This window comes from Trachurus japonicus, chromosome 18, assembly GCF_045865225.1.
Source record: "Trachurus japonicus isolate A0001 chromosome 18, Traja_1.0".
NCBI lineage: Eukaryota > Metazoa > Chordata > Actinopteri > Carangiformes > Carangidae > Trachurus > Trachurus japonicus.
This window is the reverse complement of record NC_140924.1, coordinates 29,115,665-29,609,957: the sequence shown is the minus strand read 5'-3', so window position 1 is coordinate 29,609,957 and position 494,293 is coordinate 29,115,665. Positions and strand designations below refer to the sequence as shown.

Here is a 494,293-nt window from a genome sequence, read left to right as displayed (position 1 = left end):
ACATAAAAAGGTGCATGGAGATTAATGTATGGTTATTAGTTGAAGTGCCAATGTCCTTTCATTTTATTTTCACACAAAATAGATGCAGATTTTAGGGATATTTTACCCTTTCACCAGAAAACATCCATTTTAGAAGCACATATTTTGCCTCAGTATCTCCATGATTATTGAATTCCTGTGCCATAGAAATAGTAAGGATATGATAAAAATGTGTTCAGAATGTATGGCATTTGAGTCAGGAATTGTGTCTATTCCCTGAATGATAACACATGAACACACTGCAGTGGCCGTCAAGCACTTCTTAGCCTCTAATTAGTGAATAATAAGGGATTCCACTTTACAAGAAAATGTCAACCATGTATGCTGTTCAGTCCTGTTGTTCGAGTAATATGGTTAAAGGAAAGACTTTTCATCACCTATTTCAAGATTTCAGATTTAAACTCAATATCAAAATGGAACCTGATGACACACTCACCAGCAGATATCGAGCTGACAAGTCTGTCCTTTACCCTTTGGGAACATTTTATAACACAGTGCCATCCCTATTACATTAATGGCCTATAGTAACAGTATAGTTTTAATTTTTCAGAGGCTGGAAGCTAATACTGTAGCTAATAAGCGAGGACCCTGCTTCTTTATTGTGGATGTCTTTTTTTTTTTTTTTTTAGAGGTAAAGCAATGCTTTCATTATTTATCAGTACAGGCCAGGGGACAGGGAAGGACACTGGCATTGTGTAAATTAAATGACTGTACATGTTCAGATACTGCTTGTACCATTTTAGTCCAACGCTAATGACTAGCTGACTGCTGTATTCTTGAAATCTCCATGTCCAGAAGTGGTGGAGAATATGGGTGAAAACCACTGGTTTCTAATACCCTCTATCCCTCTTTGTTAGGGGTGGTACAGTTTCTGAAAAAAATCTGTCCTGTTCGGTTGACTTGGCTCAGTACAAGGCATGTGTGTATTGTTTGTTCAGGGCATACGCAAAAAAATCTTTTGCCAGTAAGTCAGAGAAGTTTTGTTTCATTTGGCCTGTAGGTGGAGGAGGGTTCAGTGTTGAGTGCAGCAGCAGGTCAGTTGTAGAGATGGTGGAAATGAGACAAAGGATGCCCAGATTTAGAGAACTGTCTCAATTTGCTGGATGATGATGAGGATGATGATGATAAAAAAGGTGGTGTATAAAACGGCACACACTGTGATACTGAACATGCTAAGGGTCCTACTGGTGCAGGGATGCTGTGTGTGTGCACGGGCGAGCATGTGTGCCTGCGTTTGCGTGTGTGTCAGTTTTGCACACAACCTGAAGATTAAGTGAGATACGTTTTTTACAAGTAAAAAGCTCAAACTTAATCAACAACCTGTTGAACCTAAAAATATAGAAGGAGATGTTTAAATGTGACAACAGACCACAGAGCTGCTGCCTCATTCCTCTCACTGCAGAATTTATACATGACAAATGAAATGAAAAAAAGGTAAGATATAAATACAGAAAGACTACAGCCCTATATGTGATAGACACATACAGTATATCTATCTGTATGTCGTATAATGCATAGTGTTTCTCTGGTGTAAGAAATAGAAGAAATTGATTAGAACTGATAAGATGTTGGGGGCCAAAGTCATGGTGACCTGGCCTTGAATGATTTTTTTCAAATTTTGGAAAAACATTCACTTGGAGTTAAGGGTAAACTGAATTTTTCTTTAAAAATTAAAAATCAAAAAATATCAAGGGCCAAAAAGGAATTAATGAAAAATAGTGTCTATGCCTTTGTTTTAGGATCCAAACATTAAACAGACAAATGTTAAAGGTCAGAGACTGCCCAGTCAACACTTCTCTGTCTGATTTGATGCAGAATGACCTGCTGCAAGGTCATCAGAAAATCATCTATTTGTCTCTTTTCGCTCATAAAAGCATAAATGTGCAGCCAGGAAGCACCGGTCATATCTCTCTTCATCGACCCAGCCTGACCTTTCTTCACCCAAATTATTTCACCATCTACCTCTGTATTAATCTTGCTGTCTGTCCTATCTCTCCTTATCGTCTCACTCTATCCATCTGTCACCTCTCTGCAATCCTCTCTCTTGATCTATCTGTCTGTCGACCCTTCCTCTTTGCATCTCTGTCTGTTCATCTATCTGAATCTCGCTCTCTCTCTTCGGGGGACATGGGCCCAGTCAAATCGATCACATCACCCTGTCCATGTCCCCCTCACAACACACATCTTACTTTCCCCTCCCCCTTGTACACCTCTGGCTGTATAGACAGGACCATCCATCAGTCTCTCTCTTTCCGTCTCTCTCTCACACACAGACCTCTATTTTGACGTACAAAGGTGTTTTGCACTGCCTGCATCCACTTGTCTCTTGTATCTGTCTTTTGCATCATGTTCTTCTTTTTTTTTCCTAACTGTCTTTCCGTCAATCTGTCCATCCATCTGTCTCTGTCTGCATCAATCCAAACATCACATTCCTGTCTACTGTTTGTGTTTCCAAGACGATGCGGCAATACAGTACTGTTCCATCTCCGTCGTCGTGCCTGGCAACGCTCCACTGCTTCATTACCACGGCAACAGGAAACTGTCCCCTTTCATTACAGCGCTTATTAAAGCTGCATGCACATATGGTTGTGCGCACACCCGTACACACTGAACTAAAATAGAAGGAGCAATATTCATGTTAAGGCATGCACACAGATGCACAGCCGTGATTTCTTGTGGAGGAACAGAGTAGGTCATGTGATGGACACCGACACACACACACACACACGGACACAAACACACAAAAGAGTGATGTTTAAACTCAAGCGTATTAACTTGCTGTATAATTGCCTGGCCATATTATACTTGGAGCTTCGCCTCCAGTATGTGACATTCAACATACTGCAGGACACGCACTGCTGGGCTCAACTTAACCGCATTAAGTGCACTCCAGTGGCTGGCCAGGGCCTTGACAAACGATACACACTGCATGCACTGCTGAGTCTAAACTAAAGGCTCAGTTCGCTGCTGAGCCACAAGTGAAGCAGCTCTTCACAGCAGGCAACGCACATGAGCAGTTTGTGGATCTGTTTCTGTCTCATATTAATTCCTTAAGTGTCATGTTTTGTGTGTAAACAGACCGATATAAATGAACAAAATTGAAAGATAAACTGAATCGCTCACATCCCATTCAAGTCGTTAAGTCAAGTTACCTTGAACTGACAGACGTGTGTTTTTCTCAAGACTCCTGCAGGGTATGTATTAAGTTGATGATACCACTTTTACACAACTCAGTGGTCAAGTCAGTTGTCACTTTTTGCCTTCCTGCTTGGCTGGCCAGTATGAACCCTGCTGAGGGAAATTGGCTGAAAAGCAAAGCAACCAAAATTACAGGTGTCAGACTACCTCAGGTAGCTGACAACTGTAACAAGCAGGCTGTCAGGAGGGCTGAGGCCCCCTTAACCCCCTCCCCAACTAATTTATGAAGAGTTAGAGTGATGCCCCAGGTGACTTAGTTTGGAAAATGGCAGGTCCAACAGAAGGACAAACACGAAGGGGGGAGGCTGTAGTGCGATATACAGGTGTGGAACAGATTAAATAAATGAAGATATAAAAGATGCACATGTGTCCACACAGCTGTGATGGTTCTCTAGATAGTTTCACTTTGAAAGTAACCTGATCTCAGCCTGGCTGAACAGAGGCAACATGATGACACTCTACCTCCATGATTAACACAGTTTGGGTGATATATGTTTGTGAGAATATTGTTGATGTGTAATAGGTGTCTTCTGTTGATGGCCCAACACTATATACAGACTCTTTGCCATTTATCTGTATTAAGAGTGTGCCCCCACCTCCCACCCCAATGTGGTTTCATGATTATAAAATAATCCCATCCATTATAATCCCATTCATTATAAATGAATGGGATTTATATTGTTTTGTTAAATCCTGCAATGTAGTCGTCGACTAAACAACGACCTTCTCTTCAGATCCACTCCACCACTGAGGTGACTTTGTGTTCATTTGTCACTGTGCTGTACTGTACCTGAAACCCATTCATCCAGTACCTGTATTTAAAGCGTCTGTTCTCAAGTGTTTTAATAGTCACATTCACTTTGTATCCGTTTCTTCTCTGGAGAAAGATCCAGACTCCCTTAGTTAAACTCCAAGGACTCTTTTTTTTTTATCAAACTTTATATGATTTTATTAACAAAGCACAATACAGTAGGGCTGGGACGATATGCTTTTCTCCCGATTCGATTCTTCTACAATTTTTTGGATGGCGATTCGATTTAAATTGCGATTCTACGATATTGCCGATTCTCTCGATTTTTAGTCTGCATTTTTAACATTTATCTGCACACAAATACTGTAGAAGCCTATAAATTAACATACTCCATTATAAAGTGAACTTAAACCCTTTTCAAAACCTGTACTCTCTGTATGTAAAAAAGGCTAACAAATGCACATTGTACAATATTAAAAAAATAAATAAATAAATAAAATAAATTATTTAGGCAGATGGCTTTTCATCTGGAGCTGGCATGCAACATCACTTTCATTGGTTAAATGTCAAATATCACAGTTTCATAAACTAACTAGCACTGATTCCTTAACGGATGAAATACTACTCAGAGAAAATGATGAATATTAATCTACAGCTGGAAGAGACTGTGTCTTTGTGTGACTGGACAACCACAAACTAGATTGATCCATTACCATCCATTTTGTGTGTGTGTGTGAATGCCAATAAGAAACAGCGCTATGCGGAGATGAATGAACGAAAGACATGCGGCGGTGGTGTATTTGCGACAATTAAAAAAAAAGAAAAAAAATTTGAAGGAGCGGCGGCTAGGATTTAGGAATGATGGCCCGCCACTCCTAAATGAATGTAGAGGAAACAGTGTTCTGTCAGAGATCAGTTATTTTAAACTTATTTGCAAATGTTGAAAGCTAAAAAGATTTGGAAATATTCTGATGCAATAAGTGTATTTGTAATAAAATTTAGACTCATCAGTCTGAAAACAATTTAAAATATTCTCTTAACTTACTGCTCACTTTACCAACATTTCTGTCACATTTAGGAAAAATGGATGGTCGGAGAATATTTCACTGTAGTTGGTAATGTCATGAAAATTATGTTTTATACAATTAGCATATGGCTTAATTTCCAATTCTACTGTGTGTTTTGGTTTATGCATTCACCTGGCTGCCAACAGACATGCACATCAGGGACAAGCTGTCCAAACAGGCCCTGATACAAAGGATAAACAGCATGCAGTAAACAGTGCTCTCATTCCTTTTCAAAAAAAAAAAAAAGTCGTAACAGGCAGAAATAAATGTTTCTATGGTGTAATCAGTTACCTGATCCATAGTACAACCTTGAGCCAAAGCATGGCATTTGAGACTGCAGAGATAAGACATTATCCTTCCTGAAATAAATTGTAATCAATACTGACACAGACTGATGGAACCTGTCTGCAGAAAATGAATCTATTTGAACCACGTCTCCTGCTTTTTCAACAGTGATTAGTGACCGTTTAGAGAAAGGTAACTGGCCAGCAGCAGCAGTATGGTGTCCCACTGCAGGGCAGGAGACCTTCCAGATCACCACTTTAAGAATCTGGGTCATGGGCTTAAAACACTTAAATAACCATGTCAAGAAAATTCCCAGACTGAGGCTTTAGTAGTAGCTGTGGTATCGCTTCCAGCCCAGTGGCTGACTGGGGCTTCATGCCCACATCCATTCTAACTGGATATATTCTGCATCAGTGGATTTCCGTCATTGAGACACATCTAATATGGCTGTTGCATGGTTCCAGTCTGGATTTGGGAGCTTTATCTCAGATCCTCTCCATCCTCCTCCTCCTCGCTTTGTGTTTGACGAGGGACTTGTGTTCCGTTTGTTTTCCAGCTGGGTGTCATTCAACATCGATAGCACTTATCTGTCCTGTGTTGATCTTTCCAGGCAAGAGGAAGCCAACAGGATAACCCCTCTCGCGTGGCACGTCTGGCAAGGCAAACCTCGACAGTTGCTGGAGCTGATCTCACAGAGTTTTTTTTTTTTCAAAGTTTGGGTTGAGAACCAAAAAAAGATGGCAGGGAAAGATTAGTCCCAGTCTCCAAGTAAATCTCAGGAAAATGAAGAAAAGTTTTTAAGCTGTGGTGTTGTTGTTTAAGTATTCCCAGGGCAATGAATCACAAAGAAGACTGCAAGTTTGTGGCCTAGTGGGCTCTAAGGATGAGATTTTTGTTAGATAAGCTTAAACTGCCTGACGAATCACTTCTGCCAGGCAGGAAAATTATGTGAGTCCCTGTGCTAAATATTGGAAAACAACAAATTCTAAAGTGCAGTGCACTCTTACTTGTCGTTTCAGTCAAATGAAAGTTTTCTGCTGAGAAGTTGACATTTACAGCCCGGCTGCTTTATGCCTGCCGTTGTTAATGACAGGCCTAATATATAATTATATAGCAGGTGTGAAAAAAACCATGTGAGCCACAAGTTAAAATGAAAATAAAGTAAAACATAGCCACTGCAGAATTATGTCGCCGGCATAAAGCACAAAGCTACTGACTTTATAGTATTCATGAATAATGTTTATTACCCCGTAACAACCCATTTCCTTAAATTATTTTTTTGGAATGCTTTCTTACACACGCAAACACAAATACACATACATATACACGCACAATTTTGATGGTTGTGTTATATGTGAACTTCTTGCTTTAAGAAGACATTTCAAAACAATAGAGAGAGAGAGAGTGAGTGAGGCAGGATAGGGCTGGAAGGTGGAGGCGCGAGTGCAATGTGTTAGTAGTGGCCTTGCTAGTCACCAAGGGAGCTGGCTGTGAAAAGGAATTTTCAGGAAAAAATATTGGTGTGCCTTTGTGTGTGTTTGTTTCAGTAAACAGTGAGGGAGAATATTTTTGATTATGCATTATTGAGCAAGGCTGTGTGTGTTTGTCCGTGTTTGTGTGTTAGAGGTAGAGAGGTGAGACATGGAAACAGACTCGGCACAAAGCCTCAGTGCCGGGGGAGCTCTCTGTCTTTGTCTCTCTCTGTCTCTCTTTCTCACACACACACACACACACACACACACACACACACACACACACACACACATAATAGCCTGGTCGCCTCTCCTCTTCCTGCTGCTCATCAATCACATACGTCCTCCCTCACTCTCCACTCTTCACATCGGAGTCTCTCCTCTGTTTCTCCCTCTCATGCTCCCTGCATCCAGCCTCAGTTGTGTGCTTTCATGAAGCTGCTGCCTCTCACGCCTCTCTGTCTTCTGTTGTCTGGCAAAAGGAGTGGCGAGCTTTGTATCCAACACACACACAAACTGCAGATATGAAAAAGAAGAAGAGCAAAACAGTATTGAGAGATGAAAAGAAACTAAATAGATCCAGCTTCCACTAGTGAGACATCGATGATTGCAACCAAAAAAGAAGTACAAGTTTGTAAGAAACTTGTTTTTCTTTGAAGAAATATTTTGTCTAAGATTTGTACAGAATGCCAGATTATGAACTTTATATCTACTGATAATGAAGTGTTTGTGGCAGCCTCTAGTCAACTCCTGAGACAATGAAAAAAAATACTTATTGCCTGTGAGACAGAAATAGCACTTTAATAATTCGTTAGACATTAGTCCTGTTTTGTTTTGCGTAAGTGTCTGACTCCCTGAGGTACACTAGCAATCAAATATGAACATGGAAACACAACTCTGCCTCAATATTGATGCTGTTTGCTACAGGCCTTCTTGATTTAATGGCATCTATCAAATGGATTTACTGCAGAATGTAAATGTATAATCCTTCAAAAATGTAAAACGTCTGTAAATATTGAAGAAAATCGAGATGGTTCAGCATTTTCAGTGAAATCTGGAAAAGCGATGACAAAGGACTCACTGTTATCATCATTGTCTCATGTCCATGGGGTTGATGCTGAGAACACTTTCTGCTCTGTTCACTTTCAGAGCAGGTATTTCCCCAAAGTGTTCGACTGCACTAGAAGCCTTGAGTGCCACTGTGTAAATACCTTTGGAACCAGCCTTCACTTTTCTTGACATATGTCTGCAGTAGTAATACTGTACATGTTGGCTTTGAGAGCTTAAAGGCTTCCTCTTCAGTTGACTTGTTTTGACGGTAGCTGCATTTACAGTAGTTAATGGGTCCTGAATTTGAGATTAAAGTGAGTGGCTGGTTTGAGAGTGTTTCATAAACCAAGACAGGAGTATTGAATAACAGCGCAATTGTTTCTTTTGTGCGTTGTGCATGGCACTGAATACATCTTATATATTGACTAGCTGAAAACGGTGATGAAGAATTGTGTTATTGTGTTATTATTTTCCAGGAATTATATGGAAAATGACAAATGTATACAAGTAGCGCTGATATCACTCTATCACTGAGCTAAGCATCCAGCTGAGTCTTCTGTGTGTGTCTCTAAAATCATGCTGTAGATATAGTATGTGTCAAGTCTGCTCCCTTTTCAAGGGCTTGCACAACTACATTAAGATGGTTTTTGGTGTTTTGAACGACAAATGTATCGTCTAATCAAAACTTAAAACTAAACCCAAAGGTGTGTTTCCTTTCTCCTCCTTGGCTTTTTTTTAAAAACAAATTTATCAGAACATTCATGGCAATATATCCAGGACTTTTTAGCTATTAAACTAAAGAAACAAATCTGTATATCTTGACCTCTGTTTTTCTACTTTTGATCACTCTGTTTTAAAGTCTGTCTTTTGTAAATTCTCCAACTTGAGGATATGGTACTAAATTGCTGAATTATCTCTTTTTATAGCTTTTGTGAATCCCACAGTTTTGTGTCATAATGATTTTATCCAAAAAGGGTTACAAAAGTAGCGAATCTTCTTACTCAGAAAAGGAGTTATGAAATCAGGATAATCCACTGTGAGGTGTGCAATGAAGTTAAAGTTGAAGTGTCATGGATTATTCCTTATATAATGAGCATTCAAGTTAGAGATGACAGAAATTGTGAAGAAACTTAACTTTGCACACAGCTTTAAAGGAATCAACTCCGATCGAGCACTGAAGAAGAAACCTTTTAAAAATAAATTCTTGGAGTAAATCACTGACGAGGAGATTGGTGTAAGTAGGCCTACATATGTCAGTAATTAACTACAAAGACTGTTTGAGGCATTTTACATTAGCAGAACCGTCTTGAAGAAGAGGAACTATGTGAGTCTGGTAGTTTTTCCTCTGTTTTGCTAACCCTCCAAAGATGACAAAAAGCGTATTTGTGTGGTGGTGAGCAGAGACAAGAGCTAGGACACCGGGGCGGCCGCCAAGTCCTACACTGATGTTGCAAGGTTGGTTTTCAGCCATGAGATGCCAGGTGGAAGACAGAGAGCCTCCATTCCCACTTGTAACAAGTCACAAGTCATGTAGTTAACGATCACAATAACTCCAGAGCTGTTTAATTAGGGTAAAAATGTAGCATAACCATGACAAAATCCTGCTTAGTTCCTCTTTAAGAGGTTACACCTTTCAGTGATTCTTAAAAGCTGAAAACACTTCAAGGTTTAATCAGCAACGTTGAGACCTTGAGTGTTTTCTCTTCATAAAATGTCCCTAAGTGTGAGTATCACCACGAAGGAAGAGTTGTTAGAGTCAATATTTTTATCCTTTTTTTTTAAAGGTTTCACATACAACATAATACATCAAACCGGGGGGGAGAAACAAAAAACTTTGCTCTCGAGACATGTGCTTAAAAAGTGTAATGATTGTGAATGAATAGCTGCACTTTAATGACATGGAATGAATAACTGTATTGTAATGACAGTGAATGAATAACTCAGTGTGTTGTCATTGTGTGCTGAGGTTTTTTCTGCGTAGGGGAGCAAAAAGAGAAGGTCAGATGTATTGGGAAAAAGACACAAAAAACGGCACAAGCACAATGTAGAGCATGCACAATAAAAGGAGCTAGCTCATTCAAAAAAGGTAAAACAGCCTGATAGAGAAGATAGAAATTGAAATTGAATTTATAATCCACATTTATTCCAAATAAAAACTTTGGTTCTCTGTTTTCCTGTATGATCAGAAAATGATGGTGGAGTTAGTTGAGGCCAATGGTCAAACTATTTTGCAATTACCTTTTAAAAATAAAATATAAATTAAATGGATTATTCTCTTGCACTTGTCCTTGAAATTAACTTTCAGAAAAACTTTTTTTTTTGTTTGCAGTTACATGATTTGAAGCAGTTAGATGATTTGTATGTGCAGCAGCAGTTCAGCACTCTTGTTAAGACGAACTGTCTCTGTGTCAATTATTCAAAACTAAGAAATGAGACATTATCATTTTGTTTGCCAGGGTGGAAGGGAGGGAGGGATTGGAGATATCAGTGTGATGTTGTTTGTCGGTTCTTCCACTGGTGATTGTATACTGATGATTGTGAATAAAAAGAAATGGGGGGAAAAAAGTTGAGTAGAAGAATTATGATGTGGTTTTGTGTGTAATATGGGGGTAAAACCGTGACATCAGGCATTCAGATTCTAGTTTGCAGCGCTCGCTCACTCGCTCACACTCACCCCTCCCGACGGCAAAGTGACGGTGGCCTCCGAGGACAAAAATCTTTTTACTGTTTACCAATGCTCAGCAGCTGGGAGTATTTGACATTTCAGGAGCATGGAGTGATGATGTGAAGATCCAAACAATTTTACGATATGTCTTCTTTCCTTCCGCCTTCTTCTTTGCTGGTTTATTTATGAATGCAAAACTCTGAAAACGTGCTCTCTAGCTGGCTGGAATGTCCAAATGGCAGCACAAGATGACGACACTCTCTAAAGCAAGACCCTTATATTAATATATAAAAGAATAATTATAAGGCTACGAAAACATTTTATTTTATAGTGATTTTACACTTAGTCAAATATATTCATGGGTAGTATATTCAGATTTTGCCAATTATTACACACTGGACCTATAAGAAAAAAGTGTATCTTTTGTGGGGAACATGAGAATCAATATTTTTTGGTTTATTTTGGTGGATTACTTCCCTTAAACTGCTGTCCTTTACCTAAAGCAAAAGTTATGGTGTCATGACGTGACAGAAAAAGTGCCAATATCAGCCTGTTAACGTCTCAGTTTTATAGTAGCATTAGCAATTCCTGACTGCAAGGGCAGAAAAAAGAAACAATGTCATTTTTATATTGCTAAAGTTTTCAAAGTGATCTTACTTGCCCATTCAGTGAATGTATTTATGCACCTGACAAATGTGTATGCACAAAAATCTAAAACTCAGATGAAGGCTTTGCCTCAGCAAGAGTGAAACCACTCCATCTCTGGTCAAGCAGTGTGTGAGTGTGTGTGCATGTGTATGTTAGGAATTTTGTACTTGAAGTACCTGCTGATGATTTTATCTATGGCTGAGTGCTTAGAGTTTAACTACTGTATGTGATTTATATGCCAGCAAAGAGAGACAAAGGAATGGGCTGCATGCAGCTAAATGGGACACATAAGTGGAATGTTAATTATTAGTGGGTTTGATACAAGTTTTTACATTAAAAAACACATTTTTTATTGTTAATATCAAAAATATTCAATAATAGGATTTTATTACAGCCAGCTGCTGAATAGAGTTTTTGTTGGTGTGTTGGTGTTTGTCTCAGAGTGGGAGTAAAGTGTGATATATTCCAGCTTGGCACACCACACTGTTAGAGGGACCGCCTTGTGGGTTTACTTAGTCGTTAAGCATGATCACGCAAACATGTGCAACCACTACACACACACACACACACACACACTCAAACACACAGATCCTAATGACCTGCACCCTACAGCTTTATTTGTTGGGTCATGAGGTTATCTTAACGAGGGTGTTTAATTTACCACAGTCAATATTAGCCTACAACCATCCATGTGTGTGTGTGCTGTTGCCAGAGAGTGAACACGTGAGCCTCTAACATGTTTGTAGGCATGTGTGTGTATGTGTGTGTAGCCAGCCACTGGGAGAAAGTAGCCATAGTCATGTCACCATAGGGAAACACTTTGGCTGCAAAAACCCGCTACTCCTCCATCATAGACACAGATTCTAATCATTGCATATTTTTATAATTTTGCCTCCTTAATTGTAAACATGTTGTGAATTATTGTAGGGAACTCAGGCTTCGTATATGTTCTTCTGGTAATACTGTATATCAGCATATATTAGTGTCTGTGAACCTATAGGTTTCTGAAAAGTGGATTGGAAGCTCAGATTGGGCTGCTCCATTAATATCATCTTCGGTGCCTGACTAACTATTTCCAAAATTGGGCAAAGAGTTGGGTCATGTGGAGCTAAGACTTAAATGTTGAGACTTGTTGAATGTTGGTTTGTTGCAAGCAGCAGTTCTCCAGCCTTTCACTCAAAGTGACCACACCCTCAATTAAGCAGAAATTTAAACAAGTGAGCTATACTGTAAGAAGATTTTTTTTTGTTGCAGTGTTCTGTGTTGGCTTCATCTCTAGCTGTGGAGGTTATTGCTTGGCCCATAGTCTGTAAAATGCTGTTGAACACCACACCTATTCCTGACTGACAAAATCATTTTAATTAGGTATCATCACCATCAGCAGTCAAAACTTTTTCAAATCTTCTATGTAATGTGTTCATTCAAATGTTCTTGGTGAACTGGCTCACAGTGTTAAGAGGTCAGGATGACAGCTTTTCTCTCCTGTTTCTTCTCTGTTGATACAACAAGTTTCCCAGTGTTCCCGACCTGCTTTGGCCGAGAGACCATCACATTCCGCGGCGAGAGGCTGTGACATGGCGCGGTGCGTCTGTGTTATTGTTGTTCAGTGGTGCCCCCCCCCTTACAAAAATGGTCTAAATTGCCGGTACACTTGACTAAAACTTTGGAAAGGAGCGCGACACTAAATGAGTTTAAAAAAAGAGAAAAAAATCCAAAATGCTATCGAGAACATTTTAAGCTGTAATTCCTAATGTAACCTTTACAATGTTGCCTTTTCACCTGTTTGAAATCCATCCTCATGCCTCTACTGTAAAAAGTACAAAAAGAAGAGTTCATTCATTAAGCTTGTAAACGTCTGTGGCATACTGTATATAAAAAAATGCAGCTCTTTAGTGAAATTTTCATTTCTCACTGTGCAGTTGTCAAGTCGCTGGTGTTTTCTGAAGTTGTCTATTCTAATGAGGACCTCACCTGTCTGTGCTATCAGTGCAAGTATAGATGAGTAGTTGGCTATGCGGCTGAGTACAGGCAGCAGGGATTGGCATTTGTTAGCATCCAGGCCCCCGACTTATCTTGAGTTAATGCAGGGAGGCAGGGGTAGAAAATCTGATTTTTAATGGTGACCCCGATCTGATGCTTTTTCCACATTCAGCTGGCAAATGATCAGAATCTGTGCTGCATATTTCAACAGAGACAATACTCAAAGCTGCAGGAGCCAATGAAAGATGGCTCTGCCTGCATTATGCCAAGATCTCGGAGAAAGATTTCTGCTTTTCAGGTTCACAAAAAATCCTTGACTAATGGGGACATTTTTAACATCTTACATCTGTGGCCATTAGGCAATTTAGCAGTGGGAAAAAGATGAAGTTCTAACAGAACCAGTGTTGGAGAGACAAATGGAGCACAAGGGTCAGAGTGTCCTGAAAATCCAACCGTTACATTCAAATGTGAGAAACGCCAAGAAAAGAGCTAAATTAAGAACTACATCCTGGAATCTAAAAAAAGAAAGAGAGATGTACTGTATAAGTTTGGCAGAAGGGATGGCAGTAGATTTAGATGACAAACAGTTTGCAGGTTGATGTGATTGTAAACAGCATGTGGAAGGATGTGGAGAAACAGGGTTATAGAGCTTGGATCATTCCCTCTGATTATTGTCATTACTCAGCTGAGTTGTTTAGCTTTAGGGGCTCTGCTGCTGCACAAGAAAACTATGGATCCATGTGGACTAGAATTTTCCTTGCTCCACCATAGAAAAACTAAGGTTGATTTTGACTGAATGTTTGTTTAAATTGTTGTTGTTTTTTTTCATAAACTAGTGGTTAGAATTAAACCACAGATTTAGTCTGCTGAGTTGACTTGATGTTGTGCTAAAAGTTTTCAGAGAGATGCATTTAATATACTGATACTGCCTGGTAAAGATGCTACTTTATTCTTTGCAATTTAATCTGCTTTAGCCAAACTGTCTGGAAGTATTTCACAGGGTGGTCTGGAGCTTTTTGTCTGGATGTTTTGAATTTCACATTTAAAGAGTTGTGCAACTGTGCTGTCTAAACCTGAACCATCTGTGGCCCTGACTTAGTCAAAAGCAATGTCCTCCTTCAGGATGCTGCTGCACAGTTTGTGTCTGGTGTTATACAACATCCTGCATGGGGAGGCTAATAATGTTGTAACTGGCTTTACAGATTACTCTGAAGGTACTATGTACTATGTAGCCCCCAGCTATATTTCTAACCTTCGAACTCCCTTCAAGCCTCTGAGGTCTTAGGCAGAGCACTTCTGTGTGATCCACAGTCTGGACTGAAGACCAAAGGAGACCTTGTGTGTTGAACAACCTGTACAAGCAACTGAGGTATGAAACAGTAGTCCATTTTATACTAGCACTCTTTAAAGCCTGTCCTTATGACAAAGATTTATTATTCAGCCTTCTTGAGAGTTGTTCTCTCTACCTCACTAGTGGGCTGCATCTTTGTCAGTGAATACAGATATCCTCAAAACCCCACATCCTATAACATCAGTGGTGAAACTGTCAGCTCTGAGTGAAAAACATAATCCTGGTATTCTACTGAGATGTGGGCTTCATTTAGAAATTCAATCGATTCCAGTAAGAGCTATAGACCTCCAATCTAGCCTCATCTGAAAGCTCTCAGTCAGAGTGCAGCTCTGTGAGCAGCACGCGCGTGTGGTTTTATTTCATTTCATTCAGATGAGGAATTTGGATATGATGCTGTGTCTGGCTAAAATTACACAAAGCAGTATTAATGAGAAGGTGAGGTGTCTCCAAGTGTTCCATGGTGTGAGGTTTAACAGGTATTTTATCATAACTAAAGCTCTATGATGGTAGATAATTAGAGGGTTTGACACTTAAACTATAGGAGAACTGGTGCATGCGTGCGTGTTCTGACTCAGTTCTGTTAATGCCATGTTATTTATTTTTAGCATCTGTGTCGGTGCCTGCACTGTAGGCGTTAGCATGTTGTTACTGCTAATAGGAGCCTGTGTCAGGGAAAATGAGACTCTTATTTCCCACTCCAGTTTTAGCAGCAACTTCTTTCCCTTCAAACCACAACCATTATCTTTACAAAGAAACCCTTTAACCTGGTGATTTAATGAGCTTCACTATTATCTTGGAGAACATTCTCATTGCACCACTGTGCACTGTACAATTCATCCTTATGTATAGCATGGGCACACAACACTTACAGAAAACTGGGAGAGCTCAAGAGCTTGAACCCAGTAGGAATTAACATACTGTTTTGAGACTTGTCAGTCTGAATCAAGCACACAGAATCTCAGTGGATAACAATATTATGCAGAACCAGAAATCTGGAAAAATTAGATTCCTGGAAAGTGGTGGAAGCATCAGAATCAACACAGTCACAATTTGATGATGCATCTAAAAGTAAATTGCACAGGAGGATGAGTAAATGTTTAATCTATTGCTGTTAGATAGATTTCACAGTTGGCAACATGCTTCATGTGTGGTAGTTGCAAAATAGTTGCAGATGAAATACACCACAAACAGCCATCTGCCTTTATGAATCATTACAAAGTGAAGACTCATTTGTCCTTCAAATGTGTTCTGTGTTCAAGTTGAGGGAAATTCAATAAAATACTGATAATTCAGTAATGTCAAAAATAATATGAAAGGACTGTGTTATGTTCAGTCATAAGGCAGAATACAACCAAGGAACACAAACACAGTTCTGTCAGTGTTCCTTACTGACAACGTAGGTTGCTGCATAGAAGCTTTTGTCTGTAATAGACCATTTCTATGATCACATGACCTTCAGAGCGGTTGATAAGAACCAGCCTGTGTTCAAGGATCAAAAGGTTGTGAAACTATTAGGGGCTGGATCTTAAATCCAAGTTCAATCCAGTGACTGATGTTGCAAAGCTCTTCCTGACCTTAATTCCCAACATTTAATTAAATAAACAGTCTAATCTAAATAAAGTTTTACATCAATTGAGGGGCCTACAATAACCAAATACATCTCACTGAACTGGCTGGTTGCACCACTCATCACCAACCACCAGCCCAACCTCTGATGCAGAGTCTTTGACTGATTCACACTAATTAATCTAAACATAAAAAGGCACTGATGCCAACCACAGACACCATATTGCATTTTCAACACTTTAGATGCAGTATGGTTCTTTGTTTATGACAGTCTTCTGCTATGACCCCAAGTCAGCTCTAACACTTAAAGTAGGTCATTCTGTGCCCAATTAAAATACCCCTCTGTATTTCAATTAAGCAGATGAAATCCTGTCATAATACAATTATTTGTAGAGGGGCAAATGAACTGTGGGCAGGTAAAGTGTATTTTACAGTTCTTTAAAGGAAACATGTCCTTTTCAGACAACAATGTGTCAGCCAGTCTGCCCTGGATAAAATTCTACTTAAAATTATGATTGGCTTAGTAATAATGGCTGTTTTCAGCCTTTTCACAAGAGATAAGGCTGAAGCCAAAAATTGTATTTTAAAAGCAATAATAAACAACCAATTTTGGATAAATATAACTTTCCTGAAAATACATGACCTTTTCCTCATGTGTCTGTCTTCATGGAGAGCTCTTCCATGTAAGTGTTTTTTTCACAGCACAACAAAATGTGAGAAAGAAGTGAAGGGGTCTGAATGTTTCCTGAATGCAGTGTATATCCTCCATCAGTGAGCGTGATGATGCCTTCTCAGAGGTGTTTTGTGATGAAGTGTTGTAATTTGCGGTACAGCCTCACCTGCTTCCACTTAAGTTGTTGATTTCCCGGGTTGACTTCTGACAGCTCTCAGGGAACAGTGGTGAACTTGTTCTATCCAGCTGTGGATGAATGGTACAGTGATAGCTGAGGAGGTTCTTGGTTTTTTTTTCCCAGTCCAAGAAAAAAGCGGCAGCACTCATAACACACCCTGTGTTGTGGCTGCTTTACATTTTGGTGTCCTGGAGCTGTTGAATATCAGAACAAAAAGATGGGTGCAGGAAAGAAGGCCCTGTGCTGTGATTGTGGGGCTGGGACCAATGGCAGGCTTTTACTGTAGATGTTTTCACTGCTGACAAATGTTCTGATGTGAAGTATAATTTCAGATGAATACTTGGACAAGTCATGGTGTCTGCAGGAGGACAGATATGCAAAAGAATAAGACATCTATACAGAGATGGTTTGGAGGCAGCTGTAGGGGATCCAGCAGATGTTATTTTAACATAGCCACAGTGTTTCATTCCCTGTAAATGTAAAATGCTTCAGACATTTTCTCCCAAAATCGAACAGAAAACTTTTTCAGTTGTCATCAGCAATCAACAAAATAGTGCATTATAGCCGTCGTTTCGTCATTTAGAGAGGCACAGAACAATCTGCTGCGGCTCCTCTGCTGAGCCACAGCAGGTGAGACCTCGGTTCTGTCAGCTTCCCTCTGTCATCATGTTTCTGTGTAAACAAACTCACACTTTAGTGCTTCTCATTGTTGTATTTCAACACAACCTGTGTCTGTTACCACTAGCCAAATACTGAGTGAACTGTCTGAAAAGATTTATGAATAGAAAGAACAAAGAAGTCATAGCATGTGGACCCTTTTGGAGATGCAAAGTCAGTTTGCCCCTTACTGTGTGTTCTACGTAGGCAGCAGTGATTGAGTGATTCTGGACAGTCATAGTAAAAATCAGATTGGATTGCAGCTGAGCTATGCCACCTCTTTACAAAGGAAACAGTTGTTATGTGCTAAGGAGGTGACTCCTGTAATGTGTGCAGTGCTGTGCTGTGTTAATGCACAAAGTGAGAGTTACGATTAGAATTGCAGGTGCATTTTTTGGGGGGTGGATGATAACTTGTTAATTAACTTTCAGTGGAATATCAGTACTACTACTGATATTCCACTGATGTCACTGATGTCATCGGTGACAATAAAAAAAATGACAGGTGCATGTGGTGTGTGAGGACAGCCAGGGAGTGGAGATTAGGTTGAAGTGTGTAGTATCACCACTCTACACGGACGACCATAAGCAATAGTGATAATACTAAGTAGTATAATAGTAATGTAGCTAAGAATAATCATTAAAAATAGAAAACCAATTGTAACTTCTTACATTGCCTGGCCATACTTTGAAGGCCTAATATATTTTCACTATTTTGGTCGAGATACTCACTGTTTGAACCTGGTCTTGCATTGGTTCTGGTGTTGTTTGTGGCAGTGTGCTCTTTACTGTTTGTTTTTGTTGTCATATTTGTCCCAGATCATCCCATGAGCATTGAGCAGCTCTATGCTGGCATGGGAGGAGGCTGAGTAAGTGTAGGGAAATAATATGTGACAGTGGAGCAGAATTGAGTGTATGTCCAACACACTCATTACCTGGACTGCTTTTTGAATGGTGCCAAATGTTCTGTAGCAGAGTTTGTGACTGTTCATGAAGAGAGTGGAGTTGTGTTTTCAGAGGTACCGTCCTGATCTGATCCCGTGGAGCTGTGACTGTGGGAGCTGATATTTGCCACAGGCTGCTCGTACAAGTGTGACTTCTCCCTTGCTGAGCCCAGATTACCAGGTGTGACTCAAAACTAATGTGCATCATTTGTTTTCACATATAAAAAGACACACGTCTATGCACAGACAACTTTAGCAACCACATACGCAAGTGACTGTCTGCCTGCCCTCGACATGTTCCTGCTGTCTTCTGGCACTTGTCGAACAGACGGTGTAGAGATGTGTTTGTGCGTAAGAGAGGAGAGTGATAAAGACTCTGCTCGGACCGTTTGTTCTTTTGATACTCTCTCACTGCCCTGAACACGCCTGTTGCCATGGTGCAGCATTCTGACACTGAGGTGGAGGATGAAGGTGTACGTAAAGGCATGATGATTGGCACCGTGCCTGTGTGTCTGACGCACGTGAATAAAAAATAACGAGTGATTTGGCTGCTCTTCTTTGATCTTCTCTCTCTTTACTTCCTGATTCTTTAATTCCTGTCTCGGCTCCGTGTCGCAGTCTGAGCCGCTCTGTTAGCTCACTCTGCTTCTGTCGCATTGAGTCCTCCCTGTCTGTCTGCCTGCCTGTATATGTGTGTGTGTGTGTGTATGTGTGTGTGTGTCGCTGTTTCTGCTCTTCAGCTTCCCTCTTATATTTGCTGCAGTGCTTTGATTCGAGCTGGAGCGCTTTAAGCCCACAGTGGCAAAGAGAGGTCACACTTTCAGACACACACATGCACACACTCACAGTTTAACACACGCCTTAAAGCCGTGGTGCGTTAAAACAGTGAACCGTGTGTGTGTGGATTTGTGTGTGCTTGTGCCCTCTCTGACACCCGGGGCTAAACCAGTTCTGTGGAGCAGTTTTAGTACTTAATGAGATGTCTCATCACATACACACATGCAGTATTAACACTCTTTATTTGTCTCTTCCTTCCCAGTCTTTCTCTGAAACACACCAACACACACACACTCTTACACAAACACGGGGTGTCACTAGCTGTAGCTTCAAAAGAGCTTGACAGAGTTTGACTCTGGAGGGGTGATACACAACATGTAGGAAATGATCCATGCCGTGGCTAGCTACTGGCCATTATTTGATGGATTCATTAGAAACTGAATTTGTCAGTGTGATCAGCGCGCAGCATTGATCTGTCTGGTTAATTGATGCGTGAAACTGTGTGTTAACTCATCACTTGTTCAGTTGCCCATGGCTTAGTGATGCTGCTGTGCTGCTAATAGTGTTTAATGATGGAGTTGGGTCTAGAACAGCGTACAAGCAGAGAGTTTCCTGTCCTGTCATTTATCCACATTCAAATGTGGGACAGACGCTGCATCCCAAACGTTTGGAGGTTTGCACCTTGCGAGTTATGAGATCATCACATCAAGAAATTGAGCAGAGCAATATGTCTGGGTTACATGAGGCGCTGCCGTCAGGGACGTTTCCGTGTGGACATGCAGGGTGGGAGGTTTTACTGCCCTGCAAGCCCCTGGCTGCTGCTTCTCAGACAGGTGGAAAATTGTCCCCACGAGCAGTCTTTGAACAGGGAGTAATGGAAGAGGAATGGAGATGGCGGTGGATCACACCTGCCAGGCGAGTGTTCAAAATCCCTCATCTGAACGTGGTGTGTTTGAGGCTGTGCTGCAGTCTCATTGGGTGTTTTTGACATTGGGTTTCATTTCATTTCTGTTTTACTCTGCGATTATCAGTTTTCATCTCTGCTTTTTAAAAATCTGACTGTTACGTCCGCTCAGTGCTTTTTAGTTTTTATTTTATGTTTTTGGCTCATTTTCACTGAAATTTAAAGCTTTTTTTTCCAGAAAGTCCTGAAAAAAGCAGGGATGTGACAGTTTTAATGTCTGGATGGATCAGAACCTGGTGGTGCTGAGTGACAGGAAGCTTAGAGGTTGACAGAGCCGTCCATCCCGTCTGTCTGAGACACTATGTTGCCCGTCCTCCTCGTCTATTCTCTCTTTATTCAGGCAGGAGGATTACAGCAAAGAAAGCAGCAAAGCAAGCAGTGAAGGGATTATCGAACAGCAGCAAAGGGATTAGAGGGGAAAGTTGCACCTCAACAGAGCAGCGGACCCCTGTGGCCTGTGTAAGAGACTCGTGCACGGCTTAGAAAGTTGGCTCCTGTGCCAGCCGCTGCCTCACGCCTCTGCCAGAATTTCACAGAGCTTCTTCAGTAGGTGTTTGACATGCAGAGTTGCCAAGACTTTACGGCTCTCCTCGCTAGGTATTTGCTATTCATTTGGACAGTGGCAAAGCGGACAAAGGGATGAGCAACGCAAAGCCACAAAAGGGATTTGAACTCTGGCAGTCATTTATAGATTAGAGCCAGGAGTTATTAAACAGTTTCAGTCTGAGATCCAAATGAGAAACTTAGTCTGTGACCTCAGGACCCAGGGAAATGGAAACGTTTGCTTCTCTTGTGAAGTTGAGACCCCATCAAAGCAGGTCCTTGACCTGTTTTGAGGCACGGTGTCAGCTGAGGGAGGAAGAGGCTCCAGAGAAGTCATGGTTTTATCACCATGGCCAAAGTGTTGACACGAAGCAGCACAGTTTTTCTCAGAGTAGCTGCTTCCATGTTGACTTTGCCTGGAGCTCATTAAGCTCAACTGTAGCTTTAGCTGTGATGTGCCGTGAGTAATTAATGCAGAGGTGTTATTATTGTCTGATACAGTGTGTTACTTTAAGCTACCTGTGGAGTCTCTCTCTTTTAGTGGTTTGAGCAGTTCTTAGATGATGGCTCTGTCTCTGTCCACTGCTGACAGCAATGTGAGATCGGTTGGTAAATTAAAGAGGCCAAAGAGAGACAAATAGGCTCATTTGCTCATAACAACACAGGCTGGAAATGTTTACACAAAGGCTCTGCAAACATTCATGCTTAGTAACAATAACTGAGATAAGTAATTAATTGTCTGTCCTTTATGGCAAAAAATGTGCTGGCTCCAGCTTCACAGATGGATTATTTGTTGCATTTCTCTACTATGTATTACTTTTAATTGAATTAGAACTGAAACAATAAGTTAAGTGACAGACAGAAGCTTTATCAAACATTTTGAATGTCAGTCATTTTAGTCATTTCTAAAACCAGATATTCTCTGGCGACTGCTGCTGTTCTTTGTCTTATGTGATGCGTCAATAGAGATTAGATTTATATTCAACCTGTTGAAGGATTCACAATGTGTTTAAAATGTTGATTTTAACAAAACAGTTTGTTTACAATGAAAACTCCACAGGGTGCCTTTAACAAGAGTAGACTCTATCATTAAACTGCTAAGCTCCCAATTATCTCCAACACGGTGTGATTACTAATGCCCACAGAGTGGACCAAACAGGGAATACAGCTTTACACAGTTAAGCCTCATTTAGTGAAAGTCTCTGTTACTTAAAGAATTTGAGATGTGTCACTTACTTTGTAGTTTTGTTCTCCACATTAAAAGATGGAATTAAACATTCATATAATGATCCAATTTTCTCTCAGTGACTTTACATCTCCATTGCCATGGGAACAGACTAATCTGTTGTTGAAGATTAGCAGGCCTCCCATTAATGTGATCATTATCACTATATAAATATTCAATTGAAACAAATTATTGCTTTGACCACAAGGATGTCACTGGAGGCCTCATTAACCGTGCATTTAATACTCTTGTTGTTGTAAGTGTGTGTAATGCACACCAATCATCGATAGTCTGCATGTCGCTCAGTGTGACAGCGTGTTAAAGCCACAGGAAACCGTTTGTACATGTGTGTGGATTTTAAAAAAACAAGATTTCACTCAAAATCTCTGCAAGAGTCCAAAATACATTTGCCAAATAGAATTTCCATAAATCTGTTTGTTAGTAGATTGTCAGAGAAGGGGTCTGTGTGATGTTTACTGGAAACATTTTTTCTCTCTGCTTGAACAAATCGGTTCAACTCAAAATGATGAATTTAGCCACAGATGTTGTTTTGTCATAGTATCAGCAAACCAATCAGGGTCATCACAGGCCTACTGTTGTCTTCCACTCCTCTATTTATATACCACATGCTAATTAGATTTTGTTATTAATCAAAACTGTCACTCAAGTCAACTGACAAGTGGCTCATAACATCCATCGTGTTACAAGATTGCCCCTGTGATTTAATCTCAATACAATTAAGGATCAGGCTAGTCTTTTATCCTGGCACCATAGCAACACTGGACACTTCCAGTTAACCCACTTCACAAAGTGGTGACAAGCCAGTCATGCATGGCGTTGTAGTGCATAATATCAGTGATACTCGCGCTTGCCCCTGTCCATATGTGAGCTTAATCAGTCTCAGTGTTCACATACCCAACGGAAGAAGTGGCAGCTGATCAATAATGCTAGTTGGGCAACAGACTTGATTGATTTACTGTGGTTAATCAGTCCTTAATCAGATCTATAGAACCAGTTTAAAAGACAGCAGGGCGTCAGTGTAGATTCCCATCCAGCCATTAAGTTGTTTGGAAAGCAGCAAACACAGAAGTGAATTCTGATGAGCAGGGAGGGTGGGCTGAGAGCTGAATGAGCTGCTGGTGTAAAATAACCCAAAGACAGTCTGGCTCCAACAATCCACTATATCCCTGTCACATTATGGTAATAAATGTGAGAAAATTGCACAGGCTAAATTACTCGCATTGATCAGCAGGCGTTTGGCTTGTGAGAGAAGTCTTTTCAACTTGAAAATTTATTCTTGAAATCTAATTACTAGTTGGACACATTATTCTGAAAGAGCTATGATTTGACAGCTTGATATGTAATGTGGGACTTAAGCTTTCACATTAAATATACATTTTCCTCTGGCCAGCAGCTGAGCTGATCACTCTGCTTTGTGTTGACAGGTTGACGCACAAGATCAACACTGGCCTTCACTTCAGTCTGTTACTGCTGTGTATATGCAACACACACCAACACAACAGGAGTCAGTTACAATTAACTTTATTTGTAAGTACAGACAGAACAAGAATAATTATCGCTTTTATTTGATACCATTTGTTTCCCTTTTTTGTGCTCCAGCTCATAATTGCTCTGAGGACTTAGACCCTAAACAAGTACACATTACTAAATTAAAATGATTAAAGTAACATTTCAAAACTAGAATGATGTTGAAATGACAAAATTAAAGAAACATTGACAACTTGTGAACTTTGATAGAAATTCCATGGAGACATTTTTAATCTGCTAAACTGAAAGAGTAAATAAAGAGTTTGGTTGGTTTCATAAAAACACACAAATGAAGCAATAGAAAGAAAATAGAAATGTCACAGACCCTATTTTCATGCTCGGCGACAGTTCACCTCCAGATCTCATGAGCTCAAGAATAGGTCAACTTTATATCCCCTGTCTGAAACAAATAACATTTTCCAGCTGTGTGTACTTTTTCTGATTTATTCTTTTTCCCCAGACACAGAACAGTAGTACATTGTTGTAAGCACAGTTGTTGCAATTGCTGCTGGCTGAGACAGAGAAACAATGCGATACAGTTTACATTATTGCATGAATTGATGCCAACATTTTACATGTGCAAATTTACACTGTGAAGGGAGAGAGAGAGGAAAAGCAGATAAGTGAGAAGAGCTAAAGGGAGAAGAGGAGGAGGAGGAGGAACCGTTATATTATTGTGCAACCGCTTGTCATAAACAATCATTCATACATTCCCACCACTTTATCTCCATCTCTTTCCAAAGACTCATACAGACTGATACAGCCAGGAGGTACAGTGAGGCATGGCAGTGGGCTGGGAGAGTGAGGAAACCTATCAGTGCTCTAATTAAGTATGGCAGCGCTGCTCAGTATTGATGCATAGTTCAAAAGGGGACTCATTCTCAGAGGTAATGGTGCAAAAATTCTGGAAACAATCCAGTCGAGTACAAAGTGATTCAAGTTCAATTTTGAGTCTCGATCGATGTGTTTTGTCCAAGGTGCACAGAGGCTTTGGAAAGTAAGCTGTTGTCTTTTCTGGCTCGCTGTCCCAAACACACCCTGCTTCACTGTGTTACAAGGAGATTGTGCCACTTCCTTTCACACTGTATTTGATACATGATCATGTTTAACTTTCACTGGTCAGGGTACGTGCACATTCAGTTTGGCATTGATCACTTTCAGATGTAAGACCCTCAGAAAGCTGACAGAGGAGTTAGAAAGAAGTCTAGTCTTCTGAGAGTCTAATTTCAGTATTAAACACCATGGTCTGACAGCTGAGTCGATTTGCTGCTGCATTGCTATGAAATATTTTGGATAGTGTTACTATGGAGATGTAGTCACACCAGCATTCAGTGGATTTGGTTTTGTTTTCTTTTGATCCAGGCAGCACTCAAGGGCGAGGAGTGTTAGCGTGAATATTTAGCATTAGCGCGTGTGTATGAATATTTCATTTCTTTAACAATGTTTCAGCTCTGGAGGTGCAACATTATGGAGACTGGTTGTCTTTGTCTTAAAATTGGTTTGAACGAATACACACACAGACATTTAGACTCATTTATGCAAACACACTCGCACGCATTAGAAATATAAAGCTGAGCACTGCTACTGGGAGTCTCCAGAGTCTCATATTAGTCCGGCTAATTTCACATCATTTGACAGAATTAATTCATAAATTAATCAGCAGAGCTTCAGAAAATAACACCACACGCCTCCATTACGCTACCATGTAATCCCATTTACACCTAGCATTAAAATCCCCATGCAGACAGAGGACCATTCACCATAATCTCTGCCTGCTCCTGAAAAGACAGGATGAAACTGCTCCGCTGACAACTCTTCCACCATCACACTATTAAACGAGACACTTAAAAGGCCTTAGAAGCCACCTTAAGACTCTGTGACTTAGGGCCTCCCAATTGATACAGCAGATAGAGCTCAGCTGGTTTAGTTGGGCCGCCCTATTGCTGTCCAAGGTACTTTGTCAAAATCACATCTCTAATCCTGTTTGGGTGTTTCCAATGCAGCCTACAGCTTCATTTTAACAATGTTGCAACTGTTTCTGCCTGGGGATTTTAAAGACAGGTACAAGTGGAGAAACATTTTTAACGGCAGCGTGGATCTTTGAAAAATAAAACCACCACCTACCATTACTGATACAGTAACAGAATACCATTTTCACTTTGGTGCAACATTTGTCATTACTGGCATGTTTGTCTGTGTCCTTGTCAACCTAAAATTGATTTGTTGTGCTCTTATTGTGAATATATTTTCAAAATATTGTGTTTTTTCCCCCCATCAGCCCATGTGTGCCTGTCTTTTCCAAAGATCAGTTTTATATTTTTCACATACAAAAATAAGTGAGTCTAATTGCAGCAAGTGATCACACATTCCCAGAATGCAGAATACCAATAATGTTTTGCAAAGGCGAACATGCTAAAAAATTAAAAGAATGTTCCCATATGAAAAGATGATTTGGTAATACATCCTCCAGTCTGTCCTCCTCCGTCTGAACTCTGCTCGTTACAAACACAAACATTTAGTAGTCATTAAAATAGCTTCACCCACTCATCTTTAATATATGAGGCAACATCAACAGCTTAGAAATGGAAACTGGAAAGTAGATGTTACGACCCTGTTAGTGTTACACATCATTAGCTATATATAGTATATCACATTTAAGACTAGCATTTAAGTGGAATGTATCACTATTCAAATATACTTGATGTTATTCTAAAATGTTTTTTTTTCTCCACAAGTTGACATTAGTAGATATACTATTTTTTTATCTAATCACCACATCTAGGGAATTTACATGAAGAAAGTGGTACAATTCAGTTAGGAATTCCCATTAGGATTGTCATATCATCTGCGCTTTGCACCCATCAGGCCTGTATATGTGTTTTGCTTCATTTTGTGTCCCCAGTGTAACTGAACAGAATATTATGTACAAATCAGGGGCCAAAATGTCCTGCAGTCCTACCACAGAGATCTATGTCTTTAGAGGATTCCTGTTTTTCCTTATCCTCTTTTTTTTCTAAATCCTGTTCCTCCATCTCTCAGAATTTCTGAAATCAGATTGTCTAACCCCCTACCCCTCCCTCCCACCCCCCACCTGCCCTCTCACTCTACTCCTCGATTTCCAGTATCAGGTCATCTCCCTCCAGGGAGGAGTCGGCCGTGACATGGACAGCCTTAATGGTCCCGGCCAACGGGGAGTTGACCACGGTCTCCATCTTCATGGCCGAGAGGACGCAGAGCGGCTGACCCTTCTCCACCTTGAATGATGAGAAAGAGAGTTCACAGAACATTTAAAACATGAGTCAAATGTAGAAACCATTGAACAAGTCTGTAGTTGAAGGTTAACAAGAAAGGTACAGTTAAAGTGTTGACCAGAAAAGATATTTATATTCCTCAAAGCAACGACTCTGAAAAGAAGCATTTTGTATCACTACTGAAATGTTTTGACACAATATCCAGCAGCACACTTCTGCTGCGCAAATCTCAAGTGGACAGGGCTGGAGGGCATTTGAACATTTGTTTTTGTGCTGACACCATACAAGACTTTTGGTACTACTGACAAATGACACTTTTCTTGAGACTACTATACTATATACTAAACATTTGCATGAATGAAAAACTAATTTATTTTTTACTAATCCCTAGTTATTTTGAACTGACACATTAACCCAAAGTGAACAAATGCGATGTTAAATAAAGTGAAGAGAGAAAAGAGGGAGTTGATAATAGACTGACCTTGGATCCGACTTCCACCTTGACCTCCAGGACTTTTCCAGGCATGGGCGCTCCCACCTGACCCTTGATAGACTTCTGGGCCTTGGGATGGAACTTCATTTCCTGGGTAAAGGGAAAAGAGATTTCATACATCCATCTGTCCAGCTGATCATCCATCCACGTCATCTACACATGCCTGCCTCCCATGTGCTCATTCATCCAGACGATGAGCCGTCGATATAGTTCACCCAATGCAGACATCAGACATTACGCCCTGATGAGCCTCTGTCCACTCTCACAGGAATAAAAATCACTCTGACTGTCAAGTGACCCATAATAACATCAGTTTTCTTCAACTAAAGTTGAACATAGGAAATGAAATCCTTCCCTTCCTCTCTCCACCTGTTTACCTGCACTGACACTCATCCCCCTCTCAAACCATCTCATCCATCATTTCCCCATCTACCAACTCATACCTCTTTTTTCCATCAACATATCACCCTGCCTCTATTTATCAGTACCCCCTCCCTCAACCTATTGACTCCCCCTCCGTCCCTCTGCATACCTTCATGGCCAAGGTGTCTTTAACCAGCACAGATCTCAGCTGCCCGTTCAGCTCGAAGAAGACCTCTCTCTGACCGGCCTTGTTCAGGTCGCCCAGTGCCAGAGCCTTGATGTGGAGGATCTTCCCTCTCTCCAGCTCCACCTGAGGTAAAACACAACCAGAGACAGGGGGGGAGGAATGGGACAGTGAGCGGAAGGGAGAAGAAGACACACATTCGAGAGGAAATGGTAGATGAGGGAGAGTGTGAGGGAGGACAGGACAGAAACAAGATTATATTAGAAAATTTTAATTAATACACGGGTGCACAGTTCACAAGTCCAGCCAAAGCAATAAAACCAGACTGCAGAGCCCAATGAAATTAAAAAGTGAAGTTAGTGGGGTGAGACAAGCAGAATGTTGCTTTCCACTCGTATTTCTTTTCACCCTCCCATTGTGTTGCAATGTCTCCCAGCATGCACTTGTTTGAGAGTAGTAAAACAAAGAGACCTTGCCAATCCACAAGTAGGCACTCACTGAGCCTCACTTCACTAAATGGCTTGAAATATTAATCAAATCATGTGCCATTGTATGCTGTGAGAGTTTTGTATTTTACACTGATGAGTAATTTTCTTTTGTTCAAATTTCACTACAAGTCAGTGACTGTCAGCTTTTATTAGCTGCCCGTTTTAGTGTTTAACTCAGTTGTAGAGAACAGTCATGTTGTGAATAGGAGAGGATGAAGCTCCTCCACAGTTTTTTTCTACAGGAGACATTTTGACTTGTCGGAGCATGAAAGTCACAGGTCTGACTAATAACATTATAGACGGCTCTGTTCTGTTCAAGTGGCGGTGAAACGCGACAGTGTGACAGGAAGTCTGCGTGCACTGCACCAGGACCTGGAAACTTGGTCATTTCTTTTATTTACACCTGGTTTGACACGTCGAAATGCATTCTTGGAAAAGGCTTATATTATATGAACCTTCTTTCTTTTCTTTTTTTAAGTTATCTTTTTTGGCTTTTTATGCCTTTAGTACAGTTGAGAGAGAGGGCCGTCTGGTCTGCTCAACCTACTGCACCACTCAGCGCCCCATGAACCTTATTTCTAAAACAGAAATTAATTTAATTGACATGAATCAACTATAATCTTGATAAGTGGTTTAAGTAGCTCAATTCATTTGGTCTGGAGCAACTGTAGCTTTAACTTTCTCTTTTCTTTTGAAGGGGACCTGCCAGAATACATGGATGTAGACACCAGCTCAACGTTTCACATTCTGATGCATCTGAGAATTGAGCCTGCAGCGATCTATATCCCTACTTATAGTGGTACAGCTGCTCATAACGTCACTTTTTCAGTCTATCTGAACTGCGCTAAGCAGGTTGGGAGTTAAACCTGCCCCCAAGCACAACAGTTAGTCATTCATACAGTAAATATACAAACATGAGCTTAAGATGTATAACGATATCACTAGGGGTTCAGCAGTCCAGATAAATAGACTCTGAGAATGGATTGTGGAAACGTGGTGGTTGGTGCTCTGGTAAAATAAACCTTATTTATAATATCTGTGGAGAAGAGATGCACTCACAGGAGTTATATAAAGTATGTAAAAACACTGGACTGTTTGTGTAGACATTTTCCTGCTTAACTTGATACCTCAGGGCAGCAAAAAATAAACAAGGCATGAATGGGTGTATGCTCTATCTCTGTGTTTACTCCAGACACACCAATACAGACATCAAAGAGAGGGAGGAGTGGTGCAGACAGAATGACAAACGGAGAGACAGACAGGAGGGAGGGAGAGAGACAACAGCAGATTTGGGGATATAAAAACATTTTCCCAGCCTTTAAACTCTGTGGCTTTTACCTGCCACCTGTAACTGTTTGTTCCCAAACAAAGACATTACTCTACCTCTGTGGAGCAACAGCAGACAGCTCTTTCCTGCTCTATCACCATGGTCACTGCTGTGTTGTGTTTCTAGTCTTTCCCTTGACGCTGTCCACTGTACTTCTTCATTTATCTCACGCCTCTGCTCAGATCTCTCATCTCACCAGGGGGAGACTCATTTTTTTCCGTCTTTCCATTTGTCCAACTTCCTCTCTGTGGCTTTCAATCTCTCTCAGTATCAGTTCTCCCGTGTGTCACAGCTTTCCATTTTATATTGTTATTTTGCTACCTATTACTGTGGCCACTCTGACTCTCTTGCTGTTATTAATTCCCCTCATCTGGCTCTTTCAGCCTCTGTTGTTTTGACTTCTCTGTGTCTATTCACTCCTCTTTCAACACTTCCCTCTCATCCTTTTTGTTTTTCACATTGGCATCTCAGCTGAGTCTCCATTGATATTCCAAACTAAATCTTTGTGCAAAGACAAAAATACACACTGCTGCAGGTACGTATTGATCTCAGTTTCATTCTGCCTCTCTCTTTCTCTGGGTGCTCTGACTCTTCATCTATTTCCCTCTCTGCGTATCTGATAACAAAATCTTTCTTTGCATGGCTTTGCTTTCTCTCCGGCACTAATCTTCATCTCTACCTGCTTCTCTCTGCACCTTCCTTCCCTCTCAGCTTACTCTCCAGTCTGCACTGTTTTAATGGGAATCTTGGCAGGTCTGCCTTCCCCTTTCTACTCTACATCTCCTCAAGTGCTTCCATGAAATATACACTGCATGTCCCTTTGAAGACTTGCATAAAATGTTTGATTCTTTTGAAGATGATTTTGTCGAAGATGTAGCTGTGTGAATATAAGCCTGTTTTATACAGAGCTACAAAGAAGCCTTCATTGCACTGTTGATATCTCACACATGCATTCAGACTTTCACTTCAGCTCACTCACTGGCTGCTGTTGGAAACAGATGTTAGTGGTCACACCAATTCTGTCTTCTCTACACCTCATACTGTATGTGGTGTAACTTTTTTTCTAGCATATATAGAAACCCAGGAAACATCCAAGCTATCATTTAGCTCATTGGCAAATATGTATCAAGAGAAAAGGAAGTAAAGATACAAATTAATTCTTTCCTTTGTAGAGCTGGCCCCTGAAACTATACAAGTTCAACCAGGGTTTTGCTTCCATCATAAGTCGTTTTATTTATCTCATAACCTATCTGTTGTCAATCATTATCAGATCTGTGTACTCCATCAGTTAAGATGGAAACAGAACTGGCCTGCCCTCCCTTCCCATGAACCAGTCTGCCACATTCAGTCCTCCCATTAAGCTGGCCTGCCCCCCCCCCACCAGAAGCTCCCTTCATCAACTCTTGTTAACATTTCCATGTTTCCCACATTCTGTGTCATAAACTATAAACTGTTTTCTTGTCTGTAACAACATCTATTGCACGTCTGTCCATCCTGGGTGAGGGATCCCTCCTCTGTTGCGCCCCCTGAGGTTTCTCCAATTTTTCTGTTAACGATTTGGCTCTTCAAATACAGGATGGTGCTCTACCGTTCAAAATCTCTAAAAATGCCTTTAAATATTTAGGCATTAATATCACAAGGCACATGCAAAGCCTTCACCAAGAAAACTTCAGTCTGCTATTTGAGAAAGTCAAACTAGACCTAAAGAAATGGAAACCACTTCATCTGTCCTTAGCAGGGAAAGTGAATTGTATAAAAATGAATGTGCTCCCCAAGTTTCTTTATTATATTATATAAATAGGAGCATTGTGATCCTTCTGTATGTTTATCTATGTACAATATTGTTGATGCTCAATAAAAAGTAAATAAAAAATAAAAAAATTTAAAAAGGGTTTCCTATGGAGTTTTTCCTCAGTGGATGTGAGGGTCTAAGGACAGAGGATGTTGTTACGATGCCATGTAAAGCCCTTTGAGACAAACTGTTTGTAAAAGCGGGCTATACAAATAAAATTGCCTTGCCTTGCATCGTAGCACAACAACATCAAGACACTTAGACACTGACTTGTTTTGGTTTAATGGTTCTACCTTTTCACTGTGAGCCCACCACATACCACAAAGTGTTCATCAAAGTCACATGAACAGACAAATGCAGTGCTGTTGAGCTAACAGCCAACACAACTGTAATTTAATGAACACCCTGGTTTGACACTCACATGCTGGTGGATCACACAACTGAACCCTTGGATTTAATAATTAATAATGACCTATTAACCACAATGCTCAACTGGTATTATAATATGAACCATTTCTTAGGATAAATTCACCAAAGGGTAAACATCCCTCAAACCATCCCTCCTGGATTAAGGTGGACTTTCTTTGTTTGAAGCCATTCTGTAGTTTTACTTGGATGTTTGGGTTCATTGTCTTACTGCGTCCTCCTGCTTCGACTACCCTGACATTATCCTCTTACACTAGATATTTCCCCTTGGTGAAGTTGAACTGTTGAGCCAAGAGGACACACAAGCCTCAAATGATGATGATGATGATGCTCCTCTTTCTCCTCCTCACTTCACTAGTGGGACAATGAGGCTGTGTTTTTATGCTGTCCCTTTTTACATGATACATGGTGCTACATGGTCTTCTAAAACATTTCAACTATTGTTTCATCAGTCCATAAAACTTTTCCCAGTAGAGCTATTGAGTGTTGGGCTGCTCTTCAACAAACTTCGGTGGAGTTTTTTTTGAGCAGGAGAGAAGTGGCTTTTTCCATCTAGCTCTTCATTCATTTGAACCTTTAGTTTTTTCTTCTAGGGAGAGTAGCTACAGAACTAAATGGCCTCTATTTATAGACAGTCTGACTGTGGACTGATGAATATTGAAAATGTGTCATATGACTTTCCAGTTTTATGCAAATGAGCAACTCTGGATCTAAGTTTTCTGAGATCTTCTTTTCCCAGCCATGATTCACATCAGAGAACTTAATTAGCAAACCTAAAATTGTGGGTATTTTTTTCAGCAGCCTGAGAAGGTTCAACACACAAACCTCCAAACTGGTTTTATTGGCTGAACTCCAGGTTTGATAGCTCCTGATAACAGTTGGTTTTTGCTGACGTCATTAGGATCAAAGTTCACAATAATTTCTAACCTACAGTGAAGGTTTGTGGGGGAGGACAGCACAGTGACTGTTATAAGACTGTTGTTTCATGTATTTCATCAGAACTTAGATGTCCTGATTGAATTTGAAGACAAAGGTTTCACTTCTTTTTTCTTGCCATTGTACTTAGTAACAGCTGAGAATGAGTGTGTATGCTGGCATGTGGACACCAGGCTCCAGTTGTTTCAGACTCACTGAACATGACAGCGTGTCTGAAATATTCCAAAGCTTGTGTCACAGAAAAGTTGCAGAAACTACAAGTCTTCTGTTTAAAAATGGATGCACGAATCATCAAGTCAGAGTAAAGAGAGAATTTTGAACTTAAGTGCTCTACATCTACTTGTCAGTGCAAACAGTTCATCACTGGGTAAAGCATTAAAAATACATATTGTCTAACAGGGAGTTTATCCCTAAACACACTCAAACAAATGATAGAAATTAATTCTGAATCAATACAATTCTATCATGCCCAACCCCTACCACCCATCATCTTCTTGGTTTAATTTCTCATCATCATACTTGTGATGGCATCTCTAATTCATTATTTACTCTCCTTATCTCACTGATATATCTGCTGTGCTACTGTCTACATAGCCTTCACATCCTTCTTATGTTTATTAAGGCAGTACCATAAGACACAGATTTAAATTAATCTGCCTATCTAAACACGTTTCACATTATGCTTCACATCAACTCTTTGACATGAGTGTATTAATGTCTTGTGTGGCCTGTGACTAGAGGGACAGAGTGTCTGTGCACTTTAGCACTGATATGGCGTGTATGACTGGGTCCATGTTTGTGAATATTTGTTTATATTCCCCTCAAACATGATTAATACCATACTGAATCATCAGCACATGACTGATAGGTCAGTGTGTTTCTCCTGCTGTTTGTGTTGTATGTACGCGTGGGTGGACGACAGTAATGGACAGAGTTGTCATCCGTCTGTAGGTGTATATGAACGCACTCTGAATTGATGCAATTTCACTAAGTGGTCATTTGGTCTTTAAAAAGCTATTTCAGGGTCATGTGCATAAGTGGGTTCGAACAAGACCAAGTTAGTCAGAAACTGGCTGAATCATACGGAAGCCGAGAACGGCCACGTCCATAATATTTTTTTTATAATCGTTTTCTCGTGATAACGACTTATTATTTCGTTATCTCGAGATAACAAAGTCCGTTTTCTCGTGATAACGAATTAATTTATTTCGTTATCTCGAGATAACAAAGACCGTTTTCTCGTGATAACGAAATAATCATAGAATGTGTCGTTGACATGGTTGCCTAGCAACATGTTTCCCCGGTGCAATCGCTTCTGTTTACGGGGTTAATATAATCAAAGACGGTTTATATAATACATCCATGGTAGCAGCTGGTTAGCCGCTTTATGTTCGTAGCAGGAGGCTACTAAAGCGAGTCTGTTGGAAACACTACACATCTACAGATCTAACGTAACAGAAGAGATGTTTTTCGTGGGATAATTGCCCAAAACCATGTGTAGAACTCAAATCAGTGAGCTGATTAATGTGATCACATCATGCTGATTTCAGCCTTCAAGAGCTGCCACTAACGTTAGTCTGCTCTGAGGAGCTGTCAACAATGAAGTACCGGTAAGTTACACTTAACGTTAGTTTGTTTACTGAGCTGGGTTTATTTAAGGGGCTACAGCTTAGCATAAACACATGAGAGTAGACTACGTTATGGCAGCTCCAGCTAAGGTAATGTTAGCTAGTTGCTGCTCAGATAAAGCTCATGAACACTGCTGTCTTGCCAAATTAACATTAGCCTACATGTCAGTGGTCGCAGGCAACAGGTGTCTGATGGTTCGAGATAAGAGGTTGTGATTTCTGACAGCAGCAGCAGCCAGTAGCTAACGTTAGCTTAGCTGAAACAGGATAGATGGGACCACCGGCCGGTAGCCCCTTAAATAAACCCAACGTTAAGTGTAACTTACCGGTAAGTTATTGTTGACAGCTGGTGTGGACAATAATCACACCAGTGAGTAGGCTAGAGTAGAAAAGTTAACTGCCCCATGCTCGAGCTGAACAGTAGCCTCCTGTTGCTAGGCAACCATGGCAACGACACATTCTATGATTATTTCGTTATCACGAGAAAACGGTCTTTGTTATCTCGAGATAACGAAATAAATTAATTCGTTATCACGAGAAAACGGACTTTGTTATCTCGAGATAACGAAATAATAAGTCGTTATCACGAGAAAACGATAATAAAAAAAATGTATACGGACGTGGCCGTTTTCGGCTTCCGTAGAATCAACTTACTATAACTGAATCTTTGCAGAGCAAGAAATCACACTACATTATACAGTATTACAGTAAAGTACATACAACACAACAGTGCTTGTGTCCTCCTACCACAATCAGAATACAAAGGATTCTTCGAGGCTTGCTGGTAGGCTTGGCTGATAAAGCTCTTGTATTGGATTTGCAACAGGCTTGAAATGAAGAGCAAAACAATACCAAATGATTACTGTGAAAGCCTTTATATCTACTTCCCACAACATCAACAACTCAGGGCTTTAGGTCTAGCTCAGCGCTCAAAAAGATTTGGTGCTCAAATCTGTTTTGATCAAGATTTCCGCTGTTTGCTTCACAGACTAGCTGCCAAGAGCTCATAAACAGCTTTTGTTCCAAACATACAGTTAATAGTGTGGTTGCGTAAGTACTGCAAGAGTCATCTCATCTGTAACGGACAGTTGCTGTCTTTTGCTGCTGTCACTGTGGATTTAGCACAAACACCAGCTAAGGCTCGCCATGACAAGCTCAAAGGCTTCTCCTCCGCTTCATCTTCTGAATCTATTTGAAATGGCACATCATTTAAAAAGAAAATCTAATTCAACTCCAACGTTCTATGTTCTCTGACCACTTTCACTTTGTGTTTTCATTGTAGTCATTTGTCATGAACAAAACCCTGGTGATGTAAGTCATCGTTTCTGTTTGTCTATCACTTTTCACATATGCGGGGGGGGGGGGGGGGGGGGGGGCTCAGGCTTTGTTGACCAGTGTAGGAGAACTTCTGACTATGGCTGGGGACCAGGCAGTAATGGGGAACTGTCCAGGTAACCTGGGTTTGTGGTGGTTCTCATATTTAAAACAGGCTCCAACTATCTGGACTACCTTTGCTTAACCCAGTTATGTGACAGAAAATGGGTGGACACATTGATACAAGTGTATGATTGATTGTACAGTTTCAGATTACACCTGCATTCCATGTGGGGGGGTGTTTTCTAGGTGAAGGACTAGTGTGCATGCTGCAGTGAGTCATGCTACCTGTACCTCAAGTATTAAAGCATTCCTGATTCAAAATCTCACCAAACTGTTTTGACTGCTCAGTGCTATTTCCTCTCCTCACTGGCCTGACTGCTGCAATCAGCAGTGAAAAAGTTGCCATGCATGAGCAGAAAGAGAAATGTGCTTGTCACAAGCATCAAACAATTATCATTTCTGATATGAATCTCAAAGGTTGCATCAGCTACTCACAACAGTCAACAGTCAGCCTGCCTCTAACACTCACATCAAACCACTATGGGTTATATGCAAACGCCTCATGTCTCAAAAAGTCAGCTGAGGCAACTTGAGTGCATGTGTAGAGTCTAATGCTGAGGCCATACATCCTTCCTGCTGTATACAGTAGTGATATTCACTTTACTAGGAACATTTGTAGAATGTTATGCAGCACCAACACCCACCTTCATGAAGCAGATGATGTGTTCAGGTTTTGCTGACAGTGTCAGTAATGTGTAAATTTGATAGTTTATAGTTGTTGGTTGTAATTGTTGTAATGTTGATACAGTCACCAACACTAACATTACTCTCAGTGCTACAACATTACCAATTAACACCTCTATGATGAAGCTGCCACCTGCTGCAGCCAAATACATAAACACCTTCCTATAAACTACTCTTGAAATACACAAAGCAAAGTAATATAAATATATCTGTATCAAAATGGAGCGGCACACAGCCTGAGCCGATGTGCATGAAGAGCATTAGTAAAAGTGAATTGGATTAGAAATGACAACAGTGAGATCAGTTGTTTCTACTCCAGGAGCTTCTTTCAGCCCTTGAGGATTTTTTGCAGAGTGAAAGAAAGAAAACAGCTAACAGACGCTTGATCCTGCGTTTGACAGGTCACTTTTTTGACATGTTTTCTTTCCTTCTCTCGTCTGGTACTGCTTAATCGGACCTGATCGAGGGGGAGTACCATCGTCATGACAACAGGGGGAAGTTTGTTTCTGTGGTGCTGAGTGACTGATGCTGAGCACAAATCTTAGTGCCTGAAAGTCCTAAATATGACAAGAGTGGAGAAGAAAAAACATCCCTCTGCAGATTAAGAGCTTTGTTGAATATTTACTCTTTTTTGTTGATGAATATTGTTCTGACTCACAAGAATGTTTCTAACTCAAGTCAAGTATTATGTTGTAGTTAGTTACAACAATAATTCTCACTAAATGGTGGCTTCAAAGTAAATAGAAGCGTCTAAAAGTGCAGTAGCTGCAGAGAGTCTTTATTTATTCTAATCAGTGGTTAATGATCTGACTGTGGGGCTCCAACTTGAGGAATCAAATGTTTCACACCCTGGGGTGACTGACATGAAAGAAGGGTGCAGGGCCTGTCTGTGTTCAGGTCACTATTAGATCATTAGTATAATCAATGCAGCTCCAGATTCTCAGATAATAATAGAGCAGCAGAGTAGTGGCACTCCCCTTGTCCCTCGTAATATCAAAATCAATTAACACGAGCCTGGAACCATTTTGCTGCAGTGAAATGAAGCAGTAATTAAGCATGGTTGCCTTTGGTTGCTCTGAATCACTGTCAGTTAAATCTGTGTGCGTGTGCATTACTCGTAATGAGAGAATCAGGACAAAATAATGAAGGAAATAAAAGTATGTAGAAGGATCAGATGGCTACTAATGAAGGATGGGTGTTGCGGTTTTACTGGGATTATAGCTAATGCTGATTGGCAGATGAGCAGGAGTCTAGACAAGGAGCTTTGTGAAAATTGTGGAAGGTAACAGGTGAATTAATGGTAAACAAATGTGCACTTGAAAATACACATTTCGTCTGAGCTGTGAAAACAAATTATTGAAGGAGGAGGGTATAAAACTGGGACTCAACTGTCTCTGAAGCAGCTTAACTCCATCTCAGTGCAAAACTCAGCAAAATGTGGCTTACTTTAAAATGGTGGATTTCCAGACACCTAATAAAACGTTGTGTTGGGTGTGTGAACACTGAAGGGCTTCTGAAAACAGGTCCAGGTAGGAGAGAAGAGGGTTGGTTGTCACACTCATCATAACTCGCCAACCAACGGGTGCTGTCACAATATTGGTATTGAAATGATCACAACTGGGACCAGAGTTCACTCCTTGCTGGAGTCTGACACTTCAACCTTTAGTTGAGAGGATTTTTTTTTCATGTCAACACAACACAAATTCTATGTGTCCTGTTTATGCTCTTTTTAGTCATGCCATTTGAATAAAAATACATGTTTCAATTTTATTGTAAAAATTACGACCCCCCCCCCCCCAACCAACCCCACAGTGCGTCTCAGATTGTCTTTGATGATTAATAAATTATTGTTAAATTAATTAAAAGAATGAACAGGATAACCATTGAAACCCAATACTTTAAGCTTCCTAGTAATGTTGGAATGACGACTAGGATGTTTTGATGAGGAGATATTCATGCAAGACTAAACAGTGTGACAACCAACCCCGTTCTTCCTACTTGATGCATCACATTTTCAATGAGCACAAGATTTTGAAAGGGGAAGATCAATTTCAATATAATGTATGGAGAATAAACATGTTTGCTGAAGAGAAGAAGAGTTTAGGAAATTATTAACCCTGTGAAACTGAACAGAGGTTTTAATCCTTATTGAAATAAAATTTGAAATGCTTCAAATGCAATTAACTCAAATTACAGAAACATTCTGCTATTTCCTGCAGATGAACGATGAACACAGTTGCTTACTGAACATTAGCAACTGTGTTTACTTTCATTTGAGCTTAGGGGACTGTGTGGGACAAGTATGTGTGAAATACACATTTATCTGGAAAGTTTCAGAGGATTTGTGCCACTAGCCATTCATTGCTCATTCATTGATATTCATCCTTTCACTACAGTGACATTTCTGCAAAATTAGCATAACTCATTTCCTTATATATTATATTCCTTATATGGGACAGTAGTAGAGGACGAGGGGGTCTGGATAAGGTGGGTCCAGGCCTAATGGACAGAACCATAGACCATGAAGCTGCTGACCCTGGTGATGAATGTTGATCTACTCAGTCTTCAAACGTTTCAGCTGGGGCACGATCAACCCCCCCCATCCTGTGTAAAGCCTCTACACCAACAGCTGTTCACCTGGTGCCACAATCTGAGATCTGCTGCACAAGATGCTTACTGTACTGTACTGTACTGTACTGTACTGTACTGTACTGTACTGTACGTGAAAATAATACACAGGCAGCTGCACAACACCGACAGGTATCTGTATCCCAGGATGCACTGTGACAACCACCTAGAGGTTTAACTTCCTCCTGGTCTCCGAGGCCACCAGCATCATCCTAGTGGAAGTGACATTGCTGAGAGGATCTCATGGCAGAAGTGCATTAGAGCAAGAGGCCACATGCTGTATTAAGATGAGGTCACTGGCTGCTAGAAGCAGTGCTGGAAGCCATCCTGGCTGGATTCACATAATGTGGGCCAGTCCAGCTTTGGCATCACTAAAGTGACAAGGAGCAGAGACATGATGGACATCAACAAGACAGCAGGGAGATCCTGGAGGTGGCTCTGGACTGTTCACACAAGCTGGGTCACCAGGAAGAAGGTGTCTGATTTAAAGATTTGAGATCCCACTGATCCCAGGATACATCACTAATGATGTGTTCAGTAGATATGGTATTTTACAAACTATATTCAATTGATCAAGATATTAAAAAAAAAATCCAATTCAGTTACAAACATTCAGGCATTGCAGTGCATTCAGTTTTTACATTTCTATCTTAATATCATCTCAAACACACTTGTACAACATCATTTCCCTTCATGGCCATGTATTTGCAGCATCAGACCTCTCATTTTTATTGTGTGCTCCCATCCTGCAGCACAGACAGCAGGGCTCCCCCATCAACACCACTAACACAAATACTACACAGAGCTGCCACAGAGCTGCAGTCAAAAATATCACAACCAGCGTCTCTGACCTGCTTCACATACCGCTGCCATCTGGTCACAGGTACAGTCCTACTGGGTAAATGTGCCACTTTAAAAAGGGCCTTCCTGCACAGTGCCACCACCTCCTACACTGGTTTCCACACACCAACCTGTGTGGCTGTGTTCCTCAGTCAGTGGTCTGACACAGTATGATGCAGTGACTCAGTTTAAATAAGGATTAAACCCACTGGTATTCTATCTATATTATTTATGATGGTGTCATTTCCTTTCTACCGAACTAGTGTTAAACTTCAGTCTTTAAGTTGTCTTCGTGTTTGTTATAGTAAAAACAGTCTTCCTTATGACCTACAGGAACAGACAGAAAAGCCTAGAAAAAAACAAACTTTTAAATATTGTGCCAAAAGACATGTCTTTATGTGATGACACGTTGAGTGACAGACTCCTCCAACATCTCCTTCAGAAAGTAAATTTCTCTCTGATCTGATGTCTGATTCTGACATGTGCCGCAAAGGTTACTGCCAGGAGTTTCAGAAATCTCTTTGGAATTCACTCTTCAATCTGGACTTTAACAATCACTTTAGTTTGAGTTCTGCTCATCACAGTGTTTCCTCCTGTCATTCTCCTGAAACTTTCTGTTTACGCTACACTTCCTGGATGAAAACACCATCTTTCACATCGTCTGTCTCCTGTTCTGACAGAAACTTTCAATCAGCACCGGGGACATCTTGACATATTTCTGCTTACTGTACCATCCAAAGGTCTCAGACCACTGTATATTCATGTATGTTAAAACCAGTTTCCAGCTGGTTCTGCACTTTGACTGGAAATGGTTTGCTATTCGAATGCCAATCTCCTCCAGGAATGTGTCATTTTGTGGCTTTGCTGTTCCAAGCGACAGCCAATTATCCCATCTTCACACAAGAGATTGTTGCATTCCTGTACCCTGCTAATTTGTTTGCATGCGAAGCTAATTCAACTCATTTGTTTTATTGCTTCACTGGACTGCACGTTAAAACGGCCTCCCTGCTGGTAAATAAACATACCAAATAAATAATCAATCAAAGGGAACATGCTTCAGGAAATCAGTACAGTTATATTTGACACACTGGGACTCAGTGTCTTCACTGGCCTTCTCTCAAACATCATATGACACAACAGATCTGTTATTTCTCTGCAGGAAGACCAATGTGATGGCTGGGAGGGGGATCAGAAATGTTGTTTGTTCCCTTGTTAAAGTGTTAACATCTCAATCCACCCCACTGTGTTATCAACACTTCACTGTGCCTCTGCACCAAACTGCATCAAACCTCAGCCATCTGCACTGATGGAAAATCACTTCTGATAATGTCTGAGCTTTGTGGCGCTGCTATTACAGAAGAACTTATTCAAATGATAAATTGATGAGTGAATTAAGAACTATTAATATTAAACGTATGACCACAATATTAATGAAAATTATTTAACAATCACAAACCTTTCAACTGGCCATAAATATAACTTCCGTTATGTTTCATTTTGCATTTCCTCTATTTTTCTTTTATCTTAATGTTGATCTTGCATGGTTACAAATGCACTGCAGGAGTGCACATGCTTCCTCAGCTTTAGACATGATTTATGTTCAATTTTAATCAAAACTATTAAAGAATTAAATAAAATAGACAAAATAAGCAGTCAGTCTAAAACTGCAAAAAAAGAGGTCTTTCATGTTGTGTACTGTACCTCAAACTCCTCGGCGATCTTGGGTCCATCCAGGAACAGCCTGGTGCTCAGACAGTCCACAGGGCCAAAGTTAGCTGAAGAAACACAGACAAGTGGCCTCAATATCAATATCAAAAAGCTTTTACCCAGATAATGTGATGTTATATTACTCCTGGGTAAGGTCAATGTACAAAATAAAAATGTGTCTAGGACATGTGTTGATGATTCCCAATGTCTGATATAAGAAATGTAATTTAAGAGTAGTGGATCAGGATCAGGTGTTAGTCTTCAGCTGAAGTGGTGAGAAAAACAAGTTGTACACTAATTAAAACTTCCAGTGCTAACAGTTTTTCACAACAGTTAAGCTGCATCAGTCCTGGCAGCTGAGTGAGGCTATATCTGCTCTGAAGTCTGACTCCTCTGAAACCTGAAGCATCAGACTCCTCCTGCTCCTGCACATGCTGCTGCTGACTGAGTGCACTTCACTCTCACACCTGCTTACAAAGGCAGTTAGTGGTTATGCTGATTTCTCCCTCCAGCACCCATCCTTGCTGTTCTGGTGTTTTATTTGTGCACTATGGTAATTCACCACCTGAATGAAGGCTGATTGTTGGGTTCTGCATGGTGTCCTCTTTGGGGTTCAACAGAACCCAGACTCCCACAATCTGAGGCATGATGTTGGTTTGGCCACAAACTTCCAAATGCAGCAATTAAAAACATTTCTAACAAATGGCTGAACTTTGAAATGAGTGTTCCTCACTTTAGGCTGGCTCATGCTAATTTCAAGCCCCAGTAACAACACAAATGGGAATGAGTGTGTTTGTTAGAAACCAAATGTCATGAACCTAGACTTGTTCAATAGAACAGATCCATTGTGATAAAATACACATTTGACTCATTAAAACTTAAAAAACAAAAACAAACAATAACTTGTTTCTTAGCCTTAAACCATGATATGAATCTAAACACAAATATTAATAACCATGTCTGCCCACTCACAGGTAAATTCCTTAAACTCCTGGAACACCTTTGGGTACATGGCTGCTGACATCACATCCTCAGGGGTGATTTCTTCACCGTGTGAAGCTCGAAGCCCCTCCTCCAAGGCCTTGAAGTCCATAGGTGGCAGAGAGGCACCAGGACGGCCCTCGATACGGGGGAGAGACTTCAGCACCTGGGAGAGGATGTTAGAACAGGAGGGAAGGGGGGAGGAGGAGGAGGAGAGAGAGGGGGAAACATTAGCGTTACCAAGTTGTTATTTAAAGTCATATCATCTTTCTGAATGTTTTCTCATTCGTAACAGTCCCATGGGAGGCTGAAGCATGTGGGATGTACAAAGTGCTGGTAAAACCTTCAAACTGAACTTCACGACTATACGCCTGATAAAAGCTGCAACCTGTCAAAGCATTAAAGAGACACAGAGACTATAGGTGGGAGGAGGAAGACGCGGATACATGCAGAGCTGTTTTGAGGAATAGAGAACAAGGGAGAGAAAACACTTGAATCAGACAGAATATAAAACTTATTAATGCAAGTTATTTTTAAATTTGCATAAAAGTGGGACCACTGTTGTGTCAAGATCTGCAGTGATTTCCACTTTTGTTCCCTCCATTTGTTCCCTCCATCTCTCCCACTCACACTCAATTCATCTTTTTCTCTCCAGTAAAGTACCATCAGCCCATCAAATGACTGCAGCAGCAGTGCCGCATGTGACACATCATCCTCATTCTTTCTTGTAAGTAGTAGAGGAGAAAAAGAGAAAGAGAGAAAAAGGGTAATTGTGGAAAGTGGAGACTAATGATATGACATTTTATCTGCCCACACGGTTGTTGGTATCTAACAAAACTTGCAGAGACAAATCGATCTGAGGCTGCTAATAATGTCTGGTGAACAGATTATGGCAAGACGAAGGCATCCTGCCTAAAGGCTGCCGTTTTGTTTTATCTTCAGAGTTCATCTGCCCATGACAACACAGTCTACTCAGGCTCAGAGGAAGGGAGGCCAAGATACACGAATTTACATGCAATTAGCAAATTAGATGTTTGTCAATACATCCAAAAAAGTGTCTTGGAAACAAACAGAATAAGCTAATCACTAAGCTTTGTGTGCTGCCTCTTTGTATGTGGGTCTTTGTTCATCTTAACTTCAATCAGGTTAAAATAATCATTGCCCCAGCAGCATGTCTCAACATGCTAACTACTAGATTAGTCATCTTTCTGCACTTTCACTCATTTACACTTGAAGCATCACGCTGTGAGCATCACATTAAACATTCAAAACATTCAATTGATCAGTTCTCCTGTGTGTGTGTGTGTGTACTGTGTATACTCCTGCTATACATATTCAGGTTATGTTTTTTTAATGTGTGCGTGCTGCTGTATTGTATCCAGTGTGCTTAATATCTGCACTAGCTGTTTGTGTATGTGCATCTTGTGGATGTGTGTGCATGCCTTGCGGAAATCTCCAGACAAAGGGCCCAGTGCAATGCTGTTAGTCACAGAGCTAACAGTTCAAAGATAGCTGACTCATTTGTGTGAGAGAGAAAGACACCTCAAAGATGGCATGCTCATTGGAGCCCATGCTCATTAACATTGTGTCCTCGGAGAACGTCTTATACCTTAACTGTGTGCTGATTGTTTTAGGTGTGAAACAGACGGATAGTGGTTGTGTGTGTGTGTGTGTGTGTGTGTGCTTGTGTGTGTGCATTAATGAATGAGAAAAAAGAGTCTTTCTTCAAGGTTATTTGCTCTTTCTTCTCATTTCTCTCCAAACCACACAACAGCCCACTCCCACTCTCTATTTTTATTGTCACTGGTTTTTCCTTTCTTTATTTTTGTGAGCGGGCCTCAGAGAGATGGTTCTGTATTTTTAACAGTAATTTTATTTCTTTATTTCATTTCCTCTCTGATGGCCTTCTTCTCTTTCTACCCCACTTCCCCACTCATCCCTCCTGTCTCCCTCTTCATGTCTATTTTACCCTCTCGTCTTCGTTCCCTTGTCCATTCACTCTGTCCTCCCACACATCAAACAAACCGAGTATGACAGAACAAATATGAGGAGATGCTTCAATTACCACTTTGCATCTTCACCATGCATGCAAACTCCTTATGTGTTTGACAGCCTGCATGTGAGAGCATGTAATATAATACTAGTGTGACTGCTTGCTGACTAATTAATGCCACCAAAGCTGCATTAAAGAATCAACACTTGTTCCCTGCATGCAAATCTAACCTTAATCTACAGCACAGAGGGAGGCAGATATCCTACTGTCTTGCATGCAATAATGTAACGGTGAATAATGTATATGCTTGTTCTTACAGTACATGCCAGCACAAAATGTACAGCTGCCAAAATACTAATCACACTAGAACCTCTTCTAACAGCCAATGCACACAAGTTGAGCAGCTGCAGTCAAGTTTTGCCTCCAGTTGCCGACTGTCATTAAGCAAACCACCACTACTAACATACAGGTCAAACTGTTTAAGGAGAAAATTGTATAAATGTCCTTCTGATTAAACAAATGTCGACTATACTTTAATAACTTTGTTTCTAATGTTGACTGGAATGGTAGCCCAAGGTATGGTGTGAGTGACAGTAACATTTATCAGATTTATCTCAAACTTGCAGCTCTCTGGTGAACATGGGCACACAAATGTGAAGGCAAACCAAAAAAAAAAGCTGAACTCAGAATTTAACTGAATCAGTGGGAAGGAGAGTCAGTTCTTCAGAGCTGCGTGTGAGGAAGCCTCCTGGTGTTTGTGCATTAAACATTGAGGGTGGATTGTTGTTATGGCATGAATATCTGTAGGGGAGATTTAGAGGAATACTCTGACTTTTGTGGCTGAGATAAGAAATTGGCAGCATTTACAACATAAAGTAAGCATTGAGGATTTACTCTGAACACTGTAAAGCAGCTACAGCTTTGACACAATGTTTAAATGCTTAATGAATGGTGCAGGTTGGCTGAGCCTCATGGAAAATGTATTGTGCAAACGTAAAGTGTTGGATTGCAAATATTCCCCTCAACAATTCATGGAAGAAAAAGTTCAACGGACAAAAATATGAACTTTTACATTCATATATGCTGGATAACGGCCAGTTGATCTTAGCAGAAGAAAGTATTCCAGTGCTGACTGAAAAGAGAAAATAAAAATGGAAATTTTTGAATGAATACTAAAGATGTCCGTCATCTTGTTTGTTTACCAGCAATGACTCCCTTGCCACATGTTTGGAGAAATATAAGACAGATTGAGAGACACTAATAGAGAGGTAGAGGGTGATGGGTTGAAGAGTGTGTGTCAAAACTGAAAAAACCCCTCAGACTGTCAGAGTGGAGCTGCATGGGAAGCTACATAAAAAGCATTAGATCATACAATCTTCCAACTGTACGTCAGTGTATTGAGACAGGAGGAGAAAGGACAACTTGATGATAATGGTGACAGGAGTTCACTCACAGAGGTAAACAAACCTGGGACAAATTAATTCACAAATAAATTGACAGATCAGTTCATAGAGCTACAACTGAGCAATGATTTCTGCAAAAAGCAAACAAATAAAAATTATACTGGCATTAGCCATTTGTTAAACATAACAGCCGTTCTTCAAAAACATACCCAACTGTGTTTAATTTATCTCTAATAAAGTGTTACAGGCTTTGCAAAAATATTTACAGATGTGCTGGAGATGCACGAGCACATACAAACTCACAGACTCTCAGCCACACATGACCTACTGAGTCCGCTGTTAGAAAGTTCAGATACAGCCTCACACCACATATTTCACATTTTAGGTGCCAGCCAGCTCCTGGAACACATCACCAAACACTTGGCATCTGCAGAGTTTAGCAGAAAAAACACTTCCACCAATTCATTTTCCTCTAAAAAATAATAAAAAAAATACATTCTGACTTATTTTGGGGAAGTTTCAAATGTGGCCATATGTCAGCAGGTTTTCAGGAGAGTGTGACAAATTTGCCTTTATTCATGCGTGTGTGAGTGTTCATGCAACTCTCCCAAGGAGACTTGGAGCTGTTTGGCCCTGATGCGCATGAGAGAGTGTCCCTTGTTGTTTGCAGACATGAAAGAGGACACAAGAGCCTGAGACAGAGGTAGAGAAACACAGGAGATGAGAGGACAGAGTAATATCACGCTTTCCTTCACCGTCCTCACAGGGACTCGTAACTGTCAGATGTAACCAAGCATATGACAGAATTTGTGAGTGTGTGTATATGCATACTTTTAAATTGGCTCCCCTGCATGTGTTTGTGATGTGTTGGTTCATAAAAAGGACAAGTGCTGTAGTCTGAGCAGCTGTGGATTTACCCAAGTGACGCTTTTAAGACCAGGGAAGACAAATGTCAGCCAGTCTCATCACACTGAGGCTCCATTTCGCTGCTATTATCCAATCAGTTCACTGTCTTCTGCGTGCAGGTTTTGTTGTCATCCAATAATCAACTTAGCTGAGGAGCATTTAAACCGCCTCACCTCTGTTGTCTCAGCTTCTGCCATGAGTGTCAGGGCCTGGCCTAAGGCTCCTGCTCCTACACACACCATCTCTACAACTCTGTTTCATTAACGGGGTCAACACCACAGTTTTGGTGTAAATGTATTCACCCATGATACCTGTGTCTTTGTTGACTGAAACTGTTTTAAAATGTTACATTCGTCTTAACTGCCTCCAAAATATGGCTTGATGTTCTTAAACTCTTCACTGAGAATAACTGGAAGTCTGTGAGGGAAATTTAAATACAGGAGGAAGATAGAACATCTACTGCAGGAGGACGGAGTACAGTACCTTAGATCTGAGGGGCTCAGGGAATCCTCCATGTGGGATCCCGATGTATCCCTGCAGGAACTCCACCACCGACAGGGGGAAGGACAACTCGTCAGCCCTCTCCTCCACCTCGGCTCTGGTCAGGCTGTTCTGCACCATGAACTGGGCCAAGTCACCCACGATCTTTGAGGATGGAGTCACCTGAGAGAGGAAATAAAATGAACATCATGTCTAAAGGTATGTTCCACTGCCGATATAAAAACCCTTATTTTTGTTTAGTAAAGGAGGGAAGTGAAGGATGAAGAAAGGAGCTAATCTCAGCTCTGTGTGCTGCTCAGTGAGGTATTTCTATTTCACCACAGACAGAGCACAAGGTATTAGTACAGCTTTTGCACACAGACAATATCTTGGTTTGTCTAAGACAAGGAGAGTAATTATTTCTCTCTGGTATGTGACCGCTGCTCTTCTAATCTGTCAAACATCACTAAATCTAACACGGAATCTATCAGAATAATTATACAGTTTCCTGTGGGGTAATCGAGCTGTCAGTTTGTCTGTGGTACTCGTGTGTTGGGCTGCAGCAAGCCCTGCTGTGGAGTTTCCTGTCAGAGGTATGCAGGTAGGAATGAACATCCACAATGATTCCAAAAAAAAGAGAAAAGTGGTGACACGGTCTTTGTTTAACTGAAGATGCTGTTGACAAAGATTAAGTAGAGAGTGACCCGCAGAAAAGCGAGGGCCGGGAGAGCAGGATGAGAAATGAAAAGATGTTTACACCTATACAGCCTCTTTAGTCATTTGATTTGGCATCCATGAACAAAACTACAGAGGAAACAGAATAAACCTGAAATTGAGGAGGGAAGAAGAAAGAATGAGGAAAACATTCATTAAAGTCACATGTATTCATTCTTTCATTATTTATAATGGCATATCATTATGGTAATAGCTATCCCTATTAGCATAATGGTGATAAGTGGAGTCTTTTTTGACTGTGAACAGGACACTGATGCAAATATCAACTGCACACATTACTCTTCTATTGTAATGAACAGAGACAGATTTAACGATTCCTTTTCACTTCCATTTAGTGCTCAGACTCAAAGAGAGAGGGGTCAATTATTGGGACCCTGGCAACAATAAAAAACTTTGGGTGACTTTGCTCAGTTCATTGGGTTTTATTGTGAGAAGAAAAAGGGAGGTGAGAAAAATGTGATAACTTTGTGCTACTCTCCTGAAGACTGAACCTTTTTCAAATTCAAATCCCCTCTCTCATTTTTGGAGCAACCAGCAGAGGGCCAGAGTCCTGTTTTAGAGCTTTACACTTTACCACTGACATCTTTAGGACTGTAGAGAACAAAGGGTGTGATCTACTGATCTCAGTATGGTGCCTATATCTGTGGCAATTAGTGCACCGTGGTGATGTGAACAATTGACAAGGTGAACAAATATCGAGCAACTAATGTTCCCAAAATAATTTCTCAATGAAAAAACGTGACACTATTTTAGAGAGATGTAATATAAATTATCCAGAGTGAGACATAAAATATACGGATGGGCTCATGCACAAATGCAGTAGTGGGATTACCACAGCCCTCCAGGGGATTGGGCTCTTGTGAGGCTAGCTGAGCTCCTGGGATCACTTTAGTCTTCCAACAGGCACAGTCAAACTTGAGTGTGTGTGTAAGTGTACGTGTGTAAGAGCCTTTATCCTCTGGAGATGACAGGACGACCAATCATATCGCTCTAACCTGTTGTAGATAGTAAATGCCAACAGTGCAAACACAGCAGTATTAATGATAGAATGTTACAGTTAAGATAAACTGCATACTAAGCAAATCCTACATATAGTTTATCATGGTACTTCCACGAGGCCCAGTTATCCTGACTTGTATAGGTCAACCTTCAAATACACTACAGTATATCCTACACCTCCCATAATGCAAATGTGTTCTGTTATCCCCTCCCTACACGGTAAATGCCAACATCTTTTAGAGTCTATTCTCCATTTCGCAGGGCAGGCTCTCTGTTAGAAATCTGCACTCAATTGACTTTCTTTCAAAATAGTTCACCACATGTGTTTTATCAGAATTTAAAAAGGAAATGGTTTAAAATGATCCATTTACCAAACTTAAAATATTGAGAACATATCAAACAAAATTTAGACTTAAATCATGTGTTACATCTCACTTGGTGGCTGCACAGTTATAAGCCAATACTCCTTCACTGGCTATTGATGTTAGCTGCTTCAATATTATAACAGAGGAAAAGAGACTGTGAGCAGAGTGGAGAGCAAGTCCCAATTTCCTTTTCTACTGTACAATGAAGATTCAATGAATGAAGAGTCTCAATTTTCCATGAAATTGTTCAACAGAACTCTGGAATATTCTAGTGAGCAGATGATTAAAAATTTAATGGCTGTTTAATTTTGATGTGTTTACATTTTCCGCCAATATGGAATATTTAATTAGGATTTACTCTGGATTACATAACAGTAAATATTTTTGCCAGTGGTTGATCTGTTTTGGGTTTTTTGTGAAGACTGTGTAATCTGTGTCTGTAGTGCCTTGCATCAGCTGGACATTAAGATTTTTTTTCACCTTGACATGGCAGACAGGTCTAAATACCACAATGCTAGTGAGGCCGTGGCTACCGTTGCTATGGAGGAGAAGCCAGACGAGCAGGAGCTATAATGAAACACAATGCTGTGGTGACTGGATTTGTTCAGAGTTGACCCACAGTTCAAAAGTTAAGAGAAATAAAGAACAGACTGTGTTTCAGTTTTCTCCACACTGTAATCTTCAGCTTCCACCTGTATTTAAGTTTTAAGCTCAATAATTGGATGCTTCTTACTGAAATACATCATGGGAGTGTTGACTTCTAACCTGGCTTTTATTTCAGCTATTATTTCACAGGGAGAACCGTCCCAGCCATGGAAGCATCTCCTAACCTAAACTGGAAGGACATTTACCACCGGAAGTAGCTCCTCCCACTGCGCAGCTGTATTTTGTGCTTCATGAAACAAAGCAGGGCTGTGTATTCTGCTTGTTCTGGCACTAGTTATTAGAAAATGGTGTCACAGCAATTAATCCTCCAGTGATGAGCTACAATCTCTTCAAAAAAACAACCCAGGAGGCCTGTTACAGTCTGCAACCAACTGGCAAATTTTTAAATCATCTTCAAGTAAATCAGCCCTCTCCCAGCAAGATACAAGAAAGAAACACCTCCTGATACTGAAAGAAACAAGTGGGCACTTGCCTTAGTGCTTCCTTTCTGTATTACCTAAAGCTCCATTTGATTGGGTTCATGAATAGAAAAGATAATAATACATTGCTTTAACAGAATGACTGTTTACAGAGAAGCTTAAGAGATTTGAATGGGCTGTTGAAATCCCTGGAGAGGCCATTAACTTGCTATAGCTTTGGAACAAAAGCTCACTGCTGAGTTCTGAAATATATCTAAAGCACATAAAAAGGCAGCCTGAGTGTGCATCCCTCTTCTACCTTCACCCTATCCTCTCTTTCTCTATTGTTTCCCCTCTCTTCCTGTCTCCAGAGTCCAGTCCTCTCATCTTCTCTCACTGCAGAGTTAGGAATGTTTCCCCCTCTCTTTATTACGTGTTCATGGACCATCCTTCTTGCTCCATCCCTCTGTAACCTATTTAACTGCCATCTTCTTTCTTCAAAGAAAAAGCAAAGATGTTGACTTTCTACTCTTTCTTGGTGGATCACCTTTGCCTCACTCCCCATCCCTCTTTTCCTCTGTCTATCTGCCAGATATTTCTTGTTTTTCCTCCTTTTTGATCCACAGCAACATCAAGAGTGTTACTCTCATTATCAATCTCTGTTGATGAATCACCCCCCTCCAACTCTCAGTGGGTGCCTCACACACGAGGAGGAAATCTTATTCCAACTGTGTGTGAGCCACATATGATGTGTGAGCTTTTCTATATTTTAAGACGAGGTGAAGTAAATCACATCCTGGCCATGCAGGGTTGGAAAAATATGATTTCCTCTGTTGCTCTGTGAAGCTGAGCTTAGACTTTAACTCTTCACTGTGAGACCTCTACAGATATGATAGTGTCATTATGTCAGTAGTTCATACAGTATCTGTCTGTGATATAAAGCACACACTGTTACACTGTGTAAGGGGAAGTTTAGCCTTTTACTGGACTGATGTACAGTAAGTTATCAGTTTCAGGAACCTCTGAAGACCAGTTGTTACTAAATCATGTCAGAAAATACTGACAGTTTAAAGACATCCAAGACAAAGTTACAGTCGCTTCCCCCTGACTTTTAGAAGTTATGGTCCAAGATATGTGTGAAAATTAAAATTAAAATAAATCACAAAAAATGAGAACAAAACAGTACTATACTAATGAGTATTCATGTGTTATAAATGAAGAATTCAGTATTTATTAATGCTTAACTAATGCTTAATAATGTGTATTTATTATAAAGAGTTACCAACAAAACAATTTATCTTGAGAACACAAAACTGGACGCCTGCAAGTCTTCTATATACAGAACAATACAATTTATATTTAAACTTCTGAATTATCAAGACACTTACGTAGTGTTGGCTGAGTAAAGATGTTGAGGACAAGCAGTGTGAGAAATACAGTCTATTTTTACTGTAAGGACAAGTGGGACTGAAGTATTTGTAAACTATCTACATACACTACATTTCTGTGTTTTTAAATGTTATCAGTGGTTTGTTAGTGCAAAGTACTGTAGATTTGAGGCAAAGGTGAATGTCTTTTATTTTAAAGGTACAAAGACATTTCAACCTGGTAAAGGAGTCATGAATTTCAATCTGCTGGTGGCACGGGAGAAAGAGAGGAAGAGTCAGAGGAACAGCAAAGTCATCTGGATTCATCCTCTGGGGACCACGACCGTCTGCAGTAAATCTCCTGTCACTTGCTGTGCTGCTGTGCTGTGGGAAACGTTGCCCTCATCATGCAGCAGCATTCAGCACCCTGATAAGTGCCTGGCTCTCACCTTCATCTGTAACCTTGTGCAGTTCTTCTTCAGGATCATTACTGTATGGCATTTGATACATCAGACCCTTCTATTCTTACAACCTCTGTGCTCCTTTGCTCTCTCACCCTGCTCCTCCTACACCTTCTGTCCATATTCTCACTTTCGTAGAAGTATAACTCTCACTAAGTGGTCCTGCATGACTCCACACTACTGCCAGCAGCAGGCAGCTACTGTGGTGTGTGTGGCAGTTATATTGCGTCGGCTTGTATGCCTGTGTGTCATGTGTTGGTGTACTTTGCTCAAATTTGTTTTGAAATGTAACTCTATCCAAACTTGAACTCCCCTAATGGGCAAAAGGATTATATCACCCAGAATAGTGTGTGTGCATCTGTATGAGAGTGTTAGGGAGAGAGGGCAACACATACACACACACACACACACACACACACACACACACACACACAACATAAGGCAAGCCAGCCAGGCAAGCCAGGAGCAGAGTGAAGAATGGTACCTGTCAGGAGAGGAGGAGACAGGAGAGGTGCGATAACAAGAGGAGAGACTCAAAGAGGGAGAGAGGGAGTGGAGGAACGATAGGAAGATTAGGGATACATGAAGGAAGTCTAATCGAAAAGAGGAAAGGTGGGAGGGAGCAATGAAGGAGATGAAACGAAATGAAAGCGGAGAGCGAGAGCAGGAGAGGCCAGCAGACAGCATGATGAAGAGAGCGACAGGAAGAGTAAGAGAAGGGGAGAAAGAAAAGGATAGACAGATAAACTGAGGGGAGGAGAGAGAGAGGAAAACAGACAAAAGCAATAGACATCTGCAGCCCCACAGGCAAATACAAGGAGCTGCTCCACCTTCAGCTGAGAGTGTGTTTGTGTTTTAACTGTGTGGAGGTGAGTGAATACGTGCCTGTAATTGCAAAAGGAAAGTGACAGAATAAGTGAGGTAAGAGGGAGACCACACACACACACACACACACACACACACACACACACACACACATATACAACTGGTACTTCTTATATTGACAAGCTGACAGATGTAGCTGAGCAAGAAAGAAAAGGGGAGAAAGACAGGAATAGGAGTCTTTATGTTAAAAGCAAAAGAAGAGAGGGAGGAGGCAGTGGAGAGTCGGGAAACTTTGGTTCCGGCTGTGTCTGTGTCTGTCAGACAGTTTTGGGAATTTGTGTAACTAAACTACTCTGGGCTGGAAGATTAGACTGTTACATTGTGATTAAACAGAGCTGAGACCAATAACAATTTCTTCTTAATTTTCTAATTACTTTTTTAAAGCATGAGAAAAAAGTTCCTATGTGAATATTTACGGGTTCTACTTCAACTTTTGTGAAGTTTAACTGAACATGTTTTGAGACATTTCTGTGAAGAGTGTTAAAGTGGGAAATACACCAAATCATTTTCTCAAAAAGACTTGGATGAGTGAACTGATACCATAATGTCTGTACACAAAAGATAAAGCTACAGCCAAAAGCCAGTTAGCTTAGCTTAGCCTGGCTTTGTCCAGGGGGTAACTACATCATCCTCCTACAAGGGCATTTTTCAGTATATTTTTGAGTATCTGTTTTTGACTTAATTATCTTTTACTCCACCACAGTCAAGTTTAGCTTTTAGTCAGTGGAATAAAATATTGTTTTATTTTCAAAAATCTGTTTGACCGTTCACTGTGTTCATCAACAATTATAACTTTACACTGTCAGTCATGCTGTGTATTTACTCTGCATTTTTGGACGGTGCATCAATGACGGACACGTTAGCTTAGATTACGGTAGGTTGTTTTGTTGTGTTTACCCTATGGAAGCTTCCTCTGCAACATTTGTTTCATGGACATGTGCACATACACACAGTCATGTAGGGTATCTATCTATATTAATGGTGCTGTGGACTTCTTTCATCTTTGCTAATGATCATTAAATTCTGTGGAAAATAATCTGTCGAATAACTGAAAATTCAGCAGCCTAATCAAACACTCTTTACTGTAAAATATAGGCTGTTGTAAAATATCTTGTGTATTTAAAAATGTAAAACACACACACACAATGCTTACAATTTGTCAGGGATTACATTATTAAAATAGTGCCTGTAGGATCTGTTCATGTATGTTTTACCTGATTTTCTCTGTTGCTTCTGCACACACTCCCTCAGGCAAAATAATAAGTAGCTTTAGAAATAGTACTGATGACTTATTACTTATACCTTCTGACAAAGGGGCTTTTTATCAGCTTTGACGTCATACTGTTCAAGTGATGTTACAACACTGGGCTGAGCAAGGGCACGGCTACGTGACCAGGAGGATGATGAGCCAAGGAGTGTGTAATACATGATGACATGTTACAGAACATCTCTGTCAAGAGGCAAACACATCCTCTCCCTGCCTGTTCTCCACTCACTCATCACTCAGCTGGATACGTTGGTTTGTCTCCATTTTCAAGGCTTCTCCAGCAGAAACACTTTTTGGTGTTTTCTTTTTCCCTCTCAATTTAGCGTTGTCCTCTGCCACTCACGGGGGGGGGGGGGCTTTCACCACACTCATTCATTTTAACCCCAGATCACTGACGGGGGGAAATGCAGACTAACACTAATAACACCAGAAAATATTCAAGATAAGAATAAGTTAGACCATATTCAATTACTGTATATAAAAGACTGAAAAACATTACAGGCTGGTCAGTAAAGCATAAACTTGAATTTTAAAATACCTAACAAAGCTGTGTATCTCTCCGATCATCTCAGCCTTTAAAGGCCTCTGTGAAATGAAGTCAGTGCTCCCTCTATTTTAGAGACACTGAGTCGATACAGTGCACTTCAATCAAAGACAGCATCCTGACAATACCTCCACCCCTCCTAGTCCGTTCTGCTCCTCAGTCCTTTGTGAATCACATAAAATGAACAGACCTCCACACACGTACAGTACATCCTAACCTGTGCTTGACTTGCTGCTCAAAGTGCTGTCTCTCAGATCAATAACTGCTCTCTGTAAGTAGTACTCTTTCAATACCGTTTTACATTTTTGGCTAAGAACACATAACCTTTCACATCAGTTAAATACATGCCATTTACCCCTCCATCCCATATTCTGCTGGCTGCACACAGTCCGTCTGACTGAATATCTCCACTGTAGCAACATCCAGTGCCACTGATCACGCTTTACAGCTGCTGTTTCTCAACAGACTAATCTGACTGGCATTAACACTGAGGGAATCAGAGGATGTGTTTAGACTGTTTATCTTGCTGAGCAGATAGAGGTCCTTTACAACTGTAAATCAAGGCAGATTTTGTGAATTTGCACTGTGTGCCGAGAGTAATGTAATGATTTTACAAGGCTGCACATCTGGAATTAATAGTACACCACAAACAGTTAGGTTCATGAGCATTTGATCAAATAATAATAATTCAGAACACTGACTGCGAAAAACAAACAAGAATTAATATGCTTGGGAAAGTGAGCAATCACTTAATGCAAATCATTTTCATGCAAATGCTTAGATGATTAAAGGTTAGAACTTTTTTTAAATCTGACACAAATAGGGCTCTTTGTCTTATTCACGGTGAGGAGGCACTTTACACAAACAGTGCTGTAAATATTGAATGTTTTTTATGTATTTTGTGTAAAGTGGTCTGAAATTAAGTCGACTGAAAAGCACAATCCTTCACCCACAGCTCAGAATATCAGAGATAAAGGCTTCACAGTGCTGAGGGTGTGTGTGTGTGTGTTTGTGTGTTATACTGTACAGTCAATGTACAGCATATACCTTGGTTGCTCTCCTTCCTGAGTGCAGTGTGTGGTGGTGTGTCTACTTTATATCTATATCTGACAACCCACACTCCTCCTCCCTTATCGACAACCCAACAGTGTGAGAGACGCAGCCATTGTCAAGCTAACAGGATACAACAGAGAGCATAGCAGGACCCATAGGCACATTAAGCCAACATTGGCTTGTGCAGTGAAGCCTGCCGAGTCTTAATTGAATTGATAGAGAGCATGGGGAGAGGGTAGAGGAGGTCGGGGGGAATTGATGAGGAAAACAGAAAGAGGGAAAGAAAATTAGGGAGAGGGGGCCCAAGAAAAAAAATTGGGAGAGAGACAGAAAGAGAATAAATAAAAAGGAAGAGTGAGGGGGGATGTAGAGTAATGGGGAACCCAGGGTAGAATGCTTTTGACAAGAAAGAGAGAAATAAGAAAAGGCTGGATATTAAATGTGCGTAAAGCAGAAACAGAGTGATAAAGAGGAAGGTGAGGAAGAAAAGTGAGGAGGCGGTTTGATAAAGAAAGAGAATAAAAAATAAATAATCACAGTGTGCACACAATGAAAGAGGGATGAATCTATTACTAAGATGTGATGGTAAATAATGAGGGGAGAGAAACAAAACAATTAACGAAAGATGACAAATAGAAAAAGCAGGCAAAAGGAGAATTTAAGCTGAGAATGAAATTGCAGAACTGACAATAGAAGCCCCGTCTCCATGGCTGTGATTAATGTGCCCTTCAAGAAGTCGACCTAAAACCAGTTCATTGAAGTTTCTACTCAAATTAACATCAAGTCAGTGACAGAAACAACAGAACGGACTGTCAGTGCTGAATGAGACTGATTCTGCTGAAATAAAACATGAAGTTAAACTACCTGGTATACAGTATGGACAAAAATAAGATGCCATATACTGTAACCAATGTCAGGTTAGGGTAAAAATATCTAGTTAAGGAAATGACAAAAAAAACACACTTTTCCCTATCCAGTTACTTAAGGAAGCCAGGGAAGGTCAAACAGACTGAGGCTTAAAATGAATCCAGACAGCACAGAGCGCTGGATGTACCACACTTAATCTGGGATTGTTTGGCTCAGCCATGCAAAGAAAGAAGGGCAGCTTGGCAGAGGCAGCCAGTGTGACAGGTGCCAAAGGAGAAATATCAAATACATGCCACAGTTATACTTATTTTTTCTGCAATTTTTTCACAACTCGTCTGAGACACAATGTATATTTGAGAAAGTTTGAAATACTCTGTGCTTTACTTTCTTGCATGCAATTGTACAGCGTGCATACTGTAGTTGTATATTTTACCATCCCTGATTCAATCTGTTCTGGATAACAGGTTAATATTGCCAGGTTTTCAATATATTATTTTCTGACAAGTCAAATCAAATATTTTAGCATCAATAATTGTAGATGAATGAAATGTAGAAATGTATCCAACTCCTATATGCTACATGTGATGGTTTATCTTGATGTCTCACCTTAATGAGGTCCCCTAACAGTTTGTTGGCTTCAGTGTAGGACTTCTTCACCTCCTTGAATTTATTTCCCAGTCCCATGCTGTGGGCCTAAAATCAGTGAAACAAGTAACAGAATAAATTAGTAGTGTGTGTCACATGACATTTTCTTCCTTCCTGTTCAATGAAAAGGTCTAAGCAATTTGTTGTCTGTCTGTGACTTAAAGCTATAATTTGTTCATTTCATGTTAAAGTTGATGCCAGATGGGCGCATATGACATCACTAAAAGCTGTTATTTAGTCCATTTGCATTAATTAATACTTCTTGTTATAAACAGGTCATCACAAGGCTCTGGGTTATGCACCCACATATCCTACGGTTGGTGAAGAGCCACTGTAGATTCAGTGTCCTTCAAATGGTCTGTGACAGTTTTCAGAGTGACTATGTGCAGCTTTATAGTTAGTATGCCATAGAGAATAATAATGATAATGATAATAATAATATGCAAAATGATTTTTATTTACAAAAGAACATTGTCTTCAGAGGCAAAAAAAACCCCAACAACATTTTAAAACTGCACACCTCTGAAATGTGTCAACACTACAGATACTATAATGAAGGTGCATTCAGTTGTACTGTAACAACGGTGAATTTGAATATAATGTTACACTGAGTTAATCTGCTGTTAATATCCTCTCAGATACACCACCCACCTCAAGCATTTTAACCTAATTACATCTAAAATCAAATCACTGAGCAAACACACAATAAAAAAGGACCAGAACAGTGCAGTGTACCTGGAAGTGGAGGTTGGTGTACTGTCCTCCTGGTATCTCATTCTCATAGACATCAGCATTGCCAGATTTCATTGTGGCGGTGCAGTCAAATGGAGCGTACAGGCCTCTGGCTACTTCCCAATATTCGCTGTAGTCAAACACCTTCTCCAGAGCAATGCCTGCAACAGAGCACAGCAAAACCACATCAGATCAATGCTCACATGCACTTTCTTCTTTTAATGAGACTTGACAGCACTGATAAAATTCATCTTTTGTTGAAGAAGCATCAACATCTGCAGAAACACTGGTAACATGTTTACAGTGTTAACTGTTGAGAGAAATAAAAGCTTTATAATTAGGTTGACTTGTTGATGGGTTGAATTGGGTTTTCACGGTTATATGCTGCGCTGACCAAGATGAGTGTGAGTGTATGGCAGTAATAAAATGCCAAATCATATTTCAAGCCAAAATCTGTCACTTTGTGATAATTTTGCCCTCCACCCAAGAGAGAGAATTGATGTGTTATTTAATATAAATATAGAGGAATAGTTGTGAAAGCTTGTGTGGCAACCTGCCATTTATCTGAATTAGTCATCTCAAAACTTGTGCCAGCTAGTAAATTGTGACAGGACTGGGCTTATGCTGTCGAGTTTGATGTTTGATTTTTTTTTTTTAGTGCATGGTACTTTTTCTGCCAACCCATCAGGTAGGTGGATGTGTCTCCCACCACAGCAAAGAGTGCTGGTTTTTGTATGATTTACTATACCAGGCATCTCACCCTCCAGAGTGTCAGCCAACCAAAATGTCAGCGGAGGAATTTCTGAGTATCATCTGCCAGAAGCCCACTTTAGGACAGCTCCTGAAAACTGCATTAAGTCAAGAAAATGCTGGGGCTTAAAATAGTTTAAAGGGCAAAACAACAGTGTAGTGTCAGCCTGTAAGTGAGCTTGAATACATCTCCACTTTGCTTTTTAAGAGCCGCTCATTAAATCCCTGAGATATTTTGTGATCCTTTTAAAAAATATCTGTTGCTCATATTCATGACATCCTGCTGCAGACAGTTAAGGTGTGCTAAAGCTGATTACCTTGAAAGGAAAAATCTGCTTTAATGCCATGACAGACATGACAGTACATTGAGCTTTTGGCTAATGATGACAAAAATCAGCCATGTTAATGAGACAAACTTAGCTTGATACATCCACAACAACTAAGTGACAAGCTTGATTCTTTTTTTTATTTTTTTTATTCAAAGCGACTGCGTACTCCAAAAAGTGTGTGCTTCCACTGTGATCTTGGCAGGAAAATGGAGCTACTGTGAAATTAATGTGAAATTAATGTGCATGTTGTTGCTCCTCAAATTCAGCTGCCTGCCAAGCGAGCCAGTAATTAGGTCCGTTTCCTTCTCTGTTTGAGAATACCATTTTTGTAGCTTCTATTCATGTTTCTATTGTGAAATTACAGCCTCCATTTCCAAGGGGAAGTGACGGCATGATACTGTGACAGCATCCTCTGTTGAAGCAAATGTTAGCTCGAGTCAAACTTCCCACCCACCTCAAGTCTAAACATCTCAAACACACACATTGTGCACTCATGGCTTTTCAGTTAGTGAACAAAACACACAGAAGTAACTGAGTTCTCCCAGCAGGAAACACAAAGAGCTATGCCCTTATACAAAAATCTGGATACACTGCAGTCTGCTCTGCTGTACCAAGGTCACGCAAGCTTGGTGATGGATTATTAAATATTGGTTTAAAATGAAAATGGTGTGAAAGAGAGTATATTGTAGGGCTCTGACTGATAGTGAATGTCATTAAAACCATTCACCTCTGTTGTAGCTGCACTGGAGATATATCAGCATTTCCACATGCCTCCACCCTCCAGAGGAGAGGTCTAATTATCCAGACAGCACACCTAGAGAGCTGGAAAGTCTTGTGAAAGCTGAATCATCTCATTTAAATGATCACAAGAGCCCTGGCATGAAGTGATGCCAGGAGCGTCATTCCTAACCAACAGCAAAGTTGCCTACACCGGTGCTGTGATGATTACTGTGTGATCACCCATCATGCCTATTTTTACTCCCATGGGAAAATCAGGATAATGATCAATATAGCATTGTTGATCCTGAGCTGCAGGTTTTATCATGTGTATCTTCACAAAGACATACAGACCCTTAGATTACTCATTTAGGAGGCCGTTTGGCTGTGACAAAGAGCCATTGATACACAACTTACAGTATTAGCAGGGCAAACTCACTGTAGCAGGGAACTAACAGTACTATTTATTAACTGGTATACCATAAACCACAAGCCACAAACACACAGTTTGTTCTTGATGAGCTGATGCTGAGACAGATGAAGACAGATGAGACATGTGGAGAAAAGGTGGGACACTGTCGTCAGATGAAGACAGAGAGGTGAAGGAGCTAAATGTGTTGTTCAGTCCTTTTTTTCTGGTGCAGTGGCTACAAGAGTCTGAGTGCCTACACATAGTATAATACGTTCTTTGTGCGGTGTGTGTGTATGTATATTTAACATGGTGTGCTCAGTGTCTGCTACTTCCTGAATGACTTCACTGTTTAACAATTAAATCCATGCATGATACATGGGAAGAGGCTTTAAATGCTGTGTCAAACAAACACAAAGGTCACCTTAATGTGTCTCATCATTCTGCTGCAAAAGTGTTTGTGAATATGTATGACCTGTTTCAATGACAAAATGCATGGGTGTCTGTGTTCTCATTGTGGCTGACTGAATAAATACACTGACAGCTTTAAGACAGATGAATTAACAGTGACCTCTGCTTCAGCCAAGTCTTCAACACAGGAGATACTGTGGGTGATAGTGAGGGAGTGGAAGGGAAAGAGCAAAGTGGTGGGGGCGAAACGGTCATGTAAAGTGCTATTAATTACTTTATCACTGAGTAAGAGGGAGGGAAGGAGGAGGAGGATGTAGAGACAGTGTGAACAAAGTGGGGGTGATAGGAAAAGGCATGAGAGCAGAGCGAGGGCGGGAGATAGAGGAGGCAAAGCTCACAGCACAGCACTGACTACTGCTTTGAAACAGAGAGAGGAGAAAGAGGGGAGGGAATGAAGGAGAGCAGTAAACAGACTAAGGTCATGAAGTATCTGAGACAGAGCCCTGCTTGATTACAAACGTAGTGAGATGGGAACGCGGAGATGGAAGGAGGGAAAGCATAAAGACAGGAAGAGATAAGAAGAGACGAGCACAAGGTGACAGGTGTAAAAGAAAGTGGAAGTGAGGAGGAGTTTGTCTGTTTGTGTATGCATAATGCATGTGCCAGGGTCACATCAGGATAGGAGTATGCATGTGTGTGTGTGTTAAGTGTGTGTGAGAGGCATTTTGCATCCAACTTCCACTCTCTAGTGAAGCAAATTGAAATTCCATGAATAAACTGACAGACTTGAAAACCTCTTGCTCTTGAGTAACGACCTTGTCTTTCTCTCCCTCTCTCCTTCTTTACTGGGTACTGTATGCTCACAAATTGATATTCTGTCACTTAACTGGATGGGAGAGTTTCTCTCTCTCTGATACTCTGATGCAGTAATATGTCATATTTTCTGCCTCGCCCAGAACAATATTTACCAGCTCCACTGAATGGATGTGAACCTGTTGCATTCAGCCGTTGGTTAAATGTGCAGGAGAGAGCAACAATGACGCAAAATGTTTCCCTTTCAAAGTACAAGTCACACATCACAACAACAGCAGCATGTCATAATGGCTCTGTTGTTGTGTTGCTTTATGGACTATTACCTTCCATGACAGAGTTCTCCCTGTATGGCTGTTAAATATTGATACAGCCGCAATGAGTCCAGCAAAGGAGACTGATCAGAGTGAAGGACCCAACAGCTGATGTTTCCCATCATCCCCTGCTCTACAGCACCACTGTACTCAGCTGGACTTTTTAGTTCGACATCATGTTGGCTGTTTAACCATTCATGTATGGAAATTAGGTGCAGCAAAACACAGCAGTGCTGACACAGAAATACAAGGAGCATTGCTATCATCATTGCTTTAATTATTAGTATTATTATGAGTTGCTATTATTATTTGAAACAGTACTGTAACTCAACACCAGCTGAAATCTTTGTTTTTGCTGATAAGTGGTTTAATTTCTCACCCTGCTGATGAAAATAAATGTCCACCATTCAGTGCATGAGAGGACAGTGAAACAAAGCTTCTCAGCCTGGTATTAAACCTCTGTTTACATTTTTATTCTAAGATACACATCAACGGGTTAGGGTTAGGCATGACTGTGTGATGTTGTATCTAAAACAGAACAATTAGAAGAGGTAGGTCTTCATGATTTACAGTCTTTATAACCATGTATTCATCTGTGCATTCGTAGCATCGGGGCTAATTACAGTACTGCAACATATCAAACTGTTACTGACATGCATTAATGAGGGTAAGATGAAATTGTCTCTCTCAGGCACGGACGCAGGAAACTTTCTATAGCTTCATCATCAGAACAGAAGACAAGTAGAATCAAGTTGTCCATTAAAAGCTACCACACAGTAACAAGCTCCTTATGTTGATAGTACTGTGCACTACAACAGCAGACAGTACATGACCTGTGCAGTGTGAATAGTGTAAACATAATTAACAGAGCTCTTCGAGGTTCTAAGTAATGGAAATGAGCTATCAGATCTAGTTAGTAGAGCTGAGTCAGTTTTCCCAGTAGCATTATGCTGCATAACTAAGCAGCAAACTCAACATCGGTTTTAATTCTTTTAGTCTGTTTAGCATTCTTTCAATTTTAACAGTAGTTTTACATCTGGCTGATTTTAAACATGGCACACTGCACCCATCACTGTGGGAGGCAGAGGTCACTGAGCGTGGTCAGTTATCAGAGGAGGGAGGGGCTGCAGGCTTGTTCACAGCCCATGAAAATTACATTGAGCAGAACAAAGTGGACAACAAAAACCCAAAGGGGAATGCATGCATTATAAATCCATCCCTCCGCTTATTGTGCGACCTCCCGAGAAGGCAGAATAAAGCAGTGGTGGTTCAGAGAGGACAGAGGGAGGTTTGTGACTGAAAATACCTATAATGCAACCAATCTGAACGTGGGTTGAGAAGCAAATGTGAAACCAATAACCATTTCTAGGCTGCTTTGAGAGAAGCCTTTAACCCCGAATGCACCATGAAGAACTGTCCATTGATCAGAGTACCGGGGGTACTTGTTGGCATGTTGTGATGAAAACAACAACTCAATGTACTAGCAGATGGCTATATAAGCCACAAATCTGCTGATACCATTCATCTGCCACTCATAACTATTTGAACTGGTCTCTTTGTTTCCCATCTAACTCTCATAATTGGCTGTGTACGTTCTCATTGAGCTGAATGCATCAGTCTTTCTGACTTAGGGCCATAATTAGAGATGTGCTCTGTCATTTATTGATTGGTTGATTGATTTTTTCCCTCGTGTAAAGTAGCAGCCTCTCAGAATTAGTAATGTTCACATGCCCACTCACCGGTGTCTAGCTTGGTTCCCTTGGCGCAGGCCACCATGGCTCCCATGCTGGGCTGAGAAGTCATGCCAGCCATGGAGTCGACCTAGAGAGACACAATCAATATGAACGCTGTCTGACTAAAAGCATTGTAAAAGAGCATTATGTGTGGGCTTAGTGGATTGATTTTATATACATTGAGAAAAAGGTGTGGTGTATTAGTAGGCAAATCATGTGGGTATATCTCTGAAAAATATGTCCATATGTGTATTATTAGCAAAAAAAGAAAAAGAAATCCCATCAAAAAGTGGAAAATAACCTTGGCTGTTTTTCTACCCTGTCAAGTGTATTTTAGTGTGCTTCATCTTGTTCATTATTGTGCATGAATGTTTTATTCCTTGGCAGAGTGAAAAGACAAGGCTTAACTACAAAAACCAGAAGGATCGATACAAGCAAATGTTCTTATTGTGTGTCTGATCCACGGTGGACAGTTGGGTGTTTATTGCATACAGTGTTACAAGAGCTCAACAGCAGAAAGGCCCGACACTGCAAACAGCAGCCAATTGTTTTAACGAAACTGCTTGTGCTGGCAGCATGCGTCAGTGAACACAATGGGAAATGTAACCAGCTTCGACAATTGTTTCAGTGACATTTCACAACGTAAACTGCAGTAGCTGGTAGAAAATTAATGTTTGTGCATGTCGTTAGGGTAAAGTGTGTGGATGTACGCCTCCAAATGACTACTTTAGTTCGGTGTGTACAAAGATTGGCACTCATTACATGGCAGGCCTCTGACTGTATCGTAACCTATGTGCATTTTCGATTAAATCACTGACTTTCCATGACCTTCAAGACTCTGTCACAATGAGATTGTTAAAGCAGAAGTAAGCGGAATGTTTGTGTTAATATAAGTCTTAAATAGTTATATCTTCAGACAGCAATCACTTATATAGAGTGTTTGGTCTGAAACACGGGTCTGTCAGTCACTCTGCTCTGCTGTAAGCCGAGGAGAAAACTTTCCTTGTATCCTACAACCTTTATCCAATGAGGAGAGAGAACGGCATGAAGGGCTGTGTGTGCAGCCAAGGGATGCGCGTGAATGTGGTGACGTAGGGACGAGGACCAATAGATCCATGACGAGGGCGGGGACTGCTAACTCCATTGCCTGACAAGAAGTTAGCCAAAACGACCAAATCACTTACTTCTGCTTTAAGAGATGAATTTGTTTTATGATGAATAAGATTTCAAGAGGAAATGTGAGGAAAGATAAATACTCACAGCCACGTCAACTACGTCAGCTCCAGCCTCGGCACAGGCCAACATGGCGGCCACACCAGCTCCTGCTGTGTCGTGAGTATGCACATGGATGGGGACATCGGGGAAACGGTCTCTCAGTGCACCGATCAGCTGCTTGCTGGCTTCTGGCTTCAGTAGGCCAGCCATGTCCTGATGAGACAGGGAGAGAGAGGACACATGAGGAGGGAGCAGCTAACTCCAGCTAGCCCAGCCCCAGCAGCTAACAAGCTTAACATCCCACTGCCCACCTACATTACCATGTATGTTCTCTTTTGAACTGTTTTAGATCCATACACCATATAGTGGGATTCCTGGGCTCACATTCATTGAAACACAAACAGACTTTTATCTGCATGTGATTTAAGTGGCTTTATCTAAATTTTGCATATGGAGTCCTGGACTAAGTTAAACAAGATTAATTTCAACCACCTGTCTCAGCCCTCATTAGTGAGAAAATGTGCACACAGCACTGGCCTGAGGCTGCTCATGAAAGCTGGAACAAAGTGCTGATAATTTGGTGGATTCAAACAAGTAGAAACAGACAAAACAAGGGAAGCAGGAGGAACACGTTCACAAACACTGAAATCCTTGAAGGGATTGAACCGGAGGAGACAGAGTATTGATGACTCAAATTATCTAAATAATCAATGTGTCTTGATTTGCTAAATCAATTCAGTGTTAAAACTTCCACCTAGGAGGTTGTATTTAAGTGTTTATCTTTATCTTTAGTTCTGTTAGTTCAAGACATGATTACATCAGTGTGAGAAAGCTAGTTCGAATTAATCAAGACTTAAAAAGCCACAAATAAAACTATTCTTTTCTGTTGAAAAACCACACTTTTGTAGAAGAAAATCAACTTGGAAATTATTAATTAGAACAACAAAAGCCAGACTAAAGTTGAGGGTTTCACAGCCTTGCATAGATGATTAATGTATAAATCATGTATAAAATTAAAGTATAAATACTAAGTGATATTAACAGAAAATCCCTGACAGAGCTTAGATGTTTAGTTGTGCTTCCTTTGATGATCATTGCACTCCTTGAAGTTATAATGCATGCTAATTTCCTCTTTTAAAAGTTAACCTCATTAGCTGTGCAAGCCTTTTATGAGATTGCCACTGCTGCGCGTTCTGGTTCACACTGCCGTAGAGCGGGAGTTTATCATTTTCATGTTTGAAAATATTCTGTCATGCTTGAATAAAGAAATTAATTTAATGTGAGTATTATCAGTCCATTCATTTAGATAAACAGCTCAAGTATACAAGTTATTTCAATAGGAGCAAATAGAAAAAAACTCATCTGTGTTCAACAGTTAACATTGTAATTAATCAACATGCCAATCACAAGTCAGGTTGTGTTTTGTGTGCAAAGGCGTTTTGCTTCACCATGACACACTTGTGACGTTGGTTCTTGGAAAACCCTGATTTTATCTCTGTTGGTTTTTAACTGAATGTTAGTTGTAGTGACGCTCAACTGGACAGTGGCAACACAATGAGAATGAGTAGTAGTGATAGTCGCTGCAGTACAGGTGGTCAGACTGCAGCAGATTTAATCCATGATAATAAGGTCAGTAAAGTTGCACACTGCAGCTTGGCTACATTATTATATAATGGTTAAGTCAATTTATGTAAATAACCTTACATACCAAATGAGTTCCATTATAGCTTCAACCTAGTGAAGAGTAAAATGTTTGCACTCAAACACTATGAAATGTGTTCACAGTGGTTTGGCTGAAAGTTAGTGCAGGCCCTAAATTGAATGAAATGCATGACATAAGCCTTAAGAAATATATGGAAACACTCCTTTCAGATGTTTGATGTCATCTTATTGGCAGATGAGCAAAGTTTTCACTGTATCACAGGGACGTAAAAACTTGGTTTCTATTTTTATTCTCGTACCTTGATACATAGGATGTGTGTCCCAGCTTTGACGAGCTCGTCTGCCAGTTTCACATAGTACTCCAGGGAGTACTTCTGCCTCATTGGGTCAGACACGTCGCCTGTGTAAGAGATGGCAGCCTCCACTACGCCACCCGCTGCTCCAGCTGCCTCCATCCCCAGCAGCATATTTGGCAGGTAGTTCAGGGAATCGAACACACGGAAGATGTCCATACCGTTCTCCTTGGCCACCTCGCAGAACCTGGAGGACAGGGTGTGGGGGGCGTGATGTTAGCTGACAGCTCAGACGGCAATAACATCCACGGGAGACAGAAATAGCTTGGTGAGGTGGTCAAGACTCAATGTACACTGGAAGATTACCTACAATCTTTCTCACTTATGAGTCTGTCTTCATGCACAGTGTATTCCAGATAACAGCGCACATCTGCGTTGAGATAAGCTGTTTATATCCATATCCATATCACCACGCACTCACAAATATTGCTGTACCTGCGTTAATACAATTTCTCACCATTTTCATGAAAAGTGAGCTTACACAGCCTGCAGGAGCCTTCAATAACTCCAGAGAAACGCATACCGCCTCATTATCCGAGCTGCTAGTGGTAAATCCCTCCTATTATAGCCTTGTATCTTCATCAGGTTTTTCATAACCGGGGTGAGCGCTTACAGTAGTTGTGTTGCTGTGAATGCAATATTTATATACACTGAGAGCCTTCGTTTGGCAAATAAACAGACACTTAATGCTTTGCCATCAGAGGATTACCAGTCCAACGTCTGTTTGTCCGGTGTTTATTTGTTTATTTGCATACAAATGCTGCCTAGGGGAAGTTGTTTGGCACCAAGTCAAACACACTCTACTGCCCCACATATCTGAGTCAAAGCTGACGTGATCAGTATGAGTGTGATTATCATGTGAATCAGAAGTTTTTCTGTCAAAAAATGTGTAGCCTTGAATTGAAAGGAAGAAGCTTGTTAGCAAATCGTGCAACCCTTTTTATCCCCCAGGCATTCTAGATGTTTTTCAAGTCTTGCACCCCTCTTGATGCAGAGTGTACTGTACTGTGACCCTGTGAAATGCTCTTTAAATCAGTGGAATGAAATGAAATGAAATTACACTTTGATTTGATTTAGTTAATGAAGATGCTAGGCCACTTGGCTGCAGGCGACCATGCTAAAAATGTTGAGGGCAACAGAGTGACAGAGTGAAGGAAGGATGGAGAGAGGGAGAGCCATGCAAAAACATCAAAGCCATTAATCACAATTGTGCAAATTTTTGATGTCTCCCCCCTCCCCATAGGGCACAGAACGACGAGGGGAGAGGAAGAACAATCGGGTTAGAAAGAGGGAGTAAAAAAGAGGAAAAGGAGTGTGTAATGCAAAGAGATGAATGGAGGCGTAAAGCCGAGTTATAAGAATGGGATAAATAATGACTATATAATGGGAAAGAGGGGAGGAGAGGGGGAGCCAAAAAAAACTGAACAAAAAATAAATAAAATGGGGAGGATAGGGGAGTTCTGTGTGTGTGATTCAATGGGAAGGACAGAGAAGGGGACAGCTGCATTACTCATAAAGCCACGACTCATTTCATTCAGGTGAGGGGAATTACACAGTGTATGTGGATGTTGGTGTGTGTATGTGTGTGTGTGAAACTAACTGCAGGTGTGTGCGCTTGAGTATACATGAGTCATCCACATCATAGCGGTGGCTTGTGAAACCATTTGGAAAAGTGTTAGAGGCGTGTGTATGCATGTGTGTAGGCACAGGAGTATTTATGGCCCTAAATGCATTATTGGTGGATATGTGATTCAACGACATGTCTGTGAAATGTATGTAACTCACTGGGCATGGTAGGAGGCAACAGGAACACATCAACTAAATTGACCTGATTAAATGTGTGTGCCAGTTGTGTGGTTTGAGGATAGCACATAGCACATCCATTTGGATATATTTAGAGCGAGAGCAGCTGTGTCTGCGGCTTCATGTTACATATAGAGTACGACTTATACAATGTATGAGCGTGGGAGGACACAAAATATATATAGATACTTTAAAAGTGATTAAACTTTAAAAGTGATTAAAAGGGGAGCTTAAAGCAACTCTTGTTTTCAAGTGAGAAACTCTGCTGAGGATTCTCACAACAAGACGTGGTTAAAGTCAATAATATCAACCCTCTGTTTGTTAAGCTATCCAGATATGGAACACACAGAATGCAACAACAAAACAATAGCATGAGCTTATCTAATACGTGCTGGAGTCATGTTTGACTCGACAGTGTCAACGTGTGGCTTTCTTTAGATTCTGTGTATTGGTAACTTAATAATAAACAATCAATGTTTTGTTAAGTATAAATTCTCTGTCTTGTCTTGAGAGGAAAGTGTATGTTTAATATGAATGGATTAATTGATTTACTGTATGTGTGTCCAATCCATATGGTCTTAACACAACAACAACAGCCGTTGTGATCATGTAACAAATATGAGGTACACACATAAACACTCAAATTCAACAGACCCAGTTTACATAATCCTACATGAAGGATAACGGATACTTTATCTAAGCGACCAGGCTTCTTCCAGAAATTCTGCCAACACTAAAATCTCCTCATTAAAAAGCCAACTCAACCTTCAGGCAACAGCTGTCGAGAGGAGCCCAAAATATGTTCACCATTCAAATGAAATTCAAATTTCAAACTTTGCTGATCAACAAATATGAGAATATGATGAAGACAGAATTAAGGTAAAGATCTGTTTGACTTTATTTTACATGTCTACTGGGTTATATGTTGTAGGAAGAGTAGGTGTGAGAAGTTCTTGCTTGAGCTCACATATTTCTTTCTACAGAAAGTCTTGCATCCTGTCTTGCACTGCTTCTACTGCAGTGTTTTGTTCAGAGTAATTACCTTTCTATTGTTTTTGCCTAGTGGTGGTGTAATTATTCAAGGATTGACAGAAATCTCAATCATGTAAAATGCCTGGCGATGCTTACAGACAAATACACAATTATGTATGGAGTTGCTGGTCACCCATGTTGTTCCCATGGAAACAAACCAGTCATAAATAATAAGAGAGAGTCAGACAATCAAGCAGTAGGAGCTGGTTTCAAGAAAATCTTAACCAATAAAAGAGGCAAAGTTTTATGGCAGTGTTTGTATTTTGGACAGAAATATAAAAGTAGCAAAACTCTGGGTAATGCCTTTTAGCTCTTAATGTGGAAGAGAGAGAGAGAGTGTGTGTGTGTGTGTGTGTGTGTGTGTCTCACTTGAAAACAGCGTTGTCAGGGTAGTTGGTGTAGCCCACAGCGTTGGCCCCTCTCAGCAGCATCTGGAAAGGGACGTTTGGGATCAAAGCTCTCAGCTCCTGGAGCCTCTTCCATGGGCACTCTGACAGGAAGCGCATAGCCACGTCAAAGGTAGCACCTAATTACACACCAAACACACACACACACACACACACACACACACACACACACACAGAGAGAGAGAGAGGGACAGAGAGGTGGCAGTTTATTTTGGCTGTCATCTTAGATCTCATCTGTCATCCCAGCTTTGATCTCAATTTCAGACTCAAAAACTAATATGTCAGACTTATCACATTAGCCACATACACACACACAGATGGCACACACTTTAAATACACACTAGTGGATGCTGAGATAAAGTATATGATGATGCTTTCTCATTCTAACACTTTCATCATTTCATTTTACAGTTACTTTAAAAATCTAAAATGTTTCAAAAGAAGAGGCGGAAAAAAAAGATAGATAGCGTCTCTCATTTCCCTTTCTGGGGGAGTAGATTAGCAAATCTCATACCCGTTTATCATATCAGCTAGAAATATTGAAGCCTCCACTGTTTTTTTTTTGCTGATCCAACACTGTCATCATTAAATTTCATTTTCTGAGCACTCAATACATTTAGACACTGAGAGAATACTAAGCACAAGTGCTTGTTCCTCTCTTTGGTGAGAAGCAAGGATACCATGGAAAAACCCTCTTTATCAATTTTTTAATCAATTTAGGATTTCAGCTATGTCAGCATCTTTTACACTACTGGTTTAAAGCGGAAATTACTCCAAGCAATCCTATCTGATATTAAACATTAGTATTAATGTTTCACTGCACATGAGATATCAACCCACGATGCTGAGTGGGGAATTCATCTGGGACAGCAGAATTTACTCTAATCATTTGATAACACCAGTGAAGACAGACAGCTGGTCCCACATGCAGGACATTAGGCACGGGCACTGCTGTCGCTGCCTTTTTGTAAGAACATGCAGCATCCAATCTGCCATGAAGATGAGCTGAAATAAATCAGATGGAGTGAAGGAAACGAGCCTTTTACACAACACCCACAATTGCCAGCAATGAATTCAACGCCCTGTTTAATGCTTTATTTTGGAACACACTGTCTCCTGGAATAGGTGCTGTGGGAAAAGATGGGCTTGTACCATCTCCTGTTAGTATGTTGGGTAAGAATAAATTTTACACTAAACTCAATAATAAAACAGTTTGTACGCTCTATATTGGCAAACTCTTTACTCCATCCAAATCTCCCCTGGTGGAGAAATAAAAGTTCTGTGAAGTTAACGTCTATCCAGGCTCTTGAGGCCATAAAGGAGAGTCCATGGTGAATAGGAATGATTAATATCTATAATTTGAATCGTTGAGTTACATAAGCACATGCGCAGCACTTATCAGCATTTGTGCTTAAATGTGCAATTATTACCCTGGTACATCTGGCGGTTTATCCTGCCAGATCAATTTTTATGTCATCTGTGATTCCACTGCATTACTCTGGATTGGCTGATTTGCTTTTGTGTAGTCCAGACTTTCAGGCTTTTGCTTGTGTCCACAGTCTGTTACAAGACTCAGCTTTCATTCCTTAAAACACGCAAGCATGCAAGATGCACACACCAGCATGATCATATACAGTAATTAAACATTGTGCAGCATTACCATCTGATAAATTTGCCAACTCTGAAAGAGATGGGGAAAACCCTATAGATACATTATGTGACCCAGTTCATATTACTGTATCTTGTATGGTGTAGGGAGAAACGCTATATCAGGAAGGGACTTAATCCTCAAAGGGCTTTCACAGGCTTAATCTCTTCAATGATTCATTCTGCCTTTAAGCAGCTGAAACATGTGAAAGCAATATTCCCTATCTAAGACCACTGTAAAAAAAAAAAAAAGATTCTTGCATAGGGACAATGTGTCTGGGCAACAGCGTTCAATACTCATCTGGTCATCTCCCTTTACTGATTTATTTTGGTTCTAAGTGATTTGAGCTCAGCTGGGCATAATATTCTTTATCTCTGATCACTTTGTAATAAAAGTACATTGTATAGGGACCTATAAAGAGACATGGTCGTTATTTCTCCCAATGGTCATTTAGTGATTTATGAGGAACTGATTAAAGGTACAGTTACAAGCTGTTACTGTGGGACAGTGTGTGCTGGGGCTGAACTTTTTACTACAGTGTGGTGCTCTAATTTGTGCTACAATCAATACGAGGCGAGAGCGGGGATGGCAGCTGGTGAATCTGTGAACTTTGGCCATGGGAATCTGTGTGAATGAAAATACATTGTGGAAAAGGTTATAACATTTTTTTTTTATTAATGAGACACTCCAATGATTTTATAGATGGAGTTTACTCATCAAAACGAGTACTGTTAGGACTTCATGCTATGACCCAGTTCCTTTGGGGAGTGGGAAGCAATAAAAAAGCAGGTGCTTTGGGTCAAATAAAGTCATTCATTTTCAAGATGCTCAGATACTCAACACAGACAACAATCAGGTCAAGTACAAGTGAAACAGGGATGGAGGATGCTGTTCAAAACCAAAACCCATTCCTAAAATAAGAGCAACTAATATTTACCAACAAGGGAAATCTCTTTATCGACTCAATCTTAACAAAAATCAAAAACTGAGTTGCATTTTGGGAAGAGTTGATTTTTTAAAGGTTGACCCTAACATAGACCCTAATAGAGAAACTAAAGTATGGATATAAAGTACTGAAGTCCTTTTTCCAAGTGGACCTGAAACTGAGTGTAACCTCTGAAACTAATGGTGCGTTCCAGGAACCCGTAACTGGTGTTTTTCCGACCGGTGAACTGGTACCGGCCTGCCTGGAACGCAGCATAAGTGATAATGAAGAAGTAATTGTTGTGTGTAAGACAAATACAACACAATGACGATAACGATAACCAATATAGCATGTCCACAGACTCATCACTGTTTTCTCAATGTTTTGTTGTGTATAATGACCAAAATATATTTTTATGCGCAGGCAGACACTAATGAAGAAATAATATACTGAAACTAGTGAAGCTGCAGGAAGGTGTCTTGTACTGAAATTGATTCTGTGTTTAAATAATTATGAGGAAGTCCCTTTTTGTTTTCTCTGACTCATAATTATGTCATGCAGGAGCTACTGACACCTCAAGAGGGTACAAAGGCATATTGCATTTTTCTTCAGTAATTCACAGGCTCTCAACAACTTCTATTAACTGAAAAGACAAGTGAAGCTGATACTGCTCAGCTCATACTGTAATATCAGCCTGTTACTGAATCATGTCAGGAGGAGTTAAAACTTCTGCAACTCTGGTTTTACATCTGATTTTAATGACTTTCTCTCACTGTCGTTGCATAAATGGGAGAGAGACAAGCATATCTGCTTTCTGTAACTTCTTCATGAAGACAGAAGACTGTTCAGACTTTAAGAGCTTTTGTTGACAGAAGATTTTACAACTCCACTCCCACTGCAATTCAAACATTAGTGCATTACAAGAGAGTTTCAAAGACGTATTCACTTTTCTTTTGCCATTTTATCATATCTGGATTCAGTTCAGAGACTAGATTATTCCGCAGCATTTACTTCAAGCCTTTTACTGCATCAAATGCCCAAATTAAGAATATTAACCACGCTGTGTGCTCAGTTGTGAATAATTACACGTTACACTGAAAAATATTCAGTTGAAGCCCAAAGAGGGAAAGTGAGGACAATGTATTTTCTCTGACTATCAATTGTTGAAAAGGAAATATTCACTGTTTCATCTCGAACCCTATTAAATGTATATTCATCTCCGTGGGGCTAACGCGGGCTGAGTTGTGATTATCTAGTGAGTTTAGACCAGTGAGGAAACACACTGAAAAAAACAAAAACACAATTGATTTGTGGATGGTCCACCAGGCCACTGAGATTTGTCGCAGTATACCTGATTGCCAATCTGTGCGAGCAGTAGCCCGGCTGTTCACAGCACAGAAGTGTATTTCTCTGTGCCATTCAGGGTGACTCTGCCAGTCTGTTCTTTTCTCATCATGTGGAGAAGCTGAGCTTTAAAAAATATCATGAATTTACATATATGATGTAAGTGGGACATCACTTCTTCTGTGACAGTTTAAAGGGCTATGTCCTTTTGGAATGATCTTTAGAGAGGGACCTCACACAAACATCTGTTTTTGTGCATGTTTGTCTCTCTTGTTCCCTATTTAAACACAAGTGACAAATATGTGAAATGAGTAGTTTGTATGACACAGCCAGTCAGATTATTTACTTATTAATCGAAGGTGCTGGAACTTTATTCTTAACATTTCCGGCCCACGTTCACCCTGTAAATAACCATTCCTATTGGAGCATAATACAAACCCATCATTTAGCTTTGAAAATCTTACCCACTGCCTCTCTGAGGCTTTTTAACACTTCAATGAGCCAATGCTCTGGGCTTTCAGAGAGCATGATAAGTCTCAGTTTGGAAAACAGGAAGCTCCTGGTAAATTAACATCTTTTATGTTCAACCATAAAATGGTCTCAAACATGCTCTCTTTAGGGTTTATAGACTGTTTTGAACAGTTTCAGTTTCCCACAAAGATGAAGCGAAGAGAACTGGTTAGAAATGGCTGATAGAGAGCTCAGTTTGTGCTCTTTCAACAGTCTAACATGGACATGTCTGACTGTGCTGTGAGCTTCCCATTTCCTAAAAGCAGATTTATCACAGTTTTTGAAATACTGAACGATGGCCCCATTGGACTGTGTAAACCCAGGCAGGCAGGAGCAGAGTGGTAGCATCCTCAGAAGTGAATCCATCAGTGAGGCTGAGTTATGCATGATTATATATAATGGCAAACAACATTAGGTAAACACCTTTTAATATGGTCTAAGTTTAAAAAATTGTGAATCTACATTTTTGAGGCTTCAAATATTAGATAATGAAATTTTAAAAAGGCATTTATGTGCCTTAATCAAAGAACTTTCCTCTCTCAGAGCTGGATCACATCGTATAATGAGACATACAGGGACATGGGGCTCCTCTGGTATCTATTCAGCAATTTCCTCCAGAGTGAAGGACTGAGTTCACTCTGAGTTTCCGCAGTCTCTCTGCAAAGATTTACTTTTAATGTTACTGCTCAAAGACAGCTAAGCTGACTACATATCATCTTTCTTTGGTCAGTCTCATAATAACATCACTATATGCTAGGAGATGGAGGTTGGGAATCATTTAAGCTCTTTTTATCGCAATATCGGCTCAATGATTTATTTTTGCCATAACCTTTTTATCTGTTGAAACACGAGATAAGTAGACAGTTCCTTAATATGAGGTCTCAAAGTGCCAGAGTAATGAAATATATTTCTTTTCCCCCTAACTGGTGCCCCACCATCAGCCACCAGGAGAAAGTGAATCTCAGTGAGCGTTTACAGCAATGAGATGGAGACGTTCTCTCCTGCAGTTTTTTTTCTCACGTTGTTCAACCATTTAACAATTGGCACAGCCACTGAAACAGAACCTCTTTCTTCTTTAGGCTTTTGTTGTTTTTTTCTGTTTGCTCTTGTGATGTACTCAAAGCTCTCCAAGTAATACAAGCACAATCACTCCGAGTAGTTTACTATAATTGAGCATTAAATTAAATGTTTCAACCTCAAGAGGTGCAGTGGGCCTATCTCTACCAAATGTGCATGTCTTAAGCGTTCAAGTGTTCAAATGGGAAGAATTTACTCTTTGAAACCAGTTCATAACAATTGCACTTCACATAGGAACATTATCAGGAAGTGTTGATAATTGGTCTTGTTGCCATCTGTTCAAACACGAGGCACGTATTTGCTCTCTCTGGCCAATTTCAGAGTAATTGCATATTATACAGGGACAGTATTGGACTGTTCATGCCTCAAGAAGTTTCAATAATGCGTCATTTTCTCTTTTCATTCAAGAGGAGGGAAAAAGGTACAATCATTGTCTATTGAGGGAGCTTGCTGAAGACAGACTTGTGGGAGGAGGAGGAATGAGATGATTTTCACAGTGACACATTTTCTTTTGCAGCTCATACAAGAAAAACAAAGATGTACAATCACTGAAACATGCATAAACAAAAAAATAATCCATAGGCCATCTTTGTGAACAGGTTATTATGACGGATACATTTTACTGCCAGGTGGCCATATCAATGAGAGAGAAAAAAAAAGTAGACCGCAATAGAAGGTGGCTCAATTCCTGTTTTAAACTGATAATCGATGTTGGTCTTTCATCCATGAGATTAACTCCATTTTTAGAGATGGTCTGGTCCGTCTCTACTGGGCCACTCAGATTGGTCATAAAGTGCAGGGACAAACACATATGGTTTCTTTCTTATCTAGAACTAAAGACAACGATCGACATTTTAAAATTACACTGGAGTCAGGAGACGGTTACTGTAGCTAAGTCTGATATAAATATGAGAAGCAGGTATAAGCTTCTGTCTGCCTCCATCAACCGCAACTCTTGCAGCTCACTGATAAACATTTTATAAAGAAATTTCTACACACAAACTTACCTCCCCAGTTCTCCAGGCTGAAAAGTTTGTTGAAGTTGTGGCTGACGAACGGAGAGATCTTCTTCAGGTCGTGAGTGCGAACCCTGGTTGCCAGGAGCGACTGGTGAGCATCCCTGAATGTGGTATCCATTAGCAACAGTCCTTGGTGGGCACGGACAGCCTTGGCGAAACCCTCTGGACCGTCCCGCAGCAACACGTCACGGAAACCTATCGGTGGGTCGCCTGTAAAGAAAGGAGGAGGAAATGGGGACAGAGATGAAAAGACTTCAGTGAATGTGGAGCATCAGGGGTAATGAGAGGGAAAAAGGACTGAGGTTATACATGTGAAAAATCAATATCAGATGTGTGTCTGTGTGTGTGTGTGTGTGTGTGTGGGGGGGGGTACGTTATGGTGTTCCTTCACACTCATGAGATCATGTAGACATGAATTATCAGTCCACGCAGTGAGAGAAATTGATTGATAAATAGAATACAAAGAAAGAACATAAACCTTTTTATATTACAATAGATTACCACTCTGTACATAAATTGTTGTTTTTTTTTAAAAGCAGGCAGAATATGAGAGCAGCCCTTTGTTTATTCAATCTTAAGTAGTGCATTGACTCTAGACACTGCTAAAGTGTGCCAAGATAAATGATGTCCACATTATAACAAGACAACAGGCGAGCAGGTAGTGAGGTTATTTACACTGAATTCTCTCTTAAGTTGTGCTGTTAACAAGTCTGGCGGTTGTCATAACTTCTGCTAATGAGGTGGACACTGTTTCCTCTCAGCGCTGTTCCAGTCTGCTCCCCTAACCCTCACCTCAACTAAATTGACGATAAAAGAATACGGAAACTTGAGCCCAGCAGCGGGCTTATTAAACACACAGCCCACTGATTATTGAAAACGGATAGCTCCTGCTGACAGTGACTCATATGGCCGCGGCTTTCTATAATAAGTACTGTTTAGTCAAACAAGACATCCAAGTGACTCGACTTCCAGAAGAAGACAACTAGGCTCCAGGATGGCTCTTCATACACTTTCCACCCATCTTTTAGTACATAAATATTTCTATTCTATTTTCAAAAGTGTGGAGGTAGCTCCAGATGGAGCTGGTATATATGTACATATTTTTGACCATTTTAATCTCTTTCTTTGAGATATATATGTTTCTATATAAAATATTAGTCTGAGAACTCTCTAGCCACTGTGTTTGAAGATCCAGCAGAGATATACAGTAACTCACAGCCCAGGCTGTATATGAATGTCTGTACCAGAGTAAGTGCCAATCCGATATGTTTTTTTTTTCATGGGAATTATTTTTATTTTTTACAAAGACAGTGGAGAAAACATAAAAGGAAGTGGACACTGGGGGGATGACATGCAGCAAGGGGCCATGCAAGGTCCCAACCAACCTTGATATATAGTATAAACTCTACCAGGATTTTCTGGGGCCCCGAGTCCATCAAATAATTGTTGACATTTCATTCAAAACCACAGATGTAGCCTCATCATGTTGCTGGAGCAGAAGTCAGGAGATCACCAAACTCACATACATTCTCTGGGAATGTACAGTATATATAAAATTTCCATCCACAACCTCTGGAGGTAATTGTGGACTGGTAGTGGACTGACATTACTATCCATGAAGATGTGCTTCTAGCATGGCTAAAAATAAGATTAATGCAAGCTAACAGATGAACTTTAAACTAGAAGGTAAATCACAAGGTGCAGCAGCCATTATCAGACAGCTTCAGGAACCTTGATGTTCCCGTCCCCGAGGACCTCTGGGCTGAAGGTTGTTGGACGTGTTGGCGTTAGATGAGCGGTTCTGGTCAACTTAGCAGACTGTGAAGTCACATACAGTAGCAGACTGTATCCTCACTACTAACAGCCTCCACCAAGAGGAACAAAGACAATGGTTATGAAATCCCCCAGACATATACTGGCATTTCCAGTTTATTAGCTGAGTGGTCCTCAAAACAAACACATTGAACATTGCAAAGACCTTGCTGTGTGTGCTGCCATAACCAGCCTTCTTTCCTAATCCTTCTCCCTCCCCTCTCTCTGCCTCGCAATTAAACACAAGCACAACCACAGGCATTAAAATATTGGAAGCGGAATAGAAATCTATTTTTGCTGCGGTGTGTACAATCAATCAATTAGAGTAGTTAACAAGGTGCTATCCGCCCGCTTAGCTGTCCTCCAGCCCTGCGTCCCTCTTTTTCATCCTCTCCATCTCCCTCTCTCTTTCTGCGTTGCTGAATATTTGCTCTTGACCTTTTATTGTTGTACGTCATCCCTGAAAACAAATGATCTCTGCTATAATTGTCTCCAAGGCAAGCGTGAGCAGAACTCCTGAATTACACACACACACACACACACACACACACACACACACACACAGATCCAGATACATTTGTCCACACATGCAAACACAGCCAAACAAAATGAGCTCACTGATGCAGACTAGATTTACATTCAAAGTCATCCTTCCATTTCTCACACCCGTGCAGCCTGACAAACTTGCTTTCTATGTTTTCATCAGTCGACAGGAAACACATGGCTCAACACAGTAGAGGAGAAATGAGGGCATCTGCACTGGGACTGCAGTGACCTATAGATACTATACATGGAACAGTTTCCTCCAGTAAAGTCATCAGTGGTTTTGTGTGTGTGGTGTATCACAGAGAGCAGAAAGAAAAAGTAGTGAGGAGATACGTTATGTCCCACATGGTTGCTGGTGTGGCGACTGATCCATTTACACACAAACACACACACACAGATCACTCCAACCCCCCAGCTTCTCTGCCCCAACTTCTCTCCTCCCAGGCTGATGTCGGTTCAAACCCATGTCATTGACATTCCTCAGCTGTCTGGCAGCTCTTCTCCCTCTGCTCCACAACACCAGCTGATGTGAGTAGATAGAGTGAGCGCTGTGCTCAGAGGTATTTCTTTATTTGCAATTTGTGTAGGAGACAATCTCAGAGTAATAACAGCTTGCCTTGTCGCTGTCCTGAGCTGATATTTGCCTCCCAAGAAGACAGTTAAATGTCTTGTATGTGTGCTTAGGAACTTTTAATTGGCAGATCCTGATGGGACGTGCTGCTGAGTGCTTTATTTAAAGTGAGAGGTGTTGGAACAGTCAATTAGAGAAGTCTGCACAGGGTAGATGGGTTAAATGTGTTTGTGACTTCTAAGATCCACCTAACTCTAAAACAAAACAAAAAAATCCCTTTTTATACTGCAACAAGGAATTTAAAATAAATTTGCATATATTTATGGTCTGCCTTTAAGCATGACTGCTAAAATATGCCTTGTTGAAAAACCTTAGAGTGGTAGTCCTGTTCAAGAAGTTTTTTTTTTCACCATATAGCTGTCTGGGAGGTGTGAAACAAACAACACCAAGAAATGTGTTCTGAGAAAAAATAAGTTAGTTTGCTGTATATAGTCCTAAAAAAAGTCTTGAGGTTCCAGAAAGCCAAATATAAGACTCTTTATGACTGCTTTTAAAGCCACCTGAAAATGAGTTTTTGAAAAAGAAAAACAAACAAAACCCAACAATGCTGGCAAAAGCAGCCTTTTCTGTTTGAAGATGGCTAATGGAAGCATCAAACACAGGCAGAGAAAGACACAACCCATGTGTGTTTATTTTCTGAATTCAATTATTTACCTACACACAATAAAGAGTGTGCACAGATGTTACTGTACATTACTCTTCTAGCCAGTCTACCTTTCAATCCCAAGTATGAAAATAAAGCACACAACTGGGAGGGGGGGTAGTCTGTCATTTTTATTAGTCATTCTTCCTAAAGCTAGCTCTGAGGCATCTGGTGATTAACCTCTAGATGTCCTCCATTAAATAAATTCAGACAATAATTGGAACAAGGTGTACTTATACACCATCAATGAACCACCAGGCATCAGCCCTCAGAGGGAACATTTCACACTACAAATCCTAATTAGAAAATAATGGCCTTTGAGTGCTTAACTGGTTCTATCAGGACATCCTCGCCCTGTCTTTGAGGAATCATTTTCCTCCCCTCTCTCCTTGGTGTGGAGGGAACTCCTCATGAATAGCTGTTTCCTGTGATTCTTCCTCTCTCTCCTCATCTTTAGAGGTGATGTTTTCAGATATGACAATGTCACTGTGATCTTTGCTCCTCTCTTTTCTCTGGGAGGTACATGGTAATAGCCCTCTCTGCTCTGGTCGCCTTCCTCTACATTCCCCTCTCTCTATCTCAGTCATTTATCTCTCCATATCCCCATTGCCCACCACCATCACTACCTGACCATTTTCTCTACATATAGGGATTATATGCTGCCCAAGTCCTCGGTGTGCTTTCATAACCTCTCTCTCCCTCCATGCTCCTATCCCTCCCTCCATCCGTCCCTCCACAGAGTGTGATAATACAGGCCTAATCCCTCTCTTCTCTCAATCCCTCCGTTGAATGAAAGAAAGGATATAAGCACATTACAAATCTCATTACTAGGCTTTAGGTATGCCTCTGTGCGTGCCTGTGCTGCATACAACTACCTCATCAGCTGCTTGCTATAGGTAAGTGGGGGCATGTACACAACCAATGTCTGCCTATAGACTACCTACACACTTTTGTATGTGATATTCAAGTGTACACATGTGTGCTTGCATTCCCGTGACAACAGGGGTGGGCAACGATACCTTTCAACATAAGATTTGCATAAATAGACAAGTGGTGAGTAAGCACAGACAAACACACTCACATGAAGATGTTGCACAAACACTGTAAATTATTCTGTCCCATTCGCCTCCATTCTGTTCCACTGTGCATGGTTTTTAGATGTCAGATTTGATTAGCTATGCCTGATTATGATTCATATTATCCACATTATTTTGTTATAAATTCATGTTTACTGGGCATGCTGTGGTATGTGCTGAGGCATAACGGGACGCTGATAAACATGTCAGATTGATACAGATTACTATTTTGTTGCTGTCAAAAGGAGCAGCTGCATAAATTCATGCCAGTTTGAACCCTTAACAAATATAAAGCTGCGAGAGCAGGGAGAAACGACAAAAAAATGCATCTTTGCAAAACGACCAGAGACAGACTGTGGCATCAAGTCAAATGAGAATTTTTTTTCCTTTTTATTTATTCATTCTTTTAAGACTTTTTTTACGCTTTTCTAAACATATTTAAGAGTTAAACTAAGCACATCTCATCATTATTTTAAAATGAGTATTTCATCAATATTCCAGCCAAAGTTTTACCTTTAAATATTCACTAAGACACTATAGTTAGTGAGGGGGGAGAAACTCCAGAGACCCTAAGTGGTGCAACGAGCTTATCAGACAGCTCAACTTGGCTGTTGGCCTTTCCTGGGAGACTTCAGGGGTGCTAGTGCAGAGAGGGGTGAGAAGTAAAGAACCTCTGCCTTCACAAACAATGAGCTGCACCCTCTTACCGCTGTACTCACAGCTCAGCAGAGCACTCTGGGCCAAAACCCTTTTTCCTCCCCGAGTGCTAAACTGAGCCATTTAGGAAGCCCTTTCCGCCTACAGCTATCAGACTGTTCGACAGCCCATTTGTCATTCAGTGGGCGCTTTTATCCAAAGTGCCCTACGGATCCACAAGTGTTTACGTTTTTAGCATCGGTGGCCCTGGGGACACGAAACCCCCTCACCCTCACAGTGGCAGTGCTTGCTAAATTAGTCCAGATGTAATAAATGCAATAAGGATGATGCATGGTGATATTATGATAGTGAAAGAGCTCAATAACACTTTATAGTTATTGAACCCCTCTCCCCTTTGTTGATTTTGATGAGGAACTGGTCTTATTGACCAGAGTCTGGGTCAGCTATGCACTGTGTCTGGCTCATTTGCTTTTGGTTGACATACCCATGGTGACAGGAGGGATGACGGGGTCTGTGGAGGAGGGCTTGGCCTTGACAGGGATGGGTGTGGTTGGTCCGTTTACCATCACATGACCTATACACAAGTACAAACATGGAACACAAGTTAGACACAGCCCTGTAATACCCAACATACTGTAAAGATGATGGAGAAAAGAAAAAAAATGAATGTCCATTATAAAACAGCATCTCTGTGAAAGGTGCTCAGTGCATCAGGTTCCTCTTTTCTTTTTTCTGTTTTTTTTTTTAGTAATGTATAGCATTTCACTACTTTCACCTACAGCTTGAGATGACCCAAGCTTTTTCCTGGTACAGTACATCCATTATTATTTTATTTATACCATCCATATCAGTGTTAAAGTACATGTACTGTCATCACTATTCAATGCTTGTGTGTGTTGTTCATACACTCACCCAGGTAGTGCAGGAGCTTCTGCGCTCGGTTCTGAGTGGGTTTGAGGTTGAAGAGTTCCTGGTTCTCATCGATGAACTGGGTGTCCACGGTGGAGTGGAGGAACTGGTGGTTGGAGAACACATTCTGGAGGAATGGGATGTTGGTCTACAAATGGACACAGACAGACAGAGGAGGGGAACTTTAATTGTGATCTCTGAAAAGGGTTTTGGTTTGTGAGACACCTCTTAGTCAAAGTATTGTATATACAGACACTGAGAAGAAAACACTTTGCATAGAGAAGCAACGAGAGTCGAGTCAGCAATTACTCTGCTTAAGCCCTGCTCTGCAAATTAATCACTTGAAAGAAAAGACTGCAGTTGTTTTCAAGAAAGCATCTCGCTTAAAAGTTCCATGTTAAAAACAATGTCACACGCTAGTAAACACACAAACTGTGGCATCACGCAAACCACATTCACAGTACGCTAAACACTGCACAATCTTGGCTCCAATAGACAAACACACACAAGGAGCAGAGGGAGAAAGTCAACTGTTGAAAGTAATTACATTCCATTTCTATTTTGTTGTTGTTTGTTTGCCTCAAAAGTATTATCACACCAATTAAGCGTTCTAAATTAACAAAGAGAGGGAGAATGAATGAGAGAGAAGAAAGAAAAGAGATGTAATTGTTGAGTTAATTTCATTACTTGATTTGTTGGTAATTTTTTTTCTCTTGTAAGCCAGTCCTAACAACACAGGGAGACGGCTTTGAATAGGGGGAAGAGGCTGAGGAAGTGAGAAAGGGAGGGGGCAGAGGAGCAGGGAGATTGACAGGGATAGTAGAAAGAGAGAGAGGGAGTGGAAGTTGGAGGGATCGAGTGAAATATGTTAATATATTCTTGGAGCGGCTTCAGATGTGTTCAGCAGCGTTTAATGCTGTAGAGAAAGCGTAAAGGAATATAAACTGTTGAGAGGATTATTTGCTAAAAATGTCTTTGTATATGACCGAAAATGTCAGATTTGTTTTTAAGTGGCATTTTAAATGAAAACCCCTGTCACTCATGAACCGGCCTCCAAGTAACCCATTTACAAATGCACAAAGACAAGCGCTCCAACAACCAGCAGGGACACTGAGTCCCTGAGGACGGCAGATTGCCCCTCCCTTAAATATAAAACATCACTATGTATAGACAGTGTATAGATAGATCTGTCTGTCACACCAACATTGGCATAAAGGTACAGAATGCCTGTTATTGTCTGCGAACATAACCACAGATGGACAGATTTTACAGACATAATTTGAGCATTTAGTTGACAGTCAAACCCAGAGTGACTTGAAATAATTGCTGGAGCACAATGACTCAGGAATCCCATAATTGGGAGAGGGGAGTCAAGCAATAAACAAACCACACAGACACACACCTCATTACCAGTGAGAGGGAGAGAGGGGAGAGAGAGGGAGGGGCAGTATGGGGTTCAATGTGGTCAGGAAAATAAAGCACATGTTGGTCATGCCAACAAACCAAAATGAGATGGAGACAGAACTGAAACAGAGGGCAAGAGCAAGAGTCATTTACATTCAAGTTTCTTCTTAGAAGCTGAGAGAAGAAAGAAATGCAGCGAGAACAAAGAGATGACAGGAGTATATATTATTTATATATATTTCAGAAGACAGAGAAGAATCTTACTCCAGAAAAGGGATGTTACAGCAGTAGAAAGACGTCTAACTAATGCCTTACTTGGTGTATTAAACCAATAAAGCACAATTAAAATGGAGAAAATGAAACCGCAAGGCAAAACTGAGTGCTTCTCTCCAGACATCCACATGTCCAGAGAGGGAAGAGAGGATTTCGCTTTCTGAGGTACACATGTACACACACACAATGACACTGTATTCTCAGATCTCTGCTACACGATGGAGAGCTGGAGAGGAGAAAGAGGAAGGAGCCGAGGGATTCACATGGACGTGCTGCACTGCCAAGCCCTGGGCTATGAGCTGCCGTCCAAAACAAAACAGGATTTCTGCCGAATGCTGCGACTGCAATAAGACTTCAAACCTGTGGACATCATCTTCTCTTCCATTTACAGCACCTGCTGACATGACTGTGTTAAAACATACACTGCTGCTTCACACACCCGTCTCCTCCAGAACAATACGCAGCCATATGAAATCTGATTATTGTTTCATTGTATATTTATTGTATATGATCAAAATCAAAGCTTTGACTTGAGGGCAGCCAAATGCAGTGGAAGCTATAAGCTTTACCACAAACACATGTTGGCTAAAAGACCTGACTTCTACTGTATTTACAGCTATACTTCCTTTGAGAGGATCAATAGCATCCTCAAATCTGTACGGTAAAAGTAAAGGCACCGATTCGCTCTATGGGATCAATGCAAACAAGCACATCTCCTACTCTAAGTGTCAAACAGCTTCTTGAGGCTGGTACCAGGAGGCAGATAGGTGTGTGTTGAAGTTGAGTATTTCATTTGTTTCACAGCCTCTATTCCATTTCTTCCATAGGGACTACAGAAGAAAGCACCACAAAGGGGCAACATCATCACAAATACATGTAAATGAAAGAAAAAAAATTGAACTTGTACTTGTTATTTGCTTCTTTGGAGTTGTTCTTATTTAACTGGGCCTGTGGGCATTTTTCACCTGCACAGCTTCAGTGTTTTCCCTTCCTTTTCTATGTTTGATGTCATGCTCGTCTATAATTTATTATTGTAAACAAAGTTAATAAGTGACTGTAAGAAAAGCAAAATGCAACTAAAAGGAGTAAATAAATAAAAATATGGAGAGACATGGAATGAGAAACAAACAGAAGCAGCTGCTATTAATGAAGGACTCAGGAATAATAGAGATGGAGACACGATTAATACTTGAAGCTTGAAGTCCTTTTCCTCTGCTGTTCCAGATCAATGTGGTTATTATGAGACTGCTCTGCACGCCTGTGGCTACCACACACACACACACACCACACACTCTTCCTCCACATTTCCCCTAATGACATGAAACACACACTTTTAAAAGGACCACACACATCCTTCCCACCAGACGCGCACACCCACACCCACACACACACACACACACCCCCACACACACTAACACTTGACAGAGGCCCTTCCCTGATTTAGATGGCCCGTAACAAGGCTACAGCTCTCACAGCTATGTGCACAACATGCAAAGCACACACACATTCTTCTCCGTGATGATTGAAGCTACCTCTTCTGTCTCTCTCACACACCTTTGAGTACTGTGATAGCTTTAGTGGAAAAGAAAACATGTCTAAATATGAATTAACGCTCACTCTGGCAGTTTACATACACCCACACTCTCTCTAATAAGCAGCAATTGAACACACACACGCGCACACACACAGGCTCAGTGAAGTCAGATGCTCTTCTCTTTTTGATTCTAACCCAGCGACAGCACCAAAGGACATTTGCTTGTGCCTCTCCTCACTTTCACTCTCTCAGTGCTCAGTTTATCAGCAGAAAAGTCTGTTTTATTGCTACTCTGCTCACTGCTGCTCATCATCGTTCTTGTTGCAATCAGCTTTTCTGGTGATTGCCAAAGCAACATCATGAAGTAAGTATTGATGTCCCAGGCTGTTGAGTTGACTGCAGACACAAATCAGCTCAACACACCACCACATTTCCCTGTTACTGTTGCAGAGCATCTGCTGCTTTCTGGGAAGTAGGGCTGTTTTGTTTTTGTTCTTTAGTTAAGTTAGTGCTAAAGAAAAAAACTCACTAACAAGTTCTCATTGGCAATGTGCTAAATTGCTAACATTATTCCTTGTAACTGTTGGCATCAGTGAAAGTTGTCATCCAAGATTCAAATGTTGTTAATACAGGCAAAATTTAGAGCTGATGTCAACATGCAGCCTGGATATCTTAGAGAAAAACATCACCTGCTATTTCATGTGTTCTACAATCTGTCTGCACTGGATTGGATGTTGTTTTTCACTACACAAAGCAGGCGAGTCAGTGGCATGATGGCAGAGGAAAGAAAAACACAACAAGCTGGTGTTGCTGTCAGGACAGCTCCTAATTTTTCTGTGTCATATTTTACAACTGTAAAGCCACAAAGAAACGAAAGACCAAGTGGTGTTGGTGGTGAACTGCATGAACATCTCTATCTGCAGTCACATTTGTTCTCCACACAAAGAGGCTTTCACACTGAAGTCACAGCAAAACAGAATCAACTGTCTGGAGTACGTGAGATTCACAGGTCAAATCAGATTTTAAACCTGCCTCTAATAACTAATAATTCCCTCTACCTGCACCACATTTACTGATGTAAACCAAAGCTTCATTTCATAGTCATTATTCCACTTTATTTTACACTAATCTGGACTGTTCCATGTGCAATAGTCCTCTCTCCTGCAACAATCAGTGTGAGGAGTAGGACAATGACGGGTGGCTGAGGAGAGCAACACTGTTTTCTTAGGTCTGTTTCATTTTCTGTCTGTGTCCAGCAGAGGGATGACCCAGGAAACCTCCGGGCAGACATGTCTGTCCTGGGAGATACTGGTCATGATCAAGATTAGAGTGTGGGTCAAATGCCAGCCTACAGTACAGTACATCATGTTCACAGACCTAACACATGTACTCTACTCATGGCAACAGAAGGCTGAAAACGATTATTCTCATATGAGAAACTAGTTTCAAAAGGGCAGAGCAATGTTCAAGTGTTAATTACATGTTAACACAACATGTTGGTCAGTGATGTTATGACCCATAACAAGGGGAGATCAATATACGTCACTAAACATCATTCAAAACATGCTGGAAACTCACAGCTGTTTTGTAAAATGTGAAAACGTAGCTTCAGGATGAGGAGGAGCAAAACACAGCTGTCTAATGATGCACAGGAAATCATGCTCAAGGTAGATTTTTACAGATTTGTGATTGCAATACACAACATGATTTCAGTTGGAGTTGGCATTGTTGTATTTGATTATCTAATGAGAAAATATTACAATTATGACACAGGTCTATTATGTTTTATCATTGTTGTGTATTGTGATTTATTTAACCTTTGTCAAGACAGCAGCAGCTCCTACAACCTGGATGTTGCACCTGCCTTTGTTGCCATTTCAGTGACACTTTGATTACACATGCTATCTGTAACCACCAACCACTACAGCTTAAAAACTACAGACAAAAACAAGAGGGTGGAAAATTGAAACCTCCAAACTCAGTCTGACAATAGAGACAACTGGAACAACAGCAGCTCAGACTGTCACTCTGCTCCTGCTCCTCCACTGGCTCCCTGTATTGGCTCACATTAGGTTTCAAATCCTGATACTGGCTTTGAAAGCCAAGGAACATGCTCAGTGCAACCCTGTGTAGAGGCAGAGTGTCTCTGATCCACAGCTCCACTGTATCCACCTGCACCCAAAGGTCCCTTGTAAACAAGGATGTTGTGTTGTTGCTGATGGTAGAGATCAGGCCCCACATCTTCAAACGCACAATACAGACCTGCCTCTTCAAAAGCATCTGGACCGATGCACCTTCAGTCTAAATATATCACGCTGGTTGGCATTTTCTTGTAATCACCCTTTGCCAGTATTTTCTCAAATATACACACACGAATACACACCCAAATGTAGTGTGACTTTTCTCTGACAGTTTAATTTTTTCATCTCTAGAGGCAAATGTAGAGTTGCATTATGCAAAACAGGAAACAAAAACACAAACAAACACAGTACAGGTGCAGATTTTGAAAAATGTCTAACTCTGCTCAGCATTGCACACAAATTGATGACACACACACACACACACCTGATCTCCGTCTTCCGCCAACACAAACACTGCCTCCCTCTGTCACACACAGCCTCCACGCTCCCTCTATGATTAGGAGTTGAATAGAGGAGCTGTCAGGTCATTTGTCTTTTCTCTCCTCTCCTCCTCTGTCTCCCCTATCCCCATCCGTCACGCCCTAACCACTGGCCTGGACACAAACAAGATCAACACACACACACACAGCCCGAGGAGTGAATATACGCACACGCACACAGACATTTAGGGGACCTCTCCCACTCGCATCATCTACAGATTTACTCAAGCAGGCGAGACATACTCAAAATAACACACACACACACACACACACACACACCAACACACAAACCTGTCTTACAACAACCCGAAGGCAGGAAGGCGCAAACTCCAGCACATATCTGTAATGGAAGATTATCAGGAATTTAAGGCTTTAAAGGCAACATACGCTGATACATGTATGTATGAGGAGTGAAAACACACACACAGATGGACCCAAACAGATTTAGTGTCAGATTTAGTCAAAGAGTTAGGTTCAGTTTAGCAAACTTTAAATATATAAGAAACACAATGACTTTTAATGCCGCCAAATTATATGTAAATGCCGTGATCATGTTGCATCCGCCATACTGCCTCACAAGCTGGGGACAAACCAATGGCTCAACATTGAACCCATTGGAAACCCTGTACAAGCAATCCCTTGAAGTCTTGGACCAGAAACCGAGCAGCTCACATCATTGTACCGTCCTACACAAACACAAGCTTCTGAGTTGGGAAGATGTCAGAAAATGTAGGAACATCTGTCTGGTCTTTAAAACCCTACATGGTTTAGCCCCCCCCTCCACTGAACTCACTCATAAACCAACGCAGCACCGTTCAGATCACTAGAAGCAGCACACGTGGTGACTTATCAGTCCCACTCAAGAAAAGTACTTGGCCAGTTATCATTCTCTGTTAAAGCAATACATAACTGGAACTCACTTCCCACCCATATCAAAGATACACATGCATACTCCACTTCTACAGCCAAGTTAAAAACATGGCTTGCCGTCGACAATTACACCTGCACACACTAACATATGGCTGTGTGTTATTTGCGTCATGATCATGGATGCTGCCTGTCTATACAGTACGTGATGTCTGTCTGCACTCCTGAATGTGATTGTATGTGCTGATGTGTGATTATATTTTATGTGCTGCTTTTGTATGTTTTGATTATATGTGTTGTCTCTGCATGAACTGATGTTTCACTGTTCTCTCTTATCTTCACTGATCTATCTTGTCTCCTAGCTGTCCTAATGCTCTCTTTTTAATCAATGTACTGTAATATATTGTTTTTGTTTTTAGGGTGCCTATTGTCATCTGGCCGGGGACTACAGCAGGATATTAGCCATGTTGGCTAAAGCTGTCCTTTTTACTGTTATTGGTACAGTTGATTGTCCTCGACATAATAAACTAATAAACTAAACTAAACTAAACTGTTGAGATGCCTCAGTCTCAGTTAATGACTTTGCTGCAGTCTACTGATTGGTTTGTTAGAAGGACAACCAGCCTGTCACTTTACACTGCGTCCTGATTCGTGTGCAACTCATCAGTTTGTGTCCAGAGAAAGAATGAATGGGTCAAGCTGACAACGCTGATGATGACTTTCTGTGCTCATGTGACAAACGGCTCCTGTCCTTCATTTCTTCTTGAGTTCTCTGCCCAGTTTCTTTGCTCTCTAATTTCCTCTTCACTTCCTACCTCTTGCTCTCTTGCATTAAGTAACCACTGACCATCCAACCATCGTCTCCCAATTTACACTGAACTTCACAACCATGAAATACACTCTGAACATGTTTCTGCTGCCAAAGGACAAGCCACTGCCATCTGAATACTTCATCTTACGCTCTCACTCACTCACTCACTCACTCACACACACACACACACACACACACACACACACACACACACACACACACACACACACACACACACACACACACACACACACACACACACACACACACACACACACACACACACACACACACACACACACACACACACACACACACACACACACACACACACACTCCCCACCCTGTATTACAACAGATGTGTGTGATGGCTGTGTGTGGCTATACTTATAAATTAAATCTGGAATCAGTGTTTGACATTTGCCGTGGGGGGGTTTTAACTCAGTGAAATAAAATATCAGATTGGTGATCTTTCCAGCAGTGACTGCGATCACCAGTTCAGGCAGAACGATTTTTAACCTGCTTTTAATTTCTGTGGCCAGAAGGGCTTCCATTTGAAATAAGATTATAGTGTCTATCTGACAAAATGGGAACAAATGAAGTGACAAAGGAACTCTTTCTGGGATGGTGTCTTTGCGTTACATTTGTGTACCTGAGGTTTCATGAAACACAGGCTTTTTAAATAAAGCTTCGATCCCTGACTACGCTTGGAAACTGTTGATAACACTGTAGAAAGGAACTCGAGGAGGGAAGAGAAATGATCTTTATGCTTTGAGTTATGTCAGACACAGGATATGCTGGACTATTTCCAATTCTGTAATGGAAGAACATTCTCATTACAGAATGTTTCAGCTGCCTGTGTGTGTGAGCAGGCGCTGGCCATGGTGCTGAACTTGCCAGACATCCTGGACAAAGTAAGCCGCTGGGGAAATGCACCAGCTACTGCTCTCTTGTTAAGACATCTCTGGCATTGGTACAGTGTTCAACAGAAGAACTAAATGTTAAGATTGAAAGCATAAAGCATGTGTAGTTACATGTGTATAACTTTCATTTGCTCTTGAAGAGGAGAGAGTCCAGGTCCCACCCTCTCGGCCCAGTGTTCAACAGCTCAGAGAATAGTTTCACTGTGAAAGCATCCGCTGATTTGTCATTTTCTCTGTCTGCAGCAATTTAAGAAGCAAATGCTTTGCAGCTACAAAATATGTTGTTTTGAGTTAAAGGAGCTGACAGTCTTTCTCTGCTGCTTTGAACTCTAACTATAGCTCCAACCACTTAGATGTCAATCTCAGCCGATTTACAGGGGTTGCTGAAGTTCACACTCGTCTCCAGGGAGAATGCAGGAAATTACAAGATGAAGCTCAAAGATGAGATGATGAGACGGAGTAAGAGAGAGGATGTAACAAAAGATACATTTCTTGACATGATGCATAATAAACCATTGATTGTGCTACTTGTCAAGAAATGGATTTGACTGCTTTTTAAATATTCTCAGTATAATTAGAATTTCATTACTACCAGGGGAGACACATTCACCAGGACTCATTACTGGTGTGTGACGTGTGTTCTTCAAATACTGTGACACAGATTTGTCTAGTATCAATACACAGGTGCTGAACTAGGTGAAGGACCTTCTCAGAGTCCTCTGGGGACCAGAGACAGAAGCTTGTTGAAACAGATCCCTCCTCAGCTGTATTTTGAGAATCCTTAAGCAGTACTGTAGGCTTGTGACGCATTAAACAACTGGTGATGTATTCCAAACCCACAGAGCGTGTCGTCTCAGGCTCTTAGCAGGTGTTCGCTCTTCTTTGTTTGTTATTTCTAAACCTGTAAGTGATCATCTCAAAGTTTTAAAAACTGGAGGAATTCACACAGAAAACATGTTTCAGTGCTGAGACTGTAACTCATTACAAACAAGCAACATATCGTTGATAGCTGGGCTGACATTTGTGAAAATCAACAACTCTCTCCTCAAATTAACAGCAACAAAAAACACTGAACAAGGGCCTCTTCTGAGAGAATAGAAATAACCTAAGGCATCACCTACCAAAAGTAACATGGGTGCCAATTTGGTCTGATATGGTATCAAGTGATAATCCACTAAATAAAATGAAAATCTGCTACACATCGCTTTATGTCATGGACACACTCCAATCATTATCAGCCTCCAACAGGAGACAACAACAGGACAAATTAATGTAAACAGATTGTTTTGTAGGATTATTATTATTATTAAGAAAAAGCAGATCATGTACAGCAGGCAGAGTAAACAGGGATGTTTTGTGAACAAGTAATAGTGTGGGATGTTGTGTTCAAAGGCCTTGTTTTAATCCCTTCATTCACTGCATTACACTGTTGGCTCACCAGCCACATTAAAGAGCTCTGTGGAAATTCTAAGTCATCAAGGTCATAGTTATCCAGGGAGAGCTGAATGGAAGGTAACTGACAGAAGAAATACAAGGTGAGTGTGTCTACAACAAAGTCCAGTTGCTCTCCACTCAGCTCCTCTTGGACAGTTGTTCTCAGTCTTTCACTGTGGTGCTTTCACTATCTGCAGATATCAAAACCAAAAGTGGGATCCAACCAACAGATTACCTGTAAAAATGAGAGGAAGACTTTGAAGGCACTATCATGAATTTGATTTGGACATATATGTTGCATCATTTGAGTCCAGTCTCCCTGATTAAAGTCAGAAGACAAGCTCCAGGCAGGGGGTTTTGATTTGTTCTCATGGCAGTTCTTTTGGCTGTTCTCACATCAGTAGATACTTGTTGACCTGTCAAAAATGAGATTGATTTTTTTGTTGTAGGCTTGGTGTGTAATTTAATATTTCCTCTATTGCCAGCTAAGCAGCAGATTTCATTGATGTGTTGTGAATGTTAACTCAGCAACACAAGCCATCGGAGTATTCATGATGAACAAACTCCCAGCATGCCACGATGGAGTTTTCAAAAGGTTTCTAGTTGTGGAGTGAAATGGTGTTCCTGTGAGACCACACAGTGTTGTGGTCTCAACACTGATGTTTGAGGAAGATGATTAACTGAATTATCATTATGACATGTGACAAAATGATTGTAACTGCTTCAACCGCTACTTTATTATCTTCAATTTGAAACAGTTGTCCATTTAACTTTCACACTAAAAGCAATGGGAACTCTTATTAACAGCTATAATTAACCATCGACTAAAACCATGACCCACAGCATTTCAGCCTAAAGTCTTTTATAGGTTTTATAGACCCTTACTGTAAGTAATAATTATTAATAATAACAAAAAAGTAATAACAGATACCATTTAATGTCATACTGCTTTCCTTAAACTTTATGTTACTTTGTTTTTTGACATTCTTCTTCTACCTGTTATCCTCCCTTCAATGGCTGTGACTCATTTTGGATCCTGAGTCCTAGTTTAAAGAGATCCTGAGGCAAGGGTATTTCTGTAAAGAGTAACATGCAGTCGCAGCCCTGTTTTATGTATGAGGCTACTGTTTATGTGGTTCAAATAGTCTCAGGAGCAGTGAAATAAAAAGAGAAATCAATTGAGCTGCAAAAATAAATAAATAAATACGAGAACACAGCGGACAAGAGTATATAAACCCTGAACGTGCAGTACACAAAAAGGTGCAGCATTATGGGATAGATACTGGGAAAATCTCTTGTGCTTGAGGTGAATTCTCAAATTGTGCCCTTCAATTTCCAGTCCTATAAAAACTCTTTACACAGTGAACCTTCCTTTTGCTGGTAGAACCAGTGAGTCATGAATTCACCTTTGAACAGGATTCATGTTCATAACTTCAACATAAATTCAAACACATGGTTCAATATCAGAACTCCAGAAAACTAAATCAACACAACATGTAGAATTTGTTTGAGTTTGCTAGAAACTAGAGATTAGCTAGAAACAGAGACACTGCATCTTTAGCTAGACAATAAATAACTGAATTCCTCAAAGACTAGACTAGATTTCTTTATCAAGTTAACGCACCCAGGCATCAGGCTCAACAACACTGAATATTTTATTATGCACGTTGTAGAAATTATGCCCAAAATCTGTACTTAGGAAACTGTGCTACTTTCAATACAACCGTCAGGCCACTTTAAAAAATAGTATTCAGAAAAATATCTTTATTCCTGAGTTAACTTTCCTATTGTATTCAAACAAACATTCACCATACAGTATGCTCAGATTACCTTGGAGTTACTTCAAGTGGCAGACCAGCATACCAAACAGGATTCAATGAGTCACATGTTGCTGATGAGAGATCACAGTAATGCACAGGAGCACCTCTCCTTCATCACATTCTGTATGTTGGCAGAGAAAATTATTCAAACACTTTCCATTCACCATCATGATAATGGCCCAAGTCTCAATATACTGTTCTGTCAAACTAATGCATCTCATCTAATGGGCTCTCTGTATTGATGACCACAGTCAGGAGTGAAAAGGTGATTCATCCATGCATCCGCACTAATAAATATTGAGGCGAGGTAGCTGGACTCCTACTTAGAGAGCTAACCAAAATAGAAATGTTGACTCAATCAAACACAATATTAATGTTTCCTCTTAATGCTAGAACACCTTTAGTCTCTATTTTTAGGGACTAGTGAGCCCAGAACACGACATGACCACAACTGCGTCTTATTTACAAAATGCATTATGTCTGTCTAACTGTCTGGATTTTCTCAGCACATAACACCATGAATTATTTATCGGAATATTTTAAAAGCGTTATCATGGTTGTCTGTGATATGTGATTTTCTAGTCTAGTCTAGTATTTATAGGTTTTCACATTTGATTTCTTTAAGGCCCTTTCATCACTGCTCCTGCTACTCAGTGTGTGTATGCATGCCTGTGTGTGATTTCTTTTATTTTTTTAAAGTATATTTTTTGGGGCTTTTTCGCCTTTAATGGACAAGAGAGTAGAGAGAGACAGGAAATGGGAGACAGAGAGAGGGGAATGACACGCAGGATAGGGCCACCTGCAGTGAGGACTATAGCCTCAACACATGGGGCTACCAACTGAGCTACACACCGCCCCAGTGTGTGTGAGTTCTTACCATGAGAGTATATACAGGCTCATGTGTGCTGACCATAGCTGAAACATCCCTGTCTGGCAGCAGAGGCTTGTAAAGTTACAGACCTTTATAAGCTTTAACAGCAGGTGAAACATGGCTCAGGTCCATTTAGCTGTGCCAGTAAGCTGTGCCAGTGAGCCAGCATGAGCAAGGCTGTGGCACTGGCAAAACCTGAAGTGAATGCAGCTCTTTATTAATGTTATTAGTTACACCTGCATTCAACAAGTCAGCGTCTTACTGTGAGAGAGGTCTATTAGCTGTTTGCGCGTGCACAGAATAATCTAATTATGATCCGGCTGCAGCTGTTATGTCACCATGTGAACAATATACTCTGATTCTGTTAATGCAATCATTCTCATAGTGAGAATAAGCCCAATCACTGTAAGGTGTGTTCAGTTTTACCGACATTATTTCAGGGTATTTCAGTGATGTGAACACGCTAATGCAACTATTCCTTTAGACGTTTCACAACACTTGCCACCACATGGCATTCCAAACTGACTGATGACACATGCCAAAGATGTCTGCTAGTGAGGCACTCGAGTCTGCTCTTTCAACGCATTGTGTTGACGAGCGCTCTCAAAGCTACATTCAAAATTTCTGTTCAAGTGAATTTTTTTTTCTTTCATTCATAGTAGAAGCTGGTACATCAGTGGTACACTTCAGCCTGGAAGACAGAGGATAGGATAGTCATTAACCTACTGTAGTTCTTTGATGATTAGCTATGACCTGATAAATATGACTTTACTGTAAATTTGTCAATTTGTACTCTTTTTCTCATTCCCTCTATACTGTAATACACGCACAGAAAAATCTCTGCTTCTCTAACACAGATCTAATGAGCTTATTTAAGAGGAAACAGTCAAACAGACTTTGTGTTTTGACATGCACAAAGAAAAGTGTATTAGCTCTTATCCATTCTTGTAATTTTACTGTAAATTCCAGCAGCACAAAATGCATCAACGCTCTTCACTCATGGAAACATTTGGCATGTTGGACTTTTTTTTCCTCATCGATCTCCCTGAAGTCATTTCTGCACTGTGTGTATTTGTCAAGGTTTTACACTTGAAGCGATATAGACAAATGAGGCCAGTAGGTTCTTGTATTTCATTGACTGCTGCCCATGGCTGCTCAAACACTCTGCCAGCTCAAGTCATTTGGAGAAACTATAACTTATACAGAGGAAATAAATGAAAAAACACAATGACATGCAAACGCCTCTAAGAGCAAAATTAGAGGGCAGAGTTGTGTGCGTGTGTTTGTGCGTGTGTGTGTGTGCGTGCGTGTGTGTCTGTCCTTGTCTTTCATTATCCCTAGATTGAGACAAATAGAGGGGAATCTGCCCTTCGATCTAAACCTCCACACCATTTACCCCTGACATCCAGTGTGTGAGTGTGCTTGTTTCATTTAGCCTTGCACGGGGTGTGTGTAATTCATGCCCTGATTTGTGTGATACTTGTGTGTTTGTGTGTGCAATCATGCACTCATGCCAATCTTTAAGCGAGTGTGTGTATGCTCAGCCTTGCTCTGTGTGTGTGTGTGTGTGTGTGTGTGTGTGAAGCGTGTTGGTTCCAAATAGATTGGGCAAAATGTATGTTGTGTGTGTGTCCATGTGTAAAGTTTTGTGTGTGTGGGTGTGTGTGAATGGAAGCATTTGACACACTGGTGATTATGTGTGACATGTTTGTGTGCATAGGCGTTCACTGAGTGCATTTTGTTTTTGTGTGTTTCAGTGTTGCCTATATTTAGCCTCCATGTCTCACAAACTCACTGTGACTCATTCACACACACACCAAAAAATTGTCCTCACTTGATGACGAACCAGCCAAAAGACGGATAAACATTAAGTGGAGAGGAGAACACTTGGTTCTCTCCCTCTCACTCCAGTATATATTCTTGCTGCTGGCAAGGACGTGTTGTCGAGGTTCCACCCTTTGATTTAGACTGCACACTTCTCTACCATACCTGTCGGTTTGCTGCCTGTTAGTGGCAAACACCCGGCAGGCAGCATTCAGGAAAGAAACTGCCTCAGCTGTTTCCTTCAATCTTTTAAATGTGGCCAAACATGTACACAATGGCTCTGTATGGCAGCACGTTGAATGTGTGCACATGTGAACTCGTGCATGAGACTAAATGGATTCCCACTCATGTAAAAACTACTAGAGTTCAAGAGCTCCACAGGACCTTTAAATGACTGAATCTCTGTTTTAAGGGTGTTGGAGTGTTCACATCAAGAATATTGTGTCACCACTTTAATATAGTGAACTTTGTTTCATTTCATTACCAGTTTGCTCCTTTAAAGTGTGAAAGTCCAAGGGCTGATACTACAGTCTTTGCATGTGAAACAAACCCTCAATGTAAAGTGTTGGTGAGCACCCAGGCCAGCCACATTCAGACTGGATATGAGATGTTTGTTTCCAGGTTGTTGAAACCACCAGTGAGTTGACCAGTGAACTAATTTGCAATAAAAAAAAAGAAGTCAGTAGATTTGCTCCTGCTTGGGTCAGTAGGCCAACTCCCCTGCAGCTGGTTTCACTTTGAGGGCTAATTTGGCCTGACCGAACCAGAGCAGGTCTGGCCTCTTTCTGATTAAGTGCAGCGTTCCTCAGAATGAACTAAAAAAGATCCTGCCAATCTCTCCGCTGAGGTCAGTTCTAGGGTGAATAAACTTTTCACTCTGCATTTTACTTGCACTTGAATGATCTGTTGTTACAGAATACTCTATAAGCACAAAATCTGTCACTTTTGTCCTACAGTTCTTGGTTGTTTGTAATTTCTCTGATGAGAAATTTAATGAACTGATTGTGAGCTGCCCTGGATTTAAGTGGGGGATAAATTCCTCCTATGTAAACCAACAACTCAGTCCGTAATGAGATTTTCTCCTGACTGGTGAACTGACTTCATCCATCACCCAGCAGTAGGTCATGTTAGTTTATTCCAGTCGGCAAGGTCACTCTCAGTGACAAGAGGACTGGGTGCCAAACCACTAGAGGTTTGATTAATTGTGATTCAACCGGCCGTAAAAGCAGAGCGCTGTAAACGGGATACGATTGGGTGAAATGATATATCAAACTTCTCCTTGCTGGACCTTGCTTTGAGGGAGGTCTGGCTTACTAGGTTAAAAATACACTGGCCCACAGCAGGAGAATAATGGAGTGACACTAAAGAGGGAAAATGCAAGGGATAAAAATAAATTCAAGATAGAGAAATTGAGATGCAGGGAAGTGGGATGAGCGGTAAACACTTGCAAGGTGGAAATAAATAGGATGGGTGGCCACAACTGAGAAATATTTACAAGACGGAGGAGAGAGTGAAGGACAAAAATTGACTCCTGGGTGGAAATTGAGATACATAAAATACCAGTTCACCATAACACAACCAAATCTCCGTACTTACTCTGTTTTTTTTAACCATCTTTCTGTCCAATCTTTCATTTATTCCATCTGCAGTTTGTGATTGTGTCGACAAAATGGATCTGCAGATATGCGAATATCAAAAATGACTTAATTCCAACTTCCAATAGCTCTCGTGTTATAGGTTCGGCTTTAGTAATGGAACACACAAACTCGCATCCAGACGGTTTCCATTAAACGTCTATTTCCAGCAGCTATCTGCACAGCAGGGAAATCAAGCACCCGACCACCGTTTGAAGTCATATCAGCTACACTTGTTCCTATCGCCATGCTATCACTCCATCCACTCCTCACTTCTATCCCTCGCTAACCCCTCTCTTACTCACTTATCTTCCTTACGCCCCCAGAGATCTTTGGCTTCCTCCCTCCTCTCTACCTCTCTTTTTTCACATTGCCACTTGTGCTCACTCTCTCTTAATCATCCTCCTTTGCTACCCCTCTCATCTCAGTTTCACCCAGAGTTGCTTGAGGCACTTAGAGCTTCACTTCCCCTTGTCATACCATGCCAACTTTTATCCCCCAGCCCCTACACCCCCAACCCCCACCATCACCCATCCTCCATCAGTGGATCAAGTAAATCAAAGTACCTTGACTAAAGTTAAACTTTTGTAAAAATTGTTCACTGAAATGCATCCCGATGACAAGAATGTACTTTTAATTATCAAAAGTAAAAAGTATGCACAAAGGCCCCCGCTAATGTCTTATTACTGCACAAAGCTGATGTTGAGGCCAACGGAGGAGTGTGAAGGTGAAAATGTGCACATCTTTTTTTAATTCGCACATCTGTTGCTTGTAAAGTCTTTCCACTCCATGCATTTCTTTGCAGAAGGACTGTCGTACTGCACAGTGTGTATTATCTCATTCTCTCATCTCAGTTGTTAACACCTTGTCTTCAGAGTAATGACAGCAATGACACTAGGTAGAAAACAGCTGTCTGAACATGTGCTATATATATATATATATATATATATATATATATACACACACACACACATACACACACACACACACACACTATATCCCTATCCCCCCATTTGTCAACAAAAGTCTACAAAACCAGCAAAGCACTTGTTCACATTCCACTAACATGTCTATGGCTCTCTGCCCTTCAGCCCATTTGCTCCTTGTGAAGCCTGAAGTCTTATAAAAACAGGTCCAAAGTGTTTGGTTTAAAGCTGAGTGAACACTGCAGTTTGTTGTAAATGTCAGTTGTATTTGTTTGGGATCATTTTCAGCAGCAGATGAATCCACTTGGTGCAGTGGTGGGTATTTACAGCAACAGGTCAGTGTAAGCAGAACTGACTAAAGTTATCGTCATGTTACTGTAATGAAAGTATATCAGTACAACTTTGGACAACATGGAGGCGTATGGGATGGAGTGTACCAGGCTACATAAGCTCCTACTTGGTAGTAGATAGAAATCATTGCAGGTTTTGGTTTTTTACTGTGATTTGTTGTTTATAAGAAACATATATTATCCCCAGCCTTATCCTTGAGAATACAATATTAGCTGCATTTTAACTTTGCGTTAAGTCATGATGCACCTGGAGCTACTTTACCCACTTGATATACTGTTGCTGTGTGTCGATATCTTATAAATGTATTATCTGTTTTGTAGGTAAAATCAGGTGTCAGATAAATGTGGTGGGGTAAAAATACCCTGCTAATATTCCTCTCCTCCTCTTTCCCTTTCTCCTCCCTTCTCCCCTCCAGTTCCTCATTTCTTCTAATCATCTCCACTTCTCCTCCTACATCGTCCCCTCTTTCATCTCCTCCTTCCTTTCTCCTCCACCCCCACCTCCCCCCTTCTCTCTTCTCATCTTCATGCCCTGCTCTCTCTCTTTCTCTCTCTCTCTCTCTCATGCACACTCTCTCGCCCTCTCTCTCTCCCTCGCTCTCTTTCTCTCTCAGTTCGATGCTTGACGCTGCCGGAGACGGATCGCAGTTCTCTCTCCTGCTGCTCGCTGGGAATCACACACTCTTCTGCACCAGATAACGACAAAAAGAGCCAATAAAAATTAAGAAAAAAGCCAGAGGATTAAGATGCAGATAAATGGACAGATGAAGAGGAGAAGTGACTGGGGGCAGGACAAGTAAAAAGGAAAAAGAAAACAATGGAGAGAAGAGATTTCTAAAAATACAAGCCAGCTTACTCCCTGCATTCTGTCATTTTCTCTCTCTCCCCTTTCTTTTTTGCTGTGTCCCTCCTTCATTCAGTACCTGTTCTGTGGGATTAACATGACTTAAAATTCAATCAGCCTACAGCCTGACGGAAGAGCGACAGAGGAGGCAGACAGAGCGCTGCAGCTGTCGAGACCGAGTGAGGGGACGACCAACGGGAGGAGGGGAGGGGGGGGTAGACAGAGAGTGATAGAGATAGAGAGGAGAGAGGGAGAAAGAGAGAGATGGGTGTTTTTCCACGGAGCTGAGATAGAGAGCGAGTCGCGGAGACAGAGAGATGTGACGGCTCCAAGAGTCGCGGTGGAATGATCCGGAAAACAAGGTTAGTAATTCCACCTTTTCATCTGGCGAAGGGCAAAAAAGGGGAAAAGACGTGTTAGATAAAGATGAAAGAACCTGAAGAAAACTTGGGGAATGGATAAAAAGAGAGCGAATAGCTTTAATGTGCTTTTGAAGTAGCAAAGTGAAGAGGAGGCAGATAAGAACAGGAGAGAAAAGGAAAAAAAATGAATCAGGGATATTCAACTGAATTCAAGAGGGGGAGAAAAAACCTGGCAGAGATGCTGCTGCACGAATGGGCAGATACACATTCTAAGGACCGCTCTCACAAAGAAACACACACACACAAACACAGAGTGAGTGCACAGCTTTAGAGCAAGATAATGAGATTGTCTTCTTAAAGGTGTCAGCTTTAGGAGTCTGATCGACAAGCCAGAGTGTGGTGGGGAATGGGGGGTGGGGGGACTTTTGAACTGTCTGACATTCATGGCACTGATCAATAGCCCAACTGTTTCATTAGGCTGTGTGTGTGTTTGTGTGTGCGCGCCTGTGTGTGCGTGACTCAAAGAGAGATGCAGAGGCTGTGTGTGCTTGCAGCAGAGTATCACTGCATGACTATTTAGTGTATGTGTGTGGTGGTGATGACTGTGGTGGTGGTGTGTGTGCAAGCATGCGTGAACGTGCTGCGTGGCTGTGTGTGTGTGTGTGTTTGCATGTGCTCATGTCCTCCTGTGAGTGTTTTGCGCGTGCAAGTTCAAGCCGGTGCAGCCTGCTGAGAGGCCTTAAGAGGGTCTCACAGCTATTGATTCTCTTTGACAGACAGGTGAGAGAGGGAGGGAGGGGGGAGACAGAGGAGGAAAAATGGGGGTGGGGCAAAGTGGGGAGCGGGGAGAACTGAGTGACTGACATACGAAGTTGTAGAAGGATGGGTGGGGTAGATATCTGAGGGAGGGAGGAGGTCAGACGGGTGGAAGAGAAAAAGGAGGATGGCATGAAACCAGAAAGTGATAATGGACTCTGTTGGATGTTTGTGTGATTTATGTGAGTGAACACACAGAGTAAAGATGACATTAATGGAACACATTTACAGTGCACACACTTCGTTCTCTTCACACTCTCACTCTGTCTCTCCTCTTTTGCAGGTTTCTAGCCATCCTTCTATCTCTGCAGCTTACTCCCAAACCTCCTTCTCTGAACCCCCCTCCAAGGTCATCAATGAAAGACTGACTCGATGTGGGAGAACACCTACAGGTCACACTCTGGAGAGTGGAGAGAGGCCCGGTAGCACACCCTGGACATCCTCAAATCTGGGAAGTGGGGGATGAGAGGCAGGAGGGAGGAGAAGTGAATGTGTGAAAGAGAACAGAGCAAAAGGATAGAAAGCCAGATGAATAAATAAGAGGAGAGTCAGGGCTGTATGAGTGAGGGGGGAGGAACAAAGAGGGAGAGGAGTGAGAAAAGGTGGGAAGGAGGAGGTGTGGAGATCACTGCCAACCCCAGGATTCTTCCTGCCCCTCCATTCAACTGCAGGACATATGGACAAGCTGAATACAGCCACAAGGAATACATATCAAAATGCCATAAATAGGATTTCAAGCAAAGTGGATTCTTGATTTCTTTTTTTTTTTTGAACTGAGGTCTCTATTTCGGAATACCGTGCCGGGATTGAGAGAGTAATTCCGGATTTTCCAGGTTTTCTTCATCTATAGAGGCCTAAGAGGATATTGTGGGATTGGAATTTCTGCAACTCTGGTTTTTTGACACTGACCTACATCCGCCTCCTTTTGATGTGTGTGGAGGGGAGTAGGACAGGTTTCAGCACAAACACACAACCCCCCCCTCCCCCCTCCCCCCTGCTGGCCCAACACAAGGAGAAACACCTGGGGCGAGATCTGTGCTAAACACTCACACACACACACAGATACACACACAACCTGGATAACATGTGGAGCTGATTCGGATTATAGAGCCGCACAGACGGAAAAGGTAACGTTCATGCAGTTTCAAACCACACACACACTAACACACACACACACACAAACACACACACTATTGGCATATTGGCCGAGTAAAGGTGAATCTATGTTTGCATGGGTAACTCTCTTGTGCTGAATCATTGAGCACATCAATGCGGTGAACACCAGCACTCAGTGGACTGGGAACTTTGTGTTCTCCCACACACACACACTTAGGTCTATAAATAATGAACAGATGTGCATTCATAACAACAATAACATAAGAGCCAAATGTCAGAGCACACACAGACAGGAACACACACGGGCTGAGATCTCCCACAAGGCACAAATGATTGTAGCTTTATCTCGTCTTATCCTCTATTCTACAGCTCTAACTCTACACTTTATTGCTCTATATACTCCACCATTACTGTGAATCCTGCTCGCTCTCTGTCTGTGTGTCTTTCTGTGCATGTGAATGCCAGCCAGCTGTCCCGTATCAGATTACTCTCAAGGTGCATCTCATGCTTGGCTTTCATCATTTCACCTCTATGTAATCTCACCTGGCGTGTTGTGTGTGTGTGTGTGTGTGTGTGTGTGTGTGTGTGCACCACGGCATGAGTATGTGGAAGCAGGCCTGGGAGTGTTTGTGTGGCAGTGGCAGCATCAGCAGCCCAGAACAGACCTAACCTCCCTTCGTTTGAGGCTTTTTACGTAAGCTGTGTCTGCGCGCACACGCAAACACACCCGGATTTGGCACACTGACACAGGAGATCAGTCTGACTGAGTGGATGTATGGGAGGATAAGAGGGTGATGAGAAAGAAATGGAGACAAGAGAGGGAGAGTAGAAGAGGGGAGGGGGTGAAGGGAGGAGAAGGGGAAAGAAGGGGTGACACGCAACATTGTGACGGTTCTGAGGGCTAAGACAGGTCAGATGAGAGGATTGCACTAAGACAAGGGGGTGAGAAGCACTGATTGACTTCTTGTGGTGACAATGAGAAAGACAGAGAGACGAATAGAAGAATCAGTAACATAAGAAGTATAGATTAGAGGAGTGAGCATGGCAACAGAGACAGAGGGAGGAGGGGATAACGAGGAGACAGATATAGAGAAATGGAGGGATAAATATAATGTTATAGAGAAGGCCTGAGACCTAGAAAGGTTTCAGCAACCAGAACTGCATCAAGTGAAAGACTGAGCGATTGATTGATTCGATGATAAATGATAACTGTGATAAACAAGGAGACTTAGGGCACCTAGAATGATGAGTGACAAGATGATAAAAAAGGTTAGAAAGAGGCCCAGTCAGGATAGAGAGATAAATGAATGGTGATTACCACAGGGAGATAAAAATAGAAAGATAGATGAGGAAGAAATAATTAGAAATGACAGATGGCCATCATTATGTAGCTTTCTACTGTTACACCATTGGCTACAATTAGTCTTACATGACCCCAAGTGATGACACCAGTAATGAGCTATTTAGAGATATGGTGAATATGTTGTACCATGGGGCTTTTCCGTGTATTAAACTTGCAAATTACAAGGTACAACTTGGGGGAAAAGTGGAATTTCACTTTAGAGGAACATTACCCTGGAAACAAAAGAGATTTGGCAAAAAAAAAGAAGCACTTCACGTGAAACTATTTTTATGAACAATAAGCTTTTTGAATAACCAAGACAGTGCTGATTATTAGCTCTTGTGATCATTTAAAGCAGTTTTGACTCTTGCTGTGAACAGGGTCAGTGCTAATTCTGAGGAGATGATGTCTGAATCTTTCTTAACTGTGACAAAGAGGTCCTTTTGATATCCATTAACTAAATCATAATTCTATAATTGGCTTTGCTCTCCTTCTAGTGATGGCTGTAAGAATACTGAGCAGGTAAGTGTAATCTGATTCAAATAGTGAAATAAAGGCAGAATAAAAGAGCATTTCCTCAATTATCTTGTTAATGCTCCATGTGGCTCGTTGTTACCAAGGGTGTCTGTCATTTGGAGGCTACAGTAAGGGAGGATGAACAGATGGGATGCTCAGTGTTCAAAGCAGGAGCCCTGCCAACATGAGCAGACTGGCAAGTGAATGGGGAAATAGCAAAAATGACAGGCACGTGAATGGACCGCTTATTAAAAAATGAAATAAATAATTAAATCCTGCAGATCAATTAACTGACCATTTGCTAAGACCCTCCCACCACAGATACTGTTGCTATGCCTGTCAAGCATTCAATTCCTGGGTGTGATGTTGGCACAAACTGAACTTGTTGTCATCTCTAACTGGTGGGTTTGTGACTTCAAAGAGAAGCAGACCTCAGCAAGTTTCTCCTCTGCAGCCACAACACAACACAACACAACACAACACAACACAACACAACACAACACAACACAACACAACACAACACAACACAACACAACACAACACAACACAACACAACACAACACAACACAACACAACACAACACAACACAACACAACCACTGAAATGACAACTCACCGCTAGATTTGATCAGCTGGAACTAATGAGCTAATTAAGGCGGTGAGTCGGTTTAAAACTGTTTCCAGTCGACTCTTCAATATGAATCCACTTAATGGGAATCCTATCTCATGCACATGATGACTACATGCAGCATATCATACTTAAAGACTGTGGCTTAATCAGCATCCCTAACAGCTGATGATCCATGGAGAAGATTCCACATCGTTTGCATGGATCATCAACTGGTGAGGACAGATGTAATGAAAATAATACAGAAAGAAACCAAACAGACCTTGCAATGTAGTGCAAAGCTAATAAGTGATTTAATTTTAAGTGTGCTGATAAGACGTAGTGATGTGGTGGCACCCAGGGGTCATTCCTTTTCATTTGGCCGAATATTTCTGGTTTTGAGAAATCTGAAAACTGTTAGAGACCCATGCACATGTGTAGAAAACCACAGACAGGTTATCATCACTAAACCATGACTGGACAATAGCTGTTCAGGGAAGAGGTTTAGTGACCGACAAATTCCCAATGCTTACATTGTAGAGTTTAAGCATAATTAGAAGAATGACATGACAGACCAGTTAACGCATGAAGATGGACAGGACCAGATGAGATGATTAGGACTGACAGATCTAACATGTCACACACCTTTCTGATTTAAACAGCTTTCAATCAAAGAGAGAAGTTGAAGATTTGAAACCCTGAAACAAGGGAGACATGGCTGGTGTCAGAAAGGTGGCACCTGATGGATGAATGGATGGACAAAGTAATGACAAACGGCGGAGGGAGAAGCGTGAAGGGCTGGGCTGTGAAAGGAGGGGGAGGGGTGAAAGGATGAGACACCAGCTTGCTGTCAACAGCTGAGGAACAGAGTGGTAGATGATGGACATAGAGGTATAGAACGATAGTGTGATGAAGAGGAGTAATTACAAGACTGACTGTTTAAGATAGGGAGGAACACTCCGAGTATGGGGAGAGACTGAGTAATGAAGAATGAAAGGGCAAGTGATGACACTTGAGAGGTGGATGATAAGGGGGAGCGGGGATAAGGGAATAGAGGAATAACAATGTCTGAAAAGAAAAACTACACTAATAAAGCACTGGCACATTGACGGGTGGGGTGGGGGGGTGGGGTGGGGTGGGGGGTGGATGGTAAGATGGAGGCATGGTTGAATGAACAGAATAAAACTGATGTGACTGAATACTAAAAGGATGAGTAATTAGACTGGTAGTAGTCAAACACAAGGCGGAGATGATCGGATGGCGTGGCAACGGGAGAGGAGAGGAGCTCAAATGACAGAAAGAAAAGGAAATTGATGAAAGGAGAGAAAGAGAGTTTGTTATGGGGGGAGGAGGAGTGACTAGAAGGTTTCCCGGTCAAATGCGGAAGCAACAAGCAAAAGCATAGTAGAGAAGTAAGGAAAGATGGAGGGATGAGAGGATGAGTAATTAAACTGTTGACAGTCTGTTTAGGCACAGCAGGCGCCTGATGAGCAGAACAAACTGTAACCACAGCAACCGCTGGAGACAGACGGAGGGATGGTTCTGGGGAGGGAGATATAGGGGCGGGAAATGGGGAAAAGCCAAATGAAAGAGAGAGAGTGTCAGCTAGGGGGGATTAGAGGAAGGGAGAGCAATATAAGTGGGAAGTGAGGGATGAAAGAGAACGGAGAGAAGGAATGAGAAGAGGAGGGAGGAAAAAGGTGAAGGTACTGACTATTAGGGGCCATCACCCCTTTGTAAGGATTTTCACAAGTTAAGATTAGTAAGTCGCCCACATATCTGTATCTGTGGAAGATTATTCCATTCTCTGGTACCACTGATTTGAATCTATTAAGCTACATTTGAATATTAAGTTTGGGGAATATGATTCAGCTTTTCAGACTGAGAATTGCGAACAAAAATTCACAAAGTACTTTTTAAACTTATCTGGCTAACTTGCTAATCCTGCTTTGTGAAAAACCCCTCTAGAGAGGGAGAGGAAAAGGAGGGCATGGATTTACACACACGTGCACACACACACACCAAACTTTGATGTGTTCAGTCTCATCAGAAATGTGCTCACCAACAGCTACAAGTCCAATCGAGGCAGGAACTACAACCTGTTCAGCTTTTAAAGGCTAAAATGTGGATGTAATCGTTTGATTTCAACCCTCTTGGAGAATGATGGGTGGTTTATCACACTGCAGTAACTGATTTGTTTCCTTAGTAACTGATCTGTTCATTAGATTTCTGATCCCCTGTTTCAATCTATAATAAATAAAATGCCAGAAAATCCTGAAAAAAGACCATGGTGATAATACTGGCGCCATTAATTCTCCATGAGTGACTGGCTTAATGTTGGGGGAGGTCAAAACCATAAAGAGAGAAAACAAACAAACTGTTTGATGGGAGTTTGAACTTCCACCTTCCAAAGATATCCAACACCTCTCCTACACATGTTGGTAACCCTTCTCAGACAACCACTAGCATCCAAACCAACGCTACTCCACATGTTTGCATTAAAAGTCTCCTCAGCAAATGCAGTGAGGTGAGATGCTCATGTGAATCATTGTGCAGAATACAGCGTGGGTGATGACTGTCAAAAGAAAACTGGCTTTTACTTTGTCTGCAACACATATAGTCTAAGTCTGACAGCGAAGCACAGCGTGTTCCTGCCTGTATCAGCACTGTTTAGCATTAGAGTATGAGACACTAATCAAGAAACTCAAGGGAAACCAGTTTCCCCTGCAGACTCGTTGCAGCGCAGTGTTGTTGGCGTTTATTAGTGTCTTACATTAGGGAAAAAAGAAATCTCTTTGTGCTGAGTTACAATGCAGTTTGGGATTCATTAATGCTGAGAGTAGCCTGAGTGATCAAACATGCCTGATAACAGGCCTCAACCAAGTAATTATTGAGAATTCTTTCCATCCCCATGCCAAATGTATCTCTTTCCTCCAGGATACTTCTACTCCTCCAGCCTCTTATCCCCCGCCTGCCATCGTTTCCCACTCCTGTTCCTCTTCTGTTTCAGAAAGGAGACAGAAGGTTGAAAGAAAGAGCAACACAGAAAACAAAATAAAGCAAAAGAGGAATGCAGAGGAGGAATGAAATCCTATACAAGAGAGTTTGTGCGTTTGTGCATGTGTGCGCGTGTGTTTAATCAATACATCCATCACTGGGATACAAAGGCCTAGTTGGCATGTCATTGACCTACTGTGCTGGATGCATAGTGCTGATTGGGTAATTGTTCTCTTACTCAGGATTTCCCCATAGAAAGCTGGGAACCCTGCTGAATCATCAAACTGCCACTTGCACATGCATACATACATACATGCTTGAGTGCACAAACTCACCCTCACCCACACACACACACACACTCACACCTTTACACACACACACTTTTTGTTGAGCTTCATCCTGTCGTGTCAGGGTCCATATAATTGGCACCGCAGGGTGTCTGACTGGGTGGGCGATGTTGACAGCTCAGAAGTGGTGCTTGTATGTGGCTCATAAAGTGGTGTTTTTGCAGGCTTTGTGGATAAGTCTCAGCTATGTAAACATATATGGGTGCACAAAAGCCCCTGTGCACATAAATGTCAGGGTGGCAGCACAAGATATGGAAGAACGTAGGAGGAACTGAGAACATGGGAGAGGACAGAGAGACGTACTGTAGTAAAGACTAAAGTAAAGAAATAAGTTTCATGTGACAACGAAAACGCTGCTGAGCTGGACAGATACAGAAAAAGAAAGATGATGGAAGGACATGAGGAACAGATGGGATGAAAGGAGGAGAAGAGGGGCAGAGAAAAACTGCAAACGCAGTCTGTTCAGGGTGAGTGGCAGGTCAGTTATTCTGCAACACTTGTGATAGTCTGTGTCATGCAAAGGCAAATTTATGGGTGTAAGCATAACTGCATTTAGTATTTGTATGGCTGCACGCTAGTAAGGTTTAGAGTGAGAATGTATTTGTGTGAATGTGTGGAGAAGTTAAGAATTAGAGGCTGAAGTTGAGTTTTTGCTAGGTGACCTTTCCATGACTGCAGGAGCCAACACACAACACCACCTCACATACAATACTTACAAATCCTCAAGCATCAGACTCAATAGGAACTTCTGCAGAGGCAGGACTCAGAGATATTAGTATAAAATGACCCAAACCGCAGGCTACGGCACTATCACATTTAATGAGACAAGAATATAATAACAAAATTTAAGTAGCATTTATTTTCCTATTTTCAACAATTTTCAACAGACTAGTACAGGTAGTGGGACAGACTCCAAACTCTTACAGGTGGAACTGTCATGAATGGGACCAAGTCCATGGCCACTTGCCTTTGAAATCTGACTGCAGCTGTCAACATGCATCTGGTATAACCTGCAGATTGTGGTACGACACAAGCTCACCAAGAGCTGGCAAAAATAGCAGGAAGGCTCCACGACACATCAGACAGATCTGTGAAGTTGCACCAACTTCATGTAGATGTAGTGCCTTAACCCACAGAACCTTCAACAACTTGCCCGTGTCATCTAACAAAAGGGAAACGTTCCTCAATGCACTCAGCATAATATGGAATCTGAATCAAAAGATGAGCATGTGGCTAAAACAAAGACTGCCAGCTATTAATTACAGGCTTTTATTGCTCCTCATATTAAACCATGTAACTGTGCAATTGAATCAGATACAACTGTGCAATCGCCATCTGAAGTAAAAGAGCATCAAAACAGAAGAGTATTGAGCCACCTCTCTGGCAGCGGTACGACAGCTATCCACCAGTGAAACATGGTTTCTCTCCAAGAAAAAAGGCGTCCTGGTGTAGCAGAGCAGAGACGCCAGCGTTGTTTTCAGCACTTTATGTCCCTCATTTGCTCAGCTGTCCCCATCATTTCAGCTGCTCAATTGTATCCAACTGTAAGACTGTTATAGATGTATAGAATGAAACTGCTGCTACTGTTTACAAAAGGAAAACAGATAATGCTGAGATCCTACTTTGCAGTCAGAGTGACATTGAAGCATTTCGAGCACAAAAAAAGCTTCACCGACAAGTGAAAGAAAATGCACGCACAACACAAACCAGGGGCCGTATAAATGTGGCCACATATACTGATCCTCAAGCTGACTGAGGGTAGATAATGGATAAAGCTTAAACATTCAAATAAGAGCTTCATAACCGATCATGTAAAGACTGCTCCCTGGCACAATATGTGCCAATGAAGTGCCAAAGAAAATCACTGTCACCTCTGTTGTTTGCCAATTCAATTTACCTCCCAGAAAATTTAATCCCCAAGCTGTGCAGTCGTGCGGGTTTTCCAACAGGAGGAAACATTTTTTTTTTTTTACAGAAACTCAACAAGGAGTGGGAGATTGGCTGCCACAGATATAACACAACACTCTTACAGAACTGCTGTGAAGGCTCTCAGAGCTGTTTGGCCACAGAACTGGTGGAAAGGTCTTTAAACACAAAAACCAACATGGAGTTTATTTTCTTAGCAGTTTGTTGGGTTTGAAACTTTTCTACAGCTGGTGACAAGTTTCATAAAGTTTTGATCTTATTATAGCTTCACGATGAAAACTGCCCACATAGCTCTCATTTTAAAACCAGAAATCAACTTATGACTATTCTCGTGACTGCCAGGGAAACCAAACTGAAACCAAACTGCCTTTATTTGACTACAGTTCCTCTTGGTCACCACAGCTACAGATGCTATTTACATGAAAGTGGCACCAGTGACCCCAAGTCCCCAAATGATTAGAGAGAAACGAGGGCGGGGTACCAGGGGCCAACTAAGGAGCAGTGATGTGAGCTACGACATCAAGTACAAAATTCTCCTGTGCTCATAAAGCAGACGGGAGCATGGGGATACTTAATGCTATGGTTCGCTGCTTGAGATTTTCTTGTCCACCATTTCACAAGTCTTCACGGTTCACCAGTTCACAGCCTGTGGTAAATCAGAACAGTGGGTTAACTCTGCCGCCTGTTTTTCCTCTGAATACCAGGCACGTCTTGCAGTCTAGCTTTTCTACACACAGAGTAGAGTCGACCTCTTAAACAGGCATACTTCAAAAGAATCCCAGGTTTAAACTCCAATTTATAAGAACGCTTTTATAGTTCATTACAGAGTGGGTTGCTTATCTATGTGAAGTAGATGCAAAGTGTGGCAGCCTTTAAAAAGCCAAACTTCAAAGCCCCTACCAATGTTATTATGTTTTCACTGCAAGCAGCAGAGTGGCTTGCTTTCTCTTAAGCGTTGCCATGTTCAAAGATTATAGATACTTTTTTGAAAACTTCTTAAGATAAGGTGATGTAGCCAAAAGTCTTCTATTAAAGTTTCACTCCTCTATTAAAACAGTCATGTCTCCAAAAGTCAGTTTTCCCAACGTAAGGAAAACTAATGATTTGCAGCCTGCTGAGGAGACCAGAACTGGAGTTTTTATTTAAGGCCTTCACGCAAGAGCTGTGAAATGTGCGTGAGTGAGACAAAAACAAAGTCTTTACACAAGCCTTTTAATTCCTAAACCGATTCATAGGTGGACGTTTTCCAAAGAAGTAAAACAAACACACTCACACGCACCAAAAAAAACAAAAAATCCACCCAAACAAAAACATTTTTAAAAATCTGACAGTGCGATGTTCCAGGAATAGAAACAATTATCAAAATCTTCCAAATAGGACGGATTCCAACAGGATTTAGTCAGAGAGGGTCGTGCATACAGATGCGTATACGCAGACACTTGCTCTCTACACACACACACAGATAGTGCTACTGCTATTTTCCGTCTGAAACAACACAGAGGGTTGAGAGGAATTAGTGAGAAGAGCATTACAGAGGAGCTGCATTATTTTGGAGCCCTGCTGTGAGGAGACTGCAGTCCTTTTATTTTAAAGAGAATGTACTTCACTTCTTTCATCTGATTTCCCATTCCTCTTCTTTCACTCCCACTATTTACCTGAGGGGGTTTGTAAGCTTTTTTCCATCACTACCCCCTACCTGTGCAAGTGGAAAAACAGATGACTGTACAAACTGAAAAAGAACTACAGTATGCATCCAGCACTTAATGACTGACATTTGCAGATTTTTTTTCCTGTTTGAGTGTCACACTTTGACAAAACGACTAGGATTAAGGCTACCTGTCTGACAGCTATTGATGTTCACTCTGCTTGTTAAAATGCCAAACTGGTTTTGAGTGGTTTTGAGAAAAAAAACAACTCTCCACACAATAATTTGTCCAGTAGAGAACTGTGAAATGTCTGAGACATCTACTGTAGGTCTCTTGGTTCTAACAAAAGAATCACTGAGCAGCTGCTCATGTTCTGAATTCCTTTATTAAAATCTCACCAATATTTATTGATGAAGCAATTTTTTGTGTTTAGCAAATAATCAACATACAAAATGTACCTTTTCTACCAGTACTAAAATTCCTTTATCAATAACAGTAGGCTACAACAGCCTACCTACTGGTCAGATCCAATTATGGAACAGCTCTTCAATATGTCTGACTCTTTTTAATACTTTTTATTCCTGACCTCTGATCAGATCAAACATTTTTAACCACTGCAATGACCAGATCAGGGCTATAAAATGTAAACTTGGTGTTATAACCAATCCTTAGCAATGTAACTGTCATTCTATTGATCATCAGCCTCTGTCCTTCTCTCACTCCTTACCTCGTCACCTTAACTTCCTTCTGTCATCCATGCCTCCCTCTCTCTGTCTTCTGACTTCTCACCATCATGAAGCCAATGCCTTACAAACTCATTTTTAACACAGCTCTCCCTTTCCCTAATCAAATCCACTCTTCTCTCTCTCATCCCTCTCTCTGACAGTGATGGATGGCGGCCTTCACCCATTTATCGCCTTTACATATTTCTCTGCCCATCCGCTTAACGACACACATTCATACTCGCTGACTCTTCATCCTTCTTTCTTTCCATCTTCCTCCAACTCCTCCTCAGCTTCCATCTTTTACACTTGTCCTCAGCTCTTCACACTAACAGATTTCATTTTTCTCCAATTTTACACCCATCCCTCCTCCATCTTGTGTACTCTTCTCCCATTCTCTTCCTCTCTCCTCCTCCCTGTATCCCATGCAGTTTGCCACTCTTTGCATTCCTTATTCACTGTTTGTTTCCATATCCAATACTGTTACCCCTATTCCTGTGCTTTCTATACATCCCGGATGACTAAAGAGGACAGAATATGACAGAGGAGTGATAGTATCAAAAGGATGAGTGGGCTTACAGTACACACGACAGCTGCACGAAGAGGCTACGTGGGCGTTCTTTTGTTCCTTGCCTAGAGAGAAAGAGTGTGTGTATGTGTTGGTCTCCCTATAATTATGATTGTGTGGGAAGACTGTTTTGGTATGCTCACAGTTGTTTCTCTATGCAAGTACTCACCTAATATCAAGGGCCTGGATTATGAGTAAGAGTGCATGCTAGAAAGCCTTAGTGTGTGTATGGAAGGCTGCCTCCATATTTGATCCCTGCATTTGTGCCAACAGAGCTTGTGTGTATTTTCAGATCAAACAATGCAACACAGTTCTAGTGCACTTCAGCAATATGTATTGATACTCGAAGGACATCACTTTCAAGATGTTCATTCATTTCAAACTTCCATAGTCAGACATTAACCTACTGTGGTTCCTGGCTGTCAGTGGTTTTGACTGAAGCCTCGTGGTGCACCTACTGTATTCACACTCCAATCAGATCTGTGGATTACTGTGTTTGTGATAAGTAGCTTTTGAGAGCTAATACAAATCCCCTTGTTTATAAACACTGCAACATTTCCTAAGTCGATTTAAGTCGATTATGGGCTAATGGCATTTGCGTACGTGCCGGAGTAGATGCAAAATAACATAGGCCAGTATGCTTATTATGCAGATTTTAAATCATACATGCAAACACACACACACACACACACACACGCACGCACGCACGCACGCACGCACGCACGCACGCACGCACGCACGCACGCACACACGCACACGCACACACACACACACACACACACACACACACAGAGCATTTTTGAACATTAATTGTGCTTGGCATTTGAAAGCATCTGAGATTTATAAAAGCCCACAGAGCATTAAAGACTAAGACCAAAAGGAACTTAAGCCTTACAGTGCAATAGGTCTCTCCATGTAAAATAACAAAGATACTTGTGCTATGCTTTTAAGTCACGCCTGAAGCTTCTGTTAATTGCACAGGTTCAGGTCAGGTTCAAAAGAATCACCGACAAACACATTTAATGGAAATTCATCGTTCCAAAGCTATTAACAACTTCATATTTAGCTGGGCTTGGTCTCTACAAAAAAAAAGCTGCACCCTCCCGAGGCCGTGGTGGGTGTTTAAACTGAAAGTTTTGGAAGTTAGAGTGAGGTGAGATTCAGCCTCACAGCTCAGAGCTGCACTCCAATACCGAGGGTACTGAGTAGTTCATTCCATAGACGCTTTTAGTTCATGTTCTTGCTCTCAATTCATGCAGCCTCTCTGCTCTCTCCACCCGTCTGTTTCTTAGTCTCAGGAGGTTCCAGGGTTCAGGCAGGGTGGGTAGAGAAACACTCCTCAAAATAGAGGGAACAAAACAACAAAAAGCACATTACAAAAGAAAACAAAACAAAGTGGAGATGGACGCTCGGCACACTTGTCCAGGAGGACACAAACATTTAGTCAAAAGCACATGTTTTTTCATGTGATGCAGTTTTCCAGACACACATGGGATATTGAGTTTTACCTCCCTGTTTTTCTGATCTCTTTTGTTCTCCTTCTGTTCTGTCTGATTTATCTCTCCATCATCCATCTTTCGTCAACTCACTCCCTTTACTCATTTCTTTCCTAAAAGTGTCAAGCGTCTTGGTTCCAAAGGGGTTTGGGCCTCATTGCTGTATAGTCACTTCTGCTGCTTGCTGGTGTGTGTGTATGCACAAGAGAGAGGTTGTATGTGTGTGTGCTTGTGTTGTTCCTTATTGCAAATTCAGCAGCAAATTCTAAGAGCAGGGTGAAGGCTTCCTAAGTGCAGAAAAATGTCACATTAATTCACACAGGAGAAAACACACACACACACACACACACACACACACTTGACAGGCATTGGAGTCTAGCATCTACCACCATATACAAGCACAAGCATAGAAACTAGCTGATGTTTGAGACTGCACACATGCAGATGCTGAATCAGTTCAATGTGTGAGATAAGACTTTAATGATCCCAAGAGAAGGAATTCAACTGTTGCAGCAGCACAAGAAGCAGCTCAAAGAGGCAGGTAAAGACAAGGACACAAACTGCACTCAATACAATCTGAAATACAAAAGCATAGGGATGTGTATAATAGAACTATTAGTCGCTAGTAGAATGTGAAACTTTTGCTGGTTGCCGCTTCTCAGGTGAGAGGAGTTGTTGCTTTGGTCTGTGGTTTGTCACTGTAAACCTGATTCTGACTGCTGGCCACACAAAACAAGCAATCTAAAGATGTGACCTTTGTCTCTGATGGCCAACATTAAACTCAACTATTCATGATAATGACACTCAATCTGTAGCAGTAGCTCTGAATCCACATCATACTCCAACATAAGATATAAGACATAATCTATTGCCTCAAACTGTATTGTTTTTGTCTATATTTAGAAAAAGCACATTTAAGCACATTTAATTCAAAAACTGAAATGTCTGAAATTCAAAAATGGAGACAAGAAGGGTTTGAGAAAAGAATAGACTTTCTCTTGGAGCTGCAGACAAAGCTTGCATGACTGTTCTAAGCTTCGTATCTACCAATGAGCCTAATAAAATAAAGATTAAAAGAGTTGAGGTACACCAGACTGCAGGGTGCAAAACAATCAGGGGAGACACATCAATTCAATAAATTAGTAGAACTGCCATGTTTGGTTGGGAGGAGTAATGAAAACTCATTCTGTCTCATCTTTGTACACCACACTGTTGTGATACATAGACCCAACAGGGTTCAAATATGGGAGACTGGCTCTGCAGATACCAGTAAAATATAGTCAGTTGGTTACGGCTTTCAGGACGGGTAAGGAACAACACAGGAGTAGAAGTAAGGTTAAGAGCAAGAGAGCAGAGTGTAAATGAATGGGACAGGGTGTTATCCAGCTCTATGGGTCAGATCGATCAGCAAGTGGACGGATCGGTTACACACAACTTGTGTGTGTGTGTGTGTCAGAAAGCTTCAATACTGCACTGCTCTAGTTGCAAATTAGATCTACTTCCTAAAGGAGGACAAGCCAGAGATTAAGGGGAGAGGGAAATGCAGAAGTGAAAGTGGAAGTAGAAAGATTTCTGGGAGGTAGGAAATGATGACAGGACAACACTAGTTGAGGAAGAGGTCGGGGAGAAAAATGAAGGCATGGGAAAATCAAGAGATGAAGCAGATAGGAAGGAAGGATGGGTGAGAACGTTAGATAAATGAGGGAAGGAAAGGAAAGGGGAGTATAGAAGCATGTGAGGTGATCTGAGGATGTGTGTGTGGGTAGTGGGTGTGTGGGTACCCATATGTGTGCATACTTTGCGACTCAAAGTAAGAGCAGAGAAGGCAAGGAGATATGGAGGGCAGCAGAGTCAGCAAGCGATAGAGAGACAAGACAAAAAGACGGAGGAAGAGGAGGCGGAGGAGGAAGAACAGAGGGGAGAAGGGGGCGAGGTAGAGTTGTGACTGATAACATTGTCGTACTCGGGTTGCCTCAAGGGCAGACAAGACTGAGAGAAAGAAAGAGACGGAATGAGACATAAAGAAAGAAAATGTGGAAATTTACAGAGCAGCCAGAGGCGGAGAGGTTTTTAAGATGGAAGGTGAGCAAGGATGGAGGGATGGAGTAAAAAAGATATAAGGCAGAAGGTGGGGCGCTGCAGTGAAAGAGAGATGGTAAAGGATGGATGGCGAGGACACAAAGAACAATCTGTGGTAGTAGAGGCTGAGGTAGCGGCGGAGAGCCAGGTGAGAGCAGCGCTGTGGGGGAGGGGAGAGCGGGAGGGTGTGGTGGGTATGACACAAGGACATGAAGGCATTCACGGGGTGAGACACGGGGAGACAGGGTGAGAGAAAAGCAGAGACGGAACAGGAGGGTCACTGTAAGAGTGAGAAAACAGTGAGAGAGGAAGACGGAGTATAAACCAGGGGAGATGAGCAGATAAAGGTCAAATGAAGGAGTAGAGCGCAAAAGGAGAGTGCAGGAGTATTGACATTCAGCGTGCTGTGGGTAAAGTAAGCTGTCTGAGCAGAATTTGCTAAGCACTAGGCTAAGCTGGAGGAGCCCGGTCCACTCTACAACACCACCTGATGTTAGGACTTTGCAGGCAGTGAAGGAGACACATTTTAAAGCAGCATCTTGCTTTTGCTGGAACGTTTTCACATTTTAGTATGCACGCCTCCACAGGAGCTCAGGAGCAGTCAACTTCTAATATCGGCTGCCCCGGGGGACTGGCTGTCACCGCAGGCCTTCCTGACTTTGCTGCCCTGCCAACCAAGCTAGCATGGTTTTTCTTTTTAAAAAAAAAAAAAAAGCTGATGCTACTAGACATACAGAATAACTATTAGTTTGAAAAAGGTACTAAGCTACAGCTCTTGCTCCCTAAACAAGCCAAGAGGTAGCTCACAGTTTTGACTTAAAACACAATATTTTCTACGACTTCAGTCTATAAGAGCTCATCCAATAAGCACACTCTGCATTCCTCTCCTTCACTGGCTTAATGTTACACCCAAACATCACAGCAGTGAAATTAACTTATCAACTCAAGCACACAAGTTTGTTTTTGTTTTTTTAATCTTTTCAGTGTAGACTTTAGGGTTCAGAAATGGGACACTGTAGCCTGGTCTAACATAGAACTCACAGTTTGGAAGAAGACCAAAGTAAACCAAGAAGTAAGGAGGAGAATGCTAAATGGTCCTGAAACGGCTGCACTTTGATAGATACTGCTTCAATATCTTAACTAATCCTCTTCCAGTTTCTCTCAGAAAGAGTACATCTGGACTCTAACACTAATGGAAAATATTGAGCCGACAATTTGCGTCAACCTGTAAAGTCAGCATGATGTACGGTTGTGCCTGGTTGTTACTCAGAGTATTAGATTGCATACATTATACATCACTTTACAATCACCATACTCCACAAGTCTCCAGATTGCTCCACATAAAAACCCACTATGTGAGTGCCTCAGTGTCTGTTTCTGACTCACTGTCTCATCCTGTGTCCCCTCTCTATGGCCACCGCCGCTGTGACTGTTATCAACACTCCTTGTCACTCTCCCTGTATCTAGGCTACAGTTGCTATGACAACTATTATGCATGCCAATCAGTAGCAGTGACTCATCCCTATACCTTATCATCACCATAGCTGTATTTAGGGATGTGTGTGTGTCAAAAAGTGTGTGCGTACTGGGAGATCTTCTGCATGTGAGATGACAGTGTGTGTGTGTGTGTGTGTTGTAGTGCAGAGTCCAGCTGTGGGATCACGGCTGATAGGTTGGTGACCTAATTTGATTCGCTGACCCACAGTCTTAAGAAAGGGTCCTATGATATAACACTTGTCTAATCCGCGCTTACAGGTTTCTAGGTAACTGTTACTATGGGGACTGGCGGTGTTCAGTCTTTTGGGATGTTGTTGCTAGGCAATGAGCTGTTGTGGGGCAGAGGTATACAAGGCAGGTGTGTGTATGAATGTGTGTGCTTGTAAATGTATATGAGGGAGAGCAGGAAAGTATGTGTTGTAGTGGCATCAGCGTTTTCTCATTATGGGCTGTTTTATGCCGTGAAGCACCAAGTGGGTATTGGTGCTGAGTGGTACTCATTTAGGAGAAGGCCTTGGTCCTTGTGTGCATGTGCGCAGAACAGACTCTGGTCCTGTCTTCCACCTACTCTGACCAGACAGAGCTGGAACCAGACACAAAAACACACTTCAGACATCTCTTATAAAACAATGTCTGACTGGAGAATGAGACTAAAAACCCATTTTGCTCTTATCCCCCCCCCCCACCTCTCTCTCTCTCTAGGTCTGTGGATAGCCAGGCGTTCTACCATGCCTGTCCCCCCACCCCTCAATCCCTGCAGACAAAAACACCTGCCCCACACACAACTCCACCCCAAACAAAGGGCAGAACATTCTACCTTCCCCTCCCTTTTCCCTCCATCCATCCACTCTCTTTCTTCTCTCCCCCCTCTCCTTGTCTCATATTTGCCCTCCTCATCCCATCTCGTCCACTGCGCCTGTCCCAGGACTACAAAAAGAACCCTTCCTGATTCTGTTCCTTTCCCGGCGTTTCACTGGCTGACACTGGTCACATGCTGCCTGCTGCCATCTCTGATTGGAGCAGGGGAGACGTGGGGCGTGGTCTCGGCCTGTCCCTTCCACTGCGTGTGTCGAAACCTTTCAGAGTCTCTCAGCACACTCTGTGCCGACAAGGGCCTCCTGTTCGTCCCCCCGCACGTTGACCGGCGCACCGTTGAGCTGCGATTGGCTGACAACTTCATCACGGAGGTGGGCGGGATTGACTTTGTCAACATGACTGGCTTGGTTGATTTGACTCTGTCAAGGAACACCATCCACCTGATTCGACCAATGGCCTTTGCTGACCTGGAGAGTCTGCGCTCGCTGCATTTGGATGGTGAGTTGGAACAGTAATTACATTCTAGGATAACTACAGCCCTGACTTTAACTAGTCCAACACCATGATTACTTTCCACAGAATTTAAAATACTTGTTTTATACACATTTGTGCGTGTAGGTAATCGGCTGACTACATTGGGACCCAGAGACCTGGCAGGTTTGGTAAATCTGCAGCATCTGATCATCAACAACAACCAGCTGATTAAAGTCTCTGTCCAGGCCTTCGATGACTTCTTGCTTACACTGGAGGATCTGGACATGTCTTACAATAACCTCCGGAGGTAAGCTGCTGCTCTGCTGTGATCAGCCACACCTGCCTGCTTTGTGCATTCCCCCACTCTAATCTGTCCTGCTTTGTTAAACAGAAACACAATACGATACTCCAGCGTTTCCTGTGCTCAGGCCTCAGTCTTGATGCATACTGCAGTAGCACAGCTCAGCTCTGAAAACTTCAAGGCACAGTAGAAAACACCTTGTATGATCTCACCAGAGTCAGCAAACACGATGAGGAGAAAGTCGCTGAAACTGCTGAGGCTGAGAGAAGTCGACTAAAAGCTCAGGAAATTGAAAGTGAATCAATTTTGATGAGGTCCTAATTTTCTTTGACTTTGATTTTGTTAAGATTTGATGAGGACACGGCTGAGCTTACTCCACTGCAAGTGTATATTGCTGCAGCTATTCTATATTGTTCATATTTTAGTACCAAGTAATATTCCACTCATCTCCATCTAGGACAATGGAGACACTTACAGCCTCACTATCTATTCCTCTGGACCAAATAATAAGTCAGAACAATGATGATATTCCCTCTTCTCCTGTTCATAGTGTCCCACTGCGTTGATGAATTCAGCAGCTTTTGGCTGTCAGTTCTGATTAAGATGCTTCATTTGTCTCCTCTACAGGAGCTCTCTGGCCTCTCTCCAACCTCCACCAAGCCATAAGAAAAGTATAAAGAGTTTTAATGGTGCACGCATTAACAACTGCACTTTGCCCTTTGTGTCTGAGGAAGTCAGACGACAGTTTCATCAAGGTTAAAATACTTAAACCCATCAAAAATCCTGTAATGAGAACTCTTGTCAGTCTTGATCATCCAGGTGGAGAAAACACCTTGTAGTTTAGTTGTGGAGACAACTGAGGGATACAGAAGCTGTTCAAATGCTGCTTTTGATAGAGTTTTACACAGCATCTCTCAACCCTTAACACATCTCCTGTGGTTAACGTTTTGGGACAATGGTTTTCAGCTGCTGGGTGAGAATGGGAACTGTTGACTACAGTCTCTTATTGAAAAAATGAATCAAAAAGAAGCTGTTACGAGGTGATTTGTTGCAGAATTTCCTCTTATGCTCTGCCCAAATCTGACTTATTGCTTTACTGTAAAATAGATGTAATAATGGAATGGAAATTAGAGGTTGTGCTAGAATAGCCTGCTTCATTTCCCTCTCTTTTTAATCTAAACTACAATTTGATAAATAATTATACTTTATGTACTTTGTCACGGCACATGCTCAATTATCTGGGGAGACTCTATTGTAGAGACAAAGATAGAGGCCATCTGCTGTTTGCTGTTGCTGTCAATAACTTTTTCTGTCCCATTTAAGTGATTAGAATAATTTAATGTTCATTACACTACACTGAATGGACTTTGAAATGAACTTACTAATGTGTGATATTGAGTAGAGGCAGGTTCTTTGTGCTCAGTACTCAGAGTGCTACAGTGCCCTTCAGGTGACACAGAGCAATTTCATATGCACTGTAGTGACCTGGAGAAAAAGAGAGCAAAGGACTAAATCAGCTCTGTAGCCTTGACAAATGCATTCCTTCACATTTATCCTGTTTTTTAAAATCGTTGTTCGTCTAAAACGTTGTTCGTCTAAATCCTCTGTGAGGCACTTTGTGTTACACTGTATGAAAAGTGCCATATAAATAAAGTTGATTTGATTTGATTTGATTAAAACAGTTCTTGAGTGAATGCCTTCACAAAGGCAAGAGCAATACTACGTATATCCATTACAGTACAAACTCAGAACATACAGTGAACCTTGGATGATATAATAGTGGTTCATTTTAACTTTAATCAGGTTCACTTCTTATAAAGTGGAAATGTACCCACAGAGGACACTAACCATCAGAGCAATAAATCTGTCTTCACAGCTGCCTCTACCTTCAAGAGATATTCTCTAATTTCTCTTCCCTTAAACAAGAATAAAAGAACAATCTTGGCAGAAAGTATATTAATTCCATGAATCATACACACTAACGTAAATATTCCTCTGTTCTATCGCTACAGGGTACCGTGGGAGTCCATTCAGAACATGGCCAGTCTGCACACTTTGAACTTGGATCATAACCTGATAGACCACATAGCAGAAGGAGTCTTTGGAGAGCTGTATAAGCTTGCAAGACTGGATATGACCTCCAACAGGCTGCGGACCCTGCCGCCTGATCCCCTCTTTGCAAGGTAGCTCTTAAGCTTCATCTTTTATGTTTCTCTCCGAAGTGGCTTAGTGGAAATATTCTGTAGTAAATGACATTGCCACAGAGCCACCAAAGTGGTTTTTAACAGGGGTGCTCGGGTACATTAACACAGAGAGACATTATGTAGCATTTTTAGTTACTCGATTCACTATTTATTTGCTTTTAATTACCCATATGAACAGCGTGCATGCAACACTATAAACCACTTCTTTCAGCAGTTATGGTGGAGGATATCAAGTCCTGTATTCTCATTTATTTGTGCCCCTATGCTGACTGCTCACCAGACCTTTGTTGTCATGGCTACAATGATTAACATAAGGTCAAGGTTTGCTTATGATTAGGCAGATGTGCTGTATGATTACTGATGTGTTATATGCTCCATGTTAAAAGCTATAGGCCAGCAGTGTATGGAAAACCATTAACAGTGTTGTAATGAGCAACAGACATGATTTTCTACTGCCCTGCTGTTAAATCATTCTTTCAGCTACACTGTTATTCACGGATCTTTGCAAACACCTTGATGTATTCAAATTTAAAGTCTATTTTAAAGTTTACGGCACCTGTGTTTTACTTGAAATGACTGCTATTTCTGTATTGTTTTCCTGCTGTTGAGTGTACTAGAGAGAGCTTTACAACATGCTGCTATTTAAATTTACCCACCTGTGCTTTTTATCTCTGTATGTAGCCTTGCAGGAGCATATACAGCAGCCTTCCACTGCCTCTTCCTTTATAGGCCCATTTGTTTATTCTTACAGTTCCACCTGCTCCCATTCTCTCCCCATCACTCACTTCTCTCTCTTTCTCTCTTTCAATATGACTTAGCAAAGTAAATGATATAGGTTATGGGTTATGATGCCACATCTGGTACTACAAGCTTAAAGATGCTATAACAGCACTAGTGCTAAGTGTTGCTCCTAGGTAGGTTAGTAACCGCCTGTTGTGGATCATTTTCAAACCACTTGTCTTTCATTTTCCGCTGCAAGCTCTCGTTAACTTGCTGTTGCCAAGACCTCACTTTACGGCTAAATTATTTTTGTTGCTCGAGACTCCTTTGGATGCATAACAATTAAATGGCAATAAAAAACCTTTCCTTTGAAACATGGGTGCTAAAAGGAGGAAATTGTTGCAATTTTACAAAATAGGGGTATAAATGGCCAAAAATGTCTGTGTTGACAAGAAGAAAAAAAATGTTGATGGAAATAAAACAATATAGTGCTGTTTCAGTTCTGCTATTTGGGCTTTCATACTCAAACTGATAACTAGTACACATGTAAACATGTTAGGTTTATGAGTGAGGTCTGGATTGGTCACTAAACTGATCAAGAACGTGTTATTCAAACAAACTCCAGTAAGTCAACCCTAAATTTGTGACAGTAGGCTAATTCCTTTTCCTCTGTCATCCTCAGGTCTCAGACTGGTGCAATTAGTCCCACCCCCTACAATAATGTAATAAGTCTCAATTTTGGGGGAAACCCGCTGCACTGCAACTGCGAGCTGCTATGGTTACGTCGGCTTATTCGCGGAGACGACATGGAGACGTGTGCCACACCTGCTCACCTGGCTGGAAGGTAAATGTCACCAATTGGTCATGGATTATTGGTCTTACCTACAAAGCATTGGAATCAACTATTTATCCTACACCTTTTAGTGGAGCCTTCCTACCATCAGCAGCAGAGGAGCGGAGGAGTATAAATGATTGATTCATGTGTTACGTCCAACTGAAAATCATTAACATTTCCCAGCTTTGGCTTTAGCCCAAGCTCAAGCCCAAGTTTTTGCTACAGTCCTGTTTTAGCTCATATTTCATGACGCCTTAATTAGATCATCATGTGTGTGAGAATAGAACTGGAGCAAAACCTCACAGGGCAGGTAGGCTGCAAAGTCTGAGCGCTCAACAGTGGTGTAATATATTCTGCTACCTCAGACAGACTCAGTTTCTCCTTCCTGCATCTCTCTTTGAATTTTTCCGGTCTTACCCTGCAGTCAAATTTATGTAGTGAAAACAAAGAAAATGAACATCTGCTGCTGTCATCAGTCATTGCTGTCACCATTAATTACCCTTTATTTAGTCTTGTTTTCTGCAGTGTAGCAAGGGAAATTGCTCAGACTGTTGTGTGTTACTGAACTTAACCCTTAAATTGATAGATGAGAGCACATAGATCTTTAGGTTAATGTGCTATATTAATCTGCCAAACCCATCTCAGAGCCCCTGAGCTCTCTCTTTCTCTCTCTCTCTCTTCATCAGCTTCAACTCTCCTTCTTTTGTCTCTCAGGTATTTCTGGTCAATTCCTGAGGAGGAGTTTACTTGTGAACCACCGCTCATCACCCGTCACACCCACAAGCTGTGGGTCTTGGAGGGTCAGCGCGCCACGCTTAAGTGCCGTTCAATTGGTGACCCTGAGCCAGTAGTCCACTGGGTTTCACCAGATGACCGCATCATTGCAAACTCATCCCGGACCAGTTCCTTCAGCAACGGGACCTTGGATATCTTAGTAACTGTAGCTCGGGATGACGGGGCATACACATGTATTGCAATAAATGCGGCAGGTGAAGCGACTGCTACTGTGGACCTGAAAATAATCCCCCTACCTCATCGGGGAGGAGCTGGTGGAAACACAGGGAATAACAACGTGAACACCAAGAACAACAGGAACGTGACCAATGGAATTTTACGGACTGATCCGGGCTCCTCGGATATCAGCACAGGGAAAAATGGAGGGATTAATAACGGTGTCGGCCGTGGAGGAGAGGTGGAGGAGGAAAGACGAGGTGGAGGGGAGAATGAAGAGGGCGACGGCGGCAGGGCCTCTGAAGGAGAGAGGCCTGGTGGAGGGAGCATGGAGGACGAGGAGGGGGCCGAGGAAGAAGGGAGGATGGTTGGAGTACAAGGGGTGACGTCAACCTCGGCTCAAGTCCGATGGGATCTGGGGCGTTTGTCTGCAGCTTACGTTGTCTGGATGTATCAGATACAGTACAACTGCACCGCGGACGAGACCTTGATCTACAGGTTGGTGAAACCTCTGTTATTTACAATACGCTGTGTAATACTGTGTAAGCAATGGTCGCCACTCTGGATTTGAAATGTCTCAAATAACATCAATACTTGTCTTGCAGCTTCTACTTTGTTGGTAACCACCTTTCATTTTTGTCAGTCCCTTCCTCTCTGTTTTCATGCAAAAAGCCTTAAATATTTATCCATTACAGCATGACACTTAGTCTGCAACTCTTCACCTTGTACATGGACGAGCGGATTGCTCAAGGGAAGGATGAATAGGGAGACAGATGAAGGAAGAGGGGCGAGGGTAGTTAATAATTTATCTCCATCACTGTATGACAAAAACCCAACAGGTGAAGAGTGAGTGCATATGGATGAGAGGGGGGCGGCAGAACAAGTAGAGAAAACGTTTAAGGAATAAAGGGAATTTTGAAGAAAGGGAGATTTTGAAGATTTTTGACAGTGTCCTCTGGAACATCTAGAGGCAAGCAGAAAGTGTGTGACTGAATGCAAAATATATCTACAACAACAAGCGACATACAGGGGCCTGTGCCAGCATTAATGGGCAAGTAAAAGAGGATATTGAAGGGACATTTCATTTTTAATTTGAAGTAACATTTAAATCTTTGGGGAGCGATGCCACTTTGCATTTAAAATAAGATCCCCTCACACTGTTTACTCAACATGCTCTCAGAGGCAGAAAAATAATCAAACATTTATAAAGACCACATTTAAGGTTAAGGGCTGCAACGTTCTTCTTGTTACCACAAATTATTTAAAGGTCACTGCCACACCCTGTCTCACAAGGCTTCATATTTGGTAAATACATGATGTGAAAACATATTCTGCATACCATAAAAAATCCTCTGCAAAGCTGCCAATCTGTGCTCGCTCTTTCTTTGCATCTCTGTGAGCCAATCTAATGAGAGCCTTGAGCCTCCGAGATGAAAAGTTGTACAACAAAGAAGATATGAAAAACAAACCTTTTCCCTTTTTACATAAAAACTTTCATACTTTCTGTGCTTACGTGGAGTTATCTGATGCCCTTTAAGAACCAATTCCTTGAATATCAACAGTGTCATGGGAAGGTGTGAAGTCTGATTGAAAAGGATGATAAGGATGATGCAAACATGAAGAAATAGGACAGACACAAGACAGGATTCATGTCTTTGGTGGTATGGAATGTCTTGGACTTCAGCCACCTAGTCTGCTAACATGTACTACTACTGCACTGCATATAAATTGTGTCTGTATTCAGTGTTTACTGCTTCAGTATTTACGAGCATAGACTGATGAAACATTTATGTGTGAGGTGGTTGCTACAGCAGAACCCTGGTTGAAATGGTGAGAGTGAGATGGAATAAGACGAGGTGAGACAAGGTGGGGCAGGGACTTCCTTCAATGGCATTATCTGTATTTATGTTTTTGATTTCATTCTGTAGAGATGTGGGATTGAATGTGGTTTCCCCAAGGTATTATAAAGATGGCACTAAGCTGTAAGAGGTATAGAGAAGGCATGGAGGGAGCCAACCATATGACAGGGCAGGAACAGGGAAGACAGAGCGATGGAAAGATGATTGGACGTGTGAAAAACTGTGTAGGTATAATCAGAAGGATTGAGGGAAAGTATGGCAGCCAAGGGTGAATGGAAAAAAGATGGATGGGGAGGAGAAACTAATTGTTTGAGTGATGGATAGAGCCACGAGTGTAGAATGGGTGAATTTTAAGGTGGGAATGAGCCCTCTGAGATCTGAGGATGTGGAGGAGAGGGGCTGAGGGAGAGGGCAGAGATAGGGGATGGTTTCTACCCAAATCACCAGGGGAGAGATTGAGATGAAAGAAGAATGGGTGAGAGGAGAAAGACTGACAGACAGTGAGGGGGAGCGGGGGAGTGGGGGGGGGGGCTCAAACGGTCCTCAAGGAAAAAGCCAGGGAATGAGGGTGGAGTGATTGAGGGGAGGTATTTAAATCCATCACTGGAATAGAATAAGAGAGAAAATCTGTGTACACAACAGAAATACATCTGGGTATGGAAGTAGGAGAGGAAGTGTGGTAGTTGGGAGGACCAACATAATGAAAGAGTGAAGGAGCAGAGGATGGAGCCCATAGAAATATGGAATAACAGAGAGGTGGGAAGTCTTTAATAAGGAAAACAAACAAAGTGAATAATGTCACAAGGGAGCAGGAGGAAGAGGAGAAAGAGATGAGACGGTGTGGTGAAAGCTGTGCAGCAAAGCAATCCGCTGCTAGAGAGACGGATGGGTGGATGAAAAGATGTAGGCGCAGAGGTGTCCCATTGAAATGCCACATCAAAACAGATGAGTGCACATCCTGTATTATCCCATGACACATTTGTGGCAATTACACATGGAGAACTAATTAAATGATTGAATTGAATGAAGTGAATGAGATCTAAGCTCCCATGTCGATCAGCTGCATTACTTCCTCAACAGGAAGTATCCTAACAACAGTTGAGTTGACACCTTACTGAAGGTTAATAAAGTAAAAGGTGTTTTATTTCAAGAAACCACTGCTTGTAACATATAATGCATCTATAAATCAGGGTAAAGTTTATAGAGATGCCTCTTCTACAGCTGCAGGGTCAATTTAAACCTTTGATATATCCACAACAAAAACTGGACACTGAGACTTGGCAGTATTTGTTGTTGTAGTGAAATGCATCAAAATGTCCTGGATGAATTCAGCTTTAAAATACAGAAAGGAACTTTAAGGAGATAATAAAATGAGAGGAAGAGGTGAGAGTTTAGCAGCTGTGCAGCTTCAGACAAGAAAATGCTGCTAGACAGGTAGAAATGCAGAGACCCAGCAAAGAGAAAACAGCAAAGAGATAAGTGAGAATGACTGACCGAAGGCAACCTGGTGTCACTGGAGAGCTGCTGATATCCAGCCAGGAGGGAGAAAGAGATCTGAAGTTTGACTAAACTCTAAACAAACCACTTCCATCAAAACAGAAGGTGGTGACAACTGTCACAAAGGAGAGACAGATGTAGTGCCTATCTTAAAGGTGAGATTTAGATATAAACTTCCAACCGAATTGGAAAACCGAGGAGAAATGTTCAAAGAGCAGACAAGATGTCTAAGGGCTTTGAGGAGGGAAGTAGGGAAATCTGTCTCTGAGGACAGCTAAAGGCAAAATGGAACAGGGCAGCATTTGAAAGCAATCCTACAACGTTGCAGTCAGGTGTGTCCAGTATGGATTTCCATCATGTTATCATTGAGTAAGGGCGAATACCACATCAGCTAGCAAGCTAGAGAAAAGAGAGTGTTAGCCAAAGGGAGTCTGGCTCATGAATTCAAAAGGAGGGAATGGAGGAGTGAGATTTTATTCTTTCTATCAGGGATTTGTGTTTTGTTGTTGGCACTGCTGCTGCATGTGTGTTAGCGTAGACTGGAGTGAGCTGAGTGAAAGAGACAGAAAGAGATGAAAACATAGGTTTTAAGAGAGGAAGGCGAGTAAAGACGAAGGGAAAAAAGCATCTAGTCTGCAACAATTGACAAAAAGTGAGCTACATATGCGAGTGTGGTATGTAGTGTTAAACAGATTACAGAGCAGCAGAGCACATTGTGTGGCTGCCAGATTTAATCATCTTTAAAAAGGTCGGCCCTGTGCTAGACAACACCAGCTTCCATTTTAGCATGGCATATCTAATTCTGATGGCGTATGCGACAAAGCCAGGTGGGATGTTGTCCATCCGCTGGGCAGTGCTCACCTTGTCACCCTGAGCTCCCCTGACAAACTGAGCTTCCTTCCTGGAGCTTTGATACGTCACAGTGTCACACTTGATTTTATTGCAAAATGCCCACAGTTATCCAATGTGAGGTAGCATATAGATAGACACAGTATAACTACTCATTTCCTGAGGTTGCTTGGCAGATGTGGGAAATGATCTGTTACAGTATGTCTCTCTCGCCATACATGGGCGCAGCCCACCTGAAGGACAGAACAGGAGAAAGAACGTCCCTCTATGTTAATGAGGCAGCATTTGCAAAGCGCCCTGTGTGATTTCATCTGTTAGAAAATTCATCCAATCTTCTCAATAATGTCTTCCTTTACATGGCCATTCATATTATTATTATTATAATTTTTTTTTTTTTTTACCATACCCCACAGAACAAGCTGGTGATGTTCTTAATTCAGTTTGAGTATGAAATGTATTGATTCTTTGATGGCAATAGCACTATATACACATATAGACTTGGATTACCAGTCTCACAGGCCTCTGACATGAACAAAATAGCAGATATAAATAACACAATAGCACCACTCAGAGCTTCACAGCAATGTCATATATTTCACAATGCTTTTTGTCAGTTTTCTTTTAAATCTGAGTTGTATAGGTGGAGGTGTATAGGTGTCATAGGAGTCCAAAACCTCTGTGGATTCTGAAACTGAGATACCTAGTAAATCGTAAATTATACCAGACCAGATGTAGTTTATTGATTTTTATCATACTGTACTCTGGATTCTTTTTTTCTTTCTTGAGTGTAATGAAGCTGTACCTTTTTCAGAACAATGGTAATCTGTTGGGATAGAACTTGTTGATACTTTATAAATCAATACTATATAAGGAACAGCAGCAGGGGCCTGTGTGTGATACTTGTACACGTCAGAGCCAGAAAGTCTTTCATGAGGTTTAGAAGTCCTCAAAGTGTGCAGGCAGGAGTGGAAGGGGGCTTTGACAATTTTCACAATTTCGTTCCAGTTACAACAGGATCAACCTTCCTGCTGGGCACTCAGAGTGTCAAGTTTGGCACAGAATTTAATGGGGCCAGAAGCGATCACAGGGACAGAGAGAAGAGGAAGTTGGAGAGAGAATCATGCAGAGTTTAAGAAATAATGAGAATAATGAAAGCAACTCCTCAGAAGAGGGACGCACCGTTAAAAATGACAGGGTGAGGGTTTGACAGCCACAGGAAAGTCGCATGCTGAGAAATAGACAGATGAGGGCATGGGTAATGAGTCACAAACGTAAAGGGAAATGAAAGGATAAAAAAGTAGAACCTGAAAATTAGGTGTATGGCAATGCCACTCATTTGCTGACACTAATTACACAAAGCACCTGACTAATATTTGACACAGAGTCCTGAACCAATCTATAAATATGTTGAAAAATATGTGGTACATGGTATGAACTAACTTCATCCAAAGGGGAAATCAAACACCCAGAGATGCTTTTAGTTTCTGTCATGTATTGCACAATGTGATATTGCAGGAGAAATGATAGCAGCTTCTTATTTTAGCCTGGTATGAGCCCTGGTAACTAATACAAGAAATTATACAAGAAACAAGATAAGTACATCTGCTGAGGCAGGGCTAGATAAGGATGCAAGGAGAGATAACGCCAAGGAAGGGAGGAGGCATGCAGAGACAATGATGGAAAAGGGAAGAAAAGAGCAAAGATGCAGAAGGCCAAAGGGATGGAGGAAAGAAAGGGAGGGGAGGGAAGGAGAGGAGGGACAAAACTGGGTTGAGAGTTGTACCCCAGGGGAAGATGTAATTAAGTGTTAAACTACTGTGTCAATACAAGTGTCAACTCACATCAGAGGCAGATGAAGGAAGGAAGAAAGAAAGGGTCAGCACTCAATATATGTCAGCTTATATCATACTGTAAGATCAGAACAAGGGAGGGAGTGGGTAAGGGAGGAAGAGAGGAACAGTGAGATTCAAACTCCCTTTTACCCTGTGGTTTAAGTAAAATGAAGAGAAAATAGGGAGAAATGGTGGAGAAAGACAAATACTGGGGGATTGGGGAGGAGAAAGAGGTCATAAAAAAAGGAATGGGAATGAGAGAGAAAACAACTGAATCAGGCAGAGCAAGAAAATCAGGCCAAATGAGAGAGCCGAGTGAGAAGGATAGATTAAGGAAAGCGAAAAGACAGAAGGAGGGATGAAACAAAATCCAGAAGGGAGGGGTGGGGTGGGGGAGACAGACAGAAAGACAGATCAAGGAAAACAGAAGAAGAGATCAGGCTAAATTGAGGGAGACAGCCAACGAGATAGTAAACAGTCCGACAAATCAAGACCAAAAATGGAGGAAAGGGTAAACGAACAAAAGACATGACATGGGAAAAAGGAAACGAGGGCAGTATAGATGTCAGCCAGAAGAGGAGATAATTGCTTTGTTGTTGTTCCTCGTCTCTCTCTCCCTCTCTCTCTCCTCTGTATCTTGCTCTCTGTGCCCAATCTTGTCTGGTGTCAGACCACCAGACTTGGTAACGCAGATAGAGAGGAGAAAAAAGAGGAAGAAATGAGGCCGCAAGAGAACGCAAGAAGAAGAGGAAGAGAGGGGGGAGAAGGATGAGGAAAGGGGGACAGGAATCTACCACTCCTTTATCCCCTCTGCTATCACTCTTTTCTTTTCCTCTATCCCCCTCTCTCTCCTGGGTACTAATAATTACTCGTTTCTGTGTCACCAGCTTGAACAAAGCACTCCCTTGTCTCTTTCGCTTTCCCTCCGCATCGTGTGCGCGCCATTGCAGGGTTTAACCATAATTAGAAGCACAGAGACAGATACACACACTCTTGGTATGTTAGGTGACGGAGCACAGTGCGTGCATCTGCACATATGGGGATGCAGTGAAAACAGTAACCCCTGCTTCTGTCAGTACCTACTCAATAAACCAATTCTTTTTATTTCAGAGCAGTGGCTCAAATCATATGGGGATCACTTTATATTCATGAACATACAGTATATTGTCTGAAGAACAGTGAGGATTTAGGTGAAAATCATTGCATGTGTCCAGGATGCTTACAACCACCACAGAGCTGCATATTTGCATGTACATGTGACAATGGGCATGTAAATATGCTTAAAAATGCATAATGCAGCGAGTAGTAGAGAATCAGCATATCAAAGATGCATGTGTCCGGGTCTTCCATGTATATTTCAGTGAATTTGCTTGCCTATTTCTGTCGCAGCCAGAGTGGCAAAAACAACCAGAGAGGTGATTCACGATCTCATAAGGGAGAGAGCAGTGGTGGGGCGGAGAAGAAGAGTGGTGATGAGAAATATAAGATGAGGGCAAATGGAGAGGTGGCAGGGAAAAATAAGAGGAGAGGATTAAGAGGAGGGAAGAGCAGAAGCAGATAAAGAGGAAATGACGAGGAGAGGGGAGCAGCAGAGAAGGAAGAGGACAGCTGGAGTGACCTTGGATGCTGAATAATGGTGCACGGTTATAGCTGTGTCTAATAGAGACATAGTACAGTGACTGCAAAATGGAGAAAGGCTGGGAGGTCAGGTAGAGCCTGGTGAGATTCAGCTGAGGATTTGCAGTGAGCTGAGCTGATTGGCTGCAGAAACACAGAGGAGGTAAAAGAGATGGAGAGAGACAAAAGAGGAGACGAGCAGGGGGAATTAACACAAGTCAAAATTAAAGTCGATTGGTAAAAAGTAGAGCACTGAACAAAAAGGGTGCACACTACTGCAGATTTAAGTGAAGGGGGAGAAAAGATGGAGATATTGACAAATAAGAGGGAGTGACTGACCAGAAAAAGATGGAAATCTGTTCATATGTAAAAGATGGATAGAGAAAGAATAAGGAGAATAGACTGAGGATCGAAAAAGGGCTGAAAGGAAGGATAGAGGGAAGAATGGAGGATAGGTAAGCATACTGAATGCTAGGATTAGAGAAATGACTCAAGGACTCATTCGAGGTGCGTGTATGTGTGTATCATGGTCACACAATGGGAGACCAATTGAACAGTTTGATACAGTGTCCCAATGTATCATATGTAGTAGAGACTGCATGAATCATACCGCCTTTATTAATCCACACATATACTGTATCTACAAATTAGTGCAGGCTAATTCATAATGCAAGCATATTTCAGAAGGAGGAGAGGGAATCAGCATCAAATACTGCTTCTACTGTATAACAATATAGCTTCTGCTCCAGCACTGAATCCAATAAAGCATGTAACTGTATATCTGCTAGATTAATCAAACTGAGCTGAGCAACATGGGAAAAGAAAGGACATGTATTAACTGGACAGTGAATCAAAGTACTGTAAGAGAAAAGTCATTTAAATATAACCTTTGTTAAAGAGAAGCAGCCCCTCAGCCGAGCATGACTCCCCACACTGATGGTCAAGCCTGTGCCTCGCGGGATCTATCAATTATACGCAGACATATAAAGGCTCTGGATGAACTGACACCACTGTAATATTTCTGAGGGCCTTTTATAAGCCTATAACATGACCAAGGCTTTTTATTCAGACACAGAGGCAGCAGGAGCATTGTGAGTGCTGCTTCTTGCATATTTCATGTGGGAAATCTGATTAAGTATCCCACTGCCTTTACTACTGGACTTTTACAGGAGTAATTCGCAATCCTCCACTGTGACTGATTGCTCCAGACAGGCTTTCATTTTAGGCTTTCATTGCTGATTTATTTGGGAATAATGCTTTGGTTTGATTTCATTTCTTAAGGTGCCTCACTCTCTTATAAAAAGTACACACTCAAAACCTTTATTTTGCTACTTTCCCTCCCAATTTTAGTTTTTACTCTGGAGTTTGGGGCCTTAACAAAAATACTTAGTGTCCATCATTTTACATAGATCCTCAACATGTCAAAGTTCATCAAGTGAAGGCAACAGTCAGTGGAGCTAATTCATCTGTTTAAAGTTAGAATGGATACAAATATTTCTGGGATATTATAGCAGATTGGCTTTTTCTCTTCTCTTGGACTATGTTACTGTTCAAGTGTCTGCAGTTTAATTTTTCATATCATTTGCTTGTTATGCTTGCTTGGGATTTGCTGTGATCCTCTTTGAAGGAAAGAGATGACTAATATGCTGGGATATGAAGCCAAGAAAGCTGACTGGTCATGAAAACAGTAATATGTGGATATTGCATGAAGAGCGGCTTTCACCAGAATAATGGGCCTTTGCCATGGTAACACACACCTGGACCCAAAGTTGCTCTGGCACAGAGAATGAGTTAATTGGCGAATTTGTGACAGTGTTAGAGAGCAATCTATAACGACCTAATGGCCACAGGATAAGGCAGATTTTAATGAGACTGCCCCATGTGTCCATTGAGATTATATTGGGACGGGGAGTGTCAGACAGTACAATGTAATTCCTTATCAAATCATACTGAGCTTCTGCAGGAAATTAGTTTGGAGGCATTTCTGTGCCAGTCCTTGCTATTCAAATCACTCCAGGAGATTCGCTAAGGCACTGTAACCGAATTTGCCACACGCTGTTCTTTGCAAAAAGCACTTTTAATCCTAAATTATATTGGTGCAATTGTTGATATTCTGGGTATTAGTTCAGAAAATTATGATTTGGTTCACTTTTAAACCTCAGGAAGACCGTGGAAAATCAGTGATCAATACTCTACAGTACCATAACCCAAGTCTATGGTTCTGCCTCTCTGTTCAAAATAATAATCCCCTTATTTATGTAACAAAAAGATAAATATATTTGTTAGAATTCAAACCAAAGGCAGGCTAAATAGATGATGTCCTTGGTCTCTTGATTTTGAATACATTGTAAGCAGAGCTGGAATGTTTGCAACTGACGATACAAAGAAGGTACGGTATTTGATGTAAATGTAAAGAGAGAAAAATTACAGGAGAGGAAATAAAAAGAAGTTCTGGCAAAATATTCACCTCAGCAGCACAGAAATACACAAACACACACTTGCCCACACAAGAGGGGTGGACAGCAGAGGGTAAAGTCATACCCATCAGCGACAGACACTTGAGCTGTGCTACAGTCTCCCACACACACACACACTTTTACCCCGAGCAGGTCAGATACAAACTCATCAGCATGAAAACACACACACACACCATTCTAGTATGTCCTAAATACAAACATGCATGCACACACCGAGACAAGCACATACAACTTAGGTAAAGCATGTGCCCCTAGATTCTTATCACAACCTCTCTCCATTGTTTCCCTCTCTGTCTCTCTACTGTTCACCTCTTCTCTGCTTCAGTTCTAACGGCTGCTCAAACACTTAAAATGAGGACACATTCAGAGCGCCTCTCTCTTTATTATCCCACGCAAGCACTCACTCATTAGACACACGTAGGAACACATTTGCAGTCGAAAGACAACAAAGCACATGCTCACTGGCGATGACAATACGCATTCATTTCCTATATTCAGTTAATCAAAAACACAAAATGTCTCAGCTTTACAGTAATCCTCGCCCTAACAGCTAAAACTAAAATGGCCTCTTTTTTCCAATGCGAGGTCCCACAAAATGGCTCAACTTTTGCTTCATGCAGGGATTCAAGTACGAGCACGCACGCACACACACACACACACACACACACACACACACACACACCCCTGCACTCCAAATGAGCAGACAGAGTTCTCTTTTCATGTTCCCTGGGCGCGCTCTCCATCAATAGCCTCATTTTCCCTCTCTCCCCCCACTGCAGTATCCACTCCTGCGCAGTTTCTAGCCATCCTTTCACCCCCTCCTCTCCTCCGCTTCAGCCTAGCATTCAAACCCTTCTCCTCCACTCCACAATAGTCAAAATATTCAGGCTGCACTTCAAGTTACTGCAGATAATTTACATTCCACTACACATCCTGTGCACAGCATGCCTGTATATCTAAGTGACCTCCGCTTTTCTTTCCTCTCCTCCCTCTTTAGGATTCTTCCATCCACCAGCGACCGTTTCCTGTTGAAAAACCTGGTTTCCGGTGTGGACTATAACCTGTGTGTGCTGGCCATTTTTGATGACACAATCACATCACTGGCAGCGACTAAAGTCCTGGGCTGTGCCACGTTCTCCACCAAGGATGTTTACCCAGCATGCCGTTCTCTCCAAGCCCACTTTCTGGGCGGGACCCTGACCATCTTGGTTGGCGGTGTTGTTGTGGTCACCCTGCTCGTGTTCACCGTAGCTCTCATGGTTCGTCACCGTGTTTGCAACCATGGCGACCACATATGTCACAGCAGCAACACTGAGGCAGGAGGCGGGGCCTGCTGTCAAAGTGGAGGTGTAGGGAACAGGGACAAAGGGGGAAACGGTGGTGGATGCTACCAATCTAATGGTTCCGGGGACATGATGATGGTGGTCCTTCCCAACGGTCTGCCCTCCAAAAGGGGAGGGGAGAAGGACAAGGAGAAGGACAAGCAGAAGGACAAGGAGAAGGAGAAAGAAGCAGTTGATTCTGCCTCCTCTTTGCCTCCTAAACTCCCTCCAAAGCCCCGGCCCAAACCTAAAGTCAACCTGGAGCAGTTTCTGTCAGCTGGAGGGGTAGTTTCCACGACGACGGGTGCAGGCCGTGAGATGGCGTTGGTGGTGAGACAGAGGAAGCTGGAGAAGGCTCCACCATACACCCCTGAAAGTGACAGAACTCCCCTCTACTACTCCCCCTCCCCTCCATCCACCCTGCCCCGTCAGTCCCGCTCCAGGGACCACCCAAAGCCCCGCCTGGAGAGAGAACTGACCAATCGTGCCAGTTTCTCTCTGGCCGCCCCCCTGAGAGACTCAGAGCTGCTGGACTGGAGAATGTCTCCCCGAGGCAGGGACAAATGGAACTCCTCACAGGCTTATCAGAGTCCCATATCGCCTCTAAGTCCTGCCTGTGGGACTGTTAGCAAACGGCGGCACTCGCTGGATATGGGTTCCTCTGTCGCCCTAGCAACTGATGCTGCAGCGACTGTTGCCAAGCGTTACGGTGCCGTTAGCTACGCCAAGCGACTGAGCGTGATCTGGACCAGGCGGAGCCAGTCGCTTCATGGAATGCTGGTGCAGTGCGCCTCGACGACAAGCACAGCATCCTCAACAACCAGCGACGAGGGCGAGGGCGGCGGGGGCTTCGGGCCTCGCTGTGAGTTCCAGAGGGGCTACATCCACGCCTATAACACCACCAACTCCAACTCTAACACTGCGACCACTGGTGGGAAAGCAGGCAGTATAAAAGATAGGGGGAGAGAGAAAGGGAAGGATGGAAGAAATGCTGAAGAACTGGAGGAAAGTGTTGTGTAGGGGGCAGCGGAACAGAATAAAAAAAAGTTAAGAGGGATAAAAGGTTCTGTGAGAGGACAGCTTGAATGGTCTTGATTTGATGAGGGTAAAGTAGGAGAATAGGGAAGATGAAGTGATTGCTGATGAGGAAGGGAAGGTTGCAAGTTCAGAGGAAGAGAGACAAGTAAAATTGACTAAAGTCCTACTTGTGCAGTCCTTGATTTGCCGGGGAGAAGTCAAGAAAAGTGAAGAGAAGAGGCAAAAGTATAGCTGGAAGTGAGCTGGAGATTTTTAAGGGGCTCTTTATAACTTGACCTGAAGAGTGATGGTTGGAAAAATAAGTGGTGAAAAAAAGATGTGACAGGAAAAGGGGGTGAGTGGGGAAAAAACATTACCCGTGGCAGTTTTAAAATGGTCTTTAAATACTCAAGGCTGAGTCCAAAAAATGGCCAAGACACGACAGAACAACAAAGTAGAAAAACAAAAACCTAGGCAAAGAGAGTGACAACTCTGAGGCGAGATAATGTGAGTGGTATATATAGTCACAAAGAGGGAAAGACATAATCAAAGAGGGGGAAAACATCCACAGAGCAACAGCACTAAGGATATAGAGCAGAGACGGAGATGGCGTGAGCTCAGCATGGATTCTCAGTTAAGCCAATACACTAATAGAACCAGACTCTTGCTAACACTTCAACTCTCCAGGTCCCAGCCCCCACACACCACCAGGGTTTACACTGGATCAAAAACATCAACACAACCCGGAAAAGTGGAGAATTCCTTTTCTCTCTGACAAAAATATAACAGTTAAAAAAGAAGAAAAAAAAAGGATGATATAGTCCTGCTTTGTTATCTTTTATTTTGACTCCAACACTGACGGCCATTTTGAAACTCTTTTCCAAAACACGATGAATGTGACTTTTATCTGTCCTCTGTGGCTGGACAATGATTTTGGCTTGCCATGCCTACGGATTATGGGAGCATAAATACAGAGCCGGGTGCATTGGACATGATCAATCGATATGGGCTGGAAAGAGCGAGTGGAGCACAGACATTATTAAAAGAAAGACATTGGGATTACAATGGAGTCGATATGGATTACAGAATGGAAGAGACGGGTGTGTATGATGAAACGTGTGTATGCGTGTTCATTTCTGAAAGACAAGTTCAAACTGGATGTCAGATAACGGACCAAACAATGAATAATACAAATGGATGCATAAGTGTGCATGCACTGGTGGATCAGGGAGAGGATGTGTGTACGTGTACGTGTGCCTGTGTGTGTATTTGTGTGCGCACATGTATATGAATGTTTGTGGAGGGCAATCCCGTCAACCGGACTCCATCCATGTTTAAAAAGGTTCATTGCTTTCTGAACATGCTGGAAGATGAATTAATGTGAAACTTTAAAATCAGAGATGGGTGATCAAAACACCCAAAGTAGAGTGAAACGACATGATACATTTAAAGACATGTTCACCTGAACCAGAATAACTCACTATTCCCAGCAAAGACGCATGGTCAGAAAGCAGCAACCTTCAAGCGGGAATCTAATTTTTTTTTTTTTTTTGTGACTTCAGGTTGCTTTGTGCCACATGGATTCACGTTCAATCCAAGTAGTGAATGTTTTCAGAGAGGAACCAGTTAAAAAAAAAAAAAATACAAAGATATAAACTCTTCATTGGAAGACTTTGTAAAACTCAACTAATGGGACACTGATCCATTGGCACATACCACAGAGACTCTTAAAAAATCTACCAATGTGGAAAAAAAACGAAAAGAGAAAACTTGAAAGTACATATATATATAGTATATATATATAAATATATATATAAAAATGATGTTATTGTCGCACCATGTGTTTCTGTTTTCTGGGGAATGATGTTAGAATCAAAACAAAATATAAAATGTGTGATTTTTTGTTTTAAACAAAAAATCGTCATGATTAGAACAGAAAATGTTGATTACATGATCAAAACAGACACTGAAGAAGCACACAAAGCACAAACACAAACTGGCAAGCACACACACCCCAAAACAAAGACACACACAAACAGATGCCTATAAGACAGAGCCAATTACATTAATGATAATGACTTTTAACCATTACTGTTGTTTCCTTTCTGTTTTTATTTCATTTTGCCAAAGTCAATATTGTTCTCTGGACTTGATATAAATAATAAAAATGACACGTATGAAACAGAGACGGACTCATTGACATGAGGGAGTGTCATGTTTGTGTGCATGTGTGTTTTCCAAATGTAATTTAAATGTGTGTGAAGAGAAAGTACAGTATGACATTATCTGCCTCTATCAGTGTACAGTACTTTCATACATTCCCAAATCCCATTGGGATTTTGAGATAATTTAGTGCTATTCAATAAACTATATAGCTCCAAGGTAGCCATGCATACTGTAACTGGTGGTTCAGTCTTGATGGAAAAGTTTGGCGCTAAAGGCAAACATGAGTCAAAGACAGTATAGTGCATGTATGCACTACAGTAAATAAAAGATGTTTGCTTGTCAGTGAGTGACGTTGATTATTGTAGATGGTAAGTAACTCAACTTGAGGTAATTAAGAACAGCGTATGACAGAGGAGATGGAATGTAAGAAATGAAAGAAAAGCAATCTGGGGAAAGAGGGAAATCAAGAGTCCCAGGAACAGATGGAAATGCATTTAGAAAGACAAAAAGATACAAGTAAACAAAAGACTTTACTGCAACAGATCTGATATGACACACAGAATAGGAAAGAGAGCTCAAGTGACAACAAACAGATTTTGTGAGATAGAACAAGAACTAAAAGATGTCAAGACTAATGGATCATGATTCTGATGCTTTGTTATTATCAACCATACAGTAGCTGCCTGTGTCAGACAGTCTAATATAAGACATTACACTCCTACCTGCAGCTCAGTTAAATGTCAATTTAGTAGCAAAGTGAAGACATAGACTGGCAGTGATCTCCATGTGAACACAGCTAATTAAACTTATAAAAATACAAATTAGAAGACAGAAAAAAAGACAACAGTGAATTAAAAACATGAAGTAGCAAATCAAAACACTCAGTCATTTATCCATTTTCTTTATACGGGTCATGGTGGCAGCAGGCAAAGCCCAGACCTGCTTCTCTACAGCCACAGCTACAGCTACAGCTGGCTCTGGCTCTGGCTCTGGCCCCCATGGGTATAGCCAGAACCCCCCACCCCCCATCCACCCCACCCCCCCTTCCCCCGGGAGCTGCACCACTGAAACAAAAAGCTGAAAAGGGATGAATACTGCAACAAGCTGCAGACTGGGTATTACTGCTCAGTTGGATCAGCAGTAGGGAGAGAGGTCGTTGTGGTAAGAGATCCGTGTGTGTGTCTGTGTGTATGCCTGTGTGTGTCTGTGTGTGTGTCTGTGTGTGTCTGTGTGAATGCCCGTGTGTGTCTCTGCACATATCCATGGCTGAAGGTGCTCATTTCCAAATATGTGTGTGAGAGATAGAAAAAACAAACACTGTGGGCAGAGTGTGTGAACAGGTGCTATTTTGACCACAACTACTGTTTTCACAGTTTATTATTATTGTGTGTGTGTGTGTGTGTGTGTGTGTTAAGCAGTAATGTGCTCGCTTACCTTTTGAACTTTGAAAACCAGAAATTGCCCAAATGGTCGACAGTGTGTCCTAATTTGAGACCATTAACAGTGACAGAGGAGAAAATAAAGAGGGAGAGAAAGGCTGCGTGTGTGTGTGTGTGTGTGTGTGTGTGTGTGTGTGTGTGTGTGTGTGTGCGTGCGCGTGTGCGTGCGTGTGTGTGTGTGTCTATCTCAGACATCAGGTTAGAGGGGAGTTTGATGTCAAACTCTTAAGTGGACCCATTAAAAGCTACAGTCACCTTTGAGAGGGACAGTGTGTTGTGTGTGTCTGTGTGTGTGTACGTATGTGTGATGGACAACAACAACACGGTGCAGAACACCTCCCACCCCCCCCCGCTTTCTTTGCCAAAGGCAAAACCCTGGCCCAATTTGACTAATTAAAAAAAAACGCTGAGTAATGTGCACACACATCACACACACACACACACACACACACACACACACATCTACACACCGGCTTTTAACACAGATTCACAAATGTGCGTGTATAGGCACTACAGGATAACCTTGGAGCAGTGGGGTTTGCATGTCTTTGTATGCATGTGTTACTGTGTTGTGTGTATGTATGTGCCTTGGAAGGCTGTGTCTGCCTTCAGCCACACTTCCCCTGACATTTGCAGTTATGATCAAGGTATGATGCATTTCCCTGCAGTGTGCTGAGTAACTGCTGACTAAGGATGCCTCAGGATTCAACCAGCTGGACCAGCTCCAGCTGAACGCTGCCATGACACAAACAGTGTAGGGACCGTTGTAACCAGCTCTGTACCACAGGTAAAGCTACCAGCATTATGAATGGCAACGATGAGCATATGTCAATGCGTCAGTGTAGAGTCTGACAGTATTAGCTGAACTTATAGAGCACGCTAAGCAAGGAGCTGAATCGGCATCATTTCTAAAACATAATCCCAAGGTTCCTTTAAAACATGACTCAAACTTGTATAACTTAGCCAAGTCTGAAACTGATCTAATATGTGCAGACATTGTACCTTAACTTGCAGAGGCATAACTCTTTTGAGAATAGTAGTAATATTGTAGGAGGAAGTGTTCATGGGGACTTCTCTTTCTCTTTCATTTGTTATTAGACAGAGTCACACACAAAGATGGGGTAGGACAATATTGAAATGTATTGGTGCTTCACATCTATTAGATCACTTTGAAAGCATGAATAAGTGAGTGTGACAGAGTGATACGGTTAATGATTAACCTACAAATATATGAAACCTAGGGGTTGTTTCCAAGGGTAAAAATAGGCACTTTAGTTTTGAGTATGATGCAATTTTACATGTGACCTTCTGCTTGATGACAGACTCCTGATAGTACATGACAGTTCTTGTTCCATATTCCATATGTGTATGTCATCTGGTTACATGTTCACCACAGCTGGGCCATTTTAGCATCACTTTGAAATTCAGGAACACAAAACACTGACACTAAATTTAGAAATTCAACATTCAAATTTTTGTATTTCCTTATTTAGCTTTGTTGGCTTTTTGTGTCTGTTCCTCTTCGGGCTAATGAGCTATTGTATTAGAACTATAACTTGTCATGGACATTTAATTCTGACAATGAATCTGACGGTGTGATTTTGACAGGAAGCTTCAAAACCAAATCAAATCCTGAACAAACATATAGAATCTATAACCACCCTGACACTAATCTCTGTTTCTATCAAGTTTTTAATTAATTTTTCTGTTTGTATTATGATTAACACGGCTCAAGGGAAATGAGGCTTGAATAATGACTACAAATTGTCAGGAGAGCTAATGACAAAGGCTGATGGCTACACAATGACATCATCGAGCATGTATAATAATGTCAATCTAAGTGAATAATTATAAGTTACACCTGGAGGGATTCTCTGTGCACATTCACACATTCATGTTAATCAAAGCAAACAGAGGTGTTTGCCTGTATCAAAAACAGTGGCAGGAAAGGGTGTGTTTCTAACCTTCACTTAATCTTGAATTGAGTGCATCACCATTTCATAGTGTAAGAAGAGGCTGACGGAGAGGAAGCAGAGGAGATGAGGAGGCAGATGTAGAGAGATAGCAGTGGAGAGGTAGATAAAAACTAATGATTGGAGATAGAAGAGCCAAAAGAAGGGGAGATCGATGAAGGAAGCAAGGAACAGGACTAGAGTACTACAGAGGTCAGGGGGCAGGAAATTAAAAAAAAGAAGAATAAAAAGATTTGCTTATCTAAATACTAGATACAGATCATTTTTAAATTTCTTTTTCTTTTTTGAACTACAGTACAGATAATACCAAATACAGATATCAAACAGGAAACATGCTTCCAAATGGTGCTAAAAAGAGATCTTCAAGTTTGGTTTTATTGGACATGTGCTGAATTTTGATAAACACCTGCTTCACTTACACCACATGACTCAGACAGTCACAACAGTCTCAGCTTCAGTGTGTTTAATTAGGCTAAGAGTTAATTTGATAATGACATGCTACACAGAGCACCTTTAAAAGGAACAGATGGGAGAAGAGATAGGAGCGAAAGAGAAATGACAGAAGAGAAAGAGGAGAGACAAAGGGGGAAAGACAATGCTCAAACTAGAGGGGTGCTGAGATGATAGAAGACAGAGCCTCTTGCAAGGCTTTACCTTCATGCATCATTTCCTCTCTTTTATCCCCTCGCTCTGCCTACCTCTCACCATCTCTCCACAATCTTTAATCTAGCCTATCTAATTTGCTCTCTCCTTCACCTCCACTGACTTCTCATTCAATCCTTTGTTCACTGCATTCACTCCTAATCTCCACTTCTCTCTGACCTCCCTTCTCTCTCGCGCTCCTTTGCTTGTACCATATATTGTTTCGCCCGTTCACTCAAGTTGTCTCTCACTCATTTTTACTCTGCTCTCCTGGCTGTGAGAAAATGTTCTTTGCCTTTGAATCAGTCTCGCTTGAAGACTATTAACCTTCCTCTCTTTCTCCTCAAGTTTTCCTCTTCAGCTTCTTTTCCTATGTAATCGTCATATAGTATCCTTCCACTTTCATAGCAGCTGCATTTCAAAAACTGACCTCACATTTTCATGAGTACAATAATACGATGTAAATGTGACATGATACTTACATGTGTTATTAAAACTATAAATCTACATAAAGGCTAAGTTAAAAACTTTAACTGAAGAAAAAATCTGATTTTACCGCAACACATTTTCACTACATCTGGTCCATTCAACAGCTCTGTCCTTCACCTCTTCCTCGCTCTTACAGTACGCCATCATTCATACCATCATTCGTTCTCTCTCCTCCCCCAGAATGTTTTAATTGTGAGACCTTGATTACCTCTCTGCCCTTCTGTTGCCTCAAATATGAACCTTTGCTCCTCTGACCTTTTCTCTCTTTATGTCCATAACTAATATTTGATGATTTTTCTATGGCCTGTTTAAAGTCAGGAGTAAAGCTTTAACTCCTATTCATGCTTTCTTTCTTTTTTTTTTGACCGTCAGGTGGACACCTTTATCCAGTGTGCCCTGCACCATTATGACAGCACATGTTTTGTGTGTGAGTGTTTTACTTTATGTTTTCTCCTGGCTGCAACAGAAGCCCTCCAGCAGTACTGGTGTCACCTTACCCTTCCACCCCAGCTACTGAGCTACACAAAGACTGGGACCCCTGTCCACGCTAGTGTCAGTGAACGTGGTGACATGTCTCTCAGAGCTGAATGAGCACTTCTACTCTTGGAAGCTTAAGAATGGTCTGCTGTTAAATAAATGATAGTGTGGCATATAATGGCTGCACAACTCGAGCTCACAGCTTGAATCTTTACCTGCAGCCTCTCTAACTACGACACACATTACATTTACAAACTGCATCAACACACTGTCAACTCACAAACCTGTTGCTTAGCACCTAGATGCTCTGCTGTTCACTAGACAGTCAATTGTTTTAGCTTGCAGTGAGGTTGGTCAGAGCTAAATAAGGTTAAAAAGCTAAGAGCTGAGTTTAATTCTGTGTTTGACAGCAGAAGCAACATTTTTTTTTATTTTAAGGCAATTTCATCAGTTAAAAAGGTAATTACAGTCAATTAAAACTCCAACAGCTAATACAATGCTTTGTGTAAAATGGTGTCAGCTTAAAAAGAAATCTTGGCATATGAAATTGATGCCGGCATTGCTGCAGTTAAAAGATGTAATCCACTGTTGGTGGGTCAATGTTCATGGGCCATCTTTCCAATTATGAATTTAGCTCTGCAATTTCACTGGTTGCCTCACCACCTTCATGTCCCGGCTGACAACAGACGCTTTGGTTTCTAGTGTTAAATGAAGCCAGTTCCTTTGATCTTCCTCATTAGTCCATTGTATTATGCAGCGTTTTAGGTATGTTTCTCTAGGCTTCGTCTACTGTACAAGCTTTTTTTGTTTTTTAAAAATCCCACATTTAACTTCTGCCCATCTTTTGCAACTGAGGAGCACATCTCCTCACTGACAGCTTCTTGTAAAAGCTTGAGGAAGTTTTGCTCTTTGCTTTCCCACAGTGTCTTTTCCATTCAACCCTCAACCTCTATATCGCTCATGTTCCTTCACTATGCCCCATTTTGTTTCCCCTCACCTATTTTATTTCTGAAATCTCTTCTTTTCTCAGATTTTTTCCCGCAGGTGGTTTTGCCTTTTCCCTCCTTTATCTTACCTCACCGCAGGGCCTCTCCTGCTCATCATTACCTCTCTCAACATCCCGCCCACTGCCCATCACTTCTTCACTTTTCCCCTGGAACTAGGAATGAAATGGGAGCTTCCTGCCCTCTTTTCATCATTTTTCACTCCTCATTTTCTTTTTTTGTCCTCTGCGTGGCAATGCTACCACCTACTCCTCCAACTCATCTTCCCTGCGGGACCAGACTTCTGATCAGAAGGAGTGAGTGAAATTCTGTGACTCTTCTCATCTTGAGACATTCCACAGTATCTTTTCTGAGAGAGAGGCGAGAGACGGCAGCAGAGAAAGAGGAGCGGATACAGTTGGGTGTCGTCTTTTAGGCTTTTTGGCTGTTTTCTGGAGAGCAATGTGGACAAGGATGGAGAGAAATAAAAAAGAAGGCATAAAGACGTGATACTGATAGCAAGATAAATGAATGTGAAAACTAGATGTTAATAAAACATCAAAGTAGAAGAGAAGGAAGATGTAATGGCATGAAGAAATGAACAAAAAACTAAATAAATGATGCAACTTTTATACCATTTACATTTGTAGTGTTTATCTCTACTTCCATAAAAGGCTTACACATTTAGCAACGCTTGTTAGATGACTGCTACAAACTTACACACTCACACTCAGTTACTTACATTTGCCTTGTGTGACTGCTCAATAAGAGAGTCTAAAAGCCCATAAATCCACTCCCTCCTCTGGACCAACACTATTTACAACCACTGAAAACCTGAGAGAGTTGTATGTAAATCTCAAAAATACCTTTACCCAATTAGTGCACAGTTGCAAATTCTTCCTCAAATCTCAGCGCTGCGACAGTACCCTTCTTTCCTTGTGGGGAGAACAAATGACTGTCACACTCCTCAGGATTTAGCTGCAAAAAATTATGCAACAGAAAATATGATCCAACTATTGGACTTACAACTTTGCCCTGGGCCCTAATGCTTATGATTAGAGTACAACCGGGACCTGCAGTGAGACAAAAACCCCACCCTAGTCACCAAGGTTCCTGAAGTCATGCACTAAAGACATTAGAAGGAGCACTCACAGCTTTACAGCCACTGGGAATCTGAGCTGAGCTGTAATTGGGACCAACTACTGAGAGAGAGGGTTCTTCAGCTTTGCAGTTGACAGCCAGTAAGCAATTCAGCCTCGCTCCTTATCTAGTCTAAAATGCCTAAGAGCCAAATACTGCAGGAGATTATTACTACGAAATTTTCAGACTGTTTTGTTGCTGGTGAATATTTCAGACCTTCGTCGGTTGGTTGGTGCTGCTTAATGCACCAGCCACCACTTAGTGGAATCTATTGAAATGTTTTTATCATGTCTTAAGTTTTATTGATGTTTTTGTTTGGACCCAACAGAGGTCTTCCTCGGGCAATTAATCCAAATTTAGTCAAATTATTGCCTTTCATTGCTTGAGGAAGTGAAACCTGCAGGATGGTGTGCTTAATCTTCTTTTTTTTTTCTTTTTTAAGTATCCAGCACTTGTCAAAATAATTTTTTAGATGAGTGCACAAATATCAGTACACAATTCTTAGGTGAACAATGCATACCAAAACTTTGAAAATATTTGTGCAGTCACTTGGCAACAATTTTATTTAAATTGAAGTCAAATTATGCTAGTAAGAAGTAGTTAAAGCAGAAGTAAGTGATCCGGTGGTTTTGGCTAACTTCTTGTCAGCCGATGGAGTTAGCAGTCCCCGCCCTCGTCATGGATCTATTGGTCCTCGTCCCTACGTCACCACATTCACGCGCATCCCTTGGCTGCACACACAGCTGTCGGAAGATACTGTATAACTATTTAAGACTTATATCAACACAAACATTCCGCTTACTTCTGCTTTAAGACCTCAATATTGTTCACTTTGAACCATAATTGACCAGCAGACAGTGTGAGGCAACTTTGCAAATGTTTGGGGAAATTTGTCATCAGAAATAAACATTTTGTTACAGCACTCTCTTCAAAAAAAAAAAAAAAATATATATATATATTTTTTTTTACGGTCTTATCATCTGACACAATAGGATGTCATCCACATCTATTGAGGTTGTGGGGTTGTGTACACAATATCTGCAGCTATGTGGGTTGCATATTGTCATCTGTTGCATCTTAAGCCACAGCTTAGCTTGTGGTTATTTAAGATGAAAGTGCTGTCAGATATCCGCAGCATTCAGACTACAAGGGGAATACTGAAGCTTTGACATGTCCCATTGCTTTCCAGCACAGCAGCGATACTGAAGAAAATGTATTATTTTCATGAAAAATTCAGTTTAAAAGGGATACAGAGATGTCAGACCTGCTGCCAGCACTGCTCATAGCACTCTTCTCATCACTTGTTACAGCAGAACAGTTTGCTATATGAGGAACAACACAGCTCAACTCAGAACTTGTACAATTCGTCTTTCAGACAGCAAGAAATTATGAGGTCTCTTGCCATCACTGCACAGAAGAGTATTCAAAACAACTACAGACTTTAAAAACCTGAAAAAAGAAGAAAAATAAATATTGCCATAAAAACACTGAGCCCTGAAGTGTTTGATGCTGCACTTCTCTTTGAAATCATGCAGCACTGTTTCTATCTCCAAACATATCCGTTGTCTAAAGGACAAGGCTACTTCTTTCTTGAAACAGGTTATCTTTTTAGAAGTCATTTTCATATTCAATTCAACAATTTTCAGATCACTAGTTTTATATTACAAAATGACACGGGCCTCAGGCTATTTGTCAGTGGTGACTGAGTCTGAGTCACTGGGGAAAGAAATAATGAACCTGAGTCATTTTGCTCTAACATATGCATCCTTAGTTATTATCTCCAGACTGGTTTGCATGTGATATACAGCAATTCAAGCCCCAAGGTTGAGGCCATTCACATACATGAACAATGACTAATTAGTCTATAAAATCTATGCATGGTACAGGTGAGGGTTTATTAGTGTCCTATTGTGTGCTGTTAGTGGTACATGATGTGAATAAAACATTTATTCTTTAACTGAAAAACAGATGTCACGGTTCGCTCCAATCTGTGTGCCTGGCTATCAGTGCTCTATTTGACTACACAATGCATCAGCTCTGACACATGGAAAGATGCTCACTCCTGGAGGAGAGCAAAGACTTCTCCTTTTAGTGAGTTTATTTATAACTTTAGCAGACGACAGTTGGTGGACATTTATCTAGAGCATCATAAAGAATCATGGGCTCATAGATTTTCAGATGGGCGGCATAGCAACGTCTGTGCCAGAGCTCAAAGCCTCGCACATGGGTGAAGGGTGTACGGTCGAAGAAGACTGAGGAAAAACTACTTTCAGTGGAAAGTAGCTGCAGCTCGTTTATAGAGTCACTAAATGTCTCCAGACAATGTGATACATCGATTAGCATACAGTATTTATAATGTAATACTTGTACTCAGCCTAACATCCCCTGGTTTTAGCTCCTTATCTGATTCGTTTCTTACTTATTATTCTAATAAAGCTGAATTTTCATGCAAATTTTTGTCATTTACATATTTTTCCTGTTCTGACGATGAAACAATTCTCATTTAATAAGCACAACACTGTCTGTTCACATACATGAACAATAACTGTTCTCACTTGTGAACATTTGGTGATGTAGCACTGGACTGTGTAAAAACATTTCCATCCAAACATAAGTAGGAAGATTTAACTATGTTACTCACCTGCTGGTCATCTCATAATTAATGGTGCAATGTACAAACTGCGGTGACCTGTAGCTCATTAAGCTCCTGCAGTTCATTCTACAAAGGACAGTAACAAGGTCTACACAATTACTTCACCTTCATGACTGAGCAACTGCTGTTTTCCGCCCACAAAAGCGTTGACCCTGTCCCTGCTGTGTACTTGAGGTTGCGCCTGCTGGATTTCAACACTGACATTATTGAGTCTTTTTAAATATAATTGAATCTTCCAACCGCACAGATGGCCTCTCCAGTGCTTTAGAGGCGGAGGTGCTGCAAAAGTCTACGGCTTTTCAGACAAGTGTGTAACAGCATATTTATATCAAAACTGCAAATATGTCGACACAAGCCAAGAGGTGGAACATCAAAGCATGATGTTTGCTCATATCAGCCAGACACATGAGGCAGTAACAAGTCAGTCGAGCTCAAATACACACTCGGAGAACTTGGGGATGTGTGGACAATAAATCACAAGGAAACCTTAGTGTCTAGATATTCTCCTTTGTAGATTTAATAGCATCATTCCGAACATTTAAAGAAATAGAATAATGGTATGATTGATGAGCACTACTGTAGAGACTAGGTAAATAAAAGGAACAAAAACGAAAATATGATTGTTGAAGGAGGATGCTGGGGAAAGAAAGCCAGTGAATGACAGGACAATAAAAGGAGAACAGGAGAAACAAAGGAAAAACAGACACTGCAATGTTTCTTTGCACAATCCTTTATCTGCATGCACACAGTCACAATGTGGTAGCTGTATATTGTATTTTAAATAGAATAATCCCCAACAGTGTCACCAACACAGGGTTGCTCACCACCCAAATATCACTGCTTGACCAATTTCATTACACAGTCCACCACTATGCTGGGATGCCCATTGTAGTCTTGAAAGTCCTGACTGAACATAATTTCCCCTTAAAGAGCCTCAAAGGGAAGAACAAAAAGAGAGAATTTGTACTGAGGACCTTTAACTGTGTCTATAATATCCTGTCTTCTAGGACTTTACAGACCTCACAGGATCTCTATGTGGTCTGTATTTTCTAACTTTAAGACCTATTACAACAATTAAAGCAGAGCAATTAACTGAAGAACTATGAAAACCAACATTTAGATCCTGTCAGAGACTTGATCATGCTCATGTCTGTTGATTCATTTAATTCTTTCCCCAGTGTCTATGTAAAGATACCATCTCATGATCAGTCATCATGAGGTTGAGTCAATATCTGTAAATGGCAGACTGGATGAGTTCATCACAGTCACATATACTATGACAGCCCTGATCACTATCCTCACATGAACATTAGGATGCAGTACAAAAATGTGGACAAGACACCCTTTGGTCATACTATTGTATGAATCTTTTCATGTGAGTTTCTGTACTCTAAAGCTAGAGGATTACAGAGGAGACCCTTGACCCACAAAGAAGGCCTGAATGGTTTTTCACTCTTTGTTCTATTTGTGCTACACAGATATAGCTGATGAACGGGTTCAAAGCATCATCTGCTCCCCAGTTAGCAGCAGACTGGTATAATTGAATGTCTTAAGGTCATTAGTATGATGTCAGTCAGTTGTTAGTACAAATATCATGTCTGCAGACAGCTGTGATGGTGACATTAATGAACCAATAATCAACAATAATTCCATGATTATACATGATTATACTGTTGCATTGACTGATTAAATTGTTAATTACTGATCAATTCCACATCTTTTCAGTCAACTCATGGTTCCTGGTGCATGTTCATTATTCTACAGAGCAGTTTCTCCACAGGAGACATGTGGTGGAAAGAAAGGTAGATGAGGAAGTGAAGAGGTAGATGGAACGACAGAACACATGGTTAACACTCATCGCCTCTCTTCATCCTTATTGTTGCCACCCCCACCATCTCCCTTATTGCTCTCCTGAGCTGAAAGTATTTGTTTTCTCAGCAGCAGCACTGAGCATTAAGCTCAAATTCATCGTCTACTTAGAATGAGACAAATCCCCTTAGTCTCTCACAAGAACACACACTCTGCACACCAAAGGCACAAAGACATGGAGACACACACTTCATTGCTCAAATCTTTGAGAATAAAAAGTCTGGATTTTCTAAACAATCTTCCTCCGCTTTTCTATCGATCTGAGCGCTATGCATCTTCTTTCACTTCACTCCTGCTGTGCACCTCGGCCCCTCCCTCACTCCACTTTGTTCAATAACAGGAGCTACATTACAGAGTGAAATGCAAACTGTCAATCCTTCCTTATCACAGGAAAACGCAGATAAGAAAATGCCATTTTGCCTTTAAAAAGGCTTTACAAAAATCTATGGTTATTTCCTATCACAAATCACTACCACCCTGGATTCATTTCTCTTTTTTCCCCCAACTGCCATAAAACAGCTCAACACAAACAGTTAGTTTACATTAATGTTTGCAGTGAGAAGTGGCTGAGATTGGGAGCCTGCACCTGATTCTGTTTTAATTGACAATTAATGAATCCAGACATTAGCTGATCCAAACACCTGGCTAAGGGCAAGTCATAATTAAACTCATTAGAATTAGAAAAGAGACTTTTGTTCTCAGTCATTAAGGCAGCCAAAACATGAGGCACTCTCCCAAAGTAATTTCTCTCTCTCTCTCCATCCACTCCTCTCCTGTCACACTTCTACATCTTTTGCCAGCTCTCACAGCAGCACTCTTTCCTTTGTTTTCTTTTGTCTTTTAGACTTTTTCTTTTTTTTTACGAGATGGAGTCCAGATTTTTCTTCACCTTTCTCATTCATCTTTTTTCCTATTTTCCTTTACCTCCACTATTATTGACTGGGAGATCTGTTTTTATTTTTTTCATGCTGTAGCTCTAACCATTCACCTGTTTTTAAGAAGTAAACAAGTTCAAGCTAAAAATAATTCATCCAGTAAGTGTTTGAACACTGTTTGACTCTCATGCTGGATTTTCCGTGTCCAAAATAAATTTCTGTCAAGATGCCTAGACCATCAACACACACTGCAGTGGTTCACACTTCTTGTTGTGTGTGGTTTCTGGTTGTCTTGCAGGACAGAGAAGCATTGATTCTGTGTTTCTAATCTGTTCATCTGGATCAAACGGCCTTGTTTGATTTTCTGAAATATTTAACAAACCCCGGCAAACCCAATCAACAAATGAATATTTTTCTCAAGTGGTTAGCAAAGAAATCTTTGGTTATTCTGGCAGAAGAGTTGATGAATATATTAGGCACAGCGCCACACATCTGGTGAAGCTAACGGTTCTTTGGCCAAATAACACAGACGATTCAGGCCAGTCAGATTTGCTTTCAGACTCCTTGTGATTTCATTTGATCACATCAATCAATTTAAATAAATTCCCAGTGTCCTGACAGGAGGGAAAATTACTTATCCAATTATCTCTGCGAGGGTGATTTCAGTTCTTTGACGGACAGTTAAAGTGACAGAGTGATACCCCAGACCGTTTTTCAGGGACATTTTGCATTTCATATTTTAGGCATTTACCTGATGTTCTTATCCAGAGCCACTTAGAGTGAAGGCAGTGGTAGAATAAGCTTCACTTCCTTGATCACCAACATTACCAGGGAAAAAAAAAACATTAGAGATGGAGGTGGAGGACGGACTTTTTCTAAAAGTTCCGCGCAAATTAGAGTGAGCTGAGGCAGAAGACGAGGAGAGGGAATATGATTCAGCGTAGAGAAGGTGATTTGAGGTACTTCTTGAAGGAATGGGGTTTCAGCTTATAACTGTGGATGGGGAATGACTCTGCCTCTCTGACCAGCGGCGAAGTCATTCCACTTTTTGCCTTTTTGTGCTGATTCATTGTGGCCCACAGGCTTCCAGAGTGCAAAAACCCCTGAAATTCATAATTGTAAATAATCCCATACCAAACGCTGTGCTACATTGTCACATTTCCTTTACCATAGCTCCTTCCTCCAGCCTCGGAGGAATGCGCTAACTTTTCAGCAAATAACTTCTTTGATGAAGAGGCTGCTGTGTGAAATACAGACTGCTACTTATTTCCTCAACTCAACAGCCCATTCATACAACAGGCAACATAAAGCCACAGCAAATAAACTGTATAGCTACCACAGAATATTTGACTATTCTTTTTTTTTTTCCAGAAGATGAGATTTGATGCTTTTAGTGACCCTGTTACCATCTGCTTCACACCAATATCAAACTCAAATTCTCCTCCTGTGTCCATGAAATGTTAACATTAAACTTTCTACTTTGCAATGGTGGAGCTGCTTTCAAGTTTGTTGAAAATCTGTCATGATATATGATTCATTCTTTCATGAAGAAGAAATCTTAGTGATTCATGACCTGCTCTCTTGTGCCTTTCTGATTTACAACTTTACATATTCAGCATGGACTGGCTCTAAAAGCAGCAAATTTATCAGCACTTTGGTTGTTTTGCCCAGCACTTTGAGATTGTAAGCTCAGTGAATAATGCAGCCTCAAGGGGCCGCTAGCAGGGTTTCAGACTTTTTAGTCTTGTTATTTTCTCTCTTTTTCTCCGAGTCTATATCGATCTACTAGCAGTCTAGACTTTGTGATAAAATGCCACTCTGAAAGCCTTTGTCCAAGACTGCTGTAAACATGTCACCTCTGCTGGCCTTCTGGTTCTGTTGGGCCTCGACAAGGTCTTTGTAAATGTCTCAACTGGAGGGCTGTTGAGGGCAGGGCTAGTTTTACAGCCAACAAGAACATTACATGCTACTTAGACTCAAAAATGACACCAGGTAAAATTCACTCCTTTTCAGGTCTAATATGTTTATGAGAAATTGCAGGGTAAGGCTTGACTTCTGTATAATTTTGGCCAATTGTGTGCACACATGCACAGAGAGGTAATATTAGAGTACTGTGGCACTGAGCTTGGCATTTAGCAATGTCAGAAGTGAAGAACAACAAAAAGAACAAACAGAGGAGAGAGGCATGTGGGAGATGCTACAGAATGTATCGATGAACAGTGGTGAACAGTTAGCAAAGCATACATCTTTAGCCTTAGGAGCAAAACAGACACTTTCAGACTAACACTAAATGCAGTGCAGGCTTGTAATAGAATTTTATATTAGCGTGAGCACAGTGAGAGCAGGTATACCTCAGGCTCAGTCTGAGAAAAAAAACTCCAACATTAAAACTGTCAGTGCCACTGGGTTGCCAGATGTTGCAGTGAAACAAGCAAACCCAGCTGTCAAATAACCAGCACAACTCATAAAGGGGTGTGATGACATTCTTAGTAGAAAAAAGACCTCCAGCTCCAGTATTTTTGGAGCATTAGAAAAGAAGACTATTCTCCTTTTAATAAGCAAATCTGGCAGCTCTAACAGATCCAATTTATTTCAACACTTTTGTAAGAAAACATTTGAAAAAAGATGCATTTACAGGCAAACATACTGTGTTTTACCGCACATACCGATGAACTACTGCTGTGATAAACAAACTGTTTGGAAAGCATTTCAGGCTCTTTGTGAGTGTGAGTGGAATAATCATGTGACCAGACGGTCCAGAGAAATCGAGTTCTATGTTCCATTAATGTCCGTTCAATTACACTTGATAATATCTGATAAAAGAACAGAGACCCCAGAAAGGTACTGTGAGACAAATCTATGACCACCGTACTGTAGTTCCAACCGCACAACAGCTAATCAGCTTGTATGAATGTATCTTTGTGAAAAAATACCAATAACAAACAGGTGGAAGTGACGGAACAGACTCAGCTCATGGCAATAACCGACAAAGTTTGGTTGATTTCCACATTTGTTTCCATGAGAAGCATAGAGCCGTTGAAAGTGCCCTGTGCTCTAAAAACTCTTAATTAAATGACTAAGACAATTAACATCTAATACCCAAGGCTTAGAGAATGATCTATTAGGTCTGATAAGCTTCATTTGTTTATTTTCAATTAACACAATCTATGAGTGTGACCTAAGACACCAGTAGGGGGACGCCAATGTCTCACTCTGACAGAACATGAATAATGCTGTTTACTCCACCGCTGTGCATATATGTTGAAGTTTGTTGTTCCTCCTTACATATGAGTGTGAGTGTCTTTGTGTGACTGTTTGTTTGTAATGGATTATTAAGCCCTAAAACCTTCCTTAGAGTGTGTGTGTGAAAGAGAGGGAGAGAGAGAGAGGGAGTATTAGAGCACATAAATTAATCAGGATGTGTACCGACCCTTAATTAAAAACTCCCACTTCCCCCTGAACCCTACTTCTATGTGCATGTGTGTGTATGCAGATGTATCTGCATTTGTATGCATGTCACCGCTGCTGAATCTCATTATCATGACTGCACATGGAAACATGCACAACACCATTTCTCATATTTGAAGCTGCATTTAACTGTGGTGTATTCTTGAAACAAACATGTCCCACTGCGATTTCAGAAACAGGTAAACAGAATCAGGCTGTGTTGGCCAGAAAGTGACAGCGTGAGTCTAAAACTTCATTAATGCAGCATTAACATGCATTCTGTCCTTTGTGTCAGACTGTCTTATTTATTCTTCTGACTACACCTGGGGTCAACACCCCTCACAAAGTTGACTGGTCATTAGTTCTTCTCAGTTTGTAGACCTATTCATTTTCAATCAAACTACGCTTGAGGCAACATGTCAGAGCAGATTACCAACACCACTAACATGTTCTGTCCACATGCCCAATGGATTTATCTTTTATTTCTACATGGGCTGTGTATTGTATGCTCTGCTGCCTACTCTCAATGCAAGCCGTTAATTGCTCTCTTTGGTTTTCATTTATACTCACACTTGTGGAATATTATGGCAGTTTCTCATTTTTTGTACTGCTGCAATTGCTTTTCCAGACATTCAAGGTGTGGCATTGAAAAGTAATTCACCAGCCGGACTAATCTTTCATAGTCCGCCTACATCATCCTCAGCCACATACACTTCATGATTAGTTCAGTTCATGATTTTTTTTTTGTTATTCCACTTAAATAAACTGAGCACATGGCAGTGGCACACAATCACATGTTGCTGTGACCTGCAATTGACCCAAACGGTAGACGGTGTGACAGATAGCCCGTCTCTTGGGAAAAGTACATTACTCACACAACTAATCAGATTTCACACCTTCAGCAAGGTCATTGCCTTCTCTCCACCGCCTCCTTACCCCTCTGTGTTTCCAACTACCACTCTGATCACAAATTAATATTCACACAGACGTCCAGACCACCACAGGGGAGCTAGAGTGTGTATGTGTTTTTGCTGTTTTATGTGCATGCGGCGAAACTCAAGCTGTGATGTTACAGCAGAGCAGGGAGTGACAGAGTGAGAAGAAATAATGGCAGGAAATGAGGATGAGGAGCAGAGGCAAAAGAAGAAGAAAAAGAAGGGAAAGAAGAACAGGCATTAGAAGAATGGAGTGTAACAAACTGGCAGAAGAGGAAGCTGCAATGGAAACACCATGTCCTCTACTTTGAAGTTGGCTATATGTATGTTTTAGTCATGTATGTGCTTCTATACATACACTAACCCAGATTTCTTCTTTCACCAATTGAGATAACACTGTGAAAAGAAATCTATTTTCCATCTTCGTTTTACATCTACATTTCTAAGAAAAGGAAAACATGATAGATTATGTGTAGCCTGAACAGGAAACAGATAAATCTCCTATATACACATCAGACTCAAAGCCAATTCGGACAGGAAGCATTTTTTACTGATTGAAAAGGATTGGAATAAGAGGAGATGAAAAGTCACTGATTCACTTTTTCTTTTGCAAACAGATTATTTACAAATTTCACCACCAAGTTTCAATTCCAACTTTGTCATCTTCTTTGTGGATTTGTTTTCATTTGGGTTCAATTTCCTTCTCTCACATCATCCAACTTCTTTTCTCTAGTCTCCCCCCTTCCTCCCTCTCCTTCTCCCTTTCCGCCTCCCATATCATCCTCTCCCCCTCTCCTTTCGTCACAGTTGATTTTCAGCCGTTTAATCCTGATTATGGCTTCAAAGTCCCAGTTGACACCATCCAGCTCCAACTTGCTGTGTGTGCACATGTGTGCATACAGCAATGAGATGCTGATTCGGGCAATAAATGCATCTGTCTTTTGATAGGCATCGTGTTTGTGTTGACGCGTCGTTTTAGAGTGTATGCTTGTTTACATGATAGCATGTAAGCTGGAGTGGCAGGTTTAGTCACTGAGTCATGTTAGCATGAAAAGACTTGTATACTTCCCCATAAAACAGTTGTTTGTGACTGTGCAGTGTGTTTGTGTTGAAGTGAACAGCTTAGTGGTTGTTTACTGCTAGGACCGATGCTATATGTCATTTTAACAAGTGTGCCCTTCTTTCTGTCTTATCTCTGTTAAACATTGTTGTCCTCTCTCCATGTGCCAAAACACTGTTACTTACATTTGGAAGACTCACTTTGTCGTGCTAGACTTGAGATTCTTTGTTATAACATGATATAAGAACGTTTTTAAATTAAATTAAATCATATTTCCGAAGAACCATAAATAGATTTACATTTACTTATTAACACTTTCAGTGACAGGGTAAGAAATGGTGAGAAAACGTACACCAACAAGTGTAAAGGTTCTGTATGTTAGTTCTGCTACAGCACTTACATACACCCCAGTGCTGCAGTCAGGGTGAATTTTTGGTCCAGACAGACACTTCTGTAATTTGATTAGTTTGTGTGGGTAGACACTAGAAGGAGAAATAGGGACAGCTACAGGACTCATCGGGAGCCTGATTAGAGTTCAGACACTTTCACCATAGATTTGTTCTTCTTTTTCCTGATTAATGGAAATAATGCACAAAGGCTAAACTATCATTATACTGCACAATACTACACAAACTACCTGTACAGGCTAAGGACTTCAAGAGAAATGTCAATCTGGTAGCGCTTCCCAGCTCAATGGAAATATTTGAAGCTGCAGTTTGTCATATTTATGTACTGGAGTGCCTCATACATTATATATTGTAAAATGTTCCTTTTACAGAGTGGGTAGGCAAACAAGGACAACTTTGAAAAACACAGCAAAGACAAAAGATGCCCATTTCAAAGTGTTTACAGTTGTTTAAAGTGGTGAGGCAGCAAATAGGCAGCAAAAGAAAAACAGGTCATCTATAGTTAAGGAGCAGGAAACTGCTCATTGAAACTGATAATGAAAAATTCTTTTTTGCATCTGTACTACAGGCGTCTGTTGGGTGTTAATCTAAGAGTAGCCATGCAGTACAGGCACCTGTCACTGTGTTAGAGTGGGTGGATTTGAAACTTTAATGCCTTTAAGGCTTTAAATTTAGGCAATTTATCTCCCTGCCCATGCTGCTAAACACGTGGTGACTGGTGTGACTGTCATCTCACTGTTTCTCTCTCTCTCCTACCTATTCTCCACCAGTGTCAACTTTTTTCCACCCGATGCTTTTTCATCCTTTTCAGTTTTAGTTTCACACTATATACCCAACACACACTACATACTTTCACTATATAGTTATTTTTTATCCTTGTGTCAACATGACTCACTCTCCCCATCCCTCAATTCATCACTCATCCCTCCACCAGTCACCTCAACGTACTCTCATTTATGCACTCTCACTATCGGTAATTGGATTTGCATGTTCTTGATCTTTTATTCAATTTCTTGGAATAAGACTTTTCCAAGACTGCACTTAAGTATAGCCTACACACAGAAAATGGGCACATAGGGATACACACATGCAGGCTACGCTTGCACGCACACGCACACACAGATAATTACAAGACTGTTCATGTGATTAAGTACCGTGCAAGTGGTTGTTTAGAGGTGTGAAATGAAGGAGAGATGGACAGATAACCCAGCCCCAGAGACACATATTAGAGAGAGAGAGAGAGAGAGAGTGTGTGTGTGTGTGTGTGTGTGTGTGTGTGTGTGTGTGTGTGTGTGTGTGTGTGTGTGTGTGTGTGTGTGTGTGTGTGTGTGTTAAAAATAGTGTCAGTGTGCGCAAGTGTGTGATGTCGCGAGTGTGCGTCTCCATTCCCTCAGAGATGAGATGGATTTCCTGTTTCTTATCACCTCTTTGTAAATGCTAAGTGAATGATCCTGGATCAGTGCTTCTGCCTATTTCTGCTTAGCAACATGATGCAAAGGTCAAAGGAAGGGACCTTCAGATCAGTGTTACTAAGTTAACACTGGTCGCACTGCGCCTACAGTGATGGAACCAGCTGCAAGGCAAGAAATCAAGGCAAATAAAACAGGAGAAGAAAGGATAATCAGACAGGTGAATGAAGAAACTCTAACTCCTACATTTTGTGATTATTTGAAGATGGGTTATTTAGTCCGGTTTGAGATGATTCAGTGTCTGCGATAACACAGACACAGTGGTGGATGTTGTTTTGTAGGAACCATGAAAAGCTATCTGCTGTACAGTGGGCTTTTTCTATGACATAAATGACTTTGGCCTCTCTGAACAACAAGGCCCCATTCACACACTGTTTTATCAAGTTAGTTGGAAGAAAATACAAGAAAAAAATCTTCCAAGAGTCTTTTCCTGACCACTGATTTATTCATACTCACATAAAAAATTTAGATTCGTATTTCAGCTTAATTAGGATGCAATCCTCAGTGTTTGGTTTAAGAAGTAAACTTGTTGATTTGACTAATTACAGTAATTCAGCAATATAAACAATAGCTATGAAGGGGCTAACACAAGGGACTCTGAGACCAGGTGAAAAAAACAAAAACAAAGATGAGGATAGAGGAAAAGAAGACCATGGGAAAACACATGTAACCAACTCAGTGAAGCGTTTCCAGAAGGCTCAGGCATCAGAGAACAAGATGTACACATGAGAGAACCAGAAGACAACTTTGCTTATGAAGGGAGACTGAGGTCAAACGGGTGAGGAGGTGGGGGAGCATGACAGAACATGGAAAAGAAAGTAGGGAGTTGTTTACCTGACAGAGGTGTGTGATAAAGGAGTTGGATATGACAGTAAAGGCACTGGGAAATGTTGTGCTTGGTCAGACTGATATATACATGTACACACACACTTGAGACCATGTAAACTGAGGAGGTGTGTAGAAACATACACTGGACTGGGCTGGATTATTGGTTTACCGATATCCCAAATGTTACTGTGATACTACACTGACGTATAATGGTAAGATTCTATCTTTGCTTTGACAGGATGAGGGAAAGTCTGCTAAATGCCACTGCATTGAACAGATATGAGACTTTGACAGATTTGATTTATTCTTATCATTATTTCCTCTGTAATGAATGACCAGCTCTACTGATAATCGCAGCACATTTGCGAAATATGAAGGCGGTGAAAAGTAAACAATAAGGGGGAGGAGGATGGGGTGTGGGGGGTGCAGGTGGTGATGAAGGAGGATTCGATATTTTAAAAAGTGGATTTTATGTATTTATGTATACATGAAACAGCATTACTGTGTAATGTAATGAGTCCAGTTTAACCCATGAAATATGATTGTCTCTCATCAAAGACTCATAACCTGGTGGGGAAGACGACAAAACACTCATGTCATACTTGAATAATCATGTATGACAGAACTGCTTAGTGAAAAAGTAAAGATCCTGCTCACTCAGTGGAATCAAGCGGGGTAACAGAGGGACAAGACTGTGGTGATCTTCAGATGGAAACCAGCCTGTGATCTCTCAGCCTATAATGAAGTGAAATATTACAAAGATTCTTCAAAGAGCTTTTTAGATGGGATCATCACCAGCCCCTCACACACACACAAGGATGGACGGACAGAAGTGCACACGCACACACACAGACGCTGTGAGTGCAACTACCTCATGTCACCTCAAACACTCTCACGCTTACAGATGAGGTGTAAAGATGAGCAGTAATGAAACCATGCTGCCTAAAGCAAAGCCAGTAGTGTCGCAAATATAGGTCTCACACACACACACACACACATTGGGTCTTGTTTGTGGAAGTCTCCACCAAACTTGACAGAATATATTGGGAGTCTGATGCCATGAGGACAGAAGTTGAGGTTTAACCTTACAGCCATTTCTGAAACTTTCTCTTCTCTTTCTGCTGGAAAACTTCCACCTGTCTGTCTTCATCGTCACATACCTCGCCTGCATCTAGCAAATGCTTTTTCATGTATAACCACAGTTGCACCTGATCAGGGTAGAGGTTAGTTCTATGTAGACCTGAGCGTGTTCCTGAAAAGTTGAATATTTGTTTTGTGAGAAATGTGTTTTCTTATTTGTTGCATTGTCTACAGCGGCCTAAGGAGACCTCGATTGAAAAACAAGACACTTAATGAATCCTGATTTGTTTGTGTTGTCACTGTAAAGAATAACCATGCAAATTCAAGGACATTATTCAATCTTAACACTTTGAACCAGCGACGTGCACTGCAGACAGAAACGTGACAGACACAGGTGAACTGGCTTCTATGTGCAGCTCCACCTTTCTTGTCATTTTCTGTTAAGCTCTCTCCAGCTCCACTGCCCTTTTGCCATTTCCCCTCAGCTCCTCTATCCGTCTATCTTTACCCTCCTGTCTCAGTCCTGTCACTTTCCTGTTTATAACCCCCCCCCCCTCTCTCTCTTTTTGCTGCTAGATGCGTGATATTTTCTTGGTCAAAACACATGTCTCATCCTTTACCTTTACACGCGCACACACACACAGTCCATGCTGAAATGCACACACATGCATATAAACACAGGAGATAAACAGAGCTTTCTCAAATGCCAAATATAATTCCACACAACAGAGGTGAGCAGCATGTAGTTGCGTGTACAGTAAACCAAAAAACTCTTACTGTGGCAAGTGCGTTGTGCTTTTTGCTTGAAAGGTTTTGCTATATGTAACGTGGAAAAAACAACCATAAGAGCCACCAAACTAATAAAACAGTCGTAAAAGTCTGGTGCAGTCAAAGTCTGATTTACTGGAGCCACATTTGTCTTCATTGGGAAGGAAAAAAAAAAACCAACAGCTTGGAGTTATGAGAATGTCAGCCCTCAGCGTCATATCTCTGTGAGCAGACCAAAGCATTAATAGGCCTTGGATTTGTTGCCAACACTCGGCCTCTCACTGGTGACATTCCAGCACAGCAACACCACTCTCTCCAAGGCCACTGCTCGAAAAAACACAAACAACAAGACAATGTGCCACAATTCTTCTCTGCCCGACATTTTCACTGGCCACCTTTTCTCAAATGAACGTACATTATGTAACTCTATAACACAGAGATAAAAACTAGATAAACCAGGTTCTCATGAGGTCATGAACATTTCAGGAATGAATGTGTTGATTTGTCATCATTGTATGGGTTTCAGTGTGAGGATGTCACATGAGACAAGCTGGTGTTTACACCAAAGGCTCATTGTACTGAAACAGGTATTGAAACACCTGACTGAGCCAACCTTGTTACACGTTGTTCTTTTGTTAATCTGGCAGCAAACAAAGCAGGACACTCTAGAAGTCTTTGGAGAGCAGCCATGTTGGGGTCCTTTCTGCATGCTGCATCAATTAAAGACATTTCATTCATCACAGCACATGTGTAACTCTTCAAAGAGCTAGCAACTCTACAAAAAGAGACATTTATTTTTGTAAATGTATGTTTTCTATGATATCACATATCGCAGTGAAACAGGAAGAAGGGTGGACTAAAAAGTATTCACCAGTTGAAGATAAATCTCAAGACGATGGTGAGACCATGTGTGAGCCAAGAGGCTCAAACATTAAAACAATACACGGGGATATCTACACCTACACATGGGGACGATAGCAACTGTGTCTTAACTAGGGACACAAACTCAGTCTACATCAAAGTGCAAAACAATGTGTGCTTACTTTGAAGATAAGGTCACTGTCTGGACCACTAGTGACAGGAATGTGAGTGCTTGAATGATGTCAACTCTGGGACTGTAAAGTCTCGAGGACACATGAAACACTTTTCCAACTTACTGTCCACTTACATTGACAAATGATGTTGGCCTGGCTGCGCTGGCTTGTTATGGTGTTGTTAAGAGTGTGAGGTAACAGCGTGTGTGTTCACAAAGACAACACACAAAGGAGATGAAACATGGTGGATGTTCAGCAGCTACAGTAGAAACAGGATGGAGTAGCTCAAAAGAGGTGGTGGAAGAGGCGTCAAATTCAACCTTCAAAAGAAGGGAAGAGAATGAATGTTGCAAGGTAATTTCAAAGGCAAATTATTTCAGCTTTTGAAAAAAATGTTTTCTTCTCCGTGTCCTTTCAAAGGCTTTCTGGCACCACACACCTGCACTTATCAAGTTGGCAGGGTCTGATTACCTTATTATGGCTCTTCCGGGACCATTAATATTGGTGCCTATGAATTGGCAGACTTTAAATTCAATGGTGTGTGGAGTAAAGAAAAGCAGCCATTTTTGCTTGAATCTCAAGTCTTTGTGAAGAGCTGCTCTGATTTCTGTTTTCTACCAGCAACCTTACGAAAGGTAAAGTTTAATTTAAGTCCTTGCTACAGTGTGTTCTTTCCACCAAACTACAGATAGATAGAAGGTATTCTATTTCAAATTTGATCAGCACAGGCTCGGAGGTGTCTCACTGCTGCCTTTTTCACAGCACACCAATCTCTACTCGGAGAAACAACTGAATCTGTTCAACAGAGGGACTTAGGAGAAGTACATTAATTTGACTTCTCAGAGCCTGTTTACATAAACCAGAGCAATGAGGACAAAGGACAGTGTCCACAGGCGCATCAAGGCTCTGCAAACATCAAACGCTTTCTCACTTCATCAGAAGGGAAAATTAATCTATTAAATCTGTGCTGACAGTTTGTAAAGTGCACTCCAAGTTAAATGAGAAATTAGAGTTGAGAAGACCAATTTGACTTGCAATTTCACCTCATCATGACTAATTCAAAGGAGATTGAGGAATTACTATGACTGAGCTGATAGAATTTTTGGTTCCACCAGCTACAGCAATCCCTTTACGTTTATCATGGCCTTTATTTTCATCTCTCTAGGTACTGTAGGAAGAAACCCTCTGTGCAATTCAGAATGTAAATATATGCAAATGTTAAAAACACTTAAAGACACAATCTGTTTATCATAATTACTCAAAGCAAAAAGTGAACAACTGCTACTGGTCTACAGAAGTGAGGTCACACCTCCAAATTTATATTAGCCACTGCTGACTTTAATTCACAGTTCATTTACACTTCAGCTGTTGCACCACAGCGGTAGGATAAGTTTTAATTGTGGTTTTGAAAGAAAAAAAAAAGAAAGTTGAAGAAATCAAATTAGATATATAAAAAATCACCACTGTTCATTTTCTGACACCCTACTACTCGACCTACTGTATAAAGAAAACCTTTTAAAATGCCTTCAGTGGCATTTAATGACTGCAATATGTCCTTTCACTTACAGTAGCTACTTCAAAAATGTTGTATTTATTTATTGGAATGTGAAATTATTTATTTACTGGCTTTTTCAGCTTCATGGAAAAAAGGTAACAACTGAACCACTTACAGGACTAATTCACCTTGCTTTCCTCTCCTTGAAATGAAATGCTTCATTTTCCACAGTAATGAGTCTTTGTGGACACCAGTGTCCACAACAAAAACATCCAAGACCTTGGCTGACCAACGCAGTGTTTCCAGTTGCAGCTTGATTAATAGCACAACACACCTTTGACCACAATGTTCTGGAGAAAAGGAAACGCTATGAGCTCCCTGCATGTGTTATCAGGTTTGTCCTTTTTAACTGCAGGGTAAAAATTAAAAAGATGAAAATGTGTAAATTACATGTGTGGAAAGCAGAAGTAAAATGATGATCAGGAGAAATCTTCCAACTGTCCATCCTGCGTTCTGTTTGCATCCAACTCAACAATTAACTAGCTCTATGAAATATATGCCATCTGCTGAAGCATAACTCAGAATATCAAAGACTAATTCCTTCCTCCTTTAACACTGCAACATTTGTTAGGCTGACATAAATAAAGAAAGTATATTATTTCCCAGTTGCCCTGCCCCAGCTTATTTAATATTGCCTTTTCATTGTCATGTTTATACCCCCCTCTATACCTTTATACCTAAAGTCACAATACAAAATAAACTGAGTCTGATCTATGTGCTGTGCTACTCTGGCTTATTCAGGATACAAATATTAATGATATCAACATAAAAAATTATTTCCTGAGCCAATATAGACACACAGCACTGAAAATAAGCCAAATCAAAGGGCAAAGGAGGTGTGATGTGGTTCATGACATTATTTACTTATATGGTGGGTACATGAACTCTTGCAGCTCCTTATTTTTAATTAGCCCCACATTCCCTTTCTGTTAACTCCGACTTTAGCTCAAACCACTGCTGTCTGTAAAAGCATTTAGACCAGCAGACATCACATGGCACAACCTGCTTCTCACTAGAAGCGTCTGTCTTTTTCCAGGATGCATCTGAGGCAAACAAGTAAACAGGACTAGAGAGCATGTGTTCAACTACGTGGGTCACACAGAGTAAAGCTAAGTGTCCAAGAAGTCTGGAGCACCACTTTAGTAAGTTGCACTTGTACTACAGCTGATTACTGTTAAATACACAGAGACGTTACAAAAAGCTATCTGGCTAACACTCTCAGTTTGAAAGGCATCACACCATGAACCATGCTGGACTGGCTCAAACTGTTTGTGATGCGCTCTTATGAAGCCATTCACAGCAGGCCTATAGCATCAAACCTACAACTCTGCTGCCTTGAATGAATCTTTCCTCATACCAGACATTTAGGGCCACATCCATCGGAGAAAAAAAGAGAACTTTAAATGCAAATGAAAATGGAGCAAAGTGCCTCCCAGAGCACCAGCTCCTTCAAGCACATGTGGTTGAGGTCCTACCTTGACTCCTCGCACTCTGAACTCAGCCAGGGCACGGCTCATCTTGGAAGCTGCTGTCTGCAGGTCCTTCCCACTGGCGATGACTTTTACCAGCAGGGAGTCGTAGTGGGGTGAAATGACAGCACCTTGGAAGGCAGAGGCGCTGTCCAGACGGATACCCATTCCTTCACCGCTTCGGAACACCTGGAAAGAACAGGAATACAATAAAGTGAAGAGTGGCGTCCTTCATACAACTGAAAACGTCATGTTGCAGATAAACAAATAAATGTTCAAAATACTTGAAAGTCTCCATATTGTATTAAACAATAATTAATAACATAAAATAACACCAAGTGAATACAATTTGGAGGCAAAGCAGTGTAGAAATAAATTGGGATAGTATGAATTACATTGGATACTGCTGCAGTTGCAGGAAAATACATTTGTTCAATTTGAGATTTACTTTTTTCATTGAGCCTATTACAGTACTGTCTCACTCTACAAGCTCCAGTAATCTTGGTGGGTGTGTGATTTTTAAACATTTCCCAGATACTTTTTGTGTGTCAATTATATTCAACTGTTCTACTAAAGCAATCAATTCCATTTTCAGTGTTTAGGAAATAATAATGATACAAGCTTTTGCAATCTGCTGTGAGCTAACCTGACTCTCTGAGATTGAGTAACCCTCAATCTCAGAGAGTCAGGTTAGCTCATACAGTAGCAGCAGCATAGTAATCAGAGGTGGAGAGAGGCAGGGAAGAACAAACATACAGGGGGGGAATAGACAGTCATAAAAGTGCTTGGTTCAAATCCAACCCTGGACCTTTGTCATATCTCTCTCAGCCTTTCCCATCACTCTGTGTTTTAAGATGTGAAAATGTCTGAAACAGCAAAATGCATTTAGCAGATGTTGCAAACTTCTCAGAAGTGTAAGATGCAGCATCGATCATTTTCCTTTGTTATCGTCAGTTGAATATTTCAGTGCATTAGTGCAAGATTTCCTCACTCATTTCACTATCCCCAGCACTCTCTACAACATTTGTTAATGGCCTGTTTCGTGGATGAAGCAGGGATGCAGAGCATCACATCAGATAGGCGCCTGAAACGTAAGCAGAAATTAACCTTGGAAGGAAATGGCCGATAGACATGAAGAGCATAATGAGGAGATGAGAAAAGAGAAAACAAGCATGAGAAGAGTGAAAAACGAAAAGGCTGGATGGTTCCAAACCACTTGGCAAGAGAGAAGAGAGGGAGGAGAGTAGATGTGAAGAGGAAAGTGAGGACTGTCCAACACTACAACATATGGAGCCCCTCGAGGGCTGGAAGCGAAAGATGAGTAGAAATTATAATTATAACAATGTTGTGCGACACTGATGATATGTTAGTAATATTTTCAGACAATGTCGATGTGCAGAACTGCCAACATTTATGTCCAACAATAATTTTTCATTATCTCTTTGCTCTTTACAACTCACCATTTTACCTAATGTGATTCTGCCCTGGTTGTTCAAGCAGGCAACTGGAAATGATCAAAATGCGATATAATTCCCTGAATTACTCCAGTTGACAAAGATGTGCCACAATATTGCTGTATGGTGACAGAATGAATGGACTGCTCATTATCAGGTTGACGCTGTGTTACACGTAACTCACTTATTAATAGAAACATGGCAGAATGAGCACAGCACACACACACACACACTTCCACATTTACTGCAATAGCAGCAAATTAACTACTGTTGCAATTTGCACACTTATCTTAACATGAGCCTCACTGCTACATTGCTGCTACGTGTGGAAAATATATGTTTACCTCCACCAAGGCTTTTGGTCAAATAGATTACACAAAAACTGATTTGCAACAAACTTGGTGGAGGGGTGGGTCATGGACCACAAGGAAGAACCAATGAATTTTGATTCTGATTTGGTTAAAGGAGTGGATGCAGGAAATATCTATAAATGTTGTGAGATCTGGCATTTACAGATACATTCATCAGCTTCTCAGAAAATATCGGATGGATCTTGATGTGACATATTTCTGGTGTTGAGATCTATGACTTAGAGTTTGGTGCAGATCCAGATTATTTCCTGGATTTGACAAACATGTGTAGGATTGTTTGGCCTTGGTTGAGCTATGTGCTTCATACTAGTTCAAAGTATGGCTTATTCACAGAAATCCCCCTCACCAAGGAGTTCCCGTCTTTTTCAACATAAAATGGAGGCCAAGTTGAAAGAGACTGCCTACATAAAGCTGTGAATTCATGAGATGCTGGAGCAGAGGAAATTGTCACAAGTATAGCTGCTCACACACACAGTCTCTACTGTACGCCTGTGCAATATGCCGTTTCAAGGCTCAAAGCTCCAATTTCCAGGTTGTGATTTTCATAAAGCCCAACACTCCCCTTTGATTTTAAAAGCTTGAGGCTGGTCATCAGCATTTCAAGTGTCACTGAAGTAGATCCCAAAAGTTCCACTCTCACACTTTCTGATGAATGAATAAGGCTGCAACTTGCTCTGTAGAGAATATATTTGCCTTAAATTCAAAAAGTAGGTTTTATATTTGATGCGTGATTACAATAAAAACATTTCTTTATAAAGGCTGTTGTTGTGTCATTACAGTTCATTATTTAGCTGAGCTTCTACCGCTGTGCTTGCACTGAATCTCTTGATGACAGAATCATTTCCTCAAAAATATCAGCAGACATTTCAGATGAGGACAGTTGTTCAAAACAGACCTTGAATGAAACCTTCATCTCTAAATGAGGGCCTCTCCCTTCTACTTTCCTAATAATAAAATACTGTGGTATGAATGACATCCCCCAAAACTCCCCCTGAATTGAGATTGAAAGTCTGGCTTTGAGTCCAAAAAAACACTTCCATATGATAGTAACTTCAAAAACTATAACTTTTATCTGTAGACACTTAATTTCTTCTCTCTGGATATGGTTTCTTTTTCAAGCTGATAACAACAACGATGATCTGTAAACAGAGCTTTTCAATAGCAGTGGTTTGCCAAGTGCAGCTCTAGGGCACTTTGGTTTCCACATAGTCTGGAGGCAGTTGCCAACTCTCCTTTGCAAATGCTCCTGGGAAAAACCTACACTGTTTACTTTTCCTCTCTATTCATTAAATCTTTCCTTACTGTGCACTGGATACATTTTTAAAATTGTTCAGCCACCCCTTTACACTGCAGGCCAGGGATGTAGACAATGCAGCTGTGAATGTTGACTGCTGGGTTTAAGTGAGTGACTGGATGTCCGACAGCTTCCCGGGGTTTCATTGCACATTGTTATTTAATATCACACTGCTGCATCCCCAGGGAGGAATATACTGTAAAATACTAAGCATTGTTCACAGTGAAACAAATGCTACTCTTAGCTTTGACTTATTCAGTCAATACATCCACACAAGCAGACTGAGCATCAGAGCAATTTTCAGCAAAACCCTGCATAATCACACAGTTTAGGCATTAGGCTAACGCGTTTATCCAGAACAACTTAAAGTGATAAAGAGGAAGTGACTAGCTCAAAGGCTCTTGTGTTCCCTGACATCCTGTCCTGGCTGCTGTTGTCATCTTGAAGTTGAAGAAAAGTTTTTGAAACCAATAACAGTACTCAACAGTACTCTGCTGGCTGGGTGTTGATCCATATTATCCAAGACTAATGAAAACTGATCAAAGTGGTGTATTGGGAATACTAGTGAAGCCTAAGATGTTGTGTAGATGTTGTAGATGTATGCCACCACAAGAGAGATTTAAATAGTAGATTGTTTGCATGGCCTCTCATCCATATTTGTGACTCGGGGAAAACACACTACAGAGGGTTTGTAATTCAGCATGTGTGCGGCTGCATTTCTGTTGCAAGGCCAGATGGTAAGTGACAATGACAATTGCTGTGTTGTTTCCTGGTTGGCATTTGTGCCAGGTGTAAAAGTGAGATGTGTTTTGTTAATCTGATCGTTCCAGCTGCTCTATGATAAGCATCAGGAATTTTAAAAGTTAAATGCCTGATAAAAAAAAAATGCATGCTGTGCATGCAGTCAAACTTAATGATCATTAGGTGGAATTTATCAATATTCGAAGATTATGATATAAATGGAAAGTAACACTGAGACTTGAGGTAAGTTGTGACATTTGCATGGTTTCTAATATGCTTTATCATACTGTAATGCTTCACAGAAACTATATTTATATTGCATTAGATCCTAACAGCAGTACCTGGATGTCAGATACAGAAGAACAGTGATGAAATGAAATCCAGAACAGTGGATGCTAATTAGTTCTGTCATTTTTTTTTTGGTCTTTTTTTTGTGGGTGTGTGTTTGTAGAACTGAGTTCACTTGGGATGCAAGACACACTGCAGAAGGATCGTGCTGTTAATTCAAGTATCAGCCACGACAAGCCTGATAGAAACACCTATATATGCCTGAGGTGAGGTTACAGTGTCTCAGACAAAGACACAACAAGAGCAACATAAGGAATACAGTATATAGTGAATGTATTTCCATAAATTTACTGCACATGATTTTGTATGCAGGCACGTAAACACATGTGCACACAAACATCCACACAGAAAACATTTGCAGACTGTAACCATGGGCCAATATTGAGCCAAATTGAATTCCTAAGTGGAAACAATCTTGCCTTGCTCATGTCAGGAGACCAATCAAACATGCAGCAAGACAGATGTTTGTTGTTACACTTTAGTGCACAAACATATATATGGGATGTGAAGTTAACTGGAACCAGCAAAACTATCATGGTGGAGCCCTGGTTATTGGAACCACTTAAACAGAGGCTGTTTTGCAGAGAAAAACAAATAAAAAACCTCTGAAAATGTAATTCCAAAGGACATTAAAACCATTCATGGAAAATTTGTGTCATAGTTTTTAGTTAAAATCTCACTTGATAAACTGGATGAGAGAATTTCTAACAATTAACTCCAATAAACGAACTGTTTCTGTTTGCTTACCTCTGTGAAAGTATTTTCATATTAACTTTCGTCTGTTATGTGGGATGCTGCACTTTGTGCTTCTGCTTTTGTGAATGTTGAGTGAATTAATTTTGGTTTGAGGGCATATACTGTAGATACAAGATGAATGGTGTCACAACAACAGCCCGCAGCAACAGGATGGAGCCTTTATCTCACACGCAACAAGGACTCAAGCCCAAGCACAGCCACTAAAGATCTTGTTGCCGCAAAGAGGCAGAGTGAGAAGGAAAAGATACTGTGCAGGATGATTTGATGAAAAGCCAAGTGCCACGTTAATAATTGAAGTCAAGGTGTTAGCTTCTTTCAGCCCAGGGCGCTTTCTAACAAGAAAACCCCACTTTCCTCTCTAACACTCTTTCCATGTCATTGTCTCCCTGTCTACTGTCTCTCACACTCTGTGGAGAGACACAGACAATAATAATTTAAGTAAAAGCCATTGAAATGATCTCCCTGGCATATCAATGCACTATCTGGTCACCTGTTGCCCTGTATTCATACGTGTCTGTTGTCTCGCTCTTTGTCTGTAGTATTATCCCCATTTTCCTGTGGATTCACCTGAAATCAGTTTTGTCATTACGCACCAACAGGTGTGTACACAAGCTCACATCAATACTTCTAATTCATTACAATGCATTAAGGCGCCAGTGGAGTCTTATCTGTCGTCTTACTGTGACTCACACTTTTCTCGTACACTGCATTGTAAGTCTGTGTTTGTGCTTCTTATTTTTTTGTCAATAGCTTGCTGTCTACAACACCTTTCCATTTCATGCACGAAGTATATCACTCAAAAACTCTCCTGCTCTGTACAGCATAGGTCAGTGGTGTATTTCTCTGACACTGTATGAAAGAGTGCTGCTCTGCCATGGGAACATTACAAATCTTTGCTGCCCTGCCTGCTATTTAAAGAAAAAACTCCTTTCAGGTAAACAAGTGGATTTCCCCGATGAAGCCCATGCATTTTCAAGAATATCAAAACGGCTCGTGGATGGATTTCAGAGGCCCAAGTCATAAACCTTGCGGAGCGTGTGGTGGAGAGAGAGAAATCAAAATCAAAAACAAAAAAGCCAAAGGCATGAAAACTTGATATACACTGTTTCACTTGAGTGTACTGTGCTGCTGAACAAGTGTAATAAGGTGAGAAAACATTAAGAAAAGCCTCACAGTATATTTGAACATTTGTTTCAGGGGAAGTGTGTTATTCCCACACATTTTGGCCACTGCGCTATCAGTGGTTTGACTAAATACGTTTTATCCTACAATTGGGAGATAACTGGACCTATGAAAAGCAGTAAAAGAAATGTTTGTGCATTTGTCACAGTGGATTTGTCACAGCGCCTTGCAATTTATCATGGAGATAACTATCACACTCATGGCTGTGAATTATATATGAAGGGGAGGGATGGCTCTCTTGAGCAAGAAGGGAGAGATTTAACTTCATTTACTGTGTTTATCGAAAGGCTAAAGTAGACTTTAATATCATTAAATACTTCCTTGATATACTATTCAGTTTAAAATTTCACCTTTCTGGCATTTGACTTTAAAGCTGATGTGACTTTGAAGAAGTAAAAAAGGCAGCAGCTTTTTAATTACTAATGTATTAATAAACAATTGTGTATATTGAGCAGAGACTACAGTACTACTGTAAGCTAGTTTCGTAACATTGTGCTGTCTGCAAATACCAAACTGTGTGTGTCAGATTTATCTCAACTCTTTGTGCAACACATTTAACATTGGTTTGGAGAGATCTCCTTGGTTGACCAACAGTCTGTTCGTTCATTCTCCATGTTCGTATTTATTCATTGTTGGTCTCAAATTGCCAGGGCGAATTTCTCAAGCTCGGTTTTCACCATGAGATTTAAGTTAGGAAACATCCAATTGAAAATCGATCCAGCCCCGTCAGATTTCTACTGGACCAATCACTGAATGTTTAGATGACAGACGACTTGAGACCAAGCCAAACCCAACAGTATTTTGTCAATATATGAAAACGTGCTTTTAAAAACCTTCCAGTACAGTGTTGCCTGCCTACAGTTCTTACGTATTAAGGCAGCGAAAAAATTACTCAGAGAAATGGAGAAGTAAAGAAAGCTTGATTATGGGTCTTAAGTGGTTTCCACCAATGACTGAACAAGATCCTTGTTACTTTCTAAACCCATTTAGAAGCAGCAACACGGTAATGGCCCAAATCCTCAGGCTCCTTAAGTGGACCCAAGACCAGATTTCACAGTTTGCTTGCTTTCGTAATAACACTGAAACTCTCCAAGACACTCTCTGAACCATTTACCATTAAGTTTATTTCTTGCCACTTCACTCTGTATCCCCACTTCAGAGTCCTCCACATTTATCACCTTCTTCCCCTCCCTCACCTTTCCTTTCACCTTCTCACTGACTATCACCCAATTATGCTATCATTTCATTTTTTCTCTTTTTTTCAGCTTTTGTTTATGCGTGGAGTTGAAGAAGACGGCAAACGTACACTTGAAGCTAATGTATGGAGAGGAAACAGCGAGACAGCACACACTGTGTTCCAGCTCTGTGTCTGAGGCAGAGAGAAAGAAAAGTGACAGCGATATCTGAGCCCCAACTGATAGCATACCAATTAGAGAGGGAGCAGACGGCGAGGCAGAGGCAGAGGCACCGAGAGGTAAAGAGAGTAATAAAGGAAAGAGACAGAATAGCACAGAGATGAGGAGAGGGGAGAATATAAGTACCATGTTAATGTTTGAATCCGAGAACTGTGGATGAATCGTGGCAGGAAGAGCGGCTGAAGGTGAGAGGGAAGAGAAATGAGACGAAGAGAAAGAGCTTCAGAGGGAATGAATAAAGTTTGTTTGATGCCAATTGTTTTTCGCTACCAAAAGCTGATGTTTCAAAAGCAACATGTCAGAATTGCTCTATCTGCTGCTGTGCTTTCCGTTCTCATGTGACAAGGTGAGTTAACCATCTAATCTGCATGAAGCCAACAATCACAACCTCCCTCTCACAGCCTGTAACAGTGTCAGTGATGTTTCCTTCCTCTGAAAGGTTTTTGGGTTGTAACCCCACACTGCAAGAGGCTCTCAGAGACAAACAGAAATAAAATCATACTTTAAGTAACTTTTTTGGATAATTTGACACAGAAACGGTTGCAAACTTCACAACATGGTCACTACTTTCGTTGGCTCAGTGTCTCAGACGCATCTTCCTACATTTTCTTTTTCATGGCTAAATGCGTAAGTGGGTTGACTCCCAGGGAAGTCTGTTGACAGTTTATATGACAGTTCTGGAAAAATCTGGCCATCTCCTGAATTTAATTACTTATGTCTTTCAAAACTGGGGTGTCTTGTTGTCTCAGTTGACTTGGCATGCATGTCTGTATCATGTAACTGCAACGCACCAAATTAAAATCCAGTCTAGACTCACAAGCCCCCTGAGCCAGTATGTTTCGCACTATTTTCAATTAGGAAAATGATCTTCTCTCTCCTTTTAACTGTGATTAAAAGGTCTTATAAAAATCCATTTTTTGCAAAATGTGCAGACACTCTAAGCTTAATGGGACTGACGTTCATATTATTCATATTACCATTTGATATTATCTGGCTCCTGCAGTGGGATCTGCTTTTTAAGTCTGAAAAATCCCTTCTTGTCTGACGGAACACAATCCTATACTGTAGTTTCCAGTGGGATAAGACAGGAAATGTATTATAGTGTGTGGGAAACAAGGGGATATGTTTGTATGCAGCGCAGGGAACAGATAAAACCAAAGATGAGCAACGGGTTGTAGTCTTAGAAGATCTCTGCATTTTACACTAACACATTTATAAGAGACATCATCATAAATAATGGAGACACTTTGAAAACCTGTGTAATATCAACTACAGTTTCACAACGGCCGGCTTCAGTAATAAAAGATCAGTAAAAAGCAAAGGTAGGAGCTATGTGTTTTCTACAAATCTGTTAATTCTGTGTACAGTACAGTATCTCACAAAAGTGAGGACACCCCTCACCTTTCAGAAACCATTTTATTATATCTTCTCAAGGGACAATATACTATAGAAATGAAACTTGGATATACTTTAGAGTAGTCTGTGTTCAGCTAGTATAGCAGTATAGATTTGCTATCCACCGAAAATTACTCAACACACAGTCATTATTGTCAAAATAGCTGGCAACACATGTGTACACCCTTAATGAGAGTCGTTCAAACATGCAAAGCCACCTGTCCTATTCATCATCCCCATGAATTTGCCTGCTTGGCCGGGTCATAAATAAATTGTGCATCATGGATTAGAGCTGTTAAATTTAGTACTTTGGGTACAATTCTCTCATATGGCCACAAGACTGGATGTTGAAGAAGCAGGAGGTCAGACGCACGCCGCACTCTGCACCAAGTCAGTCTGTTCACTGAGAGGTGTACTCACTTGTGTTGTCAGCCATTTAGACAATAATGGACTGTGTGTTGTGTTACTTTTGTGTTATTTTTGGTGGAAATAAATCTATACTGTTATGTCCACGTTTTATTTCTACAGTACTGTCCCTTGAGAAGATATAATAAAATAGTTGCTGAAAAATGAGGGGTGTACTCACTTTTGTGGGATACTGTATGCAGTATAGTAGTTTATGTATATTATTTATACAAGTAATGCACACATTTGAACCATACACCCTCTACATCTGTTTTCCAAGCAGCCATAGTGCTTCTGTTGATCTGTCCTTTGCTACTGGATTATTCAAGAAACCAAAAGGTCACCCAAATGACACTGTTGGTTATTGGTGAGGGAATCTTACATCGATCTGCTTTAATATTGAACACCAATTATAGTGATTGGAGAACCAATGCCTGTTGTGAATCGTTATTGAGACCCCCTCACAATTCAATATAAAACACCAAATCACCTATTACCGTGCAGCTCCTCCCCTGGGAATTCATGCTTGTGCGAGCTCAGTGGCCAATGTCTGCAGCCGCTCTGACTGGTGACCAATATGGTGAGAGCGAGGCATATTGGTCTGGCTTTAATTAAAAGTCATTGTCTGTCTTCTTCAACCCTCCACAAGTCATTCCCAAAGCGAGAAACAAAGAAGCCATGACCAATCCGATTTCCTTAACAGAGCCTCGCTAATACATAACAGGACACCACTGTGAACGCCATTTAGTTACATTTTTTAAGCCTTTTTAGCCAAATGAGTTTCTGTCTTAGGCTTTCTTGTGGAAAAGAAATCTGAGTTGATGTCGACGGCCCCGACCAGATAGAGACTTGGTCAGGTAAACATCCAGACTGCAACACATGAGCAACATGGCCCCTGCCTTCACCACCTCAGGCTTTACTGGCTTTTTATTATCTGTACCTGTACTTGACATATGCTTGTCTAAAGCTCGCCTGGCAGCCCACAACCTGTCGTTCAAGTACCTGAATCCAAAATACAACCACTCCTCCCTTCTCCTTCCATTTCAATTTGCCTCCTATCCTTTCAATTTCACCTTCATTTCCTGTCTCTATACAGGCTCTATTTTTTCTATTTTTTTTCCATCTCACAAAACCATTATCTACCTCACTCTACCTCTTCCTCCCGTTCTGTGTCTGAGTCCCTCGGGGCATCCCAGGCTTTATTTATCCTTTCATTCCTACTTCATTTGAACTTTATTCCCTCCTTCATTTCTTCCCTCTTTCCCTCCTTACTGACTTTCAGTGTTTACTTTTCCTTCTGGCCTCTGTGTCGCTCTAATCATCATCTTGTGTGACTTGTATGTTTGCATGTGTCCTTCATAAACCCATATTATCGAGCAAGTGTTAACTACTCTCACAGTCTAAGGGGACAGACACACACACACACACACAGACACACACACGCACACACAGCAGCACACACACCAAGCCCTCCCTTCAGTCCCTCGTTGCCTTTCATCAAAAGGCTCATTTTTTGATACCCGACTAAATTGGCTTCTCCTTTCAATCCTCTCAGTGTGTGTGTAAGTGTGTGTGTGTGCTCCAGACGGAGGTATAATGACCCTAATGAGCAATAGAGGATCTCTGCTGCTCTCCGGGTTTTTCCTCCTTTTCATTTTCTCCCTTTTCTCGCTCTCTGAATTTTCTAATCAATTATCGCTCATTCTGCCTTGCCTCCACTCCTCCTCAGAACACTCTCTAATTTTCCACTCCGTTCATATTCTCCTTGGCTCTCCTCTCATTTCTGCTTTTTCGCTCCGTCTCCTTTCATTTCCCCTGCACTCCTGTCTTTTTCTGTCTCCTCTTCATTCCTCCCCTCTCCTCGCCTAGTTCTTCACCTGCCATCTCTTGCGCTTGAATCTTCCCTTTTCCTTCTCAAATCTCTCCCTTTCCTGTCCTCCTCCCATCACATATTCTCTCATTAGATTTTCCATTTCCCCCTATCTTATCTGCTCCCCAATTCTCCCCTCCCTCTTCTTAAAAAAAAACCCTCAAAGCTGTAAGTGCCCAGCTGCTAAAAAAGGTTAGCCTAAAATGTTTGTGTTCTCCAGCACACCAACCAAGGACACCAACACAACACCGAACAACAACACAAAAGGAATACATGACACAGATGACTGCTGCCTGAACGCCCACACACACACTTGCTCTTATCTCTCATGCAGTATTAAACATCAGTGCTACCATTAGAGTCACTGGCAACCAGATGTCTGTGACGGCACTACAAGCTGTTTGGGGCTTTGGAGGTGGGATAGGTGGAGACACACACATACACACGCAAAACCACACCTCTGATATACAACTTGTCCAGATTTGGATGGACCTCCAGCTGTTACACACACACACACACAATTCATGATGACATACATACTTGTGCTATGAATGCACAAGTGTAGATATGAATGAGCAGACAGACCAATCCCACTCACAGCTTTCTGGACAATATGAGCATATACACATGTCTGATGTCTGAGCCTGCAGGGTTCACAGGACAACTACGTCTCCACAGTCTAAACAGAGTCTGAACAGTGTCAACATCCTGCTAAAAAATGTTATCATTATCACCTTGGGGGAACTTTGTCTTAAAGAGGAACTAAGCAGGATTTCTCCCGTGGCTATGCTACATTTTTACATTTTACAGCTTTAATTAAAAAGCTCTGGAGTAATTGTGATCATTAACTACAGTACATGACTTGTGACTTGTTATGAGTGATAACAGAGGCTCTCTGTCTTCCACCTGGTGTCTCACGGCTGAAAACCAACCTTGCAACATCAGTGTAGCAACTGGCCACCACCCCGGTGTCCCAGCTCTCATCTCTGCACACTGCGGCACAAACGTGCTCCGTAACCCGTAATTCAAACAAAACTTCAATACAAGTGAGTATTTAAAAAATGATGCTGAGTCATGCTGTCTGCATCAATGTTGGTGTGACGAGTGTACAATCTCATTTTTATTAACCGCGCTGGCAGCACAGCCTTATGGATGTCAGTCACTCTGATCCAGGCTGAAACCTCTCAGCCGGGGATGGATGGATGGATGGATGGATGGATGGATGGATGGATGGATGGATGGATGGATGGATGGATGGATGGATGGATGGATGGATGGATGGATGGATGGATGGATGGATGGATGGATGGATGGATGGATGGATGGATGGATGTGAGATTTTGTTCAGATATTCAAGGTCAAAATTTCCATTTTCTCAATCTCAATATTTCACTTTATGCAAGCCAACCATTCCAATTAGCCTCAATTGTACGCTGAATTATTACCAAGCAGGAAAGTGAGCATGCTAATGTTGCATGGCCATTGTGAGCATGCTGGTTAAAGCACTGCAATACTGAGTGAGTTTCACAGAAGCCCCAACATGGCTGCAGACTTCATCTCACCAGGACCTCTGCACTAAATCTCCATTACATGAAACAAATATCTGTGACAAACATTCACTTCTGACCTGTCCCCACATTTCTACTGTGTGTCAATCAAACATTTATCCCCAAGTCACACATCAGAGGCAAAGTAGTTTGCATTTCCTACCAGTGTGCCTCGCTTTTTCCACTGCTAGTGCAATATTAAAAGGAATGCTTTTTTTTTTTTTTTTTTACAAAATAATTTCTTTCTGCACCTGGCACCTTTTCCCCTGCGGCAGATGCCTTGGCCAATGCTCTGGCTCATCTAGACTCCTCACTCTCCCTTCTGGCTCACCCAAAAGTTCAAACCATCTTTCAACTTTCATCAGTGCTGCCAAGTCACTCCCCATCTTCCTCCCTGTGATAACGCCAAACATTTCTCGAGGCTACACCTATTCCTCATTTCACACGAGAGGTGCATCCTCTCCAATTCCAGCTTCTTTTTTGAATTACAATTCCTCCTCAATTCTTTGAACTACGGTATTTCATATGTTACACCACGTGTATCAAGTTTCTCAGAATAATAACAGTGTCAGCTAATAGCCTTACTTAACCACATAAGATACAATGTAATGTAAAATACTAACATGAGATGCAAGGAAGTCTTTTGATGCTCTCTTTTGAACAGAGCTGCAATGATCTTGGGTTAATTAACAGCCCACTTGTACAACTTCCAAGCCTCTATGATCAATATTCATGTGTGCAACATTGAGGGTATTTATATAATGACTGTGCTGCAAAAGGAAGGATTACAACACAAAATGTCTCATCAGAACTTCATAGAATCTATAAATAACTTATTCATAAATATGAAGTGAATATTTTTACAATAACCCTGAAAGTAAAAAGACCTGCTAAAACAACTGAAAATGTGGAAATGTATAATTCAGTGTTCGTCAATTAGAATATGAGAGATCCAGCATATCACCTGAAAATCATAAAAAGTTTAATAGAATGACATTAATGAGCTGTTGTTGTTGGTTTCAGGTACAGCAAAACATGCTACAGGGCAGGGCTAAAGGTCAACAGACAGAATAAATGTGTTTTTAAGCCAGATCTCCTTAATTGTAACTCACAAATCTTAATGATTTGACCCCAAGAGACAACTTACTTTCATAACATCATTAAAAAGTTATTGTACTTTAGCATTTAATTATAATAAATATACACATTTTGCAACTGCAAACTGTAAAACTTTTAAATCAATAAATCTGTTCGTCAAAAAATGGAGTTTGCAATAAGCAATACATCCACTTTAATCTCAGGCTTAACTGCTTTAGAATTAAAATTACAAATTGCCAACAGTGGCCAGCTGAAAGATGAATTTTAAAACTTTTCTCAGGAACTACAGAAAAAGAATAAAACATCCTCTTATTCATGTATATTTTATAATCAGAAATTCAATAGTCCTGCAGTAAAGGCATCAGGAGGTTGTGATACATTTTCACATATGGGGACAACGTACATTAAGGATGCAATTAACCTGATGCAGAACCACTGGAGGCTGCTGCAGGATACTGATGCCTTCCTTACTAACTTCACCTAAGCTCACCCTCCAACTCCATGTGTCCCCATCGTATTCTCTCTTACACACCCACACACACACACAGTCAAGACAGGAAAATTAACACTCACAGAGTTAAAGTGACATGTGGTCAGTGAAACGTACACCTGCCAGTTTTGGCCTGCGGGACTACACTCATGTTGTCATCCGCCCAAGCAGGCAGAAGTAATACCAATGTGATACAATTAGAGAGGCAGGGAGGAGGTGACGGGGGGACTGGAGCATTAGAGATGCAGGCAGCATGACAATGTGGAATTTAGATGAAGACTAACAGTCACAGATGGGAAGGAGAAAATTAAATACGAGAAAGAAACATGCTTTCATTTTTTTCTAATATGATTTATTTATGGAGAAACAGGACTGGCCCAGGAGGTGCAAATGCTGCTACTGTGCTGAGGTGCCTCAGTATAACATTCCCTGCTAATAAAATAGAAACATGCTAACAGAGAGTGCTGCGTGAGGATTAGGTGTCCATGCACCATTTCTGCTCATGTGTGCACACACGGAAGCACAACACCACAGAATTGTCTCACCAGCACCCAGACGATCCAACATGGCTGACCGCCAATCATTTTTCTGTCTCCGGCTCTTGGCGTCCCCCTCCCCTCCCTGTCATGACTCTCTATGCATCTCCTCCTCCTCCTCTCCCTGTACACTACATTCCAAACACAGCATCCGTTTCTTGCTAAGTAGGTCACTACACCTCCACTGCTCCTTCCCTTCTTGTCTTCTTCCGTTCCTTCGTTACACAATATTAAGTCTCACTCTGTGTCTCTGCCAGCTTCCTTCCTACTTCATTTTTAACCTATTTGCCAGTTTGCTTTTTATGGATCCCACTATCATGATGCTATATTTAAAGTCAAGTTGAGAACATGTCAGTGGATGCATTCAAAACTGAAAACACACAAACAAAAATAGACACTTAATTATCTCACTGATTCTCATTCACTTTGGTCAGCATTTGCCCCTGTGCCTCTTTTCACCCGAATATCTGAAAATCCATAACTGGTTTCTAATGCCAGTGCAGCTATGACTACCAGTATGCATTTGAAACATTATTGTACAACATCTTTAAGATTTGACATTTCCATTAATATCACTACAAATGTGTTTTAGCAGGTACCTGTACATTTTTAATGCTCCAATTTATATATTTAAAATCAACCGTTATACAGTACATTCTCCAAGACTATTGAGCATAAATGGCAACAGACTCACTACCAGTAGTATCTGTCTTCCCCTTAAGGTGGACGCTTAAGGTTGGCCCTCGTGTACATGTAGTTAAAACTGATACAAGAAGAATTGCCAACAATACAATCAAATTAAATGATAATGCATCTCTGGTTGTGCTAAATGTTACAGTTATAATATGGGAGGAAATGAGGTGATACATTGCTCCCTAAACTAAACCATAGGACAGAATTGAGACATTCAATTGGGAATATGTATGAGATGAATGTGTGGCAGCTGGTTTGATGATGTTCAAAAATGACTCACCACTCTAATTAAAAATCTTCTCCAATTCCTGCATCACAATCAAATACGATTCATCACATTGAAAAAAGCAATAAACAGTCACAAAATAATTACATGTCTCATTTATTTTATTGCATGAGTAATGTATTCCGCATGCCTCTCTTTGCTCTGTGATGTGTTGTGAGTATCAACCCAGGACCAAACAAACTAGAGCTGTGAGTGTTTTTCCTAAAAGCTTATCTTAATGATCAGTGGTAAAAGGTGTTAAGTACAGGTAGCGACGCTGGGGTTCTTTGCTATTGTTCTTTGATGAGTCACTGCATGAATTAGTCCAGCCATTATAAATCAGGCCGATGCATATGATTTGCATTTTTCCCCTATTTAAGTCCAGGCACTTATGAAGATGGATTGCAGTTATATTTAGCAGAAAACAGCAGTGACCGCATGCAGTTGTTGATGTGTTATGAATGAAGCCAAAGCTGCACAATGTGGAAAATAAAGTCTTGGCATATTGCCCGTGAGAGCACGCTGATTTTATTTTGGAAAGTCTGTACTGGTAGTTGTTTAGTTTCCCTTTTGCCATATGTTGATTCATTTTTAATCTTTTGTTTTATTTCCACCATTCAAATGCCCCTAACATTCCCAAATGGGGTATTTTCTACCCCTAAAGCATGAACATGTATCCATCACATATTCTCTTTTCTGACCTTTTCTCCTCCTCTCCCCTCCCTCTGTATACATACAACTCAAATGTTTTATTATAGAGCCAATCTGAACAGACTTGCAGGTCTCGAAGGCATTAAAAAATACATGACAGACAGACTGAGAAACAGAGCAAAGTTGAGGGAGGGAAAGGGAGGTGTAAGGGGAATTGACAAAGAAGACAGAGGCGGAGTGCAATGTAGCCTAGTCAAGCACAAATAGTGGCAGGTGAGGTAGCAATAGTTGTGTGAGGTGGGGAGTCAAAGGAGTGAGCATCATGGGAGGTGAGGAGATGCTAGAAGAATAAAGTGAGGGAGGAATGCAAATTCTATATTCCATAAAAAGGAAAGCATGAACTGAGATACACTGAGCAACAGTCCAGTACAACTAGAAGTGATAGAAAAAGAAAGCAGCTGCATTTCAGAGGAGGTAAGGCGTGAGAACAATTGATACAGTTTTGTGCATAAGACATGATTTTTAGGGAAAAAGTTAATCAAAGGTGTTAAACTACTTCCCATCCCCTTCATTAAATCAGTGAACCCAGCAGGAGGGAGCAACTGGGAGCAGCAGAGAGAGAGAGCAAAGTTCAGAGGCAGGAAACTGCTTCTCTTTTGCCTCCACAGAGAAATTAACTGGGTCTATGAGTCAAAATACAAGTCCCAAGATATGCGTCTCTATTTTCACAAGATTACTTTTAAAACAACCTGTGTGTCTCAGTACATACTACGCTGTGGAATCGATAAAGGGATGTTGAGCAGAGGCAGAGAGAAGGATGGTGACAGCTGACAGAAAAATGACAAGACCGAGTTGTGTTCAGTCTACAAGTGTTTACCAGACAGCAGCAAACTTGCACAGCTCCTTCCAGACATTGTGTGTGTATTGACCCCATTAAAATCCATTCAATGCTCCGTATAAAATAAAAACAGACATCTACTGACAAAGCACAGGAGTATAATAATACAAATAGTTTCACAAATCACATGAAATACCTGCATAAAAATGGGAATTTCAAGATTCCCCATTGAACCTAGCAGCTATAAACCAGCAGTGACAAAAGCAGGTAGATAATCTTGTTATAACACATTTATGATGTGAAGTATTCACAGTCATTTTTAGCCTTCTCTACTTTTATACTTGTCTTTATCTGTCATTTCCTCTACATTGGGCTTGTCTCCTGAGGTGCAGCCTTTTCCCTCTTTATCTTCTGTCACCCAACTCCCTCTCTCACTGTGTCTCAAATCCACCACCTTTCGGTGAGTTCTAGCCTTCTTGCCCTTTGCCTCCATTTCACCTTCACTTTGCCCTTTCCATGTCAACATTCTTTTCAGCCTGAACTCTGCCTCTTCCCCTCACGTTTCAGTCATCTAGGCTGGCAGTTTGCTCTTACTGTAAATATTCTTTTTTCTTTCAGACACAAACAGCCTCCACAGCTCCTCCTGCTCCCGGGGACATATACTGTAAATAATATTTCCATACTCTTATTGGAGGAAAAAAAAACGTTTCATGCATCTTTTCTAACTTTTCTGAATTTGCTTTCCCTCTCCTCACCAGTCTCAAATGTATTTTTTTTTTCATTGCTGTTTTTAAAAAAGGATCCCAATCCACTTTAAATTGGATGACTTTTGCCCACACACAAATGTGCATAAAATTGTATGCATGCATACACACACACACACACTCCAAAATGAATTTTCAATCTGCCTAATTTTTCTTATGACCTCCTCTGTCTGTCTCTCCTGCTGTTGCAAGCAAGCAAACACACACACACACACACACACACACACACACACACACACACATACACACATACACACTACAAAGAGCGGTGAATTAATGAGCTACATTTTTATCAGTGAAACTAATGAATTAGCCTGTGATGGATAATAGTAAACTGGATATGGATGGTGTGATGGATAAGTGTGTGTTTGTGTGTGTAAAGGCCAGGATGTGTGTGTGTCTGCAGCAATGTGCTTGTCGTGTAGGCATGTCCTTGTGCATGAGTGTGCGCATGTCTTTTTATTTTCTAACAAGGACAAAAGCACTTTGATCATTATGCAGAGGCCTTGATCTACCACTGCAGTAATGTATCATGCATCACACGCATTCTTCTCTCCATCTTTGTCTTCTTCTTTCACCGGCTCCCCAGCCTCATTTCTTCCTCTAATCAAAACTGCAGCTAGATCCATCAAGACATGCACGTTTACACATCTGCAAGAACACAGCACCGTTTTCATCCTTGATCCTCCGTTTTCATAGTCAGGGTTTTTTCTTTGTCTAATTCTCCTGCTCAGACCCAGATAATCATATGGTATTATGTGTGATCTGTCGCACGTTGTTCGGTTACCTGCGTTTTTCACTTTATCTTCTGTCTTTGTATTTGGCAAAACACTTTTTTTGGTATTGTTTTTTGAGCTGAGATAATATTTTGATCACACTCAAAGGAATCAATGCTGAAGTAACAGCTCAAGTTGTTTAACTGTGGTAAAGTGTTAAGAAAATATTTATAATGGAAAAGATAATGAATGGCAGGAATTATGTGCAGAAACGCATGATTAATGTTGCAAACTCCAGGAGAACTATTCCAGTCTCAGCTGGAGGAATGAAGCACTGATAACATGTCAAGGTAGTCAACTGTTAAAGTAGAAAACTAACCAAATAAATAAATAAAAGCCCTGTCTCTGTGCCACTGCCTCCAGGTACACTTGGACAGGCACATGTGTCTCAGCTGAGCACCTCCACATCAAAGACCAACTTTACTCTGAGATCAAAAAGGGATTTGACTGTGGATGGACAGAAGTCTCCTCTCTGTTCTCTTCTGTCTGAACCACAGAAGGACCAGGCAAGTTTCATTCAACTATAAAAAAGGTTATTGTCATACATACCACTAATGGCACAGAAGAAAGAATGTTCTGAATGATTTAGATTTTTTCAAAGAAGGAAATCATTCTTGATTCAAGTTTAGTGGGATTCATGAAGGTTTACATCATTAGAGCCCAGTCCTGCAGGATACCAGTAGCTACAGTCCTGGTCAGAGAGGGGGTGTTTGTTAGTCACATTTTTAAAATGTACATAACAATTTGGCTGAAATCCCACTATACAAATGAACTCATTATCTGTCCCTTTCTAACATCTTCTCATGGTGCCTCTGTTTTAGCGGCAGATGTTGTTGTGCCTCATGCAGACCCCGACACCATTACCTCCTCATACTTTTAGTTCATCTGTGTCCCTGTCCTCCGCATATTCTGCCTTTTATTTCTCTCTATTTCTGTATGTTAACCAATGTGATTGTCACTGCCAGGAGTATCACCACTAAACTCTAAAATCATTTGTGTATTTAAATCCCTTACAACACAGTTGTCCTCATTATCCACCACCTCCGTGTATGCTTATCCATTATTCATCCACCCCCCACCCCCCCTCTGTGTCTCTCTCTCCATCTTGTGCAGCAAAATAGCATTGTTGTTGCCATGAGTGTTGCTTTGAAACTCTGAATCTGTTGTTTTTAGCTTGCAGTCCCTGCCAGTACTTTCATTTTCAAAGCATGTTTTATATCAGCTGACTGGCCAACAGAGTAAATAGAGTCTCTTTCACCCTGGAGCTCAGACTCATTAAAACATAATACTCATGTTATGTGGGGACCTAAACTAAACACAGCAAGCCTCTGACACCCTGTGCCCGCCTCTAAAATCATGCTACATCTCGTACATGGACACCCAGTCTGAATGACTGCTGACTCGCACCCAGGGGGCCAGGCTCATAAAAACACAATGCTGTATGTCATGTGGGGATCTAAAAGTAAGCACACAGACAGTGTCCTCCTATAAAAACACAAGCTCATAGGTTGTCTGTGCCAGCAGCTTATTATGACCCATAGTAATATTTTATTGATAGGCAACCTCTAGCTGTAGCTGTGGTAACTAACAGGAGCAAAAGAGGAAGTCACGTGACAAAGAGATGGATGGATGAATGGATGGATGGATGGGTCTGACATTGTTTCACAACACCAACCATATCTTTAACATCGCCAACACATGATGAAGGTCCTCTAACATTAAGGAGGTTCTTCTTCTTAGCCAAACCCGGTACACACAACCAAACCATGGCACAGGCAGATGGTTTCTGTCGCCTAGCGCTTTGCTCATGGTGGGAACTCTTGTTTAAGTGTAATAAAGGTCTAAAGCTTCTCTATTTGAAAAGCTTAACCTAATGAGTTTACTTTTCTCATCATGGCTACTAAGGCTCAGTACACTGGGCAATGGTGCACTGGTAGTGGGGAGCCATTTCAAGAGAAAGCTTATATTGGAGGGTGGCGACAAACGACCCATTTGGTCAATGTTGCTGAACGTCAGGGTGCAGGGTATTTATATAATAATATACTGGTACTTTTCTTACCAAGACTCAAATTTAATTAATTCAGTATCTGACAGTTCACTCGGGTCAAAAACAGGATAACTGTAGATAGTTCAGACTTGTGGGCCATGGTACTAAGGTGTAAGATTCTAATGACTCCAAATACAGACAGTGAATGGACCAAGGCAGTGTGCAAACACTGTCAATAGTTTGACACCAAATGCGCTGACTGTACAGTATTTGTGCAATGTGCCATGACTGTGCTCCTGACAGGCAGTGGAGGTTATGGCAGAACGAATGGTTTGGTATTTCTGTGTGTATCCCCTCTAAATTACAGGAGCAGTGTAAGTCAACTGTCCAATCCAGGACATGGGTAAAAAATACATCCCAAGCCACCAGAAAACATCAGAGCGGATGTACACATTAGCTTACAAAATTAGGGAATTTGTCTCCTCGCAATGTGCTCCACAGCATCCCAAATAGTTGTTTTGAAGCATTTTGTGCCTCCTGCAAAATATTTCTCTAGAGATTTTGGAGTGGAACTGGAGATAGAGTGTGCTTGTGGTACACAGTCTAAATATTATCCGCAATAAAAGTAATATTCAAGACACACTGCTTTACTAGTATGAAAAATTCAAAGCATTTATCGAGGGCACATGATTAAAAAACAAGACTAACACACATTTCTCAGGGTCAAACTCTGGACATTTAAACTCCACTGACAAAGAATCCAGTTAAACACAAATGAACTGCAGTGGAAATAACACTGATGTTGTGATGCTTCTGGTCAAGACCATCATGACAACATTTTTTTGTGTGTGTGCATCTCCCATACTGATTAATAATACATTCATTTGTTAAAATGTCTGGCATCTCCTTTAAAATATATGGGTATTAAGTAAGGACCTAAAATCCAATCTGGTCTCGACACCCTGAGGCTCAGGATATTTAAAATATATTAGAATTCCTCTTATAGTGGGAACTGAGTGAATGTATTCTCGGACACCGCAGGGCTCAGACTGATTAAAACATATTAGTACTATTATGTGGGGCACCGGCATAAACAGGCCCTAGATCCTTTAAAAATGTCTGCCTATAGTTCCCCTCTCCCCACCCCCAGCCCCACCTGCATTCATCAGTGGCAGCAGAGGAAAATAACTGCCTGGTGACACGGGCATTAGCCTGACATTATGACAAACATTCACTTTGGCTTAGAGTCCCACCCAAAAGCTCCAGATCATCCTCATTACCATCCTCTCCCCCTCTTTCTTGTCTCTCCCCAGCGCCGGGTGAGCATGGTGGCAGCTCTGCCACATCTATCCTGACATTGTCAGCACTCTCATCTCTCATCGCTCCATCTCCCTCACTCTCTACACTACACTCTTCTACCTGTCAAGCATTTTCCTCCTCCAGCCCTCCCCACCCTTCCTTTTCAAACATCTCAATCAGGATGCCTTAATCTGTGCTGCTTGTTCATCTATTTAAGCCACAAAGACAAACTGCGACATCAACACTGACATTTTGTTGCCTCTATTAAGGGTTATCCCTGTACTCCAGTTAACTTGTGATGACTATAATTTTTTGGCAAGCCTTGTAATCAACCTTCTCAAAGCGGAGCTCAAGTACTTTAGTTTTCACCAGAGAGAACCCACCATTGTCCTGATTTTCAGGTCTCTTCTATCTCTCCATATTACTCTGGGTACCTCTCCCACTGTCCTCTCCCTGACCAATCAGTTGTCCTCGTTTTCTGTCTCTTTTCCCTCCTTCGTCTCCCCCCATGTTTTGTTTGAAACCCCAGTTCATCACCAAGACTTTGCACGTGCGATGGAGGTTGTTTCATCCTTATTAGGGCTCTTCTTCTATTTCCTCTGCAAATGCTACGGCAGACACCTGATCTGTTATGGTGCTGGAAAGCATTTTACGACCTTTGTGAGTTCCCTTTGTGTCTGACCTTACTGCCACTTGTGTCCCTTGTTTCACCGTTCCATCCTCTTGTCCTTTACCCTTCACCCAACGATGTCTTTGTGACATTTGGACAAACTTTTCTCTGTCCTTGTCTTAGTGTTTCTATTCTCGATTCACCTTCTACAGTACATATCTTCTTAAAAGGGCTTTGCCATTACAAACCCTGTTCATTACTTGACCGACCCCCCCCCTCCCTTTTTTTTCTTCCATTATCTTCATTTTTATTCATCTTCCTGCAACTCAGTAATCCCTCTCCCCTTTCCACCTCTTCCCTTTAATTCCCATCACAGTACATTTCTTTCTTGGTTTGGCTTTTTCTCCTTCCTTCTAAATTATCCCTCAATTTTCTGTGTCAGTTAATGAGGGTACACAAAGGTTTCAGTGGCATGGTGAAACCTTTATGAAAATTTAGCCATTTGGAAACTGCTTTTTTGGTCATTTTAACTTCATAGAGACAATAGAGAGTGTTATTTATATTTAGTTGTAGCAGTTTTCAAAACAATTTCATCATGTGTCTCATGTTCCATCTAGATATACTGTTGAACCTCATATGACTTCAAACTGTCTCCTGAGAAAGAGTATGTTAAGTCTCAAGACCTCAATAATGAAGTCTTTATAATAGCACTTAATATAATAACTGTTGTAGCATCTGCAGTGATTAGGAGTTACTTGTGCATGGATTTACCATCTAGACCTGAAAGTGAGCACTTGATGTTCACTTGACCTTTCACAGCATTTTCTCTTCCAATCAGTCATCCTGCTCCTGCCCTCTTAGCAGTGTAAGAGAAAACAGAAAGTGAGAGACAAAGTAAACTCTGGCGGGATCAAGGGATCAAATTAGAAAAAGGCCAACATTATTCTGTGATTTTTCGTCTTTGATGATATTCTACTTTTATATATCTTTTAAATTGTAATATCACTGGGGTTGGCCAAACAAAGAAGCAATTTGAAGTAGTAAGCAATATTTTATGCTAATTAAGTCTCTTGTATTTCCCATATTTGAAGTCAGCTCTGGCCTTGAAAACTGTTGGTCTCAGGGAAATCAGTGTAAGATGCACACAAAAGACCAACACCTGTCTGTGTCTTGTCACCTTGTGGTTGGTGCAGTGCCAGTCTTCATAATAGAAATGAGAAATTGGGTATTTCAAGAACACTAAAGAAAAGAGTGGAATCTTATGTTTATTAAAGGTTGTTGGGGAATTGTGAACATAATGGATATAATTATCTTTTATTTTCATTAGGAGTTGATCTGTTGTTAAATTTGACAAATCATTGATTAATAATCAGAGAAATTATAATTGAGTTGTTGTTTTTGTACCATTTTCTGAAGTCATTTCTGTCTGGATTCCTTTTTTTCTCCTTCGACTTCCAGGAAGGACTAGCCGTAACCACCGCCGGCACAACAATAAACAAATAGAATACGCTATAAATGCCAACATGCGTGCACACATGTTGTCTGTGACTTTCTCCCACACACAAACATGGGAGAAACAGACACACACATGCAGGCCAACACATGCTTGTACTGTAGAAATAGCACAGACATGCACACCCAGGCACATACTTGGCTGGAGAACTAAAGCGCACACCCAAACAAAGGCACACAAACACATACACAAGTGTAAAATTCACTCATGTACACACAGGCTTTGAGTGTCACAGCATCGGCTTGCCATGTCTGGGGATACGGGATGATTAATCGCACTCTGTACAGATGGCCACACTGGGGGGAGAAAGGGAGAAGCGTAAAGCTGTCCTCTCTGTCTCTCAGCATCCGTCCAGCATTTTCTCTCTCTCACTCTGTTTCTATGCCCTCTCTCCCTCCTGGTCTCTGCTGACCCTCGCTCCTCCCTCTCTGTCGTACGCTAGATTTATTAGTGGCTTTCAGAAACCTACTGTCTCTGCAAGGTGTCTGCATGACTGGCATTAAGGAAATTGAGTCCATCTATTCTAAATGTCTTTTATGTGATCTTTAAACAAACTCGTGCACACAGACAATCATGCACGCTCCAGTCCACTCGAAATGTCTTAGCCCACGTAACACTTCCACAAATCATTAAAACACGCGTCTATAAATATGCAGCTATTTGCCAGAATGTGAACACAAGCGCACGACATATCATTTCACTTTCATCTCCTTTACACACACACACACACACACACACACACACACACACACACACACCCCTTTGTGTCTGAAGCCAGGGTCCAATCTGAGCAGGATAATGATGGTGATGGTACTAAAGGGAGCAATGAATTGTATTAACGCTGAGTCACCTTCGTCTGCACTCTGTTATTTAGACATAAAATAAGACAAAACGTACACTGCAGCTCTTGACACATAAAAGCATCACTTAAAGTGGAGTACAGGCTCCTCTGGTTTAAACCCAGACTGGAGGATTCAACATCTACATACATCCACTGGGCTGAAATACAAAGTTTGCTTGGAAAACCTCAATTTCTATGGAACTGGACACTGGTGGGAGATTTGTCTGAGCTTTGTGAAAGAAAAAAAATGATATTCTCCACAGTCCAACATATCAGCACCATCTCACATGGCTTACACCAGACATTGTCTCTCACAGTGTACCACAGAGACATCCAGAGGACTTCACTTTGGGTTACATTGCACTGACTGAACTCAGGTGTGTTGAGATTTTTGCTTTATTGTAAAAAATGAAAGGTCAAAGAAAACTTTATTGAAGTATAATGCTACCGCCGAGGTCCTCTCCCCTGCTGAGCTAGTTTCAAAGATCCTGGAGACTGGGGAGAGGAGCAGGGAGAGGGGAACATGACTGGTTATGATACAGAGACATACCTTGTTAGTGCAGCTCTGGCTGGATGTCAGACTGTGCCCTTAAGATAAAAATTTATATGGAGGTGATGTGAAACATTCCTGTAATTCATAGCATGTATTGAGAACTGACCCATCATGTGCAGTCAGTGATGTGCTGCTAGAATAATTTTACACTTTCTCTATTTAGTTACAATAAATCAATACACTGATGAATTTAAAATGATAGAAAACTGTTCCGTGGGTTGGGATCATTTGTTTTCATGATGGCATACCACAAACATATTTATAGGTTTAAGAAAAGCCAGCTAAAATAAAGCAGTCAAGAAATGGAAACTGTAAAAAGCAAACGGAGGAACACATTTTGTTAGATGAAACATTACAGATGGACACATTAATTCAAAAATGAACACTTGGAGGCTCTTGGCCATTGGTTGTGGCGCTGACTATAGGCCTAAGGGAGTGCAGCTTCATAAAATGTTTTGTTCTCCATTTCACTCTCCTTTCATTTCCTGTCATCTCTCTTCTGTCAGTTGTCAGTAAAGGCATGAAATGCCCCCCAAGTGGGTAAAGCTGGTGGCACAGTCGATACATCAGTCTATAGCTATACTACAACATCTGCTGAGAAATCCTGACCTTACAAGAATCAATGTATTTTGTGCTGTAAACATGGTAACAACCATCATATAGCCGTAAACAACATTTTCCCTGTTGAAGTGCATTTGTGTCTTTTTCTTGTGTTAAAAAAAAATGTTATTAAATTGCAACAATAGGCTTAGAGTGATATTCCCCTGACTCAATAGTTGATAATTCATCTGTTGAATGTTGGGCTACTGTCTGCTCAGTGACTTCCCACATCCCTCATTACACCCACACGTCACTATTCAGCTAAGCTATTATTGTACACTGCCCGTGACGCTCCACTGCACAGGCAATGGCTAGTTTCAGCATGACCTAACATCAGGTCACTGGACACTACAGCCTGGCTTCTGACCTTCTGCCACCCTGCCTAAATATTAGATCATGGCTGTGTAAGAAAAGAGGAGAAAAACACTACACAAACTATTTTTGACATAAAAAAGCTTCAGAATCGTTTTGGGGGAAGAAGAATCCATTAAATCTATTCAGCTCATACATGACCTCAGGAGTTGTCACATGTCAGCAGAAAAACATCAACACTGGGGTACGGATGTGTCGGTGGTTCGCCAGTAACTCACTGAAGTGGAAAACCTCTGTGTGATGAGGAATGGACACTTAGCAACCTGTGAGCCTGAAGCAAGCACATTATACAGCCAGAGCTGGCAGGGAAAGGTAAAGACAGGAATGTGAATGGGATCTAATGGGGATAATATGGAAATGGAAAACAAATGGTACGACTGTGGGGCTGGAGCCAAAACCTCCAGCTATCTGTTCAAGATAAATATGCTGTTTATTTTGTTGTTGGATCTGTCTACATCACAGATTGTTGGGTGAACTTTGACTACTTAAAAGATCATTTGGTTCACAGCTCTAAAAAGTTAAACATGTTTAACTGAATAATGAAAAACAGCGATTAAAAGTAGAACAAGTCAACCACTGGACATTACAGCCAAGTGCTTTCTGGCTGACATTCTGCTGTCGTCAACACTTTAAGTACCTTAATGTTCTGACATTTAAAATGATCAATGTTTTTTCTGGAATCTGGTGGAACAGGATATTAATTCACCTGTGTAGGAGGCACTCAAACACAAATACAGCATGTAAACAAAAACAGAAGGAGGCACTCGGAGCAGGAACGTCACAGAATCACTGAGCACAGTGAATAAAATGAGGTATTCTGGCAACAGTAGAATCTGCTGTACATCTTATATAATTATGTCACATTAAAATGGTTGGTTTCACATGCGGCATATGGACTAGATAAGAGCTTTATTCAAATCCAATTCTTGCTCAATTACTAATGTTCTTCTAATTTCATTTTAATTGCCCTCATCCCACTGATGTCCACTGAAAAATCTGTTTAACCAGTAGGACCAGCTCTAATCCACAGCCATGAAAGAAGTGGCTGTGTTTCCCCAGTACTGCACATGGCGGTCATTACGCCTGACTGATTTAGCCGGTCACTGGTGATGTCTATGGATCAGCTAAATGGGATTCAAAAATGAATTAGATTGGCTGGCTTTCCCTAGCTTATTCTTTTTTCCCTTCTCCTCCCCCCTCTCCTTCTCTATCTGTCATTTTACTCATTCCTCGTTTCCATGTCTCCTCCCTTTGCCCTTCTCACCAATGTTCCTGTCATATATAAGGGCAGTGTGGTTTTATTACCCTCCTCATGTACTGCTAATAACTGAGCTGGATTGCCAGAGCCCCCAAGCTTTTCATCACTTGCACCCCAATCCAAAAATATCCTTTGGCATTGCAGAAATCCTTTTTTGTTTGTTAAGCATATTAAAATGTGACACAATTTTAATTCCTTCACTTTCATTTTGTTCAGACTGAGTATACTGAAGAGTACTGTGTTTTCTCTATAAAGCCCTTCAAAAATACAGCTACCTCAGTCTGAGCCAATTTTCAAAAAAGGATCAATATGCTCCATATTAGCTCAGTCTCTTCTGAACTCTGATGACCTGTTCATTTCAGAGCTGATTTTAAAATCTTGTGGATTAAATGGTTCAGCTATATCTTCAACTGACCTTTGAACTCTGTCTATTACCTGACTCCCCAGTCTTTGGCTTCTGCATTTATTCTCGTTTTAAGATTCCAAACAAGGAGCAAGTGGTGATCGACTCTTTTCCACTAAGGCCACAAAACGACTAACCTGTCTCTCTGCAGGAGGTGAACTAACTACAGTGACATGCTCAGAGAAGCAGCTTTTACTGCCGTTACTGTCTGCACCACATGGAAACAGCTCCCAGGGAGGTTGAGGTATGCCTCCACTCTCAGGTCTGCTATCATGGTTTAAACCTTCATCCTCAAATACATTTGGGTTTTTATTCATATCACTGAAAGCACACTGGCGTCTTATTCCTTTTCAATGTTCTCTTTCAAATTTTCAAATGTGTCTTTTCATGTTGCATTGTTTCTTTATATCTTAAGTTTTATGTTTCTTGTTTTGGTACTTTTAATTGTCTTGTTGAGAGGTGCTAAACAAACCTGCCTTCACTGGCATGGCTCAGACTTTGGAAAGACAAACCATTAGTGATCGAGTCAGGTTTGCCAAATGAGACTCTTGTCAACTCTTTGATGAAGCTAAGCTTTTGTAATTCAAATTTTTTATAATTGTCTGCTTTTTGCAACTGCTTTTGTCTTTGGCTTTTGTCCTAAGCCTTTGTTTTATCCTATGTTGTCGCAATTTTATTCATTTTTAAAGTTATCTCTCAAAGCTTTGATGTCAGTTTATTCCAAATTTTAGTAAACTTCATATTTTATTCAAGAAAGCCCTCTTTGCAAATCTGTTTAAGTGAAAAACTGAACAAATAAACTTTATTATTCATTGGAGATAGCTATATATCATTTATTAGAAATATCAATTCAATCAAGATATCTTTGGTCACTCCATTTACATTCTTTAATTTTCTAGTGTGTGCATGCACGCTAATTCAACTGACTGATGAAATTTTAAAACATAAGCTAATTCATTAAATGGTGAGTATGATAATACATCTGATGTTTTATCAGTCTTTCATTCTTACTTCTTTGTCTTTCATCTCTGTATGCCACTGCTCTCTTCTCCAGCAATAAAATAGACGGCCTGCGGTAAGTGACATTACACAGCACAACATGGAGCAATAATCAAAAAGGACAAAACACTAACACACATCTCCTTTGTTTTCCCTTTTTGTGTTTTGTTACTTCCTTAAGCGGGTACCAAAACCTCTCTGATCCCTAGATCACTCCTTTTTCCCTCTATTTCCTTTCTACTTCACCCCCTCCGCTTGTTGCTGCTTATTTTTCCCCTCACCACTCAGAGTCTGTTTGCTTTCCTTTCTGGCTGTTTAGAGTCAGTTTGCAGAGTTCCAGTTTGTCCCTCGTTCACCTTTTCTACCCGCTCGCTGCCTGCTTCGACACGGCACAAACTCGCCTGCTCCACCTCGTCTCTCCACACGTTCTTTTTTCCCCCGTTTATCCCTCGCTCTCCGTCGCCTTTCTGTTTGTTCTCTCTCCTGCGGGTGCTGCATTGTAAACACTCCGTATCCCACGGCGATTTGAAGAGCCTCTTTTTAATGCAAGCCAACTGTCACACACAAATGCGCACGCACACATGTGACCAAACGTTTTTAGCGTGTGGCACATACAGTAGAAAAATTCACTCACAAAGAGCAACTTGAACAGAATCACACACCCCCCCTGTTCTGAGTCACTTCTGTGGGCATCGTCTATACATTGCATTCATTTCCTAAAGACTCCATGCAGCTTTAAACACTACTTGCCAATTCCTAACTAACCTTAAAATCAGGTTTCTCCCACAAGGACGAACTGATCTTCAGTCTCTCTCTCTCTCTCTCTCTCTCTCACACACACACACACACACACAGTGTCACTCAAGTTGGCAATTCTGATTTATTGGTGCAATTGAAAATCTTTTTTTTTTTTTGCCGGTCACCTCTGAAGCCCTCATGGTACAGGACCCACACACTGACACACACTTAGACGAGCACTTCACACACCCCACGGTGTTTCGTGTAAACAGACCCCTCTGGTGGTCTCCCTCTCCCCAACACTCCTCAATCTCTCCATCTTTTCATCGCCCTCTTCTCTTTTCCACTTCTCTTCATTTCTCCCCATGCCTCTGCCTCTCTCGCTCTGTGTGTCATCGCCCCCTCACTCCCTCTCTCTTTGTCCCTCTCTCCCTCTCTCCATGTCTGTCTGTCCATTCCTTTCTTCTCTGCCTTCACTCTTCAGAGGGCTCTTCATTTCACTGGAACGACGGATGAGAGGCTGGGGCCATCTGCAAGAGCTGATAAAACCACCCTCACACACACGCGCGTGCAGATACTGACATACATACAGATGCAGAAACAGGGAGACAAAACGAACACAGAGATGCAGATGCATCACTAAACCTGTAGATGCACACACAGCTCAAGAACGCAGCAAAGACACACTCCAGTGAACACACACTGAAAGTGCAAACATGACATTATACACAAAAAGACACACACATCCCTGCTACAGCCTGAAAGTCCCTATGTAGGACACATGCGCTGAAACCTCTTAGACATATTCTGCACGTCAAGAGGGAGAGAATGAAAAGGAAAAAAATGGAACAGATGAGAAATGGATATGCAAAAAAGTATAATTAACTAGATGACAAGTGGAATAAAGATGAGCAGGGATAGAGTTGAGAAAACATGGAGGTCAGGGGGGAGAAGATGTGTGAGAGATGGAAGGAGACGCAGAGGAGTAGGTGATGAAGATACAGAGAGGACGAAAACATGATGGACAGTGAGGGCCTGGAGGACGGATTATGCAAAGACAAGTGAAAGGAAAGCTGAGGAGCTGGTCAGCTTGTTGGAAGGTGACATTGTGGAGCTTTAGTGAAAATACTGAATTATTTGAAAACCAGGAAACTTTAAACTGAGTCGAGTTTAATAAGAGCAATCCTGAGAGAACAGTGGCTTCCACTTGAAGAAAACACGCTGGTAGATTTGCATACACAGAGGAGCCAACTGCTTTGGTGTCTGAGGGACCAAACAATCCTCATTAGCCGTATATACTGTTTCTATACTCTATGCACCCATCTAACAATGACTTAAATATTCTAAACTAAATAATGAATGGAAAACATGGTGCTCTCTGGGGAATTGGTGGTCTATCTGAGCCACGTTTCTGTCAAACTGGCCTAACTTGAAGATTCTCGGTTAAACTAGTCAAACATGCTCAATTAATTCTAATTCATTGTAATTGTGCTTTTCAGTCACAAACACTGCCAACTGATTCACAATCTTGTATACTGCGGGCCACCGGCTCCACGATAATGTGCCAGTTCATTTCAGTGTTTGAGAAACAAAGGCATGTGGAAGCTGCTGTCATATTAATGCAGGGCCGCCACTGGACACCAGAGGCTTTTGCAACAGCTACCACTGAAAACAATCCAGGAGGCCTTCTTTGCCGCTGTGTTTTTCTATTAACATGCAGGGAATCACTTGTCTGCCTGTCCAACTGAGTGGCCCGCTCTCAGAGGAAACGCGTGGCTGCTGTCACTAATACCAATTAAAAGTTGTGACTTTGCCTAAGAAAATGAGGTCAGATTCATGTTGTGATAAGGCTGGCTTTTCTCTATGCTGTCTTAGCGACTGAGGGTCACAGAATCTAAGATTTGCCCCAAGAGAAATTACTTAGAATGAGTCAGTGTAGTTTTACTGGTACAAAGTACCACTGTGGCAGTGGTAGTGTTTGTAATCTTTAATTTGTGGAAAATCCGTAATGAATGTAAGCCTCTGTTTACCAGATTGCTTGCTCTTCATTTATTCAAATTATTCAAAAAAGATATATTGCATACGTATTTAGGAAAAAGTAGCGTTTGTCACCAGACATGGGTAATAACTACAGAGCATTTGCATATGCTGTTTGTTCCTTCAAAGTTTTTCTCAGTCTAATCTCATTTCTTCATCACTTCATATTCATCTACCTGAATTTCAAAATGGAACTGATCTGACCATAAACAAAATAACTTAATTCAATTGCTCTGCAGTGATTTCCTTCAACTTAATTCTACTCTTATTGGATCAGAGCCCAGTGTGCAGAAATCTATTAACAGTATTAATGGGTTAAAAGTAGAAAACTGAGAAAAACAAATGACCAGCTCGCCCGAAGGAAGCTTTTATTTTCATCTTAACAGCTACAGTAGCCTCTGCACTAAATCATGATCTGGGTCTTTGTAAATTAGGCAGTCAGAGAGGATTTAAACCGTCCTACAAAGAGCTTTTTAAAGTGCAGCTCGAATGCAAAGAGGTCAGCAATTACAGGGTCCTGAAAATGTATAAAACACATAAAATGAACATTCAATCTTTTCCTGAGAATAACAGCTTTATTCTAACATGCAGCAGACCTGATGTTTGCTTAGAAGATTCTGGTTACTCAGTCATTCATTGCTCTCTCACACTGGATAAAACACACAACTCATGGGGCACACGAATACACACATCAGAGGATTGTTCCTAAATTAAGCACAGCCGCTTTGCACACTGTGCGCAAAAAAACGCTGAGTCGCAAAGAGGCTTCACTAATGTACCAGGGACCTGATTAAAACCGACGGTGCAGACACGGGAACTTACTAATTCAACCATTCCATGCTGTTCAGCAACACGAACACACAGAACAGACATGTATCCCTCCATTTTGACACAGACAAGATCCGTCAATGAGGGATTGAAGGACTGGAGAAAAGAAAATAACAACAGAATAAAGAGCGAGTTTGACTGCGAGACACCTTGAAAATACAGACATGAATCATGAGAAGGACAGTGCAGACAGAGAGAAACACTTCAGAAAAGTGGGGGAGGGATGAAATAGCACGGAGGTATGAGAAGGTAAGAAAGAGAGAATGACAAATAGGCAACGTAAGCAGAAGAAAAGAAAGATATATTGTGAAAAGGGGAAACAGGGGACCAGGTGTATATAAAGACAGAGGAAAAAAGGAAGGAATCCAATTTAGAAATAGTCAGGGAGGGGCGAGTAAGATGGAGGAATGGGGGACTAAGAAGCGACAAATACAGAGAAGATTTCCATAGAGAGCTATGGAAGGAGGGAGGAATGAAAGAGAGGAGAAGGCTGTGAGAAGGGAAGACAATAGAAGATATACAAACAAACAGAAAGGGGAGGGGGTTGAATAAGAAAATGACAGAACAAGAGCATAAAAATTAGATGAAAAGGAAAAGCGCAGAAAGTGAAAGGAGACCTGCAAACACGAGTCAGCAACATGAGAGAGAAGCGAGGAGCAAATCAAGAAATCAGGGAGGACAAAAAGGGAGGCAAAATATAGATGGGAGACAACAATGTGAAAATAGGGTGAAGGAAAACATGGGAAGAAATGTGAAGCTGCAAAAACAAATCAACTAACAGCACAGAGAGAGGTGAAACGAGACAACAGTACACGAGGGAAAGACGAGAAATGACGGAGAGAGAAACAGTGAATAATAACTACAAAGAAAACTAGAGCAGAGGAAAATCGGAAATGGAAGAGGGGAGATGGGAGAGATAGCAACAGAATAGATAGAAAGTGAAAACAGAAGAGGAATGATAAATGAGAGGAGTTAGGAGGAAGGGAGGACACAGCGGATCGGCTAGAAAAACAACGTAAATGACAGAAATATGAGACTGGGATGAGACTTGTCCAGAATGGGGACATTCAATTACAGACACACACACACCTGTACGCATGCAGACAGACACAGACACACACACACACACACACACACACACACACACACACACACACACACATGCCTGTATGATCCTCCACAGACCTGCATATAAGTCCAGCCCACATACATAAACATGGATACAGAAGAACAGGAGGAAATTGCTAGTGATAGCAGGAAGTGAGGAGGGCAGATAGAAATGGCTCTGGAGAAAAGGGAGAGGGGGATACAGTAATGGGGAAAAAGGGCAGAAAGAGATACAGTGTAAAAGAACAGGTCACCTATTACTGTGCATTGAGTTATACTGAGAGATAACATATGCGCTGAGATGTGGTTGGTGTTCTTGTGGTGGAGTAAATGAAAACAACACCAGCCGCTGAAGTCATTTCTTTACAGGTGCAAACACCTGCAGGCTTTTTGTGGACCTCTGAAGTTATTAGCACACAGATACAGATACTGTACACATGGAAAGAACAGGATTCATCTCAATGTTGTTGAGTGTAACCCAAAAAAAAGATGGGCCAAAAAACATAGTAATGTAACAGCAGTGGAGTGGGTGTTTTCTTTAATTCAGACAGCTAGGATACATATTAGGTTTTGGATGCTGTATTTTCTTTCTAAAGGATTGTTTTTCGTTCATGGTGTGAAAATGAAAATATACTGTATATGGAAATGTGAAGACATTGCTGCAGAACTGACCAAAGAATACCGTTTGTAAGCAGTGAAGAAATGCATACAATCATAACTATGCATCTGTGTCTCTCTTTCTGCAGTCCTGCTAAATGTTTAGTTGTTATGTTGGAGTGGGAAGTGAATAACCACCACCACATACTATATATATACACTGAAGATACTTTACACTAACTTCATCACTTCATTCTGCAAAGAGTGAATTAAATAAAACCACTCAGTGATCTCTCACCTCAAGCATCATTTGAGAAATATGGAAATTTATCAGTCATGTTAATACCCAGGGAAATTAAGACACCTACGATACTAACACAAGATTAGCATTAGCAATCCATTTAAAAAAAGAAAAAGAAAAAGGCAACTAACAAAGCGTTTCCTTGAGTGCTGCAGAAGGTCACACAGGTCCTTACCAGCCATCACACTGTGCTGCACAATATGGAGCTGCAAGTCAGTGTCATCATGAATATAAAAATGTAAACTATCCCAATATTACTATCCAGGAAGTGTCCTTTGCATCTTGCTTAATACTGGCTCCTAACATTTCTTAAAACGTGCAGTAGCGCAGTGCATTTGTACAGCATTCAAACAAAACAGGTTGGAATTTGTTGGAGCTAATGTTACAGAAAATGAAACTTGTAATCATTACTACCCTCACTGAAGCTCTGTGTCACTGTGCTCATATAGGAAATCTTGCCTTGTTTTCATACAGTACCTACAAATCCTTTTACTGATGTCTAAATGGTGTAATCTCTAGTTGAAAAGTGTTCATGAAACTCATTTGCTCCTTTTTGCTCTGTTATTTCCTGTGTGAGATGCCTCCCCTGGCTGTTCTCAGCTGCAACAGCAGTGTCCCTACAGGAATTGGATAACTTCTTTCTAATTTTCCCCAAAAAATTGAAACAGGTAATCATTATTACTCTCATCAGTGGAAGGAGTTCTGTATCACTGCAAGTGAATGAAGACTCAGTAATAGCAATGATCCCAAAAATCTATTACATTGATTGCCTGTAATAGTCAGGGTTTCCTTTACGACACGTGGAACCAGGAGCAGTTAAACTGAAAATTGAGAGTGTGACAGAGCATTTCAGAGTGTGCACTCATGCATGTTTCCCAATTTTCAATAAGCTTTGGTCTTTGAATGACAATAGATTTTAGTGTTAAGCATATTAGAGTTCCTTGGATGAGCTGCAGCAACAGGGGGAAAACATGTCTCACTGTATTGACCCATATGTGTAAAGCAATTAAGAACACAAAAAACCCTCAAACACCAATCATTATCCAGCATGTTGAACTGTCGAGTATTGGTAATTAAACTGTGTCTGACTCAGTGTTATTAGTAATGATTTGTGTCCAGGTTGTATAATATTAGCAGTGATTTTTTCTGGCTATTTTTATACATGACATTACAAGTGATTTGACGACATACAGTATATACTGTACTGTATGGGCACGGAGAGGAGACAGGTATCAGAGAGCCAGAGGAGAAAAGAGGGAAAAGGGAGCAGAAGTAAGACAGTAATTGGACAAAACCACAAAATGCACAAGCAGCAAATTGAGTAGAGGGTGCACTAATGGAGGAAAGGGAGAAATGTCACTCCATAAAATACTGGGCTAATTTGAGCTCATAATCACCATGGCAATGAGTGGCAGAGATGGAACAAGAGGGGAGGGGGAGAACAATGCATCACACTCAAAAATAGATGAGATCTGACCAGAGATTATGTGAAAAAAACACCAGATCACCAGACCCCACACACACACACACACAAATGCATAAGAAAAAGAAAAATACGCACAATGGCTCTTTCCACCATTACAAACCAGCACTCACATGGAGGAATACACACTCTCTTCTCACTCACTCACACAGCAGGACTAAGTGTGCTCACACTGAAGGCTCTCCACGCATGACCTTCTCAAGGTCAAAGGGCGTTTCTTTGGAAATTACACCCTGTACAAGTGTGTGTGTGTGTGTGTGTGTGTGTGTGTGTGTGTGTGTGTGTGTGTGTGTGTGTGTGTGTGTGTGTGTGTGTGTGTGTGTGTGTGTGTGTGTGTGTGTGTGTTCCTGTGGTGCTGGTGGTTCTCCCACCTGCCTGGTGTTCTAACACCTGCTCAGGGTCCTGGATGATACCAGAGTTAACAAGGTGCCATGTGAACACTGTGTGTCCCTCAAGTTGTCTACATTACTGCTTTCTGTGTATTTGCTATTCCTCAGAAGTTTTGAACTTCTGTACTTTCACAGCTGTAGTTCATTTGATTTGTTTCAGACCAAGAGAAAAACTCATATACTGCTATGTTTTTTGTTTGTTTGTTTTTTCCACACAGAGAACGCAATCTAAACATGAATTTGTGCCATTCAGACAATTCATTGCCAGATCAAATTCAATTCAGATCAATTCAAATGTTGTTGCTGTATTTAATAGAAACATATCTGCATCTTTCCTGATGTCACAAAGAGCTCATGAAGAAATAATGAGCATCATTAGTTAACAGTGCAGCTGGGCCTCATGTATCATAGCTGCTGACCCACAGGTAGAAACAGAGGAAGAGAAGAAGCCTTGTTTTCTGTAACATTATCAGAGCAGTGTGAGGTTTTTACTCCTTTTCATCTTTTCTTATATCTGGGGGAAATTCCCCACACGTGATGTAGATAAACACTACCAAATCAATGCTCTTGAAATCATGAAAACAGATCAGGAAATAGTTTCTTTTACAGTTTGTGATCAGCAGATTCATGACAAAAACTGAAATCCAACTGAAAATGCTGAGGTTGATCTACTTTGTTTTCACACCAGAGTGCAGACCTGTCGTTTGAGGCAGACTCAGTTTGGTTGTTAGTTTGATTGACAGTATTCCCATCAGCCCAAATGAACAACAATAAACTGGCACATGCACCAGAGTTTGTTTGACCCATTGAAAACACATTATTTATGAAAAGCCTGATGTAGACATGTAGGACTTTTCACAGAAATCTAAACCTAATGAGCACAAACAATCCAGGGTCATTCATCACCAATTATACCAGTGACTGATGGCTTTATATGATAGAAATGAAGAAAATTAAATATAATGGCGACGAATCATGGCGCTGTGAATATAAACCAACATGCGGTGTGTGTTTATGGTGTGCAAATGAAAGTGTTTATGATGATGTGCAAAGCAAGACAAACACACTGATGCTAATTAGGACTCAACCTATTTCTAAACTCGAAATTGTTCTTTGGAGGATGGGGCATGCACACAAACACACACACACATGCATGCACAAAAAGAAATACACAAGCTTGCACACACACACACAGCAGCATTGTAAAATGTATTATTAACAGACTGAGTGACGCATGCAAATGTGTTCCAATAAAAGAAACAAACAAGAGAAAGATGCATGGTGGGGTGGGATGGAGGAAATAGAAAGACAGATTTGAGTTACGCTGGTAGACAGATTCAGGAGTAAAAGAGACAACTGATTTATGGGATGAATTGTGGAATGACAGTTTCTTTTCTGATATTTAAATCTGGATAGATGAGGAAATGAAAGAGGGAGGAGAAGATGAAGGAGTGAGGTCTTGTAGCTCCCTGCAGGCTCCCAGCGCTGCCACAGTTACAGTTTTCATAGCTCTGTCACTACTTTGGATGATAGTGTACACTGAAAAGCAAATAACAGTGGGAAGATGAAAAAAGAGAAGGGAATGGAAAAAAGTCAAATAGTGTTGAGGAGGTGGATCAGATAAATAAATGGATAATTGTCCTTTTTTGTGGAGACAGTGAGGCACAGAAAAGAGAAAGAGGGTGAAGATGAGGAACTAGGGAGGGAAGAAGAAGGTATGGTCAGATGATGGAAGGTTAAGAATGAGATCTGGAGACAAAGTTAAACAGAAATCAGTAGAAAAACACGAGAGGTACAGGTCAGAAAGACGTTTGTTAGGATGGAAAGAAGGAAAAAGGAGGAGGGAGGGAGGGAGGGAGGGAGAAATAGTCAGCCATGATGGAGTGATTCAGTACAGATGAATGGAGACATGTGTGAAAAAAGATTGATGGACAGATCAGCAGATATATTGAGAAACAGAGGGTGATCGCTGCTCCCTTGTTGATGTTATCAGATATTGACAAAGACAAATATCTCACACACCCTCTACATCCACTCCTTTGTTTCTCACATTCACCCTCTTCTGTTGTTCCCCCGCGTACAACGGAGCCCTCTTTTCCCAGTCTTTGCCTCACAGGAGTAACATGGTTTTGGGCTTCAGTACAGTAGATTGTCTTCATCATCCACTTATCAGTATATAACAATAAGGCTTTTCCACCCATGCTTCAGAATCAGCTTCACATCGCACAAAGCTAAACTGATAACAGAGCTTAGCCACCCAAAGTGTGGTGGATACATTGAATTTGACAAGTGCCTGCTGTAGAAAAATAGATTAAAATACAAAATGTCAAGGTGCTGCATTAATACTGTCCTCCTCTCCTTCCATCCATACGTGCTTGATTCCAGAGCACAAAGTCCATCCCTCCCTGTCATCCTGTCAACAGGGCTGCAGCGCCGCTCGTGCTATGACATCCATCACTCCTCATCCTGGTCTCCTCATCTCTCCCTCCTCCCCCACATTCCTTGCTTCACACCTTCATCTTCTAATTTTCTCTATATGCACTGCTTCTCTTGGCCTTCCTTATTTTGTTTGCACCTCTGTGTATTACTTTACATGTCAAAGCATAAATGAATTTAAGTGTCAGGAATCCATGTTAAATCATTACCTGAAGTAAGTGGTTTTCCACCGTAAGGGTGTCATGAAAATAGTAGCAGCCTAACATGTTAAGCAAGATATTCTCTTATGATTTACACCAGGTGCAAATCTTTAACCAAACAGCGTTTCACTGGCAGAGCAGCAGCGAAGCTCCTTCACCTACACTGTTGTTAATTAAAACCTACTCTTCTTTCCCTCTGCTCAGTATTCTCCTCAGTAAGCTTATTAAAATGTATATACATTTTTAATCAAAATGTAATTTCCCAACGAGTTAAAATCATAGAAATATATAGAATCTATAGAATTCTAATTACCAACCATAATTCTGAATCAATATTTAACTTCTTGCTATAAAAGTACACTTATAGCTGCTCTGTGTTTAACACAAGATTTTATACAATCCAGCTAATACATCATTCATTGGCAAACACATGAGGGAACACGGGCTAACTGGCAATCCTATTAGAGACTGACATACATGGGTCTGTGTTGTTGGGGCTGTGTTCAGGTGCTGCTGATGAGAGGAAATACCTGTTCAGGAAGACTAGGAAATGGAGTTACTACTTGATTATTATAATCCATTACCTGCTAATTATTCAAGTGCCTGTGAGAACTACAAAAAAACAACTTTTTTCAGTTTGTGTCATTTATCCCGTAGTTCCCTTTCCAGGATTTAACAGCTCTTAATGTATCACAGTGGTTGCAGCTTGTTTCACACAGTGCCAGTCTTGAGTATAATGAGTGAGCTCTGGTCACTGCAGCTCTGTGACAGCTGGAGCTGTAAATGTTGCTTTATCCTAAACTAATTTCAGTTTCAATTTCATAACTTTAAAGACTCCAGAACAAAGCCAGCCATGAGGCGAGATTGTTTTTGTCAGCTGATGATAAAATCTAAGCTTGGCCACCTTAATAGTGGGTTAACACCACAAACACTGTGGGAATTGATTGAAAAGTGTTTTGTTTTCATTGGACAGAAAACTGTATTTTGGCTGTCTAGTGCCATTTATTGCAGTGGAGACAGACACCAGGCAACAGCAGAGAGTGACATTGCAATTGTGGGTCAGGCCTTTAAATAAAATCTCAGTAATGGTTGCTTTTAATATTGCTGTACTTCTTTAAGTGCACATAATACTACTGTGTTTGCCTCTGCTGCTCTCCTGTATCTCATGGCTTTCTTTCTCTCTCTGCAGCTTTTTCCTTCACCTGCTCTGAAAGCTCCATTAAAAGGAGATAAGAGCAAGATGGATAGGTCTCATACGGCTGTTTTATTTTTCTTTTCTCCCTAACATAAAATGAAGTCAAAGAGATGTGAAACAAAAGTATATTACTGAGTTGACCTGTTGGATCTTTGTTTCTGTTTCACACACAAATGCCCATCAGTCTACTGTCTCTACATTTAGTGAGGACAAATGTTCCTCCTCTCTGTCTCAGTTTCTTCAGATATTTAATTTTATCCAGCCTTTTTCACTCTTCATTTTCTGTTTCAACACCACATTTCCCACATCTTCCCCCCCTCTGCTGTCATCCTCATTTCTTCAAGCTTTTCTAAGATGGAAAGCACCAATACTCATCATTGTGAAAGTGTTTTTGTTCTTTGAATTAACTGGCCTTTCCAAAACTGACCAATGAGTTTCACTTCAGAGATTGATTCAACCCTCTGAGACTGGTGCCTCCTGTTGGGGGGGCTGCTATCTCCAAACTAATCATCAAAGTTGCCTTCAATGACCAAAAGCCCATAGCGTGACAACTTCCCCAGTCTCCTGTCCTCTACCTTTCTCTGTGTCACTCAGTTACTGACCTTGTTGCAGCCCTTTGGTAATAATTTATTCATCTGGCCCTCAGACATTCCAACATCCACGCTTCTCTATCTTGATTTTGTTTAGTTCATTCATATTGCATGTTGATGGGGGGCGGGTTGTTGCTGCGTTAACATGTTTCATAGTTCAACTACATGGCTAAATAGTGCAGGAGGGGAAAGGAAGGCAGGGTGGTCGGGAAGAGCAACGGAGGGGTGGGGGCAGACTTTGGTTAAACAAGAGAGAAAAGAGGGATGAGGAAGACAAGGAGGTGGAAAAATGTGCATTATTTTAAGACAAGTGGTATGTGGGAGGGAGAATCAAGTGATGCTGAGAGATCTGAAGAGAAAAATATGGGGTGGACACAAGGCAGAAAGTCCTTGAAGTGGAAAGGTCACAAGCTATTCCATGGCCACTCTCACAATTTGTTCATGGAAGCAGTGTACAGCAGCCAGTGATTTTCACAGTGAGAAGTAACACACACTGCAAGTGAGAAGACCACATCATGGGAATATCTGTTTAAATAGCCTACTGTATACTCAGATCTGGTGTAAATGTTAAGTGTATGCGGCTGAAATGAATGTAGCTCACATACTATATAAATATGAATGTGATAAGAAAATATTTGGTCTTGATCATTAATATACAAAAACTGTTAATAAACTAAAAACAACTGCTCCTGGGAGATAAATGAACAGAGTCAAATTCAATTGAAATGAATGTGTGTGCACAACACAACAATTCATTTCTCCAGCTCACTCAGAAGCAGCAGCCAGATGATTTGTTTGATTGGAAAGCCACTGGTGCAAATCGAATTCAATCACATCCAACGAGTCAAAAATCACTTTGTTAAGCCACCAGGCAGCAGCATTGGCACTATTTTATTCTCAGCATTCATGAAAAGCTGGAAAGATGAAACCCAGACAGTCGCCAGGAATTTAGAGTTTCAAAAATTATAGTATGATTTGACATGCAGACAATAATATCATAACACTGATCAGTTTCCCCTGTCTAGTCCAGCACTGCCGAGCTGTAGATTTCTGACACCTTACTGAAGAAAACTCTGCATGTCACACTAAATTATTTTTATTTGTCTTGCTCTGCAGTTGAAGGAATTAATTCCATTTTTATTCCCTCAAGCAGATTCCTCCCATATTTTGTAGAATCTAGGCAACAAACCAAACATAACCCTGCAGTAGTCACTGCGCCCGCAAGGCTTTTTAAGCAATGTGCTCTGATGAGGTTAAAAATCACCATTATCTCTTAACATTGTCTTTAATAAATGCCGTGATTTGTTTTTATTCTAGTAAATAGTGGTTTCATTCTTATTAAACACCTTGTTTTAATTCTAGTCTGCCATGTTTTTGATTCAAGTTGGCTTTCACTACCATTTAATTGTTTGTAAAACGCTTTGTGGCACTGTTATAGCCCATAAAAGCTAACAGAGAACCGGCAAAAAGGAACACATTAAAGAAAGGCAGAGAATAGAGGACAGGAGAGATAAAATAGAGTAGAATGGTGGGTGGGTGTACAGTATCGGCTGAAGGGCAAAAGGACCTGACAGCAAAAAGCATCAAGGGATCAGACCTCATCAGCTAGAGAGAGATTTGCAGAGACACGAAGAGCAACGGCATACATGGTGTGTAGATTTGCAGGCTACATGCCCGTGGTTGGATACACCAAGTACTCTTATGGTGACCTCTGTGTCTTCTCATGTGTGAACACTGTCAAAGTGTCAAAAATCACTTGTCCACTCAAAAAGTCACGTGGACACAAACGATACTCAGTGCCACACCTAGTTTTAACAAAAAATCCTGGAAATCCACACAAAAGCATTGACAAAGTAAACTCATTAAATATATACACATACACTCCACTGACAGAGAGATAAAGATGAACACACAATCATTCAGTCATGCAGAAGTACACAGGGAAATCATGTCATCCCACTCACAGCCCCCATATGGCAGCGTACGTTTTAGCAGCAAATTGCTATACTGGAAGCTACTGTATGAATCAGTGTGACAGACTATAATTCAAGTGATGGGCGATCTCTGCAGCTGTGACTGTTCACTTACAGTACAGTATGTGCACGAACGTAGACACAGAGACACACCTGTATGAGGACACAATCTTATCTCACACAACGATAAAGTCCCATTTAAGTAATGTTTATGTTATCACTGAATTAAAGGACTGTTTATAATATGAAACTGATGCTTGTACTATAGACACCTCATGTATGCCAGGACTGTCAAACAACCAAATACAACCTGAACTCTTAAAAGCTAATGGTATGTTGCATTCACAAGCCTGAATTTCAAATGTAAGATGTTTGACAGTTGGTGAAATAGCGTCAGGTTGCAGGTAGACAGGTTGACAGGTAGCGAGGAGGAAGACTTTAATGTTGTGCCATGTTGCTTTTGTAAGCCACTTATATGGACTCAAGTGAAACTGCCTGCATTTCAATTATGTTGTCTGATAAATATTAGAGGCAAACAGCTTAATGTGCATAATGCGCTATTAGGGATTTAGCATTTTACCACTCAGAGTTGTATTTCAGGCTATAGGGGAAGAATGGCAATAAATGTGTTCAAAGTGCCATCTAAACACGACAGAAAATTAGTTAAATTCTGTCTCATGTGGTTCTTTCAACTAGGAACCATATGATGTGTTGTTTAAGGAAACTAAAAAAACATGGATGATGCACAACACCTAAGTTATCCATTAGCTAGCTCACACAGCGAGACCTACTGTATCCTCACAGCGCTGTCTGGCCCCAATATCATTCTACTATAGTACTATAGTAATAGATACACATACATACACATTTTCATACACATACATCTGGACAGTCAGTCTATCTGTCATCTATACACTATAGCTACTGTATAGCACAGTCAGTCACTTAAAGAAAAACGTATTAAATACATAATTTGAAACATGTTATTTCAAATTATGTTGATGATTCTTCTTGTCAGTGTTATATGTGTTAATTTAAGGGCATTTTCCCTTACTATACCATCCATATTCTAGTATTTTTTTGTGTTTGAAGTTTGCGCCATGTTGATCAATTACCACTTGAGAAGTCTATTTGAAACATTCCTATTTGAAGACGGAGCCTACCTCAATCCTGCCAGTGTCTGGCTGGAAGCCTCTGGCTGGGTCTTCAGTTGTCACTCTGCACTGGATGGCACACCCATTCACCCTGATCTTGTCCTGTTTGAGGCCCAGCTCTGGCAGGCTGCGGCCCTCACACACATGCAGCTGGGCATGCACCAGGTCCACACTGGTCAAGAGAGAGAGAGAAAGAGAAGTGGTGAGGAATCAACTGATTGACACTGTCATTGTGTAAATAGATCTGACTCCCTTGATGAATATTTGTTTCTGTTTGAACCAAGGTTTAAAGACTGTGGGGTAATTAATTCAATATAAACATCCTTAGTTGTTCTTTGCCTCAAATCAGGATGGGAAGGATGTGGAGTTTCAGAGGATATGAGGATTTTTCCAACACCATCTATTCAAGCAAATGAGTCTGTGATGCATGACAAGAAAACAACTCCTCATGGATGCCTCTTAATAGCAAAAACAAATTAGATTAAAACAACAGAAATCAGAGTTAGAATTTGATATTGCTGAAACAATGGCTCCTGTGGAAGATAGAAACAATCAATTTTATGTAACCCCACTGACAAAACCTGAATATAATGACTGTTTCATTAGAGTGGGAGGATTTCTAAGGTATATGAAGGATTCCAAACAGCTAGGTCAGATATAGAAGCCCCACTGTACGAGTGTGAAGAGTAACTTTAAAAAAAAAAACTTGATCACCACCACTACAACACACACATTTGTCTATGTAAAGTACATTCACTCATTTTATTTACATATGTCTACGTGCATTTTAACCCATGAACAAATCTGCATCTACAAATACACACAGAACTATATTATGTTAAGTTTTATGAAATTATTTTAATCTGACAGGAACACAAAGAAGTTATTTTTCTTCCATTTCCATGAGTTATAACCCTTAACACGTTTCGGCTTCATCTGAATGCAGTTATTTAAATGTTAAGCTCAAATAAGACTTTCGGGGTTCAGCTTCAGGACGATGCACAGTCTAATACAAAGCCAAATATATTAAAGATTTTCTGTCTTTGTCGTTTCTGGACACATTTTAAATGCAACAGTAAACAGACACAGTAGGTGGGATGATGGCTGTGTCCCTGCACCCCACCCAGTGCCAAACATAAACACTCACATAACTGGGAAGTCTCTCTGGCTTGTCGGGTGAATGAGACACAGAAGGCACACATATTAGCAAGCGAGCCTAGATTTTGGACACCGTCTTGGCCTCAATTTCTTTAATGTCTCAATTAACTGGTATCCACATTCTGGCCAAACAGAAGGACAATTATGCATCAGCCTGGTGTGAAATGTGTTGGTGGAAAAAAGCAGATCCAGTCTTGATAACTTGGACCAGTGCTAATGGAATGTTTTTAAAATACCATTTCATGAATATTTCGGTATTTTTTAAATTAGACCGTTACACTCATGTCCTTAAATTATAACAGGATGAAATGAAATGAGTCACTTTATGAGTGATGATGAGTCTCCTTTTATTTTTATTTTAAAGGTGTACAGAAAAGAAAATAGAATTTAAACCCACTCTGGGTCATAAAATGAGTGTAATAACTCATCTATCAGACGATGTAGGCCAAACTTTGTGCAAAATTCTATTTTTGAGTAAATCTGGGATGAAAGTGTGTATTTTTTTTTTCGCATTGGATAATGCAGGCGCACGGATTATACGTCAGCCTGTACACGATTCACCAGCCACTGATATTGGATCCGTAATCCGTCATTCAAACGTCTGAGACACACACACACACACGGAGCTCGGGCTCGCCCCAAGCTTTGAATATCCCGCCCGCTCGATAACGACCAATCAAATTCGTTTTCCTTACTCGGGTAAACTCGTGTTGCAGCTCGTGACAACTCGGCGCGACAAACAGGACAAACGGCCATTTCTGTACACCTTTAATGTTTATTTTGCAGGGACGATACATACAACATTGCCACAAAGAATGAAAAATGCGATGCATACAAGACGTCTAGCTTCAGCTAATTTGCAGTCTTTGTCCCTGGTCAGGCTAAAGAAGGATAAAAGATACTGAATACCGTTACAATAAGTGCAATAATACAAATACAGTGAATAATACAGTGAATAGTTATCATGAATAAATAAACACAGCTACAAAATTTACATTAAGAAATTGCACAAATTAAATACATTAAACATTAGTAGAATGCTGTATTGACAGTGACTTGAGAGAAGTTAATGTTCACATTTCTGCTGCTGCTTAAGCCAATGTTTAGCTTTAGCACTAAACATCTTTAATTCTGTTTGGGATTTGATATCTGGTGGTAAAGAATTCCATAGGTGTGTACCCAGCACTGAAAGGGATGACTGACCGAATGTTGTCCTGCATCTTCGAATTTTACAGTTTTGCTTGCTCATGCTCCTTGTCGTTGTCCCACAGTTGTCTGACTTAAAGTAAAGTAAAGTAAAGTAAAAATCTGTGACATCGCTTGTGGGGCTAGTCCACTGACACACTTAAAAACAACTTTCAGAAAAGAGAATTTTATAAAATTTGAAAAAGATAACAAATTATACTTCTCAATGATTTTACAATGGTGCCACTTTTGTGGCTTCTGATCTAAAAAATTTTTGTGGAGTGAGAATAAAGGTCTAGTTGCTGTGTCAGTGGCCTGGCCCCAAGCAGTGATGCAGTAGGACAAATGTGAAAGGACCATAGCATGCCGGTATAAATGAGCTGCCCTGAAAGAGAGACAGGACCTGATGAGTCTGAAACAATTCAGACTAGTTTTTACAGTTTTAGACAGCTTCTTTATATGTGCTTCAAACTTAAGTTGAGGATCTAGAGTTACACCTAAATATTTAAACTCATTTACCACTTCAATTTCTTTATTATCAATAGTGATGTGAAATTTCTCTAAGGCTTTCTTTCTTATTGAGAAGCACAATACACTACTAGCACTACTTTGTTTAAATAGGACATCAATTTGTTACTCAGAATAGTAACTAGTCTTCATGGGTCCAGCTCCTCAGGACTACAGCCATTTAAAAAAGGCACAAGAAATGTTTTCCTGCCCCACCTGCTTGCAGATTTCACCTCAAACAATCCATCACTTTTTATGCCCTCATTTACTCCTGCAAATTCAGGCTATAACAAACACTTGAGAAGAGTTGGAATATGGTACAAGAATGTGCTTACATATTAATTTGTTTTGTCATTAACCCAATCACCTCTATTTGAATATTCATGAAAAGGGATGCAAGAGGAAAAACAGATTAAAGCAAGTATCTAAATTAAAACTAGTAATATATACGATAACATATTCATGTGTTCTTGTAGCTGCCGACTCAGAGATGGAAGTAGTTTCATATTATGCACATAAACATTTCAGCAACAAATGAGACAACTGAACTTCTGAGTCAAGATTGAAGTATCTGCTGCTTATGCACAAGCTGTTCTTACAGTATGTTACATGGAAATAAAGTTTGGCCTTTTTTGTGAGTGTGTTGTCCTCACACAAATATTCCACTTTAAAAACATAAGGAAAGACTGATTGAATGAGGACCCTCAAGGGTTTATAAAATGTATTGTATACTAATTTCACTCAGACAAATTAAAGAGCCTGCAGTAACGTTTGTCCCCAAGTGCAGCCAGTTACAGAATAAAAGCCTCTTGTATCATTAGCAAGTTCTACAGACAGGCCCAACTACACAGAACCATGATAAAGGCAATATGCCTATGACGATAAACAATGCTGATTATAAACTCTGAAAAACACGCTGGCTGCGTGGAGAGAGAGATTCACCAGTACAGTGAGGAAGATTGACCTGAAACATCTGTACAGAGGAAGAGTTGGGTAAATATCAACATCAGTAGGGGTGAGAACCTGATACCAAGACAAAATGGTTTGGAATAATGTAGTTAGCTGCTGAATTAAAGTTCAGAGTGTAATATGGGGTCAAGTGAATTAGTTTATACTTCCATACTTCAACGTATATTACCATGTCTAGGAGTAATATTTTTTCTATGGAGACTGAGGTGCAGACTCAAATGAATTCATCTGTATTTGCTGCCTTCAAAACACTAACATTTTAACCTTAACTCTGTTTCTCCCAGAGTAGTAAACCATTAGAAGCTTTAGAGGCTTTACCCACCACTTCCCTTGCCTTGGAAACACAGATGCAAATTTTCATGTCATGCCAATAAAGTAAGCTGGAACTGATAACTGCTCAACCTTGTATGAAATAAGCACATTGACTACAGAAATCTCCAAAGGTTTAAAAAGGCTTTTTACAAACAACATGCTGAAACAGGACATGGTGGTTAGGACAACACTCAAATAAGTCAGTGAAATGGAGTGGAGACACCATATTTACACAATCAATTTAGAAGAGATTAGAGATGTAGAGAAAACATTTTTTTCAGTAGCCTTTGTTATTAAGTCTCAAGTCACATACTATAGCACGTGAAATAGATCCAATAAGGTTTTTTCATTTTGCTTGCAATTCAAAAATCTATGAATGTTCCCTGTGTGTAAAAACTGTGACAAATATAATTCCACACCATCAAATGGATTACGAGACTGGGTCACAGAAACAGAATAGTACTTTTTATTGAAGCATACATTTCTGATGCACTGCAGTTTTCTACTGTAAATGGAGTCTTAATTCAGTCAACTTCTGTATTTACCCATGACTAAAATCTAATTTTAACTCAAGTTGTTCCACTTGCTTATTCACGAACCCAATCTGAAAGTTGTTGACCCTCACTTCTTCCAACTCGCTGCACTTTGTGTATGTGCCCTGTCATGTAAGTACCCATCAAGCACCAAGCACCAACACACTATACATGGCAGTTTAATTATATTTTGCCTAGAGCCCCACGACAGAGGAGTACTCCTGAGCTACAACACAACCTGACCTAAGCTTTTCTCTGTGTCAGTTTGTTGGTGGAAATTTGATTAGGTAGAAATTTATTTAGGCATAAGCAGCATGTAAGCACAATATCAACTTTAATAATAAGGTTTTAAAACTAGATTCAGACTCAGAGGCCCTCTACAGTACTGAGTCTCAACATTATATTAGGTAACAGTGCAGGACCTGCCTTCAGGCCTATGTCATTACAGCTGATGTTTGAGTTTAGTTGTGCACACTTAGCAAATTAGTAAATAATCACATTACAGCAAACCAAATGGAAAATCATGCCGCCTCATTCTACCATCGTGGGAGCCCAAGGAAGTCACGGATATTCACTCTGTGGTAAGGCTTAGCTTTGCTTCTGAATGTTTTACAAGTGCCTTTCCCTCTCTTCTAAATGATGACATTATATTTAGGCATTTGCATCATCATCTCTATCTGTGTATCTATCCCAACCTTCACTCTGCATCTTCACAAAAAAAACAAAAAACAAATGTCAAACTCTTTTGACTTCACCATTTTGCGCCCTAATAAAGCATTGCTTCAAGGTTCTTAAGTGTCAAAGGTGTTAACTTATTCTTTATTTTTTGACAATTCTGAGGAATATATAAATCTTTAAAGATGCTGGGACCCATATTGCATGTCTGTCTCCCTGCCTGGCATATGACTGCTTGCCATTTGTGCCTATGCCTTGCTTACAGCTTCTGAATAGCTGTCAAGTTTATATTTGATCTCTGGCAATCTAAAGGAGACCCCCACAAGTGTCAAAGAGGATATGTCTCCTCGCTGAAACTGCTCTTCCTCACAGCCAAGTACATTATTTTGCATTTGGTCGTCCTCCTGTCTGAGCAACACCTCACTTGAGACTCGGTATGCTTGTAAATATGCTCTCTGATGAAATCTCCAATCTTCAACCTGCTACTGTATACCTGCAGAACCAAGTGCTGGCCCAAATTATTTATAGTCCCACACTGGTCACATTCCTGTAGGCGTTATTTTTTTGCACCTGAGAGGTCTTTTTTGGGATAACCAGTGAAAATTCTTCCCTGCCTGACTGACATATTCTGTTACTACATTGTATCACCATGGAGACTTTAGAAAGTGAAACTACACAGTCTAGATAATAAAGTAGGATGCATGCCCCTCAGCACCCTAACGTACAGTTTATATCTTATAAGGCTAAACACACATTTTCTTGTGGCACCTGAAAAGATGAATGTTTCAGTACCATCCTAAAGTTGGCCTTGTGTTTTGATGGAAACCCCCACTGAGCACAAAGCTCTGCTCTAAAGCCCAACTACACAGGACACCAGACCAGCTCCCATGGTGTTAGCAGAAGTAGGGATGCCACTGATACAGTTTATCATCTATGAGTGCAATCAGCCAACCCACTGCCAATACCCATTATTATTTAGTCATGTATTGGTGTATTGAAGAGGGTGGGAGGTGGGTTTACAGCACACTCTTCTTCTGCATCAACCACAGGTGACTGACTTTAAGATGATCAGTGAATAAAAGCATTAATGCCGATAAATGTAGAAAATGATCAGCAGTCAATCTATTAGGGCATTCCTGGGCAGAAACTGAAGTTGTCCTACCAAGTAGATTCAAAAGGCCAGAAATCCCTTTAATTTGAAGTTCAACGTTCAAGTTCAAACAGTCTTTAAGTCCAGGTTAATATCATGTCAATGTTGTCAAATATTACCATCAACAACAATGAAGCCAGTTCTATCACTGGAGACACAGCACTATAGATGAGGGTATAAATTATATCACCTGCACAGCTATAAATTGAATGGTATGGAAATTTCTGTTGATTTAGTCTCAGCCACAGGCTGTTAAAATGAAAATGTGCCAGTAGTGTTAGATTTAAAGGTGCTGCACCTCTCAAGTAGTCCACAGTTTTAAGATAAGTGTTTTGCTTTGCGTACACAATGTCACTGACTCATGTTGATCTTTTGCATACGTAACAAAGAGAAAAGAACACATCTGCATGAAGGCTTTGTGCCTCTGCATTTAAAAGTCACAGCGCAGAATACTTTTTAACTCACACCATTTGGGTATATTTACAGTTATGTTATATGTTTATGTTATAGCAACCATAAACTGTTATCAGCTTCCATTAGCTTACAGTAACAACATTGTTCTTTGATTTTGTCTTTAGTTTTAACTCACTGATTAATGTATTTTATCCTCATATTTGACAATGTATAAAATGTAATTCATGTAAATGTTAAAGCAGAAGTAAGTGATATATTTGTGTTAATATAAGTCTTAAATAGTTCTATCTTCCGACAGCAATCACTTACATAGAGTGTTTGGACCGAAACACGGGTCTGTCAGTCACTCTGCTCTGCTCTGAGTCGAGGAGAAAACATTTATCGTATCCTACAGTTTTTATCCAATGAGGAGAGAGAACGGCATGCAGGGCTGTGTGTGCAGCCAAGGGATGCCGTGAATGTGGCGACGTAGGGACGAGGACTGTTATGGTGCGTTCAAGGAAACTCGTAACTCCTGTTTTTCCGACCTGTGAAGTTGTATCAGTTTGATCTGGTGCGAGTTCACGGGTCTGAAGTTACGAGTGGCCGTTATAGTGACTTTCACCGGTAAAACAGGTCGGAAAAACACGAGTGGGTTGCCTGAAACGCTACAAAGTCGTAAGTTGTGACTTGAAGCTGTAATTTACGATTTCAAAAGCCGGCCTGGAACGCAGCATTAGCGAAAACGACCGGATCGCTTACTTCTGCTTTAACATGTGTCTTTTTTAACGCAATAACAGGTTTATCAAGCAACAAAAAAATAAATAAAGGAAGTTATTAAATTCTGAGACACCTCTGATGCATCCTAAAAACTCTACTGCATTGTCAATGTTGGTATTAAAAGCTGCTTTACTTGAAAAATAAATAATACTCTTTGTATGTACCTATTTATTTATTTGTTTATTTCGGGCATGTCAATTAACATGGCCGAAAGGGAAAGCGGGAGAAGCAAAGCTTATCTAGTCCCGCCCCCACCTATGCATTTTATGACTGTCTGACAATTGATAAATAAAAGTTATATAAAAAGAAATAATAATTTAAAAAAAGCTGCTTTACTTTCCAGTGAAAAAGACACATTGCAAGTTCAATGTCAATCTTTATTTCTCTCTAGCTGCCACTAGTTGGGTTTCCATCCACCTTTTCTTATGCGCATTTTGTGAAAATGCGCATAAATACTTGAATGGAAACGCCAGAAATTCGAATAAAGGCAGTAAATGCGCATAAAAGTTTATACGCTTGGAGGGGGTGGATTTGTCAGCGTATCGAATAAAGGAAATGCGAGTTTTTGTGATGGAAACAGATTATGCGAATTGAGGCAGAGTTTGTGAGTGAAGTGCTGCTGGACTTCACCCAGCGACGTTCAAACAAATGGAGAACGACGCCCCGGTCTCCCAGCTCTCATCTCTGCACCCCGCGACACAAACGCGCTCCGTAACCCATAATCTTTTGTTTATGACGGTTACACTACACACGCCGTAACATCGTTATGTAACTTATTGATTTTTCACCGGCTTCGTATGTAAACAGATGCACATGGAGGAGAGGAGCATAACCAAAACAGCGGAAAAGCGAGCAGACTGTCACAGTTCCCTACTGTCTTTCTGTGTAAATATCTCATGTTACAACATGAAAACCTGCAGTTTATATTCAAGTGCGGCCTATATATTTTCTTTTAAAATGTAGCTGGTGCGGATTAGGAGGTGCGTCTATTCATGGGTTGCAGTGACGTCACGTCGAAGGGACCGCCGCCATATTTGTGTCCGATTTGACAGGTCTCCCATATAATACATCCATGAGGTCTCCTCATATGACAGCATGCAAACCGCAGGATGGAATGACAGTTTCTTGACAAAATGACAGGGTTTCATACATCCTGTCTGGGTTTATATCTCTATGACAACAGACTAACTCTATATTATCCCACTTATTACACAGTTTATGAATTAATTAATTAATTTGAGACGTAATGTTGATCAAAGTCCTTAGTCCGGTCACTTCGCGCTGTTTGCTCCTCACCCTCCTCTCGGTCGACTCGTGTGTAGTTGTTTTCAACGAGCTTTTGATAATCAATCAGTAGATTGATGAATTATCATGTAAATGTTACGATGTGCGCATTTATGTAGACCTGTCTGTCATAAGAGATTACGATACGGGACACGTTTGTGTCGCGGACTCGCGGTGGCACAGACACAGCTGGTCACAGCTGTGTCACTGCGCTGGCCCGTCCGCTCTGATCGCAGGTTTGGTTTCCAGCAGCGGAGGGAGGCAGAGAGCCTCCACTCCCCCTCTAACAAGCTACAAGTCATTTTTCTAACATCACAATTAGTCTGAAGCTGGTAAAAATGAAACATAAGGTAAAAACCCTTGATAGTTCTTCTGCCCTGCTCCGCTGATCAGAGCGGCGTCCCTAGCAACGGCCCGTTTTACTTAGCAACGGTCTGTTATACAGAAATAAAAGACCCTAAATGCAGAATCAGTGAGTAATTAATAAGAAAGTAATCAAAATGCAGAATTCAATATATCCATGTTATTAAAAAAAAAGTGAATCCCCTCTTTTTGTCACAGCCCATGCTGCCACTGATACAGTAGACTGCCTGCAGTCAATTCCGCCTATAACTTTACGTCTTTTGGGATGGAATAAAACTGCAGTCCGGGGTTTTTTTTGGCGACTGCTATCACAGTCAACAGCACAATATAATCCTGGCATCTTTCAAGTAACGTCAATTTTCGGTCTCTTGCTGATTTCCTCCTACTACTCCACTTGTTCTGGTAACGTGACATGCTGTGATCTGTGCCCAGATCGCCCTGATTCAGACACAAATATGGCGGCGCAGAAACACAGTGACGTCATGTGAATCTAATGAATAGTCCGGAAAGTACGTAAATTGTCCATGATGTTGAGTGTCAGCTGAGTGTCAACTGTTGGATACATTCACGCTCTCTTATGACGTAATCTCACGGTGCACTCCTCCTAATCGCAAAACACTAATGAATGGAAACGGGCATAAATTCGCTTTGCTTTTTGCGCATTTTCACAAAATCCGCTTTTAAATTCGATACGACTTGGATGGAAACCCAGCTACTGTAAGACTCACTGCACCCAGTGTTATCAGTGTTAATCACCATTTGTCACTGAATAAGGTAACACAATGGTGACTGAGCTTATAGTATGGCCCACTACTGCCAGTACTGCAATATTCATATATCTGCAGTATTATGACCTGAGTATCTGTAATTGACGTTTGTGGAAAAAGAAATGCCATCTTGTGTTGCTGTTAATGCAAAGCAGAACACTCCACAGTGCTCCAACTTCACATTAAATGCAAATACAAGTTGACTTTTATTAAGAAGTAGTCACAGGAAATGCAGTGCATTTGTCTGTAAGCTTAGCACATACCACTATTGCAACAGACAGCCCAAGTCTGGCATCAGCAACCAAGCACCAAGGAGCTCATGGTCAGGACAGGCTGAGTTATGGACCCAAAAGTGACAGTTTCTTACTTTTCCCCACGTCAATCTATCAAACTGATCGGACACAGAAAACAGATGTGCTCTTCGTACACCACAAAGATGTACCACCGCACCAGGGGTAAAATGGTCCACTCCAGATCAACAAATGGGATAAGTGGAGAAAATTAACTTCTGTTTTTGTGACAATATGACTTTATTGATTATAGTATGACTGTTACCTTTATATCTGTCACACAACAGACATTATAGACATCCAATGTTGTAATATTTTTTATATACAAAGTATTATGCAATCAACATTTCAGGCAATTCATTTAAGATTTATGTTTAAAGCCTTAAAGGATGTACAAAGAGATTTATATTTGCATTGTCCCTTTCTATAATTAGTAGCTCCATTTGGGTTTATAATGTTTCATTTACTTGTATATTGGTAAACTTTAGTTTAAAAAGTTTAGTCTGCATTAGTCTGCAGCTTAATGCTTGTGCCAGAATACAGTTCACCTCATGCCTTGCTTACTCATTCATTTTCAACTCGTCTCTCAATGCTGAGCTCTCAGCCCTATGCTGAGCAACGATGCTTCACCACAGCTCTATAGCCAAAGCACTGAGCCACACTCTTGGCTGACGTTTTTGCCATCTTGCTATTTTGACCACGTTTATCTTCCAGTTATTCTTATTTTCAAAAGCCAGATCTAAACCAAATAAATCTGATCATTTTCAATAATAATAATAACTACAACTAATGTCATCGCATTTCCCTCTTTGTAGATTTTTGACAACTTTACAGTCATCACTGACAGTAGCCCTGTGATAGCGGATTCCATAAGAATCAACCTGGATACGGCATCTGTTACCAGGGCAATCTCCACTATCTCTCCAGGTGTCCAGCTGCAGCAGCTTCCAGCAGGGCTGGTCTTGACATAATGGTCTACTCATAATGGGGTTGATGTTGAAAAATAAGGCTGTTCACTCAGCTATAGAAATACTGACTATACAGCTATGGAGGAGATTTGCTGATTGTAAATATCCGTAACATGTTCTTTCCCACCATCACAAACTCATCAGGGATTTCCTTCTTCCTTTATTTCTTTCATTGTGATTATTATTAGACCTTGCATTTACTCTGCAGCTGTTGTTTAGATGACATATTTCTTTATTTACACTCAGTTGTTGTCTCGTTGTGTTCTTTTGAAGTAGAGACTGGAGATCCATTGAGTCGAGAAGTCACAGCTTCTGATATCAGATTGATAGCAGTAATCAATAAAAAAAAATTTAATAAGGTTGTTATTGCATCTACAAAACAAGACAACAGTTATTTTGACAGTGGCTCAGCTGGGAGTCTTGGAGCAAGATGGAACAAGAAGGAGCAGTTTCAATGAGCTGTTAGATGAATGAGCTGCAGGACACATGCTGCACACCTCCAACATCATGCTGTGTGCAGCATCGGATCATGGTCGATCACAGGATGATGGAAAATGCCAATTAGTGCACTTCAAAAGAATTCTGTGATCTGTGCTTTTAAACCACATTTCCTGTTCCTATCCTATCAGTATCAACTACTGCCAAAATAACCAGTCACTGAAATCCTTGATATTCCCATTTTAACTCTTTCTAGTCACTTGTTCTCTTCTGCTGAAGTTAGCAATGCTGATTCTCTCAGCCCTGGCCTGGTCACGCCATCTCACTGCTTTCCATTGCCAAGTCACTGCAGCATCCAGTCTGCCCCAAAGAAATGGCCTACTCATCCTCAGATGTTTGGTAAATGCAATGATGGCTGAAAATCTTGAAAAGATGGCAAGTACTTAACAAAATAACTGCTATAACGACAAATACCACATCTAACTTTTGTTTACTTCATGTAACCAACTTCTGAGAATCTGAGGAACTGATATTTCATAAGAGATACATTATATATTTTTTCCTCAATGCTCTGATCAGAAGAGGCAGTATCCCTCCATATGAGTTAAGGACAGATATGCATTTCAAAGAAAAAATTTACATTTCCCGTTAAAGGAGGATCTTCATAGAATTACTGCAGGTCATCTCCAGAGTCAAGAGTGCAATGAAGGTTTCATTAAAATGTAATTCTATTAAAATGAATTATCTTGTCTGCCCTGACTTATGCAGCAGGTTAGATTGCCAGGGTCGAGGAGATCAGAGCAGAGGATGTATAATGTGCTGACCCGTGACAGAGGGGTGAGCACCTGCAGATGCACATGCACACACACACACATGCTTTTTTTCCATTAACTCTTGAATATGTTCATAAAATGTAAATGCATACACAAATACCCAAGAAAGCACTCATGCACACACACACACGCTCCCACAGATATGCAGACGTCCCCTCCCTGGACACTTATTATCACAGTACATGGAAAGTACATTAGCCTTGCACTTACTAGAACCTGAGGACATAAACACACATTATCTGAAGGTCCAATTCGCACATACTTTCACATTCAGCAGCATGCGCACAAATGCTGTCTCAATCTGTCAAATGTGCGTACACACACACCAAACCATGAAGGCTGAGTAGTAATTGCATATCATTTTCACTCGTTTCACTCAGAGCTCGTTAGCGAGGGAGAAGGGGTGGCCGTGCGCCCAGAACTGAAAAGGGGAGAGAAGGAGAGAAAGGAAAAAGAAGCACTGAAGGAGAGGAAGACAGCTTGTTGTGATGAAGACGTAGACAAGGAAATATGACAAACAGGAATGGAGGTAAGGATAATGTTCTATTCCAGTCTCAAGATCTGCAAGCATGAAGGAGATTGAAAGATAAATAAAAATAAGAGACAAAATGACAGCTATACATCTCAAATTCGAGGCAAGAGAGCGAGAAATGAAGCGAAGGGGAAGCAGAGGAAGTGTGGTGTGTGGAAGATGATAAAATGGTGGATGACAAACCTGAAAAGAGTGAGTGGGAAAAGTGGGACTGTGAATGAGATTGGATTTGGCCTCCCTCAAAAGGACAGAAAGAACGAAGTCAAAGAGGCGAAAGGAGGAAGCGAAGGTGGAAGGCAGAGGGAGAGGGGGGAGCAGGGGGAGGGAGGAGGGAGAGGAGCTGGGATGTGAGTGGGAAGGAGGAATGGAGGGATAAGACAGATAAATGTGAGTGTGGGATGAGAGGGATAGGAGGGGGATGACCATGTCCAATTGAAGAGGGAGCGAGGGAAAAGGAATGAGTCAGGCTAAGGGTGGAAGATGGTAAATTAGGGAAGGAGATAATACCAACAGAAAGAAAGGAGATTAGGTGGGATTACAGAAAGCAGGTTACTCTTTAAGGAAGGATTTCTTCTTGTATGGGGAAAAGGAACATAAAGGACTAGTTCAATAATTGGGAAATGGAAACATTTTAGATTTTTGGTAGGGAGAGAGTTGGTCTGTTTTTGTTTTGGCAGAGTTACATTAGACATAGACCCATACTGCTCACGAGTCAAACAAAATCAGGAAGCTTTAGAGGTCCTGGTATGTGGACAGGGCCACTTCAGCCAAAGAAAGCCTGAGGTGTGTTTTATTTCTCCAACTCCATGGGCAGATGAATGAAGCTGAAGAAAGGAAAAGGCGACAGAACAAACAGAACAGACAGAACAGGAAAAATGGGGAAGGAAGCAAGAGAGGAAGGTGGGGGGATTAAGGGAGGAAGTGGAAGATGGACAGAGATGGCACTGAAGGGAAAGATGGAAAGTGTGAACAGTGTGGAACTTAAACAGACACTATACATTCTGGTTTCCTACATAGATGATTCTACCTGTCCTTCCATTGCTTCTCTTTCCTCTTCCTTTCTGTTAGCCCCTCCCTCCCTCTCTCTTCTCTTTCTCTCTGCCTACTTTCGTCTTTATCTCACATTGTCTCCAGCTCTCCCTCCCCACCCAAATGTGGCCTCGAAATGCAAAAAACTCCTTTTGAAGTGAGCACTCGATTTCATAACTTCATTAGTGAACTGAGTCCTGTATCACAGTGTTTGTGCGTGCGTGTGTGTGTTTTTCATCAACGTTTGAGCCATTCATGTTCACACACACCGTGTCTCCGGTAAATACATTTTTCACAATGGCTGCGGGGCAAGTGGTAAAAAGCAAAGCAGAAACGTATTTCTCATTTCAGTAAAACTAATGCAGACTCTTGTCTCCCAAATGCGTGCGTGCGCACACACACACACACACCCTTGTCTAAATAAATACCAGGAAATACAGCCAACATGCTTCCAAGTTGGGCCTGCAGGAATGGAAATGTAGAAAAACATAGGATTACAGAAAATGGTATGGCTGGCAAGGGAATAGGAGGAACCGATAATAACAAACAAAGACAAGAGTAACGAAGAGGGGAAAATGAAAGAATATGACCTGATAGAAATGTGGTTTAAGAGAAGGAAGAAGAAAAAGAGAAAGTGTGAGGGGCAGATGGAAAATAAAGACTGGGCAAACGTTAGAGAGACTATGAAAGAAAAACAAACAAAGATGAAACAAAAGACAAGAAGAGAGAAGCCAAGAGGACGGTGAGGGGGACGGCATTAAGCCTCCCATCTTGTTTTGTATGAATTTCATTAGACAGTTTTAGACAGCAAACAGAGGGAAGAGAGGGAGGAGGCCAGGGAGGGGAGGTGAGAAATGGAGAGACAGACAGGAGGAATGAACCGTCTGCATGGGAGAGAGGAGAAAATAAGAAATTTGAATCTTTGTGGCATGAGGATGGCATTTTGACATCAATTTAGCCGGCAGCTAAAAAACTATGCTGCCTGTTCGATACGCAAATGCACACCATGGAGGAAGAAGGGGCGAGAGGGATGGAGAGGGGGGAAATAATCAGTTTATCAGTTTAAGGACAGGAAAAAAAGAATGGATAGAAAGCAAACAGGAAAGATGAGAGAATAGGGGGATTCAAAAAGCAGTAGGCTTAACTGTTTTCCCAAATAAATAGGCAGAATTAAAATAAAATATGTAAAGAATAGCTTCAGGTAAACAGAGATAAAAACGAGAAACAGTTGGAGGACATAAGTGGAGGAGGGCAGGCAAGGATATAGTGGGAGGGAGGAGTGTGGGGGGAAATATGGAGACACATACACAAAAACCCCAGATGACACCCACACAAAAAACTCTGATCCTATCTGATTAGATTTCCTCTCCTTTTCAACTCACTTTCTCCCCTATTTTCTCCGGCCTCACTATCAGCCTATTAATTAATTCCTGCTTTCCTTGTTATAAAGCAGATGGAAGAGTGGGGAGAGGAATACAAAATAACTCCTGCGTCCAGAAGGCAGCAAGGAACAAGATGAGAAAGGCCAAAAGGAGACAGTGCATGCAGATAAGAGGGGGAGGAGAGAGACAGAAGGGGAGAGAGAAAAGGGAGAAATTAAATACAGAGATGAGCAGAGACAGGGAAATAACAAACAGCACAAACACATGCAGTCTTTCCTCTGACATCAATGCATGTGCACAATGAAAACACAATATGTGATGTGGAGCTATATGTAGCTACACTAATTATGCCAGTTTAAAGCAAATAATCATCTATTTGGACTCCTCTATTTGCAGTCATTACAGCATCACAAGTGTTTCTTTGGCAGAAAGGTGCTGTAAGTATTATTGAAAACATAAATAAGCCATTGTCAGATCAGCTGCGATACAGATAATTATCATCAAGTGCTAACAGCTTTGGCAACCTCCATTGTCTCTCACACTGAATTTCTATGACATCCAGTCATCTATTGTCCTGCTGCACCACAGTTATAAACCGAGAAGAGCATGATGTTGATGGTTAGTGTTGTTTATGAGATCATATAATACCAACATGAAGCTGAGAGTGTCAAATCAACAACCAACTGATTTTCATTTCAGCCCAAGACCTCCTGCAGTCATCAGTAGAGGGTATAGGACCTGGACCTGCTGAGGAGATCAGCTGCAACAAACTGGGTGTTGACTATGGCACTCTCTTGGCTTCCCCTTAATTAATCAGTTAGTGAATTGTTGAGTTTTTGTGTTGAACTATGAACTGATTGATTTACACTATTGTTTCAGTGCTACACACTTGACTTGGCAACCATGTGTTAATATTATAGTCAGTATTACATATACATTTAAGAGTAAAATAGTCTGGAGAGGGTGAATAAATATTGAAAAACATCGTCAGGAAACATGCTATTTCTGTATTCAACAAGCTGACACTTCTTAAACATGTTGAGCCTCACACCTCAGTCAGTGGCCTTATTTACACCTGTCATTTCATTTGCCTCGAGACAAGTCCTAATGAGACTCAGATATCATTTACACTGTACACATCTTAATTGGCCCCATCACAAGTCAAGTCTACCAGGAAAAATGATGAGTCAAGCTGTCTGATCTTCCAAAACCACCAGCAGTGTGATGATGGTTTGGCTGACTTCAATCCATAAACTAAGATATACAATAGATTTCTAACATTTATTGAGATTGAGTCACACAAACGTTGTTGTGACGTCTTAACCTAGGTGATCTTGAAAAGGTTGAATCATCTTGAGAGCCTATAAGAGCAGTGAACCTTTGCCTCATGTGATTCACTCTTTATTTATATTTGACTCATCTTAACTTTGCAGTACACTATATTTAAAGACCTGCTTGGGAACCTGTGGGAGTGAGAGTGCTCTCATATAATGTCTAGACTGATGTGTAAAATTGATGTGCTGGCTGTGTTTGAAGACACCATGCTGGTTAATTAAACTTAGATGTTGACATGATGTCTGTCTCTGCAGCTCAATATCGACTCGGCTATCTGTTGAAGTTCCTGATTGAGAACGTGGTTTGAAATATAACCTGGCCACACACCCCTGAACTCTTCATGATGATCCCACAAAATTAGAAACCTGCATCCACCCATACTCTGGGAGCCATACCTGGGAAGGTGGTGCACAGTAAAATGAAAACCTGACCTCGGTCTGCAGTGAGAACAAATATGGCAGAGTTTGTCAAACTCACTTCTCCTATTGCATCTATTGCTACTTGCTTTGAATTGGGCCCAGAACACAGCCAGAAAGCTAAACAGCAACCTAAGAGGTCCCAGAAGCAGCCAAGAACCCTGAATAACTACTCTAACACCTACACAACACTAGAATGTGTATTTATACTGTGTGCTTCACTCTTATCTGTGTATTCCAGGTACTTTGCCAAGAGCAAAAGCCCACCATACAACAGCATTCATATGTTATTCTTGTGACCTTGCAGAGCATTATCTGCAGCTGATGAGCATACTTGGTTAAAAAAAAAAAAGCCTCTTGTAGCACATATTTTTTCTTTCAACTGGTTTATTTGACAAATACCTTAGCCCTGCTCATGCTGCAAACTATAATTAGTAATTTAATCAAGCCCAGTGCCTAACTTAGAAATATAACCTGATATTTGTAAGAGAGATCTCTCTGCCTCCAAAAACCAATAGAGGCCCCTTCACTACTAGAGTTGAGGGATTTATTTGAATTCAGCGAATGGTGATGATTAATTGCTGCTTTCAAACGGGGAAAATATCATTAAAGCAACATTAAAATTAGCTACTGTAAAATGTTTGAGTTGCTGCTAGTTCATGTATCTTGTAAACAATTTGTTAAAACTGCTGCAATCATGCACAATTCAATTTAAAGATGATTATTCACTGGCCCTTAAAAAGTCACACAATTTTCTATTGGATGACATTTATGTTGAGGCGAGGTCTGCAAGAAACTCCATAGCAACTCAACAAAACATGCAAATGCATAGGAGACACACACAAACCAAAAAATGCAAAAGGCCTGGTAAAATCCAATCCAAGTTTTCTCAGATGGAAAATTACACAGAGAAAGTCACAAATGGAGAGAGAGAAAGGGAGAGAGATAAATTACCCCACACACACGCACAATCATCGGTATGTGAATCAACAATACATTAAGTACACATGTAGTTAAAAATGCATCTGCTACCACACAGTGCACATTTGACACGATATGACAGAAAGATATCCAAAAAGCAGCACACGTAACACATGAAAACACACAACATTACACAACAGACACACATAATGACACAAGCCTATGAGTCACAGAATAGCCCAGATAACATGATAAGTGTAAAATATGAGCTTTGGCGGAATAAAATGGAGGCAACAATGAGGAGAGAGTGCAGCTGGGAGAAAAAGAAATTGTATGCAATAAATACGACATGAAAGAGAAGAATGAGGAGAGCAGCAAAGAGCGAGGAAGGAATACTGAAGGAGGGGAGGAGGGACAGAAAACAGAAATAGCAAATAGGCAAAGAGATAACTCAATTCAGCCATGGCAGAGAAGATAGTTTGCTTAGTTTATGCACATAGTATTTGTATGACAAGAGGGAGGGAAGACAAGGTGAGCAGGCAGAAGAACAAGTGGGACTGTAGAGAAGAAGGTCAGGGAAGAGGGAAAACAAAATAAAGGGGAAAGATGGCACTCTGTGCAAAGAGAGTAAAAATGGGGTGCAATGCTGGATTGACATAGAAACTCCATTTGATCCTATTTAGTTAGAATTAGGACTAATAGGACAGACCTCGTTTACATGGCTGGTCCTTGTCAGCTGCAACATTTTAATATTTTAATTAAAAATATGGACACAGTTTTTTTTTTAAATAAATGTTATCTACATGGGAGAGTTAATTTACTGGTGACACTTTTCAGCCACAAATTACAACACATTTCAAAATCAAACCCTGTGGTGCCCAACTGGATCATGGTCAGTCAGTTATTGTCTTTTTATAAGTCTTTTTATAAGATTTGTTGAGGACACTTTTTTATATAATATCATCAGTGTTTTATCCGTTTAATGCAACAATTGCACCATTACCTCTCATTGCTTATTTCTCATAATCCTGCATTAGCATTAAAATATGACAGATGCTCCATAGAAACATCCTTTCACTCAGATGCATTCACCTGTGTGAATAATTACATATACAGGAAAGTAAGCAGTAATTCATTTCCATACATACTGGCATACACTATGGGGGCTCATCAAATTGTGTATGCATAATTATACTCAACATCTATGGCTGTCCTCACTGCTGGAACTTTCATCACTGGTTTTAGACCAATGATCCATGCAACATGAGTGTGTGAGTGTGCAGAAGAGATGGAGTCACTGGGTCTTTCTTTCTATAAACCAAAGCCCAGCAAGAAACCATCCTAATGATACCCAAAGCTCTGAGCAGACTCTAGATGTGCCTTTGATGTATGGATGTATGTGTGTTAGCGTGTGAAGGCAGTCTCTCTTGACACAGGCCGGGAGATGGAGAGACACACAAGACAATTTATGTGCAAGCCTTATTAAATAAAATGATCTTCTCAACAGGGTTCTCGGCGTCATACACCAATAGGTAGGCCTGCTGTGTGAAAGACAGTCCAGCAAAGCAGAAAAGCTTCCTTTACGTCTAGCTGGGAGGGATTTCATCTGTCATTTCCCCCCATTATATTCCACTCACAGTTCTCTGACTAACAGGCTGGTGAATCATTTGAATGCAGGCAGCGACGCCTGGCATCCACTCTGCTAGTTGGCGTGTGGGGAGTGACAACCTAACAATATTGACAAACATGACCTGCGATTGGTCGGTTCAAATAGACAACGCTCCAGCACCTTTTCAGCAGGCTTCAGTGGGTCGAATGTACAATATGTCAAGCAAAGTGAATTGGTGCTTGAAAAATCCCTTTGGGCTCATGACTGTATAATCAAATCAGAAATGAAGTCTTCAACTAGTGCCAAGCTTTTGCTACTCCTCTTTGGTGGCACATGAAACCAAGGAAAAACGCAAAAGTCACTTCTTCATTTTATCTTGGGAGAAGACTGATGTACCCCCCCACCCCCTCCTTTCTGCTGCTATCCCCAAATGCATATGTCCCAGGGCCTTACCCGTGATCCACCTCCGTTTGATGCTGAATTCTCTGGTATTCGTCAAGTCTTTGATACAACTTGGCTCAGGAGCCCCAAGCATGCTGAAAAGGCTTAGGAGGAATCCAAAGGGGATTACTGGACGGAACGTATGGAAATTACAGTTTAATTTATCATTTAGGTCATGGTAATTCATGCAAATTAGGATTTCATTAATTCCAGCCTTGGGTTTAGATGGCGTTGTTCTTGTACGGTAGTGCAGTCTTGTCAGGATCTCACGTGAAGAGAATAGTGCACGGCACAGGAACCTTACAGTAATTCATGTAAAATCTTAACAGTAAAGGTCATTGCCATAGAAACACCTATGTCATTAATAAAACCGTTTACAGAGGAGGACAGAAAACATAGATGTGAGCTGACAATACATGTTGTTTTGCTACACAATGTCAGACACTGACACAATATCTCTCAAAAACACACCCCTTCTCTTCAGTTATTACTCGGTGACCTCTGAACACAAACTTATTAAAAAAAGAGTTTTGAAGCAGACTCCTGAAAATCAGCATCTCTCTTGTTGACCACACAGAACCTCCACAACTCCACTAACAAACAAAACAAAACAAACCCACTCATAACCTGAAGACTCCCAACATAACCACCATATTCAGACTTCTTGTATCAAGTAACCATTAAATTCATGCTGCAGAAATATACATAAAAAATATAAAAGGTTTAAGGTGTAGCTCCCAGTTACCATTACTGAATGAATATTCTGTATTGTAGACTGAAGAATCTGTTTTAAAATAAAATAAGAAAAAGTCCACACAGTCCGTGAATATGATCTTGTATGTTGTGCATTATGAATACATTTTTTTCTCTTAGAAGCCAGCACATGTGTAATATCACTCACATGCAAACAGATTCCTTCTCTTAATACCTTTACTTATTCAGAAAATGCATTCATCTATATAACAGTGACTCAGCAAGAGCATGAAAGGTTGAAACTGAGCAAGCATTCAATGAGTTTTTACTTTCCTGCAACACCTCATTGTGTTAGGGCTAATGGTTCCTAACAATAACCTCCATTTATAAACTGAGTCATTGTCTTTATCTGCTGATGTGTACTCTCCAGTACAGTATGTGTCCAGTAAATGTCTCTGATGTCATATTAACAGGCCTTAATGTTGAATCAAAAAGTCAAGCTTGCTCATGTGCACAAAATACATTTCATACAACCAAAAACAATGACAACCCTGATTATAATCATGATAAGCATCCGTCCTATTATCATAAATAGCCTCAACTCATTCTGTCCCCTCACACATACACAAATTAGATTCTCCCCTGGTGTCAGGACACAGACACACACTCAGACTCACACAGTCAGACACACTCATTCTTATTCATCTGCTTACTTCTCAATCACTCACTGTATGCCTCACTGCACAATTATAATCACCTTAAAATTATTTTATGACGTGCTCACAAAACCAAACAAAACTCCTCCGAGTGCATGTGCACTCACACAAAGAACAACTGCTTGGGTGTGCACTGTAAAGCACACAAACTACACAAAATAGCTGAATATCAAAAGCTAGATTCAACGGCACACTGCATCACTTACAGACACTCATTCATCTGAATTTTAACACCAACATCAAAGCATACTGTAAAGACTGATTCAGGTAATCACTGTTCTACACAATATTTACTCAAACACATATACACACGCTATTATAACTATTATCTAGCTCATTACAGAGCATCCAGGCATGTTGTTTATGCATCTCAGTAATATTTCAGTGGTTATTTCATACACACAGTCAACATGTGCTTCCTTGTATGGATGAAGACAGGAATGAACAGGAGCATGCATGGTGGAGGAGGGAAGGAAGGGAAGAAAGCAGAGGACGAGTCAAAGGAGGGAGAGGAGGGAAATAGATAACAGGTTCAATAAGGCATGAGCAAAATGTGTGTGCGCAGAGAGCAGGAGGTTAAGAGAGAATAAGTTGAAGGAGAGAGCAGCGAGAGGGAAGAGTGTAGGAACAAGGAGGAGAGGATGTACTGTATGGAAGGGAGGAGTGGATGGAGAGCACAGTGGCCAAGCATGTAACTAGATTTTAGTATGTTAATTATTAAATGTACAATGATCCAGAGTTGACCTTTTCTGGAATATCTTTTTATACTTGAGTGTGCCAAGAAATATGAAAGGGTTGGGAAAACTGGAGAGGGAGAGGGAGGATAATTGCTGATGTGGCAGCAGCTCCTCCAACTCCCACGTTCAGAGAGTAAATCAAAGCCAAGAGCAGCGAGCTGCAGAGACTGGCTGCTATATCCAGCATTCAACATGCAGGGAACCAAGGAGGAAGGAAAAATATGAAAAAGTAAGAGAGAAAGAGTGAAAAATTATGGGGTTATAGGAGAATGAGAACAAGCATTAAAAAAAATCTAAAAAGGGTCAATGACAAAATGAAGGATAGAAAAAATGGCATTACAGTACATCGGGTTCACAGTGAAAAGTATTAATGTAAGTCATCTGCAGAGTCAAACATATCTAACAAACACAGGCCTCAAACTTTGGTCCAGCAGGATGCTGTGCTTTATTTCTACAGCAGCTCTGGGCTGCACAACTCTTTTTAATTCACAGCATGTCCCTTCCCTCTCTCCATTTTCACCCCTCGTTTGTCAGACCCTCTTTCAATTAATGCGAGGCATTGTTTCTTTCTGTCTTCCTAACTCCCGCTCTCTCTCTGTCAGTCTTTCTCCGCCTGATGAAGATGGAGAGTGGTCATTTAAGACTAATTAGCTAGCCTAAACAGACAAATAACCAGGTGCAAGCACACACATTTTCTCAAGCACTGATATATTAATGCATGTACACGCACACATATGCACATAGAAGGAGACAAGAAAATGGGTGGTGTCCTGTTTCTCCAAGCCCATATGAATGCACACATACGAGAAGAAATAAAGCCAAAAACAATTATTACTCACTTTCTCTGACACGCATCAAAATGTATTCTCTCTCTCTCTCTCTCTCTCTCTCTCTCACACCCACACAGTCATTCTCTCAGACTGCAGAATTGTCAAAATGAAAGTATTAAAAGCCAGGCACTGCCCTTGTTTTCAGCTTTAAAGACACACACAATATCTTTATGCAGTGCTTTTTAAAACACGCTCCATGGCAGCTGCTTCACGTCAGTTGCTTCTGTGTTTACAGCTAAATGTAATTACAGCATCTTTCTAAAGCACTCTCTCAGCAATACACACACTTTCAAACACCAATTTTATATGACTGCCTATTCACTTGCCTCATAAAAAGATGTAATGATAGTTTGTTTTTTTTCTTAACCAGCAAAAATCACAGTATTAAACATAAAGTATTAGATAATATCACACTGAACAATGGGCAGAAGATTCAGGCCAGTGTTTGATGCTACTGAAATCAAACTGGTTGTTTTATTATTTATTATTTAGACTGAGGCATTTGTCATTCAACTTTGTATGATGCATCTACTATGATGGATATCATGCATTCATTTAATAACGTTACCATGAAGGCAATAAACAGTAGAATGTTGGTGATCAATACTGGCTGCCCTTAACACTAACACTAACTCTGCATGCATGAATAATAAACCTATTATTATATGTACTTCAGATGGATCTCTGGTGTAAATGCAGATTACAGTTAGGTCTGTCATCAGTCGGTCAATACTGTAAATCTGCACTCTATTGGATTTTTGTTTGAAAATGAGCATCGACCATTCACTGTCAACCACTGCCCCCATGATGGATTTGATGCAGTTTGTTTAATGACCTTTGGGATCTTGTCTTCAATAATGTGCCGATTGTCTACAGGAACATATTATTTATTACTGTCTGGCAGCAGATGAGATTTCAGATGCATTTCTTCTCCTGCCATGAAATGAACTGGCCAGAAAATTGTGAAATAAAAAGGTGCAGCACAAAACATCATGACTGCCCTCTAAACCTCTACTGTATGTCCTTAAAAAACCCTAGTGGATTTCTACTGCGATATCCAGTAGGCTACAGTGCATCTTAGTAGATCATGTCATGCCACTCTGACTTGAAGTAAAAAACAAGTGCTCACAAGTTATTATAGTTCAGAATGTGGCTGAACTCCTATACAGTAGCTGACTGCTAAACTGCAATGCATTATGAGTGGGCAACAAAATCAGTCTTGTGTTTTTCAAGTTTTTTTTTGTTCAGATTATTGCAGCCAAAACTTACCAACTTTGCTGCTACACAAATTCTGAACTGTTTTAAATACCATAAGATTTGAAAAGGCTATCAAGTGAAACTCAACTTGACATGTGTCACTCATCTTGTTATCTCAAGAGAGCAGAAAACAGGCCAACTGAACTGTTTCCATTTCACATGAGTTTTCCCAGTTTGTCATAGAAGTACAGAAATTCCATTTTTATTCTAGTGAAGGAATTGTCTTACTTTTCTGTCTCTCTTCTTCTGAGAGTTCAGGTCATCACAGTCTCACACTGTTCACCGTTTAGCTTCTATTATGACTGTTGACTATAAGAGCCATCTTAATCCTCTTTAGCCAGGACAGCCAAGGCCTTATACTGTAGATAGATTTATACAGGGAAAAGCACACACTGGATTTGGGGCAGTTCTCTCAAAGTATGAGTGAAGTTGGCAAAGGGCAAGTCACACAATATCAGTTAGGCAAGAACATGTGACAGTGATCAGGCTTAAGCAACAGTAAATAAAGTGTTACTTGGGAAAGGTAAGGCAACCAGGTGATACAATGGAATACAGATCCTTAAGGAGCAGATATCTTCAGAATGTGTCAGTCCATGCTGGCTGCGTACTTCTCCTTTGTCTTTGGTGTGCATCAAGAAATCAATAAACAACTTTTGCATGAAACATCTGGCCCCCTGGTCATCATCCTTTTCTCCAGCACAACCCCATTCTCATCACTACCAGGGTTTCTCATCCATGTTGTTCAAATCTCATTCTTGGCCTTGGAAATGTTGATGCTCAACCAGTCCATTCAACAATGTGAATTCCTCAATACTGAGTGTTCCTGCAGCTATACTACCACCAATGGGAATTTCTGGAAAGCATCCTGCAAGCTTCATAAATCAAATGGTTATTCCTTGGTGTTAAAGGTTAGGCAGCTTCAGGATAGGTGTAAGTCTAGAAATAATTGCTGAGTTTTGAATTGATGGAGCTTGATGCAGCGATGCACAGCCTCAGTGTAAACAGTGCCTTAGTGGAGACTCTGGAAAATAACCACATAACCCATGAACGTTTTTATTTCTAATTCTGTGAATTTCTGGTGGACCACATCTGAAGGCAGGACACACACTTACAAGTAGCAGTTCAGTGCCTCCTGACTTCTGTCCATCATATGTGCACACTCAGACTTTTACACAGAGGAGAAACACTTTCTTCCTGTGCCCTTTCATCCAGTCACACAACCCTTACTCTCTGCAGCCACACACACACACACACACACACACACACCCTTGGGGAATAATTACATCACTTTAAGATCTAAAGGACTCCTGTCCACCAATCTAACAAAATGTGCAATGTCCCTTGACAGCAACAACCAAACTCACATACACACACTAGCTGAATGCACATTGTCACCGAGGAGCACACACTTAATTCACAAAGGAAAGATCCTTTACGGCTAAATTATGGACAAATTGAACCTTGAGAGAGAAGACGTTCAAAGGCAGAGCTGCAGTTGATGCAGTGGTGGCCGACCTGTCTCACAGACAAAAATCTGCCCCCATCACACACAAAGGGCACGTCTCCCAGACAAAATATATCTTACACACAGCTCACTTTTTGTCCGTCAAATACACACTTAGCACACACACCCGACAGAACTGCTCCTATTGTGCAGGAATTCAGTAAAGTAGAAAGACAGATGAAAAGGTATTCATATTATGTTCCTGCGCAATCTTTTTTCCTTGTGCAAGTGTGTGTATGTGCATCTTTGTTGATGCCTTTGGACATTAAATTCTTTGAATGTGTGGGGGTGTTTTTATGTCTCCGTGAATGAGCTTGTGTGTATGTGTGTGTGGTGGTAGTGTTGCATTCATTCTGATCACAGATCATGGTATTCTGCCTCCACACTGACACTTGCGTACACATCCATTATCACCACAGAGAGAGAGGGGGGGGGGGGGTGCCTTCTCAGTCAAAAAGATAGCACCTTGTCAGGCTACCAACATTGTACAAAAGCAGGAGATAGATATGACACAACAATCAAAGCAGTACAGAGAGAGGGTGGAGAAAGACCAGCAGCAGCTGAGAAGAATATCATTGTTGAAGGGGAGGGCCAAGGAACAGTGGCAGGGGAGAGGAAGAGAAGGAAATGTGGGGAGACATGGGAAAAAAATGTTTGAATAGTTTTGTGTAAAATGCATTAAGTTCATATGCTGAGCAAAACATAAAAGATTGCAGAGATGGATCAGCAGTACTGCAGGTCTGTCAATTTATACAACCAGAGCTAATCTGAAATTCCACACAAAGACGCAGCAAAAATTATCTTCCAAAAAAGATCCCATTTGATTCCAAGTCCAAAAGGTTTTTTTTGCATCTATACTCACAGTTTTTAATGTATTGTCAGATCCAGTGTAAACACCCTACAAGCTCAAAGTCTGGTTAGAGATGTGAAGTACAGATTTGGGGCACAGATTTTGAGGCAGACTACATAACTTCTTGACCTCTACTGCACATACAGTAAGCTGGTAGAGAATCATGCGCTGGTCTTGGCCTAAAATAATTGACTAGTAAAAGACCTTTAATTTAGAGCTTCAATTTAGCATTTATTCTTCATATGTAAAATGTCCTGTTTTACACCATTGGCCTAAAACATTTACTATTAGTTCAGGTCCTTAATGAAATATGTCATCATAACGGAAAGCCAGTACACCAAGGATTCAGCCCAATGGCTTGTGTTACTACCTTTATACATTTGATTTAATTGCTTCAAAATACCTCTCTCAGGTTGTTCAAATTTTGGCTGTGTTTGGACTAACACATGAGTATGAAGCACACTAGACTAACAGGGGTAAAGTGTTACTGTATACGACACAACAGCATAGTAGTGGGCAGGAGGATGGAATGAGGAAGGAGAGAGACAAGTTCCTAAAGCGACAAAGAGGGCGTGTCAAGTCAAAGTGGATGAGGCAAAGGAGAGGTGAAGGAGAGCCGGAGACAGAGAGGGGGAGAGAGATGAATGAATAGACAGACGTCAAAGATAAGGGAGAAGACATGGTGAAAGGTGGGGAGGGGGCTGCAGACAGGAGTGACAGAGTGAGTGGTAGACATAGAGGGAGAAACTGACAGGGCTGAAAGGATGGTGGAGGGAAAGAGGGAGACAGAACAGGGGGCAATGGCGCGAGGAAGACAGACAGAAAGGTCGGATGGAGGAATGGACACAGGTGGAGAAATGAATGCACCAAGTCACTTTAGGATGGACGGATGAAGGGGAGGGCCTGAGGGAGGGATGACAGGACCAGACAGATAGCTGGGAGGGAAGAGGGGTTGGATTACACTCAAAAAAGCAGAGAGGGGACTGTGATACCTGTGTGTATGTTCTATTGACCCTCACTAGAGTCAGCATTGTATAGGTAACAGGTATTTCAATCTGTTCCAGAGAGCATCTAATTGAGGGGAAAACCAGGCTAAGAGCCAATTACAGCTGGTAATAACATGCGATCTGGATATCTCACCTGGATAATGCCATCTGATCACAGCACACTGCATTTACGGTATCAAGTGCTCTGGATATTTCAATTCTGCCTGGACTGTGATTGGTTCTTAATCAGATAATTACGTAGCTAGAGCTGGTGGACTTGAACGATGCAAAGGTAAAGATTGCGGCACGGGTACGATTTGTTTTTCCTTGCAGGTAAATGGGCTGTCTGTAGCTTTTTGTCTGTGATAGCAGGAGGTGGAGGAGTTAGGTGCTCTTTAAGCTTGTTAGGCAGATTGTTTGGACCCAAGCTGCACACAGGCTGAATTCATATGACCAAGTCAAATGAGCTCCTTGAGATGAGGTCTGGCCAGTGTGATAACATAGAAATTATCATGCTCATGTGGAGCAGGAATAATCCTTACTATGTTCACCATTTGAAGGTCCACATTAAGTCCATGATGTGTGACCATGTACATCCAATGGCGCTACATGTAAAATGCCTTTACAGAGCTACGGTGGCTGAATGATTACTGCACCTGACACATAAACACCCATGATTCAGTTTAGGCCATGGACTGTAGTTGCTTGTCATACCACTTTCTCTCCCACTTCCCATGTTTCCTGTTAACTCTTCACTATCAAATAAAGGCAAAAAAAAGTATACATCTTAAAGAAAAACTTGAAAATTTGGGTATATGTGCCACATAAGAAGGAGCAGAACAAGAACCCCGGATCAGATGCAGGCGGACTGGAAAAACAAAAAGTGAGCAAATGTAACAGGGATCGAGGAGAATGATTGATGAAAAAGACATTAGGCAGGAGAGATGAAAGTGATGAAACACGGTGTGGGGAGGAGAGCTGAGGAATGAACAGAAAGTTCAGAGGGGAGTTTCACGACTTGCTATGAAAAATACGTTGCTAAAAAGTCTATTAGCAACACAGTTTCAAAAACATGAAAGCAAGAACCAATGTGCTCACACACCTCAGAGGGGGAGAGTGCAGCCAAGTGAAACCGAATAGCTGAATAACTAATGGAGGTAATGTTCAAATAAAACCACAGTACAGTACAGCTTTCACTCTTGTCATTTTCACTACACTGTAATACTTGTACCCTTGTAAAGAGTGCATTTCCCCTACAGTTTAGATGGGTGCAGATGGGCTTTCTGTTGGAGAGCCTTGTTCTCTTCTCCACTGTCAGCTGGGGCTGCTTAGTGTGAAACCTCAGCCTGACATGAAAGCTGTGCAAAGGAAAAGTGTTGCTTGTGACAGCTGAAACTTTTAACATGTGCTGTTTGATGCAGGACGCTGTCCACATTCAAGTAATTACTGCACTCCTGCCAATTCAAATGACCCCAATTCCCCAAGACGTCACATCAGACGTCACATCTGTGATATGAGGTTTTCTCTCCACGACAAAGAGGATATGACAAACGGCTGCATAGTGGGAGGGGACGGACTCTGTAATACAAGAAAATGGTTTCTATCAACTTGTCTGTCTCTCTACAAGCACAATACTACAGGGTAAGTGTGTACTGTACCTGAGTGTATCGCAATGCATGTGTGCAAGCAGGTTTAAAAGCTGCTTCACTAAGAGAGAGAAGTGCATCATGGGAAGGAGGAGAGATATCAGAGAACAAATGAAGGGAGTGTAGAGGTGGCGAGAGTTTTCCCATCTCATTTTGTCCTCACGAATAATGCCTCATGACATCCTTGGTGAATTGCAACTAGATGAAAATATTAGTATGATATTGTCCAAGTTCTTTCATGTCCCTTATCTGCCGTTTCAGCTCTTTTGTATTTTCAAACATATTAGATATGTTACCAATATGCAGTGAGAGGAAGGACAGAAAAGTTTACAATGCAGTAATATCTGCTGTGTATACTTGAAAAAAAGATTTACGATAATATCCTATCTATCTTCTTCCAATAATAAAAAACACCACAGCACTGCTCTGAAAGAGAAGTAACAAACGAGAGGAAACTTTAAATTAAATAGACTATTGTGTTATATGAATTAAAGCAAGTATGAACATTTATCCAATAATGTATATCTGTCATATTAGTCTATCTCGTCCATTCCCAAGGACACAAGCCGTACATTATGTAAGGCTTGTGTCCCTGTAGAGGTTTCAACTGTAACAAGTGCTGTTGGACAATGTTTCTTTTAGCTGTTAATATAGGCACATTATTACGATAATTAATTGATTTTTTTTCTATAGTATGCAAGGTAATGATGATGTAGGTACAGTATGGAGCTGTGATCATACTGTCTTTATAAGCCTGTCTGTCACGTTGTCATTGATGACACGTGTCTTGGTGACTTTCACTCACTTGGATAACATTTTACTCAGAAACTTTGTCAGTTTTACGCACTCTGGTGTAATGCAAATATAGCAATTTGATCAAAGAGCTTCGTGTGTGTGTGTGTGTGTGTGTGTGTGTGTGTGTGTGTGTGTGTGTGTGTGTGTGTGTGTACACAAAACCAAACAAGGGTATAGACACTGATGAATGCATCAAGAAAACATAGCATACAGGGTTGTCAGTCATGTCTAGTTGCCATGGCAACAGATGGAGTCATTTTGTTGCCCATAACATCCTGCCTTAGTTGTACCGATTGTTCATCTGTCAGATACATTAATTGAGCTGATTATGCAGGAACACAAATATGAATTAGAGTAATTGTAGTTTTCTGTGTACACACATCAGTTGTGGAGTGTGGGTGTGACTGAAGAGCCTACACACTTGTACTTGTGTGGTGGTATGTGTTTGTGTCTTGTGTGTGTATTAGCGTGAGACCCATCTGTGTTGTTTCAGCTGAGCAAATCTCACAGGTCACCGGTGGAGCGGAATGCTATTTATATCTTTCATCATCCTCTCATTCTCACCTCTCTTCTTCATTCTCATTGTCTCTCACCCTCGCTTTGACCTCATCTTTTAGCTTTTCTCTTCACTGATTCCACCTGTTCTACCTCTCCCTACCACATACCTCTCTGCGTAGCCGTCAGCTTTCTGACAATCCCTTCTTTTCCCCTCCCTTCCATTTTCTTCTTCTTTTGTCCATTTCTGCTTCTCCATCACATTCTCAACATCACTTCCACTCTTTCCTCTTGCCTACAACCTTTTCTTTAACTCCAACTTTTGCTCTCTCTACTTCAGCGACTTTACAGAGTGGGAACCATCTAACCTTGAAGCTGCACACCTGTCTGTGGACAGATGATACCCAGAAACACACGCACGCTGCGCTCCATCCAGCTGCCAACCGGTTTAAACCCATTCACATATAGAAACATCTGCCACTTACTCAGTGATTTCTTCGGTGACCGTGTGTTCCACCTGGAGGCGGGAGTTGACTTCAATAAAGTAGTGTTTGCCATGTTTGTCCACCAGGAACTCCACAGTCCCTGCGTTCTCATATCCCACCTGCAGCACAAAAAAAGCATAGAGAAACCAGTTTTACTGCACTGTATTTTCCAAGCAATAATCTTAGTTGTGTAAACACTCAAGACGCAGCACTTACTCATCTTAATGAGCCATGAAACCAAAGAAACAAAACTCCCATCCCCTCTCCATGCATGTATGACTGCATAAAATGAGTTAAGAACAAGCATCATGTTTTATTTGTGTGGAAAGAGGAGGATCTTTTCCATCATTTATCTGTAATGCCATAATTAGGTCATTAATCAAGGGGGATCTATTGAAAGCCCATCCTCATAAACGACCATTTTCCCTTCCACAACACTGTAATCAGACTCAATCAGTGTCATGTACATAAAAATGAAGGAATTTCTCAGTTTTATGGTTGCATGGATATTAATCTCCCTTATGAGCTCAGTTATACAGTGTAAACATGGTATAAAGGAGAATGCATCTTCTACATTTACATATAACCAGCAGATAATGACACAGGGCTACACTGTCACTCTGTAATACACTGTACAGTAGATGCATTGATAAAAGGTTTATGTTTTTTGTATTCTTTTTATTAACTTATGAAATCAATTTTCTTCATAAAAGGTCACACATTTTCAAGACAAATATGCAATAAACATTTATAATTTGAACAGAAAAAGCAATTGTAAAATTGCAATATGAATAAACAAAGAAACATGTTGGGTATTAACATAATGAAAAATATGGATCAGAGCCAACAAAGCCCCCCTCCCATTTTTCATGAGCTGAACTCGAAGATCTAAAACGTTTTCTATGTACACAAAAGGGCCATTTCTCTCAAATATTGTTCCCAAATCTGTCTAAATCTGTGTTAGTGAGCACTTCTCCTTTGCCGAGATAATCCATCCACCTCACAGGTGTGGCATATCAAGATGCTGATTAGACAACATGATTATTGCACAGGTGTGCCTTAGGCTGGCCACAATAAAAGGCCACTTTAAAATGTGCAGTTTTACTGTATGGGGGGGGGGTCCTGGGGGGTCAGAAAACCAGTCAGTATCTGGTGTGACCACCATTTGCCTCACACAGTGCAACACATTTCCTTCACATAGAGTTGATCAGGTTGTTATTGTGGCCTGTGGAGTGTTGGTCCACTCCTCTGCAATGGCTGTGTGAAGTTGCTGGATATTGGCAGGAACTGGAATTCGTTGTCGTAAACGCCGATCCAGAGTATCCCAAACATGCTCAATGGGTGACATGTCTGGTGAGTGTGCTGGTCATGCAAAACTGGGATGTTTTCAGCTTCAGTTTATATAGAAATTCTTTGGTTATGCAAACCGATTGTTGCAGCAGCTGTCCGGGTGGCTGGTCTCAGACCATCTTGGAGGTGACCTTATTGGATGTGGAGGTCCTGGGCTGGTGTAGTTACACGTGGTCTGTGGTAGGGCTGTTCGATTTTGCCCAAAAATAAAATCTCGATTTTCTTCTCTGAAAAATTGATTTCCGATTACGATTACGATTTTTTTTGTTAAATGACAAACTATTTTGTGTGCTGTATGTATTTTAAATGGACCTAATGGACTGTGAGAGCTGTAACTGTGTAGTGGAAAAGGGCCGTTGGTCTTTTTGGCAACGAAATCCTCACTGGTTTTAGCAAAATGCCGACATGCTTGTTTACAGTGTGTGGGGAGAGGAGAGCAGTGGGAGAGCGTGATGGGAGGAAGGAGGCAGAAGTCATTACGATAATTCAGCACAGCCCAGATTCATGAATGGGGGCTTACCTTAATTACCCTAGTTAGAGTAAAAAATCGATTTTTAAGATTTCAAAAAATCGATTTTTACAATTCCAAATAATCGCGATTACGATTTTAAATCGATTAATCGAACAGCCCTAGTCTGTGGTTGTGAGGCCGGTTGGATGTACTGCCAAAGTCTCTGAAACGCCTTTGAAGACGGCTTATGGTAGAGAAATAAACATTCAATTCACGGGTAACAGCTCTGGTGGACATTCCTGCAGTCAGCATGCCAAGTGCACGCATCTGTGGCATTCTGCTGTGTGATGAAACTGCACATTTTACAGTGGCTTTTTATTGTCACACCTGTGCAGTAATCATGTTGTCTAATCAGCATCTTGATATGCCACATCTGTGAGGTGGATGGATTATCTCAGCAAAGGAGAAGTGCTCACTAACACATATTTAGACAGATTTGTGAACAATATTTGAGAGAAATGGCCCTTTTGTGTACATAGAAAATGTTTTAATCTGGGTGCAAAAACAAAAGTATGGCGTTTATATTTTTGTTGAGTGTCTGTATCTATGTTCACACAACTTGGTTAAGAATAGAGAAAATATCTGGAGTCTTGGATTAATAATGAAGAAATGGAGACGCACTAGCAAACGTCACATTGCTGAGAGTATGCACTATGGTGCTCAATGGAACAAAAGGAAGCCATACAAAGTGGAATGAGATGGGAAAAGGCTAATGGTAGAAAGCACACTGCCTGAAACCTCTTACTGCACGTCTTTGAGGTACAGGGATCATTACTGTTATTCATTCAAGGATAACTCGGTTTTTAACAACACTCAAAAGCTTCTAAAAAGGTACAAACCATATCTTTGATGTAGAACTTCCATTTAGTCTGCCAAAAGAACCATCTCTCTTCTTGGAACAGAAATGTTCTCATTTTAATCAGCGCTGTGCTGTGCAAAGTCACACTTTAGAATGCATTGTGCTGCTCTTTATACCATTCAATAGCTGGTTTTATTGCTTGTTCTTCATCTACCAGACAATAACAACTCATAAAGAAGCCTCTGATGACATCCTCAGACGTGGGTGCTTTTGCACAGCTTTGCTAATGACTTATTAGTGTTGAAACTTGTTGAAACTTAATGAAACTGTGTATTTTCCCAACTTCAGAGTCACCACTTCGTCAAAATAATATGTCACATTCCCACATGCTGATTTTCACTGGTTTATAAAAGCAGGATGCTGCACTGTTGAACCCGAGCTGCAGCTCCTTCTCATTTATAATCTTTACCCGGAGTCAGAGCCGTTATGTTTCTGCAAAGGTGTAGTGGATTTTGACTCAAATGTAATGCAACACCTGTATATAAATGTTATTTTGAAGTATAAGTTTAAAAAAAAAACTCAACATACAATCATAGTGTAATCAGCATGCTTTGCTAAGATCATCCGCAATGGATTGTTCTTTGTTTTCAGTCACACGTGGCTCCACTCCGAGTAAAACATGATCATTCAGAGGGAAATGAGCATGTTGGTGTATCAACACCAGTGCTTTCCATACTCATCCTTCAAAACTCCACTTTGGGATGTCTCAGCTCCAGTTTAATTTTACCCAGAGGGAGCTGCAAGCAGAGTGTAATTGCTATATAAATGCTATATAAATAAAGTTTATCATTATAATTTTCAGACTAGGCAGGTTTACACAAATTACACTGTGATTTCAGCTAAGCAATCTGATTGGTGTTCCAACCATTTTCACCAATTTAACCAATCCAGGCAGCTCCAAGCTCCTCAGATCAGATCCAGCCAAATTACTGATTATCCTTATAATCAGAGCCTTACCATGTTATGAACCACACACACAGTTTGAGCAAAGTCAATATTGGAAGAAAACAACATCCAAACATCAGAATGAAATTAGAGGGGTGTGAACAAATATCCAAAACACAAGCGGCAAAACAGCAAATCCATGTTTTCCAGGAGGCACAGATGTGAATGCCGAGGTAAAACACCACCCATCTGTAAAAAATCTGTTGAACAGACACTTGTGTTTTTAGTTTCTAAACTCCCTCCATGGAGTGCTGAACATGTTGGTGGAAAACAGACTGAGTAAATATGTCAGGAAAAAAAGGAATGATCCAATTTATTCACTCGTGTCTTCAAACAGAAAAAGGCATGTTGACTAAAAAATGGTTAACCTAGTGTACTGCTTTCAGGATTTCATTGATTTCCAATATTTGGTGAGCATAAATGTCAGGATAATCAAATGGGCAGAAGAAAAGAGGAGCAGACTGCAGAGACAAAGATGGCCCTAAGTTTGAACAGTAGCAATTAGAAAATTGCAACTGAATGAGCACATCCAGAAATGTTGGAGATTCAGTTACAATGACAAGTCCATCATGCATAATAAAGGTGTGTAAACAAATGTTTTGCATGAGTATAACATATGCTCAGAACGCATCAACCTTTCAGTAAGCCCATAACTAATAGATTTAGTTAATAATAGTTTGTTGTGAAGAGATCTCATCTCGAGAGAAAATTACACACAAATCAGGAGCATAGTGCACACCCACATGCAACATGTGTTAAATTCAGTGCAACCTTGTAAGACATCCTCTGTGTAAAAATATTCAGACACTCTCAGTCAAAAGAATTTCTTTTGCAGAGAGAAATGACTCCCTGTTTAGCATCTGTAAATCCCCAATGCTTTTAGCAGAGACTCATTAAAGGAATCAGACAGACCTCACACAAGTTAACATGTATGCATCAGTGCATCAGCTGAAATGTATGCATTAACATGTACACAACACAAAACACCTACACATGTGAGTGTCCTTCACAGAGCTGTTATCATCCCTCAGTGACAGCACAGTAGACGTGCACCAGCCTCACACAGCTCCACCGACTCTAAACACAAATTCACACAGACCAATTTGTGTCACTCGTTGTTGCACTCACTCTCCCTCGCTCACACGCAGCGACTCAATGAGTGGTAGTAGCAGCTCGTGTAACAGATTGAGTGGTCACTGTTTTATAAGGTCTGACAGCCAAGTCAATGGGCTGCACTGGCACAAGGTGAGGTCACAGGGGTTCTGTAGACAGGCGGGAAAAAAACAAACATAATACACACTCATATTTAGCTCCCTGCTGCGGACCACTTTATGCGTTTGTGTGCTGAAGTGATCACAGTGCTGATGAATTAATGGCTACAGCTTTGAATGGAAAGTGACAGAGACAGATAGCTGGTAATGTAAAGCATAGAGCGCACTAAATGCATTAAGAACAATTCATTAGTAACAGAGGAAAAGGGGTTATTGTAAATCGTTGAAGAGAGGGAGGGAGCTAAAGAAAGATTGGTGGATGGATCAAACAAGGACAGAGACAAGGAATCAAAGCATTCAGTGGGAGTGGGGAGACGGGACAAAGAGATGTACAGAGTGAAAGAGTGGATTAGAGTCATCAGGGAGAGGAAGAATAGCAGAGAGCCTCAGTGAGGGAGGCACTGTCAGTCTCCTCCTTTCCCTCTCTGTCCAAGCGCTTGAGTGTGAAACCATTTGCATCATTGTTACAGGATGTCAAAATTCCTATCAACAAGGACTCCTGGCAGTAGCTACACCCCCCACCCCCCATCATCTCCTGTCTGTGCAAGGTGATGCAGCAGCAGAAACACAATCACTATGAGTGGGAGCCTGAAGGAATACCAAAATAATCTCCTGCTGCTTACAGGCAGTACTCTAGTTTCTGATATTGTTGACTGCTGAGCAAGATAATATTTGTGCAAGATTTGCTGCTGCTGACCACTGCATCCATCATGGCCACTGACTCAAATCATTATTTCTGAAAGGTTGATCATTAGCCAGGGAGGCGCTTCAGTTTTAGCTTCAGTTTACCTCAGCTACCAACGTACCCTGAGCAATCTCGTATTACCAGACCTCCATATCTCCAGAGTGCCAGAGCTGTCTGACTACGGGGGAAAAAATGTTCTGGCTTATTTGAATTTCTTTTAAACAATTACAATCATCTTGGGCGGTGCAAAGCCCAGGATGTGGCAGTGGTGCCCCTGCAAAAATGTCTGTATGGGGACTTATTTAGCTGGAACATTTGTACTGGGAGGGGGAGGCTCTGTCATGAAAATGGCTCTGTCACGAAAATGCCTCAAAAGCCTGTGAAAGCTCCATGACCAGTGTGTGATACGACGTCTAGTGATGAAAAAACAACTGTTTGATAGTCTGTGTGTGTGCTGGAGATGAAACATGAACAGGTAGCCGCTTGTCATCTTTAGTCAGTGCTGAGTCTGCTGGTTAAAATCAGAGACGTCACTGCTGGGTCCTTCAGCCACACAAACATTTCAGTGTGTGTGTGTGTTATTCACATGCTGGCAGCCACTGGGTTATACAGTTTTTATAGTTAAAGTGTTTTGTGTGAGGGATAGCAGCAGAGTGCATTTCAGTTTCCAAGTGCTTATGCAGTAAGTTCATTGCTGAGGGCTAGTTAACAATTGTCTTGTGTAACCCTGAAAAGATTTAAGCTGGCAGTTTTGAGCAGCGCTCTTACTATCCTTTTGTTTGCAAGAGCAGTCTGTGTGTGTGTGTGTGGTCGGATTTTCTGCTGGCACTGCACATCATCTAATCTTTATCTTTCTTTGCCGAAGCAGACTGATGTTTGGGATTTAGGTTTTGTAAGTGTAGACACATTACCAATGTGATCCGTTTTGCCTTTTGGAGCCACAGTATCTACGATTCAGCAGTTTGTGATTAGCCTTTGTGTCCTTCTGGTGCATGAGAGCTGTTTAAAGCCATTGCTGATGATGACTGTGCAGAATAAAAGACATCAGGTAAAAGCATAGCTCAGACGACGGCCTTCTTTTTTCATTATATAAATAAAGGATACTACTTTACTGTCTGATAAAACACAAATTGTAAGCACAAAAACATCCCATCTGTATGAGGTGACATTTCTAACACAAGGTGTGCACAGGTGTACGGCGCAAAGCCAACCATTAAAACAGGGTTGCTGCTCTTTTCTGCCAAATTCTGGGACAGATTTTCTCTGATGAAGTGTGCATGACTCTACGACTGCAGGGGCGTCTTTATTCTGTGTGGAGCTTTAGCTTGATTTGAGGTGCTTAATGCTGTTTTATTTCTGCAAGGACACAAAGAAAAAAGAATCCTAGTAGATAAGGGCTGGTGGTGTGCATAATCCCTCTGGTCTTTGAAGTCAAAGTACAGAAACGAGGGACTACACAGAAACCTGGAAAGAAATAGAGCATTGCCATTTTTTCTCCACAGGTATTCAATTAAACTGAGCCGACAACACTGTCTGCAAAACAGTACAAATGCCACCACTCACACAGTCAGTGGTCATCGGACCTGTGCTAACCTGTCTTTTTTAGACCCGTCTAAAATTGAGACTTTTTCCCACGTTGCTGCTGCTAGATTACTGTCACTACGTGCAAGTCCTGTGAGGAACAACAACATTTGTGATTCACAGCACAATACACATTAAGCCCTCTGCCATCACCATGCCCCACATCTACCAGCCAGAGAGCAGTGTATGCTGGGTCATGAAATGTCCAGGGGCCGCCACAGTAATGTGGTGTATGCTCCTCAGCTTTGTTTGTGATGTGCATCATGCAGCAGAGGAAACAAAACAAATCAATCTCACAATCGATGGCACTGACCTGTTAAATGCCTGGTAACATTTGTGTGTGTGAGTGTGTGTTGTGTATACATCTTTGGGACCTGTTCTGGTAAAGTATCGACCGTGTCTGGACCAGGAGTCCATGGGGATCAAAGCCCAGTCCTAATGAAGCAAAATGTCATTTCTGACGTTGTGGTTCAGGTTGGAGATACAGTGTAAATTGAAGTTTGGTTTAGGTTGGTGTTTGGCATGAATTGATTATGGCAAAGATGAGAGTCGGGCTGCGTACAATGAATAGAAGTTAACGTAAAGTCTTACCAATGACAACTGTGCAACTTTGTGTGTATGGTGCAATACAGTACAGTTTGTAATTTTACTGCTGGATGGCTAAAGAGCGAGTGGACTCACCTCGGTGGGTTATTCTCTTCTAATGGTTTTTAACTCATAATCAATGGCTATGTGAATTACAGTAATCAATTATACCATTAACCCTTCTTCACATGTACGCATACAGTGCATGCAGGTTTTAAATTACTTCTGGGAACACTGAGGAGATGTTTGTGCCTCACGTCTCAGAGTAAAACAAATGATACATTTTTCTGGGGTGTAGTATCCTTCTTCTCCCTTGAGGTTGCATGCTACTTTTCATCTTTTAAAAATGACATTTGGATTTTCAGAAGCTTTGCATCAATAACGTCAAACAATAAATCTGCTGTTAAGGTGTTAAGGGATGAGGATGCTATATTCTATATTCTTCCTCTTGTCAACAAATCCCATTCAAAAGACCGAGCCCCCAGTGACTTGATCTTACTAACAAATATTTCTGTGCATGTCTATGTAAAAGCCTGATGTAACATACTGTAACATATTACATTGCCATAGGAAGATTAGCAACAGTTTATTTTTGCCTGAACAGAGGGTTGTGGGTTTTGTCCACCATTTCTTTATACTAGAGTCACAACGGGAGGAAAGGAAGAATGATTATATTAACCAATACATTTCAATACACACGCGTTCTTATTTACATTGAAAAAGACAGACATGAAAAAAATCTGAAACCATCCTTTAGGGAACTTCCTGGGTTCATTTACAGCACAAAAGTACAATATGCTACGGCAGAGCTTCTGGCGTTGCCAGGGGGAGGACTACAGCAAGAGTAAAACAGAGATGGTGAAAAAAAAAACTTTCACGACATCTCCATTTTCAGAATGGCTCAGGGGAAACTGCAAATAGTGACAAGAGGGAGGAGACAGACGGAAGGAGTGCTGCCATCTTGATGACAGCGACACAGCTTGGTCTTCATTTGCCTTTTGAAAACAGGAGCACTAGCAGTTTCTGCCCTGAAACTGGAATTTTAGATTTTTATTTATGTATATTACACAAGTGTATCATAGTCTGAAAATGAAAAGCTGTTTAAATGTGCTACACACAGCAACTTTAGAGGCACACAGTCACATTACCCAGCAGCTATTACATAACGAAAATCCTACAGTATGTTTCATTCTCCCCTCTTCTCTCATAAACATCACTAGTGCCTCTTTCCTTTCACTGCCACACTCTTCTTTCCTTTCTTTCATTTATCTCCTCTGTTGTGGGGATTGCAGTTAATCTGTTGCCAAGATTTTTTGTAATCTGATCCAATTCCCTTTCAGACTCACACACACACAACTCTCATCCGATTCATAGCTGATATAACCACAGAATAACACAAACACACACGCACACTCACAAATAGATCAGCTCCATTTCAGTGGTGCCACCTCTCTAATCCTTTTGCTGCAGGGAGACGCCAAAGCAGCGGTGCTCACCCACCCCAACACACAGTGTACACAACCCCAAAACACACAGACATAAACATATACAGTAATGCACACGTATCACATGCATGCCTAAAAGGCACACAAACTCATCATCATAATGAGCACAAGTATGTGTACACCCACACACACAAACAGACCCATATGCACCCACACGGTTATATTCATCCCAGCTGTAATGGAAAGGAGCTTGAGCGGAATCCCTCCATCCATGTGCCAATTCAAGTATTCATCCCTCCATCCCAGGCCTTCTCCAGGATTTAAGTGTCTTTCAGTCACCCTGTCCATACTCTCACTTCTCCCCTCTGCTCTGTCATTAGGATTCAGGTCACCCCCCCTCCTTCTGCATTTCTGCTTTCCACACTTGCAGTTTCATTTTTATGACAAACCCATTTGCTGGACAACATGTTTGGTCATCAAGTTTGTAACAGAAAAACAAACATGCTAAGTATGAGTGATACAAAGTCTTTCATGGTTCTAAATGAGAGGGATAAAACAACAACAAATTGATCCTTATTGTTATTCTCATGGGAGAGGTTTGAGTCAAGAGGATCTGGTAATTGGAAAATTTTACTTATTATGTTGTTAATTCTGGTGGAGTATTGAGACGGGATGAGACTCCCTCCAGAATTGATGCCCAAATTACCCTATGTATAAGTGTTTGCTGAGCATGGTCATTAGTATTACATAAACACACACTTCACAGGTTCTCAGTTTAAGAACAGAACATACATGCTCTGCTAAAATGTGTTTGCCAGGGCGCCAAGTGGTGCAGGAGGTTAAGCAGGCGCGCCATGTGTTGAGGCTAAAAGTCCTCGCTGCAGGCCGCCCCGGTTCAAATCCTGCATGTACCATCTAATAAAGGCATGAAAAAGCCAAAAAAAAAAGTGTTTGCCAATGTGGCCTTATGATGTTTAAATTCTGGGAGGAGGGCTACGCTTTTCTTCATGCTGGTTAAGCTGTCAAAAAGTCTAAATCTAAACTCTAAACTCTGCAGCATACATACAAATGAGGGAAAGGAGAGTATGCCAAACATAAAAGAGGACTCCTAAAACAGTATCACTGACACATGGCAAGTAAGAAGATTTCTTCTTTAAAGACTTTAAAAATAATAAGACCAAGTACACTGGCGTGCCAGCAGCTCTGTTTGGATGAACTAAAGAAAAAGTTGAGGAACAGGACAATGGATCCATGGATATCTGTACAGGACAGTAAGAAACTAAATGATTAACCGAACCATTCATGGAGCTATGCTGGAAGTAAAAAATATGATGCTATGAGTAATTAATAAAAAGAATAATACTATATGTCGAAATCAACTCCACAAGGATGATTTCATTGCGTCTCCTCTTTGACTGAAAGGTCAGAGGTCAGGCTCAACATCTAATACTAGTGGACTAATATTATTTTCAAGGACACCTTAGCCACCACATGAAGGCCAACACAAAGGGTCAGATGCAGGTCCTTCACTTGGAGGTATGCATCCTTACTAATTCAACTGCCAAACACTAGTGTTTATTCTCAGATAGATGAGGATGCCTTGTAAAAATGGCAACTCCTTTCAGAAAACCCAATAAGATTTAAAAAAAAACCTGTTTTCTACAAATAAACCAATTCTTTCTGAAGTGTGAGCTATTAATTTCTGCTGCTCCCTCCCTCTGTTCCCTGCTCTCTGATCCCTCCCTTTACTTTTCTCCCTTCATCTTTTTCCTCTACATGGCTACAAGTCCAAAAAAAAAAAAAGTTATTTTTCCAAACTGCCATCTCTCTGTATGTGGCACTTGTCCTTTGCTCCACTTTCATCACTCTCCTCTCCCTTTGTGGTTGTTGAGCCTTCAGAAAATATGTCTTTTCAACTCAAACATTTAAAAATATTTTATAAGAAGCATCCCAAGTGACCGAGGGCTGGAAGGTCACAGATGGACAGATGGCAAGAGAGTGATGTATGGATGGGGCAGAGGGACAAAAAGGGAGGGAAAAAAGCACTGACCAGATGAGGGAGGTAGACGGCGAATGAGCAGATGGCTGGACAATGAACAGAGGAAGAGTAAGGGTAGAAGAGATGCAGCAACAGCAAGAGAAAGAAACAGAATTATCTAGCAGCTCTATAAGCAAATATCAAAGGCAGCAGATTTACAGCAGGAGAAGCTGACAGGGTGTTAGAGGACTAAGATGAATAATGACTGAAATGTGTGATGCAAGAGTGATGAAAGGAAGGGCCACTAAAAGCAGTAGAGCTGTGAACATACTGTACATGATGTGATTCATGTCACTAACCTACAACGAAAATGACAGATTTGAGAAAAAAAAGGCTTTTTTCAGACATGGAACATGTAACATCGTGGTTTCATCTATCTGTTGATTTGTGTCAGTGTGATGTAGAGCACAGCAATGTGGGTGGGCCTAACGGGCCTGGGTCCACCTACCTGTACCACTGGCCAATCTAGATGATGATCTGAGATTTCCCAGAAAACATCAAGTACAATGAAATGTGCAAAGCAAACTTTGCAAAGGCTACTCTTGTAGGGAGGAACTATCAGTGTCTTTCTTTGTTTTTGTTTTCTTCTTTTTGAAAGTTATTAATGTTAGCCTCAATAATTAGAGTGCATGTAATTCATATTTCAATTATTATTACTATGCTTTACATGTAATTCTGGATATGGAGGCTTTAGTTTCAATATTGCTACTACTATTAAAATGAGTGTTAGATGCACTGGTGGGCAAGTGCAGTAAACAATGTAAACTCCATCTGCAATGTTTCTGTCTATTTTGTTATTGTTATTGTACAACAACCATTCAGCAAAGCTGTAGCTGCAGACAAACTATTTCAATGTGATGTTGCAGTCATGAAAAATCATAGAGATTCTGTGAGCCGAATGGAGACAGCAAGGCCATCAGCCAGCAGTGGAATGGGTGTGGAAGCAATGCAGCCGTAAAGTGCACACACACAAATGCAGAGGAAGAGAAAGAGGAAAGACAATACAGACAGATTTGAAATCAATACAACCACAGAGACCTAACAGGAATTTACAGTCAACCTGTGGAGACACAGCATTGTGGACTCATAAACGCTGATCTTTATTATCAATTAATCTAAAAAAAAAAAAGAAAAAAAAAAAGTCATCAAGTGCAAAGTGCAGCCATAACTTTAGATGTACTGAAGGGGCATAGGCATAAAGGAAGAACCATCCCAAAATAACAACACAATTCAGAGAAAGTGTTTGTGGGTTGATTTGCTGTCAGCAAGGCAACCTAGACTGTCACACTTTATGACACCATAAAACAAACACCTAAGCAGTGAGGGGATGTGTGTGCACACGTCTTATGCCACACATTGTTTGTTTCTACTTTTCCTTTACCTCTTTGGCCTCATAACCTTTACCTGTCCACATGTTTTCCCCTCTCTGTCTCATGCCTTCAAGTGTCTTCTCTCCGTTTTCCTGCAGAAATCTCATGGTTTTAACTTTGGCCTTTTATGAAATATCACTGACGGCTGACTTCTACATGTGAAAATGTTTCATAGCAGCAGCCAAGACAGGTAAAATAAATTGGAAAAAATAAATTTTTCTTATTGCCTGGAAACACTAATTCAACAGTGTATCATTAGTGTAAAATTATAATAATCTACAGCTTGGAATCAAAAATTAGGTGTCGGTACATTTTGTTTTATGGAGTCATGGAGAATCTACTTTATAATAACTTAAAGGTTATGATATGTAGGTCAAAACTGTTATTATAAGGAAACAATCAAAGCAGGAGACAACTAAAAAGGGAGCACTTAAGATGTCAAGTAAAACAGCTTGAACATTTCTAACAACCATGTCAGCTTTAGTTTCCACTTCCTTCCTCATCTCTCTGACCATTGTGTTTTCTAAGTATCTTTCTGATTCTCTGCTCCACAGCGGCACAACCCTTCTCTCCACTCGCCTTGGCCTATCTCAATCTACCTTTACAAAAGCTCAATCTTCTCCCTCTCCATTTCTCAATGAGTGGGGCATTCTATGACTGTACAGTATGACCAGTTTTCATATAAGTGGTAAAGTGCCACTATGGCTGCTTCACAGTGTAAGGTTACAGCTGGGTTTACTGTAGCAAACAGATTTTAAATTGTTGACAAGCTGGACAACAAATAAATGATAGAAGGATTACAAACTGTTTAGATATTGACTCTGGGTATTAAAGTAAACATGTGCACATGGTGCAATAGATGTGATAGTCCACTGTTTAACAAGAACTCTTTAGAGACAGCTCCTTTAACACTAGAAGGCCTCAACATAACACTTGAAGAAAGTTTTGCCACTCATTTCAAATAAACCAATTTTCATTTAAAGGAGCTATTCATAAGTTCTTTCTGCTATTGAACATGATTTCTCTCTGGTGATGGTGGTTGTGGATTGAATCCTTTAGCTGGTTAGAGTGACAAGCAAAACACTGGCATTGCTGTACACCTCTGGAGACAAAGTAGAGCAATGATGCTGAACGTACAAATAGCTCCTTTACCATTCTTTTATAACATTAACGTTATAGCACAGCTAACCAATTCCATTAACTGTGTTATTCAAGGCAGTAAGCATGGATAATGCAGGGGACGTAGGACCTGCAAAACTAACTAACTAACTAGCCAGTATTTGTTACTAGTGACATGTGAAAAAGCATTGTTTGAATGTTTAGAGTCACTATCACACTGTTGTGTTCTACTTCAACAACCTGTTTAGATTTCTCTGAAAAACATACTGTAGGTGTCATTGCAATACATTTTTGGATGCAGTAAATTTCACATTTTGCAATCCAAAGGCTGTTCAAATAAATTTAATGACTGCCCTCATCAAGTAATCAAGAAAATCTTTGCTAAATCACATTTTGAAAGTAATTTTCCCTAATCATGCACAGTAAATGTTGATTTTGTTGAGGACAACTCCAACAAAAGCTACAACACTTGCTGAAAAGTTAAAACTTTATATTCCTGTATATTACCAAGTGTGTGGTGAATTCAGCTACACACTGCAGGTTAAAATGTCAACACAGTCTCATTCTCCCATCACCTTCTATCTGGCAGCACCCACTTTTCTCAAATCCCTCCTTTCACATCTCTCTTACACTTTCAGGCTTCCCCTTTTCCTCCACTGGTGCTCCCTGATCTCTCGTCTGCCTTTTTACCCTGTCCAACCTCTCCTCTTCTCCACTTATCCCTCTTTATTGATATCAGGCATTACGCCTCATTTTTGGGGGAGTCGGGTGGTGCTGCCTTCGCCCTCTTCTCCACTTTGCTTTATTTCTCTCGCTCAGTCCCGTCTGTCTCTGGCGCTGCCCTCATTCACCCTTCGCTCTGTCAGCAGTTAATGGAAGTATAATGAGCCTGTTGTCTGTGACATGATGAGGAGGAGGAGGAGGGCTGAATACAGCTGCCTAATGATCAAAGAGCACCGCACAACACACACAGCTGGACAAAGGCGGGCACACACTCATACCCATGCACATTGCACAAATTTAAGCAACAACAACACACACAGCAAACAAAGATTAATGTCTGCCCATGCACAGAGGTGTGCCCACTGAATCACAGACACACAAACACATTTACATCTATTCTCAGTGGATATACACAATTAGTAACTTAGACATACAGTACAATCTGACCAAAAGCTATTTTTCTTCCTCCTATACTCTTGCCTCAGCTTCCTCACTCCAGGCATAACCTCCCTCCCTCTCTCGCTCTCCATGATGCCTAACCTTCCCTCCATCTCACTCCTTACTTGCTCACTCCCCCGCCTTCCTTTTCCCTCCTTCCTCACTCCCTCGTTCTCACTTCTTCCAAGAGGTAGTCAGGGCAAAAATGGGTTTTCTACTTCATAAGGCTGCAGCTGCAAGCATGTGTCGGGATACTGCTCAGTGTGTGTGTTAAACTAAGATTTGGCTGCAGCCTGTACGACGACACCCACACTGCAGCGTTTGACACAGCCGGAGGGTGAGAGGAGCTGAAGAGAGAGAAAAGAGGAGGCACAATGGAAGGGAAGATGACAAGAGTAGCAAAACATATAAGGGGAGGTGAATCTGTGCTTGTGTGTGTGTGTGTGTGTGTGTGTGTGTGTGTGTGTGTGTGTGTGTGTGTGTGTGTGTGTGTGTGTGTGTGATTATTCCCAATTATGTGAGTGTGATATATACGTGTGTGTGTCATCTATGATATGTCGGTCCAAATTTGTGTCATGTATCCTGCACATATACAGTACACACATGTTAAGTGGCGTTTGTTTAATCCATGCTGTTGTGCAGCTACAGATACACACACAGTTTGTTACCATAGTGTGAATCAGTGTTAATATTTGCATCAGGGTTTGTGTCCCATGTGTGGACCCATTCATCAGTTTACCCCATGAACAGCCAGTCAAGTGCAAAAATGTACACCCACACATCTCAAGACCACTTGGGCAGAGAATTTAACCTCTTCTTCAAACAGAATTTTAAAACATTTACCATTTGTGAAACACACATTATACAATCATCATATATTCCCCTGAAGGTCAATAGTTTGAGCTGCCATGGGCATGAAAAGTGCTATACAAATAAAGCCTGATTGATTGATTGATTGATTGATTGATAGTTCAGACTTTGCATAATTGTGCATTCAATGCTTTTCAGATTCACACCCTATTGTATGTACAGTATCATACTACGCTGAACATATTTGCTGGTGTAATCAGACAGTGATGGTGCTCATCCACACTCAATTTTATTTACTATTTAAATATGGTTTATATCTAAAATCAAAAAATATGCTGCGCTAGAAAATGATGTGAACATACAAGGAAAGAGCAAAACAGAGAATGTTTGTGTGGCAAAGATGGAGCATTGATAATAGCTTGTGTGTGAATTGTGCAGACACCCAGCAAACCCTTCACAGTGCAACAGTCACAAACAGAAAATGAAGGAAATAATAGGCTGCTGCAAATATGGGGATAGTTAGAAAAGACAGTAAAGCAGACTGGATTAAAAAAAAGGTGGAGTAAGGGCTGAGGAGAGAAGATAAAGCAGTTGACTGAAGCCTTGTACACATTATCCCATGTGCATAAGCAAGGAGTTACACTAAACAGGGAAAAGTGCTGATGCCCGTGAGTCTGTTGGCTACTTGTTTGTGTATGCTGCCACTTCTGTTTCATTAACAGCTCCTGCTTTCTTACACAAGTGAAAGGAGGGGATGAGGGAGGAGAGATTGAGTGGAGGGGGGGTTCTCTCATTCTTCTCCTCTCTCTCTCTCTCTCTCTCTCTCTCTCTCTACAGTGTATGAATGTAAGTGTAGCAATTACCAGTTTCATTCTGCATCCATGGCTGCGACTGAAATGGCCAATATAGTTGACAGGACATTCAGAGTAGGAGAGAACAGGGAGACAGAGCTACTGCTTGTTTAGAAAAGATTCTTAAACTTTTCCTTTCCTTCCAGTTTAATTTCTCCATGGGCAAATTCTCTTTCTTGTATTGCTCATCTGTATGACTCCTCTTTTTACAGCATGTAATAGCACATTATGGCTTTAGTTTTTCTGCCGGCATGAAATGCTTGTTTGGAAAATTTGTTTCTCGTCTTCTTTCAGTCCTCAGAGAGCAGAGCAGCAAAAAACAGGACAGTTTCACACTACACCATTTAGATATACTGTACATCATTATCATGCTGAATAAGGAGTAATCTATGCAAACCCATCACTGTTTGCAAAATGAGGCCTGACAGGGAATCACCACCCCAATGTGATGCTGATGATTTCATTACAAGCTTAAGTGTAATTTACAAGCTTCTGCCAAAAGGTAGCCCAGCACGCCCGTCAGTGGTCGGGACTAATGTCTTTTTTGGCAGAAGCTGTCACTCATTAATTCTATTAGAAACCAACAAAACAAACTGGACTTCCTGACTGCAGAGTTTAATGTCTAACTGTGGGTCACTGTGCATGGCTCTCAATGTACTCATGCTAGACAAAATACTGAAACAATGGGCAAATGTCTCTGGCTTCATCTTAGAAAATACGTACGTTGATCATTGTTAACGGTTATGGCTTAAATGCAGCTACAGAACAGCAGAAACAGCCCCCCTCCCCCAATACAATGTTTGTCCCCCTGTAAAAAGGAGCAAGGGTTTATGTGCATCTGAAATAAGTGTGGCTATGGAGTTTCCCTCGACCATTTTTATAATAAACAAACAATCAGCAGCTTCAACAGCTTCCCCTCTTTTTTCCCACCCCACTCTGACATTTTCACCACTTATTCTTCTGATTGTTGTCCTTTGTCTATCCCGTGTCTCTTACAGGATCGAGTCACAGTGACTGGCTAATTAGCATCAAACAACCAATTCCATTAAGGTTGGAGAAGCTGTGCAGTTTAAAATAGAAAGGCTCTGGCAAAATTTGATAAGTGTCACTTTAAAGGTTTTAGGACCAGACTGAAATAGGAGAGGGTCTGGCCCGGACCCAGTGATGAAAAAGTCTGTGAGCAGATGAGTATTCAGTTACTTGCAATCTGCACCCTCACCACTAGATGCCACTTTATCCAGCAGTGTTCCTTTAATATCTTTAAAGGGATAGTTCACCCTAGAATGATATTTCGCTCATTATCTACTCACCCTCATGTTGACTAAGGGCTGGAAGAAGTTTCAGAGTCCTCCGTGGCTTCTCTGAGTTACAGGGGGTCTCGGCATAGCAGTGCATGTCCATATAACGGTTGCAAAGGGACACCGGAGCTCTTCGTAAAAAAACACACACAAAAAAACATCCAAATACCTCCATGATGCTCGTATGTAATGTCCGTCTTGTGCTGAAGCCCCAAATTGCGTAATTGTCCCGAAAAAAATTAAATAAGTCTATATTTTAAGCTTGTTTGTAGCGGAAGCTTCTCGAAGCTCCTCTTCCTGGTCCGTCCAAATCTCACGTGATTTGCGCCGGCGTCAGCATGCGTCAGTGCGGTTACTGCGAATCACGCGAGATTTGGACGGACCAGGAAGAGGAGCTTCGAGAAGCTTCCGCTACAAACAAGCTTAAAATATAGACTTATTTAATTTTTTTCGGGACAATTACGCAATTTGGGGCTTCAGCACAAGACGGACATTACATACGAGCATCATGGAGGTATTTGGATGTTTTTTTGTGTGTGTTTTTTTACGAAGAGCTCCGGTGTCCCTTTACAACCGTTATATGGACATGCACTGCTATGCCGAGACCCCCTGTAACTCAGAGAAGCCACGGAGGAATCTGAAACTTCTTCCAGCCCTTAGTCAACATGAGGGTGAGTAGATAATGAGCAAAATATCATTCTAGGGTGAACTATCCCTTTAATTTGTGTTTGTCTGCAGTGACCACGGGCCAACATGTTCCAAGCACCAGGATTCACTAGTTCAGTAACATACTAAGGATGAACAGAGTGACGTGAAAAGTTTTTACATGATTACTCATTTTGCATTTTGAACAAAACCCAATATATAGATCAGAATATCATTCTATTAATCAAAATGACAATAAAGTAAGTGCTGTCATGACCACTCTGCTTGGTTTGTGTCATTTCTCTGGGCTTCGTCTGGCAATTATGGCTTTGTTTTAGTTTGTGTTGTTGTGAGTTTACAGCACTGGCCCTCACTCCCCCCAACTTGTTTCCACTATGATCTGATCCATTATTACTTGATGACTATTTTAGATTTCCATTTTATTTTCATTCTCAGTGTAATTTGTTGAGAAAATGTTATACAATTTATTTTTGTCTTTGTTTGGCACCTGGTTTGTTTTGGTTGTTGGCTCAATGGTCTCAATGGTTTTGATTGCTGGGTTTTTATCTAACCTGCATTCATTGACTGCATCGTTCTTTCTTTTAAATCACTTTGTTCAAATATGTTGACACTAAATAATGTGGATTCAAAAATAAGGGAGATTTTAATAAAAAAAAAAAAGTTGTGTAAAGAGCACCTTCACTTTGAAACTTGACCAGTTATCCTTCTTTACCAAACACTGCTACAGCTATTTATTATTTATACAAATGCACTTCTTGTTGTACTTTAGTGTTATTACTGCACATTGTTGTACATGCTTCCTTACTGCTCTCTCCACCATTTTCCTCTCCATCCTCCATCCCTCCACCTTTCCCTTGGCTCTAATTTCAGAAACACAGTTGGCTTGAGTTTCCCCCCAGCTGGCGGAAAGAATCAATACCTCCTCCCTTTTGTCTTTCCCTTACTTCCTCTCGTCTCAGTCTCTACATCCTCCGACCACCTGACATTGACTCTGTTTATTCATTACATTAACAGCAGGTTTGTAATTTTCCTTTTCCATATCCTCTCCTTCCATCTATTTCCCCCTTTTTACTTGGTGCTGACTGTCTGGCACTTTCTCACCCTCTAATCTCCCTCCATCTATATCTCTCTCCCTCTTGCCATCCCTCCATCTTTGTCTCCCTTCTAGACAGTCTCAGATCGCTGACTTTCCTGTCTGGGGGATTCTATTCCCAAAAAGCCTTATGTCATCTTAAATCCACACACAGAGACACAATGACACGCACATACACCCTTCACTCCTGCTAATAAATCAGCAATAAAAAGTACAGCCCATTTCAATATCACTTACTCTGCTTGAAAATACACACAGCACACACAGCCATGAGGATTCTCCAGGCATAGAGTACACACCACAGATGCTCAAAATAGCACCACCATCCAATCACAAGTGCCAATGTCACCCTGACAGGCAAAGACTCCTGCACTACTTTATGCATCCTACATTACACATGCCACAGCAGAATCTGTCTTTGCACCTGCAGACAATTTAGCACAACAGAAAGGAAGGGAAAGGGCATTGTTGTTGGTTTGTTTCATCAATGCTGTTGTGTCTCTGCAGTGTGCTTGCTTTAGACCACTCGTCATTCAAACAGCAGAGGCGTGACTGTGACACTGTTATTTTCTGAGCTTTCTGTGAAACTTTGTATCAGTGTTTTCCAAAAAAATACCTTCCAGACACAGAGAGTTTACAACATCAATAACCAGAGTAGGGGGAATGAAATACATCTATTTTATCACAGTCTATTCTTATTTTGATTCAAGGATAAATATTTGATGGTTTCCAAATGATTAACCAGTCAGAAAGTAAAATCACTGATTAATGATGGCAGTTGTACTGCAGCTCAGGAGGCAGACTGAGTCATTCACTAATTGAAGGTCAGCGGATTGATTCCCAGCTCCTCCATTTTACATGTTGAAGTAGCTTTAGGCAAAACACTGAACCCCAAATTACCACTGTAGTATAATGTGTGCATGAGTAGATTAATGTGGCTTCTAGTGTACAGTAGTTTGAATAGCTAACAGTTCTATATACTGTAAATGCAGATTAACTGATACTAGACCATTGTGACTGGCCGTGTCCTTTTAGTGGAAAAAAGGAAAGAAGACAATTTTCAGATTCATAGAGCAGTGAGTACGTAGGAAAGGGAAGGCCACAGCACAAAGAACCACTCAAGAGAAAGGGAAAACAGGTGAAGACAAGAAGAAGTCAAGGAAAGAGGAAGAAAAACAGACAAAATTGAGAGCCAGGACGTAAATAATTAAACCAAAGAAAAGAAACAAGATGAAAACTGACTGATGCATGAGCTCAGTGGGAGGAAGATTGGAACATTTTTCATCTACCCCATTTCCAAACGCTGGTTTTCCTGATGGAATATTAAAATATGCTTTCAGGGCGAAAAGTGCTGGTGGTTTTGAAGTCAAAAATGGGACAAAACACATAGACACACACACACACACACACGCAGGGTGTTTATGGGTCTGTAAGTAGTAATGTTTATCGTGCTGACCACCTCCAGGGACGAAGTGTCAATCTGAATTTGTGAAGCCCTCCTCCTCACCCATATGAATTAGTGTGTGTGCTTGTGTGTGTCTACTGGGGACATGCCTTGTCTGAGCGAGAGTATGTCATCTCTTCACTCACCATCACCGTGATTGACAGCAGAACTAATTCCACGTTTAACACCCTCAGTGGATTGAAGGACGTGTGTGTACACACAAACAGAGCTTTACTGAAAGACATGAAGCAAGAGACCTCAAACACCAAGGGAAACATGTGATGTCAAACACACAAGTCTGTCTTGAACACCCAAAAACCTAAAGTGGGTGATATATTATCTAATTATGGGTTACGTCAACCTGCATCTCCCTCTCAGTTCCTTCACATCAGTCAGTGATTCCTCCAAGTTATCACGTTGTAATGATTGGAAAGTTAACTTGATTTGAATTAGAGGTACACAGACAATTGCACATGTAAAAAGGAAAAACAAACAAAAATAAATGTCAGACCTGACACCTGATGCCCTAGATTTAAATTCAAATACTGGAAAAATACAAAAATAAATGCATATAACCAAAAGAAATAGTTGAAGTCATTATTTTAAAAATCTCAGAGCGACTGCACCTTTTCTAAACCCGCCTGTCAGGACAAGGACAATAACACCCAATACCTTAATCACTTGTCAAACAAAGCAAAAAGCCTTGAGACATAAACAAGTGAATCTCCTCTTTCAAACTGTGGAATTTTAACTATCACCAAGATGTATTCTCTCCATGAGGTTATTAGTGGATTGGTCTGATTTTAGCAACACAGTGACTATGCTGCCAAACTACTGGCCAAGTTAAACCTGTTTAAAAATACATAATTCATTCAAACATTCATTGCATGAACACATGTAGCAAAATAAAGAACTGACTGCTAATTCATGTCAGAAAATTCCAAACAAATGATTGAAATCATTTAAGTAAAGTATGCTATTAAATTAAAAAATTCAGGAAGATTTTGTGACCCGTTTTGTAAAGATGTTCTTCTTAAGCTCAAGTGTGTCAACTGTGGCTTGATGCTGCAGAGAGATACATGTAGACACATATTCACACGAAAACTATGAGATAACAGAGTTTTTCTTTAAAGCAGAAGTAAGCGGAATATTTGTGTTAATATAAGTCTTAAATAGTTATATCTTCCGACGGCAATCACTTACATAGAGTGTTTGGTCTGAAACACAGGTCTGTCAGTCACTCTGCTCTGCTGTAAGCCGAGGAGAAAACTTTCCTTGTATCCTACAACCTTTATCCAATGAGGAGAGAGAACGGCATGAAGGGCAGCCGCTGTGTGTGCAGTGAATGTGGTGAATGTGGTGAATGCGCGTGAATGTGGTGACGTAGGGATGAGGACCAATAGATCCATGACGAGGGCGGGGACTGCTAACTCCATCGGCTTACTTCTGCTTTTTTTTTTTTAGTATATTTTTTGGCCTTTTTGTCTTTAGTTGATAGCACAGTGAGATAGACAGGAAAGGGGGAGGCAGAGAGAGGGGGAATGACATGCAGGAAATGTCTGCCTGACGCGGGATTCGAACCTGCGTTGACATGGGGCGGCCGCTCTAACCACTGCGCCAAGCACCGCCCCGGCTTACTTCTGCTTTAAGGTATTTTTCAAAAACAAAATATATGCAGCCTCTAGTAACAACACCAGGGACTATTTGCACTTACAAACACACACACACAGTGCCATCTCACTGACACAGAAATATGCACTTGCTTTGTTGAGAGTGCTGATGAGTGTTTCTGCTGGTAGTGGGAGATCGAGCAGGCAGGCACAAGAGAAATACTGAACACAAGCAAAAAATAATTTTCCCCCAACACACTCTCCCAGAAATTATGCTTCTCTTCAAGCCATCATCTCACAGACAGATTTCAATCTTTGTCTCCTGTTCTCATCTCTACATCACGGCAGGAGATTGACGGATATTTTTGCCCTCTCCCACTCCTTTTTCTCAGCAAGAGTAGAAAAACCGGAGAGGAATTATTTTCTGGCCCAGCTTTAATGTTGGCTGCTAATTTCTGCCCAAAATAAAAAGTTAACCTCTCTCTTTGACACCCAAAAAAACAAAAAAAATAAAACAAAAACAACAAAATTGAGTGGGTGAGAGACTGCGTCATACACGGTGTAAATGCAACAAAGTCCCAATTGTCAACACTCTTCACCCACACAAGTACCAGAATTGAATTCCTAATTACAGCTGCACGAGTATCTGACAAATAACTCTGCCTACTCCCCATCTTAAGGTTAAACAGCTAAATATGCCATGAAAAAGAAAATGCAGACTGAAGAATGTACTGACAATTCACACATCGATAAACACACACAGCTCGTCTTTCCTCTCACACAGACACACGGTAAAATGTAAATGCATATTTTTGTTGCCACATTTACATGTATCTTAAGGTGAGCCTACATGCATATAAGAACACTTAGTAAGGCGTGCTTATTATTTAGCTAACGACCATTTCATTTAATGTTATGCATCTTGTGTGAGGCATGTCCTTCACACAGTACAGTGCCGTACACTGGTGTGGCTTTGACCATGTTCAAACAGCAGACTGCAGATGACATTAAAAAGAACAAAATTCATTTCTGCAGCTTAAAAAGCTTAATCACAGTGGCACACAGATTCAGCTTTTCCCCTTTGCTTACTCTCCTCCACAGCAGCTACCTCTGCCAAATCCCAATCATGATATAGGCTTGAAAAGAGTCTAGAAACATGCTGCCAAACTGCAACAAGACAGCTCCAAGATTCAGTGGAAAAAGCCCAAAGTGTGGGTGAGACAGTGCAGAATAGTACTGGGAAAAAAATTAGAAGCATAAAAAATTGCCCAACACCCTGGTCAGTAACTTCACTATATCTGCACTTTGAGAATGGACACACAAACCATATTGTTTGAGTGTGTGAGTAGGAATTATAATTACATAATCTGTATCCACTATCCTGTCCAGTTACTATGGGAGTGTGTATGTGAAAAAACAACAGGACTGTTACTCGGTAAAAGCAGTTTCTCAGACCCATAGCCACTACCTGGGCAAAGTCCTGCCAAAAACCTCCCCAAAATATACCTGCTTCTGGAGTGAAGTTTAGTTTCCACTACAGTATACAGTAACCATTGATGGCAGGTATGGCAGCTAAGTTCAATAACATGAAGCCATTTCTGTCATCGTTTAAAGGGACAACGAGGAGTTTTGGAAAAGCAAAGCGTCTTCACACTACATTTATGAGCCTCCGCACGCACCGTGAAATTCTTTGACCGGCACAAGACAGACTCATGTTTTCATTCATCAAGAATTAAAGTCAGAGGTTCGAAGACGATCACATACCGTCGTAGTTCCGACCATAAACAGCAATTCGGCGGCGTTATTCTCATGACTCGCCACGAAACTGAAAGTAAAGAAACGCTGGTCGGCTCCACCAGCATTTCCGCCACCACTAATAATAACAAGATAACGATAGAGACAAACGATATATTTATCGAAAATGGGCCCATTAACAAGTGTGGGTAGCATAGATTCATCCACATTAATGTGAGACTTTTTTATAACCAAATAGAAACTCCATGTCATATGAGGCTATTCATTTTTCTACCAATGTTGAAAATAACAGGGACTTGGAAATAAAGAGAATGGGTGACCCAGTGATGAATGTAAAGGACAAAACCACCTTGGAGGAAAGGGAAATGTTCAAGGTAGACAAAGCCATTTACAGAGAAATAAGACTAGGTAAGGCACAATGTAAAGAGTCCTTCTGGGAACATTTTCTGAAGCTGGAGTCTTAAATGACACTGGACCATTTTCACTGTGTCCCATAAAATTCACATTCTCTTCTCAAAGCACTAAAAGAAGGACATTCAATGCTAATGACCATCCTACTCAGCGCTTTAGTAAACAGAAATGGTAACTAATCTGTTGTCAAACAGTAAATACCTTGCTATGAATTACGCAGCTGCCCACACAGCCTGCCAGGAAAAAAATATCATCTGTTATTTACACAACTATCTGAGAGCAGTCTGAAACTTTGTAAATGATTGAGTGTAGTATCACTTGTCAAATTTAACCTGCAGTGTCTGAGTCATGTTATTTTTATGTCTTTGTAGCTACAGTGTATAACTCGCCGGCAGAAAAAATGCCCAAGTGCTGGTATTCAGCTTCACTTCCTGTCAGAAAACTCATGCACAGCAAGGAAACAAAGCAGGGGGGACAACTGATACCTGCGGTAGGCTCCGTCTACACCACAGTAGCAATACAACGCAGCATCACAGATTTCACACAGGTATTAAAAAGACAAGATTAACACATGCAGCACATTTATGATTGAGCAGGAAATGAAGCATCCAATCAGTGGGCCAATCACTCTTGATTATGGAAACCTCACACTGCAGATGCATCATTCATAAAAAGAAATCAGGACTGGCTGAGATATCACATGTGTTGGTTAAATTAAATGTCATTGACGGCCCTTCTCCTAAAAACACACAAGAACAACAAAGAGGCACAACAACCAGACAAAGAGCTAGAAAGAAAGAAAGAAAGAAAGAAAGAAAGAAAGAAAGAAAGAAAGAAAGAAAGAAAGAAAGAAAGAAAGAAAGAAAGAAAGAAAGAAAGAAAAATCAGCCGTTTGAGCAGCAGATAACACACAACAGCATAGCGGGCCATTTGACAACATCTGAATTTCCTGTGAGCTCTGACTTGATATCCACCACTCTGAGCTCAACCCTTTTTTTTTTTTTTTTTTAACTGAGAGCTGAAGTAACTTCCTGTAGCCCGTCAGTGTTGCCAGGCAACTTTGTTCTCTAGGACATTCTATCAGGAAATGCTGTGGCCTGCAGCGAGTTCAAAGACTGTGCTGTTTCTCTGAAAGACTCAGATGGAGGCTGCTGATAATGGAAGATGTGCGATACGCACAGACGGCGAGATGAAGGGCGACAGAGTGCCAGCACTATGGAGCTGCCATTAAGATCAGATAAGAGCGGAGGAATAGCAGGTGTGTGTTGGCGAGTAGGAGGAGAGACAGTAAGCGTGTGTGTGCGTGTGTGTGAATAGAGTCAAGAGTGGGGGGACAGTATGACATCCATCCAGTGTATCATATCTATACACACCAACAGACAGACAGACAGACACACACACACACACGCATAATACCTTCCCATGTGGATACCAAGCCATGAGCCATGTTTTACACACTGGTGCAGTAAAACATGGTGTGCAAGTAAACACAAAGTGAGTAGAGCAGTTCCACCCATGTGCACACATGTACGCACACACATGCATGTGATACAGCAGTTTAATGTCCTGCACACTATACTATTACATCCCAATGAGCTGCTAATTATAATGAAAAGCCTCTAATTACACTGAAAATTAGACTGGACGTATTAAGGTACCTCAGCAGACTCCCTTAGTGTACGACACTTAAAGAGTTACAGTGTGAATGTCTCCACAAGAGCGGTTGACTATGGAAACTGACTGTCCCCCTGAGCCAAGTAAACATACGACTATGTGTATGGGCAAGAGCTAATTATATGCCCACACACACTTTCTGTATAAATGTACCATTTCTATTACTTTAAAAATAAGAAACCACACAACACATTAAAAATAAATGTCACCTTGCTCCGTCTCTCACTGTAACACACACACACACACACACACACACACACACACACACACACACACACACACACACACACACACACACACACACACACACACACACACACACACACACACACACACACACACACACACACACACACACACACACACACACACACACACACACACACACACACACACACACACACACACACACACACACACACACACACACACACACACACACACACACACACACAATAATACCCAACTAACTACCAAAGTTCAGCCTCAGCGTTGCTCAGGGAGCAGGTCTCAGCACCTGCAGTGAGAGCTGGGCTCAGCTCACAAGTGGAAGCCGTCACTGTGGGGACTGACACAAAGTGTAATGCAATCACAACAAATTCAGGGGAAATGCAAAAACAGGAGGGAGGGAGGGAGCAAGGGAAGAGAGAGGGGGCTGTCTGGAACTGGAAAAAAGGATGAGGCCAAGAGAAAGTGAGACCCCTGGTGATAATTTGCAAATGCTGCAGGTCTGATTCTTTAGCTGTGTTTGAATCCTCTCAGGTATAGTAACACAGGGATGAGGAAATGTCTCAGTCATTGTCTGCACTGATTAAGCTGAAACTTCTCTTACCACAGTGGGATTGTTGAATAACCTGCACCTGAATCAAAACTCTTCCAATTTGACTGTGATTTTGAAACTGTTCCAACCTGCGCCTCATTTTTTTATCCTTAAACTGATAACTGTAAATCACTGATCCGTCAAAATAGGTTTAAATAAATTGATGTCCTGTAAATAAACATTGTGAGAAATGATAAATTCCCCCTTGTGTTGAGAGTTGGATGGAAAAACACTGCATCCATTGAATGTAGGATCAGATGGTTACTGCAGTCAAATGTAATATATAGTCATGGCACAAACCCACAATTTGTTTTTGTGAGGTTAAAATAAACAGCATACCTGCTAATTGGTGAGCTTCACAGGTGGCGGTGTGCATACATCACCAGGTTGCCTGTTCTTCACTGTTTCCAGTCTGTATCCTAAGCTTTTAAGGTTTCATTATCTATAGCTACATATAATATTTCACTGACTGTTTATCTTCTCATCCAGCTCATGGAAAGAAGCAGAGAACACACATCAATTGTTCACAACACTCAAAACTATAATTTATATTACTCAATATCACTGTGATATGGGGCGTCGGTTGCATATACAGTAGGGTGCCTGCTCTACCCACTGATCCAGAGGCTTTAGTCATTGCCGTAGCGGCCCTGGTTCGATTCCACCAGTGGCCCTTTGCTGCATGTCATTCCCCCTCTCTCCGTTTCCCCATTTCCTGTCTTGTTACAGCTGTTGGTGCATGATTTGAAGTTACAATAAATATTTTTAACTTCTGCATGGATTTCACATCCTTTTGTCTTCATAAATTTCACTTTTCGTTACATAAGCCAAACAGCCTTGACAAGCTTGGAAATAGAGATTGATTGAATACTTTCATTTTCTCATATTTAAGCCTGGAAAAGAGAAAATCTTTTCTGGAAGACAGCAACAGTAAGAGCTCTCACACAGACAGCACACCATAGAAGTGCTTGTGTGTTGAAGGCCTCTGTGCACTCACACTACGGAGGTCCTTATCGTCAACAAGTGTGTGTGCATGAGTGTGCATGTATGCTGCTTTTTGGTAGGGGTCACCCACACATTGTCATATGAGGGGCCACACCGCTCTCTTGTCTCAAATGGTGAACTGCAGAGAGTCATGGCCAAGAGCAAGAGCTGCTGCTCTTAAAACACAAGGAGACATGGTTTGTCACTACAGCACATAAACTGGGTGATGTTGTTATTTGACTGCAGCAGAAAAAAATATATCACTCCTAGAGCAAGGTCGTATCACAAGTCTCACATAAAGTTTCTACCTCTATTATATGAGCATTTTGCCATCAGTATCATCAAGGTCATTTCTTTAGCAAATCACTGTTCCTGTCTCCATCCCCCTCTCCCACTCTTCCCTCCACACCTCGATCCATTCCTCAACTTGGACCATTACCTGAAAAGGCCATTACTTGAAAGCTCCTCTGAGAGATGAGGCTTGACTTTTAAGTGATGCTGTCATAGTTGAGCCGACTTTTTGGGGACATTGGAGCCAAAAACTAAAGTTAACATTTTTTTTAAGGCTACACACCAGGTGAGATTTTACATTTGCAGGTCATGTTTGTGCATGTTTTACTTTAGCCAAGTACACGATTGAGTTGACAATAATCATTAAATTGTGCAAAAATACACTCAAAAACACCCATTTCCAGAATTGCATTTACTGCCTGCACTGTTTACATCTATTTCCACCTATTTTCAAATACCATTTTCATTTTCAAAATTTTGGCAATGCACTAATGTCCCCCTCGTTTGAATCACAGGTACACAACACATTAAAATTCCTGTAGAGAATGCAGTTGTTTTGCAGACCAATTATAGACAGAAAAATGAGCAGCATTGGGAATTTGTTCAGATTTCCTGAATACAACCCAGTGCTCAAGTGTGCTCACCACGAAAGCTTCTTCAGATTCAGAGAGCAATGTCTCCTCAAGTCTGCCAGCTTTTCTTAACAAGTGGTCAAGACTCTCGCACTCGCACAGCACAGAGCTGACACCTGCCTTGACAGTTCAGAGGAAATACTGCTTCCAAAGGGAATAAGCTGTCTTAACATCAGGCTACAGTTACATGAATATTTAACATTATTTTAATACACAACTATTAATTTTGTACGCTCAGTGAGTAAAATGTGATTAAGTAGAGGTCCTGTCATCAAACTTTTCCTCCGTCTTTCCCTCAGGAGCATTTTCCCAAATGTAATGAAATGGTCGAGTTAACCTGAATCGTGAGGAAACACCTGACAGACTGTAACTGTGTAGGCTTCAACACCAAACACACAACCATACCTGTCTGGCCAGGTTGACGGCATCAGCATGGAGTCTGTCTCTCAGATGAGGGTCCACTTGGAAGGCCGGCGCAATCTCCACAACCTTCAAAACAACAGGATTTTATTGGAAACACCACAATGAGCACAGGTTTTTCAGAATAAACAGGCAGTCAATTGTCAGTGTCAGGATAACAAATTGTATACGTTTCAACTCAATGATATGCTCACCACATTGAAAACCCACATGGGGAAGAGTTCTAAATAGTCATTTTGACATCGACTGAACTGCAAACGAAATGTGCAAAATGGCCACTGAAAGTGATGTAGTTTCCAACGCATGAGCCATTATGTTTACCTGCTCTGTCTGCTGGTTGGTGCTGGGCAGGTGGTAGAAAGAGGGTGTTTTTTGTTTTTTAAGTGAGAACAGTGTTGAGTGCTTTGAGAGCAAACCAGAACACTAACACTGCAAAACTGTAAAGTGAAAACAATGAGCTGACAGATGCTGAAGCTCCCTGTAGGGATGGTGGGAACTGCAGGGTTGGGAAATAATTCTCTGTTGGTTCATCACTACAAGTGATCCCTGTCACATTACACAATCATTTGATCTTCTGTTTACATTAAACAAAATGCACGTCCTCAATTGTTCACCCAGCTACATTTTCCCCCAATTATCTAAGTGATCTAAACACAGTCAGACAGAGGAACCACAAACCTACACACTTCATTTCTAACACTTTTAAGTAAATACCATAATTTGTTTTCCTACAGCAGCCATAAGGTTGGTACAGGATATGTCACTAAAGCCTCAGCAAAACAGATGGAGTAAATCATTTGTAAACACATTCAGACTTTCATTTGGTCTGGCCGTGGCTGCTGGGTTAGGGTAAGGGTTTACCATGTTAATGGCTGGTTTGTTTCATTCCACAGTGTCAGAAAAGTCAAACCATCCAAGAGAACTAATTGAATCTAGTTCAAAACAGTGTGACTTGTGTCTGATTTGAAAAAAACAAAAACCACCACAACTCAATTAAATTTTTATCAAATCTAAAGCAGCATTTCCAAGACACTGAGAAAAGCTAAAAATATCCCATCAGCACTCTACCATCTCAAATCTATTTTAACAAGCGACTATTCTTGCTTCTGAAATTCAAACAGATCTTAGATTAAGGGCAAAGGCAGATTAAGTCTCACAGAATTAAAGAACAGCAGCTTTGGCATGAACGAGTCACTAATATGATTATCATCTATAATTTGATTAAAAGGAAGGAAGAAAGTGATGAAAACACAGGATTGAAAGTGCTTCGAGGTGACAATATATTAAACATTACACGTTAATCAGCTTCCTCTGATGAAAGCATTGTCATATTGAGTGATGATTAGATGACAATGTCTATTTTCTCTTTCATGTGTTATTCAGGCATTTGTTATTTTTGACAATCAGGCGATGTCAGCATACCTCACCCCCCCCCCCCAGACAAAAATAATAAATATAATCTGGAAAATGTCACCCTGGCTAATGAATGATAATCAGTTCAAAGCTGTACATGTGAAGAGGCAGTTTCTGTTGATTCAAGTCGATTTGGTTGACAATTATATAGCTGCTGCAGTTGTCACTAAGACTCCTATTCATGCTGCTGTACCAATGGCTAATTTGTATTAGTATATAATCCTCTTACCCCCTGCTGCTTAGGACATCTATGATATCCAGGGCCACCAGTGTCACAATCATTGCTCTAATCAGGACTATAATTACCTTATTTATTTGTATGATGCTTAATTGGCCTGTCTGCCAGAATAAAGGAGAAATAAAACACTGGGGCCTTTAGTTTATTCAAAGAACTGCAATGCTTGGGGGTGTGATTCCTCCTTATGACCTTTGTTCATGCTAATCTACATAATACATCAGAAATGCCATGGAGGTATTCTTAAATACATTCAAACACTTAGTTGGGTAAGATGGATTTTAAAATGGGGACTTCACCTTTTGGTGTCTCCGCTGAATGGAGCAGTCTCTCTCGTAGAGGTGAATGACATTACCATATTTATCACCTGGGGAGAGAGACAAGACAGATAGTGAGTTAATGATAAAGGGAGGGAAAGAAGAACATTATAAAATAATCAGGAGTGTGAAAAGACGTGTGTGTTTGAAGTCACCTGAAGGAGATGTGAAAGAAAAATTATTAAAGGTTCAGCTTTGTCAACCAGACAGCCCATGTCCAAATTCTGACTGTGTCAGAAATGTACAACCAAATTCAAAACCACTTGATCAAGTCAAGTCAAGTAATTTTATTTGTCCCAACTTGGGCAATTTGATTGCAGTAGGTGTAAGAAATTTAAAAAACATTACTGTACATGCAACCGTCACACATACAACAGATCAACTATCTAACATCACTAGCTGGACTAGATGAGATGCAGAGAATGCAAGTCTGTGGACATATCCAAACATAAGCTGAACTGTCTTTTTATTGTCCACTTGGATCATGTAACCCTTGTCTTGTAGATACTGTATGACTGTGGTGTTTATCTGGGTCCAGGCTAATTTAAAGGCCGTGGCACTAAGGCCAGAGACTTAGCCTAAAATTTTAAATTTTTCAATTTCCCTTTTGATTTTTTTTTTTTTTTTGGGGGGGGGGGCTTTTATGCCTTTAATGGATAGGACAGTTCAGAGAGTGACAGGAAATGGGAGGCAGAGAGGGGGGGAATGACACGCGGGATTCGAACCGGGGGCCGCCTGCAGCGAGGACTGTAGCCTCAACACATGGGGCGGGTGCTCTACCAAATGAGCTAAACACCGCCCCCCCCCCTTTTGATTTTCAGGCAAATGGAATAGTTGATATACTGTAACGTCTCAGCTTTAATCTGATTAGGTTCATGTTAATCTTAATACAGACAATGTGGGCAAAAATTGTATGAACAAAAAAAATCTTACAATGACAGGCCTCAGAGAGTTCCTGTTGGCCTTCAGATGGACATGTGTCAAAAAAATCTGTTTCAAAGACTGAAAGACCTTGTTGTACATTTCTTGGACAGGTAACAGGCTGCAAACTTAATGTTCCTGCAATATGTGTAGGTAGGTAGGCACTATGAACACACAGAGTGGTGATTTTGAATGTTGCCGACTGTTTACCCTTCTGCTAATGTAGTAGTAGTGTGCATGTATGAAGCAAATGCCTGTGAGGGGAGAGCTTCCGCCATCCCACCTCCAAAATTATAATATTCAACAGTCTAACACAGATTGCCAACAATAATTCATTAGACCCATCTAACACAGTGTGACCTGCAAGATCAATGCTATTCACAGTGACCAACAGGCTGTAGAAGGAGCAGGAAAGGAGGAAAGTTGTAAAGACATATCAGGGTCAAAATAAACTAAACAGAGGGAACATTTGGGAGGGAGACTGCAGGGAAAAAGAGGGCTGGCAAAGACATGCCTCCTAACAGGTAATTTACAAAGTCCCTTGCATTCCCTGAAGACAGTATTAAATCACAGCAACCACACATGCACACAGACACTGAACTACACCCTGGTACGTTCTGGCTGCATAGACAAACAAAAACACAAACACCCCAGCCACACTTCAGACAAACATGTCTGATAACACAAGCACTTCTACTGTTACACATGATGACCATACAGTACATTAAATACATCATCACATGTAAAGTGGAGCATATGCTCTAAGTGCAGACACTTCCTGTAAATGACGGTGTTGAATTGCAGTTCCGTGATAGCGAGTGCTCAGAGTTACATCCACTACAATGAGAAAAAGTAATGTGCAGAGAATCCCCTGCTGGCCAATAAATCTTATTCACACTCATTGCTCATCTGTCTCTCTTCCTACCTTCGTCCTGCGACTGAGGATCAAGGAAATTGCAGAGTGCACTTACCAAGAATCTGTACTTCAATGTGTCTTGGCTTTTCAATAAACTTCTCAACAAACAGGGCTCCATTTCCAAATGCTGTCAGAGCTTCAGAGTAGGCCCGCTGGTAATTCTCCTCCAGTTCCTGATAAACAGAGCAGAAAAATCCATACATGTGTGAGTTAGTGCTGGTGCCGGTACCATTCAACAGGCAAAATAGTTGCAGAAAAAGGAGTTTGCATTGTTTTGAAGGAGTTTTGCTGCTGGGTAATCAGGTCATTTACTCATATTTAGTACAATTTCTTTGTCCTGTTTTAATCTGTACTGTGTCCCTCAGTCACATTCAATATTGTGCAGTTTTTTTTTACACAAATGTTTACACGCCCATAGTGAGCATGAGGCTAAACAAGATTTCTGGGAGCAGGCTGTTGGAAGTCACCACCAAGCATGCTGAAGGTCATGACTCAATCTGTGTTTGTCAGACTGTGATGTCCTGCCTGCCCACCCTGTCTCCTCTACTGGGGAAAGACTGAGTCACCATCATTCCCTCTTCTCAGTGCCTTTGGAGAGGATACTCAAGCCCATCCATACAGTAGTTGTCATCTCCGTCTTGAGAAACAATATTTTGTTGTGCCTTTACAAATGCTCTGCAACCCTGAATCATCTCTATGTTACCCAAGGGAGATGCATGTAAGAATGCAAATGTATGAATCAGATGGACCGGATTTAAAATGGATTTTACTGTGCCAACTTCCTTGCATAAGGTGCTGATGTGTGAAGAGAGTTGGTCACTGTCCAGAGAACTCAAACCGATTGAGGGGCCATGATGTTTCTATCTCACTCTCTATTTCTGCACACTCTACCAATGTGCCAGCCCTCGCTCACATGGAGTATCTACAGTAGGTGAGAAGGCAGCTGACACCAACAAGGTCCTGTTGTGCTTTAGAGGCCAACTCTGTACAATGTCAGACAATTTCAGGACCTGATTCTCTGGACATTGTCTGGAGGTCAAATAAGAAAACGGCTTTGAAGGCAGCAGCCCCAAAGCAGAACAAACATGAAAGGAAACAAGAAAAATTTGATGAGAAATGAGCTGTCACAAAATGTCAAATTAGTAATTAACATTTTATTTTTTCTGTATCATTGTTCATGAAAACTGCAAGTGCTGAGTATTCAAAAACATCACAAACGACACTAGTTAAATACTGTAACCCTTGACTCACTTGAGTGGTATTGTAGAAGATTCCCGATTCCTCCCTGATCTTAATTGTTAGAAGATTGCCACAATAGCTAGCTATGGCATCCATCCCAGCTAGTACTGAGTGAAGTGTAAGTCATAGATTTTGGTGAATTGTTAAATTACTGTTGCACCACTATTTTTGTAAATGACACCAAAGACTTCTGAAAGACTGAAACTTAGCAGACTTCCATTTGTACTCTTTCCACATCAGCTCAGTCTGTCTGTCAGCTTTGGCCACTGGAGCTTTGATACGTGCAGTTCTACTTTTCTCTTATTCTTTGGGAAAGCACATCACGTCTCTGAGCAAAATTCTGGTACTTTCATACTTGTCTTGCTTATCACTAAACATACACATCTTGTCCTACAACATGTTGCGAATAGTTAGTCTTAGTCTGTTAATTCAGCATACAAATGACCCACAAGCAAGCCTTAATGGAATAAAAAGTCAACCTAGCATTGTTGCTAGGGGTCTCAACAGCGCAGAGAAACCTCTTTACAATTTCCTCACATCATATCAGCTCGAGCCACTGAGGCCTTGGTAACTCAACTGAATAACTAGAAATGTCAACAACTAATTAGACTGGGGTACAACTATAAAAGGTCATACCTTCCAATGGATTGCTGACTCGTGAGCCTCAGTGGTTACAGTACAACACAACACTTCCATTCAGTGAGTAAATTAGTGAGTAAAGCATGGAGCCGGAGTGGCTGACACTGACCAGCCTAGTTTGAAAGTGAGTTTTTATTTTTTTCAAGTCAAGGGTTTTAACGAATGTCGAATCTAGCATCAAATAATCAAATCATTTTAGTCACTTAAAAGGAAAAATGACAAAACATTTATTCTCTCTCATACTGTATTTGGTAAATGATGGGTAATTTGTAATAGCTGGCTGCAGACATGAGAAATTATTCTAAGCATTTTCACTCTTTTCTGACACCTTGTATACCAAACTATCCATCAATGGTATTTTCAACAAATAAAAATGAAAGTTAACAATACCATGAAAGAAATTAATTACAAATATTTTATCAAATTAACCTTATTTGTTTTTTATTTAACCTTTATTTAAAGCAGAAGTAAGCGGAATATTTGTGTTGTGTCTTAAATAGTTATATCTTCCAACGGCAATCACTAACATAGTGTGTTTGGTCTGAAACACGGGTCTGTCAGTCACTCTGGTCTGCTGTAAGCCCAGGAGAAAACTTTCCTTGTGTCCTACAACCTTTATCCAATGAGGAGAGAGAACGGCATAAAGGGGCGGTCCTCTCTGTGTGTGCAGCCAAGGGATGCACGTGAATGTGGTGACGTAGGGACGAGGGCGGGGACTGCTAACTCCATCGGCTGACAGAAAGTTAGCCAAAACGACTAGATCGCTTACTTCTGCTTTAACCAGGTAAAACCTGTTGAGATCATGATCTCATTTTCAAGGGCTGTATTTCACAGTTAATACAGTTTCACTTTCACTTTGTATTCAAAAAGACCAAAGCAATGAAGCAAAGAACAGTAAATGCTACCAGCCATGAAGGCTGAGGAGGTGGATTTGCTGTGTAGCTCTGATTCACCTGCCTTCCCCTGTTTGAATGGACAACAACCAGCTGGCTTCTGAAAAACTTTGACTACTTTAAAATACAAAAGCCATGTTGACATAGACGGGCATTGACCACACTTACTCCCTTCAGTACCCCTACCCCCATTGGTACAAGACGCAAAGCTGCTGCCAGGCCTCCACTGAAATAAAGTGAGGTGACAACTTGACACTTCCTAGTGTCTAATGGCCTGAAGGAGCTCATATTCCTACTGAAACACATATTTTAGATAAAAAAAATACAATAAACTGCTTCTCATATAAAAAATATCCTTGGATAACCTAGAAATGCTGTTGGTCTTTCTACACCATGAACACTTCACAACATTTCACACACACACACACACACACACACAAAACTGTATTATTGGTTAAGCTTGGTGCGGTTTCCCAATAATAATCAATTAAGGTTAAGAGAGTTTTTCTTAGAGGTTAAAATTCTAAACAGTTCAGAATTTTTCAAAAGCATCTCCTAAAACAGCACAGTGAGTGAGCAGATGTCGGCTGTCGATGCTGATGAAAAGCATATCGAATACATTTTAAATGACTGAACTTATTTAACAGTCTGTAAGCAGTACAGTTATATCTCAACTGGCTGCACACTCAACATTAGATGAAACTAACAGCAGAACTGTCTCTGTAGTCTATTACCATACTTGGTGAATTATGAAACTGTTGCACATTATGTAGAGTATCTAGCAGCCTATCACAGTCTTCTGGTCAAATGTAGTGCACCAATTGTTTTATTATATTAAAATATGTATAGGAAAGAGTCTTTGATTTGAACTAGATGCTGACTAAAGTAAAGAACAAGCCTTTTAAGTGCAGAGAATGGGTCCTCTTAATAACTGGCTGACCATGTTGTAAGGCTGTACCAGCTAAAATAATAGGATAAAATGTTATCTTCTTCAATAGGTTCAGATAGCAGAGGGTCTGGGATCAGGCTCCTGAAGCTATACATTTGGAGAGACTGAGATCAAGGACAGGTGTGTGTTCCAGGTCTAATATTCTAACCATTTATCAGCAAAACATAATTGATTGCTACATTCCATTCATGGTGGGGAAAGTGATAGACTGGTAGATGTAAATACATGAATCATTTCAGAACACCTGAAGCTGTTAAAGGATGGTGTTTTTTCTCTTTGTAGCTTCTAATATTGTAATCATATCAATCATATGTGTGTTACAGTATGTGCATGTCAGGACATTTTGTTATTTCATGTTGCAATTGTGATGCACATAAAAGATCATCTTTACATTGAGACTAGGAATGTGGGCCATCGGTAGTTACAATATTGAAACTGCTGATGAAGGAGAACAAGCCTCCTGCACACAGAAATCACTCAGGTTTCTCAAGGTGACGGGTAATTTCAGAGCAAACACACCAGTACACACAGGGTGATTGGCGGCTGGAGAGATAAATGATCAGGTCGCAATTTCCAACCAATTTGACTTTGATGCAACACAAACAGAAAATTAATGAATATGAAAACCAGAATTTGTCAGGAGGCTGGCCAGCCATCAAGTTGGGTTTGTTTTCTCTTTGCTGGACAAGCATTAGGACAAGATTTACGCTGTCATAGCGAGCTGCTAAATCACATTTCTCACTAAAGTGATTGTGTACAGCAGCAAATCACAGGCTCACCTCATATTCTCTGACCACCCTCATGCCTCGACCTCCTCCTCCATAGGCTGCTTTGAAGATGATGGGGAAGCCATATGTTTGGGCAAATGCTTGTGCCTCATGCAGGCTGGCGATGGGAGAATCTGTTCCTGGGACCACAGGTACACCTGGAGCAGGGTGGGTGAAATAACAAATGTTGTAAAAGGATGTTAGGCTTAATCACAAAAGGAATTAAAAAAAAAAAAAGAATCAGTATGCAACTATTATAAAAGCAAGAGTTGGTTTTTGGTTTTTAAAAAAAAGAAAAGAGAAAAAAAAGACTATATTTCTTTATGGAAATATTAGGATAACTGCTATGTTGCACAAAAAAGAAAAGGACACTCATAATGCAAGAGAGCTTCAATGTTTTGACAGAGGCAGATGGAGCAAGTACAGCAGAATAACATGTTGTAAAAATGTCCTTACCATCCAGTAAAAATTAATTAATGCTTGGAGGTAGAAACCAAAGCAAATGCTAGCAGGTTAATACCAGGGTGAGAGGGGGGAGGGTCATGTGGGGGTGAGTCACCATCACGACAACGAGCAGCAGCAAATTTGGTTTAAATTTTCAGAAACACCACAAGAAATATGCTCACATAAATATGATACTATCTGTTGATACTTAATGTCACAGTATCTGATGATATTATGATACTGAGTATCTTACTTTTGCTTTAATCTGTTAAAAGTTGATATATAAATGCAATTACTTTATGCTACAGATATGCTAGACATTGGAGTAGATATTGAAACTATTCCTTACCTGCACCGATGGCCAGGGAGCGAGCCTCGACTTTGTCTCCCATCTTGCGGACGGTCTCTGGGGTTGGCCCAATAAACATCACCCCTGCATCTGCACAGGCCTGTGCAAAGTCTGACCGTTCAGAGAGGAAACCATAGCCTGGGTGGATAGCGTCCACATTGTTGTCCTAAGATGGGGATAGATACAAAAAATATGAATTATATTTCTGAGTGTGGTACTTGTTGAATTGTGCATTAACCCCAACAAAGTTAGAGCTGAATTTATCTGAACTGAATTTTTATTCACATTTATTCATTCATTCATTCATTCATTCATTCATTTTCTATACCGCTTATCCTGCACTAGGGTCACGGGTGAGCTGGAGCCTATCTCAGCTGACTTTGGGTGATATTCACATTTAATTTAAATAAACTAAAGTATTTGCTAATCAAGGGGAGACACGCGACATGTGACCCAGCTGAGCAACAGGTGTTCTTTTAAACATGAAGCAGGGCCTCAGTTATCACTTGGCTGACTGTTAATAAGGGAACTGGAAAGTCATCACCCACAGTAATATGCATGCTTTAGCACATGCTGCCTGCACACCGGGGAAATCTTTCACATGTCTCCAACACCTAATGGACTGTAGGCTGATGACATATTTTATTCTTGTTTTATTTTAGTCACCCTCTTCACCAGTCACAATGGACACTGGTGGACTGAGCAAGTATACACATACTTACTTTGGCACTGAGAGGTACAAACACCATCCACTCAACCATCAACCCACCGGCCCCCACCCCTATTCATACACACGGTAGCAGACAGATACAGTAGCTGCTGAGCTTGACAGATAGAGCCATCTCTGGATCAGTATGTGCCATCTGCTCTTGGATACGAGGCGGACTATAATTATGGGTTGTCCTGTTGTTAAGGGAGCCGTTACTGGCAGGCCAGAGGAAGCATGGAGGCACACACACACACACACACACACACACACACCCACCTACTCAGACAGACATGACTTCAGACAGACATGGACAGACCAACATAATGCCTCAAGTTTACATTCATACAAGCATGATCGTACACTCATTTGCTCTCACATTTGCATGCAGACGCACACCCACACACACATACACACGCGTAAAACATAGCTAGAAATACACACAAGGTAGTGGGACAGACACTGATGGTTATTTTGGTCACAGGGTAATAGAGTGATACACAGTGGGAAGAATGACGTACACTGAATGTGAATGAGTGAGAGCAGGGGAAAAGAAAACACACACATGTGCACGCACGCAAACACACACACTTTTTGGCATAGGGTGGCTGGCCTCCCAGAGAGACAGACGGATTTTGAGAAATTAGTTGGACAGCGAGGCTCCCCAATTTGGCTGGCTGACCACATGCCCATGCAGAAAATTATAAACCATGAGAGATTGATCAGAAAAATGATAATGAACAACTGGCAACACATCCTGCAGGGACGAAGAGACGGCGGGACAGAAAGGTGGCAACAAGAAACAGATCTGTTGTAATGTAATGATAGTATCGGTAAGAGAGATGCAGAGATAGAGAGATAAAAAATGATAGTGAAAAGGAAGGAGATGGAGGGAGCCAATGTGATCAACTAAGCTAGATATACACTGTAAACATAGAGGAATAAAAGGGAATCGTCTGTCACTAGTCTGCTTAACTGTGTGCCACTGAAATACATTAAACTTTGTTTGACTGTGAGGGACAAGATTTTCCAACTTCAAGAAGGAAGGGCTGTTCCTGGAGAACAGTGAGGTACCCCACCTGAAAGATTTTCCTCAATCCCCTTAAAGGGGACCTATTATGCTTTTCCAGCTTTTCAGACTTTTATATATGTTTAAAATGTTGGATAATGGTTCTAGAGGCCATGGAAGTGTCATATCATGAGGTTAATGCATTTGGAGGTAAACCCTGCTAGATGATTGGGATTTCTCTGCACACCGTGTTACACTCGGTTGCACTGACTTTTTTTTTGACATGAGGTCGCGTTGACGTCATGGCGTGCCGGACTGCCCTACATGGTCATGCCGAGGTCTCTGCTCCAACCGGCCCCGCCTCCTCCCATGCTGCTCTGTTGTGGCTGGGGTCACAGCGGAGAGCGGAGCGGACTACTTCCTGCTTTTTCCCTGCATGTTGTAGCGCTGTAGCGTCACTTTACTAAGTTTTATTTAGAAGTTTACGCCGACGATTCATATAAGTGAAGCTGGGAGCAGAGACGTACCGCCGGAACGCTGGACCGACGTAACACCGGACCGACGTAACGCCGCGGCTCCTCACACAGGCAGCTGCCCGTCTGCAGGCCTCCTTGGCCAGGCAGACGTCCGTGCTCATCGCGGTAGAGAAAACGGTCGCTAATAAACATACCCGCAGGTTTTTTAGACGTTTACCACCGTGTGGTTAGTCTTTTTAGGAGATAAATGTTGATCTCATTGATGAAATCTTACAATTGTGGCAGTTGGATTAGTTTGAATGAAAAGTGAAGCTGTGAGAAGGAGAAGGAGAGGAGAGGAGCAGTGCTGCGGAGCTCTGTAGTCTATGTGCACAAATCACCACATTTATATCAATAAATAACTGTTTTACAATGAACTGACCAGTCTGCATATATTTTTAATTTATTTTATTAAGTTATATTACATGTTACATGGTTACAGTAGCCTACATGGCAAAGACTAATCTATACCATCGTTGGTTAGGGTGAGACTAGGTCATGGGCGCATTTCATTACACAATGTAGACTGGTCAGATGCATACTGGAGATACTGGCAATTTGCCTACTGTAGATTTAGCTTTTGTTTGCATACTACATTTTGGCCAAATCAGTATAGGTACTAGTAGTAGACATCGTCATGGTAACGCAATGCTGAGGGAGTGGTTCATTTGCATTTAAAGGGAGGGGCCACTGAAACAGACCGTTTTGCACAGCCCTGTTTTTGAGAGTGCTGTGATGTTTGATTTTTGGGGTATTTTGACCGAAACACATCACAGACATGTCTTTAAGACACCCAGGAACTATTTTAGTTTGTGCAAAAAGGAGCATAATAGGTCCCCTTTAAAGCAGAAGTAAGTGGAATGTTTGTGTTAATATAAGTCTTAAATAGTCATATCTTCCGACAGCAATCACTTATATAGACCCTTTCAGAGAGTATAAACAAATACAGGTGTTACCAAGAATACTAATTAAGGCTCCATTCCATTTAGTGTACCAGAGCGTTTTCTAATGAGCCACACCTGTCTTTGTTTATACTCTCTGAAAGGGTCTATGAGTGTTTGGTCCGAAACACGGGTCTGTCAGTCACTCTGCTCTGCTGTAAGCTGAGGAGAAAACTTTCCTTGTATCCTACAACCTTTATCCAATGAGGAGAGAGAACGGCATAAAGGGGCGGTCCTCTCTGTGTGTGCAGCCAAGGGATGCGCGTGAATGTGGTGACGTAGGGACGAGGGCGGGGACTGCTAACTCCATCCGCTGACAGGAAGTTAGCCAAAACGACCGGATCGCTTACTTCTGCTTTAAGTTTAAAAAACAAATGGCACTTAGATTAGAGCATGGCTACCCGACCCGAGCCCGTGGGTAACCCGAGGCCCGACGGGTATCGGGCCGGGCCAGGCCTGGTTTTTAATTAATTAATTCGGGCCCAGGTCGGGTCGGGCTGCACGCGGACAGCTGGTCTTGGTCGTTGGTCGCGAGCGCTCTGAGCGGCGGATCCGTGAGCCAATCATCCGTCCGCAGTCTAGGCAGGGGAGCCCAGATGCAGGTTGGATGCAGCTGTCCTCTGGTGTCGCTGGGCACGTCTCTCGGTCCTTCTCTGCTGGTTCCTGTCGTGTATGAGTGAGGTTGCTCTGGCACACATACACACACACATGGCCATGTCCACCTCTCTCTCTCTCTCTCCCTCTCTCTCTCTCTATCTACCAAGTCGTCTCACTTCCGAGCCGCTTGACGAGCGTCGCGCTGTTAAATGTCATTGAAAATAACATGCATTTTGCATAATAACACTTCGGGTAACGGGTCGGGTCGGGCCTGGTTTTTAATTTATTAATTCGGGCTCGGTTCGGGTCGGGTTTGAGAGTCTCGGGCTCGGGCCGGGTACGGGCTTAATTTCCAGGCCCGTGCAGCCCTCTAACTTAGATCAGAGCAACAACACCCCTTAAAACTAAAAACTGTGTGAATAACAACATTGTAATTAGAAAAATTCTAGTTCAAGAGTAGTTTTTCCAATTGGACAGTGCCAGAAAAGCCATTTACCCCTGATTTCTGTCCTTATGCTAAGCTAAGCTAATTTGCTACCATCTTTAGGTCTTCACAGGATTCTGTAATAGACAAGATATAAAATCCTTTCATTTCACTCCCAGAAAGAAAGCAAATATGCAAATGTTGAATTTTCCCTTTAATGCTAATTAAAGATGTCCTACAACTACTTCAAAGTAAAAGCCTTCAAGCTAAATTAACTCATAGTCTATTTAAGCATAGTTAAGTTTTTGAACATGAAGAGGAATCTGTCCTATTTGCAGCACTTATCAGAACAAGGTGGGACCAGTGTATGAGGGCACAGTGCAAGCTGCTTTGAATAAATACTGTTTATATGTTGACTGGAGAGCCACAGTTCTAGTCTATCAAAGCGGATGGTGGCATCATTTTAAAAGAATATGACAATAGATTCATTGAAAACTTCTAAAGTATTTTAGAATCAAACATGACATGTTAAATTGCCCATTAAAACAAATCAGCTAACAACAATATCTTGCACCATTTTATGGCAGATGGTGTTTACCTTGGCTACTTTGATGATGTCAGGAATGTGCAGGTATGCAGCAACAGGGGGGAGGCCTTTTCCAATCAGGTACGCCTCATCTGCCTTCTGCCTGTGAAGACAAGTGCAAGGGATTTCCATAAGGAGACCAGAAAGCTACACACCCATTTCTCAACCATTGTGGTTTCACATCCAAGCTTGAAGTAAATATTTGGCAGCCATACTGGGTCAAATAAAGCATAATAAACTATAATAATAAAATAAGCAGCCTTGAATAAGCCTTTTACAGACATTCTGTGAAAAATGAGACAGGAAAACAAAATGAATGTGATATAAAGGGAAAATAAGGAATGAGGGAGGAGGCAGAAACAGGTTAAATTAAAAACCTATGACAAGATGTATTATTGAACACATTTTAAAACACGGAAACATCAGGTAGACAAAAGAAGGGCTGAGAGTGGAGAAGATTAACATGTTTGTGTACTGAGACTAAGCAGTGTGATTACCGGTACCTCAATGTTTGTAATGTCAATACAATTATACTTATGTCCCCACTTAATACTAACTACAAAACAAATGACTGACCCAGCAGTGGAGAGCAGACAAATGCTCCCCAGCTTCTTTTAATTGCCATTGGTTCAAATCAACGGCTAGCATTTTGTGGTCGATACCCAGCAGTGGCAGCACAGCAGTTTAGCAAGACATGCCCGTTACGCTTTCTTTATTCAAACCACTGCAGACCTATCCAGCTTTAAAGTGGCAGACATCATTACCTATGCATCTGCCCAGTGTCTTGTTCAGAGTAGACAGCCACAGTCCGAATGCCCAGCTCAGTGCAAGCTCTGAACACCCGGATAGCTATCTCACCTGCAAGACAAGAGAAAAAAATATCAAAGGGTTTATTCATTTAGCAGCTATTATGTTACTTTGATACATTTGTGTCCATAACGTCCTTTCTTTCTCTTCCTATAAAGATGATGTTCTTCCCATCTTTCTGTCACTCGTACTCTTTTCATTATTAAATGGGTCTTAAATTGTGATCTACAGTTAAGCAGATTGTATCTTTGTGTGTGTGTGTGTTCTCAGTCTTTCATCATCAACTTTACATAAGCAAACTTTATATGATTTTATCAACATCCTGTAGCACTGGCCCTATTTTGACACTAATACCTCCGCTGAGAGAACAAAATAAACTCAAAATAAACTGAATGTTCATGCCATACATGAGATGTGAAAAAGACAAATGCATTTGGTGTTCTTCATCGCACTGTGCAAAAATATCAACAGACACTGCAGCGACTTTACCATTTTTTATAAAGTTTGAGAACACAGTGTAAAATCTCAGCTTTAGACAAGCAAAACACTACGTGCCTTTTATCTTCCTGTCACTAGAGCCAAATAGTTGTTTTTCAAGCAACACAGTTTGGGAGAGAGAAAGGTTTAGTCACTGGAAACTAGCAAGACGTTGTGTTCCTATTTAAGGGCAGGACAGTGTTAGAACATTTGAGGAGCTTTCTAAAAAAAAAGAAAAAAAGAAAAAAGGAAAGAGAAATAGAAAAGGAAAGAAAGAAGTAGTGAGTGAACAGTAGGGGCATAAAAAGGATTAAAATATGAGAAGACAGAAAGGTGGTTGATTTTAGGTGAAAAATCGAAAGAATAACTACGTTTGGAAAAGAAGACTTCAAAAAGAGAAAAAAGGTCAGAGGAGAATCATGGTACCAAAAGAAACACAGTTTGGCAAGTTTAACAAAGTGACAAATAAGAGGAGGGGAGACAAGAATAGCAGTGGGGGGGCAATGAAGTAAGGAATGAAAAGAGGAGCGCGAAGTCACAGGAGGCAAAAACGAAGACAGCAAGTTGCTCAGAGGAAAATCACATCTGACAAGTGCTGAAAAAGACAGGAGTGAAAAGGGGGAAAGGAGAGGAGACGAGGAGCTACAGAAAGAAGAGGAGAGCTAAAAGAAACGGAGGAGAGGATATATTAGTGAAAGAGAAGCAGTGATGGCAGCGAGGAGATGTGCTTGGTGAAGTGGAATCTGGGCTGATATGATATGATCGTCCAGTCTCATCACACAGACACACACACATTGAAGCTGAGCACAGCTCAGTGCACTCCAGTGTGATGAATGTGATCTAATGTGGTGTTGATATCACATCACGCCAATTGTGAAGAAGAGAGACTGACAGTAAGCCCTGCTGTGTGTGAGGGACAGTGTGTGCTACTGTGAGGGAGAGACCACAATCTATCTGAATCAAATTAATGGATTAAAGCTGTTAACAGTGCATCTCTGGGAAGATAGAGATGAATGTATGCATGCAAATGTATTGTGCAGCAGGAGGCCTCTACAGAACCACATGTGTCCAAAATTGGAATCATATTGGAGACCGACTCAGCAATCGATCTGAAACACTGAGTCAACTAAATCAAGCATTTTAAATTCATCCACAGGAATGAATGCAATGTGAAGCTCTAATGCATGAACACATTTTGTCAGTCAGACTCTGCACATTACCTGACTGTCACTCTAACTGCACACTGATGGTCTCTAGACAGAGTAAGCATCCACTGAAAGAGGTCTGGTGATTAGAAGTATAACCAGAGCAGTCAGTGATTTTGACACCACGTGTTACAGCCATACTGGCGACTGTTTAATGTTCAGAAACTCTCTCTGTAATTACATTTCCATTACAGACTGTTCTAACAGCTTGGAAATGAACGTGTACATTTTTTGCCTATTGTTGTTTTCAATTGGTTTGTGGATAAAATATATTCATATTATACTGCATGGAACATGTTTCATTTAGATCCCAGGGAACAAGGACACTTTCATGCTGTTGTTTTCATAATCAGTGACTGTGAACTGTGTAACTGTTTCACATACTTTCTCTGACCTCCTGGTATACAATAAGGGTTGTTGTAGTTGTTCCAACGCTGATTCCAATATTTTAGGTTAAATCAAACAACGCTAGCTTCTGCAGCCACCCACATACAATGTGTGCTTAAATATTATTATGCGTCAAGGCAAACTAAATGGTGGCCATTAAAATGAAAAGAGTCTGTTCTTTTCCCGCAGGAAGATCGTGAATGTCATAACTTTTTCCATACATTATACATGAAACAGTGTTAAACTGTATTTAATTTAATGGGACTATCTGAATTGCTTGTCCTCTTCAGTGGTGAATTGGTAAGGATGTAGATAGATGGATGGGGGTCTTACCTCTATTGGCTACCATGACTTTCTTGATTGGTCGATACTCGCTCTGTGGGGCAGAGTGAGCAAAGCGGGAGAGAAGACACACTCGCCTCACAGCCAGCAGGCTGAGGCTGCCTTGGACTGCAGCGTATCTCAACATCCTAAGAGAAAAACAGACAACAAAAGTGTCGGACACATACAAAAAAATGTGCTAGTACACTTAAAAGTTAGCAATCAGTGAAGGAATGAGACAACAGAGACATACTAGCTAGAGATGGAAGCACAAGCATCAGACCTCAGTGAATTTTTAAAGACTCACAGAACAAATGCTTAAAATATTCTCTGCTCCAACATTTAGGATACTAAGAAATTATACACATTGGCTATGTCAGCAATAACACAGCACATTACTCAGATACATACTGTAACTCTTCTGGCTCCAAGTGAAATAGATCAAACACAACATAAATGTCTTTGAAACCTAGAGCTCACATTTTCTCACAATCTCTAAGTTGTAACTATTTGCAAAATTCAGTTCTCAGGTAGAAAAAGATGCTGGAAGGAAAATGATAAGAAGGCGATGATGCTTTGAAAATGATTAAACAAGGTGTGAGTCCTGTTTAAAGAGATTAAATCTACTAAAGCAACATGCCCTATTAAGTAGTTGCCGACGGTTGTGTGTATGCTTCACCAATGTGTGGGATTTTCTTGGAAAACCGGCCTTATGCTGATATTGAGAAGGAATCATCAATTGTTTTGGCACACTGGGCCGTATTATGTATGAATGATTTGAGGCCTGTGACCCTGACTTCTGTTATGAAAGGTTCTGGTCATTGATGGTTTCTTTAGGATGGCTGGGGGCACAGATGATAGGGACTAGTTTTCAGTCTAGTACAATTGATTTCAGTCATCATATGTTATGCACTAAAATGAACCTGTACACATTGTGGACATATTAGTCATGCAGTTGCCTTGAAAAACATGGTAACATGGTAACATAAGATGATCATTGGATGATACTGTACAATGACATGGTCCTTTAACAGTGAGAGAATCAACAGAGACTATACATGTATGTGTATAGAAATTAGATATCTCCAAATCATTTTCATGTTCCTTGAAGACTCTTTAGCGGTTACTGCTGATGATGCTCTCTTTGTTAATTATATGCAGTGTTTCCAACAATGTTACTAAATCTAATCAAATGTCTGGCTGGAATGAGAGCTTATGACTGATTCAAATGTCACACTTAAACTTGTTCCAAGAAAGCAATATTACATCTCCTTACAAGAAAGATAGGTGTTTACATAACCCATCAGCTGCTACACTGCTTAGAGTCATCAATCAGCTGCAGGTGAGTCTCATTAAAGACAATGAGTTTCTGGTGTGTTTGTGGTGTATTTATCCAAATTACAAAAATAAAATGAAAGCACTAATTACATTTTTCCTGCCCAAGAAATTTCAGATACATAAAACCAGCTTCCCCCATTAGTCCCACTCATACTTAATTGTTAGGAGAAAAAAACAAGCTTTCTGATATTTAACTCTCAAAATACAAACCTGTTTTTTCTACAGCAATTAAGAGTAACTAAGCAGCATAAACTTGTACATGAACACAGAACAAGACAAAACAAGTTTGTTTTAAATTCATTGTCAGTTGAGGTTTTTTCACATTATTTAAGGGCTACACTCAAAGACATCATCCAATTATCACCATCACTTCTCCTGTGAACAAATTTCAAACACACACACAAACTCTTTACACCTAATAGTGTTATGCTTGGGCGGCTGCATTTGCAATCAGTAATCCCCTAAAGTCAACTGAAACCACAGACAAACCTACCCCACAACCACATGAGTTCCAACAACAGACATCAGCACACACAATAACCAACAAGTACCTCCTCAACTAGATGGTGAGTGGCTCAGTCACTGTGAGGAAAATGGCAGCTGTAATGATAGAAGCTGTGTGACAGTGAGCTCAAGACTACAGAGTGGAGGCTTCTTCTGCTCTGACCACAAGTCTAACACCCCACTAATAGTCCTTTGCTGCCACTCTGTGGTCAAACAACAGAAATGCAGTCAATGGAACGATGTGAAGGAGCCAATGCTTGGGATTTCCGAATTTTCGAATCATAAATGGAAATACTAAATAGATACAGGAAAATTATACACCTGAGGAATCAAGCCACACATAAAAGAACAACTGCAAAGGACATATCCTAAAATGATTATACATTTTTGAAATTAACCCATTACTAAACATTTTCAGACAAGCCAGAAATGTACCCAAGATAAAATGTTACTGCTCTTGAATCCTAATTTTTCACTGAACAACAATCTACTACAGTATGACTTTTCAGCTCATGCCAACGTGCACTGAGTAAAAGATGGGGGAACAATCAACCATGCAGAGGTAGGCCTCACAAATTCACGCATATGGAATTAATTCAAACTCAATAGAAACATATAAATCCATTTGTTACTAACTAGTTCAAATGTGGCTGCTGTGTACTGCACTATCACATTTCAAGATCTGAACTGGAAACAATGTAGAGAAGGCTGAGAGACTCTATCACCCAGATCAAATGGCAGAAAACAAGTATGACCAAAGATCAGTGTGGAGCTTTTTAAATTCTGGTCTCATAATATTTTACACGATAATGTGTGACATTAAATCTTGGTAAATAACCAAATGTGACTACGGAGAATTGAGTCAAGAATCACAAATCAGTTGCTTTTAGGTGATGAACGCCTTGAGATTATCTGAGGACACCATGCACAGTTACTGTAGCTCAGGCTGAAACTCCATACTGTATACACAAAAGCAACAGTGTCTCGTATGAAACAGATTTTCTTCTTCTCAAGTTTCTCAAGGTCTGAATACAACAGGGAGATAACAGGAGGGAAAATGCCAGACTGGCAAAAACAGGTCAAATATCATCTGTGTCCTGCATTTACCTCTTTAAACTGTTCAATTACAACTTTTTACCAGATAGGACCAGGTTACACAGCCTGATAAATATTTAAAATACATTTTTGTCAATGTGGATAGAGACAGGTATACCCTGCAAAGTCCACTCAACCCATATTAGTTCAGAAATCAGTCACGTTTTAACTCATAAACTTCATTTACAGTAATCAAAAGCAAGTTCAGTTTCTTGAGGTTGATTTAGGGTAAAAACATGATCAATAGAACAAGGAGTTAATAAATGATATCAAACAATATACAGTAGACAGTGATGCTGTCAAACAGACGACTGGGAGTGTAACATGCAGTCTGTGTTTTATCCTAATAAACAACAAACAATCAGACAAACTTATCGATTACAATCATTATCTTTTTGATACATTCTGCAGTTTTTGTGGTACAAAATGGTCAATTATACAAATGCTTTGCTCTCTCCTAGTAAGGACATTACTCAAGGTTAGACTTAAAGACACATACAACCACAGAGATGACAAAGCTTGTCATTGGCCCTGTTTTTGTCGTCTCATCCCTCATAACGTCCCTCCTCTTATCCTCGTCCAAGATTTCTCCCTTTTTTGGCTCCCTTGTTGTTTTGTACAGTTTTGTAATGAAACTCACAACCTTCTTCCTCTCTGTCCCTGAATTGATGAATAGGGCGAATGATAAAATGAGCCACAGTAACTAATTCAACAAAAGTAGGGGTTGGACTCTCACTGTTAAAATCCAACAAGGCAGGCTCAAGGATAAGTTGTGGTATGAGAGGAATGTCAAATGGCAGAGATGCTCAGGCACTAGAAGTGCAACTACATGATCATTTTGGTTTTGGCGCCTCAGTGTTCTCCATCCTTTCCTGGCTCTGGAGAGCACAACAGAGATTAAAGATTGTTCTATATCAGGGTTAAGCCTAAGATAAAATAAAAGAAGGAAAAGAAGAAAAGCACGAAATAATGATTTTGTGTCCACTCATTTTTGGAAGATATCCTGTCAATGTCCTGACAACTGACAGAACACCGAATGTGTGTACTTTTAAAATTTATGGTATATTTTGTGCTTCACAAACCAGTGAAAATAAAACTATTTTCTTCAAGCACATAGAGAAAATGGAGTACACACCTGTGTCTAATCTCTAGCCTGGTTCATAAGAGTTAAGAGTTAGTTGTTTCAGGTGCTGCAGGTACCATCACAATTCCAGAGGTGTATAAAGTACTTGAAAAAAGTAACTAAGTAAAAGTAGAAATACCATAACAAAAAACGACTTTAGTAAAAGTAAAAGTCACGCATAAGAAAATTACTTGAGTAAAAGTCTTAAAGTAGCTCACATTAAATGTACTTAAGTATCAAAAGTATCTTGTGAAAAAATATACTCAAGTATCAAAAGTACAAGTACAAGTACAAAGTATTTAGCATAAAAAGAAGCAAAACAACCACTTGTTTTACTTGTGTGTTGTTTTATTTCACTTTCAGGTGAATAGATGTGGAATGATAAAACCAAAACATGTAGAGTGAGTGAATCAAGTGTCTTGTGTCTGCCTGAGAATATAAAGCAGGCGTCTGTCTGTGTGTACCGTATATGACCATTAGTGGCCCAGGCGTTTAAGCTCAATCAACTTGGAGCCCAGGCGTTTATAAGAACCAGGCGTGTATTTGCAACAGGCATGCAGTGGTGCACGGTAAAAACGAAACATATCAATCGGCGCATGAGAGTGATCGATCCTGTTACGCATAGAGGATCTTTGGAGCCGTCTGCGGCCACAGCTCTCCGCAGCAGCAGCAGCAGCAGCAGCAGCGGGTCGTAGTTAGAGAGACTGTGTGAATGCTTCACTATCGCAGATTCAAATACTAGCCTAGTAATCGCCCGGGCATTTAACTGAACAGGCTTTAATGAGGTCGGAACCCCGACGGCTTTTAGAGCACATGCGCATATTTGCACGCAGGCGATTATTTGGTCATATAGGCTAGCCTACAGGTAATTATATTTCTATTTCAATTTGTAACGAGTAACGAGGTGGCGAACGTAAATGTAACGGAGTAAAAGTACATTTTTTAACCTTTAAATGTAGTGAAGTAAAAGTAAAAGTCCTGATTAAAAAAAGAACTCCAGTAAAGTACAAATCCTCAAAAAGAATACTTAAGTAGTGTAACGAAGTACATCTACTTCGTTACTATACACCTCTGCACAATTCAATCAATTCACCAAAAACAGGAATAAAAATGTTAATTCAGTTATTCTATACCTGATGGGAATCCCTTTTGTCAAAAAATCCTTAAATGGTACAGATATCAGCCTTTTTCAAGGGAAAATAGAAGAACTTTTGTGTAATTTCTCAATGGTGTCCACACTGATCTAAAATTCTCCCTTGAATATGACCTGCAACATGTGTCTTTCCTTGATATGTGAATTGAGTTAAAGAATAAAAGCCTCATTACCACACTATACAGGAAACCCACTGACCGTAATGCTTTCCTTCTAGCCAGCAGTGTTCATCCTAAAGCCCTTAAGAATGGCTTGCCTAAAAGTAAATTTTACAGACCGAGACGTCTTTGCCATTCTGATGAAGATTACACAGAAAAATCTCTAGAAATGAAACAAGGCTTTCTAGAAAGGGGTTACTCTGTTCAGTGTGTTGAAGAGGCCTACCAGGTTGCTTTATCTAAACCTCGATCTATCTTATTGACAAAGAGTATCCAAAAAGAAAAACCTTATTCAGTAACCTGTATCACCACTTCCTCAGGCCCACGTGTTTACAGTAAGAATACTATCCTCATTGGCTTATTCTGACCATAGATCCAGCTCTCACTCAGCATTTTAAAGATCCACTGCTTTTTGTTTATGAAAAAGGACCAAACCTACGAAATAAATTGGTTAGAGCCAGTATATTACCAAGTGCCAGACAGACCCTTCTGGCTCCCCTTGAACAAGGACATTACCCTTGTGGTAACTGTGCTCAGTGCCACAATGGAAAACGAACACTTTTACACACCGCAGAACAGGGAAAATGTTTCCAGTAAGAGGAGTTATCACATGTAATAAAAAAAAATGTTGTATAAATGTTAAAATTTACATTGGTAAAACCATTCATCCTCTCAGACAAACGATTAGTGAACACAAAAGGTCAATAAGACGAAATTATATGAATTACCCTGTTGCCCATCATTTTAATAACAACTCTCATCCCATCTCCTCCCTCAGGTTACAGGGAGTAGAACAGATTACTCTTCAGAGAGGGGACGGTGTTGACAGAGAGAGCTTTAGAAACTTAACAACCACTGGGTCTCAATCAGGATTTTGACATGAGTGTTGTACTTTAAACATATCACAATTGACTTTATGCTATAATATGCTTTATATGATGTTGCTTTTCTCTGTTGTGTTTTTGTACTTTATTGTATGTGTACATATTGTAAATAACCTCAATGTATTTGGCGTTTCCTGTTTTCATAAGGCTACTAGAATAACTTTATCTAGGACCACAACATTTCTGTTGGGACTACAATTTCTATGATGCTTTTCTAGCCTTTGCCATGTTTGACACAGGTGTCTTTGCAATTAAATGATGTTACTGCCGGAACCCTTATGTACAGCTATTGTCTTGTATGCCTCAAGAAGGTCATAATGACCAAAAGCTTGCAACAGTGTTTTGAGTGTGTGGTTGCTATTTTGTTGTTTTCTAAGTTATTCTAAATATTTTTTTTAAAAAAAGGAAATGTATCTGATGCTTGAAAAGAAGATCTAACAAGCCTTACAAAAGGTCACTTCTGTCGCTTAGGAATGTGACCTTTGGCTCTCACTGAGCCTAAGAAAATAAACGTTTTTGTTTCAGGCATCAAGTCCTTCTAAGTGCATTCAATCAGTACCTAGGGGCACTTTTAGAAGACACCCAGGTATACTCAAACATCTAATTATCCAGAGACCAGAGTGTTTAAAGATGTCACTGGAATCACTGGCAGCACCATAGCTCCTTCTGCTTCACAGGCAACAAGCTCAATTCAGGCTCTGGTCTGCAGAAATCTGGCTTAAATTAATTAGCAGCATCATCTGGCTCGACAGGATTCAATCTAGAGGCTCAACACCAGTTGCAGAACCTCACTGATTCACTTTCAGTGTCAAATACTTTCTTCCTCTCCTGGGCTTGGTCATCTCTCCCTATTAATTCATGGTCATTTAAATAAGGCAGCAGCAAACCCCACTGTTTGATTCTTCATTACAAGTACAGCACTGTTCAACTGTTAAATAGAAAAGTACTATCTAACCGATTTCCCATCTCAGTCTTGAATGCTAAAATCTTCTGCAGCTGTTGCAATACAAAGTAAGCACTGAATTAAATTAGAGTTGTGGTGCTAAAAGGAGGAGTGTAGATGTTTCAGACTTCATGTATTCAGTGACCTTCCCTCTTCCTCTCTGTCTATTGTCCTCTCTAAAAACCTGTCCCTGCCGACTCCTACAACACTCACACATAAACAAGCACAAACATGCCTAAGCAGAAGTGCCAAGCAAAGTGCAGCTCCCAGACTTCAGCCTGCATGTGTCTGACAGCAAAGCTGAATCATGTTAAACATCTATCATTCACAGTTCTGTCAAAAATTAAAGCTATAACCCACTGAGAATGATGTTTGTATTGTCTGGCTCAAAAGAACAAAGGTGATTTCTGGTTCATACATTAACCTCTTGGAGAGCAAAGGTCTGTTCTGTGTTGCACAAACCATGTGATAATGTGACACACAAACACACATACCTATCCTTAACTTTGCCCCAATTGGCAGATCATGGAGCAAATACACACATAACTACATGCACAGATTCATAACTCTCCAAACTGGTAAATGCCCTTTTGTACTATACAGGATTCTACCTCAATAAGACAAGCATAAAATGGGTGAAGGTCAGATCATGGCTCACTTTAACCTTTCTGTGGTATCTTCCTTGCTTGAGTCTATTTTTAAAACTAGAGCCAAGAGACTTAAAATGTTCACTTTTTTTTTTTTTTTTTTTACCTTTTTTAAGCAGTGATTAGAGACCCCATGAACAATTACCTTCCCCATAATTACATTTAAAGGTATACTAATATGGTGTCATTTTTGCAATGGATACATAAATACAATTACTCTTCTGGATATAATTGGATTTTCCTATTAATTTATATCCTATTCATATCCAAATTTTGACACAGATTTTAAAAGACTGGGTCTTAGCTTATAAAATGACACACACACACACACACACACACACACACACACACAGCTAATTGCTTAATGTACAAAACTGGATATAAAGTGTCTCTGAATCCAACTGTTTCCCTAACAGGTGATCTGTCATTGGACGTGGATGGAGAGGAAACCAGAGAATGGAAAATGAGTGTGCACTCATCCCAACTCCCTTCCTTCCGCCCTCCTTCCACTTGAGCAGTCTCTTCATCAACATATCTGCTCCTGACCTGATAGGTGGATGGAGGACTGTGTGTTTTGCCTCAAATTAAATACATCAGGGCTCTTCAAGCATAAAAACATTTTCTCTGAAGTTTCCATTAAAGGTATACTCTTAAATCTTAATGTCAACAAAGCAGGAATGTAATTATCAGTTATACGTTAGACTGAAGATCAGCTGTCCTCATATCATCCTCCTCATTAATAACTTCAGTCAAAGTCTATCACAGACCATCCAAGAGAACACTGAGTAGAACAGATCAGGTCAGACTGCTAATGCTCAGGAAAAAGGGTGCGGGGATATGGTTTCAGTAACAGGGCAGTAACTTTTAAGATTGGCTGTCAGAACAGAAAGGAATCATGAAGGATTAGGTTTAGGCCCCAAATATCAACAGCAGCACATGATCTCACAGCAAGAACAAGGTAACCAAGGCTGACTGTGTTTGTGTAGACAAAACAGATCTGTGACTAGACTAAAAAGTGGCTTGTGGTGACATAAAGGTTAGAATATTGAGCTTGAAAAGGGAACATGGATCTGAATCCTCAAGCAGTCAACTCCAAAAGACTTAAATGAACTATGCAGGATTTGTATCTTAACTATGCTACATTTTTACCTTATTGGAGTAATGTGATGGATTAATAAGCTTAACTTGTTACCGAGCGAGAATGGAGGCTCTCTGCCTTCCACATGTGTGTCACTTATTGTGTCTCTTGGCTGAAAAACAACTGAACAAGACTGGGGCCGCCCCGGTGTCCCAGCTCTTGTCTCTGCGCACCATGACACAAACACGCCCTGTAACCCGTAATCTCTTGTTTATGACAGAATGAACTACACATATTAATTGATTTCTCACCGGCTTCATTGAAAACAAATGCACGTGGCCCGGAGGAGCGTTAGCAAGACAGCAGAAAGTTGACCAAACTTACATAGTTCCTCTTTAAACAATAAACAAGAATAACCAGTGGAAGAACCTTTGAGCAAGGCATTAATGTTGTATTAAGTTTCCCAGAATACACACACAATTCAATACTAATCCTACTGTAAATGAAAATAAACCCACACTGATGCTAATGCTGATTAGGACATAGGAGCATCTAGGAAGGTAAAACTAGTTCTTTAAGAAGATAACAGAGTCTAGTTTTTAATACTCTGACAAGTTTTTGGAGGCAAATGAAACTGCAGCATTTTGTTCCTGATGTTCTCTCTCTTTCAGGCCTTTCACCAGCTGTGTCAACAAGATGCTCCAGCTCCCTGCTGCTACAGGCTGTCCCATTAAGATACACAATATGCTGGAAAAACACAATTTTCTACATAATTCCCAAAGTTTGTAATGCATGTTGCTGTCCTAAACCCTTGTCCACAGTTTCAACAAGCATTTTGGTTTAACAGAAGCCAGGGAGATATATTTTTGAACATTTATCATGGACCAAATTGTGATTCATATGTAGACTATACTATACTATAGAAATTCTGTATTTGCTTTCAGCAGAAGCAGCATTAAAGGAACAAAATTGCAAAAGGAAAGGTTTGTAACTAGAGAATTGTAGATAATAGGGGCAAGATAAATTAAGAGCAATTGTTTGCACAAACTGGCCCACAGCATACTCTGCAAAACCTTCTGTAAATACTAACAACTAGCCATTTAAAAAGTCTCTATGCAAAACTCTTAATTTGGATCTATCCACCTGCATAGCAAAGAATTTATAAAAAAATATCTCTTCAGTTTACAACCAGAGGTATATAACCAGGATGGGTCTATAAAAACACTACAACATGGGTTATATGTGGGTAGGTGAAACTTCTTAAATAGCATTACTACCCTTTACTTTTTGTGACCTCACTTAACCTTGACAGAAGAAGTAAGGTGCTGCTGAAACTAAATTCTCATGTGCATGATTCTGATTCATGATTCCACCTGCTAATCACAACCTGCTCAATCTACCATTCAACCATAACTACTATTATTATCATGGATCAGTGCTTTGAGGCCTGGAGACACATGCTGTTTCACTGGACCTTTTGAAATGGTACAGTTGGGTGGGACATAAAACAGGGAGGATCAAAGGTGAGCCAACTGGATATCGGCCATATAAGAAAGAAAATGTTTACGGTTTTATGGGTGGAGAGTACAGGAATCATAATGTTTAGCTAATTAGTTGTGAAGCTCGTCTGGATTTTCATTTTTGCTTACCAGCACAGCGAGAGAACTATTCAAAATACAGAAGCTGAACTCCATACGAATATAACTTCTGAAAATATCTCAGTAAAGGTACAACACAAAATATAAAAATAATCTCACCCCCTGCAGAAGTGAATTTGCAGAATCGGAGTGCCTGGGACAGACCCAGGCTGACAAATTCTGCTTTAATACCAACACCACCATTTTTCAGACGATGTCCTGGCAATATGAAAAGGACAAGGTCCAATGTTTTTTCACTCTTCATTTTATGGCAACCCTAACAATAGGTCAAGACCTCAATTGGATGAATGCCCTAAAAAACAGAAAATATGCATAGGGAGTAAGGCAAGTTAATGCATTACTTGAATCCAAAACTGCAGTATTCTCAATTTACTGTATTCATAACATCTATTTTCTAGTTGGAGCCAAGGTATGAATCCGTTAAGTACTAGTTACTTACTTTCTACTTACTACTTACTTTCATGACGTGACAAATCCTTTAAAAGCTATGCAATTCCCAAACTAACGGTAAGGTAGATGCTAAGAGACATGCTGAACTACTCTACTTAGTTTCAAAAATCTTTCTTCACTCTTCTCCAACAACTAAGACTTTTGACTTCATTACTAAACTTAAAGGTCCAGTGTGCAGAATTCAGTGACATCTAGCTAGGAGGTTGAAGACTGCAACTAGTTAAATACCCCTCTCCTCACCTAAATCTACCTATGGGTACGAATAAAGTAACCTGAACCTGAACCTGAACCTTAACCCCTTCACTCCTAAAGGTGTAGAAGTAGGTGACATAATGTGGCATTCAAGTAACATAAAAACACACAAATCCTTCTTTAGAGCCACTGTTTGGTTTATCTATTATGGGCTACTGTAAACATTGCAGTGCAACATAGCGACCTCTGTGGAAGAGTATCCACTCACTCATGTGGACAGGCTCATTATAAAATCTTTTGCAAGCTTGATAGCTCAACTAGACCTGAAATGATCTTTTCTGAGAAGCTCAAAGCTTTCAGTGCTAAAAATTTGAGTATATTGTAAACGATTAAAATAAAATAAAAGGTTAAAGGTATTTTAAATATTTACAAAATGGAGTTTATGTTCATAAGAAAGAGAGCACCCAAACCTCTATAGCATTGACATAATAGAATAATGGATGTATCCCAGTGGCCTTGCACATGTTCCATTCACTTGACAGTATTATAATAAAGGTGAATAATAGAGAAATAAGTGAATGGCACATGTCCATCAAAAACACAAGGCTAATACAGTCACTCTAAGAGGCCTCAGATAAAACACCTCTATTCTGTCTGCATATTTGTGATCACATTCCTGCTGAAGGATAAACTACACATTCTGCTTATGACTTGTGGAAATAAATGGCCTTAGTTTGATCACTGCACAACTCCCACTGGCCCTCTCTTAACTATGGGATGAGACAGCTGTTCGGCATGCACGACTGTCTGAAGGAGAGTAAAGGTTGAGGATGAACAAACTGTACAGTCAAATGATTCTGACACAACAGATACACATGCTCAGGTTCAAAGGTGAAAGAGCAGTGACGAAATTTCTGCAACACTGAGAATCAGTGTGAAAAATCAGGTCATCATATGCGCACAGTTACAAGCTCCTTTGATGTGCAGTTTACAAGAAAACAACCATGTTACGCAATCTACAAGTTTTAGCATGTAAACAGTCCGTCTTTAAAAAGGCAGAAGAAATCAAGTCCCATATGCTTCCAACTTTAATACCACCTTACAAATGGATGCCTGTATTTACCTCACCATTTATTCTGCAACTGTGCAATGCGGTAAACATACTGTCATTGTTGCATGTTTTCCTATGATGCTAATTGACAACAATACAAAATTCCATAGAAAAATAGCTCCTTGTTTGCAAGGCACCTTCTGCAGCAAAGACCCTGTGACCTCAGTGTGGTAAGTGCTGCTCTGAGGACGTAAAGTTTGTGCACATTTAGGTTAAAAGGATTCAGAGTTAGTTATGAGACCACTTAATGACTGTAGCCAGCCAGCAATATGCTATTATTTACTTTTCAATGAGGTTTTCAGTACACAGAGTTTGGTTCTGCCAATGTAGTAAGTGTGCAGCTATGACAGTTTCACTACACTTGCAACATATATTTCCAAGCTGACAGTAAGACACATGCAAGTAATGTTACACATGCAGCCATTCATTCACTCTGGAGGACTTAAGGTAAGGTCTTTTAGCAAAATGCACTCAATGACAAGCACACAGACACAGGACTCACACACCCACACTGGCCATCAGTACTCACATGCTGGTGCTGTCAGTAAATGAGGTGAATCCGCTGTCAAGTAATAGGACACCGAGTGTAAACTGTCGACTATCAGAGTGTGTTTATGTGTGTGCGTTTGCTTCTTTGCTTGCTCACCTCACACACACACACACGCACATATACACAGAACCAGACACACTGCTGCTCGGAGGAGGAAGAGGGAGATAGGGGGTTTATGTATACACACACACACACTTGCGCTCACACACACATACAGGTACACAGACACACGGAGTGACTTCGGGACGGCCGAGCGGGCGCTCAAAGCTTCGACACCACACACTGTCACACACGCACTCTCTCTCTGTCTCTCGCTCAGTCCCTCATATGTAGTAAAGGTGCTACGACTCTGAAGCTAGTTGCTATCTGTCTACTGTAGCTAACGTAGCTAGCAGCTGGCACCGTCCGTCTCCGTGTGGCGGATATAGAAGTCTGTTACTGCGCCTGCCCCTTACTCCCCGTTAATCTCTCTCTCTCTCTCTCTCTCTCTCTCTCTCTCTCTCTCTCTCTCTCTCTCTCTCTCTCTCCCTCTCCATAAGCTTTCGTTCCTGTCTTTGACATGACGCAACCACGCACCCGCCCCTCCTGCGCTCTCAGCCAATCAGAGAAGGGGCCATCACAGCACGCAGCGAGCGCCACGATTTAAAGAGCTCCAGTCCAGACTCAATCGGACACAACAAAACAATATAAATATACAGTATCAGAGCCAGTCTATTGACTATCTATCTCAATATTAGAAATTCTCTGACAGTATATATAATTTACTTCTGTTTAGTTTAACATAAGCTACGGAGTGTGCACTGGCCCAGACTATACAGGCCGGTTAGATGTTGTATTTCACTGTTAACTCTAATTAAAAAATACTGCAGGTCGCAGGCAGAAAAAGCACAGGTGTTACTAACAACAATAATGATTGGGGTGCGCCACAGTTTGTCAGTGAGGGAGTATGTAGCTATAATAACAACTGTAACAACCGGACACTGTGACACCAAAGCTGCTAAAAGGGATGTCATTAGTAACATTAATGCCACTTTAATAAATATTCTATATCTACAAAGGTCATTACAAAAGAAAACCTCCAGAAAGCTCACACTGTGTATGTACCATATGTGTATGTACCACTGCAGTTAGCTAAACATAGGCTATAGCATTCAGTAGCGGCTAAACGGCCAGATATTTTTCTCCAAAAAAAAGAGAGCTAAAATGACAGTAAATATTGAACTTACATTCCTCATGTAGCCAGAGACACGACTCCATATTAATGCTGGTGGTCCGCATTAGTTAAATGTGCAAACAGATAAGCAATTGTTGACTAAATCTGCTATTTCAACTTTGACGGTCAGCGCTGTGCTAATGAAGTAAAGTTATTGACGGTTTAAGGTGCAGGTGCTATTAATTAATAGATCACATAGTTCAGTGTGACCATTAATTAACTGCACCTGCAGCTTTTCTGCTTTACTGCTGCCAAATACCAATTGGTAGCCTATTTGACACTAATTATTATACTGAGGAAAATTTTGTTTGCATTTTTATATGCTTTTTTTGTTTGTTTGTTTGTTTGTTTGTTTGTTTGTTTGTTTGTTTGTTTGTTTTTCCTACTGTGTTTTTGTATGCTTTTTTTTTTGTTGTTGTTGTTCTTTTGTCTCTAAGGTGACCTTGGGTCTTTTGAAAGGCTCCAACAAATAAATGTATTATTACAAAATTCTTCAGCAAACCCACAACTTATTACAAATAAAGGTAACCAATTACAAGGAACTTCCTTGGCTTGCTTACCCCTATAAAGGTTTACCATGGAAGTTCTTTCAGCAGGGTTTGGAAATATTGTGGTCTTTATTTGACTTTCAAAACATTGTGTAGTTACAATGGTAAAACAACTTGCGAAGGAAAAACAAGTTGGAAAAAAGGGGGAAATTATTTGTTTGTCATTAGCAGAATAAATGGTATGGGTTTTAATTTATTGAAAACTGGTGTGTAAACTGAGCTTCGAGTGAAACTCGAAATAGAAAGGGCGAGAAAAGAAGAAAAGTACGAAATGGACGCAAATGTGGGGGACAGAATGAAAGAAAAAAAAATCTTGCATCCTGCAGAGAATAGCTGAAAAGACTGGGATTTGATTACAGGCTTCTAAAATGGGTCTTTGTAGTCCTGCTTTGTAAAGTGGACAATAGGCTGCTATTTTATCTCTGGAACCACAGACACAAAACTACAAGGACGTTGCATTAAAGCCCTTCATTCACTGCCTCCATATTCAAATACTGAGCCTAACCTGAAAAAGCACAGTGCTTGATCCCTCTCTAATTTAAAAGGGAAACATTCGAAAACCTTAATACTACTGTGATATTGAGTGATAATCCACAGTTCAGAGTCTCTCTGGGCTGGAAACCACAACATCACAGACTCAGTTTCCTAAAATTGTTTCTTTTCAAGGCCAAGTATTTTTTTTTAATTGTCAGGATTTTGGTCACCGCTCAGTGTTTACGTCAAATGATGTAAGCACAGACGTCCAGCAGCAGACACACATACGCAATCACACACAGACTCAACACGGGCACACACATACATGATTGTTTCTCAACACTTGTTTGTTGTCTTTATCGGCTCCTGATAAGAGAGTCTGTGTCAATGACATTCCTCAGAGGACGCATTCAAACCCAGGGGCAAAAACTAAACGTGCTGCTAAATAATGTGTTTGCTCATCAATCAGAAACAATAAAAAGCAACAAAAACACAATATTATGTTATTAGGGGAAGTAGGATTGCGGTTCCTGATCAGTTCAAATGACCTCTATTTAGTCTTTGCTTTGACCTGGTTTATTTCCTGAGCTCTCTCACAGGACTTTGAACACCCTGCCTGCAGTCTCCCTCTCTGTTGCAGCTTCTCTCTCAGCCTGTCCTCAGACCATCTCTGTGATAAACACCATCCCGTCGTAGTTTCTCACACACCTCCTTTAGAAGCAGAACTGGTCCTGTCAGACATGCCAAGTGGGCCAACCACAGCATGTCTTAGTGTTACATCACCAGCGCTGGTGTAGCTAGGCCACAATGGCCCGGGCTAAAAGAATTTTTATGGGGCCCCTTCTCTGCATAACAAACATGACATTTATTCTATTGTCAGCCTGTGTAATTTAACACAAATGCCAGAGTGTGTTCATTGGAAAACAATATCTATCATTCAAATGACCTCTTACCAACAATTACAGTGACTAAACCAAAAACACAATCTTAAAGTTAGTGATCACAGTGATTGTTCATCAGCCCTGGTATGTAAATATCTACGTCAGCTGAGAGGCTAACTGCTCTTTGCTTCCAGTGAGCGCAGCCACTAAGATCAATATGCCTTGTCAAGCTTTTGCAGAAACTCTCACTGCCTCACTATTTAAAGTTCCAGCAGGAGAGGGAGTGAATAAAACCTTTAAAGTTCCCCATTTCCAAAATAATGTGATGTCTGTGCCAACGATTACATAACAGACCCCAACCTCCAACTGTGTCAATGACAGCAGTCTGCCTCCAAGTGCATTAACTTTCAAAGACTAAAACCTCCAGATTTAAAGTTGGCACAACTGAGAACTCTCTTCTTCCAGGGACGAGGAAGAGGGGGAAATACTTTAGCTTTAACTAGCTGCATCCTGTGAGAGTGAAAAGGCAGTTGATCATTTTATTGGTGTCACAGTCATTTCAGGTCAGTCTGGAGCATCGTTTTCATTTCTGCAAGTAAAGCAATTTTTGTGTCCCTAAATAACAGTGGTTATGTATTGCACAGTGTTACCTCTCCGTGAGACAATGCTTCCAGTCTCTTACATGTGCAGTAAATAGATGTGACTATACATGCAGTTTGTGTTTCTGTTTTTATTTCAGTTTTTTTGAAAAGGGTGAGATAACGAACAGGATGAGAATATGATGAAATATGAGCGAGAGGACAGGAAACTCTCCAAACATGGCGTCTCTGTGCAAACTACTGTTTGTGTGTGTCAGTGTCTGTGGGTGTGTTTGTTTGTTTGTGGACCTTATGGCACCTTTTGTTTTTGTTTTTTTATTTTATTTTTTTTGTGTGTGTGCTCTCTTTTTTGTTGTTGATATTTTGTTTTGTTTGTTTGTTTTTACAGTCAATAGTATATTGCTTGCCAAGTGTGAATACACGTGAATTGTCTCTCTGTTTTTATTTTATTTTGTCTTTTATTATAATGACTTGTATTTTAGCTATATGTTGACATGTAAAAGGAATAAAAAATTATTAACAAAAAAAACAACTATATACAGTATATATGTAAGATAGAATCAAAATTACATATTTCATACAAACTGATGCTATATCCAGCTGGAGAATGAGTTTTCCTTCATACATGTCTATAATGTCATCTGTAGAATTACACACTTATTGTACAAATCACTGTTTTTGTAAAAAAACAAGGTTCTGTTGGTATACTACCCTGGTCATAACAGTGAAACGAGTGAAAATGTTGTTTTTGTTTACTGGTACTGCTCCAAGTAAAAAAAAAGAAAAAAAAGCAGCAAACGTGAGAAAGTCAGCATAGGCTGAGGTGGGGGCATGAGCTCAGTCAACTGGCAAAGAGCAGCTCACCATGAATAGGTGAATGGCCACTGCTCAGTAACGTCTCTGTTTATTCTCTTCCCATTCCTCCCTCCTGTCTCCCCATTGGTCTGGTCCCTCTCTACCCCCTTTATCTACGTGCTTCTGCTCGCTGTGAAAAAGGCCGACTCTGAGGACTGCTGCTGGTCGCTACTGTCCCTCTCATTTCTCCCCAGTCAGAGCAAAACGAACAGCCACTCTGAAAACAGACTCCAAATACAAACCTCCACACAAAGGCAGGACTTAACGTTGCTAAATCCGATTTCAAGTTTATTAAAATCTCGGTTAGTCCCCGTGATTATTATCAAGCTGTTTAATGAGACAGCAAATGGTAGGGCTATTCATTGTTCTGGGATGTAAAAACTGTTTGTTTGTGTAGGAAAATATGGACACAAATGTATGTACACAGACAACCTGGAAATAGAAGTTGTTATATTATTTTATAAGGTCACTGTGGATTAACCCCTTAATTTTATACCACAAAAATCTAATTAGTTCATACTTGAGCACAAGTTTTGGCCAAATTTGAGTAATCCCTCAGAGTGATTCTTTGACACCGTGGGGAACACAATGCCTCTGGCCAGAGGTACCAGACTGAGAAAAGAGGCCAGACAAAGTGTGCTCGACATGGTGGACTCTTCAGGGGGGAGGTACCATTAAAAGCCGTTGTTAAAGAAAATGACCCAGTCACACACTCATACGCTCAAGAACCAAAGTACTCACAGATTTTCTTTAGGAAGGATTAGTAGAAGGACGTGTGGGCTATTATATAAACCTCAACAAACACACCATACACACTCTTATGACCCCTGTAGTGGCAGGTACATTCATGAAGATACGAGAACAAAGGATACTCACCGCCCTGAGAAATACAACCAGATAGATAAGTGACCTAATCAGTGGAGGAGAGTTGTATATAGGGAATAAAGGGCATGTTCTCTGTAGTCTGTATAGAAATCAGCATATATCTGCAAAAGCTGACTTATCAAACAGGAACATTTAATCATTAAGCTTTAGACAAAGTTATCCGATGTGGGTGTCATCATAAATGATCTGTGCGTGTTTGTATGATTCATTTCAGATCATTTTCTGTTCAGCTGCCTTACTCCACACTGCTCTCCTTCCAGAACGCAGCCCAAAAAACACACAATCGCTGTAGTTAACCATCAACAGGAAAATACTGGGCACTCAGACAGCTATAAGAGAGGAGATGGTCTACCAAGGTCAATATTAGCCCATTACGGTGTTATATCAAAACCTTTCAACAAGGAGGGTGCATGTCTGTCTTTGTGGATGCGTCTGAGGGTGCTGCTGTATCTCTAGCTTTATGACGACCTGAATTTAGGACATTTTTGGACAATTTAGCTGCTCATCAAAGGACTGTGTAATAGTAAACATGTTGGCTGATACTGCTATTTGCTTGAGATGAAATTACTAAACCACTCTCATGTCTGCCTGATAAAGAGTTAGTCTAGCTTGGATCTGTTCATAGCTGATTAACTCCTTATCTCATTTGTTTATCATGTGTTGTGTTGTGTTGTGGTGAACTCAAAAACAATCATAAGGTTATAAGTTTTATTCAAATGTCAAATGCATAAGAAACATTTAAATATGTTACATATGAAAATACACAATTTACAAAAATAACCATAAAAATGTTTGTTTTATTTTTATTTTTTTAAAAAGGTGTCTCAAAAGACACAGAAGTTTGAATTAAAGGTAAGTTTGAATTGCATTTTGAAATGTGATGTTTTTGAGAGAGTCAAACACTACTGCCAGTTGACTGCATCTTTTCCACCCACTGTCCCAGTTCCTATATCCTCTTTCCCCTCTGTGTTGCAGTAGAAGGCAGCAGGGCTGGGCCCGTGTCCGAATGAGCCCCATGACTGGTGGAAAGGTAAGATGGGTGCTGGCTCTCTTTGATTTGAGTCACTAGTTCCAATACTGGTGATTAGGTGAGAGTTTGAAGCGGTTATGTTGCCGTACGTAACCGCAGTGTTGGGAGTGATGGTGTTGCTGTTGGTTACGGAGGTGAAGACATTGTCCGCATTGCCTGATGTTGCAGCGAGGCCAGAGGAGGGAAAGGTCAGAACTGGAGCCTGAGTTTGGAGCAGATTGGTACCTGAGGTGGTCATGAGGTTGGCGTTACGACTGAGGGCCAGACGCTGGGTGAGGAGCTGGTGCTGCAGCCGCCTGTCGCTCCAGTCCTCCTGAGGCTGCCGGTGGATTTTCATGTGAGCGTTGCGGGATTTGATCTTATAGAACATTCTGGAGGGAGAGGGAGGGAAGAAGAAGGCAGAAAATGAAGAAAGAACTTGAGAATGAAAACCATCTGTTGGTTTGCCCCAAAGCCAAACACAGACCAAATTGTGGGCTGGAGATTCCTTTGGTCTGACTGGTTCTACTCACTTGCCACACAGCTTGCAGGGGAAGAAGCTGGCCAATGGCGGCACTCGTACCGCCTCCTCCAGTCCAAACTGTTTGTCCACTGGCTGACAGATGGGTGTTACCTGTGAAAACAGGACCAATCATAAGCCACCATGCTGTGACCAACTTGTTGAGCTGCATTCCACAACGGATAAAAATTTAACTCATTACACAGGACTACACAGGAACTCCAAATACTCTGTCATGTGCCTGAGGCAGTATCTCTTCTATCTGTTTCTATTTGGTATGAGGCTTATCTTGCAGGGATCAGAGAGCATGATGCAGTGGATAAACCCCCAAACACAAACCGGAGCACAACAACAACAGGAACAGGCAAGAAAGAAAGAAAGAAAGAAAGAAAGTCAGACAGACAGAGAATGAGAGCTAAATCAATAAAAGAGAAACACCAGTGCTGGGTCAGCTTGACAAGAGGCAGAAACATGTAAACCCTCTCCTCCTTTCAAGTGCTTCTTACACTTTTCTGTTGCTCCAGTTCTCCATCTCTGCTCTCTTCCTCCTTCTGTTTCCTCATCTTGTCCAGGTGCTTCTTACTCAGGTAGTAAAATTCAATACACTGGCTCACAGTCTTAGTGCTTACCTGCAACACACACACATACACACAAACACGTGTAAGCACACACATAATAAGCTTCTAAAAATCCGAAACTTTATTCCCAACCTCAAACCAACCCACACGTTTCAGGAAACAAAACTGTGCTGCAGTTCAGTAGCACTACTAGTGAGAAAGATGGCATTTTTACAGCCTTTTATTGAATCCACTATGTGAGTTTTCAAGTGAGTGTTTTGGTCAATCAGTTGCAGCACTGACTCCTTTTCAGTGTGTGCTGTGTAAGTGGTGGTGTCCTGCACTTTCACCCTGCAGCCCCTTAAATTCCAGACTACACATGGAAGACACCCTGCGTTCAGGAGATTGTAAAAGCAGTTCATGAGTTGAAAGGGAAGGACTTCATACCTTCTAGCTGTTGCAAATTATCAGAGGCCTTTACTCTGGCTCCCTAACATCATCACAATTACAAAATAAAGCCGTCCATTTTCAGTGCACTTAGATGTGTCTGCTGCTCTCCCACTGAAGAGCACAGTGAGTCACCAAAAACTGAACTGGTGCAGGCAGGAAAGAGAGCAGTGAACACACTGCACCTCACAAACACTATATCATCACATTTGTGTAATGGTTCTGCAAAAAGAAATAGAAAAACTAATATGGTCTGGACCAGTTGAACATAAATGCTCCATTTTCTATTCCATGTGTTGATGTGGTCATCAAAAATGATTAATATCTCACTACAACTTAAAACTTGATATATATTTCTCTACATCTAAAGGCATGAAAATACTACAGACATAGTATTTTAGGAACAGTAATAGTAATTTTTACTTTGTGTCTGTGTGTCTATACTGTATATGTAAGGCAAAGAAAGATAAGAAAGGGAACATATCAACAGGGTAACCACCAAGAGAACACAGCTTAATTATTAACCAATTATACCGTTCTCTGTATGAGTGTAAAGTCTTTTCCATACGTCCCCAGAGCTGTGTTGAACAGAGTCTTTTCAGTCTCTGTCCAAAAATCACTACCTACAGAGAGAGAGAGAGAGAGAGAGAGAGAGAGAGAGGAGGGGGGAGGGGAAGAGAGGGCATGACAAATAATGAAAACAAATACCAAAAGGTAATCCTGCACTGCATGACTTGCTGGGAGTAGTAATGAAACCATTGTAGTGAAATATGTAAAACCCAGCAGCAAGTTGACAGGAACTATTCCATAGAAGGAGACGATGATGAGTTCGAGGACTTTGATGATGCAATGCAACATGTAGCTTGTAGCATGTAGCATCTACCTTTGCTTATATGGGCAGAGCCGCTAAGGTTGTTAAAAACATGATTGAGTTGCTAAATTACACAACACACATACACTCACACACACATTGTTAGACTTCACTCAGACAGGCATGGGGGTGTTTGCCATTTGCTATGGAGACCTGGGGTGATTCATGGGGTCAGTAGCTGGAGGGGGGGTCCTGGGACATGCCAAGAATTTCACACATGTAATAAATGTTGTCTAGCTGTTCTCAGATGGACCAGAATGTGTGGCAGCACACCTGAGTACATGGCCGCAGGCACCTGAACGGTCACTAATGCACAGGACAATGGCCACTCTGTGCTTTACAAAGTTCTTGGTGGATTTAAATTCACCAAACAGACAAAAGGAAGTGAGAGAGAAAGAGAGTGGCATGCGATTAAGGGGGCAGGAGGTGTGGACTGTTACAAAGCCTAGCATTATACTACAGTGGGAGGGGTCTCTCTTTTGCTGATTCAGATGCCACACAAATGTTGTCTGTCATAAAGAAGCATTAAACTTAGTTCTGCAAAACATTAAAGCTATTTAACGTATCCTTCCTATTACTGTCCTCTTCTTGCCTTCACACAGTTAGAGGTGCAAACTGCATAGGGAAATGAAACTAAAGTGATTTTATTTGAACACAGATAATGAATGTTCAGCTTCAAAAGCATATCAAGTACTGACTTAATTCATGAAGCAGACTATGTTATACTCTGTAACTCTGGTCCAATACAGGTCTATTGTCAAAAGTTAATTAGATGAAAGGCAAGAGAGATTCAACTGTGAATAAATACTCCACCCCAAAGAGTTATCTGAACATCAGGTGATTATTGAGGATTTTTTTGCTAACAGGCATAGATTGGTCAAGAGCTAGAATGAGGTTAAAGGTCAAAGGTTACCAGAGTAGTGGTAGTCTCCTGTTGGTGAGGGCTGTGAAAACAGAAGCATCTCCAGAGTGGCCTGCACATGAGACAAGGATGGAGGAGGCAGAGAACAGACAGATGAGCCATGTGATGGGTTTAACTAGATGAGAGAGAATAGAAGAGAAGATGGCTTACCATTGTGTTCCCCTGGCAGTGGTGCAGGCTGTGCAGGGCCAGCTCAGTGTTACTGCCCCCTCCTGGGAGGCAGCTTGAACTACACATGGACAACAGCGTCTCCACTGCACAAGTAAATAGACACACACAAGAGGTGTTAAACGCTGTGTCCAAACTGTTCCGTTATTCTCTCACTATCACAACAAAGGCAAAAAAAATAACCTCATATAACAAGAGATAATAAAATGATCTCATTGTTATTATGTTCCTAGATCTTTTATCCTTAATCATTAATAAAACATATTTTTTGAGTTTGAATTATAGTCCCTATCCCTTATCCTGGTCAGAAAGTTGTCCTTCCTCAAGAGGTTTCCCTCTTCCTTGCTGACAATCCGAGAGTTCACTGACATTTTTTTAGACTTAGAGTATGAGGCTCTGCATAAGGCGTGACATTTACCTTGCTTCTGTAAGTAAGCACTCTGATCCAGCTCCTCCAGTGGTTTCCACAGCAACTGTTCCCTGGGGGACTCCTCCTCTTGTGACCACACCCCTGACCCCTCATCATCCACCGAGCAGGGAGGAAGCTCTGCCTGGAACTCGTGCCCCACATTGACATAACTGGAAAAAAAAAGGATAGAGAAAGTAATGAGACTCAATGTGAGAATAGACATACACAACAAGACTGTCAACCAATTGGTATAAAGCTCTTCAGTAAAAAGAAGCCATGTACTCGTATAATGATAGTGTATTTTTCTCTGGAGATCACTGATTTTTAGTAGTTCCTCCTATTTTAACTTCTTCTTCTTCTTCTTCCTGAGCCGAGCATCAACTTACCCACTTAACACACCACCATCCTCTTCCTCCTCTCCACATGTTTTGTCCTCTCTGTGGTGGAGAAATGAGAGGGAGTAGTACAGCCCTGTCCCCCTGCGGACCGGATTGAGGAGGGGTCGGGGAGTATAGTGTCCCCTCTTCTCATATTTGCTGGAATGAAGGATACTGGGAAATGGAGTTCCAGTGTAGACCGGAGAGGCTTGTTGCTGTAAGAATCCAGGGAAAAAGCATTTTATAGTTTTACACTTGTGGTGTTTTATAATTGAGGTCTTAATTTTTTTGTGATTTTTTTCATTAAAAATAATAGGATATCTCATTTGTGTGTAATAAGTATAGAGATTGGACCATGACATATTTAGAGAAAGATCGCCCGACTCTGTCAAGGATGAAGTGCCTCTCACAAATGTGTCTTATTTAGACACGGTATCAATTTAGCGTGTCTAAAAGTAACAGCCCCATCTGAGACTGTGGTTTTAGAAGAAGTTACACACTTAGAGTTCACGTAATTTCTTAACAAACAGCCATTTATGCATCCGCCCACCGCTCCAGCGCCCACAGCTCCACCTTTTCAACCAGTCTCCTGTGTTTTGTGGAGCAGTGACGACAATGTGCAAACATGGAAACGTATAGTCAAACGTAGTATTTGTTTGTGAGGAAAAAGTTCAAAAGCACAACATCCTCCATCTACATATTTATTTACTTCTCAGTTCTACTATAATACATGAAGCGTGGGTGTTAAGTTATTAATAGATGTTTAGTCACCTTCCTCCGAAAACTGGAGGTGCAATCGGTCAACAGTGATCTAATCTGGCTGTTATAAAGAAAACAAAGCGTCGAATAGTCTACGCTTTTGCAAACAACTCTATGAGACTAACATTAGCATACTAGACAACAATGACCATACAACCATACAATGCTTAGCAGGTATACAGTATTTATCATATTCACCTGTTTTTAAGTGTATTGGCATGCTGACATTTACCAGTGCTAATTGGATCTGAACACATCATGTTCATTTTCAAACATTCTTTGTCGAGCTAACGATATGAAGTCAGCTACAACGCTGGGGGACATACAGAAACTCTTTTAAATGTGACCAAACAACACAGCCAGACCAAATCGTTCTCTCAGCAAGAGGAATTAAACAAATAGTTTAAATGTCTTCAAATTGTTTATTTTGAAAAAAGAAGCACCGTATCCTACCTGTGGCTGTGACTGGTTCAGAGTGGCCGGTCCGTTCTTTACTTTATGGGCCACCAAGTAAGGAGCTACCTTTTCTGCTAAAAGGTGGGATGGAGAAGATGGAAAGTGGAGGGATGGATGGAGAGACTGGCTGTTCAAGGTACATAGGGTTCTGGGTGGAGGATGGAGGGATGAACAATGCGATGGGGAGGAGAGGAATGACGACTCAGGAGACTGGAGGATGTCGTGTGAGGCTGGAAGAAGAATGACAGAGAGGGGAAATGAAACAGCCTTAAAAGTCATGATAACACCAGTAAACATCTTGAGCTCTTATGTGTAGTGTGGACAAAACGACAATGACAGGGAAGTGTCACACTAGACACACACAGAAATAGTTTATTTAATGCACACATGCAGTAAATGTGACATCTTGTATGTTCACATGGTGTAAAATGGTACTGTAGCCTACAATAGTCTCAACTATTGACTAGAGACTATAGACTAGTTTGTCTCAAATGGTTTTATATGTGAAAATATGAAAAGTGAAAATGTCATTTGCATACAGGAAACGGGAAATTTCACAAGTTCACCTTCGAAAACCCACATGTCCCGTAAATTTACATGTGGGTATTAACCTGTGTTAAATATGTAATTTCTCAGTACACTAGTCTATTTTAGTATCTCTTTTTCTCAGTTAGAGCAGTATGGAACTGAGAAAGTTGAATTTGACATTCCTTTATCTTACCATCATGTTTTCACACACAATACCTGTGATGCTGCCATACTCTGCAGCATGGGAAGATCTTTGGTTGCCCTCGTTGCTGCCGGGGTCGCCCGACGACTGCGAGATGCACGGCGACAGCACGGGAAACTTCCATATCATCCCGGGGGAACGGACCGATGGAAGAGACTGAAGACGTGAAGTGAAAAACTGGAGCGTGCCGAGGGCTTCTCCCCCCTGGGAAACCGAGTGTCCGGTTCCTCCGAACACAACGGGAGAGTCCATTTTGGAGGGTGAGTGGGAAGGGGGAGGTAGAGGCGTGGGAGGGGGACTCAGGACGGAAGGCATGAGGTGAGAGGACGTGGGAGGGGAGGGGAAGGACGGGAGAGAGGGGTGAGCTGGTGAGGAGGAGGAGGAGGGAGGCAGGTAGGAGTCTGCGTCGAAAGCACAGCTGTGCCTTGACTTGCTTTCTACTTTCCCTACTCCAAACTCCCACATCTGTCCCGAGGACTCCCCGCTGGGAATCACAGGGACTCTTCTCCTCCGCTGGGAGAGGAACGCCTCGGAAAAGGAATCCAGTTTCTGCGTGTATGTCCCACTGTTGATGGTGATGGGTGACCTCAGTGGCGGGCACCCCGGGGCCAAAGTAAAGCTTTCCGCTGCTCCCCTCCACCTCCCCTCTCCTGTCTGATTGGACGGAGACACACTGAGCCAGGGACCCTCCACCTCTGCCGGTTGAAGCTGGTCCTCACCTGAACCACAGCTCGACCCATAATCCTCCTCCCTCCCTAAGTAATTATCGCTCACTTGTGAATCTGTCCTACAATACTCTACGCTGCTGTCGCTGAAGCTTCCTGCGGCCCCTCTGCTGTGGGACGGAGTTTGTTTAGTGAAGTGGCCGGTGTTAGCCTCTCTGTTGTATACTGGCTCACTTTTAGCTTCGAAGCTAACCTGGTTGCTGTAGTTTGCTCTGAGTTTGCGCCTGAATCCTTCCTCAGTGCTGCAATTCATGGAGTAAAAAACATCGTTTGAGTTGCTATAGCAATCCCCTTTACTGTAAAACCCATCGGTGATGCTTTCACAACTCTCCCCGTCTTCCCAAACATCCTCTTTTTTGCCGTACCAGTTGTCAGCAAAATGGCTACCTATCCCGCTATCTCTGTCGAGATGGGCTGCCAGGCTAGCATCTCCATCCAGACTGGTGTTTTGGAAACCCCTGTCTCCCACGCTGCTCCCCCGTCTCCCTCCGGAAGAGGTGCTTGATGTGGGGAAAGACGTAGATTCCTCTGCTCTGTTTCCATACTGCTCCAGAGAGTCCAGGGCCGGCTGGTATCCTGCTTCTGGACTCTGGAGGCCGGGTAAGTTGAGGTGAAAGGGCGGGCGGTGGCGATGGTGGTGGAGGTTGGGGAAGGAGCGGTCATCCATGATTGTTTGCTGGGTTTAGACTGCCTGCAGGGAGGGCACAGAGAGAAACATTGGGTGAGTTTAAATGAACAAATAGAAAATCATGTCACAACAGCCTTGTCAACAGCACCAGGTACCAGAGCTGTTGCTACTGAAAAATGGAGCTTTCTTCTTTTTTAGCAATCACATATACACAAATATCACATTCTGCTGAAAATGAAGTTCATGAGAAAGTCAAATATTTGCTTTGGTAGAACAGCTGACCTTCCAAACTGGGTCACACAATCTGATGCGTCACGCGAATTGTGCAACACCGGCACGTTAGAGCTGGGTCTTCAAGAGCCAAAATTAATCACATTATAAAACCACTGTCAAATTACTGTAGGGACGATGTTGTTATTAGGAGGGCACAACAGGCCTGCTCCCAGAAAGAGGAGAGCGCAGCCGCAGAGTTGTCACATTTCTAATGTCACCTCTCGGTAACTCACTTCTCCTGCAGGAGCCGGCATGAGTTTGATGATTCATTTACAGAAGTGTTTGGTTTTTGTACGACACATTAATCTCTTTTTATTCTTGTTGCCTGTAGGTTTAAATAACTGAAGCCAATTTCTTATTCCAAATGGTTTTAGCTGTTCAGGGCAAACACGTTTCTGTTAGCACTTGTGCTAACGCAGACTACGTCAAGTGACGGCATCAGATTTTTGGCGCTTCTCACCGCTCAAAAACAGATTAAAAAGAAAGATCATTTGATATGATGGAAAACGGCTGCAACTTGGTCTGAAGAGAAACACACACGAGCAGACATACCGAAGTGATGCTGGAGGAGAAGCCAGAGAAGCAACAGGGTGCTGCTACCTTAAACAAAAAAACACTCTTTACTTTTCAACAACTGCAACTAATGCAATCTCCAAAAAAAGAAACATTGTTTCAGGAACAAAGCCGCTTGTTGGAAATTCATTTGTTCACTGTACTGAATTAAATCTTGAGTCTTCGTTGGTTTTTCTTTCTCTCTTCTTTCAAACCACATTCTGCTCTAAATAGGACAATGAGTGAGTCAGAAAGAGAAAGAACGAAGGAAGATGAGATGAAGCCAGATACACTGCATACGTTTTGAGGTTTTCTTTTTACCAGTTCTTGGTGCTTAATTTCCTTTTCACACATGTTCGTCCCCTGTTGTTCATGTTTTCGGGTTCTGGTTCTTCTGATTTTCTTCATAATTCTTTCAGACTTATTTTTAGTTCTTTCCTTCTCCACTGTCTCGAGTGTAGAGTCTTATAATTCCCCCTTAAGATCTTCAGCCTCTCACTTAGTTCTTCCTCTCTCTCTCTCTCTCTCTCTCTCTCACTCACTCTTTCTTTCTCTCTCTCTCGTTCTCTTTCTCGGCTGCGTCTCCTTTGACACACACACATACATACTGTCTGTCACACACACCTAAAGCAAAATGGACACACAACCACTGATACACAGTGGTTTTTTTACATGCACACGCGCGCACACACACACACACACTACTCTCTCAGTTACTCAGTGAAACGCACGTACATATACAGACACACATCCTCTGAATTTCACACTCACACTCACACACACACACACACACACACACACATACACACACACTTGCAGGTGTCAGAAGGGACCAGCGGGTAGTGATGTTGCCTCTTTGCCTTTTCGTCGTCGTGGTAACCACATCCTGAGGAAACAAACGCTGACGGATCTCCCTCCTTTCAGCTATCTTTATCTCTCTGCCCCCCACCTCCATCTCTCTCTCTCTCTTTCCGTCGCTCTGCCTGTCCTTATCTCGCTCTCTGTCTTTCTCTCTCTTTCTCACCGAGCGCCCAGCTTTGTTTTCTCGTCCTGTCTTTCATCTTCTCTCTTTCGCTTTTTATCTCTTTGATTTCCTTAATCTCTGTCCTTTCATACGCTGTCTGTCTGCTTTAACTGTTTTTCCTAGTTTCCCACCTCCTTTCTGACACTCTCCTACTTTATTACAGTTCTTTTTCCATAGTTTCACATCTTTGCCAGACATTCATGCTGAAGTTGAGTTTTGAAAAACACTCAGGGATGTGTATGAAATGCAAAAAGTTTTACACTTTTAATAACATAGATACATTTATCGTATATGGTGTGTGTGTATGTATGTATAAATGTGTTGTTAGCTGCTTTCAGTACATCAGTGTGCACTGGTACACCGATGTGTGGCTACATACAGTACATTTTATACATGTGTGCATATATGTAGAGAGGCTGTGTAGAGATGGGAGCGTGTTTACCAGATCAAGAGTCTACGGCTGAGTCAGCTGACAGGAAGAGAGTGAGAACGAAACAGGAAGGAAGACGGCGACAAACGATGAGGTTCAGGGAACCCTCTAAACACCCTGCAGCCCCACCTACTCACCCACCACACATACACACACACACACATACAGCTCACCGTTAATGTGCTAAGTTGCTGTTTTCTACCTTTATTATGTCATATGGCCTTAAACACCCACTCACTTATGCTGCACACACAACCTCAAACATGAATGCTGACATATCCACAAGTCTGCAAGCAACCTCAGTCACCTGCCCAATACGCTCACACACACACACACACACACACACACACAAGTTCAAACGGACCAGGCATGGAGCCATAGAGAACGTAAAACAACATTTGTCGACTGTTAGAATACTGCCAATGCTCTCAGGTTGCATGTTGTCCAGGTGATGCAAGATCTAACTGCATCACACACATTCATTACGCCTCATCTTTATCTGCATGTATGTAAAATACTGTGTATACATTATATTTAGTAGTATTAATCTATTGCTGTGAGGTATGATTTATGTATATGGTCAATTATGAAATGTAAAGTAAATGTATATCTAACAAATACAGTCATTTCTCTCTTGCATCACTTCCGTTTCTACACTTCATTATTTTCTACATGGATATGTTGTATAAAATATGACGCATACCGTATCTGTTCTAAACAGCTGCATGCATGTGTGAAATCAGAAATGACTACCGTTCTAGTAGTTGCCTCTGAGTTTGCGCCTAAATCCTTCCTCACTGCTGCAATTTATGAAGTAAAAAACATTGTTTGAGTTGCTATAGCAATCCCCTTTACTGTAAAACCCATCGGTGATGCTTTCACAACTCTCTCCGTCTTCCCAAACATCTTCTTTTTTGCCGTACCAGTTGTCAGCAAAATGGCTACCTATCCCACTATCTCTGTCCAGATGGGCTGCCAGGCTAGCATCTCCATCCAGTAAAGTAAATGTATATCTAACAAATACAGTCATTTCTCTCTGGCATCACCTTCTACACTTAATTATTTTCTACATGTTGTATAAAACATGACACATATCTGTTCTAAACAGCTGCATGCATGTGTGAGATCAGAAACGACTACCATTCTGATAACGGTTCGTCATAAATTTAAACAGATAACGGTTCATCATAAATTTTCACCGAGCTGTGACGACCTTCAGACTTTTGGAATTGACGCCTCGACTCCCATCACAATTTCAAAATGGGAGCTGCTGTTACAGTAACAGCCGGAGATATTTTTTCCTCTCAAAATGACACATTTCACTCATTTACAACAAACACCATTTACTTCATATGCGTACGACCATGTGGGGCAAATTAATGTGGAATTTTTAAAAGAGAGTCGTTTGTCACATTCGCAATCTGTGTGAAAGGTGTGTGTGCTTGCCATGCTCATAAACCGCTTTTGTGAAAAGTCAGTTTGCGTGTCTAATTTAAGAGTGGAGACAATGAGATAAAGAGAAAAGGTGTGTGTGTGTGTGTGTGTGTCCCTCGTACAGTGTGACTACATCTCATAGCTGGAAACCTCAATATTAACATGCATATTAGATAATGATGTGGTAACTGAACAATGAGTGACACAATAACCTCAGCATTGGAGATGATAACTTGCAGTGATCTATTGATGGGTTACATTTACGTTTATTTAGGTCAATTCAAAGTTGCTTTACATTTCATGCAGCTCTTTGTGGAAGATGAAGGCTCTGATCGTCAATGCAGAGATTCCAGCTGCAAAGAGACATTTACCATCTCTAATAAAACTTACAGTCAGTATCTGAGTCATTTACACTGCTGTGGTTAGTAATCATGAACTGGGAGGATGACAAATTGTCTTGGAATAAAACACGGCCCTTTATAGATATCCAATAATAAAGTTAAAGAAGAAAAATAAAGTTTTTGGAATAAAAGAAACTCTCAACTGTATAGTAGTTTTTCAAAGCTTATTTCAGCACCAAGTTGCGTTTAGTCTTCAAAAGCCTAAAAGTGAGAGCGTCTTGTTTTAAAGAGCCGTCTTATCAGTTTTAGCATGCCTTTGGTCTGTTTGTTTGAAATTCACCACATTCTTCCGTCTTTATAGCAGTCACTCTGCCATGGTCCTGTCTGTGTCTCCATTAGCATGCATTCATATCTGATACCTCTGAGAAAAACAGCCGAGTGAAAAATGTGTGAATGAACGGAGGATGGAAGGGGAGTGCGGAGGAGGACGTACGGAGGAGTCGCTTCTCTAGATTTCTCTCAAATTCACCGTAAGAAGCTGTGGGAGCAGAGGAGGGGGAAAGAGACAAAGCAATTCTGGACTTTTTCTCTAAACTTTTTTCTTTTTTTTTTCTTTTTTTTTTTACCCCATGCCTTCTCCTCATCCGTCTTCCGTCATCGAGAGAAAACATGCAATGACTGGCAAGAAGAGGGGAACTGAATGGATGGAGACAAACTGAAGTGAAACGTTGAACATCGTAAACCCAGAGCTGGCTCTGTTCACCAAATTCAGTCTTTTTCCACAGGCGGCAGATATGTGATTGATCACAGTTAAATGAGCTCATTCCACCTCCATAACCCTCTTATCATGTGACGACGATCCATGTCGATGTTGTAGGAGTGTGTGTGTGTGGCATGGACAGTACAAGAAACTGTAACATTACCTTAAAAGCTATCAAACTGTCAATCACATACGAAGCAGGTGTCACCATCTGTCAAAAAGGTGAACTTTTCTTTTAATGATAGTTTATACAAATATTTGAAGTAAATAGGAATTCATTAGTTTACTCAAAGGACGGTGTTTCATTATCTCAGAATAATAATGGCTGCATTGAAAAACAATAATTGCATGTGTTTTAAAGACAATAGTATGTCTAAAACACACAGTGGAGTAGTATAGTGAGAGTAATCTAAAGGTACACAGAAAGTATCCGTACTTTTCGGCCGTAGCTTAAACTGTAATATTAATGCTGTATTTATTTACACCTGCAAACTTGTGCAATGATACGAAGCAGCAACTCACAGCTTTGTGCTGGGACCCCAGGATGGTTCACGTCTTATGCAGAGTGATGTTACAGTAAACTGTCATTTGTAACATTACAAATACAGCAGATGTTCCTTTGAATGCATCTGACAGTCCCTCTGTGAAAATATAAAAGAAGCTTGAAAGTGACAATTCTTTATCGCCGTAGTAACAAGACTTTGTTCGCATGAAAAGATCACAGGCCAGAAAAAGTTCAGAGACCCGTTCATCTGCACACGTCCCCACAGTGCTACAGAAAGACTGATTCTGACTTCTTTCATTTAAAATCTATGAGTGTCGTCTGTACAGCAGGGATAATGTTCACAGTTCATCTGTAAAAATACTGAAACACGGTCAGATCATGATGACTTCTAGAGTGACACGACAGCAGTGTTTGTTTCAGACGTGTTTCTAAAGTGGACAATAGGAACGTTTTTAATAAAGTCATGAACAACACTGATCCACCACAACTGTATAAACTCTTACCCGTAACTAAAGGCCCTTTAAAATTAAGAACGTAATCAAGCTTGGTTCAGGACAAAAGTAAAAGTAGAATTCTTAAAATTTCACAGTAAATATGTGCAGATTAACCATTTGATCCAATCCATATATTTTCTGAAAACACATAACATTATTCCAATTAAATCAGATCAAATTAACTCTGCAGGTACAGTCTGATACCGAGAACATGATACATTCCATCACTGTACGTGGCTGCAGGAAATACCAACAATTGTGATTGTAATTTATTGTGCATGGATTAAATTCAATCTTCTTGTGGATACAATGATAACTAATGACAACAAAGGTGATGAGGGCTAAGCGAAGGTTAACTAAAAGAGCACGCTACAAGTAGAAGTCATTCCACAGTTACAGTGGTTCTTCAATTGTTTTAATGTCACATCGTTCAAATGAATAATTAAATTATCTTGAAATTAAACGAAAAAACAAATTAAGAACACACTCTAACGATTAAGTGTACGTTATATACACTATATCTAGTGCGTTTATTCTATTTCATTACAATTATCGTATTTTATTATAACGCTACAATTATAATACAGTAAATGCTGAATTAGAGCCGTTGCAAAACATTCATTTATTTGACTGTGACTAAACTATCAACAAAATATGATAATGGTAATAAATAATTAAGTGATTACCTTTTTTTTTTATTCATTAGAATAAAATGATTTCCAGCTGCATTATTCTCCAGACAAAAAACCATGTCAGTGATGAAAGCACATCTTTGTCGATTAGGTTGTGATTATCAGCTAAACTAAAAATTACATCTATTTTTTCTGCGGGTCTTGTGGATGCCCTGCCATATTACTAGCAAAGCTACGATATGGGGACATCCAATAATCATCACCCATCAGAACCATGAAGAGTCTTCGAAATGTCCCTTCACACAGAACTTTCACAAGAGGCATTCATGTTAATTATGATCAACAGCTGGAAGGCAAAGCACCGCGTAACAGATAGATAGATAGATAGATAGATAGATAGATAGATAGATAGATAGATAGATAGATAGATAGATAGATAGATAGATAGATAGATAGATAGATAGATAGATAGATAGATAGATAGATAGATAGATAGATAGATAGATAGATAGATAGATAGATAGATAGATAGATAGATAGATAGACGTTGATGCTGCAATAACTACAAGAAGAAGTATCACAATACGACGACACAGCAAACCTGACAAAGTAAAAGAGGTTGAATTATGATTTTTCACTGTGACTGTGAAAGTGCAATTTAACTGCGAAATATTGACCTCTTTTATTTTGAGCTGACTGATGGGAGCTGGAGATTGTTTGTGTGTATTCAAGGTGATAAAGCGATTTCAGGCTCCACACACTCAAGCCCTTTGTAAAAACTACAGTGTTAGGATAAAGGAACATTGAAGGGTAATCTTCAAATAAGAGACACCAATCAGGGGAACAATAGATGGATATTTTTGAGGCGCTGATTATGCCTGGGCTGACTGTGCCGGTTTACATTGAGATCTGTGTGAAAGCCAGTGAGGGAAGCCAACAGGAGGCCAGCCACTGCTAGGGAGCAACAAGGTTTCCACAGTTGAAGAGGGAGACACATGCTATTTCCCGGATGTTTTACCAGCCACAGCTGTATGGCAAAGCGAAAACCAATAGTTAAAAAGAGTCACATGACATCTGAGGTTGCGTTTACCAGAATACATGTGTGAAACAAAGTGGAAGAAGGTTTAACTACCAGTGAAGACTAAAAATTGAACACTGCGCACTAAGAGAAACACACAATATCCAGTGTGACATCTGGCATGGGATCATTCTGCGGGGATGCCTGTCTGCAGTGGAGAACCAAAACTACGGTACACGGAGAGACTACAAATAACACCGTTATGTGGGGATTCAGGCCTCAGTCCGATCCAGGATTTGCAGAGAAAACTGCTGTTCACTTTCGGCCTCCGAGCCTCCGAGCCTCCGAGCAGAGCCTGAGCTCTTTGGTAAAGATGAAAAGGGAAAAAAACTGCAGCGTGAAGATGTTTGACTCTATTACAGCTCAGACGAATTATCATTAAAGCGCCTATATATCTTATAGCAGCACTGGAAATACAACACTCTTCATTCTTCTTTGTATTCATTTGTGCTTATGCTGTTGAATACTTCTTGCAGACATTGTATATAAGTTGCACACCATAACAATGAACGGCAAAATATTTCACAGAATCCTCCTTGATCGTTCTGCGTCTCTTCCGTTTCCTCATTTCACCCCGTCCTCCAGGTAGAGAGTGTGGAAGCCCACGACATCTAAAGTTACAGAAGCTATTCAAACATGAATAAGCTGAAATGAGAAAACAACTGGATTTGTTTCTGAGACCTGAGCTTTGATTTTCAGCTTGAGCTACAAAAATGGTGTAATGTTTGATACAAATGTTTTTGATTCCGGCCGGCGTTGGCACAGACGCTTTGGTGCTACATCCCAGTCTGAGACACAAAAGCTGTCGTTGCCCCCGTTCTGTCTGCAGATGTCAAAGGAGGTCACAAAATCGAAGGAGGACAAAAATAGCAACAACAACACTAACTCCTCTACTAATGTTTTACCCACTCTCTTTCAAGCAGCTGGGACGGAGGAAAATTAGAAACAACAGTAAGACAATACAACTGCCAAATGAACTGCAAACTCCAAAATGACTAAGCTTAATAAACGCCTCTGTAAAACTGCTTAAACAAAAACTGACCATTACAGGCTTCGTTGCATTACTACACCGATGTTATGTTTTAGGGTTTGTGCAAACTGAGTGCAGATCCATGTTAGTATTAAAACACAGCAAATTAATAGCTTGTGTGATTACATCCAGGACTTCAGATTCTACTTGTAGGCCTCTGCTGTAAGAACATAACCTTCATGTTTCACTGAACCCAGGGCCGGAGCAAACCAAGGCCCTGCTTTATCACATCATTCTATCTCACTAAATGTTCACAGTGAACAAAGTCAGGCTTGTGGTTTTAGGACTCTTTGTGTGAGAGCTGCAAACAACAACATCTTGTGGGTAATGACACTGAAATGCTACGAAAAAAGTTGAGGCGCAGAAGTGATTTTGTTGCCGTGTGTGGAACATGGATCGTTCCAAAGCATTTACTGCACAAGGACAAGAAGTTTTAGATCAGTCAGCAGAGGCACATTGTCAGATCAAAAGGGATTTTCAAAATAACATTTTTTTTTGTCAAATTTTGCTACAAAAAAGTAGCACGAGGAGAGAAAGCTTATATGTCATATCTCTGAATCTCTCTGTGACATCCCAAAATTTTTGTTCGATTTATCTACATTTATATATTTTCACTTGGTACATGGATTTAAACAAGGTATCATAAAAATATTATCAATTAACCAATGAAATACATAAATGTGTGAGCCTGCCTCCATCGTATTGAGGTTAAATGGGGGCAAACAAATAAGACTCGGGGGGGAACAGGTGTGTTTTAGAAGTGTGTGAGTATGCTAGTAATGCTAATGTTGGGTCCCTGGGTTAAGTTCAACGTATTCTCAGAAGCTCCGGCCTCATAACATCCTGCTTACACAAACAATCAAACTGAAAACAGTGAATTACAATAAAAATGCATTCTTACCTGTTACTTTGTCATTACGGGGTGAGATGTGTCAGTGGCAGTGAAGTGCATGTGTGTATGGTAGACTGGTAGGTACACATGTGTGAGAAAGGGGGTGGAGAGAGACGGCGAACGAGAGAGAGAGAGAGAGAGAGAGGTAGAGGGATGTAGTTTCACCAAAGATGATCGGCCGCTGTCACTCTTTCAACTCTTTCATTTGATCCTTTCATCAGCCTTGTCATAACGCCACTATGTGTGTGTGTGTGTGTGTGCGTGTGTGGTATGTGTGTGTGTGTGTGTGTGTGTGTGTGTGTGTGTATGCGTGTGGGTGTGTGTGGTATGTGTGTGTGCATGCGTGTGTCTGTGTGTGTGTGTGTGTGTGTCTCAAGCTGTGTCATAGTGATGCTGGAAACAAGAGAAAAACACCCTAGTGTGTGGCTTTAACCTAACACATACACACACAGGCTTTCAGTTTGAGTGGGTGTTTTTCAACCCTCTCATCCATCATTTGCTCTTCTCTATATTAAAGGGCCACACACACACACACACACACATATTTTAATGTCGCACACACACACACACACCCCTGGACCACATACTGTACATAGGACTTCAGAGGTTGTCGCCATAGGTTTGTGGGGAGCAGAGGTGTGTATCAGTCAGTAGCCTATGGTCACATCTGCACTAGCGATTTAGTTTCTGGCTACATATTTCTACTTGGAATATATTTGACCAAAAACAATAGTAAATCATTTATTCTTGGTCTTGCTGAGAGCTGGATGCCACAGTAATGTCTCAGTGGTAAACAAAACTGCAGCTCAGCGTAGCTTAGCACAATGACTGGTGGTATGAGGGGAAACAGCTAGCGTGGCTCTGTCCAGGTACGAATTCAGATTACCACCAGCACCTAAAGCTCTTTAATTAACATATCACAGCTAATTAGTTTAATCTGTAACATAAGACACCCAGCCAAGAAGTACCCTGGTACATATTAGACTGAGATAAGAGGAAAAAAACCTTTGAATCACAGAACTTCATAGGTGTTTGTATGGGCATTTATTTTGTTACATTTGAAACCAACTTGTGATATGTTGTTGCATATAACCCTGTTATTAACTCTGTCTTTATGTATTTGTGTTGTGATGTTGTAACTAATCCTCACTATTAACCCTGTTTTTCTTTTCTTTTTCTTTGTCTTTCATGTTCTATCAATTTAGCCTTCCTAATGCCTTCCTAACCCTTTGTAATACTAGTGTGATATATTTCTCTGCCTTGCCCGCCACTGTCTGTCTTGCTGCTTTGTCTGTATGCCTGTATGACTGAATAGCTGTTTGTTTAACCCTTTTCCGTCCCTGTCACTCTCTTGCTGTTTGTCTGCATAGCCATGCTTGTGTATTGTCTCTGTTGTTGTCCTGCTACATGTCTGTATGTCTGTATAGTTGTGCTTTGTGCCACTGTCTTTAACCAATACTTTTTTTCACAGCCCTCTCTCCCCCTCCCGTCAAGAAGCTTGTGCTTTTTGTCAGGCCATCATTGCAAATAAGAACTTGTTCTTAATGATTTTTGCCTGGTTAAATAAAGGTTTTAAAAAGATCTAATGCTAAGCTAAAGATATTAGCTTCCTGGGCTCAAAAGGCTAATATTTGTAAGAGAATATTATAAGAGGTATACACTTTTACTGTGTTTTAAAGTGACTATTCATTTTAGTATAATCAAAAGTTAAATTATCAGCAGTATGTAAAGACATTTAAAAAATAAAAATAAAAAATCAATATAGTTTTCATGTCCCCAGACTCTGGGCCTTCAACATGCATACACACTCCCATGCTCGCTTGAGCACGCATACACACACTCACACACACTTTTGAGTTACTCTTGCTTCTTTCTTTTGTGTTTCTATGTTTGCTTGTTCTGTGTGGTCTTTTATTTTTTTGTTTTTCTCGTTACTGAGGTGAGATTTCCTTTATAAACCTTTCCCGGTTTTATTAATCTCACCTGCATATCCTGTTTATTTTGTTTTAATATTGCTTGCTTGATTATAACAACGTGCAAATTAATAAATAAAAAGAAAATAAATTCAATAGGATCATGGGGCTGTACATGGCAATAACCAATTAAATAAAACAATACTGTAAAACCCCTAGCCATGGAAGTTCAGCTATTAAACGTGTTGTGCCTCAACACTGCAATATCCCACATAAATTAAAACATGGGAGAAATTGGGGGAAATTGAGCAAAGGTCAACCTAAAAACAATCATAATGCTCAGGATGGGAAGGTCAGCAACTTGTGCCCATTTATTAATCCCCAAAGGGAAACTCATTAATTAATTAGTTAGTTATTAGATGTAGTTTCTATAAATCTGTTTTCAGAAATATCTTCGACCAAATAGTGCAGTGATCTTTTCAAATTTTGCCTGCAGTCATATCAAGAGACCTCCCCCTCTGCCAGAGACACTGGAGTTGACAGATGTGAACAAGGAGGAGTAGATTCATACAGCTGTAAAAAGTCATTACGTTGTTGCCACGTTTCTGTCAAACACAGAAAATCCAACTTACGGTCTGTCAGGATGTCCTGGAGGAGAGGATCCCTGCTCCAAAGGGGGTGGCAGTTGAATGGTCCGACGGTGATGACACCGGTGGTGGGGTGGAGCTTTGCCCTGGAGTACCGCCGTCCAGAAACTGAAGATAAAGGACAGACAGTCCAGGCCAGCACAGTCCATACAAACAGCCGATCAATGCACATTGTTGCCATGAAAGACCAGAGGAAGGCTCCGAGCAGCAGCCAGGTGAGGAGCCTAGACACACACACACAGGACAGTTGATAGTTGGCACACTGACCAGGGCAGACTGCATCATTGCAAAAGTTGGCAGTGAGGCAGAGATCAGATGATAAAGGCGCGGGAAATCGGTTAAAAACAGAAAAAGGAACTTAAGAGCAGTGGCAGCTAATTGCACAAGCATTCCCTCAACCGGAACCGGTAATAATAATAGTGAAATGGTGACAGAAAAAGTGACTGAAGAGGCTGCTATAATTGAAGGAGGGGAATTTTTGGCCTTACCCTCTTCTTGTGTGCAGTGCTCTCTCTCCGATGTTGCCCACTCAACTACAAGTCAATATGTGTGTCTCCAAAGGTTTTCAGTAGCAGGTGTCCAGGACTGGACTGATATTTCAGAGCTGCTTTAATTAAGCAACTCAAATTATTGTATCTCACCAAGGTCTTTATCAGGTGTTGGTGCGCGCCCACTGATAGCGGCTGTAGGCGCCACCAAAGATACCGTGCTCCATTTACCGTCTTTGGCGCCACTGCTAGCTCTTGCTAGCTTGCGCTAATCCTGGTAAGCTAGGTGATGGTCGACCTTTCTCGACAATTGTATGTTTTTCCTGAAAAGTTAATCGTGAAAAATGAGTTTCAGTTCATCCACACCGTCTTCTTCACACATTTCTGCAATTTCCTTTCATTGCCTTCCCTACTTTTCCGTTGAATCTTTTTTTCTCCCTGGCTGCTCACTGACAACTTTAGCAGGTGATGTGCGGATCAATACTGAAATATCGATACTTCCCCAGGTCTGTGTGCTCAAAAATCGATTCTCAAATGAAAATATCGATACTTTTGATACTTCATACTTGTGGTAATGTATATCATTAACAGGAACATGGTGGAAAGTTAACTAAACTATTGAGACCTTGTCTAAATGGCATGCAGTTTTTAGGAACTACTTTTTCTTCCGCCTGGGTAAGTGCGTAATGCGTAACCCGCTGCTCACTCAACAGTCAGTCAGTCTGTCTCAGTCTGTTTAGAGTCAATGGCAGCTCCACAAACAGCGAGGACAGATATCTGTGGGAAAATTATAAATAATATTTTGGTTTAATGGTTTTATTATTTTACAATATGTTCTTTTTTTAGTGTTTGAAACACCATTTTCACATATTTTGTATGATTGTGTGAGTCCTCTGTTTTTTCTGTTGTTGTAGGCTACTATTAGCTTGGCTATATTGTAAACAGGCAGCTACCTCAATATAGCCTACTTCAGAGTTTAAAATAAATAGATACATATGTTACGCTGATGTCTTGTATCCTTAGGAAGCTATGACTTGAAATACACTACTTTTTTTTTAGATTTACCAGGCACATTAGGTATATTTGCACAAAGTATCGGTAGGCTATCGGATCGGTATATCGCCGATACCAGCTTGAATTTTACTCAGTATCGGATCGGAAAGCAAATTTGTGGTATCGAACATCACTAAATTGGCTTCAAGTGGCAAATGCCGGGAAACCATTCCGCCCACAACTTAACAGAATAGTATGATTGGCTAAGACACCTGTCAATATCAAATTGACATTCACTTGCCTTTGTTACAGCCACAGTCTATGGTACTGAAGGCCCTGCCTGCCAGGGGGTGTCAGATTCACCCAGATACCATCATCGAATGTATGTAGCCTACCCCATGTTCAATATTTGTTTGTCAGTTTATAACAATAATCTAGAAAGTATTACTATTATTCCCAGCAAATAAAAACAAACAATAACAAAACGATAACAACAAATAAATAAACAAAAAGAAAGAAAAATCAATCTTTCAATATTTTTTTTAGGCCTTCATTGAATACCTGAAAGGTGATGGTCCATATGAGCCAGTGATACTGACCCACTGGGATTTGTCCTGCTATGTCACAGGGGAAGAGGTGGAATAAGGGGGCAGGATGTCCAACTTTATGTTAATATGCTGCTGCTGCTGCTGCTGCTGCCCTCTATTTGTTTGGAAGACATTATTCCCCAGTGGGACAGTTTTTACACACTAAGCTGAACCTTGAGTACAAGCTCCAAGAGAGGAGAAGAGGAAAGAAGGTGCCTCTGTCACTGCTGTTTTAATTTGTGGCAGCAAGATTTTTTTCTTTTTCTTTGAACAGAGCAACTATTTTTCCCAAGTATCAGACTTATATTGAATATACAGAGATAAGAGTGGTTTCTCCTTTCATCTAACTTTTCACAAGAAAGGGTGCAATTTTGTATTCCTTCATTAATGAGCTTTTAATTGAATTACTATACAACAAATCTGTCATCAGGTAGAATAAAAGGAAAGCAAAACTGAGCAGAGTGTGCATAGAGAAGTAGACACGTGTCTTTTATTAATTGTGGTTCCTTTGTATGCTTGAGTGTTCACACAGTGAACAGTGTAGGAGCTGACAAAAGAAATAAAAAAACAAAGCTCGTTGAATTCAGGAGAGGAAAACAGCTGTACAGGGCACTGATTATGTACTAGCTGTCTGATGAAGAATGAGCTTTGCTGTTTAAATGATATGTGCTTTTCCCAGAGAAGCAAAAACCATAGACTGTAGACTGTATAAAAAAACTGTACCCAATCCTGTACCCAATCCTTCAGATAAGAGGTCCCCACAAGTCACTTAGCTGTTGCCGTTCTGAAGGCGGCTGTGGTGTTGCTTTGCTGTCAGAACCACCTGACACATGAATTCAGCGTCTGTAAGACTGAACAGGATTGACAGTCTAGCTACACTCTGAGGCTCAAAAACAAGTTCAAAAACAAGGTAAATGAGTTTTTCTCTCCCCAATGTTCATCTTCACATGAAATGAGTCCTGAGCAAGACACTGAACCTCAAGCTTCCAGAGGAGCTACACATTAGCCGACAGCTCACGCTGTTGTGAACATGTAAAACAGTTTGAAAACTAAGTTCAAACATTCAGCTTAAAGTGAAGCAGCATTTCCTGGTCTCGTGATCACAAAAAACGCATTTGTTGGGAGGCTTAAGAAACAAGCATTTTCCATTAAAAAAAAACACCCAATAGTATATTAAATGGTCTGGCTAGTGTCAATAGTAGGCTATATTGAGTGGAGTGATTTGCTTGAGGATTGCTCTCTGAATATACAATGTCTTGCTTTTGCTCAGAGTTTTCATGTTTTGAGAGCACAGGTCTTCCCATTATAAGGTGACAGGTAACAATGTCTCTGCGCTGCTCCGTCAAAGCCAAAAGGTCAGGTAACGTTGTGATGTAAAAGGTGTAAGTGTGTGTGTGTCAGACTCAGACTGAGAGTCAGTCATGAGTGTGCATGGTCGTGGGTGAGACGGTGGTTGGGTTTCGCAGTGGCGTGGGGTGAGCAGAGAGCTGCTGAGACGAGCTCAGATTCCCGGTATCATCATCTTCAAACCTCCCCTGTCATACCACAGCAACACGGCGGCACTGTATTGTCCCAGGACCCCGAAACTCTGCTGAGAAATTAACTCAGGTTTCAGGTGTTAAAGGGGCTGTCTGACATTTTTATCAAAGGATGCTTTAAAAGTGATGTTATTGAATGTGAAGGTTTATTGACATTATGACAAACATAATGAAATAGAATAGGGTGTCAGAATATGATGACTAGACTTTTTGTTTAAGTTAGGGCACCAGTGTACTTTATTATGTACATTATTTCAGATTTGTTGATTTTTGTTTTAAAACGTTGTCACAGTACTATACAAGACTGAGTATCAGTGTCTAAATAAGTATACAGCACCACAATGAAGGAATACTCTCTGACAAGCAAAGGGGGAAAGGTTATGTATTTATTTATTTATTTATTCATTCATTCATTCATTCATTAGTTCATTAGTTAATTTCCTCAATAATTTGGTGGAATGAACCTAGGTATATTTATTCATATTTATTCATATGAAAAATATTACTCATTGCATTAGTTACTTCCTAAATACATAAATATAAAGAATGTGACGAGATTATAAACTATCAGGTAGATTGAACTGCTCATTAGTGTTAAATTTACCTCAAGTACAGGGAAATATAGAGGCTACTAACAAGTTAATGCATTAATACTAATATTAATATTATGATACATAATTGCCAAATACCAAAAAGGACCACTCCTCTGCATAGTCGTACTTTAGATTCGTATTTGTCTGATAAAAAAAGTCCCATTTTCAGTGAAGGTCAAACTTTTACCTGCAACAACAAATATTTTCAAATTGTGGTTTTGTTGCATATATTGAATTAAAGGTTTTTGAAAAGTTCCTCTATCACTGATTATCAATAAAATTAAATGTTGTATCAAAAAGGCACTTATACAGAATAGTATATTGGAGGATTGGTGGATTTTTTATATCACTGATTTATTAATGAGTAAGCAACATTTTAGCTTGTAACTGGTTGTCTTAGAGCTATTTTGACCTACTTTATACACTTTTTGGTTGCTTAATTAAATACAGTGAATTGTATTCATAAGCTGACTGTAAACACAGTGGAATACTTAAGAATACATAAGACAAAACAAGTGTGAATATCTCATAATTGTACTTAAAAACAGTGTTTGAGTAAATGTAGTCATTCTCTATAAATCATGGTAGACTTGCTGGTTAATGTCAGACTAGACACTGTAATGGCACAGCAAAGACCCCAGGCCGGGCTATAAAATCAAGTCATACAAAGACTAACCGTGAAGAAAAAAGCAAAACCACAGAGACTGTTTGTCGATAAAAAGATACTAAACCATGATTGTTTACAGTAAGTGTTCCTCTTCTCCTCTTCTTGGGTGCCATATCTCATCATGTAAATACTGTGAAACAGACATTGTGGGGATTACAAAACTCCCCTTTATCATTTCACCATGTAGTAGGCTACATAGCATGCACAGGTGCTCACCGCTGTGCAAGTCCAATTAAATCAACCCGACTTTACTCCATCATCTTGAACAGAAACTTCAAGCAGTTCTCCATGGAACATAGTCCTTTTAGATTATAAAAACTGCAACTATCTGAAATTCAGTAATCTCTTAAATTGCTCATTCATCCACCTGATTTTATCAATGCTGACTCATTTCTCCAGGAAGATTATACCTCAGAAAACTCAAAAGTGTAGAAATTTTCCAGAGACAACAATGGAACATGCTGCGGAAGAGACTACATTTGTTTTTCTATTTCTTGCACAGATATTTTTTACATAATCAAAACTAACTACAGTTCCACTTACTTTGACACTGTATGGAAGATGACTTAAAGAGAGTGTGTATGACCCATTTAGTGAAATGTAGGAATGTGCAGCAGGTACACTGTAAAGTGTAGTATAATGTGCTGATAAACCTTGTCTCGGAGGGCTATAAAATATAGATGTGCTTCCTCTGTCAACATCTGTGACACACTTTCACACACCTGTATGCACAGAGCATAGTGAACATCTTATCTGGTTTTATCTCCGACGTAGAGAATAGTTTCAGATAAACAAACTCTAAAAAAAAATGTTGTGACAAAAACACAAGTGCAAAGGAGTCAGTACAGAGCTTTCTGTTTATTCATTTCCAATTCAGTTGACTTGACAGACTTGAAGCCACTTGCAATAATTTTGTTTTTTAGCACTCTTAAAATACCTCAAACCAAGTTCCCACATGTATCAGAGTTCATCTCTTTTTCTTGTGTGCTGTCTAGTGAGACAGAAAGACCGTTAAGAAAGTAAAATAGTGACAAAATCAGAATTTCTTAAAATCTAAAATTAAAAAAACACAGGAGGACTGCTAAAGAAATGCCCATAGAATGGAATGGAATGTCTTTCACACATCTGGACAATAAACCGAGGTCTTCAACAATAAAAGATCACCAATGACATAAAGTTAAATTGACCAGTGCACGTCTGAGGTGGCTGTTATCTTTTCCAAGGAACAAAACACACAAGAGTTAACTTTAAAAAACAAAAACTAAATGTTTTAACTTTATAAAAGCCCAAGAGTTTACTGGCCAGCATTCTCCAAGTCTGTGGCAGATTTTCTTGAACGCAACTTATTTCAGTTCTGACTAAACAAACTGATAGAAAGTCCAATTTGTTATGGTGAAGAGATAAAGCCCTGTTTCTTTTGAATATTTTATTCCTAAGGACTGCCTTTTACTGTTTGCTTTTTTAACATGGCTCATCTGCAGGCAGCTGTCCTATGGTTTGGCGCCATCTTTAGCCCACATAGGGGAAATGCAGCAGGACGGCTTGTCCTGGTCCCAGAGTGATTTGGTTCAGGTTGACTGAGGAGTCTACTGTGAATTCTTCTGTGGTGTTCATGTTCGCCGACAGCTTCACCGTGGCCGTCTCCGGCAACTCTACTCCCTCTGCAAGTACAAACACCGTGTTAAAAACATGAACACAATAACTACTGAGCATGTTGCACGTTACATATCAAGTAGAAACAGTATTTCTGTTGAGTTGAAACTTGCCTGTAGGTGCCAGTGAGAGTTTGAGCGTCTCAGGTTGATCCCCCCAGTTAACGGCTGTTACAAATCTCTCACTCTGGTCCCACAGACGAAGGAAACAGAGGGAGGAGTCGGAGGAGTAGAGAGGATAGTAGTCACCGTGCAGGAGAGAGCGCTCTTTGCCTCGCAGGTCGCTGAGGGATTTAAACCACTTCCTTAGACCAGCGTGTTCCTTCCGCTGAGCCTGTGAGCGTGAGAAATAGGAAACATTTTAAGAAAAACAAAGTAAATCAGTACGTTAGACCATGCCCTTGCTTGTTTCCCCAAGAACTCCTTTTCCACACAGATATTTCATGAAAACAGTTGACTCTTACCTCAGCAGCCTCATCAACAGCAGCTCCTTCTGCAGGTTCCTTCTCTACATCCCAAACCATCTTAGGAGGTCCTGCACCCTGATAAGGAAACAAAAGGAAAATTGGTTACACTCTGTAAGAGAGCAGTGAGGATGTTGAAACATTTGAATCAATCTGGTCCGTTTATGACTTACCTCTGTTGCCTGAAGGCCGATCTCATCTCCATAGGTAAACACTGGGGTTCCAGGCATGGTGAACAGCAGGAGCTGGTAGAGGTAGATCAGGGATGTAGTTTTGGCAACAGTAGACAGCTGGCTCAGCTTGGTGGCACCTACGCCCCAGCCCAGACCTCTCTGCTGGGGGTGAAGGGTGTCCATGTCCTGGATGCGCTCCTTACCTGCAGAGATTCAAGTAAAACAATCATCTGTAAAGCACCGTGTTGTACCAACAGCTGCTTTTCACACAAACACTGATTTAGAGACTAAGAATGCCACAAGGAAAACAAGGGAATACAAGTCAAACAGTACAACACACATTGCTATGCAGGATTGTTATACAACAATTACAATTTTCTTTATTATATGAACATTTGGATTCTTTCAATTGATAAGTGTAATCTGTCCAATATTTTGTTAGACCAGCCAAACATTGAGAAAACATTCACTTCAAACAGCAGAAACACAAACCAACCTCCAGCGTTGCTGCTGAGCAGGTCAGTAACGACCAGATCGACACCGGTGGTGTTGAGGAACCGAGACACATCTGCAGCTGAAGCACCTTCAACTACACCCATCAAGGCCCTGAGGAGAGAAAAACAGGGTCAGATCAGTCTGGAGCAGAGTAGGGCAACAGCTTATGTTGGAGTCAGCTGAAACTAGAAAAGTTTGACTTCATAAATTGTTTTAAGAAACATACAGAATTACTCCTCGAACACTGATATCTGATTGTAGTAGTCAATTGTGTCATTCCTCATTTTCTCCACAAGGTGTCCCTTCAACATGAGTGTGAGGCTCCATCAGGCCTGTGGAGGCTTTTCTTGTTGATCTAGTTCTATCTAGTTCTCCCTGACCCCCACCCACAGCCCCCTGTGGCAGTGGAATGCATTTAATCTCCAGGCTCTCTCTAGAAACACAAACCCTGTCAGCTGGCAATTTACTGATGCTTTGAAAACCGCTTTCCCAAAAGTTAGCTGTCCTACAAACTGCTCAATAAACTCATAATCTGGTTTAGTCAAAGTTCACAAATATATTCCCTGCAGAATTACAAATTAAACATTATGTGCTCCTACCTAAATCATCTTGATGGTGATTAAAAAGACGTTAGGTCAGATAGTGGCAGCCATAGTTACCTCTTCTTGGTATCCTCCTCAGTGCGGTTGCCCTGGACAGCGGCTTGCAGCTTGGACCAGTCAGGGAGGCCGTTGGCCACAGTTATCTCAGACACTTTGAAGCCATCAACACCCTTACTCAGCCAGTACTCTGCTGCTTCCTGGAAGATGATATCAGCACTTCAGCTCCAACAGCTCAATGACATGGATTCAGAGAGGATCCACAGACAGTAAATATGTGTGTGCATCATGTATGTGTCATACCTTGAGTTTATCAATCACTTCACTAGCATCGGCATCGGTAAACCAGGGCTTAGCTCCCAGGTAGTTTGGAGTCATGTCAAGCACCACAGAAATGCCTAACAGAAAAAAAACAAGCAAACATCTGCTTATAAACCTGCACCACAGAGTAGCATACACACAGTCCTACACTGTTACTAATGACTGTCCTACACTGTTACAACATTTGTGATTCATAGTGGTGGTCTCAACTGATCTCACGTGTGTGATGACATACCCTTCTTGTGGGCCTTTTCCAGCACAGTGATCAGGTCGCTCTCTTGTCCTTTGGTTGGGTCGATTTGTTGGAAATTCAGGGTGGTTAGCTGGTCCTGCTGGACGGTGTGAATAGGGCCGAGAACCAGGCCTTTCACCTTCAACTGGTTCAAATCGTCCAGCTTTTCTGCGACACCTACAGACAAGTAGCGGGACAGGGGAGGGAGAATTATGTATTGTCACATAAGTGTAAACTCCACATTGGACAACAGAGAGCTGATGTGTGAAAAGTAACAGGGTCAGAGGAGAGGTCACAGAGCTAGGAGGGGGGGGGGGGGGGAATGAGGGAAGCTGAGGGTGGCAGCTGCTGCTCTCATCGTCTCTATTGGCTCGAGGCAGCAGCATGTGAATGGCTCCCTCCACAGCCTCTGCTGGCCATGTGAAGCCTGAGTACAAGGAGGCTCTTGATGTGAAAACACAGTCACGTGTGGTCTCTGGAATTCTGGCCAAGGCTTGTTGGAAACCCGAGCGCTCACAAGTAATTCATTCTGAGAACGGCAGTACAACGCGTCCTGCCCTAAAAATTTAACTGGGAAATGAAGGCTGTACATCATACTGCCCTTTAAGTGGTATTTGATTATGTATAAAAAGCTTGAAAGATAATAGTTTTAATCAAGATTTGGAATTTATGAGATTTTAAAGAAGAAAATCTGCACACCGCTACATCAAATGTACTACGTTGCTCAACTTTAACCTCAAATCGGCTTGAGAGTGATATGAAAGAAATGACTCAAGGGTTTTTCATGTCCTTTAGACCGTGAGTCACGCAGTGTCAGCCTAGTCAGCAGTATCTGGTATCTGGCCAGCTGGAACAGGCCACGCACAACCCAGGAAACCCAAGACATAGTCACAAGACTGATCCAGTGTGAATTGGAGTGGGTTACCCCAGCAAGGCCAGAATCTCTAAATCTTATTTGACAAATAAAAAGGTGGAAGCAAAAAAAGAAAAGAAGGGGCATCAGCCTTGGTCTGTAAGGCATAATAAAAAAACACTGTAGGTTTACCATTCAGTCCATCAGAGAAAGCTTCAACATCAGAGATCTGGTACAGGGGTCCTTCGTTCCACCAGTTCATCTCAGGGATGGGTTTACAGCGGGGGGCTTGGACGATGATTACAATGGCTCCAGCCAGCATGCCCACCCAGCCTAGCCAAAACAGGACAAGAAGCACCCAGCGGGTCCGCACCCATCTACAGAAAAGAATGAGCGCATAGGGAGAGAAATGTTACAATAGCCATATTACTCTTTTACACATGCCAATACTAGTCTTTTGCAAGTATTATCTGCAGTTTTTGAAAGCTTACCCTGGAGTACCAGCAACCTTCATCAGCTCGTCTTTGGACAGGCCTGTGAATGTGACCTCGTCCTCTGGGACCTTCAGCTTGACGCTGCCGTTCTTCTCTCCGCCTGCTGCCTGGCCATCGCCGGTCATGGGCTGCTTCTCTGGGTCCAGCTCATTCAGCTCCACTTCCTTCATGTCGATCTCTGCGTCCTTACTCATGGTTGGGTCTGATTCCTGTAGAGGGGGAGGACAAAGGAAACATAAATAATGGTCAAGTTAACTTAACCAAGTCAGAAAAAGACACAGGAGAGTAACACAGATCCAAACACGTGACTGAGGATCAGCAGTAACAAAGAGTCAAAATTCAAAATGAGCAGAAGCTCCTTAATAGTTTGGGTCACTTGAATAGTATTTTGTACAGTACTCTGTAGGTAAAGCGTGAATGAGCTAGGTTAGTTAGATGAACACCAAAGCAGAAGTACCGTAGTTGTCAGGTTGTTGCCTGGTACAGACCTTTTTATACAGCCTACAGTCTATGGTACAGGCTCAGACTGACGAGAGAGCTCAGAGAATAGCTACACCTGTGAATTACACTACAGGTCGTAGTTCGTATAACTAGTAGGCCTATCTTTGGTTATAGTACGTGTTAGTTTAGTCAACAGGGCGGACAGCCCCTGAAGGTGTGTGAACCAATAGAAACAGGTTCAACAGTTGTCTGATGAAACAACAGCTGCCGGTTGCACGTTCAGGACAAACAACCGTATCAGCGGAAACAACGTCATTTTCACAATAAGAGTATTTGTTAACTTAGCTAATCCGTAACCGCCATATCCTACCCTTTTCAATTTCGTTACTTATTTGTGTATTCGTTTTTATCCGAATTAAACTTTATTTAAAATAAATAAATAAAACTAGACAGGATATCGAAAATAGACTAGGTCGAAGTACGCGCCTTTTTACATGGATAAAATGCTACATTCGCCATTAGAGACAGCTGTTCTACATAAGTGTTGTGTTTACTTGCTACTGCCGACCCCCCCCCCCCCCGCTGTTAGCTGGCTGGTTTGCTCCGGTTTGTCAAATGATGTTGATGGAAGAAAATAATCTTAGAAACCGAATATAAATCTCTTTCTTTTTATTAAATCCCAGTTAGGAAATATATATATAAAAAAGAAACGTTCAACCGGTTTAAAAGCTCTGATGTAGCAGGTTATAATTTCGCTCTTTTTTTTAAGAGATGATGACATCAGTTCACCATCTGCGGAGCACGAGGCGCTGAAACCGGCGGTCCCTTCCTGCTCACTAGTCAGCTGAGACTCAAACACAGTTTTGTAGTAGAAAACTAAAATACATTAAATGAAACATTACCTGTAAAAAACACAGAGACTATGGTCCGTCCGCTTCTCTTTATTCTCTCCTCGTCGGTAGCTAATCCTTAGGTCTCTGCTAATCTTGTAACACCACAAGGCTCACTCGGTATTTCTATTGCCCGGATTGCTCCGCCCACTAGTGACGACGGCATAGCACCCCACGTGCACCCCCCTCCCACCCCCACCTCCCCTCACACACCAGAGAACAAACAAGCCAACATGAGCAGCCTACACTCTGTGCCTAATGATTGAATTGTAGTGTTGTTTTGACCTGAGCTCTTGTGTTTTGATTTAAAAATTGTAGTGAAGCATCTTCACTCATCCTGAACAGTTTTTGTGCTGCAAAATCAGGATAAAGAGATGATTTTTGTTAAAATTGTCAGCAACAACTAACCCGATTCAGTTGGCTGAAGAAACCTTTCCTGAATATAATGTAATCAGTTTAGTTGATTACATATCATATGGTCTCTGATGACTTTAACTATGTGATCAATGGAGATTGCAGCTCTGTTTTTCAGTAATCCAATTCACTCCCCACTTCCTTTCCGTTTATCCACACCTCTGCACTATTTCTTCCCCTCATCAACAGTGACTGAACAGTCTCTGATCAGTCTATTCACCCTGAAACTATCATAGGCTTACTCACATTGCAGTGCTTGGCAGTTTCTCTGAGATTAATCAGACCTTTTCAGTATTTCTATAGCTTGCCTCAGTATCAGTGCTACTGTAATAAGCAAACCAATAAAACGTGTATTTTTATGATTATTACATATGTGTTGAGTCTTTTTTTTAAAGAGCAAAAATAACGTTAATAAAAATGTGTTTGTATACAACCTTGCTGCATATGAAAAGAAAATAATAAATTGACATAGGCTATATGTTGACTATATGTGCATGCACTGCATGGTTTGTATTAGCAAGTGGCAGAGTGCTTGAAGATGTGTTGATCTTGCAATATTATGGACACAGTGATAATTTCCCAGATCATTCAACTGGATCTGCCCCTAAATCTAATGAGGCTGTCCATGCACCAGCCCTCTATCAAGTTTGGTGCAAATTATTTATTTTAAGTAGTCAAGTAAGTAGTTTAATTTATGTTTTTGTCCACATTAATTTATAGAGTTGTTGAACTGAGTAGCTGACCCAGCATGTCCCTGTCCCTGCTGGTGCTCTGAATCCTTTCCCAGCTGTTGCTGACCTTCATTGAGTTACGGCTGAGTTCTGGGAAAAGCTCACACAAAATCTTAATGTCATGTAACTGCTGCAGCACGTTTTCAGACCATATTTGTACAGGTTACCTGTGTTTAGTGATTTTTACAGGAGAATGAAAATGTTGTTTATCTTAACTGAGATAAAGATCAAATGATTCATGAGTAGATCTGTGTGTAAATATGACCTCAGATAATCATGTTACTTTTGTTCTGTCTGCCGGTCGCTGTCCAATAGTTGATATTTACAGGAATACATTTACACAACAATGGCTGATTGTTTCTGTCTGACCTGAGTCATGATGAAGGAAGATGGGGACAAAAACATCTCCTGATTGACTGGTAGCTGTGTGATATGACTGTTGTCACTGCTCTTCAATGTGCATTCTCCCACTTTGCTTAGATCTTCAATGGCCTCTATCTCTCTCCATTATGTGAAGTAAACATCTGGATGGAGTGACAGATAACTGCAGGAACATGCTCCACCTCTCTGCCCTGGTGTGACGGGTACTTGCAGGTGCCTGCTTGTCTTTTTCACTATGTTTTTGTTCAGCCTCTCACCTACATCTATACTGCCCTGGAGGTTGTTTGAATTCAAAATAAACCATGAAGCTCCCGGCTTTTATTTCATTTTCTGAAGATAATGCTAATGTAATGCAGGTTTATTCATCATTCACATTACATTCTCACTCCTGCAACCTTTCCAAACAACAGGTTGATTTAAACACACTCTCAATGACACCTTTCTATATCTTTTCCATACTGATAAATCTAACTCAGACGGGGTCACGAGACTGCTATGGATCTTTTGGTGAATTATTGACAGAACCTGTTATTTTGAGTGTTACTGGCGGCTTCAGAAATTGAAGACTGTTTACTGTCTGCATTGTAGAGATGGTTCTGTTTGACACTTTCATGCTCATGAACGTGCTGCCTGTGTTTCTCCAGTGGACAAACTCAAACACACCATCTGTTTCTGTATTTATCTCAGCCTGTTGAACACGTGTGAGTTTTGCAGCGTCAGATTGTGACAGGGCTGCTGGCCGCTGGCTGATGGGAACATACTGTACTGTTCGTCCAGAGAGTATCCAGAAAGAAGAACAACAAAGGGGCCGTCTTGACTTTTCTCATTGAGTATTCACAGGAACAAAAACAGAGAGAGAAAAATAGGGTAAGAAAGGGAGAAGGATGAGTGGTTAGTCCTGGAAAGAGGAGTGGCCTATAGGAAAGGGGAAGTGCAAAAATAAACAGGGGAAACAGCGGACAGAAAGTGAGGAGGGGGCAGGGATGAGTAAACATGTTTATGAGCTGAGGGTGAAGCAAAATTTAGACTGAAATTTGAAATGGAACATGGCCACAGGTCGTAATGGAAACACAGCGCTGAGCTACACTGAAACTGTTGTGTCTTTCTTTTCCTACATGTTTTCTGAACTCTAGTGAGTCTTCACAGCCTGTAGAGTAAACTCAAACAGCCGTTCAAACTCCACGTGACACAGATTCATATGTTTTGCAAAGTGGTTGTGTTGTTTGGCATATGAGATCACAAGTTCATGGAGGACAACGATTTAATATACGAGCCTGAGACTATTGAAGAGCCTCGGCTTTGTTTATGCCTCTGGCTGCAGAAGAGGTGGGGTGGTAAATTCACGTGTTAGCCTACATACAGACTCACAGAGAAAAAGGAGAGGAGGGGGGGGGCAACTTTGCTGCATAGTTTTGTCTGTTTTCCCTAAAACATAGCAGTGATAACTGCACATAAACTGCTGTATGTAGAATATGCAGGTTTTTTTGTTCTGTTAAAAACAATTTTTAAATGAGTGAATGGAAAATGTTATGTTGTTGTCTATTGTACTTGTTTTTATAGGACCAAAATAAACACTAAACTAACTAACTAACATTACATTACACTGTTGGCCCAGGGATACAGCACTTTACAATATATCAATTATTATTACAGCAAAAAGGTGGTTTCATAAAAATACGTCAAGGAAAATTGTGATCTAAAAGTAGGCTGAACTTGCAGCCATTATCTCCAGACTTAGTCCACACATCACAAAATCAACATAACATATAACTTGGGGTTGTAGAAAATGTATAGTCCAGTGTCTCTTAGTTAGGTCAAGACACACACAGATGAATGCACACACAGGGCCTCACTATAAATCCTCGTCTGATCCCTCTGAGAGAGTTTATTTTGCAAGACAGTGTGAGCTAGTGAAAAAAAAGCACAGCAAGGCAGACCTGGACCAGTTTAGACCAGTTTGACTGAGGTCTTTGCTTTCATGTCATTGTTTCACTGCAACGTGCACTGATACAGTTCAGCCACAACCAGTGTGGTTCTGGGAAACTCGGCTTTCATTTAATCAAAAAAGAGAGAGAGAGAGGAGGCGTCATGTTGATGTTTATGTTCACAGGTTGATTTATTTAGCTTTTGAACAAGTATGAACCAGTTTTCCTGTCTAGTCAACAGGAAACATATGTGATACAATATTTACTTTTGTGTGTAGAAAACCATTTGCAGAGAAAGATGAGATTGAAACTTCCCATAAGTTGATGTGACGGACCTATATTAAGTAACACTCAGTCTACAGGGACTTTGTTATATTGTGTAATGTTATTGCTTTATGATCTGTTTCACTGATAGTATTGATACAGGTGTACATTGTACTACTGTAAATGCTAGGCAGAACAGTGGTATATGAAGCCACACACACTGCACATTTAAACAGCTTTTCCAATCTGTCCCCTCTTCCATTTTACTTTCTATCTGCAATACTTTTTCAGTTCTTTTGTCTTTTTGTCCCCTCTTTCTCTTTAGATAACACTGTGTGGCCCAGTTTTCTCACTCAGACAAAGAGGGGACTGTTCACAGTGAAAAGCCTTCCTCTCTAACTCTGAACTAGTGTGAATGGAGCACTAATATGGTAAATAATGAACAATTAGTTCATCACGTGAGTGCAATTGCCACAAAAATTAATCAAAACGAATGAAAAAATACAGCTCGATGAACAGAAGAACAAATTTCAGAAATGAAATGGTTTAAATCAGATACAAAGCACTACGTATGAAAGTATATTTTTTAAGTTTTATCATAATATGTGTCTCTGGGCACACTGTAATAATCTCTCTACATCCCTCTCTCCCAGTCGATGTCCATCTCCTTCTCATTCATGTGCTCTCCTCTCTGTCCTTTAGACTGGCCTGTTCTGTTGTCACTACATTTTTCACTCCCTGAACTTTGTCCCTCCACTGAGCCCCTTTCTCCCCTACACCACCTCTTTCTCTCATTAAGAAACACTCGCTGCATGTTATATAAGAATTCCCCTCTCTGTGAGAAGAATCTCAAACAGTTCTCTTCTCAGTTGGAGCACTCTTTTTTTCTTTTCTTTCAGGAGAGAGGAGGCCCACAACCCAGACTTTAATGGACTGAAACCATCCTCTGTTTTGTTGTATAAAACATCCTCTCATTTCAGCAGAGTCTACCCCTTCGTTATCCACCATGAAGCAGCTACATCTGGGTGAACTATAAGGTGTTAAGCTGTTTGACGACTGTCTGGAGGGAGCTTGTCAGCTTTTTGTCAGAGAATTCAAACAGGCACCCAGGTTGTCTCAGATCAAATATTTACCTCATTTGTGACTGCCAACATTTTCCCTTCAATTTAACATGTAATTACCAGAGAGGAGAGCGGCAGCAGTGAGGGTGAAAACCGACCTTTGAGCTACAGCCTGTTAGATATCAACTCACACTCCACCAGCATTCTGTTCATTCAAAAGGTTTTAACGTCATGATCTCAAACTTTGACCCTCTTTTTGAGAAAGGCAAGTTAATTACAGTAAAGTAACACTGATATTGTTTGCACTTTGACCTCAAACTCATAAAATTACTGAGAGGGGCTGTGATATGAATAATGAGGTCAGGAGAGGAGAGAGGTGGAGAGCATTGTTGCACAGATGGAACTTCCTCAGTGTGTTGTTTCTGTCTTTGATGTATTGTCCTAAACAGGGAATGTCCAAGACTTTTATGTGCTTGACTTATTTTAGCATCTTTGACACAGAGACACAGTCATCAAACAAAATCCACATTCTCTCAAGTCATTCATCATTCACTTGTTGTCATGAGTGAGTTACAAAAGTCTTTGGCGCCCCCCAGAGGATTAAAATGTTCTTGAAGAGTTTGTTCCCATTACCATGACACTTTTTTTTGTGCATTTTTTTGGGACGGTCATTAATATATAAGAGGCAGTAGGAGCTTATGATCAATTTATAAATACAGTGTATGCATATTTGTAAACTGTAATTACAATCACATACAATGCACATATAAAACGATGAAGTTTTTACTATGGTAAGTCTATACATTCCAGTTTCAAATGTTGCAGAGACCTAATTCTGAATTTCTGACTACATCTGAGCTGTGAAAATACATATACAGACTGACTGACTGACCACACCCACCACAGTTTCCCTCACTGTGTCTCTGACTGATTTAAGCAATAAAAGGCACACAAAGCAAGTACAACTCTTTTTTCTTTCTTTGAAGATATCATTGTCAGTGATATATTCCCATAGGTAAAGAAAATCAACAGAATTTGCAAGTGGTGAATTTGTCTGACTCAGAAAAGAGGTTCAGGAGAATTTATTGTAATGTCAAATAATAATTTGATGTATCTAACAGTTTAAGCTGTAGTGCTGTACAAAAGACAATTAAAGCAGAAGGAAGCAGAATGTTTGTGTTAATATAAGTCTTAAATAGTTATATCTTCCGACGTCAATCACTTATATAGAGTGTTTGGTCTGAAACACGGGTCTGTCAGTCACTCTGCTCTGCTGTAAGCCGAGGAGAAAACTTTCCTTGTATCCTACAACCTTTATCCAATGAGAGAGAACGGCATAAAGGGGCGGTCCTTCTCTGTGTGTGCAGCCAAGGGATGCGCGTGAATGTGGTGACGTAGGGACGAGGACCAATAGATCCATGACGAGGGCGGGGGCTGCTAACTCCATCGGCTGACAAGAAGTTAGCCAAAACCACCGGATCGCTTACTTCTGCTTTAAAATAAAATATCAAGACAATTAAAATGTCTGTTACAGTTTCTCTCACTTGCTTATTAATTCAACCTCCATAATATTTAGTCATTTGTGCACATCACAGTAGCAATTTCTCTTTCTCTTTGAACATATTGCAAATGCTTTTGGACATATATCAATTGCTTTCATGCAATTCTCTGCTGTTTTATATCATTATCATTTGCTTATGTCATGTCAGTTACAGTTTTTCTCAGTCGCTTTGGTGCTATTCTCACATCACTCTTAACATTTGCACAACAGTTAGTGCATTTCTCAGAACAATTATTTCAAACTGCAAAACCTAGTGGATGACCTGCAAAAGCGCGTCACTTGCTCAAAATGGATTGTCCATCCCTCAAAAGCAAGTACTCATGTCAATGAAACTGTCAGTGCCGTCAAAATGAGAAGTCCTGACACCATCGTTTATGAACAAGATGGTCAAATGGCTTTGTCATGTTTTCATTAGGACACTTTATTCTCTAAGTGTTTTCCAATGCAAAAAGTGATGATACTACCTGAACATGCTCCAGACAGCACTATACACTACTTGTACAGCCATGTGAAAACTACAGTAAAGTTACACATTACTGTATTTAGTGGAGATACTGAATATGTATGTTTCACATTTCTACTATATGCTCTTTGCAATTCTGATTTGTTCACAGCATTGTTCAAAGGAAAAATACACTACAGTCATCTACAACAAACATGAGAAACACTCTTTGGGTACAACTTTACGTAAACAATGTTGCAGTACATATAGTAACTGAACCTACAGAGTACTGTAAATCATTCCTGCACATCCAGACGTTCCAGTCACATTTTCATCTACATCACTCTGTCAATTGTAGCGATTGAAACAGATTCAATATTCCCAAAGATACAGTAATGTCATCCTTACATTGTATCTCTTTCAACCTTATGCCATTGTTTGTAATGGGCTCAGTCTCTTCCACCTCTGTGAGGTTGTCTTGTAATCCTATGTGATGCAGAGTAAAATTACAGTAATGTACAGTACATGTACTGCATCAACCATTATTACTGTAGTGTACAATACTGTCAAAGTGCTTCCTACTTGTAAAATGCTGTAGTACAGTACCGTACTGTAAAGATGGGAAATCTTTACTGTGGTTGCTGTAATACATTACAATACAGTAAATCTGTTCTCTAGTGAAGCTGTAAGTCTAAATGTAAATGTCCCACTGTATCTTACAGTAATGCCTGACACAATGACAGCAGTGCAGATTGTTTAGTGCTGAATTACTGTCCAATACCATACATACCTGTTGTTCCTTACTGTAAATGTTTGAATCATTGAATTCACAGTGCTTCTCCCAACATTTAAAATTAGTTTGACAGATTTTGAAAACTAGTTCAACAATTTTGTATGTAATGACTCAAGCAATGAAATGAGGACTATTAGTTTTATAGGGAAAGACTATTCAGCGTTCAGAAGTATAGTTCATTTTGACTGACATGACATAAACAAATGATAATGTTGTAAAACAGCAGAGAATTGTATGAGAGCAACTGATACATGTCCAAAAGCATTTGCAATTTGTTCAGAGGAAGGAGAAACTGCTACTATGATGTGAACAAATGACTACATGTTGTGGAGGTTGAACTAATAGTTATGAGAACTTTCATTCTGATCTGAGAATAGCACCAAAGCGATTGAGAAAAACTGTAAAAATGTATGGCTGGCTATGTGAGACTGTCGCCACCAGACAAGTTTATTACAGATTATTACAGTGTGCCCATATATAATGAGTGTTACTGTTTACACAATAGACATCTTATACAAAAAGAGAGATTAGAAACAAAAAACATAGCCTACATTTATGTTTTTACAACAAGGAAAAATTCCACCAAAAAAAAGAAAAAATAACTTGACGCCTTTTTCCATACGTAATCACGCACGGGCCTACGTCACCAACCAGGAAGTAAGCGAAGAGGAGTGACGGCGGCGGCAGAATCACAACAGAGCAGCTCAGTGTGACAGACAGCTCTGCTCGGAGCTCCAACACTCTGCTGCTGCTGTTGTTGTCTGTCCTTACAACCACCGACATGTCGCGGAAAGTCAAAGAGGAATATTACCGCTTCTTTTCCGTTACCGAGCCCCGCACTCACGAGAAGGGACACACGGAGTACAAAGTGACAGCAAGGGTCTGTGTCTGCTCTCGTTCTCTCTGTAGCTACAACAACACAACACTCACACGTTTAAACTTCTTCATGTCTATCCTCGATGCCTGTTACTTCTCTCGAGTGTTTCATGTGTTGAACTGCTTACTTCAATCAGCTAAATGACTTTGTACTGTTATTCACTTAGAAAACATGAAAGTACCTGTCAGTAGAACACACAGCAGCTCAGACAGATGGGAGAATACACAATGGCTCTTTTATCTGGGGCACAGTGAGCGCTCAAGTGAAACAGAGAGAACTTGTGATTCAGTGTGTGAGCTGCAGCTCCCCCATGACCACACTGATGCCCCGTGGTCGAGTCAGGCATGCATTCAAAATCAGAATGATCACATCCCTTTTATCTATACACAAGTATCTTCAGCACAATTGAACTTACCCATGACCATACTTGTGCACTGAGCTGCCTTCCCCCCCTCTGTTCATCTATTTAAAATACCCATAATTTCAACACTTTGCTGTGTGCTAATGTGACAAAAGGCTTGTCGCAGGGTGAAATAACTTCCTCTCTCCTTGTGTAGTTTGTGTCCAAGCGACATCCAGAGGATGTGAAGGAGGTGGTGGTGTGGAGGAGGTTCTCAGAGCTGAAGAAGCTCCACGGGGAGCTGGCCTACACACACAGGAACCTGTTCAGAAGACAGGAGGAGTTTCCATCCTTTCCCCGTGCACAAGTTTTTGGTAAAACAACAGAGGCTGGATACAAAATCATAATGAGCTATGGAAGTTTTACAGTATTAATCCAGCTCAATTATCATGTTTTAAGATGATTGTAGCATCTTCATGCAGTTATCTTGTTGTTATCTTTCAGTCATTTCTCTGAGGATACTTGTTCCAGTTATCGTGGCATTTTGTCATGGTTCTTGTGACATTTCCCCTCAGCTCATGATGTAAAGTTTCAGTGGTTACAGATATACTGGCAGCAGCACAGTCAGTAAATAGACACTGTGTCCAGTGACACACACATTGTCAGTTGTACCAGTCTGGCCTCCATCCTTGTTGTTTGTTTCCTATAATTACCCTGCATCATAATGTTGGTTATTACTAATGTATGTGTATCTGTGTTGTAGGAAGGTTTGATGAAGCTGTGATTGAGGAGAGGAGGAACGCAGCAGAAGCCATGCTGTTGTTTACTACCACCATACCTGCACTCTACAACAGCCCACAGCTCAAGGACTTCTTCAGAGTAAGACACACTCACACACACAGGACAGGAAGTGAAACTGAAATGTCATGGTTATGGATATCTGCACATAAAAGACACACTAATCCAAAAGTTGTAATGCCATTGGACTCTGTGTTTGCTACTGCTTTTCACACACTCCCTCTGTTTTTCCCTTCTCTCTCTCTCTCTTCAGGGCGGTGAGGTCATAAGACCTCTAGATCCAACACTGTCTTCAGCCGGGCCTCTGCCTCCCCCTCTTATCCCCCTCCCCAAGCGGAGGGCCTCAGACTGTGAGCCTGCAGAGGAAGAGGAGGGGAGGGAGGCTCCCACTTTACCCCAGGACCTGGGCACCAACCTGGGCTTGGAAGTGGGAGAGCCTGAGGTGGCGGCCGAGGCTTACAGCGAGATGGGAGGCTCACCAAAGGAAGAAGAGAGAGAGGAGCTGAGTGATACAGAACTTGATGACAGAGGTACATGGTGGATAAAAAACCTACTGCTATTAACCCAGCCTGTGCTTTCCTCTTCTTCCACTCAGTCGTTCATTCCTTGTTCTTACCTTCCGGTTGGTGTTTGTTCCTCCAGTCCCGTCTCCTGACCCCGCTGCATCCAGAAACCTCCAGTCACAAGAGTCCCAGGAAGAGTTTGATTCACTGTTCAACTCAGTGGCAGAAGAGCAGCTCCCATCTCCAAAGGAAGAAGGTCCACCTCCACTGTCTGATAATGACTTGGCTGTCTTTGATCCCTGCTTTAAACAAGGTGAAAATAAATGTGAAACAACATCACTGCTTTCAGTTCTCACAACTCTCTAATTTATGAAACTACCATACTTCTGGACTGTTTCTACAGTATTTGATGATTTCTACCTTAAACATTCTATCCTGTGCAGATTCCCTTCCAAAATACCTAGTTATTATTTCACATGTTGACTATCTGTTAACAGACCTTTCTGTCCAAATGTTATGCAGATATCACATTAATAATGTTCAAACCTTAGTGATCTATTGCAATAACATTCTCTATAATTTCTTCCAAACTAATGTCTTTTCCTACAGTGCTTCACATTCGACATTCAACCCAAAAATGTATCTTCATAAGATTCTGACGATCTGCACGGGAGAGCGCAAAACATTCAAATCAGAGATTAAAAGATTTCACTGCACCATGTCCCTTTTACAAAGTCTATGTAAGGTCTGACTGAGGCGATGTGTGAATAGAGCCGGTCATTGTCTCTGGAATTCACAGTGAGTGAGCGTGTTGATGACTTCTCTGTCCTGCCTCCCACCCAGGCGCCCACCCTGACCTAAAACACCTTCATAGAGAAATTACAGCATCTGAGAAAGTGTCTCACACAGACAGTCTCCTGCTGTGTGCTGCATGTGTGACAGACAGTGTCCGGAGAATAATCAATTTATATAGTAAAGAAACTTTAAGACACTAAGAAAACTACGACTCGTTTTAAATTTATATTTTTCCCTCAGCTGTTCAAACAACAGAACTTACAGTCTACTTCTACTCGATTATATCTACACTGTCATTATAGATCTGGAGTTAAAGGGATAGTTCAACATTTTGGCAAATTGGCCCATTTCCATAATCCCTATGGTTTTAGGAGTAAAGGAGCAAGCTATTTTTAGAATGGCGGAGCAGAGCCGTGAGCTGCTCAGAGCTACGCTACGGAGGCTAATGGGATTTCTTGGTTTCCCTCATCAAATACACAATTCAAGAACTCCAAAACGTTCTGGTGGACAAGTTGTGACCTGCACATTCACCACGCTATGAGATAATAACGGAACGTTACGAGACAGAGTTGTTTTCAAGGCAAATGCAGAGACTGCTTGCTGAAAAGCTGCTCCCAACGGGAACGCGCATCAGCGGTTTTGCATGAATTTACCTCAAAGGAAACCAAGAAATCCCATGAGCCTCCGTAGCGCAGCTCTGAGCAGCTCACGGCTCGGCTCAGCCGTTCTAAAAACAGCTTGCACCGACAATTAAAGGTAATGAACCTACTCTATAGGGATTATGGCAATGGGCCAATTTGCCAAAAATGTTGAACTATCCCTATAAACACTGATTAGACTGTCATGGGTTTCTGTACAGCTGTATTTTTGTCTGTGTTTTTTGTTGGATTCAGAATATCTGAAAGTGGTATGAGTAAGTTGTGTGGTAGCATGGCCGAGCGGTCTAAGGCGCTGGATTAAGGCTCCAGTCTCTTCGGGGGCGTGGGTTCGAATCCCACTGCTGCCAGCTATTTCTTAAACTTTCCTCCACTTCATCACTGAAAATCAAAAGAAGTCAAATCCCTTCAATCTCTCATAATTAATGAAATGATGTAAAAGAGTGTCGTAACAACTCTGAATCCTTGCGTTTCAGATCGATCCAGTTCCTCCAGCGACCACTCAGAACTGTTCTCGCTGCCGCCAGCCAGTCTGGAAGATGGGAATGTGGGTTATCTGAACCAAGCAGCCACTGAGATAACAGCTGCCGTGGAGAAGGAGAAGGAGGGAGAGTTCAGTTCTGCCATTCGTGGATACAGGACAGCAGTGGATATATTGATCACTGGAGTTCAGGGTGAGAACCATGAGTTGGTGGAAAAGGGGGGAGAAAGGAGGGAGGGATGTGGTAGATAAACACAGCTATATGTTTTCAAATTACACTTCAAAAAACACAGTCTGGCATGACTCCAGCAGTCAATGTACTGTACATGATTCACCTGAATGCACTCTGTCCTGTCCACTCCTGACAAACCATGCAAACTACAAAAACTGCACATTTTCTGGATGTGTGCCTTATGCACATAAAATGCATCAGTACACATTATATTGTGCATTTAAGTTTACAGCTGTAATACCCTGTTGACCACCTTTACTCTGATGTGCTGTGAACACAACACCACCACACTGATGAATGCATTGTGCTCTAATGAAATCAAACAGGAAGAGCACACCATGTCAGTATGTGACCTCATAGTAAAATCAACATTGCTGTTTTGTTCTAGTATTTACTGTCCTGCTGTAGCAAGGGTAAACTGTGTTGCTCTGCAGTAAATCTGTTGTGTCACTAATGGATGAGCTATTAGGTCGGTCTGCTGGTGTGTCTCCTTTTGTCCTCAGTGTGGACAGTGAGGCGGAGTAGCCTGAGACACTCGGATAAGACTCCAGTGTATCACTGCAGAGCAGAGCACCCATCATGTACGAGAGATCAGAGGTCACATGACACCAGGAATTCTTGAGAGATACTTAGCAGGTCAGGAGGTAGCGTGGCCGAGCGGTCTAAGGCGCTGGATTAAGGCTCCAGTCTCTTCGGGGGCGTGGGTTCGAATCCCACCGCTGCCAGAGGTTTTCCTTGGTTCTTCCTTGAAGTTGTCCAAACAGCTATATGGCTTGATGGATTTCACAGTCACATGTGAACTGTTTGGAGTGACTGTTCAAAATCAGTTCAGCAGGTCATGGCACATGAATGGAAAACACATCAGTAGCATGTAAGCAGTCTCTCATAGAGTACTATTATGAATGTGCAGATACTAATACAGAATTCCTCTTGTATTATTGATTAGATTCATTATAGACAGAGCATTGTTAATGTAGCATTCAGTACTCTATTGATCCACCCTGTTATAGCTGTTGGACTGTTATATCAGTGGATGTGTGTCGTCCGTTACTCTACTAATCTCTCATGGTCTATCTGAGGTTACTCTGTGCTTCTCATGTGTCCTTTCACCCTCACAAGGGTCAAAGATGAGCCACCACCCCTCCCCTCTTGACGGAGGGTGATTTATCTTTGTGTTATGTGGTAGCGTGGCCGAGCGGTCTAAGGCGCTGGATTAAGGCTCCAGTCTCTTCGGAGGCGTGGGTTCGAATCCCACCGCTGCCAGAAAGCTTTTCAGTCCATCTCTTACGGTACTTGCTGATAAAATAATAATGTCTGATAAAGTGATAGTAAATGGGACAAAGTATGGTTTGAAAGCTGTCTTGTTTGATGTGAAGTCGGCATCGGCAGCCCCTTTGCGTACCCCTACTTGATAGTAAACCATCTAATTGAATAAAATAGGAGTCTCTATTGAATAACACTGATCAGTTAAGATGAAACAATAGATATTAACACTGTGGCTACATGGACTGTTGAAACGTGAACAGTCATTAGTAGCACTGCTTCAAACAGTTCAGTTCAGTTTTTTTCCTCAGCTGTTCAAACAAGAGGACTTACAGTCTGGACCAAACTCTCCAAACTTCTACTCGATTATATCTACACTGTCATTATAGATGTGAAGTTAAAGGGATAGTTCAACATTTTGGCAAATTGGCCCATTGCCATAATCCCTATAGTTTTAGGAGTAGGTTCGTTACCTTTAATTGTCGGTGCAAGCTATTTTTAGAACAGCAGATCAGAGCCGTGAGCCGCTCAGAGCTACGCTACGGAGGCTAATGGGATTTCTTGGTTTACCTCATCAAACTCGGCAAATACACAATCCAACAACTCTAAAACACTCTCGTGGACAAGTTGTGACCTGCACATTCACCATGCTATGAGATAATAACGGAATGTTATGAGACAGAGTTGTTTTCGAGGTAAATTCATGCAAAACCGCAAGCAGTCTCTGCATTTGCCTCGAAAAGAACTCCGTCTTGTAACGTTCTGTTATTGGCCAATTTGCAGAAATGATGAACTATCCCTTTAAATCCTGATCTAAGATTGTTTAGGGAAGCTACTGTCACGCTCTGCTTTTTCGTCGTTTCCTTCTTCTCTTGATGTCCTACACTTTGGACAATAATAATGAACATGATGATCTTTGTGTTCCTGTGTGTCCGTCTCTCTAGGAGACCCAGATCCAGTACGTAAGGAGGCTGTGATGAGACGGACCGCCCAGTACCTGAAACACGCCGAGATGCTGATCGACAGGCACTCCTCACCCACACACACTCACACATCCACAAACACACAGGCACAGGACCCGTAGATTTATACACACTATACCTGAATTCCCAAATGAAGACAGATCAAAGACTAAGCTCAGGGTTGTGACATACACTCACACACACAGGTACATGTCACACATACAAAAATGGAAACACTCTCTTGATGAAGATACTCGAGAAGTGATGCTCATTTAGACCACAGCACCAACAAATACCATATCACTCATGTGCAAAACCACAGCACACACACGAGCATGTAGGTAACACACTCCTGAGGTACACACTACATTGCGACTGTTTGTTGAGCGGCCTTCTTTCAGTGAAAAATCACTGATTCACAAACGCTAAATATCTGGGAACTGAAGGTAACTGTAAATGTAACTGGATTAATGGAGAACTACTCCTTCATCTCTGTCTTTCTCTCTCTTGTTTAATTCTTACCTTGCTTTATAATCTCTTGTTGAATACAGTAATGTATCTGTATATTATGTAATTTGCATTTTGCACAAGGAATGTTTTGTTAATAAATATGATTTGGATTTTAGTCAATGACCGATCTATTGTGTTGGATAAAGTTAGACGTTTGGAGCCAGCAGTCGTTTCAATAGCTCTTGGTGAGTTGTTACATATGGAGGGTTATTGATTTGTCACTGATTGATTATTTGTGTTGTCGTCAGTCAGATTTCCACTCATTACATTTTCCCAGTGTAGTTTACCCACCTCGCTGTAGGGAATACACATATAGACCGCTCAACAAAATCCAGTGGTTCTTGAGGGTTGTGCAGGTTTGCGTGCTTGCAGTAGCATGGCAGCTCCTCCGAGAGGCGCTGTTTGTCATCAGATCATGACTATCACGCCTCCTCTGGTGCAGCAACTCCTAATCCTCTGTATGAATACTTATAAATCCCCCAAATCTCATATTAGTATTCCTCAGATGAGCAATTTTGACTATAAAGCAGCAGCTTAATTCAGTAGTTAGTAAAGTAAGCTGTTGGGGAAAGCACAACCTGCACTGCACACTGCTACACTCATCACATAAAAAACAACTGATACGTTTTCTGCTCTTTTCTCGTGTTAAATGTAGCTACTAAACACATTAAAGAATCTTCTGGGCAGGTTAATGAAGATGTTATCATAACTCACTTTGTTATTGCATAATAGCACCAAACATCTCAACCATGCTGCTGGTAACTTGTCATAACTGATGGTAGCTGTGTATATTATTTATGTCCATCATCCCTCTGTATGTATGGCAGTACACGCTTTATACTGCCCGTTCCTGCTGTAAGACACATTCCTGTGTCCACACTGGACACAGTAGCTGGTTAAAGAGTAGTTTCACGATGCCTACGGACAGACAGACTGATTACATATTATATATTTACATTAATACAGTATTTAACACATTGATTAATTAACACATTGTGCTAATAATTAACAATTCCCCCACTTCTGCAGGAGCTTCAGCTCACTGGTTTAGGTTCCATCTGATTATATCTCTCTCTTTTCTGTGATTAAGGTTAAAGTTTTGGCATTTCTGACGACAGAAAAAAAAAGGGGGGAGAAGGGTTGGGTGAAAAGGATGCAAAAGAGAGGGAAAAGAGGAAAGAGACCGGTGCCATACAGCAGAATCCCTTCTCTGGAGAGGAGCGAGGGATGGAGGCACGACTGGAAGGACAAACAGATGGAGAGGCGACAAAAGAGGGAGGCCGGCGAGAGGAAAAGGCTACCCTTTCTCTCACCAGATGAGAACAAGAGGGGTTGTGGGGAACGAGCGATAACAGAGAGGATGGAGGAGAGGAAAAAAGGAGGGATGTGATTAGAGGATAAGCAGAGATCATCCCTCCATTGTTAAAGGGATGGAAAATACTGACCCTCCCTCTTCCTCTATTTTCATCCCCTCGTACCTCTTTTTTTTTTTTTTTTTTACATGCTTTGTTTTGAGCGTTGTGGGGAGCTTGAAGAGGATGGAGGGATGGCAGGGAAAGCGAGAGATAACATTGCTCCATCCTGTTATATATCCCTCTTTTCCTCTCATCTCTCCACCTCTCTACCTTTCTGTCCATCTCTCTTTCTAGTGCTGCACCTGTGAAATGCAGAGGATGTGAGATAGAGAAGAAGATGGAGAGACAAAGAGATGAAGGGAGGGAGGGAGAGAGGGATGAAACCAGAGGGGGGGTAGAGCCTCACAACATTAGCATGCTGAGAGTGTCAGCACTCTCCTTTTTTTCTCTCCCTCCATCCCCATCCCTCTTTCCATCCCTCCCTCTGTCTCTTTCTCCTCACTGGTCACTGCAATTATACCATCAAAACACTCCAGCCTGAGAGCATAATAGCTTCCCCCTGTGCGTGTGTGTGTGTATGTGCGCGCACGCGCGCGTGTGTGTGTGTACGAGGGACCAAATGTGTGCGTTATCATGAAAGATCAAAAGAAAGAGATGTGTGTGTACATTTGTGCATAATTTAGTGCCATACATGGTGCATTATGTGTGTATGTATGACACGAAGGGCAGCTGTTGGTGTGAGTGTGGACGCCAAAGCTGGATTCACCGTGTGTGTGGGTGCACACGGGAGAGAGAGAGAGAGAGAGAGAGAGAGTGTGTGTGTGTGTGTGTGTGTGTGTAAGTATCTTTCGAGTCCTACCAGCTAGAAAAACTGCTTCTCCAACCTCTGACCAAACACACACTTAAACGCATGCGAAGAGACCCACTTTACACGTGTGTGACGGTGTGTGTGTGTGTGTGTGTCTAGTGAGTTTCTATTTACACACACAGACAGACACACACGCACACACGCACACACACACACACACTAATGGATGCATGCAGGCATACAGTCATGGCTTTGAGACACAAACCGTTATGACCCACATGCCCAGTGGGTCATCATTAAGCTAAATAGCACACTCTGACACCTATGGCTTTCACACACACACATACACACACTCTGTTTTTGTTTTTGTTCGCTCAACTTCCTTTATCCCTCTCCCCTTCCGCCCTATGTCTCTTTCTTTTTTCCTCTCATTCTCTGACACACACACATACACACACAACCCCCCCTCCTCTTCTATGAGCTTGTTATCCCTCTCTGTCCGTTTGTTTCTCTCTGTCACCTTGCCCTCAGCTATTTGAGTATACTTCTGTCGCTCTCTCGCACTCCCATCTCTCGCACACACAAACACACTGGTTCTCTTTCTGTCTGTCTCACTCTGGCTCTCTGGTCCAGCCTGCTTCTCTCTGTCTGTCTCTGTCTCTCTGGTCCAGCCTGCTTCTCTCTGTCTGTCTCTGTCTCTCTGGTCCAGCCTGCTTCTCTCTGTCTGTCTCTGTCTCTCTGGTCCAGCCTGCTTCTCTCTGTCTGTCTCTGCCTGTCCTCACATATGTTATCTGCCTCTCAGTGTCTGTTTCCCTCCAGCTCAGGGCTTGATTGTGAGGTGAAGGGAAGTTTGTCAGTGACATTTTGAATGTGACTCAATACAGAGATATCATTGTGTATTGAAAACGTAAAGGGAAAGTCCGCCATATATTTCAGATAAAGTTAATGTCCTACGAGAATAGGCCTTCTCTGCCCTACAAAGGCAAAGTGCAGTATCTGTAAAAATGCCAAACTGAGAAAAACAGCTTTTTGTGTTTTTCATTGTCAGGTTTAAGCATTATGAATAACTACCAAGTCTATAATTGATTAGATAAAGATGGACTGAATTAAATGTATTTTGTAGTTTGTCTTTCTGACCAATTTTGACCGTTTTATGGCTGATACTGCACTTTTGCCTTGGTTTTGGTGCAGATACTGCAGTTTGGCTTGGTATTAGCTACAGATACTGCACTTTGCCTTGGTTTCACAGTGCTTTTGGATGGACAGCAAAAATAAAAAGCCCAATAACTCTGGAAATTTTAGCAGTACCAATATCAAATTCTACCAGATTGAAGAGAATATGCCACACTTTTGATTGGTCAAAAAAAAATTTTTTTTTGAAAAAATGCAGATACTGCACTTTGCCTTGTGTATAGTTGTGGTTTATGGCTTACGTAGTTAAAAATATTGATCAATGTTTTAGATCTTTATGCCTCTGTGTTGTGTTATTTCTTCTGTGGGTTTATCTTTACTCAACTCTTCGTGTCCACATTGCCTTCCCTCTCCCCGCTCCTTTGTATACCCCCTGCTTTTTCTACCCTCCCTTTCCCCTCCTCTCTCCCTCGTTCTCCCCCCTCTCTCCATGTAAGTAAATCAATGAACATACACTTTATGCCATTTATTGATCCTTTCATATCTATCTGTCCTCACCCCCTCCTGTTCTTGCCCTCTCTATTTCTCTCTGTTTTTCACGTTACTCTCTCCACCCATCCCTTTTCTCACCCCTTTGTGTCTCCCCTTTGAATTTATAATCTCTTTTTCTCTCTCTGTCACTCTCTTTCCATCTCTCTCACTGGGATGTCCTATTTATATGGTTGGCACCTTCATGCTTCTACTGAAGTGTGCCTATGTGTGTGTATGACAGAGAGAGAGAGTGTGTTTGATGTTGGTCTAAGTGGTTAACATAATATGAGCCCTCAGAGAGATGACGTTCCCGCACTCGCACTCGTACTCGCACACACAGACACACACACTCGCACACAATTTCGGGCTTTTTGGTAGGCTTTTCTCTGAACAATTTGTGCTTTTTAGTATTCTCCAGCTTGTGCAGCAGATCCATGTATTATCTATCAATTGCATTCTCCCACTCTGTCCAAACACACACTCACACACATGCACACGCACAGACACACCGCAGCTCGACTTGTCTTCCTAGAATGACAAAAAAATGGTATTATCTTTTGTTATTTATTATTGCAGATGGAGCCATCATTTCATGACCTTGCTGTCTCTTGCCCTCCTCCCGCTGCATGTTTTTATTTATTCAGACCTCTCTCACTTTCTCTTCCCTGCCCTGTCCTCTCCTCTCTGCATGTTTATGTTTATTCAGACACATCTCCCTCTTTTTCTCTCCCCCCTTTCTCTCCCTCTGTACCCGTGTGTCCAGCTTTTGTTACCAGCCTCGTTTCCATAACAACTGCGACCTTTCAGTCAATGCCTAACCATTTTTAATAGGAAGTAGAGAAAGACTCAAATGTGATGAGACAGAGAGGGGGGGGATCGAAGGTTACTCAGGTGATGTACCGGATTCATGAAAAAGCTAATGAGCCTCATAAAGAGACGAGAAGAGAGAGTAGCAGAATAAAGTGAGGAATAGAAACTGGCCCTGATGTCGCCGTGAGACCCTGTTAACAGTTTGCAAGGGGGTGTACGTGGGCAACATTCCCAGCAACAGGTAACAAAGCGCCGCTCAAGGTCAAGCATCTCCAATGTTTTCCTGGAAACAGGATGTATCTGTGTAATCATAGGTGCAGTTTTAATGAGACTTGACTAAAAACATTAGATTGCAGCAGAAAGGTCACAACCAAGAGGGTAGTTTTCCTGTGTTTATTCAAAACATGGTCCATTTACTCTTAAAGTGTGTTCTGATGCTGTTTCATTCTGCAATCATCAAGAGAGCTGCTCCAACACTCTGGTTTTATCTCAGCCCCTGAGTGTCCCTACAATACAGCTACATTCTCAGGACTGTGTGTTCAAGTCACCAAAAGCTGTGATTTAAAAAAAAAAAAAATGTGATAACATTTAAACAAATTTATTTTAATTATTTAACTAAATATTTAATTTAGTTTTAGATTTATGACGTTTACTATAATTTTGTTAACACCTTTTGGAGTCGAATTAGACCCAGGCCACCATGTGTAGGCCTATTTATTGATATATATTATTTCACATATATCAAACTGTACGAAATTGTAATTGTCTGTTTCTCTGTGTCCAGTTTCTGTTTTGTGTCTCAGAAAATTCCTGTGGAGAGATAAAACTGTTAATGAATGACCACCTGACTTTCAGTGATTAATATGCTTTGCAGGACGTCGCTGCCCCTCTGAGTTGGTCTGGGTAGACTGTGCACACAATACATATGTAGGCTACATACCTGTGGGTGTGTATGGGGCGAACAAGCAGCCTAACCATCTCTAACTAACTGTTGCTATCACGAATTATCAAAAAGAGGTCATTGTTTTAATTTGAAATCCGTTAGCATTACTTCACACTATTTAAACCATCCAACCAGCATCCTTTGTGTCTGCATGTGTGTTAATGTGTGTTGTGTGTGTGCGCACATACTGGGGGTCATGCCAACATGGGAGGGACCGGACCGTCAAGTGGACAGCTCTCGAGCTCGCCCGCCCGCCCACCGCGCGCCACTCTACACCGGGAGCAGCGCGTGAGAATGATGCCAGCCAGAGATAGATGGATTGGCGAGGGAGTGTAAAAAAAAAAAAAAAAAAAAAAATACTGCACAGTGACACAACTAGAGGGAAGAGGAGGCGGCTGAAGGTGAGAGTGAAACTGAGAGAGTTAGCGAACACAGAACAAACAAAGAGGGGGACGGGAAATAGCCGGAAACCCGCTGCTGGCTGGGTCCTCTCTGCCCGCACTGATGTCCGAGGCCCGTCCGGTGCCAGCGAAACACAGCCGACCGAGGCACAGCGCACAGCGGCCACTGGACTGAACGGCTTCGGGGAAGCGGACACCGCTGGAGCTCCTGCCTGTGACTCTGAGTGAGTTCATTTTTTCTCATCTCTCTTTTAGAAAACTTCAAACACAACGTAATGTTTTCAATGTTCCGCCTTCTATAAGCCGCGAGAGTCAGTGTCTGCTCCTGCTCCTGTGTTTATTTTTTCTTTCATACTGCGACATTAGTCCACCGCTGCCAATTAGTCACAGGACGCAACACAGGCGCGCGCGCACACACAAACTGACAGCTCGTGCGTGAGGATGGTCAAAGCGGATTCCTCTCGCGTGGCAGAACCGGCAGATGCTGCCACGCGGAGACTTCAAACATTATATAAATTATTCAAAGTGACATAGCCTATTCCAGGATGGATGGATGGATGGATAGATAGATAGATAGATAGATAGATAGATAGATAGATAGATAGATAGATAGATAGATAGATAGATAGACAATTGACTAACAAAGATCTATATGCCATATTTAGGTACACAAAATAAAAAAAACAGCTTATTTTATAAACACACATATACACACACTTCCATTACTGTCAGGTTGAATTTTATTTATCTAGATGCGATTTATTTTAATTGTAAAAATACATTTTTGAGAGTGTCTGAGCCCAACATTTGAGATTAAAGGAATAACCTGTTGGTTTATGTGATCTATTTTCTGTCGGCCTATGGTGATAGCATGTCTCATCAACACATAAACCCTAGATTAGAATTTACAAATATAATTTACTGTCTGACTTTACTGAATTTACTGACATACATTATTTAATACCATGCAGTAAATTGAGTGTATTTAATTCAGCGTGTGCTCCCCTCCTGTCAGTCTTCCCAGTGACAGCCTCATCAGCCCAGCAGCAGCATTCTTAAGTCTAATCTACTGGTTAATAGCTTTCATTTTCATTGCTCAGTGTTTGTATTTTGTGCAGCTTTCCACGGGCTTTGAAAAGCTAATCTGTCCCTGATATAAGCGCATTGGCTGGTTTGCCATCTGGGCTGTATTATAGTAGAGACGAGAGGGCATTTGAATAATTGATATTTAGCTATTTATAGGAGGATTATTCTCTTCATGTTGCACCAGGGGACCTATGAACTATCTATCTATCTATCTATCTATCTATCTATCTATCTATCTATCTATCTATCTATCTATCTATCTATCTATCTATCTATCTATCTATCTATCTATCTATCTATCTATCTATCTGTGTCTGTCTCAATCGGCCTGAAATAGTTTTTGAGTGTGTGTATATGTGTGTGTGTGTTCACATTTTCTGTATTTTTGTCCACCTACTGTACCTCTCCCAGTCTGTCCTTACATCTGTCCATTTATCCGTCCATCTTTCTGTCGGGAGAGTGGTGGTGTATCCATCTGAAGTGGATTAGGGGTGTTATCAAAGCTAAGTAGGACTACTGTTAACACACACTCTCGTATATGCACAAACACACAGACAGATACATACATGCTGCTCTCACTCGATTTCCCTCCCCAAGGACCATTGACCATTGTTAGCCCTCTCTCAAGCCTCTTTTGCTTTTGTGCGAATGTGTATGTGTGGTGTGCGAGAGTGTGTGTTTGATGGTAAACACTCTGATCAAACAGTGCTTAACAAGCTGCCTGAACTGATAACGGAGAGCGGAGAGGAAGAGAGGATGAGAGAGGGATAGAGAGGAAGGAAAGGGGGGAAAGGGGCGTCCAGAGGGAAAGGAGGTTAGGTACTAAAAAAAAAAGAAAAAAAAAAGGGAATAGGGTTGTCTGTTTTTGATCTTGATTAAACAGTGACATACCTACCGTTCACCATTCTCCATTTTACTAGCTTTTCCAGGTATTGTGTGTAGCCATGAAGAATCACATAACGTCAGTGTTTTAAATATTCCATTAACATGTAAAGAAAACAGCGTTCTGTAGTTTTTACCACTCTCTCTCAGTGCCAACAGCCACATCCAAACACAGTTACCTCCCTCCATATTGTTACATGTATTTTTATGATTACCTCAGTTTTCTTAGACGTCCACTCTGTTGAGAGAAACAGGAAAGATAGCGTTAAGAGACGAGGGTGATATGTGACAAAGATCATGAGCCAGATGTTAACCTACTGCACCACCAGCACATAACCTGGTCCCCAGCCTGTTGACCTGGATTAACACCCTCTTTGTCTGTCCTCCACCGGGCTTTGGTCAGAGCTGCAGGACGCTGTTTCTTCCTATGACACATTTGAAGGCCATGAATATCAACCCTCTTAATAACTGTTGGCGCCGCAGAGGAATTCAAGTTTCTTGGCTTAACTTACACTCTCACTGTGCTTATTTGTTTCAGCTCCATGCGAGGACGCCACATCTCATTCTCATTGCTGTTAAAGTTAATGTGGCTGCGACCTTTGACAGAACAGTGACCTGTTTTGCTGTGCAGGTAAGCAGAAGTCACATCATGATGTGCTTGTACTCAACTGTCAGCATGTAGAGCAGAGCAGAACACACCATCAGCAGCTCTGATTACAACTATTTCTTTTGTTTTAAACTGAAAGACACTGCAAGGTCTCTGATTATCCAGACTAGCAGGGGCAATTTTTTTGGAGAGACAAATTGCCATTAATAAGGGGCTCTGAATGCCGCAAATGGAATTTCATTTATTTCATAAATGGTTTTCTAAATAAAAAGCATGAATTAAAGCCAAAACTATCAACATGGCTGTAAAGACATAGACATACAAGTGAGAGAGTATTCCTATTATCTCTCATTTAGTAATAAACTTGTCCTTCAAGTGTCCTTGAACTGAGTGAAAATGTATGTAGGCTAAACTCACAGGCTTCACTTATGTAGAACAACATCAATAGTCACTACCCTCTCTTTGTCTCTCTCCCCAGTGATGGATTCACCCACCGATCTTTTCAGTGATTCTGCTCCACAGATGCATACATTTGCTCCCACTCTCAGCTCTACAGATCTCTCTGGAGGTCACCCCCAGCCCAGCGCGGGTCGCCCTCCTCCTGCCTTTAGATCTCCGGGCTTTCCCCTCATTCATCACCTCCTCCAGCCAGGTGGAGCATCCCGGAGGATCGGAGGGCAACTCAGCACAAACCTGAACACACACAGGCACCTGGAAGACAGAAATGTGGAGGAAGATAGAGGAGAAAGGGATGAACAGGTGGAGCAAAGGATGGAGGGAGAAGATGAAGGGGTCCTGGAGGGAGAGGAGAGCTTACTGGAGGTTAAGAAGAGGCACAGCGATGCTGCCCTTGCAGCAGAGTGGAGTCAAGATGTCTTGAAAGTGAAGAGGATGAAGCTGGAGAGCCGGCAGAGGGATGGAGAGGCAGACGGAGAGGCCGACGAGGGAGGGAGGAGGCGTGAGGGAGGGAGGGAGGGTAAGAGACGAGAGAGGGAAGAGCTGAAAGAACAGCTGGAGGAGGCAAGAGAGAGACTGCAGGCCCTGCAGGAGAAGGTATGGAGGGCTTTTGGGGAAAAGCACATGGCAGAGGAGGAGAAGAAAAGGAGGCGCAGAAATGGAAACAGAGGAGCAACAGATAGGGGAGAGAGAGATGTAGGCATGATGGAAGAGGAGGACATCACAGAGGGGATGTATGACGAAGAGGACATTGATGGTGGTGAAATGGAGAAAGAATCTTTTTCCCTTCTTTCCGCTTCTCCATTTGATAACTTCCACTCCCATAAGCGGAGAGAGGAGAGACAAAAAGAGAGAGAAGGGAGGATGGAGAGAGGAAAAGGAGGAGGACTGCACTTGGAGGGAATGATGGAGGGAGCGGGGTTGTGGCTGGACTGTGGAGGACTGGTGAGAGGAGACTGGGATGGAGGGATAGAAGAGGAGGGCGAGGAAGGAGGGCAGAAGTTTGCTCAGGCGCTGAAGCTGGAGCTGGGCAGCGCCGTGGCCCGGGTCATCGACCGCGTGCTGCGCTTCTACACCGAAACAACGGATTTCACTCCTTCCTCCCCTCCAGCCGCCATCTCTTTCCTCCCGTCCGATGGAGGGAACGACGGAGGGAGGGAGAGCGGAGTGTGGATGGGACTGTTGACGAGAGGAAGGGGGGAGGAGAAGACGAGAGGCAAGGAGGAGAAGATGGGGGGGCAGGACGGAGAGAGAGAGAAGCAGCTCCAGAAGATGAGCAACGGGAGCGCCGGGCCTCCGGGACAGTCCCACCGCGCCGAGCCCTCAGACCTGACCATGCCATTGGCCGTTCAGAGGTCACCTGACATCCGCAAGGCCCACCCACTCCTCGGCCCGCCCCTCTCCACCCACCTAAACCCCTCTCACCCAAACCTCTCCATGCATCACCCCTCCCTACCTCGCCCTCCTCCTCTTGCTCACCCTCCCCTCCTACCTGCAGCTTCCCAACCCAAGGAACCCTCCTCCTCCTTCCATCCATCTTCTTCCTCCTCCTCTTCTTCCTCCTCTTCCTTCCCTGCACCTCCTCCTCCTCCCCCTCCCCCTCTCCCACTCCCCCTGCTGCACTACTCCATGCAGCAGCTCTTCTCTCGCTCTCTTCACCACCCCCAGCTCCCCCACCTGCCCCCGTCCCGTAAGGACTATCTAAACTCCGACCCTTTCCTAGAGTTCTCGTCCCACCCCTCCTTTCCCCCGATCCCCTTGCTCGGCCACCTGGACCCCTCCCTCGCTCGCCATGCTCACGGAGGCAGAGAGAGGGAGCGAGGGATGAGAGGAGATGGTGGGATGAGATCAGGAGGGATGGACGGAGGAGAGCTCTACCTGACGGCGGGGGGAATATCCTTTTGTCGTAAAAGTGGGAGGAATAAGGGGGGAGTGTGTGTGTTTGTTTGTGTGTGTTTATAAAGTACATGTGCGTCTCCTTGACTGGCCTCATGTGTACACCCAGGAGGGTTTGTCTCCGTGCCACCTGAAGAAAGCCAAGCTCATGTTCTTCTACGCACGCTATCCCAGCTCCAACACACTCAAGACCTACTTCCCTGATGTCAAGGTGTGTGTACCCTGTTGCCGTCACGGACCAACATTCACACATTTCATTCAAAGCCAGAGTTAACAGGAAGTCTGTGGCTTGGCCCTTAGTCAGTAGAGTTTGACTGATTCTTTTTCAACAACAATAATATTATATTGATATATTATCCAGTATTCATGGTTTTAAAGAAATAACGCCAACACTGTAATTCAATTATTTTATGAAATAATATATTTCACATACAGAAGGGTCCAAAATCCACTTCAAGTCCTTTGAAAGATCTCTTAGACCTCACTGGATATAATAGGTTATAACACATCTTGTAAATAAACTTGAATCACTTAATAAAAGTAATGTTAAATGACTGCAAACATAATGAGAGAAATACAGAATTTTGCACATAACATGTAATATTTATTGTCAATGACCGAGGCAATAATATATATTTTGCTTATACATCACAGCCTGGCTAACACCAGACCTCATCTCAATGTAGATTGAGATTTGACTTGAAGAGCGAATAAATTCACACGCAAGGCAGCATGGGTATACCCAGGCTATCACATAACATGAATTCACATCCATTTTTAATATATTTTCTTAAAAGGACAGTCCTTCCATTTACTTTAGTAAGGGCAATGAACTTGAAGTATTTCATTCAAAATATTGAAAATATACCAAAAAAGATAATTTACAATTGAACAGTAATCATTCATTGTAATAAAATTATTATATATAATAGCAACTAATTAAATAACTGTGGCAACATGTTAATAGCCATATACAATATATAAATACATAATATACTATATGTTTTTTAAAATGTATGTTGATACCAATTTATTTCCTATAAGCCATGATCAGACTGTCTGACTGAATAGTTGTTTGTCTTTAACCAATCATAAGCTAAAGTGTCTCACTATCAAAAACCCTTAAATCAGTATGTCAGTAAATGCTAAATGAATTCATATCATAAGCACCCTGCCTCTCTTGCAGTCCTTATCAGCTCACTCCTTCTCCTGCTGTTTTCCTATTCACTGTCTAGTTTAACCGCTGTGTGACCTCCCAGATGATTAAATGGTTCAGTAACTTCAGAGAGTTCTTCTACATCCAGATGGAGCGATTTGCACGACAGGCAGTCCGTGAGGCTCTCACTCGGTTGGTTTGGGTTGGCACTGGTTCATGTTAAACTCATTTGCTGCTAAATTTCCATTGTTTGACTGTTTTCTTTGTTTTTTTTGTAGCTAACATGTCGGTGCTGAATTTTTTACTTTGACAACCTTTATTTGGTCATTTATAGAAAGAAAAAAATACAAATATGTTGTTTTATGTTTGTTATTTCTTAAATAATAATTTGACCAGTTTATACTGGAACTTCTCTTTCTCCTATCATAGTACAGACTGAAAATTGTGTGTGTGAATCCATTATGTATCACTGTTAATTATAAAAAAACAAAAACAAAAGAATACTGTTTACACTACACATTTTGTATCACTTATGTTGAATTTAATGTGTTTGTCTACCTTGGTGTCCCAGGGATGGTGCAGCTCGTCTGGGCAGAGAGAGTCAGCTGCGAGTGGGCCGCGATACTGAGCTGTATCGCATACTCAACATGCACTACAACAAAAGTAATGTCTACCAGGTAAGCAAGCATGAGTCTGTATTTCCCATAGCAGCCATAGCTTTCATCTTGCTAATTGTGAATATATTCCCTGAACAGGAGCTATAATACCATAAAAACCTTGAATTTGATGAGGTCCAAGTTTTAATGGTACAATTGTTTCTTGTCAAAACAGCAGCACCTCAAGGTTTCGTAATGAATATTGCATAATTCTTATGATATTTATCAATTATAATTAAATGATCCAATGCAAGATGATTTGCAGTTGAACATGCAATAAAATGAGAATCCAAAGCAGAGCAGAACAGAACACACTATCAACAGTTCAGATAATTATTTCTTTTGTGTGTACTGACTGACACTGCAAGGTTATCCAGACTATCAGGGAAAATGTTTCCAGAAAGACACACTGCCATTGGTTAATGATGAGGAGCTCTGAGTGCTACAATGAAATTCCACTCATGTTGTTGTTGTATGCACCTGTAAATGTTGGGATGTACACTGATGAAATGTGGACAGGGTGGCACAGAGAACGCTGTTTTCTGGTGATATGTTTGGACAGAGTGGGACTACTGTCACATAACTGAGTAATTGTGAATGGGACATTTACAGTGTCAACTGAAACATATGAAATGTTTATGGTGGGTAGTTTTCAAAATCTTTGTGGCCCGTACGGGGATCGAACCCGCGACCTTGGCGTTATTAGCACCACGCTCTAACCAACTGAGCTAACCGGCCATGCATAGAAAGTCACGTGTTCTTGAAAAAAATTGAATTGTGGGGAAAACGTGTGGTGGAAAGTGTGTGGTAGCGGTTTGAGCAGCTGTGTGTCTGTCGCTGGTTTTGTCTCGACCCTGCGACAGACACGGAGCTTTACAGGTGCACAGCCCGGTTCTAACGAGTGGAGCCGCACGACTAGTGAGACAGGCTACTACAGTGATGACTGCACGTGAACATGTCAGGCTGGTTTGACCTCTCTGGTGTTAGTCTGATGACTTGTCCTATAGAGATTGCCAGCGTGTCGTCATCATGACGTATTCCCGGCGGGGAACGCAAAGCATTGTGGGAAACTTTGGCACAAACAAACGCGCCAGACTTTGAATTTGTGGAGGCAAGAACGCTAGTTTCAAATATCTACTGCTCTGGTTTGAAGATGCCATCAACCTGCTGTGTTGTGAACTGCAACAGTCGTTCGCACGATAGACAGGGCAAAAAGTTACATTTAGTACCATATAAGTAAGGGATAATGTATAGTTCGGAGGTTGTTATGGAGAAATAAACCCGACAGGTTGTATGGAACCCGGTTTCATTCAACATGAAGGGGTTTATTTCTCCATAACAACCGACCAACTGTACATTATCCCGCTTATTACACGGTTTACGAGTGAAATAATTAATTTGAAACATAATGTTGATCAAAATACGACTTTCATCGATTTAAAATTGCATTTAGCGAATCTGCAAGACCGGGTCACTTCCGCTGTTTTGCCGAGCCTCCTCCCGTTCGTGCATTTGAAGCCTTTGATAATCAATCAGTGGATCGATGGATTACCATACACGTGTTAAGATGTGTGTATTGTGTGTAGTCGTATCTGTCATAAACAAGAGATTAACTTTACTGTTTACGGGGTGCGTTTGTGTCGCGGAGCCGCGGTGCCACCGAGACGAGAGGAGAGCTGACACCGGGTCAGAGGCTCTGATCAGCAGGTTTGGTTTCCAGCCACGATGTGGAAGGAGCCTCCACTCTCCTTGTAACAAGTTACAAGTCATTTATCTCTAACATCACTATTAGTCCGACGCTGTTTAATGACGGTAAAAATGAAACACAAGGTAAATATCCTGCATAGTTTCTCTTTTCTGTGCTGCGCTGATCAGAGCGGCGTCCCTAGCAACGGTCTGTTATACATGACGAAGGTCCGTTATACAGAAATAACAGACCGCAGAACGCAGCACTGGACCAATCAGAGCAGCATTTAATAGAGCCGTGTAATAATTATATATATATGGGTGCTGGAAGTTGGGCAGCAGGTTAATGTCAGCGGACCACACCATGTTCATAGGGATCCAGCCCTTTGATTGTCTTTATTTTGTCCTCGTATCGTTTATTTGCGGCTGGATTTAGTTTTAGGCGGTATGGTTCTTTGTTGTTTTCCTTTGCCCGCTGCATTGTGCCAGTTAATTCTGTTTTTTATTGTACTTTTGTTATTATTTACATTGTCCATGTCTAGCGCGCTATGTAGATCGGGGGAAATTGGCCAAAGATACCCACAATCCTTTGCGTTTCTGATGACGTTGCCGCCCAGTTGGTCACGTGTCTTGGCAATCTCTATAGATGGATGATCACTAACACGCAATAGCCTACCACTTAACGTGGAAACGGAACATAATAGTGACATAAAAGCACGGAGTAAATGATCCATTAAGCATCATTTCATTTTTAAAAACATGTTAAATTGTCAGATACAGTTTTGAGACACACGCATGAAAGTGAGCATGATGATTGAACGGTGTTAGTTGATGAGATTACCATGAAGTATCGTTATTTTCAGGCGGAGAGGTGAGAGTGTTTTGGGATGATTGATGTCTTCATGAGATGTCAAAACCTTTGTGGCCCGTACGGGGATCGAACCCGCGACCTTGGCGTTATTAGCACCACGCTCTAACCAACTGAGCTAACCGGCCATGTTTACAGTGTCACGTGGGTCTGTAACATACTAAAAGACCGGTTTCTGCTAGGCAACATTTCATATACATCCTCCATATAAGATTTTTTTTTTTCATCAATAGTACACTTTCATGTTATAATTTAAGATTTCTCTCTAATTGCACTTTGCTTTGTACTTACACACTGTTAATAACAGACGGTATGAAACTACTATGACTGATATATTTACTGTTTGCTGGTATAGTTTGGGTTTTGGCCTCTTACAGAGTGAAGCTTATTTCAGACTGAATTCTGCAGATGTTTGACTGTGAGCTTTCTTTCCTCAGGTCCCAGAGAGGTTTATCGAGGTGGCAGAGGTGGCCCTGAGGGAGTTTTATTCAGCCATTTGGACTGGGAGAGACAGCGACCCCTGCTGGAAGAAAGGGATTTATAAAATTATCTGTAAGCTTGATAGCCCTGTCCCAGATGCCTTCAGACTGCCTGGTTGTCCCGTTGGCTGATGAGGGACCTTCTTTGATGTGGTGTACACATGCACAAATGCATGTACAAAAACAAACCTAGGCTACTGAAAGAAGGGGGATTTACTTAGAAGCATCTTTGAACTGTATCATTTCAGACCGTGACAACTTGTGTGAGGAAATCCATTTGGTTCCACAGTTTGGTTATTCAAAATTCATTCATTTTGGGAAAAAAAGTTCACGTTTCTGCTTGACATATTGTACAGGAAAAGACACATACATGCACAAATGGGCAGACGCACAGGGTCAATAGTAGCCTGAAACACTCAGTGCTGTGATAAGAGTCTTGTGACTGCACTTATCAAAGAACGTGACCATACCATTGAATTAAAATGGACAGAGCAGGAATTCCCTCTCCAAACATCCTTCACCACTGAACTGCATTGTGAAATCAGGGTTGCTCACGACACAGGTTTGATAAAACTGCAGCCACAGAGCTGGAACTAAAAGACAGGTTTTTCAAAATCATGCTTGGAAATATGCATAGTCACTGGTGTGCGGAGCGTCACCATGACACAGCTCCCGTTTTCAGATGTGTCGTCCAAATTTGTGACCTGTGCGCTGGCTTCATGTCAGTGGCTCACATAAAACACGATATGCATTCCCTGGTCTCTTGTAAATTACTGTAATTGGTGAGAAATATAATTTCATGCATCCATTCAGGAATGAAGCAGACTGCTGACAGATGAATACTTCAAATACCTGAGTGCATAACAAGCTTCTCAGATTGGTCCCATTCCCCTCATCTCTCTCCACCGTGCAGTGTTCGTACTCAGAGGAGCTGTAGTATCGTTAAAGGAAAAGCAGTAATGATGGTGTGGAATCATTAACAGTCACACCTCACGTTTCAGTCTCTCAGGAGTCTTCATAGTTTTACTTCACTGTCACATATAACAACTGCTCCTTACTAGAACTCCTGCTGTCGTCTTGAGTCTTGAACCACCATCTTCATTCATTCAGCGTCGCCCACAGCTTTTACATTTTAGATGCTCTTATTTTTCCGTGTTGGCTGTGAGGACACTTTCCTTGTTTTCTCTCCAACTCCCATGACACGATTAAGATTGCGTTAATCTGAACTTCACTTTTCTGTCCATTTGAGAAATCTGGCTTTCTTCTAGGAATTAATGTTACATACTGTATCGGTTCATTTGGTTTACTGTAAGGTTATAAAGCTACCCTTGTTTGATAGGACTATCAGGTCAGTGGTTTCAGTCAGTGGATTTCTTTTGCTTGTGGATCCATCTTTATGTTTAATATTACATTATTATAAAGCTTTTGTACATGATGGCGCAATGTATTCAAATTGTAATTAAAATTCTGTCAAAAGGGACAATATATTGAATTTAAAATGGTTAAATTAATGTTTTGTTGTTTCCTTGATGTACTCTTTCTCGTTGGAATAATTACTTATGTTTTTTGTATTCCTTTAATGTGATGCTTCAACTAAATAGGCTGGTTGCACAATTAGCATATATGACATTTGTTTCCAAAAGGGTATTGAGGAGACTTTCACTCTATCTGCTGTGTGTCATGACTCTTATTTAGAGGACACACGAGTTCCAGTTCATGAAAATGTTGGTTGGATATGTTGGGCTGCCCCAGATAGAGGCCTCAATTGGCTTCACCACAGCTCTGTGAAAACGAGCCCACATGTAAACTATCTGTGCTGTGTTTTCAAGTGCATGTTTCCTATATTTCAATTTTGTATCGTTATCTTGTATGTTTTCTTTCATTGCTTTTATCGGTCTCTCTTTTATATTGTACATACTCTATTCTTTAATGTATATCTGTGCCTCATTCAAACTTTGGTGAATTTTGACGTTTGAACTTATCAGTGAATTAAAGTGATGCCAGGCTGGTGTTGTGTGATGTCTGGATTCACACCACACACATTAAACACACACCATCTCTGGTGTTCAGCTCCTGGTAGCCCGCGCTAATACCATCATATGTTAAGCCTTTAATCTAACAACACTACTGCAGTGACACACACACACACACACACACACATTCTCGCTGATATTAATACTTGGATGATGGCTTTGTAAGAGGCTCAGCCCGGGACAAAGTCTAACCACCTGAGACAGCACAAACACACACGCATACACACAGTTTCTCTGGTATGTCAGCAATTTATCCAAACCACAGGAGTTTTGTAGGAAACTAACAAGGTAGCGAATGACTCTTGTCACACTGGACCTGGTTAAACCCGGATGCTTACTCTAGTTTTAGCTTGCTGTTTTTATATTCATCAAATGAGCACAACAGATGCAACATAAATTAAAACGTTCCCCAACAAGCTTCTTCTTTTTTTTTTAAATTTTTAAATTTTTATCTTTCTCCATATTTGAATGTGATCCAGATTAGACTTCAGCCATTCTTGCTATTATCCAGGCCACTTATAAATTAGGCAAAGATTATAAAGGCTCTATCTATAATCTATATTCTATAGCACAAGTAAAGGTTTTATCTTAAAGTCTTTTCACAAGCTATACACGGCTATAATTGGTGTTTGGTATATGGCACATACATTAAAACGGCATGGTCTCATGACATAAGATCACAAGGTTTGATTAAGCACTCTGGGAATGGAGTAGCTACTACTCTGGCCATCAAACACACATTCACACACAGTCACCACCACTAATTCCAGGATGACATGCCTCTAGTCTAAATCCTCAAGTAGCCCAACCTCTGAAGTCTGGCCACCTACTACTCTAATAGTCTACTCTATGATTATTAAATACTGTTATATCAACAGTTGGTGCCCTATGTGGTGCCAAGGTGTAAAGGTGTGTAGATGGTACCAGTGCTTACAGATGCATATAACTGTACACAACCACAAAGCTGATTCATCATCCCACTCATCCATTCATTTTCCCTTCTTGCTGCTTCCCACAGCTTCTGGTTTTATCTCACTGGGGTATCGAATGAAACCAACTCCTGACCCGAGGAAAATGAGCCTGTATGAGAGCCAGTGTCCAAGTTAATCAGGCCTTCAGCGTGACAAAATAAAACGATTTTTACACATTTATAATCGGACGTGCACTAGTAGGCTGCTGGTGGAGCTCAGGAGAAGCAGTGTCTTATTGAAACTAAAAAAGTGGAGCCACTCAACTGGACCACAGGACTGACGCTTCATGCAGCTGGACTGAGCGAGAACTGAGAGCAGCCGATTGAAAAAACAAACAAAGAAAACAACAACACAGTTAAAGATATCGCTGAAAATCAACAGTTTTTCCCCTTTGATCTTAAGCGTGCCATTTGTCACATTGCAGACAGGTGAGTTGACTATTGCTGCACCGTTGCTTTTATCTGGTCTGGTGAAATTAATAGAACATTGTGTTTTTGAGGCCAAGGTTTAAGACTTGTTGATTGATAATTTGCGGAAATTAGTAAATTGCATTATTCTGTTTGCTTTCTCCTCCAATAGCTCCCAAAGGATATTCAATTACTAGTTGAAATGAAGCGCAAAACAGCTGTAACATGTAGGGGAGAGCAGGGTCGAAAGTAACGGAGGACGAAAGTAACAGAGCGATTTTCTCCGAGCCCATACAAGTCTGACATGTCTAACTTGGTCAGCATGTATATCATGCAGGACTTAACAGAACTGCAAAAAAGCTTAAGAATATGTCTGACTTTGACCGAGTTACACTCAAGAACCTGTTTTCAGTGACGAAAAGTAAATTCGTTTGAGCGGTAATTTTTTGGGTTAATCAGCTGTGTTTACCGTTTCAGTTGTTATAATTATGATGGTTAGACACTTTAATTAGTCCTCTAACACATCATAAAGTTTGACTTGTCAGAGTTTTTCAGTATAGAAGCAGCTCAGGTTTGAGTGTCGGGAGTCGCTGGAGGGACGAAAGTAACGGCCTGTTACTTTCGTCCCTCTACACATTAACAATGAGCAATTCTGTGCAAAAAAAAAAAAAAAAAGAATCGGTCACCGTGCTACGGGAGGGATTAAAACACACAACGTAAACAATTTGACCATATATAAGTGGAGAAGTGCAGGAGGAGGGCATGACCAGTTGCTCATGGTGGTCCAGTCATAGTGGACCAGGACAACAGGCTGTCACCAGGAGGGCAACAGAGATCTGTTCTGACCAAGTCTCAAGGTGTAGTGTAGTAAAAAAAAAGTTAATAAATTTTATTTAACACCAATTCACACTGTAATTTAGAGAAAATAGCGGGAATTTAGAGAAAATCAGCACGCTAATAAGCGATCTACAAACGTAAAAAAAAAATCCAAATGAGCGTCATTGATCGTTCGTTCTAAAAATTAAATTTAATATATTTTTAAATAATATAAAGGTCACAATATGTTTGTAATCACATATTAACAAGAGCATTGTCAGACATTTTAAATAAAAACAAGAAAAATAAGAACAAGTCCAGTTTATATTGTCGTGTTACTTTTGACCCACCCCCCTGTTACTTTCGTCCCTGCCATGAGGGACAAAAGTAACAAAGCGCAGCTTCTCTTCAAAGTCAAATTACACCGACGTCGTTTCACATTTTTACAAAATAACACCTGGTATTGATAGAGAACACATATGAGATGGTGATTACAACAAAAAAAATGTCTCTTTCTGTAATACTATCTTTTTAAATGACATTTATTTGAAAAATGTTACTTTCGACCCTGCTCTCCCCTACAGCCCTACATAAGACTTACATCTGCACTTGGCACTAGTTTACCTTGTTTTTGCGTATTAAGTATTCTTTAATATCGTTAAGTTCACCGAATCAGATTTGAGCGACTTCCTAACTTTGGGTTTTTATTTTGAAACACCTTACCGGAAGCTTGGTGTCTTATTGTGGCTGTCTTTACGCCGGTCTCTCCGCAGACAGGCGCCGGCCGCAGGATGATGGCGTTCACGGGGCTGCTGCTGCTGGAGCTGGGTCTGTACGCCAGCTGTTTCGTCTGCGGGATTGTCGCCGCCGCATCCCTCACCATCGCCCAGGTGACTTTCTGCACTCAAATAACTAACTATCCTGTCATATATGAGTGTTATCTCCATCCTCTTCCGGGTAGACTCACTTTTTCACTGCGTATCTTTGCTAAAAAAAAAAAAAGTTTGTAGTTCACCGAAGAGAAAAACAAAGCGACAAACAACTGTCGACGTTTCATATTCCTTTAACTATTACTGTAATTCAATATTTGGCCTCATCTATCAGTTTATTTGGACAGTGTTGTTTTAATTGGCTACTTTTCTGTGTTAACCAGATTTTGACGCTGCCCCGCATCAAGTAATTGATTTCCCACAGCAACATATTTTTCAGGATCCTACATCTCATCACGTAGCCTAATATCAGAGCGCGAGGGCTCACACGCGCATCCACTTTCTTCTGAGTTGTACAGTTTCCCTCTATCAGCTTTCATCAGCGTCGTTATCAATGACCAATATATCACCGATACACTTTCACTCTGCTGGGTTTAATTGGCGTCACTCGCTCATTTAACGCTATTAGCTATAGACACGGTGAAAAACCAACATCTCAGGCTTTTTAGTTCATCAGGAAATTCGCGAGCGTGCGAAAATGCGCGCGAGCGTAAATATATGGATGTGCCCGCGCGCTAACAACAGTCATGTGGGTCCAGATACCGAAACTGTTGTCATCATGTGACCAGATGCTCCCCGTGCCCAATTACTCTCTCTGCCTCTTTATAGAAGTCAGATGCTGTGTGTGTGTGTGTGTGTGTGTGTGTGTGTGTGTGTGTGTGTGTGTGTGTGTGTGTGTGTGTGTGTGTCCTCAGTTTGTTATTTCTTTCTAGTGTAATAAAAAAAAGAAAGTTACTGGGACAGTTGAACAGAGTTGAGACAATTAAATGAAGCAAAGAAATAATTAAAATTACAAAATAAAAGTCCAAATATTTCTAATAGGTTTTTTTTAAATATTATTATTTTTTATTTCTTTCAGGGCAACTTTGGAGGCCTGTGTATGCTGTATGGAAATGTCCTCTACAATGCAACAGCTAGCTCTATTGGAATCCAGTCATCCAGCGCCGCGTCTTTGTGCTATTTTGTGTCGGCCATCTCTGTCATGGTGGCAGTGGTGTGCTTCTCCCTGTCTCTGTACTGGGTCTACACTTTCTGCATCGACGGGGACGTCAGAAGGTGACTGTTTGTCTTCATCGTCATGTGGAACAGTTCCAGTCATAATGTGTGTTTCTCTGACTGAAACCTTGAAGGCATGGTTTTACAGGTCATCGTTTTGAAATGGCCTGTAAACGTGATTTGGGTGCTCACAGTTTACAGCCCAGTCAGTCTGAACTGGTTTTATGTGCTGGGCCTGGCTGGCAGACATGGGTTTGAACTGGAGAACTACATGGGTCTGTTGTGACTTTATGACTTTGCACTTGTTTTACAGGCTGTATACTACCTGAATTTAGCTGCAGTTGATCAGATATCAGCGGTTGAATGCATCCTTTACTGATCACGCACAGGAACACTGAAGCTCATAAAAGCTAATAATACACCACACAGAACTTCCTCAGCTGCATTGTTGTAGATAATATAACCTTAGAAACTATACAAAACATTGGTAAGTGATGGTGAGATTGGTGAAACGTTGCAGTGCTGGTTTGAACTGATGTGTTGTTATGACACGGTCAAACAGCATCAAGTGACACTGAAGCCCAGACTGATAAAATTCTTTAAGGCAGATTATCAGGATGGTTCTTGAGGTCTAGGAGCAGGTTTTACAGACTCAGTGACCTCCATGGAGCTGGTTTAACAGCACAGGCTGTAGAAAATACATTTTAAAAGATGATTAAAGGAGGGCAGAGAGCAGAGCACATTACGGTAACATAGTCATACGTGACATACAGTAGTTGGCATCATTTCCTCATTTGGTCAGAGGTTGAGATAACATTTAATTCCTCTATTTCTCTTTTTTCCTGACTTCAAACAAACCCACAGCCGCTCTCACGCTCTCTGTGTTTACTCTGCTCTCCGCAGGGAGCGAGTGTGGATGAACCTGATCATGGCCGTGTGCGGCGTCTTCCTGTTCTTCCTGCTCATCACGGGCTGCATGCTGAAGATCGGACGCGACTCGCTCTGCAACTCAGTCATAAGCACCGTTCCCAACATTACCAGGTGCTGCACACACACACACAAACGTACACAACTGAGCTATGCACACATGCACAGACACGTCCACAGAACCAAAACCTCCCACAAACAAATCACAATTGAAACTAAAATATTTAAGCCCCAGTGAGTTTTACTTTATGTTTTCTTAAACTCTGACCTCATCGGACTTTTTTTGTGTCCTATTTCCCATTTCATCAGTGTCATCCCTCATTTATTATTTTAAGACACTTTACTTAGTCATAGTCATACTTTGTCATTCTGTCAATTGTAGTTCCACTTTCTTTTCTCTTGGTAGATGAAGCAGAATAATATTATTTCATTTTCGCCACCAATAACACTCTTTGTAAATATATTATTAATAATATTATTATAATAAATGGTTGCCCATGAAGTTGGAATATAATTTTTTCTTAACCTCTTCTCATGAAATGAATTTGTGACAGTGTGCTGACAGTTTACTCTGGGTAGATAAAGTGTATCTTCTCAAAACTTAATTGATCAATCTCTTCCAAACATATCACTGTGAAAAGTTACCACTATTTACCTAATAATAATACTAATAATACTAATAATAATAAAAAGAGGATTGTGTCTGAAAACAAAATGATTCCAACTTTATGGGCAACAGGGTATAATTAAGCAATATATCACGACAGGCCGTGGTATATGCTCATTATACCACGGTAAGAGTAATATATAATATTATTATATAATATTATTATATTATATTATATTATATTATATTATATTATATTATATTATATTATATTATATTATTGTAATATTTAATATTACATGATTTCTTTGATATTCAACATAGTGACCTACACCTCACAAATGAGTTCTTGGACTCTCAAATAGCTCTTGATTTTTTAATGAAAACTTTTATCTCAATTGTTGGTAAGCATGCGCCACTTACGAAATTCAGAATAAAAAATAGAATAACGCGATGCTTTTCTCATGACTTATCAACCTTATTGAAGGAAAGAAACAGGTCTTGGTCTCAGGCTAGACTTTAAGGTGACCCTTCACACTGGCTGCTATTCAAACGACTTAGAAATAAATGCGGTGCAGTGAGAAAAGCCAAATCAGATTAGATATTTCTTAGGTCACTAACTCATACTCAGACACATTTTTGGAAAGCAGTTAATCTGACTAAAAACAGATTCACAAACTCTTTCCCTATCCATATCATATACAATGACTGTGTGGTCTCAGACCAAAATGAGATTGCCAGGTATTCAACAAGCACTTTGTTGAAGCAGGAGGACATACGTATGTTTGACTCAGCCTAAACACAGAGACAGAGCCGGTTAGGCAGCAGCCTGTTGCACGCAGCTCTGACTGTTTGTTTTAAGTTTTGTTTTGAGAGTGTGACTGTTGAATGAACGCTATCATGAACAACATGAACAATGACATGCACCCACTTCATGCTCTGGAGGTGTTTCGGCAGAGCAGCTTCAGTGGCAGGCTGATTCCACCCAGATCTAAGACTGAACGCTACAGGAAGTCTTTCCTCCCTGTTGCAATAAAACTCTTCAATCTATCTTGTTGATGACAATGCAGGCTCAGTAATCCATGCCCCTACATTTTCTTTTACAGTAAACCCTTCACCCCTAGTGTAGTAGAAGCACTGCAAGAAATTAATATTAGATGTTCAACTGGCAAGGATAATTTAGACTTTTTTTTTTTTTTAACTCTCTGCTCCTGTAATTGCAAAATACAGTATGTATGTCACATCTTCAGTATTTCAATCCTTGGAGGTAGTTTCCCTAGTGTTTGGAAAACAGCTTGTGTAACTCCTTTACATAAAGATAGTGATAAAGAGGAGCTGAACAACTATCAACCAATTTCCAAGTTGTCTCCTTTGACCAAGATCGTAGAATCATTAAAGAACATCCAACTCATGCCTTTTCTTTCAGCTCATTCAGTCTTAAATCCGCATCAATCTGGTTTTAGAGCAAATCACAGTACTATCTCAGCTGTCACCTTAGTTAAAGATGATATACTCCTTCCATGCTTTGCAGCAAGCTCTCATCAAGCTTAAACTTGTGCTCAATTCCAGTAAAATGAAATGTATGCTATTCACTAGATCCAAAAACATAATACAACCATTTACGCATATCGACTCTAAATGGTTCTATTATTCAGAGAGTCAACGAGTTTAAATACCTAGGCATCTGGCTTGGTGTGAAATTCACCTTCAAATACCACATATACAATCGCACCAGCAAACTGAGAAAAAAATTGGCTTCTTTTTTTTGAAGTATACTGTATATTTTTGGCTTTTTTGCCTTTATTTGATAGCACAGTGAGATAGACAAGAAAGGGGGAGGCAGAGAGAGGGGGAATGACATGCAGGAAGGGTCTGCCCGACATGGGACTTGAACCGGGGACGCCTGCGTTGAGGACTGTAGCCTCTACATGGGGCAGCCGCTTTAACCACTGCGCCACACACCACCCCATGCTTCTTTTTTTTTTTTAGAAATACGTAAATCTATTTTTCCGTTGATCTGCAGAAAGAGGATTGTTGATTGTCTTTATGCCAGTCTTGGACTATGGTGATATTATTTATAGGAATGCTGCCCCTTCAACCCTTTCACCTCTAGATGTGGCCTATCACTCTGCTCTCAGATTTATTACCGGCGATAGTTGTGGCACTCATCACTGTAATCTGTACAAGAAAGTAGGTTGGTCTTCTCTATCAGAAAGACACAACAAGCACCAGTATCTCTTCATTTTCAAAGCCATTACTGAGAAACTGCCACCGTATATCACAACGCTGTTAGATTCAAACCATGGTCCATATCCAACTCGCTCAAATGACTGGCTTACTTTTCAAGTCCCCCGGGTTCAGACTGAACTTGATAAGTCTGCCTATTGCTATGAGATGCAGCTGCCTCCTGGAATGATCTCTAATTCACACTTAAAATCAACGCTCCTCTTACAGAAACATAAGTTCAAACCTCCCTACCTCAGTCTGCAACTGTTTTTATATCTTTTCATTTGACCTTTTGTAATTGTTTTCTGTCCTAATTATGCATATGGTTTATTTGTGATTTGTCCTAATTGTGTATATGCTTTTTTATGTGCTTTTGATTTAAATACTGTTTGTGATCTCCACAACATCGTAAATGAGGGTAAAACCTCAATGTCCTTTTCGAGAATAAATAAAGTTTTGATGATTTAGAAAGTCTTTTCATGCAAGAAATATGGCCTGGAGTGTAATTATCAACTCCCTAATGTGTAATCTGTTTTTGTTTGTCAAGCTGCGAGGAGGCCCAGACTAGAAAATGGACCAGTCCACTTAAAGGAGGACGGTTCTACAACAACCTAGTCAAAGCCGAGGTCAGTATGTCATTCAGTATTTAATTTATGGTCTGGAATTACATTCTTAAAACCAGCTCTGATAAATATGTGCACAATGTTGCCAGAGGAACCAACTAAATTCATGCAGCAGTCGATGGAAAATACTTTGACTGAACAATGCAACATTAAACAAGTGGCTGACATTCAGTCCCACATTATGATTCAAGGATTAAGCTCAGACAGAAAATGCAAATATCCTTTTTTTCATGAATGAAATTCAAATTTTAGACTTTATGAGCAGTTAGAATACAATAATGTCAATCTACAGTTTCAGAGACACTGATTCAGTCTTATAGGTTCAGCTATCGCGATGTACATAGACAAAGTGTTAGCACTGACACTTGTTTACTTACCCTCCCTGTCTCAGCAACCCACTCCAGTCTGTCCTTAAGAGGTAGTGCTGCTCAGAGGGAGGGCTTCATAGTCACAAGCTCTTGTCATCTAAAAATCACAGCCAAATGCTTCCAACAAGCAGCAGAGAGAGCTAACAAGTAGCTTCTTTTAATAGATATAAAAAATCACCAGTTTAATGTTATACAGACAGCTGCTGTTAGGAAAGACCATTTAAAGCCACATTAAAGAGAGTATATGTAGAGTGTTGATTCTTATTACAAGGCAAATGCAAAAACTGCCCCCAGCAGGAACGTGCATCAGCGGTTTTGCATTAATTTACCTCTAAAACAACTCTGTCTGGTAACGTTCTGTTATTATCTCATAGCGTGGTGAATGTGCAGGTCACAACTTGTCCACCAGAGCGTTTTGGAGTTGTTGGATTGTGTATTTGATGAGTTAGATGAGGGAAACCAAGAAATCCCATGAGCCTCCGTAGCGTAGCTCTGAGCAGCTCACGGCTCTGCTCCGCCGTTCTAAAAATAGCTTGCACTGACAGTTAAAGATAACAAACCTACTCCTAAAACTATAGGGATTATGGCTATGGGCCAGTCTACCAAAATGTTGAACTATCCCTTTAAAAGAGGTTGATATGCTTCTCCTCCCTGGCTCCCTCAGACGGCAGTGTGGGTCAACTTCTTCTTCTGGCTCATCATCGGGGTCCTGGTGATCGTCCAGCGGCGTCAGAGCTCAGGGTCTAAGATGATCGTCGGGGGACTGGGAGGGTACGGCGGGCCGGCCGGCGGGCTTTTCGGCGACCCCGGGGTGACGGCCGCAGAGACGGAGCCGTTTTTCAACCGTCCCCCACGGCCACAGTGAGGACAAAAATGTCACAGACGAGTAAACACAAACACAGAAAATGATAGATGTGGGAAAAAGGGTAAACACATTCAGTGAACAACCGGTGCTGTTTCAGGTGTTCCACTGAACCTACACATGTTGTGACACGATGCAGGACAGGGTGTACAGGTTCTGTACAGTTGTTACAGCACATAGGAGGAATAGAATTGTTGAGAATCGACGAGGATGGGATTCGAACCCACGCGTGCAGAGCACATTGGATTAGCAGTCCAACGCCTTAACCACTCGGCCACCTCGTCGCAAAACCATGTTGTACAAAACCAACAACACTGCTCAACATCTGTGTATGTACCAGTGTGTGTGTGTGTGAAACAGCCTGATCACATGATCCACAGATTGAAGCGCTGACATGTGCATTTACCCGTTTCCCACATTTACCTGATCTCTCCTACCAAAGCCGTCTGAAAAGTCTGACCACTGGACAGAAATATGGATTTGTTCTTTCAGTTAGTTTACATAACCAAGAATTATGGGAAGTGGGGTTGTTTACTGTAGGCATTTGTTTTATATTTCACCAGTCTGCTCTGATTTTGTGGTTTTATTGTAGCGGGCAGACGTTTCAACCTTTTTCACTCCTCAGAAGCTTCAATTTGCATCTTTTTACAGCGAGTCTCTGCTTTGTGCCACCCAGGTTTATTAGCTGTCTGTTGTTTTCATTCTTTATTTATGATGAATTATTTTATTTGGCATTGAGACAAATTGTTCTTCTCCACATTCTCTTGCAAAATTTCCCATTTAATGTCAGAAAGTTTGTTGTCAGTCAGTTGTTGTGTATGTTCACTCAGGCATCAGCTCCTGTGTTTGATGTTGTGTGTTGCACCTAATGAGTGAGACTGTATATCAAGGTATCAAACACATGTTTGTAGTGATGCAGCTTGACACGTGTGCTACTTTTTTTTTTAAACAATAAAGCAGAGTTCAACACAATGAGCTAAATGTTTTCATTATGTGAGATGACTCTCTTAGGTTAAAGGCTTTATCAAACAGGAGTCCACTTTGTCTTGACCAGTGGAGACATACAAGTGAATACACTGAGCTGTGTCTCCCTCTGCTGGTTGATAACAAGTAAAACCTCCTACTTTCCTTTTGTCAGGAATATTAAATGTTACATTTCATATGCACTGTGTTAGTTTAATAAATTACAAAGGTGAACTTTTAAAAAGAGGAAGAGTTTGGCAGTGGTTTTATGTTGTGTAGCGCTTCATGATGTTGTTATTGTGGTGAGGAAATGATGTAATGACTCATTGAGTCAGTGACCTAGCCTACAACGCTGATAACTGACGCCAGTTTTTTTTTCTTTCTTTGCTTGTGAATTTCAATAAATCTGGTCTTTCTGGTTATTTTTTGAAGCCTGGTGTTTTCAACTACACCCAAAGATCCTGGCTCCCTTCATTCTGCATCTGATGAACTCAGTGCCAAGTAACAGAGAGCAGTGGCTCTGCCAAAACATATGTAGCACTGCTCAGTCTTGGTGTTTCCCTCTCATCAGGAGCCTCCTGGTCCAGACTCACAGACAACAGGACTTAGCCTGCTTCTGAGAGTTTTACTAAATGTGTTCATTTTATCTCAGGCTGCCAAACCTGACAGGACACTGACAGGCTGTGGATTTTACTATTGATCAGCATCCAGTCGGTTTCCCCATCATCCCCTAAGATCAGTCTATTTTAATAAGCTTACATGAGGCTAAGAATTCATGAACATGTCATTACTATTACTTGAATTCAACAGTACACAACATAAATTAATCTGAAATGTAGCTTCATGGCTCAATAGAAATGTCTTTTTAAAAATGTTCATGTTATTTTGAAGCTGGAGGGAAAGAATAACCACAGACGGTGCTGATCGGTCTGTGCTGAATGAATTTCCAGCAGTTGCCCGACAGATCAAAATAGACTGAATGAGCTTAGTCCTGCTATTCCAACATAACAGGACTCTTTCTGTCTTCCACTAACTGTCTAATCTCTGTGGATTACCTGACCTCCGTTGAGCCCTGAGGTAGAAGATAATGTTCACTGAGGAGAGAGGGAAAGCAGAGACGGGACCGGAGAGGGGGAGAAGGATACCTGGAGTCGCTCTGTGCTCTTTCTTTTTCTTTTACAAATAGAAACTGAAAACTAAGAAGACGGAGCAGTCTGGAGAGAGCTGAGGACTGTCTGACACTAGAGTCTCAGGAGAAATCCAACACAAAGCTTGTCATAAACTTGACTCTGGAATCCATGGTAAGACATGATTACCTGCTTTTTCTGTTTGTTTCGGATGAGGAAAATAAACAGTGGGTTTAAATGTTAACAAGTGAGGAAAAAGCTGTGAAAAGGTGCATCAGAGATAGAGCACGCTGGCAGGAGAGGAATAAAAGAGAGGAGCAGTGGACAGTGTAGACTGAGCTAAGCCATGATAAGCCTCTTTAAGCTACTTCACTCTCTGCAGATCAAATGTTCTGTTTTAAACCTGTTGATCTGCGCTGGACTTGTGACTGCAAGCTATTGATTCACTTTATCTGCTTTTTTGGCAGTAGAGCTCTAATTTACTGCCAAATCAGACAGTACAGAAACCGTGGAGAACAGAGCAGTCCTTAAACCTCACATTTAAATCATCATTCAAGTCTCTGTTTCCAGGCATCTGTCTGCTTCAGTGTCCCTCGGCCAATCATCTGTCTTCCATCTCTCCCCCTCCATCATCTGTGTCCAGAGCATGTCTCAGGACCAGTGTGAGTCAGTGGCCGTGAGCGTGGAGTCCCTCTTGAACGACGCCAAGAGGATGCAGATGCAGTGCCGCGAGCGCAGCGATCAGCTCTCCATGGCCGCCACGCAGCTGAGAGAGGAGTCGGCCTCGCTGAGGGAGCAGTGCGAGGCCACCCAGCTCGACATGGCCCGCATCCGCCGGCAGCTGGAGGAGCTGCTGGACACCAAAGCCGCCTTCGAAGCCAGGGAGAGGCAGGCGCGTAAACTCAGCAGGCAGCTGTGAGGAGACGAGGAGGAGGATAGTGATGTGACAGAGGAGGTGTCTGTTTGACCAGGTGAAAAAGAAAGGAAGCAGAGTGAGGGGTTAAAGAAGAGATGGGAAGAGGGGGCAGCGGAGGAAGAAGACAGGAGGGTGGGTGAAGATATGAAATGAGGAAAGAGAGGGGAAGAAATAAATAAGATGCACTTTAAACTGAGCACCAACTTACTATGATCCCTTCAGAAGTTGGTCTCATCTTCAACGCCCATGTTTAAACAGAGTATTGCTTTGTTATTGAGCAACAAATATACATCAATATTTTATTGAAAGTTGCTCTTCTGAAAAAAGAAAAGAAATCAGAAGTAAAACATGTGGTTTATCGGGGTGTTGGGAAGAGGACAAACTAGGAATAAATGGACAGATGGGTAAAACTCAGTATTCAGTTATTTCTCAGCCTCCAGGTATTTGCTGCTATTTGAAACATGAACTCCCTCTCCTCTCTCTCCATTTTCATGTCTAATAAAGACTTCATAGATACATTCTTGTGTCTTTGTCTCTTAACTACATCTTCACCTCCTCATCTCTGTATCTGTCAGTTCTGAGTCTTGTTGATCCTGTGCAACTTGTATTTACCTACCTTTACTCTGATACACCCCATTGACTCAAAAGGTCTTATCCCTGTTCCCATGGAAACAGTACCCCAGCAAAATAAAAAATAAAAAATGTCATTCTCCTTGTAGACATCACAAAGAAAACATGAAATACTCAAGTTATGATAATCTACAGAAATCATTATAATCTCTATCTCCAGGATGGATCATTTATGACACAACGTTTTGCTCAACATTTTAATAATGCAGATGATTCCATTTGATCTTTTCATTGCAAACAAAATATCATATGAAGGAGTCCGGCTGGTCATCACAGCTACTGTGGACACAGACAGCAGAGACGTTTCTTCCCTTAAGATCAGACTGTGACCAAGTTTTTATTCATGTCTTCTTCTGGCTTCACTGTTTTCCTTTGTGTTTCACTCTGTTGCATTTATTGATCTGTTGATATTCTTTAGGGAAAAACTTTGCCTCTGGCCATTTTACATTTCCCTAATGTGAATTATTATTATTTTCTTTTGTTTGTCTCTCGTGGTCCTACGCTACTAGAGACAAACAAAAGAAAAGCCTGCTCACACAGAAGAGTCTGCACCGATGTGAGCACTGAGAGAAGGACTATTAATGCTGAGGATGCACCAGTCTCCACATGGGGGAGACACCCCACCACTGCAGCCACTGAAACAGCAGCTGCTTCAAGTGGAGCTACAGCAGCTCCTTCAGACTGGAGAGAAACCATACCAGTGCAAACTGTGACAGAGAAGCTCTGGACTGTCTCAGCACCTGCTACAACACCAGAATAATATCAACAGAAAAAACCATGACTCACACATGTGTAGTCACACCACAGGATATCAGCAGGAGAAACACTTTGTAGATAGATGGAGACATCAATGTGTAGAGATGAGTGTCGAAATGCTCCAGCTAAATAAATAGTAGCACTGCGGGTTCAGCTGGAATGTTTCACAGAGAGAGGACACTATCTCAACAGATCAGCACACTCAATCACTTTATTCTTTTTCTCTGCGTTCATTTGTTGTGTCATGTTCTGGCCACATGATGAATGAATTTACTGTCTTAGCTTTGTGGGACAAACCTGGGTATTTAGCTGCTAAACATTCACATATGTTTACCAGCTAGTTCAATGGTTCCCAACCTTTTTTGGCTCTGGACCTCATTTAGACATCACACATTTCTGGCGATCCCCGATCACATGCAGTCATGTGAGTGCGACCGTCAATCATGCTTAGATATTTTTATATGCTGCATTTTATTTGAACTCAATTTATATTTGAGAAAGTGAAAGTATAGAATACAGTTGTTTAAGATTGTGTGTGGTGTTTTTAATCATAATTTTCAAAGGAATAATAATTAGTTAAAAGAATATTGCTATCAGTAATTTCTTTTTATCAATTACTAGACATTTCAGGCGACCCCATGTGGGATCCCGACCCCAAGGTTGAAAAACACTGAGCTAGTTTCTAACTTTGCTGTAGGTGCACAGGCAGGAGTCAGAGGCTTCATTAGGAGCTTTAAACTGAAAATAGTATTGATAACAAACCACACTAAGAGGTTATAGCTACCTAAAAAAATGAACAAACACAATCCATGTGTCACAAAACATTAAAATTTTAATCACCCTTATAAATCATTCTATAAATACATGGTTGTCATATTAAGAACTCATTTTAAATAGCAATAGATAACAAACAAGCAGTAGTGGCGGTGGTGGGGTCAAAGGCGCAGAAGGAAAGTAAGGAACAGTCTGTTGGGCTTCAGTCCAGGACTGTAGCTGTTAGAGGAAGTAGTTGGGAATGTGTGTGTGTGTGTGTGTGTGTGTGTGTGTGTGTGTGTGTGTGTGTGTGTGTGTGCGTGCGTTCAGTTTGGTTTCTTTGCCATCTGGACTGTCCAATCATCACCGCTCTGAAAGACAAACTGATGATGGGTTAGAGACAAAGCTCTCACAGCATCGTGGTGTGTTTAAACTACATGTGAGCTAAAGGGAGACTTACTTTCAGCTTTCTTCTTCAGTGGCGACAGTGCTGCTTTAGCCTGAGACACACACACAGACAAAGTTACCCAAACATCTGTAATCACAAATATTTTTCAAATATTTAAAAGAATAGTTCAACATTTTGGCAAATGGGCCCATTGCCATAATACCAAGAGTCATAGCAGTACAGTAGGTTCCTTACCTTTAATTGTCGGTGCAAGGCTGCAAGCTATTTTTAGAATGGTGGAGCAGAGCTGTGAGCTGCTCAGAGCTACGCTACGGAGGCTCATGGGATTTCTTGGTTTCCCTCATCAAACTCATCAATACACAATCCAACAACTCCAAAACGCTCTGGTGGACAAGTTGTGACCTGCACATTCACCACGCTATGAGATAATAACGGAACGTTACCAGACAGAGTTGTTTTCAAGGTAAATTCATGCAAAACCACTGATGCGCGTTGTGCAGGTCACAACTTGCAAGCTTTTGGAGTTGTTGAATTGTGTATTTGATGAGTTTGATGAAAGAAACCAAGAAATCCCATGAGCCTCTGTAGCGTAGCTCTGAGCAGCTCGCGGCTCTGCTCCACAGTCTAAAAATAGCTTGCACCGACAATTAAAGGTAACAAACCTACTGCTATGACTATAGGGATTATGGCAATGGGCCAATTTGACAAAATGTTGAACTATCCCTTTAAAGAAGGAATACTGAGAAGATCAGCCACCTCTGGCAGCAGGTAATTAACAAACAGAGCCTAACGAGGTTCATTTAGTTGTAAACACACAATGAAACACACAATGACATTTTGATGTGCTCCACAGCTGAGAAATGTAGGAATTCTAATTCAGACGTAGCTGGACATTTAATACCTTTTTTATTGCTGTCCAGTCTTCAAGTATGTCAATGTCTCTCAACATGTAGACAATGAAAGGTCCTGTGACACAAAACATACATGAATCAGCTCTGTTACAGTCACCTCATTATAACCTTTGTATTACAAGACAGAATATAAGTCAGAGAAACTATAGCACATTTCAAACATACACAGCTGGAAAAAACAGGGAGCAAAATATAATGAACGTTCACCAGGTAAATGTGAAGAGAAGGTTAGAGAAGACTCATTTGTACCTGAGACCAGAGCTACTTTCTTTTTTCTCTCCGACGGCCCCAGCAGGTTCTTTCTCTTACACTTCTTGCCTCTCATCTCATCGCTCCATTCTGAAATAATAAAATACACATCTTTCATACAACATTGTTTCATTACTTATCTAAATTAACTAAGTTTATAAATAGGGTACAAGAACAAAGGGGAGACATGCAGATAAAGTTTGTTTCCTAAAAATATGAAATAAGTCGGAGGAAAGTGATTTCCTGCAGTGTGGTTGTATGTGTACCTGAGCTGAGATCTATGTTCTGTCTGTCCTCCTCCAGTCTCCTTATCTTTTCCAGCAGCTCTGTCTTCATGGCGTCAAACAGCAGCGTCTTCTCGCTCTGTAACACAAATACACACAGGAACAGACAGTCTCAGCTTCATACAAATTCTGATCCAGAGTCCCTGTGCAGTTTACAGTGTACCACGTGTGTGTATCACCTCCAGGTGCTGCCGTGCTCCTTGTACTTCACACTCATGCTTGTGTTTGATCACCTGCAGACACAGCTCCCTGTACACTCCTGTGGATGAAGACAGAGAGGGGATGTTAAAGACAGAAAACTCACAAAGTGTTGAGATGTGGTTTTCACAAAATGTTGGCAGTTTGGCAACATTTTAGCCTAGAAATCTAGACGCACCCTAGCGGCCGCAAATATATTTGCTCCGTAGGTGGGTCTAGAAACGAGCCATAGGAACTTTTTGAGTCTCCAACACCGTTTGTGTTGACCAATCACAGCGCTCTATCTGTTTAGAGAGTCGTTGGGCGGGCTTAACGCGATGACAACATACATTTTAATTGGCTTGTTAGGCTAACGTCATCCTGCTCTTTGCTCTGATTGGTCGTAGCGCTACCCTATTGGTGCAGAGGCAGTTTGAAAGACAGCCTTCATCCCGCCCCCTGGATTGAGTCGAGGTCTACCGGTCGTTGCCAGACTAGACATGTTAATGATATAGTCTGGCTTGTCAGGCTAGCAACATTTAGTTTTTGGTGTAAAAACTTTGTAAATTTATTTTGAAATGTGCTACTGTATATCAATAGAAGTATTATCATTTATTGTTATTATGTTACATTGCACCAGCAAAAAGACAACATGCACAATTTGCACATGTGCACTGCTGCAGCATGAAGGCTGCTGCTTGTGTAAGGAATGTTGTTGGTTATTATTTTATAATTATATGTTTAACACTGACACATGCCTCATGGCAGCCAGCCATCACGTCCTCCATTCACTATTATGGGCGGACACCATTAGAGAGGTGAGTGAGGACATCTATACTGTCCTTACCTGAGTGTAGGTGTGTCTGGTATGTGACCTGTAACTAGGTGAAACATGGAACAGACCTGCTCAGGGTGATGGAGCAGCATTTTAAATTTAGTTTATTATATTAAGTCTTTTTTGTTGCAGTATTTGCATTAACCTGTGTTATTTTCTGTATTCCACAAAGGGCCGTCTGGCTGCAGGTTTTTGTTTCCAACCAATCAAGAACACACAGTTTGACCAATCAACTGTCTGAAGACTGAGATCAGTTGATTAAATGAGTCAGGTCTGGTGTGCTGCTGCTTGGTTGGAAAGAAAATTTGCAGCCATGCGGCACTTTGTGGAATATTTTGGACATGCCTGAGTTGAGGGTTAAGTTTAGGTAAAAATGAAACTCTGGGAAAAGTAACACATGTTGATGCAAATACTTAGCATATCTGAAAAAGACTTAAAGCAGAAGTAAGTGGTCCGGTCGTTTTCGCTAATGCTGCGTTCCAGGCAGGCTTTTGAAATCGTAAATTACAGCTTCAAGTCACAACTTACGACTTTGTAGCGTTTCAGGCAACCCACTCGTGTTTTTCCGACCTGTTTTACCTGTGAAAGTCACTATAACGGCCACTCGTAACTTCTGACCGGTGAACTCGTACCAGATCGAACTGGTACGACTTCACGGTCGGAAAAATACAAGTTTCCTTGAACGCACCATAACAGTCCTCGTCGCTACGTCACCACATTCACGGCGTTCCTTGGCTGCACACACAGCCCTGCATGCCGTTCTCTCTCCTCATTGGATAAAAACTGTAGGATACGATAAATGTTTTCTCCTCAGCTCAGAGCAGAGCAGAAGGACTGACAGACCCGTGTTTCAGTCCAAACACTCTATGTAAGTGATTGCTGTCGGAAGATATAACTATTTAAGACTTATATTAACACAAATATATCACTTACTTCTGCTTTAATATAATAAACTAAATTTAAAATCTTGGAGCAGACCTGCTCCATCAGTCTGAGCAGGTCTGTTCTAGGATTCACCTAGTTACAGGTCACATACCAGACACACCTACACTCAGGTAAGGACAGTATAGATGTCCTCACTCACCTCTCTGATGGTGTCAGCCAATAGTGAATGCCTGCCTTAACTGATGTCACTGAACAATACTCCAGCACATCAGTCCTGTAAAATCATATCTCTGCTTTTAACAGTTTAGCTTTTGTGCAGATTAAACAAATAAGATGTGAAATGTGGATCAGTGAGCTGCAGAGGTGCTGTCAGGAGGATTTAGTTTGATCTTTAAAATGTCCTCTACATGCCTGCCACTTGTGTCCGTATCTGCATGCTGTCTTGTAGTGCAGCCAGTGGTTCTCTGTACTCTCCAGCCTTCCCCGTCAACACCTCGTCCAGCTTCACCTTCACCTGGTTCAGACGCTCCCGGAACAACCTGCAATCACAAAGTCAAGTCACTCTCTCCTCTGGTTTTCTCTTCCTCTCTTCATACAGCTCACTGCTGCCTGCACCCATCCAGCTCCACTTACTTCTCTTTCAGCTCGTGAAATTGTTTTTCCAGATCCATCATCTCATCTAGACATTCTCCTCTCCTCCGCTCACAGTCTTCATCATCCATCTCTTCACAGGGGAGAGAGACAAACACAAACTGTGAGAAACTGTGACTCTTCTTACCATCAGGTGACAAACAGCAGAGCACAGAGATTTTTTTTTTTTTTTTTACCTGAACTCTCTTCTTCCTCCTCTTCCTCTTCTTCCTCCTCACTCTCCTCCAAATCACTATCCCTCTCTTCTGCACTCTCCTCCATGGTCTCCTCCCCTCCTCCCCCTCCTCTTCCTTCGTCTTCTCTCGGTTCCTCCACCTCTCCGTTGGCCTCAGGGAGTTGTGACTCTCCTTCTGCCTCCATCTCCTCCTCCGGCTCTCTAACAGGGGGTTGTGCAGGCATAGCTGGAGAGATAGAGACATATATGCATTATTATGCATGTAATGCATTTATAGAAACATATAGTCAGCGCTGTGGCAAAGATGTAGATTAGTTTTACATTAGTACTGCACTTTTTTTAATCAGTGTTATAATAAACCAGACAAACGGCTGGGTGTCAGCAGAAACACTTCCTTTGTGTTGTGAGTTTCTGCAGTGTATGTGTTGTCAAATTGATGAAGTTGTCCCATGAATTTGTCGCATATTTTTGAACTTACATCCTTCATCATCACAATCCGGCCTATGCAGGAACAGTTTGTCAAATGCACTATAAAACAATATTTAGGGTGCAATATATTGATTATGATAATGTACAATTACATATACTGTGATAAAAGGAATCATTTCCAATCCAATACACTGCACACATCTGTTTCAGACTACTGAACTGAGCCCAGCACCTGTATTTTCAAAAAATAAATAAAACTAAATGAATAAAAAAATAAAAAGGAATAAAATAAATTTAAAATAACATTATCTTCAATATATTTTCCCTGATACAAAATAACTACAAGTGGCACTGGCCTTGGCCCGCCTCCTACTGCAGTGTGGTGTATTTACACTAAGGGCAGCTCTACGTGCTCACATCAGTGTATGTTGTTGTTGTTTGGTCCTAACTTTTCTCCGTGCTGTCCTGGCTGATGCTGATGAATAACAACCTCCTCTCTGCCTCTACTGTAGTAATATTGAGCGGTAAAAACAGGGAGCAGCAGACCCGGGATCAGACCCGGCGCTGTGTGGGTTCAACATGGAGCTGCTCGGGCTTCAACAGCAAATTTCAGCTTACTCTGCAGACTGGACAGATCCAGACCGCGGGACACCGAGCTACCGTATGGCTCCAAGTGCCTCTGTCAAGACGACGGCGACAACACCCCGGCACGACACCGGAAGTGACCATATTGTGACCTAAGAAAAAGCTCAAATTGCATGCCAGAAACAAATGTCCAAAACCAAACACGTAAGGAAAAATATTCACATGTTACCTATAACATTTCTATGTCCTTTACATGCTTTATTATGCATTATATTTTGTTGAGCAACCGGAAGCACTGCGTTACTCCCCCTACCTTGACCACTGGTAGCTTCCGTGATGTCATTGAGTAAAACTGTTAACGTTCGGAGCTCGAGCCTCGACGGCGGCGTTTAGCGCACAGCCGAGAGCCGAGCCGAGCCGAGCCGAGCCGAGTCTACAGCCTGTTACACTGTCACCTCATCCTCCAACACTGTCCAGGGAACTCCCCGAGAGCCGCTGCTGCCATTTCATCCCAGTTTAGCGGCAAATAAACCTCAGTCAAGTCAAGTGCAACACTAGCTAACAACTGAACGCGCACAGTCGCACACACCTCAGAGGTGGTCGCACTGTCACACTGAGTTCATTTACTGACACACGTTTTCTCTAAACGCGTTTGACATTTGGTAAAAAAAGCGACAAACCCGCTGTTTAAATGTCAGTGCCCATGCTGGAGCACAGTCTGGCCAGCTCTCTCTCACACTGACCCTCTCTTCCTACCGCACACGGATTAACAGATAACGTTATCCGTCCGTGTCTCCGTGGACGTAGGCGACGCTGTTAGTAAACAAATAATACCGGGGCCGTCGTGTGAGTGGACAGTAAACACAACAAGCTGCTCACCTTCTCCCTCCGCTCGGCTGCAGAAACTTAAAGTACGCTTTGCCAGATTTCCATTTTAAAAAGTACTTCCTCTTCACTTCAGTACCCAGTTCGACACTTTGCCGGACTCTACAACCCGTACGGTCAGCCAATCATAGTCGAGCCCTGCCGTTAGCGGTGACCAATGGGAGCGAGCATCCCGGACCTCGCATGACCAATCATAGAGTTGAAGCCGGTTGCAAAAGCCAATCACAATTGACATTGTTGCTGGAACTCGTCGCAATGAACCAATGGGCTGGGCTTCATGCGAAAAGCGCGCATCTGACTCCTTACAATATATAATACAATACAATATAATATAATAACATAACATTGTACAACGTAAGTACATATATGACCTGACCTCATATTGTAATTCAAGTCTCTAACGTTTAAGAAATGTTTTGTCTCATTATGATATTCTGTGAATAGTAATATAGGCCTATAGTTTAAAATGTAGTTATAATGCACCACAGTCTTTACTGTGTGATTAGTAGAGTGTGAGCCATGTTAAGTCTTTTTACTGTAATACCAACTACATTTATTCTTATTGACAACAACCTTGTGCATCTGCTTTGTCAGACCCACATTTTCCTCATCCTGTTTAAGAATATGGATGTAGCTGTCATATTAAAAATCGACCACCAGATGGCAGCAAAGTGATGCAAACCATCAAGACAGCCATGCAAATAATAATGGTGGAATTCATATCATTTGGACAATGGGCCTTTTTCATGGCAGACATTTTGGCATGCCAGTCAGAACAGGACAGGTGGGGCCGACAGCATCAGTTAAGTCTCTATTGCATTTCTTAATGTGGCATATGCACATCAACATGACTTCCAAGGAAAATAATAATAATAACAATAATAATAATAATAATGAGAAGGAAAAAAAAACAGAATCAGTATGTCAATTTTACATGTTTTTATTAAAGTTGCATAAAAGTGTAACAAAATTGGGCAAAAACAAGACCTGTTGTTGATATTGCTACATTTGTTTGTTGGTTTGATCTAATCATTGTCCAAAAAACACCACCTCTCCTGCAATCCACATGGTTTAGCTCTTGTATTTAGCCTCAATGATGATAATCAACCTATATATTTTTTTGCAATTTTCCCCAACAGTAAAAAAACAGACTTCTCAATAACAGTCTAAGAAGGTATAATCCAAACTTGGATTTAGAAATGAAAATCCACTCAGATTCAGCTATTGATTGAGTTGATGGTGAAATCCAACCAATCAAAATGTCTCCAAAAAACTGCAGACGGAGCTTGATTTGGAAATGCCACCATGAAAGCAAAAGCAATCACACCAGCGTGTTTCTGAATGGATTTTTGTTCAACTAAATGTTAATCCAAGGCCTGGCATCAAGAAGTGTCATGATCACAATAAAAACAGACCAGTATTCAATGTAAATGTAAAGAACATTGTTTTATCTAAACAAAATCACTGTATCAAGGCCTAAGTATTAAACACTCACTTCTAAAAACAGAAAAACAACAGAATCTCATTTTGTTTCTCAAAACAAAAAGAGAGAAAAAGATCGACAGAAGATCCGAGATTCTCCTTGTGCCGCAGTTCAGTAACACGTTTTTAGCAGGTTGTGTTACCTTTTAAAAATGAATGTCTCCCGTTTATTTGGTTTGTGTAACATAAATAATACCTAAGGCAACATCTGTATTTTTTTTTTCCAAAAAAAAAGGAAACTGGAGAAAGGATAGAAAGGGAGGATGGACAGAGGGATGAAAACGGATGGGAGGATGAGGAGGAGGAGAAGAGGGGATGCCAGGGAGAAATAACAGAGCAGCAAGATTAAAATGGGCCTGTGTGTGTGTGTGTGTTGGTGCAGAGAGAGAAAGAGACAGTGGAGGTCTGCTGCCACCGCAGGTGTCAGCAATTGGTCACAGGAACCACAGCAAATGCTACTGCTTCTCCTATTGGCCAACGGGCTTCGGCCTCTGATCTGATTGGCCCAGGATCGGAAACAGATGGCTTATTCTTGGAGATGATTGGCAGCTGCAGTAGAAGAAAAAAACGGATCTTGTGACAGCTGAGGACCTGTCTCTCTCTCTACACTTTGTGTGTGTGTGTGTGTGTGCACACATCTGTGTAAGAGGCAGCTGTGTTTGCTAATGTGTTTCCTCCGCCTCAAGGGTGGCCTGTGTGTGTGTGACTGAGAGAGAGAGACAAAAGAAAGAAAAAAAAGAGAGGAGTGAATGCATTTGGACAGCTTGGGTCTGAAACAGCGGCCTCCGTCCCTCCTACAGACTCTGCTGATGTGACAGGCAGAGGTCGCCACAAAGTCTCCACCTCAACACGGAGCTGAAAAGACATTTTCAGAGTTTCCATGTGCACGTGACCACTTCCAACCGCTGTCCAACAAGCACAGAACAATGTGGGGGACTAAATCATTTCTTAGAAAGAAGGGAGACAGTGAAATAGAGACAGAGAGTGTGGGGGGGTTGATAAAAAAAAAAAAAAAAAAGACAAGGCAGCTTTGTTCCAGGTCCCTCTGTCAGACTGTCAGTGTATGTGTGTGTGTAACAAAATGCATCCAGAAAACAAAACAAAAAAAGAAAACAGGAACCAGTCCTATGCTAAAAATCAAATTTGTCTTACAGAACAGCAGAATATACAGGCCAGAAAAAACACTCCTATTATGAATGTTGCTGTACATTATGTAGCAACATACACACGTAGCATTTAGCAACACACAGACGTTCATATGTATGTGCAGGCTGGACAGCAGTGGCTTCTAAACAGCCTCTCTTAGGACTGCACTACGCATTTGAGGAAAGAAAAAACATACCGTCTCTTATTTCTGCATGAATTGGAAATCTAGTCCAGCGCACCCAACTTAAAGGACACCTACGTCTACTCTACCCTCATAGGAAGATTCTTAGACTAAGAATTGGTCGGAGCGCACGACCACCACAGCCAACCAGTGACTCTCTTTTAGCTTCAACCGCTACTCCAAGGATCAAATTTGCCTCCTTGCTGTTCTAAAGATACACCGTACAATATTCTTTGTGGTCAGAGGTTCAGATTTTCCTCCCAAAATGACATAGTGCAGATTTTTTTCAACAGACACGCACAAAAAAATAAAACGACAGTCTTTAAATGCACCACTGTAGCAAATGCCTCTGATTAAGGGGAGGGGAAATTAGCTGTACTGACCCCAAAAAGTTCATTAATTAAAAAAGTAAAGTCAAGTGAATATCTCCGAGCCCTCAGACTGAACCAGGACACAGCATAAGAACAACGGTTGGTGGCTGGAGCATTTACAAGTTTAAAACCTTAGAAGTAACAAAATAAGAAATTTCATTGGTAGAGATATGAGCAGTGATGATTGGCCGCTTCCTCCCTCCTCCTCCTCCTCCGCCCTTCGCCCTTCCTCTCTTTTCTTGGCTGTTGCCGACTCTTGTCTCTTGTTCTTCTTCCCACTCTCGGCTGCTCCACTCCAAGTAATTATGGGATTCATCTCAGCTCAGTTCCCCTCCTCTTCCTCCTCAGACAGATGGAGAGCAGAGCAGGGGATGGTGGGAGGGCGGGAGGAGGAAGAGCTCAATGAGGGAGAGGAGTAAAACCAAATAAAAGGGTGATGGAAAGGCAGAGGAGAAAAATAAAAGGAGGAAGAAGAGTGCCTGGATAAAGACCAATGAATCGCTCTTTTCTATCTGGTAACTATGGATTCTTCACCTTTTCTTTTCTTTGATGATAGAGAGGAAGGAAAAGAGCGATTAATGGGACTGGATCCAGATGACAGGAGATGAAGAAGAGATGAAAAAGAAAGAGTAGAAGAACAGAGGGCCTGACAACAAGAGAAACACGGTTCAGTGACAGTATCATGAAAATCTTCAACGGAAGAAAACTGACGTCAAAAGAAAAAAGAAAACGGGGGAGCAAAAGGAAGACGAGAGGTGAGGGGGAGGATGTGGGGATGGAGGAGGAAGAGGAGAAGTAGGAGGAAGGACGCCATCATTTCTTCTGAGGCGTGGACAGCTTCTGCATCCCTCGAATCTTGTCGAGCAGCTCTGAGATGAAGTCCTCAGTGGGTTTAAAACAGTCAACCAGCAGCTCCTGTAAGACACACAGAGACGGTATGAAGTCACACGTTGTTTCTGCTCACGTCTCTCACACATCACATGTAGGTCGGTATCTGTGTCCCACCTTGACCCTGGCTGCCCGCTCAACGTCACTGGGCATGTCCAGCAGCTCGTCCACGTCTATCTCCAGCTCTGGGATGGCCTCCTCCTGTAACACACACACACACCACACAGACAAGAGGTGAGAGTGGAGCACGGTTTGGGGGAAAAGCCCATGGGTGCAGATCCCGGGGGGGGACGGGGGGGACATGTCCCTTATTTAAAACTGAACAAATGTATTTCCAGACTTCACATTCTTCACATTTTAGATTCACATCTGAAAATAAATGACTGAAATGGTGGAACAAATATATTTCTGACTCCACATTCAATCTCTGGTCTCCTCCACTACGATGCAAATGAATGGGTAGTTCCTTACACAGATGCTGATGACACCCACAGGCCCTCAAACTTAGGGCTTCATATTTTGATAGTTATCCATATCAATTAATCATGGTAAATGGTAAATGGTCTGTATTTATATAGCGCTTTACTATACCTGAACGATACCCAAAGCGCTTTACAGTACATCACATTCACCCATTCACACACACACTGACGGCGGAAGCTGCCATGCAAGGCGCGAACCACGACCCATCAGGAGCAAGGTGGGTAAGGTGTCTTGCCCAAGGACACTACGGCAGCAACCGGGACAGAGTGGGATTCGAACCGCCAACCCTCTGATCATTGGACGACTCGCTCTACCACCTAAGCCACTGCCCCCCCAATCATGCATAAAGTAGTCCCATACATGGGGAGAATAGGAAGATGGTGAGAAGAATTGGGGATCTGGGAGGCGAAAGATAACAACCTGAGTAGACATTACATGCCCAAGACCCAAAAAATGATGATTTACTAAACTAACAGTAAAGTAAGCAGTGATACGTGCTGTTGGCTGTTTAGGACAAATAAATGAAAGGTAAGCACAATAAATGATTCTCTGTGCAGTACTTTTTGAATGGCGAGCCTCTATGAAGTTGTGATTTATGGTGGCACGGTATGAGTTGCATATGGACAACAATCCTGACATCGGATCTGCACCCCTGGAAAAGCCGGTCGGTCAACACATTTCCTGAGTCACCCAGAGTGACCGGCTCAGTGTCAGAACTTCCTCTGCGGACACACGGAAAGAAATCCCTATCCCTATCCCTCTCTATTCTTAGTCCCTGTGTTTATGTTATGTGGTCGTCTGCAAATAGACCAGCTCCAGCATCCCTGTCTGTGTGGATGACGTGGTGCTACGCTGACTGATGAGCGTCCGTCTATGAACACTAGAGGGCGGCGTCCTTCCATGGCCACATGTTGGTCCATGACAAGAGAACAGAGAGGAGACAAAGGGAAAGAGGGAAGAAGGAGTACTGGTGAAAGGATGGAAAAGAGAAGACGTGTGTAATATTTATAGAGCTGATTAAATATGTAAATGTGAAGCTACAGCCAGCATGTAAACATTACATGTTTTTGTACAAGTGGATGTGGATTTTGTTCTTTTCAGACAGTTTCCACCTGTTTCCAGTAAACTCATGAATAAATGTGGCTTCATGTTAGAGTGATTCATCTTTAAACACACAGCAACAAATAGTACACATAGTTATTAGGAATTTGACTTGATTTCCTTCTCTATAAAACTATATTTAAATGTAAAAGTCTATTAGAAAAGAGCACAGACGCTTGGAGATGTAACACATAGATTGGGTAACATTTATCTGAGCTGTGTGGAAACTGCTGACTGTCACACTGCCGCCTCAAGTCAACGCACGCTGCAGTTAATCTGCTCCGCTCCACATTCGCCAGCCGCAGACACACTGCACGCAACCAAAACACACCCCTGCACTTTTAATAAGAGCAAAGCCATCAGAGCCTCATAAGGATAAACCCACTCCTGATGTATACACACATACACAGTATACACATCTGATGTCAAAAAGCTGTTTAATAGTCTCGCTCCTTCTCTCCATCTGTCTCACTCACACACACTGGCTCAGTGTGTGCTATCAAAGTGGTTCACCACTGGCGACAACAGCACACACACACACTCGTACAGACACACACTTCAGCAGCAGCTCAGTAGCTACCCTATATTCATGTCATTCTCTAGGAATCTCGCTCTCACTCTCGTCCTCCCCCTCGGTTAGAGTTGCCCACACCAGCTGTCTCTGCACCTGCCCAACTGCCCCCTACCCCATCATGCACGTACACACATGCACACACACTCATGTAGACTCACAGACAGAGACAGACAGGCACACCATGCTGTGTGTGCAGATTTGTGTGTCACTCAAACCAAATGTTTTGGGGGGTTTTTTGTAGAAAACTCAACATCACACACTTTTACACTGACATACACACATCTCTCTCTCCCACACACACACAGACAGACAGACACACACACATGGATTAAAGAATTATAAAATGATCATTAATAAGCCTGAGCTGGATGAGGAGTGTGTGTGAGTGTTGGTGTGAGTCTGTATGGAGAGGGCGGGGTGTAAGGATTTAATTCAGAGCAGGACAGCCTGTGTGTGTGAGATAGAGACTGGAGGTGACAGACAGACTTACTGTCAGCAGAGTCAGTCACACACACACACACACACACACACACACACACACAGAGAGAGTTGACATACAGACATACTGTAAGCAGTAACAGATGAGAGTGAGACTTTCATGGAGAATTTCAAAATTAAAGCTGCAACAGACACAAAGGTGAACACTGAACACACTGAGACACACACATGCTTACACTGCAGACATATTGAAACTGTCTCTCTCACACACACACACACACACACACGCACACGCACACTGAAGTCTGACACAAAGATGCAGCTGCACAACATGTGGGGTCTATGTGCAACTTCATGAAGGAAGAGAGAGAAAGAAAGAAACAGAGAAAGAAAGAAAGAAAGAAAGAAAGAAAGAAAGAAAGAAAGAAAGAAAGAAAGAAAGAAAGAATGAACGAAAGGAAGAAAGAGACAGAACAAACGAACAAACGAAAAAGAAAGACAGAACGAACTAATGAAAGAAAGAAAGAAAGAATGAAAGAACAAAGAAAACAGATGAATGAGAGTAAAAGACAAATAATCTTCAACCTGCTGTTCAGTGTGATGAGAACATGAGTGATAGTCATTTAATTGAGCTTCTAGAAAATGATCTCAGACGCAGCATGTTCAATCTGCAGGGGGGAAGGGAAACGCCAGGAGGAAGGAAGGTAAGAGGCTGAGGAGCAAATCGCAAAAGAGGGAAGCGGCTGAGTGGAGCGACCCGAGAGAGTGAGACAAGAGAGGGAGAGGTGCCGAAAAAAGGCCGGAAGACAGGCTTCAGAGAGGAGACACAAAGAAAGCAGGGAATCACGAGGGAGGATTTCCAAAACAATCCTGCAGACTGACTTAGTGAACTAGTCTGGAGTCTGGAGGGGGTTTTACTGTTGGCTGCAGATGTGATCTGGACTGAACGATGGCTACAAGGTATTGGCACACACTGCAGCCTTGTAAACAAAGCAGCTCAGTGTGGAACAACTGACAGGGATCTGGAGGTAAAGGCTTTGTTTGAGTGGAGACCTGCTTGGTAATGATCCAGTAAACATTTACATCTGTGCTGATGTGTTGGGTAAATTATATTACAGCAGATGCACCGTTTAGAATTAAAGAACAGTTAGTGTGTTAGCTGTTTGGCCGCAGTACAACTTCACAGCAGCTCCAGGCTCCCTGTCTTCACTCTGTTGGAGGGACGGACCACACTGCTCCTCACACATGTTCTTTAATTACAGGGGTCGGCATCATGAAGTCAGATTAGAGGGTTAACCTGCTAACTTTGGGTTTAACTCTATGTCACAAAACTTTTAATCATGGTAAATTGACATGGTAACCTAGGGTGCACTTCTTTGTATCAGCCTAGTGACCAATCAGCTCGCTGGAGAAGTGGAGTCAGAAGGACTGAGGTGACAGAGACAGATTAATACTCAATAGGACCGATTCAAAGAGTAGGTGTTTTTACTGCTGCCCAGATTGATATATTGATTATTGGTTAATAGATTAAACAAGATAATCGTTGCATAATAAATTAAAAACTATACCCACCCTGGGTTTTTACTGGCACAGAAACCACAGTGTTAATGAGCTTAGTAAATCAGAATGCTTCACTTCAGTCACAGGCCTTTCCAGGAAATCACTGCCTTCTCCAGGCCTTTGTGCACAGGGGGTACAGTGTGAGCTTCTTATCTTTGTTTTGGCTGCAGAAATAGCCTTAAAGGGATAGTTCACCAGAAATTGAAATTCACCCTCATGCTGATGAATACTCCCGAGTAGTTTTTTTATTCCTCAAAGTGCATCTGGAAACCCGGGAGGCCGGTTCGTAGTCCAACGAAATCCTTATATGAGAGTCAATAGCACCCGACACAAAAAGTCCATAGAATTACACAAAAACCTTGTAATATTCCTCCACACTGCTCGTCCGCAGCAATCCAAGTGTCCTGAAGGGATATAGTCCAGAGTTTACTCGAAACAACATAATTTAGGACATCAAAACGCGTGCATCGCGTGAACGCAAGAGCGCGCCCCAGGCCAATTCAATACAGGACTGTTTAGGCTGTAAAATTATGTTGTTTCGAGTAAACTCTGGACTATATCCCTTCAGGACACTTGGATTGCAGAGGACGAGCAGTATGCAGGAATATTACAAGGATTTTGTGTAATTCTGCTATTGACTCTCTAGAGGGATTTCGTTGGGCTACGAACCCCCTCCCGGGTCTCCAGATGCACTTTGAGGAATAAAAAACTACACTAGTCTGGAGTCAATAATGACTGAATTTCATTTTGTGGTGAACTATTCCTTTAAGTTCACTTGGAACCATTTCTATTCATAATAATTTTCTGTTTCTATCAACACTTATTACCCTTCATTGTAGGGTAATAATAGCCTAGTTGATTTTATTCTCAGTGTTTCAGCCTTTTATTCCATTTTAGATGTGACTGTTACAGGGAGGTCAAATGCATCATAAACAGCAGTCATGTCTGTTTGTGATATCAGGTATCTAGAAGAATATTATACTGAGAGAAAGCAGCTGAACCACAGAGACCTGAACCGGCTCTAATGCTACACTGTGACCTGTGCTGCTTATGTGTCTGTGGATTACTTGGCACGCTACAGTTTCATCTGCAATAGAATCACACAGCACAAGACCTGCAGCATCACCTGACAAACAAACAAACAAACAAACAGCTACTGTACACATAAGACTCCTTGTACTGAGCTCTTTAAATGTAATCACACTCCTCCTGACAGGCTTGCAAATATGATTCACACACCACCACTGTGAGAGCAACCGACAGACACACTGTCTGTCTGGAGGCTGCCTGCAGAATAGAGCAGAATGAGATGTGACAGTATGAGAGCGCATTTATCTTTGTGTGACTGTGTGTGTGTAGGTCATAGTATTCCTCTCACAGTGGGCTGTAGCGGCTGCAGGCTTGGACAGATCAAAAGCCAGATACAGCTCCCTCATCACTGGAAACAAACATAAGCTACACACAGACACACACACAAGTAGGTCAGTGCCCTGCATCACAACAAAACAAGCCATCATGACTACTGTGAATATGTGAGGAGAGGGAACTGATGAGACAGAGACGGTCGGAGAAGTAAAGTCAGGGGTTTCTAGGAAGTTTGGTGGAGATTTTAGTTATAAAAAGACTTAATCATGTGTCGGCAGATTTTATTTTAGCTGGACTGGACTTAAACTGACCTCAGGTCTGATTAAAACTTCCAGCAGTGTGACCGAGAGTTACAGATTTGTGTCCAATTCTAACAGCTCTGGGACGATCAATGCATATAGACACATGGATAATGAATTGACAATAACAAGATGGATAGAAGCCAACTCCTCCTCAGTGTGGGAGGCTTAATGTGTAAGTAGGTCACTGAGGCCACCTGTAAAGATCACACTGCATGGACTCTGGTGATAACACACTACAGTACATAACCCATTCCTGTGACAGGATCTGTGTAAACATGCGAGTGGAAACAATGAGCAACGGGCTCAGGTTTACCATGAAGCCGTAAATGGACACTTTTGCTTTCCTATCGCCTCCGTAACAAACAAGTATAAAAATAGTCGGGCTTCAGGATGGAGGATTGCCCGCTCTGCTGCAAAGACAAAGACAATGTTTTGTCTGTGTGGACTATAGGGGACAGAGAGACGGGGAGACAGGAGGGGGAAGAAGGAAGCTGCGGACGAGAGGGAAGCGATGGCTGGAGCAGGCAGGATGGAGGAAGGAGGAAGAAGAAGGAAAAGTGGGACACGTGGCGCCCAACAATGTCACCATTCACTCCAGTTTCCTTGTGTGTGTGTGTGTGTTTGTTGTGAGTCGTCTGGCCGAGTGATACTTTCTGCATCCATCAGAGGAGAACCAGACTCCTGTCTACTCTATTTACTCCTTTAAAGTGCCTCTCTTGTTAATTCTTTATTGCACAGTGGTACGCTACACACTGCTGCAACATCACTGTGACTTTCTAGCTGCTGAAGGACTAGTGAGGTCAGGTCAAGCAGGATAGAGTGTTTATATTGTGTTTATGTGTGTGTGCTCTATTAAAACTCTGATTGGCTCATCAATTGGATGAAGACTGACCCTCCCATGATCACAGACAAGACATGTCTACATGATGGAATATATGACTGCCCAATTACAGCTAAAAGTACCTGTTTTTATGAGAAGGTGGACCCCAGTTACTTGTACTATATTCATTTTTTTTTTATTATCTAAAATATCCCTTTTTTGGAGTACAGAACTAGATAAGACATGTGCTATACCCTTTACACTGCTATCTCTGTGTGACAGATGAGACCCAATCTCAAGATGATTTTTTTTGTATTCCTTTGTGATGTTAATTGCCTGTTAATGTGCATTTAAGGCAATAAAGTTAAAAAAAACTCTGATTGGCTTGATAGAGTGACACAGGTACAAAATATGTACCAGTAGTTCCAGAAGCACACACACCCAGCACACACACAGGTGGTGTGAGCACAGACATTATTGAGATTGTTTGTTTGCTTGTATGTGTTTTGCTTCTCACAGCTGAGAACATGATGTTCACACACCAGTCTGACAGCTCTGTGTCGACACCAGAGGAAGCAAGGTGCTGCTATCACACAGTCAAACTGAGACCGGGGACAGGGATCACTGGTGCAGCCCAGACAGAGGGAACAGAGCAACTCACTGAGGTGAGCCGAGCAGCAGATCAAGGTGAGGGCCAAAGTGAAAAAGAGAAGCGGCGGGTTCAGAGATGGAGGAAAAAGACAGGTGGCATGAAGCCAGTGAAGAGGCATAGTTGAAAGAACAGAACATTTTGATGAAATATTTGGATGTGGCCCAGGTCTGACAACTTCCAGGTTACAAAAATAAAAACGAGAAGCACAAAAGAAGAGAGCTACACCAATACAAAGTATGGTTAGTAACCATGTATAGAATACAGTTGTTTAAGGTTGTGTGTGGCGTTTTTAATCATAATTTAATTTTAGTATTTTCTTTTTATCAATTACTAGACATTTGAGGTGACCCCATTTGAATTTCAGGCGACCCCACATGGGGTCCCGACCCCAAGGTTGAAAAACACTGGTGTATGCTCTCTTAGTATGGTTGGCTTTTCTCTTTTTTTCTTTATTCAGCTTTGTTACCTGTGGGGTGCGTTATGGCCAAGCCCCTTTTGCAGGAGTTGGCTGGTGACCACACCCACTCTGGGTCACAGCAACTGATGGAAGCTTGTCATTGGTTGCACACCAAGACAAAAGAACTAGGTGTTTCTGAATTGTCTGTCTGATGAAAGCTTGATGCCGAAACGCGTGAGTTATTTTAAACATGTCATTGTGACAATGCCAGATTAATTAAAGGCATTTTATTTACTCAAGAGAGTGCCTTGGAGTTTTTCTTTGCTTTTTACATCTCCTGGATCCCTCTCCAAGGAGTGCCTGTAGTTTTGAGAAAGTCCATGAAGCGTGACAAAGTATGGTTAGGATCAGGATAGCATTGGATTAAAGATGAAACCTACAGCAGTATACTTGAATATGGATGCAGGAAGTTCACAAAAAGCCTGTGTAGGCATGTGTACCAAACACACACTGATTGATTGAGCAAAGGAGGATGGAGACGAGCCAACACCAAGCATGTGACTAGAACACAGACGCTGAGATGAAAGTACTTTGTGATTTACTTTACTTGTTGACTCCCTTCCCAGAACTCAAATTCACTTTGCTTAAATCATGACTTGGCAAAATCAGAGTTGAGGTTCACGCTGGCAGATCGATCCTGTCTATAGTTACGAGGCGTGCCAATATGGATCATAGATGGCTACGGTACAGGAGCCATTTCTCATGAAACTAACTAAAAAATACTTTGAACCGAAAGCCGAGCAGTTTTCCTGCAGAACCTTTCTGAAGTGGTAATTCATGACAGCCTTGTGACTGATCTGGTAATTGGGTCTTCTGTCATCTGATTAACACAAACAGAGGACGAGTCCAGCATGGAAATAGTGGAAAAATACTGGGCTTGAACCTGCTTCCTGCCATACCCCCCCCTCTCTGCCTCCCTCTCGCCGTCTCTTTATCTTCATGTCTCTGATGCCCCTCCTCTCTTGCTGCCACTATATGCTGCTCTTGTGTCTGCAACAGGGCAGTTGGACCACCTTGACATGACGAAAGAGATCATATAAGAGTGGGTGAGTCACAGAGGGGGTCAACAAGGGTGTAGGGATTAGGGCTGCATTGTGTCAGTCATCGCCTGCTGCTTTCAACCCCCCCCCCCTTATATCTCCCAGCCAGTCCCTCCGCCTGCAGCCGGGTGCTCATCAGGAATCTGCTGGTCTTACAACAACAAGCAGATTCCTCCTGCCAGCTTCCCTTTTTTTCAAAACGCCAACGTCTGGCTGACGAAAACATTCTGTAAATGTGTAACCCTGGAAAACGCAGCTTTAAAAAGAGCGTCTCTTCTTGTTCTGTTGAGGACTGAAGGGGTTAAAGCAGCAGCTCTTCCAGCTACTTCCTGTCTGGACACGTGACCTTGGGAGATAACGGGGGAGGGGAGGTTGAAGATATCTGTGGGAAGTGTGTGTGTGTATGTGTGTTATGTGGGAGAAACACCAAGGGGACAGAGTTGAAAGAGTGACATTAGAGTGAGTGTGTCTGTGAGAGTGTGTGTGTGTGTGTGTGTGTGTGTGTGTGTGTGTGTGTGTGTGTGTGTGTGTGTGTGTGTGTTTTTGTGTGCAATTAATCTAAGTGGTGACTGGCTGTAATGAATGTGTGGCCTCACATTCACCCATAAACCACAGGGATCCATAATCAATACAATACAATGTACTTAATCCAGTCTGGAGTATGCAGACATTAACGTTATGTGTGTGCCACTGTGTGTGTGTGTACGTGGTTGATCTTCATCTCTATTGCATGTCTAATCAGTTGGATGTACTTCCTCTCAGGAAGAATATGATGTCCTGTTTTGAATCATATGAAAAACAGAGAGAGAGAGAGAGAGAGAGAGAGAGAGAGGAGAGAGAGCACATTTTCTACTCTCTCTGAGATTATCTCTATTCTCTCTTCCCACTGATGTTGAAAATGTGAAGTTTCATCGCCAAAAAATAAACTCATTAATGCAGCTCCATGTGCCCCTCTAGGAAATAAGGACACACATAGCTTCTTAATGGAATCATTCTATTAAAAAACCCTCTTAAAACAACATGCACCCCTCATTTAGCACATCCTACCAGAGCCTCCATCTGTTTTGACTCTGCAGCCCTGTCAGCCTTCCTGCTATCTACCCACAGATAAAAATGCAAAGGGGCTCTGTCATGTAAAGTAAAAAGAAACAGAGCCTCCGGAGTCTGCTGCTAGTGATGTGGGCATACTGTTGTGTGCTTCGCCTCAGACTTATTGCAGGAGAAAGCCAAACCAAACCAGCTCCAAGTACACAGAATGTATCTTCATACGATGCCAGGAAAGATTCATCACTATAATTAGCATGCAGGCACAGTGGATTTGGTGGTTCCTGCACTGTAATTAGTTGACAATAGTATATATATGGAGTATAGCATTTGAAAGATGAATAGTCATATAGATTAAAGTTTTGGATTAACTTTTGGCTTCTCTTGCACTTTCTATGCCACAGTTATTGTGTTTAGTTCCCATTTACATGTGTATTTGTTTCTGTTGTCAGAGAATAGATGTATGAAACTGTGCCTGTGCCCATTAAGTCTACATGTGAACCAGCAGTCACTTCAAAGCTATTTCTAAATGGCTGCCCTCCTGCTTTTATAACAATAACATCTGACATGTTACCAGACACACTAGTGTGCTGTCATTTTAACTGTTTTTAGTTGTAAAATGATTATTCATTGAGAAAGTTAGAGGCTCAACCATTTTGACTTCTTCTATAGAAAGTCACTCAGGTTTGCCAAAGAAGTCAGAGATTAGATTTGATGATAGGTGTTGGTGATGTTGCTATAAGAGTCTGAAAATTCAGGAGGAACTTCATCACTCTGTCAGTCAGTGACATTCACATGTATAGAGTAGAGATGCACCGATCCAGTTTTTTCCGATCCAATCCGATACCGATACCTGGGCTGAGCGTATCGGCCCATACCCGATACGATCTGATACTACTGTTGAATGAATGAACCGTACACCTTGCCATGTGAGTGAAGGCATCAGGCTTGACATAAACATTTAGCCTTGTTAGCCAAAAAGGTAACAAATTAACACAGATATAAATGTACTTAATATTATTTATTAACAAATAACAAATTGTACATTAGCAGCAAAAATAAATAGACTGCTGTAACTGTATTGCTGAGTATGATATTAGTAAAAAATAAATGACTTAATCGGAATGCTGGATCGGCCTCATTCATCCGATATCCGATCCAGCTAATTAGTCAATATTGGAGTCGATATCCGATCCGGGTATCGGATCAGCATCTGCAGACTTTTGGTAGATATTTAACTATCACCACGATTCAAGACAGGTTGTAACAGGAATGTAGTTTCCTGTAAAAACTAATCATTTAATGCTCACTGCCTCTCGAACTGCAGCCGGAGCACACAAACACACCCACACATTCATGCACACACTTGCAGTTCAAATGTAGACTGTCAACCAACCTTGACCCCCCAAAAAACTGCCCACAGTCATATCTGCTCGCTCCACAGTTGAATGGTTCAAACATGGGCTTGTTTGGGCTGACTGAACGCATCAGTGCTTTCTGTGTGTGGACTGGACATGTCTGTGCTGCAGCCTCTCTGGGGGAGTCACTCTGCCGGGGTCCCTGGGGGTCACAACCAGCCCCGGGTGGACTTGTACTGGCAACAGCCTGATGCTGCCAGGGCTGGAGCTCTGCCGCTGCATCACACTCACTAACTACTACATAACATGATGGCAACAGTTTGGAGTGGCTGCAGATGCCTGGATTCACTCTGCAGCCGCTCCTGTCAACTGTCAGTCAACTTTCACCGCAAAGACCTGAAATATACTGATAGAAACCAGTGCCCATTTGCTTTGTATATATGGTTGAATACTTAAAGGAGACATATTATGTAAACATCACTTTTTGAAGGCTCTTTAACACATATTTGAGTGTTTGTCTTGGCTTCTGGCCCCCAAAATGTGAGAATTGACAAAAAAAATCTGTAATTTTCAGGCTCCTGAGGTTGAAATCCATGTGGTTTTATGAGCTGCTCCCTCAGTTGTCATTTAACGATGTCATTAGTTTTCAAATTTGCATAATACCACCCCTACCTGTGAGTACTGGTACAGGTCAGGGGGGCGGGGCAAGCAGTGGCTCATTTGCATGCAGGCACCGAAAACCAGCCGTTCTGAACAGGGCTGTTTTAAGAGTATGAAAAGAGCTATGATGTTTGATACTTGGGGTACTTTGACCGAAGCATGTCAGAGACATGTCCTTTAAGACACCTGGGAACTATTTTAATTTGAGGAAAAGGGGCATAATATGTCTCCTTTAACACTAAGTGTGAGACAGACCGAAACACTCTTGAGAACTGACTCAAGAACTAAATGGTTAGGGCTGAAATAGCCACCGGTGCCAGGCAGGCATAAAGAAAAAAAAGTGCAAAGAAATCCCAGTATCACCAGTTTGATTGACAGGTGATCTGAGGGGAGTATGGTACAGAAACGGCACAGAAACAAGCAGTTGGCAGAGACGCCCCCCCAGATCTGGAGGCCCATTTGAGTAAAGTGTGTAAAAGTAGTGGTGGAACTTTGGTGCATTTATGTCAGCACAATAAATACCAACAAGCGTTTATCAGTCAGCCACAAGGGGAACTTCAGGGGTGACACAGAGTGTGGCTGCACAGCGCGGCCTTCGGTTGCTTTAATCTTTACTTTCAATTTCCATGCTGCTGTTAATGATCTGCATAAAGGTTCTTGGCTGGAAACACTGCTTCTCTCTCTCACACACACTATCCATCTCTCTCCTCAGCCCACTCCAATTACAAAATCCCTCATCTGAAATATGTGATCCCGACAGCATCTCAAGTGCCCACTTTCACCCTCCACCTCCACTCTCCATCCTCTCCAGTCCGTCATTCCTGCAGCACCAAACAGAGGGCAGGAGATCTGAATGCTCCACAAATTCATACGCACACTGATATCGATATGTGTGTGTGTGTGTGTGTGTGTGTGTGTGTGTGTGTGTGTGTGTGTGTGTGTGTGTGTGTGTGTGTGTGTGTGTGTGTGTGTGTGTATGTGAGGGCTCTTCATGTGCAAGTGTCTTGGGTATGTTAGGAAAAAGTAGCCTTGAGTGTTTGAACATTGATTGATTCTTCCCTCTTATCCTTCAGTCAATTACTTATTATCATGGGATCAAACAAGTAACCATATAAACACACATACAGACAGGGAGGAAGACCACACACACACACAAACACACACACTCTCTGTGGGCCAGAGTAGTCATTACCACTACAAGAGATTACGTGCAGATTAAAATAAGAATGCATACAAACAGGGATTATAGCAGATTATCATTATGTCACTCTTGGCAAGAGCTACTAACACAACCGACGGCCTCCACGTCCAATTGTTCACTTGCCATGTCCTTCACTCAATGACTTATTCTTTTGTTGTGGCAGTTTCGGGCACGAGTGGAGTTTGGCAGCCCAACACGGTCCCAGCTTCCATTTCAAACATTTTTTCCATGGGTTTTCATCCATGTTCTTTTGTGCAGCCTTTTTAACTCATGAGCCATGACGGAGATCAAATCTGAGGGGATTCAAAAGGGGATTAGAGATTATTATAATTCGTTCATGCTTATCAATCGTCAACACGACCTCTGACTTTTTCAACACTGGCAACACACTGGATGATCTAAAAAGGTTAATACTTTGCTTTGGTTCATTTCCAAATTCAGTCAGTCAATCAGCTCCAGGATAAAACTAGACTAAGTGCTTCATCGTTGAAAACCTCCAGAGACGACCAGTCGCACTTGTTGAGACTCATAACACCTGCAGAGAAGACTTGGGAGGATAACTGAGCATTGAGAGCCGCCATTGTGTAGGCTATATGTTATGACCAAAATGTGTAACAGTGTCCTTGACCTTTGACCTTTAATCATCCATCTAATTTATAAAAGCGCACACACACGCACATTCACACCTACAAGCAATTTAGAGTCTCCAACCTGAACCTACAGTGCCTGTCTGTGGACTATGGGAGGAAGCTGCAGAGAATCCACACAGCCACAGAGAGAACATGTAATCTCCACCCAGAAAGACCCCAAGCCCAGGAAATGGACCCAGAACCTCCACGCTGAGAGGCAACAGCGCTGACCACAGCTCCACCGTGCCGTCCTGACCTCTCACCAACAAAATCTAATCAGTTCACCCTCGAGTACAAGTGAATGTCTGTGCCAAATCTGAAGAAGTTTCCTTTCAGACGTCCCTGAGATACGGTGTTCAAGGTGAAGAGCTCTCCTCACAGCTGCTGTCTAATGATTAAATATGAAACTTAAAGAATGAATTAGTAACAGAGAAAACCACTGTCCGCTCAGTGACCTATTTTACTTGTTTAATCTTTATTTAGCCTGGGCCGTGGTTTTGCTTACCAAGTAAAACAGACCCTGCGTCTGTCCCTACAGAATCATCCTCTCTGTTTTCTGCCTGGCTATTCTTTTCCTCTCTGAGGTCTGTACAGAAGCAGGATCAAACTGTTTTAAATGCATTTTTAATGGTGCTTTCAGACCGATGCTAAGTAGATTAAAGTGAACATAAAACACACACCCCCTGTAGGCTTGGGGGGTGTCCAGAGAGGAAGTTTCTACGGACAATTGAATATCTATCTTTAATACTTCTCTGCCATGATAACAGTTTAAAGTTACAGCAGCTTCTCCTTTTTGACTCAAGTCAAGTCATTACATGTTTTCATTCTCCTGCTGATTAGATAAGCTAACACTTGTTGTTGATAAGTTCAACCAAAACTCTTAAATTTCAACATCCTTCCTGAAAATGTGTGTGAGCGAGACTGACTCTCTTCCTGATGAATCATTAACATGGAATCATCTCTGTCACTCAGACACGTTGACCAAATATGGTCGTAAATGCGACACAGCACATGTGGTTCATCAAAGGAAACAGTGGCACCGTGATGCACCGCTGAGTGTACATAAGAAAAATCTGACAGAAGTCGCTGGTAACATTACTCGTCTGTCATCCATCTTTATTGCCGGTCTGTTTGTCTATCTGCAGACCAGCTGTCTGTCCATCTGTCCTCATGTCTTTCATTCACCCGTATCTTCACACGGCCATTTTAACCACAGCGCAAGAATCCAGTCAGATGACGTCCGGGCCTCCGCGATACCATGAAAGCTTACAGTAAGTCGGGTTTCACGCTGCGCTGACATCATGGAGGATATATGGAGCCAACATGGCACCGCTGCTCCGACTTGGCAACCTCCTGGTCGGTGGCTGTGTGGCTGCCTGACAGGGACAATGAGGTCGGGGAGTCACGGGCAGAGCAGTCTGTTCCTGCAAAACCACCTGACTGTACTTCCATTGCTACCTGCTGAAAGCTCCGGCTATCTGATATTAAAAAGTCTGACATCATCCATCAACACGTCCATATATTCAGTATTAACAGGGGAAGTGGCTGTGCTCTGCTTCTGTACAGTCTGTGATTATTGGAGTATGATGATAAACGCATTAAAACACAGAGGTGGGGATGGGGAATACAGCCACAAACTGACATACGCTTCCCTGCAATTAACAAACAGCTCAACTGCCGTCTGCTCTTAATGCAACCTCCTGGGACTTAAATACACTCCTGAGTGGATCTGTGTTACCTCACTCAACCTGCAACCACTTGGCATCGCTCACACGCAGACCTCGCGGTGGTAATGACTCCATAGCCAAGATTCACGCCAGCTGCTGCCGACGGTAGTCGACTCGCAACTATTAAACATTAGGACAGTTTGTTTCATCATTTCAATATGGTTTCAACAGGGAGGCTGGGAAACAGGCCTCATATTCATCCCATTTAAAAGCTGCTGCTACAGCAACAACCCCCCGGAGCCATATCTAGTAATAAGACTGGCCTGTCTACCAGACTGCATCACCATTAGACCCATGCTCCATCTAAAAAGCCTCCTCAGGGCAGTGTGCTGGAGCCTCGACAAAACAGAAGCATGTGTGCAGTCTTAAAATACATTAATTATAAAATAAGACAATAAAGTATTGAAGATCATTCACAATAATTAGCAGAAAACTAGGGGGGGGGGTGCTTTATTGCATCACTGCCATTATGTTTATGGAAGCGAACATAGAGGATTAACAGCCTCAGTCTGTTCATGGTCCACACAATATAAAACTCTGTTCTGCAGGAGGGTGTAAATAAATAGCAGACAATCATCTCTGTTAATGCTCTCATCCCATTTAAACAAGTTACCGCCTGCTGCTGGTAGATCTGCTGGAAAACACAACAGTTTCGCAAGCGAGAGGACGGCCGCAGACATCACCCCGCTTGACTTGTGATCTTCAAGGTAAATGGTTTTGTTAAAGCCCTTTTGTTATTTAAACCACTTGACTTGGCTGACAACTCACAATGTGTGTGACAGGAGACGGAATGACAAGATCATCGGGCTCAGCCAGCGCTGTAATGCAACACTCAAAGGTTCAAAGTGAGGTAATCAGTTTGTACTGTACAGTTTATGCTGGCTGACACATGAAAGCACATAATGCCTCTGAGAGATAAAGACACCAAGAAGGAGAAGAATGCAAAAAAAAACCCACACATGTACACACATGCTATCTATTAGAATTGGCATCAACTAAATGTCAGTAGTAGTGTTGACTATTTCAGTAAAGGCATCACATACTCACTGAAGAAAATGACCCACATGGGATAATTATGGATTTTAGATGATATCGTACTGTTCAAATAGATAAATTAGCCAAACGACCTCCAGTCCTCCTCCACAGATGTGCTGTGTTACTTTCCTTTATCTCTGATTTACCAAAGCTTCATCTCCAACCATGTCTAACAACAGTTCCTTCCCTTTTTTAAACTGGATCCCATGTGTTCTTTGTTTTGTTTTACTGTACTTGTGTGTGTGTTCATTGTTAAGTCAACATTCTGTCCCTTTTAACGTAAATCCATGCATTGGTCTTCTATGGTTCTTCTTTTTTACTATTTTTTTTACTATTACAATAATCTGCCATAGCCATTAATATGCATTCTCCCTAATCTAAATAAATAAATACAATTTTTAAAAAAGAACAAAAGTCACCAGTGCTTAAAGGGATAGTTCAACATTTTGGCAAATTGGTCCATTGCCATAATCCCTATAGTCATAACAGTAGGTTCGTTACCTTTAATTGTCAGTGCAAGCTATTTTTAGAATGGCGACTCGCAGTCGTGAGCTGCTCAGAGCTACACTACGGAGGCTTGTGGGATTTCTTGGTTGCCCTCATCAAACTCATCAAATACACAATCCAACAACTCCAAAAGGCAGTCGTGCACAAGTTGTGACCTGCACATTCACCACGCTATGAGATAATAATGGAACGTTACGAGACGGAGTTGTTTTCGGGGTAAATACAGAGACTGCTTGCTGAAAAACTGTCTCTGAAGGAAACGCGGATCAGCGGCTTTGCATGAATTTACCTCTAAAACAACTCTGTCTCATAACGTTCCATTATTATCTCATAGCGTGGTGAATGTGCAGGTCACAACTTGTCCACCAGAGCGTTTTGGAGTTGTTGGATTGTGTATTTGATGAGTTTGATGAGGGAAACCAAGAAATCAGCAGCTCGCAGCTGCGCACTGCCGTTCAAAAATAGCTTGCACCGACAATTAAAGGTAATGAACCTACTGCTATGACTATAGGGATTATGGCAATGGGCCAATTTGCCAAAATTTTGAACTATACCTTTAAAGACTTGAATGAAGTAACAAATATTTTTGGACGAATGATGTACCAAGTTTAAAAATCAATAAAGATATTAAAAAAAGGCACTAGTGCAGTTTTACATGTACAAATCCACTTGGTCATGTGAGTGTGTGTTTGTGTGAACCAACAGGTGTGCATAAATCCTGCTTATGAGGGGAAAGTGGTGTGATAATATTGTTCATTTTTTCAATGCGCTGTATGTGTTTCTCATTCCTTCTTTCTTGCAACCGTCCTGTGACAACATCCATAAACATTCCTTTGAGTGACTCACATCCCCCCTCTCTCTCTCTCTTTCTCCCTCTACATCCCTCTCTTTCTTAATCCATGCCTTCTCCCACTTGGCGTTCTTCACTTCCTTCCGATCTTGCTCACACACACTGAGTGAAAAAAAAAAAAACACATGCTCAGTCTCCCTCACCCCGGCCGTTCTCCTCCCTAACTTGGCTGATTGACTCCCTCACTGTCTTAAACACACATGATCACATGGTCAGTCAGTGGGTCAGACTACAGTACACGCTGACTCACCCTCAATCACACAGGAGAACAACTGTGTGTTCATCTGGGAGCACATGTAAGCTTTTAACACGGTGTGTATGTGTGTGTGGTGTGTGGGGTGTTTACAAAGACACACTGGGGTCTTTGACTGGAGCTGTGTAACAACCACTCTTTGTAGTCCCCCTCTTACTCATCCTGAGTGAAACAGGGTAATACTGATTGGTATTCAGACCTTTAAGAGTAAGGTTTAAGCAAACGTTGCACTCCCCATGAGTGTGTTTTCCTGCAGTTGTGTGTGTCCTATCGCAGCGTGAAGGAGGAGTAAAGGAGGCCAACTTAATCCATCAGCAGCAAAGCTATGAAATTACAGCTGTTCTCACAGTGAGGCTTCCCCTAACCCACTTCTGTCTGAGGACACACAACACTTCTTTAACTGTGCGTGTCGTTGAGCACAACAAACTCAAAGTGAAAATGACACGACACATATCAGTTATAAACAAAGTTCCTCAAAGGACTGAAGAGCACTACACTATTCATTAGGATGTGTTTGTGTTTGTGCTAAACATGGTATCATCATCAACATGGCTGATCTGGTGGAAACTTATTTTAAAGGTACATTGTGTAGGAATTACTCCCATCTAACGTTGTGGTTGTATATCGCAACCAACTCAATCTATTTTTCATGCTGCATTCACGTGAAATTGGGCAGACGGCAGACGGACGACAGCTGCTGCACGTAACGGCATAAACAAGCCTCTATGTAAACAAGTGGTCCGTCAGCACGAGGCAAAACAATACACGTGACAATATGTTGTCATGGCAATGTCGTATTGTTTACATGACCCACGTTTTACCGGCTTTCTCTCAACTTCTGTGACTAAAATGACATCTGGTTTGTTACCGACGGCCGTCTGTCCGACTGCAGGTGAATGCAGCATCAGTGTAACGCTCCATTCCTCCTCACTGCGTTACCGCGGTGACTTTTCACAGACGCCACCTCGACCTGAGCTGACAGCTCCGGTGTCTCCGCTGAGTTTCCGTGGTTTCCTACCGTCACGCTGCCACTGAACGTAAAAACATGGCGACACCACATGGCAGCCAGCACCGAGCTTACCGTCTCCATGGAGATATGAATGATATGAACGGCTCATTCAGAGCTGAAAGGAACACTTCACTTTGTTGATGGGGGGGATTACTGATTAATGAAAAACAGACTTTTGAATGAAATAATAGATTTTCGTGAATAGATAACAGGAGAAGTTACACAATGTCCCTTTAATGAGTGGAAATTCATTCTATAAAGTGTTGGTTATATGTTTGTAGCATGCATGTTATATACGTATATGTTATATTATGGGACCTACTGTGTTCTAATGTTGTCACTCTCGGTGTAAAGGAGATGTTATTTGAACTGTGTGAATGTGTTGCACTTCAACTTCAGTGTCATTTCCTCTCTCACTCTAGAAGTTCTTGTTGCATTTGTTTACTTTGTGTGTTTTAGCTCTGTAGTCATGTTCAGCTGTTTAGATACTTCAAACACAAACAGAGTGAACATTTTAGCATTTTGACATTTTGGAGCTAAAGTTTCATTATTCATGCATTTGTTAACTTGATTACAGGAGATTTCTTTGTTCACAGTGCAACGCAACACAGTGTTGTACCCACTCTACTTGCACATATTTTAGACACAGTCAGCATTTACCCAGATGGATGTTGGGATATTGTGGAAATACCATTAGATAGCACCATTTAAATCCAATCCATTATTTGGTAGTAAACACAGTGACTAAGGGGTTAACAGGCCAACACTCAGTGTTTTGTTTAGTTCCTTGACTAAACTAAAGACAAACACTCTTGAGGAGGATATATGTGCTCTGTTGGCCCGCCTGGCTTGTGATGCATGTGGGGAATCCCCGACCGATGGTTTGTTTATGGTACAACTATAAAGACGGGATTGAAAAACTCCTTCAACAAGTCAGTGCTGCAGATAGAGGAGGAAACCTTAGTGCCTGTCATTGTATTGTGTCCCTGTGTAGCAGGGGACACATGCTACAAAAACACTCTCCCTCTCTGACATCCCTGCCTACTCCTACCTACATTTTCCCTCTTCTCTTGCCATCCCCTTGAGTTTTTTTCTTCTTCATTTTCTCTTCCCCCGTTCGTTGCATTCCTGCTCACCAATCCTGCCTCTGTTCTCACTCATATCCCCATCTGTGTGTGTGTGTGTGTGTGTGTGTGTGTATGTGTGCGAGTCTGTGTGGCCACGTAGGATCCTGGAGTTTAGAGTTTGGGAATCGGTCCGCCCACTCGCTCCCAGCGTTAACTATGTAGCTACTGGTTAGCTCCAGTGCATTGTGAGTGGAAAAAACACAGCAAACTGGGAGAAACTGAATCTCTTGACAGACAAATAAACTTTTAACAGCCCCCGTTACCATGGAAATTGCACCAAGACTGGAGTGAAATTCAATCATTTTACTAGAGGCACAGTTGTGGATTCGATGAGTGAAACCCCCACTTTGCTTTTCCCTGGAGTGAGCTCAGACTCACTTAGCACCTTATATACAAAGGCAGTAATAGAGTGGGGGGCTCTACAACAACAGAGAAAGTGTGTACAACTAAAATAAACATCCACCCTTAAAGAAACAGTCCCTCAATTCGGAATGTGCAACATAAGGCTCCCAAATCCTCACATTTCCTGCCACTTTAGTGTTTTGAATTAACCATGTTGGTTTAAACCTAAACTGTGACACAAGTGAGAATTGTGGGATTTGGAGGCTTTATAGAAACAGAAGTATCAGATGAACTCAGGTATCCCATCATAAGATGTGGTTTGACAGTATTAACTATGCAAAAACAGAGATTGTTCCAAACCACCTGATCAGTCAGTGTTAGACGGTTTGGGTTAGCCTGCCATACCAACAGAGCCACAGGCTAAATAATTCAACCATTTTTCCATTACCTTTAGCTAATTAATAGAACTGATTATTCATTACTTTTAGCTAGCCTATCTATTTCAACCATTCAGTCAATGCTTGTAGCCAACTCCTAAGACTTTTCCTGTTCTCTCAAAAGCAAAGTAAGGTAGTTAAGGTATTACTGTTGAGTCAGTAGGCCTATATTTAAGTTATATCAATCTTTTGAATCAGATTAATGTTAAATATTTTTGTCCAAATTTATAGGACCTATTCCAGATTTATCTCCAAACTGCAGCAGAAGTGCCCTTGGGATACAAATACAACGGTAGGGCACCTCACAAAAACCAGGAAGTGTTCCTTTAACAAAGCAAATGCCACATTAACATCAAGTGCGGGCCTGCACTAAGTCTCTGCTAATATAATGAGTGAATAGCTCTAATTATAATCCACAGTCAAATACAGGGGCTTTTTGAAAATGATGCAATTTCACTGAGCTTTCTTTCATGAAACAGGACACAAGCCCTTTTTCCACTGCATGGTTAACCAACATAAACATTTCACAAGCCTTGTTGCCATGGAATCGAATGAAGGCTCGGCTCCTCACTATTAACCATAGCAACTCTGACTGATAGGCTGACTAAGTGGCTGGATGAATATCTGACAGGCTGCCTGGCAGAAATGGGCGGCTGACTGCTTGTAGGGTGTTTTAAGGGATTATATGAATGAGAAAATAGCTCATTATGAATTCCCCCGTTGAACAAACTGCATGTGGTTTTTATTAATAGTCGATATGTGCATCCATGAAAGCAGAAGGAAATGACAAATGAAAATATGAATTATGGTGAGTCAGAAAAAGGACGGACATGGTAAGAAAAAGGAGAAAGAAAAAGCAAGCAAGGTTAAAGACGAAAAAAAAAAGAGCAGAGCCTGAACCACGTGCTCCTCGTCTTTGTCAGTGAGCAGGGTTCTCCCGGTTCCCGCTCTGCTCCCTGACCGGCTAAAGCTGCCTCTCCAGTTACACTGTTTAGTAGCACGTGCTCTACATTTCCCTGTCTAAATGATCCCAATGTGTCTCCATCAGTGAACCCACTGTAAATTAATCTCTTTGTTGTCTAACAGCCGAGACAGGGATGGGTCCGGACAATGAAAAGGAGGATCGACCGTGGACGAACGCCAAAAATGGGCATTGTCATTAGAGATGAGTGAGGAATCTATGTCCAAAAGTGTGAACTAAATCATGAATATCTCATTCGCACATCTACACCCTGAAGTATCCATTATCTGACTATAAGATATCAGTGCAACTCTCAGGTCTCACTATCTAGAAACAACAGATTCTGTCACCGTGTGTCCTTACGCAGGTTTCTGACCCTGTATGTGCATTTAGAAAGAAAAAAATATCTGCACAGATTGTTTCCTATTGATCACTGGGATCAATAAGATTATTAATAAGATCTGAAAAGATTAGTATCTCCAAACCACTCTAATTGTCTACTGTTGAATCATAAAAGGTCAAACTGGAGAGCAGGACTGCAAAGATTTTCCCCTGGACACATTTACTCATACTTTTTTTTGACCACACACAGCTTTGATGCATGGCGTATTAATCCATTATTGGCCGACGATCAAAGCACACTGATTTCTAAAATCCTCTGCAGGCCATTTAATCACCTCTGCTGGCACCTGAGTCTCTGTTGTGTCCCTGCTAATTTATTATCAACATCTCTCAGGGTATCCCACTGACTGCAATAAAAACCTCTATGAAACTAGGATCCAAAGATAAAAGAGACACATGTGAGACACACTGTAATCTGGTTTTCTTACACCACATGATTAGACCAGTATCAGTTTTTAGCTTTTCATCAGAGTCACGCTTTTTGTTAACTGTGGCTTGGGAAATTATGTAGTCACACTTGAGTTAAGAGTTTATCAGTAGTTTGGATTTTACATTTTCAGGTGCAAAAGTGTAGACAAATAGAACTGCATTACTTTTTTACCCTGTGGCTACAAAAAAGCAACTTAAAGTCAGTAAAAACCTGATGTCAGTATGAGTAATTGTCCATCCCCTACACTTTCTGTCTTCTCTCTCCATTGGCCTACTAGGAATTCTCCAAACCTGTTAAGACGTACGTTGTATTCCTCACGCTAGGAATAGAATGTGGGTCAATGCCAGCTCAGTAGAGTCCACATGAGCTTACCAGCCACTGACGCTATAGCAGCTACACCACAGCTGCCGCCAGGCTGCATTATAGCTGCACGGCTCCCTGTGTGTCACCGTGATAGCTACCACACCTGATGGGCATCGCTGCAGCCACGGGGCGCTCTGCTGCCAAGATGTATGACTGGACCCCCCACCCAGATGCATTAGCGTCACCTCATTGGCCCCCACCATCCCTGTCTGATGAGAAGGACTCACTCCCCCTCACTCAGCTTTTTCTTTACTCAAAAGTTTGCAAGTAGGAGACAGAGAGGAGATGTGAAAGGGTGTGTGAGATAAGGTCCAAATAAGACTTTTCCTTTAACATTAAATTATTAATATTACAAAGTGATGCTGTTCACTTATTCTTCCTCTGAAACAGCAGCTAAACATTTTTTTATGACTTGTGTATGACATAAGTGATCATTTCCAGTCAGCCATTAATAATGGATTAGATTAATTCACAGGTGTGCTTTAAAACTGCTTCAGCCAATCAGAGCAGAGAACAGAGGCTGTCCATTTCATGATTAGGCTATAAAGCTGCATTATGCTACATTTAGCCTACCTGTGGGTGGATGGGGCTTTAATCTGACTGATGTAAACGTCTGACACCATTTCACCACTTCTCGTCCTGTTCACCTTGTTTCCTTGTTCCCTGCAGCTCATCTAGTTGCATGTGGCCCTGATAACTGTGGCTGTAGAAGAGGCGAAGCTAGGCCAACAGCACCGACAAAGGGCCCATTAATGTTTCTTTGTCAACAGTTTGGTTTAGGGACTAGACACAAAGACGACCCCCCCCCCCCCAAACAGCTGATCAACTCACTCATTAGGCTACACGCCGTAGAGCCCTATTACTTAGCACAGCCGCCTAATCGATAGGTTCGATCGGCTTCGAGGCCGGTTATTGTTAGTGGGGTCTATAGCTACCTCACAGTCGTAGAGGTCCGTTAGCTGATCGATAATCCACTCCTCCAGGTTCAGTCTCTTCCTCAGCTCCTTGCGGTCGTATTTGACGGTGACTCGTCCCTGCTTCCGAACGGGAGTCTCCGGCTCCTCCGTGGTGCCGGCCGGCGTCTGGAAATATACCCGGGGTTGAGGGCTCGTCTCCGGGCTTGTTACAGCAGCCATGGTCGCTCTGGTTTGTGTGTGATTGAGGTGGTGGGGGGAAAACCCCGGAGGTGTGGAAGTGTGAAAGGGGGGCGACGGAAAAAAAGGCGAGAGGAGCTCTGTGGTCGCTTTTTCCGCACTGAAAAGCCCGACTGATGGATGTGAGAGTTGAAATCCCCCGAAGACACACAGCGTCGGACCTGATGCTTTTTGTTGTCCAACAAAAAAAAAAACACAAAAAATCGCTCAAAGGGACATTGGCAGTGGTCGGCCGCTTCCACTGCACACAAAAAAGGGGACGACGGCTAACGGCGGAACGTAAAGAGTAACCGGCTTTGTGCTATTTACAGCATGCAAACTCTGCTTATATAAAAAGCGAAGACAGCAGCAGCGGAGCCCGGCCTCAACTCCTCATTCAGTACAAAGAGAAATCACACGGCTCTCTCTCTGTCTCTCTGTCCCCACGAGAGGTGCGCGCGTGCTCTCTCACTGGGCTCGAGCGCATCCGACGTAGCGCGACTGAAAAAAAGAAAAAGACACACACACACACACACACACACACACACACACGCACACACCGTGGAGTCTCCCCCCAGTTTAAAAACCAGTTGTAGGCTATAAACACACTGGATTCTCCCCCCAGTTGAAACCAGTTGACCGTTTTCATTCACATTTCATTTCCCCATTCTCTCAGCTTTCTGATGCCCCCCATCCCTCCCCCCTCCACACACCCCACAGAGTTCACTCTTCATTTTAACACGGTTCAACACACTTAATACCATGCTGAACAGCAGACATCATCAAATATAAACATCAACCACGGACGTCTTCCTCGTCTTTGTGCTCTAACGCCACTTTAAATTCATTATCCACACCGACCCATTCAGCCTCAGTCACTGGGCTTAACCTCTGACAAGCGTTTTGACTTTTCTGATGCTCTATTATTTGCCATTGTGTGCACTATTAACCTGCCAGAGGCACACACCATTACAAGTATAGACCCATTAGACCTGCGGTGCAGCAGTGCATTGTGCAGCACTTTGCCCTTGCACAGTGTTTAAACAAAATTCCCAGTTCGCCCAGGGGCCTAACTGCTTCAAGCACCACTTGAATGCTCATTTGACTGGTTGCAAATAAATGGAATGTATGAAATGTTTACAGGCAAAAATTCACACCTACATTTCACACTTTAGGAAGAGCCCACGTTATATAAGACTATAATTATCACCTTAGAAAAGTGAGATTATTGTCTCTTTATGTTTGTGAAATCTCTACGATCAACCTACGCTCTTATCTATAAATGGAGAGACGCTGGAGCAGCTGGATTTTCTTGTTTGGGACTGGTTTAGGAATTTAACTGTTATTGGCTACATCTCCAGGCTACATGGCATGGATGAAACCACTGAAGGTGTTCCATTAACAGGAAACCTGTCACATTTTTGAACACTGTGTCTATTGTGTTGAAACAGCAGGAGACCCCCACACCCGGCTGAGCTGGTTAACAACAAGAGTTTTAATAATAATAGATGTGTGAGGTGAAGGGGGATGTTAAGATGGGGGAGAGTGAATTCATAATGTCTCTCCCTCCCTTGGAGTGTGTGCAGTCTGTCAGTCAACATGGACATAATGGGTGTGTGTGTGTGTGTGTGTGTGTGTGTGTGTGTCTGTAACACTGGCCCGAGAAACCACTTCATGGATAACCGTGGCAACAAGACGTAAAAACCTGAATTATTCAGTGAGCATGTCTGAAACTTACAGTTGAGTAAGCACAGACAGACCTACACATATTCATACACTCATAAACACACACGCACACACACACACACACACACTGAAGCTTTCCTGAGTGTTTTCATACAAAAACATTCACACAACACACAACACACAACACACAAAGCCATACAGTTACTACTACACAAACCCAATGTGTCGCCTAATAAAAGAATGCAGGTGCAAAGTATCTATGTGCATATGCATCACTACATTGGCTGGATGGAGTTGCACACTTGTCAGCAATATTTGGGTCTCTCATCATTGTGTCAGACACATGCCCCAGGAGAGGAAGGTCAGTGTGATGTTAGCATGTAATATTAAAACTGCAGTGCAGAGAGTGAGGGTTATGTTATGGTATGTGTGAGGAAATGTCATCATGAGCTCAAATAATCTCACTAAGACCTTCAAACTAGCAAGAGGCCAGAGCTTAGTGGAATCTATATGAGAATAAAGACCGGACATTGTTGTTTGCATGTGTGTCAGCGTGTTGCATGGTGTAAGAAGTTCAGCAGGAGGCCTTAAGCTCCGTGGGAGGCCTACACATGACACAGATCTGACACAGACCTGTTGCTGTTACATAGCTGTATTATACGCACCCCTAAAGTCTATGATGAAATGGTTTTCCGCTGTAAGAATGGTGTCAGCTTGTGTAAGCTCAGCTCATGTGCAGTTTAAAGACAACTGTAACAGGAAGTGTGAGTTTAACATACAGGCTCACAGATTTGTGTTGATTGAGAAAATCCATATGCAATACATTTGCAAACTGTGGCGTGTATCTTTAGTTGCATTAAGTAAAGGATCTGAGTACTTCCTCCTCCACCTCAACAAACTCTGTAAACACATGCACATAGTGAACATTAGGGTAAGGGACAGATCCTCTTGTCAGCTCTCACTTTTCCTTTCTACTTCCTCATCCAGCATGAACATATGTCATCACCTCAAGCTCAACCCTGGCCTGACTTTATCAGAGTGTTGTTGTTGTGTACGCACATAACCTACACTGTTGAGACTGTTGCTTCCAGAGAAACAGACTTCAGGTTGACTGGAGTTTTCCCTCCACACGGGGGAGCTGTTGAGCTGTTTCCTCTGTGCTGTCTTTGCTTTGAGAGACCATAGAGAGAAAGAGCACCGGAAAAAACAAGCTGAGTGGGACAGTTTTATCTCAGGACATAGTACATTATATTCACTTTATGGGATCATTAATTGTTCTCTGATCAATGCCAATGAGTCAGGGTTTTGATTGTCAACACAGAAACACTCAGGAGGTCAGAGGTCAGTATCAAACACACCTGTGGAGAGACCACTGCCTCTGGAGATTTACCAACATCAGATGATTATTGAAACCAGGGCCTGCTTCAGACAAGGCCCATTAAATACACTGTTGCCTTGGACACCATTAGTTGTAGGGATGCCAAGAAGGAGGAAGACATTGCTACAGATGTACTTTGAAAAGTCAGTTTCAGGTGTTGTGTGTCACTTAAATTGTTAAAATTGTATTTAAAAATAAATAAATGAATAAAAAGATAGAGAGAGAGACTCTGCTCACATTTACCTGCATCCTGATAGAGGAAGCTTGAAGGACAACTGACACTGAAGGCTTTGAGAGTGAGTGACCTACTGAGCCCGAAAATATATTGAAACAGCGGTTAGTTTCAGTTTTAGTTATGTAACAAAAGCAGTGAATGTACTCTGCCAGTGCTCAACCAGTCATCATGGGTCTGTTACAGTGATATTTAGCAGATTAACACACCTCTACTCTACTGCTCTGCTGGTAGCCGGCCATTTTGTTACTGCAGAGGTTGAAGTGTCTGTTAAAATTCAGTCCAAATCACACTGCTGACTGCTCCATGAGAATTTTTTTTTACTGACATCTGGTCTTTAAGTGTAGATGTATGGACTGAAAGGTGTATTAAAGACAAGTGCTCTTTAGTACAATAACAGACACTGGCATCAAAGACTCTGTAGTTTGATTATGTTTTTATGAAATCATACAGAGATACAAGGTTATGTTTAACCCTGTAAATGGTGTGAAACAGGATGGAAAAGTGTAATTGTGAAATAATAAAGTTTTTATAAAATCATTACAATGGTTCTTAAATATCTGGATGGAATGAAATCACAGGCAGACGTCTCATTTGTAGGAAATAAAAAACTCCAGAAACAGCCCTGATTGAAGACCAAGGAATATTCAATAACATAAACTGTCTGTCTGTTCCACACATTGATTGCCATGATTTCAGGCTGCACTCCAAAGCACTCACTTTTTCTGCATGCTTGTCTTCCCTCAGGGCAATAAATCAAACCGCAGCCCCAGAGCCATACTACATCCTATAGGCTACTGTTTGTATACCACACTCACATTGAACACAAATCACTGCAACTGATATGTGTGCACACATTCACTCACAGTGGAGGACAACTGCAGCTGAGGAGAAACTTGTAAGTCCACATTCCTGGTTGTTGCACAATGAGCCAGCTCTGAATGGAGGACGAGGGCAGCGGCAGCATGTAACCTCTAGATGGCAGTATAGGATTCTAATGCAGCCATGTAGAGGCAGTGCAAAACTTTTACAGTAAAGCAAGGAAAGTAGAGGAGAGGAGGGACGGAGAGCAAGAAGCTGCAGCTAAATTCATTGTGGACTGTAATGAATGGATGTCATGACAGTAAATCACACTTTTTTGGTCATATCCATCAGCATTGTCTGTGAATGCCTCTTCTGGGGAAAACTGCAACCAGCACTTTGCCTACACGCCCCCATGACAGCGTTTCTTCAAAACACATCAACAATAATCCTGCAGTGTTATGGAGACAGATGTGTCCAGTATCCAATGGACTGTCAGTGATTTCTGGCCAAAATTTCAACAGGGCTGCAGAGAGTAATCTGATCAAGTTTTTATTGCAACTGTTGACTGAGTCAGGCCTTTCCCATTAAAACTGATGCGTGCGTGTGTGTCTGTGGAGTTGGTGCAGTGTGTGGACCGACAGTGAATATGCCAGTGTGTCTGTATACAATGTGTCTTTGTGAGTCCTTGGCTGTGCGTTGGAGAAAAAAGATCTAGCTGTTACTAGAGAGAGGGGGAGAGAGACAGAGAGATAGTGAGAGGAGAGAGGAGAGAGAGATGAGTGGTTGGGGGTCTTCCCTTTCTCCACAACATCTTTTCCATGTGTCTCTGTCCCTGGCTTTGTTCTAATTTTAACCTCTGTTTTCCCCTTTTGTCCCTTTTCTTAACTCTTTCTATCAATAGAACATTGCGATTCCTGATTTTTTTTCTGTGCTATCTCTTCCTCCTTCCCTTCAATCTTATTTCACAGTTTCTCTTTGCTTTACTTCACTTTAGCAGATGCTTTCAAACACTTAGATTCCTCATAAATACTAATATTAGCTTCCTTGAACGCACAAAAGGTAAATGCCTCACCGAGATCAGATCTTACATGCACTCCAGTTCATTTTCTTTCCCCACAAATGTGACCTGTCTCTGTTCCTTTCATCTTCCACTACCACTGTTTTAAAAAAAATGTAATGATACTTTCTTTAGCTCTGCTTGCTCTTTTGTTCCCTTCCTTCTAGCTTTATCTCCTTCCTTACTACTCCTAAGAAAAGAGGGGTGGGGGTCTTCATATACAGTGTTATGTTAGCAATGCTATGCACAATGGTGCACTGCCTTAGTTTATCATTTTAGCATGCTAACATTTGCAGCATTTGCTGCTACAAAACACACATTATAGCTGAGGCTGATGGGTTTTTTGAATGAATGGACATTAGTATCTGTACCAACTTTCCAACAGTTTTTAGTGCACATGACGTAAAACAGAAGAGTTGACCTGCGTCTTGAGTCAATAATCTCAGAATCAAGTTGATGGTGAAAGTTCAGAGGAAGTTTTGAAGGTTCATCCTCTGGGGACTCTGAACATCAGTATAAAATGTCACTGTCAAATCAATATTACAGTCTGGACCATGACTGACCATGGAGCTGTGCTGTTATCATGCATGGCTAAAAACCACACGTCATGCAAACACACACAAACACACACACAGAAGCATTCCCAGTAACTAAGTTTTGGCGTGAACACAGATGTAATAGATCTCAGCACAGGACCAAAGCATCCTCACAAGATCTTGATCTTATTCTGTTACAGTTACAAAACCACCATCTGTGTGCATGAGAGACCTGACTGGACCACAGTCAGAAATGTTGTGGGAAGCCAAACTATTAAATAGAAATATGAAGTTGCCTCTGTGGAGAGAGACCATCAGAGAACGGCCTGCTGATCTACGTTTACTGTTGTTGCAGAATAGTTGCCCAGGTGTACATGTACTCAGATGATCTCCATGTACTACAGGTCCCAGTGACCAATGGGAGCCGGACACCTGTCGGAATGAGAGATGAGGTAGGAAAAACACAGAGGAGGGAGGGAGTGTGTTTGAATACAATAGAGAGAGAACAGAGAGAGACCTCAAGAATGAATGTATTTGTACAGAGAGAGAGAGAGAGCAGGAAGAAACAGTGAGCGGGGTGAGTGGAGGTCAGAGGCGGTCTATTGACACCACAGGTGCTTGCACTTCACATGCAGCATTCAACCCAACAGCGTCTGACTAAAAACAAGGCTGTTTTGTGTGTGTGAGAGCAGAGAGAAAATGTGTGTATGTGTCTTATTATGCAGCAGAGAAACACAACAACCCAGTTTATGCATGCATGGGCGCTGCACTGGAGAAAGAATGCATATGCATGTATCCATCTTGTTTTTGTTTGCCGTCATCTGAGAGGTTGTGTTTGTGTGTCTGTGGTGGTGGTTTGAGATCAGATTAATCAGCAAGTCTACCTGGCCTCGTCTGAAGCTCAGATACACACACACACACACACACACACACAGACATCAACACACTCACCAATGCCAGCTTGTCTAGCTGCTGAATTGTTAAACAACATCTATCTTCCCCCCTGAAGTTTATGTAACACTGATACTGGCACTCTACTTTCTACACAATTATAAACTTGTGTGTTCACAAGAGATCATTTCTGATTGATTATTGTGTTTCTTTTTTTTTCTTTTCTTTTTTTGATTTCCTCCTCTGCTCTTTGGTTGTGGTTAAGGAAAAACACACCAACACTAAGTTACTCCATCACTCAGTCAGCAGGCTGCAGCATAGCAGACATTCCTGCTGGGTGTAGTTAGGGAGTTGGAGAATGAAAATGGTTGCCAAAAAATCTGTTGCTCCATAGTGTGTGTGTGTTTTTTTTATGAGGAACCCAAGTTGTAATGTTGCTTGGCAGCAGGATTTGGGCGAGCTCGGCCTGTGACTGTGCAGCCTCCACGGCTCGCATGCCTCTCACAACATGATACGATGCCACTGATTTGGAGGAGGCCGGGTAAAGTTACCTGATGACATCTAGTGGCTTCAATTACCTTACCTTCACATCCTCTAAATTATTTCCTGTTTATGTCATTCAGATTGGACATCTCCGTTAATAAAATATGTCTTAAATCTCCCAATCTTCCTGCCCGAGTAGCACTACCACTTATCCCCTATTGCTTTAAAATGAACTCTAATCTGATTACTGGTTTCCAATAACTGCGATAACTGCTAACATGTTTTTAATCAAATTACAGATCACAGCAGTAATCTGTCTCTGTCAGCGCCCAGGAAAATGATTTAAAGCGTCTGAAGGCTAATTCTAAGAATCAAAATAGATCTTTACATGTTTGCACCCTGTACTTACTGTAACTGCAGTGATGGGAGTCTGTGATATTAATCTTACATAATTATTGATGCTATAGTCTAGAGGCTCCCAAGGGATTCGTTTTTGGGAAGGACAAAAAAACTGCACATATACTGTATATTGGTCTGTTAACATAGTGAAACAAATTGCAAAGTGTTGTTATTGCACTTTTTGCACAGATTAAACAAACAAGATACAAAGTGAGCATGTTTTTTTCTTATCCATTTTTTCATCTGCATGTGCATGTGTTTAGTCTGTGATCACCATATGTCTTTATCTTAGCATGGTGCCACACTTCATTCAAATCTTGTGATTGCTTCAAAGACACCTCCGTTTTCCAACTGTTCTATTAAAAGAGTCACTCAGACACTCATCAAAGGGACAGCCCACAGGTTTTAAATATCAAAGTCAGTTTATGTTTGATCAGTGTGTATAATGTCAATAGCGCCTTTTCATCTTTAAATGAAATTATTTATATGTCATCATCAGGCTTATGCTTGGAGACAACACATTTTTGATGCTTGTGGTAAAAAGTGTGAAGTGTGAAGTCATGGGGTTGCATTATGGGAATTGTATGATCCAGACTTTTTTAGGGCTAAACTGTAGAAACAAAAAACAAATCTCCACCTCCTGCTGCTTTTATTTGATGGATTCTTATTTTAAATCTGTTTGTCACAAGTTTCCTAACTTTATGAAAATGAAACGTGAAGCTAAACCTGGAAGTTGGTGCAGAAAGTTAGACCTCACTGGATGTGTGAACTTTTAGCAGTGGTCACTCACAACAGAGGAATGATTTCAGGAAAAGAATATGCTCACACTGCAGGATCATGTTCATATTAGTTGTCAAGTAAATGTGAGAGGGCAGGCAGGCAGGCAGGCAGGCAGAGGAACTAAATTAAAACACACCCCTTTCACACAAACTCTGACCCCCCCTCCTTTCATTTCTCATTCACTCAGTTCTATCTGACGCCGTCCTTCTCCCTCAGCCTCTCCTCTCGGAATCTTCTCTTTTTTCCCCCAACAGAAAACATGCAGGGAGGAGAGGAGGAGGAGAAAAGAAGCAACGCGTCGGAGGAGACAAGACAGAGAGGAAGCAGAGAAAGTTGGTAGAGGAGCGAGAGGGCGAGAGGAGAGGGGTCGACCAGATGGGAGGAAGGAAGGAAACCATCTCTATGCGGGCTCAAGTGCGAGATTAAAGGATTCTGCATAAATAAACAAATATATGAATCAAAGCCTATAATAAAAAAGGGAATTATAGGCGCGCCACCGCGTTGCGTGGACGCGGACAAGACAGCGGCGGTGCGCGCTGGAACAGCCAAGTCCTGTCTTTCTCTCTCTGGATTTTACTCCTCATGTTCCTCAAACTCTCGGTGAGCTTCACCAACTTTTGAAGTCAGTGGCTGGAAAAGTTTCCCCCGCCTCGGCCCTCCACTCAGCCTCCTCCCCGGCACACGAGAAGAAGAAGAAAGAGAAGAAGAAGCTCCGGAGGTGGAAGTGGTAGGAAGGAAGAGCGTTTTGTTTCTTCCGAGGAGTCCAGCTCGCCGCAGCCGGGGTTTAGGCGTTGGCACCCGGGCAGGCAGTCCCTCGCCATGGCCGGGGCCAAGCCGGGAGTCCACGCGCTGCAGCTCAAACCCCTGTCCGTCCACGAAACGCTGAAGAAGGGGGGCAAGTTCATCAAGTGGGACGAGGTGAGAATGAAATGTTTGAAAGTGAGGCAGACATGTGTCGCTGTGGAAGGAGCCGCTGCTGATGTGATCAGCTCTGACTAACACACAGACATGAGACATGAGACATGACAGCCTGTTGGTGACAGTAGGCCCGCCGTGGCGAGCTGACACGCGAGACTGACGTGCGTGCGTGTGTGTTAGTTAGTTAGTTAGTTACTAAGCTTCATACACTAGATAATGTGTGTATGCAGTGTGCAGGTGTGTGTGCACAGAAACCCACCATAGGTGCGTGGGTGGTGTGTGTTTGTGTGTGTGTGTGTGAGAGACAGAGAATCTAGTAAAAAATTCCCCTGCTGTTGCCAGCAGGCAATCAGTGCTTGTATGTGTGTGTTGTGTTTTGTGTGAATTCTTGTCAAGCCGGTTTTTCCTCGGGCTCATGTTGAGTTGAGACGCCTCCTCTCCTCTCTCTGAGCTCCTGCTCCCTCTCTGCTCCCTCTCTGCTCCCCAGCGGATTAGAGCAGAAAGCACCTGTCCAGCTGGGAGTCAGGAGGAGCTGCCTCTGTTTTCTAGGGATTTGGAAGTTCTGAGTAGCACCTTGATCTACAAAACAGGCCCAGAAATGTCACCTTGCTGTATACATTGTTAATGTATGGAAGGGTAAAGGTCTCTAAACCACCTTTGCAAAGTTATAAATAGTTTTCCTGGCTCTATTTTTCCCTCTGTACATCAGATGTGGTGTCTAGCAACCCTGGCATGAACTTTACTGTGTCACTGACCCTAATAGATGTCTCTGTGTGTGTGTATGTGTGTGACAGTTCAGGGCCATTCTGTAGTTGTCTCCACAGACAAAGTAGGTGTGTGTGTCCATGTGTCTGAGCAGCCATCAATGATTAACTCAGCGGTGGACTGATCCACCCTGACTGCAGGCCTGTGTCTCCCACTTGGAAACCCCTGTCCTGGATTCACAACACAATTGTGTGCAACATGTGTGCGCCATTGTGGAGAATAGATATGAGGTCAGGTGTGGTGTTGACACTTAAACATATAAACATGCACAAGCGTGTGCACATACAATCTTAAGCTGCTAAGGGCCATTAAAAGGAAAAGAATGAACAACATAAGCAACTGAAATAAACAGCGTATTAGCAACAGAGCCTCACACACATTGTAATAATGACGTGATATTCCTGCGTGTGAACTTCTGTGTGTGTGTGTGTGTATGTGTGTGTCTGGCCTCCGAAGAAGGGTGCTGTCACGCAAACAGTGAATACCATGTCCTTTTGATTTCCTTTTTTTCTCTCTCTCTCTCAAACACACACACTAACTCTCTCTGTCTATCTCCATCTCAAAGGGAATTCCCAGGAAATGGTTATACTGGTGATTAAGTGTGTGAACACTCGAAAACATGTGCAACTTTTCTTCTTTCCTGTCCCTTATCCCCTCCTCCGCTCTGTTTACCATTTCTCACTAAAATCAACAAATGTATTATAGAGAATAAATGGAGAGAAAACAAGTTTGTAGAGAGGAGGAATGTGGGAAAGATGAGAGAAGAAAAGGAAAAAAGAACGTGAGGAATACTTTTGTGCATGGACGAGGTGCCAAAGACGCTCTATTGTGAAACGTCAGTGTCATAAATGAGATCATGGTTGAGGTTAAACAGGTTTGATCTACAACCACTCCTCAAATTAACTCCAGGAGCTGTCTCATAATTCAGGATTTGAGCGAATGTGAAGACCGAGACTGAGCAAATTCCAGGACCCCTTTAAATCTAGAACAGAACTAAAGCATAAAGTTCTGTTTTTTTCTTTTTCAGTTTATGCAGTCAATCAGCCGGTGGTAGTGATCCGGGCTCTCGTCTTTCATAGAGTGATTGTGACTGTTGTGAGATGATGCTTCTACAGTACTTGCCCCAAACTAAACTAAGTGAAGAAAGTGCAGATTGTAAGGAGAAGTCTGCCATCATTACGCCCTAGATATCTCTTAGTGTTCTTAAAAAGCTCTTTTCAGTTATTAATTTGATTACAGGATGTCATCGGCACTCTTCTTTGCATTTCCAAGTTGTGCTGAAGCAATTAATTCATATTTGGATGAGTAGTTAATAGAAAATCAAATTAACCAACAACCTTTATAACTGATTTATTGTTTAAGGTTTTTATCAAAGTGAAATGCTAAACTAAACACATCTGGTTGATGTGGGAATTAGCTGCTTTTCAGGTCTGTCAATACAAATTGAATATCTTTGAGTGTTGCAGTAAGTGCATCAAGCTCTTCTGGTATTTTATGGACAGTTAATTTAGTAACTAAACAAACAGGCTCTTCTGCATCCAGCATTAATCCATAAATAAGACACTTGTGTTGTTCTCCAGGTCAGAAGCTCATTCAAGAAACAGCAGGACTTTCCTGTTTGATCCTTTAAGTGGTTTTCCTGCTCTTTCATGTACAGGAGAGAGATTAAAACAGTCCAGGCAGCACGTCAGGAAGTATTTTTTGAATCTTGCCCTTTAATCCCTGATATCAAGGCATCGTTTCCGAATGAAGTTTATTTTGTAAATTATTCCAAATCCATGGCGTGTAGCACGAAAATACATTTTCCCCAACTTCAGAGCGGACTCTGGGGACACCAAAGGTTATCCATTTCAAATTAAGCATGACTCAGTCTGGCTCTGTTGTGCAGGAAACAAATACAATTTAGTCCAATTGTGCAACAAAAATAATTGAACCAGTAGTAGCCCTCGATTTTATTTCCACAGAGGGTTGGTTAGAATTTATTGGGGTTAATATGTGAGATCTGTTGATTACCTAGACATGTGTTTGATTCAGATGTGATCTACCTCGTCATGTCAGAGCCGTGTGTGTGTGTGTGTGTGTGTGTGTGTTTGGAGGTTTGAAGTGAGTGGTCTAATGGGGACAGAGTGGTTATTTTAGTGTCTGTCTGTTCTATTAGGAAAGTTGACCAATGGGCTTCTGTCCCAAAAACTTGGTGTGTTCCTTTAAGGACTTAGCAAAGTGAGAAAAGAATTAGGACAGACACACACAGACCAGAGAGAGCCTGAGGGCAGTGCAGTTTGTTTACATGAAAACCCCACTTCTGACCCCATCCCTCTTTCCCCCCTCTTCCTCATCACTCTATCCCTCTCCCACACGGCTCATATCTTCACCCTTCTCTATTACTCTTCGTAGTATCCCCTTGTAGTCCTTTTGTCTCACAACAAAACCTCCGTTTCTCAATGGCTTTGGGAATTCTACTGTAGGCCCATCAAATGACATACAAACACACACACACACACACACACACACACACACACACACACACACTGACTCATGCAGGGGGGAGGAGGAGGAGGAGGAGGAGGAGGAGGAATGCATTCCAAATTGACCCTCTTTTCGTCTGCGCTCCGGCTTGTGTACACATGTGCGCTCACATGCGTGTGTGCGTGTGTGGTTGTTTTGTTCTGGGTGTGTGTTTCACGTTGAATGACTTCCTGTTCAAGCTTGTTGTAAGGCTCCAGAGCCAAACCATTTTCCTTCTCTCTCTCTCCCTCCCTCCCTGTGTCTCGGCCTCAGCCGCTGCTGCCGCTCCGCCCTCTGCAGCCCGGCCACAATTCAATTTTGTTGAATTCCGCCTGGAATTCAGTTAAAATTCCTCCTAAACAACCAATTAAACAAACACAGACAGACAGTTTGTCTACAGAGCCGCTTGGCTCTCAGTGTGCTGTGGAGCGCCTTGATATGCATCTTAAAAGTACACAGAAATCAAATAAATAATCATTTCAACACGTTACATTATCTTTTGTCTCCTTTGCACAGTGTTTGCAGGTTTCAGTCCACTTGATTATCCTAGCATTCAAAACACTTCTGCATTGCTACTTCCCTGTACTTTCTGCACCTGTGCATGTATATTATTTCAAACCAAGCACATTATATGCATTTTTCATATTTAAAAAGACAGGAGGCCAAATCTCAGTCTGCAAACACTTTGGTCTTTGGTTAGAACAGTGTGAGAAAAACGCATGTTTCTTCCACTTTTGCCGGGCTCCATTTGTTTATATTCACATTCACAAGAAAACTAGGGCTTGTAAACAAAGTCGCATGGGATCACAAGTTGTCCATTAATTGGACAGAGCTTTGGGGACGTGACATCCTTTTGAGATTAGGGGTTTTGGGTCCATTTCAAGTCCCTGTAACTTGAGCAAAACATGATGAACCATGAAATGTTGCATTTCAGGGTTGTTTCCTGCAATTTGGTTGGGATTACTTCTCAGCTCCTATATAGACAGCAGCACAGCAGCAGAAAAAGAGGTCAGAACTAAAACTACTAAAACTAAAGGCCTGGCGACAGTTTAACGCTGTTATTTTCCTCATTGTTTATTTGTGCTTGTCAAACCAGACTGACAACAGACACTTGTTCTCCATTCATACAGATCCTGACAAGTCATTTTTGGATTTGCTGTTGGATCTTAGCGCCCCCATCTAAAGATGAAGTGTGTTTATGTATTGATTGACAGATGTGAGTTCCTGCCCAGGACTTTGGCCGTTGGTTCACTGTGAAACTGTAGAAGGAATATCTCCTCACTGCTGCCAGGCTGAGTCTGGGTCCAAGCGGCCTCTGACAGCACTTCGCCACATTAACATAAGTTTGAGCATATTTCAGCTCAAAAGCTTGAGATGCTTGTGTGAGGGATTTAAAATGACCCATTACTTAAAGTTTAAAACAGTTGAAAGTGGAGAACAGACAAAAAGTATGGTCCTCTGTTAACTTTGAATTTGCGGCTGGTGATTTCCAGGTTATCTTGGACTTGTGGATAAGCAAATGTAGATTTACGTAAAGACAAGAAGTCACAAGCCTGAGAAAACTGGCTGCTCCACCAGTGAGATTTTACAGACTGATAATAACAATAAAGACCTGTGTCCTGTTCTCATTAAGCCGGAGAATAGCTTTTGCCATCCAGCATTCGATGTCTTAAACAACTTAAAAGGAACAAAAACCATAAATGCTCTCAGTTGCTTTCTTCTCTGCTAACATAGTGGGTAATAAAATCTAAAGCCCATTATTTATTATGCTGTATCCGGTTCATTAGGTATGCTTAAAAAGCATCAGAGTGCTGCAGGAAGTCTATGTAACTCTCTTGTCCCCAAGTGAATGTTTTTGATTTATTTTTGTTAAATGTCTGGAATATGTCTGCGGTTAAAACAGATTTTATTCTGCAAAATAAAATATTCCAATTTCGAACTTTTACCTTGATTGTATAATGAAGGCATACGTAGCTGTGACTCACACACTAATTCCATTAGGATGATCTATTTAGTGGACTGAAAATATCTTCCCAGAGTAAAATGCACATCACTTGATCCTTCTTATAAATTCTCCTCCTGTGTATTTTTATCTCCTGCAGGTTGAGACGTGTTTGTTGTCATACTTTTTTCCTGCTCCTTATGATGCCACAACACTGATGGAAAGAGACCCACTGTAGTAGCCTGATATGATCACTGTGCACCAGAAGTGAGATGAATAAGATATTTTCAGAGTATTCCAAGTAACTCTGTTCACATGTCAGCGTTTACTGCTCACACAGCACGCACTACTTTTTGATATATGAGAGTGCCAACAGGAGGGAAGAGGATTTCATAATTTCTTGGAAAGCATCTGCACCTGAAATGCGACAGTCTATTTCTCAAAAATAAAAACACGTCTTGTCTTGGAGACACGTCTCATTTGTAAGCAGAAGTGCTTTGTCATTGTGACCTTAGAGGAAAAGGCAGTGGGCTCCACTTTCATGCCAGTTGTTCCTGTGTGTGCCAGTATTGTCAGAAAGTGGATATGTTGGTTCTGCGTGAGATTGATACACGGAAGCAACAAGCACACAAACTGTGGTTACGAGATTAGTGAAGGGGGAAGATGTTCTGGAGACGAGGAGGAAATGCAGGCTTGTGTGAGGTTGTGACGCCGCGCTGAGAAACACTGCTGACATCCTGGCAGAGTGGTGAGAAACGAGGGATGGATGGACAGAGGGAGGGAGATGGAGAGTTAAGGAGAGAGGGGTGGAAGGTCAACCACAGCCACATGTGAAGTGTGGGACTGACATCTGGACTGCTCCAGCTCTTCTCCTCCTCTTTCACAATTTTTCCTCCATTCATTCGGCCTACACACACACACATGTGCAGCGGCTCCGTGATATCTGTAACTTACACGCCGTCATTTGTCATTTTTCCTTCTCTTTCTCTTCCTCCTTTTGACTTTGACTTTTGTTCTTCTCTGTCTGCTTCCTGTCTTTTCTGTTGTGTTCCTGTGTTGACTTTTACTTTTGTTTCCCCTGCGTCCTCCACTTTCTTCCCTTTCTTTCTTTCTCGACTCAGTTTCTTATGACTGGTTTGCTCTGACCTGGTTTTTGTGGCTGTCTCGTGGAAAGAAAAAATATCCAGCAGGTTTTTTTGAGGTGGGAAAAAAATCCTTGTTTTCACATCTTCAGATGGAAGATGTAGTAGAAGTTAAGAAACACTTCATAATTCATCAAATTTGATTATTTTCTTTTTGTCAGTCTTTTTAATCAGAGCTTTGAAATGTAATTAAAAATTCAAAGCAGGCAGTTTGTGTTTTTTCTTTGTCGGACCATTAAACAGTGTTTGAAACTCCCTTTCCAATTTGTGAAATGGTGAGACTGATCCAACAAAGTTTATAGGTTTTTGAAGTTGCAAGGTGGATGTTAATGTTCATACAATCAGGATTTGAGCTCCAAGGGGAGACTTTCTTAAAGGGATACTTCACCCAAAATCGATAATTCACCAATTTTCTACTCACCGTCATGCCAAGGAAGTGTTTGGAGAACTTCCAGAGTCATCAAAACGCTTTTGGAGTTCCAGGGTTGCGGCTGGCAACGGATTTTCATATAATGGCGGTGGATAGATTTCACTTTTGAATGGTCCAAAACACACACTATGAAACATCCAGATACCTCCATACTGCTCGTCTGTACTGACCCAAGTGTCCTGAAGCCGCGACATGAGATGTTCTTCTGTGTTAACATCATACATCCAATGGTTTACAACGTCAAACAATCATCTTGCGGCAATCCCGCGCATCTCGTGCAGCCACTGGGAGCTATGACTACAACAAGGCTAACAGAGATCAAATTAATTTTTTCCGAACAACTTTTTTATGTCGCGGCTTCAGGACACTTGGGTCTGTACAGATGAGCAGTATGGAGGTATTTGGATGTTTCACAGTGTGTGTTTTGGACCATTATATGAAAATCTGTTGCCAGCCGAACTCCAAAAGCGCTTTGATAACTCCAAATGTTCTCCAAACCCTTCCCTGGCATGATGGTGATGGTGAGTAGAAAATTGGTGAATTATTGATTTTGGATGAGGTATCCCTTTTAAACTGTGCCCAGTTATCCTGAATTATATGATTCATTACATCTCCTCACTATCACTGATCTTTGGCCTGGGTGTTTGGCGCAGCCACAAAAACTTTCAGACGTGGTCTAGACGGCATTTTGTACAAATTAGTTTGTTTAAATCTCAAATTTCACGTGCGCTGATCAGTTCTCTGAAGGAAAAAGGGTAACAACTGAGAGAAATAGAGAAAGAAAAGGCAGGGGCAGAATTTGGCATTTCCAACAGTGGGACAGGATCTCAACATGGCACCTGGCTTAATGAAACCTGTGTATACACTGGGGTATTGTTCAGCATGAAGAACATGGCTCTGCCTGACTGGGTGAATGGCTCATTTCCTGTGAATAAGGTCAGATCAGATGAAAGTTAATGACACCTGTGGATAAAGTGCAGGGAAAGAATGGGACACATAACAAGTATAGTGAGTAATACAATAACTCTTATATAAGCCTCAAATGCTAGTTTAATTCTGTCCTTTTATTCTATAGTTTTTTTTCCCGCTCTGGCCCCGCCCCTCCCTCTTTCCTCTCCTCACGACAGAGTCCAAAGGTTACCTGCTGTCATCAACTTTTACCATGTTGCCAAAGCAGCAGCTCAAACACACGCTGAGTGGACGGCGGCTTTTTTTCTCACACCACTCCTACAAGCTCACAGAGCACACACACACACACACACACACACACACACACACACACACACACACTGTGGCTGAGCAAAGGTGCACTCGGAGCAGCCACTTTTATCAGTTTCTCACTAATGGCTTTCTCCTGACTGATATTACACAACACACACAAACATACACTCAAGAAGTATGGTGAGGACGGTATGCAGGAAGGGAGATGGAGACATAGACAGAGATGGAGAGCAGCCATGTATCAACCAGTGTATGGCCTTTCAGGAGCTCATTAGCTGCTGGTTTTGTGACCTGGGCTTCAGAGGGTGGTCGGTCCAGAGAGTCAGGCCTTCTGGAGGGGGTCTGCAGAAAGACACATGATCTTTAATCAATTAAACTGGAAGAAAAGTGCTGGAGGGAGAGAACATGATTGACACGAAGAAAAGAAAGACAGACGTGAAAGAATGAAAAGCGCAGAAGGAAGTGAGACTTAGGAGGGGTTTTACATATGGTGGTTAATTAGGGAGTGGGGTGAGGTCCAATTATAGACCTCGCACAGAAAAACACTGTAGGGTGCGTGTTTATGGTAAACAAGGAATGTGTGTGTGTGTGTGTGTGTGTGTGTGTGTGGAGGGCGTGCGCTAATGATTTCCTGGTAAGGTTTCAAACATTTTCCCCTTAATTTCAACTGGAAACTGAAGAGCACTCAGAGAGAGAGACACTCAAACACATGCAGTACATTTTGAATTAAAACATGTTGATAATTATTTTCACCTTACATTTGTTTATTTGTTCTATTGAATGTTTTTTCTAACTAACTCCAAAAAACACCCGCAAAGATCCAAGTTTATAGTGGAAGCAACAATTCTTGTCATTTTAAAATCAACAAATGTTTTGTTTGGCTTAAATATCAAATCAATTGTAACTGAAGACAGAGTGAAGGTAGGAAGTTGAAAGAGTGGACGGCATATAAAAGAAGCAGGCAAGATAGGCAGAGGTAAATATAACAAAGACATCTGTGTGTGGTGGTGAAAGGCATCATTAGAAAGTAACTGGCAGGTACAGTATGTAAAACCCAGCCAGGCATTACATGCAAATACATCAGATCACAATGGTGTCTGTGTGTTCGTTGCTGCAGCCAGTGCAGGCTAGAAAGCTGTATGGGCGATGTTGTTATATTACTGGTCACATGAGCCCACAGATCACATTCCTCTGGGTAAATGTATGTGAGGATGTTTGTGAGTCTGGTCCCAGTGGAATTCCCCATCTACGGCGAAGTGTGTATTGACACTGGATATATCCTATGGTCGATTTATAGGGAGCAAGAGAGAAGGGAAACAAAGGTAGAGGGAGGAGAAGTAATGACAGAGACTGAGCCTGTTGTACAAAGGTTATATACACTGTAAAATGTGTCATCCAAATAGATAAAATGAAAAACAAAGTAGTTAAGACTTAAGATAACTCAGTGATTACATTCCCACAGAGGCCATTCAAACACTAAGGGTATATATAAAGTGTACGCACAAAAGGGTATATCAAACATTGTACTTGTGTGTTCTTTCCAGTATTACAAAAACAAGCTTTCAGCCCGTGTTAGCCATTCTTCAGTCCCATGTGTAGCAACTTAAACAGCCAAACCGAGCCAGATCTGACAACCACATTACACCAGCCATAGCAAACACAACAGGACGGCTGCCAATGTCAACACAGAGAGCATCTCCATGATTTACTTTCATTTGCTCTTGCACACCAACACAACCAGTATGAGCTCACAAAGCATACGGGGACTCTTTTGATATACTGCATCTGTTGCTAATGTATTTTGTCATTAACATCAAATGTCAGTATTGGTAGTGTGTTCAGAAGTGTAGTTCTGTTTGAACTGAAAAAGCCTGATACGTGGCCTTGAGGGGACAGAGGAATCTTTAGTGCTTGATTCATATGAAACAGGTTTCTGTTTCATCTGTAGCATTATACAGATGTGATTGGATTATTATTGTAGGATTAAAAGAGCAAAACATAATGTGTGTTGACCTACACGTTTTCTAACTGTAAACTGTGTTCTTATCAGTCTCAGGTAAAATGCAACATGATTGTTGATTGCTACATTCCAGATTGAGGCAGCCACTTTTAGTTTTGGATGGGGTTTGATATTATGATGTAGCAGTCTTTGCAGTCTTTGCAGTGAGTGGGTATTTACCCATGACCAAATGTCTGGTATGAATGGGTCAAACTCAGGTTAAAAACATATTCATTATCACATAGTTGCACAAGTTTTTTTTGTTTTTGTTTTACACTGAATGACTGCATGGCTGGGCACCACATCATTTTTTAACATATAAGAAGTCTTGCTACAAAATCATCATGCACCATGATAACAGTCTTTTTCTATGTATTTTAATATTGATCATCAAGAGTGATGGAGCATGAACCAGCTGTAAAAATGTACCATGAGATCGTTCATTATGTTCTACCTTCAAGCTGCCATCGTAATTTTAAACTAGAATTAGGGGCGCTGCTGGGGTGTGATCTCTGTCAACATGGGAATCAAACCCACGACCTTCAGATCAAGAGTCATGTTGTATAGACAGTCACATGATCATCTCTCTCTGAACACTGACATTAAAGGGATAGTTCAACATTTTGGCAAATTGGCCCATTGCCATAATCGCTATAGTCATAGCAGTAGGTTCATTACCTTTAATTGTAGGTGTAAGCTATTTTCAGTACGGCGGAGTGCAGCAGCAGGCTGCTCAGAGCTACGCTATGGAGGCTAACGGAATTTCTTGGTTTCCCTCATTAAACTCATCAAATTCAACATCCCAAAACTCCACAGCGCTTTTGTAGACAAGTTGTGACCTGCACAACCACCACGCTATGAGATAATGACGGAACGATACGAAACGGAGCCGTTTTCGAGGTAAATACAGGGTAAATACGGAGACTGCTTGCTGAAAAACGGTCCCTGAACGCAACGCGCATCAGCGGTTTTGTATGAATTTACCTCGAAAACGGCTCCGTTTCGTATCGTTCCGTCATTATCTCATAGCGTGGTGGTTGTGCAGCTCACAACTTGTCTACAAAAGCGCTGTGGAGTTTTGGGATTTTGTATTTGATGAGTTTAATGAGGGAAACCAAGAAATTCCGTTAGCCTCCATAGCGTAGCTCTGAGCAGCCTGCTGCTGCGCTCCGCCGTACTGAAAATAGCTTACACCTACAATTAAAGGTAATGAACCTACTGCTATGACTATAGCGATTATGGCAATGGGCCAATTTGCCAAAATGTTGAACTATCCCTTTAAGGAGCTGTCAGTGTGTGTGTGTGTGTGTGTGTGTGTGTGTGCTGCATCATGGAGCCAGGTGTGTGAGCTTCTTGCTCCGACACACTGAGTCAGAGAGAGGTGCAGTAGGAAACAGTGACAACTCACCACAGACCAACGTCTCAGTCAGAAACAGAGCTGGTGAATGTACACAGGAACTTCAAATAAGTTCAAATAACAAATATGAAATCTGTTCTCCTGACACAGTCTGGTACACAGAGTAGAACTAATATTTCCAGTGGTTTTTGAGGATGAAATTTGAAAATGAGGTGCGTATACCTGGGACACATGCAGAGTGAGTTTACTGCATCGTTACAGATTTTAATGCATCATACAGGATACAGGACACATGTTTATATCTACATCCAGAAGCAGAAATGTGTAAATAAAGGAATAACTAAATCAAAATGTATTAAAGTACAGCAATAAATGAACATATTTGACATAAATATCTTCATATATCCAGAGGATGTGTATACGTGATGATAATGATAATCTCCTTATTGTGGATGGATAGATACTATACTGTACCTGAGTGTTGATGTGTAAAGTATGTGACCAATTACTATGTGAAATGTGGAACAGAGGGTGGTGGAGCAGGTCTGTTCCAAGTTTCACTTAGTCATAGGTCTGATACCCTATGGCTACTGAGGTCAGTGCCTCGATGCTGATGCACACACACTCACACACACACACACACACACACACACACACACACACACACACACACACACACACACACACACACACACACACACACACACACACACACACACACACACACACACATATACACACATAAAATATATTTTTTAAATATCACCCTGGTATCGGTATCAGTACTCAATATCAGCCGATATTCACAGCACGAATATTGGAATCTGTAAAAAAAAAAAAAAGAAAGAAAAAAAAGTGGTATCTGAACATCTCTAATGCTGAGCCCCATGGTGCTAGTTACAGTCAGCAAAGTTAGATGGAAGTTGGCCACTTTGGACTTTCTGGGAACATTATGAAAAATATTCAAGTTTAATTTGCTAGAGGAATGTGTGCAATGTGGCAGGTATCTTTTTGCATATGTTAAGCAGCGACAGCATTTCCAAAGAATTTTAAACAGACTGATTTGCCTTCGATGCCCAAGGCAGGTGTTTTGATTTGCAAATATTTTTCCTCTAATTGCGTTTGATAGAAAGCACGGTTATCTCTACTTCTAAGGTTTGTTGTTGGTTATGTTTGTGGTACTTTGGAAGTGGGAACATCTGGATTGTTTGAAGTTTGCACTGTATTCAGCTCTGTTGTCTCAGAGAATTAAACCTAGCAGACAAAAGATAAACAAACAGCTTCAGCTATGCAGACTCAGATTTCATTGCAAGTTAAGGGACGGTTTTGGGCTGATATTAACAGAAGAGCTTCTGACATCAGGTCACAGCCTTGAGATAATCACAGCATGAAATTGGAGTTGTACAGTTTTCCAGTTTCCAGGGAGTAAACATGTCACAGGTTCAGTGATTCACGCTGCGCATTTGAAGTTTAACCCAATTATAAAAGCATTAACAAACCCTGGTAATGTCACTGCCCCAGACTGACATGCATTGTCTCACAACTCAAAGCTAAGGATGTACATTAACTTTACTGTTGTTTGATGCAGGCCTCATGATGTGGCTGAACTTGACCTTTTAATTGCTCTTATCCCTGACCTTTTGTTTGTTTGTTTTTCTTCAGTCTTCACCTTCTCCTCTAACCCCACACCTGTCCAAAACTTCCTCACCTTTAACCATCTCTCCTTTTTCCCTCTTTCTTTTCTTTGTTACAATCCAAACTTCTACCTTTCCTGCTAACCTCCTCTGCGTTAGCCAACCTTGGAGCCTAAACTTAAGGTATGTTTAGCTTTTCCCAAAGGAATGGGACAAAAGTTAAAACTAAGAAGACATCTTTGAAGAAGTTTGACATTTTTTGGACATATGCTTATTTCCTTTCTTGTGGAGAAATAAAGTTTCAAGAGTATTTTAAGTTAGCTAGAGGAGTAAAAACACCTGGCCTGACTTAGTATTAGCACTCACATTAACAATTATTACAATTTTTATTTTAGGAATTAAATTAGATACAAGTGAATTTTAGAGGCATTTTAGACACATTTTGTTGTCTTTTGATAGAACCAGCGTGCAGATTTTTCCTTGTTTTCAGCTGAACTAAGCTAAATTCAGCTAATCATCAGTAGCTTCATGTTAAGCATACAGACCAGTGATATGAACCGCTCACTTTGAGCAAGAAAACAAAGTGTATTTCCTAAAATGTCAAATGATTCCTTTAAAACCTATTGCTATGCCTGTGCCAGTATTAATATTAGATGAGGAGCGATATATCTTCAACAAGTGTCATCAGTGTCATAGTTATTTGGGATAATTTTTTACTTTAACTTACTTTAAGTTTTGCCTGGTTATTAAACTATGTTCACAACACTGCTTTATTGTTATTTCTTATACCAGTTGTATAACACTTGTTGGTTTATCCCTCCATTTATGATGTTGCTGAGAGTCTTTCATGGGGTCCTGTACAGTTTGGCCATCTCTGCTTTGGTGTCTGTTCATTGAAGTTAATTGATTTGCATAAATTACTTTATTCTGTTATTACATTCATGATCCAAATGTAAACGTTGAGCCTTTCAGTCCATCTTTGCATATTTAAATGTTGAAATATGAAACTAAGACCATTTATTTATCAGCTTTGTTAAAATCATGCAGTAACCGTTTTATTTGTTCTGCCTCACATTACCAAATACCTTCTGTATGTGGTCAGTGGTGAAGTGTCTGTGTGTTGCCCTCTTGTAAACCTACTTCCTCTGGTAGTTTGTTTGTGGCAAAGTTTTCTGTGGGCTCCCACGCTGACCTTTCCTCTTTTTCCCATCTGATGGTGATGATGATGATACTCATGACGACACATGTACATGAGTCACCTGTCGCTGCAATAACAAACAATCTGGATCATCATGGTCGTTTCCCAGGATGTCTGGACGATATGTTTGTTGGGCAAGAGTATGACCGCTTACCACTATAATTACAAAGTCAGTGGTCATGTGTGTGTGTGCTTGTATGTGTGTGTGTACAGTCATGGTATCTTGCGTACGACTCCGTAATGACGATGCTAATGACATGATGATGCAGACTCCAGTGCCATCATTATGCTGCACATGAATGAGAACTTCATGCTGGGCAGATTCTGGTGTCTAGCGTCAAACCAGCTGTTGCATGACATGTGCGCACAAGCCCAGTATCCCTGTGTGTGTCTGCAATAATGTTGAGGAACCGTAAACCAGCAGGTGCAGCCACCGCTGCCATAAGCCTCTTAATTTACACCACACTGTCTTTCTAGCGTCATGAGACTTTAAAGATGATTTCTTCTGTGGTGTTGAATCCAGAGCACTTCCTCACATGGTTCTATGTCCTTCTATCCCTTCAGAGGAACTTCCTTCTTTTCTCCATTTAGCATTCGCACAGAGAACAACAACAACAACGGTGCTTGTTGCCGCTGCAACACAAGGATCAGGCTGTTGTTCTTGTGCACATAATTACAGGTTAAAGCAGCAGTTTTAAGTTTGAGTAAGAGACAGTGTTAAGTTGTGCTCAAGGAAACTGCTAAAGTCTGAGAGCATGGTAAGATTTTGCTAAAAGCAACAAACAAACAACAATGTGTTTTTCTGTACTTTTAAGGGTTTATGACTGATATTTGGTGCACTCACTTTCAGTTTACTTCCAAATATAGTACTGGCTGTTCGCAACTGATGTAAATAACTCCCAAATAAGACCTATTTTGTAATAAACACATTATCTCAATAACCACAGAGCTCACTTTATCTCTGCATCTATACTTTATTTGTATGTTTGAGAGAGTGACAAACGGAAGTAGTGTGTGTAGTTGTGTGCTTATGTATATGTATCCCCTGCTAACAGTGCTATTTCTGTTGCCTAGGAGCCCAACAGTGGGCCTCCCACCTTGGTCACCCTGAAAGTTGACCCAGATGGATTCTTCCTCTACTGGACTGGAGGCTCCAACCTGGTAAGACGCACACACACATTCACACATGCGCACACGCTGGTTGGCCACATACACTGCCTCTTATCTCGCAAAGTAGCAAAGATCAAATACAAATGGGCACAATGGACTTTTAATGTACCAAAGTGCAGATATGGATATTACTTAAACTCCACCACATGCCTCCTCCTCCTCTTTGTTCAGCTGTTTCAACAGTCTCTCTAAATAGTTGTTTCTTCCTCCTCTCCCACTGCGTCCTGTTCTCTCTTACTGTGGTTGATTCAGTCCATTAGATCAGCCAGAATGGGTTTCATCAATTTGCCTTGGTCTTGTTTTTCCTCATCCTCTTGTTCCTCCTTCTCCCTGATGTCTTTGCGGTCTTCATCCTTTATAGTCCTCCATTCTCTTTCACTTGATCCATCCATCATTCCCAACAGTCACCCTCTCCTCCTCATCATTTCTTCCTGTGTTTAAACCATTAATATGGGGTTTTACATTTTTAGGTATTTGGGTGACATAATTACCCAAAAGGAACAGTGAGACCGACGTGCTGTGAGTCAGCAGGATGGAGCGTTTTGAGAATAACGCTGTGGTTGAGCAGCGCAGGTTTTCATAAACAAATCTCTCATACAAAGAAATGTTAATCCACTCTTTGTTCTCTCTCTATCTTATCTCCACCTTTTATCTGTTATCTCTCTCCTTCCACTCATCTGCCATATGTTTATATATAGTATACACTGGAGTCCAGGAGGCTGAAACCACTTCCCCCCACTCATTTGAATGGGAAAGTGGTAAGTGTATGTGTGTATATAAATATATATTCTACATATCTCAGTGTAATGTCGGCCCAGTCAGATCGAACGACATTACAGAGCAGCTCAATTAACCCCCCACCCCACCCCACCCCACCCCCATCTTCCCATCCTCCCATCCTAATCTCTCTCCATGTGTTTCCCGCTCCCCCTCCACACACACACACACACACACACACCATCTCTCTCTTTATTTCTGGCTGTCTATTTATCCAGAAGGCACGTATGGAATGACCTGTTGATAGCCAATATTATCACTGTCTTGTGTCCTCATGTTTTGGAGTGCGAGTGCAGCGCAAGTGTCTGTGGGTTTACAAATCTGGGCCAGAGCTCACGTCATCCCGCTCCGTCTGCACGTGTGTCAGCATGTGTTCATGTATTCACATAACACACAGAGTCTTTAAATACTCATTTTATCCTGATGTCTTGCTTTGTGCATGTGCCCGCGCCTTCCTGTGCGCGGTATTAAGATAATAGGCCATTTGGTGCCTGAGGCACAGTAGTGACACTGTTTAGCGGAGAGTCAGATCATCTTTACAATCATGGTAAAACCCTCTCAACACTGCCTGTGAACAGTTTTATTGACAAGAGGCTGTTTGGTTTTTACATAATTTCTATGTGATTTATAATTTGGCCATTGAAAAATTCAAAGAGCAATAACCTTGAAATAGTCCTCCACTTTAACAACTCATTAATCTCTCTGTGGAAAGCAGATACTCTCTGTGTTATTATTTTTATTACATGCATCCTTCATCCTTGTCAAAACTGGTGCCTACATTTACCACAATGCAACTTGACCATGACAGTTCAGTCAAGGATTCAGGTATGTTTGTCGTGACTAAGCATACAGTAGATGTACTGCCCTCAACCTGTGAGCATAAGAGAGGCTTTGATGTGTAACATTGGTGGAGTTTCCCTTGAAGGCATCATTCAGTAGTGACCTCCTGTCTGGGTCTGCAGCAGGTTACTCAGAGACAGCCTGACTGTAGCTTGGCCCAACCTTGGCCACACTCTACCAGCATCTTCTCTATTTTGAATTTCCATTTCAACCATATTCAAATTGTAATTCTCTATAATAAGTTCACACAGAGTCCATGTATCCCTGCTCTTGTTGTTCTGTTCACTCCCTCTGAGTACTCACTGTGTGACAAGCTTACACAACTGTTTGACAACTGCTTTTTTACAAAGTCTGCAAACAGCCTCATGTTTATCCATGATTTTTCCATTAGTGTTGTTGAATCCAAAACGTCCCCTCTTACTATTTCTTATGAAGTTGTGTCTTGTGGTCACTACTTTTCTCTAATAACTTCAGTTTATTGATGGGTCATAACATGCCTCTTACTCTTTTGAATCATTACATATTGAATAAGAGTGAGCAGAGATATTATAAGAGAGGAGGCAGACCTCTTAAAGAGTCCTAAATAAGAAGGCCTGTAAAAGGCCGTGGCAGGAAGGAGGAGCAGGTGCAGATAGACTTCAGTGCATCAACTTTCTTTAATTAACCATCAGATCTAAACTGGCTCTGGTGCAGGGGCACACTGACAGTGTCTCATCACCACACTGTTATATGAACAGTAAAAGAAGTTGCTGTATTGAAATCTTGTGTTTGTGTGTGTTTAGTAGAAGTGTATCACTACCTTGTTTTGTTTTGTTTTGTTTTGATTAGTTTTATTAGATTTCAAAGGTTAAGGTCAAAGTGCACTTAAAGGGATAGTTCAACATTTTGGCAAATTGGCCCATTGCCATAAATCCAACAACTCCGAAACGCTCTGGTGGACAAGTTGTGACCTGCACATTCACCACGCTATGAGATAATAACAGAACGTTACCAGACAGAGTTGTTTTCAAGGCAAATGCAGAGACTGCTTGCTGGAAAACTGCCCTTGACAGGAACACACATCAGCGGTTTTGCATGAATTTACCTCTAAAACAACTCTGTCTCCTAACGTACCGTTATTATCTCATAGCGTGGTGAATGTGCAGGTCACAACTTGTCCACGAGAGTGTTTTGGAGTTGTTGGATTGTGTATTTGATGAGTTGGATGAGGGAAACCAAGAAATCCCATTAGCCTCCGTAGCGTAGCTCTGAGCAGCTCACGGCTCTGCTCCGTTGTTCTAAAAATAGCTTGCACCGAAAGGTAATGAACCTACTCCCAAAACTATAGGGTTTATGGCAATGGGTCAATTTGCCAAAATGTTGAACTATCCCTTAAGACTCTCTTTGCATTCATAGGAGCTTGGTCTTGGAAGACTTGTCTAGGATGCATAATGTACTGTACTTGCTAAATGAACTTCTTCACAACATTGCTAAAAGGAAGTGTAGACCGGCCGGTCATCTTTTAGTCAGACTTATCTGGAGGACACAAAGGCAACATGATGGATCTATTTTTAGTGTTTCTAGTAGAGACAATCAACTTGAAAAAAGAAGCTGCTTGGATGCCACTTTACATGTGGCGGTGGCGTGATGTGCTGTGGAATGAGAGACAGACGCCGAGGCCTTTTCTACACCTATGTGAGAGTATTTACAGGAATCTAGGAGAAATATCAATGAAACTGGCTCTGATATGTTTAGTCACTTAGAAACAGCCATGTGAATTATTTATTTTCATACTACTGTTTAAAGATTTTTATCTTGACAGTAATTCCTAAGGCAACGAAACTTCCGCTTGCCTCGGTGCCACCTCATTTGCCTTGCGCGCCGCAATGTTTGGCTTTTCTCTCATGACTTCTTTACTGCTTTTCATCTTTGTTACTGTTGGCGTGACTGTGCTGGACTGTGGCCACTATTCTTACTCCAGTAGCAGGAACGCAGCTCGCCGTCGGTCACTGCCATAAAAAATGAAATATGCCCCAAAACATCCAGACCTCTAAGGCCAATTACTGGGTATTTAGAGATGAAAAACAGACTGTTAGTGACTGATAATGGTTCGTTTATCTTCTCAGCAGGATTTAAAGTGTCTAACTTCTTCTTTGTGAATATCTTATGGTGTTTTCGAACTGTACTTTCCCAGAGATCACCTGCCAGTCATATTGTGTGACCAGTGCCATGATGTCTGTTTCTTCAATTTTTCTATGTATTAAGTTTCTACAGTGACGCAGGTTTAAATCTGGACAGTAGTCATGGAAACGTGCCCTCTGCTCCTCTGCAAAGCTCCTTTTGGTCAAATGAAACTCCCGTGCAGCGCTGTGAGGTGAACGTATGTGCTCCCTAACAAACGTGGCTTCACAGAGGTCTCGTGTCAAAGTGACAGGATTTTGAATCCAGCGATCTCAGAGCGAAGCTTTAATTCAGCGTTGTGGCTCCCCAGGAGATTTTGAACCAGAGCTGAAAAGAAAGAGGACATGGCAACACAGATATCCAGCTATTATTAATGAGAGCAGTTAATACGCTTTCACACAGATGACAAGGGTATTCTGGATGGAACCCATTTCTCTGAATAGAGGTACCCAAAATATTTGATCTCCAGTGCAGTTTTTATTTTTGCTGCTCTGCTCTTATTACTTTAGATGTCAAACCATGCAGAGTTTCATTTAAAGACACCTCTCTTTAATATAAGGATGACGGTGTATTTGCTTTGCGAAATTCAGGGCCGCAGTGGTCACTTAACAGAACTAGATCATGCTCGCTAAAGTATCTCAGCAAAGACGTGCAAGGACGTCTAAAAGTCTGCAACCTAAAAATGTCAAACGCACTCTAACGATATTCAACTTAAGAAAAGAGAATAGAAAGTACGAGTCACTGTATCAAGGGGAGAAGGACGCAGCACTGACAGTTTATTTTATATAGGGCGGACACACGCATGCATTAAAGCTCAACCCCTGTGGATTTGAGTTCAGGAACTTTTAAAAAACACACTCTATAGAGAAACCTGTGTTGTATTGATGAGGTAATTGAGTATTATCAATAATTGTGGTGTAATAAAAGGTTTGCCTTCAGGTTTTGCTGTGTAGTGAATGTGTACCGTACTAATGCAGGAGCTTGTTGGTGATTTTCAAACCACCTCCCTGGATGTTCACCTGTGTCTCTTTTCTGTTTCTACCTTTCCTCGTGTTCCATCCATCACCGGTCTATTAGCCTCATTTTATTCCTCCCTGGCTTCACCTCGCTCACCTCTTCTCACCTTTTTTCACTTGTTTCACAACTTTACCTCCTTGGATCTGGTTTATGTCGCTCTCTCTTTCCCCCCCCCCGTGTATATCAATCTGAACATACACCTTTCACCTCTCCTCATCCTCATCCTATCTTCAATCATCTTCTTTCTGTTCACTAATCTCCATCTGCTTCGTGTCACCTTGGTCTGAGGCCTCACTTTGTTTAACGTTTTCCTTTAAATATCTCTTTACCTCTCTGTCTTGTGTGTCATTTGTCTCTCTGTCCTTTTTTAAGAATGCAATTTCCCGAACTTTTCTTAAACAACTTTCTTCCTGCTCTACCAGTCAGCTGAATATTTTCTTTAACCCTCTACATCTCCTTCCTTTTTCTCTCACTCCTTCCTCCATTTTCTCCTCCCCCTTTTTCTGTCAGTTATCTCCCTCTCTCCATCTTTCTGTAATGCACAGAGATTCACTAACACTGTCTGTGTGTGTGTACTAAAAGGCCAGAATTTCCCATAATGCCTGAGTCAGTGGCGATAACAACCAACTGTCGCTGACAGACACACACTCGCGCACACACACACACACACTCATACTGTACACACAATGGCTTGGCGGTGAAACAAGGGTGACACACCCCACCACACACTACTCTTCACTGTTGTTTTTTGTTTCCACTGTTCCTTTCCACTCACTGTTCCTCTCTCTGTCGTCCTTGACTCTTTAAATCCATCCTCTGTTTCTGCTCTGAGATAAAGTTGTTATTAAAATGATCACATTTTACTTTATCTCCCCAAAGTGCATCTACCAAGTGATCTACGTGAGTTATTATGGGTGTTCTGAGAGCATAAATCCAACGGGTTACACAGAGGTTGGATTTTATAAAAATATTTAAAAGCAGTGACAGAAGGACTCGCTAACAGAACATGCGGGCCGGGGCTGAGTGTTAGTGTAACGTGGCTGATAGTGTTTGATGTAGCGCCTTGGAGAGCTGCTCTCTGCTCACACTGCTAATTTATGGAGTGCAAGAGAGTTTTCTTCCAAGTGGTAGCTTTAATTAAACAGTGCATATTTCAGCTCTCAAACTCTGAAGCTCACGTCCAGGAGGAGCAAAGCACACGTGCACTGACCCCTAGACCCTCTATCAGTGTAGACTTGGAGCTCATCAGCTGCTAAATACTATCACTCCCTTTATGTTTATGTTCATTTGCACGATTATGAAAGCAACAATAAAATTGAAAAAAAAAATTGAAAAAAATTGAAAAAAAGGCATGTGCGGGTGAGGTAGAAACGTACTACAGGCAAAAGCAATTGCACAATAACAAAGCAAAAGAAACATTAATATATCTTGAATAGCATTATTAACAAAATAATACAAAATAGAATGAAATAAAAGAGATTTTTTTTTAAATAAATAAGAAAAGAAAGAGAAAAAAATATATATATACACATACACATATACACACATAATAATAGGACAAACGATTGCAAGGTTTTACAAAAGGTCATTATCATATGCAACAATGTTTTGTGATCAGAGGATTTTTTTGTCCTGATTTGAATCTTGGTAAAGACAGAGAATTAGTAAATAAATGCATATTTTTGTTCCTTAACTGGGCTCTACAGTATCTTATTGAAAACTGTCCACGAGCTGTATGATACAAAGGTAGATATATAGGTTATTGATTTGTCTAGTGGAATATTGATGAACCTGAGAAGTACAAATGAAAAATGTTGTGAGGCTGTCTGGTAAGGCTGTAGGCATGTGTTTAGACTTAAAAATAAAGGTACATATTTGAAAGATGTTAATATCAAAAATAGATAAAATACATTTCATTTCAAGAAAAGTGGAGCGGTGGCATCGTAATGTTTGGAAAAAGTTGCCATTCTAACAAAAACGTTTCTGCAGTAAAAATATTTTCTGGAGATATGTGGGGAAAGTGCTAGCCCATACAATGTTAGAGTAGGTGAGGTAAGGATCAATCAAACTAGTAACTAGTATATATTGTATTATATATGTTGGAGGTGGATGTATCAGACTGAGGCTAACATGCTAAAAGCTAAGTGCTGGATGTGAGTTGCACAAGTTCCACATGCACATCCCCAGCTCCACACATCTGTTACAACATATGCTCGCAGTGCCCTCCTGCTAATCCTGTGTGTGTCCTTTCTCTCCGTCCTCGGGCCGAACTCTCCCCCACCCACTCCTTTTCACATTTATAACCATAATTAGCCATTTAGCAGATGTAATTGGGGTATGCAGGATGAATATTTTTGAATTAACATCATCGAATCACCAGAAAGAAGGAAAGAAGAGTGGCGGAAGATTGCATCATGCAGCGCAAATATGTCCGAGCAAATTCTTGCTCAGTACAGTGTGTGAAGGCCAGGCTGATGTCATCTCTATACTCACAGCCAATAAGTGACCCATCATGCCTTATGAGTGAGGGCATCTCCTCTTCTAGTTTATCGCCTGTTACCATCTTGGATGTAAACAGAGATGTTAAATGTATCAAACAGCACGTCTGACTAATAGAAACTTTTATTATGTTTCCTCTCATTCCCCTCTAATTTGTTGTCCATCTGTAGATTCTGCGTGCACCGTTCCTTCAGTATTTGTGGACTTGACTTCAGACGCTGTGACGGGATGACAGCTCAGATCATTTGTTCTGAGCCCCATGTGGCCGTGACATGAGGATTTTTCATTTTAAAAATTCCCCTTCCCTCCATCTTTGCTCCATATACAGTGTGAAGAGAGACTGTGAGTTTGGGGTTCAGTGCTTTGCTTTGTTTTAACTGGCTCTCTAGTTGTAGATGTTGAACAGTGCAGTCACAACATGCTTACACTGATTTGGGGGTTTCCAATTTGTTCCTGTCAGTCAATTTTCCATTTCCTACTTCCTTCACTGGGAAGCACATACAGTACTGTATCTGGGTGAGAGAGGATCGGGGCAGGACGTGAGAACGCGCTGGGATTTGATGATTCATGTGGTTTTAAAAACCAACGCCATGTAAAGCTGGGTCTCTGCTGCGCTGTCAAACAGTGCTAATGGGGCCAGATGTTATTCATGGCACCTTGTTTCCTTGTTTAAGAACATTTCTGTGATAATCATCCACAGTGTCACTGCCAGCGCTGATGATTTGTCAGCCAAGATGTCATTTCCAATAAACAAAAGGAGGGCGTTTGACTTTGGACCGGGCCTCACCTGCCACAGTGGGATGAGTTGAAATGCACCTGGCACCATGGATAATCCTCCCCCACGCTCTGTTTTACTTAAACTATCGCTTCCTTCACACTTTTGCCATGTTTCTACGTTGCTAATCCACCTCCAATTCGTCTTCTCCTCTTCCTTCCCCGTGTCTCTCCATCTCGGGGCAGCTGGTTGCCGTCAGGGAGAGGAGGCAAAAGTTGTTCCTCTAATGTAAACTGAAGGAAGACATTTCCTCCCTCTCTGCTCTCCATCTTCACTTGCTCTTCTTCCGCCTCCGTCTCCTTCTCTTTCTCCATCCACCTCTCCCTCTCCTCCCATCCTCTTCCTCCTCTCCCCCTCTCATCGATGCCTTTTCTCACATGGTGCTTTCTATCCAGAGTTATTGCTCCTTAATTTCTTGCAACAACACTTCTAATCTCCCCCATTCTCTCTCTTGGCGTGGGAAAGTGGGCAGGAAGTTGCTCAGACGGGGGAGATGGGGGTTCTGGGGAATTCTGTCGCCCCCTCTTCTCCCTCCCTCTCCTCCCTCTCCTCCCAGTCCTCTTCGCCTTTTCCCCGAATTTGGCTCTCTCCCTCTCTGTCCTCCTTCCTGCCCCTCCCCCGCTCCCTCCCTCCCTTAAGGTGTGCAGGTCATGTCAATAGCACCTGTGCTTTTAGACACTTTGCCCCCGGGGATGTAATTGAGTCGCCACAGAGCTCCAGTTTAGCCTCTAATGCTGTAGAATTGATTTCACATACTTTGGACTGATTGAGGGGCAGGAAAGACACACACACACACACACACACACACACACACACACACACACACACACACACACACACACACACACACACACACACACACACACACACACACACACACACACACACACACAAAGCAAACACTTCTACTGTGTGTCAGGTGTTAGCTTTGACATGATTTTAACAAACAGCTCTGGTGTGACCACACCTGCTGTAACTGAGTAATTGGTAACACTTTACAATAAGTACACACTATTAAGCATTAGTTAAGCATTGAATACTGAATTCATCATTTATAACACATTAGTATGTAGTTTATAAACACAGTTAAAAATGTTTTACTCATACGGAACTGTATTAAACAGTATAAACTACATACTAATGAGAATTCACACGTTATAAATGAAGAATTCAGTATTTATTAATGCTTAACTAATGTGTACTTATTATAAAGTGTTACCGCGTAAACTAATTTGAGGTGTGAATGTGATTTGAACTGTGTCAATATGAGAAGAAGTGATTGTTTAGGGTTTAACACAGAGCTAAAAGGGGCTTTATTTAATTTGCTGTATTGATTGTGTCCTTTTTTTCTGATTGACTGAAAATCAAAATCAAAAGCAAAATCACTTTCCTGCTGAGGCTTCATGAGTGGGTTACTGCCACTGTTGTGTGTGTGTGTTGAATGTGAAGCTGGTGCACACAGCTTGGAGAAAGCTAGCTTAGCTTAGCATGCAGACACAGCACGGATAGAGAAAGGAAAAAGTGTAAAGAGGTCAAAGGTCCAGGTTCAAGTGATGTTCTGGGTATCAGGTAGGCTATAGAGAAGCGCTAAATAAATGTTAACCATTATCATTATTATTACTATTATTATTACTGATGTGTTTGGGCTTGTGGCTTTCATTTGGAATAGCCTGGATCAGGGCCACAAACTAGATGAAACTAGAATTACCTTTCTCGTATTTGATGATCCAAACTGCTGATTGATTGTGTGACAAGTAGCTGTAACTGTTGGGCTTCAGGTTTATTCCTATAGACAGGCCTTAGGGTATCCAAAATGTCTCAGCTCCTTACATTTCTCATGGTACTTTACAGCATGTGTGTGTGTATAAATAAGCCATCTTGAATTGTTAGAATGACTGTTGGCAGGTATAAGTAGAGATCTACTAGAGATTATCTCCCTGGCTCAAGTCAAACATCTAGAAAGAAATAACTTGGAACGAGCGTTTACATAACACACACACACACACACACACACATGCAGGAGGTCATTCTTGTGCACACACCCAGCGAGTGGCTTGCAGGGGAAGTTGAGTGTGTCAGTCGATAATGTGACGGCTTCCTCCCTCTTTCTCCAAACTCCTTTTGGTTTCTTTACACTGGCGTGGTCACATGTTCTGACTTCTGTTGACATTATCTGTCAGTGCACATGGCACAGCAGCCTCATTCTCTGTACCACACACACACATATATATACATACACACACACATGCTCACACGCAGCATAGAAATTCACTTCTTCTCTGTATGATGAACTGAGACTCTTCATGGTATCGAATCCATTGTTTCAGCAGATGCTTCCTCCAAAATGAGTGTTTGTGTGGGTGTGTCTACACTGCACTGTCCTGATTTTTATCTCCACTTTGCTAATGAAGCCACAACAGTGTGTGTGTGTGTGTGTGTGTGTGTGTGTGTGTGTGTGTGTGTGTGTGTGTGTGTGTGTCAGTGGTGTGCCAATCCACCCAACCTCATATCATATAATTCAGGTTTATGGCATTTTTGGCTTTATTTGATAGTTTTTATGATCATTTCTGTCAGATCTAATAACAGTGCAGTCACTAAGCTAACTGCATGTGTAGCCAAACCAAACAGAGTATCGTCTGCACCTCATCACCAGACCACATCTTGGTTTTGTGGGTTGCCATCCTGAGACTATTAGAACATTAACTAACAGAGATGTGACAGTTCGGTACAGTCGCTGCTGGGCTGTTGGAGGAGAGAACGTGCTGTTTTGTTTAATGAAGAGCGGATTCTCTCCGACCACCAGTAGCCTGCTGTGTCTTCATGTCACCTCTGGTTAATCCCTATGCTCACTTGGAACCTTAAAACAAACATGTTGTCGGATTAAAAATGAAAAAAAAAAAGGCGAGCAGAGAGAGGAGCGCGGTCATGCAGTGGAAAAATGTTTTCTGCTTCAACACACAAGGACATGACTTCTTATTTCTTTTTTCTGAATTTGCACAAAAATGAAGCAACAAAGTATAAATCAACAGGTTGTAGTTTTAAGTGGCACTGGTGGCACTGACTGTTTCTTATCTCTGTGATTAGCTCTGCAATAAGCATATTTAAAGGGATAGTTCAACATTTTGGCAAATTGGCCCATTGCCATAATCTGTAATAATCCATAATAAGGCGCGTTTCCACTGCAGGAGTTCCTGGTAAAAGGAGGGGGTAGGAACTTCTACAGGAACTGTCCTCTCACTTGGCCTTCTCAGTGGCCGTGTCTCCACTGCAGACAGGAACCAACCGGTCTCTTATGGCGACGTGCGACAGTTTTGATCATCGCGAGGTTGTTGTGTGTGTGTGTGTGTGTGTTTTTTTTTTTTCAAGCAGTAGGCCTATAGATGCTTTCTAAAGTAAATAAATAAAAAAAGATGGGATTGCCGTCTCGATTGTCACGTAATCCCGTGATCGCGTATTTGTCACACTTTTTTTTACTAGGCCTACTGCTACTCTTATCTTTACTGACTTATTCTCTCTTTTTTCCGGCCATCTCGTGTTTTTAGTAATATTGGGTTTTTAAAATGCCGCTTATTTCGGGACTTTCTCTTAGCGTCACATCCTGCTTTGAGTCTGACCAATCAGCACACACACACACACGCACGCAGCCGGACTTTCTTGTTGCTTTGTCCGACTACTTTTCATGTTTCGTGTTTGTGTGTGTGTTTGTGGGCTTCAGGCAGCTGTGCACTCAGGTTTGTGTAGTTACCTCACCCCCACTGATCTCTGTGTGTTTGTGTTTTGTGAATGATTTATGATCCCAGCAACTATTTTGTGTGTGTTTGGCCCAGTTCAGACGGTATTTATTTGTGTCTCAGACATTTGGTATGTGTGTGTGTGCACTCATTTTATTGATATGATGTTTGACTTGTTTTTGCCCTTCTTCTCATAAACGGTGATATCTTTCATCCCCCTATATTTGGATGACATTAGTCTTTCATGTTTTATTATTTATCTCTCTCTCTCTGTCTTCCATCTTATTTGCACGTCTTCTTCTTCCTTAACAGACTCTAATATTTCACTGATTACACATCACTCTGAGTCACTTCGTCAGATAAGTGGCTAAAATGTGAACATTAATGCATTTGCTCTCGTGTTTACTCCCTCCTCATTTTCTCCCTCTCCCTAGTCCACAGAAATATGGGGCTGAGTGAAGGAGAAGGACAAATGGCATGAGAGGCAGAGATAAACAGATAAAGGAAGGAGCGATAGAGGAGGAGGAGCAGAGAGGGAGAGTGACATCCTATTGATATACACAGAGGAAATATTATGAGGTGACAGAGACAGAGTTATAGAGCTGAAACCCCTGCTTCACAGGGGTATTAAGTGTCTCCATCCCTCTCTGCTTCTCTAAACACCTTGCCAACTCTCCCATCACAGCCATAAAACAGTTTGAAGTTCTCTTTGTTCTAGTTCTACGATGTTTCTGTCCTTTAAAGTCCTCCTCTCCTCTCCTCTCCTCTCCTCTCCTCTCCTCTCCTCTCCTCTCCTCTCCTCTCCTCTCCTCTCCTCTCCTCTCCTCTCCTCTCCCCACCCTCCTCTCCTCTGCTCCTCTCCTCTGCTCCTCTCCTCTCCTCTCCTCTCCTCTCCTCTCCTCTCTCTCCTCTCCTCTCCTCTCCTCTCCTCTCCTCTCCTCTCCTCTCCTCTCCTCCCTCCCTCCCTCTCCTCTCCTCTCCTCTCCTCTCCTCTCCTCTCCTCTCCTCTCCTCTCCTCTCCTCTCCTCTCCTCTCCTCTACCCTCTCCTCTCCCCTCTCCTCCTCTCCTCTCCTCTCCCCCCCCCTCCTCTCCTCTCCTCTCCTCTCCTCTCCTCTCCTCTCCTCTCCTCTCCTCTCCTCTCCTCTCCTCTCCTCTCCTCTCCTCTCCTCTCCTCTCCTCTACCCTCTCCTCTCCCCTCTCCTCTCCTCTCCCCACCCTCCTCTCCTCTGCTCCTCTCCTCTCCTCTCCTCTCCTCTCCTCTCCTCTCCTCTCCTCTCCTCTCCTCTCCTCTCCTCTCCTCTCCTCTCCTCTCTTCTCTTCTCTTCTCTCCTCTCCTCTCCTCTCCTCTCCTCTCCTCTCCTCTCCTCTCCTCTCCTCTCCTCTCCTCTGATTGGCTGGGGTTGGGTCACAGCCAAGTGGTAGAGGGTGGAGACGACACGGTCCTGGCACCGTGTGTGTGTGTTCCAAGGATCAGTTTTCTGTATACCGTCATCATGTGCCATTTGATAGGAGCCGTGATTGGTCATTCAAGACATATTTAGCTGTGGTCATCTTTCAAACACACACACACACACACACACACACACACACACACACACACACACACACACACACACACACACACACACACACACACACACACACACAGACAGGCGCGTCACAGGAAAGGAGTGGTGCTCTCTTGATTGTTTAGTTGCCCTTTCATATTTTTCTAATCTTGGGAAAATGAATGGAATAGAGTGGTAGGGGCAGGGGGTGGAGGGGAAGTGGAAAGTCAATCAAAGAAATGAAGGAAGGAAAAGAGTGAGTGAGAGAAAGCCAAATCAAAGTACAGTAACATTTACCGTACTTGCGATTAGCACCTAAATATAGACTAATAACAATAACTGAATAAAAAACACCTGGGCATAAACCTAGACTGTAGAACAACAACAGGTTAGACACTCTGGAGGATATGTGTAACAAGTTGTTATTCAAAGCAACAGTCCAACGTTTTGTGAATTATGCGTATTCACTTTCATGCAGTACGAGAGTAACATGAGAGGATTAATGTCAGATTAATAAGAGGCTCCAGTCGAGGGCCAGTTAGCTCAGTGTCATGACGGGAAACAGCCTGGCCTTGTGAAAATCCACCTACACCTGCACCTCTATGGTGTAAAACTCATTATATAACACGTTACATATGGAGTTTATTTGATCAAGATAAAAAACCAAAGTGTAAAGAAATACACTTTTGTAAGGAGGGTATTTGTGGGACTATTTCTTGGCTTTTACGCAGTGACCTCTTGCAGGAAGGAAATCTCTTTGGTTTTTGTAGGATTAAACAAACAAGATACTTTAGTGGAGTTCTACTGGAATTCTTAGAGTGACTTTTATTACTGTATTATGTCCAGTCTGCTAATGGGCAGCTTCATATTTACTGTACAGACATTATGGATCCATCAAACTCTCAGTGAGACAGGAAATAAACAGATGTCAGGCTGCTCCTTTAGGATTAACTCAACTCCTGTCCGTTTCAAACTTTTAAATTATATCTAATGAATGAAATCTTCTGACCATGTATGTTTTTTTTAAAATTAAATGAAAAAAGGCACACTTTATAATAAGTACACACTATTAAGCATTAGTTACGCATTAATAAATACGTAATTCTTCATTTATAAAGCATGAATACTCATTAGTATGTAGTTTATAAACACAATTAAAATAAATGAAGAATTCAGTATTTATTAATGCTTAACTAATGCTTAATAGTGTCTACTTATTATAAAGTGTGCCTTTTTTCATTTAATTTAAAAAAACATACATGGTCAGAAGATTTCATTCATTTGATATAATTTCAAAGTTGTAAACGGACAGGAGTTGAGTTCATCCTAAAGGAGCAGCCTGACATCTGTTTATTTCCTGTCTAAAAAATTAAACAGTTAATCTCTGCAGTCTATAATCAAGAGTGACTGATTGGAAATAGATTTATGTCGCTAAAACTCAAAGGAGAGTTTTGGTCTTTGACACAGCTGTTGCAAAAACAGTCTCATAGTACATTAGATTCTTGTGGTGGAGTTTTTGATGATATCACATGATCTTCATCTGGATGCAGTGTTTACACAGCTGTGATGCTCAAAATGTTATTCTTCTGAGCTCTTTCTCACTTCTCGTCCGTGGTGGCTTAAAAGCTGCAGGCTTAAAGATTCATTCTTGATTTCTCATTTAATAGCTGAGCAGTTGCATAAAAAGGTCACAATTTTATCATTATTTTTTGGCAGCAGCGGACCAGATGACTGGCACTGTGGTTGATGTGGATGGTGATAATGATTCAGTAATGTAAAACATCAGCAGTAATGGTTCCTATATCAAAGAGGGGAGAGTCAGCTTGTTCTGGGCCTGTTTGAACAAAGGGTGCAACGCAGCTTTTCTCAGCTGGAAAAAAACTCCCATCAGCTACCTGCGTCTGTAATCCACGGCCGAGTGCAGCAAGTTCACATCGGTTTCCAGAAGAGATGTGGGAGTGCATTCTGGGAAGTGTAGGAGAAAGCAATAACTGAGGCAGAAGTCCATGAGGCAGGCTGAGGGATAGTTCTTCGCTCCACACAAACAGTAAATTAGAAATAAATTACAGCACTTTTTCACAACATGACTACCGGAGCCCTCTCACCCAGACTCATTTGTAGCCGTAATGAACCTGCAGTGGAGTCTGCAGTGATAAATGAAGCTTTGCACCGAGAGATGAATGGAGCGCTGCAGCTGCCATGACTAGCTAAATATTACACACTGAAACACACAGATACACACACGCTAACTGAGCAGAAGGCCGGAATATGTTAGGAATGTGCTCTCGGTGATGACCGACCTTCACATGGACACACTCGTGCGCACACACAAACTGTGCGCTCCAATACATGGCTATGTGAAAAAACACACATCACACGCTGACACATTTGTTCTTGTCTTGGGTGAAGATTTGCTCATGAGGAATTGCTCACACTTCTGTGTCACTATCTAATGTGCGCCGACTTACAAGGCTTTTCCCACACACATGTACACACACACACACACACACACACACACACACATAGACACACACATAGACACACACACCCTATCTTGCTCAACAGGTCAGGATGTTTCACAAGTCGGGACCTGCATGTCGAGGATATGCCTGTGTGCTTATTGCTGCATCTGTGTGCGTTAGTGGGTGCATTGAACATTAGTCTGTGAGAAAATGTTAACTGTCAAACACACACACACACACACACACACACACACACACACACACACAGACGGCAGTCAAAGTTGTAGTCTCATTACTGTGGTCTCCAAGGAGTCACTATGGCAATAGCAGAATGAAACCACGGCCTGTGGGAGAGGAGGTGCGTGTGTGCGTCTGCGTGTGTGTGTGTCTGTCTGTGTGTGAGTGTGTGTCCTTCAGACCCAGAAGCAGTTTATTCCCCCAGGAAGTAAGTAACTCTCCGTAGGCCAATCAAAGTACAAAGTTTGAGACAGAGTTTAATCCTATTGGTCCAATTCTTCTGACCTTTGTTACTCGCAGCCAATCCCCAGGGGAGCAGAGTGCCTGCTGGGGGATGACATCACAACCAGAGTGAAATAATGAAAGAAGGAATGAGGAAGATGTGAATTTCAGCGCTTAAGCCAAGGACAGTGACTTTATGAGTTTGCATTTGTTGTTGTTTGGAAAGGAAGTATGGGTAGGACATGATAAAACATGTTTGACAAATGTACAAACAGACTTTGATAAAGAAAAACAGGAAGAATGACACAAACATTTAATGTTGTTTTCATTAATGAAACATCTTGTGATGCATGAAAAATATATATTTAAGTTACAAAATATAAAATTTGGCCTACAAATGCATCAAATTGTAGAGCAAAGCCACCCAAAGATGGAGAGGAGGATGAGGATGAGAGAAAGTGGAAGATGAGTGATATGGATGCAGTACGACAGCTCAGGGAATGAGTGCAGGGCTAAACAAATATTTACAGTGCACCCTCCTCTGTGTTTATGGCTGGGTTTATGACTGCACTCTCCACCTCCTGTCGCTGTCTTCATCTTTACAGCACTGTCCTTCAGGTGTGTGTGTGCGTGTGTGAGTTTGGGGTTGTTTGCATGTGTGGACATGCAGTCGTGTATTTTTGTTGCAGCATCAGCCATCCAGATTAGCTCCACAGATATGTCTAAGTGTGTGTGTGCGTGCTCAAGAGAGTTCTTCTCTTTAAATATCAGCTATTTCTGTCTGTTTTCAACTGTCTCACACACACAAACACACACACATAGAGTTCATGTGTCAGTGGTTGTGTTTTATGTCTAGAGAAGCAGAGAAGTCCGATAAAAGATAAATAAAAGAGGATTTAATGGAGGGAGGAGAGAGGCTAGACGGAGCATAAGCTTTTAGCCCAAGGAATTAATTTCAACACAGACAAGTTTTTATTCAAGGTTTTCTTCTTTTGCTCGTTCATCTTAAAACAGATTTTGCCAGTGTGTTCTGCTTCTCACACAAAAAACAGCAGAGAATAATCACCATAAAACCAGCGTGTCACACCACAGTGCTCTCACCTCATAAGATCTGTTCATTTTTCATGTAAATGTAGCAGCTCCGTGAGGCCGATGCCAGCACAGTGTTGCTCTCAGCTACATTTTAATGCTAGCAGTAGCAAACCTGCATACTGCTCACTTGATAAGTGAAAATCCAAGCATTAGCATTAAATGTCATCTGTACTGTACAAAAAACCATCATCAACAGGTGAATAACCCTAACCCTGTGCATGGTGATGATGCTAACCTGTTTAGCAGGTATTAAATAATGATCGTGTGTTGAATATCTCACTTAATGACTTCCTGTACACATTAGGCTGGTGCAGGACATTTTTAGTTTTGTTTCATCCCTAACAACTGCATTGTCTTTTAAAGGGATGGTTCAACATTTTGCAGAGACTGCTTGCCAGAAAACTGCCCTCGACAGGAACGTGCATCAGCTGTTTTGCATGAATTTGCCGCGAAAACAACTCCATCTCGTAACGTTCTGTTATTATCTCATAGCGTGGTGAATGAGCAGGTCACAACTTGTCCACTAGAGCATTTTGGAGTTGTTGGATTGTGTATTTGATGAGTTTGATGAGGGAAACCAAGAAATTCCATGAGCCTCCGTAGCGTAGCTCTGAGCAGCTCACGGCTCTGCTCCGCCATTCTAAAAACAGCTTGCACTGACAATTAAAGGTAACGAACCGGGGTGGTGTTTAGCTCAGTTGGTAGAGCACCCGCCCCATGTGTTGAGTCTGTAGTCCACACTGCCTGCGGCCCCGGTTCGAATCCAGTGTCGAGCGGCCCTGTCCTGCGTGTCATTCCCCCCCTTCTCTGCCTTCCCATTTCCTGTCTCTCTCAACTGTCCTATCAAATAAAGGCATGGAAAGCCAAAAAATATACTTAAAAAAAAGAAAAGAAAAAAAAAAAAGGTAACAACCCTACTCCTAAAACTACAGGGATTATGACAATGGGCCAATTTGCCAAAATGTTGAACTATCCCTTGAACCTACTGTTTGTACATAGGTTTTTTTTTGTTTTTTTTTACAAAGGAAATGACCCACACTCCCCCAGGCATAACTCTCACTCCTCTTTCCTCTTTCCTGTGCTGTAAGCAGTGACATGAATATCATGGAATAATATCTTTATTATTTAGCAATTACTGAAGCTGAAACTGATCTTCTCTTCTCCTCAACAAGTGATGACATCTGTTGACATCTGTGTTTTAGGAGGTGGAGACTCTGGACATCAGCAACATCAGGGACACCAGAACAGGAAAGTACGCCAAACAACCAAAGGTTAGTAATGTATGTGTGTGTGTGTGTGTGTGTGTGTGTGTGTGTGTGTGTGTGTGTGTGTGTGTGTGTGTGTGTGAGAGAGAGAAAAAAAGAAGCTGTCACCTCCTGCTGTTGATAACTTTGTCCTCTGACCGGCAATGTGATGCTCAAGTGTGACTGTCACCAAAAGATGTGTGTGTGTTCCCTATGTGTGTGTGTTTCCTCTCTCAGCTGATGGTACAAAGGTGACAAAGTGCTAATGAGGCTGCTGACAGATGGACTGTCAGACAGGAAGTGATATAACCAGTGACTGTTGGTGAAGAAGCCCTTGTGTAAGAGTGTAGAAGTGGCCGACGGGGACACTGATATAAAGCTTTGTATTATGCTGAACTGTTCAAACAGGGATGTGTTGACATAATGGAGGTGTTCTGATTCACTGGGTGAAAGAAATAACAAAGTGCTCTCACATTATCGCTTTAATCACATTCCATCGATCTCTAACTAGAATAATAATCATTACGATTTAGTTTTTCTTTCATCAGCATTAAACGAATAGAAGCCTTTTATTATGTATCACAGACTGCCTGTCATTCAGGGGTGTTGTGTGAAAAGTGAATTTTATGGCTGTTATGCGGTGTTGAAATGTGACTTTAAGACTGCTGAGTCATGTTAAAATGTTAAAGCTTCTGTGTATTGACGATGGATCATGAAAAGTTATGTGGGCTCTACGGCGTTCTTCAGCTCAGTGTGATGGTTGTGCACCTCCACCGCTCTCATTGTTTAAAGCCGCAGCTGAACAGAAAAGCTCTCATAAACTGACTGCATGCTACCAGCCCAGCACTTAATGTGCAGCAGACAGACACTGGCGACGAGCTAGTGAAGATAGTGAAACATTTAGTAGCTTATGATCCAGATGTTTCCCTCAGCAGCTGGTACAGATCAGAATGAATACTGGAATAAATCCATCAGACTGGCAGAGTGAATTTCTCATGTTGATTTTTATTTGCTGGCTGTGTAAATTAGCAACTGTTGGTTAACAAGTTCACCATATCAGCCTTTGTAATATAATGTGTCATCACTGTTGACTTGCTGACCTTTAAGAGATAGTTCAACATTTTGCTATGAGATAATAACGGAACGTTACGTGACGTGGTGCTGCTGATAGGAACGCGCATCAGCTGTTTTGCATGAATTTATCTCGAAAACAACTGTCTTCCGTTATTATCTCATAGCGTGGTGAATGTGCAGGTCACAACTTGTCCACCAGAGCGTTTTGGAGTTGTTGGATTGCGTATTTGATGAGTTTGATGAGGGAAACCAAGAAATCCCATGAGCCTCCGTAGCGTAGCTCTGAGCAGCTCACGGCTCTGCTCCGCCGTTCTAAAAATAGCTTGCACCGACAATTAAAGGTAACAAACCTACTCCCAAAACTATAGGGATTATGGCAATGGGCCAGTTTGCCAAAATGTTGAATTATCCCTTTAAGTCACTCTGGAAAACAGTCTTACAGGGACTGTTTCTTATTTCTTACATGAAAAGTAGTTTCAACAATATTGTTCATAGGTGGCTCTGTGTTTTATCTTCACTGACAGAGCGGCAGGTGTCTGCTGACGATGTCTTTTTCTTGTTATTTTGGGTAAACAGATCCTTTAAACTCTCGCCTGCTGTTTAATGACTCTGTACATTTTGTACACTGCTCTGGCAGTCGTCCATGTTAATTTATGTAATTGAAATGAAAGAGAGACCTGATAGAGAGGGTGTGATGGAGAGAATGCATAATTGATAGGGAGCCATTGAGTGTTCAAGTGAGTTGGTGGCAGAGAGGGAGAGTCGTCTAAAAGGGAGGAGAGAGTCGTTTGGTTAATTAGATCAGAGTGCTACACCACATGCATCACATTTACTGTTCTCAGGAGACAGAGAGATGGGCGAAGATCGGATGTAGGATGAAGGATGTTGGATGTGTATGCACCAGTCAAACCAGGTTAAGGTCAATGTGTTGTGTTTGTCATTTTTAAATTCAATGTAATAACGTGTCCCAAAGAGTGCATAAGAACACCAGTGTGTGTGTGTGTGTGTGTGTGTGTGTGTGTGTGTGTAAGGATCCCAAGCTGCGGGACGTGCTGGGCTTCGGAAAGGGCGACAGTGTAGAAGGGAAGATGGTAACTGTCGTCCATGGCAACGACCTGGTCAACATCTCCTTCCTCAACTTCCAGGCCATGCAGGAAGACACAGCCAAGGTAACCATGGAAACCACTGTCCTATAGCCTGCTCAAATAAATTTTATAATATTTCTTCCCTTTTCCCTTCCTTCTTTTCCTCCATCCGTCCTTCCTTCCTTCCTTCCTTTCATGTCCTCTCTGCCTCCGCCCCCCTCCTTTAGTTGACTCTCTTTCCTCAGGCCATATGCTGATTACTTCATTTACGATGTTGACACAGAGGCGTGCATGTTTAGGAGTTGTAAAGAGGGATTATTTCCTTTGAGTGTGTGTGTGTGTGTTGTATACTGTATATAGAAACTGTTTCACTTAGTTTTGAGATGGGACGAACAGTCAAACAAGCCTGTTTTATCTTCTTGTTCCTGTCTGTGTGTGTGTGTGTGTGTGTGTGTGTGTGTGTGTGTGTGTGTGTGTGTGTGTGTGTTTCCAGACTTGGACAGATGAGCTGTTCACTTTGGCCACAAACATACTTTCCCAGAATGCATCACGGAACACCTTCCTCCAGAAAGCGTAAGACGCTGTGTGTCTTATCTTGACACTAGGCAGCTGTAGATTCAGGATCAGTATTTTTATAAACTCTCTCTCTGTCTCTCGGTCTGTTTCAGATACACGAGGTTAAAGCTGCAGGTGAACCAGGACGGGAAGATTCCAGTGAAGAAGTGAGAAACACAGACCGACCGCTTTTTAAACTCTATGCACAATCATAAACACCAGCTCCCTTCACTTCTTCTTTCTTTTCCTCTTCTCTGTCTCTCTTCCACTTTCTCTACAAATTACCTCTAGTTTATCTCTGCTCGCTGCCGGACACTTAGTACTCACTCATGTAAACCTCATCCGCTCAGACTCCTCTGACCTGATTTTTCATGATGAGGACGATAACCTCAGCACGACGGCGCTCTCTTGAACTCTTCTTGTTATCTCTCTGTCTTTCAGTATTCTCAAGATGTTTTCAGATAAGAAGAGAGTGGAGACGGCCCTGGAGCAGTGCGGTCTCGTCAATAACAGGGTAATCATCAAAAACAATCACTGACCACAGAGCTACTCAAGATATGTGTACTGTATGTGTGTGTGTGTGTGTTGTGTTGGCTCATTCGTGACAACAACAGGTCAAACTCAACTCAGAGTCTCTCACTCCAAGGGTGTTACAAAGCATTCCTCACATGCCTCTGCAAGAAAGCTACGGAAAAAAAACATTGTTCTCTCCTGCAGGACAGAAACCTTAAATGTGCTAATTTATGTTTTAATTAACAGACAACGAGAGGCACAAGTTTTTTATTTCACACTTTTGTACTCGTCAGAGGCGCTGGTTATCTTTGGACTGACTGAGGCTAACTCTGTGCTGCGCTAAGCTGACTGCCTGCAGTTTCATCATCACTGTACAGACATGAATGTGGCATCAATATCCTCATCTTCAAGAAAGTAAAAGGGTGTTTTCCATAATCCAGTCCTTCAACGCTTCTCTGTGACACTAGCTGCGTTTCCATTACAGATTTTCGCAAAATAAAAGCGATATTTCTGAAACTTCGAAAAAGTGCAATTGCTATTTGCGGGTGTTTCCATTGAAAGGTATTTTGCGAATGAGCCGTGATGCGTCTTGCGTTTCTATGGTGACGGCACAGCGATCTCAGCTGCCTACAGCTGTTGCTGTTATTGTTTTTAACAAAGACAAAAACAGCGCTTGATTACTGAAAGGCAAAGCCCGTGTGGCGCTGCAGCGGCCACAAATAAGGACGCACTCACACGGGCCAGTTGTTCCGTGCTGAAGCTCTAATGCCCCCTCCTCTGTCCCCCGCTGGCCCGCACTCACACCACCTCCAACCCAAGCTGCTCAAGCACGGTTGCCTCCGTTGATGTAGAGGGACTATTTGTTTACCAACACGGCGGATGTGCGCTTTACTGCAGAAAGAACGGCTTTTTAAACACCAGCGGTGATGAGGCGCTGATGGTTGTGTGTGTCCACACACCCGTACTGGTTTATGTGACTTAAGGTGACATGTCGGCGCAGGAGGGAGTGGGAACGTGGATGCGAGCCAATCTCCTTCAACCATGCACGGAAAAGGAGAATGATAGGAAAGGTTTTTCTAATTTAATGAGAAACGATGCCCAGGTCAGCAATGCATGACAATAAACATGTGGTTCATTTGTCCCCTCAAGTTACATAAACCTACACAGCGTGGACACACACAACTCCGGTGACGCCGGTGACGTGTAGAAAAGCGAAAAAAGTGTTTCCATTACACTTTTGCGATACACGTTTGTATCGATACGTCTCAAAAACCACCTCATGAGAGCGCAAAAACTTTTTTGCGATATTTGAGAGTTTTTTCGAAATGTAGGTGTTTCCATTACCAGTTTTTAATTTCGATATTTAGGTTTTGCGCATTTCAAGGGGTAATGGAAACGCACCTACTGAGAATGCATTGCAAGAAAAAGCCATTGAGAAAACAAGCAGAGAAGTCATTATGTTTAGATTAAAGTTATGCATGAGTTGCTAAAGTAGTGAGAAGTAATGGAAACAAGAAGCCACAAGAAAAGAGTTGAAATAAGTAACTTAAAAACAATTGAAACAATTAGTATAAGCTAGATTTAAGATAAAACAAAGTAACGGTGGTGATGTAAGAAAGACCTTAAAATCTGTTCAACTGGAACAACAGATGGGCTCATCTGATAGGGCAGTAGGATTTAAGACAAACTTATCTCCCCTGCTATCTGGCCTCGCAAATACTTTTCTCCAGGTTTGATTAACCGTCAACACAGGTCACATGCTTTGGCCATCAGGAAAAGTTAGTAAGTTTCAGCCATGGTTCAAGCTGAAACTCTTGCAGGCTGAATTTAATTAGTTTTAACCAAGAGTTGTGACTTCCCACTGTGGTTTATACTGTAGCTACATTCACTCTTTCAAACCTGAGTCCAGTTGTTTTCTGTTCAATTTCTGCATTGTCCTCATTCACCTCACTGCTCATGTCTGCAGTGTAAGGTACCACAGGCCTGTGGTTTGGTAGGTACAACAAGGTTTCTTGTGTTTTGATCAGTGCGTACAGTCTTTCCTAAAAATCAGTTTGGAGTCACAAGACATTTCTTTTAGAATCAGAGACCAGATTGTGCAAACTGCACCGTCAGCATTTCCCCATGTGTCGTTCCCCTCCTGCGCCCCCTGCTGGTCACTTAGATGAAGACAGCCAGTGGTGACAGGAGCCACCAGGAGCCACAACCATAACAATGTTATCAACGTGTGTTTATCTTCAGCCTATAGAGTTTACAGTTGTACAGTTTAGGATAATGTCTTTTTTATTTTTTTAAACTTCCAGTGGGAGTGAGCTGAGTGTCAGGGTGAATGTGGAGGCAGATGGCTGCTGACAGGCTGACTGACTGTTAACAGGATCATAGTGTCTCTGCAGCTCTGATGCCTCTGTGAGTCAGTGCAGCGACCCCTGCACAGCCCCACGGAGACTTTAAATCTGTAAATCTACCAAAAACCGTGCAGTCTATGAAAGAAGACAGGAAATGGCAGCGATACGCCTCACTTGTTTTTTGAGGAAATCCAACAATAAAGCAGGAGTTTAATGTCTTTGGGAGCAGCAGTGGAGACTTGAATCATTTTCACAGACCCAGTGGAGTTTTTGATCCTACATGTACATGTGTTAAACTTTGCATTGTATCCTCAGTTTGGCCGTTTTCTCTCCCCTCTCATTGTCTTTGTACGTGACCCCTCTACGTTCTCTTCCTGCAGTCAGAGGGAATAAAGCCAGATGATTTCACGTGGGAGGGTTTCCTGAAGTTTCTCGACAGTCTCTGCCTCCGGCCCGAGATACAAAGCATCTTTGAGGAAAGGTATGTGACGCTTGGAGAAACATGTCCTGTCATTTTCTATTTATGTTTATTCCCTTTCCCTTTTTCCCAGTGTAACATTTCCCCCTCCACCTTAAATCCTTTCAGGATCAGTTTCATATACAGTGACTTCACACACACACACAACACATGCTCTTTTCCCTCCACTTCTCTCTTTGCTCCAGCGGCTCAAAGAGGAAGCCGTTCATCTCCCTGGACCAGCTGATGGACTTCATCAACCGCAGGCAGCGAGACTCCAGACTGAACGAGGTGCTGTACCCCCCGCTGAAGAGAGAGCAGGTCCGACAGATCATGGAGAAATATGAGACCAACACGAGCCAGCTGGAGAGAGGTTAGCAACCGTGCACGTACCTGGGAGTGTGTACGTTTTGCTTAACGTTATCATTCTATTTACATTTCAGACATTTATATCCTCATATTCAGAGCCGTGTAAAACATGTGGATTTGATTTCACTGAATTATTGCTGAGAAGGAGAATCAGTCTCTTGTGCTTTTGCTTTTATCGTGATTTTAAAGGATCTCCCAGTTCTCTCTTTTTCAATTTCCAATTGAATTTCTTGGAATTTGTTTAATTAATGGTACTCTTATAATTAAAAACAAATATACATCATTCTTCCTAATGTTTTTTGGAAGTTTTCCAAGTAATAAAACAAATGGATTTTTATTCAAAGCGTTGCCAAAGATATTTCACAGAATCTTCTCAAAAACCACCCAGTTCTCTCTAAGGAAGTGACCAGGAAGTCATATTGCTGAACCACATAACAGAGACCCGAGACTAATGAAACAATGCCATTTTGCTTCTGTAGATAACAGTAATTTTACTGTGTCACCTTGTAGATTGTATCTGTTTGTCCTAAAGCAAGCTTTTCAACAGCAGCACTGCTTAGATAATTATAGGTTTATTATAGGTGCCATTAAATTCTTGACTTTTATTACAGCAAAGTGGAGCACAGGTCCTGTTCTTCTAAAACTGGAGGCCACAGACGGTCTCAGGCTGTTGTAAAACATCCACAACCTAAGAATCGTTTGCATGTTTTGCTGTGGTCATCTTGGGGGAAAAATGAAACCATGGCAACTGTAGGTAGCTCTGCAAGGGCGCTGTTAAGCCAAAATCTGTAAGACGATCCACTATCCAGTGCACAGAGTGTTCAGCCCTATACTGGAGCTGACCTCTGAGTTCGTTGACGTCTGTCCTAAAAACAGAAGCCTTTTGCCGTTATGGGCAGTTTACCGTTAGATCAGATGACGTAAATTCAGTTTATCGTCTTCCAGTTCTTGCCCTTCACAATCAAATCAGTCATTCGGCTGATGGATGCTGGTCAGAACAATTAAACCAGCTGTCAGAGAGCGGTTTGACTGTTTTATGATTAAAGTATATGAGCTCTGTCCTCTCCATCTCTCCTCCAGACCAGATCAGTTTACAGGCCTTCAGTCGGTACCTGGGAGGAGAGGAAAACGGCATCGTGCCCCCAGAGAGGCTGGACCTCATCGACGACATGAACCAACCGCTGTCTCACTACTTTATTAACTCTTCACACAACACATACCTCACAGGTGAATAGCGTTTTAATAGTTATTTCGAACATGTAAAACAAAATAAGGCACAATTTCAATTTGTTCCTTCATGTGTAAATAACATAAACAAGTTGAAGAACCAAAAACAACAAAAAAACACAGAAACATAATCATACATATTCCAAAAGGAGTGAGAAGAAACTGTGCTTATTGAATCACACCCCTTTTCCACAAATCATAAATAAATCGATTGTGTTGTGAAATTGCATTTAATTTCATTGTTAGAAAAAAAGAGAAAATGAAAAAATAATAAGTATTTGTAGTTCAGTTTTTTATTTGAACACCATCTTCCATATTTTTGTCCTTTATTTTGAAATGCTCCATGTTTAGACATTGCATTCACACAACACATATCTGCACACACTGGTATAAAGTTTTGTACTTAATCTTTTGTATCTAAACAGCTTGTTCCCTCCTGTGTGTGTGTGTGTGTGTGTGTGTGTGTGTGTGTGTGTGTGTTGTCAGTGGGTCAGCTGACTGGTCTGTCGTCGGTGGAGATGTACAGACAGGTGCTCCTGACCGGCTGTCGCTGTGTGGAGCTGGACTGCTGGAAGGGCCGACCACAGGACGAGGAGCCCTACATCACCCACGGTTTCACCATGACCACTGAGATCCCCTTCAAGGTTGGAGCCACTGTGTTTTCATAGCTTGATTGGGTTGAGTTTGATTAATCATAAGAACCATATAAAAATCACCGATTCATAAAGGTTTCTACATCGTATCTTTATGCCCACTCTGAAAAATGTACTTGATAGTTTATTGACTTTTTTATACGCATTAAAAAATCCCTGACAAGGAATTTCTCCCACTCCAGTAGTTGAAAATCAATACGGAAATTTGCAGTGTACAGAAATACTGGAGGCAGCGAACGCAGACTGTACTGAAACAAAAAGTATTTTGGTTTTATTCAAACAATTACATTTTCACTCCCCACAACACCTTGTTTTCGCCTGGACAAGTGAAAGTTTGCTGGTAATTAAAGCACTAAGAGTTGTTGTGAGGAGTGAGATGTATCCAACAACCGGAGGACACTGAAGAACCGGGTTCAGATGTTACTCATGCGTGTCCTACTTTCCCCGACTGCAGGAAGTGATTGAAGCGATAGCAGAGAGTGCTTTCAAGACCTCACCATACCCCGTCATCCTTTCCTTCGAAAACCACGTAGATTCGTAAGTAACGAGAGTTGTGAGAGCGTTGGTCCTTATATGGATTTGTTCCAGTCTTGTGCATTTTCAGATTTAATCAGTAACTAACCCACATGTCTTGTCCAATCAGGGCCAAGCAGCAGGCCAAGATGGCAGAGTACTGCAGGACCATCTTTGGAGATGCTCTGCTCATTGATCCACTGGAGAAATATCCAGTAAGACTGATCACCACACGGATCCTGTGTTATCCTTCACTTTCAATATACGTTTATTCACATATCTACTGCCACTGTGTGGTAGTACTGTACTAAAATATTTCATTTTGATTCACACAGCTTTCCCTCAAGGAATTACTCACTAATCTGCTTTTACGCCACTGTCACAGTGTTAATCAACCCGCCACCATTAAATCAAATGCAGATTAGTTCATGAACACAATTGTGATACAGTGTTTCACCACAAAACACAAAATAAAATGCTTGAAATAAAAAGGTGATCAAAATGTAGCTCGGCCTTGACCCGGACCAGAGGTCACAGCACTGACCCAGTTTATTACAGAGGAGCAGAGCAGATGACAGACATGTGACAACACATACTATATATGGTAGAGTTGGAGCTTGTAAGTTGCAGTTAGATGCTGTTGTTTCAGGAGTCATGCACGATCATGTGTGGGCGAGTGGGATGACTTTTAAACTAAACACAATCATTCACAGTTTTTATAAAAACAGCGACGTGGTTGTTGATTTCTGTCTGAATTTGGGTTGTGTTTATTTAGACTCAAGAAACACTGCGGCTCTGTGAGTCCTGTGATGTCGCAGCATTAAATTTGGATAATATGCTGTGGCTGCTTGTCTGCACATCCACTGTGACGTAGATCACAGGGCCTCATGATTACTTGTAGTCCAAAACAAGCTATTCATCCCAGTTAGTCCAATGTTTTTTCTCCTATGTTAAATATAGTTTCTGAAATTCCTGTCGTGTCAGAGGAGAGTTGCTGACCATCTCTGCTGCATTAGATCTGATTTATTATGTTCTGTTTCTAAAATGTTTATTCATAGTTTCCTTTTTTCTACGTGGCTTTAGCTGGTCCCAGGTCAGCTGCTCCCATCACCTCAGGAGATGCTGGGGAAGATTCTCATAAAAAACAAGAAGAAGCACCACCACCACCGACCCTCGAGTGGCGGCAGCATACGACGTAGAGAGCTGGAGGAGCAGTCGTCACCTCACAACGGTAAAACCAGCTTCTGTTTGCAGGAATGAGAAGCTGTGGTTGTTTTCCTATATATACTGTAACTACTACACATCGATGTCCTGTGTCTGTTAGATTGTCCTCTGACAGACGGGGAGGGGAGCCAGCTCCTGTCCAACGGGGAGGAGAAGCTGGCTGAGAGGATGGCCAAAGACTCTGAGCCGCGCAAGTCCCTCGGTGGGTTGAAGAAGAAGAGTGAGTGGATGATTTAGAGAGGCTGCGTGTCCGTGGCTGAGTTTGTGTAATCTGTTTGTGTCACGTCCATCCAGGTGGCGAGGGAGAGAGCGAGGAAGACGAGGAGGACGAACCGGTGACGGACCTGAAAAAGCCGAACACCGATGAGGTAAGAGCCACCGGGAGCAGCAGCGGTGGTGGTGTTTGATTGGCTAAAGGGCTGATTGATGGATCAGTGGTATGTGCCTCCCTCAGGGTACGGCCAGCAGTGAGGTGAACGCCACGGAGGAGATGTCAACTCTCGTCAACTACATCGAACCGGTCAAATTCAAGACCTTCGAGGTGGCAAACAGTAAGTGTGTGAGGGAAACGCCTTATTAGCTTTAATGACTCTCATATGTAGCTCATTAGTGGGGCAGGTCGGCTGTGTGGACTCATTTATGGTTGATTATCAGTCTTGTCACACAGCCGTGTCGCACATAAATGATCCTAATCAATCTCTGTACCTGGGATAGTTTTGCCTGTCAATTTTTTTCCATGTTTTTGTAATCACATTTTCCCGTCCACCAGAGAGGAGAAAGTTCTTTGAGATGTCGTCATTTGTGGAAACCAAAGGCATGGACACCCTGAAGAGCTCACCTATCGAGTTTGTGGAGTATCCTTTGGAGGCTTATAATCCAGTGAAAACATGAGAGATTCCCAGAGCAGAAAAAACAAAAACAGCAAAGTCTTGACTTCTGACCTAAAGATCAGGAGTAGAGATTCTTTTTATCTGCTGCAGTTTACAACTCAAAGAAACAGTGTGGACACACATCCACCACCTTACAGGGTTATTCCTTAACACAACTCCTCTAGGTACAATAAGAACCAGCTGAGCCGAATCTACCCCAAAGGTACGAGGGTGGACAGCTCCAATTACATGCCGCAGCTCTTCTGGAACGTCGGCTGCCAGATGGTGGCGCTTAACTTTCAGACTCTTGGTAAGTCCTGTTATTTTATTCTCAGACATAAAGGAAGGAGACAGGCTTAGAAGTACAGAGTACAGCTTTAAATATTCACAGGACCATTTAAATGTTTATGTTAGCTATAAATATTCCACTTGTCCAGGCTTTTTCTTATGTTTTCAGATCACTCCCATATAACATAAATGATTCTCCCATTTTCATTTTTAAATTGCTTTTAAATTTAGTATCTGATTGAATACCAAGAAGCATAAACAAGGTCATTAAAATGAAAAGTCTGGCTCTCTAAAGCTGGTAGATGTTGTGGTAAATAATGATAATATAATGTCCCCTTAGTCTTGTAAATAATTTAACTCATGTATATCTCTAAATTCATCCATCCCTCATTTTTATTGGCATTCCTTTACCCTGGCTTTATCTCATTCTCTCTCTGTCTCTCTCAGACCTTCCCATGCAGCTAAACATGGGGGTGTTTGAGTACAACGGGCGAAGTGGCTACCTGCTGAAGCCAGAGTTCATGAGAAGGACGGACAAACACTTTGACCCTTTTACAGAGAACATAGTGGACGGGATAGTCGCCAATACAGTAAAGATCAGGGTAAGAACACAATGTTAAACTGTGCGTTTAAAGGGGTTGTTTGTAAAAAATTTCCCCCATTAACACGTGCTGTTAAAATGCCACCAGGTGATCTCAGGCCAGTTCCTGACAGACAAAAAGGTCGGTGTGTATGTGGAAGTGGACATATTTGGACTTCCTGCTGACACAAAGAGGAAGTACAGAACCAAAACATCCAATGGGAACTCGCTGGACCCCGTGTGGGATGATGAAATGTTTGTCTTCAATAAGGTAACTGTCTTTCTCACATCACTCTCTGTTGTTAAATGGACATAAGTCTGGTGTGAACATCACCACCCTGTCTGTCTGTCTGTCTCCAGGTGGTCCTCCCCACCCTGGCCTCTCTGAGGATAGCAGTGTTTGAAGAAAACGGCAAGTTCATTGGACACCGCATCCTGCCTGTGTCAGCCATTAGACCTGGTCAGTACACACACACACGTTAACACACTTCAAAGTCCACACATTTAAAGAGGTCCATTTGTTTCCTTTAAGTTGAATAAGAACCAAGTCTTGCTCTGAAGCGCCACATATCTGCGCTCTGCTGCCACCTCCATTCATTCACATGCTGCTGTAGCCTCTGCTGCCCGCCGCCTCTCTGCAGCAGTCATTTATTTATGAGTTTACTCCTTCCTTCCAGGCTACCACTACATCAACCTGAAGACGGAGCTCAACCAGCCCCTGCTCCTGCCATCCCTGCTGGTTTGCACTGAGGCTCAGGACTACATCCCCAACGAACACCAGGGTAAGAACACCACAACAACAACAAGCCTGTGCAGCTCTACACAACTCAACACAACCCACATAGGCCACATGACTTAACCCTGGCCTGATGTACTGTAGACTCATAAACCAGTGGTTTCTCAAAGGAGGTTAAATCGAAAGCAACTGGACTTAGTTTTTGTAGAGGAAGACGTTTCATCTCTCATCCAAGAGGCTTCATCAGTTCATGTAGCATCTGACCAGGCTGGGACTGGTCCAACTAACTGGTGTGGAGACTCACTATTTAACCTCTTGTGTGGGCGTTCACAAGGGTGATGATGTCACTGTTCCCTTTTGTCGTTTAGTTTATTTTAGTTTATTATTACGGGACAGTGTACAATACCATTAATCGAGAACAGAGAAGAGATGGTTGTACCAGATTTAGCCACTAGGGCTAATTTCCATCTGTAGTCCCAACAAAGGTTGTGACTGTCTTTGGTGGAAAGTTGGTTTCGACTTCGTTAGTGCACTATTGTGTTATAACGACAGTTGTTGGAGTCACTTGCCACTTGTGAACAGCTGTTGTTCTGAGAAATATGCATATGTTGCCACAAACAGAGGGAAACAGCTAGCCTCTGTCCATTGGTTTCAAAATCCACCAGCCACTTCCTCTAAAGCTCACTAATTAAAGGGATACTTCACCCAAAATCAATATTTCACCAATTTTCTACTCACCGTCATGCCAAGGAAGGGTTTGGAGAACTTTCAGAGTCATCAAAACACTTTTGGAGTTCCAGGGGGGGTCCGGCTGGCAAGTAACGGATTTTCATATAATAGTGGCGGATAGTGCTCAGTTTTGAATCCAAACAAAACAAAACACACACTCGCATCTCGCAGCAAATCTCAACATCAACAGAGCAGTATGGAGGTATTTGGATGTTTCATAGTGTGTGTTTTGGATATATGAAAATCCATTGCCAGCCAGACCCCCCTGGAACTCCAAAAGCATTTTGATGTTTGACTCCAAAAGTTTTCCAAACCCTTCCTTGGCATGACGGTAAGTAGATGATTGGTAAATTATCGATTTTGGGTGAAGTATTCCTTTAACACTACAAATCTATGCTGATTAATACAAATAAAATGTGTGTAAGAGACGTACGGGCTTCAACAACCAGCAGCAGGTCAGCATTCAGATATTTTAAATCTCACATGGTAAATAACTTTCACTTTGTGATATTAGAGCTGGTTAACACTTGAAGACTTGATACTGGCTCTGACAGGCTCAGGCTTCTCTGGATGGGACTCTGGTCTTTATTGAGTGAACTCTGTCTGAAACATGAACCCGGTGGTTTCCATGACGTTAAGCTTCTCCTGGTTCTGTTTTGTGTCTGTTTATTCTCAGAGTACGCGGAGGCTCTGACCAACCCCATCAAGCATATCAGTCAGCTGCACAAGAGAGAGACACAGCTGGCTGTTCTCCTGGAGGACAACAGTGAGGTAAGTCACATCTGTGACCCAAACTCTTCCCACACCCCCCCGTATTTTAAAATATCTTCTTCCCACTGAGTCGGTAGTAATTTACAATGTGTGTCTGATGCTTTTGCCGCAGCCTTGCCCCGACCAGGCCAAAGATGGAGAGACCAGGAGAGAAAGTGCAGATGCAGGAGTTCGATTTCCCCCCGTCTTCCCCAACACCGCTCCCTGCTCATTGGATGACAGTGAGATGAAGTTACCTCCACCAGGTAGAGACATCCACAAGCAAAACGCTGCCACAAACGCCCTTGTCTGTCATTTGTCTGCATTAATCCTCACTATTCTACAGCAGCGTATCATCAGACGCTCTCTAGCAACACTTCATTTACTGGGCTAGCTTGTGTTAGCACTGTGTATGCTAACTCCCATCATCTGTGGTGGGTTGCTAGTTTGGTAACAGATCAAGTTTATCTCTGCCTACTGTACACATGAACAGGATGTTTGGACCAAACTCCTGCAAGGAGCTGGAGTGTTTAGCTAATGTGATGTTCACATGCATGTGCGTGTGTTTACTGCACAAAGATCCATTGCATTGCATTAAAAAAATGCAATGATTTTGTGGAGGTTTTGAGAAGGTTTTCCATCCGTCCATTTCATGCTCACTGTCTCTGTGCTTCTCCTGTATTTCTTTCCATTTGTGTTTAGCACCAAGTCCCAAAGAGGACCTGATAGCCACTGTTCTGACAGGTAAGGTCGTCCCAGCCCATCTGTTTCCACAGAGAGGAGTGAAGTCATTTGAGCTACATGTATAAAATTTCCTTTAAGTTGGACGAGCCAGAAGTGGCTGATCTCTGTCTGTCTGTCTGTCCGCCCGTCTCTCAGATGTCCCGGTCGACTCTATAGAGCAGCTGAAGCAGCAGAAGGGCTACATGAAGCTGCTGAAGAAACAAAGCAAAGAACTCAAAGAGCTGCGCAAGAAACACCTCAAGAAGGTACACACGCTGGTGGATGCCTAGCTAAACATTAAAAGCCATATTTATTTATGGAAGTTCCTCCTTAAAAAGAGACAAGAAAATGTTCTCTTTAGATGTAAAAAATGTGCTTTCTTTTGTATGTGTGCTACTAAACATATTTTTTGCTTGTGTGTGGGTGTGTGAGTGCAGGTGTGGCATCTGAGTAAGGAGCAGAAGAATCGGAGCAGCCAGCTTCAATCTGACACCCAGAGGAAACGCAGTCAGATGGAGAAACATCTCAAACGTAGCATCAAGAAAAAGTAAGGATGGGTGGATGTATGGGGGAGGGTAATGAGGGAAGACAAATGCTCAGAAATATCAGGAGGAAGGGAGGAAGAAAAGAGGGAATTATCTAATAAAATACATAAATAGATGAAGATGATGATGGATGAAAATGAGTGGGTTTATTAATGGGAGATGGAAGCTGGAGTAAAGGCCACTGGAAAGACTTGAGGAGAAGAAAAGTTAATGACGGGGTCGTTTTGGAGTTGCACCTGGCCTCATTATCTCTGTGTTTGTGTGTGTTTGTGTGCTCAGTGAACCCCATGAGCCAGTGCAGCGTGAGCTGACGGCGTTGGACCAGGAGCTGGAGAAGCAGACGGTCCAGCTGAGGGAGTGGCAGATGAAGGAACTTCTGAAACTTCGACAAAAGCTTCACTCGCTGGAGAGAGAGAGGAAACAAACACACCTACAGGAGGTAACAGCACCGCACGTCACACACCTGTGAAGGTGACACTCGGAACAACATTTGGCTTCCTCCTATGAATACTTAAAATACACACTGACATTGAGGCAGAGTTCATCTCTAACTGACCTCCAAGAAACTTTGCAGCCCCTCCGTCGGCTACATGTGTCCAGTGATTTGCTGACAGGTGGTGGTCTGCTGTGGTCTGTTTTCAGGCCTTCCAGAAGTTAAAGGAGACGGCGCATGAATGCCAAGCAGCTCAGCTGAAGAAGCTCCGGGATCTGTGTGAGAAGTAAGTGTGGCTGTTTTCACCTTGCAGAAGTTTGGAAACTGATTTTATGCCTTTAGTTATTATTAGTTTATGGCACAGTCACCCTCTATAGCAGTGCTTCCCAACCTTTTTTGGCTTGTGTCCCCATTTTGACATCACAAATTTCAATTTTTTTGAGAAAGTGAAAGTATAGAATACAGTTGTTTAAGATTGTGTGTGTGGTGTTTTTAATCATAATTTCAAAAGGAATAATAATTACGGTAGTTAAAAAATAAATTATCAGTAATTTTACTAGACATTTCAGGCGACCCCATTTGAATTCCAGGCGACCCCACATGGGGTCCCAACCCCAAGGTTGAAAAACACTGCTCTATAGATTTTAAACAGTTTGTAATAACATCCATAAATCTAAAATATTTCTCCAAGTCTTGCTCTTTGTTTGGGACGTCATGCTGGTGTGTGACTGTGTCTGCAGGGAGAAGAAGGAGCTCCAGAAGATCCTGGACAGGAAGCGACAGAACAGCATCAGCGAAGCCAAGACCCACGACAAAGACAAGGCTGACATGTAATGATTTGTCTGTGTTTGTTTTGCGTTGCTGCGCAGACCTTGACATGATGACTGGCTGATTTGTGGGGGTCACACCTGACTTTCCTCTTTTCTCTTCATCTTCTTGTCTCACTGCAGGGAGCAGAATGAGATCAACAGGAAGCATATTCACGAGTCTGTGGCCTTACTCCGTGGGGTAAGAGCTCACACTAGCGCTCACACTCTTATCACCAGCAGTACTTGAGAACGTCCATTTATCTACTTAAAGCAGATATCAGTGGAATGTTTTTGTTAATATAAGTCCTAAATAGTCCTATTTTCCGTCAGCAATCACTTACATGAAGTATTTCAGCCTAAACACGAGTCTCTCCGTCACTCTGCTCTGCTGTAACCCGAGGAGAAAATTTTCCTTGTGGGATACAAGTGTTATCCAATGAGGGGAGAGAACGGCATGAAGGGCTGTGTGTGCAGCCAAGGGATGCGCGTGAATGTGGTGAAGTAGCACGAGGACCAATTGATGCCTGACAAGGGCGGGGGCTGCTAACTCATGGTGCGTTCAAGGAAACTCGTACTTTGTGTTTTTCCTTCCTGTGAAGTCATACCAGTTCGATCTGGTACGAGTTCACGGGTCGGAAGTTACGAGTGGCCGTTATAGGGAACTTTCACAGACAACAGGACGGTAAAAACACGAGCTACGGGTTACCTGGAACGCTACCAAGTCGTAGTTGTGACTTGAAGCTGTAACTTACGGTTTCAAAAGCCTGCCTTGAACACAGCATTAGCCGAAACGGCCGTGCCACTGATATCTGCTTTAATAGTAGATTTTTCTGCTGTTGTCATCAACTTTACTACCGTCTTCTCACACATTATCATCCATCCCCTTTCTCTCTTACTTTCCTATCTTTTTCCTCCTAATCCTTCCTTCCTTCATCCTTACATTGTCTGTTTTTTGCTGTGTTCACTCTTACCTTTCTATCTATTATCTGCCATCGGTTTCTTTCTTCACCCATTTTTTCCTTTCCTCCCACTTAAACTCATCTCTCCATCCTAAACCCTCCTCTCCTCTTTCGTTTCCTCTCACTGCAGCTGGAGGAGGCTCAGAGCAGGAGGCAGGAGAAGCTGATGCTGAGGCAGCGGGAGATCCTGCAGCACATAGATGAGGAGCTTCCTCTGGTGAGACAACACACACTGACTCATACAAACTAACCCATTCAAGGGCAGAAGATGTTGTGTTGTACTCATGTCTGCCCCGAGGGCAAAACAGGGTCCTGTTGAACTCGCTGCCCTCCTGTACAGAGGAGCAGGCCGCTGTAGCCACATGCAGCGCCTGGGATGGGAGCTAGATGGATGCTCTACTTGGAAATGAAAGACAATAGGTTCTTGTTAATTCAGTTGATGAGCCATGATGGTGCAGTTAGTGCTGTTAGGCTGTAATTAATGATTTAATTACAGCCTTACCGCACCAAATTGCAGTAGAAAAAACCCATTTTTTATCTGTATTATTATTATTGAGGCTGTGTGGTCATTACTTTACTGCGGGGCTACAATAATCAGTGTGTTTTACACAGTGTAAAACAGAGGTACAGATTACTGCAGGTGTGTGTTTTTGTAGGGCAAACCAAACACTCTCATCCTCCCAGTTCTGTCCAGTAATAGCCAGTAAGATTTTTATTAATTGGCTGGAAATTCAATTCACAGCAACAAAACAAACAAAAGGAAATGACACATCAAGACATATGTTGGTAACCAACCATAACTGGGGCCGGAGGTAGAAAAATGCTAGCTACAGTAATGTCTTAGTCATTGTTATGTTCTACTAATAAAGAAATTAGAATATATAAGAATAAAACAAAAAGAAACAACAGCAGAGTGTCACTAACTGCTTCAAATGAAGTAATTGAAGAGCAGGAATTAAAAACATATCTGTTCTGACCTCTTAGATGAGTGGATTGATACTTTGCTGCTTTTACCACTCTCACATCTGAATTAAAAAAAAGCCAACTTACACACAGCTCTTGTGTTTGGTGTGCAGCTGCAGTCTAAGCTGGAGAGGGAACTGGAAGAGGAGCATCAGCGACTACCGGAGGAAATCTGCCAGCACCTGCAGCTGGAGCTCCAGAACAAAGGTCTCCGCAAAGACGCCCTGTTCTCGCCCTTCTCCAACCACAGCAGCTCCAGCCCCAGCTCGGGCTCGGGCCCGCCGTCCAACTGCTCCACGCCCTCCTACCCTTCATCGCCCAATCGGAGCGCCTGGAACAGGAGCACGGACAATAGCATTGCCTCACTGGCTGATTCCACGTCCTCGTCCACTCCCGTCCTATCGGAGGCAGAGATGTCGTTCAGTTAAAATTATTACTTGTAAAAAGGAAAAAACAAACATTCAACAGGGGTCTATAATGATTAATATGTGGGATAGTAATGATATAGATTATTAACTAATTTTATTCCTTTTTTTTTATTACAGACTGTTTTTGTTCATGTCTACAGAGCTATATTATTTTTTATTTTGCAGTTTTTGTCAGATGACACATGATGATTTCATGAGAATCATAACCAAACATTTGTTTTTACTTTTTTTTTTTGTTTTTTTTACATTCTCTCATCCTTCCAAAACCTTTTTCTTTCCATCTTTTCCGTTTTGGTCTGGTCAGTAAGCTTTGCAACAATTTTGCGGCACCTCCAGCTTTACATCCTCACTAAATTGTTTTGTAACAGCTTTTACTTCCTTTTGACACAACAATTGAAACTGTAGAGAGCAACAGGGTCAGAATGCCTCTGTGTAGAATAACTAGTAACATAGATACTGTAATCCTCACAGGAGGAACTCTAGGCCTCAGCCTATAGAGGAGCCTGTGTGCTACAGTCAGTGTCATCTTCTCTACCTACACATGTATGTCCCAGGCATCAGTGTCAAGAGGGAATGTGGAGGGAAAGAGTTTTTAATTGGATTTTTTAGTTTTAACTGTAATGTCAGTAGCTGACCAGTGAGTGGCACTGCAGCCTTAGTGTTTTTTGTCCAGTTCTGGGTTTGAGCTGCCCATTCATGTAGCCTGTCTATATTCATGCAATAACACACACAAACACACACCGATGCACATGTACACACACAGAGAGAGACACACACACACACTTTATCGGTTCAGAAGTCAAAGCCCTTTAAAATCCTCTTCCCATTCAATCTGCCCCCTGTTTGAAAAGTAGAAAACACACAAACACAACCTTCAGGAAAGAGCCACATTCATTTCGCAAACATCTCCATCCTGTGTGTGTGTGTGTGTGTGTGTGTGTGTGTGTGTGTCAAGAAGTTAATCTCTTGATGTGACATCTGCTTTTGGTGGCTAAATGGAAACTGCTCACTGTGTGTACGTGTGTGCATCTATTCCCATGTGTGTTGGTGCAGATATTTTGCTACATGTAGCAGCAAACCAGTGGTTGAGACAGTTTTTACATAGTGGTTAGAGATTTGATGTTTTAATTTTTAAAAAAACAAAACAGAACTTTTAGTTTAAATCTCCATTTAAAGCAACTGAACCAGAGTTGTCTTTACTTTTCTAATTGAAGCATCAATTTGATCAATGATCATTGGTGTATGGGTGTGTTGCTGGGTCTACAGTTTTCTGATGCTCTAACTTCCTCCTCTATTACTATTACTGCCTGTTCTCTATCACTGCCTTTATGTGGAGTTGGCCTCTTGTTTCCGTAATTGTTAACAGACATAGGAAAACAACAACTCATGTACATGTTATTTTAGGGTCAGTATGCCCTTTGAACTAACCCACACAGCCAGATACTGAATGTTGCATTTTGGTGCACTAACTAAACGGTACTTTACATTTAAAACCTGTGGTTTTTGTCTCCATCAAAGCTTCTTTGCTATTTTTTTTGTTTCTTTTTTCTTTTTTTTTCAACAAAAGAATGTTGATGGTTGTTTTTCTTTCTCGTCTTGTCCACGTCTGAGGGTAAAATGTTGGCACTCTCTGTATGTTCCTGTGTCTATGTTTAGCTGTACGTGAATTTTACTACTGAGCACAAGTGCTGGAGATGGATAGAGGTCAGGAGAGGTCGAGGAAGGAGAGGAGATTCTGTCCTGTCCCGTCCTCTCCTGTCTCCCTGTGCCTCAATGAGCACTGGCTGCCTGTCTGTCTGACCCCACCCCCCCCTCCTCCTCCTCACACACACTCAGACACGCACATCCTTTGTAAACTATTATCTATTTAAATTGAATTTTAACAACTTTTTCTTTTGTGGTTATTTAAGTTGTATTGATTGCAGAAGGTTCAGGCTGCTTTAACAGTTTGCAGAGTGCAAAAGGTTTCCCCCCTTAGACGTCCACTGTGTGCTTGGTATCTTAATGTGAAGTCACTGCAGAGATAAACACAGGGGGTGCTTCAAGTTTGGCACCGTAAGAAAGACGTTAAAGCCAGTAACAGTTATGAAATCATGTAATGTAAAATGTACAGGAACATGCACTAGCTGGGTTCTATGTTTCTTAAAATGAATACACTGACCTCTTAATCTGTAATAACACAGTCGTAGATTGCCAGCCTGTTCACCTCTGTCTGTCCTGCACCCTCCGCGCCACACTGCATACAGTATGTAAATGTTTTCCTCACCTATCTCATTTTGGACACTAATGTATACACTGTGCTGCAGTCAGAGGATGAGTCAGAGGATGAGCGGTGGACTCGGAGGTGAACCTCCTGTCCTCAAAACCTTAAAGTTTTAATTGCCAAAAAAAAAAAAAAAAAAAAGTCGAGACATTCCTCACAGGTGGTCTGTGTTTAGGGTCCAGCTGGTCCAAGCCATTCCAAGTCCAGGGGCAAGTATTCAAACTAACATACTCTGTTGGCTTTAAAGATGATTTTTGTATGTTTATTACCAGGTACTCAGTTTTTTTCACTCTCATTTTGGAGGTGAAGGTTCCTGTTTCAGCTGACGTTCATGTTTAACTGCAGTCATGCCACTCTGTTTTTATTCCTTATAAAAACCTTCTGTTCCTGTGACATGGGCATCAATACAACCGCTCCCCAATCAGTTTTACCACTAGTTCATTATTTTTACAAGGTTGAGTGGCTGTTGTTAAAAGAGCTGTGGAGCACATTTAAAATATTTGACAAGGTACAAAAGAAAGTTTTTATTTTATTGCACTTTGATTTCTTTTCTCTTTTTATGTTCTTTTCTTTCTTGAGGGATTTGTTTCAAAATTTTAGATATTAGGTCAAAACATATGATATTGGATGAAACATCTAAGTTAAAAGCTGTCACGGCCTCTCTCTGAAGTGAACATGTTCAAACTTGAGAAATCAAACTAATGATTAATAACTACACCTACAGTACAGTGTTAGTGTTGTGCAATGAATTACAGTTTCAAACCACTTCCACAGGTGCCAATGTGTTAAAAAAAAAAACTGTAGTAGAAGACATAATGACTAACATGACGAACATAATACACCTATGAAAAAAAGTACATCACATACATAAAAGTAGGTTTTTGCACTAGATGTTGACCTGTAGATTCCCACAGTCAGTGGCTTTAAATGTACATGTACAGTGTTTGTACAGAGCTGACAGTGCAGTTTGTGTGTAGCCAACCAGAGCCACTTAGAGTTCACTTGGGAATTGGCATCAGTGTAATATTGTTTCATGTGAAAGCACTGCAATGACATTTTGGGAGCTTGACCTTTATATGACGGAGCTGTTGATTCATATTCAACTTAATGCTGCACTAAACCAATATTTCTATATTGATGATGGAATGTTAATGCGTAATCATAGTGTCTGTAGTTCCTCTCAGGTGTTCTCATCACTTCAGTGTCTTTCAGCTGGTTGTTTTGGTTTTTTACATTGTGCAACTTAAATCTTTTTGATTGAATCTCACCTCTCACCATGTCTCTTTCCTGCTGCCGATGTTTCCTGTACACTGTCCAGACAAAGTTAGCAAATTTCTGATAAACATGAGGAGAATTCAAAGCAAAATTTTCCTCCTTCACAGGTGGAGACCAAAACAGAGCATAAAGAGGACTCAAATCTTAGGCTGAAATCATAATTTCATATTTTTGTTAGATATGTAAATAATAGCCTACTTGTTGCTAACATATATTAGCAGTACTAATCCCACAGTAGTGTTAAATTTGCAATACTAACAAGCTGTCCTTAAACTACCTGCCAAATGATCATCATGTGCACTGTACATGTACCCAAGTTTATCCAAACTCCCAAAAGGTCAACATAGCCAGTTACAATGGAGGAAAAATAATTGGACATTAGCCTTTGAATCAAAATCTGTATTGACTTAGACTCCAAACCATGACACTAATAAGGGCAGGCAGCTTCAGTTATGTTTCCTGGAGTACATGTTCAGACTTTGGCCTGTGCAGACATGGCACACAGGCAGAGGGGAGAGGAGCCGATATGCTAGCGCCGTTAGCTAGTTTCCTACCCACCAGAAGGAGCCCGGGGGCTGTTCCTCTCCAGCCATGAGCTTCAACCTCTGTTGTCTCTGCCCTGTTTACGTTGAAAATGCACATTGCACAATGCACACAGCCACATACAACGTCATAGTCTAATACTGACACTGCAGTGTACCATTAGATCCATGCTCTCTGCATCATCATGCACTCAAGCTCTCCTTGACTTTTCTCTTATTAGACATTTGGTGTGACTGTTCCCCCCCTCTGGGCCCACCCTGAGGCCTCTGCTGTCATGTCTTCTCTCCTCCTTTTTTTTTTTTTTTATCTCCCTCTTTCATCCCCACTGTCCCATTTCCTTGCCTCCAGTTTCACCCAATAATGAGACCATCTTTAATGTTGGACTAGTTAAATAAATCAAAAGCAGCAGCCGTGTTTGTACACTTCGGATAGTGAAGACAGCATGCGATATACATTAGACAAAGTATGTAGTGAGACTTGTTGACACTGTATATGTAGTGTATATGATTGTTGGATATAAAGGGAATACTATACAATGATCCAGATGTAATATTTTATTGCTCCTTCATAATTAATATAAGTATATGAGTGAACATCCAGTAATAAACTTCCAACTTCCTCCTACAGAGCTTAACTTTGGCTCGTTATTGGATTTCTTTTTGACATGATGACATAATGTTGTTAAGAAGATCCTTCGTTCTCCAAACTTCTACATCACTGCATCATTTTCATTTCTTCTTCAGGTTTCCTCATCAGGACTGTACTTTCAGGGTAGCTTTTTTCTCCTAGAGTCTCAGGCTCTTTGAGTGCTTATCTCCCATTCATTTGTAATGAAAAGTGTCTATTATTTAACACTTTTTGCCATGTCATGTGTTTTGAGTTAACTACATGTGACAGACTAGATTTTAAGTTCACAACTTTGGCTTCACAGTCTTTAATTCAGAGATGTTTTCTGCAGAAAGTAGAGAAAAGAAGTTGTGAGGGAAAATAGGTTCACACCTTAAAGTGTCACTGAGGTATAATACTGATGTGCTAATTAAATTTTTCAGGTGTCAATAGGCAGGACTGAGATAAAGTCTGCCTCCACCTAAATGTTCAGAAGGAAGTGTCACAGTTATATCTACTGTAAGTTTTATGGGGGAATAGCAACAACCTCAGCAAGAGCCAGGATTAACACTTAAGTAGAGAAGAAATAACAACGGTACAGTACATCTACAAATACTAAAATCAGCAAGTTAAAGAAGTACTGCACAGGTTGACCTCACAGACCCTGTCCTCAATATCTGCCATGGCCTTGATGTCACCTGTGCCTTAATATTATCAATCGATAATTTGTCCAGTGGTGTTTTCAGAATCAGACATTGCTGGTGTATTTTAGGTTCATCATAAAGTTGGCAAAAACCATGAACTGACAAAGCAATATATTGCAGTCAATGAAGAGCATGCACCAATGATACTATGTGGTACTTAGTTCACACTTAAGGGATGTAAATTACACTTGCTTGGACTAATACAGTAGGTGCATTAATTGTGCACATTAGGAATGGTTGTGTGGTATTGGAGGGTTGTTGCTGATGTTATCAGGCCATGAGCTGCACAGGAAGACCTCCCACAGTGGACCCCTGACACATGAGATGGTGAGAAAGAAAGGAGAAGAAGTCTGGCTGAAGCTGTGGACCAATCAGAGTGCCGGCCAGATGAAAACCGGAGGCGACCGGAGCAGAGCGGACACTGAAACGACTGCTCACAGCAGGTGAGAAAGGAACAGGCTCTGACAGCATGGAGACGACTGAAGTGAAGGGAGGTGTGAACGCCGCCAGCCGACTGGAGCTGGACGGGAAGAGTGTAAATAAAAAAGAGAGAGCAGGCGCACAGGACTTCCTGAGTGAGCTTCATTAGAGTTTGTCTGCAGCTCAGTCTGACCTCTGACCTGTGTGCAGACAGGAGACAAGACAGGACGTACATGAAGTGAATGTGAACCACCTGCTGGACTTTAAGGGAGACAAATATCAGTCGTTAGTCTCACTGCAATCTCCTGTCTTCACTCAGGATGACACATGTATCATGTGGAAGTAGCTCTGGGTCTTTTCCTCCTTAACCTGAGTCACTCTCTGTGTGGATCACACAGTGTGTCACCTCGTTACAGAGAGTCAGAGCTGTGTGCACTGCACTGTATGTCCTACCGCACTGTGCTGGACGTGTGTGTCTTCCCTCCTTGTCGATCTGTAGCTCCCGGGTGGCTTTGTGTTGTCAATCGATATGATGACTCGCTTCAACATGCACACATGGTCACGCTTATATGCACACACACAGACACACAATCACACTTTAAGGAAAAGAAGGGAGACCATTAGCTGCTGTTCTGTCCAACCAGCAGCTTATAAACCAGATGCCAACTCCATCCTCACTTTCTCATCCCTTCTCTTTCTGCTCCTCTTTTCTTTCATCCCTCTCTCATCTCTGGCTGCTGTTGCTGCTGCTGCTGGACCGGGTCGGGAGGTTAGTGTGAGAATATAATCCATCACAGATCACTTATTACCTGCTGCAAATCCTCAGCAATCAGGCAGACAATAGAGTCTCTGAGGAGGCAATTGGTTTGGGAGATTATGTACATTTAATCCAGATGCAGTTATTCAGAATGTCTATAACCACATGAAAAATATGCTAAAGTATGCTGCACTCTCTCCTTTCTATATTACAAAAGTCATTTTACCACCCCACTTCTTCTCTTTCCTTTCGTGAATCTTTTTTATTCAGATACAAACTAAAATCACCTTATCCACTCTTCTCTCTCTCTCTCTCTCTCTCTCTCTCTCTCTCTCTCTCTCTTCCACCACTGATTTAATCCCAGCAGGAACCTCATCTTTTTCTCCCTCATCCAGCAGTCTCTGTTTTTCATTTTCACCTTCTTTCCATCTCTCCCGTCCTCCCACTCAATCTCAGTCCCTCCCAGACTCCATTATCCCTCCTGTTTCCTAAAGTCCACTGTACCCTGGCTCTCTCAGTCGGCCACCTCTGGCAGCGCTCATTCTTTGATTACATCTGTTTCTTTTTATCCCTCTCTCTCTCTCTCTCTCTCTCTCCGTCTATCCTCATCTCCTCCTCTCGCTCCAGTCTATCTGTCGTTCTCTCTCTCTTTACTCCTCTCTGTCCCTGCTGACATTGCTGTTTGTCTTTATCCTTTCATAATTCTCTGAACTGCACCGGACATCGTCTTTCTTTCTCGAGCCAAATCCTTCTTCTTCCTAAATCTAATGCCTTTTCTTTTCTTTTTTTGTACTCTGAATCTGAGCCTTAAAACTAGCAGGACTTCCGTAACTTTGTGATGTCACCACAAAGCAGTCATCACCCTCAGCCACGGCTTAAGCCCCTCCCACCCGTAACCACCGACCAACTGGTAGGATGTAGTTTTGCTATATTTGCTTTGCTGCTATATTTATATGATTAAGTAACAGCCATCAATCAGAAGAGAGGCTCAGAGTCTCTTCTTTTCTGATTGGTTCACTGACCTGTTGTTACCAGAGCTCCAGAAAGAAAGAGGAGAGGAGATGTAAACCTACATTATGGGGTTTTTTGGTTCTTTAAACCTCAAATATATCTTCTTATGGATATCGACACTACATATAGTGTCAATATCCACAATAGGGCCTTTAATATTTAAACATGGGATGGACAACATTTGAGCCCAGTGCCATAAGTATCTTCAAGTCATTATACTGTATAATACAGTTGCACTACTCAAGTCAGTATCGTCATAAAGTCAATATGTTTCCATCAACCTTGACACAAAAGGCAGTAATTTGACTCAGAATTGATTATCACCTGACTCTGAGGTTCTCCTCAGCACTAAGCAGCTACTTCTATTAACCTTTGACACTGAAATGTTTGGTTGTACAACTTTGCTGTTTAGTTTTAACTCTCAGAAGTGTTTCCACAGCAAACAGCTGTTTGTAGCAGGCAGGAACTGATAAAGCCCCTGCACACTTCCTGCCCAGTAGTGAGACAGAGCTACAGCAGCCACAGCATTTAGACTCATTTACTTCCCTCAGGAGTTTGCTAAAGACCAAGATGCTAAATGGAGAGTAAATACTGGTCTTGGATTCCTCAGGTGTCAACACACAACTCCAGCTGAATGCCAATGCTGCTCTGTGCATCCTTATGCAATATTCATCTTTTATTTTCAAGATTTTTGCATAGCTGCTGTTCTACTGTACATGGCCCCTTTGTTGCTAATGCAAAGACATAATATGTAATATAGACATATACATTATGTGCACTTCTATTAACATGTAACAGTGTCAAAAAAACATCAATCATTCTCCTTAAGTGTCAGGTCATTTTCAGTGTTTTGATGCTTTTATTTTGAAAAAAAGGAGAAAAGAAGCGCTTTACAACTCAAACAGCAGCTGCTGTAGCAGATAAATGCCTGAGAGCATTAAGAAGAGTGGCACCTCGTGGTATTATGATGGATGGCTCAGTCTTTCAACATTTTAAAAGACGTGTTAAAAGTTTGTTGAATTATTTCGCAGTAATCTTGAGCGAAGCCTCCATCACTATCTGACACAAGGCAGCGCATTGCTGGTGTGATACTGCAGGCTTCATTCATCATCAATGGAAACCGCTCTGCTTCTGAAGTCCATGTGTATTTTTGTATTCTAATAATTTACATTCAGTAAAAACAGTCTTTGTCTCCCCCTGTTTCATGAGCTGCTCGTCTGCCAGAGACTGAAACACAACTTTCCTCTTCTGATGAGCAACAACATGCTGCTTGGTGAATACTAATAAGAAGTTGTTTGTAAAAACTGCAGAGCCAATTAACCAACTAAGAAGTGTCAAAATCAGTTTATGCGTAGAGGCAAACACTCAGGCCCAGGAGGAGAGGGGGGGGGGATCAATGTAGCGTGTCACTTCCTGTCTTCTTCCTCATCCCACAGGATGAGTCAGCTGTGTCAGCACCGACTCCATCACTTGTTCCTCTCCCCTCAATTTGTTTAGTTTGTTGCTTCTGCCTCAAATTGCAGTCTCATTCACATTCTGCCGTCCTCCTCACACACTTTGTAGCTCTCCATCTATTTCCCCCCCTGTCTCTCTCTTTTTGTTTCTGCCTGCATCTTCCATCTTGTCCCTCCTCCTCCCCTCCTCTGTCTCTCCCTCAGGATTGTTGTGTTTACTCTTCGTCTCCTCGTCTTGTTCTCCTCCAGTGGAGGATGGAGACGTGTCTTGCCGTCCTGCTTACCGCGGGGTTGCTGTGGGAATAACAGCTGCCACTTCGTTGTTCAGACCTGACAGAGAAGAACGAGGACGGGAGGGAAATGCAACAACAGAGTAAAAAAAAAAAAAAAAAAGCAAAACATAAACTGTTTAAACCTCTTAGTCATAGTTTGTGTGTAATTACACCAGCCTGAGAGAGTGAATGTATGTGTGAGCAGACACACACCTGGACCAGAGAGCAGAGAGGAGCCTCCCTCCATTCTCTACTTTTCCCACAATGCCTCAGGGAACGACAGTCGTGCTGTTTATTGGCCGACAGAGCAACACAGCGGTTGTGCTGGTCACATCCCAGGTGTATGTGTGTTTGTATGCGTGAAAGTGCAGCCACTGCCCTCTGGCCAGTGCTATAAATATGTCTCCCATATTGTCAGGTTAGATAACAGCTACAAAATCTGTGGTGAATGCTGATGAGATAATTAACCATGAGGTAATTTTGTCAGTTTACTGAAATTAATGTAAAAACAAGTAAAGTTTGCGGGTTGACCTCATCCTACCCAGCGCTGAAGCTGTGTGATGCAGAGACTCATTTTATAGAAACCATAGCATATGTTTGGAGTTATTTCTGCCTCACAACTCGCTTTGTACAGATCAGATACAGAAGAGATGAGTTCAGTGCAGCTGTCATTACAACATCTTTGAAACGTGAAACCAAGGATCCATCATCCTCATGTCCATTTTTACTTGTTAGATACAGATATTGCTGCTTTCTTGGCCAGGCCATGCTCGTAAAAGAGATTTTTTTTATCTCAAGCAATTTGCCTGG

At 41.4% G+C, this 494,293-nt stretch overlaps 10 protein-coding genes, 1 long non-coding RNA gene and 6 other non-coding genes across 26 annotated transcripts; 9 read left to right on the top strand and 8 right to left on the bottom strand.

Annotated features, from left to right (window-relative positions):
* Window positions 1-24,004: 24,004 nt before the first annotated feature.
* Window positions 24,005-302,219, bottom strand: pcxb (pyruvate carboxylase b). 2 transcript variants are annotated; one of them, XM_085759433.1, is made up of 27 exons: window positions 302,169-302,219; window positions 289,318-289,454; window positions 286,873-286,966; window positions 286,121-286,211; window positions 281,331-281,496; window positions 280,550-280,695; window positions 276,106-276,223; window positions 274,196-274,263; window positions 272,234-272,317; window positions 242,570-242,688; window positions 211,315-211,477; window positions 166,960-167,142; window positions 83,257-83,401; window positions 82,829-82,918; window positions 76,968-77,189; window positions 70,419-70,575; window positions 67,161-67,401; window positions 65,245-65,412; window positions 63,991-64,072; window positions 58,515-58,672; window positions 57,741-57,827; window positions 47,531-47,710; window positions 42,737-42,911; window positions 41,759-41,832; window positions 27,857-27,997; window positions 27,313-27,414; window positions 24,005-26,834 (listed from the first exon to the last, which is right to left on the bottom strand). In XM_085759433.1, coding segments are annotated over exons 1-27 (3,543 nt in total). In that variant the 5' UTR covers window positions 302,171-302,219; the 3' UTR covers window positions 24,005-26,684. The 2 variants fall into 2 exon arrangements, with proteins under 2 accessions (XP_085615559.1, XP_085615558.1); XM_085759432.1 differs by lacking the exon at window positions 302,169-302,219 and adding an exon at window positions 291,137-291,155.
* Window positions 101,162-139,253, top strand: LOC146969592 (leucine-rich repeat and fibronectin type-III domain-containing protein 4). Its single transcript, XM_085806209.1, has 8 exons — window positions 101,162-101,750; window positions 102,850-103,693; window positions 120,127-120,738; window positions 120,859-121,021; window positions 123,028-123,198; window positions 124,622-124,783; window positions 125,489-126,223; window positions 136,854-139,253. The coding sequence occupies exons 3-8, from the start codon at window positions 120,153-120,155 to the stop codon at window positions 138,196-138,198; spliced, it is 3,162 nt and encodes a 1,053-aa protein (XP_085662335.1). The 5' UTR covers window positions 101,162-101,750; window positions 102,850-103,693; window positions 120,127-120,152; the 3' UTR covers window positions 138,199-139,253.
* A 6,119-nt stretch (window positions 302,220-308,338) lies between the features above and the next one.
* LOC146969590 (uncharacterized) lies at window positions 308,339-328,307 on the bottom strand. 4 transcript variants are annotated; one of them, XM_085759521.1, is made up of 11 exons: window positions 328,213-328,307; window positions 314,884-316,285; window positions 314,137-314,369; window positions 312,934-313,139; window positions 312,557-312,717; window positions 312,121-312,224; window positions 311,962-312,022; window positions 310,712-310,800; window positions 309,680-309,802; window positions 309,187-309,287; window positions 308,339-309,045 (listed from the first exon to the last, which is right to left on the bottom strand). In XM_085759521.1, the coding sequence occupies exons 2-11, from the start codon at window positions 316,259-316,261 to the stop codon at window positions 308,547-308,549; spliced, it is 2,955 nt and encodes a 984-aa protein (XP_085615647.1). In that variant the 5' UTR covers window positions 316,262-316,285; window positions 328,213-328,307; the 3' UTR covers window positions 308,339-308,546. The 4 variants fall into 4 exon arrangements, with proteins under 4 accessions (XP_085615647.1, XP_085615645.1, XP_085615648.1 ...); XM_085759519.1 differs by lacking the exon at window positions 328,213-328,307 and adding an exon at window positions 325,677-326,068; XM_085759522.1 differs by lacking the exon at window positions 328,213-328,307 and adding an exon at window positions 321,559-321,689.
* A 5,625-nt stretch (window positions 328,308-333,932) lies between these two features.
* LOC146969589 (amino acid transporter heavy chain SLC3A2-like) lies at window positions 333,933-339,859 on the bottom strand. 2 transcript variants are annotated; one of them, XM_085760083.1, is made up of 11 exons: window positions 339,720-339,859; window positions 338,374-338,585; window positions 338,075-338,259; window positions 337,033-337,206; window positions 336,780-336,874; window positions 336,537-336,676; window positions 335,879-335,988; window positions 335,383-335,585; window positions 335,210-335,287; window positions 334,860-335,079; window positions 333,933-334,754 (listed from the first exon to the last, which is right to left on the bottom strand). In XM_085760083.1, exons 2-11 carry the CDS (start codon window positions 338,568-338,570, stop codon window positions 334,603-334,605), a joined length of 1,554 nt encoding a protein of 517 aa, XP_085616209.1. In that variant the 5' UTR covers window positions 338,571-338,585; window positions 339,720-339,859; the 3' UTR covers window positions 333,933-334,602. The 2 variants fall into 2 exon arrangements, with proteins under 2 accessions (XP_085616209.1, XP_085616210.1); XM_085760084.1 differs by having other exon boundaries at window positions 333,933-334,760; window positions 334,866-335,079.
* An 8,068-nt stretch (window positions 339,860-347,927) lies between these two features.
* Window positions 347,928-354,810, top strand: snx15 (sorting nexin 15). The gene is made up of 7 exons (XM_085759747.1): window positions 347,928-348,159; window positions 348,714-348,870; window positions 349,260-349,375; window positions 349,548-349,824; window positions 349,937-350,110; window positions 351,725-351,922; window positions 354,169-354,810. The coding sequence occupies exons 1-7, from the start codon at window positions 348,061-348,063 to the stop codon at window positions 354,306-354,308; spliced, it is 1,161 nt and encodes a 386-aa protein (XP_085615873.1). The 5' UTR covers window positions 347,928-348,060; the 3' UTR covers window positions 354,309-354,810.
* trnal-aag (transfer RNA leucine (anticodon AAG)) lies at window positions 351,517-351,598 on the top strand. The gene has a single exon. It is a non-coding gene; the product is annotated as a tRNA-Leu (tRNA).
* On the top strand, window positions 352,605-352,686 carry trnal-aag (transfer RNA leucine (anticodon AAG)). Its single transcript has one exon. It is a non-coding gene; the product is annotated as a tRNA-Leu (tRNA).
* trnal-aag (transfer RNA leucine (anticodon AAG)) lies at window positions 353,143-353,224 on the top strand. The gene has a single exon. It is a non-coding gene; the product is annotated as a tRNA-Leu (tRNA).
* A 6,042-nt stretch (window positions 354,811-360,852) lies between the features above and the next one.
* On the top strand, window positions 360,853-372,458 carry prox3 (prospero homeobox 3). Of its 2 annotated transcripts, XM_085758939.1 has the most exons (5): window positions 363,731-365,638; window positions 365,712-365,813; window positions 366,838-366,950; window positions 367,330-367,435; window positions 370,406-372,458. In XM_085758939.1, exons 1-5 carry the CDS (start codon window positions 363,731-363,733, stop codon window positions 370,577-370,579), a joined length of 2,403 nt encoding a protein of 800 aa, XP_085615065.1. In that variant the 3' UTR covers window positions 370,580-372,458. The 2 variants fall into 2 exon arrangements, 1 of the variants encoding a protein (XP_085615065.1); XR_015034185.1 differs by lacking the exons at window positions 367,330-367,435; window positions 370,406-372,458 and adding exons at window positions 360,853-360,899; window positions 363,182-363,274 and having other exon boundaries at window positions 363,729-365,813.
* Window positions 368,079-368,152, bottom strand: trnai-aau (transfer RNA isoleucine (anticodon AAU)). The gene has a single exon. It is a non-coding gene; the product is annotated as a tRNA-Ile (tRNA).
* trnai-aau (transfer RNA isoleucine (anticodon AAU)) lies at window positions 370,023-370,096 on the bottom strand. The gene has a single exon. It is a non-coding gene; the product is annotated as a tRNA-Ile (tRNA).
* A 2,987-nt stretch (window positions 372,459-375,445) lies between the features above and the next one.
* On the top strand, window positions 375,446-383,244 carry tmem179ba (transmembrane protein 179Ba). Its single transcript, XM_085759575.1, has 5 exons — window positions 375,446-375,564; window positions 376,523-376,719; window positions 377,563-377,700; window positions 380,967-381,045; window positions 382,075-383,244. The coding sequence occupies exons 1-5, from the start codon at window positions 375,466-375,468 to the stop codon at window positions 382,273-382,275; spliced, it is 714 nt and encodes a 237-aa protein (XP_085615701.1). The 5' UTR covers window positions 375,446-375,465; the 3' UTR covers window positions 382,276-383,244.
* On the bottom strand, window positions 382,475-382,556 carry trnas-gcu (transfer RNA serine (anticodon GCU)). Its single transcript has one exon. It is a non-coding gene; the product is annotated as a tRNA-Ser (tRNA).
* A 1,081-nt stretch (window positions 383,245-384,325) lies between the features above and the next one.
* Window positions 384,326-385,383, top strand: LOC146969579 (uncharacterized). The gene is made up of 2 exons (XR_015034192.1): window positions 384,326-384,536; window positions 385,006-385,383. It is a non-coding gene; the product is annotated as an uncharacterized LOC146969579 (long non-coding RNA).
* A 2,093-nt stretch (window positions 385,384-387,476) lies between these two features.
* brms1 (BRMS1 transcriptional repressor and anoikis regulator) lies at window positions 387,477-394,024 on the bottom strand. Of its 4 annotated transcripts, none has more exons than XM_085759552.1 (11): window positions 393,887-394,002; window positions 393,041-393,159; window positions 391,995-392,219; window positions 391,801-391,891; window positions 391,579-391,706; window positions 389,450-389,529; window positions 389,253-389,349; window positions 388,987-389,076; window positions 388,728-388,792; window positions 387,878-387,917; window positions 387,477-387,800 (listed from the first exon to the last, which is right to left on the bottom strand). In XM_085759552.1, the coding sequence occupies exons 3-11, from the start codon at window positions 392,215-392,217 to the stop codon at window positions 387,781-387,783; spliced, it is 834 nt and encodes a 277-aa protein (XP_085615678.1). In that variant the 5' UTR covers window positions 392,218-392,219; window positions 393,041-393,159; window positions 393,887-394,002; the 3' UTR covers window positions 387,477-387,780. The 4 variants fall into 4 exon arrangements, with proteins under 4 accessions (XP_085615678.1, XP_085615679.1, XP_085615677.1 ...); XM_085759553.1 differs by having other exon boundaries at window positions 393,041-393,101; window positions 393,887-393,997; XM_085759551.1 differs by lacking the exon at window positions 393,041-393,159 and having other exon boundaries at window positions 393,887-394,024.
* Window positions 394,025-394,816: 792 nt separating this feature from the next.
* Window positions 394,817-422,635, bottom strand: ppp1r14bb (protein phosphatase 1, regulatory (inhibitor) subunit 14Bb). Its single transcript, XM_085806409.1, has 3 exons — window positions 422,023-422,635; window positions 398,078-398,161; window positions 394,817-397,987 (listed from the first exon to the last, which is right to left on the bottom strand). Exons 1-3 carry the CDS (start codon window positions 422,221-422,223, stop codon window positions 397,886-397,888), a joined length of 387 nt encoding a protein of 128 aa, XP_085662535.1. The 5' UTR covers window positions 422,224-422,635; the 3' UTR covers window positions 394,817-397,885.
* Window positions 422,636-430,529: 7,894 nt separating this feature from the next.
* plcb3 (phospholipase C, beta 3 (phosphatidylinositol-specific)) lies at window positions 430,530-485,323 on the top strand. The gene is made up of 34 exons (XM_085760213.1): window positions 430,530-431,384; window positions 446,652-446,738; window positions 465,310-465,378; window positions 467,457-467,594; window positions 468,004-468,083; window positions 468,179-468,232; window positions 468,507-468,579; window positions 471,304-471,404; window positions 471,587-471,753; window positions 472,830-472,976; window positions 473,463-473,620; window positions 474,084-474,166; window positions 474,273-474,357; window positions 475,226-475,373; window positions 475,467-475,568; window positions 475,661-475,734; window positions 475,821-475,917; window positions 476,136-476,220; window positions 476,421-476,545; window positions 476,971-477,125; window positions 477,213-477,374; window positions 477,464-477,563; window positions 477,781-477,885; window positions 479,245-479,339; window positions 479,452-479,584; window positions 480,021-480,062; window positions 480,198-480,307; window positions 480,479-480,588; window positions 480,866-481,025; window positions 481,229-481,305; window positions 481,760-481,849; window positions 481,970-482,027; window positions 482,918-483,004; window positions 483,864-485,323. The coding sequence occupies exons 1-34, from the start codon at window positions 431,286-431,288 to the stop codon at window positions 484,176-484,178; spliced, it is 3,771 nt and encodes a 1,256-aa protein (XP_085616339.1). The 5' UTR covers window positions 430,530-431,285; the 3' UTR covers window positions 484,179-485,323.
* The last annotated feature ends 8,970 nt before the right edge of the window (window positions 485,324-494,293 follow it).

Coding starts and splice junctions, on each gene's coding strand:
- ppp1r14bb (XM_085806409.1), bottom strand. CDS start 422,223: ATGGCTGCTGTAACAAGCCCGGAGACGAGCCCTCAACCCCGGGTATAT. Junction 398,162..422,022: donor CGGACCTCTACGACTGTGAG/GTAGCTATAGAC, acceptor TGTGTGTTACAG/GAGGAGGCCATCCCAGAGCT. Junction 397,988..398,077: donor AGCGGGCAGCCAGGGTCAAG/GTGGGACACAGA, acceptor TGTGTCTTACAG/GAGCTGCTGGTTGACTGTTT.
- LOC146969589 (XM_085760083.1), bottom strand. CDS start 338,570: ATGAGTAAGGACGCAGAGATCGACATGAAGGAAGTGGAGCTGAATGAG. Junction 337,207..338,074: donor TTTCTCTGATGGACTGAATG/GTAAACCTACAG, acceptor ACTTGTCTGTAG/GTGTCGCAGAAAAGCTGGAC. Junction 334,755..334,859: donor ACTCTCACTGGCACCTACAG/GCAAGTTTCAAC, acceptor TTGTACTTGCAG/AGGGAGTAGAGTTGCCGGAG.
- brms1 (XM_085759551.1), bottom strand. CDS start 392,217: ATGCCTGCACAACCCCCTGTTAGAGAGCCGGAGGAGGAGATGGAGGCA. Junction 389,077..389,252: donor GAACATAGATCTCAGCTCAG/GTACACATACAA, acceptor TTATTATTTCAG/AATGGAGCGATGAGATGAGA. Junction 387,801..387,877: donor ACTGAAGAAGAAAGCTGAAA/GTAAGTCTCCCT, acceptor ACCCATCATCAG/TTTGTCTTTCAGAGCGGTGA.
- LOC146969592 (XM_085806209.1), top strand. CDS start 120,153: ATGCCTGTCCCCCCACCCCTCAATCCCTGCAGACAAAAACACCTGCCC. Junction 121,022..123,027: donor TCTTACAATAACCTCCGGAG/GTAAGCTGCTGC, acceptor CTATCGCTACAG/GGTACCGTGGGAGTCCATTC. Junction 123,199..124,621: donor CCTGATCCCCTCTTTGCAAG/GTAGCTCTTAAG, acceptor TGTCATCCTCAG/GTCTCAGACTGGTGCAATTA.
- LOC146969590 (XM_085759521.1), bottom strand. CDS start 316,261: ATGGATGACCGCTCCTTCCCCAACCTCCACCACCATCGCCACCGCCCG. Junction 312,023..312,120: donor ACTGCCAGGGGAACACAATG/GTAAGCCATCTT, acceptor TCTCATGTGCAG/GCCACTCTGGAGATGCTTCT. Junction 310,801..311,961: donor AGGAGACTACCACTACTCTG/GTAACCTTTGAC, acceptor CTCTCTCTGTAG/GTAGTGATTTTTGGACAGAG.
- prox3 (XM_085758939.1), top strand. CDS start 363,731: ATGGATTCACCCACCGATCTTTTCAGTGATTCTGCTCCACAGATGCAT. Junction 365,639..365,711: donor GTGGGAGGAATAAGGGGGGA/GTGTGTGTGTTT, acceptor GTGTACACCCAG/GAGGGTTTGTCTCCGTGCCA. Junction 367,436..370,405: donor ACAAAAGTAATGTCTACCAG/GTAAGCAAGCAT, acceptor TTCTTTCCTCAG/GTCCCAGAGAGGTTTATCGA.
- tmem179ba (XM_085759575.1), top strand. CDS start 375,466: ATGATGGCGTTCACGGGGCTGCTGCTGCTGGAGCTGGGTCTGTACGCC. Junction 375,565..376,522: donor CATCCCTCACCATCGCCCAG/GTGACTTTCTGC, acceptor TATTTCTTTCAG/GGCAACTTTGGAGGCCTGTG. Junction 381,046..382,074: donor ACAACCTAGTCAAAGCCGAG/GTCAGTATGTCA, acceptor TGGCTCCCTCAG/ACGGCAGTGTGGGTCAACTT.
- plcb3 (XM_085760213.1), top strand. CDS start 431,286: ATGGCCGGGGCCAAGCCGGGAGTCCACGCGCTGCAGCTCAAACCCCTG. Junction 431,385..446,651: donor AGTTCATCAAGTGGGACGAG/GTGAGAATGAAA, acceptor TCTGTTGCCTAG/GAGCCCAACAGTGGGCCTCC. Junction 482,028..482,917: donor CTGTGGCCTTACTCCGTGGG/GTAAGAGCTCAC, acceptor CTCTCACTGCAG/CTGGAGGAGGCTCAGAGCAG.
- pcxb (XM_085759433.1), bottom strand. Junction 211,478..242,569: donor GTCACCGAAGAAATCACTGA/GTAAGTGGCAGA, acceptor TCTCTTGACCAG/TGTGGACCTGGTGCATGCCC. Junction 77,190..82,828: donor CATCCCTCCTGTCACCATGG/GTATGTCAACCA, acceptor CTTTCTTTACAG/GCGACCCACCGATAGGTTTC.
- snx15 (XM_085759747.1), top strand. CDS start 348,061: ATGTCGCGGAAAGTCAAAGAGGAATATTACCGCTTCTTTTCCGTTACC. Junction 349,376..349,547: donor AGCTCAAGGACTTCTTCAGA/GTAAGACACACT, acceptor CTCTCTCTTCAG/GGCGGTGAGGTCATAAGACC. Junction 349,825..349,936: donor TACAGAACTTGATGACAGAG/GTACATGGTGGA, acceptor TTGTTCCTCCAG/TCCCGTCTCCTGACCCCGCT.